The sequence below is a fragment of the Hyperolius riggenbachi genome, chromosome 5 (genome assembly GCF_040937935.1).
Source record: "Hyperolius riggenbachi isolate aHypRig1 chromosome 5, aHypRig1.pri, whole genome shotgun sequence".
In the NCBI taxonomy this organism is placed as follows: Eukaryota; Metazoa; Chordata; class Amphibia; order Anura; family Hyperoliidae; genus Hyperolius; species Hyperolius riggenbachi.
In genome coordinates, this window is record NC_090650.1 from 258,845,683 (window position 1) to 259,422,398 (window position 576,716).

Genomic DNA, 576,716 nt, shown 5'->3' on the forward strand with positions numbered 1-576,716 from the left:
ACTTTGTGTTTATGCCAGTCAGTATTACAGATGGTCAATGAGATGCTAATAATTTCAAGTTGATACAAGCCATGTTTTAATGTTATGCTAATATATGCAGCTTGGAAATAGACCAATCAAATGTAGTAGCTTATGTTTTCGAAAGTTTGATTTTTGGTACATTTGAAAGCAGCATAAATTAACCTAACATTTACATCAACTCAAAAAATCTCATTGATCAACTGTAGTCATTACAAAGGGAGGGTAACTTAACATGTGACGCTGAACACTGCATTATTTACTCAATGTACCCCTGTCCAGTTTACCTATTCTACTCTCCTTCGGTTCCATGTTTAAAAAGTTTATCATAACCCAGCCACCAGAATGTCTGTCTTGATAAGAAAGAATTGATTTGCTAAGGAGGCCACTAGGGAAGATGAATGTGATGCAATTTTTCCCGAGTTGTTGCAAATTTATGTACATTTTTATTCAAATATATGTAGTTTGAAAATAGACCAATCAATTTAAACCCACGTTTAAATTGATTGGGCCAATTTCAAACTGCATATATTAGCATAAGCTTGGAAGAATTTGCATCTCTTTGATCATCTCTTGTAGCCATACACACTACAATCTGAATATACAAATTGTTCGAATTTTAGAGTATCTATAGTCATACATTTCCTGGAGTCTTGATTGAGATTGACTATTGCAATGTGGCACTTTTGTAATAGCTACACCACTAACAAGCTTAAAGAGAACCCGAGGTGGGGTTCTTGCATCGCAATCCATATACAGAGGCTGGGTCTGTCAATAGAGCCCAGCCTCTGTTGCTAGTTTGTTTCCTTCAAAGCCCCCCCTGCGCGCTGTCAGACCCCATAAAACACAGCCGCACTGGGGACATGCAGCGTGTCGCAGCCGGCTGTGTTTAGCTCCCTACTGTCAGTCTCGCCGCTCCCCCGCCTCCTGAATCGCTCCGGTCCCCGCCCACGTCCCTTCCCTCGCCGCTGATTGGAGGGAAGGGACGCGGGCCGGGACCGGAGCGATTCAGCAGGCGGGGGAGCAGTCGAGACTGACAGTAGTGAGGTAAACACAGCCGCGTAGCGCGGCTGTGTTTTATGGGGTCTGACAGCGCACAGGGGGGGCTTTGGAGGCAACTAACTAGCAACAGAGGCTGGGCTCTATAGACAGACCCAGCCTCTGTATATGGATTGCGATGGAAGAACCCCGCCTCGGGTTCTCTTTAAGTCAAGGAGTAATAAATAATTACAAGCTTTGTACTGGTCATACACCATAAATTTTGTTTTACAACCTTTAGGGCTAGTTCACAATGTTCAGTTGCATTGCAGAATAATTCTGCATGTTAAATCAATGCCATACAGTTTTATGGACCTGTTCACAGTACTGCATTGCGACTGATCGCATAATTCTAATTCCGATAGGTTGGAGTAAAGTAAGCCCACACTATTCGGCCAATTACAATGCTTTGAGTTGTAAAGGGTGCTGTGATTGGTGAACTTTTCCCTATTAGGTTTCCGGCTGGATCCATTCTCAGCGAAGACAGTATTAGTAAAAAGATGTGGAGCTAGTATAGTTGAAATGAGCCAGCGTGAAAGCCCATAGGGAACAGTTCTCTAATCACAGCAACGTCTACAACTTGAGCATTCTAATTGACCAAATAGTGTGAGTATATTATCACTACAACCTATCTAAAGCCCAATTTACATGATACGATTGTTTGTGCGATTCGATTACGATTCTATTTACGGTTCGATTAATCGCACAAAGAATCGTATCGTGTTGATGGGGCTTAAAACCTAGCAGTTCGAGAGGGTGCTGTCCATCCAATCATGTTATTGGAATTTCTCTTTGGACTTTCTCACTGGCTTATGTTATTTTATGTGTGTACATCTTTGCAGAAGTGGGTTTAAAGGGAAGGTCCTAGCACCTTAAAAATAAAAAAAACACTTTCCTCCAGCCCACTGCATCCATCCTGTGCCCTCGCCGCAGCTCCTGGTCCCCTCTGGTGCAGATGCTGACCTTGCCAGGTCGGCTTCTCCTGTGCTCCAGCATGCGGCTCATATGTTCGCGCTGACTTCATCCGGACTGTACTGCGCAGGCGCAAAACTACTTCACCTGCGCAGTACAGTCCTGATGGTGTCAGTGCAACTCTGAGAGCCGCGCAGGCACAGTGGGCAGAGTACATTTGAAATTGGCGCCGGTAGACTTAGGCGCAGGACACAGACGGCATATGGCTGATCCTGCTTCTGCACAAGTCCGGGCCGGTTTAATTACTATTCCCCCTCCAGGCCGCCATGGGTAGTGGGGGAATGAAATAATTTGGCTTACAGCGATTGCTGGAGGCCGAATTATTGCGTTTTTAAGCAACGTTGGCTCAGTCTTCTGACAGCGCCGACGTTACTCACTGAGCGCTGCAATAGGAGTGATTCCTATTATAGTCTATGGAGGCGCCGGCTGCGTCCAAATCTAGCAGCGCTGAAAAGCACTGCTCCGCAGTGGGCATCTTGCGCTGGAGGGGACCCAGGGCCACTGGCGGTGAGCGGAACTGTGGTAAGGGCACTGGACGGCTGTAGCAGCGAGAGGGAGCCCCAGGAAAGAGGATTTTTTTTATTTTTTGTGTGCTCAGATGTGTCCTTTAAATGAAGGAAAATATAATTAAAGTTTACTTTAAAGGAAAACTAAAGTCAACCTACAAAAATGATTTTAACTTACCCGGCGCTTCTTGCCACCCCCTGGAATCTTTCTGTGCCCACGACCCCTTTCCAAGTCCCTCCGGTCAACAACTCTGCTAAGCTGGCGCCTCCTCATCACGCTCCCGCAGTCACACAGAACGCTCCCTGCCGCAGGAGCATGATCAGTGCGGAAACGCGGCTCAGGGCCGCATATGCGCAGTAACCGCCGACTAGCAACAGCAGCTTGCCAGCTTAGCGGGGGTCACTGCTGCTGGCCGGATGGACTTGGACCGGCATCGTGGGCACAAGAGGACCCCAGGGGGCTGCAAGAAGCCCCAGGTGAGTTAAATTTATTTTTGCAGGTCTCCCTTTAATCACCAAGTACTTTGAAATAATAAGAAGTCAATATTTATGGACGGAATGGATGATAAAGAGGAACAGCCGCAAAGATCTTAAAATTTAAAACACATACACATAAGAAGTACATTTCTCCCAGAGTAAAATGAGCCATAAATTACCTTTCTCCTATGTTGCTGTCACTTGCAGTAAGTATTCAAAATCTAACATTATCGACAGATTTTGGACTAGCCCATCTTCTCATAGGGGGGTCTCAGGGTTTTCTTTATTTTTCAAAAGCACTTAGTAAATGGCAGTTGCTCCGTCCAACTGCCAAAATAGTGTACAGTGAGCAGGCAGGCTGGCCAGCATCTTTGTATAGATCTTTTTCAGGGAATGTCTTTATAAAGAATAAAAGCCATGCTGAGAATCCCCCATGAAAAGATGGACTAGCCCAAAACCTGGCGGTTATGTCAGATTTCTACTACCTACTGTAAGTGACAGCAACATAGGAGAAAAGTAATGCATGGCTCATTTTACTCTGGGAGAAATGTACTTCTAATTTGTATGTGTTTTACATTTAAAGATTTTCGCGACAGTTCCTCTAAAGTAATTTAGGCTCAAACTTCGTGCTTGACTGTGTGTACTGTTCCATATATGTAGTGTAGCATTGATCAGAAGGTGTGAGAAAGAGAAGACATTAAGCACAGCACATACCACTCACACCAGCCGCTTCTCGAAGTTCAGGTCAGGAGAACTGTCACAGCACACTATGCTCTCTCTCTGCTGTCTGAAATCCGTCTGCACCAATCACAGGGCTCACCGACGTCATGCTTACGGAAACTGCACGAGGCCAAAATACAGGACTGTCAACAAGGACGCCAAAGTGTTTCCACTTAGTAGCGCTAGAGTACAAATATTTTGCACGTTTCCGTCTTTTGAATGCATAATGACATAACATTTCATATCGTGCATAGCTGGGAGCTTCGACAAAATGGCGAAGGGTCATACAGCCAGATCCTCATAACAATGCGAACGTTCATCGATGTATTTCTATATTTTTACATTTGAAAGTTTATTGTACGCAGTAAGAAAAGGGACGTACGAACACGGATCGCGATTTATTCTATTACTAGCAGGATGTTAGGAATAATACACAAGGAGAGTGTCCTGTCTGCTCTTCCGTAAGTGATTGAAGAACATGTGACCTCACCTGCTTCCTGGAAGTACACGAGGAATTCAGTAGAGAGCTCTTCATTCAAACTGCAGTGATGAAGCTCATATCACTTCTCCTGTGAGTGACTTGACCGTTTTCTATAAGCAGTTCACAACGAGCCTTAGCACCAGTTCAGCATCCACCTTTTTAAATGCATATGATTATGACAGAAAAGTTGTAGTAATAAGCAATGCATGAAAACATTTCTCTTCTGTTTTATTTTTCGCATCCAGTAGCTCCTCCTAATCCGTACAGTGGGAATGTATTTTCCAGCACGAAGCAGATCACCTTTCCTTGGTTACCTCCTATTGCTTAGTGAGGCACTACTACAGTTTACTACTGTTCCTCTATTCTCTGTGTAATGCTGCATGCCATTTACAGCGAACCCAAGGCTGATGAACACAAAAAAAAAGTCCTGTAACCAGTTATAGGAAAGAGTATTTATCCCGTCTGGAAAGTTTGGCAGCTTTTTGTTAAAGTTCTGTTTGATCCACTAGCCAAATCTAACCATTTTTGGAAAGCTGAAAGTCCTGGCTTTCCTTTGCACTGGGTCCTGAGTCAGTGTGATGCCCCATTCCCAAGTTAGGGGGGGTTTGAGGTACGAGTGTCCCCCTCACTTTGCTGCAGAGAGCACAGTGGAATTGAGTCTCCTGCCCATGCCAGTAAGACAGAGAGGAGACGAGGGTGCATAGCTGCGCTGCTCCTTCTTCTATAATGAGAGGCCCAGGGCACTTGACATACATTTTGAAGACACAGATTTATGCTACAAAGGAAGAAGACGGCCTACCGGATGTGCTGCTTATAATCATGTCAGGTTCCTCCCGTACTTCTGTAATTGCACTTTCTGCAGCCAAGTTCAGGGGACACCCCTCCTTCAAAACCCCATAACTTGGGAACTGAGCATCATACCGATTCGGGACCATTAGAAAGCCGGGACTTTTGGTTTTCCAAAAATGGTCAGATCTTCCTGGGGGAGCAAACAGAACTTTAACAAAAAGCTGCCAAACTTTACAGGTAATACGTAAGTACAGAGTAAAATCTCTGGATGAACCAGAGGCTTCCTATGTCCTCTTCGCTCCCACCATCGCCACGCATGGACGCTATGAACAAATGTTTATATAGAGCTTGTTATATATGTTCTTGTGGCTGGGCTCCCCACTATGTACAGTAAACCCCCCATTATTCGGCACCAATGGGGATTGACTGATGCCGGATAAGTGTGGTTTCTGGTTGCTTGAGAGTCGGTGTTAAAAATATGCCTAGTTAAAAAGAAATTACTGTACCCCACACTGTACACTTACCATAAACTCTATTAATGTTGAAATACAATAATTAACAACAAGTTAAGACAAATGACAGACTTTCCTTAATATGACAGAGGTCTATTACTATGTAAAGAGGTGTTAAAGTAGATTTAGGCATCCTGCAAGGCTAGGACTTTTGTTTCTGGTTGCTTGAGACTTCTGGTTAACTGAGTTTTGGATAATGGGGGTTTTACTGTACAAGTACGGCTGCACCTGTGCAGAAAGCTAATGTAAAAGAGGGTCCCGGGCAGTAGTGGTGGTGTGAAGCCTCTGGAGGATCCTAAAGCTTCCCTCCTCATAGGTAAATATTTAAAGGAACGCTGTCAATACCCAAGTGTTCTAAAATGACAATGTACAAATAATATCTAAGTAGCTGTGTAAACATTTTCCTAGTTTTCATATTTAATATTAGAGGCAAAAGCTGTAATTTGTTGTGTATAGGTTGTAGCAGTATTGGCACAATTCATTGGCTAAAGGGTGCTTTAATTTTACTCTGCAAGTGCTGTTCTTTGCATGGGATGAGACTACAGACTTATATGAAGCTGTGGTGTCAGATTTCACACACCTTTACAAACAAGAAACATTTCCTCTGCTCCCCTGCAGACAACTCAGTCAGAAAGACAGGCAGCTGCAGACACACACAGGGTTAACACAGATGTAGTGTGAGGGATTCCCCATCCCCTCATTATTTACTGTCCCATCACCCTGCTCAGCTTGGCCATCAGTTTTGTGTGAAAGTATTTTGGTAACATTAAAGATGTAAAAATCTGTTGGACCTCAGACTTCATGGAATTTGGAAAACTGGCCAGTCAATATTGGATGTGTGTACCAGTGCTTTAACACTTTCAATTATGATTGGCTAATCTCTGACCAATTTTAGCACCTCTATGTAGTATGAGGGTCAACAGATATTGAATACTATGAGCAGATTGTGTTGGTAAACCCTCATACTTTATGGAGATGGTGAAATCAGTTAGTGTTTGGCCAATCATGATTTGAAAGTATACCAGGCTTTAAGATGCTGACTCTTCCAGTCAGAAAATCTTTTTCACTAGGACCCCGTTTTTCACGCATGTCCAGCACAGCTCAAGTTGAAAGCTTGGAATTTGAGAGGAAAATCCTTTTTAAAGAGACTCTGTAACAAAATTTTCAGCCTTATTTCTTCTATCCTATAAGTTCCTATACCTGTTCTAATGTGGTCTGTCTTACTGCAGCCTTTTTTAGTTGCCCAGTCACTGTAATATCTCTGTTATATAATCTAATCTTCTTTCCTTTGTCAGCTTTGTCAGCTCAGACAGGAATGTGCTGCTCTGCTGTGATAGGGAGAAGCTATGCACACCCCCTCTACGCCCCCTGTAGGCTCTGTGTGCTGTGTGTTGTTGCTGTATGAGTCACAGACAGAGCTTCTCTGAGCCTGTCACATTCTGGTTAGCAGCCATGTTTTTTGTTTGTAAACACTGCCTAAAACTGGCAATTACAAGCCAGGATCGCAGCAGGGAGTAGCAGAAACACCAAAGAGGGGCCCATCAGAATCAGAATCAAATTTATTTCGCCAAGCATGACTGGGTCATGCCCGGAATTGGGTTCGGCACAAACAGAGAACTCAGCGACACAAAAAGGCAACAACAATGACATTAAAAACAACCATGACAACAAAAAAGAAACAGTAGATAGATGTACGCTAAAAAGGTGTAGCTTTACAGAAGTAAGGCACTAATAAAGACAAGGGTGGCAGGAAAACAAAAAGAAAAACACAGCCAGTGGATGACCTATCACCCATATCATTGGATCATATGATCTGGCTACCGGCCTGAGGGAGGGAGCCAGTGAATGGAATTCAAGAGTTTAACGGCAGCAGGGAATTCAAATTTTTTAACAAGCGCTCAGTAAGCGCTAATTCAACACAACCGCTCGCAAAAGCGCTTATAGTGTGGATTCGGCCTTAAACTTTTTCTTTTCCAAGTCTCAGGTACACTTTAAATACTGTTCTAATGGCTCTAAATAGATCTCTGTTTGAGCCCGCGTCTGATTCCTCAATGAAAGATTTAACTTTAAAGACGTTATTTTAGTAGCCATTTTGACATTTCACAGGATTGGAGAGATCTTGGTGCTTAGTGTCAAATTTCCCTTCATGACGATAATAGAGGATAGGGTATCCTTTAAAGTGGACCTGAACTCTTGCAGGACAGAAGGAAAACATATAGAAATGCACCCTGTATGTATTTAAAGAGACACTGAAGCGGAAAAAAAATTATGATATTATGATTTGTATGTGTAGTACAGCTAAGAAATAAAACATTAAGATCAGATACATCAGTCTAATTGTTTCCAGTACAGAAAGATTTAAGAAACTCCAGTTGTTATCTCTATACAAAAAATCCATTAAGCTCTACAACTTTCAAAGTCGTGGAGAGGGCTGTTATCTGACTTTTATTATCTCAACTGTTAGTTAATTTTTTACTTTTCCTCTGCCAGAGGAGAGGTCATTAGTTCACAGACTGCTCTGAAAGAATCATTTTGAATGCTGAGTGTTGTGTAATCTGCACATATTATAGAATGATGCAATGTTAGAAAAAAACACTATATACCTGAAAATAAAAATATGAGAATATTTTCTTTGCTGCTAATCTTCTAGTAATTATTCATAGTACACAACCAATTCATTATATCATATTTTTTTTTCGCTTCAGTGTCTCTTTAAAGAGTTAAGCCCCTGTAATTCACCTCATCTGTGACTAATCATAGCTTGTAATTTCATCCCTCAGCTGTTTCAGATCAGGAATCTCCTCTGCCACAGCAGAGAGCAAATTGGTAAACACAGATGTTAACAATATGTCTGACACATTGCAGATTTATTGCAGGATTTGTATCAGCTGTAACAAAGAAATGTTTTTCTTTAAAGGTTATTATGCTGTTGTTTATCTGAAAGAGCAGAGAGGAAGTTCTGACTTCATATCCACTTTAAGTTACCTCGCTCTTTTGTTCCAAAAGGAGTATCTTCATTTCACAAAGATCAAGAGATCAATTTACCTTCATTTTGTCCTAATACTTTGACTGAAATGAAGAAAAAAATGTAATATACTAGATTTTCGAAATATTGTTTTGCTTTACTTAGAAAAGACATGATTGATTGGCGATAGGAAGACAATCCCTTTCTACAATTTCAGGGGGCCAGAAAAGGTTACAAAGCCTCCAAAAGTACTCTTAGCAATTGGATGAAGCGATGCATAACCAACATATATACGTTATTGCATTTACCTGAACCAACAGGCATTAGAGCGTATTCCACTAGGGCAGTATCTTCCGCTTGGGCAGAGTGAGCCTCTGCGTCTGTTACTCAGATTTGTAATGCGGCCACTTGGTCTAATTATAACACATTTAATAAACACTATTGGTGTGACCTTCCTAATATCAAGATCTGACTTTTGGATGCAAAATTCTCACTGCAATAGTCCCGCCCTGAGAGGAGAGTAATATGAAACATTTCTTGGTCCCTGTCATGGAGGTCAAGTGGAAATATAAGCTTGCCTCTTTCATGCTGTTCACTGTACAGTTGAAACTACCATATTTTGTGCTGCATCTGTTTATTTAACATTTACTGTGACTTAAATTTTCAGACAGTGTTCTGGATTCAGATGGTGTATTCTCAGAAACATCAGGCAATCCCCTTGGAGGTGGCATCCCAGTGGGAAAAGCACAAAGCTTGGTAAGTAATTAGAAGTTAGTGTTCATTGTGTTTTTTTATGTTTTCTATACAGTAATAGTGCCAGCGGACATGGCAGCCTTTCAAGCAATGTTTATAATCTTGAGTAATTCTAATTGTAAGGGCCGCATCAGTTTCCAAAATGGATGCAGCACCTGTGTTGTCCCGCTAGGATAAATTGGATGCATCGCGCGAAAAACTGTAGCCGGCAAAACATTTTTCCCCCTGTGCATGATTCGGATGCAGCCTATTGATTTCAGTAGGCTGTGTTTCTGCATCCAAAACTGCTGCAATTCGGCTGCAGTGGAAAAAGGCACTAAATGTTTGCACAGCTTTTGAACAAAGCCACACACAAATTTGACAATTTGATCAAGAAGAATCAAAAAAGTGTTACTTTTGCTACTGCTGCTCTTTGACATCAGATTACAAGTTAAGTTGGTTTGAACAGATTTTTACTTTTCAATTTATTTAATAGAATGATCATACTGACTTTTGAAATTTGAACATTTGTATGTCTTATGAAGCAGTAGCTTCATGGAGTAAGGCCGGTTTCACAGTGAATATCTGCGTTTGCAGTGTGCTCGGGGGCTGCACTGCGAAAAACAGCCTTTGGGTATTACTGCGATAATCCCCATCTGGCAGCAGACCAAGCAGGAAGTGACGCTCACTTCCCTTAGCCGAATCAATAAAGTTTGCGAAAGCGTATTGCCAAAATACGCTCGCACGCATGCGCTACGCATAAAACATGCAATGGTCATTTTAAGAAACACGCATCGCCATAGACTTGCATGACTTCCGATCCACTGCAGATCACCAGAGGTCGCACAGGAATGTAAGTATGCGCTGGCATCGGGGATGCGGCGAAAACACTTCCGTTGCATTGTGCCGCACCACGTCGGTATGAAAGGCCCCATAGACTTTCATTGGCATATCAATGGCCTGCAGTAAAAGCAGGCCACCGCAACGCACCAGTGTGAAAGGTCCCTGACACTAATAATTCAGTAAGGGGTAGCCATATTCTCTGATTCAGTACGAGTCCTATATACTGGTTGTGTCTTCCTGGTATTTTGTTTTGCATAAAGAAGAGCTTTACACAAAGCTATTTGGCAGTGCAGGTGGAAGTCAATGTGAGTGTACAAGTCATATTTGTCAGATGCCTTAGCTGGATCGTGGCAAGGAATGAGTCCCGTCTGCCATGTCTGCACACGCTACAAATCCATTTTGTGTCTTGTATGTAAAAAGAAAACTGATTGAATGTAAAAGATCAAATGAAAAAAAAAGTATGGTTTATGGTCAACAGAAATGGCTTTTCAATCTCTTGGGTCCACTGCTGGCGGTCTGACAAGTGAAAATGACACACTTACTCATAATTTCCTTCATCCATGCTTATGAATGGTGCTGGGTAGAATTCACTCATTAGTTTTCTGACACGTGCAGAGTTTATGTAATGAAATATATTTTCTCTTGTTTGAAGCTTCTTATAATGAAAAATGAACTGTGTTTAGCCATAGGCATGGGACCTTGAAACTTGCAATGCTGATTTTATTCCCATAAGATTTTTTTTTTTTTTTTTTTTACCCAAAATAATAATGTAATATGGTCACTGAGTACTTTACTTGCTTTCAGTTCCTCTGTCTCTTGAAGCAGGTGGAAGTCATCCTCTGGCAATTGCTTTTATGATGATGTTAACAAATGTCATCCTTTGTGCTTCTTGAAAAGACTGCATTAATCAATAAGTGCAGTTCCAGGTTAAATCACACTATTGGCATTGCTTTAGCCAGCCTTTGATTCATCTAAATATAAGCACCTATCTCCATGATTTGCTTCTAAACTGCACTTGGCAAATACTTCAATGCTTACAATAACGATTTAGAAATAGTGGTGTTTGTGCTAAAATCACATTTACTTGATGTAAACCATCTGGAGCAATCTCTGCATGCTGATAAACTGTCATTCTCCTTGCTCCTCCATAAGTTTACAGATCAGTTTTGGCTATAAGTGCTGCTCCGGTTCTCAGGGGTGACAGATAAAACAGAGAGTTGGAAGTGAGGGGCAAGTTTGTTGGTGTGTGTTTATATAGTACTCAGTCGTAAGGGCCTAAGCACACTGCACTTCACTCACCAATGGAGGTGGCCATGCGTTATACAGAAATCCATGGCACCTGCTTTGCTCTCCATTGCAGCACTGCACTTTTCAAGTATTCTGAAAATACATGCAGTAGTGCAATGTGACAGCACACTGCGTCTCAGTGCATCAGGCAGTGTCTTATGTCTATGCAGCTGATGTCCCTGCGCATTGCACGCTGTGCCGTTGTTACGCTGGAGGGTCACACTTTCTGACCAGCCAGCAAAACAAGGCTGAGAGCTGAATTATGGAAGAGGCTACACAGGCTGCCCGGAGCAACTGCAGCTCTGGGCCTCTGATAAGACGCAATGGCAGCGCAGTGCAGACAGATACAAGACAGACTGGAATGAGGCAGCCAATCGCGACCGCATCGATGGCGTACCTCACAAGAGCAGGACTAGAGGATTCGCCACTCCTACACCGGAGATGGCGCAATCCACAAGGCAGGACAGACAGAGCAAGATAAACAGGAAATAGGTCAAACACAGATAATCACAGCTAGTATTAAACAGTATAACAGAACTAAATATTGTACAAAATCCCTGGGGTCCTGCCAGTTAAAATGTACCACGGATCTGACTAAACATAAACAAGGACTTTAGACAAACAGAATGAACGCTTGCTAATCCCGTCACTGACTCAGCGACAGCAAGCGTTCACACACAGACCAACACACAAGGTAACAGGAACAGGACTAGGAAGGATTCACTACTCCTCCGCAGGAGTCATCGCAACCCACGCAAGGTAACAGGACTAGGAAGGATTCGCTACTCCTCCGCAGGAGTCAGCGCAATCCACGCAAGGCAACACAGAACCAGGAACAAGGGCCCAGTAGTAACAGCTAGACAGGCTAAGACTGAAACTATGACGGGCCGCAGTCTAACAGCAGAGGCAGGCTTTTATGCTTGCATCAGCCAATGGATGCAAGCATGCAATCTCCACACAGCTGAATGGTAATCGCTCAATCCTGTGCTGGCCTGAATCCCATTTGCTAGCTGAAAGACCATCATAACAAATGCATGCAGTTCTATGCAAGAACATGCATGCAGCAAACCATTAGTGGAATAATGACAGTATTCTGAGCTGTTCATAACTGCAGAGCAATTGCAAATGACAATATGACTCACTGCGAATGCACAACCGAATGCAGACTGACAAGCCAGAACTGTCCATTTGCGGCACCACCTGCAATGGACAGAACACGTCACAGGAGGAATCCTAACAGCCGTACTGCTGAAACCTATTTAGCAATGTGGTAGGTGGCTCAGAGGCTCTACCAGGGCACATTTGTTGGTCTGTGTTTAAATATTACTCAGCAAACTGTATATTTGCATACAAATAATGGAATGTACATGAGGTATATTTTATGTTCAACGCCACTGAAAATGTGAAAACTGTGTAAGACATGTATAGTGTGCACTATAAACAGTTAGGCTGGGGTCACTCTTGTCTATTTTCGTGCACAGTCGATGCATAATTTAAGAGAGATGAGGGAGGCACTGAATCCTGCAAAATGGGTAACTTTAATCGCAGAATGATACAGACATGGTAATCAGTCATTGGGGTGGTGAAGCCTGACTGTTGTTTCGTGCAAAGATACACTTCCTCAGCGAGTAATAAACTATATAAGTTTACCAGTGCTCCTTGTGGTCTTAAATAGTTTCAGACTTACCCTGTGTTTCACACAAACTGCCCACGCTCGCCTACTGCGTTGTCCCGGCGCTCTAACCACGCCCCCGGAAGCTACCTCTAACCAATGGTGAGCCACAAGCCCATCTGCCTGGAGTGCTGCCCCCTTCCTAGGGATGTCATCGAGCACCTGCCCGTCAGTGAATAGCATGTGGTGGTTACTCTAGTCATCATTAACACACAACCATCTGCAGAATGCAAAGGGACACAGTTGTCTAAGTGCATATACATATGTAACAAACAAAACTACATTAAGTTAAAGTTATCTAAAGTAAAACAAACTTGCTATAGTAGTCCTTCGAAACAAAAAGTATTTGCAATAATTCAAATTTAAGTGAGCAACTTTGTTTTCCCATGATGCATTACTCCAGGATATGCAAATCATCTATTTCTGCCCCTGAAAGCAAGGCTGCACATCCAGAACTGCTGGTGCATATTGCATAGTAAGTCTGTAGCTAATACATTTTACAGAGCGTGTTGGATTAGTGTGGCTCTGTAAAATTAATTAGCTATAGGCTCAATACAGGTAGTCCCAGGTTAACGAACGAGATAGGGACTGTGGGTTCGTTTTTAACCTGAATCTGTTCTTAAGTCGGAACATTGGGCCATCTCTGTCTCCTGTACCTCCTCTGTGCCTCCAGTGTCCCCCTCTGTACTTGCTTATACAAGTTTAAAAGCCGTTTTTTTTTTCTTTGAATGTTTTAAAATCGATTTTTCTCAAAAACTACATGTCCAATTTTAAAAAAATATGTTTTGACTTGTTCTCATAGAAATGCAGAATCCATGCCGTTCATATCGGCGGGGCGTTCATAAGTTGGGGACTACTTGTATACACCAGGAGTGATTCATCATGGGAAACCTAAGTTAGTGACTTAAAGGGAACCTAAACTGAGGGGAATGTGGATGTTTCATTTTAAACAATACCAGTTGCCTGGCAGTCCTGCTGAACTCTTTGACTGGAATAATGCCTGAATAACACACCTGAAACAAGCATGCAGCTAATTCAGTCTGACTTCAGTCGGAGCATCTTATCTGCATGCTTGTTCAGGGGCTGTGGCTAAAAGTATTAGATACACAGGATCAGCAGGAGAGTCAGGCAACTGGTATTATTCTAAAAGGAAAAATCCATATCCTTCTCAGTTTAGGTTCTCTTTAAAGCTGAATTATTGCAAATTCATTGTGTTTCAAGAAGGCAAAATTACATTCACACAGTTGCTTAAAAAGCAAGCAAGCAAAAGAACAGAAAAAAAAAACAAAAAACTGTTTTTACAAATCTCATTCAATTGTTTGCAACAGTAGCATTATATAGGTAGAAAAAACAATGTTTTGTAAAAAATAATACCTTTTAATGGCTAACTGATAGAGTTAAATTATGCAAGCTTTCTGGGATCTAGTCCCCTTCTTGCTCAAGCTTGCATAGTTTAACTCTATCAGTTAGTCATTAAAAGGTTTATTACAAAACGTTGTTTTTTCTACCTATATAATTTGTTTGGCTAACACGGTACAGAAACTTTTTTCTACTATCAACAGTAGTGTTGCAATTGCCATACTGCAGCTCAGTAATTACACATATATCGTGGGGGAAACTTGCTTTAAAAAGTGTAGACTGGCTGCAGCAAACAAACAGGAATAAATCCTTAGTACAGCCTGATTTGATACGGTTTCTACCTTGAAGCTAAGAGGCACAGGCCTGCCACTGCCAATTTTTGCCATTATTTGTCTGCTCTGTTACTTGTATTGGTTTTCTATTTTCTAAAGCAAGGCTGACTTAAATCATTAGTAGCAGCAATTACTTGTCACTTATTTCTTTGTGACAAACACAAGAAAGGACAAGACAGAAAATATTCTTGCTTGCTTGAAGCACCAAATAAACAGAGTGGACCCACCTACCTTTTAAGCAGGATAAATAGGGGGACAACAATTATACAAAAAGAAGAAAGCAATCCTAAAAACAAAGAAGAATCAAATAAAAGTTATCATTTTATTTTAGGCCCTATCTGCCAAAATAAAGCTTATTAAAAACATTTTTAGCAAAACATAGTGTTTAACCAACAAAGTTATATGCAATAATTATAATGAAGTACTGCACAAAGTTGTAGGTGTATAAATATAATAATACTGTTGTGCACTTGTATATTGCACAACAGAGTCATTACAAAAAAAATTGTACTTTCATATATAAGAAAGGAAGGGAGGAAAAAAAAAAGATTAGGGTAAGGGCCCTTAAAATCGTATGCAAATGGTAGGTACCATGATACACATGAGGTGGGCAAGGGTACCATCTCACTACCTTGCCACCACTGCACACAGTCTGTTGCTGTATTTTGCTGTGCATGGACACTGAACACCAGGCTATCTACTAAATGTTATTGCAAACAAGCAGAGAAGTGTTTGACATCGGTTCCCACCATTCTGCAAATATGTCGCATTTGGATATGGAAGCACCAAGGTTAGCAATCCTGGATGCTACATGTAGTGTCCAGGATAAAACGCGACGAGGAAATTGTGCGCAGCGTTTGTCCGTACGACAGTAAAGGCCAATACGGACATCTCTCCATTCATTGGAATGGGCAGAACTTAAAGGAATACTATCTATTCACATATTTTTTTCAATTGACACAGGAATTGTTTGGGAAGTGCTGCTAAGTACTGGTGTATACATTTTAGTAGCAACCTCTTTGTTTACTGTTAGCAGATGGGACAAAGAGGAAAGCAGCAACATTGGTGACAAAAGACGTGGTAGAAATGAGAAAATGTAGACAACTGTGACCCGGGTATAAATTGAGACTGTGTTTTTGTAAAAATTGTTTGGAGGAGTGAAGATGAGTAGAAGAGAGAATTATTATTCTCAAATATGTTGTAATTTTTTGTTCCTCTATAATATATAATTATCATGCACTTTTATTTAAATTAAGTTATGAACTTAGGGAGGCGTGTGTGAGATGTACACATCCTAGATATTGGGGAAATCCAGGGGTATTCACAGAGGCAGTGGCCCATATGCAATTAACTTTTTCACCTGAGTTTTCTACTTCAAGTTATGAAGTAATTGCATGTAGATACCTCTGGGTGCCTGCATGCCTCTGATGCCAAAGAGTTTTGTAGTAAAAAAGACTTGGACACACACACACACAAAAAAAAACAACCCAATAAATATTACATTCTTTTGTGTATAGCTATTCTTTTTTGTTTTTTGTATTTGTAAGCTAGTCGAGTAGGTACCTTTAGTTGCTCAAACTATTTACTAAGAATGTTCAGATCAAAGTTGCATTACATGGTTAGTATGAATTTTTGCTTAGTATGAAATTTTTCCCTTTGAGTCAGCCATAGTTTATTGGCATCCTAAAGGTTCAATGACAGGCGCATACCAGTAGAAATTGGTCCACAAACTCCACTATGCCAACCAGAGTTTTGTTTTCCCAAGAATTCCATATACATGTACATCAGATGATCATTTCAGGGGCGAGGCACCCCCCCCCCCCCCTTCCTCAGTGTAGGGTGCATGGTTCTTGGAATAAATCACTCTGGTTGACACAGTGCAGCGTGCGGGCCATTTTCTGCTAATATATTGTATAGGGAGCTAGTGCCATTGACCAGGACTATGCACCTTTACAGCAAGGACAGCAACCCAGGTTGTAGCTGTGCTGTATGCCTCTTCTAATTGCACAATAACAGGAGTAAACACACATAATAAACAAATAAATTTGCAGATTAGATCAAGTTGCTCATGCTGGTTCCTAAATATTACATTTGGCTTTATTAGTGAGTAGTTGTGGTGCACATTTAAGTGTGCACAAAGTTTTGCAGATTGCACATCTGTATTTTTTTGCAGAAACCCTATTGGAAGAGGCTGCCTGGCTTAATCCTGCAGCTCTTTCAAGCCAGGAGAGTGGAAGTTGCTCCTCCAGCACAGAGAGGTTTCCTGACCACACCCTCCTCCTCCCCCCTCTGCTGAAAAAGATTAAGGGCTTGATTCAGAAAACGGTGCTAACTGTTAGCACGGGCGTGCTAAATAGTTAGCATGCAAAGTGCAGCTCTCGGACTTTTGCACGCGCAAAGCCTCTCAATCTCGGACTTTTGCGCACGATCGGGCGGCCTATTGTACGCAAATGTCCGCGATCGCGGGGCCTTGCGCGTGCAAAAGTCTGCGAGCTGCACGCCCATGCTAACATTTAGCACCGTTTTGTGAATCAAGCCCTAACTGTTCGTAGCCAACATTGCAGCACAGAAGTGACAGTATTATTGCTGCCCATCCCCCACCCCTCTGCTTAGTATGTACTTTCAGTTTATATTGGGAATTGGGGGGGGGGGGGGGAGGTAGAACAGGCTTCTGTCTGCTAAAATTGCATTTCAACAGGAAATGGAGCCATATGACACAGCCAAATAGGTTATTTCAGGTCATTAGTTGCAAAAAGTACAGACCTGTTTGCACAAAACATTGCGTATTGCTAATTGATGCAATTTTACTATCATATAATTGGGATGGGATGCTGAACTAGGGCTTTAAATGACCACCTGCCTTATTTTGCAAATTACTCTAAGTAAATTGACCATGGATGCTCATTGGTGCAATAAATCGTTAGATCCTCATGTCATCGTCTGACAGTAGTGAAGAAAATTGATCACATACCTTAAATTTTCTGTTTCATTGAACAAAAATAGTGTTGTGACATTGATTTCCAATCCAAGCCTCATTAGTGTTTGACACTGTTTGTTAGCTGCTTAGTAACAGATTACTGTGTGTCATTCATATGCCTTTTGAGACTGGTGTGAATTAATTGTTCACTGTCAGAAGTTTGATAGCAAAGCAATAAAATGTGAGCATTATATTTCAACCCGTTATTATCATGCTAATGAAAACTTTAGTGGTGATTGCATATCGAAATGGGAGAAGAGGACAATTTGCTAGCAAAACCAAGTTTCTTACTGCTTAACATTTTATCTGAGCTTTTGAACGGTACATTTCTGTATGCCCATTAGATGGTGCTGGCAACAATCAATTTCATTTTCTTTCATAGTCACGTAATTAATGGGAGGCTTTGACAGGAAAAACAGGTTATTTTTAATGTTTACTGAAAAACCTGTGACAACTGCAGGAGTAGATTAGTTCATTTGTGTTTCCTCGCCATAAGATATTCATTTATACCAGTAAAGACTACTTCTATATTGCATGCTCGTTATACTCAATTAATACACAATTTTGTGCACATATTTTTATCTAGTCCAGTGTAGACATAGGATCCTTAGAGTTTGAACAGCATGATGATGCTATGCCAAGCAGCTGCGTTCGCTGCCTCCCACACAAAGCCTTTGGTTAAAGTACACCTGTCACTAAACCGATGTTTTCCACTACAGCTTCAACAACTGATTGAAGACGTTGATACCCAGCTTACCATTCTCTTCTTTGTACCTTAAAGAAAGGTGTGTCCGTAGTTTTTTTTTCCAAGACGATTGTCGCACCAATTTTTTAAAATTAATATTTGTATTCTATTTCTGGAATATTAACTTTGTGTAGTGGCAATTAAAAGTTATGTTTTACTATTAAATATTGTTTGTTTCTAACCCCCCTCTCCCCCCCCCCCCCCCCCCCCCAATATTAGGTTCCTTGCAAAACCAATTTGCCCAGTTGGACATTGATATAGGGGCTGGACCTTACTATAAATACGTTATCTGTATGGAATTTGGATTAAGGAGGGGAAGAATGTGCTTGGGGATCCATTTCCCATAAAGATCCCTTGCACTTTATTTTTTCTACCTATTAATACAATTTATTTTCTGAATGCGCTCCTGTGAGGTGCCACCTGACATGACTTGTGAAATGTAAGAGGATGGTAGAGCCATCCATGTAAGAGCATACAAAGCATGGTGTTAGAAAAGACATATATGTGTTTGTTTTTATTCTAAAATCTCTACATTCCTGTGTTGTGTACGGATTTTAATAATTATCTAATTGAAGCAAGCGCGAAGTGAAAATGTAATAATGAGATAAACCGTTCTTTATATAGAAGTTAATATTAATTCTAGCATTTGTATAGTGCTTTTCTCCTGTCAGACTCCAGTGCGAGAGCTGCAGCCACCAGGGGCATGCTCAGTAGGCTACCCTGAAGAATTAGCAAGTGAAGTGTGGTCCAGTGTTAGTCTAGGAGCAGAAATGCAGACATCCAACCAACAAACGTTGATTCTGGTAAAGTGTTAGAGAATCTTTACTGATTCGGAAGAGTACCAGTACTTTATCCATCCACCTTATTCCTAAATGTGACTTTCCTGGAATCTCCTCCCAATGCAGAGTAATGGTCATAAAGTGTATGTGTTAATTCTTACTCTTCTGACATGTCTGGCAGGTGTATTCTCTCCTATCCAGAGTTTCTAGCTCAGGTCTCATTATGGCTCCCCTTCATGCTGAATAGCTAAAACTAACCATTCCAGCATACTTCTTTGCTGCCTTAACTCTATGTTGGCGATTGGGGTTGGAGGGGGAGCAAGGATGGAGGTTGGAGAGTACCTTTCAGGCCGTGTCTCAGTGAAGGGGACTGCAGGGCAATGGAAGGAGAGCTAAAACAAAGGGGTGTGACGTATGCACAGTCACCCACCAATTCCTGTTCCCTTTGCTGCAGTTTACCATATAGCCTCAGACCCTGAGGGAATCCTGAAGGCAGTCAGCACTGGGGCACTACAATCTGGGGTCTCATATAGAGGCCAGGTCGCTGCCAACAATCTGCAATAAAGCATACGAATGCGCTAAGTCTAACTCTAGCTAAATCCTGTAGGAAAAAGGGTTCATTTGACAACCTTTCTAGAGATAGCAAAACTTCCGATAGTAATATGAAAACTGTTATGGTAACGTCTCTAAGTAGATGTGAATCCTTTTGGCTGACATTTTTTTTCAGAACAGCACTTAGATGAACGATTTAATCATTTATTTAAAGAAATAATGCAGAACAAAATATAGCAAATTAAACAAATTGATACAGAAATAATGATTAAATGTAAAAATAGCTATTGATAAGTCTGAGCAATTTGTCAAGTTACTGTGTCCTTTACGATAATAAGTCCAACAGAAGATATAAAGTCCAGTTATGGAAAGTTCTGTGGAATGGGTAGAAGTCCTTTTATAATCCAGCCAAATCCGTGATGTTATAAGGATGGCTGGAGTCTCTCCCTTTGCCTGAGTGTCCAGTCAGTTTTTAACCCTTTCTCTGCCAGAGGGTGTGGATGGCAATCTGAAGTCCGGACCTTATTGTCCGAGGGACCGAATTGGCATTTTCTCCAATTATGCCATAACTCAGCGGATCTCGGACAGATCATGTAAAAACCAGTATTTTGCATTCCGTCATCATGTTCTGAACCAATCGATATCAAACTTGCTTGGGCTGACACCTTCTCTGCCGAGGGATTTGATATCTCAGGTATAGAAGGTGCCAGATCAACGCTTTGTGGACCAGATACCTGGACCAGTTCAGGTTTAAGGCATATCTGATAATTTTCACATGTTTGACATCTATGGAACATTGAGTAATTTAGTAAAATGTCTGAATGACTTATTCCTTCATATCAAGGTGAATTAAGTCATTCTCTCTCTCTCATCAGGCTAGAGCAGGAATGTGGACCTAATGATTTTGTGTTTCAAAGTTTTTATTGAGTTTTTAAAATTTTAAAGAGGTACAACAAAGTTTCAGAAAAAGCATAACAAGATCAACAAACAGACAATATAACGTTGAACATTTGCTTAATGTCATATCAAAGTGACAAGATAAGCAGTAAGACATTTAAACCATAAACAATGGGGGAGATTATATCTGCAGTTTGCTGGTTGTGTGACCCAGAGGACTATACCCAACTATCTGGGGCATGCCTTAAGTGAGCAGGGAAGGGGATCCTGCCCTAAAGCCCGGAAAAGTTATGACCTCTGGAGCCCGTCGCCCAGCGATAGCCGGGTGATCCCAAAGAGGTCGCTACTATGAGCGAAACTGGTGAGGCAAGTATAGGAAGAAAGAGAAGGTAGAAAGAAAATGGAAAGAAAAGGAAAAGTGAGTGGTCCCGACTCATAGCCTCAATTGAACTCTCCAGTGAAGGATGTTCGAGCTGGATCCAGGGATCCCAAATCTTTGTAAATTTTCTATGGGTATCTTTCAAGATGCTAGTCAGCTTTTCATTGATCATGAAAGAGTTAACTCTGGACTTCACTTCATTAATATTGACGGAAGGTTTCTTCCAGTTTTTGGCTATAGTCATGGTAGCCGCTGAGAAGATAAAGGACGCCAATTTATTTTGGGAAGAAGACAAAGACTCAACCTTTTCATGTAGGAGGGCCTGCCAAGAATCTCTAGGGATGTGTGTATAGAAAAGAGCAGAAAGAATCCTGTATATCTGGCACCAAAATCTAGTAAGTCGGGGGGATGGCCACCATATGTGTAGCATATCACCTGTCGATCTGCAACCCCTTAAACAAAAGGGATTGGCCGAAGGGTATATTTTGGCTATTCTGGAGGGAACTAGATACCAACAAGTTATGACTTTGTAAGCTGCTTCTATTGTATGTAAATTAGAAGAGCAGTGAGATACTCTACTCCAAATGCTAAGCCAGTCTTCTCTATCTTTTGTGCCCGGGAGGTCTGCTTCCCATCTAGACGCGTAGGGATGAGTGATTGGGTGTTCCGGACTGGTGAGACAGGAGTAGATTGTGGAAATTAGCTTTCTGGTATTTGGTCGGTGGAGACAGATGTTTTCGTATGGTGTAGTGTTATAGAGAGGCTCTCTGGAGTGGATTAAGGACTGTATCCAGTGTTTAATTTGCAAATAGCGGAAGTACTCCCTAGGTGAAACTTGTGAGTTTTCTCGCAGAGTGGACCAGGAGCAGACCCCTCTGGGGTTGAGGAAGTGAGTGACCATGGTGAGGCCCTTGTCAACCCAACAACGGAAGGCGGCAGGGTCGGCATAACCCGGAGTAAAAAGGGGGTTATTGATAAGTGGGAGTAGAGGGAGGTAGGTGTGGGGACAGTAACCCGTCTGAATATCTGATAGAGTCCCAGACCTGGAGGCTATGGAGCAAGGGGGGACTAAGGGAAGAGGGTAGTGACTTCTGGGGTAGCCAGAGTAGGGTGCTCGGGAGTAAGGGGTGACTGTCCAGCATTTCATGGAAAACCCAGAGGAAGGTGTCCCGGAGTTGGAATAATAGAGTTAACTGGGTAATTGTGGCAGCTCAGTAGTAAGATTAAATCTGAGGGACCCCAAGGCCACCGTCTAACTTATGTGCGAAGAGAGTGGATTTGTTGACTCAGGGTTTATTGCCCCAGATAAAGGTTTGTATTTTGTTTTGAAAAATACGAAGATAGTGGTTGGGCACTTTAACAGGGAGAGTGCGTAAATAATAAAAGAGTTTAGGGAGGAAAGATATTTTTATTGAATTAATTCTACTAAGCCAGGAAAGAGGGAGGGAGGACCACCGTTCGTTCAGTTAATGTTGTCAAAGATTTTAGCAGCTGGGGGTAGTTGGCTGCAAAGAGGGAGGTGTAATTGGAGGTTAGGGTGATACCTAGGTAAGGTAGTGTTGGAACCATTTAAAGGGGCAGGATTCTTGAAGTTGGGTGGAAAGGTTCGGGGATAGGGATATGCCCATAGCTTTGGATTTGGCCATATTAATATCTAAGCCGGAGACTTGGGCAAATTGTGCAAAGGCTTTAAGAGCATTGGGGATAGAAATATGGGGTTGCGTGAGAAAAAGTGAAGTGTCATCCGCAAACATTAATAGCTTATGGAGGGACACCTGCCCTCTCAACTCCCTTAATATTGTTGTTGTCGTGTAAGAAAAACGCCTAAGGCTCTAAGGCCAATGTGAAAAGTAGGGAGGAGAGTGGACAGCCTTGTCGAGTCCCGCGCTTTATAGGGAAAGGTTGTGCGCTATGGCCAAAGAACCTCACAGATGCTGTAGGGGAAGAATATAGCCCGCTGATCCAATTTAAGAAAAAGGGGTCCAGTCCCCATTTACTCAAATCGTGTTTTAAGTATTACAATACTCCAAAGAGGTAGCGCTCTCAGCTCTGAAGATCCCACCCTCTGATTTACATAAACATAGAACACCTGTTCGCCACCTCTTAATTTACAAATAGATATTCCAAGAGGCAAGGCGCTCACGGCCCTTGATAGGTCTATAAGCTATGAATTAAAACAACCTTGAAAATGATACAGAATAAAATTTGGTACATCACAGTTCTTATTCCATAAAGTCCTTTTAGCAAGTCCATAAACTAGCATCCGCACAGTAGTTGTTATGCTTCCATACAGGTATAATCTTCAACAATAGGCAAGACAGAGATGGCCACCACCAACACCCTTTGTGTGCCACTCACCGCTCTTTCTGACCAAAGAGGTCAATACACGCCTTGGGACAGTTCCCGGGTCGTCCCCCACCTCTTAGATCAATTCCCCTCTCCGATCAACAATATCTCCTTTCAGGGATGATTCTTCTATTAACCACCTCAGAGGAACAAACTCCACATAGTGTAATACCGTTTTAAAATGTTTATTAAAAGTAACAAATACACTCACATGGTCCAATGGTTAAATATCGCTCAGAGTTTTTTGCAACGGGCTCTCCCCCGTATAGGTGGCCTAGGCTGGCAGGCTTCCGACCTCCTGGGCTCACTCCTGGACACCGCCGCGCGCTCAGTGTACCGGGACTTCCCTTCTAGGTCCGTCTCGCCGCCACGCCACTTTGTAGTGTGCTTGTCCGCTTCCGCATCAGGCTCCGCCCTATCGATTTCGTCACACAGTGACTCATCAGGGGCATGAGCCTGATGCGTACTGCGGACGTTCTTAAGGAATTGTCGCGCAACGACGCATGCGCTCCATATTCCCTGTCTCCAGCCTGCAAGCCTGCCATCTTGTGTTCACTAATATTATTACACTCCTCAAGACATATACAATGTGCATCATTCCCTATCTACACATCCTACCTGCTACCATCTAGTGTTCAAATTGGATTTAGCACCCTACATTCCACTACACATGCCATACAGTTTTAACCTTGATCAATTCATAGTTTTATTATAAAAATAAGTTCTAAAACATTAAAGGAAGTTAAAAAATAAAAACATTTAAAAATTAAAAAACATGGTAACCCATACTTGTGGAGATTTTCATCACTTCAGGTTATCAGTTCCCTACGAATATTTCTACATGTTCAAGGATACATTTATCATTTTTTCCATTCCCTAGGAATAATTAGTTCATATTCATAAACCATTTCCTCTACTTTAGCAGGATGTGCGGTCCACTATCCCCAATACCAGGTTTGGTGTAAAATTCTATTCCCTATCCCACAAATCAATCGACCCACCCCCATTGATCTGGCCTTAAAGTCCCTTCATAAAGGGGCCCCCTTATCTCACTTACCCCATTTTGGGGAGACTAGTCATGCATATAGAGGATGTGGACCCCACACCCCTCCATATCAATTGACCCAATAAACTCCAAGGCTCCCACTCAGATTACCCCCTATCCCATTCAGCACCATGAGGGTATTTATTTAATAATGATGTTATTTTATAGACAGGATTCACATTCCCCAAAATATCCTCTGGCCCAGGGATGCATGCACACACATCGCATCCCTAATCACCCAGAAAACACACCAAGTCTATTTCTATATTAAGTCCATCAGGTCTGAGGGTCCCCATCCTATGTATCCATCTCGTTTCTTCTTGTGAGACCTTTTTTGTTCTATTACTGCCCCTCCAATCCGGCAGGATTTTTTGGAGTGCACAGAAGGATAGGTCCTTGGGGTCACAATTATGGTGGCTCCCAAAGTGTGCTGATACTCCATGATTGGGGTAACCCTTGGTGATGTTACGGGCATGCTCGCCCATCCTCTCTTTCAGGGTCCTGGTAGTCCTCCCTATATACTGCCACCCGCATTTGCACCAGGCAAGGTATACAACATATCGATCATTGCAAGTGATAAATTCTTGAATCTTAAAACTTCTTCCATTACTGAATGAAGTCACCTTATTAGTTTTAATTCCGTTCGCTTCCCTGCAAGCTTTGCAGATTCTGCACGGAAAAAAACCAGCTGTCTGCCATCCCTGCATGCGTGGGACCTTCTTGGGTTCCACACAGCTGGGTGCCAGAATTTGTTTTAGATTTTGGGCCTTCCTGTAAATAAATTTTGGTTGATTGGGGATAAAGCTCCTCAGGGTAAGATCTGTTTCCAGAATCCCCCAGTGCTGTCTTATTATATTCTGGAGCTGCCTATATTGGGTATTGAACCCCGTGATGAACGCAAGATCAAAATTGCCCCCATCTTTTTTCTCCTTTCCCACTGTCAGTAATGTTTGTCTGTCCAATAAACCAACCCTATCTATCTCATCTTGCAACTCTCCCTCAGTGTACCCCTTTTCCATAAATCTATTTTTAAGTATGTTTGCCTGTACATAGTAATCATGTGTGCTTGAACAGTTTCTCTTCATCCTCAAGAATTGCCCTTTAGGGATAGCTCTGATCCAGGCGGGGTGGTGGCAACTTTTGGTTGAAATATACCCATTTCTATCAGTTTCCTTAAAATAGCTTTTAGTTCCCATCAATTCTCCATCCCGCATTATTTGCAAATCCAAAAATTGAATTGAGTCTCTACTATACTGCATGGTGAGGGAGATACCCAGGTTATTACTATTTAATTGTTTAACAAATGTTTCCAAATTATCTTGCCCACCCCCCCAAATAAAAAACAAATCATCAATAAACCTCCGCCATAGTCTAACCTGCCCCCCTCCCTCCAGTACCGATTGTTCCCATTTCCCCATAAACAGGTTAGCCAGACTTGGTGCATAACTTGCCCCCATGGCACAGCCCTTAGTCTGCCCATAAAAGCATCCTCCATGCCAAAAATAGTTCCGCTCTAGGGCGAATTTAAGTAACCTTAGCAAATAGATCCTCTGATCATCTTTAATTTTCCCTTGTTTTTTAAGAAAGAAATCAACCGCCTCCAACCCCAGCTCATGCTTTATATTGGTGTATAAAGAGGCTACATCCATTGTTACCATTATTTCCTCCCCCTTCAGTTCCTCCCCTTGTGAGATTTGCAATAAATGTTTGGTATCTTTAAGGATATTGGGTAAATCCTCTACAAGGGGTTTTAGAAATTCATCAAGATATTGCCCCAATCGGTGAGTGACCGACCCTATTCCACTGACTATGGGCCGTCCAGGAGGTTGGGTTTTGTTTTTATGCATTTTCGGCACCTGATATATAACTGGTATCCTAGGTACATCGGGTACTATATATTTGAATTCCTCATCTGTAATAAGCCCCCTATCCATCCCTTCCCTGAGTATTTCCCTCAACTCTGCCATGTACTTACCCGTAGGGTCTCCTCTCAGAAGAGTATACGCCTCCTTGTCCCCTACTAACCTGTCCAATTCAGTCTTGTATTGTAGTTTATTAAGAACCACCACCCCACCTCCCTTATCGGCTGGTCTAACCACCAGTCCTTTTTCCTCTAGCATTTCCTTTGCCAGTTCTTTAGTCTGCCCATTTTTTTGCTCCGGGATTTTGTTCATATCCCTAATCACCATGTTCTTAAACACCTCAATAGCATTGTAATTTGTGTCCTGGGGGTTAAAAGTAGATTTTGTTCGTAATTGGGTGTGCACATACCCATGTGGGGTGCCACCCACTGGTCCTCGACTAGGGCGTCCTGCAAAATATTTTTTTAAATGAAGCTTTCGTGCAAATTTGTTAATATCTATATAAGTTGTGAATTTATCCAAACCTTGCCTCGGTGCATGTTTCAACCCTTTATCTAATAATGCTAACTCTTTCGTGCTCAAATTTGTGCCACTAATATTAAATACCCCTTCCCCCATTATTGCCTCATCCTTTTTGCCCCTCTTCCCCCCCCTTGTGCCTCGTCTTGCTCTCTTTTTCCATAATACCCTTGGTGTGTGTTGTATCCCACCCCCTCCTGTCTCCATTCCCTCTCCCCATATCTTGGGGCCACCTCTAAAAAAGGCTCCATTTGCTGTTGTTGTCTAATAGGATCATACCGGTTATGCATAGGTACATTATATTGGTTATAAGTGGGTCCACTATACTGGTTATTGGATGCATTCCGGTACCCCCTCCCCTGCCCTCTCTCTGGTGCTCTGTATGGGCTTCTATTACTACCCCTACTCCCTCCCCACCCTCTATTTCCACCCCACCCCCCCCTCATCACCTCCCCCTGGTGTCCATATCCCACCCCCTGCTCCCCATTCGGGACCTGGACTGGTTTAGGCCCAGGTCTATACTCACCCTGTTGATCCTCTGTTTGTCCCCTTTGCTTCTGTGCTATATTCTCCTCAGCCTTAGCCAGTAACTCTGCAGTTCTTATCTCCTCCTTTTTCTTAATCTGCCACCTGTATGTTTCCTTTTTTCTTGTCGCATCAGCGTCTCTCTGGAATTTTTTCTGCCTTTCTGCTCTAGTTTCCTTTCCTGTCTTCTCCAATAGTTCACCTAACCTCTTAGACCTATTTTTATACTCTTCCGAATTGTTTACAGGGACCATTTTCGTTTTTATTTGCTCTATCTCACCTCCCAGCCTTTCTAACCTTTTGTTTTTCCTTTTAATCAATAGTTTTACTAGGCCCTGTCCGCACTTATCAAAATACTCCTCCCACTCTTTATCATTTTCTTCATCATCTTCCCCGTCATTTGCCGCAAGATCCCACCTCAATCTTTTGGGTACAATACCCTCTTTGTCATATTTCGTAAGTGCGGCCAGGTCCCACCAAGTAGTTTGTTCCTTGGTCATTACAGTTTGGAGTTTCCTAAACTCCTGCTCCATGGTACCCCCCATCTCCCCACTATCAACAAAAATCTCATCCAAATCAATGACTCTGCGAGCCCTCAATTCAAATGCATCCATTTCCATCACAGATATACCCCAGCTGGCCGGTTCGCCCCTCTCAAAATTACAACAATACTCCAAAGAGGTAGCGCTCTCAGCTCTGAAGATCCCACCCTCTGATTTACATAAACATAGAACACCTGTTCGCCACCTCTTAATTTACAAATAGATATTCCAAGAGGCAAGGCGCTCACGGCCCTTGATAGGTCTATAAGCTATGAATTAAAACAACCTTGAAAATGATACAGAATAAAATTTGGTACATCACAGTTCTTATTCCATAAAGTCCTTTTAGCAAGTCCATAAACTAGCATCCGCACAGTAGTTGTTATGCTTCCATACAGGTATAATCTTCAACAATAGGCAAGACAGAGATGGCCACCACCAACACCCTTTGTGTGCCACTCACCGCTCTTTCTGACCAAAGAGGTCAATACACGCCTTGGGACAGTTCCCGGGTCGTCCCCCACCTCTTAGATCAATTCCCCTCTCCGATCAACAATATCTCCTTTCAGGGATGATTCTTCTATTAACCACCTCAGAGGAACAAACTCCACATAGTGTAATACCGTTTTAAAATGTTTATTAAAAGTAACAAATACACTCACATGGTCCAATGGTTAAATATCGCTCAGAGTTTTTTGCAACGGGCTCTCCCCCGTATAGGTGGCCTAGGCTGGCAGGCTTCCGACCTCCTGGGCTCACTCCTGGACACCGCCGCGCGCTCAGTGTACCGGGACTTCCCTTCTAGGTCCGTCTCGCCGCCACGCCACTTTGTAGTGTGCTTGTCCGCTTCCGCATCAGGCTCCGCCCTATCGATTTCGTCACACAGTGACTCATCAGGGGCATGAGCCTGATGCGTACTGCGGACGTTCTTAAGGAATTGTCGCGCAACGACGCATGCGCTCCATATTCCCTGTCTCCAGCCTGCAAGCCTGCCATCTTGTGTTCACTAATATTATTACACTCCTCAAGACATATACAATGTGCATCATTCCCTATCTACACATCCTACCTGCTACCATCTAGTGTTCAAATTGGATTTAGCACCCTACATTCCACTACACATGCCATACAGTTTTAACCTTGATCAATTCATAGTTTTATTATAAAAATAAGTTCTAAAACATTAAAGGAAGTTAAAAAATAAAAACATTTAAAAATTAAAAAACATGGTAACCCATACTTGTGGAGATTTTCATCACTTCAGGTTATCAGTTCCCTACGAATATTTCTACATGTTCAAGGATACATTTATCATTTTTTCCATTCCCTAGGAATAATTAGTTCATATTCATAAACCATTTCCTCTACTTTAGCAGGATGTGCGGTCCACTATCCCCAATACCAGGTTTGGTGTAAAATTCTATTCCCTATCCCACAAATCAATCGACCCACCCCCATTGATCTGGCCTTAAAGTCCCTTCATAAAGGGGCCCCCTTATCTCACTTACCCCATTTTGGGGAGACTAGTCATGCATATGGAGGATGTGGACCCCACACCCCTCCATATCAATTGACCCAATAAACTCCAAGGCTCCCACTCAGATTACCCCCTATCCCATTCAGCACCATGAGGGTATTTATTTAATAATGATGTTATTTTATAGACAGGATTCACATTCCCCAAAATATCCTCTGGCCCAGGGATGCATGCACACACATCGCATCCCTAATCACCCAGAAAACACACCAAGTCTATTTCTATATTAAGTCCATCAGGTCTGAGGGTCCCCATCCTATGTATCCATCTCGTTTCTTCTTGTGAGACCTTTTTTGTTCTATTACTGCCCCTCCAATCCGGCAGGATTTTTTGGAGTGCACAGAAGGATAGGTCCTTGGGGTCACAATTATGGTGGCTCCCAAAGTGTGCTGATACTCCATGATTGGGGTAACCCTTGGTGATGTTACGGGCATGCTCGCCCATCCTCTCTTTCAGGGTCCTGGTAGTCCTCCCTATATACTGCCACCCGCATTTGCACCAGGCAAGGTATACAACATATCGATCATTGCAAGTGATAAATTCTTGAATCTTAAAACTTCTTCCATTACTGAATGAAGTCACCTTATTAGTTTTAATTCCGTTCGCTTCCCTGCAAGCTTTGCAGATTCTGCACGGAAAAAAACCAGCTGTCTGCCATCCCTGCATGCGTGGGACCTTCTTGGGTTCCACACAGCTGGGTGCCAGAATTTGTTTTAGATTTTGGGCCTTCCTGTAAATAAATTTTGGTTGATTGGGGATAAAGCTCCTCAGGGTAAGATCTGTTTCCAGAATCCCCCAGTGCTGTCTTATTATATTCTGGAGCTGCCTATATTGGGTATTGAACCCCGTGATGAACGCAAGATCAAAATTGCCCCCATCTTTTTTCTCCTTTCCCACTGTCAGTAATGTTTGTCTGTCCAATAAACCAACCCTATCTATCTCATCTTGCAACTCTCCCTCAGTGTACCCCTTTTCCATAAATCTATTTTTAAGTATGTTTGCCTGTACATAGTAATCATGTGTGCTTGAACAGTTTCTCTTCATCCTCAAGAATTGCCCTTTAGGGATAGCTCTGATCCAGGCGGGGTGGTGGCAACTTTTGGTTGAAATATACCCATTTCTATCAGTTTCCTTAAAATAGCTTTTAGTTCCCATCAATTCTCCATCCCGCATTATTTGCAAATCCAAAAATTGAATTGAGTCTCTACTATACTGCATGGTGAGGGAGATACCCAGGTTATTACTATTTAATTGTTTAACAAATGTTTCCAAATTATCTTGCCCACCCCCCCAAATAAAAAACAAATCATCAATAAACCTCCGCCATAGTCTAACCTGCCCCCCTCCCTCCAGTACCGATTGTTCCCATTTCCCCATAAACAGGTTAGCCAGACTTGGTGCATAACTTGCCCCCATGGCACAGCCCTTAGTCTGCCCATAAAAGCATCCTCCATGCCAAAAATAGTTCCGCTCTAGGGCGAATTTAAGTAACCTTAGCAAATAGATCCTCTGATCATCTTTAATTTTCCCTTGTTTTTTAAGAAAGAAATCAACCGCCTCCAACCCCAGCTCATGCTTTATATTGGTGTATAAAGAGGCTACATCCATTGTTACCATTATTTCCTCCCCCTTCAGTTCCTCCCCTTGTAAGATTTGCAATAAATGTTTGGTATCTTTAAGGATATTGGGTAAATCCTCTACAAGGGGTTTTAGAAATTCATCAAGATATTGCCCCAATCGGTGAGTGACCGACCCTATTCCACTGACTATGGGCCGTCCAGGAGGTTGGGTTTTGTTTTTATGCATTTTCGGCACCTGATATATAACTGGTATCCTAGGTACATCGGGTACTATATATTTGAATTCCTCATCTGTAATAAGCCCCCTATCCATCCCTTCCCTGAGTATTTCCCTCAACTCTGCCATGTACTTACCCGTAGGGTCTCCTCTCAGAAGAGTATACGCCTCCTTGTCCCCTACTAACCTGTCCAATTCAGTCTTGTATTGTAGTTTATTAAGAACCACCACCCCACCTCCCTTATCGGCTGGTCTAACCACCAGTCCTTTTTCCTCTAGCATTTCCTTTGCCAGTTCTTTAGTCTGCCCATTTTTTTGCTCCGGTATTTTGTTCATATCCCTAATCACCATGTTCTTAAACACCTCAATAGCATTGTAATTTGTGTCCTGGGGGTTAAAAGTAGATTTTGTTCGTAATTGGGTGTGCACATACCCATGTGGGGTGCCACCCACTGGTCCTCGACTAGGGCGTCCTGCAAAATATTTTTTTAAATGAAGCTTTCGTGCAAATTTGTTAATATCTATATAAGTTGTGAATTTATCCAAACCTTGCCTCGGTGCATGTTTCAACCCTTTATCTAATAATGCTAACTCTTTCGTGCTCAAATTTGTGCCACTAATATTAAATACCCCTTCCCCCATTATTGCCTCATCCTTTTTGCCCCTCTTCCCCCCCCTTGTGCCTCGTCTTGCTCTCTTTTTCCATAATACCCTTGGTGTGTGTTGTATCCCACCCCCTCCTGTCTCCATTCCCTCTCCCCATATCTTGGGGCCACCTCTAAAAAAGGCTCCATTTGCTGTTGTTGTCTAATAGGATCATACCGGTTATGCATAGGTACATTATATTGGTTATAAGTGGGTCCACTATACTGGTTATTGGATGCATTCCGGTACCCCCTCCCCTGCCCTCTCTCTGGTGCTCTGTATGGGCTTCTATTACTACCCCTACTCCCTCCCCACCCTCTATTTCCACCCCACCCCCCCCTCATCACCTCCCCCTGGTGTCCATATCCCACCCCCTGCTCCCCATTCGGGACCTGGACTGGTTTAGGCCCAGGTCTATACTCACCCTGTTGATCCTCTATTTGTCCCCTTTGCTTCTGTGCTATATTCTCCTCAGCCTTAGCCAGTAACTCTGCAGTTCTTATCTCCTCCTTTTTCTTAATCTGCCACCTGTATGTTTCCTTTTTTCTTGTCGCATCAGCGTCTCTCTGGAATTTTTTCTGCCTTTCTGCTCTAGTTTCCTTTCCTGTCTTCTCCAATAGTTCACCTAACCTCTTAGACCTATTTTTATACTCTTCCGAATTGTTTACAGGGACCATTTTCGTTTTTATTTGCTCTATCTCACCTCTGAGAGGAGACCCTACGGGTAAGTACATGGCAGAGTTGAGGGAAATACTCAGGGAAGGGATGGATAGGGGGCTTATTACAGATGAGGAATTCAAATATATAGTACCCGATGTACCTAGGATACCAGTTATATATCAGGTGCCGAAAATGCATAAAAACAAAACCCAACCTCCTGGACGGCCCATAGTCAGTGGAATAGGGTCGGTCACTCACCGATTGGGGCAATATCTTGATGAATTTCTAAAACCCCTTGTAGAGGATTTACCCAATATCCTTAAAGATACCAAACATTTATTGCAAATCTCACAAGGGGAGGAACTGAAGGGGGAGGAAATAATGGTAACAATGGATGTAGCCTCTTTATACACCAATATAAAGCATGAGCTGGGGTTGGAGGCGGTTGATTTCTTTCTTAAAAAACAAGGGAAAATTAAAGATGATCAGAGGATCTATTTGCTAAGGTTACTTAAATTCGCCCTAGAGCGGAACTATTTTTGGCATGGAGGATGCTTTTATGGGCAGACTAAGGGCTGTGCCATGGGGGCAAGTTATGCACCAAGTCTGGCTAACCTGTTTATGGGGAAATGGGAACAATCGGTACTGGAGGGAGGGGGGCAGGTTAGACTATGGCGGAGGTTTATTGATGATTTGTTTTTTATTTGGGGGGGTGGGCAAGATAATTTGGAAACATTTGTTAAACAATTAAATAGTAATAACCTGGGTATCTCCCTCACCATGCAGTATAGTAGAGACTCAATTCAATTTTTGGATTTGCAAATAATGCGGGATGGAGAATTGATGGGAACTAAAAGCTATTTTAAGGAAACTGATAGAAATGGGTATATTTCAACCAAAAGTTGCCACCACCCCGCCTGGATCAGAGCTATCCCTAAAGGGCAATTCTTGAGGATGAAGAGAAACTGTTCAAGCACACATGATTACTATGTACAGGCAAACATACTTAAAAATAGATTTATGGAAAAGGGGTACACTGAGGGAGAGTTGCAAGATGAGATAGATAGGGTTGGTTTATTGGACAGACAAACATTACTGACAGTGGGAAAGGAGAAAAAAGATGGGGGCAATTTTGATCTTGCGTTCATCACGGGGTTCAATACCCAATATAGGCAGCTCCAGAATATAATAAGACAGCACTGGGGGATTCTGGAAACAGATCTTACCCTGAGGAGCTTTATCCCCAATCAACCAAAATTTATTTACAGGAAGGCCCAAAATCTAAAACAAATTCTGGCACCCAGCTGTGTGGAACCCAAGAAGGTCCCACGCATGCAGGGATGGCAGACAGCTGGTTTTTTTCCGTGCAGAATCTGCAAAGCTTGCAGGGAAGCGAACGGAATTAAAACTAATAAGGTGACTTCATTCAGTAATGAAAGAAGTTTTAAGATTCAAGAATTTATCACTTGCAATGATCGATATGTTGTATACCTTGCCTGGTGCAAATGCGGGTGGCAGTATATAGGGAGGACTACCAGGACCCTGAAAGAGAGGATGGGCGAGCATGCCCGTAACATCACCAAGGGTTACCCCAATCATGGAGTATCAGCACACTTTGGGAGCCACCATAATTGTGACCCCAAGGACCTATCCTTCTGTGCACTCCAAAAAATCCTGCCGGATTGGAGGGGCAGTAATAGAACAAAAAAGGTCTCACAAGAAGAAACGAGATGGATACATAGGATGGGGACCCTCAGACCTGATGGACTTAATATAGAAATAGACTTGGTGTGTTTTCTGGGTGATTAGGGATGCGATGTGTGTGCATGCATCCCTGGGCCAGAGGATATTTTGGGGAATGTGAATCCTGTCTATAAAATAACATCATTATTAAATAAATACCCTCATGGTGCTGAATGGGATAGGGGGTAATCTGAGTGGGAGCCTTGGAGTTTATTGGGTCAATTGATATGGAGGGGTGTGGGGTCCACATCCTCCATATGCATGACTAGTCTCCCCAAAATGGGGTAAGTGAGATAAGGGGGCCCCTTTATGAAGGGACTTTAAGGCCAGATCAATGGGGGTGGGTCGATTGATTTGTGGGATAGGGAATAGAATTTTACACCAAACCTGGTATTGGGGATAGTGGACCGCACATCCTGCTAAAGTAGAGGAAATGGTTTATGAATATGAACTAATTATTCCTAGGGAATGGAAAAAATGATAAATGTATCCTTGAACATGTAGAAATATTCGTAGGGAACTGATAACCTGAAGTGATGAAAATCTCCACAAGTATGGGTTACCATGTTTTTTAATTTTTAAATGTTTTTATTTTTTAACTTCCTTTAATGTTTTAGAACTTATTTTTATAATAAAACTATGAATTGATCAAGGTTAAAACTGTATGGCATGTGTAGTGGAATGTAGGGTGCTAAATCCAATTTGAACACTAGATGGTAGCAGGTAGGATGTGTAGATAGGGAATGATGCACATTGTATATGTCTTGAGGAGTGTAATAATATTAGTGAACACAAGATGGCAGGCTTGCAGGCTGGAGACAGGGAATATGGAGCGCATGCGTCGTTGCGCGACAATTCCTTAAGAACGTCCGCAGTACGCATCAGGCTCATGCCCCTGATGAGTCACTGTGTGACGAAATCGATAGGGCGGAGCCTGATGCGGAAGCGGACAAGCACACTACAAAGTGGCGTGGCGGCGAGACGGACCTAGAAGGGAAGTCCCGGTACACTGAGCGCGCGGCGGTGTCCAGGAGTGAGCCCAGGAGGTCGGAAGCCTGCCAGCCTAGGCCACCTATACGGGGGAGAGCCCGTTGCAAAAAACTCTGAGCGATATTTAACCATTGGACCATGTGAGTGTATTTGTTACTTTTAATAAACATTTTAAAACGGTATTACACTATGTGGAGTTTGTTCCTCTGAGGTGGTTAATAGAAGAATCATCCCTGAAAGGAGATATTGTTGATCGGAGAGGGGAATTGATCTAAGAGGTGGGGGACGACCCGGGAACTGTCCCAAGGCGTGTATTGACCTCTTTGGTCAGAAAGAGCGGTGAGTGGCACACAAAGGGTGTTGGTGGTGGCCATCTCTGTCTTGCCTATTGTTGAAGATTATACCTGTATGGAAGCATAACAACTACTGTGCGGATGCTAGTTTATGGACTTGCTAAAAGGACTTTATGGAATAAGAACTGTGATGTACCAAATTTTATTCTGTATCATTTTCAAGGTTGTTTTAATTCATAGCTTATAGACCTATCAAGGGCCGTGAGCGCCTTGCCTCTTGGAATATGTGTTTTAAGTATTGCCAGGAGAGGGTATCGAATGCCTTAAAAATATCTAGCAATAAGGCAACGCTCGGAATCTTCAGAGAGTGTAGATAATGTGAAAGAAGAACAGCACGTCTCGTGTTGTCTTCTGCTTGCCTACCTGGCACAAAACCAACCTGATCACGATGTATTAATTCCAGGAGGAATCTATTTAGACGCAGGGCTAGGATCTTCCCCAAAAGATTGAGGTCTACATTGATGAGAGATATAGGGCGAAATTGGTGAGCAGCATGACAGTCTTGTTCTTCTTTAGGGATCATAGAAATGTGGGCTGTCAAAATAGAGCGGGGGGGGGGGGTGTTTGCCTTCTCTTACCTCATTATAGCAATTAGTTAGAGTGGAGGCTAGTAGAGGTGCTAATTTCTTATAGTATTGGGCTGTGAAGCCGTCTGGGCCTTGCGCTTTATTTATTTTAAGAGTTTTGATGGCAGAGAGAACCTCAGGGTTAGTTATGGGAGCGCTGAGGGTAGAAGCTGCGGCTTGGTTGAGTTTGGGGAGGTCTATTTGATCTAGGAAGATAGTAATAGTTTTGTCAGAGGTGGTGGGTGTATTGGTATAAAGGTCCGAGAGGAATTTGGCAAATATTTTAATAATTTTCTGAGGATTGGAGGTTGCTTGAGCTGAAGTGTCACGTAATTTTAGAATTGTGGGGTGAAGGGGTTTATTTTTCAGACGTCTGGCTAGGAGGGCTAGAGGTTTATTGGCATTGTAATAAAATAGCTGTTGCCTCCAACATAACTGTGGTTCATCTCTGTCAGTGAGAAGTCTAATTCAGTACGGAGCCTATCTTTGATGATTCTATTGATGCGAATGGGAGATTGTTTCCACATATGTTCTGCCTGTTCTAGCTTAGAAGTTAGCTCAGTGAGTTCCTGGTTGCGTTGGCGTTTGAGGGTACTAGCCATGCCAATTAGGGTGCCCCTGATAGTACCTTTGTGAGCTTCCCACAGAATTAGTGAGGAGCCCACAGATCCTGTGTTATCTGCAAAGTATTCTGTGACTTTATGTTTCAGTTGATTAATTAAATCATCTTTGGAGAGCATAGAGTCATTAAGATGCCAATGAAATTCCCTGCTGAGTGGGATGGACAGCAGACAGCAGATGGAGATTGGTGAGTGGTCTGACCAGGGAGTGGTATGTATCTTTGCAGCTGGAGTTAAGTTAAGGAATTTCTGTTGAATAAAGATGTGATCGATTCGGCTAAAGCTGTCGTGGGCATTGAAGTAGAAAGTAAAATCTTTGACAGTGGGGTGAAGTTCCCTCCAGGTATCAACATAGCCGTATTTGTCAAGTAATGCTTTAATTTTGGTACCTTGTATATCTACTGTTTCAGGAGTAGAGCTGGAGGTAGTGTTTCTCTGTCTATAATTTAGAATTGAGAGTGACATTAGTATCACCGGCTACGATGATTTGCCCCAGGCCATGCTGTATGAGGACTTGGAGAAAGGATGAGTAAAAGTTAGATTGGTATGCATTAGGGGCGTAATAGGAGGCAAAGGTGAATTCTCTGTCATGTATGGAGCCAATTAAAATGAGGTATCTACCTGTAGGATCTGCAATTTGTTTAGTACAGATAAATGGGAAGTTCTTGCAGAAGGCGATGATAAATCCTCTGACTTTAATGCGAGCACAAGCAAAATAGGCTGAGGGAAAGTGGCGGCTCAGGTATCTGGGACAAGAGGACTGGTCTAATCTAGTTTCCTGTAAGCAGACTACATTGGCCTGACCGGCTTTGTAATAGGTAAATGCTTTAGAACGTTTGTGCCACACTCACCATAGTTTCATTCGGCGTGGTTCCCTTGCGCGTCCCTCTGTGCGCACGGGCGGGGGCTCGCTGAGTCTGTTATGCTCATTTCCGGTGCAGTGTGCGCGTAGACGGTTGTGCGCGCAATGTTGTGCTTGCGTGCGTATTTCGGTGCCAAAGCTCAGTATAAAAGCAGCTATGACCTCAACCACAGTGCTGCTCGTTCTGACAGCTTGGCTAACCGTACCTGGTGAATCGTTGTTCAGTGAACTTACGTCTGATCTGATTTCCTGTTGTGACCCCTGGCTTGTGACCCCGACCTCTGCTGATTGCCGCCTGCCCTGACCCTTGGCTCTGTTCTTGGACTTCCGTAGATTGCCGCCTGTCCTGACCTCTGGCTTGTGACCCCGACCTCCGCAGACTGCCGCCGGCCCTGGACCTTTGCATATCGTCTGACCAAGTCTTCTCCACAATTGCCGTCACTGTTCTCCTGACCACTTGCTGAGGTAATCCCAGTAGTGACCTGGTGGGCACTAGGCAGCGAAGTTCCGCATCCCCCTCAAGGGGGTGTGGTCCTGTCACTTAGACTCCACTACTGAGTAACACCTCTTCCATTGTGGAAAGGTCAACAGAGACTGAAGATTCATCTGAAGTCATAACAGTAATGGGCAGCCAGGATGGACGCTAGTGGAGCTCGTACCCCGGTGGAAATCCTCTATGAACTCGTCACCCAGTTGCGGATTTTAGTGGATGAAGTCCAGAGAGGCTACCAAGAAATTTGCGACCAGCTTTGTGGTTCGATGGCAACTCCAACTGGAGATTCTGCTTCTGTCCCGGCCTCTGCGCCTGTGGCCTCACCGCCTGTGGCCTCACCTCCGACTAGTGGTGATCCAGTTCCTGTTGAGGGAGCTACTTACCTTCCGCCTGTACCTAGACTACCTTTGCCCGAGCAATTTTCAGGGGATCGCTCTAAGTTTGGATGGTTCCAGAGTGCCTGCCGTCTCCACTTTTCTTTGTTACCTAAAACCTATGCAAATAAAGAGATAAAAGTGTGAGCAGTCATCTTCCTTCTCCAAGGAGAACCGCAGGCCTGGGCTCTTCGCTTGGTCGAGCAACGCCATCCGTCACTACGTGATCTGGACTCCTTTTTCGAGGCCATGGCGGAGATCTTTGATGACCCTGGGAGGGCTGCTTCTGCCGAAAATGCTCTCCAGTCTCTCCAACAGGGGAGAAGACCTGTTGAGGATTATGTAATGGATGGAGTTCCGCCGCTGGGAGGCAGATGTTTCCTGGAATGACTCAGCACTTAGCTTCCAGTTCCGTCAAGAGCTTTCAGACAGTCTTAAGGATGAACTGGCCAGGGTCAGAGTTCCAGGATCCTTGAAAGACCTTATTCGCCTCTCCATACAAATCCATCTGAGGGAGGCTGAGGGAGAGACGCTCCGAAAGATCTGGTTATGTCAGACCGGCCTGGAACCTGCCTAACCCAAGGTCTCCTCCTGCTCCTGCAACTCCTGTTCCTGCTACTTAAGATGAGCCTGAGCCTATGCAAATAGGGCTGGCACGTCCGGCCATCTCACAGGAGGAGAGACAACGCCGGAGATCAGCTAACCTCTGTCTGTACTGCGGAAACCCGGGTCACTTCCGCATCAACTGCCCAGTCAGACCTTCTGGTGAGCCTGAGTTTAGGGTGTGTGCAAGTCTTAACTTGTCTCCTCCGCTTGCCTCTTCTCATGTTCGCTCACCCTCTCGTTACAGGAACCCCAAGGAAGGAACGTCACGATTGAAGCCATCGTATACTGGGGAGCTTGCTCTTGTTTCCTTGATATACATCTTGCACAATGACTCGGACTTCCTACTTGCCATAAACGCCAACCGCTAATCATCCGGCTGGCGGATGCTACTACTAATTGCTCTGGTCCAGTCACTTTAGAGACTTTGCCGCTCCTTGTCACCATCCAGAAGGAGTACCAAGAATATTTGAGTTTTGATTTACTGTCTTCCCCGCTATTCCCTGTCATTTTGGGAATGCCCTGGTTGAGGACCCATAATCCTGCTATAAACTTGATCTCACGGAAAGTATCCTCTTCAGACTATTGTTTATTTTCTTGTTTTCCCCGTGCCGGAGCTCTGTTCTGTTTGAATTCGCCAAAGAAGAACATCATTCCTGTGATATTTCACGATTTCCTGGATGTGTATAAGCATAAGGACGATGTGGAGGAAGAGCATCTGCTTTTACTTTGTCAAACACGTCCAGGAAATCGTGAAATATCACAGGAATGATGTTCTTCTTTGGCCTATCGACCTCCAACCAGGAGCCCCCCCATTCCTTTCGGAAGAACCTATCCTCTTTCCGAGCCAGAGACTTTGGTTCTTAAGGAATACATCAAGGAGAACCTTAAGAAGGGATTCATCCGGCCATCAACCTCTCCCGCTGGGGCTGGAATTTTCTTCGTGGAGAAGAAAGACGGTTCTCTGCTTCCCTGCATTGATTACCGGGAAGTCAACAAGATCACTGTAAAAAAACGTTTTCCTCTTCCTCTCATGCCTGACTTATTTCAGAGACTTTGTTCTGCTGCATCTTTTCCAAACTTGACTTGCGGTGAGCTTATAACCTAATCAGGATTCATCAGGATGGCTTTTCATTCTCGTTTCGGGCACTTTGAGTACCTAGTGATGCCTTTTGGTCTCTGCAATGCCCCGGCCTATTTTTTAAACATTTTGTCAATGATATTTTCAGAGACTAAATTGATAATTTAATGGTGGTATACCTTGATGACATTCTTATCTTCTCTTCATCTCAATAGGAACATTAGGGTCATGTGAAAAAGGTTCTGGCTTGTCTCTGCACACATGGACTATACGCTAAACCCGAAAAGTGTGAGTTTGACAAGGAGAATATACAGTTTTTGGGGTTGAAGATTTCTCCTGGAGGTGTGGAGATGGACCCCCAGAAAGTCTCAGCCATTCTGGATTGGCCAATCCCTGTTGATCAGAAATCAGTGCAGCGCTTCATTGGCTTCGCCAACTTTTATAGAACGTTTATCAAGAACTTTTCACAGATCGTGGCTCCTATTATTCAATTAACTAGTACTCGCCAAGCATTCCATTGGACTTCTGAGGCCCAGGAGGCTTTTGAGAAACTTAAAGAGAATCTGTACTCTAATATTCTTACAATAAAAAGCATACCATTCTATTCATTATTTTTTCCTGTGCCCCTCTGTGCTGTTTCTGCCACTCTCTGCTGCAATCCTGGCTTGTAATTAACAGTTTTAGGCAGTGTTTACAAACAAACTAACCAGCTTCTAATAGGCTCAGCTAAGCATAGAGTGTGAGTCATTCAGTAAGGGCAGGGGGGCCTGCAGAGGGTGTGTATCGTATCTACCAATCACAAGCAGCCCTGCACATTCCACACAATCAAGCTTTAGCCCGACAAACAGGACAGAGGAAAGATACATTGATTTATTACAGAGACAGTGCAGTTAGGAAAGACTGCAGTAAGCCAGAGCAGATTAGAACAGGCATAGGAACTTATAGGATAGAAGAACTAAGGCTGAAAAATTTGTTACAGAGTCTCTTTAAAATCTGTTTTACCTCTGCACCCATTCTGAAGCATCCTGATCCTTCCAAGGCCTTCGTTCTTGAGGTAGACACTTCTGAAGTCGCTATAGGAGCAATTCTTTATCAACGCTTTGGTCCAAAGGCTATTTTGCATCCAGTTGCCTTCTTTTCATGGAAGTTGAATACGGCGGAAAGAAACTATGATGTAGCGGATCGAGAACTCCAGGCTATTAAGGTGGCTCTCGAAGAATGGTGCTATCTGTTACAAGGAGCTGAACAACCTATCCTTATCCAATCTGATCATAAAAACCTGGAGTGTCTCCGAACTGCAAAGAGGTTGAGACCACGTCGGGCTCGGTGGTCACTCTTTTTCTCCCGGTTTAACTTCCATCTTACCTATCGCCCTGGCTCGAAGAATACCAAACCGGACGCCTTGTCCCGCATGTTCCAGTTAGAATCTACTACTGACCCGGCTCCAGAGAACATTTTCTCTTCCGAACATTTCCTTCTCCTTCAATCCAGCCTTCTTGACTTGGTTCAACAAGCCTCATCCCGTCTGAGTGAACAATCTGATCTTCCAGTTAAAGAGGGTCTCTACCACTTTCAAGAAAAGATTTTTGCCCCCGTGGAAACTCGTCTATCAATACTGCAAGCTTGTCATGACAGCAAGCTGGCGGGACACTTTTGAGTTGCTAAGAACTCGTTCTGGTGGCCTGAATTAGCCCAAGACTGATGATCTTTTGTGGCCTCATGTGTGACTTGTGCCCGTTCCAAGAATGTCCGTGCTCGTCCTTAAGGTCTCTTAAATCCCCTTCCTGTTCCGACCCAACCGTGGAAAGAGATCGCTATGGACTTTGTGGTGGATCTACCTCCTTCTGAAGGGTTCACTACCATCCTAGTGGTTGTGGATCGTTTTTCTAAGATGGCCCATTTCCTACCTTTCAAGCATGTGCCTTCTGCTGCAGACACTGCCCAAGTGTTCATACGGGAGATCGTAAGACTCCACGGAATATCTTCTGAAATTGTGTCCAACCGGGGAACCCAATTCACCTCTAGATTTTGGCAAGAGCTCTGCAAAGGTCTGTTAAACTTCAACTGAGTCACTAACTCGTAGAGAATTTCCACCGGCGTACGAGCTCCACTAGCGTCCATATTGGCTGCTCGTTACTGTTAAACTTCAGGTAGGTCTTCAGTCCCCGTTGACCTTCCCACGATGGAAGAGATGTTGCCCAGTAGCGGAGTCTAGGTGACCACGGGTCTTCACCCACACTCCCTTGAGGGGAATGCAGGATCACACCCCCTTGAGGGGGATGTGGGACTTCGCTGCCTAGTGCCCTACCAGGTCGCTACTGGGATAACCTCAGCAAGTGGTCAGGAGAACGGTGACGCTAATGGTGGAGAAGACTTGGTCAGATGGTGTCCAAAGATCCAGGGCCGGCGACAATCTATGGAGGTCGGGGTCACAAGCCAGAGGTCGGGGCAGGCGGCAATCAACAGAGGTCGGGGTCACAAGCCAAGGGTCGGGGCAGGCGGCAATCTTCAATAGTCCGAGAACAGAGCTAAAGGTCGAGGCAGGCGACAATCAGCGGAGGTCGGGGTCACAAGCCAAGGGTCACAACAGGAATCAGATCAGGAAACAGCAAACTGGAACTACGGTTCACCGGGAACGTTCAGCCAAGCTGTCAGAACGAGCAGCACTGCAGTTAGGGGCAGTGCTTCTTTTTATAGTGTGTATTGGCGCCGAAATTAGCGCCCTGCGCATGGTGGGAGGGATAACTTAAAAGCCACAGGATTAATCTGTTTTAGCACTGGAAAAGGTCAGATGAACCGAGGAGCAAGCTTCTTAGACGGACAACAGAGTTTAAGATTTGCTGTGGAAAGCCAAACGAGATCTCCAGGGTTTAGAACTGGACCCTCCCTCCTAAGTCTGTCGGCGAATCTCTTCCCCTTTTCCTGAGCCTTTTACAAAGCATTATGGACAGTATTCCAGTTTTCCTGAATAGCAGCAATCCCATCTTGTACTCCAGGACAGATTGAGGATGAGTCCAGACCAGGCAACACTGACGGATGATATCCATAATTGGTGAAGAATGGAGATTGACCCGTGGAAGAATGAATAGAATTGTTCAATGCAAACTCTGCAGTAGCTAACAGGGAGTACCAGTCATCTTGTGAAGCAGACGTAAAACACCTAATATATTGCTCCATCGTTTGATTTGTTCTTTCTGTCTGACCGTTGGATTGGGGATGATATCCAGAAGAAAGTGACAGTTTAATCCCGAGTTTTTTGCAAAGCTCTCGCCAGAATCTGGAGGTACATTGGGTTCCTCGGTCGGACACAATGTCAGAGGGTAATCCGTGGAGTCTCACGATCTCTCGTAAGAAGACTTGAGCAGTTTCAGAGGCAGACGGCACAGACTTGAAGGGTAGGAAATGAGTAATCTTAGAGAATCGATCCACCACCACTAGGATGGTGGTAAACCCCCTCAGAGGGAGGTAAGTCTACCACAAAGTCCATAGCAATTTCTTTCCATGGTTGTGCCGGAACAGGAAGTTGGGTTTAAAAGACCCCAGGGACGGGTACGAGAATTCTTTGAATGGGCACAGATCACACAGGAAGTTACGTAAGATTGACAGTCTTGGACCAATTCAGGCCACCAAAAACTTCTCTGAATAAGTTCCTTAGTCTTGGTAACTCTAAAATGTCCTGCCAACTTACTGTCATGATATGCTTGCAAAATTGCTAGACGAGTCTCCTCGGGGGCAAAAATCTTTTCCTGGAGTCCCTCTTTGACAGGGAGATCAGGAGGCTTACTCAAACGGGACAAGGCTTGTCGGACTAGATCAAGGCTTGATTGGAGAAGTAAAAAATGTTGGGAGGAAAGAATGTTCTCCGACGCTGAGTCAGACATGGACTCTGACTGGAACATGCGGGACAGGGCGTCCGGTTTGGTATTCTTTGAGCCAGGGCGTTAGGTCAGGTGGAAAAGTGACCACCGAGCCTGGCGTGGTCTCAGTCTCTTTGCAGTTCGGAGGTATTCCAGGTTCTTGTGATCAGTGAAGACAAGGATAGGTTGTTCTGCTCCTTCTAGTAGGTACCGCCATTCCTCCAGAGCCGCCTTGATGGCCAGAAGTTCCTGATCCGCTACGTCATAATTCTTCTCTGCAGAATTCTGCTTTCTTGAGAAGAAGGCGACTGGGTGCAGAATAGCCTTTTGACCAAACCGTTGGGAAAGGATGGCTCCTAGGGCAACTTCTGAAGCATCTACTTCAAAAACAAAGGCCTTGGTGGGATCAGGGTGTTTCAGAATAGGAGCCGAAGTGAAACAGACCTTGAGCTTCTCAAAAGGGTCCTGGGCTTCAGCAGTCCAATGAAATACTTGACGAGTGCTGGTCAACTGGGTGATGGGAGCCACAATCTGTGAGAAATTCTTAATAAACTTCCTATAGAAGTTGGCGAAGCCAATGAAGTGTTGCACTGATTTACGATCAGCAAGGGTCGGCCAATCCAGAATGGCTGAGACCTTCTGGGGATCCATCTCCATCCCTCCAGGGGGAATCTTTAACCCCAGAAACTGGACATTCTCCTTGTGAAACTCGCACTTCTCGGGTTTGGCATAGAGTCCATGTGTGCGAAGACGGGCTAGCACCTTTCTCACATGACCCCAGTGTTCTTCTTGCGAGGAGGAAAAGATAAGAATGTCATCGAGATAAACCACCATGAAGGTATCAATAAAGTCTCTGAAGATGTCATTCACGAAATGTTGAAAGGTAGCCGGGGCATTGCAGAGGCCGAAAGGCATTACTAAATATTCGAAGTGCCCGAAACGGGAGCGGAAAGCCGTCTTCCATTCGTCTCCTTCACGGATTCTAATAAGGTTATAAGCTCCCCGCAAGTCAAGTTTGGAGAAGATGCGAGCAGAGCGTAGTCTCTGAAATAAATCAGGCATGAGAGGAAGCGGGTAACAGTTCTTGAACGTGATCTTATTAAGTTCTCGATAATCAATGCAGGGCCGTAGCGAACCGTCCTTATTTTCAACGAAGAAAATTCCGGCTCCAGCAGGAGAAGTTGAATGTCGGATGAAGCCCTTTTTAAGGTTCCCCTTAATATATTCCTTGAGAATCATAGTCTCTGGCTCGGAAAGAGGATAGGTTCTTCCAAAAGGTATTGGAGCTCCTGCTTGAAGATCAACAGGGCAGTCGTAAGGACGGTGAGGAGAAAGAGTGTCCGCTTTTGCCTTATCAAAGACGTCCAAGAAGTCGTGATAAATCTCAGGGATGATGTCCTTCTTAGGCGAATTTAAACAGAACAGAACTCCGGCACGGGGAAAGCAGGACCGTAAGCAATAATCTGAATGGAAGGACACTTCCCGTGATATCCAGTCTATCGCAGGATTATGAGTCCTCAACCAAGGCATTCCCAAGATGACAGGGAACAGGGGGGAAGGCAGTAGATCAAAACTTAAATACTCTTAGTGCTCCCCCTGGATGGTAACAAAGAGTGGCAAAGTCTCTAAAGTGACTGGACCAGAGCAGGTAGCAGAACCATCCGCCAGCTGGATGATGAGCGGTTGGCGCTTACGGCAAGTAGGTAGCCCCAGACGTTGCGCTAGTTGGATGTCCAGAAAACATGAGCAGGCTCCGGAGTCAACGATGGCCTCAATCGTGACGCTCCTTCCTGGTGTTTCCTGCAACGAGAGGGTAAGCAGGACATGAGAAGAAGCCAGAGGAAGTGGCAGGGGACCGCTTGCACATACTGAAAATTCAGGCTCACCAGAGGGTCTGACTGGGCAGTTTATACGGAAATGACCCGGACTTCCACAATACAAACAAAGGTTAGATGACCTCTGACGCTGTCTTTCCTCTTGTGATATAGCGGGACGGGCAATCCTGAGTTGTAGAAACAGGCACCGCTGGAGCAGGGAGAGACCTTGGGCTGGGCAGATTCCAGGCTGGCCTGAACGAGTAAGATTTCTCAACTGGAGACGACATCACCACTGGTCGGAGGAGCGGCAGCGGGAGCGGGAGCCTGGACAGAGGTAGGGTCTCCGGCCGGAGTCGTAATTGAGCCGCGAAGTTGATCACGAATTTCTTGGTATCCCCTCTGAACTTCATCAACTGAAACGCGCAACTGAGTCACTAACTCGTAAAGGATTTCCACCGACGTACAAGCTCCACTAGCGTCGTTATTGGCTGCTCGTTACTGTTAAACTTCAGGTAGGTCTTCAGTCCCCGTTGACCTTCCCACGATGGAAGAGGTGTTGCCCAGTAGCGGAGTCTAGGTGACCACGGGTCTTCACCCACCCTCCCTTGAGGGGAATGCAGGATCACACCGCCTTGAGGGGGATGTGGGACTTTGCTGCCTAGTGCTCTACCAGGTCTCTACTGGGATAACCTCAGCAAGTGGTCAGGAGAACGGTGACGCTAATGGTGGAGAAGACTTGGTCAGACGGTGTCCAAAGATCCAGGGCCGGCGACAATCTATGGAGGTTGGGGTCAAAAGCCAGAGGTCGGGGCAGGCGGCAATCAACAGAGGTCGGGGTCACAAGCCAAGGGTCGGGGCAGGCGGCAATCAGCGGAGGTCGGGGTCACAAGCCAAGGGTCACAACAGGAATCAGATCAGGAAACCTCAAACTGGAACTGCGGTTCACCGGGAACGTTCAGCCAAGCTGTCAGAACGAGCAGCACTGCAGTTAGGGGCAGTGCTGCTTTTATAGTGTGTATTGGCGCCGAAATTAGCGCCCTGCGCATGCGCAATGTTTTGCGCATGCGTGCGCAACACTTTGCGCATGCGCGCGCAGCACTAGGCGTGCGCATACGCGTGCGTGTGCAATTGTTTGCGCATGCAACGCCATACACCAGGCTTGGAGAGGGACTACAAGGCCCAGAGAACCCCCGCGTGTGCGCAATAGAGAGCGCACCCGAGAGCCCCGCGGACGGCCATGACGGTGAGTGTGACAGGTCTGGGAATTAAACTGTCTCTTTCTTCTGGGTATCATCCCCAATCCAACGGTCAGATGGAAAGAACAAACCAGACGATGGAACAATATATCAGGTGTTTCGCATCCGCTTCTCAGGATGACTGGTATTCACTGTTATCTACTGCAGAGTTTGCATTCAACAATTCTACTCATCAGTCTCCTTTCTTCATCAATTACGGTTACCACCCGTCATTTCTGCCTGGTCTGGACTTTTCCTCTGTTTGTCCTGGTGTGCAGGAAAGAATTGCTGCCATTCTAGATAACTTTAACACTGGTCATAGTGCATTGCAGAAGGCTCAGGAAAGAGGGAAAATATTTTCTGACAGAATGAGAATGGAAAGCCCAGTCTTAACTTCTGGAGATCTTGTCTGGTTATCCACCGCAAACCTCAGACTGTCCATCCAAGAAACTTGCTCCTAGGTTCATTGGACCTTTTCTAGTATTGAAGCAAATCAATCCAGTAGCTTTTAAGCTATATCTTCCTGCCTCTCTACGTATCCATCCGGTTTTCCATATTTCCTGCCTGAAGAAGCTGGTCCCCAGCAATTTTCCAGGCCGTTCCTCTGATCCTCCTCAACCAATTCTGGTGGAGGGTTTGGAAGAGTTCGAGGAGGAAAAGGTCCTAGACAGCAGAAGAATTAGAAAGTCTCCTCAGTATCTAATTGGGTGAAAGGGGTTTGGAGTGGAAGAGAATTCCTGGGAACCAGCCTGCAATGTCCATGCTCCTAGACTGGTCAGATGGTTTCACCAAAGGTTCCCTGAAAAGCCAGGTCCTAGGGACACCCGGAGGTTGCCCCTTGGGGGGAAAGGCAATGTCACACTCACCATAGTGTCGTTCAGCGTGGTTCCCATGCGCGTCCCTCTGTGCGCACGCGCAGGGGCTCGCTGAGTCTGTTATGCTCATTTCCGGTCTGGCGTATGGCGTTGTGCGCGTAGACGGTTGCACGTGTAATCTTGCGCGCGCATACAGTTACACGCGCATGCGCAATCGGTTGCGCACTAATTTCGGCGCCAAAGCTCAGTATATAGGCAGCACTGACCTCAACCACAGTGCTGCTCATTCTGACAGCTTGGCTAACCGTACCTGGTGAACCGTTGTTCTGTGCGCTAACGTCTCATCTGATTTCCTGTTGTGACCCCTGGCTTGTGACCCTGACCTCTGCTGATTGCCGCCTGCCCTGACCCTTGGCTCTGTTCTTGGACTTGCGTAGATTGCCGCCTGCCCTGACCTCTGGCTTGTGACCCCGACCTCCGTAGACTGCCGCCGGCCTTGGACCTTTGGATACCGCCTGACCAAGTCTTCTCCACAATTGCCGTCACTGTTCTCCTGACCACTTGCTGAGGTAATCCCAGTAGTGACCTGGTGGGCACTAGGCAGCGAAGTTCCGTATCCCCCTCAAGGGGGTGTGGGTGAAGACCCGTGGTCACTTAGACTCCACTACTGGGTAACACCTCTTCCATCGTGGAAAGGTCAACAGAGACTGAAGATTCATCTGAAGTCATAACAGTTTGTGAGGTGACCCGAATCCCTGGACATTGAGTGAGAACATTTTAAAGACATTCGGATTCATGGAGGATCAGAGAAAATGTACATTTGAAAGCGTGAGGCTACAAGACGGGAGAGCAGGGTGAGAGGGAAATGCAAGGTAAGGAGGGGGGGGTGTAAATTACCAAGTTTCCAGGGGGTGGACCTAATGATTTTATGAGGGGGTCTGTTCTCCTCCATGCATCTCCTTATCTTTAAAACTAGGATGGGGAAACATCCTGGAGAAGAGAAATGAATATATGCACAGGGCTGAAGGGTACAACCTGAGTGATACTCCCCAGTAATCATCACAGTAGCTCTATTCCAAGGACAAGCGGTTGCGCACATCAAGTAAAACATAGCCTTTATTCCAAGACAATTAAAATTCCATATACATCACCATCATGGAGAGAGGTACAGGCAGAGAGAGAAAGGTCAACAGCCGTTTGGCGCCTATGTGCTGTGGCGCATCGTCAGGACAATTTGCCCCCAAAGTAAATCTCCTTAAATACCCCTCTTACCTATCAAGGCGGTCCGGACAGATCCCAATGGAGTTAGCGGCCATCCGCCCTATGGAGCGCGCGCCAGTCATTAGATGCTGTATACTTCTCCTCTACGGAGTATTTCCGGAGCAGAGGATACAACTTCCGGGTCGCGGCTAGAGGGTGGAACGCAAGCGTCGCACGACGTCATAAGGGCGACGGATCTGTAGTCCATACGCCCCATTGCCATCTGGTGGCTACAACAAATGCATATCCACCAAGCGGCAATCTCCGCGCATGCCCACGCCGTCTCCGCGCTAGATTGACATCTAGTGGCCATTTAGCAATTCACAATTAATTATCAACTTCACACTTGTGAAGGAAAAATTCCATTAGGATCAAAGAACCACCTCAACAGAGAGAGGGAACATAACATATCCTAGACATAGAAGGTCATGGCGGGGTGTATATAAAAAAAGAACCAAAACATAAATTGTACATCTGTTATTAATAACTCACCATCCCACAATATTCAACAGGACCCAATATGTCCAGAGATATGGTCCTTATCTATGAAAAAATCACAAATATTAGAAAAATTAAGAAACTCAGAGACATTTACAAAGTCAGAGAAATATTAAGTCAAATCTTAAAAGTGTTAAAAATTATAAACACCTAGACTATCATGGTCAAATATTTAAATGAATACTGCAAGGTTATTCTTTTCATTCATGCCCAATGGGCCAGTAGCCTCAAAAAATGATACCCAGTAGCTTTCTCGTTGCAAAAGCTTTTTATGCCAGTCTCCACCTCAAACATCCCTCTTAACTTGTTTTAGGCCTAGGAATCTTAATTTGGTGACATCCCCTCCGTGAGTGTCCCGCATGTGTTCAATCACTCGGGGTGAACCAACCCCACTGTGGACGGACCTGCAGTGAGCTTGATAACGATCCTTCAGCATGTTAGTGGTCTCCCCACATAGACACGCTGACATGGACATATCAGGACATGAACAAGTCCCTTTGTTCTACAATTTATAAACTGCCTAATTCTGCATGTCCGCCCACAGTGGGTAAAGTGGCAACCCCCAACCATAAAGTTGCAACAGGAACACTGCAGACATCAAAAATTTCCCAAAGGTCTGGCTGCACCCAACCTAGAAGTTGTTGAAGGACTGATAAATTCACTATGGGACAATCTATTTTTAGATTGGGTACTCTTTTGTAAGATACACAGGGTAGCAAGGCACTCTTATTTTGAAACAGTTTATCCTGTTGGATGATCCACCAGTTATTAGCGATGGCTTTCTTGATTGTATTGTACATGGCTGAATAGGAAAAATGCATAAAAAAGCGATTCTGATCTGTCTGTCGAACCCGAGGGACTAAATGGGAAGCCCTGTCTCTGTTAGCTGCTTTGTCAAAAGCCTGATTGATTAGCTTTTCCCCATAACCCCTATAGCTCAATCTCCTTTTCAATTCACCAGCTTGCTGTAGAAAATCTTCCCATGTACTAGCATTTCTCCGTAATCGGAGAAATTGACTATAAGAGAGACTTCTGATTGTTGTCGAGGGGTGGTAGCTCGAGGCCTGTAACACAGAATTCACAGCCGTTTTCTTCCTGAAAGTTTTAGTAAGTAGGCCTCCACCTCTGACAACAATGTCCAAGTCCAAAAAACTGTAATTGCTGGTCACCCCAATGATGGGTGAATGACATATTAACATCATTTACGTTCAAAAAGCTCATAAACTGTTCAAATTCACCCTCCGAGCCCTGCCATACCAACAAGATATCATCTATGAAGCGGATCCAGAGCTTAATCTGCTCCAGGAATCCATTCCTCGATGAATAAATGGTGTTAGCCTCCCAGTGGCCCATAAAGAGGCCGGCATAGGTGGGGGCCACCGGGCTCCCCATCTCCGTACCGACCTCCTGATGGTACCACCGGCGGTCAAAGAGGAATGAATTCCTGGTGAGGACAAACTCCAAACCTGCCCCAACAAACCCCTCCAATGCATCCCCAATCTTTTTTCCGGCAAAAAAAAGCACCCACAGCTTTCAACCCATCTTGATGACAAAACCTACTATACAGGGAAACCACGTCTATAGAGGCTAGATGGTATTCCGCCTGCCATTCAAAGTTATTCAAAATGTTGAGTACTTCAAGGGTATCTCCCACATAAGATGGTAAAGAACGTAAAAGGGGCCGTAACTGATGAACAAAAATTGGGCCAATGGTTCAGTCAATGACCCAATAGCCGACACTATCGGTCGGCCCGGTGGGCGTTCCAAGGTTTTGTGTATCTTTGGGATACAGTACCACACCGGGCTCCGTGGATGTTCTGGTAACAGTTTGTTGGCAACAGATCTATCCAAAGCCCCATCCATCATACCCTTATGTAATAGTTTTTTCAATTCCCCTACGTAGGTAGGGATGGTATTTGAAGGCAACTTAGAATATGTGGAACTGTCCTCAAGTTGACGAAGGCATTCTGAATGATAATCCTCAGTCTTAAGGATCACAACCCCACCCCCTTTGTCAGCTTCTCTAATTGTTAAATCTGTTCTTCCTCGGAGCCACTGTAAGGCATCTCGGTCTGCTCTAGAGAGATTGGGGGATACTTTAGGGTAAATTAATGATTTACAATCGCTCAAAACCTTCTGATAAAACAGTTCCACTGACCCCCCAGGGATGGTCGGGGGATTGAAATGAGACCTATTACCTATATTGTGGGGTAGTGGGCGTTCAATTTCAACTTCATTGGGGGTATGGGTTTCTGAAAGTTCACAAAGATCTCGCAGGGTTTGTTGGTCCCAATAGTCATCCTGAGGTCCCACCAACAATGGAATAGTGAACCTGTCAATATTTGCCCTGTTAACAGCAGTTGTTGCTTTTGTAGAAAAGAACCTGTGGAGGGCTAGTTTTCTTGTATTTATAAATAGTTCTTGTTCGAATTTAACAAAGTCAAATTCTACCGTGGGGCAAAAATTCAGCCCTTTACCCAACAAAGAAAGGACAGCTTCACTCAGAGGGATGTCAGATAGATTGTATACTTTTAATTCCGCTTGTTCCTCTCCGACCGTCTCACTTGTGGTTTGGTCCAAGCCACCTGTTTCAGGATCCCTTTTTGGCCTCCTTTTGCCCCTCCTGTTTTTCTTTTTTCTAAAGGGACTTCCTCTTTCCCCCTGATAGATAACCTTTTTCCTGTGTGGCAGGGGTCTGGTTTTTTGAAAGGAATGCTGTCTTCTCAACACAGGCTAATGGATTTAAAGGGATACTCCAGGTAATATTTTTTGCACAATTGCGCATGCCGCAGTGACGTTAGCGAAATCGTGACAAGGGGCAGTAAAGGTCAATGTGTAGCACTTCTGTAAATGAACAGTATAGCGCACTATACAACACAATAGTACTTTGCTCTGCACCTTACCTGGGCCCTGACATAGATTTAATGTTAATACGTCTATGGTAGCGCTGCAAGATTTTAAATGTATTTCAGGTGACATCGATAGCCAAACCTCGAGCTACGTCTCCCTATGAGTTGCTAGGACTCAGAGGGGGAATCATATTTAACGACGTCCGGTATTTCAGCAGAGTAAGCCGTCATTTGGCTCACCCAGCACCCAACTGACCAAGTGGCCAAATAACGCGTACACCTTAAACCTGTAACTGAGCAATAAAGGGCACTAAATGACTACAGCGTAACACAAGGCACTGCAGGGTATACAATAGTGTAAAACGGCGCAATACAACAGACACCCCTAAAACAGGTCCAACCTTACTCTGCCTTCCTAGCTGCTTTCCCACGACTTGCCATCTTTGTAAGTCTGGTTGGCCAGGATCTTTCCTTTGTATCATGCCTGCATACACCTAAGGTCATCTTGTGTGTGACCTGATGAAATAATCTAGTCTGCCAGGGTTTTCCAGCACACCCGCCTCACTCTTTGCAACAATATCAAGTGAGGGAAACTCCAGCTCACCCAACTAACACCAAGGAAGACCCCCTTATCTTTCTCCTTCCAAATACTACTCATGTGCACCCCAGTAGTTCTAACGATTATAAGACTTTCAAAGTACAGTCTCCTGATTGTGAATAACATCCTATTAACACTGACTTAAGGTAGCCATACACTGGTCGATTTGCCATGAGATTCGACCAACAGACAGATCCCTATCTGATCGAATCTGATCAGAGAGGGATCGTATGGCTACCTTTACTGCAAACAGATTGTGAACCGATTTCAGCCTGAAACCGTTCACAATCTGTGGTGGTGGTGGTGCTGCCGCCGCTTCCCCCCATCCCGCATACATTACCTGCTCCGCCGGCGCGACTCCCGGATCTCCGCTCTTCTTCTCCGCTCTGGTCTGGTCTCTGGCATGCTTCCCTTCTTCCTGTCTGGGGGAAGTTTAAACAGTAGAGCGCCCTCTACTGTTTAAACTTCCTGCCGGGACAGGAAGATGGGAAGCATGCCGGAGACCAGACCAGAGCGGAGAATGAAGAGCGGAGACCCGGGAGTCGCGCCGGCGGAGCAGGTAATGTATGCCGCTCTATGGCGTCGGTCGTTGGGCACTCGAACGCCGCTAGCGATGCGCTCTTTACCCGCGGGCGATCGACGATTATTTTCCGCACGGCGCGATCGACGGGATCGGACGGAATGGATCGAAATTCGGCGTGTAGCGCGAACAATTGGCAGCAGATTCGATCCCAGTGATCGAATCTGCTGTCGAAACGGCGGCAAATCAGGCCAGTGTATGGCCAGCTTAAAGAGACTCTGTAACAACAAAAACCTCCCCTGGGGGGTACTCACCTCGGGTGGGGGAAGCCTCCGGATCCTAATGAGGCTTCCCACGCCGTCCTCTGTCCCACGGGGGTCTCGCTGCAGCCCTCCGAACAGCCGGCGACAGAGCCGACTGTAGCTTCAATATTTACCTTTGCTGGCTCCAGCGGGGGCGCTGTGGCGACTTTCGGCACGGAAATAGACGGAAATACCCGATCTCCGTCGGGTCCGCTCTACTGCGCAGGCGCCGGAAACTTGCGCCTGCGCAGTAGAGCAGACCCGACGGCGATCGGGTATTTCCGCCTACTTCGGCGCCGACAGCCATCAGAGCGCCTGCGCAGGAGCCAGGAAGGTAAATATTGCGTCACGGCTGTACGGAGGGCTACAGCGAGACCCCCGAGGGACGCAGGACGGCGTGGGAAGCCTCATTAGGATCCTGAGGCTTCCCCCACCCGAGGTGAGTACCCCCCAGGGGCCGTTTTGTCGTTACAGTTCCTCTTTAAGGTCAGCTAGATCCTAGGTTCTCAACGTGTGGTACGCGTACCCCAGGGGGTACTTCTGATGGTTCCAGGGGGTACTCGGGCTTCATATACTTAACCAAGAATAACAAACTTAGAGTTTTAGAAAATGATAAATCCTATATAATCAACACCAAATTAGTATTTTAGTTAATTAAAAGCAATAGTAAATGCTTGGAATGAGTTTTTAGAACCATTTATCATATACTACGAATAAATATATAGTTGCCAAGGGGTACTTGTGATAATGTTTACTATGCTATGGGGTACCTGGTGAGTACAGGGTTTTAAAAGGGGTGCATACCAATAAAATGTTGAGAAACACTGAGCTAGATAGCGAACTGATAAGGCTGTTGCCTTTGATGTGGGATTTTAACATTTGACCAGGGTTTGAATGCTGGCTCAAGCCAGTACTGTTGGCTAGTACAGTAAGGAGTCTTGGGCAAAGCTCCCTAATGAGCCTGGTCACCTGTGAAGCACGCTGCAGCCCTGAAGCGCTTTGAGTCAGAGAGAAAAGTGTAATATAAATGTTCTGTAGCAAAGAATGTAGTCAACACCATCCAAGTAAGTATTATGCTCTTTTATTGCAAAATCTGTGGTGCCACCCACCATACAGTGGACCAGGTGGAAGACTTCTGCATCGGCCTGCGATTCGGAACGGGGGAGTGGAAGACGAACATCATGTGAAAACAGATGTCCTATTGGTGGAAAGCTGATAGATCGTCCGAGCCAAGAAGGGTGGAGCCATCACACGTCACGGCTCAGGATGCTGGATTTAATAGCCTACACAGGCTCAGCATCAAGTCCTGGGACACAGATGACATCAGCCCACATGAGCACAATGCTATCCCTCCAATGAAAACTGTGGCGACCATTACCCATTGGTTCACCGCAAGTTATAATAGTTCCCCATCAGGTCCACTTAGTGTAATGTGATCTGTGATTGGCTTTTGTATGAACAATAGCCACTGATTGGAAGTTTAGCCAATATGGTTGGTGAGGTATAAATACTGTGATACTAATCATGTTGTTTGAGACTGTCGCAAATTGAGAAAGGGGCAGTATGCTCTGCAGCGTCGTTAATTTATGTGACAGTCTTATATTTAAGATTTTGCAATGAAAAAGAGCATAATACTTATGTATGGTGCCGGCTACATTCTTTGCTACATGTTTTTCTGGTTGGTGAACCGGATAGCTGTGTCACATCCCACCTAGTGTGCATCCTTCTCATTGTTACCATATAAATGTTTCGTGTCTAGTCTTGACAAACCCATAAAAATATTAACCTCCTTAGGGCCCATTCACACTTAGAAATGCAAAACGCCAGTGATTCTTGCCGGCGGAAAAATCACTGAACACTGCGGCGATTTTTCTGCAATCGCGTTTAGCGCTTCTATAGCACTGAAACGCGATCACCGGGAAATCTCCTGAAAATTGTGCAGCCAACGTGTTAGCGTTTTGCGATTTGTGGCGATTAGCGCAAATCGCCCAAGTAAGAATGGGCCCTTAGGGTTTAATTACACTAGCGCTTTCAAAAGCGCTAGCTTTTGAGCGTTTTGCCGAAATCGCCGGCAAAATGCTCAAGTGTGAATGGGCCCTTAGCGATAATCTGGAGTCAGGCTCGGGACGGAAATCCACAGCTCAGAGTGGTAATCCCATGCTTGAGTGAGTTATATGCAGGAGCTGCTGCAGATCTCCCTGTAGAATGTTATTTTTCTTGTTTTTAGGGTCTAAAAGCTTGTGAAAAAGTTTCATGGCTTTTAGATTCTAAATCTGGAAATCATCATAACGCTAGGGAGGTCAAGGCATTTATTCAACCAGTTCAAAGAGTTCTGAGGGTTTAACTAGAATGTTGAGAAGCTAGAGGACCTCCAAATACAAATCCTAAAGGTTGGTAAGGGGTTATAGAGGGGCTAAAAGTTAAACGTCCCTTCACATGGAAAATTCATTATAGAAAAAACTGCATACATTTATATTCTTCGTACCATGACGTATAAGCTTCAAACACAGGTGACTGTATATATCTGTACTGCAGATCTGGACTCATACTGTGTATTTTAATTGGCTGACTGGCTGTGCTCTGCAGACCAGATTAATTGCCGGTGCTGCTTGGTGAATTAGCATTGCCTTTCCATGTGTGTTTTTACTATGAGGTATACAACCAGTGATTTGCCCCAGTATTCAAACGGACTTGTAGAGACCTAGCAATATAAAAAAAACATTCAGTATCCTGGAGTGGAAGGTTATATTTAATCAAATGTAATATACTACCTTGAATATTATAGATATTTGAAATATTACCGTATATACTCGCGTATAAGCCGACCCGCATATAAGCCGACCCCCCAACTTTTCCCTGAAAAAACAGGGAAAAATGATTGACCCCCATATAAGCCGGGGGTAGGAAATGCTGGATTGGTGCAGCCCCCCAGTGTGTCCCAATATAGCTAGTATAGTGCCCAGTATAGGTAGGTAGTGTCCAGTATAGCTAGTATAGTGCCCAGTATAGCTAGTAAAGTGCCCAGTATAGCCAGTATAGTGCCCAGTATAGGTAGGTAGTGCCTCAGTTTAGCTAGTATAGTGCCCAGTTTAGCTAGTATAGTGCCCCAGTATGGCTAGTAAAGTGCCCAGTTTAGTTAGTATAGTGCCCAGTTTAGTCAGTATAGTGCCCTGTTTAGCCAGTATAGTGCCCAGTTTAGCTAGTATAGTGCCCAGTTTAGCCAGTATAGTGCCCAGTTTAGCCAGTATAGTGCCCAGTTTAGCTAGTATAGTGCCCCAGTTTAGCTAGTAAAGTGCCCAGTTTAGCCAGTATAGTGCCCAGTTTAGCTAGTATAGTGCCCAGTTTAGCCAGTATAGTGCCCAGTTTAGCTAGTATAGTGCCCCAGTATGGCTAGTAAAGTGCCCAATTTAGCCAGTATAGTGCCCAGTTTAGCCAGTATAGTGCCCAGTTTAGCCAGTAAAGTGCCCAGTTTAGCTAGTATAGTGCCCAGTTTAGCCAGTATAGTGCCCAGTTTAGCTAGTATAGTGCCCAGTTTAGCTAGTATAGTGCCCAGTTTAGCTAGTATAGTGCCCAGTTTAGCGAGTATAGTGCCCAGCATAGGTGGGTAGTGCTCCCCCCCCCTGCGGCCGCCGCTGCTATTTTACCTTCTTAGACAGCGGCCGCTTCCTAATCCGCGTTCCTCTTCTTTCTCAGTGTCAGTGTATCACAGCAGCGCGCCGGGCGCTGCTGCTGTGACGATGCAGGGGGCAGGAAATAGCGCGGCTCCCTATAACGGCGATCTGTATCGCCGTTACCAAGGGAACCGCTCTTTCCTGCCCCCTGCATCGTCACAGCAGCAGCGCCCGGCGCGCTGCTGTGATACACTGACACTGAGAAAGAAGAGGAACGCGGATTAGGAAGCGGCCGCTGTCTAAGAAGGTAAAATAGCAGCGGGGGGAGCGGGGAGGGGGGGGGCGCGGACCACCCACCACTCACCACTAGACCACCAGGGAAGACTCGCATACAAGCCGACCCCCCAACTTTTGACCCCCTTTTTGGGGGTCAAAAATTCGGCTTGTATGCGAGTATATACGGTACCTTTGAACATTTCTTATGATTATTTCTAATGACCAATTGAACCGCCTTCAAAAGACATACCGCGTGAGGTGAAAATCCTATAGCCCGCTCCCTCCTTCCTTGCACACAAACAGAAATGTCATCTCACAAAATAGAACAGTGTATCAACTTTTGACTGCTTTCTATTAAACGCAACAAGACTGCTACAAAAAGTTTTGTAACTTCCTAAAAGAAGTTTTTGTTTTTTTTAGAAGAATGTGTGAATTGTACACTAGCATTTGAGTGGAGAAATATATCAGTGGCTGTTAAGAAAATGTTGACATTTAGAACTGAATAAAACATTAAAAGAATAAATAGAACTGTGCTGAAGGACAGGCAATTAGGTAGAAGAATGATTGCTGAATTGGTGAACTCTCCAGCTCAGAAAGTAATCTCTGTGCTGCATCAGGTAGCTTAACCCCCCCCCCCCCCCCCCCCCCGAAAAAAAAAAAACAAGAATAATAATGCATTGAAGGTAAGGATGTTTCAAAATCTTTTTCTGATGTGACAAAGACTAGCAGGCCTGGAGCATGTACAGTGATGTGTGGGTGCAGGGTGATAGTATGAATATATTAAAAACAAAGTTTTTAATATTACATCAGACTCTTATCAGTTTGCTGGGAGCTGGTAAAATTAACCAGTAGCTACTGAATTTGATTGGCTCAGTTTCCTCTGCCTGCTTTTGAAAAAATAGACAGTTGCTGTGCACTGCCACCATAAAGTAAAGAGTCTTACCAGCTTGTATTTACACTAAAATCATAAGTGGAGCCAAAGCAAAGTATCGCCAATGGTCTATATGCAATGTCTTCTCCTTTCACAAGTATCTGTTGCTATATATACAGTATATTCTGGCGTATAAGACTACTTTTTAACCCTTGAAAATTTTCTGAAAAGTCAGGGGTCGTTTTATACGCCAGGTGTCATTGCAGGGTGATATGCCCTATCTTGTTACAGACTCTCAGTGGCGCAGCGGCGCAGGCGCACATGTGCGAGATCTGAGAGGCAGAGAAGGAGGTCAATAGGGAACAAGGGTGGGCCAGAAGGGCGAAAGAGGAGTGTTTTATGGGCACAGCATGATCTATTCTTCCATGCTGCTTTGATAAACAGGGGGACAAGGAGAGCTGACCAATCCACTTAGGGAGTGGGAGAGTTAACCAATCCAACCAGTCGATCACCTTTATATACGGTTATATACTGGGTACCACATACAGTACAGCACCAGTATATGTTCATACAACACCAGTATATAATTTTTTTTAATTTTTTATTTGGTGTGCATTGGAAGAGGGGTAGTCTTATACGGCAAGTATATCCCAAACTCTATATTTTAAGTGGAAAAGTTGGGGGCTCGTCTTATACGCCCAGTCGTCTTATACACCGGAATATACGGTACATGGCTTACTACTGCTATAATCATATGTCAGCAGTACTTGGTGTGATTTGCCTTCTTAAAACAGAAGGTATTTGCGATAATTCAGCTTTAAGTAATCAACTGTGGTTACCCACAATGCACCGCTGCTGACTATGCAAATTATTTCTTTATGCCCCTGAAGCTAGGCTTACATCCAGAACCGCTGGTGTATAGCAAGCCTACAGCTTATACATTTTACAGAGCCACATGAACCCAACATGCAGACAGCCTGTTTCGGACATAATTCACATCAGTGCATGGCAGGGATTGATATGGCTCTATGGGATAGGGTTTGGATCAGAACAGAATTCCCAAGCAGCTTGGTTTGACCCAAAACGCCTAGGAAAGTATAGGGGCCTAAAAGAGACCGAAAAGTAAGCCATGGCAACATATACCTGTAAATGTTATCTGCATAATGCAAGATTTCTTTGCACGCCATGAAAATACCATAAAAGAATATACATTTAGTATGTCATGGACCTTACAAGTGAAAGCACTGGTGCATTAAATATACCAAAAGGATGCTGCATTCTCTGCCCAGTTTTACATTTATCTTCCGTAGCGGCTCATGTAGAAGGCACAAATGACACTTCTTATTATAATCCTCCCTCTAAGGTGGAGGTCACTGTGTAAAGAGGTTTTGCACCTCTAAGTGGACTGATTTTGCTGGAGGTGAAAACCCTATCCAGTGGCAGCCTTAGACTTTCACTAACATTTTACTCAAGTCTTGCTCCAGCCTTAATGCTTTAAAGCAGTGCTGTCCAACTTCATGGGCATGGAGGGCCATTTTTTTTTCAGACCCCATGGTGGAGGGCCGAAGGTTCTTGCTAGAGTCGCAGCCCCCCCCCCCAGGAAAAAAAATGCAATTAAAGGACAATTAGATTGGCAGCACTTACCTCAAAATGCAATTTAAGACGTCGGGGAAGTTATGCGCGCCAAAAACCACGGGGGTTCCGCCGCGCCGAAAAATGGGTGTGGCCATGGACCAGAATGCGGGTGTGGCCACGGGTGGAGACAAATTTACATGAATTTAGCAATGTGGGACATTAGATTAGGACAGTGGTGGGGAACCTTTTTGAGGCCAAGTGTCCAAACTGCAACCCAAAAGTCACTTATCTATCGCAAAGTGGCAACAGCAATTTAAACTACATACAAACGTTTTCACTCATACATGAACATTATGGAAAATCCAAGTTGAAAATAAACTGTGAAGATAAACAATTTCATCCATCCTACTCCTGAAAAATGTGGGTTTTTTTTAGAACCTCCCAGTTTTATTTTCCGTTTTAAAAAGCTAAAAAAGTAGGTTTAACGCTATTGTTTCATGATAATGATTTAGCTTTTCCATAGTCTCGCAGTTCGCAATCATGTGACCACCAACAAGACAAATTCAGCAATCATGAGGCCCCCAACAAATCATGAGGCCCCCAACAAGACACATTCAGCAATCATGATGCCCCCAACAAGACAAATTTAGCAATCATGAGGCCCCCAAAAAATCATGAGGCCCCCCAACAAGACACATTCAGCAATCTTGAGGCCCCCAACAAGACAAATTCAGCAATCGTGATGCCCCCAACAAATCATGAGGCCCCCAACAAGACAAATCCAGTAACCATGAGGCCCCCAACATGACAAATTCAGCAGTCATGAGGCACATAAATAGACAGCATTTCACATAAATAAGCAGAATGCCCCTTTAATATGGTAGACACCTCTTACCTGGCTTCTAAATTCTCCTCTACTGGCTGCTGTGCCTGGCAATAGTGTTTTGGGCCGGATTGGGGATGATGTGTGGGCTGAAATGCCTTGCGGTGCTGCTGTGGCCGCGCTGCCGGTGATGCTGTGGCCGGGTGAGGTAGTGACAGGTGCCCCCCCAGTTGAGGTAGTGACAGGTGTCCCCCTCCCCCCCCCAGCTAGATAGTGACAGGTGCCCCCCCCCCAGCTAGATAGTGACAGGTGCCCCTCCCCAGCTAGATAGTGACAGGTGCCCCTCCCCAGCTAGATAGTGACAGGTGCCCCCCCCCCCCAGCTAGATAGTGACAGGTGCCCCCCCCCCAGCTAGATAGTGACAGGTGCTCCCCCCAGCTAGATAGTGACAGGTGCCCCCCCCAGATAGATAGTGACAGGTGCCCCTCCCCAGCTAGATAGTGACAGGTGTCCCCCCAGCTATAGTGACAGGTGTCCCCCCAGCTATAGTGACAGGTGTCCCCCCAGCTATAGTGACAGGTGTCCCCCCAGCTATAGTGACAGGTGTCCACCCAGCTATATAGTGACAGGTGTGTGTCCCAGCTAGATAGTGACAGGTGTCCCACCCAGCTAGATAGTGACAGGTGTCCCCCCAGTTAGATAGTGACAAGTGCCCCCCCCCCCCAGTTAGATAGTGACAGGTGCCCCCCTCCAGTTAGATAGAGACAGGTGCCCCCCCAGCTAGATAGTGACAGGTGCCCCCCCAGCTAGATAGACAGGTGCCCCCCAGCTAGTGACAGGTGCCCCCCCCAGTTAGATAGTGACAGGTGCCCCCCCAGTTAGATAGTGACAGGTGCCCCCCAGCTAGATAGACAGGTGCCCCCCCAGTTAGATAGTGACAGGTGTCCCCCCAGTTAGATAGTGACAGGTGCCCCCCCCCAGCTAGATAGACAGGTGCCCCCCAAGCTAGTGACAGGTGCCCCCCCAGTTAGATAGTGACAGGTGCCCCCCCCCAGTTAGATAGTGACAGGTGCCCCCCCAGTTAGAGAGTGACAGGTGCCCCCCCAGCTAGATAGACAGGTGCCCCCCCAGTTAGATAGTGACAGGTGCCCCCCCAGCTAGATAGTGACAGGTGTCCCCCCCAGCTAGATAGACAGGTGCCCCCCAAGCTAGTGACAGGTGCCCCCCCAGTTAGGTAGTGACAGGTGCCCCCCCCAGTTAGGTAGTGACAGGTGCCCCCCCCCAGCTAGATAGTGACAGGTGTCCCCCCCAGCTAGATAGACAGGTGCGCCCCCAGCTAGTGACAGGTGCCCCCACCAGTTACCCGTTACCTCTCTCTCCTGTGTCCCCACTGGCCTCTCCTGTGTCCCCGCTGCCGCTGCTGCTGCCCCACAGAGCTCAGACCTCACAGATCGCGGCGACTGAAGAAGCAAGCAGAGCGCGCGCATGACACCCGCGCGGCAGAACGTCACATGCGGGAGTGACTAATGATGTTACTTCCGCATGTGACGTACTCCGTGCGGGTACCATGCGCACTCTGTTTACCTCAGTCGCCGCGATCTGAGGTCTGAGCTGTGGGACAGCAGCGGCAGCGGGGACACAGGAGAGGCCAGCGGGGACACAGGAGAGGCCACAATAAGAGGGAGCAGGCATGGCGCCCATAGCGTAAGTCATGCCTGCATCCCAGGAAGACGAGCGGGCCGCAGCAGGTGGCCTGGCGGGCCGGATGCGGCCCGTGGGCCGCCAGTTGGACAGTGCTGCTTTAAAGCAAACCTGTGAGAATATTTTGGGGGAAAAAAAACAGATACTTACCTCAGTAGAGGTAGAGGGAAGCCTCTGGGTTCTAATCTCCACAGGATTTCCTTATCTTTCTGATCACCAATCTAGCGATGTGACCCCCTGAAGCTAGCAGCCACACTCCCGTGTGAGATTGAGCACAGTCACAATGCGCAGGCACGGCATGGCGCACGTCTGTGCAGTAGCATGGAGCTGGCACTCGGGGATAAAGCAAAGCCTGTTCTGCACTGTTGTGTCTAAATATATTATGCACATTATACTGAGTTGTGGCATGTATGTATTTAGAATATTTCCAGGAATGAGTTTCTGTGTTCTAACAGTTTTACATTTTGCACAAATGCCGTCTGAAAAGGAAAGAAAAAAAACAACCTAACAGGTCTGAAAATACACATGACCAAATAAAGCCTTCTTTTTCAAGCAGCTTGCATGGGATTTTCAGTGTTTGGGCTTACTTAAGACAAACACTTATATAGCGCTTTTCTCCTGGCGGACTCAAAGCGCCAGAGCTGCAGCCACTAGGACGCGCTCTATAGGCAGTAGCAGTGTTAGGGAGACTTGCCTAAGGTCTCCTGCTGAATAGGTGCTGGCTTACTGAACAGGCAGAGCCAAGATTCGAACCCTGGTCGCCCATGTCAGAGGCAGAGCCCTTAACCATTACACTATCTAGTCACTAGATACTGACTTGAATTTTGCCTGCATTAGAAAAAACCCATGTAGTATAGATGTGCTGCTATATGACCCCCCGGCTCCTATTGAGAAAAGAATGTTTGCTGTAAAAATGCAGATCATAAATCTTATAATTTCATTAGAAACAGCCTTAGACTAGGAAGGCTGAAGGTCACGAAAATGATTAATTAGGTGGTTACAATCTCACTTTAAACAAATTAAGGATAGCAGTTATGCCAGGGGCAAGAAACATAACTGTGAGAAGAATCTCATCAGCATATAAAACTGGTTAGATCATCAAAAAGAAATTGAGCAAGAACTTTTAATTACAGTGAATGTCTTCAGTCAAAATACTTACCGGTATGTCTAATTGTCACTAGAAAAGAATCCGCTAAGGACATGATATACCTATCCTCCTTAGTGTTATGGGAAGTTATCTAACAGCTCTCAGCACTGAAAAGTTAGTTGAGTTACCTTCAAGGTTTAATTTTGAAAAATCTGTGTTTAAAGTAGTGCAACACTGGTGGTATTCACATTAGGTATTTAAAGTATTCTGGTATTTAAGTAATGAATCTTTCAACTTAAAGCGAAACTCCACCCTTTAGTCAACAGCTCAAATTTTATTTGTCTTAACTAAGCCTTACAAGAATAGCTGAATTGGTCTTGATCGTAAAGGTTGGTCTTGCCAATATCTTGATATATTGTTAAGACTTCTCACTACCTACTGTAGGGATTAGCTTAGCACGCAAGATAAAAGTAACTTTCTGGTTGAGTACATCATATCAGTTAGGCACAGTACGGCTAATTTATTGAACCACATGTGTGGATTTGTATTTACAGCAAGACTATTCACACCATTTTCATGGGGAAAAGTCAAGAAAAAAAACCTTATTAATGTAGCAGCTAACTACCCATGCAGGCTTCAAATGGCAGATCACTGCTGATGTAGGAAGTGTGAGGTGGTGCAGAGTACACGGTAAAATCGATGTAAACAAAAACCACTAGGATTTTTGTCAAGGGCCAAACTATTTGCATATTAACTCACTCTACTTTAGTGATTTTGGGGGACAACTTCTTGCTCTTGTTAAGGTGAATACTTTTAAGAAGGCAAACTTGTATTTGGTGTATTTATTTTCTTCCATGGAGCTTTTTTGGTCCTACACAGAAATATTTGTGGTTTCGCTCTCCATGCCTTAAATTAATACACTGTTAAACTCAGACTAGAAAATCATACTGTAGAAATATACAGTGGCTGGATAGTGTATTGATTAAGGGCTCTGCCTTTGACAAGGGAGACCAGGGTTCAAATCCTGGCTAGGGTCCGTACCTATTCAGTAAGAAGTCATTGGACAAAACTTTATTACACTGCAGGGTGGCCCCTTGAGGGTGCCCTTAGTGGCTGCAGCTCTTGAGCGCTTTGAGTCCATTAGGAGAAAAGCGCTATACCTTGTACTGTTGAAGGCCAAACAATACCTGAAATGGTTGTCTGCAAGTTTGATTATTCAGTTTTAGGCTCTAGGTATATACATGAAATGGTAACGAAGGGTAGAGCAAAGAGCCGGTACATCATAATATGTCTTCAGAGGAAGCGTACTCGAATAGAAAGATGTTGGTGTGTGTGGAAGTGGGTGAAAGCAATATGCATCGTGTAATGCTGGATACATTTTGTACCCGTAAGTATGGCGGACAAAGATGGACAGGCCATAGATAAACCCATAATCAGGGAACCATGGAACTCATCCATTGTGTTTGCCAGCGCCCTATTTTGTTTTATTTATTTTTTCTCCTCCTCATGGTGCAATGTTGTTTTTTAACCATGCCTCCTTTATCATGTCATGTATGCCTCTACAACCACTATATTTACAGCAAAGGAACATTCCCTAAATTTCTATTATGGACTTCTTGCATTGTGTTAGACTTACTGCTCCTTCAATCCCTTGGTGAACATGAACCAAATCTAAGCATTATGATGATTAAACATGGCAGCCCCATCATTTTGATAATGTTATTCCAGCTCTGGCAACTTTTGTTGTAGCAATGTTTTGTGATATATATATATATATATATATATATATATATATATATATATATGTATATATATATATATATGTATATATATATATATATGTATATATATATATATATGTATATATATATATATATATATATATATATATATATATATATATATATATATATATATATATATAGTGGCTTGCAAAAGTAGTCGCCCTCCTTGAAGTTTTCCACATTTTGTCGCATTACTGCCACAAACATGAATCAATTTTATTGGAATTCCACATGACAGACCAATAGTGGTGTACACATGAGAAATAGAACGCAAATCATACATGATTCCAAACATTTTTACAAATCAATAACTGAAAAGTGGGGTGTGCGTAATTATTCAGCCCCCTGAGTCAATACTTTGTAGAACTACCATTTGCTGCAATTACAGCTGCCAGTCTTTTAGGGTATGTCTCTACCAGCTTTGCACATCTAGAGACTGAAATCCCTGCCCATTCTTCTTTGTAAAACAGCTCCAGCTCAGTCAGATTAGATGGACAGTGTTTATGAACAGCAGTTTTCAGATCTTGCCACAGATTCTCGATTGGATTTAGATCTGGGCTTTGACTGGGCCATTCTAACACATGGATATGTTTTGTTTTAAACCATTCCATTGTTGCCCTGGCTTTATGTTTAGGGTCATTGTCCTGCTGGAAGGTGAACCTCCGCCCCAGTCTCAAGTCTTTTGCAGACTCCAAGAGGTTTTCCTCCAAGATTGCCCTGTATTTGGCTCCATCCATCTTCCCATCAACTCTAACCAGCTTCCCTGTCCCTGCTGAAGAAAAGCACCCCCAGAGCATAATGCTGCCACCACCATATTTGGCAGTGGGGATGGTGTGTTCAGAGTGATGTGCAGTGTTAGTTTTCCGCCACATATAGCGTTTTGCATTTTGGCCAAAAAGTTCCATTTTGGTCTCATCTGACCAGAGCATCTTCTTCCACATGTTTGCTGTGTCTCCCACATGGCTTGTGGCAAACTGTAAACGGGACTTCTTATACTTTTCTGTTAACAATGGCTTTCTTCTTGCCACTCTTCCATAAAGGCCAACTTTGTGCAGTGCACGACTAATAGTTGTCCTATGGACAGATTCCCCCACCTGAGCTGTAGATCTCTGCAGCTCGTCCAGAGTCACCATGGGCCTCTTGACTGTATTTCTGATCAGCGCTCCCCTTGTTCGGTCTGTGAGTTTGAGGTGGACAGCCTTGTCTTGGTAGGTTTACAGTTGTGCCATACTCCTTGCATTTCTGAATGATTGTTTGAGCAGTACTCCGTGGAATGTTACATAGTTACATAGTTACATAGTTATTTTGGTTGAAAAAAGACATACGTCCATCGAGTTCAACCAGTATAAAGTACAACACCAGCCTGCTCCCTCACATATCCCTGTTGATCCAGAGGAAGGCGAAAAAATCCTTACAAGGCATGGTCCAATTAGCCCCTAAAGGGAAAAATTCCTTCCCGACTCCAGATGGCAATCAGATAAAATCCCTGGATCAACATCATTAGGCATTACCTAGTAATTGTAGCCATGGATGTCTTTCAACGCAAGGAAAGCATCTAAGCCCCCTTTAAATGCAGGTATAGAGTTTGCCATAACGACTTCCTGTGGCAATGCATTCCACATCTTAATCACTCTAACTGTAAAGAACCCTTTCCTAAATAAATGGTTAAAACGTTTTTCCTCCATGCGCAGATCATGTCCTCTAGTCCTTTGAGAAGGCCTAGGGACAAAAAGCTCATCCGCCAAGGTATTATATTGCCCTCTGATGTATTTATACATGTTAATTAGATCCCCTCTAAGGCGTCTTTTCTCTAGACTAAATAAACCCAGTTTATCTAACCTTTCTCGATAAGTGAGACCTTCCATCCCACGCATCAATTTTGTTGCTCGTCTCTGCACCTAAAACTGCAATATCTTTTTTGTAATGTGGTGCCCAGAACTGAATTCCATATTCCAGATGTGGCCTTACTAGAGCGTTAAACAGGGGCAATATTATGCTAGCATCTCGAGTTTTTATTTCCCTTTTAATGCATCCCAAAATTTTGTTAGCTTTAGCTGCAGCTGCTTGGCATTGAGTACGCTTATTTAACTTGTTGTCAATGAGTACTCCTAAGTCCTTCTCCAAGTTTGATGTCCCCAAATGTATCCCATTTATTTTGTATGGTGCTAGACCATTAGTACGTCCAAAATGCATGACCTTACATTTGTCAACATTGAATTTCATCTGCCATGTATGTGCCCATATAGCCATCCTATCCAGATCCTGTTGCAATATGACACTATCTTCCTGAGAGTTGATGATTCTGCACAATTTTGTATCATCTGCAAAAATAGCAACATTGCTCACTACTGCATCTACTAGGTCATTAATAAATAAATTGAAGAGCACTGGACCCAGAACAGACCCCTGTGGGACCCCACTGCTAACAGTCTCCCATTTTGACTACGATCCATTGACCACAACTCTTTGTTTTCTGTCCATTAGCCAGTTCCCTATCCATGAACACAGACTCTTCCCCAGTCCTTGCATCCTTAACTTTTGCACCAGACTTTTGTGGGGAACAGTGTCGAAGGCCTTTGCAAAGTCCAAGTATATCACATCTACAGCATTCCCAATATCCATATTAGCATTCACTACCTCATAAAAGCTGAGCATGTTAGTCAAACAGGACCTGTCTTTAGTAAACCCATGTTGATGCTGAGAAATAAGATTATTTTCTACTATGAAGTCATGTATAGTATCTCTTAGTAACCCCTCAAATAGTTTGCATACAACTGATGTTAAACTTACAGGTCTATAATTTCCTGGATCAGATTTTTTGCCCTTCTTAAATAATGGGAAAACGTGGGCTGTACGCCAATCCACTGGGACTCTGCCAGTTGCAAGAGAGTCACAAAAGATAAGATAAAGGGGTTTATCTATAACTGAACTTAATTCCCTTAGGACCCGAGGATGCATGCCATCCGGGCCAGGTGCCTTGTCTATTTTTAATTTATTTAGTCTTGCCTTCACTTCTTCCTGCGTTAAGTATTTAATATTACAGTTAGAAGATTGAGACTCTTCTGCCTCTGTAGTTTGCAACAGTGCTGTTTCTTTTGTGAAGACAGAAGCAAAGAAAGCATTTAATAACTCTGCCTTACCTTGGTCATCCACCATTGAGTTCCCATCCTCATCCTTTAGGAGTCCTATACAGTCAACCTTTCTTTTTTTTAGAGTTAATGTACTTGTAAAACTTTTTTGGGTTAGATTTGATATCCTTAGCGATTTGTTTTTCAGCTTCAATCTTTGCCTGCCTAATTTCTTTTTTACAATTTTTATTGCACTCCTTGTAATTGCTTAGTGCAGCCTCGGTCCCCTCCTGTTTTAAGACCTTATAGGCATTCTTTTTCCTCTTCATTTTATCTTTAACCTTTCTATTCATCCATAGAGGCCTTTTTTTATTCCTAAACATTTTGTTTCCATATGGGATATACATACTACAGTATTGATTGAGTATAAGTTTAAAAGCTTGCCATTTCCCTTCAGTGTCTTCCCCTTGTAGTACATTATCCCAGTTCACCAAACTTAGTGCCTGCCTAATTTGAGTGAACTTTGCTTTTCTAAAATTCATAGTTTTAGTGGTCCCGCTGCCCCGTGGCCTATCAGTCACCAGATCAAACGTTATCATGTTGTGATCACTATTTCCCAAATGTTCTTGAACCTGCACATTTGATACATTATCTGGTCTATTAGAAATGATCAGATCCAGTAACGCATGCCCCCTAGTTGGTTCAGTTACCATTTGAGTCAAGTAATTGTCCTGTAGTGCTGCCAGAAATCTGCTGCTTTTACCAGAATGGGTAGCCTCAATACTCCAGTCAATGTCTGGAAAGTTGAAGTCGCCCATAATTATGACCTCATTTTTACCTGCAGCTTTTTCAATCTGCTGTAGTAATCGCAGTTCTGCAGCTTCATTAATAAGAGGTGGCCTGTAGCATACCCCAATAAGCAATTGGCAACTTTTATTTCCACCATGAAAATTTACCCAAACGGACTCCACATCTTCGCAATCTTCCTCCATCTCATCGTTGAGGACAGCTGTAAGAGAATTCTTAACAAAGAGACAAACCCCTCCACCTTTTTTCCCTGTTCTATCCCTCCTAAACACATTGTATCCTTTTAAATTAGCTATCCAGTCATGGCTTTCATCCATCCATGTCTCGGTTATTCCCACAATGTCATAGCCTTTGTCATTCAGAATGAACTCTAGTTCGTCTATTTTATTTGCAAGGCTCCGAGCATTGGTTACCATGCACTTTATATTTTTACCACCACATTTACCAATTTTGTTTACATGAAATTGGCTACTTGAATTTTTACCAACCTCCTTAATCTTTACACTGTCCCCACCCCCCTCTCCACCCTCCATAATGATAGGTTCCCACTGTCTTTTTACCTCATCTTGTCTACGTATTGAGACTTTATCCTCCCGCCTCCCTCCAGATCCTAGTTTAAAATCTCCTCCAACCGTTTAGCCATCTTCTCCCCCAATGCAGCTGCACCCTCCCCATTAAGGTGCAGCCCATCCCTGCTGTAGAACCTGTAGCCGACTGCAAAGTCTGCCCAGTTCTCCAGGAACCCAAACCCTTCCTTCCTACACCAATTTCTCAGCCACTTATTTAACTCCCTAAGCTCCTTCTGTCTCTCAGATGTAGCACGTTCAAGGCTTTGGAAATCTTTTTGTAGCTTAAGCCTGCTTTAAATTTCTCAATAACTTTATCCCTGACCTGTCTGGTGTGTTCTTTGGACTTCATGGTGTTGTTGCTCCCAATATTCTCTTAGACAACCTCTGAGGCCGTCACAGAGTAGCTGTATTTGTACTGACATTAGATTACACACAGGTGCACTCTATTTAGTCATTAGCACTCATCAGGCAATGTCTATGGGTAACTGACTGCACTCATGCCAAATGGGGCTGAATAATTACGCACACCCCACGTTGCAGTTATTGATTTGTAAAAAATGTTTGGAATCGTGTATGATTTTCGTTCCACTTCTCACGTGTACACCAATTTGTATTGGTCTTTCACGTGGAATTCCAATAAAATTGATTCATGTTTGTGGCAGTAATGTGACAAAATGTGGAAAACTTCAAGGGGGCCGAATACTTTTGCAAGCCACTGTATATATATATATATATATATATATATATATATATATATATATATATCACCATGGTGCCATGTTGTTATCTACCACACCTCCCTCATTACATGTCCATTACATGTCCATCTATGCCTGCCCGCTCTGTGGCTTCCATGATTGGATTCACATCACACCTGCTGCAGTATGTGACAGATAATAATAATAAATAATAATAATCCGAACATTTGTATAGCGCTTTTCTCCTATCGGACTCAAAGCGCTCAAGAGCTGCAGCCACTGGGACGCGCTCAGGAGGCCACTCTGCAGTGTTAGGGAGTCTTGCCTTTAACTCCTTACTGAATAGGTACTTGACCTAGCCAGGATTTGAACCCTGGTCTCCCATGTCAAAGGCAGAGCCCTTAACCAGTACACTATCCAGCCACCACTAGATATTTCTATATTTCCTCTGTAGACACATCTTCATTGTATCCTACCTTTTTGTTCGACCCCTTACTGCTATCTGCATTGCACCATGCCACCAGCCTCCCCAAATCTCAGGTTTTTACATCCCGCCTCACCACTCTCTATCACTCTCTAAACTCATGTTTGCTAGTTAACAAAATATTCCAAGTCCAGTGTTCAATGGTACTTGTTTGAGATGATTATTTTAATTCATAATTAACAGAAACTCAACCTACTACCAACTAAGGTGACCATCAATCAGATGTGAAATAATAAAAAAATGGCCTAAAAGGCCTGATACAACCTATAAAATGAGGACATAACTATATATATATATATATATATATATATATATATATATATATATATATATATCCCCGTCAAGAGATTCATTGTATGCTAGATTTCTTATTACATTTTAAAGCACAGGAGCAGGCTTTACGTTGCACCTGAGTAGTGTGCCCGCGTTTACACACAGAAGAGAGCGCTGCCATGAGCGATATTCAACATTAATGTTGAATGCTGTAAAAAGGGTCACAGTGGAGGAACGGAGGGGTGAAGGAAGTCCGGGAAAGCCTCTATCTAGACGCTTCCCCCTTCTGAGGTATCTAACTTTCTTTTTTTTTCTGGCTACAGGTACAATTCTCCCAATATTTAGAAATGTACCGTGTATCCCCAGCATTAGAGTGCTGTCAACTTGGTGAACTGCATGCTTTCTAGTATTATTGAATTTCACATTGATCTAGATCTTTAGAATGCTTTTTTTCTGAAGCCCACCATGTATTTTGTGATAAAGGTTGTTCTGTATATAAATAGGCAATGGCCTTTAATTATCTCCCTGTGTCTCATCTTCTTCCCATGTGCCTTACTAGTCTTAAGGCAAGCATTCACTGTAAGTTTTTAAAATATGAAATCTTAGATTTGAATGGACTGTAATGAAAATCTGCAAAATCTGAAGGCCCCATCAGTTAAAGCCAATGTAACCCCGCTGCTAAAAAAAAAAAAGAAACCAGATACTCACCTAAGGAGAGGGAAGGCTCTAGATCCTAATGAGCCTTCCCTCTCCTCTGCCGATGCCCTTGGTGCAGCGCTGGCTCCCCGTTCAAAGCCCCCGCCGCGGGGGACTTCGGAAGTCTTTGGGAGCCGAGTCCTCCCGAAGACAGGCAGCTCCATACTGCGCGTGCGCGATGTTGCGGTAGAGGCTCCCGAAGACTTTCTGAAGTCACCTTTGTCAGGAATATATTGGGGTGCTGATGCTGTTAAGGATAATACAGTAATATATTTTAATTTTCCCATTTTTATATCTGCTGTGGTATGTCAAAGGTGTAGATATGCAGGCTAGATTCATGGACTGTTCATGTGATTGTGTGGGTGGGTCACTAGACCTACATTTGCATCTAAAGAGGACTTCAGTGAATAGAGCTTGGGTAATCAGACAATGGCAGAAGTGAAGTGTTGAAGTCCTTGACACTTGAAACATTTACACTTCTGTTGAGGAAGTGAAGAACTCTAGACTAAGTCAGGAAGAGTCGCTGCACCAAAAGTTGACGTGTGTTTAACACTATTTCATTGTGAGGAAATTGAATTATTGGTGGAGGTGCAAACTATACCCTGTAAATCACATCTATGGGAAGGGGGTGGAAATCTCTGCAGACTTTAAAAATGGAGACAGTAAAAAGCCTTAATCAAGATTCCACCTGGAGTTGAAAGCCTCACTTCACAATCTTTTGATGTATAGACTTTTACCTGGAAATGGAATATGTCTGAGATTTAATTAAAAACTAGTTCCTCCCCAAGGAAGTTGCAGCCTTCAGGCGTATCTCACAGTATAAAACAGCAGCTAGGATAACCACAACTTGTAGTTCTTGGAGGTAGCTCACACGGCTAGAACTAACCTGGTTCCTGACCAGAAGTGCGTACTCCCGCAACAACGCCAGATCAATACGCGGGTACGTTTATTTCCCCGTTTATTTTGGTAAGCAAAATCGCTTTGTGTGTATTTTTGTAACTTTTATCTTTGTAACTTTTTATTTTGTTTTTTGTAATCTTTTGTATATATTCTGTTCTGCATTGTTCCACTTCCATTTTTCCTGGAATATTAAATTATTATTTAATAAGCTTGACTTCTGCTGTACTAAACTAACACTCATAGGCTAGAAGAGATTGAAGTGTGTATAAGTCCGTGCCTGATTGTATGATTGGGCGACACTACCATATAAGATTGTAATTGCATTGTGTGTGGGGCGTTTGTCATACGTTGGCCTAAAGCACGCAGCTGACCCAACGTACGAAAACGCCAGTGCGAGTAGCTCAACAGCTGAGTGGCTAACAGTATCGTTCGGAACGATTGTTAGTGGTTTTGCTTCACTACAGTGTAAGATTGCAACTGTGTGTGTGTGTGGGTGCGTGGCGTTCCCGTTCGGCCTAAGCGCAAAGCTGACCCGAATACGAAAACGCGGAGTGCGCGCTGAGGACTCGACAGCAGAGTGGAAGTGTCTAGCGAACCGCTAGTGGTGGCAGTGAGAGGTGTTCTGAGGGGTCCCAGCCTTGTTTTAGCTTGACTAAGGCTGCCCTCTCGATGTGGTCAGACCCGCTGTCGGGAACCGTATACGCAGGCGTGCCGCGGGCCGGTTCCTGACAACCTTCGCCGGCGGAAGGAGCAGTATTTGACCAATTTAGTCAAATACTGCTCCCGGGGACAGCGCAGCACCGCGGGCATCGGGAGAGAAGAGGGAAGGCTCATTAGGACCTAGAGCCTTCCCTTTCATTCGGTAAGTATCTGGGTTCTTTTTTCAGCAGTGGGGTTACATTGTCTTTAATGTTTAATCACTGTGTCCTTGACCATTTATTAGGAAAGTATGCTATTTCTGAAGACAGATATGGCTGGAGCATGGGGCACCCACAGTTGGGAGTGGCACAAGAGTGAGCCTACATTTGTATTGTAATGTGTCAGTCAGTACATATCTGAGGGCAGCCGCAGTGTGGATAACATGAGATCAGATTTCTGCTCTAATATCTGAACTAATATTGAGGGAATAGGGTGATAAAGCTGGGTTCACACACAAAAGGTGTAAAGTTATGTTCTAGTCCAGATAGAAAACTGATATAATTCTGACAGGACAGGACTGGAACAGATGTACATGTGAACCGAGCTTGAGGCTCGGTTTCCACTTGCACTGGATCATGTAAAAGCAATATAATAGCTTGGCGGATGAGCTTTTTGTCCCTAGGCCTTCTCAAAGTTCTGTTCATGGAGGAAAATTGTTTTAGCCATTTATTTAGGAAAGGGTTCTTTACAGTAAGAGTGATTAAGATGTGGAATGCATTGCCACAGGAAGTAGTTATGGCAAACACTATACCTGCATGTAAAGGGAGCTTAGATGCTTTCCTTGCATTGAAAGACATCCATGGCTACAATTACTAGGTCATGCCTAATGATGTTGATCCAGGGATTTTATCTGATTGCCATCTGGAGTCGGGAAGGAATTTTTTTCCCTTTTGGGGCTAACTGAACCATGCCTTGTAAGGTTTTTTCGTCTTCCTCTGGATCAACAGGGATATGTGAGGGAGTAGGCTGGTGTTGGTGTTGTACTTTGTTCTCTGGTTGAACTCGATGTCTTTTTTCAACCCAAATAACTATGTGCGGCTATCAGGAGCGGACAGTGTGGGGTCTACTCCGATGGTCCGATGTGCTGCGGCTGGAGCTTGGGGCAGATGCGTTACCCCCTTAGACTATATGGGGAACACATCTTTTCATCCAGGATTATCACAAACTGCACAGAGGTGTGGCCCACGTACCGCAACGGTTCCCACAAATCCATTGCAGACTGACAAGTGTGTACCTGTCTTTTCTTAAATTGGAAACTAATGGATACCTACTGGAGAAGTTACTGCTTACCTTTTATTATTTGTTGTGGTGCGTATGCTCCTCTCTATATCTCTACTGTTCTCAAGATCTGTCAGCACGTGTTTTTTTTATATATATATTCCTTTGGTTATGCAATGTTCTATATCTCCAAAAAAACATTTTGGAAGCCAGTCCCAGAATGTCTTTCAGCAGTCAATAACAGCTTTCTGTATGCTAATTGATATTACAAGAGAGGACAAACAACAATTATATTGCGCTTTTGTCCTGGCGGACTCAAAGTGCTTGAGTTGTAGCCACTAGAGCATGCTCAGTAGGCAGTAGCAGTGTTAGGCAGTCTAGCCCAAGGACTCCTTACTGAATAGATGGTGGTTTACTGAACAGGAAGAGCCAAGATTTGAACCCAAGTGTCCTGTGTCAGAGGCAGAGCCCCTAACCATTAAACACTACAGTATTTTGAGTAGCATCACCACTCTTAGCTCCACTCTGTAAGTAATTGGATGTCAGTCCCCATATTTCACCAATATACTATTCATATGTAACAATTATTTATTATTATACCATTTGGGGTTTTATACTTCTCCGATTGTAGAGTACGACAACGTGTTTTACCTGAAATAAATGCATTATGTTCCAGATACATTTACAGCTTAGAAACAATGCCTACTTCTTCAGCAAAGTTGACAAGTTGTCTACTTGACAAGCCAAAGAAATATAAGCTACTTATTATGAAAGTATGCATGGCTGGAATGGAATGGGCTTTTTTAAGGCAGGGAACACACTTCACTGTTTTCATGCGCATTTTCTGCACAGAAAAACTGAGAACTCGTGTTAATCAATGGGATAGTTCACCCATGATATGTTTTTGGCACGCAGAAAAAAAAATGACATTCTGCATGATGACTCTGCACATTTTGTCAGTTTTCTCTATCAATTACATTAGCTGGTGTGAAAAAATGTGTGCGGTTTCCTGCATAGAAACACACTTGTGTGCAGAAAAAATACGTAGAAAAACGTGTGTAGAAAACTGAAAGAAAAGTGTGTTCCCTGCCTAAATGACTTGTAATGATTGGCAAGATTCGGGGGTCAAGTGAAGTTTAACTTAAATATATTCTACACCAGGGCTGCCCAATAGGGCGATCGCAATCTACCGGTAGATCACGACCGCCTGATTGGTAGATCGCGGCCTCGTCCCATTGAATTTTGCGGCCAGCAGCTGTAGAACGCGGCCGATTGGCCGCGTCCTATCAGATTCTGCTGCTGGTCGCTGATAGCACAGCCAATCGGGAGAAGAGAGGCACGGCTGAGAAGCCAGGGGCAGCTCTGTCATGACACAGTGTCATGGCTGGGGGCGGCGCCTGAAGCAAGTCTTCTGCTTCCACTCTTGCTGCCTGCTGGAGCCTCCCTCAGCCGCCGAATTGCATATCTGCCCTCCAGGCAGCCGCGGGGAGTGATGCCAGGACGCCACCGCTGGAGGGAGGTAAGCGTGCCCGCCATACACTAAAGGCACTGCTTACCTCTACTGAGGCACCTATGCCCAGCTATCCTATACTGAAGGCACCTATGCCCAGCTATCCTATACTGAAGGCACCTATGCCCAGCTATCCTATACTGAAGGCACCTATGCCCAGCTATCCTATACTGAAGGCACCTATGCCCAGCTATCCTATACTGAAGGCACCTATGCCCAGCTATCCTATACTGAAGGCACCTATGCCCAGCTATCCTATACTGAAGGCACCTATGCCCAGCTATCCTATACTGAATTTTAAAGTAGCTCGCGAGCCGAAAAAGTGTGGGCACCCCTGTTCTACACAATTCATAAGATCCTTCAAATGTTTACATGTGCATAAAGAATCCCTTGCTTGGATTGCTGACAAAATATGAATGCAGACCGCAAACCAACAAACGTTGATTCCGGTAATACCTTTAACCATTTTGCATCCAGACCTCGGTTTCCCCTTATGGACCAGAACAGTTTTGACATTTTAGCAATGTCCCTATTTAATCATCAATAACGTTATCCCTACTTCTGACATCTAAATAAAATATATATCTTTTTTTCAAGACAGACTAGGCCTTCATTTTATTTTAATGGGAAAAAGTTAAAAAGCACATTATTTCTCAATTTTACCAATTCTAGTTTAAAAATAAAAAGCGATACTGGACATAAAACATACAAATATGGTTTAGCTATTTCTACCATTCATTATAAAAATTAGATTATGTTCCTTTCACAATTTATGGTAAAGATATTTGATTCTGTAATAATGCTACAGTGTGTATTGGTGTATGGCGTATGGTAAAAATCATTGTTATTGGCTTAGGGAACATATTTTCCCTTTTACCAATTGGTGCTGCAACAGACAGTGATAGAGGTTTGCACAGGAGCAAGCCCAATCTTTCTCAGCTGTGCTTCTGCTACAAGATGTATATCTACATCCTCCTGGCTTAGATGAAGTCACAGAGGACATAAATCTAGTTTAGTGGTGGATAAAGTGGTTAATGACTAACTGTACATGGTTTATGGTTTTGATCCAGTTTTGTATAATGCCTGAAGAAGAAACGTAACACTTCAAAAGCTTGCATTAAACCATGTACAGTTGGCCATTAAAGGTACTACCGGAATCAACGTTTGTTGATTTGGTATCTGCATTTCTTGCTCTCTTAGGAGGCTAAGTCCAAAAGCCACCACTTATTCAAATGGACCTTCTTACATCATACTTCTATATTAACCATCCAAATATTTACTCTATTTAAAAAGTTTTTTAACTGTATTCTTTAGCAAACTTACCCCATCCAAATACAATCTAATTTGTCTTCTCATTTGCATCTTTCCTAAATGTTGATCTCATTGCCTTCTCAATATTTATGCAGTGATAAATGTTAAGTTCTTCAATTTTGCTGAAAGTGTTCCCACCTCACTGTTCTTGTGAATGTGGAATACTTTCAATTAATCCCTTATAAAGACATTTACTGGAAATAAAATCTAAGTCCACATTTTCTACAGATCACCTGCAAATTAATTGCATAATTTTAGCTTTATTTTAATCTGTCAGCGTTAGTAATTAGCAACATCCATATGCTTTATAAATATCAGTGGATGTTCCCAACTAAGTTCTCGAGTACCCCCAACAGTGCATGTGTCACGCCCCCTACTGGCCAGACAGCTTAGTGCCTCCCAATTTGCTTTAGCTCACAGACCATCCAATCTCATGGGTGCAATTAATGTTTGGAAGTCGCTGGAATTGGGCAATCCCAACACTACATTCAACTCTACAGTAAAATGCTGCCACCACCTCTTTTATTTAGGAAAAGAGGAACCTACTATCTAATCTGAGCTAAGAAGAAAGGGTTAACAGAATCTATTCTTACTAAAAGAATACAATACTTTGGGTAGCAAATCTCCGGAGAGGCAAGGATTCTACCATTTTACTAAACTCAAATCAGGTAAATAGCCCCAAAAAGTACTTTTTATCATTTATTAAGATAGTAAATATGAATGTTAATACTACAGACAAATTATTATGAATAGCAATTATGCAAACTGTAGCCACAGTATGGTATAAAAAGGAGAAAACATAGAAAAATAATACTTAATAGATTGGAGATGTCCGAGTCTTTAGTGGAAATATAAGTCCTTAGTGAAAGTACATTCATGTAGGTAGGAGTCTTAGATTAGCAGCCATTCCCACGGGAAGCCTTTCAGAAGTTGTCTGCGTGGTGGAAATGTCCATCTTTTTGAAAAATCTGCCTGGGGAGACAGAAGTTGAAGTCCTGCCCCTGCTTCAGCTCCCACTGCATGCTGGCTTTGTTGGAGGGAAAATAATGGTCAGTATTTTATTATCATCTATTTTCTGGTCATACCTTTCGCTCACATACAATAATATCATATTCATGACCCATTAAAGATCTGCATCAGGTTGATATCAAACATGATTTTACCGTATGAAAGCTTAACTACTTGTTGCATGCCGTGCAGTATATTCACGGCCCTGCAAAATTCACAGGATGCACCAGGGCCGTGAATACAAGTCTGCAGTAGCGTGCAGCCGACGCTCGGTCCCTTTCGCCTGCGCGCGTGCACCACTGTTACCGCCGCTTAGCGGGGAGGTTAATGAATGGGAACGCAGCTCCCATTCATAAATCTAAGTCCCCGATTCAATGAATACAGGCGTCTACGAGACGCTGGCATTCATTGTTTCTTCCTGTTGTTACACTGCTACTCATTACTTCCGATTCACGTGCTTACGTACGTGAATCGGAAATAATGACTGAGGACGTCTTGTGGCCAAATAGTATATCACACCAAAAATCATTTTTATTTAATCAAAATCCCCACACTGACTTTTATAATTAACTATCCCCCCCCACACACACACACACACACACACACACACACACACACCCTCCAATAGTACCCACACTTTATATATATATATATATATATATATATATATATATATATAGGGGGGGGGGGAATTTACATAAAAAATATATATAAGTAGTTACCTTAGGGACTGAACTTTTTAATAATGTATGACAAGGCGGTATATTACTATTAACTTTTAATCTATGGGCTTGTAATTAGTGATGGACGCAAAACTGAAAAAAAATGCACCTTTATTGCCAAATAAAATATTGGTGCCATACATAGTACTAGGGAAATTTTTTAAACGTTGCAATAACCGGGACAAATGGGCAAATAAAATGTGTGGCTTTTATCCACACTAGAATGTTTTATTTTAACACTATAATGGGCAAAGACGGAGAAATAATGCATTTTTTCAATTTTTTTTTCTTATTATTGACGTTAAATTGCATTTAGGATAAAATAATTCTTAGCATACTGTACACCCAAAGAAAGCCTAATTGGTGGCGAGAAAAACAAGATCTAGATCATTACACCTTGATTAGTAGTAATTAAGTTATCGTTGAAAGAAAGGGAGGAGCACTGACAGGTGAAAATTGCTCTGGTCCACAAGGGGAAAAACCCTCAGTCTTCAAGTGGAATAATGAACTAATATTATATAATTTATGGTTGTTCTTTGTTACTCCAATCGTATAAGGTGTCTGCACAACGGCCCTTAACGCCCAGAACTCAGTGATATATATTTTTATAGGGCTGAGACTTATGGTTTAGCAGTAATAAAAGCAAATATGAAATTGATTCATTCTAAATTCTGTGAATGCAGCTGGCTGCCTCCCATGGTTTTGGGGACAGGGAGATGAATTCCTGCTGGCATATGCTATCAACCTTTTGGTTTTAGCAGCTACATGCTAATTGAGGCTAAGGCCTTCTTGGAGCATCTGCCTTTTTTGATGTATGCCATGGAACATAATTGTATGACGGTGTATGTCCGCTCAAACCTCCATGCACAGATGGTGCACCAACAAGGCAGCCCCAGCCCAAAACAGAGAAAAGTAAACGTGGGCCCCATACAACATTGAAAGTATGAAAATTCTTTATTGCATCAGGTATAAAACACCATCTTGCTGACATGTTTTGGCGTCACAGTGGTCCTTAATCATAGCACTGGTTTCTGGTGCAGGGTGGGTTACTTATAAGGCACATAGCCACGCCCCCACCAACAGAGCGGGAGACAGACCTAAAAAGGGAGGGCCTGACATGGAACATAATTGATAGATCTCCGTTACATAAAACTGATCCATTCATTTTTAAGAATGGTTTTTCCTAACCCACCCATAATGTAGAATTCTGCCGTTCAAGGTTTTTTTTTTGTTTTTTTTTGTAGCACCAAAAAAAGCCTGATTTGCACAGAATATATCTTGTGACAACTATACAGCCATGCTACAAATAATACATTCTGAGTAGTTGTCCTTTTAGAAACAAAGTATGTTTTGGCTCAATTATTTTTTGAAGTGTTGACCTGCTATAGTCACCAAAACAATATTTTTGCTTAGTTATAAAACAGTATGAGCAAGCATACAATTCCTTTTTTTATTCCACTTGTCAAAACTGCTAGTCCTCTTGAGCATGATTGCACAGTTTTATCACAGAGAGACTTCTGTTCAGCAGAGAAAGAGCTTTGTTTTCACTGCACTTTTGGGAAATAAGAATGGCTGTTAGCAGTTTCACTGCTGAAAAGCTAATGAATATAATGTGCACCACTCCTTCCGAATGACTGAAGGCCAAAGCAATTTTATTCAGAAATCATCAGTGTTCAACATTTGCCAAGCATGAGTGTCCTAAGTGTTAAATATATTGGATTAAATTCTGACGGCCATTTTCTAGGGTAATTTGATGCCTATGGACATTGCTGTACTCCTGCCAGAATACTGCACAATCAGCAGTCCAGTGTATGCAGCAGGTAAAAAAATGATCATCCTGATTCAAAACTTCTTGTTAAAAATGACCCACGCTGCAGGTGTCCTTGTATCTCGGCCATGCAGGGGGATTTTCAGTATTTTCTTACGGCTTTACCACTTTTGCTATTGCTGTTACAGTCTTCACAACTAAAAGCTCAATTCCAACTTGTCTCGCAGCCGAATCCCTCTAGCTGCGCGGCTATCGAATTCGGATGGTGACGCGCACTTTTATGCTGCGGGGTCTCAGATTTTTCCCCGGCCACGAATTTGGAATGCTCTGCATAGACTTCTATAGGCTGCCAAACTCCATCCGAATTCGTGGCCGAGGAATCAGCCCGTTTTCGCATAAATGGATACCTTGCCTAAGTGAAAATAAGAGATAAACTGTTGCATCTATCCTCCTACTCACAAAAACGTATATATATATATATATATATATATATATATATATATATATACATATATACACATATACAGAGGGTGTTGCAGCACACAACAGGAAACAGTGACAGGGGCTCTTGGTTACGCTTTAACACGTTTAAGCTCACCAACTGCGCCAAAGTGTCCCCGATCTGGTGAGTCCTACTCTAACCAGGCAAAAATGCTAGTTTTTATCAGCGTTCTAGTGGGAACCATGCCAAAAGCCCAGGGGTCAGCTAAATGGGAGAAATGAAATTAAAAACACCTCACCTTCTACTAGCTTCTAACTGAACTATGAGCACCGCTCATTTATATGCTTAACTGTGCTAGAGATGGGTGTGGTTATGCACGCTCACACAGGGGAAAATAACATAAGCCAAGGGATGAGCAGCACAAACCAAATTTTATGCAATACTATGCAAAGCATGCACGCAGCACTGGAGAACCCCAATCTCCATAAGAAATATATAAATACAGTGGGTGCTGCAACACACAACAGGAAAACAGTGACAGGGGCTCTTGGTTACGCTTTAACGCGTTTAAGCTCACCAACTGCGTGTATATATATATATATATATATATATATATATATATATATATATATATATATATATATATATATATATATATATATATACATACATACATACATACATACATACATACATACATACATACATACATACATACATACATACGTGCATGCATACATACACACAGTGGCTTGCAAAACTTGCAAAAGTATTCGGCCCATGTCAGTATACATTACACAAGTGTTAATTGCAGGTCACTTTGTTCTGTAACTCTACTTGAGTAGAGATCTCCTTCAAAAAGATTAAAGAATCAAAGCTACTTCCATGGTGTATAAGTGCTTCAGAAAATAGGATTGTCACAGAGTTGGGTCGGAGAGCTCAGAGAAGCTCTTTTGCATAGATAACAAGTGAAGTTTCTTAACTATTCCTGTACTGGAAACAATAGCAGACTATGTTCTTTTCTACTAATGTTCTATTTCTTAGCTGGACTAGTAAAAATATGTAGGTAGAAAAAAACAAAGTCTTGTAAAAGTAATACCTTTTAATGGCTAACTGATAAAGTTAAATAATGCAAGTTAGCTGGACTACACACACAATTCATTATATCATAAGTTTATTTTCACTTCAGATTCCCTTTAAGGTGCAGACAGCAACAGCCCAATGGACATGATGAGGGAACCCATGCTTTTTTATGAGCCGTTCCCACAATCCCCTAATGTTGGATACTGAAATCATTGTTGCAATATTGCAATAGACATTCCCAGGCTGCTCAATAACTGTGCATTGGGTATACTACCCACTCAAGCTGGTCTGGCATAGTGTGGTAAAATAGTTTGCATCTTATATATTATTATTTATTTTTGCATGGAAGTAGCTTTGATTCTTTAACCTTTTTGAAGGAGATCTCTACTCAAGTAGAGTTACAGAACAAAGTGACCTGCAATTAACACTTGTGTAATGTATACTGACATTGACTTTCTGATACTTTTAAATAATCAGATAAAGTTTGTTTTATAGGCTTGCCATATAATATTTTAAAATTGGCTGTTTATTATTGTGAGGTTAAGGGTTCAGATCCATTTATATAATTTGGGTTTAGTTATAGCATCCAGCATAAAGATCTGGACGCCTATATAACTTGGTTAATATGAAAAGCTAAATTAGTCAACATATTTGCTGAGAAATTAGACACCACATTAATTCCAGATTTACATTAATTATTTGTAAATCACCAGCTACTTTGCTTATTAAAATAACATAACTGTTTTGAAGTACACATCTCTGTGGTAGGTTTCAAGCCTCCAATTAATGTCTCATTGGCAAATTGCATCTTAGCAATAGGGCAAGTTGATGTGTGGAATTAATTATACAGCATTGAAATCATGCCATTTTTAATTCTGAAGACTGACCTGAAAACGTTTTTGTTTATTAAAAGTGTTGTACTTAAGATATATAATTGTACTTATTTTTTCAACCTGAGTTGTGGTCCCTCAGACAACGCCTTACTATTACACACTGATGGCCATTTATTAACTGATTTTAGTTGAGTATGGCGCAGGTACAGTGAAAGTGTACAGTGAAAGTTATTTGCACTGGTTGGCTATTCAGTCACTTTGCAACTGATATGTCTTCAGTTAACTCTCCAGGCTTGGCTCTCGACCTAAATGATATTGTTATTGTAGGTTGTACCAGAGGTCCAATCACATTTGTGCTTCTGCTTTCTTGTAGTGTGCAACAGTGGACTGTGATTTCACTTGCTATGCTGTAGTAGGTATGTTACATCTGTGTAATGCTACATACATACATTGGATAATTGCTTGAATTATTTTTTTCTTGATCATTTTAGGTGACTGTTTAGGATTGATCGATATGCAGACTGAGAAGTATGTTCACTTCAAGGAAGAAGGTTAGAAAGTGAGTGTGAGGCCCCCTGCTGTGAAAGCTAGAAGTTTTGAATCAGGATGATAGGCTAACTTGTAACTTAGCCAATAAATGGTATCATCCTGATTCAAAACTTCTTGCTTTTACTGATGGCTTATGGCCTATACACACGGGGCACAACTGTCGCCACAAACACACAAACTGTCACCAGAAAGTAAAGTTGCCGTGCAATTGAAAAGTTCAATCGCCGCAACTTCCGTCTCCGCAACTGTCGCTAGTCCGCCACGCGTACTGGTTGTGTATGCTGGCTAGCGACAGGAGACAAAGGCAAGTGAATGGAGCATCCGGCCAGGGGATGCTCCCTTCACAGACAGCTTCCGCCGCGCCGTCTCTGCCTTTCTGGCGAGACGTATGGATACCTGTCGCTCCCTGGTCTCTTGTCTCCTGGCAACAGGAGACATCTGTGCCTCATGTGTATGAGGCTTAACACGGTACAACACTATTGCTTCCACTGTGAAAGCTATAATAGCACTGTCCAAGGAGTTTTTCCATTTAGCTGATTACTGAAGGGTAAGTCACCAGTGTCTGGGATCATGTTATACATTTTCAGTGGAAATGATCACAAATAATCATTTTGTAAATTATACTTTAAATGTATATAGCTTTAGGTTTACAGTAAGCTACATGCAAGGGGTTTGATAAATCTGCCCCGATCTGTCAATATGTAATGTTGTAGGCACAGTTCTGTAACACTTTGTAGTACTGTAGAAAGCTTACCCAGACTATACCAACTCACAGGAAAAGAGAGAAATCTTCGCCTTGCAAAAATAGAAGGATGTTCCATGTTTCAATCCTGGAACTACTGCCATTGTTTATTTTTGTTTTTAAAAGAGGAGTTTGTTATTTTTGGTTGATTTGTTTTTGTTTACTTTGTTTCAGTCTGAGTGATTTACTTTCATGTTCTCCTGGTGACCACCTGTAACACGACAGAGGAAATCTCTGCAGCAAGGAGTGGAAAAAAAATCCAAAAGTTGTAAACATATTCAATTGAATAAAAAGTTTTTATTGTTGTTTAGACTCCTGTCGGAGAGTTATCTTTGCTTTCAGTCTCAGTCATTTCCAACTACCCAAACATGACGTGAGAGGAGATTTTAGTGGGAAATATTTACCCCAAGTACTGTAAGGCCCTGTTTATTCTTGAACCATTTCAGAAGTAATTCATTAGTGGAAAGGCGGCAATGCAAATCAATAGAGGTGTATTGCGTTTGCATTGTGACTCCTTGCCAAACCCTTCAATGAAAAAAACATTCTGAGGTGTTTGGCAGGCATTCCCTTTAAACTCCCATAATAAGCAGAATATCAATCAGCAATCACCAGCATGCATCAAGGGGCAGATGCTGCCTATGCCAGCAAATGGAAACTGTCCCATTAGAATAGATGAGGATTTTACAGACAAACTTTTTTTATTGCCTTGTAGTGCAAAATCCCACAAAGCACCAGCATGAATAAAGTAAAATAAAAAGCAAAAAATAACCAAACACTAGATTATTATGTTAATATGTTCTGCCTAAAGTGTCATAACTCAGTATTCACATATGCAGAGCTATGTAAGATATTGCTCACTATATTTATCCCCACTCATAATCTGTAAAATACTATGGAAGCCTTAGCAAGTTAAAGTGCTACTCCAGGCATTGTGTTGTTACACTGATATGTTAAATTAATAAAGGAGCTGCTTATAAATGGGTTCAAATATACTTTTTTTTTCATGAGATATTCAGCACTTCCTGTCCTGGTGACTGTAAAGAAGCAATGTGAGAGCTTGGGCTCATAACTTATAAATTATATAATAATAATAATAGCGTATAACTACAGTACAGTATATATAAACATAGCAGGGTATCTTATCTGTACCTCGATGCTGGGTATCTGTGCTATTTTAAAGCCATATTGCAAAGAAAGAGTTGCCTTTTTCCTCCTCCGTCACTTACAATACAGATGCACCTCCCTCCTTCTCTTTCACTAAGGCCTTTTTTCCGTTACAGTTGAACGGTGTGCTCAGCAAGCAGTTACCAATCAGCAGTGATCATTTACCAGGCAGCAGCATGCAGCTGTGAGAGTTTGAGAGGCATTTCACTGCCTATCAACTGCCTGTGGAAAAGAGGCCTCACTTTGCTGATACACCTCTCCCCTGGAAGTTGGTGCTCTAGAACTGGGAGCTAGAAGACACTTTGCAAACTCATGCAGATTAGATAAACAGAAGCTACACATTTGAACTGGTTGTAACTGTTGGATTACAAACTCTAGTACATCTATCGTTGGCTAAGGGCCCGTTTCTACTGGCGCAGTTTCTGCAGGGAATCTGCAGCGTTTACCAGCAGGCAAATCGCTCAGGGAAACTCCGCCATAGGTTACAATGGCGCCACCAGCCGAATCGCTTGCGCTAGCAATTCGGCCAACATTGTCTTACGAAATGGTGCGAGAGGCTGCGAATCCTATAGTCGTCCATGGCACGACTGATGGGATTAGTCTGCATAGCCGCAGACCCGGAAGTGCTGCCGTGCATTTTGCAGACCCGTGCGGCTCAAGTGGAAACGGGCCATTAACATTTTTAATGGTAACGTTGTTGGAAGGTGCAATCTGTAAATATTAAGTATATGTGGCTACAATTCAAAAGTGGTTTGGTAAATTTCCTTTATACCGTCATTTAAACTAAAATTATATAATGTATGAGGCATTTGTCTTCAACAAGAAAGCCTTTTTTGTGCACATATTATGCAGTTCTCTGTACTCTTACAACAGTAGTGCTCAGCAATTTATTCAGGTTTCTGATAATTCTCTGCAGAATTCAGCTTATTCAAGATAATAAAGCGTATTTTTAGCAGATAAATGGTAAGATGAAATTAAAATTTTCATAGCTTTTATCAAATACCTGAACTTTATCTACCTTGGGCATTTCTTTACCTTCAGATCACTAGATTCTCTTTAGCGAGTAGTAGCTTAAGGCCACCAGAAACTTCTGTAAAGCGGGCAGGTTGCCAGGTTTATTCGAATTTTGGCAATGGAGTTCAGTTTGATCTTGCTACATTTTTTTTCTAAAGGCACTGTATTTTTCTGCAGTACTCTGATGTAGTTTATGCTGTGTATGCAAAGCAGCTGCACAAGCCAAAATAATAATTTCAGCTGAACTTTAGCTACAGCAAAGCCTGGAGTAAAGCTTCCTTCCTGAACTTAGCTTCTCCCCTCCATTCCAGTTCCGAGGGGCTAATGTTCTATTCCCAGTCTGTAGTGTTGCTTTAACACATTCGGTGATGGGTAATGGTGGAGTTGGAGAGAAGTCTGGACACGTTTAGATTGCACATAGTTCAGCTGAACAAACTAAAAATAAACTAATTTAAAAAATAAAAGACATTGAACATCACTTAAATCTTTGGGGACATCTACATTTTTGAATTGGCTATTTTGTCTGCCGTGAATGAGTATAGACTTTTTTGTTTGCTAAAACACACAAATAAAGCCAGGTATAAAATAGAAAAATCCTATTTGCATTGCAGTGCATGATTTTTAGTTGAAAAATGGCATTAAACTGTCCATTTAGGGCTCTTTCACACTAAGACGTTGCGTTTCATGCGACGTTAAGGTCGCATAACGTGCCCCTAACGCAACGCATGTTAGTATTGAAGTTGGACGTTATATAGAGCCGTGTTATGCATCTCTTGATGCGTACTTTTTGACGCATACTATTGAACGAAAAAGGAGCATGCGGCAAATTAAAAAAAAACAACGTACTGAGCATGTGCAAACATCCGAACGCAGCCAAATACGAGTATAATGCACAGCATGCTGCACTTTCATTGAACGTGCAGCGTTATACTCCATTGCAACGTGGGCACTGTGAACAGCCCATTGATTTTTCATTGCTGTCAGTTGGGCTGCGTTACAGGCTGCTCTAACATGCGCCTGTAATGTCCCACTGTGAGCAGCCTTAGACTAAGGTTTGTATGGTTTAAATTCATGTTGGTCCATATCATACAAAGTTGGGTTCTTTGAGTTTGTTAATATCTAACTCTTTAAAAGTGTTGTGGTGCAGTGCAAACATGTTTATATTCTTCTTTAAAGGGGTGGAAAACTAAACTTCCACTTTCAGAACTCAGATGGTGTGTCTTATTTTGTTTTGGATTTGGATTATTATAAATATTTTTTCTTCAATGGGAAAAGTAACTTTGCAAGTAACCAATTGTCTTTTCACAGAGACTAGATCTAATCATTTTTAATGGCTGGTTTGTAGCAACTTTAATGCAACTGTTTTTTTGTTGTTGTTTTTAATTTTTGGTTTTATCTTGTCAGTGCTTTTGATGGAATATTGATGGTAAACCAGATCTAACACCCTGTAATTATTGATTGCTTTATTAAATGAATTAGATAATCATTCTAAAACTGATCCATCGCCACAAGATCACAATCACCTATTTTAGGCCTCTTTTCCACGGCAGTTGATAGGTAGTAAAATGCCTTTCAAACTTTCACTACTGCTTGCTGCTACCTGGTAACTGCTCACTGCTGCCTGGTAACTGATGGCTGAGCACACAGTTCAATTGCCCGTGGAAAAGAGGCCTAAATGTTCTCCACCACAGGTACAGCTCCAGTGTGATAGACCACGTCCACCACAATATTATACTTGACTAATTGCTAGGTGCAAGCAGGGTCATGTGGGAGTTGAATGTTGGTGCTAATCTATAAACATTGATGAGTGAAAACCTTTGTGGAAGATGAAAACAGGCAACTCTGGTAGGCTTAGTGGTTTACCGCAGATTGCTGTTCTGGCAGATTTTAGTCATAATTTACTGAATGTGGTAAATTAGGTCATAAGATGTGCAGTATTTTACGATATTTTACTAAAAATTTGAATTTTCATGAAAAATAGGGGTTATGTTGGCACATAATTTACCGATCAGTTTAACCACTTAAGGACCGAGGTGATAGAGATCTACGCCCTGTTTTGATGGGCTCCTGGCTGGCAGGGCGTAGATCTCTATCACCGGCACCGCCGCGATCGCGCGCACCGAACCGGCTGCACTTAGCTGTCTTATGACAGCTAAGGCTTCCGGGTATCGGCAGGAGCCGTCACTGATTGGCTCCCTGCCGTGTGATCGCTGTGAGCCAATCACAGCGATCACCCTCCGAAAGGCAACATAGTTGCCGTTCCGCCTCCCTCTCCGCCTCCCTCTCCCTGTCACTGTGGATCTTGTGTGACAGGGAGAGACGCACAGCCTGCAGCCGTGACAGGCTGTGCGATTTTAGTGTAAAAATAAACTTTTTTTTATCCAGCACTCCCCCCCCATGTATCCCTTGATCCCCTCCCAACCACATATATATATATATATATATATATATATATATATATATATATATATATATATATATAGATCTATCTATCTATATATATATATATATATATATATATATATATATATATATATAGATCTATCTATATATATATATATATATATAGATCTATCTATATATATATATATATATATATATATATATATAGATCTATCTATATATATATATATATATATATATATATATATATATAGATCTATCTATCTATATATATATATATATATATATATAGATCTATCTATATATATATATATATATATATATATATATAGATCTATCTATATATATATATATATAGATCTATCTATATATATATATATATATATATAGATATATAGATCTATCTATATATATATATATATATATATATATATATATATATATATATATATATATAGATCTATCTATATATATATATATAGATCTATCTATATATATATATATATATATAGATCTATCTATATATATATATATATATAGATCTATCTACATATATATATATATATATATATATATAGATCTATCTACATATATATATATATATATAGATCTATCTATATATATATATAGATCTATCTATCTATCTATAGATCTATCTATCTATCTATCTATAGATCTATCTATCTATATATATATATATATATCGATATATATATATATATATATATATATATATATATATCTATATATTTTACTGCATTGTGATTTTAACCACTTGCCGGCGGCAAAGTGGAGCCCGCAACGACCGCAATACGCCGATCGGCGGCGGCTCGTTGCGGACTAGCTGGCCGGGGATTGCACGCTGGATGTGCCCACCCGCGACGTCAACCCGCCAGCCAATTAGCAGCGGCGGCGGGTTGTTAACCCCCGATCTGCCGCATGTAAAGCGGATAATACGCTTTGTAATGTATACAAAGCGTATTATACAGGCTGCCTCCTGCCCTGGTGGTCCCAGTGATTGAGGGACCACCAGGGCAGGTTGCAGCCCTCCTAGTAAGTACCCAAGCACACTGATCCTGCCCCCTGATCGCCCACTGCACCCATCAGACCCCCCCTGCCCACCCCTCAGACACCTGTTTGCACCCAATCACCCCCCTAATCTCCCATTAATCACTCCCTGTCACTATCTCAACGCTATTTTTTAGATTAGGTCCTAAACTGCCCCCTGGGGGCTCCTGAACACCCCCCCCCCACACACACACACACCCTCATATCCTCCCTAGAACCTGTCACTGCTACCCATCAGATCAGGCCCTAATATGCCCCCTGCGGGCTTCTGATCACCCGGCCAAACCCTCACCCGCCCCACCGCAGTGACAGAATTGTTTTTTCTGATCACTGCTGGTACGACTTAATTGCCATGTCCAGGTCACGATTTGAGAACATTCCTGCACTTCAGTGCCAATACAACCTGTCATCTAAGAAGCCACCCTGCTTATGACCGGTTCCACAAAATTCGGCCCCTCATAGACCACCTGTCATCAAAATTTGCAGATGCATATACCCCTGTACAGTCATTTTGAGGCATTTGGTTTCCAGACTACTCCTCGTGGTTTTGGGCCCCTAAAATGCCAGGGCAGTATAGGAACCCCACAAGTGACCCCATTTTAGAAAGAAGACACCCCAAGGTATTCTGTTAGGTGTATGACGAGTTCATAGAAGATTTTATTTTTTGTCAAAAGTTAGCGGAAATTGATTTGTATTGTTTTTTTTTCACAAAGTGTCACTTTCCACTAACTTGTGACAAAAAATAAAATCTTCTATGAACTCACCATACACCTAACGGAATACCTTGGGGTGTCTTCTTTCTAAAATGGGGTCACTTGTGGGGTTTCTATACTTCCCTGGCATTTTAGGGGCCCTAAACCGTGAGGAGTAGCCTAGAAACCAAATACCTCAAAATGACCTGTGAATAGGACGTTGGGCCCCATAGCGCACCTAGGCTGCAAAAAAGTGTCACATGTGATATCGCCGTACTCAGGAGTAGTATAATGTGTTTTGGGGTGTATTTTTACACATACCCATGCTGGGTGGGAGAAATCTCTCTGTAAAGGGACAATTGTGTGTAAAAAAAATCAAAACATTTTAATTTACAGAGATATTTCTCCCACCCAGCATGGGTATGTGTAAAAATACACCCTAAAACACATTATACTACTTCTCCTGAGTACGGCGATACCACATGTGTGACACTTTTTTGCAACCTAGGTGCGCTAAGAGGCCCAACGTCCTATGAGTACCTTTAGAATTTCACAGGTCATTTTGAGGCATTTGGTTTCTAGACTACTCCTCACGGTTTAGGGCCCCTAAAATGCCAGGGCATTATAGGAACCCCACAAGTGACCCCATTTTAGAAAGAAGACACCCCAAGGTATTCAATTAGGTGTATGGGGAATTCATAGACGATTTTATTTTTTGTCACAAGTTAGTGGAAAATGACACTTTGTGAAAAAACCAATAAAAATCAATTTCCGCTAACTTGTGAAAAAAAAATGAAATCTTCTATGAACTCCCCATACTACTAACGGAATACCTTGGGGTGTCTTCTTTCTAAAATGGGGTCACTTGTAGGGTTCCTATACTGTCCTGGCATTTTAGGGGCCCTAAACCGTGAGGAGTAGTCTAGAAAATAAATGCCTCAAAATGACCTGTGAAATCCTAAAGGTACTCATAGGACTTTGGGCCCCTTAGCGCAGTTAGGGTGCAAAAAAGTGTCACACATGTGGTATCGCCGTACTCAGGAGAAGTAGTATAATGTGTTTTGGGGTGTATTTTTACACATACCCATGCTGGGTGGGAGAAATATCTCTGTAAATGGACAATTGTGTGTAAAAAAATCAAAAGAAATCTCATTTACAGAGATATTTCTCCCACCCATCATGGGTATGTGTAAAAATACACCCCAAAACACATTATACTATTTCTCCTGAGTAAGGTGATACCACATGTGTGACATTTCTTTTGCAGCCTAGGTGCGCTAAGGGGTCCAAAGTCCTATGAGCACCTTTAGGCTTTACAGGGGTGCTTACAATTTAGCACCCCCCAAAATGCCAGGACAGTAAACACACCCCACAAATGACCCCATTTTGGAAACTAGACACTTCAAGGTATTCAGAGAGGGGCATGGTGAGTCCGTGGCAGATTTCATTTTTTTTTGTCACCAGTTAGCAGAAATGGAAACTTTTTTTTTATTTATTTTTTTTGTCACAAAGTGTCATTTTCTACTAACTTGTGACAAAAGATAAAATCTTCTATGAACTCACCATGCCTCTAAGTGAATACTTTGGGGTGTCTTCTTTCCAAAATGGGGTCATTTGGGGGGTATTTATACTATCCTGGAATTCTGGCACCTCATGAAACCTGACAGGTGCTCAGAAATGAGAGAGATGCTTCAAAATGGGAAAATTCAATTTTTGCACCATAGTTTGTAAACGCTATAACTTTTACCCAAACCAATAAATATACACTGAATGGGTTTTTTTAAATCAAAAACATGTTTGTCCACATTTTTCGCGCTGCATGTATACAGAAATTTTACTTTATTTGAAAAATGTCAGCACAGAAAGATAAAAAAATCATTTTTTTGCCAAAATTCATGTCTTTTTTGATGAATATAATAAAAAGTAAAAATCGCAGCAGCAATCAAATAGCACCAAAAGAAAGCTGTATTAGTGACAAGAAAAGGAGGTAAAATTCATTTAGATGGTAGCTTGTATGACTGAGCAATAAACCATTAAAGCTGCAGTGGTCTGAATGGAAAAAAGGCTCTGGTCCTTAAGGGGTGAAAAGACTGCGGTCCTTAAGTGGTTAACCTCCCTGGCGTTCTATTAAAATCGCCAGGGAGGCTGCGGGAGTTTTTTTTTTAAATAAAAAAAAAACTATTTCATGCAGCCAACTGAAAGTTGGCTGCATGAAAGCCCACTAGAGGGCGCTCCGGATCCGCACTTTCGATCGCCTCCGGCGATCAAAAGTAACAAGGAAGGCCGCAATGAGCGGCCTTCCTTGTTTCGCTTTCCTCGTCGCCATGGCGATGAGCGGAGTGACGTCATGGACATCAGCCGACGTCCTGACGTCTGCCGCCTCCGATCCAGCCCTTAGCGCTGGCCGGAACTGTTTGTTCCGGCTGCGCTGGGCTCGGGCGGCTGGGGGGACCCTCTTTCGCCGATGCTCGCGGCGGATCGCCGCAGAGCAGCGGCGATCAGGCAGCACACGCGGCTGGCAAAGTGCCGGCTGCGTGTGCTGCTTTTTATTTGATAGAAATCGGCCCAGCGGGGCCTGAGAAATCCTCCTGCGCAGGTTACCCCGAGCTGAGCTCGGGATAACCGGCAAGGGGGTTAAAGCAGATGCGAGATGAAAAACTATCTATAACAAGTAACTTGTCTATATATCTTATCTAAAGTTTAGATAGTTTACACAGCAAATCTAGCTGCAAACAGCTTCAACACAATATGATTATTTCTTACTGTGATACAATGACACAGCCATGTTGTTTGTAAACATTACACACAGGCAAAGCTGATAGCATCTCCAGCTCTCTGCCTGTGACAAATTCACTCTGCTCTCCTCCTCCCTTCTCCCCTCTGCCTCTGAAATCTCTGGCTAGTAACCTCCTCTTCCTCCTGCCCAGACTGATCTCCCATACGCCCTTGCTACAGTGCCAAGGCTCTCTGAAAAGCTGTGGGCGAGGCTTGTTTAGTTTATAGGGAATAAGAGTTTTAAAACAAAACAAAAAAAGTATTTGGCTTGAGGAATGCCCTTTAACCACTTTACCCCCGCACGTACGGATTTCTCCGCCCCTTTTTCCATCCTTTCACCCCCAGGGACGGAGAAATCCGTACTCTGCGCACTCCCGCCGCTGTCCGCGCTCCCGCTCGTAAACACGCCGCCCGCCGCTAGTAAACACGCCGCCGCCCGCTCGCTCAGAGATCAACGAACGGGAAAATCCATTCCCGTTCGTTGATCTAAGCCCCGCAATGATCTGCTGCCGCTCGGCTGAGCAGCGCGATCATTGTGAAAAAATAACAAAGTCCCAGCCTCTTTCTACTTCCTGCAAGCGTCCGGAAGGACGCTTGCAGGTCGCATGAAACAAATTGGTAATGTTGCCATCTTGTGGCCAAATAGTAAAACTACACCCTAACCATTTTTTACACACAAATAAACTTGTTTTACACAAAAAATTAACTCCTTACCTCCCACACTCCCCAATTATTATTTTTTTGTAATTAAAAAAAAAATAAAAAATTTACAATTTAAAAAAAATACATAAATAGTTACCTTAGGGACTGAACTTTTAAATATTTATGTCAAGAGGGTATAACACTGTTACTTTATAAACTATGGGCTTATAATTAGGGATGGACGCAAAACTGAAAAAAATGCACCTTTATTTCCAACTAAAATATTGGCGGCAAACATTGTGATAGGGACATAATTTAAACGGTTTTATAACCGGGATAAATAGGCATATACATTTAATGGGTTTTAATTACAGTAGCATGCATTATTTAAAAACTATAAAGGCCGAAAACTGAAAAAAGATAATTTTTTTCCCACATTTTTTCCTATTTTCCCATTAAAACACATTTAGAATAAAATTATTCTTGGCATAATGTCCCACCTAAAGAAAGCCTAATTGGTGGCGAAAAAAACAAGATATAGTTCATTTCATTGCGATAAGTAATGATAAAATTATAGACGAATGAATGGAAGGAGCGCTGAAAGGTGAAAATTGCTCTGGTGGTCAGGGGGTAAAACCTCTCAGTTGGGAAGTGGTTAAACTATATGAAAGGAACACAATTATGCAATGAGTAAAAGTTTATCTCGGATCCACTTTATGACCTGCCTGTATCTGCCGGTAAAGTAAAGTCAATGCGCTTCTGCAGTTTTTGGTGGAGTTCCTATTCAGGCTGTGTAACTGAAAAGAGTTATAGAAATAAAACTCCAAATATTTACTGGATTTTTTTTAATGTGGGATACCTACAAATTTACATTCCTTAGTTTGCTACATAATCAGTTACACCTCCACTCCCCAAATAAAACCTTCCAAAGACTACCCTAGCTAATGGAAGACCATTAAAGACTATTTTTATTGTTTATCACATGCTTACTGCTGAAATACTGCACTTTTACCGCATTTCCCACACTTTTTCCCACATTTTTTGGAAATAGGGAAACATCTTTCAGAATTGCCACAAAAAAATGGAAAAAAAATCAGATTTCAATATTTTACCCACAAGTATTTACTGAACATAGCTACCAGAAATGAGGCTACTGCATTGCATGATTGTTACCAGCAACATGGGCTGTCTATGAGAAAGTTGATTCTCTGCCATCTCTAGGTTCACTCATTGTTTTACAATATTTGTTTTTCTTTGTTAATGTGATTCATAGTTGCTTTAGATGCTTTGAAATATGTATCATTGATCTAAAAGAAGATATCTTTAAATCAAGGTTGCTTGTATTCAATAAGAGAAATCTTCCTGGAATGGCTTTTACTGCACAGGTGCCTCATGGCGAGATTACTTCTTTGTCTTGTCCCTGCAAAATATTTGAATTTACCTTACTGTCTCTGCTGGCACCAGCTGCCGCAGGTATGGGATGTAAAATCTTACCTGGGGGATACAGAAAACACTGATCTGACACTCACATTCTAATTCTTCAGGTTCTGTCCAAAACTAAAGGAAGAAGTATTGCCTTCAGTTTCATTTTAATAGTTTGATTATAAATGCTCACTTTTGATATAAGAAATTTAAACACTTCATCTTACTATCTGTGAAAGTTCATAATTCACAGGATTTTAGGGCATTCCAGACTTTGGGACACTGCAAGATATAATAAAAAACACTGGCATAGGAGCAACATTCAGCTAATGTGTGCATTACTTCAGCAGTTACATTTACCGTATATTATCTTGTACATGTCATTGCAGAAGAAAATGACTGCATATTGGCATAAGCATAAATCTGCACTATGTTTTCATGAATGAACTGCTAGTCCTTATTAAGATTAAATGCATTCCTTAATCTTTACATTGCCTGGCATTAGGCACAATCTTTATTTGATAGAAAAAGTCAATTGTATGAAAAAGGATATCTCAGGTCTAGATATACCTGCACATAGGCCGGTGCCGAGTCTCAGCTGGACTGCCCGTACAGCTCGTAAAGCATCAATAGTAGAAAAGAGACGGCACACCACTGGCTCTGCAAACTTGCTGTGTATTGGCGAACAAAACACTACATGTTACGGATCATTGATCCTTCATCAGGTGTATAACAACAGTGAAATGTGTACAACCACATATAAATACACAATCAGGTGTGGCCCACCACACCCTACTCAGCTCCACCCACCAAAACATTTAACCATTTAAACATTTAAACATTTAACCCCCTGGTCCATAGCACATAATGTCCGTGAGGATATATCACATTAATGTAAAAGAACTGGTCAAATGGCACTCCAATTTGGCTACCAAAAAACTTTCATCAGAACTGACCGTACTTTCTGGCACTTCCCCTCAAGGACTGCCACAGAACCACCTGTGAACAAACATGGGGTTGTAAGTACTGCATATACCAATCCATCTACTACCAATCATATGGTCTACAAGACATCCTATGCGTTGCCCACTATAAAAAGCATATAAATTATATAAATTAAAACATGTTGTAAAACACATTTATAGGAAACATTTAAGGGGCAGTCTTTCGTTCATGCCTCTTGGAGTCACTACATCCAGCATATGGATCCACCTTGCCTCCCGTTGTTTTAGCAATTTCTCACGGTTTCCCCCTCTCTTCGAGGTGGCTACAGCCTCCAACACACACCACCTTAATTGGGCAGCATTATGACCCGCCGCAAAAAAATGCCTAGCCACTGAGGTGTCGTAACTTTTTCGTTCACCCTCAGCATATCTAGTAATGGCCCTTTTATGTTCTTGTATGCGGGTCCTAACTGCTCTGGTCGTTTCTCCCACATACATGAGTCCACACGGGCACTTCAACCCGTATACCACCCATGCAGTGGAACAATAATGTCTACCTTTGATGGGGACCTCATGACCTGTGTGTGGGTGACCAATTCTCTCCCCCCTAATGATGCCACTGCACACATTGCAATTGAGGCATGGGTACGTCCCCGCCCTCCCTGTGGTAGCATTAGCATCACTGGGGGAAGTGTCAGTGCGTCTCACCCTGTCATAAACAGTCCTACCCCTTCTTAAGGAAAAAAGGGGTTCCTCACTAAATAGTGACCCTAGCTCTCTGTCATTTCTCAACATAGGCCAGAATCTCCGTACTGATTTCTTAATCAACTCCGTATTTTTACCAAGATTCATAACAAAAGGGACCCCTTTCTGTTGCCTAGTGTGACCATTGCTTGTTAGCAGGGTAGACCTACTTATTGCCCTTACATCATTATTGACCCTAGCAAGATGGCGTGTGTTGTAGCCTTTCCGTGCAAACTTGGCGGTCAACTCTTGACCAGCCTTCAAAAAATCCTCATCTCTAGTGCAGATACGTCTGGCCCTGAGGAACTGCCCCCTTGGTATTGCTTTAACCACATGTCTTGGGTGATGGCTATCACACCGCAATAAATTATTGCGGTCTGTGGGCTTCCGGAACAACTTAGTAACGAACCGGCAATCGACGACCTTGAGAGACACATCCAAAAAATTTATAGCGTCCCTAGCCACTTCAAGCGAAAATTTAATCGTCGGGTGCATCGTGTTGGCCTCGTTAACCATCTCATGGAGCATTTCCTCAGGGCCCCTCCATAGGAGTAACACATCATCGACAAAACGATAGTATTGGTATATATATCTATTGAATTTTGGATTGCACAAAAACATAGTGCGCTCCAATGATTCAACAAATATATTGGCGACAGAGGGAGCAGCCGGAGATCCCATACTTGCCCCTTGGCGCTGTATATAAAAATCATTATGGAACCTGAAATAATTGGATTTGAGAATGAGTTCCAGACAATCTAGTAGAAAATATACCATTCCATTAGAGAGACTGGTTTCAAGTAACTTGTCCTCAATGACAGTAATAGCCTCATCCTGAGGTATTGCCGTGAAGAGGCTTTGGATGTCAAGGCTGCAAAAGATGATGTCACTTGGTACCTCATTCAATGCCTCCAGCCTCACCAACAAGTCAGTGGTGTCTTTTAGGCAGTGAGGAAATGAATTAACAATACTTTGTAAATGCATATCCAAAAAACCTGCTAAGGGGTATAATACTGAACCCCTACTGGACACAATCGGGCGTCCGGGGGGGTCAGTAAGCTGTTTATGGATTTTCGGCAACAAGTATAAAAGAGGTATGCTAGGATGCTCTACTGTCAGGCTCTTGGCCAACTTGCTGTCAATCACCTCATCCTCCACAGCAGCAGATAATAAACGATCAACCTTTCCTTTTACTATTGTAGTAGGATCACTGTCACATTTAGTATAGTGTAATTCATTCTGTACCTGCTTGAAACCCTCTCTCAGGTAACTACTAGTGTCCTGTATCACAGTTGCCCCTCCCTTATCTGCCTTAGTGATAATAATGTCAGCATTATCAGCTAACCGCTTCAGGGCCACACTTTGATTTGCAGTTAAGTTGGGATGACTGAATTTGCTAATGTCCCAGTTTCTGGTGATTTCTTGTCTGACCGCTTTTTCAAAGTTATCAATAGCTGGAAATTGTTCCTCTGGAGACCAATCAGAACGCTGTGTGTACCTGGATAATCTATTGTCAGTCCCACTCTCAGGCATGTCATCTTTGAAAAAGGCCTTCAATTTCAGCCTCCTTATGAACCTAAACCAGTCCACTTCCCACTCAAACATGCTGTCAAGATGAGTAGGCACAAACCCCAATCCTTTCTCCAATACCGACAATTCCACTGGGTCAAGTTTGTAAGAGGAAATGTTAATGATGTTGCTCACCTGGTCTAGGTTCGTTTCCTCAACTGGTAATAGTCCCTCTGTTGTCGTGCACTCGATCTGCTTGGGGCTGAACTGCCTCCTCTTTGCCCTGCTTGCATTGACTAGGACAGACACCTAGGTGATGTACAGTGACCTTCACCTTGAAAGTGAACCTGAGACGAAACTTGGGTTAAAGTGGATACTTTTCTAAGAAGAGAAAAACCTCTGGATCCTGTAGAGGCTTCTTGTGTTTTTTGTGCCTCTGCCACCAATTGCAATTACCCTCTGAAAGATCAGGACTTTCCTCCTCTTCATGCAAGAGCATGGCTTTCCTGCACCTGCGCTAGCACGGCCGCACCTGCACAATAGCATGGAGCAGCTTGTGCACGAACAGCCCTGCCTGACTGTGCAGGTGCAGCTAGGCTGTTGAGCACTTCCACTCCACTTTTTGGAGATGAGCATGCGATTGTTTTACAATTTAAACTGCTCTGCCTGGCATACAAATCCATTCACCATACCTTCATTATGTACATCTCACATCTCATTCAGAGATACTTCCCAACTCACTCTCTCCGCTTCTTTAACAGTTTACGGATGTCCACCACTCGCATCACTTGCCCATGACTTGTCCAGAGCTACTCCTAGTCTATGGAACACCCTTCCTCTCCCCATTATGCTTTCACCCACCTTCAGCTCATTCAAGCTGACCTTAATCACTTAAGTCTATCTGGAGGGATCTATCCGTCCAGATAGACTCTGCTGCTGCCACTGCGCCGTGCGCACTCCCACCGCCTGCGTTTAGCCCCGAAATCAATGAATGGGAATATAGTTCCCATTCATTGATCTAAGTCCCATGCTGAAAAACCAACTGCCTCTTATCAGAGGCCGCAGTCTTTCTGCAGGAAAAAGTTTCCTGTCGTTCTAATGCTTCCTGGAAGCGAGATCGTTCGCTTCCAGGACTTTTTGACTGTGGCCATCTTGTGGCCAAATAGTAAATCTACACCCACATACATTTTTTATTAAATAAATACATTATATTACATTTCACACCAAAAATTACCCAAATAAATGTTTTTATAAAAAAAAAAAAGCCAATTAAAAAAAAAAACCAAAGTAAATAGTTACCTAAGGGTCTGAACGTTTTGAATATGCATGTCAAGAGAGTATATTAACATAATTTTTTAAATTATAAGCTTAAAAGTAGTGATGGACGCAATTTGAAAATATGCACCTTTATTTCCAAATAAAATATTGGCGCCATAAATTGTGATAGGGACATAATTTAAATGGTGTAATAACCAGGACTAATGGGAAAAATAAAATACATTGGTTTTAATTATGGTAGCATGTATTAATTTCAAACTATAATGGCCAAAACTGAGAAATAATGAATTTTTTCAATTTATTTCTTAATCTTCCTGTTAAAATGGATTTAGAATAAAATAAATTCTTAGCAAAATGTACCACCCAAAGAAAGCCTAAATGGTGGTGGAAAAAACAAGATATAGATCATTTCAGTGTGATAAGTAGTTATAAAGTTATTGGCGAATGAATGGGAGGTGAAAGTTGCTCGGATGCATAAGGTGAACAACACTATAGGCTGAAGTGGTGAAAGAGTAACTGTCAGGCTGCAAAAGCTAATTTAAACCTCTATTCTCCTGTGTTAAACAGTTTAGAAGGAAGCCAAAAAGGCAATACTGAAGTTAAAAATCTCTCTTACTTTTGATGTGTGCTGAACAGCAAGGATGTTAGACCCAAGCTCTTAAAAGGACGAGAGGCCGCATACCATACTGCAAAGCATTCTGGGGCTGCTTGGGTCCTCCCCTCGGCTGCTAGTGAGAAGTCACAGGCTCATGTTACAACAGCCAGCACTGAAAAATCTCCGGGCAGAGTATACTGCATGAGTCCGCTATTGTTCCTAGCCACATGGCTAATTAATATTCACTGCACAGTAGTGTTGTATTTTTTCTGAGTGGAATCATCAGGAAGCAGGCAGAACATGACGACACATTTGGCTTCATAGGAGACAGACAAACATGGAACCTGCCATGAGCTGTCAGGAGCATCATTCTCTGCAAATACTATATAAAAATTCTGTGAAATCCAAACGGGGACAGTGAAATGCATATGTAATGTAAGTACAGCCAATATTTAGCTACTGATATATGTGTTTTTTTTCTCTGAGACCTTATACCTAACAGCTCCTCTTTAAAGACCCATTTATTCACCATTGCTTGCCCGCCATCCTCACAGCTCCAACCCCCTCTATTGGACATGCACCCCTTCCCTTTATGTATGATGGGTTGATTTTTATAATGGGCCTGATATCCTACGAGATAATTTTTTATCTTCTGTTTAAAATAACTTTTCAGAAGTCTGCAATTGAAAAAGTGCCAGAAAGTAGGTGAGAAAGAACTGTGAAAATGATTCTGAATGTTTTCTTGCTTGCTGTTGGCTTAAAGGGCATATTATTAATAAGAGAGATGTGAAAATATCACCTAGGAGAAAATGTAAGAGAAAAAGGCCTATATGCAATTTAACTTTTTCTTGAGAGTTTTCTCCTAGGTTAAAATTTTTCATCTTCTATTTAAAATAATGTTTTAGCACTTTGCAATTGAAAATGTACTAAAAAGTTGGCGAAAAGTGCTGTTAAAATTATTTTGAGTATTTGTTGGCTTGCTGGTGGTGTAAAACACATTTTATCGACACGTTTAAATATATCGCCTAGGAGAAAACTCAAGGAGATATATATATATATAATTGCATATGGCCCAAAGTGAATTGGATCGTGTCCATTGTACTTTGTGGGACAAACTATTGAATTTATGTGTGTGAGTAAAGTTATGCTTGATTGTGTTTTGTTTAAAGAGAAACTCCAACCTAGAATTGAACTTTATCCCAATCAGTAGCTGATACCCCTACATGAGAAATATAATGCTTTTCACAAACAGACCATCAGGGGGCGCTGTATGACTGATTTTGTGCTGAACCCCCTCCCACAAGAAGCTCTGAGTACCGCGGTACTCTGGGCAAACTGCCACAATGTAACAATGTTCACAGACAGGAATTAGCTGTTTACAGCTGTCTCTAACAGCCAAAACAGCTCGGAGCAGCTACATAACCTGCCCACAGTAAAACTGTCACCATGTAATGTCAGAATGTAAATCGGGGAGAGGAAAGATTTTACAATGAGCAAACACTGACTAAATCATTTTTACATAATCATGGTAAAAAATGAAGCACTTTTTTTACTACATTATTTTCACTGGAGTTCCTCTTTAAATTTTATCATTAAACTGAATGCAAAGCAGACACCAAAACACATTCCGTAGCAGATTGACAAATGTCACTCACTTAATTCAACATGCTCGTTTAGTTGTTATTGATAATTAACAGTTCCTCTCTAGTATATACTTTACCTCCAAGCATTCATTGATTAGCTGTGTTATTTTGGCCATGTAATAACCTTTCATTATATAAAAAATGGTTTAAATTACCTCTCAAGTGGTTAAATATGTGGTGCACTGATGGATAGAAACATTTCTTAAGCCCTTTTCAACTGTATAAACAGTCAAGAACTCTTAGAAAACACTTATACTCTGAGTCTAGGAAAGATATTGGGTTTGTCTTCTCTGACCCATTAATATATTGTCTGGATTAATATGTTCCTTTAAAAATACCATCTAAATATTTGTAATTATAATTAAAGGACCACCATTGCAAAAATTAAAAAAATTGAAATGCACGTATATGCATATGTATGAAATGTACATTTGTTCCAGAGTGAAATGCACTATACATTTTTTTTCCTGTGCCACTGTCACTTACAATAAATTGTAAAAATCTGACAAGTTTTACATAGTTATTTTGGTTGAAAAAAGACATACGTCCATCGAGTTCAACCAGAGAACAAAGTACAACACAAGCCTGCTCCCTGAAATATCCCTGTTGATCCAGAGGAAGGCGAAAAAACCCTTACAAGGCATGGTCCAATTAGCCCCAAAAGGGAAAAAAATCCCTTCCCGACTCCAGATGGCAATCAGATGAAATCCCTGGATCAACATCATTAGGCATTACCTAGTAATTGTAGCCATGGATGTCTTTCAACGCAAGGAAAGCATCTACGCCCCCTTTAAATGCAGGTATAGAGTTTGCCATAACAACTTCCTGTGGCAATGCATTCCACATCTTAATCACTCTTACTGTAAAGAACCCTTTCCTAAATAAATGGCTAAAACGTTTTTCCTCCATGAGCAGATCGTGTCCTCTAGTCCTTTGAGAAGGCCTAGGGACAAAAAGCTCATCCGCCAAGTTATTATATTGCCCTCTGAATATACATGTTAATTAGATCCCCTCTAAGGCGTCTTTTCTCTAGACTAAATAAGCCCAATTTATCTAACCTTTCTTGGTAAGTGAAACCTTCCATCCCACGTATCAATTTTGTTGCTTGTCTCTGCACCTGCTCTAAAACTGCAATATCTTTTTTGTAATGTGGTGCCCAGAACTGAATTCCATATTCCAGATGTGGCCTTACTAGAGAGTTAAACAGGGGCAATATTATGCTAGCATCTCGAGTTTTTATTTCCCTTTTAATGCATCCCAAAATTTTGTTAGCTTTAGCTGCAGCGGCTTGGCATTGAGTACGATTATTTAACTTGTTGTCGATGAGTACTCCTAAGTCCTTCTCCAAGTTTGACGTCCCCAACTGTATCCCATTTATTTTGTATGGTGCTAGAGTCCAGGCATGGGCAAACTCGGCCCTCCAGTTGTTATGGAACTACAAGTCCCACAATGCATTTGCCTTTGAGTCATGCCTGTAGCTGTCAGACTCCTGCAATGCATTGTGGGACTTGTAGTTCCGTAACAGCTGGAGGGCCGAGTTTGCACATGCCTGCGCTAGACCATTGGTACGACCAAAATGCATGACTTTACATTTTTCAACATTGAATTTCATTTGCCATTTATGTGCCCATATAGCCATCCTATCCAGATCCTGTTGCAATATGACACTATCTTCCTGAGAGTTGATGATTCTGCCCAATTTTGTATCATCTGCAAAAATAGCAACATTGCTCACTACTGCTTCTACTAGGTCATTAATAAATAAATTGAAGAGCACTGTACCCAGTACAGACCCCTGTGGGACCCCACTGCTAACAATCTCCCTTTTTGAGTATGATCCATTGACCACAACTCTTTTTCTGTCCATTAGCCAGTTCCCTATCCATGCACACAGACTCTTCCCCAGTCCTTGCATCCTCAACGTTTGCACCAGACTTTTGTGGGGAACAGTGTCGAAGGCCTTTGCAAAGTCCAAGGTTATCACATCTACAGCATTCCCAATATCCACATTAGTGTTCACTACCTCATAAAAGCTGAGCATGTTAGTCAAACAGGACCTGTCTTTAGTAAACCCATGTTGATGCTGAGAAATAAGATTATTTTCTACTATGAAGTCTACTCTTAGTAACCCCTCGATAGTTTGCATACAACTGATGTTAAGCTTACAGGTCTATAATTTCCTGGATCTGATTTTTTGCCCTTCTTAAATAATGGGAAAACGTGGGCTGTACGCCAATCCACTGGGACTCTGCCAGTTGAAAGAGAGTCGCAAAAGATAAGATAAAGGGGTTTATCTATAACTTAACTTAATTCCCTTAGGACCCGAGGATGCATGCCATCCGGGCCAGGTGCTTTGTCTATTTTTAATTTATTTAGTCTTACCTTCACTTCTTCCTGCGTTAAGTATTTAATATTACAGTTGGAAGATTGAGACTCTTCTGCATCTGTAATTTGCAACAGTGCTGTTTCCTTTGTGAAGACAGAAGCAAAGAAAGCATTTAATAGCTCTGCCTTACCTTGGTCATCCACCATTGAGTTCCCACCCTCATCCTTTAGGAGTCCTATACAGTCAACCTTTCTTTTTTTTAGAGTTGATGTACTTGTAAAACTTTTTTGGGTTAGATTTGATATCCCTAGCGATTTGATTTTCAGCTTCGATCTTTGCCAATTTTTTACAATTTTTATTGCACTCCTTATAATTGCTTAGTGCAGCCTCGGTCCCCTTCTGTTTTAGGACCTTATAGGCATTTTTTTTCCTCTTCATTTTATCTCTAACCTTTCTATTCATCCATAGAGGCCTTTTTTATTCCTAGACATTTTGTTTCCATATGGGATATACATACTTCAATATTGATTGAGAATAAGTTTAAAAGCTTGCCATTTCTCATCAGTGTCCTCCCCTTGTAGTACATTATCCCAGTTCACCAAACTTAGTGCCTGCCTAAGTTGATTGAACTTTGCTTTTCTAAAATTCATAGTTTTAGTGGTCCCGCTATCCCGTGGCCTATCAGTCACCAGATCAAACGTTATCATGTTGTGATCACTATTTCCCAAATGTTCTTGAACCTGCACATTTGATACATTATCTGGTCTATTAGAAATGATCAGATCCAGTAACGCATTCCCCCTAGTTGGTTCCGTTACCATTTGAGTCAAGTAATTGTCCTGTAGTGCTGCCAGAAATCTGCTGCTTTTACCAGAGTGGGTAGCCTCAATACTCCAGTCAATGTCTGGAAAGTTGAAGTCGCCCATAACTATGACCTCATTTTTACTTGCAGCTTTTTCAATCTGCTGTAGTAATCGCAGTTCTGCAGCTTCATTAATATGAGGTGGCCTGTAGCATACCCCAATAAGCAATTGGCAACTTTCATTTCCACCATGAATATTTACCCAAACAAACTCCACATCTTCGCAATCTTCCTCCATCTCATCGTTGAGGACAGCTGTAAAAGAATTCTTAACAAAGAGACAAACCCCCCCACCTTTTTCCTGTTCTATCCTTCCTAAACACATTGTATCCCTCTAAATTAGCTATCCAGTCATGGCTTTCATCCATCCATATCTCGGTTATTCCCACAATGTCATAGCCTTTGTCATTCAGAATGAACTCTAGTTCGTCTATTTTATTTGCAAGGTTCCGAGCATTGGTTACCGTGCACTTTATATTTTTACCACCACATTTACCAATTTTGTTTACATGAAATGGGCTACTTGAAGTTTTACCAACCTCCTTAATCTTTACACTGTCCCCACCCCCCTCTCCACCCCCAATAATGTTAGGCTCCCACTGTCTTTTTACCTTATCTTGTCTATGTATTAAGACTTTATCCTTCCGCCTCCCCCCAGATCCTAGTTTAAAAACTCCTCCAACCGTTTAACCATCTTCTCCCCAATGCAGCTGCACCCTCCCCATTAAGGTGCAGCCCATCCCTGCTGTAGAACCTGTAGCCGACCGCAAAGTCTGCCCAGTTCTCCAGGAACCCAAACCCCTCCTTCCTACACCAATTTCTCAGCCACTTATTTAACTCCCTAAGCTCCCTCTGTCTCTCAGATGTGGCACTGGCAGTATTTCACAGAACACCACCTTGGAGGTCCTTGCTTTAAGTTTATCTCCAAGTACCTGAAAATCCTTTTTGAGGACCTTCCATCTCCCTCTAACTTTGTCATTAGGGCCAATGTGTACCATGACAGCCGGGTCTTGGCCAGCCCCACCCAATAATCTGTCAATTCTTTCCACTACATGCCAAACCCGAGCACCCGGGAGACAACAGACTGTACGGCATTCACGGTTTCTTCGACAGATTACCCTATCTGTGTGCCTAATAATTGAATCCCCTACCACCAGTACCTGTCTAGCCTTAGCTGCACTCCTATTCCCTTTCTCGTTACAGCAGTCTGCCCCTTGGTTGCTAAGGGACACATCCTGCTGCAGCATTGCTACTCCAGAATCTTTCTCCCCAATATTAATCAAACAAGCATACTTATTAGGGAGGGACAACTCGGGACTAGCCTCCCTGGCACTTTTTCCCCTACCCCTTCTAACTGTGACCCAACTAGCGGCTACCTCTGCATCTTGCTCCGACTGTACTCCACCCCCCTCATCTTCAACGGTTCCATCCAGCGTCTGGATCGTGAGATCCAAGCTCTTCCCCATGTTGTGTATGTGTCTCAGTGTTGCGAGATGCTTATTTAGCTCTGCGACTTCTGCCTCTAACTGAGCAACACGCACACACCCAGGGCAACAGTAAACACCCTCAATCTGCTGATCAAGGCATGCATACATGTTTCAGAATCTATTGTGTGGGGAAAAATTATTTAAAGTAAACTGTGGTTATAAAAGATAAAGACTACACCACAACGTGCCTAGCACATTCTAACCAATGCAAAAAAACGCAATATTGGTTGAAGGTTTTTTTTTTTTTTTTTTTTAGTCCCCACCTGCTTCCTCTTGCCTTTCTTTGTGCCTGTGTTGTAACGCCTGTTTTTAACGCCTATGTCACTTGTGTCGAAGCCACTTAGTGAGCAAGCCACAGACTGAGCAAGCTCAGGTACTGAGTCCTGAAGCTGTCCAAATACCTCCTGTTACAGCTAATCCCTCTCCCTAGCTAATTGCCTGCCTGCTGCTAAGCAAACTAGAGGGAAAAATAGAAAAAAATGTACTTTTAAAAACTGACACTTGCTGCTAGATATCAAATAAACCGCAATGCACAAGCCACCAGATATCACAGCAGCAAAACACAATTTACAAACCACAGCAATGTATTATAATCAGTGCTCACAATTCCCAGCAGTGAAGTGAATCAGCCCTCCAAGAGGGCTCCACCAAGTTTTGGAATAGTCCATTTCCTTCTAGGAGATTTTCAGGGTTTTCTTTATTTTCTTAGCACTTACTGAATGGCAGTTGCTCAGTCCAACTGCCATAAAAGTGAGTAAGGGGACTGGCATCATTTGTATAGATACTTTGTATAGATACTTTCCAGCTAGTGCTTTTGGAAATGATAAAGGAAATACTGAGTATCCCCCTGAGGAGAAGGAGTAGATGAAAACGTGTCAGATGTGTGTGATTTTTATTTCTTACTGTGGGTGACAGCAACATAGGAAAAAAACAATTTATAGGGCATTTTACTCTGGGAAATATGTACTTCTTATACATGTATATTTAAAATTTTACATTTATCGTGGTCCTTTGCTTATAATTTTTTTTCTGTCTTATATGTTATAGGACCACTATCACAAAAATGTAAAATGCATGTTTATGAATTTACAGTGGTTTGCAAAAGTATTCGGCCCCCTTGAAGTTTTCCACATTTTGTCACATTACTGCCACAAACATGAATCAATTTTATTGGAATTCCACGTGAAGGACCAATACAAAGTGGTGTACGCGTGAGAAGTGGAATGAAAATGATACAGGATTCCAAACATTTTTTACAAATCAATAACTGCAAAGTGGGGTGTGTGTAATTGAGGATAAATTTAACAGAAGTTCAGAGCTATCATACTACTTCAGAGCTTACTACTGCAAGTGATAGCTACTTTGCTGTGCATTTCACTCTGAAATAAATATACAGCTTACATGCATCTGTACACATGTACCTGAAATGTAACAGTTTTTTTGTGATACAGGTCTTTTAAATTTGTGTTATTTCCTAATTTAAATACATGAAAAACATGTTTTTAGTATTGCATTTAAAGTATGATTTGCTTGGAGACCTTGTTTTTGTATTGTTACATATTTATTAATTGCAGATGTGTAGTTTGTATCTTTTCCACTCACAAAACACTACCAGTTAACCAGCAGTGGGAGATAATAGAAGTGTTTTCCATATTTTGAATGTTCTCATTAAAGCGGAATATAACCCTGCATTTCAACTTTACTCTAAAATATTATTTACAGCATATTATATGCAAAAAGCATTTTTTTTTTTTACTAGACCAGCATTGGAAGGGTTAAACACAGAGGTTAAAGGTCCTGGAGAGATATGCAGAAGTTCAGATAGATACATTCTATTTAGTTACATGTATCTATTGATAAACAGTTACACACTCTTTGGATGTCCTCCAAGCTCCTTCTCAGTGAGAGAGATGAGTCACATTCAACACTTAGATACATTATGTAAACAAAATGTATCTATTTCAGCTTCGGATGCGTCTGCAGAAATCTAAAGGAACTTTAAAGCCCTGTGTAACCCTTCCAATGCTGGTCTAGTAAAAAAAAAAAAATGCTGGTTGCATATAATATACTGTAAATAATGTTTTAGAGCAAAGTTGAAATGCAGGGTTATATTCCGCTTTAAGAGAAGAAGAGAAGATGCTTCAATGTTATTCTTTATGTTGCTTTCTTCTAACTTTCAAATTGCAACCATGTGGCCCAGCAAATTTTAAGTCCATGAAAGACCCCATAATAAATGTGTGTGTATAGATGGATAGATAGTTATTAATTTTCTTACCCTAAAGGATACCTTAGGGCTTAAAATAATGCAAAATTGACACCCTGTGTGTGTGTATGGGGAGTAGTGCAGAAGCTTACCACACCTTCCTTTCCTGGGCATTAGCCTCCGTTTAGCTATGAAGTGACCTTTCTGAAGTCATGGTATGTCTTCCCGCAGGAGTGCACGGGTACTCTCGCACACATACTGCGCATGTGCTGACCCCATTGACCAGGACTTCCAAAAGGGCCACTTTACAGCTAAGGGCCTGTTATGATCGCTTCTGCAGCGTTTACTGCTGACTGCAGTGGTATTGCAAACCAAGCAGTTCTAATGTCATTACATGCATTTGCTTGCATAGTTTGGTTTGCACTTAAACTAGTTGCTGATTCCATCTGCAGTCGCTCTGAAGTTAATGACAGTTTAATATGCTTTTGTGTAAACAAGCATTGTCTGCTGCAATGGAGGGGCAATCCCTTTCCTGCAGGCTGCATATCATTGTCTGCCTTTTCCTGCTATCAGCCTGTGATTAATTACCATTCACTTGTGTGGGAATCTGCAGGTCTGCTCCCATTGGATGACCTCAGTATAAAGAACTGCTTCCTGCAATGCCTCATGGGCTACCATAGTCTCAGATTCTGTCTGTTACTCTGCTCGTGCCCCACCTCGTTCCTAGTCCGTGTGGACTGCGCTGACTCCTGCGAAGGGGTCAGCGAGTCCTCCTAGTTCTGCTCTTGTTCTAGAAGTTGTTACTCTGCTTGTCTTGTGTCATATATTGGTTCATCGCCAATATATACGCATACTTGCACATTTTGTTATTTTCCTTGTATTCGTGTTACGTTGATACATCAGTGCCGCTGATATATACGTACACTAACTGTTTATATCCTGTGTTCCGTTAGTCAGCGTTCCAGCACGTTTTGGTGGTTGCGCGTATCGTGATCACCCGTGCTGAGCTAGTTATCCTGTTCCTGGTCCTGTTTGTGGATTGCGTTCATCTCCGCGAGGAGATAACGAATCCTTCTGAATCCTGTCCTGTTACCGTTTGTGGATTGCGTTCATCTCTGCGAAGAGATAGCGAATCCTTCTGAGTCCTGTTCCCTGTATCGTTCCAGTCCTAAGTCAGTGTTCCTGCTTATGTCATATATCGGTTCGTTGCCGATATATACATATGTTAGTCAGACGTTACAAATAGTTTCATTGATAGCTGTAATTGTAATACGCTAGGAAATCATACTTATTGTATATTTATCTGTGTTACGTTCATCTATCTTGATCCTGCTATTTCCGGACTATCCTGTCCTGTCTTGGTGAGGCACGCCATCGCTGCAAACGCATTGGCTACCTCATTCCAGTCTGTTTTATTGTGGACGCTTGCTGTCACTAAGTAGTGGCTAGTTAAGCAAGCGTTCATTCTGTCTACCTGTCCTAATCTCCTCAGTCCTGGTTTATGCGCTCAGCGCTACTTTGCGCTGAGACGTTATTACGAGAGTGTTGTTTGTGGCTGTTCGGATCTGCACCGGCTCTGTGCACCACAATCTCCTATTGGAGTCAGTCCTCTCCTCCACTAAACTGGGGATATCCTGATTCCTTGTGCTGGTGTGTGTACCTCCTTCACGTCAGCTTATGTGTTGCATGCTGACTGTGGAGATTACACCTCCAAGATTAACATTATGGTAGCCCCATTACCAATCCCCATTGTGGGGGGGGGGTTTCCCAGCAAAAATGACACTGTTTGTTATGGTTCCTGTTCCTTTAAGAAATTTGAGAAACTTAATTCTGAAACAGAAAATGAGTTTTTTTCTGAATGTACCAGGTTTTTGGCCAATCCCGAGCTCCAGGCTACTCCTGTTTCAACGTGGGCCCCCCAGTTAATTTATGTTTTGTTTAAGGGAAATTTGTTCCAGTGGGCGTACGATGTCTTGGATCATACGAATTTGAAAGAAAGACCGCTGGAATTTCTAGCGTTTGTGATCCATAACTGGCTGCGCAAAACCGATTTGCCTAGCCCTTTTGATAAGCTCCTGGCAGCTTGTCAATCAGCTGCTCCTTCTACTGCCTACAAAAATAATCAGCAAGCAGATAATTGTTCTGATAACTTTTCTTCTGCTTTGAATAAATCACCTAAGGCAGCAGGGTCTAAAGCCAAACGTAAACGCTCCAAAAGAAAAGCGTTACAATCAGCGGAATCGTTGCCCTTAGCGACTGCGCATCAGATCTGTAATGAGACTCTGCCATTAGCCGATAATGAAATTCAGTCACCATTCAGGGGAGTCAAATGGACCTATGAAACTACTAATGAACTTTCATTGCTAGCCAGGGAAAATAAAAGTTCTTGTTTAAATGAATTATCTGAATATGATTATGAAGATATATTACAGAGTATTGAACAGATCAATTTATTCGTGCAGCAAGGGAAATTTGCATACACTACAGTTCAACACTTGCTACAGGTATTGGAGATCCTTAGGAATAAGAAATCGGCCAATCACCTGCTAAATAACCCAATGTATGTTTCTGCCACTAACACATTTGCAAACTATGATCAGCTTGAATGCTCAGATGTTAAATATGCATGGGATCCTCCATTTGAGAAAGGAGAGATCGAAGCCCTGGTCTATGAATGGAAGAAAGATGCAAGTTCATTTTGTCAGTTTTACAGTGCAAAAAGTGAATTAGTATTGAATGCATGCATTAACTCTGCCTATAACCAATTAAAAACTGGTGTGTGTGGGTATGACTTTGTGGCTCCATTGATCGATGTGTGGAAAATGATTTTGGACGATTTTTATGCGATTCAATCAGTTGATACCAGGGAAGACACACTGTCAATTGGAGACTGTCCCACTTCTCCAGTTACTGAGTCCCTGCCATGTCTTGTGAATGTTCCTGTAACTCCACCCTGTACCATGGATAACTCAGTGTTACTTCCCAGTAAAACAGAAGCCACTGATACTTTCTTAACTTTGCCCTGCACAAATTTCTCAGCAGAGAATCCAGAGGTCCTGTTGACTTCTGAGTCCAGCCTAGCCAGTACTCATGAGTCTTTGTTCAGTGAAACAGACACCAGAAAAATCTTGCCTGTCTCTGCAAACACTTCTGCAGAAATTACCTGTGTTAATAAAGTTCAACTCCTGTCTGATCCAGCAGATGCCAATAGATGCACTACAATTGTTTCTGAGTCCCAGCAATCCTGTCTAGAAACCTCAGAACCCCAGTATCTGAATTTCCCAATTTTACAATTGAATAGTGCTTCAGATGCACAAACTTTGTGTCTTGATCTTCCTGTCTCTACACCTCGCTCTAGTTTCGTGAATAGCTCAGAGCATCTGCTATGTGAACCTGAAATCGTAGAATTATTACCTTGTTCAGAAAATGTTCCAGTAAATTTGCCCTGTACCATGAATTGTGCAGTAGATCTTCCCAATGAAGCTCAGGTCACAGAATCATTATGCTGTCCAGCAGGTGCTTCCATGGTTTTGCCCTGCGATACAGCCTGATCAGTGATCCTGTCCAGTGAAGCTGTGGTCGCAGAGTCTTATGCTTCACCCAGTACTTTGGATACTTCAGATCCTCTAGTAGAGGAGTCTGAGGCACTGCTTACTTCAGTGGGTGTTGCAGTAGTATTCACTTGTTTAGCAGCTGTTTTGGAATTACAGTCTGCTCTAATAAAACTTGATGAATCTCTGCCCAGTGAAGCAGAAGCTATTGAAACATTGTCTTTGTCAGCAAGCGTTTTTGATACCTTGCCCTGTACACAGTCTGATTTAGCTAAAGATGTTGAGTCCCTCTCTGATCTCACAGTAGTCAGGGAACTTCAGCCCTGTCCTCTGAATGTTTCAGAAGTATTGCCCTGTAACATGGATAATTCTGACTCGCTGGAAAAAATAATAGAAATCTCAGAATTTCAGTCCGGGTTAATGAGTGTTTCTGAAACCCAGCCCTGTATCCTGGAAAATTCTGGTTTTCTGGCCGGTGTGGCACTAGTTCCAGAGTCCCCTTCCTGTCCAGTGAGTTTCTCAGTTTTGCCTAGTTCAGTGGGGATTGCTGCAATGCTGACTTGTTTTGCAGCCCTTCATGAGCTCCAATCCAGTGTATTTGATGAGTCTCTGTCTACTCCAGAAGAAGCTATGGGAACCCTGTCTAGTTCAGTGCATACATCAGAAGATTTTCCCTGTCTTGTAAATGCCCCTGAACATGATTTGTTAATAACCTTGCTGGAATCAGCGACATCTAAGTCTGATCCTGCAGTTTTTAGTGAGAATCCAGTAACTGTGAAGTCTAGTCATGATGAATTTTTTTTGCCCAGTTCTGTTTTCGGTCCTGTCTTGACTGACTTTGAGGTTCGCAGTTCCTTGACATGCCCAGAGGTTTCTCTTGTGCCGGTGTGCCCAGATGTGCTTCGTATGCCAGAGTGCCCAAGTGTGTCTGTGTTAGCGTGCTCACGTGCTTCCCTAGTGGAGACATGTTCTGATGTTGCCGGTTGGCCTGCATGCCCGGAGATGGTTCTGGTCCCTAAAAGCCCTGATCTTGATGTTTGTCCTTGTGACCCTGACTCTGGAGTTGCCCTGGGTTCCATAGGGGTTCTTGATAGTTCTCCATGTGAGCCTAAGGGGCGTTCTGACCTGTGGGGATCTCTTTGGAGCTTCCAAGTGTTCTGGGAGATCTCTGAGGAAACTTGTCCTGGTACCTTGGACTGGTTCAACAGTGGGTTTTGTGTTGGTAAGGACAGTTCCGGTGGGCATTGCGTTTTTGGACGGTCCCTGGAAGGCGGTGGGTATCGCTCAGAGAGTTTCTTGGGGTTTTTTTCTGGAAGTCGTGGTTCTGATGGGTATCACACTGAGGCTTGTAGTGCTGACGGGCATGGTTCGGTAGGTTCTGGTTCCAATTGGTCTAGTTTTGGTGAGACTGATTCGGGAATTTGGTTTTGTCGGGCTGATCCGTCCTTCATGAATTTTCAGTCAGATCAGTTTGCTGGATTTCCCACTTCTGATTTTTTTGGTTTGGGTGGTTCAGCAGAAATATGTTAGTTTTTATAGGCGTCCAGAGGCCGCGTTTAAGGGGGGGGGGGGTACTGTTATGATCGCTTCTGCAGCGTTTACTGCTGACTGCAGTGGTATTGCAAACCAAGCAGTTCTAATGTCATTACATGCATTTGCTTGCATAGTTTGGTTTGCACTTAAACTAGTTGCTGATTCCATCTGCAGTCGCTCTGAAGTTAATGACAGTTTAATATGCTTTTGTGTAAACAAACATTGTCTGCTGCAATGGAGGGGCAATCCCTTTCCTGCAGGCTGCATATCATTGTCTGCCTTTTCCTGCTATCAGCCTGTGATTAATTACCATTCACTTGTGTGGGAATCTGCAGGTCTGCTCCCATTGGATGACCTCAGTATAAAGAACTGCTTCCTGCAATGCCTCATGGGCTACCATAGTCTCAGATTCTTTCTGTTACTCTGCTCGTGCCCCACCTCGTTCCTAGTCCGTGTGGACTGCGCTGACTCCTGCGAAGGGGTCAGCGAGTCCTCCTAGTTCTGCTCTTGTTCTAGAAGTTGTTACTCTGCTTGTCTTGTGTCATATATTGGTTCATCGCCAATATATACGCATACTTGCACATTTTGTTATTTTCCTTGTATTCGTGTTACGTTGATACATCAGTGCCGCTGATATATACGTACACGAACTGTTTATATCCTGTGTTCCATTAGTCAGCGTTCCAGCACGTTTTGGTGGTTGCGCGTATCGTGATCACCCGTGCTGAGCTAGTTATCCTGTTCCTGGTCCTGTTTGTGGATTGCGTTCATCTCCGCGAGGAGATAACGAATCCTTCTGAATCCTGTCCTGTTACCGTTTGTGGATTGCGTTCATCTCTGCGAAGAGATAGCGAATCCTTCTGAGTCCTGTTCCCTGTATTGTTCCAGTCCTAAGTCAGTGTTCCTGCTTATGTCATATATCGGTTCGTTGCCGATATATACATATGTTAGTCAGACGTTACAAATAGTTTCATTGATAGCTGTAATTGTAATACGCTAGGAAATCATACTTATTGTATATTTATCTGTTACACGTTCATCTATCTTGATCCTGCTATTTCCGGACTATCCTGTCCTGTCTTGGTGAGGCACGCCATCGCTGCAAACGCATTGGCTACCTCATTCCAGTCTGTTTTATTGTGGACGCTTGCTGTCACTAAGTAGTGGCTAGTTAAGCAAGCGTTCATTCTGTCTACCTGTCCTGATCTCCTCAGTCCTGGTTTATGCGCTCAGCGCTACTTTGCGCTGAGACGTTATTACGAGAGTGTTGTTTGTGGCTGTTCGGATCTGCACCGGCTCTGTGCACCACAATCTCCTATTGGAGTCAGTCCTCTCCTCCACTAAACTGGCGATATCCTGATTCCTTGTGCTGGTGTGTGTACCTCCTTCACGTCAGCTTATGTGTTGCATGCTGACTGTGGAGATTACACCTCCAAGAGTAACAGGGCCTGGGCCCACTAACGCAGTTGTGTGCAGTTGTGTCCACTTTTCAGCAACACATTAATGTTACAGATGCTGAAAAGCGGACACAACTGCACACAACTGCGCACAACTGCGTTAGTGGGCTCAGGCCCTAAAAGGAGGCTGACGCCAGGCTAAGGGAGTTGCAGTAAGCTTCTCCATACACACAAAGGGCATCATTTTTGCAATATTTTAAGGACTAAGGCATCTTTTAAATAATTAAAGGACATCAGAGCTGGAAATGTTAAGCTTTACTTAGCTGGGGTTTCTTCCAGCTCCTAATAGTCTGTTGTCCATCGCTGCAGTTCCGCTGCCCTCCAGTGCACTTATAGCCCCTGTGAAAGATCACTGACCTCAACTGTTGTTCGAGCTTCTGCACATGTTTGGGAGCATCCGTGTGCCTTTCTAGAGCACGCTATCATTGCTGGGAGCATTCTGCGCTTGCGCAATTCAAGTCTGAGTGTACTGAGCAAGTGCAGAACAAAATGGCGACTGCTACGGGAGTTGCCAGTGTGTCTTGTTCGCTGACAACCAATTTGTCTGTCTATTGTCTGTCTTGTTACTCAGTCAGAGGCTCAGTGAGGCGGTTTCCCTGAGCAACCTTTGTGTCTTGTTTATTTGTGGCAGTTATCGGAATCCCAGAGCTACGGTTGCTCTGGGCAATCTTGCTCCCTTGTCCATAACTCCTGTGGTGATCTGTATAGTCTCTTCCATCACCCAGCTACATAGTCTTGTTTGTTCTGGTGGTACTCAGGTTTTCTCGGCCTCAGCTGCTATACCTTGCACCTCCAAGGCCTGAGTGTAACCGAAGTCGGGCAGGTGTTATTTTCTCACATCCCATCACAGTGTTCTCCCCAGAATTTTTTTCCAGCCGGGTGGCATGAAAAAGTAGCCGGGTGGGGAAGGTCACTGTCATGCTGGGTGCTACTGGGTGGGAGAAAAGGGGTGAACAGTGCCTAGGAAGAGGGCATTCTCAGTCAGGGTGCTGCTGGTGGATTTGAAGACCTCTCTGACCCCTATCTACCAGCAGCACTGGAATATCCCTCTCCAACAGAATTGCATCTATGAGACTTTTCCAGGCAAAGGCAGACTCTTCCCCTCCATTAGCAGCAGCCGCCAGGGAGAGCCTTTTTCCCCACCCCACATGGCACATTAAGCAATGGGTTAATCAGTGCTAATTTGTACAGTTGTGCAGCACTGCAGGAGACAGCACAGACTGACATCTCCACCCCTACCCGTCTACAGGGACATCACATTCAGATACAGTGTCCAGGCAGCAGGGCCAGTAATTATTGCTTTACAGGCACTTGATGGCGGGGGACAGAAAGACATGCCTGAAAGAACAGGGAAAAACAAACTTCAGCTCCTTGCTCTCCTGTGCAGGCTGCGACATCGCTGGAGCTTCACACATACTTGATGACGGGGAGACACACATGCCTGTGATCAGAGCGGCGCGTCCTCTCCTATCTTAAATCTTCATCTACCCCGCAGCTTGTAGAAGTTACCAAGCTTTCCTTGCCCCTCCACACTACAGACAGTAGCTGGGGGAGGAGGGCGGAGATAGCGTCCCTGAATGACAGCGGGCTGGCTGCACTGAAACAGCCGCTGCTCGCTCTAATGAAGTAAAGGAAATAAGATTGTTTCACAGACCAGGACAAACAGCAGCCGGGCGGGAGGGCAGGGTCAGGTGGGCGCTCCGCTCAGTTAAAAGGCTCTGGGGAGAACACTGCCATCAAGCGGGGACGCGCAACATAGGGTGAAGAAAGTAGTGGTAGATTGGGGCATAGCAGCTGAAAGAAAGCAGGAGATCTGCCAGGCATTAAGCACTGTTTTTCTTACTGGGGACTGTAGCTATTGAAAATGTGCAAGCTTGTACCTTCATCTCCTATCACTCCCAACAATCCTTATTAGTGATGGTCAATGAAATGCCAGCTTGCATGCAGATTTAATGAATTTAGGCAAGTCCAAATTAAAAGGAAGTACATTTCAGTGGCCCAGTTCCAAGCTGCATACTATTTATACGATTTCTTAACCGACAGAAGACAGCGTGTTAGACTTGGTAAACTCACATCAAGCTCTTTAAAAGTCAGTACTGGTGCACCCCAGGGCTGTGTGCTTTCCCCACTGCTCTACTCACTTTACATCAATGACTGCATCTCCACAGATCCATCTGTTAAGGTTCTGAAGTTTGCAGACGACACAACAGTAGTTGGTCTCATACAAAGCGGGGACGAGTCTGCATACAGGCATGTGGTGGGTCAGCTTTCCTTCTGGTGCGGGAGGAGGCAGAGCCGAAGAGGCGGCTTCATTTGTTACATTGCCACCGGAGGTGAATTCATTAATTTAACGCCGCTGGGAGCCAGGAATCCTTTTCATTTCTAACATTGGCCGCAGGTGCATGGCCACTTCGTGTTTTGACTGGCCATAACCCGAAATGGCCAGACTTCAGGTTTTTGCCGTAACATGTACAAATAATGTACTAGTATTATTTAACCTACCGGGTGGTACGCAGTTTATGAGGCTGCGTCCGCGGGAGGGATTTTTAGAAAAAAAGTAGTTTAAAACTTCGTAGCTAGCACTAGGCTAGCTACCTGTGGCCCCCAAGTCCCCTGGAACCTATCTGCTCCCCCCGATCGCCGCCGGCTACACTCACCTGTCCACGATCCCGCGAGAGCCGCAGCTTCCCAATTAGCTTCAGTCGCCGCTATGGCGAAGATCGGACATGACGTCATGCGCAGTCCCGATCCTCCCCATAGCGAAGCCTGGAGCTGATCAGGAGGCTACACCATCGCGGGATCCCTGGGGGTATGTATTGTGGCGGGGATCGGAGGGGAGAGCGGAGGCAGTTGGGGGGCACAGCTAGCTAGCCAAGTGCTAGCTGAAGACTATGCCAACAAATTTTATTTAAAAAGATCCTCCCGGGGCCATGCAATCCGGCATGTATTGGGCATACCGCCAGGGAGGTTAATAGCCGTGTAAGCATGTTTTTTTTACTTTTCATGTTAAAAACCAGAGCCAAAAGCTGTACTTTGGTTTGTGTAGGTTTTAGCTGCATCCATTAGCAGAGATGATTCTTTTTTTTTTTTAATTTTAAATGTAATATTACAGCCAGTGCTGGTGTCTCAATGGGCATAGCAGTCAATAACCTAATAGATGTGTCAACACCACTGGAGTGTAGTAATTAAGCTCTTTATTTCATATGGTCAACCAGCAATGACAGCCTCTCTTTCGGGCTGTGCAGCCCTTTCTCAAATTGCATATAAGCCTTTGTTAACATGCATGAGATACCTACCAATTACCCAGAGGATCCAGTTCAAATTCTTAATCCTAACCTACAAAGCTCTCCACAATCTCTCTCCCCTGTACATCTCCGCACTAGTCTCCAGATACCAACCCAACCGCAATCTCAGATCTGCACATGAGCTTCTTTTATCCGCTTCTAGAATTACCTCCTCACATTCACGTATACAAGACTTTTCACGGGTCTCACTCCTCCTCTGGAATGCCCTTCCACAGCACATCCATTACTCTCCACCTTTGCAATCTTTAAACGCTCCCTCAACACTCACCTTTTCCAACAAGCATATGCTCTAACTTAGGCCTTCCACCCTTCGACCTCATGTCTAGTTTTACTCCTTACTGAATAATCTAATCGTGCACTGCCTGTATGTATACCGTATACTTCCCCACCTCTTGTTTCCCCCCATTCCTTTAGATTGTAAGCTCGCAAGGGCAGGGCTCTCTCACCCTTTTGTGTCTTGGAATTTTATTCAATAGCTTGCCCTCTATTATACATTTTATTCATCATGTTACATCTGTCATTGTAATGACTAGCTCTGTATTTTGTACCAGTGTCCATATTTGATGTATACCATTGTCTGTATCATTATGTACACCCCTTGTTTGTTTTCCTATTTTGTACAGCGTCACTGAATATGTTGGCGCTCTATAAATAATAATAATAATTCTACACATATAAGTTCACTATAATCTTGATTTAGTAGGACATTTTTCTTGCTGGATCAATGATTCAAGTTAGTATTAAACCAGTGGAGGTCAGTATTGCAGAACTTTCACATTAACGAATCAGAACAGTGGAGCTGCAGATATGAGCATTTATTACACAGATCAAGCTATGATTCAAGTCTTATATTAATGAAAGGTTTCATTAAGTTTGGAGTTAACCTGAAACTTGTTCTTAATCTGGATTTTAAATAATAAATTAAAAATCATATAATATTCAAATAAGACCTTAAAAATAGTAGAACAAATATGGCAATGCATTTAAATATGTACAGTACATACACAACACTATGCTTACTCTGTTTTCTGTTTCGTACACGCACACACACGCACGCACACACACACACACACACACCCCGACCTACATTACTTTGTTTTCTGTTTTTTCGCGCACACACACAGACATATACACACGCACACACACCACTATGCTTACTTTGTTTTCTATTTTGTTTTCATTGCTGTACAAACACATTTAGACAATCTCATGGAGGCTATTGATCATTATTTAGCAAACCTTCTTTCTCTAGGGTCAAAGACTGAACTTTAAATGGAAAGCAATCAGCAACTGCTGAAATCAATTTAATTATTTTATTCCACCTCCCAACAAATGACAGAATGAGGAATAAAAGAAAAGCAGGATACTCTTGAGATCGTATTTACGATGCAAGCTCTGAAATGCAGTAAATTAAATGTCAAAAAGAAATTTGACACAACCTTGTATCATTAGGAGATCCTTCCTACTGACTGTCTCCTCCCCCTTACCATATTGTACTACTCACATTCATTTTCATTATGTCAGTAAACCTGAAATATAAAAACGGAGTCATTTTTTTCACATGCTTTTAGAAATACCGTTAGTATAATTGTTTTACATCTTGTTAACTGCAGAGCGCAGTGGATATTGTTAAGATTCTCTGTCTTTATCAAATAATTTTGCTTCATGGGCAGCAAATAATAAAGTACTTCACTTGCTGCAGTCCACCTTTCATGTGTAACATACATATAAGTCAATGCCTCTTTTTCATGTGCAGACAGCAGCCTCCCTTTTCCATGTCTTGCTCCGCATTGGATGCCTTCTCTTCTTTTATATGCAGCAATTCCTCTTTCTTAGGCAGCAGCCGCCAAAGGCCTTTGTGGCCTTTTCAAAATTCCAGCTCCAACTAAGATACAACAACCCCATACGTCCTGTTACACGGACATCCCCCTCCCACATGTCCCTTTACACTGAAATCCCTGCTCCTTGCTCTCATCTTCCGTTATATTTAATTACCCCCTATTCCACATGACATCGTCTGAGGAGACCATCCAGCGTTGTAAGATGAAGATTTTTGTAAGATCTTATGTTTGTGGTTCACCTCTGTTACACCACACATAGCTTCTCAATGTGAGCAGCACAACATCAATAAAATAACAGCCTGATACTCTGCTTACCTGGCTTCTATGCGCCACTTTGACATTTAACTTTTCTCAGGCTGTATGCTACATATCTAGGAAATGATGTCAACCGTGATATTACTTTCTAGATCAGGCATGGGCAAACTTGGCCCTCCAGCTGTTGTAGAACTACAAGTCCCACAATGCATTGCAAGAGTCTGACAGCCACAGTCATGACTCATAAAGGCATATGCATTGTGGGATTTGTAGTTCCTTAACAGCTGAAGGGCCAAGTTTGCCCATGCCTGTCCTAGATGTATAAGAAGAGGCTGACTGCTTACACTGTCAAAATGACATTGGGCTCTATCCACAAAGCATTACAGCATTCAGTAATTCTGAAGACAGCTGATTTTACCGATCACCTTCCCTAATTACAGTTTACTAAACCTGTTACTGCATAGAAAATTAATATCACCAACTAGTGAGGTAAATTACCGACTTGTGCGGTAATTGCTTCAAGAAATGTCAGTAAATTGCAATTCACAAAGAATTCCGCATTTGGTTTACCAGGCAAAAGTGTTCGGTATTTTTCATAGCAGCCGATAACTCGCTCTCTCCAAGCTCTCTGTGCGGTAGATTTGACAGACAGCTTTTGGGGAGAGCCAGGCAGCCAATAGGGAGAGCCACACAGCCCTGCTTCTCACTCGATTATATGCGATGGGGTATTGGTATCAGTGCAGAGGAAAGTGACTTTTTAGGGCTTTTTAGCTCCCCCTGGTGGCTGCAGCACATCTAAAGTGATGACAGGATATACTGCAGAGAAAACCTCCGAGTCATACACACAGCTCCATGCCTGCCCGCTGACCTGCTCCATGCTGGTAAGTGACACTTACCAAGCAGGGCTTAGCGAATTGAGGCATGTTTGTTTTGGTAAATTACCGAACTTCTGCCTCATGCAGAAAAACTTTAGTGAATTTGTAAAAAAAAAAAAAAGTGTAAAATACCGAATGAGGTATTTTACCAAGCAAAATGATTTTACCGAACTGCCCTTTGTGAATAGAGCCCACTGGGTTAGGGATCAGTGGGGAACAGAGGTTAGATTCTCATTTTTGTACTGCTGTACATAGCTTAAAGCAGTTACTACAGTCTGAATATCCCTTCAGCTCCAAAAGCTTACCCAATCAATTCTAAATGCTCAGAACAAAAAAAAAATGCCATTTTCTGCTTGGAGCCTAATCAGTCTGCCACACTGAGACTTAAAGTGGACCTGATCTCTTGCACATGATAGAAGAAAAACATGTATATAAATGCACGCTGTATGTATTTAGAGAGATTAGCCTGTCTAATTCTCTCACATCTGTGACTAACCACAGGTTGTAATTTGTTACCTCAGCTGTATCAGCTGCCTGCCACGGCAGATAACTAATTGGTAAACACAGGATGTTAACTATATGCCTGCTTCCATGAAAGCAGGAAGTAGACAAACTGCAGATTTATTGCAGGATTTGTATCAGCTGTAACAAATATTTTTTTTCTCTCTAAAGGTTTTTATTATGCTGTATCTTTTAGAGCAGAAAGAAAGTTCTGAGTTCAGGTCTGCTTGAAGTTAAACCTGTTAGATTAAATGGAGAAAAAATTCAGATACTTACCTTGGTAGAGGGAATCCTCTTGAATATCCAGAGGCTTCCATCTCCTTAGGTAAGTACCCATTTGGGGCACTTTTTTCACTTCAGGTGCACTTTAAAGAGAAACATATGATACATGTGTTTTTTTAGTTCTATGTTATGGCAATTCATTTGCAGTACCTGCTTATATCTATGTGATCTCCAAAGCTGCAAGCTGTAATCCTTTCAGAGTGCTATGTCTCTGTTCTTCCCCATTGCAGTGTCAAAAATTATAATGATCTTGAACCAAGTAGCCCCACCCACTCAGGCTGATGCTCATTTACTCTCTTTATGGCTTCTTCAGGTAATGTGACCAAGTTTTTAGAATAGGATATTCATCTACAGAAGCGTCAACACAAAAGGGTATACCGTATTTTTCAGACAATAAGACGCTCCGGACCATAAGACGCTCCTAGGTTTAGTGGACAAAAATCTGGGAAAAAATATACTCCGTACTTCCTTCCTGTGTCTGTCCTGTGCCTCCATATGTCCTTCCTGTGCCTCCCTATGTCCTTCCTATGTCTCCCTCTGTCCTTCCTGTCCTGTGCCCCCTCACTCTGTCCTGTGCCCCCCCCCCATCCCTGTCCTATGTCCCCCTCTGTCCATCCTGTGCCCCCCTCTGTATAACCTGCATCCCCCTCTCGATGTTCTGTGTCCCCGTCTGTCTATCCTGTGTCCGCCTTTGTATATCCTGTATCCCCCTCTAGATATCCTGTGTCCTCCGTCGCACCCAGCAGGACGTGGAGTTGCAATGTGCGGCCAATCAGGTGGTGGTGGGGGGGGGGGTGCTGTCAATCACGATTGTTGCTCTGCTCTGTGACTGCAGCCAACAGTCTCAAGGGCGCACTGAATTTGGCCAATCGCTGCACTCACTGAGTCTCAGTGCTCGAATGCAGCGATTGGCCAGAATGAGTGAGCCTTGGTCCTGCCCTCGAGACCGTCGAAGCAGAGCAGCGGCCGTGATAGCACCCTCCACCTGATTGGCTGCTAGGTGTCTGAAGGGGCTACACTACTTCCTCACACACTGCCACGCCACATCTTGGAGGGTGAATGAGCCACTGGACGGCAGGGAACATACAGAGGGGGACTCTGGACATTGAGAGGGGGACACATAATAATGGGCATTACTTATATGATAATAGGTTTGATGATTACAGTAGCTTTGATATTTGTTGTGGCAAACTGGTATTGCTGAGTTAGAAGCAGAGGCTATTAGGTGGAGTAATTTGATCATGGTGTTGTGCACACATGTATTTAGCTCATTGGCTGCAGGGCATCTGAAGGTAGGCTCAGTGTGGCTGGCAGCACACCGTTGTGTATGTGTGGGGTCCTGGTCCCGATGTTATATTTGGACTGTGAGATCCACTTTTTCCCCTGCTTTGGGGGGAGAAAGTGTGTCTTATGGGTCGGAAAACATGGTACTTGTTCATTCTGCTTACTAAGCTAGCAGATATTTTATTTAGAAATGTGACAAGGAATTTGATTTAAATGAACTGAACCCAATATCTTCAGTTGTAAAAGAAAAAAACATATTTAACAAACAGTAAACACAACCTTCTAACAGGGAGGCTCCTTGTAACTATATTGTTTAACAATAAAAATGGAACCAGTGCAAAGCAAGCGACTGGTGTGGTTTGACCGTGTAAACTTAATTTAAGCTAATTGCAAGTTTAACTTCTTTTTAAAACCCGTTCTTAATTCAGTAAACTTTTCTGCTTTTTGTTTTTTATTCCCATCAGGGTGTTTTCTCATCTTCATAGTACATATTTCAGTATCTTGCAGTTGGAAAGTCATAAATAACAAGGAAATTAATATCAAAGTTTATTAACTCGGAATAACTTATTTTGAGTACTTTTTTTATCATGTTGTTTGTTGAAAAAAGTATTTTATTGATGAGAGGTAAAAACGTCTCATAAGAAAATGTGTGCAAAAGGTTTATTGAAACAAGGGCACAAAGACACGACATGACAATTTTAACATGAATTGCAAGCTAAGGAAATACAACCTGTTAACTTCAAACCATTTCAATAACAAAATAAATAAATACAATTATAGAATATACTAATAATTAACAGGAATCATAACATAAAAACCGCTTGCTATATGTATGTATAAAACTAAGTGACAGCAGAAAGAAAAAACAAAACTGTATATTTCAAAGAGAAATAGAAATTATGTTCCTTGAAATAGCCGGAGGATGACTGAATACTAAGGCTGGGCCTAGGTGGCCACTTAGTTTCAAAGCCACTTGAAATGACTAAGTTTAAGAAGTGGGCTATTCCAGCATAAGTGCAACTTAGTGAAAAAATAATAATCGTGTTTGCACAAAAATATTGGCTTCTGCAAAAATTCTGTCCTCACTGCCAACACGGATTTAACCCATTTTGCAGGTTCACCTCACTGGCAGGTAAAAATGTGCTGATTTTTTCTTCTTTTCTTATACTAAATCAGTGTTACATACCGTAAGTGTATTTGCAAATCCCTGGTTGGCATCATGAATAGTAAAGTGATAGAGTCTACTATAAAGGACCATTGTCACAATGTGTGTACTAATAAAGTAAGTCCTAAAGCCAAACATAACTGACAATATTGTTAATTAGCTATTTAACCACTTCACCACTGAGGGGTTTTACCCCCTGAGCACCAGAGCAATTTTCACCTTTCAGCGCTCCTTCCATTCATTCGTCTATAACTTTATCATTACTTATCGCAATGAAATGAACTATATCTTGTTTTTTCCGCCACCAATTAGGCTTTCTTTAGGTGGGACATTATGCCAAGAATTATTTTTTTCTAAATGTGTTTTAATGGGAAAATAGGAAAAATGTGGGGAAAAAAATAATTATTTTTCAGTTTTCGGCCATTATAGTTTTTAAATAATGCATGCTACTGTAATTAAAACCCATGAAATGTATTTGCCCTTTTTGTCCCGGTTATAAAACCATTTAAATTATGTCCCTATCACAATGTTTGGCGCCAATATTTTATTTGGAAATAAAGGTGCATTTTTTTCATTTTTGCGTCCATCCCTAATTACAAGCCCATAGTTTATAAAGTAACAGTGTTATACCCTCTTGACATAAATATTTAAAAAGTTCAGTCCCTAAGGTAACTATTTATGTATTTTTTTTAATTGTAAATTTTTTAATTTTTTTTTAATTACAAAAAAAAAAAAAATGGGGAGTGTGGGAGGTAATGAGTTAATTTTATGTGTAAAAGTCATTTATTTGTATGTGAAAAATGTGTAGGGTGTAGTTTACTATTTGGCCACAAGATGGCCACAGTAACTTTTTGTTTTAATGCGACCTCCAAGCTTCCTTCCGGAAGCTTGGAGGAAGTATAAGGAGGCTGGACACGTGAGTTTTTTCTCACAATGATTGCGCTGCCCATAGGAGAGCAGCGGATCATTGCGGGGCTTAGATCAACGAACGGGAATGGATTTTCCCGTTCATTGATCTCTGGGCGAGCTGGCGGCGGCGTGTTTACTAGCGGAGGGCGGCGTGTTTACGAACGGGAGCGCGGACAGCGTCGGGAACGCGGAAAGTACGTATTTCTCCGTCCCTGGTTGTTAAAGGATGGAAAAAGGGGCGGAGAAATACGTACGCGCGGGGGTAAAGTGGTTAAAGTTGTCTCATTATCTTTCTCATTTTAAACAAGTAAGCTTGTTTGAGCATTTTGTAGCTAAGCATGAGATCGAGGCTGAATAGGCTGAAGCAGGTTAATTGGGCACCAGCAGCGTCAGTTAAATGGGCACCTCATAGTCTGCAGTGTTAATTGCAGCACCTGCTATTTAATTTGGGTGCTGGGGGTAGTGGGCAAGTTAGTGTTAGGTATAGATATGATAGAGGGAGGGTTAGGGAGAGAAGAGTGTTAGGGGATATATCGGTGAAAATTACTGGTATTCTACTATCAGAATTAACCATTGTTAACTTTACCGATATTCTACTAGCAGCACCCTTTTATCATATACGCAAATATTATTGAGTTATTTATAATGCCAGCATCTTCCGTGGTGCTGTACAACAGCATACAGGGTATAAAATACAAAATGAACAATACAACGGTTAATACAAGACAGTAGTGGCTTACCGCAGATGCAGTGAACAAATAAACTACAGATTTTTACATAGGGGTGGGATATATACACACAAATTACTCAGCATTAAGAAACAAAAGGGGAAGAGAGCCCTGGCCGAAAGGCCTACAGGATAAGGGATAGGACAGTAGGTAAAGGGAAGCAGTGTATGACATTGTAGAAATGGTGGTCAGTGGCTGAAGTGTCTTCGGTAGGAGAGTATGCTTGCCTGAAGCGGTGAGTTTTCAGATTGGGCCTAAAAAGAGTTGGTGTGGGTGAGTGGCGCATGTGTTTAGGAAGAGTGTTCCAGAGGAGGGGAGAGGATCAAGAGAAGTCTTTTAAGCGGGAGTGAGAAGAGGTTACCAGAGATGAAGACAAAATAATATTGTTAGTAGAGCGGAGATTGCGTGTAGGATGGTATCTGTAAATAAGTTAATTGGATAGAAAGGAGTTAGGTTGTAGAGAGCTTTGTAGGCGAAGGTAAGCATTTTAAATTGTATCTTTTGTGTAACTGGCAGCCAGTGAAGGGACTGACCGAGTGGGATAGGGCTGGAGAAGCAGGAGGAGAAGTGGATGAGTCGTGCAGCAAAGCAATGATGGACTGTAGTGAGCCTAAACGATTGGCAGTTGCCATTAGTGGTGAATATTAATGTCATTTTACATTGATATCTATTGTGGAGTGTTTTTGCTATTGATACTCTCCTTGTTACTTTGTGACAAATCAGTTAAGAGGATACCCAAGCAGCTCGGAGTGACCCAAAGGCACTAGGAATATATAGGGGACCAAAAGAGACTGAAAAGCCCTCCTACTAAAAAAAAAAATGCTTAGTGTGAATTGCTTTCTTAAAACAGAAGGTATTTGCAATAATTCATATTTAAGTATGTAATTGTGGTCACCCACAATGCACCATGGCTGAATATGCAAATGATCTCTTTATGCCCCTGAAGCCAGGGTTACATCCAGAACCACTGGTGTATAGCAAGCCTATAGCTTTAAATTTCACAGAGCCACATCAACCCAACATGCAGACAGTCTGTTTTGTACTGTTGGTCTCCCTCCATCAGTAAAGGGTGATTTTACTGAACAGCTCGGGGCACATGTCTTATTTTCTTGTGCTTTGCACTAATTAGTTTTTTAATATGAGACAACTGTAGGCAGGCAATTACTTCTGTAGGTGCACTGTCCAGCAGGCGCATTTATTCCAGTCAGTAATGAGCACTACCTATTATCAGTTTATAATCTTTTTATATTAGAATGCCAACAGCACACATGCGTAAATAATTACAAAACGAAATAAAAACTAAATGAAGAGTAGAACCTGTTTATCAATCTAAAATATATAGACTTTGACTGAATGAATTTATCAAAAAAATACATTTTTAACTTTAGAAACATTTTAAAACCAAATCATCTCGCCTATACCAGTAATTTGCTTTCTCATAATTCAATTGCAAAATCAAAATTCTAAAGACATCGCATAGGAAGATGCACTTTTGAGCATCAAGATCTCCAGTTCGCTGGTGGTGCAAACCAGTCAACAAAGTGAACGTACCATATACGGTCATACAAGTGCACTCATAAATATGAAAATATAATATACTTAGTTATGGTGTATGATTAAGAAATTCTCTGTTAGAAACATTGTAGATTGATTATGCTTTATATATCAACATAATCAAAATATTTGTCATTAATACTTGCAATGTATAGGGCTAAACTCAAAGCTACACTGAAACTATTGATTTTTTCTTAAAGGACACCTAAAGTAAGAGGTATATGAAGGCTGCCATATTTACTTTCTTTTAAACCATGCTAATTACTTAGTTGTGGTACTGATCCTTTTCCTCTAATACTTTGAGCCATAGACCCTGAACAAGCATGCAAGTCAGATGTTTGATTTCAATTTGACTGGATATGGCACATGCTTGTTTCAGGAGGGTGATACAGACACTATTGATGCAAAGGGTATTTTTAAAAGGAAATAAATGACAACCTTCATGTGTCCTTTAAAAGTGGAATTTCCCTTTAAATAATTTGCAATTAATTGCATTTTACATTCAACATCTACATGTTACACAGTGACCCAACCTTTGTGGAACCAGTTGACGTTTGGGCTTTTTCAGATTCATTTTGTATATTTTAGAACATCATTTTCTGTTCATAAACATAACTTTACAGTGAGATGGCTTTTTTGTTGAGTTATGTGCTACATACTGTGATCATTTTCTGTTCTTTCCTTATATATAAAAATTACAATTAAATGTATAATCATTTTGAGCTCTTCTGTACAAGCCACAACTCTGTGTCAAAGCAAAATAGATGCATAGCCATATAACATTTTTATACGTCAAACCCTTTTTAACAAAATGCCTTTTTGGCATTCCTCTCACAGTTTTCTTTTATCAATGAATGGAATCTTTCATGTTTTTCTCTCTTAAATAATGAATCAGGCAGTGACAGACAGACTCCCTCCTGATTCATAAACAAGATTGTATATTTACCAACTCAAAATGGCTATTGATGATATTCATGGCTCTCATTAGACAGTGGAATCAAAAGCTGTCTCATAGTTTCAGACAAAACAGTGTAACACCAGTTAATTCCTGAAATTCTTAATACTATTTGTAACTCATTTATAAGTCAATAAAATGGGTACAAAATACGTTCAAATGTGCAGTCACTACAAACAGTCCCCTACTTATTAATGACTCAGGTTATACGATTTCATACATATAAACAAAGTTATCTTCATGTATAAAATGTACTGTACTTTTTTTATTTGTTAACCGGTTCAGCGCCGCAGTCCGAAAATCTCATGCATCCGAGCAACGTTCACCTCCCATTCATTCGCCTATAACTTTATTGCTACTTATCACAATGAATTGATCTAGATCTTGTTTTTTCCGCCACTAATTAGGCTTTCTTTGGGTGCTACATTTTGCTAAGAATAATTTTTTTCTAAATCCATTTTAACAGGAAGATTAAGAAAGAAATGAAAAAAATTCATTATTTCTCAGTTTTAGGCCATTATAGTTTGAAATTAATATACGCTACCGTAATTAAAACTCATGTATTTTATATGCCCATCTGTCCCGGTTATTACACCGTTTAAACGATGTCCCTATCACAATTTATGGTGCCGATATTTCATTTAGAAATAAAGGTGCATTTTTTCAATTTGCGTCCATCACTATTTATAAGCTTATAATTTTAAATAATATAATAACATATTCTCTTGACGTGCATATTTAAAAAGTTCAGACCCTTGGATAACTATTTATGTTGTTTTTTTTTTTTTTTATTGTATTTTTTTTTATTTTTTTTTTAATAAAAAAATGTATGTGGGTAATTTTTGGTGTGGGAGGGAAACTGTTTGTTTTACATGTAAAATAATAGTTTTCTTTAATTAAAAATGTATGTGGGTGCAGTTTACTATTTGGTGAAAAAATTCCTAGATGCGAACGATTTCGCATCCAGGAACTAAAGATCAGAGGAGTTGTTTCCTGGGGGCAGAAATACCGCGCTCTCTGGAGAGAAAGCGTCGGTATTTCTGCGGGGAGGTTAGATCGGTGAATGGGAATTATATTCCCATTCACTGATCGGGGGGCTAGCGGGGGGCGGCAGGTACGCGCGCGGGCGCGCTCCCGATCGCGCGCACCACGCAGGGGAAGATGCAGTGCCTATCTGGACGAGAAAGCTCGTCCAGATAGGCCAAACTGGTTAATATACATTTTTGTTGTTACTGGTTACCGTATTATTCTTACTTATTCTTATTTATTGTATTTATAAAGCGCCAATATATTATGCAGCGCTGGACAATAAATATATACAATGATACAAGGATGACAGACATAACAAGGTTACACAACATAGAACAAAGTTACACAAGGCAAATGGTACAAGATAAATCATCATGCAATTTTGGGCTGGTTAGGTAGCCCCAATAATACAAGTACGAGACTGTAAAAGGAAAGGAGCACAGGATCATGTAGACTAGGGAAGGGAGGACCCTGCCAAAGGCTTACAATCTAAGGGGGGTGAGGGGTTAGAAACACTAGGTAGGGCTGTGAAATAAATATTTAGTAGATAGTTACTGTGTGGTAGGAGGTGGGTAGGCCATTTTAAAGAGGTGGGTTTTTGAGGGCTTGCAGTATTGTATAAACTGTTGTAAGTAGTTGAAAAAAATTAATAGCACATTAAAGATAACAAAAAAAAAATGTTTGTACTACATGTCCAAATCCAGAGTTGTTGGAAAGGTACGGTAATTCCTTACCATGTTTCACCATAACTCGACTTGTAAACAAATTCAACTTATGAACAACCTCCCAGAATGGATCCGGTTTGTAAGTAGGTAAGTGACTAACTGTTTGGACCAGCAAGTTAGTCTACCTTCAATACTTTCTCCAGTGTTTAGATGACTTGTCTTGTCATTTTATGTTCTATGCGAAGGCCCATCCTTCAACAACCATTTTTTATGCATAATATTAACAAGTACCGTATTTTCCGCCGTATAAGGCGCAATTTTTCTCCCCCAAAAATAGGGCTAAAAAGTCCCTGCGTCTTATACAGCAAAGGCAGGGAATCCCTGACCTCCGAACGCCCGCTGATACGAGCCACCGCCATGTCGGGGATTCCTTGCCTGTGTGTGCCCAATAGCCGCTCTCTCCCAGTGTCTTTGTTCCCCTTCGCAAGTGTAACAGGGGTTCAGGCAGCCCGATCACATACCACATGGCCGCCGCGATTTCAGGCATTTGTCTCCATTATAATGCTGCTGGGTCTTCTCCTCTCTTGTATCTCCGCTCCCCTCGTGCACATGCAAAATATTGGGCAGCCGGCTTCCATACAGATTGACCGCGAGGATTGCAGACCTGTTCTCTGTGCGCGGCTGCCTCTATTGACAGGCTCGTTCTCATCGCGTCATCAGTATGAGCCTGTCAATAGAGGCAGCCATGCACAGAGGACAGGTCTGCAATCCTCGCGGTCAGGTGATATGGAAGCCGTCTGCCCGATATTTTACATGTGCACGAGGGGAGCGGAGATACGAGAGGAGAAGACTCAGCAGCATTATAATGGAGACAGATGCCTGAAATCGCGGCGGCCATGTGGTATGTGATCGGGCTGCCTGAACCCCTGTTACACTTGCGAAGAGGAACATAGACACTGGGAGAGAGCGGCCACCCACTTGGCACCAGTCAATAGGGACACAGGAGGGCACATCATGGGCACATCATGGGCACAGGAGGGAACATAAGGGACACAGGAGGGAACATAAGGGACACCATTTGGGGGAGAGCATGTACAAGATGCTCTTGGAATATGGACGCACCAGGTTTAGTACACATATTTTTTCCCTGGTTTTTTCCCTCTAAACCTAGGTGCGTCTTATATTCCGGAGCGTCTTATATGTCGCGAAATATGGTAGTTCTCTCATTAATTTTTCAGTTATACTTTCCTATGCCAAGGACTCTTTGGGTGCGATTTAATATACAACAAAGAACAGAAGCTGAATTTATATCAAACCGACAGTCTTGTGCAGGGATTTGTTCTATGCGCATGATTGGTTAGCTTATATTTATATTAAAAAAAAGCATAATCATTAACAAATAGTTTGATTTTTGCTAAAATAATGCTGTTTTTCAGTTTTCCATGTTTTAAAAATGGCAACCAGCTTATTTTATGTTGGATTATTGCTTTTCAGTGGCTATCACTGTTGTTGTGAAATAGTAGTGATTTCCATATGATAGTGATGATTTCCATATGCATAAGGCAGATGTCAGCCTGATGGTCACCTGATAAGTAAAAATGTAGAATATTGTTGTTCATTTTCAGGCCCATATGCAACTAACTTTTTCTCCTAGGTTATATTTCCACACCATGCAAATAAAATGTTTTTAAACCACCAGCAAGCAAGAAAATACTCAAAATAATTTTCATAGTAACATAGTCAGTTAGATTGGTTGAAAAAAACATCCATCTACCAAGTTCAACCAGTAGTACTTTTTGGTACTTTAAGAAATGATCTAGGAGAAAAGGTTAATTGCAAATGGGCCCCAGTTTGCTGCAAATCACCACTTTGAAAGTAGTAGTACACAGCCACAGTGCAAATAAGTGAGTAACATAGGATAACTATGGATTGGGTCTGAAAAACAATGTTTGCAACAATCTAACCTCCCTTTTTATAAGTATTGCACTTCAAAAGCATAAAAAGAGGTAGAGATCATTACCTTGAAAATTAAAAACACAGAGACCACAGGAGCTCAGATTCAAATCAAAGGTCGCTTTATTGGCATGACCAAGATTGATACATGTATTGCCAAACGGGGGGAGGGAATGGGGTAGGTGTACAATGGGTTAGAGCAGTTAGTGGACATTTTTAGGCTTACAGATAATTTATGCTTCTCTCTGTCTGTTGTCTTTAAGGTCAGGTGGAGGATAGGTATAGTAAAAAGTGTTACTCACTAGATAAGGTTGCTATGTAGTGTAGCCAACCAATAAAGCTTTTAGGAGAATAACCGTCTCCACTTAGGTAAACGGTTCATCACTGTACTTCAGTCACTCTCAAAACTTGGGCAATGCGTTTCATGAGTATACACAACTGACTTCATCTGGCGAAGTATCGATGCTGGTATCCAAAATTGCCAGGCATTGAGCACCTCAATGTCAAATGTAGTTAGTTGTGTCACTAAACACATTGCCCTTGTGCAAATAAATGTTCGCTTTTACCTTATAACCATGGCATCCTTGAGGTAAACCACCTCTTATATTTTCATTTGAAGGATTTTTATGTTTTTTTTGCTTCCTGGGCACCTCTTTCCCCATTGACTTCAAAAGCAATCAGATTTTTTTTTGTTAAAAAAGGGAAAATAAAAACTGGTGATCTGTTATCAGATTGCAACTTCTTTATGCATAAATATGCTTGTGAAGTGTGGTTAGGTGTTAGTAGTGGAGCAGATATGCTGACATCAAACCAACTAACATTGATTCTGATAATATCTTTATGACTACCCATAAATAGTTTATTGGAAGCTTTCAAAACTTTGTTTCTTCTTCAGGCATGGTACAGAACTGGATCAGAACCATAAAAAAAGTGAATGTAACATACAGAAACTAATAAATGAATTTGCAGGCTTATTCAGCAATCTATTATATTTCAAAGGCTACAAGACTCTGGGGCCTGGGCCATATCCTATTCAAGATAAGTAGCTTGTACCTTGCCATCGTACGAGAATTACCAGAAAATACTGTTCGTCAGGGAGCATTACTCGGGTGAAAGCCTGAGTGATGCTCCCATGTACCCGGCGATGGGGAACAAGGTTTTACGATGTGGTGCTGTCCTTCTGCACCACGACACTGCTCCCTCGCTCCCCAGAGATGCATGCGCACCGCTGGACATCCGCCACCGTCTTATGCTGCTGCATCTGGGGTTTTCCGTTAATAAGAAAACCCCCTGAGCTCTCTGTTGGGCTGCCACACATCGCCGGAGCTCCCTGCAGCTGCGCCGGTTACCCCTGAGTAATTTACCTGCTGCAGCTAGACATCTGACGCTTCTCTCCGCAAGTCCTGACACTGTAATTACAGTATCTCTCACTGTAATTACTGTTTCTCAGAGCCCCCATTGGACCAATGTCTGGATCATTTTCATTGAAACTTGATCCCAATGATGTGCAGCCACCTTGCTTAATTGTTCCGTATCTATGAAGAAAGGACAAGCCCCAGTATCCAGTAGAGTGGCCTCTTTGAGCACACCTTGGGGACAAACTTTAACATATATTTCCGACTGGAAACTGTTTACCATTTTTATAAGGCTTAAAGTGACTCTGAAGCATAATCTAAAAGAAAAAAACAGATACTTACCTAAGGAGAGGGAAGGCTCTGGGTCCTATAGAGCCTTCCCGGTATTCTGACGGTGTCCGCGTTCCTTGCTGGCTCTCCAGTTTGAATCTCCCGCTGTGGGAGACTTCGGCAGTCTTGGGTACCACCCGGGTTTCCGAAGACCAGCAGCTCTGTACTTTGCACGCGTAAATGCGTGAAAGAGGGTGCTTGCGCGTGCACAGTACGGAGTGGCCCATCTTCGGAAGCCTGAGTGCTTCAGAAGATTTCCAAATTCTCCCCAACCCAGAAGAGAGCAATCCGTGAACATTTGGTCATGGACTGCTAATGGGGAGCCTGCGGGGAATGCGGACAGTGTTAGGAGACAGGGAAGGCTCTTTAGTACCCAGAGCCTTCCCTCTCCTGTTCTGTTTACTGTCCTGTATCTGTTTTTTTTTTTTATTTCCGCTTCAGCCTCCCTTTAATTTAGCTTTAGATACAGTTTATAAATATTTGTGTCATTTCCACGGAGTTACATACAGTACAGACCAAAAGTTTGGACACACCTTCTCATTCAAAGAGTTTTCTTTATTTTCATTACTATGAACATTGTAAATTCACACTGAAGGCATCCAAACTATGAATTAATGTAACGATTGTGGAACTTTCTCCGTGATCTGCGCACAACGCGTGCGCTGACACGGCGGAAATCCTCCACAAGCGTATATTTGCAGGCACCCAGCAAAAGGTGCTACGCACCTGTAGAGGGAAATTCCTGTCGGCAGATGGCGCTGGGGAGTGCAGAGGAACCAATCCTCTGTACCTCCACAAGTGCCAGACAGGAATTGTACGAAGAGCAGAACGCAATCGCAAGAGAGGCGATTGCGAATGAGAGCGAGCAAAGGGACAGGTTGTATGTGTGTGCGCCAATCCAGTCGCCACTCCGCGACTGCGCACACACAACAGCAGATATGAAATAGGAACGCGATCGCGAGAGGTGCGATCGCCAGACGTGACACAAGGCAGATCAGAATAGAATACGAGGGTAGCAAAGGCACAGCAAATAATACAATGAGAAGATGCGGAAAATAACAAACGCTAGCTAACCGCGAACACCGCACTCATTCGCAACAGTGCACGCGGTTATGCGCGGTCTCCACGTAATAAGCACAATAGAGACAAGCACGCCTAACTAACCATCGACAGACAAACATGAAACAGAGGACACGAGCGCTTGCTTAACGGTTACCTCACCGAGCCTCCAGCAAGCGTAGCAGACAAGACAGACACACGAAAACAGGGACAAGCAAGAGATAGGATCCACAGCACTAGCGAAAAGTGGCTAGCGCGATCCCAGAAGACAGAAGGATCCCCTGCGCTAGAGAAAAGTAGCTAGCGCGATCCAGGTACAGAGTAGCAGAACAGAAGGATCCCCAGCGCTAGTGAAAAGTGGCTAGCGCGATCCCAGAAGACAGAACAGAAGGATCCCCTGCGCTAGCGAAAAGTAGCTAGCGCGATCCCAGGAGACAGAACAGAAGAGATAGCTGGTAGCAACCGCTGCACCAGCTATGCTCCAAGAACAGAGATCAGAACCATTTCCTGTCGACCACCGTGGGACAGGACAATGGCAACAGGCAAGACAAGACAGAACAGGCAATACAGATAATACAACCTGACTGGGCTAGAAGGGGAGCCTAAAGCAACCCCCAGGAATTAACTATACTAGATAGCAATGGCTGACACTCCAGCAGTGTCCATCAGGAACAGACCATGGAAGGGAAATGACCAGCAAAGCCTTCTGGGAAACATAAAGCTCTTATAGTGCCAGTCATCAAAGAAGGCAGGTAGGGGATTTGCATAACGAATGTATGCAAATTCCCCAGCAAGAGAACAGACCAGAAACTTGCAATGGAAAGACAGGTCTCTGTTCCAGAGACCTGCAGCCCACAGACTAGAGGAATGGACAAACAGCTGTCTGCCTGTGCAGCCAGCTGAGCGGATCATCAGAATTAACATGTGGAAGTATAGTACATAACCAAAAAGTGTGAAACAACTGACAATATGTCATATGCTATGTTCTTCAAAGTAGCCACCTTTTGCTTTGATTACTGCTTTGCACACTCTTGGCATTCTCTTGATGAGCTTCAAGAGGTAGTCACCTGAAATGGTCTTCCAACAGTCTTGAAGGAGTTCCCAGAGATGCTTAGCACTTGCTTACCCTTTTGCCTTCACCCTGCGGTCCAGCTCACCCCAAACCATCTCGATTGGGTTCAGGTCCGGTGACTGTGAAGGCCAGGTCATCTGGCGCAGCACCCCATCACTCTCCTTCCTGGTCAAATAGCAATTACACAGCCTGGAGGTGTGTTTGGGGTCATTGTCCTGTTAAAAAAATAAATGATGGTCCAACTAATAGCACAAACCGGATGGAATAGCATGCAAGATCCTGTGGTAGCCATGCTGGTTCAGTATGCCTTCAACTTTGAAGAAATCCCCAACAGTGTCACCTGCAAAGCACCATTACACCTCCTCCTCCATGCTGCACGGTGGGAACCAGGTATGTAGAGACGGTGATGGAAACCAAAAATTTCAGATTTGGACTCATCAGACTAAAGCACAGATTTCCACTGGTCTAATTTCCATTCCTTGTGTTCTTTAGACCAAACAAGTCTCTTCTGCTTGTTGCCTGTCCTTAGCAGTGGTTTCCTTGCAGATATTCTACCATGAAGGCCTGATTCACACAGTCTCCTCTTAACAGTTGTTCTAGAGATGTGTCTGCTGCTAGAACTCTGTGTGGCATTGACCTGGTCTCTAATCTGAGCTGCCAATAACCTGCGATTTCTGAGTCTGGTGACTCGGATGAACTTATCCTCCGCAGCAGAGGTGACTCTTGGTCTTCCTTTCCTGGGGCGGTCCGCATGTGAGCCAGTTTCTTTGTAGCGTTTGTTGGTTTTTGAGACTGCACTTGGGGCCACTTTCAAAGTTTTCCCAATTTTTCGGACTGACTGACCTTCATTTCTTAAAGTAATGATGGCCACTCGTTTTTTTTTTTACTTAGCTGCTTTTTTCTTGCCATAATACAAATTCTAACAGTCTATTCAGTAGGACTATCAGCTGTGTTTCTACCTGACTTCTTCACAATGCAACTGATGATCCCAACCCCATTTATAAGGCAAGAAATCCCTCTTATTAAACCTGACAGGGCACACCTGTGAAGTGAAAACCATTTCAGGTGTAACCTCTTGAAGCTCATCAAGACAATGCCGAGAGTGTGCTAAGCAGTAATCAAAGCAAAAGGTGGCTACTTTGGAGAACCTAGAATATGACATATTTTCAGTTGTTTCACACTTTTTGGTTATGTACTATACTTCCACATGTGCTAATTCCTAGTTTGGATGCCTTCAGTGTGAATCTACAATGTTCATAGTCATGAAAATAAAGAAATCTCTTTGAATGAGGTGTGTCCAAAATGTTGGTCTGTACTGTATATGTACTTGATATGAAGGACCAATCTGTACCTATGTTCCCATTCATGCAGTTATTAAATATTAACATCATCTTTTTTTGTATTCTTGAAAAAAAAAATCTCTATTTGCAAAAATTAATTGAACACTGATATCTGTACATTTTAGTAGGATGGATCTGTTATGCGTATTGGTATTTTGTTTAATCCATGCTACCCTGAAATTGTAAATATGCATTAGTTCATTCTAGCCAGTATAGAGCTACAGATATTCCAATCCATTCTACCACCCCCACCCCACCCCACCTCACCAGATGTTGATTCAATTGCATTTAGCACACAGTGGGGCAGAAAATAACTCATTTGGGCGATGCAGTTGTCCGGCATGTTCTTTTCACCTTCTGCAATTAAAGTTATCAAGACCTCAAACATAGGCAAGAACATAAAATAAGAACATTTCAAGTAGTGATATTCTTCCCATTTATACATGAAAAAAAAGTTCATCCACTTTTAATTCATAAAGTTATAATTAAAAAATTTATATTAAAAAAATGAATGTGGCAGAACGGCATACAATAAAACATGTTTGCATATTAAAGCGATGCAGTTTTTGCGGTGGAAACGTTGACCTTTTATATGAGTCAAAGTTTTCACTTGTGCAGCAAAGAGGGACAGTATATAAATCAATGCTATCTGCTCTTTTCTAAATTGGACTGGAGTCTGTTACAATCATCATGACATGCAAAGTGTCACATCATAAAAAAGTTAACATCAAGAAGGTCATGTAATAATAAATAAAAATAATTATAAGTCGTACAGGTTAACATTCAGCCTGCTCTGTTTCAAGTTTTCAAGTGGAGTCTCTATTAAGATTCAAGATTAAAAGGACCTTGTTTATCTGTTTCTAGGTCATTGCAGTGACACTGGCATTGGCGTATGAAATGGCTTAAGCATGCTATTTCTGTGATATGCAGACCTATATAATAACATTTACACAGTGCTTCATTTACATACTATTTTAAGCTTAAGTTTCACAGGAGGTGTCACACATCATACGCAGCTGAGATAATCAGGTATTCTTCTTTTGCACCCAAACGTGTCAGCATTCTTGAATAGAATCTGCATAAAATTAACATCTACTGGTAAATAAAATAAGGAGATGCCTTTCACCTACTGCTTGTTTACATGCATATCTAATTTGTGTTTTTAGCATTATATTACGCTTTTGAGCAAAATGCTGATGTTAACTTGAAATAGTTTCTGTACCAAAGGTTATAAGTGACCCCAATAGTGCGCTGAGCTACTCTTTCAAACAAAAAATGAAGTCTGCACTCCTTGCATTATTTCGACAGTTATATTGTCATCCCAAAAGCCAAAATGTTATGCAGGATCTCACATTTGTCATTCTTTCTGTTCTGGTCTTTTTGCTGATTGAATCCCTGTATACATTTCTACTCTAAGTTGGCCTTGTCACTAAAAAAGATACCATTTGTGAAACCACTGTACAAGTAACGTCACTCTCTTTTTAGCTTCAGCAAGGTGTACTGGAAACCTCCACTACTTTTACTGGTCATTGATAGCATTGCTGTGAGACTTCAACTATCCACATCACAGTTGTTCTGTTGCTGTATGTTGGGAAGGTTAAATATGCATGTCTTTACAGTAAAAACAGAAAGGCAGATTAGACTTTCCCTACTTTATCAAAACATGTAAACCTTTTACCCCATCTCTCCCTCATCCCCAAAACTGATTTTGAAAAATTAACTGATCGCAGAACTGCTGAGTGCCTTTACTGGGGGCAATATCAGTCAAGCAGACTCTCTTATTCTCCTTTCGGTAGAAGTCATCTGACCAACGTTTACTAACATCTCTTAGATGTTCAAAGATCCTTGTAACAGGTGTGTATTTTACTAGAGGCAACAGGTTAGGCAAGGAGGAGGACATTTTAAAGTGCAGGTCAACTCTCAGTTCAGTTTTGTATTGCAAACAGTTTGGCATTATTTTAGCTTGCATATCAAGGTGTTCCAACATTTCAAAAGCATATTGATACATTAATTTGCTTCCCCCTCCCAAAGTAATGGAGTAGCCACATTAGGTTATGACCCTGGTAGGGAAAAGGTTGTGAACTTCTCTAAAGAACAGTTGGTGTCATGTCAATGCACTCTGTAAGGTGCTGGTGAAGATGGCAGTGTTGTATAATGTTATTTCCTTAGAGTTCTTTACAATAAATGCTAGATTAGCCCACTATAGTTACTTAAATAGTACAGTGGCGCAGACACCGTTATAAGGATTTCTTTACCGTGTTGCTGATTGCAAATGCAGGAATATGGAGATTTCTGGAATGTCTGAACTACAGAGGACTCTTGCCAAGGCTACAAACAAATGCCTTTCATCTTGCTGTCAGATTTATCTTCTTACTTTAATTTTTAATACTTGCAAACACTCCAAAATATGTACAAGGGTAAATGCCATGCAAAACACAAGTCTTTAAGGACAAGCCCTATTTGTATGGATTAAAAAGTTATAACTATTTTATATTGAAAGGAACTAAATAGTTCTGGTGCGTACTGACCCTACCGCCTGTCAGCCGAATAGGTCACTTGTACAGAGAGGTAAAGTTCCCCACCTCTACTGTATACAGATGTCCGGGGTGGGGGGTGTCACTATTCCCCAACCTTTTGTGACGCCTATCCACAAAATTACACCAATGAGTTTTATCTAATGCTTATGCCCTCTCTACGGTACATCCTCTCTGCTCGTGGTCAGTGCTGCAAACAGATCTGCTGGGAAACTAGTGCTCATGTATAGAGTGCTACAACCACCCCACTGAACATGTTTCACCATATAGGATAAAGTGCAATGATAAAAGAATATACAACCCCCCCAGCAATCAATATAGCCCAAATCAGAGCCTCATACTTGAAAGAATTTTTAAATTATAACAGTATTAAATTTAAAAACATAAGCAATGATAAATGTTTACCGCTATTTTCCAACAAACAATAACTATAGGTTTACTTTAAGGATTTGGTAGTTGGAGTGTACAAACAGCTCCTTTATTTCTAAGTGACTGGTCACCATGGCTCACTGCATTGTTGTAATATGATGGTAACCAACCTTATGAACGCATAGCAAATTGCATGCAAAAATTAATTTAAAACAATGAAGTGTTTTGTGCTCAAGTACAAGTCTTTCCATGTTTGATATCTAGGTAAATAGCTTTTTTTTTCTACAAGGTCTCACCATTTCTGACAACAAAAATAAATCAAAATGAAACAAGTAAGGTTAGCTGAAATTGTTATTAAAGTGTCATAATTCATATGATACAAAATGTCAACACTTTTGATATTTCTTAACCATAAACCATTTTGTAATCATCTCCTCCAATGTAGCTGGCTTTCAGATGCTGTTCCTGGTATCATTGTGATTAATGGTACTCCAGTGGAGTGAAGAAAACACTGTTTAAATCCTTGAACTACTTTCATAATCTTGTAAAACGACTAACTTGTTGAACTGTATTTTAGTTGGTATTAGCGGAGTGTTAAGTATTGGATAATAAATCATTTTAATGGTTTATTTATTTATTATTAAAGTTATGTCACAGTGAGTCCTTTATGACTGCAGCTGCAAGGATTTTCAGTAAGTTTGGAGTTCCTGGTTGTGCCAGGAGAGAAACGTGCAAGATGTCCCCTGGACAAAGTCATCAGGTGCATTCATTACCAAGCTCACACAGAGAAGCCTGGCTATATTGGGACACTTACTATGCAGTCAGGGCTCTATCCTAAATCACTGTTATGATGGAAGGAGGAATCTTAAAGGGACACTATCGATTAAAACAACTTTTATGCTGAATGTTAGGGCACACATTACCAAAAGTACAAGGAGCAATTTCTCACAAAATAAAATAATCACGTCAGTTTCAGATACAAAAACTGTCGGGCTCTGCAGGGCTAGATCATTTTTCTGCACAAAGGGTTGTTATCAACTCCTCAGTGTATAATTTATTAATCACCTTGCTGAAAGAATCTTATTCAGATGGTGGTAAGGGGTTAAAAATTCCAGCAATGTGTGTTTGTCTTCAATTCTCTGTCCGTATACAAAGGCAATGTCAGGATTTTATTTTGTTGTTGAAAATGTTTTATTTACATTTTCATTTTTCACTTCAGTACATGCATTTGTGATTCCAACAAACTTAAGTCCTCACAGAGAATTATCAGGATCTTTATCAGTGTTTCTCCCTGCCATGGACAGCACACAGCAGCCTAGAAAGTGATGCAGCCAGGAGTGTAACATCACATGCAGCCTGTCAGTCAAGAGTAGTATATATACATCTCCGACTGCTAGTTATATTACAGCAACAAGCTACCTGTTACCTTTTCAGATCATCCTCCTCCTCAGACTCTCCTGCATGCTGTGACGCAGTGAAGTACATTTGTCAGTTGTGTGAGGAATGAAGAATGATTTTAAAGCAGGGAGAGAGATCTGGGTGAATAAATAAAGTGCCTCTAGCACCAGTGTTAAAGTGTATCCTAATGTAGAGTATTAAAAAATTGTTTTAATTGATAGTGTTCCTTTAATTATTAATGTATTGCACTGCAGCAGAACACATTTGACATTTAAATCAATTCCTATATTATTGATAACAGTGCTGGTTCAATAAACTTTTCTCTGTGTGTTCAAAACTTCTTGACACTTGCATTGGGATGATGCTTTTGCATGTTTACCAGATGCATCAGTTCATTAGTTGACTTGATGAACTCTAATATAGTTTTTTTTATTCTATACATCTTCATTAAATATATATTTAATGATAGAAAGTTTTGTTAAAACCCCCCCTCCCCCCAGTGTTTTTAGTCATAGTGGTGGTCTGCAGGAGTTGGTGATCATAGTATTAGGGAAGGGAGGGGGGACTTCTGGTGGGATGTAGATGCTCTTTGCAATAAAAAGAAGTCCCAGATAACTGACCTTTTCCCAGTGGAATTAATATATGGCTATATTGGTACTCCTTCCCATGTTCAATGCAAATTAAAACTCCGTGACTAAAACAAAATTGGCATTTGCCAGAAAAAAATTAAACTATTCATGTCCTCTACCTAATCTAGCTGCCCCAGTGTAGTATTCTTGGATTCTGCAGTTTTCTGCAGGGCTGTTTTCCAATGTGAAAGTAAATGGCAGTAGCAATCAGATACTTACCTATGGACAGGGAATGTTTTGAATCCTACAGAGCCTTCCCTGTCCTCTCTTGTTTCCCTCGTTCCAGCACCATCCCCCCATTTACATGTTTTGCCTTGGGAAGATTTGGAAGCCAGAAGAAAAAAGGTATTGGGATGCGCTAAGGCATTTGAAAATTCCTTAGACCCCAAAACCCTAAGGGATTGAGGGAGCCATCTCTTGTCACAAAACCCTATCGCAAAAATACTTACAAGAGGTGTATTCAAAAAGGATACAAAATTTATTAGAAAAACATCATGGGTGACCACATACAAAAACCCCTATCCCCCCATAACATCGAAACACGGCCGTGTATACCACAAGTCAGCTGACCTCATGCGCTCGCATACATATTCCTACCAAAAACACACCACCTGACCTATGTCTACGGGTGATGGGGTAGCACCCCAACACTCTCTGCAAACTGATCACAGTAGCTAGTTATTGATCCATTTATATATATATATATATATATATATATATATATATATATATATATATATATATATATATATATAGGTTAATATGGGTATGAGTGTTTCACTTGGTAGCCTGTACAGCACAGGGCCTGCAAGTATAATGTCACTGCTCCACAGCCCAGTCACCAGGAGGAGAAATATGCCAGCTAAAAAAGCACTGCAGTATATTGCCTCATTGCAAGTCACATAAGCGATGCAGTTCAAAAGTGCCCTGAAAGCAGCTTCATCATTCATTCCTGTGTAGTATATAATTTTGGACTGTCCCTGGTGGTAGAGTCGACCTAATTTTCTAAGCTCCAGTAATACAAGGTAGCCAGATTCACACATCCGATGCAATGTTATGCTCCACGCTAACACCATAAAGGCCGCCTGCTGGATTCGTTACATCGATGACGTCTTCCTGGTCTGGTGGGGAACAAGAGGTGACTTGGCGGTGTTTTTGGATCATCTCAACATGAATGACAGGAACATATCGCTAACCCATATAGTTGATGATAAGCAAACCAGTTTTCTTGATCTTTTGATTCAAAAGGATGACATCAGTATTTCACCATGCACATTCAGAAAACCAACTGCTGACAATATGCTTTTGCATGCAACAAATTTTCACCCCCCGGCACAGATTCAGGGTATACCAACTGGTCAGTTTCTGCATATACGCAGAAACTGTTCCAAAGAGAGAGATTTTTGCGTGAATCTGATGCCATGGTGGGTGGGTAGATTCAAACAAAGGGGGTATCAGGATGATGTCCTACATAAAGCTAGAATAAGAGCTCAGAAAACACCAAGGGAAAGCCTACTGGTACGAAAAAATAGCCAGAAACCCCAGGGGACGAATGAATACATACGATTGATTAGTATGGAACACACTGGAGTCAACTGAGGGGAATCCTGTCTCGGCACTGGCACATTATGCAGCTGGACCCTACTGCTTTCAGGGCACTTTTGAACTGCATCGCTTATGTGACTTGCAATGAGGCAATATACTGCAGTGCTTTTCTAGCTGGCATATTTCTCCTCCTGGTGACTGGGCTGTGGAACAGTGACATTATACTTGCAGGCCCTGTGCTGTACAGGCTACCAAGTGAAGTGAATCACTCATACCCAAATTAACCCATATATATGGATCAATAACTAGCTACTGTGATCAGTTTGCAGAGAGTGTTGGGGTGCTACCCCATCACACGTAGTCATAGGTCAGGTGGTGTGTTTTTGGTAGGAGTATGCATGCGAGCACATGAGGTCAGCTGACTTGTGGTATATGCGGCTGGTATCAATTTTATGGGGGGATAGGTTTTTGTATGTGGTCACCTATAATGTTTTTCTAATAAATGTTGTATCCTTTTAGAGGATTTGGAAGCCCTCATGTCCCTGAATGCTTCCGAAAATGAGCAGCTACGTACTGCATATGCGAGCTTACACTTGCGCAGTATGGAGCTGCCTGTCTTTGGAAGCACCTGGGGACACTAATGCTTCTGAAGCCTCCCAAGGGCTCACAGACGTGACACAACAGGGATGACAGCACTGGAATGAGGGAGGCAAGAAAAGACGGAAGGCTCTAAAGCAGTGTTCCCCAACCCTGTCCTCAAGGCCCACCAACAGTGCATGTTTTGTGAAAATCCACAGAGGGTTGGGGAACTCTGTTCTAAAGGATCCAGAACCTTCCCTGTCCATAGATAAGCGCAGTGGTTTTCAAAAGTCTTCAGCCCCCTTGAAGTTTTCCACATTTTGTCATATTACTGCCACAAACTTGAATCTATTTTATTGGAATTCCACGTGAAAGACCAATACAAAGCGGTGTACACGTGAGAAGTGGAACGAAAAATCATACATAATTCCAAACATTTTTTTTTACAAATAAATAACTGCAAAGTGGGGTGTGTGTAATTATTCAGCCCCTTTTGGTCTGAGAGCAGTCAGTTGCCCATAGACAAAGCCTGAGTGCTAATGACTAAATAAAAGTGCAACAACACCATGAAGTCCAAAGAACACACCAGACAGGTCAGGGATAAAGTTATTGAGAAATTTAAAGCAGGCTTAGGCTACAAAAAGATATCCAAAGCCTTGAACATCGCACGGAGCACTGTTCAAGCGATCATTCAGAAATGGAAGGAGTATGGCACAACTGTAAACCTACCAAGACAAGGCCGTCCACCTGAACTCACAGGCCAAGCAAGGAGCACGCTGATCAGAAATGCAGTCAAGAGGCCCATGGTGACTCTGAACGAGCTGCAGAGATCTACAGCTCAGGTGGGGGAATCTGTCCATAGGACAACTATTAGTCGTGCACTGCACAAAGTTGGCATTTATGGAAGAGTGGCAAGAAGAAAGCCATTGTTAACAGAAAAGCATAAGAAGTCCTGTTTGCAGTTTGCCACAAGCCATGTGAGAGACACAGCAAACATGTGGAAGAAGGTGCTCTGGTCAGATGAGACCAAAATGGAACTTTTTGGCCAAAATGCAAAATGATATGTGTGGCAGAAAACTAACACTGCATATCACTCTGAACACACCATCCCCACTGTCAAATACGATGGTGGCAGCATCATGCCCTAGGGGTGCTTCTCTTCAGCAGGGACAGGGAAGCTGGTCAGAGTTGATGGGAAGATGGATAGAGACAAATACAGGGAAATCTTGGTAGAAAACCTCTTGGAGTCTGCAAAAGACTTGAGACTGCAACGGAGGTTCACCTTCCAGCAGGACAACAACCCTAAATATAAAGCCAGGGCAACAATGGAATGGTTTAAAACAAAACATATCCATGTGTTAGAATGGCCCAGTCAAAGTCCAGATCTAAATCCAATCGAGAATCTGTGCCAAGATCTGAAAAACTACTGTTCACAAACGCTGTCCATCTAATCTCACTGAGCTGGAGCTGTTTTGCAAAGAAGAATGGGCAAGGATTTCAGTCTCTAGATGTGCAAAGCTGGTAGAGACATACCCTAAAAGACTGGCAGCTGTAATTGCAGCAAAAGGTGGTTCTACAAATTATTGACTCAGGGGGCCGAATAATTATGCACACCCCACTTTGCAGTTATTTTTTTTTAAATGTTTAGAATCATGTATGATTTTCGTTCCACTTCTCACGTGTACACCACTTTGTATTGGTCTTTCACGGGGAATTCCAATAAAATTGATTCATGTTTGTGGCAGTAATATGACAAAATGTGGAAAACTTCAAGGGGGCTGAATACTTTTGCAAACCACTGTATCTGTCTTTTTTATTATTATGTCACTTCACATTTACTTCAAGTTTCATGCGGGCTTGCATTGCTCAGATGTTAAAGGGACTCCGAGCTCAAGTAAAAAAAGAAAGTTGTACTCACCCGGGGCTTTTTCCAGCCCAGTGCTGGTCGGGAGGTCCCACGACGGCGTCCTGGCTCCTCTCCTAGTCCCCGCTCCGGAATGGCTGACCGGCCGCAGCCCGGGCGACACTCTGCTGAGTGTCGGGCTGTTCCTTCCGCGTATGACGCGGCTGACGTCACACGGCGGCCGCCTTGCGTCATCACGGCGGCCGGCGTGGCAGTACGGCGCATACGCGCTGTAATCGCGCATGCGCAGTACTTTCACGCCGGCCGCCGTGATGACGCGAGGCGGCCGGCGTGTGACGTCAGCCGCGTCATACGCGGAAGGAACAGCCCGACACTCAGCAGAGTGTCGCCCGGGCTGCGGCCGGTCAGCCATTCCGGATCGGGGACTAGGAGAGGAGCCAGGACGCCGTCGTGGGACCTCCCGACCAGCACTGGGCTGGAAAAAGCCCCGGGTGAGTACAACTTTCTTTTTTTACTTGAGCTCGGAGTCCCTTTAAAGCTCCACGATTTCAGACTTGGGTTCCATTAGCAATACCAGACTTTACTGGGGTAATATGGGTTAAAAATGAAGGCGTGACCGTAGCCTGTGCAAATTCATGTTGAGAAATTTTATTTTTCATGTGAAATACACAATGCAGAAAATCTTAAGGGTTTTCAGTTGGGGATGAAAATGAGATTTGTGTGGGTTCTTAGAAGCGGACGGCGTCCCGCAAGTTGCACTAAGGTCCGGTCTGGGGATTCGGTTCTTCTCTCCTGCCTCTGTCACTCAGTAAGTCCAGCGTCTCTGCCTGCACACACTTTACTTTATTCCAGCATTGCTGACTTTTCCTATCACTTCATTCCAATTCAGCCAGCTTCCTGACTATTGCTCTTGATCGCACTATTGCACCTTAATTATTTTTTCATCTTTTGGCCCATTCTAGGCACTCATGGCATACTTGTTCTAATATTTATAGTGGTTATATTTATATTATATTTTTGTATTTTTTTCACTACTTTTTGTGCATTTTTTGCTGCACTTTATATACATTTGAATAATCATCCTGACTATTACACTAATACTAGGCACTATTTCATATTCGTTGTGACTTTTTTCAGATTTTTATTTTTTTGGCATTGAGGGAGAACCCCACATGCATATTGTAGTATATTATATTATATATATATATACATATATTTTGATCATTATAATATTTTTTATCAATCATGTGGACCCCAAACCTATGTTGTTTTTAATCTTGAGTGGTGCTTATAGGGTATTATTTTCTTCTTTTTTCCTACATTGGCTGTGTTCTGTCAATCACTGTTCCTGTTACAGCAAAAAAAATAAGATCTTCCTCGTTAGAAATTCATAGTTGGCCGCAGTCTAAAAAATGCCTTCTGCATCAATGTTGTTATTTTATTTCTAATATAAATGAGGCATTACACTTTAAGCACCACTTTACTAACGAAGACCAGCAACAATTGTGATCATACATAACCGTTAAGCCCTGATGCTATTTCACACTTTCACCTTTTTGCCCTTTATAATATATGCCATTTATTTCCAAAAGGTATTATTTTAACCTTGTCAATACAATGAAGCACTCTATTGAGTGACCTTAATTGGACTGATGAGCTAATGTTAATTCAATGCTGCCAAAGGTGAAGGTTCATTGAAGTTTGTAACATATGTAGCATTTGTCACTCATGGTAGTTTTGTAACTGATGTATAACAAACGTATTTCATTATTTCCAAGCCGTGAAATTTAGTTTATTTAGCAGTAGAATATTGTGGCTGACGAAGGCTCAAAAGCTGAAAGCTTACTCTTATTCATCTCTAAGTTCGCCAATGAATGGTATCATCCTAATTTAAAACGTATTGCTTTTGTTTATTTAGTAACAGTAGTTCAGTACTAATAAACGAGAGGCGGAAATACCGCAGCTGCAAATAAATTACATCAATAGCTGTGAGAGCAATATGGTTTCACGTTTGCTGGAAGACATCTTTTTGCGTGTGTAGTTGGTCACAAATGTATAAACAGAATAATGATTATATGTGTACCAGAGTTTATTTCAGACTGCTGATATTTCTCTGCAGAGTACCTAATTCTTAGTTTGTCCTTAAAAAGTTATTTTGGTGTAATGTTCTGCTGGCTGGCATGTCTGTCTTTCCACTGAAAAAAAATATCATGCCAATGGGGTACCTTAAAGCGCACTTCTGGTGACCTATAAAAACATCTGAGCATGAATTATAATGGGGCAGCTAACTGTTATAGATCCAAGAGTCACAGGAGCCCCTTGTTAGCGGCCGGTGTCAGACCCCCTTTAAAAAAAGTGGCTTTGTCCTTTTCTGTATTCAGCACTGGAGATTCAGAAGGGGTGAGTCTACGCCCCGAAATCCAGCTCATTCCGGGCTCTAATGACATTTAGATTGCATGCAATTTGCTGGCCCATTATAACTCCTCTTCATTTCATTAAAGGAGTGAGTTGTTTTTACTGGTCACCACAGGTGGTCCTGTTCACAGTATGTCCATTGCATTTTGATGAACTGGGCAGCTGACTTAAAATGCACAGGTTAAAGACTTAAATAATTTTTATTGGCCAGATCACATCTCTTTTTTATTTTACGAGTTATCACTGCACTTCACAAAACAGGATCAGATTCCACAGTCCTCACAGGTGGAGTGCACTGCAATTGACAACACAAGCCATACAAAATACTTTCCCCAATAGTTGCACTTTTATGTATACAATTTCAAATAGCTTACTGTGTCTTCACCCAGTCTGCCATCTTCAAATGCAACCAACACCTCAAAAGGAAGAGAGCATCACATCATAGTGTAGATGGTGGTGATAATGAAATCACCCAGCGCGTAGCTCATTAACATGCAGGTTTGAATGAAATGGGTAAGGGGACCGAACACAAAGGGTTAGGTCTCTCTCCCCCCCACCATTCCCCTGCTCACTGCACTGCTTCTTGTAAAAACACTGGACACCTTTAGCTCAAAAGCATATCCAAATCTTCTCATTTTGTTGCGGATGGAAAGTAGTTCAGAATTGACCTGCTTTCTTTCTCCCCTCTGGCTAAATAGAGAGATGCCACAACACAGAACTAACAGAACTAAGCTCTCCCTGACATACCCAGAGGGGAGAAAAAAAGCAAGTCCCTTCTAAAAACTACTTTACTTTAGCAGCAAAATAGCAAGAGTTGGATATGCATTAAGCAGAATGCGTCCAGTGATTTGGCAGGCTGATTTACAAGAAGCAGTGTAGTAAGCAGGGGAATAAAGGGTGAGATAGGTGATCTCGGAGCCAGCTCAGAGCCGTATAGAGCTTGCTTTGGGCACCACCGTAGACCATAATGATATTACGGCTATAGCGCCACTGGGGGAAAATATTGCAATTTGGGTGTCGCCAATAGCCGAACCATGAATTACACCACCATGGTGGAGGCTAGGTAATTAGTAGGAGTAAATATTTATGTTCCCCTACATGGCTGTGAGCAGGGAGAGCTGTCGCTTGGCTTCTCCCAGCGCCCAGCACAACATTGCCAAGAACATTTGTGCACAATGAGATGTGAGATCTAACCCTTAGTGTTCCGTACCTTATACCCAGCTCACACAAACCTGCATGTGAATGAGCTGCAAACTGGGTGATTTTATTATTATTTTCAAGATGTGCCATCTGCATTATGGTGTGATGTCCTCTTCTTTTTGAGGTGTTGGTTGCAGGAAGCTATCTGAGCTTGTATATATAAGAACACAACTATAGGGGAAAGCACGTTTCTCTGAACTGCTCAGTCTTATATATGTGAGCAGCAATCACCCTGGAAGGCTGGTAAAACTGTCATAGAAACCTCGAAATTGAGATTAGGTTCTGCTTGGTAATGTAATGCTATGGTTCATACAGTATGTAGTTGAATCACTTTAAGTAAGCCTAAGATGGAACAGTTTTCTTTTATTTACCTAGGCCTTCTTCTAGCCTCCTGTAATCTTTCAGCTCCCTTGGTGTCCTCTGGGTCCCCTCCATTGTGTTGCTTTACTTGATTATGCTCCTGTGGACGTGAGCGTTCTGCACATGTGCAGTTGTCAATCTATCCAAACTGTGCATATGCAGAACGTGAGTGGCCTTAACAGCGCCTGCACCATAGTGCACGACTCAGCCAGTCGCAGACTTTAACAAGGCTGACAGCAGCTCAACAAAGGGGACCTGGATGACACAGAGGGGACTATAAGACTAGGGGGGCGCTGGAAGAAACCCCAAATGAGTATGAGTAAAAGACAACTTTTTTCCCCTGTCTCAAGTACACTTTATAAACAGTTTACATTGATTGTTTTGTTTTGTAGGTTTTGCAACACAATTATTTCTTCAGTATTCTACTTTGCCAAGATTTCCAAAACACCACAAAGTTAAGAGGACCCCATGCTTAAAAACAATAACTTCCAGAACATCCACAGATATTTCTAGCTCCATTGAGCAACTCGGCAGGCAGTTTCCTCGAGATGATCACACCAATGTTACTAGTAAAATCTTGTCTTTGGTTGGAAGGAACTTACATAATCAGAAGTATAATCCGTTATGGTTAATCAAGGAAAGAATCAAAGATCACTTTTACAAGCAATACATTGGGCGTTTTGGAACACCTCTGTTTTCGGTCTATGACGATTTATGCCCCATTGTTACAACAGAACAGAATTTCGACAGTCTGCTCATTCCATTGGATCATCCCAGCAGAAAAAAAGGAGATAATTACTATCTTAACCGCTCTTATATGCTCCGTGCTCACACTTCAGCTCACCAGTGGGATCTGATGCACTCTGGACTGGATGCTTTCCTAGCTGTGGGGGATGTTTATCGTCGTGATGAAATTGACAGCAACCATTATCCAGTATTTCATCAGATGGAAGGTGTTCGTCTTTTCTCAAGCCATGAGGTAATGATCATTTATTTGATTCATAAATAAAGTTACATCTGTTAACTCAGTGTTGCACTTAACATGTTTGGCAACCCATTTTTTAACTTTTGAAAAACAATCAGAGGGAGAAGATACCGTATGTGCTAAAGCACAAACTATGCATTATCGCAACAGATTGTGGACTTGTCCAATCGATGGGTGTCTCTAAAAAGTATTAGAACCAAGGTTACATGCTATAGGTGTTGTTTTATTGTACCCCACTTACTGCACCCATACAATATGCCTTAGTGTCACTATGGCCTGAGAAGCAGTGATGTCTGCTGCTTATGGCCAAGTAATTTCATTTCCACCTAACAGAAATTTCCACCTAACAGAAAAGACAAATAAAAACTTGTAGAGTTTTTTTATTGACTGAAAATGTACATAGTAACTTCCTAAAAAAAGCATTGCTTGGTAAAAATACTATGTTTAGGAAAATGCAATAATTTGTAAGCAGTACCTGATACATGCACATAAAACCAATTACAATGTTTTTTTATTGAAAAATGTTTCAGCATACATAGTAAATAAGCATCCAATAGCATAGTTATATAAAGAAAACATACAGATACAAATTAGAAGTTATATATAATCATGCACATAAAACCAACAACAGATAAATAAAAATGACATGCACATAATACTAAAGGAAGATAGATAGAATTAATGATCGGTAAAGGTCAATGGCAAGCAGATGTTACCAATGACAAGCAAATTCCAGTAATATAGACATATTATCAAGGACAGTTTAACTGGTTATTTATATAAGAACGGTCATTAACAGGGGCCCCTTTCTACCAGCAGGAGAGAGAGCATACGGCTAAACTGTCTTCTTATCACTGATTACAGTGGCCTTGTGTACACTACATTTTCATTTCTGAAAAGATTATTAATTATCATTCTGAGTGTCTTTTCAGTGTGTGTACAACTGTCGGTCATGGCAATCGCATGGCTGGTGCAAACAGATATGCTGGAAAACCTTGGTTGACTACTATTATATTTCCTTCTGCACCTCATGGCAGATAAATCATATAGATTTGAATTTTAATTGGCTGGTTAAAAAAGTCATCAAGAAATGTTTGAAAAGGATTTATACAAAATTATATTTTAGGTCAGGAAAAGGAAAAAAAAAACCTTTAGAAAATAAACACAGAGACACCAGGAGCCCAGATGGTGTGATACGTTCAGGAATATGATACAGAATATCAATCAGAGGTTGTTGTACTCACAAGATTGGGTTGCAGGAAAGTTAACGGCAACCAACCAATGAGAGAATAACCAACAATATGGAGAATAACCATCTGCACCCAGGTACAGGATCTCTCCTGTACGTCGGTTGCTCTCGTCAATACTAAAACTTGACCATGGACCCGTTAGCTGGGAATGCAAAAGGAGGTTGCTCATTAGGCACATGATGCTGGGCTAAACAGCACAGCCGGCACTGAAATTTGGCCTGATGAAGTGAGCGGTATGAACTTACGAAACCCATTGCCTTGTACAAATAACATTTTTCCTTGTATCTTATCTGGTGTCATCATTGAGGAAAGCCACCTCTATCATTGTTTTTACATTGTAATCATTTTATAGAATCTGGATGCTTATCCCCCGTTGTATTTATACTAAATTATGGGGTACTTCTAAAATACATGCATCAAGGGGTTCTTGAAGTTGTGTTACTTACAAAAGGGTAAATTAACAATGCAGCCATTAATAAAAGAGTGCATACTAAACTAAAGTTGACAAATACTGGGTTAGAAGCAGTGCTTCGTGTAATAAGAACACCACAGTTATCAGTTAGGAATGTGCCCATACTCAGTTGCAGGGCACTAAAACAACAGAATTGCAATTGTGCTTCTACAAATACCGCTACTCAGCAGCAGTGCTTCTCGGATACCATTTTTCACTATCTGGATCTAATTCGGATCTGGATATCCCAAATCGGATATCCGACCTCAGTATCCGGTCAGATACGGATATCCAGATAGACAACCGGAAGTGACCTGAAAATGGGAGGTCTCTCTCTCCCCCTCCCTTCAAAAGGGATTTTTGCCATTGAAGGTGATTTTGGCTACTGCTCGGATATCTGAACTAACTATCCGCCTGGATTTCGGATTCCAAATGGGAAATCCGAGTTTGCTCGGATAGTCTATTCAGATTTTAAAAAAATATCCGCATTGCTATTTAAAGTTTGGATAGTGGAAAAAGTTCGGATTTTCTGGGTAGTTCGGATATCCGAAATCTTGCTGAGCACCGCTGCTCAGCAGTATTATTTATTTATTTGATTTTAACTGTATTGAAGCACTAACCCTTTACCTTTCCTATGTATCCCTTACAAAATGTATGGCTTATATATTCAGCCAGTCTGGAGGAGCATAAGCCGTGGTTGAATGTTGTTGTTGTCCCGTTGTTTGCGATAAAGAGGTAGAAATAGTCTGCAGTGCACTTTTGCAAAAGTTATAAGACTATTAAACAAGTCAACCCCAACAAAGTCAACTGACAGAAGACATCAAAGCAAAGTGTTGACTTGACATAGTACTGGAAAACCTGGATCATCACTGATTAGTTATTACAAAGAAAATAATGGAAATGAGGGAAATTAAAGCATTTTGAGGAGGTTCAAAAAGAAACAAAAACAATGCAAATCCTCCATTTATGAGCCCTTAACTGCTAATTATCTTCAGAAAATGTTATTTTCTTTCTGAAAACACACGTATCACAAATCAAATCTAATTAGGCTTCTTTCCACTGGTTACAAAAGCCTTTGTTTCAACTCTCTAAGATTAGTCTGTAACAGTTTTTAAAGTCCTGAAGAATCAACCAGTGCACATATTAAAGAAATGGTAAAATATTCTGCATTCATATTTCCTGACACATGGTATTATTTCTAACCTGTGTTGGTTCTGTGGAAGCTTCTTCATTGTTACTTTTAATTAGAACCATTGTTATGTTTGCTTGAAATGCTTTGAGAACTGATTTCACTGTACTCAAAAGAGGGTCAGAACTTCTATTGGGCATGTTTTGCCATCCATATTCCCACTGTCCCAGACGTCTGCAATGGCAATGCAGTGGTGAAGAAGAAAACTTTATTTTTTAATAGTGGAGCAGACTACTTTGCCATTACAAGTTTTTAATTGTTGTCTGCATTACCTTAATTTGTCTGAAGCAGGAAAAAAAGGGCACAGGAGCCCTTTCAGAAAAAAAACTGTGCCACCATAGGCACCTATTATAAAAGCTGTGAATAGCAACAAAGAAAGGTAATTTGGGTGCACGGTGGGCGCTGCTATCGGGCCCCAAAATTTACCTTATTTGCTGCAAATTTCAGTTTTTGTGATGGCCACGATATGTGGCAATCAAGGTAAATTTCTGATTGGCAGTAATGATTTGAAATACTGGCATTAGGGCTTGTGGAAATGCAAATAGCGGCATTGCATTTCCGCAATGCAATACCACCATTCTGTAATGCAATGCTGCTATTTGCAGTTCCGCAAATCAGCATCGGTATTCCACAATGCAATACCGCAATCAGCACTTCCACAAGCCCCGGAATTATTTGAAATCACTACCGCGAATTGGGAGCCACCGGGCTCCAAAATTTACCTTGATTGCTGCTAGTGTTGGGCGAACATCTAGATGTTCGGGTTCGGGCCGAACAGGCCGAACATGGCCGCGATGTTCGGGTGTTCGACCCGAACTCCGAACATAATGGAAGTCAATGGGGACCCGAACTTTTGTGGTTTGTAAAGCCTCCTTACATGCTACATACCCCAAATTTACAGGGTATGTGCACCTTGGGAGTGGGTACAAGAGGGAAAAAAAATTAGCAAAAAGAGCTTATAGTTTTTGAGAAAATCGATTTTAAAGTTTCAAAGGGAAAACTGTCTTTTAAATGCGGGAAATGTCTGTTTTCTTTGCACAGGTAACATGTTTTTTGTCGGCATGCAGTCATAAATGTAATACATATAAGAGGTTCCAGGAAAAGGGACCGGTAACGCTAACCCAGCAGCAGCACACGTGATGGAACAGGAGGAGGGTGGCGCAGGAGGAGAAGAAGGCCACGCTTTGTGAGACACAACAACCCCGGCCTTGCATGAGGGCAAGAAGCGTGCGGATAGCAGGCTTTGTACCGCCATGCAGTCATAAATGTAATAAAGATAAGTGGTTCAATAAACAGGGACCACGCGGCAACGCTAACCCAGCAGCAGCAGACGTGATGGAACAGGAGCAGGCGCAGGAGGAGAAGGCCACGCTTTGTGAGACACAACAACCCAGGCCTTGCATGAGGGCAAGAAGCGTGCGGATAGCATGCTTTGTACCGCCATGCAGTCATAAATGTAATAAAGATAAGTGGTTCAATAAACAGGGACCACGCGGCAACGCTAACCCAGCAGCAGCAGACGTGATGGAACAGGAGCAGGCGCAGGAGGAGAAGGCCACGCTTTGTGAGACACAACAACCCAGGCCTTGCATGTGGACAAAAAGCGTGCGGATATAGCAGCAATGCTTTTTGCCGCCATGCAGTCATAAATGTAATACAGATGAGAGGTTCAATAAACAGGGCCCGGAAACGCAACACCATCCCAGATGTTCATTGGTCATGTTACTTGGTTGGGGTCCTGGAGTGTTGCGTAGTCATTTCCAATCCAGGATTGATTCATTTTAATTTGAGTCAGACGGTCTGCATTTTCTGTAGAGAGGCGGATACGCCGATCTGTGACGATGCCTCCGGCAGCACTGAAACAGCGTTCCGACATAACGCTGGCTGCCGGGCAAGCCAGCACCTCTATTGCGTACATTGCCAGTTCGTGCCAGGTGTCTAGCTTCGATACCCAATAGTTGAAGGGTGCAGATGGATGGTTCGACACAGCTACGCCATCTGACATGTAGTCCTTGACCATCTTCTCCAGGCGATCGGTGTTGGAGGTGGATCTGCACGCTTGCTGTTCAGTGGGCTGCGGCTGCATGGGTGTCAGAAAATTTTCCCACTCCAAGGACACTGCCGATACCATTCCCTTTTGGGTACTAGCTGCGGCTTGCGTTGTTTGCTGCCCTCCTGGTCGTCCTGGGTTTGCGGAAGTCAGTCTGTCTGCGTACAACTGGCTAGAGGAGGGGGAGGATGTCAATCTCCTCTCTAAAGTCTCCACAAGGGCCTGCTGGTATTCTTCCATTTTGACCTGTCTGACTCTTTCTTCAAGCAGTTTTGGAACATTGTGTTTGTACCGTGGATCCAGAAGGGTATAAACCCAGTAATTGGTGTTGTCCAGAATGCGCACAATGCGTGGGTCACGTTCAATGCAGTCTAGCATGAATTGAGCCATGTGTGCCAGAGTCCTACCAGAATCCTCATCATCCTCTTGTGAGCGTTGTGATAGTTGTTGTGATGCATCATAGTCGTCACCTTCCTCCTGGTCTGCTTCTGCTGACCATTCGCGTTGAATTGTGGAAGTCCAACGTGCACCGCTCTGGCCCTCGTCAGTGGTGGCATGAAATTCCTGCTCCAACTCCAGCTGTTCCTCCTCCTCTTCTTCGTCATAGCTGCTGGGGCCAGCGTTCCCTGAGGCGGATGGCCTGATGTTGGTACCATCACGCTGATCGTTTTCTCCTTCAGATTCCCCCAGTTGCATCATGACAGCTGTTTCCTTGATTTTTAACATCGACCTCTTCAGTAAACACAGCAGTGGTATGGTAATGCTGACTGAAGAGTTGTCACTGCTCACAAGCAACGTGGATTGCTCAAAATTTTGGAGGACTTGGCAGAGGTCCAACATGTTGGCCCAATCGGATCCACAGAAGCTTGGCAGCTGGCCGGATGCGCCTCGGTACTGCGCCGTCATGTACTGGACCACTGCACTCTTCTGCTCGCAAAAGCGGGCTAGCATGTGCAGCGTAGAATTCCAGCGCGTAGGGACATCACACAGCAAGCGATGGTGGGGGAGATTGAAGCGCTCCTGCATCTTGGCGAGTGCCCCCGAAGCAGTACTGGAATTTCTACAATGTTTGGACACTCGACGCACCTTCAACAGCAGATCGGGCACGCCTGGGTATGTCCTCAGGAACCGCTGAACTACTAGGTTCATCACGTGCGCCAGGCAAGGGATGTGTGTCAGCTTAGCCAACCTTAAAGCGCGAATGAGATTACTCCCATTATCACACACAACCATGCCCGGTTTCAGGTCCAGCGGTGCCAGCCACAAATCCGTCTGTTCCTTTATTCCCCTCCAAATTTCCTCCCCTGTGTGCTGCTTATCCCCAAGGCAGATTAGCTTCAGCAACGCTTGCTGACGCATGCCAACAGCTGTGCTGCACTGCTTCCACGATCCTACTGCTGCTGGGTTAGCGTTTCCGGATGAGGTACAGCTTTGAGATGCGTTGGAGGAGAAGGAGTCAGAGAGGTAGGTGCTGCTGTTATCCAGTGGGAGGGACGGCGGTGCAGCTGTTTGTGGCGTGGGCAACACCCGTGCCGTAGCAGGTGAGGAATCGCTGCCAGGCTCCACAAGGTTCACCCAGTGCGCGGTAAGGGAGATGTATCGACCCTGGCCGAACGCACTCGTCCAGGTGTCAGTGGTGAGGTGAACCTTGCAGGCAACGGCATTCTTCAAGCTTCGGGTTATTTTGCTGACCACGTGCTCATGCAACTCAGGCACTGCAGAGCGTGCAAAGTGGTAGCGGCTGGGAACCACGTAACGTGGGATGGCCACTGACATCATGCCCTTGAAGCTGTTTGTCTCCACCAATCGATATGGCAGCATTTCGCAGGCCAGAAGCTTGGCTATGCTGGCTGTTACTGCCACGGCCCGGGGGTCATTTGCTGGCAATTTCCTCTTGCGCTCAAACATCTCCGACACAGACAACTGAACCGTAGCGCTGCACACGGAAGGGCTGTTGGTTGTTGTGTTTGATGAACACTGGGAGACCTCAAGAGCACTACTCCGGAAAGTGACAGTGTCAGCGTCGTCTGATGTTTGTGAATGTTGTGAACCACGCAATGGCTGGGCTACTGCTGCTGCTGAGGCGGGTCTGGTGGTGAGTCTGGTGAACCCAAGGGAGGCAGTGTTGTTTCTGGTACCCTGTCCTGACGCGTTTGCCCAAAGAGTGGGATGTTTGGATAGCATGTGACGGCTCATGCTGGTGGTGGAGAGGTTGTTAATATTTTTCCCCCTGCTCAGGCGGGTCTTGCACACCTTGCAAATCGCCATGGTAACATCCTCAGTGCAGTCTTCAAAGAAAGCCCAGACTTTGGAGCACCTGCCTCCTTGCTGGCGATTTCTGTTTGCTCCTCTTTTGCCTCTCACTTGAACTTCCACGCTTGTGGTGCCTGAAATTGCGCGCCGCCTACCTTGTGGCACAAGGCGAACTCGTGCAGCAGTGTGTTCTTCAACAGACTCATCTGTGCTGCTGCTACGACGGCGATGTTCTCGTTCACAAACAAAATCTGGGTCTCTGTCCACATTGTCCATACCCTCCTCTTCCATCTCCTCAAACTCGTCATATGTCATTGTGGGCCACCGCCGTGGAGTAGAGCTCCCCACAACAACCTCTGCGCAGCACACTCCAACGTCGTCTTCCAGATCTTGTCGGCCGACCTCCTGCAATTGCAACCCCTCCTGCCCAAATTGCTCTGGGATTTGGGTTTCCGAGTCCTCTTCGGACTCGCCTTGTATTTCAGTGCGCGGTGCATTTCCCACAGTTAACGGTTGTGAATCCAGGCACAACATTTCTGGCTGTTCCTCCATTGACCTTTGAAAGGTGGAAGTTTGTTGGGCTGGGAATAGCTCCTGCGAATACCCCATTGTGTCCTGAGGTAATTCATCGGACTGGTTATCTGGCAGTTGTGTGCGTGGTGTCGCTGCCGGTTGTGTCAGCTTTGTGCCCACTGGCTCCTTGTAACTGGCTGAGGACTCGGACCTCGTGCGTGATGTGCTGGTGCTGCTTAACCCACTGCTGGACGCTTGAGAGGTCATCCAAGTAATTATCTGGTCCTGTTCTTTTGGATTTGTGAGGGTTGTTGTCCTGGACAACATGGGCGGTATTGAGTGGGTTTTCTTGGGTGCTCCCCTGTGGCCTGTACGTGAACCGTCAGGGGAAACACCTCTTCCCTTGCCCCTCCCTCTTTCACCGGATTTCTTCCTCATTTCACTTATCCTTACAGTACACGCTGACTGGCAGCAGTACAGTGGCAGTACAGAAATGCTATACAGTACCACTATTCCCAGCAGCGACACAGAGCACAATGCTATACAGTGACGGGTGAGCGGTGTACCACTATTCCCAGCAGCGACACAGAGCACAATGCTATACAGTGACGGGTGAGCGGTGTACCACTATTCCCAGCAGCGACACAGAGCACAATGCTATACAGTGACGGGTGAGCGGTGTACCACTATTCCCAGCAGCGACACAGAGCACAATGCTATACAGTGGCGAACGAGCGGTGTACCACTATTCCCAGCAGACACAGAACAGTACACAGAATGCTATATAGTGTGGCTGAACGAGCGGTGTACCACTATTCCCAGCAGACACAGAACAGTACACAGAATGCTATATAGTGTGGCTGAACGAGCGGTGTACTACTGTTCCCAGCAGACACAGAACAGTACACAGAATGCTATATAGTGTGGCTGAACGAGCGGTGTACCACTATTCCCAGCAGACACAGAACAGTACACAGAATGCTATATAGTGTGGCTGAACGAGCGGTGTACCACTATTCCCAGCAGACACAGAACAGTACACAGAATGCTATATAGTGTGGCTGAACGAGCGGTGTACTACTGTTCCCAGCAGACACAGAACAGTACACAGAATGCTATATAGTGTGGCTGAACGAGCGGTGTACTACTGTTCCCAGCAGACACAGAACAGTACACAGAATGCTATATAGTGTGGCTGAACGAGCGGTGTACTACTGTTCCCAGCAGACACAGAACAGTACACAGAATGCTATATAGTGTGGCTGAACGAGCGGTGTACCACTGTTCCCAGCAGACACAGAACAGTACACAGAATGCTATATAGTGTGGCTGAACGAGCGGTGTACCACTATTCCCAGCAGACACAGAACAGTACACAGAATGCTATATAGTGTGGCTGAACGAGCGGTGTACTACTGTTCCCAGCAGACACAGAACAGTACACAGAATGCTATATAGTGTGGCTGAACGAGCGGTGTACTACTGTTCCCAGCAGACACAGAACAGTACACAGAATGCTATATAGTGTGGCTGAACGAGCGGTGTACTACTGTTCCCAGCAGACACAGAACAGTACACAGAATGCTATATAGTGTGGCTGAACGAGCGGTGTACTACTGTTCCCAGCAGACACAGAACAGTACACAGAATGCTATATAGTGTGGCTGAACGAGCGGTGTACTACTGTTCCCAGCAGACACAGAACAGTACACAGAATGCTATATAGTGTGGCTGAACGAGCGGTGTACTACTGTTCCCAGCAGACACAGAACAGTACACAGAATGCTATATAGTGTGGCTGAACGAGCGGTGTACTACTGTTCCCAGCAGACACAGAACAGTACACAGAATGCTATATAGTGTGGCTGAACGAGCGGTGTACCACTGTTCCCAGCAGACACAGAACAGTACACAGAATGCTATATAGTGTGGCTGAACGAGCGGTGTACTACTGTTCCCAGCAGTGACACACAATGACTGGGGGGGACCCTGGCTAGCGTGGCTGGAGCGCGAACTACCCTGCCTGCCTACCCAAAGCTAAACCCACAGACAAATGGCGGAGATATGACGTGGTTCGGGTATTTATTTACCCGAACCACGTGACAGTTCGGCCAATCAGAGCGCGTTCGGGTCCGAACCACGTGACCCGTTCGGCCAATCACAGCGCTAGCCGAACGTTCGGGGAACGTTCGGCCATGCGCTCTTAGTTCGGCCATATGGCCGAACGGTTTGGCCGAGCACCGTCAGGTGTTCGGCCGAACTCGAACATCACCCGAACAGGGTGATGTTCTGCAGAACCCGAACAGTGGCGAACACTGTTCGCCCAACACTAATTGCTGCACATCGCGGCATTGACGTAGACTACTGACAGGCCTGTCTTGGGATCTTCTTTATAATTTGCTGTGGAAATAATTACTTGCAGTTCTTTGCTCTGTATAGTATTCATGAAGATTTAATCCATTTGGAATCTGATCATATCCATATTCGGCTCACGTTTGTGTAATACCTAGACGCCATGGAAGGAAGAGGAATTTTGCTTTAACCTATTTCCATAGTAGATTTGACAGGACAGTTGCTTTATCCAGTTTATGTATCACTTACAAAAATATACATTGGATACATAAACTCCTAGATGAAATAAAATGTCATAATGGTCTTTGTGAGAAGGTCTGAAGTGCAGAATGGGAAGCAGATTTCCTCTTCCTCTTTCATCCCATAGTAGCTGTGCTTCTTGAAGAATGGCTGAATAGTTAAGGGCTCTGCCTCTGACACAGGGGACCTGGGTTCAAATCTCAGCTCTTTCTATTTCAGTAAGCCAGCCCCTATTCAGTTACATTTTTAGGCGAGACTCCCTGACACTGCTACTGCTTACTGAGTGCGCTCTAGCGGCTGCCTCGCAAGCACTTTGAGTCCAATGGAGAAGAGCGCTATACAGACATTGGAATTATTATTAATGTTACAGCACTGCATTAAACATGCTATGACAGCATTCTGGAAAGTGGTGAATATGGAATGATGCGAATTTATTGATAGTGCTGTAGAAAAAGTTAAATACTAACCCAGAGCAACCAGTTGGGTTCCATCAATAAATTGGAGGTAAACTTTTGCTCCACTTTTCTTGGCACTTAGTAGAGTTCCAGTTATCCAACACCAACTGGGATCAGATGATGCTGGATAAGTGTATTTTCTGGTTGCTTGAGACTCAATGTTAAAAATAGGCTTAGTTAATAGAATACAAAACCCAACTCTATAAACATACCATGAACACTGTATTAAATGTTAAAATACAGTCATTAAAAGTATATTAACCTTTGGAGAGCCATGGAACCCCGTTTTTAACCATTTCAGCCCGCAGGGATTTTTCACCTTATGCATCAGAGCAATTTTCACCTCCCATTCATTTGCTAATAACTTTATCACTACTTATCACAATTTATTGATTTATATCTTGTTTTTTCCGCCACTAATTAGGCTTTCTTTGGGTGGTACATTTTGTTAAGAATTATTTTTTTATAAATGCATTTTAACAGGATTAATAAGAAAAAATTGAAAAAAATCATTATTTCTCAGTTTTCGGCCATTATAGCTTTAAAATAATCCATGCTACCATAATGAAAACCTATGTATTTTATTTGCCCATTTGTCTCGGTTATTACACCATTTACATTTTGTCACTATCACAATGTATAGCGCCAATATTTTATTTGGAAATAAAGGTGCATTTTTTCTGTTTTGCATCCATCACTATTTACAAGCTTATAATTTAAAAACATGTTCGTAGTATACCCCCTTCAAATGCATATTTAAAACGTTCAGACCCTTAGGTAACTATTTGTCTTTTTTTTTTTATTGTAATTTTTTTTTTCTATTAAAAATTTTATTTGGGTAATATTTTGGTGTGGGAAATACAGTTAATTTTTAATGTTATTATATGGGTACATTGTATAGTAAAAAAATATGTAGATGTAGTTTTACTATTTAGCCACAAAATGGCTGCCTTGAGTTTTTTTTTTCTCCTTGTGCTTCTCGCTAACCGGAAGCACAAGGATGACGCGGAAAATTTTACATGCAGAAAGACTGAAGCCTCTTGTAAGAGCGCTTCGGTTTTTTTGCTGGGGACACGGATCGGTGATCGGGAACTATGTTCCCGTTCACTGATCCCAGGGCTACCGGGGGACAGCATGGGGGCGCGCCCGCCATCGCACCGCAGCAGAGCAGCCGCCCGGACGGGTTAGGGGGAAAAGAGCTGAACTTACCTAGGGCTTCTAATGGTCCCTCGCAGATGTCCTGTGCCTGCGCATCCACCGATGCTCCGGTCCCCCGGTCCCTGCCTCCTGTTCACTTCTGGAATTTCCGACTGGAAGTCGGAAAAACACGGTGCCTACATGGCCACGCACTCGCTCCTACTTACGTCTCCAGGAGTTTATAGCGCAGACCCAGTACAGTCTGCGTCTTTGCAGTATCCTTCTGGTGACATCAGTGGGAGCGAAGACACGGGCATGCAGGTGCAGTGGTTTTCCGACTTTAAAGTCGGTAATTCCAGAAGTGAACCGGAGAACGGGGCCGGAGCAGCTGTGAGTGGCTGCGCGGGCACAGTATGTCTGCGGGGGACCATTAGAAGCCCCAGCTAAGTTCAACTCTTTTTTTTTTTTCCTCTACCCCCGTACAGTATTCCTTAAGCACAGCAGAGCCTACAAAAAGTCTAAGAAGTTGGCTTTTACCACTGTGAGTACTGACAGCAATTTGTTGAGATCTGGATAACTGGGACTCTACTGTAATTTGGTCCAAGAGAGACCACCATATTCCTTGTTAGATTTGTAATATTATTTTAGGTGCTTACTATATTGTCCAGATTTTAGCCAGGCACATCGCAGTCCTCAGTGTACACGTTTGGTGCACTTTACTGTGATAGAAAGTCATAAAAAATACTTTTGGGGATCTCTGAATATCCTATGATACTGACTTCAAAGATTGCAGGTTTGGTTCAGTAACTCAGTGGATGTTAATTGCATTCCACATACAGTGGGTTGCAAAAGTATTCAGCCCCCTTGAAGTTTTCCACATTTTATCATATTACTGCCACAAACATGGATCAATTTTATTGGAATTCCACATGAAAGACCAACACAAAGTGGTGTACACATGAGAAGTGGAACGAAAATCATACATGATTCCAAACATTTTTTACAAATAAATAACTGCAAAGTAGTGTGTGCATAATTATTCGGCCCCCTTTGATCTGAGTGCAGTCAGTTGCCTATAGACATTGTCTGATGAGTGCTAATGACTAAATAGAGTGCACCTGTGTGTAATCTAATGTCAGTACAAATATAGCTGCTCTGTGAGGGCCTCAGAGGTTGTCTAAGAGAATATTGGGAACACACAAGACAGTTAAGGGATCAAGTTATTGAGAAATTTAAAGCAGGCTTAGGCTACAAAAAGATTTCCAAAGCCTTGAACATCCCACAGAGCACTGTTCAAACGATCATTCCGAAATAGAAGGAGTATGGCACAACTGTAAACCTACCAAGACAAGGCCATCCACCTAAACTCACAGGCCGAACAAGGAGAGCGCTGATCAGAAATGCAGTAAAGAGGCCCATGGTGACTCTGGACGAGCTGCAGAGATCTACAGCTCAGGTGGGAGACTCTGTCCATAGGACAACTATTAGTTATGCACTGTACAAAGTTGGCCTTTATGGAAGAGTGGCAAGAAGAAAGGCATTTTTAACAGAAAGCATAAGAAGTCCCGTTTGCAGTTTGCCACAAGCCATGTGGGGGACACAGCAACCATGTGGAAGAAGGTGCTCTGGTCAGATGAGACCAAAATGGAACTTTTTGGCCAAAATGCAAAACGCTATGTGTGGCGGAAAACAAACACTACACATCACTCTGAACACATCATCCCCAATGTCAAATATGGTGGTGGCAGCATCATGCTCAGGGGGTGCATCTCTTCAGCAGGGACAGGGAAGCTGGTCAGAGTTGATGGGAAGATATATGGAGCCAAATACAGGGCCAACTTGGAAGAAAACCTCTTGGAGACTGCAAAAGACTTGAGAGGTTCACCTTCCAGCAGGACAATGACCCTAAACATAAAGCCAGGGTAACAATGGAATGGTTTAAAACAAAACATATCTATGTGTTAGAATGGCCCAGTCAAAGTCCAGATCTAAATCCAATCGAGAATCTGTGGCAAGATCTGAAAACTGATGTTCACAAACGCTGTCAATCTAATCTGACTGAGCTGGAGCTGTTTTGCAAAGAAGAATGGGCAAGGATTTCAGTCTCTAGATGTGCAAAGCTGGTAGAGACATACCGTAAGAGACTGGCAGCTGTAATTGCAGCAAAAAGTGGTTTTACAAAGTATTGACTCAGGGGGCCAAATAATTACGCACACCCCACTTTGCAGTTATTTATTTGTAAAAAATGTTTGGAATGATGTATGATTTTCGATCCACTTCTCACATGTACACCACTTTGTATTGGTCTTTCACGTGGAATTCCAATAAAATTGATGCATGTTTGTGGCAGTAATGTGACAAAATGTGGAAAACTTCAAGGGGGCCGAATACTTTTGCAACCCACTGTATGAGCGAGGTTTAGGGGAGAATTTCTTCAATAGCTATCAAAATGTATAAATTAGGCTTAAAAAGACACTGAAGCGGAAAAAAATATGATATAGTGAATTGATTGTGTACTATGAATAATTACTAGAAGATTAGCAGCAAAGAAAATATTCTCATACTTTTGTTTTCAGGTATATAGTGTTTTTTCAAACATTGCATCATTCTCTAATATGTGCAGATTACACAACATTAAGCATTCAAAATTAGTCTTTCAGAGCAGTCTGTGAAGTAATGACCTCTCCTCTAGCAGAGAAAAAGTAAACAGTTTACTTACAGTTGAGATAATAAAAGTCAGATAACAGCCCTCTCCACGACTAACTTAGTCGGAGTGCTTAATGGCTTGTTTGCATAGAGATAACAACTGGAGTTTCTCAACTCTTCCTGTACTGGAAACAATTAGACTGATGTATCTGATCTTAATGTTTTATTTCTTAGCTGTACTACACATACAAATCATAATATCATAATTTTTTTCCCGCTTCAGTGTCTCTTTAAGGAAACCCTTTATATAGCGAACAATGTCGTTTTCCTCTCATTTTCTTTTTATGAACAGTAGTCAGATTTCATTTTTAGTATTTTTATTTTTCCTGACGCATTTTCTATGGGAATGGGGCTTCCTGCAATGAAGTCATACATTGATGTGTCACATATATCCTGTCTATAAACAATAACTTGCCCAATGATTATTTCTTTGCTTTGTAATATGGTGTAACGTCTCAGTGCAATGTCAAGGTCAATAATCTTCATTTTATCAGCAATGTTTTCACCTAATAGATCTAAATGTACCTTTTGGTTACATTTTTCATGAATGTGAATACTTAATATCTTTCCTAGAGCACATAATAAGGGTTGCACGTTGTAATTAAATTTGCTTATCTCAGCAGGGAGAAAGGAATGGAACAAGAACTAGATGTTCTGTGAGTTAATAACAACTGAGCAAAAAGTCTGACTTTTTTAACTGATTATATTTGTTAATGCTGTGACACAGAGTCACTGCCGCACGGAATATAAATATATTTTTTAATGCAAAGCCTATATATAAAATAACAAAACACAACATACCATAGCACTTCCAAATAATTTTTTTTAACTATCTATAAAGGGAAGAGAGACAGAGCCATGGCTGAGAGTCGGGGCAGTTTCTAGGCTAAAATGTACCCAGGACAAGGGTGTAAAAATTGTGCCCCTCCCCCCCCCCCCCCCGGCAGAGCCAGGTATAGGTGCCCCCAGTTTAGCCAGGTATAGGGGCCCCCAGTTTAGCCAGGTATAGATTAGGTAGGTGCCCCCAGTATAGGTTAGAAAGGTAGGTGCCCCCAGTATAGGTTAGATAGGTAGGTGCCCCCAGTACAAGTTAGCTAGGTGGGTGCATCTAATAGGGAGCCAGAATAGTTGCCCGGAAACATAGGTTAGTTAGTTAGGTGCCTCCAATATAGGTAGCCAGTTTAGTTGCCACCAGTATAGGCTAGGTAGGTAGGTGCCCCCAATATAAGTTAGATAACTAGGTGCCCCCAGTATAGATTAGATAGGTATGTGCCTCCAGTATAGGTTAGATAGGTAGCTGCCACCCATTATTGTTTGGATTGGTAGCTGACCCCCAGTATAGGTTAGATTAGGTAGCTGCCCCCAGTATAGGTTAGATTACGTAGCTGCCCCCCAGTATAGGTTAGATTAGGTAGCTGCCCCCCAGTATAGGTTAGATAGGTAGCTGCCCCCCAGTATAGGTTAGATTAGGTAGGGGCCCTCCGGTATAGGTTAGAGAGGTAGCTGCCCCCCAGTATAGGTTAGATTAGGTAGCTGCCCCCCAGTATAGGTTAGATTAGGTAGCTGTCCCCCAGTATAGGTTAGATAGGTAGCTGACCCCCAGTATAGTTTAGATAGGTAGCTGACCCCCAGTATAGGTTAGATTAGGTAGCTGCCCCCCAGTATAGGTTAGATAGGTAGCTGCCCCCCCAGTGTAGGTTAGATTAGGTAGGTGCCCTCCAGTATAGGTTAGAGAGGTAGCTGCCCCCCAGTATAGGTTAGATTAGGTAGCTGCCCCCCAGGTTTGTGATTATAATTTTCTTGCTCTACACATTCATCCTTTGCCAGTACTTACTATGCTATATTGGCTGTCGGTGTCCTCTTTTTGTATTTTCTTGCAAGGGTTCAGAAAACTATGTATGGCCTCTTTTTCTTCTGTTTCACCATGTTATTCCTTTAGGCAGGTACCACATTTGTCAAGCAGAAAAGCATCAGTTTTTTTACTATGTGCGTTGCTGAGTTTTTTTTTTGTTTTTTTTTTTGCTTGCATGTTTATGTGTTTTCATTCTGTATTTTTAATGAATTTTAATATAGGGAATGAAAAAAATTTCAAATAGTTTTCCCCTTTTTTTTTTTTTCAGAAAAACATATCACAAATGCATGCAAATAGCATGCAATTTTATTTCCCATAGGGAAACGTTGTATGCAAATCAAGTGCAATTCTCATAACGCATGCAGAAAAAATAAATTTGCAGAGCATTTTTTCCTGCACCTAAAAATGCAATGAAAAATGACATCATTGCATTTTTTTTTGTGCAGCGCATATAGTAACATTATGTGCGTTTCCGCATGCCGTTTTCTCTCTGGGGCAAAAGGCATGTGATTCAAATAAATGTGCTCCCTGCCTTAAAACAGGATTGTCAGACACAAAATCAAATTCCATTTACTCACTGCTTTGTGTTTCTCATGCAGCCTGCAACCTGACTCTGCATTGTGTGCATTCCAATCCAATCATAAATGTTTCTGCTGTAATATATCTGATCTCAGCCAGGCTGGCTCTATTTGGTACATTGCAGACGAGATGGAAGCGCGTCGTCTTCCCTCCCACATTCCTGTTCCTCAATAATTGGCTGAGGGCAGTTCAGTGTGACACGAGGCTGAGAAAGGAGAAACTGCTGAAATATGATATATGCTGTGCTCACATGTGTTTACAAAGCAAGCTAGATATGACAGTGGAGTTTCTAGGCAAAAAAAAGAGTAAGGAAGGCAATTTGAGTCAGAAAACTAAAAATGGAAAATGCCAGCAACAGTTTTCTCTTTATTAACTATATAAAATTCACTGAAACCAAAATGTGGACAGTACAACACATATGTTCTGTAAGTAGAACAACTATTCATCGGTTTGTAAATGTGTTTTTTCCTGCGATAGTATGGCTGTCCCTGCTGCTTTTAAGTGAGGAAAATGTGGCTGTAAATATACTAATTAAGTCTATCACATTTTTTATAATGATTTTTATTTCCTGGGATCCAATGCATATTTTTAAAGCTTTTTTTTGCCACTTAATTCGCCCTCTTAAAGTGCAAGCAACTGGCGGTGCAAGTTCAGTCGCTATTAAATTAAAAAGCAAAAATATTTGCACACAAACAAACAATCAGGAAAACAGTAGCCTCCTTCTACCTCTGTTCAAAGCACACTATGGCATAGATGCATGCTGACAATGTAAATAAATTATTCATTGATGGTAAATTGATAAATAGTCCTAGTGTGAACTGCTAATCATATCCCAGTAATCTAATGTACTCCGCTGATTGTTTTTGAGATTGTAGTGCAATGGGTAAGTTAAATAATATATGTTAAGTAGGCCTTAGCTGCTTTTTTGGAAAGAAAAATCTACCAGATTATTTACTTTACACTAGAACAGTGGTAAGGAAGAGTTTATGTGATACTTCACTGTGCAAGCAAGCAAACATAAGGCTTCAAAAATTATATCACAACATATGTTATTAACACATTTCTGTTCAGCAGTTAAAAGCTAGCTAAGTCATGAAGCAACTCCGCTGCTACAGTACGGAGAAGAGGAATTTTGTTATGAAATGGTTAAAGACCGTTTTGTGGCATATATTTAAAAACGCTAAGTAATCAGATTTCTGTAAATGCTCTCCAATTGCGGTGGACAATATGACCATATTGCTAATGTAATTTTATTGTAATGTTACATTCACATCAACGCATTAGCAGTGTGGTGCATCGGAATCCAAAAAGGATACCAGAGCCGAAATCAGTATGAGAAATGGGGGAAGAAGGCATGTATGGTGAGCTGTCCTGATGCTCATCGCTCCCCCCGTTCTCCATTCTGCCCCTCCGCTGCCTGTAAATGCCCTCTGGCACCCACTTTCGGGTCACCAGAGTCGGCCATCACTGTGCCTGCGCTGGCCTGGTTGTGTGCTTCCTACAGTGCGCTCCCGGCTGCGATCGGATTACCTATAACCTTCTATGATATGTAAACAAATTAATGCATCTCAGTGGCAATTAATGGTTCTCATTGATTTTAGGTGGGTAAGTGCTTTAAATTGAAGGTGAAAGCCTGTTAAGTAGAACTGAGATTTGAGAAAATTAAACAGCACATTAAAAAGTGTTTGGAGCATAACAAAAAAAATATATGTTCTATAACCTATAGTAGTAGGGGGGAAAGAAACCTCTTGACCCTTTTTTGTTTTTTGTTATTTTCACTCTTCCATAGTTTTGGCATGCCAAGGGTAGCTAAGAACTAAAGCACATACTCTACTGCTATGTCTTGGCCTGTCATACAATGTCTTGGTCTGTCATACAATACATACAGCAGATGGACAACAAATTCTGAAAAGCCTTTTAAAATGTCATAATAATATAGCTTCTCAGCCCAGTAACATGTATGGAATGCTTTATTTTTATGAACTTGGCAATATTTTCTATGACACTACATTTTTTAAGATAACGCATGTTGCCACAAGTAAGAATATGTCTTCTTTTATCTGTTTAGCTTTTTGCTGATGTACAGGATAACAGTGTGTACAATCTGTTTGAAGAAGGCATTCGTACACCCAACAAGCAAGAGACACATACACTGGAAGCCGTGAAACTGGTGGAATTCCAACTGAAGCAAACACTGCTTAAGCTTATAATACATCTGTTTGGTGAAGGTATGTCCACTATTCTACAAAAGAAAGCTTGTAGATAGTTCAGCAGTGCCTGCTGAAAGTTATTTTTCTTCAAATGAAGTTGCAACTCTAAAGCATATATGTCAAACTCCAGCCCACGGGCCAAATCTGTCCCACAGAACCATTCAATTTGGCCCTCAAGTGGTTCCCCCGCCCTGCATTATGTATGGCTTACTCTAGACCACCAGGCAAGCTATATTGGAGGTGAAACCCTAGAACACCAGGAAAGCCATATGGGGAAGGTAGGGGGAAACCACTAAACTCTAGGGAACTCTATAGGGGAAGGAAGGGGCCACTAGACACCAGGAACTGTATAGGGGAGGGAGCCCACTAGACACCAGGGACTGTATAGAAGGAGGGAGGATGCATTAGATACTAGGGAACTGTATAGGGTGGAAGAAGGGCCTCTAGATACTAGGGAACTGTACAGAGTGGAAGGATTGCCTCTAAACACCAGGGAACTGTATGGGAAGGGTGGGGGCCTCTAGACACCAGGGAACTGTAATAGGGGTTGGAGGGGGCTATTGAACACCTGGGAATTTTATAGGGGAGGAAGGTGGCCAGTAGACATTGAGGTTGGCCAGCGACTAGGTCCCAGTGTACAATTTTGGCCAACTTTTTATTTGAGTTTTACACCCTTCTCTAAAGCAAAAGGAATGAAGATCTGGTACAAACATGGTTGCAGTCTTTGTTGTGTACAGCTGGAAACTAAATCCTGAAGCTTTACTTGAAATACTATAAGGCCACTGTGGAACGTTGCCTTACAATGGTCACTGTGAATTTGGCCTTACATAAAATGGAAGAGCATGTGTATGAACACTTCTAGTATTATCTTGTGTTATAAGGTCTTGGAACATGCATTTACTAACCATCCCAGGGGGTGACTGAATTCTCCTATGCAAGTACCAACAAACCTTGGATATCTACAAAACAATCCAAAAGGGGTTTTAGAGGAACATCATCAGTCTTTAATTCTTCATAAATATTGCATCATTTGATTGCAGTCGTATAAACAGGATATCCAATACCAACACCAATAGGCAATTGTTGATGTTGGGATTGGATATCCTGCTTATACGACTGCAATCAAATGATACAATATTTATGAAGAATTAAAGACTGATGCTGTTCCTCTAAAACCCCTTGTGGATTGTTTTGTATATATCTAAGTGTAAAGTGGGGTGGAACCGATTGGACAATCTTTTATTCGTTCTTGATCACCAACAGACCTTGACTAGACTCCTGATCCCTATATGAACATACTGGCACCACACAGTAGGTTACTCTGAGAACAAGCAACAAACAGTGTTGGTGGATCAGTATGTACGGTAGATATGAAGATGCACTGGTTGCAATGCTGATAAGAAATTGGGGATCTTTTCTTTCAGTACATTTTTATTAAGTTATCACAAAATCTGATTCACATTTGATTTTAGATGCCTCCCACTTATTTCCAGTAAATTATTCTGATCACATACACATCTTTTTACGAATACATTCAGGGGCAAAACTCAGGATCTTCAAGGGGGGGGGGGGTGTTCCTGAAAGGTCTCTCTCAGCCACGCACACTACAGTATGATAAATAATATTGTAGGACATCATGCTGGGTACACATAATGCAATTTCCCGTCCAACAGGATCCTAAATGTCTGATCTGCTCCTAATCGACAACGAGATACAGATAATAATGAGGACAACTGACATTGGTAATGAAGGGGAAAAGTGAAACAATCGCCCAGCAGGAGTATAGGGCTGAGCTCATACCTGACTCTGTTAAGCTCCCCTGAGCTGCTCTGTACACACGCTGCTGTTCCATGCTCTGTACACACGCTGCTGCTCCATGCTCTGTACACACGCTGCTGCTCAATGCTCTGTACACACGCTGCTGCTCCATGCTCTGTACACACGCTGCTGCTCCATGCTCTGTTCACTCATTGGTGCTCCATGCTCTGTATACACATTGGTGCTCCATGCTCTGTACACACGCTGCTGCTTCATCCTATGTCAACTGTAGTGGGGAAAGAAATGGGGCAGTGCTGTGAGGTGCAGGATGCCTGCATATATTCTGGTGTCTCAACTTGTGGCTGTCCCCAGACATTGAACTGACCCTGGTCTGAGGGGGGATTCTGTGCAGCTGTAATCTCCCCCTGCATTTGCCTATGACATTTACTATATATCATGTAAAGATAATATTTATCAACAGCAAATCCAAGTGTTAGCGCATACAAAAATAAAGCATTTGGTGCTCAAAACTGTTTAAAATGGGGTATTTATTGTAGATTATTCAAGGTTACAGGGTATACTGCAGCGGGTGAACCCAGGCCTCCTAAAAACACGAATCGAGGGGACCTCCATATGCACACCTCTTGGCCAGCATTCGGTTTCCACTGATAGTCCAGTATTGGCAAGTTGCTGCTTGACAGTGTGTGAACATATGGCTGGGGTGGCGAGCATAGATCTCACCGCCCTCCCTGGATATGTAGCACATCAAGTTTTAGACATCCAATGATGTGGCGTATCTGCTGATGCTAGGATCCCACTGGGTGATCGTGTAATGTGCAGCCGCATAAACACACCGGACACGCTGGTGCTGTTTTACTTGTGGGTCCTGAAGTCCGCCCGATTCCTTCTCTTCCCTGCCTACATGTTTCAACCAATCACTGGGCTTTCGTAATGCAGCTAGAGAGCAGGCAGGTCCTGTAGGAAGAAGGCTTAAAGCCATGGGTGTTTCTACACTGACCAGTCAAAATTCAAGCACACAGCATCACACCAGTGCATATGCAAATCCTCCTGCAAAGTTTTTGCAGTATGCATAAAACACACTGCTGCTTGGCTATCCGCTATAATCCAGAAACATATCAATCTTTATTTGTCATTAGTCTTACACCAAGCTATACATCATCACTCATATGGGAGCATGTATATATTATGCAGATCACGGCAAGTTTGATTATGCAAATCAAGGCAGAGTTTGATGGCAGCAGGAAGGGGATCCAGAGAGTTAGTGCACTTATACTTACATGTGGTTAAAGCTCAGTTTTAATCCTTGCATGTAGCTCAGATATATAAAATGGGGGTTGTGCGAAAGGATCATGTCTTTTTGCCACTCTTCCTCCATCCAGTACAATTTTATGGATGGGTGAGTATGAGATAGTTTGGGTTTGTTGAGGTCCACTTTTTGTGTTAAAGAGATCCGAAAATCCTTTAGTATTAAAATGCTTTAACCACTTCGCCGCCAGGGTACAGTATATCTACGCTCCTTTGGACTTCACTTCCCCGCCCGGAGCGTAGCTATACGCACCCCCCGCCGCTGCGCTGCTGTCCGCGATCCCGCTCGCACTCCCGCGATCGTGCACGCTGCCGCCCACTCACCTGGAGATCAATGAACGGGAATATCCATTCCCGTTCGTTGATCTCTGCCCCCGCAATAATTGGCATGCTTCTACGAGAAGCAGCGCGATCATTGTGAAAAAAACTCAGTTTCCCAGCCTCCCTTCCTGCAAGCGTCCTTCCGACGCTTGCAGGACGCCTAAAAAAAAATGTGGCCATCTTGTGGCCAAAAAGTAATACTACACCCAAACATTTTTTTCACATACAAATAAATTATTTTTACTATTCATTTTAACTAATTAACTCCCACTCTCCCCAATTGTTACCAATTTTTTTTTTTAATATTAAAATAAATTAAAAAAAATTACAATAAAAAAAAAACTTAAATAGTTACCTTAGGGATTGAAATCTTTAAATATTTATATCAAGAGTGTATAACACTGTTACTTTATAAATGATGGGCTTGTAATTAGGGATAGACACAAAACTGAAAAAATGCACCTTTATTTGCAAATAAAATATTGGCGCCAAACATTGTGATAGGGACATAATTTAAACGGTGTAATAACTAGGACAAATGGGCATATAAGTTACATGGATTTTAATTATAGTAGCATGCATTATTTAAAAACTATAATGGCGGAAAACTGAAAAATAATGTTTTTTTTTCCAAATGTTTTCCTATTTTCCCATTAAAACACATTTAGAATAAAATAATTCTTGGCATAATGTCCCACCTAAAGAAAGCCTAATTGGTGGTGAAATAAACAAGATATAGTTAATTTCATTGTGATAAGTAATGATAAAGTTATAGACGAATGAATGGAAGGAGCGCTGAAAGGTGAAAATTGCTCGGATGCTGAAGGGGTAAAACCCCTCAGTTGGGAAGTGGTTAAGATTGACAGAGTTGGTCCACACCATTATCTCTCTTTGAAAATCTAACATGCAGCAAAGGACCCCACAGACATTTAATATCTCAACTTTACCAACTCCTCTTGACCAACCCACTACCCAGTAAATCAAGATTTCAGGAGGAATGGGAGAGTGATCTAGAAATACAATATTCTAATGACCACTGGCAGAAACTCCTCTCCCTCAATCATAAGGGTTCCGTAAGTGTCAACACACAAGAATTAGGCTACAAGATTATAACCAGATGGTATAGGACACCAAAATTACTACACAGAATCTTCCCTTCAGTATCGGATAGATGCTGGAGATGCAATCAGTCAGAAGGCTCACTTCTTCACATTTTTTGGGAGTGCTCAAAAATTCAAACCTATTGGGCCCAGATCCACCAACTAATCAAAGACATAACGTGGGAAGAGATTCCCTTCACGCCAGCTTTGCTTCTCCTCCATGACACCGCAAACTCGAGCAAAACATACAAAAAATCTCTTGCAAGTTCACCTGATAAACGCAGCAAGAGCCCTCATTCCGGTCCATTGGAAAAAAACAGATATACCTACTATTAGGGAGTGGATTGGGAGGGTGGGAGCGGTGGAGGTCATGGAGAGAATCATAGCTTGTGCAACAGATAAAATGGAACGTTTCAACTATACATGGGCCCTATGGAATGAATTCCAGGTATCTGATAAATACAAACTCCTTATGGACACCCAGAGCTGAAGATCTACTTATTGCGACCTGAACACAAGATTCTTTAGAGTCCTGATGTAGCTCATGCTATTATCTTGTATTTGCTTCTTTTTATGTACATACCCAGGTTGTCAAGTGTAAGTACTTAAGATACAACAATGTGTATTTAGGGCTATTTTCTAACAGGACAACGAGTGCTACACACTGATATTCAACGGCACTTAAACATGTGTATATATACATAAGCAATATGTATCCAAGTTCATGTTTCTAATTTCTGGCTTTTGGATCTATCTGCTAACGCTTATAGATAATTGTTAAAACACAGAAGCTAACCTGTTTCTATTCTTAAATAAACGTTAATTGTAAAAAAAAAAAAAAAGATTGACAGAGTTTATAGCATTGAGGCAGCCTGCAACAGATAACAGTTTTTGCCAGTGCTGATTATAAAAGGATATTTACCGTATATACTTGAATATTAACAAATCCAAGTATAAACCGATGCATTAATTTTTTTCCTTTCATTTTTCTGGTGTCTGAAGGAAAAATTAATGCCTCGGTTTATACTATGATCGGTTTGACTCCAGTATAAACCTACAGTTGAAATCTAGCCCGATACGTTCAACATCCCCATCCACATATTGCTTCTCTGGTGGTCTAGTTCTCCCGTTCCCCATATAGTGTTCCTTGGTGTGTCTAGTCAACCCTCTTCCAACGCACCTGGTGCCTAGTGATCTCCTCTCCCTCTCTACTTCCCGGTTTGCAGAACCAGGAATCAGAGAGAGAGCTGCAAACACTAGAAGGCAAATCCACTGGAAGGCAGTGGTAAGTCGCTGTGCAGTGTCGCATGACCCTGGATCAGGTAAGATTGCTCTTAAACTGCCCCTTCTGCCATTACTTTGCAATTAGGGGCCACATGGAGCAGAGCTGTGGGGTCTGGTAAAATTCTCAGACTCCTAATAAATGTAAGCTGTAATTAAAAGAGGAAATATGGTCAAATGTTCCTTTTCTCAGAGAATAGTCATGATAAATAACTTCTACATACAGTCATTGCAGTGCTTAGTCCACAAAAATGAAATCAACCATTTTTTTATTTAGATATACATATCGAATTGTGACTGTATAGCTTATGTGTACACAGGAATCTTTTATATATGTTATGGCCAAAACCAGAAATCGGCCAATTCTAGAATTGGCCGGCCGTTTCTAGAACTGGCCGATTTGACGTCGGCCAAAGTCCAAAATGCTGGGAATTTCTGACATTGGCCGGCCAGTTCTAGAAACGGCCAAAGTCAGTCGGCCAAAGTCCAAAACGCACAAATCCCAGAACATCCTGGGTCCTGTCCAGCACCGTGAATGGCACTCGGAACTTCCTCTCTGCTCTGAAAGATGCAGCATAATAATCTTTTTAAAGAAAAGCATTTCTTAGTTACAGCTGATACAAATCCTGCAATAAATCGGCAGTGTGTCTACATCCTGCTTTCTTGGGAGCAGACATATTGATAACATCCTGTGCTTTTAAATTAGCTGCTCTGCTGTGGCAGTCAGGTGACACAGGGGAGAGATCAAATTACAGTGGTGATTAGTCATAGATGAAGGGGGCTTTTCTGGGTGCTTTGCTGGGCACTTTGCATGGCTGTGGGTGCTTTGCTGGGGGGCTGTGCATGGCTGGGGGTGCTTTGCTCGGGGGCTGTGCATGGCTGGGGGTGCTTTGCTGGGGGGCTGTGCATGGCTTCGGGGAGGTGTCTTTGCTGGGTGCTTTGCATAAATGCAGGTGCTTTTCTGGGGGGCTGTGCGTGGCTGTGGGTGCTTTGCTGGGGGGCTATGCATGGCTGGGGGTGCTTTGCTGGGGGGCTGTGCATGGCTTCGGGGAGGTGTCTTTGCTGGGGGGCTATGCATAAATGCAGGTGCTTTTCTGGGGGGCTGTGGGTGGCTGTGGGTGCTTTTCTGGGGGGCTGTGCGTGGCTGTGGGTGCTTTTCTGGGGGGCTGTGCATGGCTGTGGGTGCTTTTCTGGGGGGCTGTGCGTGGCTAGGGGTGCTTTGCTGGGGGGCTGTGCATGGCTGTGGGTGCTTTGCTGGGGGGCTATGCATGGCTGTGGGTGCTTTGCTGGGGGGCTATGCATGGCTGTGGGTGCTTTGCTGGGGGGCTATGCATGGCTGGGGGGTATTTGATGGCTGGAAATGCATGGTCGGGGGGGGGGGGGGCTATGGGCTTTGCTGGGTGCCTTGCATAGCTGGGGGTGATTTGCTGGGCTGGGGGAGCTTTGCTGCAGACCTCCAATCAGGGCGACCAGAGAGGTGGAGAAAGGCAGAGCAGCGCAGCGCACTCGCTACCCGCCCGGACCCATACACTTCATATGCGGAAGTGTTCAATGACACTTCTGCATTGAAGTGTTCGGGTCCTGCGGGTCTCGCGTGAGCTGGCAGCTGCTCTGCCTCTCTCTGCCTCGCTGGTGCGGTCGCCCTGATCGGAGGTCTGAGTAGCGGGGGAGGAGAGGGGAGCTGAGATTTCTGGCGGTGGGGAGAGGAGAGCAGCTGGCCGGCAGTAAGGGGGACTTCGGGACTTGGCCGGCCGGGTGAAATCACAACGCGTTCTGGCCGGCCAAAGTCCGATAATCACACACATTTCTTACTTTGGCCGCATGAGCCGGCCACTTCGCATTCTGACCGGCCAGAACCCGAAGTAGCCAGACTTCGGGTTCTGGCCGTAACATATATAATAAATAACATCGCTGCTGTAAGAATAAAGCCTGATAAGTAGTTGTAAAGTCTCTAAATGGGAGTCTGGATAACCCCCTTTGAGGTGTGATCAGGCAACCAGGTTATAGATCAAGAAATCCACTGTGTAGAAAAGAGAGAGCGCTTTGAAAACAAACAGTTCACTTGCTGACTTGCATCAGGGAGTGAATTAAAAAACGCTCTAGAAAAGCACTTTTCACAAAAACGCAACGCCCTCCCAAGCATCGGGAATCGAAAAAAAAACTGCATCAAACAAAAGCCCAACTTAACGCTAATGGAGCGCAGCGCAATGTGAACTAGACCTTAAAGCACATGTTTTCAAGCACATCTTCCAGATATGCTTCATAGCCCTGGAATTGTTTTTTTTTTTTCATTTGTTTATTATTTAAAAACCATGATGAAAAACAGTGAAAATCAGAGCATTGGACAGGACTCCTTGATGTTTTTTTTAAAAAACACTTTGTTATCCTCAACCTTTGCATCTTAATACATTGCCATTCCAGTACTACATACATTGCTGGGTCACCTTCCAGTGCATCATCCAGTAACCTTCCTGTGTCCAAGCACAATGTCATCGGAGATGAAGTGTGAAAGCAGACAAGCTAAGAGCAGAAGATTGTGACCTTTCCTCAGTGTTGTCTAAGAAGTGATGTTCACATCTTACAAGTTATGTGTATGTTGTTGAAGCATGAAATAAACAAAAATAATATATATATATATATATATATATATATATATATATATATACATACAGTGGTGTGAAAAACGATTTGCCCCCTTCCTGATTTCTTATTCTTTTGCATGTTTGTTACACATAAATGTTTCTGCTCATCAAAAAACGTTAACTATTAGTCAAAGATAACATAATTGAACACAAAATGCAGTTTTAAATGATGTTTTTTATTATTTAGTGAGAAAAAAAACTCAAAACCTACATGGCCCCGTGTGAAAAAGAAATTGCCCCCTGAACCTAATAACTGGTTGGGCCACCCTTAGCAGCAATAACTGCAATCAAGCGTTAGCGATAACTTGCAACGAGTCTTTTACAGCGCTCTGGAGGAATTTTGGACCACTCATCTTTGCAGAATTGTTGTAATTCAGCTTTTTTTGAGGGTTTTCTAGCATGAACCGCCTTTTTAAGGTCATGCCACAACATCTCAATAAGATTCAGGTCAGGACTTTGACTAGGCCACTCCAAAGTCTTCATTTTGTTTTTCTTCAGCCATTCAGAAGTGGATTTGCTGGTGTGTTTTGGGTCATTGTCCTGCTGCACCACCCAAGATCGCTTCAGCTTGAGTTGACGAACAGATTGCCGGACATTCTCCTTCAGGATTTTTTGGTAGACAGTAGAATTCATGGTTCCATCTATCACAGCAAGCCTTCCAGGTCCTGAAGCAGCAAAACAACCCCAGACCATCACACTACCACCACCATATTTTACTGTTGGTATGATGTTCTTTTGCTGAAATGCTGTGTTACTTCTACGCCAGATGTAACGGGACATGCACCTTCCAAAAAGTTCAACTTTTGTCTCGTTGGTCCACAAGGTATTTTCCCAAAAGTCTTGGCAATCACTGAAATGTTTTTTTAGCAAAATTGAGACGAGCCTTAATGTTCTTTTTGCTTAAAAGTGGTTTGCGCCTTGGATATCTGCCATGCAGGCCATTTTTGCCCAGTCTCTTTCTTATGGTGGAGTCGTGAACACTGATCTTAATTGAGGCAAGTGAGGCCTGCAGTTCTTTAGATGTTGTCCTGGGGTCTTTTGTGGCCTCTCGGATGAGTTTTCTCTGCGCTCTTGGGATAATTTTGGTCGGCCGGCTACTCCTGGGAAGGTTCATCACTGTTCAATGTTTTTGCCATTTGTGGATAATGGCCCTCACTGTGGTTTGCTGGAGTCCCAAAGCTTTAGAATTGGCTTTATAACCTTTACCAGTCTGATAGATCTCAATTACAGTATTTTGTTCTCATTTGTTCTTGAATTTCTTTGGATCTTGGCATGATGTCTAGCTTTTGAGGTGCTTTTGGACTACTCTGTGTCAGAAAGCTCCTATTTAAGTGATTTCTTGATTGAAACGGGTGTGGCAGTAATCAGGCCAGGGGGTGACTACAGAAATTGAACTCCGGTGTGATAATCCACAGTTAAGTTATTTTTTAACAAGAGCGGCAATCACTTTTTCACACAGGGCCATGTAGATTTGGAGGTTTTTTTTCTCACTAAATAATAAAAACCATCATTTAAAACTGCATTTTGTGTTCAATTATGTTATCTTTGACTAATACCGGTAGTTAACGGTTTTTGATGAGCAGAAACATTTAGGTGTGACAAACATGCTAAAGAATAAGAAATCAGGAAGGGGGCAAATAGTTTTTCACATCACTGTATATATATATCTACGAGTTGATGAAAAAAAGTGTTTATCTGTAACACTCTTACCATTAGTTCAATTGATCCAGGAAATGTATGTATAGGCCTATGTACTGTATGAAAAATAGTGATGTGTCATGAGATCGTAATTTTTCCAGTACTCTAATGGGAGTGTCATATACAGTAAAGGCCATTCCTATTTTTTTTCAATACTTTATGGCCAATAAAATGCTGCAGAAGATGTTAGCAATAAGAAAAAATATGTATCAAGCACCCAAAAGCAGGGAAATTAGTTCAATGTGCTATGACCTTAAGCAACCCCACACTATGGGTTAGTATATGTATACACAATAATATTGGTAATAATAGTAAATACATTTTCATTACTGTATAGAAGAAAAAAAAATACAAAATTTTTACTTTTTTGTTATGTCAAATTCCCACTATAATAACAATAGAAAACACATATACAATAATATGAAAGTACTTTAACCAGTGGTCCACTACTGTGCAGATAAACTCAGCAATTATAACCAATATTATTTTGGAGCTTCCATCTATTGAGTACTTAGATGCTGTTATTTTGTAAGTAAGCCGACAAATCATTCAACTAGATGCATAACATTTAATGATCTATTTCAGGAGGTTTTATTTTATGAAATATGCTACATTTTTGTTGCTTTTTCAGTTGGGAACGGTACATTGTGGGGAATAATTTACAGTAGAAGTAAAAAGTATGCAAACCCTTTGGAATTATATGGATTTCTGCACAAATTGGTCATAAAATGTGATCTGATCTTCATCTAAGCCACAACAATAGACAATCACAGTCTGCTTAAACTAATACCACCATAATAATTAAATGTTTCCATGTTTTTATTGAACACTCCATGTAAACATTCACAGTGCAGGTGGAAAAAGTATGTGAACCCCTAGACTAATGACATCTCCAAGAGCTAATTGGAGTCCAATCAATGAGATGAGATTGGAGATGTTGGTTACAGCTGTCCTGCCCTATAAAAAACACACCAGTTTTGGGTTTGCTTTTTCCAAGAAGCATTGCCTGATATGAATGATTTCTCCCACAAAAGAGCTCTCAGAAGACCTACGATTAAGAATTTTGACTTGCATAAAGCTGGAAAGGGTTATAAAAGTATCTCCAAAAGCCTTGCTGTTCATCAGTCCACGGTAAGACAAATTATCTAAATATGGAAAAAGTTCAGCACTGCTACTACTCTCCCTAGGAGTGCCTGTCCTCTAAAGATGACTGCAAGAGCACAGTGCAGAATGCTCACTGAAGTGAAGAAAAATCCTTGAGTGTCAGCTAAAGACTTACAAAAGTCTCTGGCATATGCTAGCATCCTTGTTAGCCAGTCTATGATACGTAAAACACTAAACAAGAATGGAGTTCATGGGAGGATATCACAGAGTAAGCCACTGCTGTCCCCAAAAATTGCTGCATTTTTAAAGTTTGCAAAAGGGTACCTGGATGTTCCACAGCGGTATTGGCAAAATGTTCTGTGGACAGATGAAACAAAAGTCGACTTGTTTGGAAGAAACACACAATACTATGTGAGGAAAAAATGAAGCACAGCACACGAACATCAAAACCTCATCCCAACTGTGAAGTATGGGGGTGGGGGCATCATGATTTGGGGCTTTTTTGCTGCATCAGGACCTGGACAGATTCCTATCATTGAAGGAAAAATTAATTCCCAAGTTTATCAAGACATTTTGCAGGAGAAAGTGGGTAGTGGGTGTCAGGACACCTTCTGAAAAAGGACACAGGGAACAACAACAGGGAGCCCAATGGTGCAGTACGTCAATACAATTGGGTAATTGTAGTAAGTGAAAATCTACTCACAAAGGTAGGTTGCAGAGGGGCAACCGACCGCAGGAAGCAGGTGGAGACAATAAACCCGACTCCACTCGGGGAGGTCACCGAGGACCTGGATGCGGTCGCACTCCTTGGGTAAAAAAGGAGGACAGGTGTCCACCGTGGTGTACACCACGCGTGGTCTGTCTCCACCCCTCAAACGGGACACGTATGGGGGTACAAGATGCACTAGACAATGGTAAAGAGGCGCCCTAATCGTAGATAAAAGCATCTAAAAACAGTTTAAAATTGATAAAAACGTGAGGTAGCTTACCTCAATGACGACAAATCTTTGTAGTAAACAAAAGATTTATTATAGCACAGGCAAAGCATCTTCTGCTGAGCTTCAGTCGGTGGACGGATGGCCTTAAGTTCTCCTGCAAAATGCACTAGACAATGGTAAAGAGGCGCCCTAATCGTAGATAAAAGCATCTAAAAACAGTTTCAAATTGACAAAAACGTGAGGTAGCTTACCTCAATGACGACAAATCTTTGTAGTAAACAAAAGATTTATTATAGCACAGGCAAAGCCTGTGCTATAATAAATCTTTTGTTTACTACAAAGATTTGTCGTCATTGAGGTAAGCTACCTCACGTTTTTGTCAATTTGAAACTGTTTTTAGATGCTTTTATCTACGATTAGGGCGCCTCTTTACCATTGTCTAGTGCATTTTGCAGGAGAACTTAAGGCCATCCGTCCACCGACTGAAGCTCAGCAGAAGATGGTAGTTGCAACAGGACAGCAACCCAAAGCATAAAAGTAAATCAACAACAGAATGGCTTAAACATAAGAAAATATGCCCTCTGGGGTGGCCCAGTCAGAGTCCTGACCTCATCCCGATTGAGGTGTTGTGGCATGACACCAATAAAGCGATTTACACCAGACATCCCAAGAATAATGCTGAATTTGAAACAGTTTTGTAAAGAGGAATGGTCAAAAATTACTCCTGACCGTTGTGCACATCTGATCTGCAACTACAGGAAGCATTTGGTTGAAGTTATTGCTGCCAACGGAGGTTCAACCAGTTAGTAAATCCAAGGGTTCACATACTTTTTCCACCTGCACTTTGAATGTTTACATGGTGTGTTTAATGAAAACATGGAAACATTTAATTTTTTGTGTGGTATTAATTTAACTACCTTAAGACTGCGTGACCGCGGCGGCAGCCCCAGGACCGCCTAACGCCAATTGGCGTCAAGTCCTGGGGTCGGCTACTGTAGGAGATCGTGCGCAGGCTTGGAGCTCCGGCTTCAGTCTCCCAGCGGTGATCGCCGCTCGGGAGACTGTTAGACGGCGAAACTTTTTACTTGGTGCAGTGCTGCAATCTGCAGCAGCACTGTACTGGGGAAAGCAGTGTGACACGGCTGTCCCCTCTGTTGCTGTGGAGGTGATCGGCTGTCATAGGCTGAAGCCTATGACAGCTGATCACACTGATTGGTTGGCTGGTGGGGGGAGGGAGGGAGGGGGGATGGTAAAATAAAAAAATAGTAAAAAATATTGTTAAAATAAAGAAATATTTATTTAAAAAAAAAAAAAACACCTGGGGGGCGATCAGACCCCACCAACAGAGAGCTCTGTTGGTGGGGAGGAAAGGAGTGGGGGATCACTTGTGTGCTGAGTTGTGCAGCCCTCTACAGATCGAACTCACTGAAATCCGCGCATGGAGATTTCGGCGCAGCCGGCGCTACCATAGGCCGTAATAGGAATATAGGTATTACGGATATAGCAGCGCACAGAGTAACTTCGGTGCTGAAGTTCTTTTAAAACACTATAATTCGGCCTCCAGCAATTGCTGGAAGCCGAATTATTTCATTCCCCACCATCCATGGCGGCCTGGAGGGGGAATAGTATTTAATACGGCCGGGACTTGTGCGCTAGCAGGATCAGCCATATACTGGCTGTATCCTGTGCCCAAGTCTCCTGCGCCATTCTCTCTCGTATGCCTGCAGCTGGCCTTAAAGCTGCAGTGACCAATTTATCAAAACATGGCCTGGTCTTTAGGGGGGTTTAACACTGCGGTCCTCAAGTGGTTCAGCAGACTGATTGTTTATTGTTGTGATTTGTGCAGAAATCCATATAATTCCAAAGGGTTCACATACTTTTTACTGCTACTGTATATATAACTAAAAAAACATCACAGGAGCTGCTGCAAAATGTGTAGAGGCTTTTCATATCTCATTTCACAAGCTTCAGACATTCCTGGTTTGCTTGTTAATTTTTAATGCTAGTTGGCATTAATTTTTAATAACAATTAATCAAAATCCTATAAGTCAGAAACTCCTCCAGTGTTTTCAGTATAAGCACACAATGTAGTAAAGAGATACACAAGCAGTTATGAGTCCAACATTTTCATTTGTGCCATATTACAGTGAAATACTGTATGTGAGAGTACAATCCAAACACCCTTCAATAAATTGTCACTAACTGCAGGTGATCCTGCTTTCCAAAGTACTGTTTAAAGACAATGGCCTCAATTTTGGTAGCTATGTGCGGTAAATATTTTTTTGTTGGTAAAATGCCTCATGCTGTCCTCCTTTTTTTTTTCTTTTTTTTTTTTTTTACTAATTCTGAAAGATTTTTCCGCATTTCCGTAAAACATGCGGAAAACGCATTAAGTGCAGTAAAAAATATAGGTGTGTCAGTGGTAAGCGTGCGGTAATTAAATAGAAGTCTTTAACCACTTCAGCTCCAAGGGTTTTTCCCCTTAAAAAAACAGAGCAATTTTCACCTTTCAGCGCTCCTTCCATTCATTTGCCTATAATTTTATTACTACTTATCACAACGAAACAATCTATATCTTTTTTTTGCCACCAGTTAGGCTTTCTTTGGGGGCAACTTTTTGCTCAGAATTATTTTATCATAACTGCGTTTTAACAGGAAAAATAAGAACAAAATAAATGGAAAAAATGCATTATTTTTCAGTTTTCGGCCATTATAGTTTTAAAATAATACATGCTACTGTAATTAAAACCCACACATTTTATTTGCAACATTTAAAATATTTCCCTAGTACAACGTATGTCGCCAATATTTTATTTGGAAATAAAGGTGCATTTTTTCAGTTTTGCACCCGTCACTATTTACAAGCCCATAGTTTCAAAATTAACAGTAGTATACCCTCTTGACATACATATTAAAAAAAAAAGTTCAGTCCCTAAGGTAACTATTTATGTATTTTTTTTTTTAATTGTCTTTTTTTTTTAAACCAAAAAATATTGGGTAATCATGGGATAGTGTGGGAGGTAATGTGTTAATTTAAAATGTATTTGTGGGTCTTTTTTTAAAAAAAAAAACAACTGTTAGCCATACAATGCATTAATAAAAAAAAAAAAACACATAAGCAATTAGATAATTACTTGCTCTACTTACTTAACAGATGTATTGCGCTGTCCACTGTTTAATTCAAATTTTACAACGTTTGTAAAATCCAGTGACTTCTGGTTCTGGTGGTGGCCATCTTGGATCCCATATGCTTAAGTATTCCCCCTGGCATCCCCTCTCCTCCCCGCACTATTACAGAGCAGAGCGGGGAGTGATAAAGGCAGTGCAGACCGACTCACCTACTAATAGTTCCAAGCACTGAAGTCCACGTTATGCAGCACATCTTTCTCCCCCTGAATGCCCCTCGGCATCCCTTCTCCTCCCTGCTCTATTACAGAGCAGAGCGGGGAAAGATAAAGCCAGCACACACAGACTCACTTCCTTATGGTTCCACGCACTGGAGTTCCCATCTATACTCTCTGCACTGCCTCCGGTGGTAGTGCAGAGATTATTATAAAATGATACAGCGCTCACCACCTTAATGTCACCAAGATCTAGATCGCTGTGTGCTGCCAAGAGGGGTCAAACAAAAGTCCTTTCCTCACACCAAAGTCCACGTTATGCAGCTGCGCCTCTAGTGAATATTCCAAATTTTCGTTAAGAACAAGCCTATTTAGACCTAGAATGGAAAGAGCAGGTACATAGCGGGTAACTTCTAAGCACAGTACACCCTTGTGCCAATCAAACACACTGTGCCAAAGGTCACTGCCACCACATGCGGGATGGGGACATCCACTCCCCTTCTAGTTCCCTGCTCACCAGATTCCTTCTTGTCTCTATGCGTATTAATTAACATCCAGTATCTGTAAGCTTAACACACAAGTGCTCCTCATAGCGTAAAAATGCTTTTTAATCTGGCTCGGCGGTCCCAAATAAAATATGCGTACCATATAAAAAGATAAAAACAGCGTATCTCACAAGTCCTACATGCGGCGATCAGGTCTTTGCGGGCACTCGCATACTAATAGCGGTAGCAAGGCGTGCGTGTCATAGCCCCTGATGACTCACGCCCCCAGTGATGAAACGCGTTGGGCGGAGCCTAGACATGCACGCTACCCGGTCAACACTACATGGAGAATGGAGCACAAGCGGGGAGGTGAAAAGACCTGATCCGCCGCATATAGGACTTGTGAGATATGCTGTTTTTATCTTTTTATATGGTACGCATATTTTATTTGGGGCCGCTGAGACAGATTAAAAAGCATTTTTACGCTATGAGGAGCACTTGTGTGTTATGCTTACAGATACTGGATGTTAATTGATATGCATAGAGACCAGAAGGAATCTGGTGAGCAAGGAAGTAGAAGGTGAGTGAATGTCCACGTCCCGCATGTGGTGGCAGTGACCTTTGGCACAGTGTGTTTGATTGGCACAAGGGTGTACTGTGCTTAGAAGTTACCCGCTATGTACCTGCTCATTCCATTCTAGGTCTAAATAGGCTTGTTCTTAACGAAAATCTGGAATATTCACTAGAGGCGCAGCTGCATAACGTGGACTTTGGTGTGAGGAAAGGACTTTTGTTTGACCCCTCTTGGCAGCACACAGCGATCTAGATCTTGGTGACATTGAGGTGGTGAGCGCTGTATCATTTTATAATAATCTCTGCACTACCACCGGAGGCAGTGCAGAGAGTATAGATGGGAACTCCAGTGCGTGGAACCATAAGGAAGTGAGTCTGTGTGTGCTGGCTTTATCTTTCCCCGCTCTGCTCTGTAATAGTGCAGAGAGGAGAAGGGATGCCGAGGGGCATTCAGGGGGAGAAAGATGTGGCTGGAGCGCGGACATGGCACACTGCAGGAGGGGGGCCGAGGACAGTGTCAGGGGACAGCTTCTGGCCCCCCTTCCTGCGCCCTGGCAGCTGGCAGTGACGAGAGTTACAGAGACTTCAAGCAAAAAGGTGAGATTGATTTTAGACTTTTATATTGCCTCTTTAGCATCCATTTTACTTGTAGAACAGCTACTTATAGAGAATTGATTTTAGATTTTATGCCTAACTGTTACTCTTTAAATTAAATGTGTGTAGGTGTAATTTTACTATTTGGCCACAAGATGTCCTCGCACATTACCTCCTATTGCGTCTGTATAGTACGCTAAATAGGAAGTAGAGCGTGCATGGGTTCCGTCTGAAGTATACAAAAGATCAGGATTTCTCTTTGATGTCTGCGACCATTCATATGGGGACAGAGATTAATGAATGGGAAACAGCGTTCCCATTCATTCATCTCACGTTTAACGATCGGTATCAATAACGAGCGCAGTGGGGAGAGTGGGATTGCGCGGCAGGAAGGGACGTAGTAGCTACGTCTCTTCAGGGGGAAGAGGATTTTGCAGGGACATAGTTACCCGTCCCTGGGGAGGAGAACTGGTTAGTTGTCTTCCATACGTTTTTTTTTGTTTGTTTTTTTTTAGGGGGGAGGTGCATTTGATTATGTAGCAACCTATGAAAAGTATAGTTATATGCATCCCCTATAAAAAAAACAGTAAATATTTGGAGTTTTATTGCTACTATTCTTTTCTATTACACAGAATAGGAACTCCACTAAAAACTGCAAGATGCGTACAAGTTGACTTTGCTGGCAGGTAAAGACAGGTCTTAAACTAATACATTATGTGCTGACATGCCCCCTAATTTCCATGAGAATAGCGAATTTTGGTAAAAGTAATGCAAATTATCGCACAAATTACTGCATAATTTATCATGCGGTAATTCATGACTAAAACTTCCTGCATGCGGTAAGACAGGACTAAAATCTACCAGAATTGCTAAATACATTACCGCATGCGGTAAATTACCATACATTAGGTAATTTACTCGAAAACCCTACCAGAATTAAGGCCAGTGTCACTGAATAGAAACCTTATGACCCATCTATCCAAAAAGGAATTGATTTGTTTTTTTGTATTTAGCACCATGCACTTGGTGGTTGTTCTCATAAAGCCACAATATAAGTTGAAATATGCCACATTAGCCTGGCTGTATTTTTTTAAACAGTGTAATTTTTCTGCTGCTTTATAAGAAAGCATTTCTGCAAAAACAAACAGAACAGTAACTAGTGCACATGAGTTGTGAGCTGAGGTTGACTAGACTAGAATTTGTTGTTTTTTTCCTGGGAGGGTCGGCTAGACAACACTTACTATATGTTGGGGGCTGACCACATCATTGAGGGCCACTGGAAACAAAGGCTTCCCATGCTGTCCTCCGGACCACTGCTACTGCCGGGGACCCTCCTTCAAATCGTGGCCGCGCTCCTCTTCATGCATGAGCGCAAGCATGCTGCACTCACGTGAGCATAGGCACACCTGCACAGTAGCACCAAGCTGCTCGTGCACGATCTTCCAGAGGGTCCTCACACTGTTCTTTGAACATCCGCTGCTGCCTGGGACCCTCCGGAACATCATGGCCATACCTGCACAGTTGCACGAAGCTGCTCATGCACTAGTGGCTCCAGCATACTGTGCAGACGTGCTCACACAGGTGCAATATGCTTGTCAACGGTGGACCGACGGCAGCATGGGAAGTCTCTGCAAAATTCAGAGGCTTCCGCCTTCTTAGGTAAGCATTTGATTTTTGATACAAGGTTCATGTCTGGTACAGTTTAATTCAAAAATCAGGTTCAGCTGGAGTTCCTTACTACATAAGTTGATTTAGTTGTCGCTGTAAATACACAGTGGGAATTTTTTTGTGTCTTTGTAATAGTAGACTTACTCTAGTAATAAACTTAATGCACGCTTGTAAACTGAGTACATTTGGCTATATTTATTCTTTCAAAATATTCTTGGGATACACAGTAACAATTTAGACACCAGGGTGTTTATTAGATATGACTTGCTTATCTTTACACAAAAGTGCGGGGGATAATAAATGCCTACAGTACAGGTAGAGTTTCTAAAGACAGCACATTCTGTCATGTGTAGCTTTATAAACAAGAATATTCTCAGTGGTTACCAGTCATTCTCATTTATAAAGAATGATAGAACTTCTTGCTATCTCCATGATCTTGCCTCATTTTCCTGTTTGCCCAGTAGTGATAGAATTGTGACACATGATTGATTTGTTTTCACAGTGTCTGAATTGCATAAAATGGTTTTCCAATTACAGTAGACAGGGGCATTTTTTCATGTATCAAGAGTTATCAGCTAGAAAGAAAGTGAAATAGTGTATTTATTATGTTTGTTACTCCTAAATATCAGAGATTGGCTTTATGAAATGTCTGTAAATTCTTCCTCAGGACTGGAAGTGAGATGGGTAGATGCCTACTTCCCATTTACACACCCATCATTTGAGATGGAGATCAAGTTTCAAGGTGAATGGATGGAAGTTCTGGGGTGTGGTGTCATGGAACAGAAACTAGTGAATTCTGGTAAGCTAGAACTTTTATCTAAATATTCATTTATTTTCGGTATATGTTTCTAAGCAATTAGGCCCATTTCAAAAACATGACCTAGAATGTGCATACCATGTCAGCAGCCCAAGGCCGCCCTTGCACAAGTCCAAAAATGCTGCAGTTCAGCAATGGCCGAGGCTCCACGCCTGTGCACTGGGCAACTGTCAAAAATGCAGACCATGAACGCAGGTACTCAGGGAAATTTTTAAGCAGAGTAATCCACCAGATGTTATCTTTTATCTTTCCTTATTTTTTTCAGTTTTAACAATCCCTGTGTAATGAAACAGGAGTTGCTGGCTCTCCTGTATAGGAAGATTTTTGCTGTATCACTTTACTCGTGTTGCTGGCTGTCAATTTTCAATCCATGGCTACATTTTGCTGGGCATTTATGACTGGTGTCTCTATATCCTATGTGAGTCCACATCCCCTCCTAGCAGCTATCCATGTAGAAGCACCTTACAGCCATGATGGAGCCCACAAAGGAATTTTTGTCCATAGTGAAATTGTTTAAACAAATTGTAGAGATGAGAATCTTAATTCAAGAAGTATGTCCGGGATACCTCCAACTAGAAGAAAAAGTCCTGATTTTTGATTCCCCAACTACGTTTACCATTTGGAATTGAGTTTGCTCTTTGATCTAAATACTAACTCTGAGCCATGGATTCAGAAAATATTTAAGGTCATGGTATCAGGCAAATAGCCAGGCAACATTTTTTTTAAAAGCAATAAGCTGTTGCACGTTCTGTTTCTTTTTTTAAAACTCAGTCATTTAACAGGAGCGGTTACGGTCATTACCTCAACAAATTAGCCAAATCCTACTCTGTGTTAATGTAAATAATATATTATTTTGATAAAACATGAATCTGTGAAAGTATAGTTATACAACACTTGCTTTCTCAGCAGTCCTGTGCTATCACGCTAGATCTCATCATGAGAATTTTTCTAGTTTTGGCTGCAAAAAAGGTACTGACTGATATCAAACATGGACATACAAGCTTTGAAGTTCTAACATCTTCTTTGGATCATGCCATGATTTGCATTACATACAGGGATAACTAATCAGCCAGGTGTTTCGTAGGCACACACTTGCTCTTTAAAATATGCAGATATTTAAATTGAATATAAGTTGTGGGTTTTGAATTAACTTTAAAATGTATGGAGTATACATATGCATGTACACATATCTTTCTGTTCTAAAAGAATAAGCTGATGAACAGATGGCAAGGAGAAATGATCGGTATTGTTATGCTGTTACCTCTAAATGTACTGTTTTCCACTGAATTTTACTTAAAGTGTACCAGAAATGATGACAACAACAAATTCACTCAGTCAGGTCCATAAATATTGGGACATCAACACATTTCTTATGTTTTTGGCTCTATACACAACCACAATGGATTTGAAATGAAACAAACAGGATGTGATTTAACTGCAGACTGTTGGCTTTAATTTGAGGGTATTTACAGCCAAATCAGGTGAATGGTGTACGAATTACAACAGTTTGCATATGTGCCTCCTACTTATTAAGGGAGCAAAAGTCATAGGACAAATGGCTTCTCAGCTTTTCCATGGCCAGGTGTGTGTTATTCCCTCATTATCTCAATTACAGTGAGCATTTATGGTAGATATAGTACTCACCCCTCATTGGTGGATAAAGTGACTGACAGTCATTTGGACCAATAGGTGTATCCAAAAAGGTGGGCATGGATGTCAGGTGACTTAGCTCCTCCCCTAGGTTCTAGTGATGGTATAAAAGGATCAGTTTGAGGAGCCTCTCGTTTGGCTGCTATCATATAGCCATGATGCATATAGTACTCACTCCTCATTGGTGGATAAAGTGACTGACGGTCATTTGGACCAATAGGTGTATCCAAAAAGGTGGGCATGGATGTCAGGTGACTTAGCTCCTCCCCTAGGTCCTAGTGATTGTATAAAAGGATCAGTTTGAGGAGCCTCTCGTTTGGCTGCTATCATATAGCCATGATGCTATTTTGATGTACTGAAATGATATGATTGTATATATTTGCACCTTAGCACGTTTTGCACTCAGCACTTATGTATAGCTCCCTTGAAAAAGCTTCCCTCGGGAAGTGAAACATGTCGGGTTTTTGGTGGGGGTAGTGTTATTTATGTACATTTAGATTTGCTAGGAAGACTTTGAGGATTCTTATCTAGGAGTTCTCTCAGCCACTTTCATTTACCACAGTCTCCTCAGCATTTCTTTATTCAGACATCATGTTCTTTTAACTTCATTGTAGTGTTCAAATAATTTAAGCAATTTGAATTAAAAGTTAAATTTTAGTCCCAGACAGGGATATACTTGTGTATTCTTACCCAGTCAGGCTCTGTGTTTGGCAAATACAATGTCTGTTTTTTAATTACGGTAGCATGTATTATTTTAAACCTATAATGGCTGAAAACTGAGAAATAATACATTTATTTCCATTGTTTTCTTATTATTCCCGTTATAAAGTAACGGGATAATATTATTGTTCCCGCAGATAGAATAAAATAACACTTATCAAAAAGTACCCCCCAAAGAAAACCTAATTGGTGGCCAAAAAAACAAGATATAGATTGTTTTGTTGTGATAAGTAGTAATAAAGTAATAGGTAAATGAATGGAAGGAGCGATGACAGGTGAAAATTGCTCTGTTTTTTTAAGGGGTAAAAGCCTTGGAGGTGAAGTGGTAAAAGCTGACAGTCTGCAGTTAAAGGACATCGTATATGTTTCATCTCAAATCCATTGTGGTTGTGTATAGAGCCAAAAATGTTGGAATTGTGTCGATGTTCCAATATTTATGGACCTTACTGTACATACCTGGGGCTTCCTCCAGCCCCCTCCGGCCTGATCGCTTCCCTCGGCGCCATCCTCCGCCTCCTGGATCTTCGGTAATAGGTCCCGGTATCTTCGGCCAGTCTGTGCATATGCAGTGTGGCTGCACATGCTTTCCCACCCAGGAGAGTTCTGTGTGTGCGCAGTAGCAGTAGCAGGGGCAGAAAGCTCCCGTTGACAGGAGCAGGGTGGCCGTGCATGGCCGGGCTGCGCATGTGCAGTAAGCCCCTACTGGCCAAGATACCGGGACCCGTTACTGAAGATCCAAGAGGAAGAGGACGGAGCCGAGGGAGCGATCGGGCCACATGGGGCTGGAGGAAGCCCCAGTTATGTATGAATTTTTTTTGTCATCTCTGGTTTCCTTTAACCTCCTTAACGGTAACCCCGTGCTGGACACGGGGTAAGCTGCCGGAGGGTGCCGCTCAGGCCCTGCTGGGCCGATTTGCATCATTTTTTTTTCAAACACGCAGCTAGCACTTTGCTAGCTGCGTGTTTGTTGCGATCGCCGCTGATGCGTCGCTACCCGCCATGATACATGGGACCCCCCCCCCCGCATACCCCTTGCGCAGCCTGGCCAATCGGCTCCAGGCCGTGCTATGGGGTGAATCGGGATTCCCTGTGACGTCACGACGTTGGCGACGTCGATGACATCACTCCGTTCGTCGCCATGGCGACGGGGGAAGCCCTCAAGGAAATCCCGTTCAGAACGGGATTTCCTTATGGGCAAGCGGCGATCGGAGGGGACGGGCGGACGCCGCGGGGAGGGGGGAAGCAAGTAGCTAGCGCTAGGCTAGTTACATGCTTAAAAAAAGAAAAAAGTGAGAAAAACCCTCCCGCGGCCGCGAAGCCGCACGATTCATACCGCCAGGGAGGTTAAAGCTCATTTTTAAATCATGCAGCTTGTGTACATACATGTGCTGCCTCTCATCAGTCCATAGGAACTAGAACATCCAGATTTACATAAGAGCAATATGGGCAAAAGACAGGCACTGTCTTCCACTGTCTTGCTAATGTTGAATGATATTTGTTAAAGTTTAATTATATTACATTACCCTCAAGTATTGAAATACACATGCACACGCACACACTATCTCATATGGATGCTGTTACTCTGTATCCAGTACAGTAGCTCAGTCTTTTTACTCGTCAGAGTGTGGTGTGCGGGGCTGCCCTTAGTTGAGAACAATGTAAAAGAGAATTGTTAATTGATATGGGCCATAAACTATTTTTTTTTTGTGAAGGCAAATTTACTAGAGAGCCTGATACTTGTGACAAACTTATCAACAGCACGTTTAGAAATATAGATATATAATGATATTTTGTAAATTTGAAAAAAAATGGAAATGAAAGCAGGAGAAGTTTGTGTAGGTGAATTGATCCTTTAATGATTCCACATTCTAGCCTAGAGTAGTGCTTACCATGACTCACAGGTCCTGACTCCTCTCTGCAAAGTGTACATGCTGTAAATACTGTAAAGAGGAAGGTGGGAAGAGGTTAAGGAGGCTACCTAAGAAATGTCCTCATTGTAAACAAGGTGAATGAATAAATTAAAGCCATGGGAGGTATCTGAATATTGATTTAGGGTGTTCTGTCTCATGCACAACAGCTAAATACATAATTAATATAGTCTTTGATGTGATGTCTTATTTTGTATGAACTGCTCTGACACAATTAGGTTATGAAAATGCAATTTTATAGAAGCCAATCTTGGCTATATTCTGCTCTGAGAAATATATATCATACATTAAAAAGGCAGTTTGGCACAACAGACTGTAGCGGGAATTATATCTATCAACCAGGAGAAGTCTGGAGGATCCAGTTTTGGCTTCGTCTCTTCTTGTTTCTTCTGATTTGTCTTTCTAATCTTTCATGGTTTTATGCACTGTTGATACTGAATTCCCAATTTTTTTTTTTGCAGCGTTACATTGGCAAATGCTATGCCTAAATACTTTCACGATTTGTACCATTTTACAAGTTTTTTTACATTTATTAATGCTCCTGTTTCAAGTATGTTAAGATATGTTGCTGGCATCAAATTGAATAGGAGTGTATATTTTTCATTAAATATTCAAACTTTTCAGATTGACAATTTGATATTGACTATTTTGAATTACATTTTTTTATGAAATCTAGGGTACGCGTGAATTCATATTAGGTTTTTTTTTTACACTTTACTTGGAGTCCCAGCTTGGCAGAATACTGTCGGGCTATATTGTGTTCAGTGACTGCACCCTTTAATTCAAGTACCTGGTAATTCTTTGTAACAGAATAGTGAGCTTGTTTACTAGTTTACGGGGATCAGGTGCTTATTCCTGACATCTCTTAATTAAAGTACTGATTCTTAATTCAGTTTTCAACTTTCTTTTTTAATTAACTGTAGGTTTTTCCTTATTTATAGGTGAGCGTGGACATTTGAGAAATTGAGCAGAATAGCCTGTGTTACAGCTACCACTATCATTCTTGTTGTGCCATTGTGTGGTTAGAAAAACACACAAGTAATAATGCAAATATTTGAACGGTTTTTCTGAGAGTTAGTGAAGGGTATGCCTGTGTATCAAGTAAGGTCAGCCTGGACCATATGTTTTGTGATGTACTTGTAATGGTTCAATTTGGACTAAAGTAAATAGCTTGTTGTGCATGTACATTTTCTTTTGTGACCTTCTCAAGTCAGTCTGATACCTTTTTGTACCGATATAGAAGGGCCCTGAATTAACAAGACTGCAATTTGCAATACCTCTGCATTTTTATGTTGGAATTGCCACAGAGGATGTGATGCATCCTGCCCATTACAGAATGCAGAAACTGAGAGCTACTAGAGGTGTTGTGGATATCGGAAGACATGCCGAGCTCCATCAATACCTCCACCTGACTACACTTTCATGAATAGGCAAACCATTTCCCTATTTATTACCATGACTCAAATTGCTTTGGGGTCAGTGTGATGCATCATTTATCAAGTATAGTATTGAATTGTGATCTGTGATAATTACTTTTTTTACAACACACTAGTGTGTGACAAGAAAACAAATGTGTTAAAATAACCCAGATCCTCCCCTTTCCAGAGCCCATTTAACCATGCAAGCTGGAAATGCCCAGGAACCCAGAACCTTTGATTATGGCACTGTGCCTCTTGACCAATAACAACACTCACTGTCTGTAACAATTCCTACCTTACCTTTGAAAGGAGGCGGGGTAATAGGCTTATGGTGCTTTCTGGTCACCCTCTGAATGAAACTGAATGTTAACCTCCTTTCTAGTACACACACCTTTTATTCAAATCCAGTAACATAATAATACATGTCTTTTTTTTCCATAAATGTTATCTTCTCCTTTGTCCTTTTAGCTTGATTATAGAATAAGAAGGTAAAAGAAGCATATGAGTAGACAGGCCATGCATGGAAAATTGAATCCTTAGCTTAGAACTTGTTTTCAAATTGAAGCAGAAACTACTAACATACCATTACTTTTTAACATAACTATGTGATTTAATTATATGCAAATCTATGGTCTGCATATCTACTGTAAAAATATATTCTAGTGAACAGAACAATAACAGGGTGAAAAAAGCGGTGCATATGGTTATATATTCAACTCTCCTAGAGGTTAAAGATGATTGTGTGATATATGGACAAATTCAGGTCATGTGCTGGTAACCAACATTTTACTGTACTGTTTTTTTAAAGCCTTAAAGTGAACCTGAGCTCTTGCACAGGACAGAATGAAACCATCGAGAAATGCACCCTGTATGTATTAAGACAGTTTAGCCTGTCTAATTCCGCCTTATCTGTGCACTGCAATTTGATTTCTCAGCTGTGGCAGCTCGGAAATCTTCTCTGCCATGGCAGAGCAATTAATTTATAAACACAGGATCTTAACAATATGTCTGCTTCCATGAAAGTAGGAAGTAGACACACTGCAGATTTATTGCAGGATTTGTATCAGCTGTAGCAACAACATTTTTTCTTTAAAAGTTATTATGCTATAGTGTATTTTTTAGAGAATAGAGGAAGTTCTGAGTTCAGGCCTGCTTTAAAGGACAACCGATGTGACATGTGACATGATGAGATAAACATGTGTATGTACAGTGCCTAGCACACAAATAACTGGGCTGCGTTTCTTTTTTTTTTCTTTCTCTGCCTGAAAGAGATAAACATCATGTATGCAAGTTACAGTTTCTGCCCGGGTCGGACTGGGTCAGACTATAGCATAACCCTCACTGAAAAGTAATTACAGCCATAAAGCACTTTCCTGTCAGTAAATGGCTTCTGAGAGCAGGACATAGATAAAAAGGGTCAATAATTCATGGAGCTCTGGCATACTTCAATGAAGGTGCCATTGAGTAGAGACAATGCAACAGTAAAAACTTAACTAGATTTAAACATAAAATAACACTGTGGGATATCTAAAAAAGGAATTATTTGGAGGAGGAGGATAGATACAATTGTTCTTCTCTTCGGTTTATTTTCACCTTGGATGTCCTTTAAGGGTTACAATTAACCACTTCGCGTCCCTGGTCATTTTCACAATTCAGCTCAGTTCTGATTACTTTGGCAATAACTTTATCAATAACTATCACCACTAAATGATCTATATATTGTTTTGTTTAGGACAAATTAGGCTTTTTGTGGCTGATAGTTGTTTTCAGTAGGTACCTTATTTTCTATGCATTTTAAAATGAAAATAGGGAAAAAGTGAAAAAAAAAATAGATAGTTTATTCACTTTCATACATTATAGCTTTAATGTAAACAGTCCTATTGTACATTAAACACTCACATTTTATTTGTCTATATCTCCTGTTTATTAAAACAGTTCTTTTGTTTTGACAATGTATTAGTAACACATTGTATACACTACCTAATAGTTACATTTGTCTGCTCCTAAATGTTTATTTTTCCACTTGTTAATTCATTAGGCTTGCCATTTAATTCCCTAGGGGAAACAGAGTGCTTTTCTTTCATTCTGTTACAGCTGTATAGCATTTTTATCAGTTCAGAGATAACAAAACAGTGTTATCTAGGATTTTGTAGGTAAGAGAGTGCAGAGACTTATTTTAACGTCCTGGAGCTTCAATGGGTTAAAGTGTAGGTTTTGGTGAATAATTGCCTGCTTATTAATCTTCCAGTATATGTTTTTACTTGATTCTTGCTGCTCTATTTTTTCATTGAAATTCCCAATTCCATCCTACCTACACAAATGTATAACAAAAAAATACATTTGTATAAACTGCTATTAATGTTATACTCGTCTACTTTAGTGTTGTAATCTCTTTAAAAATCATCAAAACACACATTTGCTTGAAAAATGTCCATCAACTGGGCAACCAAATTTTCTAAAATAGACTCTTTGTTAAAAGGTAGAAAAGCCCAACTAAATTAAAACTATATAAATTGCAGGCATAACCTACCTACAGGGATGTTGCTAAGAACCTGAAAGATCTGGAGCACCTGTTCGGCTTTTGAGGTGTGCCATGCCAAAAAATGGGCATTGCCATGCAACAGAATATTGACGTGGTTGTAGATGGAGCCAAATGTACAGGAACATTTATACATTGTTAGTATGCCTGCCCTGCAAAACATTATAGGAAGCCCTCATTCATTTAATACAAAATATAATGCCCACAAACAAAACATAAATAGGTAGGGTCCCATAACAAATTTGAACAGTCTCTTCAGGTTGTTGGGCAACCATGTTTACATAAGCATATTTTACGCCCACGGATAGGCACTCTAAAATAAGGCTTTTCTTTAATCCTTGCACATGACCTGCATTGATTTAATCGGTGAAAGAAGGATGAAAAAAAGTATTATCAGAAAGTTACATTGACATTCTTCAGTTTAACTTAAACTTAAAGATAACCTGAACTGAAAATAAAAAGGCAAATTAACCAAACACAGGTCATACTTACCTCCTATGTAGTCTACTCCTCAATCTCTTTCTCCTCTCCTGCGTCCCATTTGTCCACTGTGATCAATGGAATTCTCCGTCCTCCATTTTAAAGTTGGCCATTACCCCATAACAGCTTCCTGGTCAGCATACTGTTAAACTGTAATATCACCCACTTGAGCCATAGGGAAACATGGCCATTACTTTGCACATTCAGTTGTAACTGACAGCAACTGATATATAACTGACAGCAATTGGTATATTTCAGTTATGACAAAATCTTGTCAGAACTGGAAGGGATCACTGTAAGAAGAAAATGGTGAGCTTCTGAGAGGAACTGACGGTGAGGATAGTATGTAATATTCATTTGCAGCTACGCCACGTGTTTATTTTAAATAATTTTACTCGCTTCAGGGTACCTTTAAACCAGTTGAATACTAACCATACAATATGTGGGTTGGATATGTTGGTAGAGCTTCAGGCTGTGATGAGGAGGAAATGGGAGGGAGATAGGAGGGAATATCACAGCAAGTCTTCCTTTTCCTGTCTGAAAATTTGACTTTAGCCGCAATTCACATATTTAGAGTAACAGCAGGGATTGTAGATCCAGCTTTAACATACCTCTGTGCTTATCTTAGGTAGCCTTGCCTTGGGTCAGATATGAATGAATATATATATATATATATATATATATATATATATATATATATATATATATATATATATATATATATATATATATATATATATATATATATAATATATATATATATATATATATATATATATATATATATATATAATCATTCTTGACAAGCTATTGGACGCTTCCACATTGCCATCTGTGCCAAAGTAAAAGAGCAGGTGGGGGATCACATGAGGAAAGGGCCAAGTCTAGATGTAGCTCTGCAATCTTCCACTTTGCTAGTTCTGACATTGAATGCTAAGGGAGTAGAGCCAGATCCCCCGACATCACACCTCCCCAAACAGGCATACACACGCCAGTATGCTAGCTGTAGATGTATACATTCATTGTAAGCAATGCACGTATGGCTCTGCTTGAACATAAGGCACGTGTGAGCATTTTGTTGACAGACTTGCACAGAGTTGTTTTCATTTACATGCTAATGACTCAGTATTACAAATAAATGTTCCAGAAAGCATCAAGGGTTTTTGAATAATGTAAACATGTGTTGTAAATGCTCAGTAAGAAAGACATGTCACTTTCCTGTAGTTAGTCCAAGACACCCGATAGACTCCAAGGAGAATATACCCTTTTTAAACTCCATTGCTTACCACCTCCTTTCCAGCCTTCAAAATGCAGGAATCACCTGCTAATTAATACAGTTGTGACTCACAGACCATCTGCCAGTGCCAGCAACTTTCTAAAGTCACTGCTAGAAAGCACCAGTCCCCTACTGCCAGTCACTCTTACCAAGCAGCTGGCTTTATCATTATAATGACACTGACACAGAAAAATATTCCATTGCAATCAAAGGCAGATACCAATAAAAACAATTCACTTTGCTTTAGTTAAAGAAAACCTGTAATGAAAAAAAAACCTTCTGGGGAATTCATAGCTCGTTAGGATCCAGAGGCTTCCCCCGTCCTCCTCCGTTCAAGTGCCTGGGTCCCCCGAAGTGCTGCAATGTAAATATTTACCTACCGCGATCCTGCACAGGCGCACTAGCCGCTCTTCATTCGGGTTAAGGTGGAAATAGCCAAACCCGATTGATCCGCTCTACTGCGCAGGTGTGAGTCTTTTGGGCCTGTGCAGTAGATCGGATACGATTGAGTTTGGCTATTCCGCCTAGCCCAGGTGAATAGCCGATGCTGTGCCTGCTATGGATAAGGTAAATGAATCCTCGCTTGTCAAGCTTGTCGGGGAGGATTGGTGGGGTATTTGGGGGAGCTAGCGCTGGATTCCCTGAACCTACAGGGGAGAGGGAAGCCTCATTGGGATCCTGAGGCTTACTCCTCCTGAGGTAAGTATCCCCCATAGGGTTTTTTTTAATACAGAGTCTCTTTAAATCAGATACTTAAAGAGGAGCTTCAGAATGGAATTAAACTAAACAACTTGCTCTATTTATGTTATATTTTAATAATACTGTAATTAATCATTAAATGTTTTCTACAGTACTGCAGTTATCATCTCAGCATTCCATACATGTACAAGGCTGGATTTATACTGTTTGTGCCCCTAGGCCAAGTGTGTTGTGACTCCCCGTTAAGGTGCAGCTGCGCCTCGCCCATTCCATGTGCAGCCTTTCTTCCGTGTATTATCCATGTACTGTATCCCCTCTCTTTCATGAACAGCTCTCAAGCCATCAAGTTTCCCTTTTTCATTAGTTGCACACCATTTTCAGCCTCCTCTTTCATATGTAGTAACTCTCGTTCATGTTCAGGTGCCCCCTTGGGCTGCAGCTGCCAAAAGCTTTGGCCTTTGTGGCCTTTCCAGAAATCAGGCCTTGTACATGTCAGAAATCAGACTCAAAGGCCTATTTATGGAGAGGGTATGAAATCTAATTAATGAGTCTAGCTAGTATATATAGATGCTGCAAAGTGTGACTGGTGGATCCGTAGTATGGCAGGCTCGGCTCTTGGCTTTCGGACATTATCCCCCCCCCCCCCATCCTTCCAGAAACTGTATGTGCCAAAACCAGTTCCGGGTACAACCCATTTGTTCTTGGTGAAATAAATGATTCTGATTCTAGATTCAAAGATGCTTTTAGGAATTTCACTATTGCCATATCATGTGTTCTTGTCAGTTTAACTTTATGGCCTTTCAGGTGGAAAAATCTACTAATTTTTGGGGGGCAGCAGGTCACAAGTACCAGGTGGTCTCCTAGGTGGTGCTCACCTTCATCTCATCCTCAGTTACCAGTTGGAGTTTCTGTTTTTAGCGTAAGTTGTTGGGCTTTTTGTGACCAGGCAATGGTGATGAGCAAAATTCAAGGTGACACAATTAAAACTGGCCCTGGCTGATTGCCTCGAGAGCATGAGCCATATGCTGGTCAGCCTAGCCCTGCTTGTCTGTACTCGCTCCCTCCATGCTTGTGTGGATGGTCTTTGGCTTTACTGCAGTCTGTGTCGCCAGTATTCACTGCCATATGGGTGATGTTTTTACACTGCAGTGAATACCAACGACATGGGCCGCAATAAAACTGGAGGCCACACACACACATAGCAGGAAGGGAGAGAGCTTAGGCTCCTAGGGACAGGCTGGCCTACATCTGCCTCATACGCTAAAGGCAATCATCCATTGACAGGTTTAAATGCACCACACTCGAGTTCTCATAACATGTAAATAATCACTGGCTGAAGAAACGGTTAATGTCGAGAAAAGGGCAATGTCAGCAGCTTCCATTCAATAAACTGGCATTTGGTTAATTACCCATGAGGTAGTAGGCTTTGAATGGCCAAATAAGTACCTCCCTGAATTAGTGGAAATTTGGATTTTAGGAAAATCTTTTGCTCATCACTGTACAGAGAAAACATCACTTACATATAATGCTAATTTCTTTTCACAAAAATATAGTTTTTGCTATGTGCTGTGATGTGCAGTGATGCAGGGCGAAGTATAAATCTCCATACTTTCAAGGTCCCATTGCTCAAAATGTCAGCTGATAACTAACATTGCACTGGTCTTAGAGGGGGTGCAGCTTCAGAATGGTGGTCATTCTATTGAAATGTAACCATTTATGCCCACACAGGAACTATGCATGTACTTTGTACTTATGCTTTTTTGCTGGATGCTGCAAAATTACAGCGTGTTAGGGATTCACTTTGCCAGTGAGAAACCATAACTCATTCTTTACAGAAATGCTAAGACGCATTGGTTTTTATGAACTACTTCTTGCAAGTCCTGTCATGGCATCTCATGTTTGTGTCAGGATTTGAACCAAGAGAGGTGAGCATCTTAAGCCTACTTGCTTTATATTGCAGAGAGGCAGAAGTCTGCATGTGCAGGAAAGTGTCGGGGAGCTACAAGGACAACGCTAAAGGTTCATTCACAACATGCAGATACAGCATGTCTAGGACTTAATTTGCTGACATTAAGCTTGGCAGCTGTCAGGGATGCTACCAGAATTCAAAACATCTGTGTGACAAGACTTTCATGGAGATGATTCTCAGCCTGAAATTATGCCTGAAAATTAAAACACAGGAAAATATTTGTAAGTGTTTTGCAACATAAAAAAGACTGATTAACTCATTGTGATTAGCTTTCCTTACTATTGTGCAGTATTATAAATAAATTCTAATATCAGGTTTGCAATTTTGTTTATGTCCTCCTCTGTTCTGCTGCTCATAAGAACCCTAGTAAATTGGGTCCATTGTTAAAACTAGTCACAAGAATATTGGCCAGGTATACTGTACTTATCATACTGTATGCTTCCTTGCCTTTCCTTGACATAATTAGTAGCATGCCCTGCTTAAAGGAAACCCAAAGAGTGAGATGTATGGAGGCTGTGAAATGTATCTGCTTTTACACAATACCAGTTGCCTGGCAGTTCTGCTCACCTTTCTGGTCGGTAGTGCCTGAATCACATACCTGAAACGAGCATGGAGCTAATCCAGTCAGACTTGAGTCAGAGACTTCTTATCTGCATGCTTTTTCAGGGTCTATGGCTAAAATTATTAAAGGAAGTGGATCAGCACGTGAGCCAGGCAATGTGTTTAAAAGGAAATAAATGTCAGCCGCCATATATCTTTCACCTTGGATTTTATTTGAAAATCCTACAAATTAATTCGATAACTATGATTAAAAAAAATAGCCAGACTGACAGGTCTAAAGGCAAGGCCGGATTAAGGCAAAAGGGGGCGCTAAGCAAAGTACATATCTGGGCTCCCCTACCTCAACCCCAACCCCTCCCCCCCACATCATAGACAATAAATAATTTATTATAATCATATGCCCCAAGGCATGATAGCAAACTGCCTGCCAGCCCAATGCCACTGCTGCCTACTCACTCTTTTAAACTGTATGGCCGCAGGCCAGCTGAGTACTGACACTGAGAAGAATGTCAGTGAGCCAGGAGAGAAGGGGGCAGGACTCACGCAGGCAGAGTCTGACATCAGTTCAGCAGCGTCAGCCGCAGTAAGCACTTGCTGACGCTGATATGACACACTGACTCTCTGACTGGGCTGGAGAGAGAGAGAGCAGCGCTGCCTGCTGGCACGCAGCAACGCTGGCGTCTCATCTCCATGGCAACTGGCAACAGCACTTCCTACCCAGACCAACTTATACCACAGCAGCCAACTGGTAATGTATATAAAGGATTCCAGGGCTGGATTTCTTGCTGAAAGGGCTCCTTAGGTTCTGACGAAGGCCCCAGTCAGCTGCTTGGGATGTGTAGTGGGATGATCTGGCCCTCTCTAAAGGTAATAGAACAACATTTTAGAAACAATAGATTCTGCCTGTGTGCACTTGCTTGTCTTTAGTAAAACACCAAAAGGGGGAGAAGCACTATCTGGCAAGCATTCAAGCTGAAATCAGGAAACACTGTAATACTTCACAGGGGAAAAAAAGCGGTTCTAAAGGAAAGTATACTATATTTAATTGAGAAATGCCTCTTGAAAATGAATTGCAATAAGTGATATAACTTGGGGGATAAAAGTGACAATTCCATCCTTGATGATAAAAAAAATTCCCTCTTCAGATCATTACAGAGATTTAAATAAAAAAAAAACACGTTTTTTTTTAGAGATAACAAACAATACAAACAAGATTTGTAGTTACTGAAGGGAATTAGTGTGCAGTTCATAAGTCGCATATTAGAAATCAACGGTACAATCTTACATCATGTAAAGAAAATATCACAACAAAATGCAATATAGTAACTGTCAGAGGGGCCAATGAAAGTAGGTTACAGAACATAAAAAAAATACGCTATTGTCAGGTACAAGAGGTAGTTTGCACAGCAAGGTACGATTCATATTTCCAGCCACTCACCCCAAATCATATGGACTGTAGGCAAGGGGCCCCTGTGAGTGTATATCAACTTTTTGAATGGCAAACTAGAATCTATTCACTTCTTCCAGCGAGAGAAGGATGGAGTTATGTCTGAGAGCCAACTGTAAACATTCTCCTGTTCAGTAAAAAAGTGTTAGAGGGCTTAGGGAGATCTTTATCTGGTATGACCCCAAGAATACACACTATGGCATCACATGACTGGGCGTCCCATCCTATTATGCAGGAATTTAACAGTCTAGGTACATAATTCCTGTACTGAGGGGCAGTACCAGATAAGGTGATAGAAGGAAGGGGAGTCGCAGTGGCACTTTGGAAATAAGACGAAGTAGATATATTATACTTAGCAATAAGTGAGGGGTTAAGGTACTCACATTGCACTATAAATAATTGAGCTAACTTTCATTCAGACATGGAGAGATTTTCTTGACAGCATGCAGGGCATCGCCTCAGTCCTCTTTATCAGAAGGCGAAATATATCAGCTTCTCATTTCACCCTAGACTCCTCTGTCCATTGCACTGCTCTGTGTGAGGGAAGGGTCTTGTAAAGGAGCCCAATCTGATGTTTACACATTCCATTTTCAAGAAGATCTAGAACAAGGGAAGAAGCAATAGTGACAGACTAATTCTTGAAGTGGACCTAAACTTAGAACTTCCTGGCTGCTCTAAAAGACACACAACAGCCTAATATCCTTTAAAGATAAACATTTCGTTACAAATCTTGAAATAAATCTGCACTGTTTCTACCTCCTGCTTTAATGGAAGCAGACATAATGTTAACATCTTTTACTTTCAAATGAGCATGTCTGCCGTGGCAGTCATATGACACAGGAGAGAGACCACATTACAACTTGTGATTGGATACAGATGAGGGAATATTAGACAGGCAAAACTCTCTAAATACATACAGAGTGCATTTATCTATGTTTCCTTCTGTTCTGTGCAAGAGTTCAGGTCCACTTTAAACTGGCTTAGGAAAGCATGTTTTAGCTAATAGGAACAAAATAAGTGTACAGGGGGTATTGCAGGCTGTGCCAGTAGGGCAGCGGCTTAAAGCATAAACATGGCGAATGTAAAGAATTTTAAGGAAAAAGACCATCTTGGGATTTTTCATAATTATTACCTTGGTTATATTGTCATAGCTCAGCCTTCCTGCCAAGAAAATGAGTATTGTATGAGTCAGTTTTCTGGTTGGTGCAGCTGGTAATCCTCCACTGCATCAATGCAGGGAGATAAAGGCTCAAGTGTTGGGATTTTGTTGGCTCATTGTATGAAGGTAAAAATAAAATATGGTCATTTATATAAGTTAATATAGGTCTACCTCATAGTAAGACTGCGCTAATACATTTTGTTTTTTTAACTATCTCTGTAGTTTTTTATTTACTGGTATATGTTTTATTCTTTGGAGTATGCTACAGTTTGCAGTTACTTTGCTTCATGAATTCGGATGCTTCAAAACGAGAAGCTGTAATTGTGAAGTGGTGTCTAAAAATGTGCTGTAAAATGACATTAAGGTTGCATGAAATATGCATAAAATATTCAAACTGTGGAAAAGTGGTATTTAGTGCAGAATGGCAGAAATAAAAATGCAAAATTGCTACTTGGAGAAGGCATAGTTCATTCAGTTTTGTCCATCTTTGGAACACATAAGCTCTGTAAGGTCCAGTACTGAAGGGATAGCATAAAGCAGAGGAATGCAGAGGAAAATATGCAGTTTGAACCTATTTTAAATGTAAATACCATTATATTAGTGCCAGTATATGACTTAAAAAAATCCAGCACTGGACCAACACTAACTGGCTCACTACTAGACTATTATAAGTCCTCCCTCCCTTTCCCGCTACACGCACACTTACACACACACCCCGCCTCAGCTTTTTTTGATCTGTAGATTATAAAGCAGCAGGAACAACCACCTAACATTGGGATTTGAACAATATTTCCCCCCTTTGCCCCTCCCCTTTTCCCCTCACCTCTTATCCTCTCCCCCTTTCTTCCCTTCTCTCTCCGAACCCCCCCCCCCCCCCCCCCCACCGGCGTGGGTCTCTCTTTTTGTGATCAGTATGCCTCAGGTCTACACGTGTACTGTATACTTTTAATCTAGGTATATTACTTTGCCCACCCAAGGGCCAAACCTCTCCTGAAGAAGTGAAGTGTTTCTTCACAAAATGTGTCAAGCTAAATGCTCAGCCTTGGATATATTCATAGAGTGGCTAACATTTAATTCTCCTAGTGACTTATAGGGGAGATTATGGATTCTCCCAAACCACACAGAAGTTTATAATGTCTTAGCCTGTGGCGTGTGCAATGAGCTATATGATGAGGTAACTATTACTATAAAACTTGAAATGGTAAAAGCCTGTTATGGTTTTTGTTTTTTTATTGAATGTTGTATGTTTTCACAGTCGGTTTTTCATTTAGATGTTTAGATAAAAAATTGTATACAGACAAATTATCTTTGACCCTTCATAAATCATATCACCTTGCTTGCCACTATCTGGTTGGACTGATTCATAGGCTGGCCCATGGCAACATTCAAGCTACAGCTTCTTCTCTCTGATTTGTATGTGAAAACCTACAGTAAATACAGATGTTCCAGGATTGGTTTAACTTACAAACTATTTTACCCAGTGAAGGGCAATGTATTTTTGCAAAAAATGCACACTTACCTGACAAGGACCCCCCCAAATTCACTGACTTTGCTTGGGAAATTGCTATCCGAGCAACAACTGTTTCCTCTGTTACGTCCTCCTTTTCACTAATTCCCTAACAGCATCTGTTCTGCCCCCCCCTCCCAAAAAAAAACACACACACACACCTCGGATGTGATTACTTCCTTTGCCAAAAACAGAATGGGATTATTGGGCAGCACATGAATGGATGGGACAATGGAAAGACAAGTAAGCGTCTGTGGGACAATAAACAGGACAGTACATTTACATTATTTAAGTGAGCCATACTGTCTTTCAAAATTAGTTTAGGTGGCCATTTTAAAATGTTTTAACCTTTTAGCAGTCTATTTATTAAGAGCCGTGCAAGTACTGTAGGACAATTTATTTTAGCACATTTTTTTATTTGTTATTTGTTTCTTGCTTCTAATTAGTAGTGTTGTAATGTGTATTTATGGCCACTCGTCACTTGCGGGCAGTGTGAGACAACAGAGGACTTCTGCTTTCAGTTTCTATATTTTCTGCTAGTAGACAGATAAAAGCATTCCAAGAATCTACAGAACAATGAGGTCTGCCAACTAAATTCAAAAGCAGTGCACTCCTCTCAAAGGAGATAACTCTATTGAAGTTGCTAATGGATTAAACAGGCAACTGGTAACAACCTATTATTATTTTCATTTAATATATAAACTGCCAACATCTTCCATACTGCTGTATAGGCAACACACTGTACAACCAGGACACCCAGAAACACATGTATAAATACATACAATGTATGTGTAATTTGAAACATCAACAATACTAGTACATGTTACTTTTATAAAGGAAACCAGAAACACTAGGGGGATGTCCCTGCCCTGGAGGCTTACTATCTAGAGGGTAGTAAGGTGGAGACACTAGAGGATGAGACAAATGTGATGGTGAATGAAGCAGTAAACCTCAAATGTTATCTATAACAAACTGTTTGAAGAGTTGTGTTTTAAAGAGAGTCTGAAGCGAGAATAAATCTCGCTTCAGACCTCAGAGTTAGCAGGGGCATGTGTGCCCCTGCTAAAACGCCGCTATCCCGCGGCTTAACGGGGGTCCCTGATCCCCCAAATCCCCTCCGTAATGCGGGTGAGCGCTTCCTGGTTGGGGCAGGGCTAACCGGCGCAGCCCTGCCCCAAGCGCGTCTTTCAGCGCGTATCTCCGCCTCTCCCCCGCCCCTCTCAGTCTTCCTTCACTGAGAGGGGCGGGGGAGAGGCGGCGATGCGCCGCTGACAGACGCGACTGGAGGCAGGGCTGCAGCCGTTAGCCCTGCCTCCAGGAGCGACCAAGTCTGCGACCAAGTGTCGCAGTGGGGGGTTTGGGGGTCAAGGGACCCCCGTTTAGCGGCGCTGTTGCGGCGGTTTAGCAGGGGCACACATGCCCCTGCTAACTATGAGCTCTGAAGCGAGATTTATTCTCGCTTCAGAGTCTCTTTAAGGGTGTGCTTGAACACGTCCAGGCTTAGAGAATGATGGACAGGCTGTGGTATAGAATTCCAAAGGATAGATGACACTTGTAAGAAGTTTTGGATGACCAAGCTCGAACACATGAGTCTTATGGGAGGTGCAAAGGTTTCAAGATGGTATCTGTAGATTAATGAAGACATTTGTGGAGAGAACTGCTTGTGTAGGACTTTATTTGATAGAGTTAGGAGTTTGAGCTGGATTGATCGGGTAATTGGCAGCCAGTGGAGGGATTGACAGAGAGGGGTGGCGTCTGAGGAGTGGGAGAAGAGGAGGATAAGATGAGCAACAGTGTTTAGTAGGGACTGGAGGGGTAGTCAGTTGTTTGGTAGTCCACAGAGTAGGGTGTTACTGTAGTCAAGACGGTTCAATTATTTGAGCATGTACAAGCATTTTAGTAGCCTCCTGTGTAAGGAAGGGATGAATTCTGGAGACATTCTTGAGATGGAAGTAGCAGGATATTAAATATAAAGCTCATAATTGTTTCTTTTACTTCTCATATCATTGCATTCTAGTCATTACCGATGTTAAGAAAATATGACTTTGTCACCTAGATAACTTCACCAAGTACTGACAGTATAGGTGTGAGGCAAAATGGTTGTGATGCAGTTAATTAAACGATTCCTGTTATTTCAGACATGTCATCAGAGTGTGAAAATCATAAAACACAAGACTAAAAGAGACTAACTGTGCAGAAATAAGTTTTATTCCTTAATTATTAGGGAAAAAAAAGGATTTTAGAATTATGTTTATTTTTAAAGAACAAATTAAACTAGCCATATACAGTATGTGTATGTGTAGTTATTGGTGTTAGTATTAGAATTGGTTTCCATTTAATTTAACTGTTTTGATCACTGTCATAGAAAGCCTTACATTTCCGGGAATCTGATACGTAGTTAATTATATTTGTCACAACACTTCCTACATTTTGAGTTTGATATAATTATTGTAGGTGGATTGTTGCTAATACTATGTAACACTTTTTAACATCATGTAAACTCTGAAGTGACTCACTGGTGTTACATGATAGATAAACAGGAAATAGAATTAGCAAGTTATAGGAAAATTAACAGATAAGACAAGACATCATTAGTCATTTCCATGATCCTCTCTCTCTTTGAAAGGCTGCACATGTGATGAGTAGGGAGGATCAAAAATATGCAAGTGATAATTGTCGAATTATGCAGATTTTTTTTGTTTATTCAACTTGATGCATTTTGGAAAATGAACCAATTGAGCAAAGCCTTGGTGTAATTTGATTAGTCCATTTTTAAGTTGCATAAATTTACATAACACATTTGCATAATTTTGTCTCAACTAAAAACTGATTTGCTCTCATTGATCATCTCTAGTGGTGAGGTTCAGCACTGAAGTGACTTAAAGAGAATCTGTACTCTAATATTCTTACACTAAAAAGCAAACCATTCTATTCCTTATTTTCTCCTGTGCCCCTCTGTGCTGTTTCTGCCACTCTCTGCTGCAATCCTGGCTTGTAATTAACAGTTTTAGGCAGTGTTTACAAACAAACTAACCAGCTTGTGATAGGCTCACATAAACAGAGTGTGTGAGTCATACAGAGTGTGCAGGGGGCCTGCAGAGGGTGTGTATCGCTTCTATCCAATCACAAGCAGCCCTGCACATTCCACACATTACAGCCTTAGGCCGACAGACACGACAGAGGAAAGGAGATGAGATTTATTACAGAGACAGTGCAATTAGGAAAGGCTGCAGTAAGCCAGAGCACATTAGAACAGGCATAGGAACTTATAGGATAGAAGAACTAAGGCTGAAAATGTTGTTACAGAGTCTCTTTAAAGTTAACCTTAAGTGATGTAACTCACTTCATGTTAGATACTTACCGATGTAGAGATTACCTCTGCTGCCCCTGCCAGTTACACTGCATTACACTACACTAACCCCTGCTGCCCCCACCGGTTACACTACACTAAACTAATCCCTGCTGTTCCCACTAGCTAAGCTACACTACAGTACACTAACCCCTGCTGCCCCCAGCAGCTAAGCTACACTACAGTACACTTACCCCTGCTGGCCACACTACACTAATCGCTGCTGTCCTCACTAGCTAAGCTACACTACAGTACACTAACTCCTGCTGCCCCCAGCAGCTAAGCTACACTACACTACACTAACCTCCGCTGCCCCCACCGGTTACACTACACTACACTAATCCCTGCTGCCCCCAGCAGCTAAGCTACACTACAGTACACGAACCCCTGCTGCCCCCACCGGTCACACTACACTACACTACACTAATAGCTGCTGTCCCCACTAGCTAAGCTACACTACAGTACACTAACCCCTGCTGCCCCCAGCAGCTAAGCTGCACTACACTAACCCCTGCTGCCCCCACTGGTTACACTACGCTACACTAATCCCTGCTGCCCCCAGCAGCTAAGCTACACTACAGTACACTAACCCCTGCTGCCCCCAGCAGCTAAACTACACTACAGTACACTACCCCCTGCTGCCTTCAGCAGCTAAGCTACACCACAGTACACTAACCCCTGCTGCCATCCCAGCTAAGCTATGCTACAGTACACTGCCCTAATCCGTGCTGCCCCTAACCAGCTACACTACACTACACTGACCTAAGCTACACTTAACTGCCACTTCAGCTCTTACATCATCTAGGCACTGTGCCCCTCTTCCTATCACTCCAGTCCTGCTTCCCCACGCATTCCTCTCCTCTTCTCTGCGGTTTCCAGTCTCTGATATCCCAGTACACTGTGTCCGCCTGTTGCCATACAGCTCTGGTCCTCCATCCTGGTTGGCTCTATACTTCCTCATTAGTGGTTCCCTCATACTGCTTGACCCCAGCGGCGCACATGAGCCACATGTCATGCGTGACCCTGGAGCACTTGTGCCGCTGGGGTCATGTAGTATGGGGAAACCACTAATGAGGGAGTACAAAACCCACCAGGAAGGAGTACAGGAGCGTGTTAAGCCGTAGGCGGCTGCAATGCACCAGTATATCAGAAGATGCGGGAGGAGAAGAGGAATATGTAGAGAAGCAGGACCGGAGAGAGGGGGAGAGGAGCACGGTAGCAGGATATAGTAAATGCTTTCCTGCGCACTCTACGTCACATTTTACTGTATATTACAAATATAAGACACACGCACTTTTTACCCTCAGGGCTCGTTCACACTAACGGCGGTTTTGCCGTTTTTTTTTTGCTTGTGCAATGATTTTCTATGACAGAGTTTACATCTGAGCGCTTCCTTTCCGATCTGCTCAGAAAAGCGCTGCATGGGCCATTTTTGAGGCGATTCTGCCTCAATGGAAGATATAGGAAAAACCCAAAGCGCTCACAAAATCGCTTTGTGCAGCGATTGCGTTCGCGTTTTTAAGAATAAATACATTGTATTTATTATTTTCTGGGTCAAATCGTTCACTTCCTCACTTGCTTCAGGGAGTAAATTGAAAAGACGCTTGGGAAAAAACGCTTAGAAAACCGCTTAGCACAAAAACGAATTGCCCACCCAAGCACCGGGAATCGAATAATAAGAAGCGTCAAAAAACGCCCAACGCTAACGGCCACACAAACAGAACGCAATGTAAACAAGGCCTTAAAGTAATCATCAGGCAAATTTAAAAAAAAAAAGCTTTACTCACCTGGGGCTTTCTCCAGCCCCTTGCAGCTGACTGTCCCACACTGACTGCTCCGCTCTCCGCCGCCGTCCCTTTCTTGTCACATGGTGCAGAGGCCGACCCCAAGTAAGCCGCGTACAACGTGGGCTTGATTGACAGTGGCGGTTCGCGCAGGCGCAGTAAGAACGACCTCAGGGACGGCCTCTGCACCGTGCGGGCAGCCCGGGACGGCGGCGGAGAGCGGAGTGGTCAGCGGGGAAGAGAATTTGCCTGATGATTTCTTTAAGGTGGAAGAGAAAGTTTGTCTTATATTCTGAAATATATGGTGCAGGATAGTAAAATTTACATCAATACATAATGCACAATGATTTAGGAATTTTATTGCATGTTTTTACTTTTTGCAATAAATATATTTGCTGTCCTTTTAAAGCAAACTGGAGCTGAAAATAAACCGAGGAGATAGAAAATTGCATCTATCCCTCTGCTCCAAAGTGTGATTTTTTTTTTTTTTAAACCCACAGTTTTATTTTGTGTTGAAAAGCTGTGTAGGTAGAAAAAAACAAAGTCTTGTAAAAAGTCTTACAAAGTCTTGTAAGTGTTTAAAAGCTGAAATTATTGCTGGTGCTGGAACCCAATGACAGGTCAAACAGGAAATTGTGAAGAAGGTTCCGCATGCAGATCATATTTCAGGAACTTTGCACTTTATTGCAGACCGTGTTGACTCCGTCTCCCTTGTGGGAATTGGCCCGCTTGATCGGTGGGAGTTTACATTGGGACCTTCGTTTCAGTACTTTTGTTGGCTTCTTTTTGCAGCCAACAGCAGCGTTTCCCCTTTGTACTATGTGATGATCACAGTGCACGGCGATTTTCCATACACAAGTGACTTTTTCGTCACCATGGCAATGACACACACTTCCTATTGTTTGCAGCGTTCACATCATCAGCACATGACGGGAAGGCCCAGGATTGGCCTTTCCTGTATGATCACAGGGAGCAAGCCCAACCCACTTCATTTCTGCTCAGACGGGCAGCGTTTTAGTATTGCAAGATGACAGGAGGAGATAAGACGCCGAGACTGACATGGTATGTGAGTGACTTGTTTAAGATCCTATTGCAACAACTTTGTTTTGATTGTTTTGAATTTGGGTATAACGGATTTATAATGGTTAATGACATGTAAGCTAATTGTAAGAGTTCCCAATTAATATTGAGAGACAATTACATGATACTAAGGTATTTTAACTTGGTTTTGTGCACTGTTGGTTGTATGTTTTTTTTGTCTGCCCTATGCCTTGACAAAGGGGACTGTCCTGGCCCCGAAACGATTGTTGGCTCAACTAAAGACAGTCTTCTGTTCCAGAGCTACAATCTATGTGCTATTGACCTTTTGTATCTTTTCCTAGCACTCAAAAGTCTCTGCCAGGCAAGAATTTCATGCTGTAGTCCGACTGGAGAGAAACTTACATTTGCATAACTAACTTTTCAACCTTTAGGATACTTTTACACTGCTGCAATGCGGTTTTGAACAATCGCACCGTATGCAGCCCCACCCCCCAAAAAAAGTCACTTTTGTGGTGGAAAGATGCCACACCTCATACAGTGTAAAAGGCCCCTGATATTTTATTATAATCAACCTTTCTCTTCTCTCACCCCCCCCCCCCTTAACTAACATTAACCACCCATACTTACCATATCAGGTCCCGCTGGCATCGTGTTGAGAAGGGCGCCTGCTACAATAGAAGGTGCCTCCATAGTTTGTTTAGCAGGAGCCCTTTTCCACGGGACATGTCTTGTGCCCTTTTCAACTGCTCCCGCTAGCATAGCTGGGGACACTGAAGGGGTGGTGAATTATTGGGCCTGGAGTTGTTGTTGTTCTTTTTTTATTTCCACAGCTTTGTATATGCAGTCGTACAACTGTTAATTCACTAAGCTTGCAGAAAACCTTATTGGCCAACTCAAGGGCTATTAATGTTTTTCATAAAATAACAAACTATTTTGATACATCTCGGCCAGTTTTACTTGATCACTTATTGTCTTCAAAAGCAAGAAGTTTTAAATCAGGATGATACCATTTATTGTCTTCAATGACCTTCAGCCCAGCAAAGTAACATGTTTTACGTTTGCCAGATAAGTTGCGGAGTTTAGTCCAGGACCTTTAAATGACATAATAAGGATACAACTTGCTTTCAAAGGACATTTAGTGGATTTGCCCTCTAAACCTGAGCACAGTACTAAGTTAAATGCAAGTCTGCATCATTGTACTAAATATCCAGTTAACTACTGGCATACGCTGCTTTACACAATAATACAATAACATTTCTAAAAGTGCTTTTCTCCCAAAGGATTCAGACCGCATAGTTTTGTCTCAGATCAAGACAAGGTTGCAGCCTGCAATGTGTTACAGAGGAAATAGGAAATACTTAATAGGAAAAGGAAAAATGCATTACCTGATGCAAAATGGAAACTTCAGCTCAGGTGTCAAGGTGCTGCATTTTCCAGCACTAAAGGTACCGTACATGATACAGTATTTTTGCCCAAGTAGAGGCTAGATTTGACAACACCTATTTGAGAAGAAATTTTGGTAAACCACGGTGCCACAGTTATCCTGCGATCGACCTGCGGACGACACCCCATGATTGGGATAGGTGTTTTTTTCCATGATCTCGGTCGTAATGCCGACCGGGGGTAGATCGCAGGATGATAGGCGGAACTGTCTAATAGTGTATGCATAGCTTAAAGCTGGCCATACATTACAGAATTTTGCTTTCGGTTGTAGTTACGAACAATATTATGATCGACATTATGATTGACCAACCAAAAAATAACATTGTGGTTTACTGTTTCGATCATAATATTGATTGTACATACTTAATACCACTTCAATTTATGATAAATTAGATGTTTTTGTCTGATTGAAGCTCTAATTAGCCAACAACAAAAAAATTACAGTGTATGGCTACCCTTTATTCTTGGTTACATTAGACTGAAGGTAAATGGAGATCAGCAATAAGATGCTACTTTTCTGAGTAATTGCAAATGTATTGCAACTTGGGATTGGCCCAATGAAAAATAGCATCTACATTTCATTTTCCTAATTCTAAGATGCATGCAGTGATGGAGGCACCGATTGACACGGCCACTACATGATAGCTGCAGTGCGGTTATGTGATAGCCAAACTTCGGCACCCATATTAAGCACTTGCCAGGCAATAGTCGCAAATGTATGTTGTGGTCTATGGCGGTGCCTCATTCTTTGATCCTGGCTGGCTTCCAATTTTCCTTTCTTAAATTTAGCTACTGACATGGAAAAAGCAACATGCATTTTTCTTTAAAATTGTCTGAAGGTAAAATTGGGTCAAACTTATATGCTCATCACAACTAGTCATTTTGCTTGTAGTGAACCCCAACCGGCCCTTGAACAAGTCTGACCTCCATTTTGATGCCGGGTTTTTGATATCTAAAATCTTCCAAACCTCAATTGCCCCATAAAAAGGGGGCTCCCCTCCTTTTTCTTTTCCTCGTGGCAACCAGAGCAATAAAGCTGCATCCTTCATGCTCCTACGGGCGGGCAGAGCAGGGCATCGCCCGGGGCACAGGGGTGGGTGCAGCAGTAGGGTTGCGCACAGGCAGAATGCACAGTAGAAGCTTTTACTCACCTCTTAAGATCCACACGTTGCTTGTCCTTCCTCTTTCCTGTTTCTAGGTGTCCTGTATCATGGTAATGGTGCTCCCTATGATATCATGCTTAGAACCAGGAAGGAGGACGGACATGCGGTGCATGGATCCCAGAAGGTGAGTAACAGCTGCCACTGTGCACTCTGCATACACTGCCTCCCCCACCTGCCGGTCCCTGACTACCCAGAAAATTGGGATCTCTGGCTGCTTAAATGGGGTGTTGACTACCTAAAGAGGGCTACCTACAGGGTCATTTTGATGACTACCTACATTTGGGTGGGGGCTCTCTGGTTACCTACACTGGGGGTAGGTGCTCTCTGGCTATCTGTTCTGGGGAGGGGGAGTTGCATCTAGCTACCTAATACTGGGGGCTCTTGTGGCTGCCTACACCAAGGGACTGCATCAGACTGCTACCTATGCTGGCTGAGGGTCTGCATCTGTCTAATACTGGGGGCTCCTCTGGCTACCTATACAGGGTGGGAGGGGGCTGTGTCTAGCTAACTAATACTGTGGCCTCTGGCTAGCTTTATTGGGGGCCAGCTAATACTGGGGTGCAACTTTGGCTACTGCACTTGATACACCCTGGGAGCTCTATGGCTTAGAAACTGCCCTGGTAGCCTTATCCACCTTTTTTGACTGATGATTTGTTTTAACAACTGTGATGGACTGTGCTTTCTTTTTATTTTCATACGTGAATGGCTGTTATTGTTTTTGTCAGTTTTGTTAATTGAATGCTTCATTGCTAGGTATACACTCTGTAAGATATTCCACATCTCCAAAATGCATGTGTAAAGATGTCATTATAGAGGACAAAACAAATATATTTTTAAGCGAAGTAATAGCTGGTGAAGGCTCAGTATTTTTACCCACCTCATCCCTTCCCCCCAGTCTTTCTACAAAGCAGCTGCAGACATCTTTAATTCCTTGAACATGGCAAAAGGAAACTCAATTTTTATGTGGTCGTATTCACATAATATGAGGTGATTAGAGCAGGGTTTCAATCAGCTAAAGGATTCCCCTAGGCAAGGTCTTGTCCCACCAGCGCATATAGCATGCACCGTCTGACACAGAGGTGACTCTGTAGAAGGGACTGCAGTATGATGCAGCAGATGAGCACCAGCAGTTGCCATGGAGATCTCTAATACAGCTGAATTTCAAAGAAAGACCACTTTCAGAAACACAAGAGCACGAACGAAATTTAATGAAAACAAGCAGTACAGCAAGAAAGCCCCTAGAATAAAAGTCTCGGGTGGAGTTTTTTTTTTCTCCCTGCACTACCTTATTTTCATCATGTATATATTTAAACTAATAAAACATATTAAGGCAAGCCAAGTGAGACAAAAAGGTCACAAATGCATATTAATGGAGACATCAGGGAAAGACTGGGAGTATTAAAAAGCCAGAGGGCCGTGCGGTGGCCAGTAATTCAGCCTGGCTTATGCCTTTGGGGTTTAGCGAGAGCCTAGGGATTTGTTGGAAACATATGCGCTGCTGTTAATGATTGAAAAATTACTAGCACAATTAGTCATGGATGGCTGCAGGCAGGACCCCAAACGCTGTGGACAATGTGATTAAATCCATGTATGTGACAATTAACTCTCTTGCAGGTTTATTCACAGAGGGTGTTGTTTTTATGGAGAAGGGGAGGGGTAGGTGAGAGTAAAAGGACAGCATAATGCAGCAGAATGGATATGATACAGCTGGCTCAATCAATTTTCATCTGACACTGAATTAATCACACTCAGATTAAACTCATTCTCCTCCTTGTATCAGATCTGCAGCCTCTTCTAAATTTTGGAGGATATTTTCTTCTTTAGTGAGGGTGTGGGAATGCGACAGATTCAGTTCTTACCCAGTGCGTGATTTTTAAGAAGAACATAAAACTGATCTGCAAGTAGATATTTTCCCTGCTTTGAGATGACCCCGGGATCAATTATTCAGTTTAGAATAAGCAGCGATCACATTTTGTTGTCATGAATTCCCCATTGTACCACAGTTGAGTAACTCAGAATATATATTTGTCTTGTTACCAGCCTAGAGGTCAGTGATGTGTTGCATAGAGGATTGCCTGTGCTTTGCTGGCAGCTCACTCTGGCACACAAGCAAACCAAGGACAATGCTTCTGCCTCTTTTGCGCACCCACTTTGAATCTTTTTGTTATGCCTGATTAGTCCTGCTAAAATAGCTCAACAGAAAAAAATTAACACTCAGAGGAAGCATTAGAACATACAAGTTATCTGCACTGGGTCCCCGGTTCGAATCCCAGCTGGGGCACTATCTGCATGGAGTTTGTATGTTCTCCTGTGTCTGTGTAGATTTGCTCCTGGCACTCTGGTTGCCTCCCACATCCCAAAAACACACAGAACAGCTAATTGGCTTCCCCCTAAAATTGGCTCCAGACTACGATACATACTTAGACATAGGACTATGATAGGGATTAGATTGTGCACCTCTCAGAGGGACAGTTAAGTGACAAGACAATATACTCTGTACAGCGCTGCGGAACATGCCGGCGCTATATAGTACTAACTTCTGCAGATATACTTCTATACTAACATTACCTATGCAGTAATTCATAACTCCATTGCAAGTGCATGTATTCTGTGCTAACAGTCAAGCCGATTTACAGCAGTGTGAAACCCCAGGGGCTGCACTGCACTGCCAAAAACAGGCCTTCAGGGATTACTACGGTAATCGCTGTCTGGCAGACAGTCGAGCAGGAAGTGACACTCACTTCCTGTGGCCGAAGTGATGATGTGCGCAGAAGCGTATTGCTAAAATACGCTTCCACGCAAGCACGAAATGTAAAACCTGTGGCGGGCATTTTAACACACTTGCGTCGCCATAGACTTACATTACTTCTGCTCCCCCTGTAGATTTTGCCCTTGCTTCGGGAATGCGGTGAATACGAAGCACCACATCGGTATGAAAGTCCCCATAGACTTTCAAATACCGCACCGCCCCAGTGTAAAAGGGCCCTTAAGTGTAAATACAGTGTAAAATGGTTTTAGATTTTTTTTCCTTCTAAAGGTGCCTATACACGGTACAATCAAATAATTAGAATTTCCAGTTTAATCGACCAAAACATTTGACTAGAAAGGAAACTGTAAAGAAAAATGTTTTTAATCAATATAAAACGATTAATCTGTTTTCATGATAAAAATCTGGTTGGATGTGTTGGAAAAATTAGGTTGACTGCTTTGAAAATGTAATGGTGAATGGTAGGTTTGATAAAATAATGTCATAGATCGAAATCTTATTAAAAAAATAGAAAATTGAATTGTGTATGGCCACTTTAAGAGGCTACGAGGATACAAAGGAAATAATTATTGTTTTTAAGAGAGTGTGTATAAAACAAACACGCATGCACTAGCATAGTCTGCGTAGAATTTTATTTCCATTGTACCATGCAGTGTCTTGAGCCCTCAGGAACACTAATCACACTCACTGCTGTGAATAATCCCTATAGAAGCTGATCAAATTAGATAGTATTAGTTTCAGCGTCAGATTAATGATCTTGGGCTTGAGGCAATGCTTAGTCCTCCATCCCTCCGCCATACATTCATTTTTCAAACTTGATTACTTATGGACTCATTCTTTACCTCACACACTCTGTTCATGTTTGCCAGGCCAAACTTCTTTTATCATGTCCAATGATAAAATATTTGAGACGCTTTGGCCTTGGCGTCGGACTGGGATAAAAATACTTGGTGTAATGATTGTACAGCACAAATGTATAAAGGCAGTTTGAAGCAAGAGCTGTATTATAGTGGCACTCTGGCCATCATGTTCTTTTTTTACCTTAGGTAAAGGTTTATAAGTAACTTCTGTCAAATGTGTTATTGCTACAGTAAAACCCCATTATCCAGCACCAACGGGGATTGGCTGATGCTGGATAAGTGTAATTTTCTGTTGCTTGAGACTCAGTCTTATAAATAGGCCCAGCTAAAAAACAGTACTATACCCCACTCAATATACATACCATATACTCTGTAATAATGTTGAAAAACCATAATTAAAAACAAAGACAGAAAGACAGACTTAACTTAATGTAACAGAGGTTTATTACTGTATAAAGTGGTGTAAACATAGCTTTATGCATACTGCAAGGGCAGGGATTTTTCCTGGTTGCTTGAGACTTCTGGATAACTGAGTTCTAGATAATGGAGATTTTACTGTATTGAGATACCTGCTGGTGAGATTTTACCTCCCTTCCTGTTCTCTGTGAACCGTGAAGAAGATTAGAAAGCAAGAAAACATGCAGTGCATAAGACAGCAGTAAAAGCTGAGGCTGGGAAGCTTACTTCCTATCCAACTGTAAAAATTGTTTTGAAATCTCTACTTCCTGTTGCACTGCAATAAAAACCTTGTTTTTGATATTTTTCTGCACTGTCCAACATGAAAATAAGTGTTGGCTGTGATTGCACTTTCACAACTGAGTACCATGGCATAAGAGGTTAGAAATGTTGCCTTGCACTGCTGTTTGTTGAAACCAGAATAGTAAACCCCTAGTCTATGGGTGAGCTCACTACGATCACACTTGAAATAGTTCAAATCCAGAAACATAAGTCTGCAGCTGTTTGTACGTTGGGCACCACAAAACTGTGGTGGTGATAAACTTTCATTCTCCTCTAAAGAAACAAGGGTGAAACACGAGAAACACGTCAGGTGCCTGCATGCATTTATTAAATGAAAAAAATATATATATTTAATTTAGCTATGGGCACCAGAAGCCTGTGAATTACAGAGAACATTCTACCTGTGGAGAGCTTTGCAGCTTCCTCATTTTCAGTTCCTGAACACGAATTTACACAAATGTTTGCGAACTGGCTGTGTGCAGAAGGCTCCATAGACTTAAATGGCAGACGAACGGCCGCCAACTTTAGCGGTTGATAGCGAAGCACCCTTACATGCTAGAAACAGGAGGACAGTGTGTACAAGAGGAATACATTTATTTTAAAAAGACCTTATAGTTTTTGAGAAAATCGATTTGAAGGTTCTACTTCAGAGGGTGGGAAATGTTTCAGTTAATAGCAAAGCCCCCGTAGTTCTTGAGAAAATTGGTTTTAAAGTTAAAGGGAAAAAATAGCGAAGTATAGCAAATTCCCTGTGCTAAAATGACGGATAATTTATGTATATATATTTTTAATTTTTTTTATGTTCAGAATGTGGGAAATTAAAAAAAAAATGAAGTGGGGGCATCCTTCCCGAGCCTCTTTAACCCCTCGTCCCCCATGCAGGCTGGGATAGCCAGAATGCGGAGCCCCGGCCGCGAGGTCCTTTGCACCCTGAGCTATTCCAGGCCGCATCGTCCATCCTCCTGATCCCCATTGGTCTGTTATTAGACCAATGGGGAGCCTTGGTGCCAAAACTTAAAGATGCTCTAGCTATACTTATACTATAGCTATAGCTATACTTATACTATACCTAGAGCTACGCCACGTGGCGTAGATTGCATGGAGATCTCTACTAAATGAAGCTTGCAAGATTAGAGGATATTGGCGTGGGGACATTTTCTTAAAGGTACAGGTAAGTTTTTCTGGTTAATTAGACTTTTTTCGTTGTTGTGTTATTTCATTTAACCCTTTGTGGAAATGGGTAAGGGGTACTTTGTAACCCTACTAATTTCTCCTAGGAGGCGGGCGGGGATCTGGGGCCCCCTTCTTAAAGGGGACCCTCAGATGCCACCATGAACCCACCCAGGGTATCATCGCCCCCACCTCCTCCTGGGGCACCAGAGGTGGGGAAGAGCCCCTTGTCCATGGATTAGACAAGGGCTCCGGGGTAGAGGGGAAGGCTTGGATGCCCCTCCCCTTGGGAGCCCCCTCATACCATGGACCATGCGAGCTGGTATAGCTCAGGGTGTGAAGGCCCACGCAGCCGGGGCTCTGCATTCCGGCTTTCCGAGCCTACATGGGGAATAAGGGGTTAAAGAAGCTTGGGAGGGGGGACCCCACGTCAATTTTTTTTAAATATTTCACACACTCTGAACAAAAAAAAATACATTTATATACATTTTAATCCCTTACATTTTCCCCTTTAACTTTAAAATCAATTTTCTCAAAAACTATAAGGTCTTTTTGAAAAAAAAATGTTTTCCTCTTGTACACAAGGTCTTCCTCTACATGCATATTGGGTGTTTCTAGCACATAAGATGGCGAACACAATTTAAAAAAAAAAATTGCATTTAACGTGAATGGCGAAAAACCCATGTTCGCTGGGAACTGTTCGCCGGGCGAACTGTTCGAGCTATCTCTTAATGATTGTACTACCCACAGATGTGTTGATCAGATGCAAGACAATGTGATTAGGTGGTTGTACCACCGATGAGCCTGATTTGCTGACTTGTCAATGTTGACAGATGGTGGTCCTTTGCATGTACATCTGAGCGGGCAGCAGCGGCCTGTAGCACTCCGTGACAACAGCTAACACACGTGGTTACAAACACTCCTATTCAGTTGCATGGTTTTGCAACCAGAAGACTTTTATTCCTGGCCATTTGATGGCTACACAGCATGTTAAACATGTTTTTTTTTACTGTCTGTGTGAGAGGCCTTAATGCTTTTTCAACATGCATCCTGCACATTGCTTCATTTGAAGCCACTTTGTTAAGTGTTTGGATAGTGTAAAGGTTATGGGCTCTGGCTCTGCCTTTGACACAGGCAACCTAGGTTTGAATCTCGTCTCTTCCTGTTCAGTAAGCCAGTACCTGTTCAATAAAGAGTCTTGGGCAAGACTCCCTAACTTTGCTTTTGCCTAGTGGATGCAGCTCTGGCACTTTGAGTCCCCCAGGAGAAAAGTGCAATATAAATGTTATTTGTACCGATTGTGGAATTATCTCCGTGGTCAGCGCACAAGATGTGCGCTGACACTGCGGAAATACCCCACAAACGTCTGAATAACAGAACCCAGCTGTGCAATGCACCTGTAGAGGGGAGTTCCCACCACCAGGTGGAGCTGTGGAGTGCAGAGGAATACAGCCTCTGTACTGCCACAGATGCCAGATAGGTATTGTACGAAGGGAAGCAATACAGGCCAAGATAGGCCCTAAGTGAAAGAGAGTAAGCACAGAGACAGAATGTATGTATGTCCACCAATCTAGTCGCCACCTGGCGACGCTGAACATACAACAGCGAAAAACCAAGTGGGAAAGCAATCGCAAGAATGGCGATTGCTAACAGCGACACAAGACCGAGTAAAGACAGAGCATAAGTGTAGAAAGAAAGAGACAGCAAACAATATTGATCAGAACGCCAAGGGAAATAACAAATGCACTCGCTAAGCGCGGTCGCTGCACGAGAAGCGCAACAGCGACAAAACACGCTAATGGCGCGGTCTCCGCACGAAAAGCGCTACAGAGACAAAACGTGCCAACCCTAACTAGCAACTGAACCCAAAAACACAAACAAATAAATACCAGGAACCTTTGCTAATCGGTTGCCTTACCTCAGGAAACAGCAAGCGTTTACTCTGGACAAACAGACAACAGGAACAAGACAGATCGGATCCACTGCTCAAGAGCAAGTGTGATCCACACACAGGAACAGGACTGAAAAGGATCCACTGCTCTTCCGCTAGAGCGAGTGCGATCCGCACAATAAGACAGACAGAAGGAGCAACCAGCTAGGGCAAATGCGATCTAAGTTCAAGACAGAACGATTCACTATCGCCAACCGCTGGGGTCAGTGCAATCGCACAGACAAGACAAGACAGAATAGGCAGTACAAATATACACAAGCTGACTGCACTAAATAGGAATGCAAGGAGCACTTACCAAGAATTAACTACACTAAGATAGCAATAGAGCAAACAATAAGCAGAGGCTGAGACTCCAGGTAAGTTAGCAGGAACAAACCATCATGACCAGCAAGGAATTCTGGGAGGAAATGGTTTTTATACTGCAAGCCATCAGAGGAAGCAGCTAAGCAATTTGCATGACAAGTGGATGCAAATTCCTCCCCAGAACAGCAACTCTGCAGTTTGCAGAGTGGAGGCAGGTCTCTTTTCCAGGGATCTGCAGCACTCAGACCTAACAAATGGTCAAACAGCTGTCTGCCTGTGCAGACAGCAGCGCAGATCATTACATTATTTTTCTTGTCTTGATTAGTTTGTTGTAGCAACCAGTATGCAGAGATTCTTCCTTACAGAGGTGGCTTATTGCTGCCAGCATTTACGTCCTCATCACTGGCTTTCTGCTTTAAAGAGATTACCTCATTTAGACAAACTTTTTGTAAACAATACAACTGATATCGCAAGGTGATTACAATAAATAATGTTGAGGAGGTTTTTTGTTTTTTAATCAGCCATATATAATTTGAAAGAGTGAAACACTGTTACAGGGTTGGTTATTTGTTTTTTTTTTTGTTTGTTTTGTTTTTTAGGTTTTTGACTTCAGCATTTTCTTTTTGAGAAGCAAAAAAATAAGCCCTTTGCTTTGTTTCAACACTGACAGCCAAATAATTATCGTACATCAACGTGTCTTTCCAATTCCCTCTATGCCCTTATGTATAATCATGTTAGATTTATATCACATTAACATGTATACTATCAACACACTCTTGCTTTAAGCTAGTATCACAGATGTGGCTCAATATCCCATGGGAGATTAGGCTGACATTAATTGCCGATGCGATGACAAGGATGGCATTGAGTGATTCAAAATTATTTCCATCTTTCTGACATAGTGAAGTTGACACCAGGACGATTTGTGATAGTGAGCTCTTTGTGCAGCAATCACTGAGTTCCTGAAGCTGCATAGAAACCTTGAAATGATTCTGATACACACAGTGCAAAGAACATAACAAGACCATGTAAGACCAAGGATCATCTCTTAGTTCATAAACCTTTAATACATCTTTGGAAATATATACTATTGTGAGTAGGATGTGGGAGCTTCTATAGAAGGTTGTTTTACCTTTCACAGGACTGTTTTTGTCATATTAGTGATTCTGAAATTATTATTATCATTATTATTATTTATATAGCCCCGCCATCTTCCGCAGCGATGTACAGAGTATATGGTTTGCCACTTAACTGTCCCTCAGATGGGCTCACAATCTAATCCCTACCATACTCATATGTTTATGTATGTATCGTGTAGTGTATGTATCATAGTTTAGGGGAAATTTAGAGGCAAGCCAAATAACTTATTTGTATGTTTTTGGGATGTGGGAGGAAACTGGAGTGCCTAGAGAAAACCCACACAGACACGGAGAGAACATACAAACTCCTTGCAGATGTTGACCTGGCTGGCATTCGAATTGGGGACCCAGTGCTGCAAGGCAAGAGCGCTAACCACTATGACACTGTTAGTTTTATTAAACTAGAACTAGTCAGAAAAATAAAATTGCTTAGCGTCCAGCGCCATAGACCCTGAACAAGCATGTATATCAGATGCTTCTGACTCATGTCTGAATGAATTACTTGCATGCTTGTTTCAGGTAGGTGATTCAGACACGACTAACAAGAAAGATGAGAAAGACTGCTAGGCGACTGGTATTGTTCAACAAGGAAATAAATATGGCAGCCTCCATTTGTCTTTTACTTCAGGTTCCTTTTAAGTTCTAGAAGTGGAGGTAGGTTGCTCCAGCACTTGAGGGACATGCAACTTCCTCCCTTTGCCACTGATTAGAGAAAAAGAAATAGCTGTGGCAGTCACTGACCTCCTCCACCAGTACATTGGTTTTGAGGGGGTATGGATTCCAAATGGGGAAATCACTGTGGATGTTGCTATGTGGACACTGTGTGGAGGTTACTGGGATGAACTGTGAAGGTTTTGGCAGGATGAGCAGGAGTCAATATTACACCACTGGGAGCCAAAATGGTTCCTATTGACATTAGTGCAAATTACGTTCTGCCCAGATAGTAGAGTCGCTTGATCCTGGAGTGAAGAAACCTTCCCAATCCCCTCCCCCTTTCCCCCAGATTAATATGGAGTAGGTTTTACTATTTGCAGGTTATGGGGGAAGAAGGATTAATGAAAAAAATATCATGAAACTGTGCTTTACTTTAATTATCTTTTTCACAAATGCACAATGTATTTCCTTTCTTTTTTTTCTACCATTCAACAAAAGGGCACAGATTTTCTAGTTGTATATTCATTTTCAGAAGCAGCTGTCTCCCACATAGTGGAGGCAGGAATTATGTAGGCTAGGCCAATATTCATGAGATGACTGTACCGTTCTGTGTGTAACAGACTCATTTTATGCCATTTCCTATGCTTAAAGTACTAAAAAAATATATTGTTAGTTTGGCACTGACAGGTTGCAGACAAACTTTACCTGTCATAATATAAAGTATGAATGAGAATAACTTTTGTTTTCATAGTTGTTCTTTTTAGTACTACTTAAGAACAAATAATGCTGCACACTTTAACAGACCCAGGAGGTAAAAGACATTTTTTAATGCCTATAGCTGTAGTTAATGTTTCTCTACTGAGGTCCTTACTTAGGTCAGTGGAGATTTGCATATAAGGAGAATGTTATGCTCATCATTAGATCACCTTAAATATGTTTCTACTTCTTGTGTTTACATATTTATTGTTTTCCCTTTAAAATGAACCTAAACTGAGAGGATGCATGGCTGACTTCCTTTTAAAGATGCTATTTGTCTGGTCGTCATGTTGATCCTCTGCCTCCCCAAAGCCTTGTAGGCATGCCAGACCGAATTTGGCTGCCGAGATTTCACTATGTACAGGTGTCGCCCGAGCTTGTTTAAAGATCCGGCATGCCATATCTTTAAATAATGGTGACTGCCAAGTGCATTGTTTCCCTCCTCACTCCATCCGCCAGAAGCTGGGGCAGCTTCTGGCGGATGGAGTGAGGAGGGAAGCAATGCACTTGGCAGTCACCATTATTTAAAGATATGGCATGCCGGATCTTTAAACAAGCTCGGGCGACACCTGTACATAGTGAAATCTCGGCAGCCAAATTCGGTCTGGCATGCTTACAAGGCTTTGGGGAGGCAGAGGATCAACATGATGACCAGACAAATAGCACTGTCACCTCTCCTCCGATCTCCACAGACATAGGAACAGACATTTCACTCTGCTATAGCAAAGCAAGGAAACTGTACAGCGCTAAACTCTCAAACTGTAGCCAGGGAGATCAAGTCTTGATCCCCTCAGGTGAAAACTACTGTGCATGAGTACTCACCTTTTAGACTGTGACTATAGTAGAGATTAGAGTGTGATCTCCTCTGAGGGACATTTATTAATATGACTTTGTATTCTTTAACCTCTTGAGGACCATGGGCTTAAACCCCCCTAAAGACCAGGCCAAAATGGGCCACTGCACTTTTAAGGCCAAGCTGCAGGGCCGCACAACACAGCACACAAGTATCCCCCCCCCCTTTTCTCCCCCCCAACAGAGCTCAGTGTATATTTTTTGGGAAAATATTTTTCTTTATTTTTAATTAATAAATGTGCCTATTTCTTTATTTTTTTCCCCTCCCTCTCTCCCTCTCCCTCTCTCCCTCTCCCTAGCCGGCCAATCACATCGATCGGCTGTCATAAGCTTCAGCCTATGAGAGCCGATTGCTCTCTAGTGCCCCGGGGGACAGCCGTGTCACACAGATCGCAGCGCTGTACAATGTAATTAGACGGCGGCTTCGCGGAAGGCAGAGCGGCCCACCAACAGAAGATGCGCGTGCGCGATCTCCTGCACTGCAAGCCCCAAGGACCTTACGCCGATCGGCATTAGGCGGTCCTGGGACTGCCGTCACGGCCACGACCATCAGCGTGACGCAGTTAGCAAGCAGTTAAAGACATCCATGCTAAATAACTATCCAATAATAAAATCCATTCATTTATGACCTAAATAGTGCTTAAACTGCAATCATGGGTGTCTGCACGTTGGGCAAATTGTGGCGCCTGACCCCCCCCTGGCTGCCAGCTATCCCCCCCCACCACCAACCCCGCTGCCTAGTGACAGCAGGCAGCCCAGCATCACACCTCTGATCAGCCGGCGACCAGTGGGTGCTGGTGCTAGGACCTCCACACTGATATGAGGAAGTGACATCACTTCCGCATATGCAGCGTGGTGTTCATGGAGTACCATGCGCACGCTCTCACTGGCTGACTGGTCGCCGGCTGATTATGAGGTCTGACACTGGGCTCTGGCTGCTGCTGTCACTAAAGTGAGGGGGGCACCTGTCACTACATACACTGGGGGGCACCTGTCACTACGTAAACTGGGGGGCACCTGTCACTACCTAAACTGGGGGGAACCTGTCACTACCTAAACTGGGGGGGAACCTGTCACTACCTAAACTAGCGGCACCTTTCACTACATACACTGGGGGGCTCCTGTCACTACCTAAACTGGGGGTCCCTGTCATTAGCTAAACTGGGGGGCACCTGTCACTACCTGAACTGGGGGGCACATGTCACTACCTGAACTGGGGGGCACCTGTCATTACATACACTGGGGGGTCCCTGTCACTACCTAAACTGGGGTGCTCCTGTCACTACCTAAACTGGGGGTTCCTGTCACTACCTGAACTGGGGGGCACCTGTCACTGCATACACTGGGGGGGCCCTGTCACTACATACACTGGGGGGCACCTGTCACTACATACACTGGGGGGCACCTGTCACTACATACACTTGTGGGGCTCCTGTCACTACCTAAACTGGGTGGTCCCTGTCACTGCCTGAACTGAGGGGCACCTGTCACTATCTAAACTCGGGATCCCTTTCACTACCTAAACTGGGGGGTCCCTTTCACTACCTGAACTGTGGGGAACCTGTCACTAACTGAACTGGGGGTCCCTGTCACTACATACACTGGGGGCTCCTGTCACTACATACACTAGGGGGTCCCTGTCACTACCTGAACTGGGGGGCACCTGTCACTGCATACACTGGGGGATCCCTGTCACTACATACACTGGGGGGTCCCTGTCACTACATACACTGGGGGGCACCTGTCACTACATACACTGGGGGGGGCTCCTGTCACTACCTAAACTGGGTGGTCCCTGTCACTACTTAAACTGGGGGTCCCTTTCACTACCTGAACTGTGGGGCACCTGTCACTACCTGAACTGGGGGGCTCCTGTCACTACCTGAACTGGGGGTCCCTGTCACTACCTGAACTGAAGGGCACCTGTCACTACCTAAACTGGGGGGCACCTGTGTTGGATGCGCTCACAATCTAATTCTTACTATAGTCCTAATCTAATATCCCACTATTGCTAAATTCATGTAAATTTGGCTCCACCCGTGACAACACCCACATCCTGGTCCATGGCCACGCGCGCCGCATACCTCGACCCCCCTTTTTTTTTTGCCCCCCCCCCCCCCGGGAAAATTTTCTGTGGACGCCCGTGAAATAGAGCGCGCCCTAGTGGCTGCTGCTCTGCTCTGGCACTTTGAGTCCGCAAGGAGAAAAGCGCAATATAAATGTTATTTGTCTTGTCTTGTCTTGTGACTGCAATATGATTAAGCTATTTTTTGTAGTTTTAAATGTAGTAGTGTTACTGCATAGTGTACTAGTGTTAGTGTTAGGCATTAGGATATTGGATAGTAGAATATTGGTAGTCTTATAATATCCATGTTCTAAATTTTAGCAGCACCTGGTGCACAACTCCGTAAATGAGATAATATGTATTCCCAAGGATACCCTTTCTGCCAGCCTAGAAGGATCTCTACCACTGGGGAGTTAAGCCATTCATATCACAGTATTCCTGAAACCCACTAAACAAGATTCATTAGGGCTGGAGATCCTGTAGGTAACATTGCTCCCAGTAATTGTCAGCTGTTATGGACCACATGGATCATACCATAATATAACAAAAACTGTAAAGTGAATTAGGATTTATGCTGTTGCATCTGTGTATATTGCTGTTATTATCACTTAGGAAAAATTAGCAGTACCAAGTGGAGGGATAATGGATTGCAACTTTACAATGTGTATACGGTACATTGGCGTCAGATCACCACGTTATGTGATACGGTACTCAGGTTCAGTATTTTGAAATGCTAACCACCTGTGAACAAAGGACATTCCCACTTTTATTAAAGTGGACCTGAACTTTTGCACAGGACACAAGGAAAACATACAGGGTGTATGTATTTAGAGAGTTTAGCCTGTCTAATTCCCCCTCATCTGTGGGGCACAAGTTGTAATTTGATCCCTCAGCTGTGTCAGCTGCCTGCCACAGCAGAGATTTAGTTGGCAAACACAGGATGTTAACCATATGTCTGCTTCCATGAAAGCCAGAAGTAAATACAATGCAGATTTATTACATGAGTTGTATCAGCTGTAAGAAAGCAATGTTTTTTTGTAAAGGTTATTATGCTGTTACGTATCTTATAGAGCAGAGAGGAAGTTCTGACTTCAGATTATAAAAGTAGTTCTCTCTATTCAGATCACCATTGTTTCCCTTACTCATCCTCTCTAATTCACGTGCTTTGTTGAAGTCACGTCATAGTTAGGCTAGTGAAGGTTAACAGTGTTATTAGTTGTATCTTATTACAGCCATTGTCGCGACGCCCACACTACACTGCCGTGTGATGAGTATTACGCACCTTACAATATCACTTTCTCAGACAGTGGGTTACAGTGTATGTGTGCATGTGATACAGTGATAATGAAGGGTATGCTATTCGTACCACAATGCAGAAATAGCTTTTGCAGTTTCTTGCCTGAATTCTGGATAGGATTTCACTTTATCTTGCAAGGGGAGGTGAGGGCATATACACTGCAGCACTGGCGAAAACATAAAAAATGAATCGAGGCAGGAAATGAAGGTTGAAAGCACCAGGGAGATATCTTAACTTCTCCAGTTTCAGAAATGCTGCTGTTTTTAGCCCTGTTTAGAAAAGGTTTCACATTCACAGGCGTATTGATTCTTTTGCCTTGTGCGCCCTTGGTTGCTAAGCAGCAGACCTACCATTTGTGTTTTTGGGGTGGGTAGTAAGTTTATATAAGGAGATTTTCAAGCCTTATGGATTTTTATACCAGCTGGACATTGCTTAAAAAGCATGTTCAGTGCTCCATAAATCATGTTTAATTATTTTTTTTCCATTTAAATGACTTTTGTTACTTGTCTCTTGCAAGTGGTTTTTTTTTTGTTTCTTAATTGGTGATTAAAAAAATAATTCTAAAGAAAGTCAAACATGTATATTAGACTTCAGGTCCAAGCCTATTAGCTAGGACATGTCTTTGAATTACAAGTGTTAGGTTTAGATGTGTGATTTTGTTTCTGGTATTTTATCTGTTTAAATCCACTGCATTTTTTTCTGCCTGAAGGTTGCCTTAGGCTGCTTACACACCAAGACGTTACAGGCGCACGTTAGTGCGCCTGTAACGCTCCCCCAACGCACAGCAATGTAACACAAGTGGGCTGTTCACACAGCCCACGTTGCGTTACATGTAATGCTGCACGTTCGGTGCGAAGTGCAGCATGCTACGGCGTTGGAGCGGCTATAGCCGCGTTAGACTGTTTGCACATGCGCAGTGGGGGGCGGAGAGGAGGCGGGGAGAGCCAGCTACAGTAGCCGCGCACATGGCTACTTAATATTCACTGCACTGGCGGCAGCTGATTGGCCGGCGGGACCACGTGATGCGGAGTGTCTCGCTCCGCATCACGTGGTCCCGCTGGCCAATCAGCGCCACTCTGGGAGACATTATAGGAATCGAGCCGCCGAACGCGGCTCACTCTACCGTCGGCTTTTGCAGCACCATACGTTGTGTTAGGTGCACGTTATGCGACCTTAACGTGGCACCTAACACAACGTCTTGGTGTGCAAGAAGCCTTACTCTTATACGAATATTTTATTGTTTGATTCCTGCCAGATTCGATCACTCTGATCAAATCTGCCAGAAATCTATTGACCCACTATGTCCAATCAATCCGATTAAGTCCAGTTTTACCTAAAAACAAAAATGTATCATTTGAGGGCAGTAGTTGATTCACTTCCCACGGGCTGAGTATCTACGTTCCTGAGAACTGCACTTGAGCTCCCAGGGGCATAGATACTCATCCCTTCTTGTTTACTAGCAGTACACGCGCGAGCAGTGTCATGAGTAGTACACAGATTGGTGAATGGGATCATATGTTCCTAAAGCCAATCAAAGTGTCTAATATATAAATGACCACTGCTGCGGCCCTTAATGTAGGACCACTGGCCCCGACTGTAGGACTTTCGGGGCTGAATTGCGGAAGGTCCAGGCAGCATAAGAGGATGACGAGGGAGCAGTAAGCCTGGAGAAAGCCCCAGGTATGTATTCGCCCCCCGGGTATACTTTCAATCATTAAAGCACACACTAGGTTTAGGGGTACTTTAAAATAGTATGTACCATGTTTACATTTATAATGTAATAGTGTTTTGGTTGCAAACATTTCTTTCCTGAGTGTATGTAATTTATCTCTAATTAATATTGCATGTAAAATAATGACAAAAAATATGTATTTAATACTTCATAATGTATTCAGTTGTTTTAGAATTTTTGTTTTCCTTCTCTCTGGGGACTTCTCTCTCTTCATACTTCCCAGATCTTTTTAGAAAACCACAATTGAAATCATGAGTGGCATTGTTTTTATTTGTTCATAAACCTATACTAGTAAATATTTGCAGCAGAGGAAAAGCCATTATTCTCTCTAATAAAGCACAGCTTTTCAATGAGTGCACACAACATATACCAGTTAAAATTAAGCCACAGCCTTCTCTGCATATATCTCTGTGCAGAGCGCTGCATGTTCATTTGATAGTATAAACACAGCAGAGGCAAGGCAATGGAGTGTAATAACAAAACATCAGTAATCTTTATGCATGCAGAGATTGCACTTAAAGCTTGCTTGTCTTTACACAATCTACTTAGTAAGTTATGCAAACACAAACTCTCATTATACATGCAATATGTACAGTGATGTATATGCATGTTGCATGTATAATGGCATTGTGCCACTTATGTAACTCACACTGTAGATTGTATATAGCTTGGTGAACTCCACGTGCACTGTCTGCACTCATATATTTTACTGTACAAGTATATTAACTCTAAAAAAAGAAAAGTTGACTGTATAGGACTCCTAAAGGATGAGGGTGGAAACTCAATGGTGGAGGACCAAGGTAAGGCAGAGTTATTAAATGCTTTCTTTGCTTCTGTCTTCACAAAAGAAACAGCACTGTTGAAAATTACAGAGGCGGAAGAGTCTCAATCTTCTAACTGTAATATTAAATACTTAACGCAGGAAGAAGTGAAGGCAAGACTAAATAAATTAAAAATAGACAAGGCACCTGGCCCGGATGGCATGCATCCTCGGGTCCTAAGGGAATTAAGTTCAGTTATAGATAAACCCCTTTATCTTATCTTTTGTGACTCTTTTGCAACTGGCAGAGTCCCAGTGGATTGGCGTACAGCCCAAGTTTTCCCATTATTTAAGAAGGGCAAAAAATCAGATCCAGGAAATTATAGACCTGTAAGCTTAACATCAGTTGTATGCAAACTATTTGAGGGGTTACTAAGAGATACTATACATGACTTCATAGTAGAAAATAATCTTATTTCTCAGCATCGACATGGGTTTACCAAAGACAGGTCCTGTTTGACTAACATGCTCAGCTTTTATGAGGTAGTGAATGCTAATATGGATATTGGGAATGCTGTAGATGTGATATACTTGGACTTTGCAAAGGCCTTCGACACTGTTCCCCACAAAAATCTGGTGCAAAATTTGAGGATGCAAGGACTGGGGAAGAGTCTGTGTGCATGGATAGGGAACTGGCTAATGGACAGAAAACAAAGAGTTGTGGTCAATGGATCGTACTCAAAATGGGAGACTGTTAGCAGTGGGGTCCCACAGGGGTCTGTTCTGGGTCCAATGCTCTTCAATTTATTTATTAATGACCTAGTAGATGCAGTAGTGAGCAATGTTGCTATTTTTGCAGATGATACAAAATTGTGCAGAATCATCAACTCTCAGGAAGATAGTGTCATATTGCAACAGGATCTGGATAGGATGGCTATATGGGCACATACATAGTTACATAGTTATTTTGGCTGAAAAAAGACATACGTCCATCGAGTTCAACCAGTACAAAGTACAACTCCAGCCCGTACATGGCAGATGAAATTCAATGTTGACAAATGTAAAGTCATGCATTTTGGACGTACTAATGGTCTAGCACCATACAAAATAAATGGGATACAGTTGGGGACATCAAACTTGGAGAAGGACTTAGGAGTACTCATCGACAACAAGTTTAATAATCGTAATCAATGCCAAGCAGCTGCAGCTAAAGCTAACAAAATTTTGGGATGCATTAAAAGGGAAATAAAAACTCGAGATGCTAGCATAATATTGCCCCTGTTTAAGTCTCTAGTAAGGCCACATCTGGAATATGGAATTCAGTTCTGGGCACCACATTACAAAAAAGATATTGCAGTTTTAGAGCAGGTGCAGAGACGAGCAACAAAATTGATACGTGGGATGGAAGGTCTCACTTATCAAGAAAGGTTAGATAAACTGGGTTTATTTAGTCTAGAGAAAAGACGCCTTAGAGGGGATCTAATTAACATGTATAAATACATCAGAGGGCAATATAATAGCTTGGCGGATGAGCTTTTTGTCCCTAGGCCTTCTCAAAGGACTAGAGGACATGATCTGCGCATGGAGGAAAAACATTTTAGCCATTTATTTAGGAAAGGGTTCTTTACAGTAAGAGTGATTAAGATGTGGAAAGCATTGCCACAGGAAGTCGTTATGGCAAACTCCATACCTGCATTTAAAGGGGGCTTAGATGCTTTCCTTGCATTGAAAGACATTGATGGCTACAATTACTAGGTAATGCCTAATGATGTTGATCCGGGGATTTTATCTGATTGCCATCTGGAGTCGGGAAGGAATTTTTCCCTTTAGGGGCTAATTGGACCATGCCTTGTAAGGGTTTTTTCGCCTTCCTCTGGATCAACAGGGATATGGGAGGGAGCAGGCTGGAGTTGTACTTTATACTGGTTGAACTCGATGGACGTATGTCTTTTTTCAACCAAAATAACTATGTAACTATGTAACTAATATTTTGTAAATATACCCCAAGATGTAGTAGAGAGTTTCAAAGGAGAGGTGAAGATCTTGAGATGTCCTTTACGCAGAGGAGAGAATAGGTGAACAAGGTGGACGATATGAGCAGCTTAAGGAGCTCAGGACCCCCGTGCAAGTTTTACATTGGGCCCCCCAAAGTCTCTATACGTAACAATTGATATGGCGCACCAAAACCTGCCAAGGTGCAAGAATGGGATGGGGAACCGTTTGTTAATGGTTACTGCAATTCAAAGTATCTATAGAGGTGATTATTACCAGCACAAGACTAATAAAGAGCTAATACTGCAGTTAAGGGAGTGCCTCTCAGGGCCCCTATGGCCCAAGGACCCCAGTTGAGGTCACAACTTCTGCCTCGCCCTATTGCTAAGCCATTGGATATGAGGGCTTTATGTGTGGAGTAAAGGTTGCTGGCAGGTGGTATCTAGAAATCAATGAGGAAATGTACGGAGGTGACATATTATGTAGAACTTTGTAAGTGAAGGTTATGAGCTTGAACTGGATTCTCTGGGCAATTGGCAGCCAATGGAGTGACTAGCAAAGAGGAACACCATACAAACGGGAAGAGATGTATGAAACTAGCAGCCAAGCTCAGTAAGGATCAGAGAGGACCAGTCTGTTTTTGATAGGATGTTGCAGTAGTCGAGACAGGACATGGCAAGAATATACATGAGATATGATGAGGGTATACAAGCATTGCAATTGCCTTTTGTGTTCAGAAATTACATTTGTTTGGATACATTTGTTTTGCTTCCCACCTTTGCACCCGTTCTAGAAGGTCTGTGGCCTTTCTATAATATAGTGCCCAAAACTCTATTCCACACTTCAGATGTGGCCTCACAAGTGGTTTAAGAGGTTAACCTGACAAATGCAAGTTGAATTACACAGAACGAATACCTTGTGTGGAAGATTAAAGCAAAAGGCTGTTACTTTCTGGATGACCCTTGTAGGTAGTGCTGCCATGATCACATACCGTAAGCACTAGACAAGTTGGCAGTATACAGCCGAACATATCACTGTGTCAAGTGCTGTGGCAGCTGCATGTGGCAGGGAAATGTGCATGTGTAGGGAAATGTGCATGCCTATGCAGATTCTCTGTTCAGCTCAGTGGACTGATCTGAACAGAGAATCTGCACAGGCATGCACATTTCCCTATACATAGCCACTTATTGCATTAGGCAAAGGTCATGTAATGTCTGTTAATGTCACTTTTGACAACACTGTGCATGCATGCCCATGAGCATGTGTAGTTTAAAAGAAACTCAATTAAATCAGCTTGCTAAAGAGATACAGTAGTTTAACATATTTGCAGCTGATAACTTGTGAAGCACTACTTTTTGTATGTGCAATTGTTATTCCTATTCAATACCCAATGTTATTGTGCTTTTTTTAACAGTCTCCCACTGTCTGTATTGGTGCAGTCATATTTATCTGGATAGTGTTTTAGCCTGTACATTTGTTATACTCTGTTATTTAATAAACAGGCTCAAATTAAGCCCTTTTTATGGTTGCATGTGGCTTGTCCTAAGCAATTTTATTTGTGGCTGTAGACCACCCAAAGCAATGCCTCAGGCGGTTTTGTCTTGCTAGTTATTTGTAACAAGTAGAAATTTATTTTGTCATGTTCTATTGTTTAAGCTATTGTGCTAGTGAAGCTGTTGAAAAAGACATCTGCAGCAATAATGCTGTGTGTAAATGTGAGCACCTTAGATGTAATATGTATAAAGTATATGTTTTAGAAGACTATATTCAAGACCCACAGTGTAATGGCAAAGTGCAAAGGTATATGTGACTAGCTATTTAAAAGCAATATTTCAATAGTTAGTCTGAAGACTTATCTGGCACCAGTTGGTCTCTGAAGCCAGGTTCATTATCATAATTATTTTATTTCTTATTTTTATGAAAAAAAAATCTCAATGTGCTGCAGCTTGATTATTTACACTTTTTATTCTCAATTTGTATTTGTTTTCTGAAATGGTATGCAACACTTGGCAGTCTATAGCAATACGACAGACCTTAACCACTTATGTGGTTTGCAACGGATTATCTACATCCTGCAGGACTTCAGTTCCTGCCCAGGGACATAGATAATCATCAACTGAATCTGACGGCCGCCGCTTGCTCCCACACTTTTACCGTTCATCAATCTATGTCCCTGTGTCAATGATCGCCAACATCAATTAGATGCCGCAATCATCGTACCTCTCCAAAGTAACACATCTACTCATTACTTCCTGTTTGTGTACTTATAGTATCCTAACAGGAAATAATGTGCAAGGACATCTCGTAGCCATATAGTAAAATTACACCTACACTCATTTATTTTTAGAAAAAGACTCACACTTACCGTACATTTAAAATTAACAATTAACACCTTATCTCCCACACTATCCCATAATTATCCAAATAAAATTTTTGAATTAAAAAATAATTGCATTTAAAAAAAATACATGATTAGTTACCTTAGGGACTGAACTTTTTTAATATGTACGTCAAGAGGGTATTTTACTGTTACTTTATAAACTATGGGCTTGTAAATAGTAATGGATGCAAAATTGAAACAATACACCTTTATTTCAAAATACAATATTGGTGTCATGCATTGTACTACGGAAATATTTTAAACGTTGCAATAACCGGGACAAATAAAATGTGAGGGTTTTAATCACGGTAGCATGTGTCATTTTGAAACTATAATGGCCGAAAACTGTGAATTTTTTTTTAATTTTTTTTATTTTTCCCATTAAAATGCATTTAGAATAAAATAATTCTTAGCAATAAGTACCACCCAAAGAAAGCCTAATTGGTGGTGAACAAAACAAGATATACTGTAGATTGTTTTGTGGTGATGAGTAGTAATACAGTTATAGGTGAATGAATGGAGGGAGCACTGAAAGGTGAAAATTGCTCTGGCCCTTAAGAGGAAAAACCCCTCAGTAGTAAAGTGGTTAATGCTTACTTTTTTTTAGTATTAAGGTCTGTGGTATACTTTTATGAGAGGCACTTGTGCTAGAGATCGTTGCATTCTAGGCACTTGTATTGACCTGAGGAAGCAGGCAAGGACCCGTGAAATGCGTTTGTCTTAACATGCATGAATTTATTTATTTATTTATTGTATTTATAAAGCGCCAACATATTACGCACCGCTGAACATTAATTTAGGTTACAGACAATATTTAGGGGTGACATACAGCAATATGACAATACAGGAATACAAGAAAACCAGATCACACACCATAGTATGAGTACCAGGTAATGCTTAGTCAGTCACTGGATGGAGCATGGAGATTAGGCAAGTTAGGTTCACTCAGATGCATAGCATGGGTTCACAGTAATGGAGGTGCAAGATCAGGTAGGACACAAAAGGAGGAGAACCCTGTCCAAAGGCTTACAATTCACCAAGGGCGCCTCCACCAGTGTTTTTAGTGTACTCTGAGGTCCTTTCACAGCAGTTTGACTGGGAGAGCCCTGGACTTTGACTGGACTGTTGCAGCTCCTTGATTCTTTTCTTTTTCCGCCATTCTGTTGTACATTTGCTGATGTGTGCTTGAGATCATTGCCTTGTTGCATGAACCTGTTTCAAACAAGCTTTTGCACAGATAGTCCCACTTTTACTCTTGTATACACAGCAGGTTATGGGTCACTCAATTATCACAAGTTGGTATGATGTCTTTTCCTGTCTGTCTTGTCTGTCCAAAGGTTTGTGGCTTGTTCAACTTTGCAAACCTAAACTATGCTACCATGTTCTTTATTAGAAGGGGCTTTCTAACCCTTCCCAGTTTGAGAGACAACAATACTGTAATTGCTTTTCAGATTGATGGTTTCTTTCTTTGCTGACAGAAATCTATTCCCTCTTCTGCAAAGTCCTTGTCCATGTCAAGGAAGGACAAGGGAGTCATCCACACCTCTGGTGCCCAGGAGTTTGGGGGAAACTTCCCCCTTACATGTGGGAATTTTTCCTGAGTGAGGGGCATTATGGTAGAATCTGGAAACCCCTTTTAATAAGGGGATCCCCAGATATATCTGCCCCTTCTAATTAAATAGGTATAGAGGGTCACATTTGATTCACTACCTATTTATTGTAAATAAATAAAAAAAAAAAAATGGACTTAATAAGAAAAAAAAATATGTTCATATGTTTTCTTTTTTTCTTCTGATGTCATGTTGTTATGTATACGTCTTCCTTCTGTATGTGCCTCTTTTTTTATCTGCAATCTTGATGGAAGATCTGCCCCCTGGCCAGAGCTCCCTGTTGGTACTACCGCCACACCCACTGTTCACTACCTCTACATTGCTGTACACTCTGACACACTTCCCATGTCTGCTGGAACTCTTCTGGTTCCTACTTCTACAGTGTTGAGTACCCTGATACTCTCCTGATGTCTGCCACCACTACATTTTGGGCAGCCCAACACACTCCCAACATCTGTGCACCTATACCAGGCTCTGCCTGGCACCATTGTTCCTTGCCACAGCTGCACTGAACACCACCTCAGCCACTGCTCCATGCCAATATTCACTACCCTGCCACTATTCACTACAATGTAAATTAAGACCCTAGACAAAAACACTTCTTCACAGCTCCTGCTACAGTTTTCCATTGGTCCACTAATTGGACCAATAAGAATCTTCAGGGATTGTCAAGGTGCCTGGCATGTAGCAATAGCAAGCGGTGGAGGTTAGATGAGTACCAAGTTGCTTGGCATTGGCGGAGGCTGGGAGGGTGTTGGGGTGCCTGCCAATGTAGTAGTAGTGCAACTGATTACACAGGAGAGAGCCAGCAGTGCAGTGGTGCTGAAAGACCACTCCACAGCAGAAAACTTCACTCGAGATCAAGGTAGGAGCCACGTTCAGGTGAATTATTCTTTTTACTCAGCCATCAATTAAATTTGCCAGTAACTCCTGAACAATGTCAAGTGATAAGAAGCTCCCATGTGTGCATATAATAAAGGCTCCAGATAAAAAGGGTGCCAAATATAAACAATATAGAAGTTATTATTTAGTAAAATGGGTGTCAGGATATAGTTTATTATACTGATATTCTACTATTCCCCACTGTACAAAAACGATAGATCCCTTGTACATATACACGTATGTAACCTTGGTGGGTCCAAACCCTGGTGAACTATATACAACAAAACACCAACACACTACCAGTATATGCTGTTCAAGCACCTATTTTTTATTGTAATATGAAAATCTGTTAAAAAGGTCATAAACAAATTTCAAAAGTTGTTACATATGTATATGTCCAACAAAGACGGTTCTTAATTTAGAACAAGGGCCAATTAGCCCAAAATTGTCTCAAAATTTGTTGACTCTCAAGGTGACCACACTTTAACCTGGCGACTGTAACCCCACTGTAACCTATATTTTTAGGTTTAGTAAAATAAGCAGCAGTAATAGTGATAAATATCACTATAACATAACGACGTCTCCCCCATCTTCCGGCTCACACTAGCTCCGGGTCCCATCCCCTCCTTACAGCCTCAGACAGCCTCAGACTCAGCCTCTTCCTCTTCAAGCCTGAACAAGCCCCACTTCTGGGATATAGTAAGGGCCCACTGGGAAGTTTTGACAACACCAGACAGCCTGCATGTTATATACAGCGCCAGTTGTCATCGCTTTGCTGAACTTTTTCTGCTGTTGAGATATACATCATGCTTGGCTTGCTTGCTTGCTGCAATCACTGAACATATTTTTACATGCTTTACGATATCAGCTATCTTATGCATGAACTGCAATACGCTGCAGTATTGTGTCAGCAATCTGCTCATACAACAAATAATGCTCTTTTGAATACTTGAAGTGTGGGCTGGACCGATACCTTAAGTTTGCTGAGTATGCCTCATAGGCGGTGTTTAAGTGATTTATCACAACTGTTATCAAGAGTATCCTTTCCACGCTGTTTTTGGAGATGATGAGATGCCTGTATCATAGCTTTGCTGAGCAAGAGAGGGTCCACCAAGTGTGCTCTTTTTCCCACTGTCTGGCTCTATAGACTTGTGCTAATTTTTGGATCTCTCATTATCCTGCATGTGTCAGAAAATATTAAAATAACTTTTTGATGTTAGGCTGTGCAGCCTGAATTTAGACCCATGTGCACATGAGAATACACCAGCTAGATTTATCAGGCAGTATTTGTGAGGGGTAGCTGGGTTCGGAGACAGGGGTGGTGTTTTGTGGGGCAGTTTGCTGTCATGTGTTTTTATAGAAAGAAATAGATTTTTCTGCAAGTGTTAAATAAAGTTTTGTATTTTTATAATTAACCCATTTGTATTCAATCAGGACAAACCCTTCCTATATTCTATCTCAAACGTTTTTTCTTTAAATATCATTTAAATTACCGATATTGAACTACTTCATTCATATAGTAAAATATACTTACTGATATTTTACTATAACCTAAGCTGTCCCTACACTCACACAGAATGTTCCCTTGGTGGTGCCTAACCCTAAGACCTCCCTGGTGAAGCCTAACCCTAAGACCCCCCCCCCTTGTACTGCCTAACCCTAAGAGCCCCCCTGGTGGGGCCTAACCTTAACCCAGCAGGTGGTGCCTAACCCTAAGACCCTCTAGTGGTGCCTAACCTTAACCCCACCTTGGTTGTGTCTAACCCTAAGACCCCCCCGGTGGTTCCTAACCTTAAACCCCCCCGGTGGTGCCTAACCTTAACCCCCTCCCTCACCCCCATAGGTGCCCCCTGTGTCCTCTGTTCATACCCCCCGTGTCCTCTGTCTGTCCCGTGTCCTCTGTTCCCTGACTCCGTGCACACACTCTTACCAGCAGTACCGTAGCCACACATAGTCAGCTTCACAAGCTATATACTAATTCTCCTGCTTCTGTTTCCTGTAACGAGCTGGTGGGGATTCATTTTCACTGTCTTTCATCCCCGTGCTGACTCTCTTGTGCAAAACACACAATTTACTCACTCCCAGCTAAGGCACTTTACTACCTTTATTTGGTCAGCAGGCACCAGTCAGCCAATCAGGTGTAATGTTATACACCCTTTGCCTGCCGTACCAAATCTAGCAGGAATTGCATAAATTAAGTAGCATTCAGGTGGGAGGCTTCGGTTGGACGTAATTGTAGATTATATCTTTTACAGGGATGCCCCATGTAGGCACATCTCCCACATGGTCCCCTCCCTAACCACTCACCTGTCAACCGGAGGCAGGGAGCCGTGTGGGAGATGTGCCTACACGGGTGTCCCTGTAAAAGATGTGATCTACGATTACGTCCAACCGAGGCCTCCCACCTGAATGCTACCTGATTTATGTAATTCCTGCTAGATTTGATACAGCAGACAAAGGGTGTATGACATTACACCTGATTGGCTGACTGATGCCTGCTGACCAAATAAAGGTAGGAAAGTGCTTTAGCTGGGAGGGAGCAAATTGTGTGTTTTGCAGTTAGCATTCAGTTCAGAGGCTGGGGGGGGGGGGGGTGAATTCCCGGGGGGTGTGAGGTCCAGGGCCCACCCGCAGTTCCCTCTGGGTATCGCATGGTGGTTTGGGGGCCCCAGCCAGTGAGAGAGACTGGGGCTCCCGGCTGTTGTGCGACCCTGTGTTTGTGACATACACTCTTGTGCACTGGCCCTAGCCCGGTCTTTGGCAGATTCTCAAGGCTAGGTCATTGGGGTAAATCACTGTATTTCCTCTACTGTAGAGGAAATGCAGTGATTGGTCCAAACAATTGAGTCTTGGTCCCACCGGCGAGACCTTTCGCCACCAATCAGGAAAGGAAAGGAGGCAGTGGGTGGCTGTGATTGACGGTCTGGGGCAGCAGCTCCCGCCTGATTGGTAAATGGCTTGGAAGTGAACAGTGGGCAGAGCGTGGCATCCCCATTGAGGAAGATGCTATGGAGGGGGGAGGAATGTGCGCGCGGATGAGAAGCTGCCGAAGGCTGGGCTTGAAGCAGAGAGTCAGTGCACAAGTGTGTAAGTGTGTATGCACCGATGTCTGCCATGGTCAGCGCAGGGATGAAAGCCAGTGAAAATGGATCCCCACCGGCAGGCTGAAGGAAACAGGAGGTTGCAAAACTCGGAGCCAGGACTGTGTAGGTGAGGACTCTGCTCTGCACTTGCACTTCGTTCTAGGGGGACTTTGGACACATTTTTTGGACTATAAGATGCACCTACCCCCCCCCCCCCATGCGAACCACCATGCGATACCCAGAGGGAACTGCGGGTGGGCCCTGGACCTCACACCCCCCGGGAATTCACCCCCCCCCCCCCCAGCCTCTGAACTGAATGCTAACTGCAAAACACACAATTTACTCACTCCCAGCTAAAGCACTTTACTACCTTTATTTGGTCAGCAGGCACCAGTCAGCCAATCAGGTGTAATGTTATACACCCTTTGCCTGCCGTACCAAATCTAGCAGGAATTGCATAAATTAAGTAGCATTCAGGTGGGAGGCTTCGGTTGGACGTAATTGTAGATTATATCTTTTACAGGGACGCCCCATGTAGGCACATCTCCCACATGGTCCCCTCCCTAACCACTCACCTGTCAACCGGAGGCAGGGAGCCGTGTGGGAGATGTGCCTACACGGGTGTCCCTGTAAAAGATGTGATCTACGATTACGTCCAACCGAGGCCTCCCACCTGAATGCTACCTGATTTATGTAATTCCTGCTAGATTTGATACAGCAGACAAAGGGTGTATGACATTACACCTGATTGGCTGACTGATGCCTGCTGACCAAATAAAGGTAGGAAAGTGCTTTAGCTGGGAGGGAGCAAATTGTGTGTTTTGCAGTTAGCATTCAGTTCAGAGGCTGGGGGGGGGGGGGGTGAATTCCCGGGGGGTGTGAGGTCCAGGGCCCACCCGCAGTTCCCTCTGGGTATCGCATGGTGGTTTGGGGGCCCCAGCCAGTGAGAGAGACTGGGGCTCCCGGCTGTTGTGCGACCCTGTGTTTGTGACATACACTCTTGTGCACTGGCCCTAGCCCGGTCTTTGGCAGATTCTCAAGGCTAGGTCATTGGGGTAAATCACTGTATTTCCTCTACTGTAGAGGAAATGCAGTGATTGGTCCAAACAATTGAGTCTTGGTCCCACCGGCGAGACCTTTCGCCACCAATCAGGAAAGGAAAGGAGGCAGTGGGTGGCTGTGATTGACGGTCTGGGGCAGCAGCTCCCGCCTGATTGGTAAATGGCTTGGAAGTGAACAGTGGGCAGAGCGTGGCATCCCCATTGAGGAAGATGCTATGGAGGGGGGAGGAATGTGCGCGCGGATGAGAAGCTGCCGAAGGCTGGGCTTGAAGCAGAGAGTCAGTGCACAAGTGTGTAAGTGTGTATGCACCGATGTCTGCCATGGTCAGCGCAGGGATGAAAGCCAGTGAAAATGGATCCCCACCGGCAGGCTGAAGGAAACAGGAGGTTGCAAAACTCGGAGCCAGGACTGTGTAGGTGAGGACTCTGCTCTGCACTTGCACTTCGTTCTAGGGGGACTTTGGACACATTTTTTGGACTATAAGATGCACCTACCCCCCCCCCCCCCCCCCCCCCCCCCCCCCACACACACACACACACACACACCTTTGGAGGAGAAGAAGTGTGTCTTACATAGTAGTTCTATGTTTACATGGCACCCTTTTACAAGCAATATTGTTGTTTTATATTTGCATGGTGCCTTTTTTATACACTTGGCGCGATAGATTTGCATTGATATGACTATGGCGACCTTTTTAATAAGAGCCATTATTATGTTCTACCACTCCCATATGTTTTGGCTTGATGATTTCCAGATGCATCCAAAACCAATGAATTGCTGCTCCGTGACATATAAACCCATATGTGCTTAAAATAAAGTCAACCTCAAGAATAAGAACATTTTGTAAATTAGGTAAAAAGTCTCTTCTCATGTGTAAGTCAAGAAGGTGTTAATTTAAAGCTTGACTTTTATAAAGGCATAACAAAAAAGTCAAGAGTATGTATAGCAGCCAGTACTGAACACCAGCACTGAACAATGTGCACTTTCCCACTAATGCATTTTTTTTCATTGTCCTTTTCTAATATATACATTAAGGATAGATTAAATCTGCTTCATGTTTAGTCCCAACCTTATACAAATATGTTTTGAAGTGAATTATGCCTTTATGAGATGATTTTCTCATCAATAAGGAAAGGAAATCAAATCTTATACTTGACTGTAATTCCTGTGAGCCATCAATGTGCTATATGATAAACATTAGAAATCTGAAGAGGGATAAATGGAGAGGTCAGCAGGGAAGTGTCTGTTTGCTCATGTCAATGTGCCTCTTCTTCATTACTGTGGAAATGCAGCTTTTTCCCGCCTGGGTTTTCTTGGATGGGTTGCCAGAGGCGTTCACTATGCTGTGATATGTGTATACACAAACACCTTTTATGTGTGTGTTTACCATTAGCATATTCCATTTATATCCTGTCTCATATTTTGTGAAACAACGTGGATGACAGGCTTTCAGTTGGTGTTGCATTTTTCCTGTAAAAACAAGAATGCAATGGAGTGGAAAAATTGCACCACACGTGTTCCGTCGCATACAGTGGAGCATGCAGTTAAGGAAAATTCTGCTTCACCACCACAGTTAACACGCATTGTTTTCTGACAATGTACTCGGCATCACATAGCTTTTACATTGCAGTGTGGCATTCTGCGTTATGGTGCGTCCATTATGTTGCACCACACTATGAACGTAGCCTAAATATTTGTAACTATTACTAATGCCTAAATCTAACATTAGAAAGAACCTACATCCATTTTACATAGAAAATGTGCCGGGGGAACGCTTTGCTTTTCCGAAAGGTCATCCAAATAAAATGAAGTTTTATGATGAACACACGTTCATAAGTCTAGGCCAAGTCAAAGACTACTGGGGAAATGTGGTTTGGACACGAGGCAGATATTGAGTCATTTTAACACAGTACACGTAAACATATTTGGTGAAAACCAAAGTGAGTATTTCTCCAGAACTGCCTAATACAAACTGTAATACATGGTGGTGGTGGAAATGTTAGGGTTTGGGGCTGCATCCGGGTCTTGGCAAATCACCAACATAGAATACACCATGTATGCATCATTGTAGCAGTCTGAGAGACTGCTTTTAATATGACTGTATATTATTTTTTGTTATGTTTCCTCTGAACTCCATAAATTAGAACTGTAACTGCCTCTGAATGAGGGTTAATAAATAGAATATTCAAGCTTGCAAAACCTACAAACTCCACTTTTTTGCCCCTACATTTTTTTAATGAAACACCCTATAAAAAGGTTTTTTAGGGCCCTTTTCCACTAAAAACCTCTCCTATCTTTTAGATTAAAATGTTATGCATACAATTGAGAATTCCACAGAAAACAGCTCCCAGGTAGAACACTCCTGGGTATAAGCCTGTGCCAGGCCACGACCGGATTGCTCTAACAGTCCAGGTACAACCAAAGTTAAAAAGGAGACGGCACACCACTGTCTGCAAAAGTTTCTTGTATTGCGGAACAGACGCTACATGTTACGGACACGCAGGTCCTTCATGAGGTGTATAACCTTATACACCTGATAAAGGACCAGCGTGTCAGTAACATGTAGTGTCTGTTTCGCAATACAAGAAACTTTTGCAGCCTGTGGTGTGCCGCCTCCTTTCTTACTTTGATTGAAATGTTATTGCCTGCACAGTTTTACATCTAAATTGTGACCACTGCAGATTAGAGTAAAGGTGCCAATACACACATCGATTTTCCCAGTTGATTCCTGCAGATTCAATCACTCTGATCACATCAGATGGATTCTATTTACAATACAATACAATAACATTTGTAAAGTGCTTTTCTCCCATAGGACTCAACGCGCATAGTTATTTCCTTTATGACCAGAAATTGATGGAATGTATCAATGGGACAGGAAGGGAAATCTTGGTTGATTGGGGTGGGATGGTAGCGGTGATAGATAAACAGCCCATAGCGTTGCATTGCATCAAACGCTGGAAGTGATATCACACAGGAATCCCAGTGAGCTCTGGGCAATAACCCTGGAAATCGCATAAACAACACATTTTTATTATTGGTAATGCATTTCACAATGCGAATCCACTGACTTTTATTGGATCACAAAACGCAATAAAATGCAGTATGCCAAGGCTTTTAATATTTACCCAATCGAAACGCGGCAGTGGAAAAGGGGCACCGTGATTTACATTAGATTTGCCCATTCTTTGCAGTTATTGAAACACGTGCAATCGTAAAAACGTATCACAACAAATTTAGTAGAAGAGGGCCCTAACACCTTCACTTTGCTATATAAAGTGGCTTGCAAAAGTATTCGGCCCCCTTGAAGTTTTCCACATTTTGTCATATTACTGCCACAAACATGAATCGATTTTATTGGAATTCCACGAGAAAGACCAATACAAAATGGTGTACAGGTGAGAAGTGGAACGAAAATCATACATGATTCCTAACATTTTTTACAAATAAATAACTGCAACGTGGGGTGTGCGTAATTATTCGGCCCTCTGAGTCAATACTTTGTAGAACCACCTTTTGCTGCAATTACAGCTGACAGTCTTTTAGGGTATGTCTCTACCAGCTTTGCACTTCTAGAGACTGAAATCCTTGCCCATTCTTCTTTGCAAAACAGCTCCAGCTCAGTCAGATTAGATGGATAGCGTTTGTGAACAGCAGTTTTCAGATCTTGCCACCGATTCTCGATTGGATTTAGATCTGGACTTTGACTGGGCCATTCTAGCACATGGATATGTTTGGTTTTAAACCATTCCATTGTTGCCCTGGCTTTATGTTTAGGGTTGTTGTCCTGATAGAAGGTGAACCTCCGCCCCAGTCTTAAGTCTTTTGCAAACTCCAAGAGGTTTTCTTCCAAGATTGCCCTGTATTTGGCTCCATCCATCTTACCATCAACTCTGACCAGCTTCCCTGTCCCTGCTGAAGAGTAGCACCCCCAGAGCATGATGCTGCCACCACCATATTTGACAGTGGAGATGGTGCGTTCTGAGTGATGTGCAGTGTTAGTTTTCCGCCACACATAGCTTTTTGCATTTTGGCCAAAACTTTCTATTTTGGTCTCATTTGACCAGAGCACTTTCTTCCACATGTTTGCTGTGTCCCCCACATGGCTTGTGGCAAACTGCAAACGGGACTTCTTATGCTTTTCTGTTAACAGTGGCTTTCTTCTTGCCACTCTTCCATAAAGGCCAACTTTGTGCGGTGCACGACTAATAGTTGTCCTATGGACAGATTCCCCCACCTGAGTTGTAGATCTCTGCAGCTCGTCCACAGTCACCATGGGCCTCTTGATTGCATTTTTGATGAGCGCTCTCCTTGTTCGGCCTGTGAGTTTAGGTGGACAGCCTTGTCTTGGTAGGTTTACAGTTGTGCCATACTCCTTCCATTTCTGAATGATCGCTTGAACAGTGCTCCGTGGGATGTTCAAGGCTTTGGAAATCTTTTTGTAGCCTAAGCCTGCTTTAAATTTCTCAATAACCTTATCCCTGACCTGTCTGGTGTGTTCTTTGGACTTCATGGTGTTGTTCCCAAGATTCTCTTAGACAACCTCTGAGGCCGTCACAGAGCAGCTATATTTGTACTGACATTAAATTACACACAGGTGCACTCCATTTAGTCATTAGCACTAATCGGGCAATGTCTTTGGGCAACTGGCTGCACTCAGACCAAAGGGGGCTGAATAATTACGCACACCCCACTTTGCAGTTATTTATTTGTAAAAAATGTTTGGAATCATGTATGATTTTAGCTCCACTTCTCAGGTGTACACCACTTTGTATTGGTCTTTCACGTGGAATTCCAATAAGATTGATTCATGTTTGTGGCAGTAATATGACAAAATGTGGAAAACTTCAAGGGGGCCGAATACTTTTGCAAGCCACTGTATTTATCAGACAAATGACAGCTTCAGCTGATAATTTCTTTATTCATTAAAAGGTAGCTACAATGATATGTATTCTAGATCCACCCAAATAATCCTTCTCTTGGTTCAATTATGCATTATTATTTTGAAGATTCCACAAACCCATGAAAACATTTAAGCACCCCTGTGCTGCCAGTTGTTTATGAACTTGTTCTTATTAAAAGTCATCATTACACTTAAATACAGCACTATTGTTGGCTGCTCTTAAAGGGGAACTTCAGCTTAGACAAACATACTGTCATCAAGTAACATTGGTTATGTTAATTAGAATAGATAGGTAATATAATCTCTTACCCACCCTGTTTTAAAAGAACAGGCAAATGTTTGTGATTTGTTATGGGGGCAGCCATCTTTTTGGTTGAAATGAGGTGACAAGGAGCAGGAGACAGTTCCAACTGTCCTGTGTCCTGATTACCCCTCCCAGCTGCACACGCTAGGCTTCAAATGTCAAAGTCAAAATTAAAAAAAAAAATTGCACCAAAACAGCAGAAGGAGAACAACAAAATCAGAAATCCCATCATGCTTTGCACAGCATCAGGGAAAAAAAGCCCGGGCAGTTTTCTTCTGTGCAGGTAGAAATGAGGCTTGTATAAGAGAAACAAATTTCTGATGCTGTGAAACTGTTAAAGAAACACCAAGCCTTTTCAGTGCTGCTGAGTCGATTTTTAGTCCGGAGGTTCACTTTAAGTGAAATGTTTCCCTCTTCTATGGTGAAATGTTTCCCTCTTCTATGGTGAAATGTTTCCCTCCTTTATGGTGAAATGTTTCCCTCTTCTATTCCTGCCTCACATGTCCAGCAGTGTAAGACAAGCCATGGCACCAACTACAGTTTGTAATGTGAACACACCAGGCACATTGAAATTATGTATACTGTATATGGATAGCAGCCATCTGCTGTAATTTGAAAAATTCCAAGGGATCTTCTTCCCTTAGACTTTGTCACTTGTCATTCTCATTGATAGTCAAGAGGCAAGAATTTTTCGGAGTAACTGTCAAACGACCCTGGTGAGATGATTCATGTGCAACTACTTTTATTGAAAGTGTATACAGGTCTCAATGTGGAGATACACTGTAGCAAAATGCTCTGAGAACAAATGAAGGGCCATCATTAGAGTATAATATTTGCATTATTGAGCAGAGTGCAACTTGGAGTTAAAGTAGCAAATTAAGTGTTATATGTTACTGTTAATTTAACCACTTCACATGTTACCCCTTAAAGAGAATGTCCAAGGAGATATTAAAACAAATACTTACCTGGAACTTCCTCCAGCCCCTTGCAGCCGTCCTGTGCCCTTGCCACAACTCTGCTTCCCGCTGGTGGCCCAGGGTCCACTGCACCTGTGCGAGAAAAGTTCTGCACCTGCGCAATACAATTCAGATGACGTCAGTTCAACACCGAGTGACTCTCGCACAGGCGCAGTGGATGCCAACCTGCCGAGGTTGGAATCTTGCACTGGTGGGGACTAAAGGTCCACAAGCGGGAAACGGAGCTGCATCGAGGGCACAGGACGGCTGCAAGGGGCTGGAGGATGCCCCGGGCAAGTAGATTTTTTTTTTATATAGATCTCCTCGGACCCTTTAAAGAGGGTTTGATGCCGATAAAATTAAGTTCCTATTACCCACTGCTGCTTTTTTATGTAGTCTACATTCTCACCCTGCATTACAAGCATTCCAATATAATAATAAATGTATCTGCTGTAGTGAATCTTATCTCAGTGAGCCTGGCTCTTCTCTTATACATTGCCAGGAAAAGGAAAGCTAAGAAAAGCCTGGTTATCTTCCTTTTTTCCCCTCCTGCTCCTTGAGGAGTAAGGGAGGAAATGACATCAGGATTGACTTCAGTCAGAGGCAGAATAGTTTTCTCTTTATGAAAAGGAGAGAGTCGGGCACTGCTGCATAAAATCCCTTTATTGTGGCCGGGTTACAGAGTGGTTGCAGTGGGGGGAGAGGGTTGCCTGACAGCTGTTTCGCAGGTATGCAACCTGCTTCTTCAGAGGCTAGCTTCTAGCCTCTGAAGAAGCAGGTTGCATACCTGCGAAACAGCTGTCAGGCAACCCTCTCCCCCCACTGCAACCACTCTGTAACCCGGCCACAATAAAGGGATTTTATTCAGCAGTGCCCGCCTCTCTCCTTTCCTTAAGACGCTTCTGCATATCGGTGCACGTTGCAGGTAAGCCCACCTGTGGCCGTTCCATCCCTGCCGCATACTGGTGCCTGTTTTTTCTGTTTTCTTTTCTCAAGAATATCATAAGTTTTCTCTTTATGTACTATATAAAATTAATTGAAATCAAAATGTGGACAATACAATACATATGTTATGTACGTAAACTAACGGTTTACTTATATATGTGGTTTTTTTTTTCTGGGATAGTATGTACTTAACCACCCTGGCGTTCTGATTAAATCGCCAGGGTGGCTGCGGGAAGGTTTTTTTTAAATAAAAAAAAAACTATTTCATGCAGCCAACTGAAAGTTGGCTGCATGAAAGCCCACTAGAGGGCGCTCCGGAGGCGATCTTCCGATCGCCTCCGGCGCCCAGAATAAACAAGGAAGGCCGCAATGAGCGGCCTTCCTTGTTTTGCTTATATCGTCGCCATAGCGACGAGCGGAGTGACGTCATCGACGTCAGCCGCCTCCGATCCAGCCCTTAGCGCTGGCCGGAACTTTTTGTTCCGGCTGTGCAGGGCTCAGGCGGCTAGGGGGGCCCTCTTTCGCCGCTGCTCGCGGCGAATCGCCGCAGAGCGGCGGCGATCAGGCAGCACACGCGGCTGGCAAAGTGCCGGCTGCGTGTGCTGCTTTTTATTTCATCAAAATCGGCCCAGCAGGGCCTGAGCGGCAGCCGCTGGCGGTGTTGGACGAGCTGAGCTCGTCCAGACCGCTCAGCTGGTTAAAGATTCCTGACCATTTTAGCATTTCAGTTATGTCGCTATGGTACAGCAATTTTTTCAGGACAGTCTAGGCTTTCTTTAAGTAATATTTGTTACCAAAAGATGTAAATGCATAAAATACACATTTTAATATTTCTACCTTCCTAACTTTCACATAAGTGCCACAGTTATAAAACACCTCTAAATATATTATTTTTCTTTTCTCAGATAAAATGACACCCTACTTTATCTCTACTTGAGAAGGTGGCGTACCATTATCTCCAGCCTGTGCGTCTCTATTGATTGTATTCATTCGCTATGGCGCACAGTTTGGAAACTACAAACTGCTAAGCAACAGCACAGCAATGTTTCTGTACAGTGTTAGGTCCCAGAACTGTCGCCCTAGTGATGGCAACCGATTGAAATGGGTGGCAGCCATTACAGGTGTTCATTAACCACCTTAGCGGTATGGACGAGCTCAGCTCGTCCATTACCGCCAGAGGGTGCCGCTCAGGCCCTGCTGGGCCGATTTTGATGAAATAAAAAGCAGCACACGCACACATGTGCTGCCTGATCGCCGCCGCTCTGTGGCGATCCGCCGCGAGCAGCGGTGAAAGAGGGTCCCCCCAGCCGCCCGAGCCCTGCGCAGCCGGAACAAATAGTTCCGGCCAGCGCTAAGGGCTGGATCGGAGGCGGCGGACGTCAGCTGACGTCCATGACGTCACTCCGCTCGTCGCCATGGCAACGAGGAAAGCCAAACAAGGAAGGCTGCTCATTGCAGCCTTCCTTGTTAGTTCTGCTTGCCGGAGGCGATCGGAAGAACGCCTCCGGAGCGCCCTCTAGTGGGCTTTCATGCAGCCAACTTTCAGTTGGCTGCATGAAATAATTTTTTTTTATTAAAAAAAACCCCTCCCGCAGTTGCCCTGGCGATCTCATCAGAACGCCAGGGTGGTTAATCTTAAGGCTAAGCATAGGTGACACAAGGGGTTAATAAGTTAGGTAGGGGTTAATACTTTACTTGAGGGGACTTTATTTAAGGGTGACACTGCCACTTTAACGCTTTTTTTTTTGTTAAACTGTTGATTTTGTTTTTCTTCTGCCCTTATGAATGAGTGCTGCTTTTATGAGCAGTCATTCACTCTGAAATGAGTGCACAAGCGGGAACAATGGAAATGTGCATGTGGAGAAGCACACAGAGGCGTGTTTAACTGCAGGATGTGAAATTCACATCTTTAAATGTTAAAGGGAGTCTTAAGTGAAAATAAAATAAAAAAACAGATATTTATCTAAGGAGAGGCAAGGCACTGGGTCCTATAGAGCGTTCCCGTTCTCCTAGTCTCTGCGTTTACCCACAGGCTCGCCTGTTAGCAGTCCACGACCATTTGGTTGTGGACTGCTCTCTTCCATGTTGTGTGGCCTTCAGCAGTCTTTGGAAGCACTCGGGCTTTCGAAGATGGGCTGCTCCATACTGCGCACACACTAGCGCCCTCTCCGATGCACTCACGCGTCCGAGTGCTTCTGAAAATTGCCGAAGTCTCCCGCGGCAGCAGATTCGAATGGACAAGCCTGCGAGGGAACGAGGAGACCGGCAGGAGAACGGGAAGGCTCTGTAGGAACCAGAGGCTTCCCTCTACTTAGGTGAGTATCTGTGTTTTATTTTTATTCTTCTTCTGCTTCAGATTCACTTTAAAGGTGCCCATTAGCGGTACAATTTTTTCACCAAATGCGATTTTAATGATCAAATTGTATAGAAAATTTGCTCTTTATGAAGGCAATCGATAAGGAACGATTCTTTGATCGATTGCTAAATAGGATAAAATGGATCCAAAAGTTGGATTTTACGATTGAATTTCAAAAAAGAAAGAACCGTTCTGTAAATGTGAACAATCGATAATTACCTTCCGATTATTTTCGATTGTAAAAATTGCATCGAAAGATCGCATTTAGTGAAAAATTGTACCATTATTGGACACCTTAATAGGTTGGAGGTTGATGGATCAGTTAGTTTGCATAATAACCAGTTGTTTTACAACATAACCAGTATGAGCGGTCAATGTGATAAAAGATGTGCAAGGAAATTATTATGAATAACATGATACCATGATCAATTCTTTAAAATGTGAATTAATTATTAAATTAACCTATGCTTGATGATGATGCATATTTATCAAATTAACAGTAACATATATTCCACTTTCCTTTAAGCACATACAGTGGAGGAAATAATTATTTGACCCCTCACTGATTTTGTAAGTTTGTCCAATGACAAAGAAATGAAAAGTCTCAGAACAGTATCATTTCAATGGTAGGTTTATTTTAACAGTGGCAGATAGCACATCAAAAGGAAAATCTAAAAAATAATATGTATGCTTGCTTATGTATCTTTTCATGTCTGAATATGGGATTCTTTAATAATACAATGCTTATAAAATAAGATAAACCTACCTTTGTGGCTTGTTGCATTGGAAAATAGTTTTAATTAGTTTTATCTAATAATCTTTAAAAACCATATGCTTCATTAGAAAGAAAACAATAAGACACATTTTATGAACTCAGTGCATTAGAGTAGTTATTTCATATTTATAGTTATTAAAACACCCAATTACTTTAAGCAAGAGTTAAACCTCTAGTTGCAGCTGAACACATATTATAACAACTGGCACAGAACCATTTGTGTTATGCATACATGTAGAACCTAATCTTTCGAATGCCAATTAAATTGGGAATGGCTAAAATAGGATCAAGTAAAATCACTTTGAAAAAACAATTGCGTTCTCCATGCCTCATTAACATCTAATTATTTTTTAACTACAAATAGCTTATGTTTTTCTTTATTATGACATTTCTTGCTTTGAGATGTTTGCTGCGTTTTGTACAGTAGATAAAAATATCGTAGTTAGAACAATGCAACAGCTATATTGGCATGGATTAATTAGCAGTGTTGAACTACCACAAAATGTCAGATCACTAGTATCCTAATTGGAAAGTACTGCAGCAAAACAATGCTAGAGCTTCAAATATTTTCCTTGTGGAGTAAAAGGTACCAATTTCAATATAATAATACTATATAATATTACTAAAGCACGCCTATCAGTAAAAACATATTGTTCTAAGGTGTATATACATAGAAAAAGTGAGTTATAGTACATCTATAGTACATCTATAGTACATCTATAGTACATCTTACTCTGGAACAAATGCACATATTGAGTTTAATGCACGTATCTCTGGGTACCTCTGGGTTGGCGTGCGCAGACAACACACGGCAATATTACCCTTACTTCCACCTGCAGTACTGCAAGGTGTGCTATTAGAGTGACTCGCTGCCCTTGAGTAGCGCAACCATTGCTACGGTAATGCTCATTAGTAATGCGCATTACCGTAGCAAAGGCCGCACTACTCAAGTACTGCAAGGGTCAACAGTAAATATCAGGAGCTCTCAAGGCAGAGAAGTGCACAATATGAGCTGTTGAAAACTTACAGCATTTAAATATCCTCTTAATATGTGCCATAGGCTACACCATGTGTGCTTTTGCAAACTTCAAATCAAAAGCTGTCCTGTTTGTGCACAGGGGAATGCACATACTGCAACATGCGTGCTTACATGATTTCACCCGCGAATGTGGTTATGGCCACCAGGACAAGTATACTGATAGCTGGAGACATTCTAGAATGGTCCCTACAAAATGGATGGCCACACTATCAAAGACGCTAGAGCAATCCAGGCTTACTACTATGGGCACTACTATGAGACATACTACGGGAAGAGCTGGAAAACGCAGATTCTCTTTTTTTTTTTTTGCTATGTTTACTGGGAAGCTGGGGCACTATATGATACTGATAAACTGGGAAACACTATTGTGCCACTGTAAAGCTGGGGTTTATTATGAAGGCACCAGGACATCTTTATTCATCCATTCATGTAAATGTAGAAAGCACTAATTCAACAAGTGGTACTTTTTATTTTAACACCATTTTAGCAGCTAGTTATCAAAACAGCATCAACAGTTTTCGACAACAAAGTAACTTCAAGATTGAATCTACAAAATGTGAAAACTCTAAGAAACGTTTAATGCATCAGGGTCAATATTCCTTACTTTCATAGATCATAAAGAAAAAGGTGCCCTGGAAACTATGACATTAAATAAAATTACGCATTTTTTATTTTTGTAGCATAGCTTTCATTTTTAACACATTTAGTGGTATATCTAGGTTATATTTTCCATCTCATTCCTGTTAATGTGGCTGTTTTACTCCTAAAATATGAAGGTTGATTTCCTTCTGAAGTTACCTGTCCTAGTTGAGAAGTTCTGCTCAGCAGACTTAGGAAAGAGTTCCTGAATCATGAATTCTATACCCTGGTTGTGTCTCTAGGTTAAGCTCCCGTGTGTTCCCTTTGGTCTTTTCAGTAAATTCTGTATCTTTTTATCCCACCACACATTTCATGTCATTTACAGCAATTTAACAGACAAGTGCCTGCACATTTTACTGAAAAGATTCTTTCCTTTACTCGTCTGTGAAGAACCCAATTAATGAAAGAAAACTTCCAGCGCTTGACATATCCTTGCCTTCAGTATTCTTGTGCCAGCTTGTTCTCTTTACAAAAAAATGTCAGGAAGTACAAATGTTTTTTTTATCTTTTAAAAAGTTTTTGAGCTTTTGCCTTTATTAGCTAAGAAGCACCAGGATGCCCAGTATGCTTATCAAATGTCCAAGAACAACAAAACTAAGATTTCTCCAGCAAATGTTTGTATTGCAGTAAATATGGTATATTGTGCATTAAAGAGGAACTGTAATGCTATATAGTATAATGCAGAAAATGATTCAGGATACCCACTTTTTTACGTCAAATCTCCTGGTTTCAGCAGCAGAAACACTTCCTACATCTACCATATTTTTCAGACTATAAGACGCCCTGGACTTTAAGACGCACCTATGTTTAGAGGACAAAAAATGGGAAAAGAAATATACTAAACCTGGTGTGTCCATGGTGCAGGTGCGTCTTATGGACCTTTTCCCCCCAAGTGTTATGTACACAAGACACGGGGACACCGGGCACTGTGATGGAGGACACGGGGGACAGAGGACACACGGGGACTTGGTGCTGGTATGAGTATGTATTATTCAGACTATAAGACTTTTGGGGGGAAAAGAGACTAAGAGCGTCTTATTGTCAGAAAAATATGGTATATAATGATGACTACCACTTCCCTCCCACTGAGACTTAGCTTGGCTTATTATTATTCAGAATTCCCCTGAGCATTCTGGGAGACCAGCCACAGTTTCTACTGGCTTTAGAATTCTTAAGTAAATGAAAATTCCACAGCTATCACCTTCCAATAGTAAAGATTTTGCCACCTGTGATACATTTCAGAAGTAAACTGGGGAAAGGCATGATTTTACAATGGGCAAACACTGGCCTAAAGTGTACCTGAGATTTCCCCACATAAATTATACATGCCTGGGGCTTCTTCCAGCACCCTTCAGGCTAATGCCTCCCTTGCCATCCTCCTGGGCCACCTCGATCCTCCACTAACCGTGCAGGTAAATCCGCCAGTTGGGGAGAGTCAGCTCATGCGCAGTCTGCCCATGTGTGCCCCCCATCAGCACATTCTGCTCCTACACAGTAGTACTGCACAGATGCAGAACGCTCTTAGTGATGGGAGCACAGTGTCGGTGCGCGCTGCGGGGCCACACAACAGGACAGCCAGGCAACTGGTATTGCTCAAAAGAAAATGAATATGGCAACCTTCATATCTTTCTCAGTTCAGGTGTCCTTTAAGGCTACGTTAACAGTGTGTTCCCTGCAACAGTAGGAATGCAACAGATCGGGAAAGCGACACCGCATGTTACCAATGCGTTGTGTTGGAATACAGTGAAGCATAAAATTAATGAAAAGTAAGCTTCACTCTTACTGTTAATGAATGCGTTTTGCAGTATCCCACAGCAAAATTACGATGCTGCATGATGTTATACCGCAATAAACTCGCTGCACTGTGAACGTTGCTATAAGTGGTGCATTGCTGTGGAGCAAGCCGCGTTACATAGCGGCCATTATTCCACATCACAATGCACCACTGTGAATGTAGCCTGAAAAGATGGCTCTGTAGGCAGATTTAATTTTGTTGTAAAAACAGCTTTAGAATGCCTTTACACGTTTATAAGTACACCAACATTTTAAAAATCTTTGTTTTGATGCTAGATTTTGGCTCAAGATGGGTACATTATTTCTGTTGGGCTAACAGGTTTGTATGATATTTAGATTTTTTACTGTTGTATGTGTTCTTATTGTAGAGATGGGTGGTCATGTTTTTACTAAACCCCCTGGGAACAGCAAATGCGTTTTGAGTGATAAAAACATGATGGCGGTTTTAACTTTCTCGCAGTTCAAAAAAAGTTTTACCTTAACTCCGTCCTTGTTGGAGAGATTTTCTCACTTTCTGTTAGGACAAGCAGTCATGGAAAGTCTCTTAGATAGAGACACAGATGGCAATAAAAATGAAAAATGTTTTAACCCCTTTTCATGCTATGTGAAAATTAATCTTCAACTAGTCAAACTTTAACTTAAATAATATTTAAACCTTTAACCTAATATTTTATTTACATTTTAAAAAGCAGTATTTTGGAACTCCAACTGTATTCAAAGTTCCTTTCCTGACTGCAAGAAAAAAAAACAATTCTCTCCCATCCTCCTCTTTCTTTTCACTAAAGAAGAAACATTTGTTGCCTTTACTTAAAAAGCAGTGATATTTTTGGAAGACAAAGGTGTTGAAATGTTTGTGCTCTGTAAAGTCTGTTTAGCCTGCACATCACTATTTATATATTCACTATAATACTCCAGCCCGTGTCCTCACATCACCTTTTTTCATGTAAGGTTTTGCTTCCAAGCAGCATGAGAACACAATTAAGGGAATAAAATCAATCCGCGCAGCTTAAAATTGGGACATTATGCTTTCAGCATGATTCTGTTTGTTTAAAGCAAACTAATTATGATGGGTAGTTGTGCACACTGAAGGGGAAATAAATAAAAAATAAATCAAGTTATGCTTTGAAGTTGACAAAACTTTGCGTTAAAACTTCTAGATCAGTTTGTGAATTTTTCAAAGGTGGAATTGAGTTTAACCAACCGCAGCAACATTGCTAAAACATTTTATCATCATACTGTATATGTGTTATATGCACCTAGTACTGTTTTCCTCAAGACCGCTTGGCTGACATCTGGTATTACTGTACACACTGAATCATTGCTTGCTATGGTGTATGTGGACTGTCAGATGACCTCATATCCATGGTCAAACTCAGTAACTGAGCAGACAAAGAAAATCATAAAACGGTAATGAAAATACATTGGGGTAAATACTTGAAATCATATGTGTAATTGGGCCAGCTGTATAATGCCAATTACATACCCGTGATTAATAAGTTGCACAGCCTGTTGAGGGAGTGGAAAGGATCTCTTTAACTGGTATGAGCGCTGTAATAACAGCACTGGAGATTTGGGCGCAGCCGGCGCCACCATAGACAGCACACTGGGAGTAACTTCAGCGCCATCATTGACGGAGGTGAAGTTGCTCTTAAAACAATATAATTTGGCTTCTAGCAATAGCTGGAAGCCGAATTATATCATTCCCCACTATCCACGTGGATGTGGAGGGGGAATAGTATTTATGCCGCCGGGAACTTGTTCAGCAGCAGGATAAGCCGCATACTGGCTATGTCATGCGCCCAAGTCTCCCAGCGGCCAATTCATATGCACGCGTATAATGACAATTACACACCCGTGATTAATAAGTTGCACAGCCTGTTGAGGGAGTTGGAATGGTTAACCGGGCCTTGAAGATGTCAGCCCTTCCCAATATTCTGTACCTTTTTTATCCACTTCCTCCCCATCAGAATTTAATTGCCTGACCTTAAGAAACTCCAGTCCCATTTTACTATTCTCCTCTGGGCTGGGAAAACTCTGAGAATTAATTACGGTACCAGTTTTTGGCTAGGGGTAAAACCAGCAATGATTTGGAGGCTCCTAAGTAACTACTTCTATGCTTCCCTCTTTGTGCAGTTGGCTCAGTGGTCCTCTGCATATGGTCAGACCAGATAGGTTGATCTTGAGGCCTCCCTGGTCTTTCGCTTCCTATATGCTCATTACTATGGACCAAGCATCCTCTGCTTAAAGGATACCAGAGCCGAATTAAGGTGTAGGAACTGGGGAGCAGGCATATACTGTCAGCCGTCCTGATGCCCATTGCTCCCCCCGTTATCCTCTTTGCCCCCACATCCTACCTAAATGCCCCACGGCAGCGTCTTCTGGAGTCAAGCATCAATGCGCAGGTGCTGGCCAGGCTGTGCGCATCCTACAGGACGTGCCTGTGACTGGGAGCACATGCGCATGATGTAGTCATGTTGTCATGCACGGTGCACTCCAGGCTGTGGGCGCGTGCTTTAGGATGTGTGCAGCCCGGCCAGAGCCTGCACAGTAATGCCCAACTCAGGTGACCAGGGGGACATTTTGGTAAGATGCGTGGGCAGAGAGAAAACAGTGGGCATTAGGACAGTATATGCCTGCTCCCCCGTTTCTCCATCTAAATTTGGCTCTATCAGGACCAATCAGGACAGACCTTTAGCTGTTGTGCGGAAATCCTTGGCCATAGGTAGGTCTCAATCAAGGAGTCTTGGCCTCCTAAAGATGGTCTTTGGAAGAATCTCTCCTTATGTACAGGAACTTCCCACCTGGATGTGAGGGCCCTTTTTGGGTGAATTGGCAGTCCCAAGTTGGGGTTAAATTGCAGGATTTAAAGTGGATCCGAGATGAACGTTTACTCATTGCATAATTGTGTTCCTTTTTCTATTGTTTATAGGGCATTCCTCAAGCCAAATACTTTTTGTTTTAATACTTTAATTCCCTATAAACTAAACAAGCCACACCCACAGGTTTTCAGAGAGCCAAGGCACTTTCAGACAGTAGCAAGGGCTCATGGGAGCTCAGTCTGGGCAGGAGGAGGGGGGAGGTATTACTAGCCAGAGATTTCAGAGGCAGAGGGGAGGAGGGAGGGGGAGGGGTGATTAGGTTATTTTGCTCAAGATACAGATAAGCCTGCCTCTGTGTAATGTTTACAAACAACATGGCGGCTGTCATTGTATCACAGGAAGAAAGAATCATATTCTATTTAAGGCTGTTTGCAGCTAGATTTGCTGTGTAAACTTTCTAAACTTTAGATAAGATATATAGACAAGTTACTTGTTATAGTTAGTTTTTCATCTCGGATCCGCTTTAATTGTGGCAAACCTATCTCTTGGCTCCAACTAAGGTATACATATGATCTCCAATTTTTTTTACTTCTTTAGGTACCCTAAGGTCAGGCATTTTATACAGGGCAGTATCGGGGATGGTCAGGACGTGAAGGAAGTGAAATTTCACCAGCATACTCACAAGCCTGGTCTAATCTCCCTATTGTATGATGCCATCTGGTACCAGTAGCAAGATGTGTTTACACCAGCTATGTCTAAGAGGCAAGGTAGATTCAAGCATAATTGGTCTTCTAAAGAATGGGACAACATTTTCCTGGACCTGGCAAAATTGTCTATTAATAGTCTTATCAAAGAAAGAGTCCATAGAATATATTACTATTGGAACAGAACCCCCTCACCCCTTTACAGTAGAGGCCTTTGGTTCCCAGACAGCTGCTTTAGGAGATGTGGGTCTGCTGCTGATCAATCTCATTGCTGGTGGATTTGCCCCCTGTGCTATGGTTTTGGGGTGAGTGCTTTCACATAGCTCGAACGATTTTGGAGACTTCGGTTCCTAATAAACAGCATAATGCTCTGCTAGTACAGGTCTGTAATGCAGCTAAAGCCATTATAGCCAAGGAATGGAGATCCTCTTTATTGCTCCCAATAACCGTAACCTATAAAATAAATGAGTTGTATTGCCTAGAGAAAATCACCTTCTCCCTTATCAATCGGGATGAGCAGTTTGAGAAAATCTTGTCTCCTTGGGCTGCCTGTCGTTTATCCAGCTAATTGCATATTCCTGTTCTACCATATTTGTGAATTGTATTTTTTCTTGGTGGCTACTCCTTGCTTTTACCTACACCCCCTTCCAACTAGGCATTTCATGCATAATCTAAACATGTTTACATTTATTTCATGTTTCCACAATGTTTACCAGCAGATCTGTGCCTTCTTTGTATGTATGCTTAATAACATTTCTTTGTTGAAAAGATTTTTGTAATAAGTACTTCATGCTTACATTTAGCTAGCCTTGTGATAAAAAGCAATGGTCACATGCAGTTAGTAATGTTTCTTTGAATATTTTTGTGGAACTTGGACATTTTCTTGTGTAAGCATTCTGTGATGATTGGTTTTACAATCCTTTGTTTACGTACGTTTTAGAACCATCAGATGGCAATTACTGACAGATTGTCCTGCCTCTTATGCTCACACATTGGAAATACAATTAATATTTTGTTTGAAATCTTTCATACTAAGCTCCTGGATTTCTTCTTTTTTTATTGCAGCTGGTGCTCATGACAAAATTGGATGGGCATTTGGTCTTGGATTAGAGAGACTGGCCATGATTCTTTATGGCATTCCTGACATCCGCCTGTTCTGGAGTCAAAATAAGCTCTTTCTGAAGCAATTCCTGGTCTCTGACATCAACCAGCAAGTGCAATTTCAGGTAACAAATGACAGCAAGGCCATCACAACATATGGGAATATTACAAATATATATTATTTGTTCAATGTATAATGCAAATGAACATACTTGGGAAACATTTCATATTGTTACGTATACATTTCCATGATGGAAAGAATTAGACATTTTGCAGACGTTCATGGATCCAGAGAAATTACCCATTACATTGAACCTCTAGCTACATTTTATCACTAGACATACTGGGTTATATCATCATGGCTGGGCTCTGGAGGGTACTGTGCATGTACCTCTCCAATCTGAGCTTTTATAAGAGTGGACCAATTCAGCTATATCTCTATTGGAGATTTAATACAGCTGTTTTAATTCCAAAGTACTATTCTCATTGCATACATGTTGGCAAAATGAGCAGAGCCTAGCCAGAGTCCCCCTGTGAGCTGACTGGCATGATGGACCAGAGGCTGCAACTGCCATTCTAGCTGACTTGTGGGACAAGGGTGGCCTGGCTCCCCTTGCAGAAATTGCTGGGGGCCGATGACTGGCAGCTGGTGGATCCAGACCTCACCTAAATTTTGCCCCCAATTGCAATCTAGTCCAGAGAAGTGAGTAGGCCTGGAATCCATCCAGACAGCAGGCTGAGGGGACACCAGACTTCTCGGAGACATGTAGGCCTGCTATGGTGGAGACCTGGGGCTGCAGTGCAAGCTGGCAGTGTTCAGCATCTACAGTTTGGAACAGTGAGTGGTAGGGCTGCGCTGGGCTGCTGATGTTTGTGTGCACTGATCAGCTGGTGGTTGGAGTCGGGCTGTGCAACCAATGCTTTTGCTCCGGGCAGCGGCGGCTGTGCACGGATCACAGCTGGTGGTCGGAGCTGTGGTATCTGCAGCGGCTGGAGTCACATGAGCAAGGAATAGCTGTAGCCCACCTGGTGAGTCCCGGAGCTGACCGAGTGTTGTAGCGATGGAGCTGGGGTCCACTTCGACATCCTGGCAGGTAAGACGAGAAGTTTAAGTATGGTAGGGGGAATTGAGGGGAAAGTGGAGAGCAAAAGAAAAGACCCGAGCCCTGTGGCCATGGCAATCCTTCTATGGTGCCATCTTGAAGAGGATATTAACATGCAGAAGCCTCCTTTGGCAGAAAAATTCAAGGTTCAGGCATTCTAATTACTAAGCTGTAAGATTGCATATTTAGGTTTCTGCCTGGAGTGTGACTTTAAACCATATCTGAAATCAGTCCTTGGAGAGGGGCACGACCTATTTACTATATAGAAATGTATCTGACACTTTGTACAGTTTGGCTACACGCATAAAGCTGACTAGTAATAAAAAGAAAAGGACCATAGCGAGGCTATTCATGAATTGGCTGGGGCTCCTTATCTTTCCCAGACAAGGCTGATATGTCGCTTTTATACTCAGCTCAATGATTCTTGCTTTCTAAGCAGCTTTGACATTCTAGAGAAAGGAAGCTTTTGAAAATGATCCTCTCTAGCCCCTCCTTGTGCAGTCATGACACTGGCATTTGGAGAGGAGCATTCTCCTTTCTGATCTAATGTCAGACATACACTTTCACTTCATCTCCTTTCCTTCAAACATCCTCATTAAGTGCCCAACATAATTCACTATGATCAGGTTGTGAGAGCAGACACAAGGCTATTGTTCATTATTAGCATCGTATTTTATTTGCATTTCGGTTTTGTGCACTACATATGCATAATACGCTCTTTTATACAAATGCAGCTTGTTTTTCTTTTAATGCATAACGTTACATTTCGCCACATTTATGTAAGTTTCTTGCAGCTTTCTTTGTCTTTTGTTTCTTTATGAGAATGAATTATTTATTTGTGATTTTTTTTTTCAATGGGAGGAAAAAAATCAATTATTTACAGTACTTTAACAACTGGAAATGCTGAGTTATGATGAAACAGCTTTCATGCTATGCTGAAATGCAATGTAGAGGGTTGCTATAGAAACCGATCCTGTGGTTAAAAGACTCAGAAATGAAAGAAACTATGACGGCCGTAGGTATATTTTCATATTATATATTCATTTGGGTGCGATCTGGTGTGATATTATATCCACTTTCTTTACTTACATTTTCCATCTAAACTTAATTTAAATGTGAAATTAGGTTAGTATGAAGCATGTAGTTTAGCAGTAAATATAATGCTCTGAAATAGAAGGATCAGAAGAGTTGTCATTTCTTAATTCTTCAACTGGTGAACATTAATGTATATTCTAAATGTGTCAGGTGTTATTCCAGAGATAGATAAGGAATAGCGTTGCATCACTTTGACCAGGATGGAGCCCAATGGGGTATTATTTTAGAAATTGTTTTGATTATATTCTGATATTTTGATCCTCAGATTACCATATGAGCATCCTGTCTACTACTGTCTAACCTGAATTCCTGCTTGCATAGCCCCTTAATGGAGCAAGTTAGATGAATGCCCTTTTAGGGAGCTTTCATGTTATGCACGTTGCGCATCATGGAAACTAGGATCGCAATGCAGAAGTGTTGAAAAGTTGCATTGCACCGGTAACTAGTGATGCTCAGATACCCCGATCACGGATTCAAATAAATCTGGCCAGTCGTGAATTTGATCCGGATTTGAAATGGCCTTACAAATTCGGCCCGGATTTTACTTGTGATTGCCTCTAAAATCCGGAATCACAAGCTGTGATTCATGATTAAAAGCCCGACAAAACCCGCCGACTTTAGTGGTTAATAGCAAAGCCCCCTTACATGGTAGAAATACCAAATTTGCCATATATGTTAAGATTAACAGTTGGAACAAGAGAAAAACATTTTTTTCAAAAAGACCTTATCGTTTTTGAGAAAATCGATTTTAAAATTTCAAAGGAAAAAAGTTAAATTTAAATGCGGTAAATGACAGTTAATGAAGCAAAACCCGCCGACTTTAGAGGTTAATAGCAAAGCCCCCCTTACATCCTAGAAACACCAAATTTGCAGGATATGTTAAAAAGATAGTGGGAAAAAGTATTCTTTTCCTATTTTTTGTAAAGTTTTTTTTAATGTTCAGATGGTGGGAAATGTAAAAAAAAAATGATGCGGGGTCCCCCCTACCCAGCTTATTTAAACCCTTGTCCCCCATGCAGACTGGGATAGCCAGAATGCGGAGCCCCGGCGGACTGGGGCTTTGCACCTTGAGCTATACCAGCCCGCATGGTCCATGGTATGGGGGGGGCTCCAGTGAAAAGGGGCGGACGAGCCTTCCCCTCCCCCCCTCTCTGGGGTCTTGCCACTAGGAAGGCAAGGCAAAGGGAGATGCCCCCAGGTAAGTATCTGTTTTTCTCTCTTTCTAAGGGCCGGTTCACATTACAAGACGCGGACGGCCACACATGCGGAACGCAACGCGTACGAACGCACGCCATCCGCGTTTGTATGCGTTGCGTGGCTGATCCCATCACTGAAAAGTGAATGGGACAGCCGCGCGTTTTTGCAAAATCTGCGTGCAGCATGCGTTCCCGGACCGCACAGGTACAGAACGCATGCAGTGTGAACATCAGACAGTGCACTCTATGCACTGTCTGATGTCGTGCATGTCGGGCCACCAGCACGCGTTTCCAAAACGCGGCTGGAAACGCGTGCAGTCTGAACGGGCTGTAAATCAAGTGGGTTTTTTTTTAAGTGAACCTGAAATGAAAATAAACTGATGAGATTAACAATTTAATTTATACTCCTACTCCTAAAAATAACTTTGTTTCAGCCATCCTATGGTTTTATTTTATATTTAAACATTTACAAAGTAGATTAAATGTTTTATTGTCTTTGCGCTATACAAATGTTCGGATTATCTCTCCCGTGCCCTCAGAAGTTTTATTCTGCTAGGAAAACTTTTATGGCTGTAATTTGCTTATCAGTGAGGTTAACTATATTCCTGACAAGGTACCAACAAGACAGAAGCTATCACTTGCATGCCTGAAAATTAACTCTTTCAGGCAGCAACATTTAAAAAAAACAGCCTGGTTATTAATGTTTTGCAATGTATATACACGTTTATCTCATCATGTCACATGTCGCCTCGGGTACACTTGAAAGTAACCATACTACAGACTGTACTGTCTTTGGTAAGCCATAGCTGATGAACTGCAAGTTTATTAACTTTCTGGGTGCAAAAAAAAAAAAAGTGAATTGCAGCAATTATAGCAGCCACACATTTCATTTGTGCTAGATGGGAAAAGGACAGATTTTTGAATAAAGATGATGTCCCCCCCCTTTTTTTTAGCACATTAGCCTCATGATGTGCTAGTGCTTTATAAATAAAAGATACTAATAAAATAGCTTGTGCTGTTATTTTATTTATTTGATAACCCAAGACTGTGTGACTGCTACTATTAACCAGTTTACATCCTAACTACAGTATATTCACGTCATAGCAAGTGGCTCCTGAAAGCCACCTGACGTGAATATAAGTCACTTTGATTTAATGAGCACAGCGGGGGTGCTAGCACGCTCCTGGGCTCATTAACCCCCCTCCCCCTAACTACTCTATACCGGCATCCCTGCCAGGGGGTTCGATCTCCCCTCCACCTGCCCGATCCCCTGTAATTACCCCCCTCCCTATCCTCTCCATGCTGCGATTGGGCAGGGCAGGGCAGGATTAAAATGTAACAATCTTTACCTGAACTTGTTCCTGCGGCGATCGCGTTCCTCTCCCTGAAGTTCCGCTGTCTACCTCACTATGCTGAATGAATCGGGTCCCGGCTTGATGACGTCATCAAGCCGGGACCCGATCCGGGCAGCATAGCAAGGCTGACAGCGGTACTGCAAGGAGAGGAACGCGATCGCCGGTGGAACAAGGTCAGGTGAGAGATTGTGCCTTCTAACCTGCGCCTATCTCTGCGGGAGGGGGGGAGACACCTGGCATGTGGGTGGTAATTTAAAGGGCCACACACCTGGTTATCCCCGCGGTGGGGGGCAAACAATTTTCAATCTATCGGGGAGGGATACAGGGGCATACACCCGGCTACCTGGGGGGGGGGGGGAATAAAAACCACACCTGCCCAACTATGGGGGGGGGAGGGGATAAATGGCTACATCAGGCTAACCCGGGGGGGGGGGTATACAGAGACACATCTGGCTACCTGGGGCTCGGGAGGGGTACATCTAGCCAACTATGGGGGGGGGGGATATACAGGAACACATCTGGCAAACTAGGGGTGGTGGGATACAAAAGAGCCACATAATTGCAGGTAAAGCCAGGGATACAAAATGGGAAAAAAGCACCTTTTATTTTCAAATCATATATTGTCGCCATACATTGTACTAGGATTATAATTTAAATGTTGTAATAACCAGGACAAACGGGCATATCAAATGTATGGGTTAAATCTACAGTAGCTCTTATTATTTTAAAACTATAATAGCTTAAAACTGAGAAATAATAACTTTTTTACATTTTTCTCCCGTTATTCCCTTTAAAATGCTTATAAAGTAAAATGATTCTTAGCAAAAAGTATCACCCAAAGAAAGCCTAATTGGCGGCAAAAAAACAAGGTATAGATCATTTATGTGTGATAAGTATTGATAAAGTTATTGGCTAATGAACGTGAGGAGTGTGAAATGCAGAAAATTGCTCTGGTTTTTAAGGAGGAATAACCCAGGGACACGAAGTGGTTAAGTATTATTGCTTTAAATACTCTATAACTATGAAAGTTTGCAACATTTTTGCGGTTACATTGGTAAGCATTATATAAATCTCAAACACCTAGGGAGACTTGGACCCTTATTCAATTAACCTTTTCTCCTAAGTTTATTTTTAAGATATAATTTCTCACCATCTTTTTAGCACTCGGCAATTGAAAAAATACTAAAAAGTAGATTAAAGGGTACGGTCTTTAACATTTTTTGTATTTTCTTGCTTGCTGGTAGCTAATTAGTATTATTATTTATATAGCGCCAACATCTTCCACAGCTCTGTACGGAGTATATTGTCTTGTCACAACTGTCCCTCAGAGGAGCTCACAGTCTAGTCCCTACCATAGTCCTATGTCTATGTATGTAGTGTGTAGTGTATGTATCGTAGTCTAGGGCCAATTTTAGGGGAAAGCCAATGAACTTATCTGTATGTTTTTTGGGATGTGGGAGGAAACCCCGGAATTCCCGGAGGAAACAGACGCAGACATGGGGAGAACATACAAACTCTGTGCAGATAGTGCCACGGCTGGGGGACCCAGCCCTGAAAGGCGAGAGTGCTATCCTCTATGTCACCGTAGCTTGAAAGACGTTTTTTATTTTAAAGCGTTTAAATATAGCCTAGGAGAAAAATATTTGTTGAATTGGGGCATTTGACTTTTGACTTAGAGTGATTATCTGCCCCTCATTCATTTCACAAACCAGTGAGAGAACCTCAACTGCCAACAATAGTGTTCTCATGATCAGCAAAAAGGAGTGGGACAAAACTCAAAGTGAGAAATTAAAGGGAACCTGATGTGAGAGAAATATGAAGGTTGACATTTATTCAATTTTAAACAATACCAGTTACCTGGCAGTCCTTCCGATCATTTGCTTCTTATACTTTTAGCCATACACCCTTAACAAGCATGCAGACAAAAATCTGACAAGATTTGCTGCATGCTTGTTGTAGGTGTGTTATTTAGAGACTACTGATGACAGAAAGATGGTCAAGACTGCTAGGTATTGTTTAAAAGGAAATAAACATGGCAGCCTCCATATAACTTTCGCTTCAGGTTTCCTTTAAAGCTTCCATTCAGTGCAGTCTGATATATGTGAGGTTTCCATGATGCAGAAGTAAACATTTAAAGCCTAAAAACTATACTTTCAGGAAACTTGTGGTGCCCGCACTTGAGCAACAATGTCAGTTTTCATATTTTCAGCAATTTGACAGGTCCCTTTAAAAGTAGGTTGACTAATGACTTGATCTGCATTTCAGGTCAAGTTTCCTTTGTCCCAGTTTTTATAAACCAGGCTCTGTGTTACAGAATGGAATGTATGCTATATAGCATGACTTTTTTGTATTTTGTTTATTTAGTTTCATTACAGGTGCTTGAGATTCAATATTTTACAGATCTCCTGCAGAAACATAGATATTTCATGTCTTTAATAAATGTTTTCCTGGACCAGTTCTGGGACTGGGAATATTTCGCTCATCAATTTGTTATCAAGGAAAGACCTTTGCTGAGCATTATTCACATTTAAAGCGGTATAAAACCCTAAAATAATATTCAGTAAAAACATGTTTTCCTACTTTATATATGCCATACGGTTATCATATTTGCTTTTGTGCATAAGTATTCGTATTCATTTAGAAATTATACGTTCCCAAAGTACACTTTTTTTTTGCTATGAACTGCTTTATGTTCTAACATAAGCAGAAACGCTTTCTGATTGTCTTACTTTGTTCAGGAAAGCCTGCAGTGTCAGAGAAGTATTTATTTACATTCTTCACTTGATACAATTAAACACAAGATAACATTATCTCAAGTTCGGATGCGTCCAGCTTTGCTGGCATGGAAGCTTTTAAGTCCTGTGTGTAACCCTTTGAATGCTGGTTGTATATAATATGCTGTAAATCTATTAGAGCAGAGAAGAAATGCTGGGTTTCATTCCGCTTTAAATAGTAGCTAAACTTTCAAGAAGGAAAATAAGTGTGACCATGACCCTTGCTGCAGCCAAACCTCTGTAGTGACTCTGTAGTAGAGAGGAAGAGGGGAATGGATGACAGCGGTGATGAAGCTGGCAACCAGTGATCTACTGCAACATTAAGGGCTCATTCACATCATTGACGCAGTCTGGCTGTGCAATTGGGATGCCACGTGCACGATCACGCGCCATCTGCGCTGCTGATCCCATTCACTACAGTGAATGGGTCAACACTGCGCTTGGCCCAGAAATGCATGCAGCAGTACAATAGCACATCGCACTGCTGCACAGCGCACATGATCTGAACGGCAGAGGTGCTGTCTATGCACTTCTGCCATTCATGCGTGTCGCACAGCATTTGCGCTGCCGAAATGCGCACGGAAGCGCATATGATGTGAATGAGGCCTAACTTGAATTTTCATATAAAGATATAAACATATTTGCAAAATCGTTTTAATGTACAATTTTTACTAGTAAAAAAATGAGTGTGTTACTAAATTTTAGGAAAAACAGGTATTGAATTTGGCAAATAGCTTCTCGTGGTTTTGGCTTGGTGAAAATATAATAGAATATTTTATTACTCATACATCTCAAGTAATAGATAATGTTGAATAGGTAAACCTTGGTTTCCCACTAGCCATGAGCAAAATAATTTGCTTAACATGCGCATTTTCACTGATCTAAGGAATGGATTAACTCCAGCCAATAAAAATGTTTAGCTGCTGGTTTATTAACAGTTTATCTGCTAACTGATCAGTGACTGTGGGCAAGACTGTGAAGTCGAAGTTGAAGCGATTTTGGGTACCTGGAGTCGGGAACAAAATGTCCCACCTCCAAATAAATGGAAACAGTACTTAAAAGATAAAATATGATAACATGTCCTATTTCTCAGATAATAGCTGTCATACATAATTTACAGTACATTGATCAATACCGCAGAGCAGCCAGCGCCGTGCATCTCTCTCACATGTGATTCTCTCACATGTGACTCGGCGGCGGCTGCTCTGCGGTGCTGCTCTGGAAGTGCTGCCGCTCTCTCCGTGTCAGAGCGGTCAGCTGCGGTGGGGAGAATATATTGGCACCTGGTCCTGGGGGGGAGAGGGGGGTCGGCCAGACATAGGCATGCTCTGCATGCTACAGTATCTGATATGCGGCTTGCGTCCGGAGCTGGGGGAAAAGGTTAGATAGTAACAAAATTAGATTGATTTTTAACTTGTACATTGGCTTTTTGGCTCACTTATATAATAAATAAAACATTGCAATAGTGTTTTAAATTTCAATTTGGGGGCTAACAGTTACTCTTTAAGTCCCACCAGAGGTTCTTTATCGGATTTAAGTCTGGTGACTGCGATGGCCACTCCAAAATGTTCCAGCCTTTAATCTGCAACCATGCTCTAGTGGGCTTGGAGGTATGCTTGGGATCATTGTCCTGTTGAAAGGTCCAACGTCTCCCAAGCCTCAGGTTTGTGACAGACTGCATCACATTTCATCCAATATCTCCTGGTACTGAAGAGAATTCCCTGTACCTGCAGAAGCAAAACAGCCCCAAAGCATGATTGACCCCCCCCCCCCCCCCCCCCGCCGCCATGCTTTACAGTAGGTAAGGTGTTATTTTGTTATTTTGTTCATAGGCCTTGTTCTTCCTCCTCCAAGCATAGTGTTGATCCATGGGCCCAAACAGTTCTAATTTTGTTTCATCAGTCCACAGAACACTATCCCAAAACTTTTGTGGTTTGTCCACATGACTTTTGGCATACCGCATTCGACTCTTCTTATTCTTTGGAGACAGCAAGGGGGTGTGCCTGGGAGTTCTGGCATGGAGGCCTTCATTACGCAGTGTGCGCCTTATTGTCTGAGCTGAAACTTCAGTGCCCGCATCTGACAAATCTTTTTTCAGTTCCTCAGCAGTCACACGGGGACTTTTCTCCACTTTGCGCTTCAGGTAGTGCACAGCAGTTGAAGTCAGCATCATCTTTCTGCCACAACCAGGTAGCGTTTCAAGAGTGCCCTTTGCCTTGAATTTGCAAATGATGCTTCCTATGGTGTCTCTTGGTATGTTTAACATCTTTGCAATCTTCTTATAGCCATTGCCCTTCCTGTGAAGAGAAATCACCTCTTCTCTTGTCTTCCTGGACCATTCTCTTTACTTCACCATGTTTGCAAACACACCAGTAAATGTCTAGAAGGAGCTGAGTATCACAGTCATTTTAAATTTGCCTAATTGGTGCTTATTATGCTGGATTGCTGCTCGTTAACATCCACAGGTGTGTTCAATACCTGATTGAAAACACTTGAATGAACCTCTGTTCTTAAGTGTGGTAGTCTTTAAGGGGTTGAACAATTGTCAATGAAGAAATCACACACAAAAAATTAATACTGTATTACAAAAACAATTGATGTCATTTTAGTTGCATTTGGTTCTTTAAAAAGTCCTTGTAAGATTTCATTCTGAACACAATTACAAATGTACCCTAAATTCCCTAAAACCCTTTACAGCATGGGGGGTTGAATAATTTTGAACACAACGGTATATATTCAGTAAAAGCAGTGCTTAGTCCACAAAGATGAAATAAACCAATCGGAAAAAAAAGTTATTTGTGCTGCTGCAATAAAGCAATCACTGTATTTTTAAAGTCAGATATACAGTTCTGATTGTGAGTGTATATCTGATGTGTACACAGTAATCTTTTATATATAATAAATAGCATCTCTGCTGCAAGTCGGATTATTTTTGTACCGACTCCACAGCCCTGACTGTGGGGATGAACTGGCTGAATTTCAAGTCAGTGTAAATTTGCTAATTAGGAAAATCTTTGCTCGGGACTAGCTACCAGTGACCAGTTCAAACCTTATGGTAGGGAGTCATCTGGGAGGAGTAGAATTCACTCATTCCTGCTAACATTGCAACTGCTAAATCCATGATTCAGTTAGTTTTACTTTTTAGGGTTAACATTAATACCTTGCTTTGTTTTAGGCTGGGTTCACACTGTATCCCAAAATGCTCCATTAAACAGAGGTAAACAGAACGTATTGGCATGAATGCGAACATATAGTATGCAAAGCAATAGCATTCATTCACATCACTCCCTTTGATCCTTTCCGACAAGTGGACACACAAGTATGGGTTCGGCAGGATCAACATCGGCCAGACAAAGCAGATACAGAATCAATGAAAGCCTATGAGAACAGACCGTATCCATTCTCGCTAGGCTGGTCACCAAACACTTTTGCAAATTACTCACCTGCCGCTGTCCATTCAGGTCTGAAGAAGCACCAGATATACTGATCTGAGCCTCGTCAGAAGCATCAGGCTACAATAAGTTTGCAATAGACCAGTGAGAATGCTCTCTTCTCATGCAGGCTTCACCAATGGTTCACTTAAATCCACCCTGGTGCTCAGGACAAATTTCCATTGGTCTTTTACAAATCCAATGGGAGCCTGATGTTTCTGATGAAGCTCAGATCATTAAACCTGGTGCTGCTTCTGTGCAGAGGACCCAAGCAGCGGTGCCAGCAGCGGCAGAAGAGCCGAATAGACAGTAACAACTTACCACATACAGCATCTGAGCCTAATATAGCGCCGAAGACCATTAGCAGAGACAACGTAACACCTTGGTCAAACTTTAAAGAAATTGATGAAGAAGTCACATCAAGCATCCTCCTTCACGTCCGCCTAACTACCTGTGACCTGGATCCTGGCCCAACACAGTTTATGTTGAACTGCCCCGACCTGTTCGTACCGATATTCCTCAAAATTGTTAACTGTTCCTTACAATCAGGGATATTTCCTGCTTTACTGAAGGAAGCAATCATCAGGCCTCTCCTCAAAAAACCCTCCCTGGACCCAGATGCAATGACCAGCTACAGACCTGTCTCTAACCTCCCTTTTCTGGGCAAGCTAATTGAAAAAGCTGTATACCTCCAGCTAGAAGCCAGAATCCTACAAAATAACAGTTATGACCCATTCCAGTCTGGCTTCAGGAAACACCACAGCACTGAAACTGCCCTCATCCAAATATGCAACCACCTGCTCATGGCAAGAGACAGAGGAGAGTGCTCGATCCTCATACTGCTAGACCTTTCTGCAGCCTTTGACACAGTTGACCATGACATCTTGATAAACAGGCTACAGGAATACTGCGGCATTGATGGCATAGTACTTCAGTGGTTCCAATCCTTCTTGAGTGGCAGAACCCACAAAGTGTCTATGGGGCCCTTCCTGTCCACCCCTGTAACACTTAAGTATGGGGTGCCCCAGGGCTCAAGCCTCTCTCCCCTGCTTTTCACGATTTACATGCTACCGTTGGGAAAACTAATCCAAAAACATGGCCTGACATACCACTGCTATGCAGACGACACCCAACTATATCTTTCCTTCAAGCCTGGTGTGACAGACCCAAATCTAACTATAAACGCCTGCTTACGTGAACTACAGCAATGGATGAATGACAACTGGCTGAAACTAAATGCAGACAAAACTGAAGTCCTTCTGATTGGAGGGCAGAGCATGATAACAAAACAACTTAACTTGCAGTCTTCACCACTGGGAATAGGAGGCACGGATCTACGCAGCTCTGATCATGTGCGTAGCCTGGGAGTTCTAATTGATGGGGATTTAAACTTCAGAACTCAAATCTCTGCTGTGGTGAAATCATCCTATTTTCACCTGAAGAACATTGCAAAAATCAAGCACCTCATACCCCCAGAAGATCTGCCAACCTTAGTCCACGCCTTCATCACATCCCGACTGGACTACTGCAATGCTCTCTACACTGGCCTTCCAAAAAAGGTCTTGTACCGCCTACAGCTGATACAGAATACTGCTGCCAGACTGCTAACCAACCAACCCCGTCACTGCCACATAACGCCAGTTCTGCATTTCCTTCACTGGCTACCTATAGAATGGAGGGTCCTATTCAAGATCGGCCTACTGACATTTAAATCCCTGAATAATCTAGGCCCTGGATACATGAAAGATATGTTACAGCTGCGTAGCAATCCCCGCATTCTCAGATCCACAGGTTCTAATAATCTAGTCATACCCAGAGTCCACTTGGAAACTTTTGGTCCCAGAGCCTTTGGTCATGCTGCCCCTACGTTTTGGAACTCCTTACCTCAACAGATCAGGACAGCCCCATCCCTGGACGTGTTTAAATCCAGACTGAAAACCCACCTGTTCAGTCTGGCATTTGCAGAAATATAACTTTTGTTGTGTGAATACTTCATCCTACTAATTACTGAATCTGAGAGAGCCTAAGCGCTTTAAGTCCTATGGGAGAAAAGCGCTATAGAAATGTTATTATTATTATTAACAACCCAAGCATAACTGATGCATAATGGAGGGTATGTGAACGATGCACATGAACATGCAACGGAATCTGTGCGGATCCACTTTTCCTGCTCTGTTGTGCATCCGGACTGTGTGCATGAAGCCTAAGATGTCAGAGATACTAATTAAGGTTCAACAAAATGACTGACGTGATTCACTTGAAGCAAAGGCCTGACAATCAATGGAGAGTAGCTCTGCTTTTGGTTCATTATTCAGTTTATAGAAAATGCAACATAATTCACTTTCATATTTGCAGTTATTAAATTATCTTATTGATATTGCTTCATTGTGGATTATAATGATGCGTAAAACAAACAGTGAAAGGCTGTTTCACTGAACTGAGTAAATATCTTATGTAGTCCAGTGCTCAGTATCCAAATATACTAGCTAAGGGTTTCAACATTCATAACCTAAGGGAAGAAAAAGACATTGATGTGGAAGAAGCAACAATCACAACGCTCATCATTTACACATTGTCATTATTGTTGTCATCATCAGGGGTGCAAATTATATACATACGCAACAGTTACAAGCTGCTACTAAGAGGGGGTGGAATGACACTGTCCATTTTAGCTCACAGTTCAGGCCCCTTTTACATGAATTGGAAATGTGTGTTGCGTTACCCTGTTTTACAGCAGGGCAAAGCAACGGCAATGTAATGTAATGGGGCCTAGCACACTCACCGCGTTGTGCCAGAAGTACCCGAACAACCGTAAAGCCAATTGGCCTGTAGGCGGAACATTACAATAAAGTGGTTTTTGATGGTTTAGCAGCATGCCTAAAGCCACGAACAACTCTGAGCCGGGGTAATCGTTTGACATGGTCTCAACCAATAATCTACTATGTCTATTGCTGCCCCCTGACATTGTTTGGAAATTCTCCATGGCAGATCCTTAAATGATGAATGACAAACAAACCCATTGTGTTTGTATTAAAAGGGTAGTATTTTCAAGTACAAAGGACAGCAATGTCTGGAGAAGAAGGTGTATGACTGTCATATGGAGGAAAAAGGTCCAAGAGAAGGGAAGGGAAAAACACCTTGCAACTTTGCTCATGGTCATCATGCACTACTTTTGTTAGTACTTTTTTAGTGATGTGTTTGGGGTGGGTACTGGACTAAGGTTAAGTAGTGTTTTTTTTTTTTTTTTTGGGGGGGGGGGGGGGGGGGTTAAGAAACTGCAGTAGTCTGTTGTAGAAAAGATGTCCAAACAGTTTGGATGTATATACAAAAATAGAAATGGAAGAGAAGAAATGTTGAACAATATGTTCAGTACAGAAGGCCAGGATGTAGGAATGGACGAGAACTAGGTCAGAGAGGGCTGGGTTTACACAAGGTTGACACCTTTAGAGGATAATTAAATTGTATGCAAAGTGCATGCAGCTTTGAGTTGGACAATAAAATACACTTCATGGCATCTAGTTGGAGACACACACACACACACACACACACACACACACACACACACGAGCTCGCGCGCCCTTGTCTCACCTCTGGCAATGTCCCACGGCACTCCTGAGATGCTCTTTGCAGCATTAACCCACGTTGCATGTGTCACAGTAGTGACGTAATCAGGCACAAAATGGTGGGTCATTCCTACACCCAGTAAGAGCCCACCGTTCAAACGTTATCCCCGATTGCGTCACTTCTGTGATTCATGCAACCTGAATGGAGGCTGTAGAGAGCCTTTGAGGATGGTCCCAGTAACTTGGGGACTATCCTCCTTGAGCACACTCCCATTTCCCATAACATTTCTCTTCTTTGTGGTCATGCTTCCATCTGGTACCAGCTTCTCTGTATTGGAATATCTCAAGTAAGGTCTGCACATGGTTAGCAGAATGAAGCTGTTTGTGCACGAAGGGAAAATCTGCATGAGCAGCTTCATTCTACTGGACATGTGCCCAGTGTTAAGAAAATCATACATGGCCGCAAGTGCAGGTGCAAGAGCATTTTAAACAAGCACTTGTTGAATGTGTTAAGATGGTCCCATTGCTGGAAAGGTGGGCTCAACAGATATCAGGTGTGCATCTGGTCTATCCAGAGGCTTCCTACTAGTGAGGTATCTAATTTTTATTTTATAAATCACTCCAGGTATGCTTAAAAGAAAATAAATATGGTAGCCTCAATATTCTTCTTACTACAGGGTCACTTTAACCTCATCACAGTAGTGTTCAATAGGTGGAAGGTTTGCATGGTTAAGAATCATTTTATCTGTAGTTCAATTTCAGTAAAATAAATGGTCTGCATTGTCCAATCTTTAATATTATATTTCTTTTAAACCTTACTTGGCAGCCCTTTTTAATTCAGTTTATATCTTTTGATGTAATCTTTAACAACGTTGATGTTAATACTTATAAACTGGTTGAATAACCAATTCAGCATTAACACTGCAGGACATGTCAAGTCTTAATGCATCATACTTGTAACTGGTTCTGACATGCTTTGATTTTTATGTGGTTTACGTATGTTTTATCACATACATACGTTCAGAAATGAATCCCTGGGAATAGTCCTACCGTCAGCAACCGAAGTGTATGTGTTGAAATTCAAGGATTACTCCACTAAAAGAAATTACTATGTGTTGCATTGCTGTCTTTGACATCCCTGCTCTGTCATGTCCAATCTAGTAAATGCTTGTACATCTTCATTTTCTGATGCATAACAGAACTGCTGCTAGACAACTGAATATGCAATTAAAATGAATACAAAGATTTTTTTTTTAAAGTCAAAATTTATTAAATTTTGCATTTTAATATACAACACAGGCTGGAACAGTCAGCCTGAACAACTATAACAACATAAAAACATTCCTATACAACTATACAGCTGCAGCAGAGCAAAGATACCCCCCCCCCGACAGGATATTGTTCAGGAGGTAGTATCTGAGAATCACAGATACACCAAATTCTTCTTTTGACCTAACTGAGGTCCAAGTTGGTTGCGTCTAGCCAACGAAACCAGATTTTTTCAAATTTTTTATTAGCTCCACGCCTTTCATATACCTCTTTGAGGATGCGGACTTCTTTGTTTATATAGGTAACCCATTCTGCTGCCGTAGGTGGACTTGGCTGATTCCAGTGTAGGGTAATTAACTTCTTGGCGTAGAATAGCAAGTTACGATATAGTAGTTGCTTGGGGGTGCTAAGATGTGGGAGTTTATAACACAAAGGATGTAGTATTTGGGGAGACGGGTAATGGAGACTCTTGGGAATAATTTAAGGATCCACTTCTCAATCTCGGTCCAGTATTGCAGAAGGTGTGGGCAGCTCCATATGGTATGGATAAATCCAGCATCCTGATGACCACACCTGTTGCATGAGCTGGAGGTTTGTGGATTAAAACTGTGTAGTTTTGCTGGTGAAAGGTAGGCTCTATGTAGTAGTTTAAGGGCTATCATCTTGTTTCTGGCAGAGATGCATGAGACATAGGTATGTTGTAGGGCTTCTTCCCAGTCGGAGGGTTCCAGTTCTGGGACGTCCATCTTCCATTTGTCAAATAGTTTGGTCATGGACGGAGTAGAAGTGGGGAGGATTGTTTTGTAAAGCGATGAAAGGGCCTTGGGGAGGTCTTTTAAAGCTGTTTTTGATTCTATAGGGAATGTGGAAACCTCAAGGGAGGTGTCATTGGAGAGAAATTGCGCTTGAAAGGCATTGCGGAGCTGCAAGTATCGGAAGAAGTATTTATTTGTGAGTTGATATTGAGACTTAAGTTGGTCAAAGGACATTAGTTGGTTATTTTCTGTTATGTCTTTAAGTCTATATATCCCGCTATCTGCCCAGATGGAAGGATCAGGGATTGAGAGGAAGTGAGGGAGGGTGGCATTATTCCAGAGAGGAAGGTATGGGGATACCTGTCCTGAGAGGCGCTGAATTTTCTTAATTTTTTCCCAGACGGTGATTACCGTCTTCATTGGTATTGTCAGTTTTTATGAGCATTTGGTACCTCTGTATGGGAGGCTGGCCAGGGCCGTGTAGGAGCCCATAACTGCCACTTCAAGGGCTGTGGCTGAATTGTCCGGTGAGCGGGAGAACCATCAGCGGGTGGTGACTAGAATGGCTGCCCAGTAATAAAATTTGAAAACAGGAAGACCGATCCCGCCTGCCTCTTTTGGTAGTTGAAGAGTTTTTAATGCTATTTTGGGAGTTTTTGCATTCCACAGGCACGAGGTTATGGATGAATCTATATCTTTAAACTTTTGGTTGTTAATTATGAGAGGGGAGTTGCGGAATATATAAAGGACTTTGTTGACTCTTACAGATAGAATTTTGGCTAGCAATTTATAATCCGTGTTGAGTAAGGAAATCGGCCTATACGATGAGCAGTTAGTGGGGTCTTTCCCTGGTTTGGGAATTATCACTATAAGCGCTTCTGCCATTGATTTGGGGAGCGGCTGGTCTTTCTGAGGGAGGTGAAACAGATGAAGTAATCGGGGAGCTAGAGTACTGCGGAATTTTTTAAAGAATTCAGGTGGGAGGCCGTCCGAACCTGGCGATTTGTTGGTGGGCATTAGGTCTAGTGCAATGTCTAGTTCCTCTCTGGAGATGTCCCCCTCAAGATACTCCCTCTCAGAGGGGGTAAGCGTAGGAAAATGGATACCATTTAACTAATCAGACATCATAGAGTCGGTATATTGGACAGAGGATGCATACAAGGCCGAATAGTAGTCCTTAAACACCCGGTTAATTGCTTGCGCATCATAGACTGGGGTATTGTTTTGATCAGAAATCATAGAGATATGCGGGATACATTTTTCTTGCCCAATAAGACGGGCAAGCAAGCGACCTGTATTATCGCCTTGTTCATAAATGAATACAAAGATTTTAGTTTTTATCAACTGACAATGTATAATTTTTTGCAGCCACTTTAGGAATTCTCATACGGCTGCCATATTCTGTAGGAGAGAGAGTAGAGTCACGTCATAGCTATGTTCCACCTGCAGCTTGGTTATGGATGTAAATCAACAACATTACATTAGATAGACCTCTAGGAGCTGTCTTTAAAACCTCTACCTTCAGCCCCCAGTGCCTGAAGTGTCACATCACCAGTAATGTACAAGGGACCAATTTTTTTCAGATAACCATTTGTCTCTCTTATCTGCTGCTTCTCATTCAGCTCCATACACGCACTAGATCGCAGTTGTCAGAAACAAACGATAAATAATGGGTAGGCCAAAAAATATCCCGACAATGGTAAAAGACAGCTATTATCATCCATGTAGACCAGCGATAACCGGCACCAGTCATTTATACCGAACAATGACAAAGTTTGATCCGTTCAAACTCTACTCACATATTGCGAATCTCATAGTTCTAAGTCCTCATTTTCGCATTTCTGGTAACGAACTGATGGTTGTTGTGCCATTGCTGAATTCAAATGTGCGTCAACGTAGTTCACTCGTTACTAACCATTGGGGATCACTCATTTTCCAATGACCGCGGCCTAACTTTAGTTTAAAATTCACCCTTCAGTGTGCTATGTTACATATTTGTTTGAGCCCTCTATGTGATTTTATTTGGAATATGTATGATAATTATTACTATTTGCAAGTATTAGTAGAAAAAAATTACCATACTCTTGGTTGTGTGCATGTTCACTTTTTTCTTTAACCCTGCTCAAAAGGCCTTTAAAGTTTCACTCATCAGTTAAATTCTCTGCAGAATATCAATAGGAGACAGTTCTTAGTTATTCTAGATCAGGGGTCTCAAACTCACGGCCCGCGGGCCATTTGCGGCCCTCGATACAATATTTTGTGGCCCGCGCCGGCAAAAGCTTCCTTATAATTCGCTTCAGTGCTCCCAAGTAATCCGCCGCATCCCCGCCGCTAAACGAGGGCTGCCCCCAAATCGCCCGGGGGGCAATCCGACGGCATTTCCTGGAAGTGGCAGAGCTTTCAGCTTCAGCTCTGCCCTCCTGATGTCAATCGCGGCGCATCGCCGCCTCTGCCCACCCCTCTCACTCTTCCTTCACAGGGAGAGGCGGCGATGCACCGCGATTAACGCCAGGAGGTACAGAGCTGAAGCTGAAGGCTCTGCCCATTCCAGGAAATGCCGGCCGATTGCCCCCCCCCCCCCCCCGGGCGATTTGGGGGCTCTGCAGCCCTCGTTTTGCGGCGGGGACACGGCGGATTACTTGTAATGGGAGCACTGAAGCGAACTATAAGGTAAAATAGGCAAAATAGTTTGTTCCAGTGTGAATTTGATTTTGAAATAAAAATCAATGCAAGGGACGGGGATGGGGGGGGGGGGGGACTAGCGGGGGTGGATTTGGGCGGGAGCTGCTTATTGTCTTTTTTTGTGAAATCCCTTATGCGGCCCAGCCTCATCCTGACTTTGCCTCCTGCGGCCCCCAGATAAATTGAGTTTGAGAGACCCCTGTTCTAGATGAACATTCTTTCTTTGGTTTTTTTGAACAGAAACCTCTGTTGACTGGAGAAGGCAAGAGTTATTTTTTATCAACAAGATTGCAGATTACTTACAACTGTCTCACACTATATTTCTGGCATTTCTGTAAAACAGAATAACATGTCAGAATAGTGCACCATAGCCCTATCTTATATGCTACGTTTTGGTCAGGTTGAGGTCAGGGCTTTGTACAGCCCAGTCTAGTTTCGCCATACCAAACATGGTCATCCACGTATTTGTGGACCTTGCTTTGTACACTGATTCGTGGTCATATTGAAACAGGAAGTGGCCATCCTCCAAACTCTTCCCACAAAGTTGGGAGCATGACATTCATGACATTGTCCAAAATGTCTTGGTATCCTGAAACATTCAGTTTTAAATCCCCCCCCCCCCTCCCACACACACCCCTTCCACAAAACTTTACCCTTTGCACAAAACTTTACCCTTCGCACAACATGCAAGTACTGATCTCCTGGCCTCCATCAAACCCAAATTCATCCATCAGCTAGCCAGCCTAAGAAAAGTGATTTTTCACTCCAGAGAACGTGTCTCGACTGCTCTAGTGTTCAGTGGAGTTGAGCCTTACATCATTGCATCTAAAGGCTTTTTATTGCACTTGGCAATATAAGGCTTGGATGCAACTACTTGGCCATGGAAACCTATTCAATGTAACTCTTTACACACTGTCCTTGAGATAATCTGAAGGGCTTGTGACGTTTGGACATTGTTACTCTCCTTGTGAAGAGAGATGTGCTGGTTCTCGTCTTCCCTGGCCAGTCCAGAAACAACCACACAGGGGGGCTGACACCAAAGCATACCACACAATAGAGGTCTAAAAGAAAGGGGGAGACATCTTGCTCTCTTTAATATACTTAAAGTAAGTATATTAACTTTTTTCCTTTAGGCACTGTGACCACAGTATGGGGTTGTGAAGAAACAGGCGTTTCATCTTTATTGTAGTTGGCAGACATATACTGTATATTACTTAAAGAGGGTTGGTGGTGCAGGTGTGGAAATAATCTTGGAAACTGTCCATACTTTTTTATAGGCTGTGGCCTCAGGAGGCTGCTGCCCAGAGTGGAGAGGTTGGAAGTCAGAGATATGCTACTTAACATTGAAGACTAGACTGCAAATGGTAAAGGAGAGATGCCCAAGAGGAACAGAGTTGTTGCTGAAAGAGGCGGGAGAGAGGTGGGTGGGAGCCCTCATATTGAAGAGGGGCGATATATGGAAGGGATTTCTGCACACAATGGTTGTACATGGATGAGGGGGCTGCACATAATATTGGAGGGGCTGTTACACATTTATAGTTAGGTGCCACTGCCACACATGGGGGAGAGGTCTGCTGTACATGAAGTAAAAGTACTGAACATGGATTGGGAGTTCTTTACATACAACAGGGGGAGGGGCACATGGTAAAGCTTGAGGCATAAATACAGCCTTGTACTCTTAAAAGGTAGAACAGTTTTATGAATGACGGCTGGAAATAGAGCTGTGCCTATGTGGAAAGCATCCATGAAAAAGCATTCATTTTCAATGCGCATAATCATCTATTATGGCCTTAATTCCAGCATACTACGAAACGTTACATTTCCTGAAATTGCACAGTTTTTACAACTCTGAATTAAAACTAAAGAGAGCAGCTGAAAATTATTGGCACATATCCTGGCATCCAGATGAAAGCTATGTAGATCAGCTGCTCAGTTAGGTGATAAATGGGTAAAAATATTTGCTTCCCTGAAGACAGGTTCTTCCTCTGCAGCTCTGCTGTTCAGCATGCTACACATTTATTTTAAGCTACTTCTCTTTCTCTGTGCTATTTTTTTTTCTCTCTCTTAAAAGCTTTTATACTTGCAGCAAGAATATTAAACAATTACTCTAAAATGTAGTGTGTGTGTGTGTGTGTGTGTGTGTGTGTGTGTGTGTGTGTGTGTGTGTGTGTGTGTGTGTGTGTGTGTGTGTGTGTGTGTGTGTGTGTGTGTGTGTGTGTGTGTGTGTGTGTGTGTGTGTGTGTGTGTGTGTGTGTGTGTGTGTGTGTGTGTGTGTGTGTGTGTGTGTGTGTGTGTGTGTGTGTGTGTGTTATCTCTTGTAATTGCTTACTGGGGGACAATCATGTGGAGCATTTTATTCCAAAGAGCAATTTATGATGAACCAATATATGCCACTCATCTGCATATGCTGCTAGATTCCTCATATTGTTTTGCAGGTTTTTTTTTTCTTTTGCAGAAAATTAATTTGACAGCTCTATTCATATAACAGGCTGTGAAATCCCTTTGATTTCACAGCAGATTCATTCTGCGTTTCATTAGTTCAATATGAATCACAGACACCTCTTTTTAACTGGTGTGTGTGCAAGGCATTCTCACCATTAGATTGCTTTGAAGACGTATGGTAGGCCTGCATACCACATAGGTTAAATTAGGAAGTGTGTGTGTGCTGGCAGAAGTTGCAAAGGATCTTGATTTTGTAGTACCTGCACAGGCTACTGAAAACCCGGTTAGAACGCAATATTAAAATTGAAGCACTGGATGCATGTGTGAACTGTGTTTAGGGAAGTTCAGTTTACAGCATGTGTATTGTTAAAGATGAACTGTAACCAAGGATTGAACTTCATCCCAATCAGTAGCTGATACCCCCTTTTCCATGATACATTTTTACTTTTTCTCAAATAGATCATCCACGGTCTGTATAGCTGATATTGTGATGTCAGGACCTAGGTATGTACAATGTATGTTCCCAAAGCTATAAAATAAAAAAAGATCATTGAGAGTGACAAAAATTGACTTTGTGAAAGTGGCTTTAGAAATGCTAAGGCCTGTATCCATTATGCAATTTTTACAGCAATTTTTCAGACGACCGGCAATTTTTGAGTGGATGTTTTGAGTGGTGAGTGATCGTTTCTGCGAACTCACAATGTGGGTACAGGCACGCAATTACACGAATGACGCTGGGCGATGCGTGGTGATAATGACCATCGCGACTGATAGCATCTTTAAGATCCCTGACTACTCCCACGCAAAGTACACGGATCGATTGACTTCCCGTTCATGCACATTGTCTGCTGTTGCTTGTTCCCGCGGGTAGGAAGATAGATCGGGGAACCTGATTTGTCTGGGGTTCCTGATCCATCTTCAGGGGAGTATTGAGCTTTAGAATTGTGCATTACTAAAAAGGAAGTCATACAAGCTGTAAGTTAGCATTAATCCCACAAAGCCCCAGGCCTGTATGGCCCTCTACTAGACACATATAAGGCTACGCCTCTTAAATGACTCTCATTCTCTATAAGATTATTCCCTATTATACCATTCAAACGGGTCCCATAGATGTGGAGTCGGCATTGAGAAGCAGGAGAATCCATGTGCGAGAGGGGACGCCGTTATATGTAACCATTTCTGCGTGGCATATTGAAAAATGTGTTACCCCCTCACCGCTGTGTGAAAGCCGCACACGTTGCAGCAGGAGTGTGTGAGGAGCAAGAGACAACCTCTCTTGCTACCTCGTTTTGCATACACTCTCCGCATGCCTAGGAGCCTTAACCACTTCACCACTGAGGGGTTTTACCCCCTGACCACCAGAGCAATTTTCACCTTTCAGCGCTCCGTCCATTCATTCGTCTATAACTTTATTATTACTTATCGCAATGAAATGAACTATATCTTGTTTTTTCCGCCACCAATTAGGCTTTCTTTAGGTGGGACATTATGCCAAGAATTATTTTATTCTAAATGTGTTTTAATGGGGAAAATAGGAAAAAATGTGGGAAAAAATTATTATTTTCAGTTTTCGGCCATTATAGTTTTTAAATAATGCATGCTACTGTAATTAAAACCCATGAAATTTATTTGCCCATTATTCCTGATTATAAAACCGTTTAAATTATGTCCCTATCACAATGTTTGGCCCCAATATTTTATTTGGAAATAAAGGTGCATTTTTTTCAGTTTTGCGTCCATCCCTAATTACAAGCCCGTAGTTTATAAAGTAACAGTGTTATACCCTCTTAACATAAATATTTAAAAAGTTCAGTCCCTAAGGTAACTATTTATGTTTGTTTGTTTTATTGTATATATTTATTTTTTTTTAAAATTACAAAAAAAAAATAAAATTGGGGAGTGTGGGAGGTAATGAGTTAATTTATTATGTAAAACAATTTATTTGTATGTGTAAAATGCATTAGGGTGTAGTTTACTATTTGGACACAAGATGGCCACAGTGAGTATGTTTACATGCGACCTGTAAGCGACCGGAAGAACGCTTACAGGAAGCAGTAGGAGGCTGGGAGACTCACAATGATCGCGCTGTTTCTGAAAGAAGCAGCAGATCATTGCGGGGGCTTAGATCAACGAACGGGAATGGATTTTCCCGTTCATTGATCTCCGGGCAAGCGGGCGGCGGCGTGCACAAGCGGCGGGTGCGCGCGCACAAGCGGCGGTAGCGCGGACAGCGGCGGGAGCGCGGAAGGTACGGATTTCTCCGTCCCTAGTTTTTTTAGGAGGGAAAAAAGGGGCGGAGAAATTCGTACCGCCGGGGGTAAAGTGGTTAAATTGGCTGCCTGCCATTGCTTAGCCACAGCAAACAGCATCCACTATCACAGGTGGAGAATGACTGTTTGTTGGTGGGTGGACAGTGGAACTCCTCCAAGCAGCCTATGTGATTGTGTTTTTGCTGCAGTGACACTGTGCTGGGATAGGTGGGGGGATAAATGTGTCTAAGTAGGCAAAACACAATCCACAGAGGCTGCCTGCAGGAGTTCATCGGCTAGCCCACCAACAAACAGCCTTTCTTCAGGTGTGATAGAGGCTTCTAGAGTTTTCTCCAACTTGATATTTCCACACCGTGTCAATAAAATGCCTTTTAAACCCCCAGCAAGCAAGAACATGCACAAAATAGTTTTAATAGTACTTTTTCTACTACTTCTGGCACTTTTTTCAATTGTGAAATGCTGAAAAGAACGCAAAGTACACGGATCGATTGACTTCCCGTTCATGCACATTGTCTGCTGTTGCTTGTTCCCGCGGGTAGGAAGATAGATCGGGGAACCTGATTTGTCTGGGGTTCCTGATCCATCTTCAGGGGAGTATTGAGCTTTAGAATTGTGCATTACTAAAAAGGAAGTCATACAAGCTGTAAGTTAGCATTAATCCCACAAAGCCCCAGGCCTGTATGGCCCTCTACTAGACACATATAAGGCTACGCCTCTTAAATGACTCTCATTCTCTATAAGATTATTCCCTATTATACCATTCAAACGGGTCCCATAGATGTGGAGTCGGCATTGAGAAGCAGGAGAATCCATGTGCGAGAGGGGACGCCGTTATATGTAACCATTTCTGCGTGGCATATTGAAAAATGTGTTACCCCCTCACCGCTGTGTGAAAGCCGCACACGTTGCAGCAGGAGTGTGTGAGGAGCAAGAGACAACCTCTCTTGCTACCTCGTTTTGCATACACTCTCCGCATGCCTAGGAGCCTTAACCAAGTTATTTTAAAAAGAAGTTGAAAAATTATCACCAAGGAGAAAACGCACGTGAAAAAATGAATTGCGTATGGGCCCAGGTGTCTGCAGTACAGAGGTAGCGAGAGACTTCTACATATAATGGCATCCTGTCTGACACATGGATTCTCCTGCTCCTTGACACCCACTCCGCATCTATACTTGAAAATTCACACCTCCACACCCTTGTATCAGTCCAGGGCTCCTGGAACTGAGTGCCGGTGCTGGTCCCTCACAGGTACACCGCTCCTGTGTTAAGCCAATGCCAAGAAACAAACACAGAGACCGCACTCAGAAGGCTTGTTCAATCACTGTATGCAATTATTGTAAAAAGCTGGTTTGATTGAACTATGTACATTAGGGTGGTCTAACTCGGTTATGTATTGAGGTAGACGCATATGTGTAGTTCCTCTGTTGTTGTATACATGTGATTTATCATGTGATGTTATGGGTGGGGTATAAAGGTGTCACTGGTGATGGGTGTTGCACACCTGAGGAAGGGCTACCCCCGAAACGTTGTGTGCCTCTGTTTGCTCTAATTTCTGTCAATACAGTGATTGAACAAGCCTTCTGAGTGCGGTCTCTGTGTTTGTTTCTTCACTCCACATCTATGGTACCTCTTTGGGGAGGGGGAGCACAACTATTTATCTTTCCCATTTAACTCTATGGGCCGTTGGTGTACTGCTGCTTCCCTGCCATGTCTGATTGACCAAATTTTACCATCCAATCATAATTTCAATCAATTTTTGCTGTGAAATTCATGTTGCTTGTTGCACTATAGATATCCGTCAGGCCAGTAATAATCGATACTTGTATGACCAGCTTAATACAATTTAATTCACTGTAACAGGTACAGGACAGAAGAGTGCAAACTAGAGTTCTGCAGGTGAACTTGCTTTATCCTAGGTGTGTTCAGGAAGGGGCTGGATTCAGACATTTAATATGCGTGTGAAATTGAATAATAGAATTGGAATGAGTTAATTAAGCTTTTATCAACAGCAGCAGAAGGTCGCCTTATAACCGCACATTATGTCTGTTTAGACTTATGGAAGAAAAAGTAGGCCAGCATCACTATAAAATATTTGTTAGAGAAGAGTAATCCTTAGCAAGAGAATGTTCTTTTATGTATTAGCTGCAATCAACGCCCACATCCAGACAAATGTGGTTAATGGCCGTTAATTCTGTTTTCTCATTCAACCATGTGCGGATCAGAATAATGTAATTAACTAATCGTTATTGCTGTTTAAAAAAAACAACCTGATAATATTGCGTGTTGGGATGACATTTATTAACCTTCAGTATTATTTTTTGTGCTCTTCTAGCTCAGGTCATAGACTAATGATACTATGATACTAAAAATAATATCGATAAATATTCAGGTTTTTTTGTTCAGTATAAACTTTATGTGCTTGAATAAGAATGCAACCTGATGCTTGTCCAATGTAATGTTTTTCCAATGTAATGTAATGTTTTCAACCATGTACTGTAAACATTTATACTCTTGCATTATCTTTGATAGTTAACAATAGTACACACAAAAAAAAAAGAATCAATACTAATGGTAGCCATACATCTAGCGATGTATTGGCAGATTTGACCAAGAAACACATCTCTCTATTGTTGAATCTGATAAAAGAGAGGTCTGTCAGCTGCCCATACACCACATGCCGATTCCCGATCAATTTCAGTATGAAATCTCTTGAGAATCGGCCTTGTCTGCTGCATACGTCCACCTCGTCACCCCGATGCTTTCCCCCTAATGAAGAATTCTTCCCCGGTGCCCCGTGTAAAGTGTATACATTACCTCTCCGCGATTTCTGCTTGTCCCCAACTGCCTTCCGGGTTTCCTCCACTGCATGCACGCGCACCCCACGTGGTTTCCTAGTAAGGGCGTGTGTGTCATGCACGGCTTTGCTAAGAAATCACGTGTGGCGTGCGTGTATGGAGAGGAGAATGCACCTGGAAACCAGCGGGAGGGACAAGCACAGGCCACGGACAGGTAATATATCCGTTACACGGGGCACCGGGGGACATTTACATTAGAGTGCACAGTGTTGGGGGTTTCGTTGCGTTCGCCAGTAAATTGCACACCGTTCCCGCCACACACACTATCGCGCAACATCTTGCAGCATGCGTGATCAAGAATGGAACCAATTTATTTCCCGAAATTGGTCGCATTGTCGGTCGAGCATGCACTTGGCCGCACCAATTGTCATCCAATTCAATTATAATAATCAAATTGGATGGTCGATCAGCCACCAAGTCGCCTGATGTATGGCCACCACAACAGTATGTCTGCATAACCCACTGATGGTACATTTATATGCATCACTTTATAAAAGACTTTATACTATCTGAAACACAATGCCCGGATACTTAAATTGATTAACACATGAGATTGGGAAGCATTGCTGCATCAAGGGACCCAGTGGTATTTGTCAAGAACAAAAGGGTGCCATCCACATAAAGTATGTTTTTTTCCCCCTCTGCCACTGCCATATCTGGAGCCCTGATCAAAGCTCTTCAAAAGACCGGCCCCACACAATAGGCTTGATTCACATAAGCGTGGTAACTGCTATCACGGCAGTTATCACGCGATCTGTCACGCATGAAGATTTGCGCCCGTAAAGGATTACTCCGCTTGATAAACGAATGTTTGCGCGCAATCACGTGCATGTTTCACGCGTGCCATCGCACGCAAACCTTCGTTTATCACATGGAGTAATCCTTTACGCGTGAAAACCTTCGCGGGCGGCAGATCAAGTGCCATGATAGCAGTTATCACGCTTTTGTGAATCAAGCCCAATGTATTATAGCTCAGTGAGGTTTATTGCAGCATAAAGCAATAACTGGCAACGACAGCCTGCTGTTTCGGCCTATTGGCTTTTGTCAAGTTGCACAAAAAGTCAATCACTATCTGAAGCCCCTAATCTCAGGATTTGCCTTCACCAGGATAGCCAGAGGTTCTCAATAGCTTATAGTGAAAATGAGATGCAACAGTGGGCAATCCTGCCATGTCCCTCACTACAGTTCAAAAGTAGATGAGAGCAGACCATTAACCCTTAAAGAGAACCTGAACTGAAAATAAAATTAAGCAATTAACAAATAAACCAGAACTTTTTGTGAAGACTTTTGTATAAATTGCTGCATCAAGGGACCCAGTGGTATTTGTCAAGAACAAAAGGGTGCCATCCACATAAAGTATGTTTTTTTCCCCCTCTGCCACTGCCATATCTGGAGCCCTGATCAAAGCTCTTCAAAAGACCGGCCCCACACAATAGGCTTGATTCACATAAGCGTGGTAACTGCTATCACGGCAGTTATCACGCGATCTGTCACGCATGAAGATTTGCGCCCGTAAAGGATTACTCCGCTTGATAAACGAATGTTTGCGCGCAATCACGTGCATGTTTCACGCGTGCCATCGCACGCAAACCTTCGTTTATCACATGGAGTAATCCTTTACGCGTGAAAACCTTCGCGGGCGGCAGATCAAGTGCCATGATAGCAGTTATCACGCTTTTGTGAATCAAGCCCAATGTATTATAGCTCAGTGAGGTTTATTGCAGCATAAAGCAATAACTGGCAACGACAGCCTGCTGTTTCGGCCTATTGGCTTTTGTCAAGTTGCACAAAAAGTCAATCACTATCTGAAGCCCCTAATCTCAGGATTTGCCTTCACCAGGATAGCCAGAGGTTCTCAATAGCTTATAGTGAAAATGAGATGCAACAGTGGGCAATCCTGCCATGTCCCTCACTACAGTTCAAAAGTAGATGAGAGCAGACCATTAACCCTTAAAGAGAACCTGAACTGAAAATAAAAAGTCAAAATAACCATACACAGGTCATACTCACCTACTGTGTAGTCTACTCCTAAATCTGTTTCTCCTCTCCTGCGTCCCATATGTCCACTGTGATCAATGGAATTCTCTGTTCTCCATTTTAAAAATTGCCATTACCCCATAACAGCATCCTGGTCAGCACACTGTTAACCACTTGAGGACCCACCCTTTACCCCCCCTTGAGGACCAGCGCTGTTTTAGGTGATCTGTGCTGGGTGGGCTGTGCAGCCCCCAGCACAGATCAGGGTGCAGGCAGAGCGACCAGATCGCCCCCCTTTTTTCCCCACTAGGGGGATGATGTGCTGGGGGGGTCTGATCGCTCCTGCCTGATGGGTGTTGCGGGGGGGGGGGGGGCACCTTAAAGCCCCCCTCCGCGGCGACATTCTCCCCCTCCCTCTCCTATCTGTCTCCTCTGGGGATCGGGGCTGCACAGGGCGCTATCCGTCCTGTGCAGCCAGTGACAGGCTGTCCCCTGTCACATGGCGGCGATTCCCGGCCGCTGATTGGCCAGGGATCGCCGATCTGCCTTACGGCGCTGCTGCGCAGCAGCGCCGTACAATGTAAACAAAGCGGATTATTTCCGCTTGTGTTTACATTTAGCCTGCGAGCCGCCATCGGCGGCCCGCAGGCTATTCACGGAGCCCCCCGCCGTGAATTGACAGGAAGCAGCCGCTCGCGCGAGCGGCTGCTTCCTGATTAATCAGCCTGCAGCTGGCGACGCAATACTGCGTCGCTGGTCCTGCAGCTGCCACTTTGCCAACGCGCGGTATGAGTGCGCGGTCGGCAAGTGGTTAAACTGTAATATCACCCACTTGAGCCATAGTGAAACATGGAAATTACCTTGCACATTCAGTTGTAACTGACAGCTGCTGATATATAACTGACAGCAACTGGTATATTTCAGTTCTGACAAAATACTGTCAGAACTGGAAGGGATCACTGTAAGAAGAAAATGGTGAGCTTCTGAAAGGAACTGACAGGGAGCTTAGTATGTAATATTCATTTGCAGCTACATCATGTGTTAATTTTAAATAATTTTACTCGCTTCAGGTTCCCTTTAAGGTAGCATTAGGTTTGACATAGAGGCCAATGTGCAATTCACTTTTTCTCCACAGTTTTCTCCTAGAAGATACATTTTCATCATCTCTATAAATACATTTTAAGCATTTTGGAATTGAAAAAGTACCAAAAAGTAGAACAAAACAAGTACTATCAAATTTATTTTGAGCATTTTCTTGCTTGTGGTTTAAAAAGTCATTTTATTGACAAGATGTGAAAACATCACCTATGAGAACACTTATGAGAAAAAGGCAATTGCATATGGGTAATTTATATAACCCATATTTTAACCCATTTCAGGAAGGAATCACCAAAGCTCATTTTCTCCAGGATGTATCTCTACTCCATGTTATCAAATGCTTTAGCAATATCAAGCGCAAGGAGAAACCCCATTTCCTGTATTGTGGTTTTCAGATCGAAATAGTGGTCACTTGATCTATGAGAGTGGAGCCCCCATTTGCTGTGACCTCTCTCAGCTGCATAATACATTTTCATATCAATAATGTATAAGGTGATTAAGTATTATCAATCTGCAGCACATTTTGGTAAACTCATTTACAGCACTTCTCCTTGTGCTAGTTATGAGGTATTTTATAATACAGAAAGAAAGAATGTTAGAAAAGCCATGACAAAAGTTGAATACATTCATTGTTTATACAGTATGTGACATGTTGCTTGTATAGAACTTCCACTGTGAGCAGTATGTGTCTATCATCTGGAAAAAAAAACACAGATTTGTCTAGATGGGCGCTGGATCAAAAGTGGGACAGTTACCTAAACCAACCAATCAAATGTGATTTTTTTTTTTTTTTTAACAAACAAATTTTTATTGTTTATAAAGAACAAGACAACATGAACAGATATACAGAGCTATAAAACAGTGCTCTGATACAGTATCAAGCCGCACAATGCCATGGGTTACATAGAATGCAGCACTGTTGTGTCACAGAGTGCAGTTAAAGCACAACTGTAATGAGAGGGATATAGAGGCTCCCATATCTATTTCCTTTTAAGCAGTACCAGTTGCCTGGCTGTCCAACGGATCCCCTGCCTCTAATACTATTAGCCATAGATCCTAAACAAGCATGCAGCGGATCAGGTATTTTAGATATTATTGTCAGATCTGACAAGATTAGCTGCAGGCTTGTTTTTGGTGTTATTCAGACACTACTCTTGCCAAATAGACCAGCAGGGCTGCCAGGCAACTGGTATTGTTTAAGAGGAAATAAACATGGCAGCCCCCATAATCTTCTCACTACAGTTGTCCTTAAACATATCACAGCAGTGAAGTAGGCATACATGCAAATGTATATTTATAGATTAGTTTACCACAGCTATAACGCTATGCAGCTCAGCAGCTGCATCAAAAAGATACAGCAAGCAGAAATAATTGAAAGATAGTAAGAGGAGAACAAGAAAAAGTAAAGGAGAAGGCTCCAGCCTCAGTCCCCCCTCCTCCCCAGAACAATGTTCAGACTATGAGGCAAAAGAAAAATAACCGCTTCAGTCCTCTGGCCAATAGTATTAGTATCTGAATTGTTATACCATGGTTCCTAGATTTTGTCAAAGCTTTGTGGACAATTTTGACTCATTTGCTATGAGTGTTTGTATTTGAGGCTCTTAAATCAAAATTATTCTGGCTGATTCATGTTGCTGTAGTTTTGCCCAATATTGTTCACTTACAGAATTAACAAAAAAAAATATGCTTCACAGGGAGAACAGGACAGATCAGGCTTGACTAAGGCCTCGTTCACATCTGAGGAGCGCAGATGGCCGTGCGATCCGAACGCAGCGCATCCGATCGCACGCCATCTGCGCCGCTGCACTGCTGATCCCATCCATTGACAGTGATGGGATCAGCTCTGCGCTTGCGGGCAAAATGCAGGCAGCAGTACGCAAGCGCTTCCCAGCGCATCGTACTGCTGCACAGTAGATGTGAACTGTAGAAGAGCTGTCTATGCCCTTCTGCCGTTCCTGCGTTTCAGCACATCATACGCGCTTCCATATCCGCACAGAAGCGCATATGATGTGAACGAGGCCTAACAGTGCCTGCTAGGTAGGCAGGGAGGTCTACGGTAGAAAATTAGTGAGCAGACTGACATATTTTATGCCATCTAAGGAGTCCTTAATAAATAGCAACCCCAGCTTGACATGTCTCTATGCTCTTGGCTGCTGAAGTGCCAACTAGGTGAGCACTTTAGCTGAATATATCAACATAATTTCCCTGCAGAAAGAGCCGTTCTTGAATGCAATTTGTAGGATAGGATGGCAGAGATGCAGAAAATAACTTTTTAGTCATTTTTTTTGTTTCCCCTTTTACTTCACTTGTTATAGTCGGAGTATTCCTGTGTATCCACAAAAGGGATTCACAATGTATTGAAGCAGGAGGGTTACTTTAATTGCTTTTGTGTTCAAAAAGAGTTAAAATTGGTGTTGTTGTTCAAATTCAGCACAAAAAAATAGTAATATCTGAATACTCCCGACTGCCCCTGTTCAGCACTGAAGAAGCAGACAGGGTCAGGAGGAGTTCAACCAACCCAGAAGGAGGAAGTATCGGAATCCTGTGAAAGGCATCACGACCTGAAGGCAGTAAACTCTTGTTCGGTGCTGAACACCTTCTGTCGGGAGTATTCGGGTGTTCTGAATTTATGCTGAATTTGAACACAAACACTAGCTACAATCTTGACCACGCTATACAGTTGCATGTGTAAATGTGTTTTAAAATGCCATTTGAGAATGTGTAGATGAAAAGTGGAAAAACCTAACACCTACATTCTTAGCATTGGTGAAACATCCTTTGCAAGCATAACCCTTGCCTTTCAAGCTACAAATATGATTTCTTAAAATAGAAAAAATAATCCTAGTTCAATGTCATATGTACTAGAAAGTACTTAAAGGGACTCCGAGCACCTCTCATGGGCATGCCTTTAAGCCAGACGACTTCCAACAAAGTCGTGCTATGACCCCTCTGGAGGAGCCTCTTGCAATGGTCATGCGTGTCACTTCCTCTTCCTGCTTCATTCAGTGATGCACTTCTCTAACAGAGAAGACAGGGGTGACCCGGAAGTTATAACATAGCCAAGATGGCAGCCGCGATTTTTAAATTGAACTCAAATGAAAACTAGTGTAGAACAGCGATTTAGGCATCAAATGAAAGAGGAGAGCACGAGCTACATAATGGTATGCATCTTTAAGTAGTTTTCAGTACTGGTCAGAGTCTTAAAGGCATGCCCATGAGAGGTGTTCAGAGTCCATTTAACCTGGCGTTCTATTAACTGCGCCAGGGTGGTGGCGCAGCAGTTTTTCTTTATATATATTTTTTTAAATCATGTAGCTAGCCTAGCGCTAGCTACATGATGCCCCCCTCCCTGCGGCATCCGCCCTTACCTCTCGATCGCCGCCGGCGCGTACCCACGTAAGGAAATCCCGTTCTGAACGGGATTTCCTTGAGGGCTTCCCCCGTCACCATGATGACGATCGCTATGACGTCATCGACGTCGTGACGTCAGACGGAGTCCCAATCCACCCCTCAGCGCTGCCTGGCACTGATTGGCCAGGCTGCGCAGGGGTCTCGGCGGGGGGGGGGTGTTACGCGGCGGGTAGCGGCGCATTGGCGGCAAGCGGCGTTGATCGTCATCAAAACGCAGCAAGCAACAAGTGCTTGCTGCGTATTTACAAAAAAAATTGTGAAAATCGGCCCAGCGGGGCCTGAGCGGCGCCCTCTGGCGGTCATGAACGAGCTGAGCTCGTCCATACCGCCAAGGAGGTTAAAGTTTATAAGATGACTTTGTTAATTCCTTATGTGCACCTGAATAAAAATAACATCCCGTATTTCTTTTTCTTTCTTAGCCAATTAGCAAGTTTCCATTCCTGAGCAATGACATTTCGTTTTGGCTTCCAAACGAAGGGTATTTGGAGAATGATTTTTATGACCTGGTCCGTCGGATTGGCGGAGACATTGTGGAAGAAGTGACTCTGATTGACCAATATACACATCCAAAGTAAGATTATTTTTATTATGTAGGTTAAAGTTACTCATTACTCTTTTTATAGAATGTCTTTAATTCCAATGCTCTATCTACTTTGTCCTGTAACCAGGTCTCTGGTCTATCCTGTAACCAGTACCTTATATGTCAGCAGCCAGTACCATTGTCCTCTGACACCCAGAATTACACTTTCTTATACAGCCGGAGTTCATAAAGGGGCTCTCAACTCCCTAAGCATAAAGTGCTACAAGTATTAAGATTACACTTAGATATAACTTTCCATTCCTAACCTGTAACCTTCGTAAAACCAAACACATCGGCTTCTGTTATTCATATTCTAAACCCCCCCCCTCACAACCTGTATGTGATATAATCATATTCTCAAACCCACAATTGCTATTCTTTTGTGTCGTTTTAACTCAGCCTTTTCCTTCATGCCTCACAACCAGAAAATCTCCTTCTCATTTCCATCTGTTCAGCCTCTGCAGAATACATTCATTACTATCTTAAGAGACCAAGAAATCAGTAGTATATAGCCTTATAGTCTCTCACCTTGACAGACCTTTTATCTGGCATTCAAGTAACTAGTCTTTTGTCTCTGCAATGCATCATGAATACCGCAGTTAGATTTATCTATCTCTTTCTCTATTCCTCACCTGCTGCGCCTCTCTGCACTGGCTTGCATCTCTCTTTACAATCAAATCAAGGCCTCAATACTTTGACTATAGCAATACTTCAGCAACCGGGGGTGGGGGGATGCAAATTGCTGCTGGCCATTAGGACTACCCCTTCATCAGTACTATCTGACAAAGGCACACCCCTTTACTACGGACCCTGTAAACAAACCATTATGAAATGTGGAAATCCGTAACCCCGGCAGTCTATAAAGTCCAGCCCATTGCTATACCATAACAAAGGACACTCACACTGGGTGCTTACCTCATCTAAAGTACAGCTCGGATAATAAATACAATAAATTGGCCAAATCTGACCAAAACATTTTTTTAATTTGGACAGCCCGACTAACAGAGGAGGAAATGTACAGCAGGTGGTTTCAGGGTTCTGTGCAGAGCGCCTGAGCTGGGTGTGGCTATAGCACTAGTGCACACCCCACGCAAGGGTAATTCGGGGTTTTGGCAATCGCCGGACCCTGAATTTCTTCTTCCTCCGAGTTGCTACGACTTGGAGGGGGAATAGTATTTTACCCCATCAGGAATTTGAGTGTCAACAGGGTGAGCCGTCATTCGTCTCACCCTGCACCCAACTCACCGGCGGCATACTAATACGTGTGTAAGAAATGAACCACAGTTGGCTGAATACAATAAATTGGTTAAAGAGGGAATTCCTCTAGAATAACCTCTGGCTATAATGCTGAGGAGTATACATTGCCAACTTATGAAATCAGTTAGCTCTACAGAAATCACCCTACAGCAATAAAAGGCAAGCTTCACGAGAAACCTGATCTGCTGATATGCAAGCTCTACTTACCTAGAGGAAGATACACCAGAGTAAAAGTGGACCGGTATACCAGTGATGGCCCAGCACAGTCTCTCCACCTCAGATCAGTGCATATATCTTCTATAAAAGGATACTAGAGAAGAGAAAATCTATTAAACACGTATTTCACCTCATTAAAATCACAAAAGAAAGCAAGAAACTAATACAAGCAACCTAAAGAAAAACTGATAAATTGTTACGTTCATTTAATCCAAGTGGCCCAATTGCATAAAAATCCAATAATTTACCCTGTGAAGAATCTTTTTCACCCAATCACCACCTCTGCTGTGCCTATTCACTTTTTCAACCCCAAAGAATCTTAGAAGGGAAGGATTAACTGCGTGAGGCAGTCTTGTTATTTTCTATAACCCAGTGCAACCACTGCCATTGCCAATAGGTATGCAGTGCTCCTGGTACCTATCTGTCATTATTCTGGTTGACATACCAGTATACATTCTTTCACAGGAACATACAAATGCATACACTATCCCTTTTGTTTGACAATTTATCCACTGTCTAAATCTAACACTCAGAACAAATCTGGTGAACCGTTTACCTGTGACCAGAAAATTACAACTAAAACAGTCTTTATATCTAAAATTGCCATTGGGTCAGTTACCTCCTAACTGATTCGAGGATCCTTAAATGGGTTCTTTCGCGAAAAAAGTAGGCAGTTAAAAAATGTGACAGATGACAGGTTTTGGGCCAGTCCATCTTTTTAAGGGGGATTCTCAGGGCTTTCTTTGTTTTCAACAGCATTTCCTGAACAGCAGTTTAACTGCCAAAATAGCAAGATACCAGCCGGCCTCCCTAATCACTTGCACACTATTATGTCAGTTACATTTTGCAACTGTTGTTCAGGAAATGCTGTTGAAAACAAAGAAAGCCCTGAGAATCCCCCTTAAAAAGATGGACTGGCCCAAAACCTGTCATCTGTCACATTTTTTAACTGCCTACTTTTTTCGCGAAAGAACCCCTTTAAAGAATACCTGAACTGAAAATTAAAAGTCAAAATAAGCATACACAAGTCATACTTACCTTCCATGTAGTCTACTCCTCAGTGTCTTTCTCCTGACCCGCTTCCTGTTTGTTCACTGTGATCAAGGGAATTTTCTGTCCTCCGTTTTGAAAATGGCCATTACCCATAACAGCTTTCTGGTCAGCACACAGTTAAACTGTAACATCGCCCACTTGAACCATAGGGAAACATGGACATCACCTGGTACATCAGTTTTCCTCTCAGCTATAACTGACAGCAACTGATATTTTACTGACAGCAACTGATATATTTCAGATCTGACAAAATATTGTCAGAAGAAAATGGTGAGCTTCTGAGAGGAACTGATGGCAAGATAACTATGTAATGTTCATTTGAAGTTACCTTATGTGTTTATTTTAAATATTTTTACTCAGTACAGGTTCTCTTTAAAGAGAACCTGTACTGAGTAAAATTATTGAAAATAAACGCATGAGGTAACTTCAAATGAACATTACACAGTTACCTTGCCATCAGTTCCTCTCAGAAGCTCACCATTTTCTTCTTACAGTGATCCCTTCCAGTTCTGACAACATTTTGTCAGAACTGAAATATATCAGTTGCTGTCAGTTATATATCAGTTGCTGTCAGTTACAGCTGAGAGGAGAACTGATGTGTCCATGTTTCCCTATGGCTCAAGTGGGCGATGTTACAGTTTAACAGTGTGCTGACCAGGAAGCTGTTATAGGGTAATAGCCATTTTCAAAATGGAGGACGGAGAATTCCATTGATCACAGTGGACAAGCAGGATGCAACAGAGGAAAAATAGATTGAGTAGTAGACTACACAGGAGGTTAGGATGACTTGTGTATGTTTATTTTGACTTTTAATTTTCAGTTCAGGTTTTCTTTAAGATTCGTTACCTTCTTGAAGGAAACACATGGAAAAAGTTAACATTTGTTGCTCAGGAGTTTATATATTTTCTACAGCCACCAATTGTTTTTAATTGAGGTCTGCTTCTGCCATTAGGCTAGCTGCTAGCTGCACTCCAGGGGGTCCAAGTCTGAGTCTTGTGCACCTTTCTCTACAATATGAGCAACTGCTTCAGGTTTATACCTGTTTTTCACCAGATTTGCTCCAATTCTCTTTGCATTGGTATTGAGTGTTATCAGCATAGAGGTGGTACTGATAACCATAAAAGTGTATTAACCACTTCCCGACCGCCTAACGCACAGAGGCGGCCGGGAAGTGGAGCCCTTAAAGAGACTCTGTAACATTAAAAAGATCCCCTGGGGGGTACTCACCTCGGGTGGGGGAAGCCTCCGGATCCTAATGAGGTATCCCACGCCGTCCTCTGTCCCACGGGGGTCTCGCTGCAGCCCTCTGAACAGCCGGCGACTGTGCCGACTGTCAGTTCAATATTTACCTTTGCTGGCTCCAGCGGGGGCGCTGTGGCGACTTTCGGCACGGAAATAGACGGAAATACCCGATCTCCGTCGGGTCCGCTCTACTGCGCAGGCGCCGGAAACTTGCGCAGTACAGCAGACCCGACGGCGATCGGGTATTTCCGCCTACTCCGGAGCCGTCAGCCGTCAGAGCGCCTGCGCAGGAGCCAAGAAGGTAAATATTACGTCACCGCTGCACGGAGGGCTGCAGCGAGACCCCTGACGGATGGAGGACGGCGTGGGAAGCCTCATTAGGATCCGGAGGCTTCCCCCACCCAAGGTGAGTACCCCCCAGGGGCCGTTTTGTCGTTACAGTTCCTCTTTAAGGACCGGCTCACCCACAGATGCAGCGGTCCATTTAAGGGCATGGGCGGAGCGATCGCGTCATCCGTGACGCGATCCTCCGTCGGCGCCTGTCACCGCTCGCCCGCCGCAACATCCCGCCGGCTATACGGAAGCGCCGGTGGGATGTTAACCCCGCGATCGCCGCATACAAAGTGTATAATACACTTTGTAATGTTTACAAAATGTATTATACAGGCTGCCTCCTGCCCTGGTGGTCCCAGTGTCCGAGGGACCACCAGGGCAGGCTGCAGCCACCCTAGTCTGCACCCAAGCACACTGATTTCTGCCCCAGATCGCCCACAGCACCCCTCAGACCCCCCCCCCTGCCCACCCCCAGACCCCTGTTTGCACCCAATCACCCCCCTAATCACCCATCAATCACTCCCTGTCACTATCTGTCAACGCTATTTTTTTTTTATCTCCCCCCGTGCCCACTGCCCCCTCCTGATCACCCCCCCACCCCTCAGATTCTCCCCAGACCCCCCCCCCCTGTGTACTGTATGCATCTATCCCCCCTGATCACCTGTCAATCACCCATCAATCACCCCCTGTCACTGCCACCTATCAATCAGCCCCTAACCTGCCCCTTGCGGGCAATCTGATCACCCACCCACACCAATAGATCGCCCGCAGATCCGACATCAGATCACCACCCAAACGCAGTGTTTACATCTATTCTCTCCTCTAAACACCCACTAATTACCCATCAATCTCCCATCAATCACCCCCTATCACCACCTGTCACTGTTACCCATCAGATCAGACCCTAATCTGCCCCTTGCGGGCACCCAATCACCCGCCTACACGCTCAGATTGCCCTCAGACCCCCCCTTATCAATTCGCCAGTGCAATATTTACATCTGTTCTTCCCTGTAATAACCCACTGATCACCTGTCAATCACCTGTCAATCACCCAGCAATCACCCCCTGTCACTGCCACCCATCAATCACCCCCTGTCACTGCCACCCATCAATCAGCCCCTAACCTGCCCCTTGCGGGCAATCTGATCACCCACCCACACCAATAGATCGCCCGCAGATCCGACATCAGATCACCACCCAAACGCAGTGTTTACATCTATTCTCTCCTCTAAACACCCACTAATTACCCATCAATCACCCCCTATCACCACCTGTCACTGTTACCCATCAGATCAGACCCTAATCTGCCCCTTGCGGGCACCCAATCACCCGCCTACACGCTCAGATTGCCCTCAGACCCCCCCCCCTTATCAATTCGCCAGGGCATTATTTACATCTGTCCTTCCCTGTAATAACCCACTGATCACCTGTCAATCACCTGTCAATCACCCATCAATCACCCCCTGTCACTGCCACCCATCAATCACCCCCTGTCACTGCCACCCATCAATCAGCCCCTAACCTGCCCCTTGCGGGCAATCTGATCACCCACCCACACCAATAGATCGCCCGCAGATCCGACATCAGATCACCACCCAAGCGCAGTGTTTACATCTATTCTCTCCTCTAAACACCCACTAATTACCCATCAATCACCCATCAATCACCCCCTATCACCACCTGTCACTGTTACCCATCAGATCAGACCCTAATCTGCCCCTTGCGGGCACCCAATCACCCTCCTACATGCTCAGATTGCCCTCAGACCCCCCCCCCTTATCAATTCGCCAGTGCATTAGTTACATCTGTTCTTCCCTGTAATAACCCACTGATCACCTGTCAATCACAGATCAATCACCCCCTGTCACTGCCACCCATCAATCACCCCCTGGCACTGCCACCCATCAATCACCCCCTGTCACTGTCACTCATCAATCAGCCCCTAACCTGCCCCTTGCGGGCAATCTGATCACCCACCCACACCAATAGTTCGCCCGCAGATCCGACGTCAGATCACCTCCCAAGGGCAGTGTTTATATCTGTTCTCTACCCTAAACACCCACTAATTACCCATCAATCACCCCCTGTCACTGCTACCTTTCAGATTAGACCCCTATCTGCCCCTGGGGCACTCAATCACCCGCCCACACCCTCAGAATGCCCTCAGGCCCCAGCTCTGATCACCTCGCCAGTGCATTGCTTGCATCTATTCCCCCCTCTAATCACACCTTGAGACACCCATCAATCACCTCCTGTCACGCCCTAGCACACCTACCCATCAGATCAGGCCCTAATTTGCCCCGTGTGGGCTCCTGATCACTCGGCCAAACCCTCAGATCCCCCTCAGACCCCCTTCCGATCACCTCCCCAGTGCATTGATTGCATCTATTTTCCCCTCTAACCACCCCCTGAGACACCCATCAATCACCTCCTGTCAACCCCCTAGCACTCCTATCCATCAGATCAGGCCCAATACAACCTGTCATCTAAAAGGCCACCCTGCATATGACCGGTTCCACAAAATTCGCCCCCTCATAGACCACCTGTCATCAAAATTTGCAGATGCTTATACCCCTTAACAGTCATTTTGAGACATTTGGTTTCCAGACTACTCACGGTTTTGGGCCCGTAAAATGCCAGGGCGTTATAGGAACCCCAGAAACGGACCCTATTTTAGAAAAAAGACACCCCAATGTATTCTGTTAGGTGTATGACGAGTTCATAGAAGATTTTATTTTTTGTCAAAAGTTAGCGGAAATTGATTTTTGTTTTTTTTTCACAAAGTGTAATTTTTCACTAACTTGTGACAAAAAATAAAATCTTCTATGAACTCGCCATACACCTAACGGAATACCTTGGGGTGTCTTCTTTCTAAAATGGGGTCACTTGTGGGGTTCCTATACTGCCCTGGCATTTTAGGGGCCCTAAACCGTGAGGAGTAGTCTAGAAAACAAATGCCTCAAAATGACCTGTGATTAGGACGTTGGGCCCCTTAGCGCACCTAGGCTGCAAAAAAGTGTCACACATGTGGTATCGCCGTACTCAGGAGAAGTAGTATAATGTGTTTTGGGGTGTATTTTTACACATACTCATGCTGGGTGGGAGAAATCTCTCTAAATGGACAATTTTTTGTCATTTACAGAGGTATTTTTCCCACCCAGCATGGGTATGTGTAAAAATACACCCCAAAACACATTATACTACATCACCCGAGTACGGCGATACCACATGATTGGCACTTTTTTTGCAGCCTAACTGCGCTAAGGGGCCCAAAGTCCAATTAGTACCTTTAGGATTTCACAGGTCATTTTTGTTTCAAGACCAAATGACAAATTACCCCATTCTAGAAAGAAGACACCCAAACGTATTCCATTAGGAGTATGGTGAGTTCATAGAAGATTTTATTTTTTGTCACAAGTTAGCGGAAAATGACACTTTGTGAAAAAAAACAATTAAAATCAATTTCCGCTAACTTGTGACAAAAAAATAAAAACTTCTATGAACTCACCATACTCCTAACGGAATACCTTGGGGTGTCTTCTTTCTAAAATGGGGTCATTAGTGGGGTTCCTATACTGCCCTGGCATTTTAGGGGCCCTAAACCGTGAGGAGTAGTCTTGAAACAAAAATGACCTGTGAAATCCTAAAGGTACTCATTGGACTTTGGGCCCCTTAGCGCAGTTAGGGTGCAAAAAAGTGCCACACATGTGGTATCGCCGTACTCGGGAGAAGTAGTACAATGTGTTTTGGGGTGTATTTTTACACATACCCATGCTGGGTGGGAGAAATACCGCTGTAAATGGACAATTGGGTGTAAAAAAAATCAAAAGATTGTCATTTACAGAGGTGTTTCTCCCACCCAGCATGGGTATGTGTAAAAATACACCCCAAAACACATTGTACTACTTCTCCCAAGTACGGCGATACCACATGTGTGGCACTTTTTTGCACCCTAACTGCGCTAAAGGGCCCAAAGTCCAATGAGTACCTTTAGGATTTCACAGGTCATTTTGAGAAATTTCGTTTCAAGACTACTCCTCACGGTTTAGGGCCCCTAAAATGCCAGGGCAGTATAGGAACCAGGGCTGTGGAGTCGGGCAATTTTGGGTGCCTGGAGTCGGAGTCGGGAAAAAATGCACCGACTCCGACTCCGACTCCTAATGAATTTGTAACTGTAATTAAAATAGAAAATATGATAAAATGTTCTATTTCTCAGATAAAAGTCATTAAAAATAATGTATATATACAGTATATATACAGTAATAGCTGTGCTTAGTCTACAAAAATGAAATAAACCAATCAAAATTAGTTACTTGTGCTGCTTCAATAAAGCAGTCCCCGTATTTTTAAAGTCAGATATACATATCTGATTGTGACTGTATATATGATGTGTACACAGGAATCTCTTATATACACTAAATAACATCTATGCTGTAAGTATAAAGCCTGATGTGTAGCTGTGTCACTAATAGAGATGGTCAACGAGATGGAAATAATTCTGCACTGATGCTGATTTATGCAAATGTATGCACTCCCTTTGCTGATGAAATCAAATAATTTGATATGTTATTAAAATTTGGTTTGGTGACTACAAATTAAAGGGAAACTGAGACAGATGAAAAGTAAAGTTTTATACATACCTGGGGCTTCCTCCAGCCCCCTTAAGGCTAATCAGTCCCTCACTGTCTTCCACCACCCGGATCTTCTGCTATGAGTCCTGGTAATTCAGCCAGTCAGCGCTGTCTGGCCGCATGCCGCTCCCACAGCCAGGAACATTCTGCACCTGCGCAATAGTGCTGCACAGGTGTAGTATGCTCCTGGCGGCGGAGTGTGTGCATGCGCACTACGCCTGACTGGCTCAAGTACCTGGACTCATAGCAGAAGATCCAGGTGGTGGAGGAGGACAACGAGGGACTGATTATCCTGAAGGCGGCTGGAGGAAGCCCCAGGTATGTATAAAACTTTAATTTCATCTGTCTCAGGTTTACTTCATTACACAGTAGTACTATACTCTACATATGCACTCCCCACAGAGCTGCAGGGAATCCACTGAGAATGCTGTGCACATTGAACACAGAGGTGTTGTCTGTTTACAATCTCCTCATTCCCCTGCAGAGTACCTGCACATCATTCTTACATGTACCCACACTTACATTGCCTAGGGCCTGATAGATGTTCTTTGTTCCGGTTTGTACCTTTTACAAGTACTCTTACCAAGGACTAGTTTTAGTCTAAAGGGAATAAATATAGTAGTCTACATATCCTTCTCACTTCAGTTGTCTTGTAAAATTCCTAAGCGTTGGCAGTTAAGAGACGAATTTCATGTTACATACTTTTAATCAACAAAATTGTAATATGAAAATTAGAGGAGTCGGAGTCGTGGAGTCGGAGTCGGTGGAATCCTAAACTGAGGAGTCGGAGTCGGTGGATTTTTGGACCGACTCCACAGCCCTGATAGGAACCCCACAAATGACCCCATTTTAGAAAGAAGACACCCCAAGGTATTCCGTTAGTAGTATGGCGAGTTCATAGAAGATTTTATTTTTTGTCACAAGTTAGCGGAAATTGATTTTAATTGTGTTTTTTCACAAAGTGTCATTTTCCGCTAACTTGTGACAAAAAATAAAATCTTCTATGAACTCACCATACTCCTAACTGAATACCTTGGGGTGTATTCTTTCTAAAATGGGGTCATTTGTGGGGTTCCTATACTGCCCTGGCATTTTAGGGGCCCTAAACCGTGAGGAGTAGTCTTGAAACGAAATTTCTCAAAATGACCTGTGAAATCCTAAAGGTACTCATTGGACTTTGGGCCCTTTAGCGCAGTTAGGGTGCAAAAAAGTGCCACACATGTGGTATCGCCGTACTCAGGAGAAGTAGTATAATGTGTTTTGGGGTGTATTTTTACACATACCCATGCTGAGTGGGAGAAAGATCTCTGTAAATGGACAATTGTGTGTAAAAAATTTTTAACAAATTGTCATTTACAGAGATATTTCTCCCACCCAGCATGGGTATGTGTAAAAATACACCCCAAAACACATTATACTACTTCTCCTGAGTACGGCAATACCACGTGTGTGGCACTTTTTTGCAGCCTAACTGCGCTAAGGGGTCCAAAGTCCAATGAGCACCTTTAGGCTTTACAGGGGTGCTTACAATTTAGCACCCCCCAAAATGTCAGGACAGTAAACACACCCCACAAATGACCCCATTTTGGAAAGTAGACCCTTCAAGGTATTCAGAGAGGGGCATGGTGAGTCCGTGGCAGATTTCATTTTTTTTTTTGTCGCAAGTTAGAAGAAATGGAAACTTTTTTTTTTTTTGTCACAAAGTGTCATTTTCCGCTTACTTGTGACAAAAAATAATATCTTCTATGAACTCACTATGCCTCTCAGTGAATACTTTGGGATGTCTTCTTTCCAAAATGGGGTCATTTGGGGGGTATTTATACTATTCTGGAATTCTAGCCCCTCATGAAACATGACAGGGGGTCAGAAAAGTCATAGATGCTTGAAAATGGGAAAATTCACTTTTTGCACCATAGTTTGTAAACGCTATAACTTTTACCCAAACCAATAAATATACACTGAATGGGTTTTTTTTTTATCCAAAACATGTTTGTCCACATTTTTCGCGCTGCATGTATACAGAAATTTTACTTTATTTGAAAAATGTCAGCACAGAAAGTTAAAAAAATCATTTTTTTGCCAAAATTCATGTCTTTTTTGATGAATATAATAAAAAGTACAAATCGCAGGAGCAATCAAATAGCACCAAAAGAAAGCTTTATTAGTGACAAGAAAAGGAGCCAAAATTCATTTAGGTGGTAGGTTGTATGAGCGAGCAATAAACCGTGAAAGCTGCAGTGGTCTGAATGGAAAAAAAGTGGCCGGTCCTTAAGGGGTAGAAAGCCCTAGGTCCTCAAGTGGTTAATTGTCCCAGGCAATCAGTACAGATGGAAAATAGAAGGGTGCAAGAACAGAACCTTGGGGTACATCCACAGACAGCATCCATTGTAAGGATTTAGTATTTGAGTAGGAGACCATGTAAAAATATCCAGACAGGTAGGAGGAAATCGAAGAATATGCTAGGTCTTTGATTCCTAGAAATATGTCTGCAGAAACAGAAAGTGTGTGTGTGTGTGTGTGTGTGTGTGTGTGTGTGTGTGTGTGTGTGTGTGTGTGTGTGTGTGTGTGTGTGTGTGTGTGTGTTAGAGACTGTATGAGGCATAATGCACACCCTGTGCAGAATCTTTTACTTTTTTGCTTACTTTGCTTTATATATTGGGATACTGTCTGTTGAAGCATTTTGGTTTTTTTGCACAGCGTTCCACATTCCCAGTGGAATCCCAAGAAATGCAAATGTTCTGTTATGTTAGTAAGGTTTAATCTGGAGACTAATTTAAAGCTAACCTGAGACGAGGGGGGTAAAATAATTCATACTTATCTTCAGCTTTCTCCAGCCCCACGACCAACATTGCCTTCTTTGTCCCTCTGGATTCCTCTGTTCGCCTGCTATTGGCCCTGGAAATCCACCATCAGCAGCTCTTCTGCGCATGCGTAGCCTGACTGCACACACCCGCCTGCCACATTTATGTCGTCATGAGCATTTTGCGGTAGTACTGCGCAGGCGCAGAACGCTCACAGCATCATGAACACATTGCATGTGCGTGGCTGGGCATGTGCAGAAGAACCCGACTTACTGGTGCCAATAGCAGGCGAACTGGGACACCCAGGAGCATTGGGAGGGAGGCAATAGTGGTCATGGGGCGGGAGGAAGTCACCCTGGTAAGTATGAATTCTTTTACCCCCCTCGTTTCAGGTTCTCTCTAAGTGTTCGGTTGCAGGCCCCTTTAACATTTTCAAATTGCTTCTATGTTCAGACTAGGTTTATCGAATGCTGATGTAGTATGTGGAATAATACTATAATTTTCCATCATATTACCATGGAATGCTTCATATTCTATACAAAATAAACAGTTTCCAAGATGAGTCAGTGTTAATGTTGCTATTCCCATGTTTACTAGATGAGGAGTCAAAGTGTGATTTGGACATTTTACTTCCATAAGTGGTGACAGTATAATCAACAAGTCATCCTTGAAAAAAGTCCTTTTTCTTTGTACCTGAAAATCAGCTTATATAAAATGCCCACAATACACTATTCTTCAAAGTATATAACTTGGATTTGTGTACATTTTAAAGGTGTTTGTGTTGTATTCTATTCCAAGTGAATTTTTTTTGTATGTTCTACTAAGTTGCATTTGCATTTGGATTTTGCATTCACAGAGGTGAACACAAATGCAATGAGAGAATACAATGATATCACATTGCATTCAGTCTTCGGCAATTACCTAATCTGTACATGTGATTAATCTTGTGGCTCACATTAGAGGTGTGCAGTAGGTATGTAAAGGTACATGAACTACTGACATCTTTAGACGAAACATAAAACTATACATTGCTGCCATAATTACATTTTTGTTTTATAAAACAGACTAGATAGTAACGTTGAATTATTAAATATACATTTTTTTTTTTTGCGCAGAGAGACGCATCATGCATGGTGGAACATATATTTGATGACGTCACATCTGAACATAGGTACAACCATGTGGATGATGACATCTCCCAGCAAATATGTGTAAAACAGCACCAGGAATTGAGTGTAGACAAAACTGCACCGGGAAAAGCTGCTAGTAGAACATAAATAAAATTACCTGTAAGGAGTCAGCAGGCCGCCACTGACGGCCCTGCCGCTGACTCACAGTTGTTGCCGTCCCTGCCGCTCACTCACATGCGTGCAGGGCGGCAGGCGGAGGACGCGTCTCAGTGTGCGCTCCTCCTACATAAACGGTAGTCACGTGTCTCCCTGGGTGTCAGCTGATCAGCTGACACGCCAATCTCCAATTGGTCAGGCCTGGTATTTGAACCTGGTGAGCGCTCCAGTCTGTGCCCGTGATAGCCTATGCTGGGCTTGTTGCTGAGATTGCGCTCACACCATGTGCTTGTCTTGCTGCCGACTGTTTGTCTGTCTTCTGACCAAGCTTCTTCCAGATTGCCTTACCGTTACTGACCTGGCTTGAACCTGACCACACTTCTCTATTGAAATATCCGTTACCGACCTCGGCTTGTTAAAGGATTCGCATGAACGCTGCCTGGACTGACTCTGGCTTTATTGACCATGCATCTGTCTAGTGATTATAATTCAGCCATTGCCTATTTTCTTCTGGATTGCCTCAGCCTATAGGCCTCAGGTGACTATTCAGTATGCTGTGTTTGCATTGCTCATTGCTGTGTTTGGTGATTGCTGTCTGTCAGGTTGTATGCTACATATGGGCATACAGCCTGACTCATAGCAGGTGACCAGGCAAGCCTGACATTACCATTTTTCTATTACTGAGCACTGGCTAATTCCAACAGTAAAATATCAGTAAACTTAACTGATATTTTGCTATCTCCTATCCTCACTGTACCGATGCCTAACTCTAACGTTTTACCCTAACCTACCCCTTGCCACATATTTGCCCAACCTTTGCCGCTAAACACTCCCTATGTGGATATTTGCAACGCCTAATACTGCTATCTTCCAGGCAATCAGTGCATCATAATTGTGCAGTTAATGATAGCATAGACAATATTTTCATTGAGAAAAAGGCACTTAACAAGGAAAGACAAACCATTGTAACCCTTGAGGGCTTGTTCACAGTGCTTACTTGCATATGAAGTTTATTTAGGAATGGATACCTTTAAGAGAGAAGCTTAATGTTATGTATTCGCTTCCCAGCAGAGTTACTAGTGTGCTAATCTAAAATGTGCAATTACGCCTGAATTCATGTTAAAACGGGGCTGGGCGACCAGCCTATATATGGGGGTAGTGCTTTCTAGAGTCATAGAAAGGAAGAAGGACCAATCAGCATAACTGGGGGAGTGGCCATGGGTGAAGAAGGAGGTGCAGAGAGACTACATAATGAACTGGACGGTGCCGCTCACATGACCGTCTGATGAAGCCCGGATAGGCGGGTGAAACTAGTCACGAGTTGAGAGCAGCATGGTGACGTCACGGCTGCACACGTGTGTAGACAGCGTGGAACTGGATATTACGAGCAGCGGTGGCGGCGAGCGGCAAATGGATACAGCTACTTTCAGCGCATAGGCGGCAGAGTGGATGCCGTTCAAGTGAATACTAGCGCGGTGGATGCCCTGTAGAGGTGGTGAGAGCCCTCCGGGGTACCGTGGATCACTGACAGGAGGTGGTGAGAGTCCTCTCGTACATGCTGTGGTGTGTCTGCCTGCTTGCTCTGCTTATGCTTTAAGCTTCTGTGGCCGCCTGAGCTGCTGTCATGAACTGTATCACTGCTAGACGCTTTATTGAAAGTACTTGGATGCACGATAGTGAACTTTGCTAAAGTGGTTCCAGTATCCCATGAAGAGCTGTTCTTGAATCACACTTCCCACCAGACCCCTTGATCAAAGGATTGATATTGGTGTTTCCATCACTCCTGGGAGTTATAAGAACGGTTTGTGTGGGTGTGTGATGTGTGCGGTCTGTGTGACACATGCCAGCTGTGTATGTGGTGTAATTTACATCATGGGCTGCTCTTTTTAGTGGGGATAATGGAGGGTTTGTATGCAGTTATTAATAAATAGTGATTGATATTGTGAGACTTCAGTGGATTTTTTGGGTATTGTGGATATAATTTACCACTGTGAGGCTCCCCTGATTCAGGGTTATTAAAATCCACAAATACTGCCTAGCGCTTGGTATTGTTTGGTTTTGGTCAACTTGCATTGCAGGATAATTCTGTGTGTCAACTCACTTCCCACACTGTTCTATGGGACTTTTTTACAATACTACATTGTAATGGGTCACATTATTCTAACTCACTACATACAGGCTTTGTATTAAAGTCTTTGTCCAACTCTCCATTGCAGTTCAGTCATTGTAATGTGTGCATTATGCCACTGACCACTGTGAACCCTAAAAGTGTAGATATTTTTTTTTTAAAGTGAGATGGAGCTAATTTTTTTTACAACTCTTGTACCTATTCTTAGTAACAAGAATAGTTATTTGAAATACCTTGAAAATCAACAAAATATCTTTTAATATGGTGTAGGTCCACCTTTTGCGGCAATTACAGCCTCAATTCTCCAAGGTATTGATTCATACAAATTGTGAATTGTTTCCAAAGGAATGTTAGCCCATTCTTCAGTTAAAACACACTCCAGTTCTTTTAGAGACGATGGCGGCGGAAACCGACTTCTTACTTGAAACTCTAATAACGACCATAAATGCTCAATAATGTTGAGGTCTGGGGATTGTGTTGGCCAGATGAGATGCTCAACTACATTAGAATGTTCCTCGTGCCATTCTTTAACAATTCTAGCTGTATGGATTGAGGCATTATCATCTTGAAAGAGGGCCTTCCCCTCCAGAAACAGTTCTTCAACCATAGGATGAACTTGGTCGCCCAAAATTCCTAAATAGTCTCGGCTGTTAATTCTCCCATGAAGGGAAATCATTGGCCCGGTGGATTTCCAAGAAATGGCACCCCAGATCATCACAGAACCCCTGCCATGTTTTACGGTTGGGAGAAGGCAGTTTGGATGAAATGCTTCTCTCGGCTGTCTCCAAATGTACACTTGGCCGGAGGTCGGAAATAAGGTAAACGATGATTCGTCAGAGAAAATCACATTTTTCCACTGCTCAAGGGACCAATGCTGGTGGTTTCTACACCACTCTAAACGCTTTGAAACATTTGTCTTTAAGAGCAGAGGTTTTCTAATTGTAGTTCTTCCGTGGAATCCAGATTTGTACAGCTCCCGACGAACAGTTTTTGTGGAAACTGGGTTCTGTAGGTGTTCATTCAGCTCTGCAGTGATTTTAGGAGCCGTGGTCTTGCAAGCTTTTCAAACAATTCGATTTAGAGTCCGATGGTCTCTCTCAGACAACTTCGACTTTCGGCCACAACTGTGCTTTGCTGAGGACGTTTTTCCTTCTCTTTCAAAGGCAGTCATTACTTTTGAGACTGTACCTTTTGAAATGCCAAGCATTCGGGCAGTTTCTGTTACAGTAGCGCCTGCCATACGAGCACCAACCATTTGGCCTCGTTGAATGTGTGAGAGATTTGCCATTTTTATAAATTATAACCAACTTTGGTTTAAATATCTGTAAAAAAAACAATTATTTTAATTAAGCATATCAAATAACAAAAATAATAAAAAAAATTAACATATATCAAGTTTTGCTCAAAACATATTCAAATATTATGATGTCAAAATGTTAGGTGTTTCCATTATTTTGTCCAACCCCTGTGTGTGTATATATATATCTATATATACAATTTAAAAAAAAATAATATTTTCTTTTACAGCAGAGTGCCGAGCAGAAGGGAGTTCTCTAGGTACACTCCTGCTCCGCCCCGCTTTTTCCTCTGATCTGTCACCATGGCAGCAGCTGACACATCACACATAAATGGACCTGAACTGCACGTCAGTCACTGTGATGTCAGTGTGTCGGTGATGTTAGAGTGTCTGGCAAGTGGAAAGCCAAGCGATGTTAAATGGGCGACTGATATTGAACATTCTGCCTGATCCAACTTGCAGATCAATTCAGATGACTATTGGGCAGATATCGTGCAGTTGACCGGGTGTGTACAATGTTGGTGGAACAATATTGTTTCAGAGCATGCAGGCATGTTGTGTGGATTGTCCCTTCCGCTTGCACAGTAAGGCTCAACACACACCATACAATCTTGGTTGTACAGATTTACCAAATCTATGTAGTATAAGGGCCAACAGATTGAAAATACCTTGAATGATTGATTGGATAAGCTCTTATACTACATGAAAGTGGTAAGATTGAACAACCTAGATTGTATGGTGTGTGTTGAGCCTAAGTCATATTCCACACAAGACTGTCTCAAGATTTTGAGCTAAGCTTTACAGTAGAGACTTGTAGGGGCCTCCATTAAAATAATCACATTCATAGACAAGTCATTGTTTTAGCTTCACTGGAACCTGGGCATTTGACATTAAAACAAATATTTTTTTTTCTTAACAGAACCTCTCCCCCACAGCCACCCCATTTTTCTCCCTCTTTCACCACTCTTGTCTTGATATTTCCCTCCCTGATCATTCTCAGGCCTAGTGTGCATTTTTCAACATTTTTATAGCCTGTAAAGATCTTGTTCACATTGTATGTATAATCCTCATGTAATAAACGGTATATCTAGAAAATAAGCGCCTGCAGCTATAACTTGGCTCCCTTCAGGCAGTGGAGCAGTATATCCTGTATGCGCTGATTTTTAATTGTCTTTATTTTAATTTGCCATAATAGAAACAAAAACATCAAATAAAGAAAACCGAAATGCAACATGTTGCTTGAAGACAGATAAAATGCTCTTAATATATGGGAATGTTTAACTAATCTTCAGTGCTAAATGAGTAGAATAGCTGCAGTGTTTTTCTTATTGAAAAGCTGAGAATGCTTTGACAACAGCTGTCAGTGCAGAAAGTCCTTCATTATTAATGACTTGATTTTCCTCAGCTTTTAGCTGTGAAGTGTTTTACCTCTCTGGGTCAGCTAAATACTGGATTTCCTGTGCTCATTTTTTCATTACATTAATAATTTATAAAGTGTATTTGGTTCACGCTACTAAGTCCTTTGCTTAAAGCTTGCCTTTATGGCATCCATGCATTGTTTTTTTCCCCAGCAGTGAAAGCCTGCAAAGCAGGGGTCATAGTAAAGTGCACGTTTAAGCTTGCATATTTACAGATTGTTTGTTTGCTGGGTGCCATTGTGGTGCGAGTCTTGGGGAGAAATTCAAAGGGACATAGCAACATGAAGCTCAATGGTAGTATTTCAGTTCAGACAGTATTGGTAATTTTGATCAGATTTTACAAAAATCAGTTTTTTTTTCTTCTATTGATTACTTAACCACTTGAGGACCGTGGGCTTTACCCCCCTTAAGGACCAGGCACTTTTTTTCCATTCAGACCACTGCAGCTTTCACGGTTTATTGCTCGCTCATACAACCTACCACCTAAATGAATTTTGGCTCCTTTTCTTGTCACTAATAAAGCTTTCTTTTGGTGCTATTTGATTGCTGCTGCGATTTTTACTTTTTATTATATTCATCAAAAAAGACATGAATTTTGTCAAAAAAATGATTTTTTTAACTTTCTGTGCTGACATTTTTCAAATAAAGTAAAATTTCTGTGTACATGCAGCAGGAAAAATGTGGACAAACATGTTTTTGATTAAAAAAAACCATTCAGCCTATATTTATTGGTTTGGGTAAAAGTTATAGCGTTTACAAACTATGGTGCAAAAAGTGAATTTTCCCATTTTCCAGCATCTCTGACTTTTCTGGGCACCTGACATGTTTCATGAGGGGCTAGAATTCCAGGATAGTATAAATACCCCCCAAATGACCCCATTTTGGAAAGAAGACATCCCAAAGGAATCACTGAGAGGCATAGTGAGTTCATAAAAGATATTATTTTTTGTCACAAATAAGCGGAAAATGACACTTTGTGACAAAAAAAAAAAGAAGTTTCCATTTCTTCTAACTTGCGACCAAAAAAAAATGAAATCTGCCACGGACTCACCATGCCCCTCTCTGAATACTTTGAAGTGTCTACTTTCCAAAATGGGGTCATTTGTGGGGTGTGTTTACTGTCCTGACATTTTGGGGGGTGCTAAATTGTAAGCACCCCTGTAAAGCCTAAAGGTGCTCATTGGACTTTGGGCCCCTTAGCGCAGTTAGGCTGCAAAAACGTGCCACACATGTGGTATTGCCATACTCAGGAGAAGTAGTATAATGTGTTTTGGGGTGTATTTTTACACATACCCATGCTGGGTGGGAGAAATATCTCTGTAAATGACAATTGTTTGATTTTTTTTTTACACCCAATTGTCCATTTACAGAGATATTTCTCCCACTCAGCATGGGTATGTGTAAAAATACACCCCAAAACACATTATACTACTTCTCCTGAGTACGGCGATACCACGTGTGGCACTTTTTTGCACCCTAACTGCGCTAAGGGGCCCAAAGTCCAATGAGTACCTTTAGGATTTCACAGGTCATTTTTGTTTCAAGACTACTCCTCACGGTTTAGGGCCCCTAAAATGCCAAGGCAGTATAGGAACCCCACTAATGACCCCATTTTAGAAAGAAGACACCCCAAGGTATTCCGTTAGGAGTATGGTTAGTTCATAGAAGATTTTATTTTTTTGTCACAAGTTAGTGGAAATTGATTTTAATTGTTTTTTTTTTCACAAAGTGTCATTTTCCGCTAACTTGTGACAAAAAATAAAATCTTCTATGAACTCACCATACTCCTAACGGAATACCTTTGGGTGTCTTCTTTCTAGAATGGGGTCATTTGTGGGGTTCCTATACTGCCCTGGCATTTTAGGGGCCCTAAACCGTGAGGAGTAGTCTTGAAACCAAATGTCTCAAAATGACCTGTGAAATCCTAAAGGTACTCATTGGACTTTGGGCCCCTTAGCGTACTTAGGGTGTAAAAAAGTGCCACACATGTGATACCGCCGTACTCAGGAGAAGTAGTATAATGTGTTTTGGGGTGTATTTTTACACATACCCATGCTGGGTAGGAGAAATATCTCTGTAAATCACAATTGTTTGATTTTTTTTACACACAATTGTCCATTTACAAAGAGATTTCTCCCACCCAGCATGGGTATGTGTAAAAATACACCCCAAAACACATTATACTACTTTTCCTGAGTACGGCGGTACCACATGTGTGACACTTTTTTGCAGCCTATGTGCGCTAAGGGGCCCAACGTCCTATTCACAGGTCATTTTGAGGCATTTGTTTTCTAGACTACTCCTCACGGCTTAGGGCCCCTAAAATGCTAGGGCAGTATAGGGACCCCACAAGTGACCCCATTTTAGAAAGAAGACACCCCAAGGTATTCTGTTAGGTGTGTGGCGAGTTCATAGAAGATTTTATTTTTTGTCACAAGTTAGTGAAAAATGACACTTTGTGAAAAAAAAACAATAAAAATCAATTTCCGCTAACTTTTGACAAAAAATAAAATCTTCTATGATCTCGTCATACACCTAACAGAATACATTGGGGTGTCTTTTTTCTAAAATGGGGTCACTTTGTGGGGTTCCTATACCGCCCTGGCATTTTACGGGCCCAAAACCGTGAGTAGTCTGGAAACCAAATGCCTCAAAATGACTGTTCAGGGGTATAAGCATCTGCAAATTTTGATGACAGGTGGTCTATGAGGGGGCGAATTTTGTGGAACCGGTCATAAGCAGGGTGGCCTTTTAGATGACAGGTTGTATTGGGCCTGATCTGATGGATAGGAGTGCTAGGGGGGGTGACAGGAGGTGATTGATGGGTGTCTCAAGGTGTGATTAGAGGGGGGAATAGATGCAAGCAATGCACTGGCGAGGTGATCAGGGCCGGGGTCTGAGGGCGTTCTGAGGGTGTGGGCGGGTGATTGAGTGCCCTAGGGCAGGGATGCTCGGATGTGCCTCATCCACGAATTCGGCAATCCGCGTGGTTGCAAAAAAAAATCCGCATTCGGCCCCGCCGCATGCGGATTTTCGTCCGTGTCCACGCAACCACGTGGATTTTCTGCCGTGAATGGCGTAATCACGCGTGGATTCCCGCCCGGAGGCGGATTTTCTTTTACATACATGCTACAATCCCCCAAATTGCATGGATTATCGAGGTGATAAGGGGCAACATAACTTGAACATAAAAGATTCCCCACATTTTTTTTTTTTTTTTTTTTAATGGCTTTTAAAGGCAAATCACCACTGTAAATGGGGCTATTAATTGGTAATACGTGGTTTTAAAAAGGGATATACGCGTTAAGCAATCAAAGAGGTGAAGGCGAGTTCCAATGGCACTTGGCGGCGAAGGTACCACTGGAGGAGGATGAGTGGCTGATGCCAAAAAGGCCCCAGAGAGGTTTTTGTAATTTTTTTTTTGTTTTTTGCAGCAATTAGCAATGACATTGCAGCAGAGTTGTCAGTGGACACGGGCAGTGTGAACGCAGAGTGCAGTGGTGGTAGCGACTGAGTCAGGAGAAGGACTATGCGGGCGGTCAGTTCAGCAGCACATAAGGACCACGGCAACATACTGGTAGTAGTAGTAGCAGCACAGCGTCATAGTGCTGGCCAAAAAATTAAATGCGTCAGAACGATTGTGGCGCTAGTGAATATATTCTGAATTGGCAGCAAAAGTTAATATAGGATCCGTCTCTATATACCATAAAATTATACAATAAAACTCATGCGCCACTGCATACAAATTGAAATGCACTATTTAATACCTATTTAATAAAACTTACAATCAAGTTAAACCACACATATAGTAAATTTGGCCTTACTCCAGCAGAAAAAACCCGGACACGTCAAAAAGGTCCCAGGAACGCCTGCCTGGATCTCTCAACCAACAAAAAAACATATGCATGCATATAAAAACCTTGCACGTGCTTGTTAAAAAACTTTTTCTACTTCAATCTCTGTTAATACTGTAAAGGCTTTCTTAAAACAAATGAGCTACTTTTGGTTCAGACCATATGTATAGGTAGTGTTTCCACGTTCCTTATCAATACAAACAAGTCCCTCCTTGTAGATTTATAAAAATGATTCTTCTGCTGCCACAGCAGCTAACCTACAGTTCCCACACTAATTAGTGTCGATTCCTTGCTTCTCTCAAGAGGGAGGAGGACGGAGGGAGGTGCACACGTCTTCAGATGTTTATCCTTCCAAGATCCGCTTGAGTCCCGGCCGGCAACTCACTGCAGGATCGCTCCATTCCAGGCTACACACGGACTTCCGCTTCAGCAAGTGTAACAACACGCAGAGTCCGGGAGGGACGTCACCACACTTTGAGCCAATAGCCAACGCGTTTTGGTAGGATCCGCCTACCTTCTTCTGAAGAAGGTAGGCGGATCCTACCGAGTGGGGAACTGTAAGTTAGCTGCAGTGGCAGCAGAAGAATCATTTTTATAAATCTACAAGGAGGGACTTGTTTGTATTGATAAGGAACGTGGAAACACTACCTATACATATGGTCTGAACCAAAAGTAGCTCATTTGTTTTAAGAAAGCCTTTACAGTGATCGAAGTATTAACCTCCTTGCTGGTTTTCCTGACCTGAGCTCGGGGTAGTAAAAAGAAGCTATTAGCGGTGATCCCGAGCTCAGGTCGGGGTAGGCATTGCAGAGCTTTACCTTTAGTTGTGGAGTCCCGCACCCGATCTCGCTGCGCAGCGGGACTCCAGCCTCTCTCCCCGGCAGTGTGGGGTCTTTCCCTGGCCGCCGGGATCCCCCATGTCCCCGCTATTCTTCTGGGGACCTGGCAGCCAGTTGGAGCAGCGGAGCCGTGGTGGTGGCAGCAGAGCGGTGGTGGCAGCGTGACGTCATCGGGGGCGGGGCTAATATTGAAAACGAACTTCTCTATATTAGAGAAATATAGAGAAGTCCGTTTATATGTATATTAGTGCCATCTTGTGGGCAAAGAGAAAACTGCAGCACAGGAGCCCAGAATGGTAAAAAAAAAAAATATTTTGCTGCAGATCTCCCTGCCAGAATGATTTTTTTCAGGTTTTAGGGTCTGAAAGAGTGGAAAAAAATTGCACCGCTTTTAGACCCTAAAATCTGGAAAGAATCAGAATGGCAAGGAGGTTAACAGAGATTGAAGTAGAAAAAGTTTTTTAACAAGCACGTGCAAGGTTTTTATATGCATGCATATGGTTTTTTGTTGGTTGAGAGATCCAGGCAGGCGTTCCTGGGACCTTTTTGACGCGTCCGGGTTTTTTCTGCTGGAGTAAGGCCAAATTTACTATATGTGTGGTTTAACTTGATTGTAAGTTTTATTAAATAGGTATTAAATAGTGCATTTCAATTTGTATGCAGTGGCGCATGAGTTTTATTGTATAAAAAAAATAAATGCACCCGGTGACCCGGGCAGTGTGAACGCAGACAGAGTACATTGGTGGAAGCGAGTGAGTCAGGAGGAGGATATACAACTAGGTCACTGAAGGATGCAGTGGGCACAGTACAAGGTCACTGAAGGATGCAGTGGGCACAGCAGTGGGCACTGGATATACAACTAGGTCACTGAAGGATGCAGTGGGCACAGCAGTGGGCACTGGATATACAACTAGGTCACTGAAGGATGCAGTGGGCACAGCAGTGGGCACTGGATATACAACTAGGTCACTGAAGGATGTAGTGGGCACAGTACAAGGTCACTGAAGGATGCAGTGGGCACAGCAGTGGGCACTGGATATACAACTAGGTCACTGAAGGATGCAGTGGGCACAGCAGTGGGCACTGGATATACAACTAGGTCACTGAAGGATGCAGTGGGCACAGCAGTGGGCACTGGATATACAACTAGGTCACTGAAGGATGCAGTGGGCACAGTACAAGGTCACTGAAGGATGCAGTGGGCACAGCAGTGGGCACTGGATATACAACTAGGTCACTGAAGGATGCAGTGGGCACAGCAGTGGGCACTGGATATACAACTAGGTCACTGAAGGATGCAGTGGGCACAGTACAAGGTCACTGAAGGATGCAGTGGGCACAGCAGTGGGCACTGGATATACAACTAGGTCACTGAAGGATGCAGTGGGCACAGTACAAGGTCACTGAAGGATGCAGTGGGCACAGTACAAGGTCACTGAAGGATGCAGTGGGCACAGCAGTGGGCACTGGGTATACAACTAGGTCACTGAAGGATGCAGTGGGCACAGTACAAGGTCACTGAAGGATGCAGTGGGCACAGCAGTGGGCACTGGATATACAACTAGGTCACTGAAGGATGCAGTGGGCACACAAGGATGTCACACTGTGTAATGAGATGCTTATATGCCAGCGAGCGAGCAGTGGGCACTGGGCACGGCACAAGGTCACTGACAGAATGAATGAACAGCGCTGGCAGAGAGTGGCGGTGCCGGCGGTGTGACTGGCTGCCTGCAAATAGTACAAGTGAAGTGTATAACTGTCACTGAAATAATATACAAGTGTGTAATGAGATGCTTATATGCAAGCGAGCGAGCAGTGGGCACTGGGCACGGCACAAGGTCACTGACAGAATGAATGAACAGCGCTGGCAGAGAGTGGCAGCGCCGGCGGTGTGACTGGCTGCCTGCAAATAGTACAAGTGTATAACTGTCACTGGAATATACAAGTGAACGCTGCAGCTGCACTAACCTGCCTGCCTGCCTGCACTACACACAGATAATCCCCACTCCCACTACACTGACTACACTGCAGCACTGAACCTGCCTGCACTACACACAGTTAAATAATCACTAGACTCCCACACTCCCACTACACTACACTGACTACAACTAACTACAGCAATCACTCACTGACTAGCTAACTGTGTACAGTATAAGAGCAGTGTTAGCAAAAAAAAACGCTTTGTTTTTAACACAATAAATGCACTTGCTCAAACAACAATGGCCTGGAGATAATCCTCTCAGCACCACAGTCTAGCAAGGACAGAGCTTTTCCATCATGGCCGCCGCTTTATATTCTGGAGGGGAGGGCATAGCTCCCCTCCTGTGATTGGTTGCTAGGGCCTGGCTGGGGCCCTCTGATTGGCCTGCAATGTGTCACTTCCGCATAGTTTGACACATTTCCGCTAACCACGACTTCAGCGCCGGGTTTCACAAGCGTGAATGCGGATTTCTGTCCGCATTCACGCGAAGCCGAAGCAGATTTTTGTGGTTGAACATCTATTCACGGCTTAGCGTGTCCGAGGCGGAATGCGTCAAAATGGTCGTGAATCCACGCGTAAGCGTGATCACGACCTGGCGGTGAGCACCACTGCCCTAGGGGCAGATAGGGGTCTTATCTGATAGGTAGCAGTGACAGGGGGTGATTGATGGGTAATTAGTGGGTGTTTAGGGTAGAGAACAGATGTAAACACTGCACTTGGGAGGTGATCTGACGTCGGATCTGCGGGCGATCTATTGGTGTGGGTGGGTGATCAGATTGCCCGCAAGGGGCAGGTTAGGGGCTGATTGATGGGTGGCAGTGACAGGGGGTGATTGATGGGTGGCAGTGACAGGGGGTGATTGACGGGTGATTGACAGGTGATCAGTGGGTTATTACAGGGAAGAACAGATGTAAATATTGCACTGGCGAATTAATAAGGGGGGTCTGAGGGCAATCTGAGCGTGTAGGCGGGTGATTGGGTGCCCGCAAGGGGCAGATTAGGGTCTGACCTGATGGGTAACAGTGACAGGGGGTGATAGGGGGTGATTGATGGGTAATTAGTGGGTGTTTAGGGTAGAGAACAGATGTAAACACTGCACTCGGGAGGTGATCTAACGTCGGATCTGCGGGCGATCTATTGGTGTGGGTGGGTGATCAGATTGCCCGCAAGGGGCAGGTTAGGGGCTGATTGATGGGTGGCAGTGACAGGGGGTGATTGATGGGTGATTGACGGGTGATTGACAGGTGATTGACAGGTGATCAGGGGGATAGATGCATACAGTACCCGGGGGGGGGGGGGTGTGGGGAGAACCTGAGGGGTGGAGGGGTGATCAGGAGGGGGCAGGGGGCAGGGGGGGATAAAAAAAATAGCGTTGACAGATAGTGACAGGGAGTGATTGATGGGTAATTAGGGGGATGATTGGGTGCAAACAGGGGTCTGGGGGGTGAGCAGGGGGGGGGGGGGGGTCTGAGGGGTGCTGTGAGCGATCTGGGGCAGGGGGGGGGTATCAGTGTGCTTGGGTGCGACATAGGGTGGCTGCAGCCTGCCCTAGTGGTCCCTCGGACATTGGGACCACCAGGGCAGGAGGCAGCCTGTAAAATACACTTTGTAAACATTACAAAGTGTATTATACACTTTGTATGCGGCGATCCGGATGCTAGTAACCCGCCGGTGCTTCCGAACGGCCCGGCGGGTTACAGCGCGAGGTGGGCGGAGCCAGTCCCCGGCGGCCGATCGCGTCACGAATGACGCGATCGCGCCGCCCATGCCCGTAAAAGGACCGCCGCCATTTGTCAATACGGCGGTCCTTGCTGGGTCCACTTCCCGGCCGCCAATTGTCTATACGGCGGTCGGGAAGTGGTTAAAAAAAAGATTGGTAATTGTCGGCCCATACTGAGAGCACAATTTAAAAATCAGATTGCCCAGCAAGCTCATGGTGAACCAGAACTCCTAGGAGTGTGTAAGGGGCTTAAAAGGACCAAAAAGCCTCCTTACTAAAGTTGCTATGTAAAACACAAGTGCCTTCTTAACTACTTTGTCCACTGCTGCAGTATATCTACGTCATCTGTGGCACCCTCCAAGCCACCATGATGTAGATATACTGACTACGTTTGCAGCCCTGCTGTGCACGATCGGGCACCCCCGGCACTTTCAGCTGCATTACTAATTGGTAAAAGGGAACATGTTCCCTTGTAGCCAATTAGTCCACCCCCCCCCCCCCCCCCCCCATGACCGATCGGTGCAGTAGTCAACTGCAGCGATCCTTCATCTGTCCCCCTCCATGCAGAAATCATAAAAAAAACCTCCAGCAAGCAGCCTCACTCACCTTACCTAATTCCTGCGACTATCCTGAAGCCCGAGCCCCTGTTCCCGCTCTGCATTCAGCCGCATATTGCCGCCTACCAGGGTCCTGGCTTGATGATGTCATCAAGCCGGGACCCAGGTAACCGGCATTACGCGGCTGACTACAGAGCAGGGATTGGAGGCTCTGACTTCAGGATAGTCACAGGAACGAGGTAAGGTGAGTGAGGCTGCTTGCTGGAGGTTTTATTTATGATTTCTGCACGGAGGGGGCTGCCTGATGGGGGGATATCTGGCTATCAATAATGGGGGGCGGGGGGTAGGATATGTAAAAGGGGGTACACATTTATTGGGGGGCATCTGATTAACTAAGGGGAGGGAGGATTTAATAATTCGGCACATCTGGGCACCTGGGGGGGGGCATAATCAAATACTAGGGGCACATTTGGCTATAATGGGGGGGGGGCAGTGCTAATCCTGGGGGTACATCTGGCTATAATGGGGTAATCCTGATCCCGGGGACACATCTGGCTATGAAGAGGGGCACTATTCCTGGGGGTGCATTTGTCAATCTATTCTGGGGGTGACAAACACAGGGTACACATCTGGCTATGCTGGGGGGGGGCTGATATTGGGGACACATCTGGCTATACTGGGGGGGGGTGATACTGGGGACACATCTGGATATCTATACGGGGGCAACTTTAACTGGTGGCACCGTTTTTATGTCAGTAGCACTTTTTATTTTTAAACAGAATTTGGTCAAAATTGAGAAATAATGCATTTTTTTTATTTTTTTCCCACTTTTTCCCATTAAAATGCATATAGAGGAACATTTTACTTGGTACCAAATACCCCCCAATGAAAGCTTAGTTTGTCTTGAAAAAAACGATGTATAGATCACTTAAGTGGCACGAGTACAGATTAAGTTATTGATGATTAAAAAGGGACACCACTAAACTGTCAAAACTGCTCTGGTCCATTAGGGGAAAACAAGGTCTGGATGCGAAGTGGTTAAAACAGAAGGAATCTGCAATTTTTTGGGTTGACATGAGCATTTGAGATGTCCCACTGTGCATCACTGCTGAAAATGCAAATCATCCCCTTATTGTTCCTGTAAGCAAACCACACCTCCAGAACTACTGGAATGCAATGACGTGTCAGCTTGTTAATATTGCGGAGCCAAATTACCAAAAGAAGTACCGTATATACTCGCAAGCAAGCCGAATTTTTCACCCTCCAAAAGTGGCCCAAAAGAGTCATGGGTAAGTGGGTGGGTAGGTGCTGCCCCTCCCCGCTCCCCCCGCGGCCGTCGCTACTATTACCTTAGGCGGCGCCGCTTCCTCTATCCCCGTCCTGCTCCGATAACTAACTCATTCACAGCAGCGCGCCCCTCGCTGCTGTGATGATGGAGGAAACCATAGAGAGCGGTTCCCATAGTAACGGCATCGCCGCTACAGGAAGCCGCTCTCTATGGTTTCCTCTATACTATACTAGCTATACTGAGCACTATACTAGCTATACTGGGCACTATACTAGCTATACTGGGACACACTAGGGGAATAAGGCGGCCAGCATTTCCTACCCCCGGCTTATATGGGGGTCAATCATTTTCCCCTGTTTTTTCAGGTGAAAGTTGGGGGGTCGGCTTACATGCGGGTCGGCTTGCTTGCGAGTATATACGGTAGTTTAACTCTTATAATAGATTCCATCACTTCACTACCTTGACAGGATAAGACATTCACAGCTGTAATTAGTAGTTATAGGGTAGTAATACTGTGATCCATCTCAGGAAAAAATGTTCACTTGCAAATTTTGATTTATTGGGATCAAGGTCCAAAAAGGCCCAGAGATTAAACTTGATGTACACCTCATTTTCAAACTACGTCATTTTCAAACTATGTGCATGATTCACAGAGCAGTATTACTCTGTAACTGAAAGATTTATGCACATTTTTTACACACGTAAAAATTGACATACCACTCAATACCATTATGATATGTGGCTAAGCAGTGATGCCGGGTCTACACTGTCCAAAAAACGGTTCAGTTTAGAGGAACTAAACGGAACAGATCAGCATGGATACAAACAAATCCTATGCATTGCATAGGATCTTTATTTTCTGCTTGAACTAGATGGACGGATGTCTTTTTTCAACCCAAATAACTATGTAATAGGATCTGTTCACACCAGTTCTTTCAAAACAGATTCGTTCTGGTGAGCTGAACACAAGTGTGAGCAGTATGAGATTTTTGCGGATTATCGGGACAAAGTGGATGCTGACGGAATCAGTCGAAGCCTATGAGAACAGACAGTGTCTGGTTTCACTTGGTTAGTCACCACATATATTTCACCTCTACTCGCCTTCTGCTGTTGGATTCGGATCCTTCACCGCTGATTGCGCTGCCACTCTGGGCCTCTGCATGGAAGGAGCACCAGTATATAGATCTATGCCTCATCAAAAGCATCAGGCTCCCATTGGATTGCAACAGACCAATGAGAATCCTCCCTGGTGCTCAGGGAGTATTTCCATTAACATTTGTATTTAGGGGATACCCAGAAAATGCATGGGGACCTCCTCTGTATGTGTTTATGTGCTTTCATAGACCATTATGGAAGCCTGAAATGCAGCATGCATTGCGATCATGTTTTGGGAAAATATGCAACTCATGGGGCTTGATTCACAAAGCAGTGCTAACTATTAGCATGCCTGTGAAAACCCCCTTAGCATGTCTAATAGAGCTTTACGTGCACAAAACTTTACGCACGTAAAACTTTATGCGCATAAAACTTTACGCGCACTGCACAGAGCGCAGGGCACTCCGCGTGAAGTGCCCATTAAAGCCTATGGGACTTAGCGCGCGCATAGGACTTTGCGCGCGGTACTTAGTGCGCGATCTGATTGAGAAAACCGGTGCTAACCTACTTAGCACCCTGGTTAGCGCGCCTAAAGACTTTAGACGTGCTAATAAGTAGGTTAGCACCGCATAGTAAATCAAGCCCCTTAATGGCAATGCTAACATTCCCTTTTATATGAAGCACATATAGTGGAATGAGCTCATAACTGATACATTGTCAAAACCCACGATCCATTATACTAGAAATGCTTCATTCACTTTTGACATATTTGATGGATGCATTGAAAGGCCGTAAATGGGCTGTAACAGACATTTGACAGGCATAATTCTGAAATGACAGCAGTGCACCATTATGATTTTTCTGTCAAAATTGATGGAAGGATTATTGGCTATACACGTACGTGTAATTCAGAGATGACCTATGTGACCTTTGCACAAATTTTGCCTCTAAACCAAACAGGTGGACCTTGTCCAGATTCAACACAGCTGTCAAAATTGGACATCCGATTGGACCCTGACTTTATTAGATTAGACAGATTAGCTCTGACTTTATTTTTAGCCAAAATATGACTGCAGACTATTGCTCAAAGCCATTTACTGCTTTTTAACAGCACACCAGCCACTTAACCTCAGTTTCCAACAACGGGTTCCTTGAGCAGTGTGAATATTAAGTAAGATGTAGTCAGCTCAAAGTAATAAAAGTAGTAACATTTTTCAGGTTTTCTGTCTGTTTTTTTTTTTTTAATTTTGTAATCCATTTGTTTTAAAGTAGTTTTTTTTTAGGATTTGATAGATGTGTGGAGTGTTGTGGTAGATTGCAGCATTCAGTAGAAGCTGTAATATAATCTTGCTACTCGTATATCATCACAAAGGTAAAACCGAAACAATGCACAAACACATTAAATTCAACATGCTGAAAAGGGAACAAACATCTTTCATGCATAAGTGTAAAATGGCAGTATTCATGCTCCACAAATATAAACCGTGAAGCTGAATTGAAAATATATCAGATCTTGACAAATTGTTGGAGCTCCTGCAATTACAGGTTGGTTCAGCTTTTTATGTTTTAATTAAACAGTCTCATTTATCTGTGTTAAAGGCATATAGTCATAAAGTGTAGGCTATGACATAATGAAAATAGATCTCTACTTGCTATTATGTTGTGAACACAATAGAAATAAGTGAATTTTTTTTACCTGCAACGTTCGAGTCACAAATATGCATGTTGTAGGCAAGCAAGGAGCAGACATTGTTACTCCAAAGTAAACAATTTTAGGGCCCTTTTCCACTAGCAATCGCTAGCGTTCACGCTGAACGCTAGCGATTGCTGAATCGAAAAAGCGAAAAATTTACCGGCGATTTCCCGACGTTTGCGGCCGCGATTTTGCTATGCTGTGCACTGCATAGCAAAATCGCGGCAAAAGTCGCTCCGCGGCGCGATCGCGATCAAGTAAAAAACCGAATCGCGGTAGTGGAAATTACCTACCGCGATTCCTATGTTAAAAAGCAAACCGTAGCGATTTTAAAATCACTAGCGGTTTGCGGTTTTGCGATTAAGCAGTCGCAAACGCCCTAGTGGAAAAGGGCCCTTAGGGACATCCTTGATGCAAATGCAAAAATATATAGTACGTTGTAGTGTCTACTACTATTTGGTGATGTGCTTAAATATATATATATATATATATATATATATATATATATATATATCAGGGGATGAGCAGCACAAACCAAATTTTATGCAATACTATGCAAAGCATGCACGCAGCACTGAGAAGCCCAATCTCCATAAGAAATATATAAATACAGAGGGCTGCAGCACACAACAGTCAAACAGTGACAGGGGCTCGTGGTTACGCGTTAACGCGTTTAAGCTCACCAACTGCGCCAAAGTGTCCCCGATCTGGTGAGTCCTACTCTAACCAGGCAAAAATGCTAGTTTTTTATCAGCGTTCTAGTGGGAACCATGCCAACAGCCCAAGAGAAATGAAATTAAAAACATTTCACCTTCTACTAGCTACTAACTGAACTATGAGCTCCACTCATTTATATGCTTAAGCATGATTTGTATAAATCATTGGTTGTTATGATAAAAAAATGTTAATTAAATATATCATATAGGAGACACACAGTGATATTTGAGAAGTGAAATGAAGTTTATTGGATTTGCAGGTGCATAAATTTGGGCACCACAAAAAAGAAATTAAATCAATATTTAGTAGATCCTCCTTTTGCAGAAATTACAGCCTCTAAACACTTCCTGTAGGTTCCAATGAGAGTCTGCATTCTGGTTGAAGGTATTTTGGACCATTCCTCTTTACAAAACATCTCTAGTTCATTCAGGTTTGATGGCTTCCGAGCATGGACAGCTCTCTTTAACTCACACCACAGATTTTTCAATTCGATTCAAGTCTGGGGACTGAGATGGCCATTCCAGAACGTTGTATTTGTTCGTCTGCATGAATGCCTTAGTGGATTTTGAGCAGTGTTTAGGGTCATTGTCTTGTTAAAAGATCCAGCCCCGGCACAGCTTCAGCTTTGTCACTGATTCCTGGACATTGGCCTCCAGAATCTGCTGATACTGAGTGGAATCCATGCGTCCCTTAATTTTGACAAGATTCCCAGTCCCTGCACTGGCCACACAGCCCCACAGCATGATGGAACCACCACCATATTTTACTGTAGGTAGAGGGTGCTTTTCTTGGAATGCTGTGTTGCTTTTCCTCCATGCATAATGCCCCTTGTTATGCCCAAATAACTAAATTTTAGTTTCATCGGTCCACAGCACCTTATTCCAAAAGCTGGCTTGTCCAAATGTGCTTTAGCATACGTCAAGCGGCTCTGTTTGTACTGTGGGCGGAGAAAAGGCTTCCTCTGCATCACTCTCACATACAGCATCTCCTTGTGTAAAGTGCGCTGAATGGTTGAACGATGCACAATAACTCCATCTGCAGAAAGATGATGTTGCTGGTCTGTGGGTTGACTCTGACTGTTCTCACCATTCGTCGCTTCTGTTTATCCAAGATTTTTCTTGGTCTGCCACTTCGAGCCTTAACTTGAACTGAGCCTGTGGTCTTCTATTTCCTCAGCATGTTCCTAACTGTAGAAACAGCTGAAATCTCTGAAACAGCTTTCTGTATCCTTCCCCTAAACCATGATGGTGAACAATCTTTGTCTTCAGCTCATTTTAGAGTTGTTTTGAGACCCCCATGTTGCTACTCTTCAGAGAAAATGAAGAGAGGAGGGAAGCTTACAATTGACCCCAGTCTTTCTCATAATTGGATTCACCTGTGTATGTAGGTCAGGGGTCACTGAGCTTATTGAGATAATTTGAGTTCCAATAATTAATTCTAAAGGTTTTGGAATCAATAAAATGACAACAGTGCCCACATTTATGCACATGCTTAATTTTATTTAAACAATTATTGCACACTTTCTGTAAATCCAATGAACTTCATTTCACTTTTCAAATATCACTGTGTGTGTCTCGTATATGATATATTTAACTGACATTTTTTATCATAACAACCAACGATTTATACAGGAAAATCATGACAATTAACAAAGTTGCCCAAAATTTCGCACCCCACTGTATCAAATTATTAATACAGTTGTTTGATATTTTCTCCCACAGCACCTTTAGGATCCTTGTTGTATTGTAATTGGGTTCAGATTAGGAATCAGACTAATTTCTGGAAGCAGAAAGATTGTGATGATGCTGTCTAGTGTATTTCATTGCCGGGATGTGTGTGTCATGAGGCGTACAAGGCTTCATATGTGTGCCTTTACAGGTATAGCTTAGCCTAAACCTGCTGATGTTGTCTATAATGATGAATATGTAATCAGCGACTGGTCTTTGCACATCTACCAGCTACAGACGTATATTTGAAATTTCTGGCCAGCAAGACATTTGGAGACTGCTGCTCTTTGATCATCGACAGTCAGAGATCATCTACTATGGTTCGTAAAGTGTGGGAGCACCAGTGGGCTACAAGCACATCTGTGACTTTGTGGTCTAAAGATCAGAGACGTTAGATGAGTAGTACACTAGAGCAATGGCATGAGCTGTAGAGCTGACCATGTTACAGGTAGCATTTCTGCATGATTATCTATTTCAGTGTCCGCACCATGCTCCTCTGATATTTCCTATGTAACACCTCTATAATGCTTTAACTGTAAAGAAATCCTCCAGACACCAATCAAGTTCTTTTTAAGAAATATTTGTATTAAATGATATGGATAAAAAAAAAGTTTAGTGACAAAACATTCATAAACTTCTTATCTTCAGCCTGTTAGGATCAGGGCTAGTTCAGGAACCATATAAGTAATTCAGTTTATTAGCATTTACTTGCCAGAATTTTCCATACACAGCACTCTGCTATTTGTCACTTCTTCACTGCTGTCTTTTTAAAGTGGATCTGAATTCTTGCATAGGACAGAAGGGAAAGTAGAGAAATGTCTGGTGGTTACCTAGCAACATCCAGGATGAGACAAATATGTTGAATTGATAATTGTGAATGATCACTTAATGTATAAGAAGCACCGCTGTATTCTCTGTATTTTGTCTGCCAGCTGTTGTCACACAATCTCTTCAGACACTGCACTGCAGTCTTCACTCCTTTTCTGTAATCCTGTCACTTGTTGCTCTGTGTCACTCTTGTATGCATTTCTGTCCTGTTGTCTCTGTGTCACTGTAATGTCTCTGCTGTTTTCTGTTATCTCTCTCTGTTACAGGTACATTTTAATATCCTTGTCTTTCTTTCTTATTGCTTACTGTTTCTCTTCTGGCTTATCTCTCCAGTATTGCTGCTCTTTACTGGCCTGTAGCTGTGAGTGGTCTCTCTCCTCTCATGTAATGTCTGCAGCTCTTTTTCTCTTCCTTAGTTCAGTTTCCGGTAAGTGCTTACTTGTCTGTGCCTCTGCCTTGCTCAGACCGTCTCACCAATGGCTGGTCTCTTCCCGTGTCTCTACTCTATTTCCTCACAAATCAAGCGTATTTCTTGCTGCAGTACAGTATAGTATCGTGACACACTTTTTTTCTTGCTGCCTCATCACCTCAGTCTCCATGGCTACTTGACTCCTCCCCCTCACTAGCCTTCAACTGTAAAACTCAACTGTTACTTCCTCCCTGCACATGCCCAGCTTCTCTCTCTTCTTTCCTGCTCATGGGCTCCACCTGACAGCACCTGCAGGTTCCCTTTACAGCAGCACTTTCACAAAAAGTAAATGCATCTGTAACCCTTGGTGTGTGTGTCTGTTGCAATGACACACACACAGGGTTACATTCACCCCCTTTTTTTCAAATTGTAGTCCCTACAATTTTTCTTTTAACCAAGTCACAGTGTCTACATATAATCCGAACTGTTCAGGAAGTGGGGAATGTTGAGTATTTTTCCATTTTGACTCGTGGTCTAGTTCTGTTTGTGTAGAGCACCTTTGCTCTCCCTTCTCTGACTTCTCAAACTCTTTGCCTTGAGCTACCTTGACGTTTGTAAGCTGAATGGTTTCCGATGAACACTGTGTCCGTTTAGAACGCTTGAGCCGTTGAGGTTGTAGCATCGGTTGCCAATACGATTCCACTTCCTTTCTTCGAGAAGTATCTGTTCTATGTTGTAATACTTCATCTCCTACTAAGAAGTCGTTAATCATTACTTGCTGACTAGGTCCTGGTATTTCTCTATTTATCCGACTACTTTCACAGTCTTCAGCCTTCTGATGGCCTAAATCTTCTGGTGCTCTACCCTGAGCATGAATAATAGGTTCATCTGGATTCTTACTTTTGTTTCCTTCATTAGTTCCAGCTTCCAGAAAACTTTCAGTATCACTTGTTGTTCTTCCTGGTTGAGGAACAGATGAATCTGGATCACACCTCTGTCTAAATTCTTCATATAAAGTAGGTTGTACAGGGTATTTTGCTCCTCCTTGTTTCTGGCTGTACAAGAAGCTCTTCAAGTGATAATCACCATAGTGTCCCTGAGGCTTATATGGTCTCCAACGTCTTGCATCCTTGCTACCTTGAACTGGAGTTCCACCAGGGCCAGTTAAATTAGCGGCTTCTGTACCTTTCCGTCCTTCCACAACGTCAAATTCAACCAAATCTCCATCTCTTAGACTGCAAAGATAATGCCTGGGGTTGTTCTTCTTCATGGCAGACCAGTGCACAAACACATCTTCTTTGGTGTCATTCCGATTTAAAAATCCGTATCCATTTCGCACATGAAACCATTTGACAATGCCTAGAACTTTGGTTGCGATGACCTTATTTTTTCTCTTTAGCTTATCTTCCTTCCATTTCTCTGAAGCCTTCATCTTTCCAGTATTGCTGCTCTTTACTGGCCTGTAGCTGTGAGTGGTCTCTCTCCTCTCATGTAATGTCTGCAGCTCTTTTTCTCTTCCTTAGTTCAGTTTCCGGTAAGTGCTTACTTGTCTGTGCCTCTGCCTTGCTCAGACCGTCTCACCAATGGCTGGTCTCTTCCCGTGTCTCTACTCTATTTCCTCACAAATCAAGCGTATTTCTTGCTGCAGTACAGTATAGTATCGTGACACACTTTTTTTCTTGCTGCCTCATCACCTCAGTCTCCATGGCTACTTGACTCCTCCCCCTCACTAGCCTTCAACTGTAAAACTCAACTGTTACTTCCTCCCTGCACATGCCCAGCTTCTCTCTCTTCTTTCCTGCTCATGGGCTCCACCTGACAGCACCTGCAGGTTCCCTTTACAGCAGCACTTTCACAAAAAGTAAATGCATCTGTAACCCTTGGTGTGTGTGTCTGTTGCAATGACACACACACAGGGTTACACCTATATCACCATAAATCAATATTAAATGCCACTCCACAGCTACAGTATATCAGTTGCACCATACTCATAATTAGCTGTAGTAACAACAGAGCCAGCAAGAAGCGCTGTAAATAGAAAACCTGTATTCCAGCTGCAACTCCAACATTAAAATGTCCTCCATTCTAGCACCTTTAGAGTTTTTTATATTTGTCTCTGGTACTGGGCTCTGGATGCATGTAGATTGTGAGTGCAAGGGGTCAACCTTTCGTTTTATATCAGGGCTATAAAATGCAAAGGAAGTTCTGGCTTGCAGACATTGTTACTGAACCTTCTCATGGATTTTACAGTGCCCACTAACGGCACAATCTCCTGAACAATCAACCATACAATCAATCAGATCAGGTATCGATAATGGTGTCAATCGATGAAGGGTTGTTCCATCAATCCAAATTTCTTTTAGTCTGATCTGATTGTTAATGATTTTCCCCTCCATTGGTGTGCCCGAATAATTGTTTTCAATTGATCGGATCGATTGATCATATGGGTAGTTTTAATGGGACACCTTTACAGAACTCTGTGTAATTCCTTTTTTCCCTTTTCAGTACTATTTTCAATTATTAGCAAAAGTCCTGTTTTTGCAAAAAAAATAAAAAATAACAATCATTTTTTGTGAAAACTTTAGCAAAACAGTGTATTCCTTTCATCCATATTTGATATATGCGGCTTTCTCATCTCTACCCTTGCCTTGAATACTGTAATGTGCAGCTAGCAATAGCCAAGGCTGTAAAATGAGCTGCTGAAATACAGAAGTCTGAGTATGATGATAATTGATGTAAAGGGAAAGCAGTGCAGAATGGAGATGAGTTCAGACCTGTGCACAGCCAGGTACTGGCAAATGTATTCCTGCAATACTTTTCTAGCAGAGGTTGTAACTGAGAAAAAGGCACAAGGCCTTAGAGGGCTGCAAGATAGTATGGGCACAGCTATGAGACACTGAGATGGCATGGGAGATTTGGAGTACGCCGCCACATGGACTCCTAAATGTCTGTGACGTTTCATGTCATGCATCTGACTGGGCGAATCTTAGTGGATGTTAGAAGGCAAATGCTTATACAGTAGTATCTATTCTTTCAAAAAACCCGTTGACTTTGATATTTGGACTTTATTAGTACATTACAATGGATGTATCACTTAATGCCCAGTTTGAGATTAGAAAATAGATTTTCATTTTGGACAGTAAAGAAAAGGGTTATAACCCCTTTTTTTTGTATCCTTGCTGTTTGCATGTACCGGTGAGTGACTAAAATATTGTTTCTAAGGAGATTTTTTTCTTGTAAATCCCACTAGTAGAAGGTATGCAATAGTTATTAAAACTAGTTTAAAACCATATAAATTAGGATGGCAAGGGCCTGCGTATCTCCCACCAGAAGGCCACAACTAACTCGTTATGGAATGACCATGTGATTTTGTGATCATCTATCTAAATATATTTTATTTATATTCACCGATCAAGAATTGTGTGATTTGAGAATGAGGCATAGAAATGGGTAAATGTCTTTCACAAGATTGTGGAAAAGGTAGAACCCTCATTAGAATTGTCATTGCTTTTCTGCATTTCCTGTCCCATCAGGAATCCCCATTAAAGCCATGAGGTAAATACAGAAGGCAAGAGAATGTCACCTCGATGACGTTGCAGAGAGCCATAAAATCTCAAATTACTGTATATTCTGGCGTATAAGACTACTTTTTAACCCAGGTAAATCTTCTGAAAAGTCGGAAGTCGTCTTATACGCCGTGTGTCGTCTTGTAGGGCGGGTGCTAAAACTTCAGACTGGAGAATCTGTGGTTGCCGCATATGGTGTGTGTGTGGGGGGGGGGGGTTCCAAAATGTCCGCGGCTCCATCCCCACCCTATGTGGTGACCATATGAAAGCAGCAAGGGCGGTACTGTACAAGTATGGTAGAAGAAAATCAACTCACCAAGATTCCTGGAAAGAAGTGACGCGGTCCCGATGACGAGGTGAGGGGGCTCCTCACTGGGGAGGCTTTGTATACAACCACCAGCCAGTCACCGGTAAGGTACATCGCTTGCCGTGATTGGTTGGTTGTTGTATACTGGGTACCACATACAGTACAGTGCCAGTATCTGTACCTGTTTAAACAGTATAGCACCAGTACATACAGTACAGTATACAAATGTCCAAGAGTCAAGAGGGGTAGTCTTATAGGGCGAGTATATCCTAAATGTATATTTTAACTGGAAAAGTTGGGGGTCGTCTTGCACGCCGGAATATATTATTTAAAAAAACTATAAAAGGTTCAAACTATCCACATCTAAAATAAAATGTTTTTCTGTAGTTGGGTTTTAAAGATAAAGATTTTTGGTTGATAATGGTTTTGCATTGAGAACAACTGTGAGAGCAAGTATTACAATCTATTTGCTAAAGGATTTTTTGCTGCTTTGTAGTATTGAGTAACTCACATATTTGCATATTTTCTCCACTAAATACACTTGCATTATTTATCAGGGAATTAGCATTTTTACAGTACTCTATCCACAGAAAAACATTTTTAAACGATTTACTTTTTATAACTCCTATTTATTTTTCATCAGTGAAGTACAAGAAAGACATTTTGGCCAGTACTGTAGAGCCTGTCCCTCTTTATAGCTTGCATCAGACAGCACATTGTTTTTAGAAGTATAAAGAAACAGGTTTTATCTGTAGAACGCCAATATTACTGCTGTCTCTAAAGACGGTTGCTCTCCTTTCTCAGTTATTACATTACTGTGCTGCTAACTTCGAAGTTGCTCCATTGATTTTATTTTATGATTTGGTAAAATCTGTTCATTCCACTAGTTTTATGTGCCTTTGTGGAATACTGGATTCTTGTTGCCCTTTACTTCACATGATTTGAAATATCAGTTTTTTTGAACTATTAAAATAACTTTTAGAGTAAACGCTGAATTAACCCATCCAAGTGTATCATCGGAAGTAATGCCAAATGCAAAGCAAAATATAGTTCTGTATTGTTAATTTGAACTATGCTTTGAGTTACTATAAAGCCTGGTACACACACTGGATGGAATTCAGCTGAGGCAGCCATTCGGGACCTTTTTGGACAAGAGCTTAGGAAAACTGAAGTGAGAGCGATATGGTGACATTTTTACTGCTGGCAGGTGATGTCACTGGAAGTAGCTACTGCTTGCTTTTTTGGCAGTTGGAAACAGCTGTAAACACGGTGGCATAGTGGTTAGCGCTCTTGCCTTGCAACGCTGGGTCCCCGGTTCGAATCCCAGCTAGGTCAACATCTGCAAGGAGTTTGTATGTTCTCCCCGTGTCTGCGAGGGTTTTCTCCGGGTACTTCAGTTTCCTCCCACATCACAAAAAGATACAGATAAGTTAATTGGCTTCCCCCTAAATTGGCCCTAGACTATGATACATACACTACATCATACATACATACATAGACATATAGGGACTAGATTGTGAGCCCCTCTGAGGGACAGTTAGTGACAAGACAATAAACTGTGTACAGCGCTGCATAATGTGTCGGCGCTATATAAATGAATAAATAAAATATATATATATATTTATTATAAAATGTTATTGCTGTGCTTCTGAAGTGTCTGTGACGAGAATAATATGTAAGCTATATGGATCTGCTGCAGACTGCAATGCAGACAAAAGCCAACATAATAAGTTGCATGACAAACAGCTGTTGTGGGCAGTCTCCATCCATCTGTAGATGCAGTCAATGAAATATACACAGCAAAGTCTTGTTCAGTATATTTTTTAATAAACTCTCTATATTTTTCCATATTGATACCTATATGAAGGCAACTTAGACTAAGCCTTTATAGTGATACTCCTGTAGAAATGCACTTTTTTTAAAATCTGAGAATTAAAGTGTAACATCAGTACAAACTTACAGCATCGTAGAGCACACAGTTATCTGCTTATGTAGAAAAAGAATGCCCATAGAAATCCTTATCCATCCTTATGATCTTCACCTGTGGATCCTCAGGGCCCTTTTACTCTGAGGTGATGCTGTAAATTTACTGCACCCCATTTGATAGCCATCCCTAGTGGAGAGGGATACCCCTTTCTTTCTTCTATCTGCACAGAGCGACTTCTTAATCCTGAGTGGGGACAGGTTAATCTCCTCACCTACTTATACAGTGGTTGCCTGGAGGTAACCCTGGCTTGTGAGTATAATTCTGTACTCGCTAACTATACTCATTGTTAATACTTACTACACTATATCGGGCTCTTGGTTCTCCTTTTATCGATATAGTAACAAATCTAGAAAAGATGAAGCGCTCCATGGTGCATTATCAGGGGAAAATTTTTAATCGCAAATTAAAAGTTCTACTTACAGGAGGTAAAATGACAACTCGCTCATCAGCGGTACAGTCCACCGCTACACAGGCATGCAGGTTTGGCAACAACGCGCTGTGGCCAGTAGCGCGTTCTCCGATGTCCGGGGAAGCCGTCCCGCAGTGGGTGTGGGCGTGGCTGTGGTTTAGCGTGCGTATGGCGTCATTACGCGTTTCGGCGCTCTGCGCCTTCGTCAGATTCTCCTTTTATCGATATAGTAACACAGCAAACGTTCAGACTCTCTGCTCTTTTACAAGTGCACCACAACAAGAAACATGCATAGATGCATGGGTATAAACCCTAAATCTCAACTAAACTCCTAATAGCAACCATGATGATAAATGAATATAAGTAGTATACAGGAGCAAAGTGGTGAACAGAATAACTTGTCAAATTTCATTATGGCTTGCTTCCTGCCTTCAATAGATTTAGCTGGTAGGTAGGTCAGTCAGCCAGGCGTCACCATTCCATTACCAAAATATGAAAAACTTTAGGGTTGGTGACAGAGCTAGTGACATGCGTGAGGCATATGAATAGTCAGGATAGTTTGTTCCTTAGCTGCACAGTCCACTGCCAACGTCATAAATATTTCATTTTGTGGACAAGAAATGGGCAGGAGCTTGTGTTAATCACTAAGCTGACATTGTTAACCTCCCTGGTGGTAAACGCGAGTCAGTTCGGGGATGCAAACCACAGCTCAGAGCGGTAACCCCAAGCCTGACTCGAGTTAGCCGGCAGGAGGTCTGTGCAGAGTATAGCGTGCAGCGGGCATCTCAACTCACCTCCCTCCAGGATCCAAACACCGGCAGCCATTCTCCCTCCAGTCCTCGGAAGCTCTGGATCTCTGGTGAGATCGCCGTTTTTCGTCATGACATTATTTTTTCCTGGTTTTGGGTCTGAAAGCCTGCCAAAAAATTGCCCTGCTTTTAGACCCTAAAATCCAGAAATAATCATACCGCCAGGGAGGTTAAAGTGGACCTTAACTCAGAACATCCTCTCTGCTGTAAAAGATACACACCAGCATAATAGCCTTTAAAAAAAACAAAACATTTCTTTGTTACAGCTGATACAAATCCTACAATAAATCTTCACTGTTTCTACTTCCTGATTCATAAAAGCAGACATATTGTTAACAGACTGTGCTTTCATATGAGCTTATCTGCCATCTCTGCCGTGGTAGTCGTGACACAGGGGAGAGATCAAATTACAACGTTTGATTAGACACAAATGAGGGGGAATTAGACAGGCTAAACTCTCTAAATACATACAGGGTGCATTTCTCTCTGTTTTCCCTCTATCTTGTGCAAGAGTTCAGGTCCACTTTAAGGTAAGCCTTGTAATTCACAGGAAGTAGGATTTCAAAAGTTCACTTATTGAACAAGAAGCCAAGAATTGAAGCCGTCTTTCATCTGTTTGGATAGATGTACAGCTGCAGGCCAGCACAGCTGTAAACAGATTTTGAAATGTAAAAACGCAGTGCCAAAAGTAATGCTTACTATTCACACTGAGAATGTGCGCTTTCAGATCTTAACAACTTGGTTGACTCATCTATTTGGATTTTATAAATCAATAATAATAAATAACATTGCAGATCCAGGAACAATAGTGTTCATTTTAAAGACCCCCTACACATTTTAGGTACCCCTACAATGTTCTGAATGTAGAAGCTGCTTATCAATGTTAACACAGCCTGGGTGGGAGAAAAATCATGATAGATTGAGATTTATATAAAAGAAACTATTATTGCGGCAGTATTTCAAATAATACTATCAGGGCTGTGGAGTCGGTACAAAAATCCTCCGACTCTCTGCAATCAAAGGGTTCGAACACGCTGGCCTAACCCATAAACTCCTTATGTTTGCGGACGATACCTTGTTAACTTTAACACAGCCCCATACATCCATTCCAGAGGCCCTCCAGGCTTTTGCTCATTTTGCCCGGGTCTCAGGCCTACAAATAAACGTGGACAAATCCAAGTCTATGGGAATCTCCCTCTCCCCGGTCGACTTGGACCAATTACGAGGGTCCTTCCCATTTCATTGGGTTCAATCCTTACCTTATTTAGGCATTACTCTCACCCCCAATTATGCCTCCCTCTTTTCTGCTAACTATCCCCCACTGCTGAAATCACTCTCTGCACTGACTGAACGATGGTCTCACTCCCCCTTATCATGGTTAAGGAAGATCAATGCAATTAAAATGACTTACCTACCAAAACTTCTTTATTACTTCCGCACACTCCCGGTCACAGTCCCCAGCCATTATCTACGGATTTTCCAAAAGAAAATTTTGAACTTTGTATGGAGCCGCAAAAGGCCCTAGGGTCTGTAAGTCGACCCTCTTTGCTCACAAACTAGACGGGGGATTGGGAGTTCCGCAGGTCACATCCTATTACCGGGCAGCGACCATTGCCCAACTTACCCGACTGTTTCAGGCGCACGATACCCCTCTTTGGGTTTTTATGGAGATGCCTACTTGCGACCCTTTATTGCCCAGTACTTTATTATGGCTTTCCCCAAAAATGAGGCCTCCCTCACTCAGTCCTCCTATGGCCCACTGCCTCCAGGTGTGGGACTCGGTCCGTTATTCCGCTAATCTTCAATCACCATTCCTACCCTTGCTCCCACTGACGAATAACCCACTGTTTCCCCCAGGCCTTGATGACCCAACAGCATTCTCTTGGTGGAACAAGAAAGGCCTCACTAAAGTAACACCTTTTCTTACCTCCAGAGGCTTCCTTTCTTGGCCAGACATACAAGAAAAATTTCAGGCTCCCCCCAGAGAATTTTTTCGATATTTACAGATAGGACACTGGGTCAAATCCCTCATTCGTGGAAAAGACCCCCCTTTTACTGCAACTCCCTACGAACACATCTGTTCACATAGCCCTAACACCAAAGGCTTAATTTCTAGATTATACTGCTTTTTTTCTCGCCCATCCCCCCCAGTGACACACCCTTACGCCTCAAAATGAGAAAAAGATCTTGCTAGCCCTAAGGACAGGGAGGACTGGCTGGATATTTGGAGTAGGACTTCTAGTTGCTCAAATAATTTATATATAGTCGAGGCCGCCTATAAGGTCATGACCCGGTGGTATCTGGTCCCAGCCCGTTTAGTCAAAATATTTCCATCTGCTAACCCTTATTGCTTCCGAGGCTGTAGAGTGCTCGGCGATATGTTACACACCTGGTGGACTTGCCCACGACTGACTCGTTTCTGGTGCCAGGTATATAAATCACTTTCTTCTCTCTTCCACCAATCAATCGCGAAAGACTCTTGGCAAGCTTTATTACATGGGAAAATAGGATCCCTGACCTCTGCACAAAACAAATTGGCTTCCATAGTATTTTCGGCAGCTACCATGACAATAGCACGGAACTGGAAGAAACCCTCTGTCACTATCAATGAAATGAAATCAAGAATTAATTCAATAATGGTAAACGAACGCCTTACTAGTATCCTTAAAGATACCCAAAAGAAGTTTGAAAAAATCTGGGACCCCTGGATTCGCATGGAGCATCCAAATCTGGAGTAGTCTTCCCACTCGAGACTGTGGGGTGGCCCCCCTACCCTTGACCCCTCTCTTTTCTTTCTCCACTCTTACCTTCTTTTTCTTTCTTTCCTTATTTCTCTCTTTCAACTTCTCTTTGGTTTAGACTACATTGGTAACCTCTCTTGTTCCGCCTGTCTATCACTGGATGACGGGCGTTCAAGGAGGCATTTATAATACCCAGCCTGAGCTGGACCCTTCCCTGCCCTATCCCTTAAGTCTCCTTATGCATGCCACAGATAGCTGGACCTAGTCCTCTGAGGGCTCACAGAATCTATTTCTGACAGTAGTAACCTCACTCCCAGCCGCTTCAACGTCTGCCAAACTCATACTACTGGTTATCGCTCCTATCCCCTTCTGACCAAGTTCAGATACTAATGGAAGGTTCTGGTATATGTTGTCCCCTGAGTTCCCTTATTGTTGTTCATTAATTTATGTACAATTTGCTCTGTTAAAAATTTCAAAACTTTAATAAAAACTTTGAAACAACAAAAATCCTCCGACCCCTCAGTTTAGGATTCCACCGACTCCGACTCCTTATAATTTGCACATTACAATCTTGTTGATTGAAAGTATGTAACATAAAATTTGTCTCTTGACTGCCAACGCTTAGGAATTTTAAAAGACAACTGAAGTGAGAAGGATATGGAGACTGCCTGTGAGAAAACGCGGAAAAGGTGCCACGGGTGCTCAGAGCAAGGCGGCTGATTCCGCGTCCAACACGGCAGGTTGCGCGCATGGGCCTGCATCTGCTAGCATGACTGAACGCGGAGAAACCGCCGCATGTCCTGAGAACAAGGCGGTGGATTCCGCGTCCGACGGTTTGCACGCATAGGCCTACATCTGGCAGTATGGCTGAACACGGAGGAACCGCCGCATGCTCTGATAGTGGTGCGGCTGGTTCCGCGCTCAGCACAGCGGATGGTTTGCAGCACAGGTCTGGTGTGGCTGGGACTGATAGTCCACACAGGTTCAGAAGGACGCTCGCGCGCTGAGAGGCAGAGCTTTTATGCCAGCCAGAAGGGAGTCCGCTGACCAAGCCGGTCAGCTGACAATTCCACCACTTCCCATTGGTCCAGCACTTAGGGGAGGCGCTGGAGAGCGCCTTGCTATATATACTGGGTGCTGGTCATTCTCTGGTTGTCTGCCGTTGCGATCACTACGTGGAAGCACTCAGACCTTTTTTGTCAGATTCTGTGTTATTCTTTAGACCAGTTCCTGGGTGTTGATGACCAAGGACCTCACACCTCAGATTAGGAATTCTGTATATCATTTGTGTTATTCTCTAGACCAGTTCCAGGGTGTTGATGATCACGAACCTCACACCCCAGATTAGGAATACTGTATATTATCTGTGTTATTCTTCAGACTAGTTCCAGGGTGTTGATGATCAAGGAGCTCACACCTTTAGACTAGACAATTGTTGATTATTTGTTATGACCACCTGCTTTTCCTGACCTCTCTTCTGATCTCTGATTTGGTACTTCGCTATATCTGATACTCCGTTGCCAAACCTTGCTTGCCTTAGGATTCCGAATCAGTCTCTTTCCTCTGTATCTGATCTGTCTGTCTGTTGCCGACCTGGCTTGTCCGACCTCGAGAACTATCTCCTCTGTTTAGAGATAGTTCACAGATCTGTCAGTGACACTTCACCATTGGTGTCACTCACACTCTGGTCCTTCCCACTCTCAGCCTGACTCCTCCCCTTGGGGAGCCTCAGGCCTTTGGAAGGAGCCTGTTCTTTGGGCAGAATCTCTTACTGCCTTGCACCCTCTATACGGAGGCTCTCCTCAAAGTACTACTGTTGCACCAAACACTCATATTACTCAGGTGTCCAGAGGTTAGAGATATATCTGATTATCGGTGATACTGCAGATCATCAATAATCGGGTATATATCTGTATTCTTGGTGATACTGCAGATCACCGGTAATCAGATCCTCTCTGTGTTGCACCGATCGTTACACTGCCATATTTATTCCCTTTAGTCATAGACTAAATCTAGTCCTTGGTAAGAGTACTTGTAAAAGGTACAGGCCAGAACAAAGAACATCTATCATGCCCTAGGCAATGTAACTGTGGGTACATGTAAGAGTGATGTGCGGGTACTCTGCAGGGGAAAAGGAGATTCTTCCTCTATTACGCATTCTTCATGCACAATCTGAACCAAGTTTATGGGTGATAGACAACACCTCTGTGTTCAATGTGCACAACATTCTCAGTGGATTCCCTGCAGCTCTGTGGAGAGTGCATATGTAGAGTATACTACTACTGTGTAACAAAGTAAACCTGAGAAAGATGAAATTAAAGTTTTATACATACCTGGGGCTTTCTCCTGCCCCCTTCAGGCTAAACAGTCCCTCGCTGTCCTCCTCCGCCACCTGGATCTTCTGCTATGAGTCCAGGTACTTGAGCCAGTCAGGCGTAGTGCGCATGCACACACTCCGCCGCCAGGAGCATACTACACCTGTGCAGCACTATTGCGCAGGTGCAGAATGTTCCTGGCTGTGGGAGCGGCATGCGGCCGGACAGCGCTGACTGGCTGAATTACCAGGACTCATAGCAGAAGATCCGGGTGGTGGAAGACAGTGAGGGACTGATTAGCCTTAAGGGGGCTGGAGGAAGCCCCAGGTATGTATAAAACTTTACTTTTCATCTGTCTCAGTTTCCCTTTAATTTGTAGTCACCAAACCAAATTTTAATAACATATCAAATTATTTGATTTCATCAGCAAAGGGAGTGCATACATTTGCATAAATCAGCATCAGTGCAGAATTATTTCCATCTCGTTGACCATCTCTATTAGTGACACAGCTACACATCAGGCTTTATACTTACAGCATAGATGTTATTTAGTGTATATAAGAGATTCCTGTGTACACATCATATATACAGTCACAATCAGATATGTATATCTGACTTTAAAAATACGGGGACTGCTTTATTGAAGCAGCACAAGTAACTAATTTTAATTGGTTTATTTCATTTTTGTAGACTAAGCACAGCTATTACTGTATGTATAAATTATTTATGATGACTATTATCTGAGAAATAGAACATTTGTAGAGTATACTACTACTGTGTAACAAAGTAAACCTGAGAAAGATGAAATTAAAGTTTTATACATACCTGGGGCTTCCTCCAGCCGCCTTCAGGATAATGTTAGAGCGGGGAGAGGAAAGGAGAAGGCCGGCACTACAGTACACTATGCATGGAGGAGGGATCTTGGCAGTAACTTCAGGATAATCAGTCCCTCGTTGTCCTCCTCCACCACCTGGATCTTCTGCTATGAGTCCTGGTACTTGAGCCAGTCTGGCGTAGTGCGCATGCACACTCCGCCGCTTGGAGCATACTACACCTGCGCAGCACTGTTGCGCAAGTGCAGAACGCTCCTGGCTGTGGAAGCAGCATGCGGCCGGACTGCGCTGACTGGCTGAATTACCAGGACTCATAGCAGAAGATCCAGGTGGTGGAGGTGGACAGCGAGGGACTGATTAGCCTGAAGGGGGCTGGAAGAAGCCCCAGGTATGTATAAAACTTTTCTTTTCATCCTTCTCAGGTACCATTTAATTCGTAGTCACCAAACCAAATTTTAACAACATATCAAATTATTTGATTTCATGAGCAAAGAGAGTGCGTACATTTGCATAAATCAGAATCAACGCAGAATTATTTCCATCTCATTGACCATCTCTATTAGTGACACGGCTACATATCAGGCTTTATACTTACAGCATAGATGTTATTTAGTATATATAAGAGATTCCTGTGTACACATCATATATACAGTCACAATCAGATATGTATATCTGACTTTAAAAATACGGGGACTGCTTTATTGAAGCAGCACAAGTAACTAATTTTAATTGGTTTATTTCATTTTTGTAGACTAAGCACAGCTATTACTGTATGTATAAATTATTTATGATGACTATTATCTGAGAAATAGAACATTTTACCATATTTTCTATTTTAATTACAGTTTAAATTCATTAGGAGTCAGAGTCGGAGTCGGTGCATTTTTTCCCGACTCCAACTCCAGGCACCCAAAATTGCCCCGACTCCACGACTCCGACTCCGACTCCACAGCCCTAAATACTATAAGCAAATTAATATTACAATCACATGTAATTCAACTGTGTTGGTGTGAGTTTCCACTTTTCATATCAGGTTTATCTTTGATGTAGAACCTGAACAGGGACATTCCCCTACCTATGGGATTCTTACTCTTTCCCATATGCACTATTGCATCAGATTCACTGTATGTTTATATTCAAAACCATTTACCCAGAGAGATTTCTTTAGTCAATCAATCTGACCCATCTCCTGGACAGATGCAGTCTGTTCAATTGGCATAATATGGCCCTTCACAGCCCAACCTACACAGGTGGATTGCATCAGTACTCTCACAAGTTGCATATAGACCAGGAACAAAGTGTGGGAATATTAGAAAGAAATGGTTAGCAAGAACCAGGTGGTCCCACAGTCCCCAGTAATGGCTTTGCACTGGGCCCCACAGGAGTTCCCACTCCTTTCGACTGTTTCACTGTCTACAATCATCTAAAACTTTTAAAGTGTACCTGTGGCAAACGTAAAGGCAAAATTACACACTTACCTGAGCGAAGCCCCTGGATCCTTCACAGCCTTCCTACATCCTCCTGGCCCCCACGGTTTCCACGCATGGTCCCTGGCACATATCAAACAAGAGCTTGTTGAACCTGTTACGTGGCCATGCTCCTCATGTACTGCGGCTGCGCAAAAATGGCTGTGCCTGCATAGGTTGTGATAGGTTGTTATTATAAATGTGGTCTAGAGCAGCAGATGTGATCTGGGGAGGACACGGGAAGCCTCTGGAGGATCCAGAGGGCCCCCCTCTTCTTAGCTAAATATCTCATTTTTGTCTTTAGGTTAACCCCGGGTTTTGTTTCGGTCAGTCTGTTACGGATGAAATTTGGGGCAGATATGTGTAGTAAATGCAGCAAATCTAGTTGAAAAGTCATGGCAGTATTATTGGAGTTGATGGCAATATATAAAATGTTAGCTACGTGTTCCTTTGTAGCTACACACCAAACGGGCCCACTGCCTATCTTCTGATTTCATTTTTTTTTGTTTCATCTTCTCCCATCATCATTGCACAGTGAGGTAACATCTTTGCAGCGCATGCTTTGTGGTACGAGAATATTAACTTAGTGACCCTACTCTCTCCTGCCCTCTATTTTCTGCATTTTGTTCCTGGTGTGAAAATAGCATCTCTGGCTTCTCTAAAGTCTTTAAAGCATAGCATCCTATGTCTCCACCCCTTGCTGATGTAAGCGTTTGTTTATCTGCTAATGTGTGCAATAAAATAATTACATCAGTCCTTATGTATCTGAAATTTCTGCGGTTGGAAGTAGGGTAATAAAGGCTTCTGGTAAACTTTTCAATGTAAAAAGAGGTCAAATTTAAGTTTTTGTTTTTTTAATAATAAGACACATTGTTTTCATGCATTTTAATGTGCCATTGAGATGCCCTGGGTGCTAACATGATGCTTGCTTCACTAACTATGCTGTGTTCCTTTTTTATTTCTCTGCCTGAAAGAGTTAAATATCAGGTATGTAAGTGCTTGACTCAGTCCTGACTCAGACAGGAAGTGACTACAGTGTGACCCTTACTGATAAGAAATTCCAACTATAAAACATTTTCCTAGCAGTAAATGGCTTCTGAGAGCAAGAACGAGGTAAAAAGGGGAATTTATTATCAGTGAGGGTCACACTGTAGTCACTTCCTGTCTGAATCAGGACTGAGTCAGCCACTTACATACCTGATATTTAACTCTTTCAGGCAGAGAAAGAAAAAAAAAGGAACACAGCATAGTTATTTGTGTGCTAGGCACTGTACATACACATGTCTATCTCATCATGTCACATGTCAGTTCAGGTATCCTTTAAGAGCTCTGGTTGCATGGGTTTCATTAACTAGCACAGCAGTATTACTATTCACTCTGCCTTATAGGTGGTCCCTATTCTAATTTACGTGCGGTTACTATATTTTAGACTGTCAGCTTTCTTTCTCCCACGGGAGGACAAAGAGCGGATAATGCATTCACAAGAACATGATAGGTCTTTAAAATGTGATCACAGCTATCAAGAAAGAGCGATAAGGAAGATAGACCCTTTGAACGTGGTGTAATAATAATTGATTTGGTAATGTGTGTACACTCATTCTTAGATTGAAAAGGTCATGGTAAACATACATTACAGGTTTTAAACTTTATATATAATAATTAAGAATTAATTTTGCCAAGGAATATATAAAATGTATGTTTAGTTTTGGTCATTGAATGGATCAACAACATTAATTTTGTACAACATCGCAAAACAAATCTGACTGACTTAAAATATATGTTGAAAGGAAAAATAACAAGAATTGGCTCTTGGGTGCACGAGAATGACAACATTTTATTATTCCTAATCAACAATCTGTAAAAAATCAAAAAAAGTCTTCCTTTTCCTTTCATTGATTGCTCTGTTGGCATGGTGCACGTGAATTCATTTATATAGGTATGATATAGGCCGCTATTTATGGCCATTTAGAATAAGGTTGGAGAGCCTCATTTTTTCAATCCCCTGGTGTTTCCCACTATTACAAGTTGTTTCCATTAGTTTAAAAAAATGTTATTTACTCATTTTGTGACACAAGATAGTTAAATATAATGACGCATGTTAGTCTATTAACTTAGCAGGCTTTCAGGACAGATTTATACAACTGGTGGGGCAGTATGTTCACACGCTACACTCCAAAATGCAACTCTTAGATGTGAATAGACATTGTGGCAATGCACAATGGTCACTACTACAGCAGGGCATTGTGTGTATGTCTATATGTTTACAGTCATATACCTTAATGTGAGTTGTGGAATTTAGGATTGCCTAATGATCATCAGATCTACATAGCAGCTATATAGGCTTACCACCTGGAAGAAAGCGCAATGGGGAGGGAAGCAGGATGCATCCACTACTTCATTCTGTTTCCTGTGCAGAAAATGTGAACAAGCATGTTCCTACATGAGTTTTCTCCCCAGGTCCATGTAAAATTATTTCAGCTGTACGATGTTTGAGTGGTTTCTTGCAATCTGGTATTGTAGCCCGATAAACGTATATTTGTCTTGCCAGTCCAGAGCACTTTGTTGCAGATGTCGTGTTTTTGCAAAGGTGTTCATGAACAAATGTTCCTCGCATCCTGGTCCCATATGCAATTAACTTTTTTTTTTACGAGTTTTCTCCTTTGTGATATTTTCAAACTTGTCAATAAAATGTCTTAACCTCCCTGGCGATAATCCTGAGCTATGCTCGGGCTAGCCGCCGGGAGCTCATTGCAGAGTATAGTGCGCAGCGGGCATTTTTACTCACCTCCCGGGGGATCCAGATGTCGGTAGCCATTCTCCTTCCTGTTCTCTGAGGCTTTAAATCACTTTGGTGAGATCGCCGCCAGTAATCTCTCTATAGCGTTACAGCGCCACCCGGAGGATGGCGGTAAAATTGCTGCTGCTGGCATTCTGGCAACATGATTTTTTTCCTGATTTTAGGGTCTTAAACAAGACCCTAAAATCCAGAAATAATCATACCGCCAGGGGGATTAAGCAACCAGCGAACAAGAAAATACTCAGGATAATTTTGTTAGTACTTCACCTATTTTTGGTACTTTTTGCTGAAAAGTTATTTTAAACAGAAAATGAAAATGTATCTCCTAGGAGAAAAGTCAGGAGAACACAGGAATTGTATATGGGTCCTGATGTTGTTTCTAGACAAAAAGGTTTCCACTGGACAAACTTTAATGTAGATCTAAATTGTACAGCTCTTTTATAATGTTAGAAATTAATGCACTTTTACAATAGAGGCAAGAGATGTCTGCAGGCCATGTGATACATTTATGGGATTCTTACAGTAGATACTTCATTCAGCATCTTACTTTGCACTCTAAGCTTTCTTGGATACCCTTGCCTAGGCAAGCTGGGAGCTGTTTTAAATTGTCTCCACTTGTAGGTGAGCTTTCAAGCACTGGAATGGTTGATATCCACTTGTACGGTAATGTTCTTAAAACCCTTCTCAGACATATAGGCACATTTGATGCTTTATTTGAAGGCCTTTTGGTGTGGACATGGTGATGATACCCCACACAACAGCAAAATAAGCTACATGTCTGGGGTTTCAATAAAGCAATTCTGTACTGGAGGAATGAAAAAAATACTTATCTAAGCAGAGGGAAGTCTCTGGATGCTCCATAGACTTCCCATGTCCTCTTCAACCACACTGCTGCTGGCCGGGAACCTCTTGTTGTTCGTGGCAACACTTCCCTTCTTAAATGTGCAGGCACAATATGGCTGTGCTTCTACATGGTGGGGAGTGTGGCCATGAGAGCGTGTCAGAAGTGTTAAGAGGGTCTTTACGCAGGAACTATGGGAATCTGGATGGGTTGGGAAGCTTCTGAAAAATTCAGAGGCTTCCCTCTGCTGAAGTAGGTTTCTAAATTGTGTCCTTTTTTTCAGAACTTTTTCTTTACATAAGATAGGTTCCTATGTATGGTGTTCTAATAATTTTCACCTGATTCAGATTTTGATTATTTGAAGTAATGGTAAATGAGTTCACTTAGTTTTTCTTGTTCCTAATTTGCATTTATGTTTATTTATAGTACACATTGAACAACAAAATGTAAATGAATTTACATTTTGGCTGGATAGTGTACCGGTTAAGGGCTTTTCCTCTGGCACATCAGACCAGGATCCGAATCTCTGCTCTTCCTGTTTAGTAAGCCAGCATCTATTCAGTGAGGAGACCTTGGGCAAAACTCCCTAACACTGCTACTGCCTATAGAGCGCGCCCTAGTGGCTGCAGCTCTGGCGCTTTGAGTCCGCCAGGAGAAAAGCGTGATATAAATGTTCTGTGTCTTGTCTGTCTATTTATCATATTTGTTATATTTTATTAACTTTTTCTATCAATATTAATGAAGCAAAGATCAATTATCTCGGTTTTCAAAAGTCATACCATTTGCGTGTAGTTATTTTTTTGCATGATTGTAGTTTATTATCTATGCCCATCAAAGCACTTGTTTAGCTTAATTCTCAGGCCAGTTTTACACATATTTTTGAGGTGCAGTGTGCGGGATACCTGAGTGCCTGGAGGAATTCTCGTCGGTCTTTGCATGCCCGCCGCTTCATCATTTACACTACCTGCATCACCCATAGACTTGCATTCCAGCCTGCTTATGTGCATCTAGTGCAGTGCATGCAGTTACTCGCTGCAGCCCTTGCGTCGGATGGCCAGCTTCTATTGCACCACATTAAGTGTGCAAGGCTCCATTGACTTGCATTGCTTTTGCGGCCCTTTGCAGTTAAAAAGGGTAAGGCGGCATTTCCACTTGTGCGGTGCGAATCGCCGTGGTAAAAATTCGCATGCGGATGCGAATTTCGCATGCGGGTCTATGCGAATTTTCATGCGAATTCGCATGAAGATTTGCATGGATGACGATGTATGCGAATTTAACCATGGCAGTGCTGGTGTGTTTTTCCATTGTTTCTATGCGAATTCGCAGGAAAAATCGCATACCCAAACCTCATGCGAATTTCCTTTTAAATACATCGTATGCGATTCGCATAGCGGTATGCGATATGCGAATTCTGATGGCTCTGCCATGCAAATTTTTTCTGCACAGAAAAACGCAAAGGAATCCTGACAAGTGGAAACCGTCCCATTCACTTGTATTGCTATGCGAATTTGCATTCGAAAAACGCATGTGAAATCGCGATAGTGGAAATGGGCCCTAACACTACACAGGTTTCCAGTGCAAGTGTGAAAAGGGCCTAAATATCTTCTAATGGACATTGATGGGCAGTGGTAGGCATGCAGAGTATTATTATGAATTTTTTTTCTTTAATCTAAGTATTTTAGGTAAACGTCACGTTTTCTAGCATTTTGAAATACTGTATATTCATTTAAACTATCAGCAAAACATATCTTCCATAAATTCTAAAAAATAGATATTCACAGTCTTTGCATTTCATCAAAAGTCTTTCTGCGTGATGCTGCAAAATTACGCATGCAGCTTTTTACTTCTCGTACTTCAGGGCAACACCTGCTGAATGAAAGCGTAGGTGACACTCTCCAGTCAAAAAATATGTTGCTTTGCAGACAGTTCTAATGGTCACAGTAGTGTACCACTGGTTCTATCAGTGTACATGTGCATGTGGCACTAAAGACCAGCATGTGTAATAATCACCTATTTCTGTTTTTTCTCATCTGTCCCTTGATTCACTGAATTGAAAGCCTTGCCCCACCAGCCTGTTAGATGCATTTATCTATGCATGACATACAAAGCAGATATATCACTGATAATAAGTCAATTTGTGATGCCTGAGGTAGCATCCAGATCAGAAGTGATGGAATATGATCTTTAACTCTTTTCAACATTGTTCAGAATTTAAAAAGTGGGGGTAGGAGGAGGATGATCAATACTAAACTTGCATACATACATATAAATGTAGTGTACACATGCTTCTTTATCCCCCTCCGCTTTCAACAATTGTATTTAGCTGGCCTTCATCTGCAGGACCTTCTTTCCTTTTTTCATGACACAATTTCTGCTTGTGAAAAGCAGTATTTCCAGGACAACACTCATGTGTGAAGAATATCCTTACCCTTACCAATTTGCAAGCCAGAATTTTACACATGGCTTACAGAGATCATATTGTGCAAGACTGCATCAAGACTGCTCATTTCAAAACAAAAAGATGCTGGGAACCCATCAGAGGTTTTCGCTTTTGTTGTCATCACTACGCTGCTGGATTCAGAAAACAATGCTGCCTTCAGTGTCTTTCAACTAATTGTTGTTAGTCTGTTTTGTTGTTTTTTTTTGCTGAACACACAGCCACTTTTAAGTTCAGAAGCGCTATTCTTTAAAAGGAAATCATTACAATTGACCGTCAAACAATAAAATGAGGTTCATGTAAATGTTATGATTCTTTAATTCCCCTTAACCTGACTGGGTATGTGTAATTAAAACAGGCAAGGGAAAGGTCTTGTCTCATTAAGGGATCAGGCCTCACGACCTTGTGTTTTACAGGTTTCAGCACAGCTTGCTTGTTATGTTGCTAAACTTCAAAGAATAAATTACTGGAGTTTCAGCAACACCTGGTTTCATTCTGACCTTAAATATATCGATCTCATTCTTTTAATGCAGCTTTGGTGACGTTCACATCAGCATCACACTAATTTAAATATTAGTTGTCAGTCATATGAGCTGCTTAATAGCAGGCCCAAATTTATGCCTGAGACTGCTATCACCGCCTTGCAATTTAAATTCCATCCTTTGTGACAGTACTTCTTCATCTACTTGTTGGTATTTGTTCAATTGCAGTGCTGAAAAGTTATTTTAAACAAGCTATTAAAATTGATCTTCATTTAATATTTCTACTAAGCCATAAGCCAGACAATATTCCTCATACCACACATAAACTGATACAATTTGTAGCTAACGCTACAAAAACCTACATATCCCGGTGGCGTCAACAATTTTCCTATAGTTGTGTCCTGAACAGAATGCATGAAAGTATGCTTAACGAAAAAATTAAGGCTAACCTTGCAGACAGTCCATCACTTTGACCATCACTTTGACAAAGTTTGGCAACCCTGGCTTCAAAATATCACCTCCCCAGATGTTAGACTGTCTCGTTTCTGACCCGTGTAAAATTGGTGCGATTTCTTATTGCTCAGTGCACTTGATGAATTTCTGTATGACACGTACCTTTGCTCAGCTCAGATCTAATTCAATCTTCCAGTTCTATATCTGACGTCCTGCATAATATATTTTTTTTATGTGAAGTGTTTAGTCACCATTTGAGCTAAAAGTGGTTCTTTATACACTGTTATCTGCCATACTGTGTTATTTGTTTAATTCTAACTTGCTGGTTACTTATTTATTATTACACTGTGATTGTATATTTTCATATTGGTGATACCCAAATAAAATATTTTGGAAATGAAAAATTATCTCTTTAGAGAAAACTTTGGAGAAAAAGTACATTGGATCAGGCAAAAAATATGGGCAGCTGTGTTTTGTTTTGTTTTTTTGTAATTGAATTAGTGCAGGTCACAACTAGGTATGTGATACAATTCCACCATGCTTCACATCTGAGGTATTAGACCAATAAGGCCTCTTTCACAGTGGGATGTTGCGTTTGATGCGGCGTTAAGGTCGCATAACGTGCCCCTAATGCAATGCATTGAAAGACTATAACTTGGACGTTATAGTACATTCTTTAGCCCTGCGTTTGGTGTGCCGTTTTCGTCGCACAGTGATGGAACGAAAACGGCGCATGCGTTACATTTTTTTTTTAAAGAGTAACTGTCAGGCTGCAAAACCTCTATTCTCCTATGTTAAACAGTTTAGAAGGAAGCCAAAAAGGCAATACTGAAGTTAAAAATCTCTCTTACTATGATGTGTGGTGAACAGCAAGTCTCTTTATTCCCAAGCTCCTAAGGAGGACGCAGGCCGAATAACAGATACTGCAAAGCATTCTGGGGCTGCCTCTTCTCCCCACTGCAGTACCTTGGGTCATCCCCCTTCATTTCCCTATCACGCCCTAAGGCTGCTTTCTCAGTGAGACGTTACAGGCTCATGTTACAGCAGCTTGTAACAGCAGCCAGCACTGAAAAAATCACAGGGCATATGTTCCGTTAGAGTATACTGCATGAGTCCGCTATTGTTCCTAGCCACATGGCTAATTAATATTCACTTGCCAGTAGTGTTGTCCATTACGATCTTTTTTGTGAGTGTAATCATCAGGAAGCAGGGAGGATATGACATCACAATTGGCTTCATAGGAGACAGACAAACATGGAACCTGCCATGAGTTGTCAGGAGCATCATTCTCTGCAAATACTATATAAAAATTCTGTGAAATCCAAACGTGGACAGAGAAATGCATATGTAATGTAAGTACAGCTAATATTTAGCTACTGATATATGTGTTTTTTTTCTCTGAGTCCCTATACCTAACTGCTCCTCTTTAAAAAAAAAAACCTTACTGAGCATGTGCAACACACATAACTCAGCAAATGTATTGCTAAACGCACAGCATGCAGCACTTTCTAAATATTGCTACACGTTACACACAATGCAACGTGTGCACTGTGAATGTCACACAGACTTTGTATTGCTGTGCGTTAGTCTGCGTTATAACATTTTGTGATGTGCGACTTTAACGTCGCACTGTGAAAGAGGCCTAAAAGTCAGTCCCAGCACCCAAAAGGAAAAACAGCCAAATACAACCCACGTTATAAAGTTGTGTACATAGCATGAGGCTCCCAGTGGTCACAGGACTGGTCCAATCTTCAACTGCATAAAGTCGTCCTCCAGATAGCATCGGTATAAGATTGATGGTATATCATAAAATAATAAAAACTAGCCGTACTAAGTCTAGACCACTTTATTGAGGATAAATAAACCATAAAATCATAAGACATAAAAAGAGTACTCCCATGCATGGCCCAAAGTTATGAGCACCCCCCTTCCTTTTTTTTTTTTTTTTTTTTTTTTTTTTTTTGCTTAGAACAAATTAATTTGCAATTTAAGGGTTCTTATGGTATTTCAACTTTGTGAGGTAGCCCCAAGTGAAAGATTGAAATAGTGAGGTAGCCCCAATTGAAATGCCTTTGCTTTTTAAATATTGTGTAGAAACACTACTGGAATCCCAAGAACAGAGACCTTGCTGTCACAAAACATGTACTCACTGATACTTTTTCTGATGAATTTAGGTGCTCTAATGTAATTATTGTGGTTTCAATGTGTCAAAGACAGCCAAACTGGATAATACCTGGCTGACTTCTGCTCCAGTTGCATCTGCAGTCCACAGCAGGAGACTTTTTGCATATCTTCCATTTTCAAAATCTGTTGTCCAAAAAAATTAATATTTAATTATAGCTTTGAAAAGATTTAAACTGTCATGCACAACTACTAGTTTGTGAATAGACAACAGATTTCATTAGCAGTAATAGCATTTCTATGCTGAAGAAGACAACCAAACTTTCCAAACAACTTATCTGTGAAGGCTTCAACATACAATGATGATCTCCTGTGATCTTTCCTTAATTCTCTGTATGTGTTCTTACTGCCATGTGATGTCTACATTTTTCAAAATGTACACAACTGCATTTACACTTTACAAGTGAGTGACCCCCCTTTTCTCCCCACCAACAGAGCTTTCTGCTGGTGGGGTCTGATCGCTCCCCCAATGTTTGTTTTAGTTTTTTTTTGTAAATATATATTTTTTTAAATAAACGTATGTTTGTTTTATTTTAGCTAACCCTAAGCCAGCCTACGACAGTGATGGGCTGTCATAGGCTTCAGCCTATGAGAGCAATCGCTTTACTGCCTCCCAGAGGGGACAGCCATGTCACACGGCTGTCCCCAGTACAGCGCTGCTGTAGATCGCAGCGCTGTACAGTGTACATAGACATAGACGGCGGTATTCGCCGTCTAACAGTCTCCTAGAAGCGATTGCCGCTGGGAGACTGATGGCGGAACTGAGATCCGTCATCCATGCGGGGATGCGCACGTATGGGCGCGTGTGATCTCCTGCAAATTCACGCCCTGGGACTTGATGCCAGTTGGTGTTAGGCAGTCCTGGTACTGCCGCCTTGGTCATGCAGATTGACGTTAGGCACTCTTAGACAGGTTAAAGCCACTCCGAGCACCTTTCATGGGCATGCCTTTAAGACTCTGACTAGTACTGGAAAGTACTTAAAGATGCATTCCATTCTGTAGCTTGTTCTAAACCAAACAGTTTTTGTTCGATTTCAATTTAAAAATCGCGACTGCCATCTTGGCTGTTAAAACTTCAGGGTCACCCCTGGCTTCTCTGTTAGAGAAGTGCATCACTGAATGAAGCAGGAGGATGAAGTGACACGCATGGGCATAGCACGACTTTGTTGGAAGTCATCTGGCTTAAAGGCATGCCCATGAGAGGCGATCGGAGTCCCTTTAAATGTTATTATGCTGTTGTGCTTCTTTTAGAGCAGTGAAGAGTTCTGAGTTCAGGTCCTCTTTAAGAAGAAATACTTTGTTTAATAAATTACACTACGGACACTGACATCTGTACCAATACTGTACATATTGAATTGTATTGATGTATTGAGAAACTGAAAATGTTTCACTTGTATGTGAATTTACTTGGCTAAGGTGCTGTACTGCCCTTTCTCTGTCTACCCTTAATTGTCAGGTAAAATCAGTTTTTTAATTGGTGTTTAGGTGTTCACATGTCATGTCTGTCTTCATTTTTGTATTATCACCAAGTGAAGTGTATGCGGATGAAAAGGCGGTGTGTTAATTACCTTGTGATGAACTGTTTCACACACCTTTAGCCAATTTGTGAAAAAGAAGACTCATCATATACATGTTTGTTGTGACATGTTACACTTCAACTTTTATCACAATTGAAATCAACCCTTTTTTTTTATTTATTTAAAAAAAAATTGTTTTAGACTTCACTTAAAAAGGAACAGATAGCCAAACTATGCCAGGGGGCAAAAAAAAAACATATGTAAGTAGATAAGTACTTGCTGTACTTGCATAACAGATTTATTGCACTGTCCATGCTTTGATTTCAGAGATTTTTTATATAATGAATTTGGAGAATTCTTATCCCTGGCATGGGCCATCTTGGGTCCCTCCGGCTGAAGCCAATCGTGATGTCATTTCCTCCCTTACTCCCCTATGACATTCCCCCTCCTTCTCCTAGAGACTTGAATTTGGATTTAATGCCTATCAGTTACTCTTTAAGACTTTGGAATAAATACAGTACATTAGCTTGCTATATTACTATCTTACACTACAATAGCTTCATGGGCTGCACACCCATAATCTACCTGAGGCCTGGAACCCAATACAAAATGCTATCGCTAATCGCAATCGCTAGCGTTTTTAATGAGTGGTTTGTAAGCAAGTTCATGAGCGATTGCTGGTGATTTTGGTAGCGTTTTTAAAAAGTGTCATCTTTTTGCCAGCGATTGTGCAGCGATTAGCTTTTTTAATTCTGATTGGTCCTTTCAATTATTATTTTTTTTTACAGTGTGCAGTAATAAAAAAACCCTACCAAAATTGCTCTGTGTAGGTTTTGATGAGCTATTACGCCAGCGTTTATATACTTTACACTGCAGAAACGCGAACGTTAATCACAAAACGCAAAAAATGCTGCATGTCCTGTGTTTGTGATTTTGGTAATCGCAATGGCTCTAGTGGAATTTGGCCCATCCATTAACATTAGCTGAGCATTTAGGGAAATTGCTAGTGTTTTGAATCGCTCCCTAAAGGCTCACAAAATCGTTGTAGTGGGTTTGAGTCCTTAGTTGGAGAATGTTTAGTTATTAATGAAAGGGTTCCCTAGAACGTGGAGTCTGATACCTGCTGCATTTCCAAGTTGCATACATTTACATAAAATTAGCATGTCATTGACCATCCCTAATCATCACAAGTGAGAAAGAGAGACAATATTCTCACCTTCTCATTGAAATGAGTGCAAGCTTTTATGTGGCTTCTCCAAGTTAAATGGTTTTAATACTATTCAGTGTGAATACTGTGATGTGGCATGTGTCTATTGCATCTTTATAAATCACATGCCTGCTAATTTTTGGTCTGTGAATGTGATCTGATAGTTCTTTCTTAGCCTCCTTGGCAGTAATCCCGAGTTGGGGTCAGGGCTTTAAACTGCAACTAAGAGCGGTAATCCCGACCTCTGTTTGGGGTTGCCGCCGGAGGCTGTGTACAGAGTATAGCGCGCCACGGGTGGTTTTACATACCTCCCGGGGGATCCCGACGTCGGCCGCCATTCTTTTTCCTCTCTGGGGCTCTGCTTCCTGCTGGTGAGATTGCCTGCTCTCGTCATGACGACAGCCGGCAATTTCACTTCAGTGTTGCAGCGCCACCTGGAGGATGGAGGCATAACTGCAGCGCTGGAGCCAGGGAGGTGAGTGATTGAAAAACTGCTACAGATCTCCCTGGCAGCAGGATTTTTTCCAGGTTTTAGGGTCTGAAAGGGTGCAAAAAAAATTGCACCGCTTTTAGACCCTAAAATCCGGAAAGAATCATAACGCCAAGGGGGTTGATTAACTTTATAAATAGATCCCCACATCCCTATAGCTAGATGTTCCATCTAGTCCCAATTTCCATAGGCTGCATTTATGTTGTGTTTCCACTGCGTTTCCAATTTGGAAAACTGTATTCTTATTCACTTAAATGAGAATGCAATAAAATCGCTGAACTCCATTTTACCACAATATTTCAGAACTGTGCCGATTTTGGTTCAAATCTTATTTGAGTTACACACCTGCAGCAAACATGGCACTAGTGGAGGCAGACCAAGATCAGTGCATCTAAAATGCATGTTCAACTTACAGGTAACTGCCGTTGTTTATGAGGGAATTAAGATAGCAGCCTTTGTATTTCTCTTACTTTAAAGAGGAACTCCAGTGAAAATAATGTAATTAAAAAGTGCTTCATTTTTACAATAATTATGTATAAATGATTTAGTCAGTGTTTGCCCATTGTAAAATCTTTTAAATCCCTGATTTACATTTTGACATTTATCACGTGGTGACATTTTTACTGCTGGCAGGTGATGTAGTTGCTGCTTGCTTTTTTGGCAGTTGGAAACAGCTGTAAACAGCTATTTCCCACAATGCAACAAGGATCACAGACAGGAAACTGCCAGGACCATGGTCCTCAGAGTTTCTTGTGGGAGCGGTTTCACCACAATATCAGCCATACAGCGCCCCCTGATGATCCGTTTGTGAAAAGGAATAGATTTCTCATGTTAAAGGGGGTATCTGCTACTGATTGGGAGGAAGTTCAATTCTTGGTCACGGTTTCTCTTTAAGGTTCCCTTTAGAAAACAGCATCTAGCCAATACTGCAACTGTTACTTTTAATTACCCTATGTAAGTGTATTTATTACCCTGTGTAGGTGCCCTCAGTCAGGGCCGGCCTTAGTTTTCACAGCGCCCTGAGCGAATCCTGATTTTTGTGATCCGCCCCCCCTTTCATCCTCTTGGCATGTGCACACGCACGCACCCACAATTCACCTTCTCTCTTGAGTTACCTCCTAGGACAGTGGTTCCCAGTGGGACAGTTAGGGCCTACCCTTCATTTAGAATGATAGCACAGCACCAACAATTTGCACCACGTGTTATAGCCACAGTGCACCCCCACCCCCCCCCAAAAAAAAACACCCTCAGACTTAGTATAGGTTGGTAGCCAGGTATAGGTGTCCCCAGTGTAAGATCTCCTGTGTAGGTGCCCTCAGTATAGGAAGCCAAGCATAGGTGCCCCCAGTATAGTATGTCAGTTGAAGGTCTCCCCCCCCCCCCCCATAGGTAGCCAGGCGTAGGTCCCTCCAGTATAGGTAGCCAGGTGTTGGCGCCCTTAGTAAAGGTAGCCAGCTATAGGAGCCCCCAGTATAGTAAGTCAGGTGTAGGTGCCCTAGGTATAGGTAGCCAGCTATAAGTGCCCCCTTGGAAGCCGGCGCCCTGAGCGACCGCTCCGGTCGCTCAGGTTAAAGGCCGGGTATGCTGACAGTCTATCAGAAGCTGACATATAACAAATCACAACCCACACAGTAAGGGAAGTTTTAATGAGCAATAAAACAGTATGGCAGAAAATTAGAGAAAGCTAAAGTTACTTACCGTATTACCAACTGATCTCAAAAAGTAGAATGTTTTATGGCTCGGGTGGGCAGTGGTGGGCATCATCTACAGTATCTCACAAAAGTGAGTACACCTCTCACATTTTTTTTATCAGTATTTTATGATATCTTTTCATGGAGCAACATTGAAGATATAACACATTGGTACAATATAAAGTAGTCAGTGTACAGCTTGTATAACCGTGTAAATTTGCTTCTCCATCAGAATAACTCAAGGCAGTACACCCCTAAGTGAAATTGCCAAAATTCTGTCCACTTAGATATTTTCCCTCCCTGGGGTTATACTACTCATTAGTGTTACAAGGTCTCAGCTGTGAATGGGGAGCAGGTGTGTTACATTTGGTGTTATTGCTCTCATACTGTTCGCTCAAAGCCCAAAGTGGCAACTCATGGTAGAGAACTCTCTGAGACTTAAGAAAAAAAAAAAGAAAAATTCTTGCTTTACATAAAGATGACCTAGGCTATAAGAAGTTTGGTAGCAACACCCTAAAATTGAGCTGCACTTACTTGACTTGACGTCTGACTCAGCAGCCAAGGAAACAGCACACTCAGGAGGAGTCAGTTGAGAGGCAATCGCTGGTCTTCTTTCTTCTTCGGTCCCGTCCTTTTGCCTGCGATCCCCTTCTCCTCCTTGCCGCACTTCGCCCTGGGCACCCGCCCCGACCGGTACAAACAACGGTCCTGCAGCCCTCACCATGGTCAAACAAAGAAGTTCAGTGCACATGCTCAGGGTCATATCCAGAGGTTGTCTTTTGCACATAGACTTTTGAGTGCTGGCAGCATTGCTGCAGAGGTTAAAGAGGTAGGTGGTCAGCCTGTAAATTTTCAGACCATATGCCCCACATTGCATCAAACTGGTCTGCATGGTTGTCCTCCCAGAAGTAAGCCTCTTCTAAAGATGATGCACAAGAAAACCCGCAAACCGTTTACTTAAGACAAGCAGACTAAGAACATAGATTACTGGAACCATGTCATGTGGTCTGATGATACCAAAATAAACTTATTTGGTGCAGATGGTGTCAAACGTGTGATGGCAACAAGGCGAGGTGTACGAAGACAAGTGTGTCTTGCCTACAGTCAGGCATTGTGCTGGGCATGTCATAATTTGGAGCTGCATGAGTACTGCCTGCGCTGGGGAGCTACAGTTTGAGGGAACCATGAATGCCAGCATGCACTGTGACATGCTTAAGCAAAACATGAGCCCCCCTCCTTTCAGAAACTGCACTACAGGGCAGTATTTCAATATAACAACCCCGAACACACCTCCAAGATGATCATTACTTTACATTGTATTAAAGTGTCATGTCTTCAGTGTTGTTCCATGAAAAGATATAATAAAATATTTACAAAAATGTGAGACGTGTACTCACTTTTATGAGATACTGTAGATGCTTATTAAAACAATTGTGTCACTTTCTATGATTGTTTTCATGGTGCTGTGTGTAGTGGGACAAGATGCACAAATTGATCGCAGGCCCTGTTTGTGGTGTTTGTTTTGAGATCTGTTGTATTAGTTGTAGAGATCTTCAGCATTGTTTGTCTAAACGACCTCCTTAACCCCTTCAAGATCCAAGCAAATTTTGCGCTGTATCAGTGTAATTAGCAATTCTTGTTACATTCCCTGTCATATTTCTCTTCATTAAAGCCCGAGGAAGCGGTCTTGTTCCCCTCCTGTCTTTGAAATTCTTTACCTCTCATTTTTTATCTGTACCCATTATTAATTCATTGTACAGGGCTGCACAATACACCGATCAGCCACATAGTTAAAAATACTAACAGGTGACTTGAATAACACAGATTATTATGCTTGGCATCTGTCAAGGAGTGGGATGTGCTAAGCAACAAATGAACAGTCATTTTTTGAAGTGCTGAAAGCATGAAAATGGCCAAGGTTCTGAGCCACTCATAGGCAGACAAGCCACCTAGAGGTGCAAAGCATGCAAAAGCCGTCCCATCTGACCTGATATCACAAACCATCTTCTCTAGCAATGAAATTGTGAGATGTGATTAAATTGGTCAGGCAAAGGAGAGGTGGCCGTGGACATCTGTTGTGTTTGCTGTTAATGCTGACTTTGGAAATTGACCCATACATTTATAAGGTCCTGAGTTGAAAGATGATTTTAACATTTTTGTGGGGTCACAATAAAATCCTAAAAGAATATTACTCATTTTTAGAAGTGTTTTTTGTTTTATTTTACTCTTGCCATTTAGCCATTTTGAACTACAGAGTGACCCATGAATTAATCTGGACACTTGTGCAGCTATCTGCATGGAGATCCAGGTGGTAGATTGTGTATGCGAGTCTTATTTAGACTTGAGTTTATACTTGTGGGGACTGTCCCCAAAGTTAGGGGCTGGTGTTCACTACATATACTTAGTTCACTACACTACTTAGTTCATGCCTTCATCACATCCCGACTGGACTACTGTAATGCTCTCTACACTGTCCTTCCAAAAAAGGTCTTGTACCGCCTACAGCTGATACAGAATACTGCTGCCAGACTGCTAACCAACCAACCCCGTCACTGCACATAACGCCAGTCCTGCACTCCCTTCACTGGCTACCTATAGAATGGAGGGTCCTATTCAAGATCGGCCTACTAACCTTTAAATCCCTGAATAATCTGGGCCCTGGATACATGAAAGATATGTTGCAGCTGCGTAGCAATCCCCGCATTCTCAGATCCACAGGTTCTAATAATCTAGTCATACCCAGAGTCCACTTGGAAACTTTTGGTCCCAGAGCCTTCTGTCATGCTGCCCCTACGTTTTGGAACTCCCTACCTCAACAGATCAGGACAGCTCCATCCCTGGCCGTGTTTAAATCCAGACTGAAAACCCACCTGTTCAGTTTGGCATTTGCAGAATTATAACTTTTGTTGTGTGAATACTTCATCCTACTACCAATTACTGAATCTGAGAGAGCCTAAGCGCTTTGAGTCCTATGGGAGAAAAGCGCTATAGAAATGTTATTGTATTGTATTGTATTACATATAGGACCTCCTGGAAGAGAGTTTGTGGCACATTAGAATACTGTTGAATCTGGACTAATTGTTTCTCATGCTGATCTTCAGGTGTAAGGGCCTGTTCAGATCAGAAATGCGGATGGCCATGCGTGCGGGACGCGTGCGGACCGCAACGCGTACGAACGCATGGCCATCCGCGTTTGTGTGCGTTGCGTGGCTGATCCCATCACTGAAAAGTGAATGGGACAGCCACGCGTTTTTGCAAAATCTGCGTGCAGCATGCGTTCCCGGACCGCACAGGTCCGGAACGCATGCAGTGTGAACATCAGACATTGCACTCTATGCAATGTCTGATGTCGTGCGTTTTGGCCACCTGCACGCGTTTCCAAAACGCGGCTGGAAACGCGTGCAGTGTGAACGGGCCCTAAATGAGGACTGAGGCATGGCAGCAGTGGAAGGAAGTTTGGTAGCAGAGCTCTTTAACAGAAACCAACACGGCTGTGTAGGAGGATTAAAACTAGGCGAGGAACAGCCGAGCTCTGCTGTCAAGGTGTGGTTGCGCAACACAGTTTTATGAGCACAGGCACAAGACACACGGTAGTTAGTTATAGTACATCACAAGGTCTTTCCCAGGCCAAGATTTCAAAGCCGGCTGGGGCTTCAAGATGTGCTGTTCAAGCTCTTTTGGTTGCATAAATAATGCAGTAGGTACTACTTTAATTATTATATACTACCTGCATTATTGCTCTACATGTCACTGGTCCAAATTAGAACCAATGTAATAAGTGGCACTTGTGTCCACTACTTTAAGACACAGTGCGAAATGGTCCTTCTGTAGTGCATGCTGCAAGTATTATGTTTTAGTTAGTACACTTAATTTTATGTGCATTCCCTTTCCCTTAAAGGGACCCTGAGCAGTAAAAATAAACAAAATCGGTACTTGCCTGGGGCTTTCTCCAACCCACCGTAGGTCGGGAGCTCCCCCTGCGTTCTCCAGGCTCCTCTCCTGGTCCCGTTGCAGAATACACCACCGGCAACACCCGGGCCGAGTGTTGGAATGACACAGTCCTTATCGGTGACGCTACGCATCATCACGGCGGCCGGCATGACAGTACAGCACATGCCTGATTTAGAGTTGGAAAACCGCATATGCGCAGCACTGTCACGCCGGCCGCCGTGATGACGCGTAGCGTCACCGATAAAAGAGTGTCAGCCCGACACTCGGCCCAAGTGTCGTCGGTGGTGTATTTTGCAACGGGAACGGGAAAGGAGTCAGGAGGACACCGGGGGACCTCCCGACCTACAGTGGGCTGGAGAAAGCCCCAGGTAAGTACCAATTTTGTTTATTTTTACTGTTCAAGGTCCCTTTAAAGCAGCGGTCCTCAACCCTGTCCTCAAGGCCCACCAAAACTGCATGTTTTGTGGAAATCCACAAAGGTAGTTAATCAGCTCTGCTGAGACACTAATTACCTCACCTTTGCAGGTTTGTGGTTTCCTGCAAAACATGTACTGTTGGTGGGCCTTGAGGACAGGGTTGGGGAACTCTGCTTTAAAGGACAGCTGAGGTGACATGATGAGACAGATGTGTATGTATAGTGCCAAGCACACAAATAACTATGCTATGTTCCTTTTTTTGCTTTTTCTGCCTGAAAGAGTTAAAAATCAGGTATGCAAGTGACAGTTTCTATCCGGGTCGGACTTTGTCAGACTGTAGCATAGCCCTCATTGATAAGTAATTACAGCCATAAAATACTTTCCTGTCAGTAAATGGCTTCCTGGAGCAGGAAAGAGATAAAAGGGGTCAATAGTTCATAGATTTGAGCTCTGGCATACTTCAATAAGGGTGTCATTGAGCAGAGACAATGAAACGGTAAAAACTTAAAAACCAGATTTAAATATAAAATAAAACTGTGGGATATCTAAAACAGTCATTTTATGGAGAAGGAGGAATGACACAGCCCTTATCGGTGACGCTACGCATCAGGATAGATACAATTGTTTTTCTTATCTGTTTATTTTCACTTCGGATATCCTTTAGTTTCCATTTTTTGCCCATAGTAGTTTTTCTTATCTGCTGACTGAAATAATACAAAATATGTCTGGTGACACATAACCTTAATACACATTTGATAACACATTACTCACAAAAACTGTGCTATTAATACTGTTGATTAATATGCTCAAGAGTGATCTGTTATGTCATTTAGGAATACATAAAAACCCAATGGCTACATTTCATATATGATTAAATATGTGTTACAGTTAGCAAAGGCAATAAATGTTCATCACTTATAATTTGTGGATAAAATCTCCTAGGTTTTATGCATGTTGAATGTTTTTCTTATTTCTTAACTGAGGATCACTGCAGTTAAAAAAAACTTCTCATCAGCATGTTTTAACATCCAAATGTTCATTATATGTTACAAGGGTAATAGAACTGGGTAATAGAACTGGGGCCATTAAGAATCATTTAACATCTCTAATATACAACATGTCACACAATACTTGAGAAGATTTATAGATGATGACATAAAATGTGTGCTGGTAGTCTGATGTTATAGAACTGCTGATCCTTCTATCGCTTGCTTGTTTCATCTGTGTGTCCTTTGCTTGACTTTCACAAAAACAGATAAAGGCGTTTATCACTAGGAAGGCTAAGTTCATTAAATGATGGTGTAAAAAACAGAGATGATTGCATTCTGTAACAGACGATATCAAACAGGATAAAATAGATTGAAGTAACATAATCACACGACCAAGAAATCAGGAACCTAAAAAACAGCTAGGAAGTTAAGCAAAGTTTACTGTAAGTCAAATCTGGTTTGAATTGGGTTGCAGACCCAACCCTATTGGGTGGTTTGGTGGCAGGTTTAGTATTCACCAGCACGGGGGTGAAGCAGGTCATTTTGGCGTTGAGCGCTGAAGCTGTGTGCTGCTACAGCACTAATTCAAAGGTAATTCAGGGTTCTGGCAATCCCTGGACTCCAAATTACTTCTCCCTCCGAGTTCCTACGACTCAGAGTGGGAATAGTATTTAACGCCGCCGGGAATTTCAGCAGCAGGGCGAGCCGTCATTCTACTCACCCTGCGCCCAGCTCACCGGTGGCATTATAATACATACACCACAGGGGGTAATGAGTTGGGTGCAGGTAATGGGCTGTTAATTTGGATTGGAAATGAGTCTGTGAGCACCGTTATTTTGTGGTACCTCCAGAACACTGTTGGACACTCTCAGACATACAAAGGAAGGAGGAGAGGATCAGCGCTGCAAATAAGCTTTTATTTCCAAAGAAAGGCACTGTGAGATACACACATCAAAGTGAGCAAGTATTACACAATACGGTGCATAGAAGCTGTGCGATGGTGGTGTCTGCTGGGCACTAATAGCCTAACACTCTCGGACACCCTTAAAGAGAATCTGTATTGTTAAAATCACACAAAAGTAAACATACCAGTGCGTTAGGGAACATCTCCTATTACCCTCTGTCACAATTTCACCGCTCCCCGCCGCATTAAAAGTGGTTAAAAACAGTTTTTAAAAGTTTGTTTATAAACAAACAAAATGGCCACCAAAACAGGAAGTAGGTTGATGTACAGTATGTCCACACATAGAAAATACATCCATACACAAGCAGGCTGTATACACCCTTCCTTTTGAATCTCAAGAGATCATTTGTGTGTTTCTTTCCCCCTGCATCTCTCATGCACTGAAGTTTCAGGCTGCTCTTTTCTTCCTGCAAACAGCTTTGCCCTTGTCTGTAATTCCTCACTATGTGAAAGCCCAGCCAGCTCAGAGGACGATTTACCCAGCTTGTACAAGATAAGAGAGAAGAAAGAAGCTGCTCTAATCTAAATAATACACAGGCAGTGTGCATAGAGGGGACTGGAAGGGGGAGTTCATAGCAGAACCACAACACTGAAGAACTTGGCAGCCTTCCAGACACAGGCTGACAAGTCTGACAAGAGAGAGATAAGTTGATTTATTACAGAGACTGTGATAGTACAAAGTGCTGCAGTAAGCCAGAACACATTAGAATAGCTTTTGGAACTTGTAGGATGATAAAAAACAGGATGCAATTTTTGTTACGGAGTCTCTTTAAGCCTTCCTAACCACAACTGATCCCTCACACCTTGAATTTCTTGATGAATCAATAGATGAGGTTCAGGTGGAATATGTGTAGCAGCGTTTCTTTGGAGGTTACTATTGCTAATACAAAAAGAAAATAATTTCAGGCACATCTGCCCCTCATTTATTGCAGTCAGCCTGTGTTCATAAATCCGTTAGATGACAGGGTGATTTCTGTCATACTCATTCACACCTTCACCATTTGTGATAAATTAAACTTATTAAAATTAATAACTATACATCTGATCACAATGCACAATAATGTAAAAATGATGTAAATTGCTACCACATAAACTGAAGCTTCAAATGTAGCAAAACACATTTGGTTCACTGCCAAAACCGTTGGCCATGACTGTATCTGCCAAAGGTTAAGTAGATAGAACTGGGTAGCCTGTGTCAATTAACAGTAAGCTAAGCATAGGATATAGGACCCAGAACAAACAAAAAGATAAGTTAAAATTAGGATTTAATTCCTTACATTTAGGACAACTCAAAGTTGATAGACTTATGTTGCAGAAACTCCACTAAATCCCCTGTACACAAGTTGAACCAGCACTAAATCATTAGGAAAAAAAACAGACTCCTTTAATTAGTGATTAAAATAAAATCTTTTACCTCCAGACATAAATGCTAAGATTGCAATGAGGAATTTAAATTCTGCTTCAGCAATGATAACACAAGTAACTATACTGTAACCAAGCAGCTTGGTGGGGGAAGGGGATGACAACCCAAAACCACAAGGAAAGTATAGGGGACTAAGAGAGACCGAAAAGCCCTCCTACTAAAAAGCAAAGCTTAGTGTGGTTTGCCTTCTGAAAACAGAAGGAATTTACAATACTTCAGCTTTAGGTTTATATATGTGGTTACCAACAATGCACCGCTACTAAAATTGCTAATTATCTCTTTATGCACCTGGAGCCAGGCTAGCATCCAGAACCTCCCTAAGTCATAGAGCCATATCAATACCTGCACTGAGGAGGAGCAAAATAACGAAATAGGCTGTCTGCATGGGGGGTTGGTATGGCTCTCTAAAATTTCAAGCTATATGCTTGCTATACACCAGTGGTTCTGGATGCTAGCCTGGCTCCAGGGGCATAAAGACACAATGCATATTCAGTAGCGGTGCATTGTGAGTAACCACGGATATTCACTTAAAGCTGAATCATTGTAAAGTCCTTCTGTTTTAAGAAGGCAAACCAAAACAAGTAACCGTAGCATACATAGTACAACAGTGGAAGTTATCCCACTGATATGTTGCTGTTTGAACTTCCATATTGTATGTTTAAGGCACAGGGGTCCACATGCAATTCACTTTTTGTTCTGATTTTTTCTCCTAGGTGATATTTTCAAACTTGTCAATAAAATGCTTTTTATACTACCAGCAAGCAAATACTTACTTTTTGGTACTTTTTTCATTGCAAAGTGCTGAAAAGTTATTTTAAATTGAAGATAAATTACCTCTTCATACAAAACTGAGGAGAAAATGTTAATTACATATGGGGGCCTGGTCTTTATCTACTTGTGGTGCAAGGGAACTGGTAAGGAATTGGGTGGACTCTACACCCCCTCCCTAAAATTGTCCTGGAGGATTGCCACAGTCTGTGGCTTGCCTTGCTGATTCAACACTATGCGCAATGTGGCATCAAGGTAGGAGACATATATGCTGAACCTGATGGTGCTCTCAACATGAAAGTTCCAAAATAAATGCTGCCTCTGGACAGATTCAATGCCATAGCATGACGGGGTACAATTGGGTGAAATGGTGTCAGATTGCTTAGCTGCAATAGTTATCTCACTGTCCAAATGAATGTGCATCAGTTTATTAACTGCAGCCATAACTGTAGTGTATATGCATGAAGCAAGCCAGTATAGTTACCAGTCCACTAATTCTGGATATAAAAGAAAGTCCTATGCCCAGTGGGTATGACTGACATCCATCACAGACTGCTCCAGCCAAGAGTTCTAGAGACACGGCTTGATATACAAGTTATCACTGTTTTCCCGCAGAATCCACTGAGTCACAAGATGACCGCGGATGTGCTGCTGTGAGGTCTGGCAGCCCAGGGGATGTAATGCATTGCGCCTGTGCAGTAGCACAGAACAAAACAGGCTCAGCTTTTTCCGCCAAGCCCATTTTGCTCTGTGCTACTGCACAGGCGAAAGCCATCTACGCCTGCGCAGTTCAGCCGAGGTCTGTTGATGCCCTTTGGTGGGTCCGAGTGCTGGAACGGCGAGGGGGATGGAGGAAGTCTCTGGGTTATCCAGAGGCTTTGCTCTACTTAGATAAGTACCCATTTGGTGAACTTTTTCTCTTCATGTACACTTTAAATTCAAACGAAACTGTAGCATTAACAACCTGCTAGCAAGGTGGCTGAACAAGGTGAAAGCTAGCTAATGGAGTTCATCCTGTGCACTCAGTAAGTTGAAAGACCACCACTTGAATCCAAAGACTGTAAATAGCCAGTTTCCTATTGTTAGGAAGGAATGAAACATCCTCAGTTATGAACAGATTTGAAAAACCTTTGGATGGCAACATTCACAATTACTGTTTATGAAGTAACACAGCAAGATCCAGAATCTGTGAGCATGAGAACATGTCTACAAGCCTTAGTGTGTGTCGCCATTTTGTCTGCATCTCAAGAAACAGTTTTAATTATCATATACTGTATGTATTGCAGCTATGCACCAACTCATGATGACTTTGATTCTATGATCGATGTGTTTATAGATATCTTAAGACATTTTACAAGACATTTTTGCCATTCCTCCATGCTACTGTCCCCGCAGAATCTCTCAGGAACACATAAATTGCATGTTTATGATTTTGAAGTTTTTATGGCATATATAGATGTGTGCCCTTTTACTGCCAGGAGAGTTCATATGTTCATTTTCACAAAATGGTATTTTGGTAGTATCACTAGACTAGCAGTCTGATTGTATAAGAACAACTCCTTGACAAGAAAATTATGTTTTGATTGGAGTGATTCACGGGATATAATACTCTAGAGGAAGGCTGCTATCCATAAGAAGCCCTTGTTGACTCACCAACTAAAGCTTTGTGTTTTCATTTTTGTGGCAGAGGCCAAATTATGAACCATTATCAGTATTGTTTTGTTTTCGTTGTAAAGAGATTTGTTGATTTGAATGCAGAAATGTTTTTCTTTTTGCTTGATCTAGATGTTTTCTTAAATGTAGAGGATGTCGCTGGTGTTGGAATCTAGTTTATTTGGTGTCTAAATGTTGATTTGTTGTGACTTTTAAAGCAATTGGCCTAGAAATATACTGCTGCATGTCCATTTTGGTTGATCAAAATAACAGTATTCTTTAACATGGTGTTTCTCTATTCAGTGTGACATGTCAGACAGGTCTGCTGCTCCGAATTCCTTTGCATGGCCAGTGCATCGGGAGACTTCAACTTGGCATCCTCAAGCAACCCTTCCAGTAATTGCATTCACTAGTAATGTACTTGATATCAGGGGTGTTATTTTTCTAAAGCTCTTTTGCAAACTGTTCTTCTCTAAGGACTTGTATCAGCATTGTGGTCCCACTCACATCACTGCTGTGCATATAAAATGTACATGCTGCACCTGAATTGTTTTGTGTCTTTACTGGAGGCTAAATACAAGGCAATAATTTCCCACAGTTAGTTTTGTGTGCAATTGCTAAGATGTAGTAGCTGTCAGTTTTGGAACATTATACTGAAATACCTGTAGCAAATAGAAAAGGACATTAGTCACCTTGCAAAAGCTTTGCTAAACAGGCTGACTTATTCTTTTCTAGCACCATAAAGGAATTTCATAGGAGTAATGTAACAAAAGCTCTGTATTTTGCATTGTTATTCAACCCCACAGTTAATTAACAAATGCACCAATTGCTGTATAACCAGTTGCAATAAGTAAAGGCAAACGACAAATACTTTGCACTACTGACATTCCAGTATATGCAAATTGCATGATTTTGGCAGTCCATCCAGTATAGCATCCAGTGCTTCACAGTATGTATGCAGTAGGGATTATAGTTTACCTGAGACAAAACAGCTAAAAGTATTCATACTTACATGGGGCTTCCTTCAGCTTCTTTTATGCCAGCATGTACTATGGATGCGCAGCCCAGCTGTACGCATGCCCCCATTACGCTTCCATCCCTGGGAAGGTTCTGCTCCTGCGCAGTACTACTGTGCAAGCACAGAATGCTTCCGGCGATGGGGGCCTACAAGAAGCCAGGCCGCACATGACAGTTCACGGCAACTGAGCAAAGAGACCGGGCCAGCCAACTTAGAATGGGAGTGTCCCAGGAGGAGGGAGCCCACGGCTGAAGGAAGCCCCAGGTAAGTATGAATGTTTTTAACTGTTTCTTAGGTTTCCTTTTAAAAGACTGATGTGGCCAAGAGAACCAATAAAAAATAAGTACATGTGCGCACAGCATGGTTTGGGACTTGATTTGAGTAGACACTGCTTCTGCTCAAAAGTATCCTGGTGTTCAGCTACTTATTGCAGACACTAACAGGTACCACCAACAGTTCTACACCCCTAACTGCTAGTACAGTGAGCTAAGCCAGCTACAGAGCCAGGGACCCATATGCAATACATTTTTCCCACGTTTTCTCCTAGGTGATTTTTTTAAATGTGTCAATAAGATGCCTTTTAATCCACCAGCCAGCAAGAAAAATACTAAGAATAATTTGGCTATGACCCCTTTATCTACCTTTTGGTACTTTTTCAAATGCAAAGTGCTAAAGAGTTATTTTAAATAGGAGATGAAAAATGGTCTCTTAGGAGAAAAAGTTCATTGCATATGGGCCAGGGAGTAATGGAGAAGCCTAAACATTTCACTTGCTAGAACTCCCAAGAAGATCCATCACAGCGTGAGCATACAGAAAAAGCCCATTATCATGGCCACATCTTCTAAGCACAGAACAGAGGTTACGGCATACCCTGCTTGGCAAATCATAATGGTGAGATCTCAGCAGTTCTCAAAGCAAGAGTCCTGTCCTTTGAAGTACACCTGAATTGTGTAAAAAATACTACAACATAAGTTGGATACATAATCAGAAACATAAACATAATTAGAAGTTTGAAGCCTCCAGCATGTGCATGGCTTTTTTTCCTTGGTGCATGAGCTATTTGTTCTGCCAGGCATGCACAAACCTTACTTATGCATGCTCCAGATACAACCACAGCTGTGACAAAAAGATTAATTAGGTATAAAGGGAACCTGTACTGGATCGGTTGGTTGTAGGAAACTCCGGGAAGCCTCTGGACCATCCTTCCTGAGGTAGGTATCAAACTTTTTTTTACTCACTTCACATGTGCTTTTAGTATTCTATGATGGGGATTATAGAGGGTGTTAATAATGACCTGGCTCCAACAGCAGTAAAGATTCTTAAAATATTGTTAATAGGTTTCCTTTGAGATCACAGCATTAGAGAGAACACAAGTATCCCATTGCATTTATTGCAATGGCCACATTGTTAGTACTTATTAGTGTCAATGCACCCTCCACCAACATCAAGCATCTTGACTGTGAGTACTCCTATATCACATACATAAGCACCAACAGGGACATAAGCCATATCTTAGCACCTGTGTGTTGTAACATGCTAGATATATGCAACCTTGGGACACTGATGCAACACATGTCCAAGGGCTAGAGTACAGCGTAAAACTGAGATCCACCCACTATTAGATAAGCACAAACCTCCATATGCTGTGAAACACAAGCTGCTGTTATTATTAGGCTAGGTTCACACTAGGGGCTTGATTCACTAAACTGTAATAACTCAAATATCACACCTTATGAAAAGATGTCACACCTTATCAAAGTTAACACGCCTTATCAGAGTAGCATAGCGAGTGCTACAAACGTATGCCTGCTAATTGGCAATGGCACTCGTCTTGCCCTGAGCCCCTGCGGGTTCGTAGCGCTCGCTATGCTACTCTGATAAGGCGTGTTAACTTTGATAAGGTGTGATATCTTTGATGATAAGGTGTGTTAACTTTGATAAGGTGTGATATATTTTCATAAGGTGTGATATCTTTGATAAGGTGTGATATCTTTGATAAGGTGCAATATTTGAGTTATCACGGTTTAGTGAATCAAGCCCAAGGTTCGCTGCCATGCATCTTGACCGAACAGGCAGTGGACTCAAAATGCGTAGACAGCAATGATTTTTTATGGCCCAGTTCACATCAATCTATTTGAACTGTGCCTGGTTTTATCCCTACTTTTTTCTGCAATAGTCAATCCTGACTAGAATTTCAAATTTCATTGATATTTACCCGGGGATTGGCATATATCTTTTCCCAATGATTTGCAGCACACCTCTCAAGCAATACAACATAGCCATGCAATATTGATTCAGTACTTCTCCAGCTAAAATATGTTCTAGTAAACACCAATCTAAGTGGATCACACAGCATATATAATCTGACACTCAGGCTGAACACTGCTTCCAATCATGTGCTTATAGCATTCGTGTACTTTAGCATATAAGCTCCCACAGTGATTGCTACCTCCAACCACTGTATACAGCTGTATTATGCCGAGCACCCTTCAGTTTTGTTGTTGTGGAGTGACTTCCTTGGCATGAGATACTTTCTTCACTGGTGATAGTGGGATGTGATAAACATAGAAAATGTATATAGCCACCTAATGTATATCGTATTTGCAACAAAGTGTTCTTCAGTGAAGCATGCCAGTGTGAGCAGTCTGGATGTCAGCTTTAATGTCCTGTCCTAAGATTTAATAGCAACTTGTATGGCACAGCATGTTGAGGTCTGTGCTTATCAAATAGTGTACTTACTCCTGTATATTGTTGCACTTAGAGAATGTATCATTATTAGTACAGCATTTATTCTGCCATACACTGTATCGTTGTCCAAGATTTGCCTGTATTTAGTGTTTTACAATGTACATGCACCAAGATATGATTTGTTGGCAGAAGTGTTCTGTAGTGTATGAGTTTTCACAGTCAAAGCTACAGTGAGGAAAAGGAGTATCGGCCTGGAGTGGAGTAGTCTAACCAGTCTCCAGATCTTAATCCAATAGAAAATCTGCGGAGGGAGCCTCAAAACCTTACTGACTTACAGAGCAACTGTAAAGAGTGGGCCAAAATCCTATCTGAGAAGAAACGTATCACTACACCTTAATATTATTATTATTATTTAGTATTTATATAGCGCCGACATATTACGCAGCGCTGTACAGTGTATATATATATCTTGTCACTAACTGTCCCTCAAAGGAGCTCACAATCTAATCCCTACCATTGCCATATGTCTATATTATGTAGTGTAAGTACTGTAGTCTAGGACCAATTTTTTTAGGTGAGCCAATTAACTTAGCCGTATGTTTTTGGAATGTGGGAGGAAACCGGAGTGCCCGGAGGAAACCCACGCAGACACGGAGAGAACATACAAACTCTTTGCAGATAGTGCCCTGGCTGGGATTCGAACCAGGGACCCAGCGCTGCAAGGCGAGAGAGCTAACCACTACGCCACCGTGCTAAACAAGGTAATTGTTTAGTGAACTAACACTTAAAATACTGATTGATGTGTGGTGATAAGTTTTCACTTGCCTTATTATCACCAGCATGTACTTTGTGAATTGAGACCATTGTTGTCTTTCTAAGATATGCAGGTAAAGTACTTTCTGCTTTTTGAATGCTGTGGTTTTAATGGCAAGCTAAAAAAAATGTTACGTTCAAATGGTCTTTAATGCTGTTTGAGCTGAGTATGCTTTCTTTACCCTTTACTTTGTACCTTTGTGTAATGATGAATAGGCTCTCCTTTGTGCAGCATGAGATAACTGATTGAAAAGGCATTATTTGTCAGGTTTTATTTTATGTTATTATAATATTGATCTTGGCCTGCTCAGGCAGTGCTACTGAAGCAGAACAGCGCACATCTGGGCTGGAGGCCCAAGGAGATGCTTTAGTCTTTGAAATGGCAGCAGAAAATAATTTTTTTTTTCTGAGACCAAAAGGCAAAAACACTTAGTAAATCAACAGAGAAATAACAGTATTAGAATTACAGGAGTACAAGAAAGGGCAGAAAGCCAGCAGCCAAATTCCTTCACAAATGGCCTACTGATACTTTAGATCAAGAAGAGTTTGCTCCTGTTTTTACTGTGTAGAGAGTTCACATGGGTGCTGCTAGCCTCCATCATCTGGTGCCCTTCTAAGACTCCTAATGGTATAGCTTGTAAATATAAACTTACCAACTGAAGACCTGGTGTTGCTCGTGTTTGTATTTGGTTGTTGTTGGGTCCAGCCACTGTATTTAACCTTGACACAAAGTCGGTCAATGATCAAGTTTTGGAGTCCTTGGTATCAATAATGTGCGAATGGAATCAGTTTAATTATTTCCATCGAAATCAATAAAATGGCTATTGGTGAAAGGTGTGTTTAATGGCAAAGGTGATGTTGATAGCGGCAGATATTGCCGGGGGAGGTGGTTCAGAGGCCGGTTAGAGTCAGTCATGCTTGAATTTGAATCTTTAAATTTCTCTAATGGAAACAATATTGCATTGGTTTATTAATGGGTTACTGTATTAGAATGTTTATGTTTTGTACAGGCAGAAGAGTACTAGAACATTTTAGATATTTGATTATGAATACAATATGCTTTCAAAAGCTTGAAAGAATGAAACTTTTATAATAATGTTCCTGAGTTCATCAGCTGCTTTGTGTCTCCTGACGGTAATTTGATATTGAATATTGCATGTTTTCATTAGTCAAATGTGCCAAATACACCACAAGGTGAATCTCTGCAGACGTTGTCAAAGTTGTGGTTGAGTAGAAAATCAATATAATATTTTCTGTAAAGGAAGATCTGCTAATCTTCATTGGTGTGGGTATATATGTTTGTGCTGCTTCATATACACCTATTTAACCCTCCTACGACCACGTCACGCCGGCGGGCATGAACGTGGCAGCAGCCCCAAGACCGCCTAATGCCAATTGTCATCAAGTGCTTAGGCAGGGATTTGCAGGAGATCACGCGTGCCGATGCGCGCACATCTCTGCTTGAATGATCGCCGCTAGGAGACTGTTAGACAGGGAAACCACAATCTATTTACATGGTACAGCGATGCGATCTACAGCAGCGCTGTACTGGGGACAGCCATGTATCACGGCTGTCCCCCTCTGAGGCAGGAGAGTGATCAGCTCTCATAGGCTGATGTCTATGACAGCCGATCACGCTGATTGGCTGGTGGGGGAGGGATAAAAAATAATAATAAAAATAGGTTTATTTAAAAAACAAACTAAAAAAAAAATAAAAAAATACACAAACAGCCCACAAACAGAAAGCTCTGTTGAAAGGGGCAGGAAAGGGGGTGGATCACTTGTGTTCTGAGTTGTACGGCCCTGCAGTGAGGCCTTAAAGCTGCAGTGGCCTAAATAGTAAAAAAAGGCATGGTCACTAGGGGGATGTAAGCCCACGGTCCTCAAGTGGTTAAATAAAATGCTAAAGGTTTGATCTTTACGTAAAATACTGTGTCAAAGACACAAAATTTAAAATATCTTATGTTAGTCTAAATTGTCCTTGGAGGTTTGAACAGACACAGATACACTGATCACTGTATTTATAGTCATTGTCACTAGAAAGCTGGTAAAAACTGACTAATTTACATGAAAGATACATACCGGTAGATGTGAATTATATATGTATGAATCTGAGCTCATCACACTTTATAGCTGCCACCTGTTTTTTTTAGCTATAGCAAGGAATGGAAATTGTGCCTAACATTCATCTTTGATGTTTGTGAAGTGCATTTATTTTAATTACATTAAGGAAACGTCACTTTAAACCTAAAAGTATTGGCACATTGACCACTTCACCTCCAAGGGTTTTTCCCCTTAAAAACCAGAGCAATTTTCACCTTTCAGCGCTGCGTCCATTCATCTGCCAATAACTTTATCAGTACTTATCACACTGAAATGGTCTGTACAATTAGGCTTTCTTTGGGTGGTACTTTTTGCTAAGAATTATTTTATTCTAAATGCATTTTAATAGGGATAAGAAGAAACAAATGAAAAAAAATCATTATTTTTCATACCGCCCATTATAGTTTTAAAATAATACATACTACTGTAATTAGAACCCACATGTTTTACTTGTCCATTTGTCCTGGCTATTGCAACATTTAAAACATTTCCCTAGTACAATGTATGGAGCCAATATTTTATTTGAATATAAAGGAGCATTTTTTCAGTTTTGTATCCATCACTAATTACAAGCCCGTAATTTAAAAAGTAACAGTAATATACCCTCTTGACATACATATTAAAAAAACTCCAGTCCCTAAGGTAACTGTATTTTTTTTAATTGTATATTTTTTTTCACAAAAGTCTTATTTGTGTAACTGTGGGAGGTAAGGGGTTAGTTTTAAATGTAAATATAGGTCTTTAAAAAAAAAAGTGTGTAGGTGTAATTTCACTATTTGGCCACAAGATGTCCTCATGCATAACTTGTGTGTACTATTAGTATGTAAACAGGAAGTAATGCATTGACATTTAAGTATCAGCTTTTGTAAATGACGCAGGCATCACTTTGATGTCAGCAATCTTTTACAAGGGGACTTAGATCAATGAATGGAAACTGCATTCCATTCATTGATCTCCTTTTTAAAGATTGACGGCAAGAACAAGTGGAAGTGCACAGCGGCAAGGGACGTAGTACCTACGTCCCTGCGAGGTGAAGAGGGATCTTGCAGAGACGTAGATACTTGTCCTGGGGGAAAGCAAGTGGTTTAAGAGAGCCACCAACTTAAATAATTAGATGGATCTGAATTATTTTGCTTTTGTGCACCAACTCCTGAATGAATAAATTGTACTAACCTACTAAACTTTTGGTTTGCCCCCTACTTTCTACTCTTTCTAGAGAATTAAAGGGTGGGACAATTTAGAGGCAGTTTTCTTTGTACATTGTCCCCAACATGTTGCTACTGCAGGGGGAAGTTTACAAGCTGTAGATGAGTGCTGTGGTGAACTAAACAAAGATGGCTGTTGTAAACACTGCTGCACCCTGCTTCACCTGCTGATATTGTTACCACTAGTCACTAGCAGATGGCTCTATATTTACAATGCATCTGCAGTTCCCAGTTTCAACACAAGATGGAGTTTCTCAGTTCGGACATCTGTATCTGATCATTAGGTGTTTCCTTGCAGTCAATTACCTGGACTTCCTATTTAGGACTGTCGCACCCCTTGCAATATTTCCAGATTTTCATTTAGCGTGGCTTCTGTTGCTGGCTCACTTCTCTGTATTCTGCTCTGTACTCGATTATCCTGACCTGTTTGTGTATGACTATGGCTTGCTTCCTGGCCTTGCTCCTGTAGTGGCTGGAAAGTGTAATGGTTAAGGGCTCTGCCTCTGACGCCGGAGACCTTTAAAATCTTGGCTCTTCCTGCTAGGGATTAGCTCCAGAACAAATCTGGATGAAATCCGAATGAGTTTAATTTGGATTTCATCCTCCTAATTAGTGCAGCAGAGCGGGTGTGTGCAGGGGGTTAAACTTACCCAGAAGCCCGCTTCTTTAACCCGTCCCACGGCGCATCCCAAGCCGCGTCACCTGACTACTACACTTCCTCCTTCAACCTAGAAGGATGATTTGTTTGTAGTCACATGACCGTGGCTTGGAATGTAGCGTGGGATGCACCCTGAGATGGGTTAAAGAAGAAGGCTGCTGAGTAAGTTTAACCCCCTCTCTCCCCCCCCCCCCCCCCGCACCCACCCACTCAGCTGCACTAAATAGGAGAATGAAATCAGAATGAAACTCATTCTGATTTCATCCGAATTTGATCCAGAGCTTATCCCTACTTCCTGCTCAGTAAGCCAGAACCTGCTCAGCAAGGAGTCTCAGGCCCAGTGCACACCGAGCGGTTTTAGCAGCGATCTGCCAGCCGCATCCGCCTGTGAAACCGCTTGGCTAATGTATTTCAATGGGATGGTGCACACCAGCGGTTTGAGGTTTTTTCGAAACCGCAAACGTGCCTCCTGCTGCACGTTTGCGGTTTGCAGAAGCTTTTCGTCCTCAATGTAAAGTATAGGAAAAACGCAAACCTCTGTGGAAAACGCTACATCAGAGCGGTTTTCCAGGCGTTTTTGTTACAGAAGCTGTTCAGTAACCGCTTTTACTGTAACAGTATTTGTAATCTGCTACACAAAAATGCTCCCAAAAACGCTAGGCATGTTTAGAAAACGTCTCTAAACATGCCTAGAATCGCTCTGAAATAAGCTCCAAAAACCACTAGCGTTTTGAGGATCTGCTAGCGGTTTTGGTGTGCACTGGGCCTAAGAGCCTAGTGGCTGCAACTTAATCGCTTTGAGTCCACCAGGAGAAAAGTGCAATATAAAAGTTATCTGTCTAGTCTTTTCTGTTATCTGATCTTGTACCACAATTACCTGAGTATTGTAAAATTGTATATTTTGTATACAGTTAGCTGGTCTGTGGACTGTGTTTGTAGGAGAGCTTGCTTGTTTTTACTTGTATGTACTGTATATATAGCATGTTTAATTAAAAAGCACAATTTTATTTCTTATTTGTGTGCAAACTTTTGTACAAGCTGCCAAAAATTATCACCAGAGACACCGTCTGTGGGAAGCATAACTATGGTGCTTCCCAGATACACTGTGAATTTAAAGATCTCAGCAGCACCTGAATTCTTTTTTTTTTAACAAATAATTTTTATTGATTTTTGTAAAGCAATACAAGCACACTATAAACAGTTAGTAACCCTTCCCACCCCAACCACCCTCATCCTTCACGGTTCCCCTCTACACGGCCAGACATCAACAACATTTCTCAGTGTGACTTATTAATCTCTTATATCATAATTATTATTATTATTAATTTATAAAGCGCCAACATATTCTGTGGTGCTGTACAAAGTAAGAAACAAACAGGGGGTACATTATACAGGCAATGGTGTACACCAATATACAAGATAAATAATTAGTGACAAAATACAAAAGATACAAAATACAGAATGCAAAATATAGAATTGGTAATGACAGTGATAAAAGTAACATGATGAATAAAATGTATAATGATTTCCAAGACACAAAAAGGGAGAGAGCCCTGCCCTTGCGAGCTTACAGTCTAAAGGAAATGGGGGGGGGGGGACAAGAGGAGGGGTAGTATGCAACAAATATATAGAGGCAGTGTGTTTTAGGATACCTAGTAGGAGTGCAATTTGGTCTTAGGACAAAAGGAAGTGGCCTAAGGTAGCGCATATGCTTGTCGGAACAAATGAGTTTTTAGCGAGCGTTTATAGGTAACAAAGGTTGGTGAGTGACAGATGTGTTGTGGGAGGGCATTCCAGAGGCGGGGTGAAGCGCATGCAAAATCTTGTAAACGTGAATGTGAGGAGGTGATTCTAGAGGAGGACAGCAGAAGATCATGTGCCGATCTGAGATTGCGATTAGGTTTGTATCTGGAAATTGGTGATGATATGTACCAGGGAGAGAGATTGTGGAGAGCTTTGTAGGTTAGGGTTAGGAGTTTGAACTGGATTCTCTGTTTAATTGGCAGCCAGTGAAGAGCTTGACAAAGAGGGTCAGCAGAGGAAGATTGAGACGAAAGATGGATGAGACGAGCAGCGGAGTTCAGTACCGACTGGAGCGGGTCCAGTCTGTTAGAAGGTAGTCCACAAAGTAGTATGTGGCAGTAGTCCAGACGAGAAATTATAAGAGCATGTATTAACATTTTCGTTGTGTCTTGAGTGAGAAAAAGACGGATGCGAGATATGTTTTTGAGTTGGAGATGGCAGGAGCTGGTTATGGAGTGAACATGAGGAATAAAAGAGAGAAGAGTCGAATATTACCCCCAAGCACTGAGCTTTGGGAACTGAAGTTATGGGAGTGTTATTAACATTTATTGTTACTTCAGGCAGAGAGGTGGACAGAGACAGTGAAAAAATTATTAATTCTGTTTTACTCATATAACGTTTTAGGAAGCGAGAGGACATGAAGGAAGATCTAGCAAACAAGCAGTCAGGAACACATTTGAGGAGGGAGTTAAGGTCTGGGGCAGAGAGGTACAGTTGTGAATCATCTGCATACAGGTGGTATTGAAACCCGAATGAGTTGATTAAGTCACCAAGACCGTGCATGTAGGTGAAAAGAGGAGGGGACCAAGGACAGAGCCTTGAGGAACCCCGACAGACAAAGCATGAGGAGAAGAGATCTGATCTGAGTAGGACCTTCAAGAGAGGTATGAAGATAACCATGTGAGAGCAAGGTCCTTTATTCCTACATTTGAAAGTATTTGTAAGAGTAAGGTGTGGTCGACAGTATCAAATGCTGATGACAGGTCAAGAAGGATGAGTATGGAAAATTGACCTTTGGATTTAGCTGTAAGAAGGTCATTGGCCACTTTGGTAAGGACCGTTTCTGTGGAGGGTTTAGAGCGAAAGCCAGACTGGAACTGATCGAGTAGGGAGTTAGCAGATAAATAATGGCTCAATTCTGCATGTATATGGTGTTCAAGTAGTTTAGATGCAAATGGGAGAAGTGACACTGGGCCGTAGTTGGCGAGTGTGGTAGGATCTAGAGATGGTTTTTAAGTAGTGGTGGCACAACAGCCTTTTTGAGTGGGGACAGAAAGATGCCTGTGGAGAGGGACATGTTAAATAGCGATGTTAGTGCAGGCATGAGAGATGAGGATAGCTGCGGAATGAAATGGGAGGGAATAGGATCCAAAGAACAGGTGGTTAGATTAGCTTTGGAAATTATAGAGGAGAGAGAATGTTCAGAGAGTGGAGAGAAGCAGTTAAGAGAGCAGTCAATGAGAGGTGTGGAGGTGGGATTTGAGGGCTGCATGGAGAATTCACTTTGGATTTTGTCAATTTTATCAGTGAAGTATCTTGCAAATTCTTCAGCTGATAAGCGAGATGAAGGAGGAGGGAGATGGAGAACGGAGTTAAAGGATACCCGAACTGACACGTGACATGATGAGATAGACATGTGTATGTACAGTGCCTAGCACACAAATAACTATGCTGTGTTCCTTTTTTTCTTTCTCTGCCTGGAAGAGTTAAATATCAGGTATGCAAGTGGCTGACTCAGTCCTGACTCAGACAGGAAGTGACTACAGTGTGACCCTCACTGATAAGAAATTCCAACTATAAAACATTTTCCTAGCAGAAAATGGCTTCTGAGAGCAAGAAAGAGGTAAAAAAGGGGAATTTCTTATCAGTGAGGGTCACACTGAAGTCACTTCCTGTCAGGACTAAGTCAGCCACTTGCATACCCGATATTTAACTCTTTCAGGCAGAGAAAGAAAAAAAAGGAACACAGCATAGTTATTTGTGTGCTAGGCACTGTACATACACATGTCTATCTCATCATGTCACATGTCAGTTCGGGTATCCTTTAAAGGTGCTGAACAAGCATTTTGGATTGTGTAAAATGGCTGATATTAGGGAAGAAAAATAGGACTGTTTTGCCACAGACAATACGTTTCTGAAGTTGTTCAAGGCTATTTTATATGAGATGAAGTCCTCACTTGTGTTACTTTTCTTCCAACGCCGTTCAGCTGCTCTAGTCTAGACCTTCTTTTTAACTGTTTAGTGGCTTTGCTCATCTGGGGTTGGTGACTGACACAGTGAGGGCAGACATTGACGAGGGGGGGGCGAAGTCATCCATGACTTTTGTAATGGAGCTGTTGTAGTGTATAGCAGCTGAGTCTGGGTCAGTGAAGGATTGTGTGAGGAGAGGTGCCAGGGTATCAGAGACAGTTTGAATGTATAGTTTCTTCGAGTATGTGAGCGTGCTTGTGCCAGGGTGGTAGGAAAAGGGGAGGAGAGAGAGAAGTTAAGTAGGTTATGGTCAGAGAGTGGTAGTGGATCATTAGTAAAGTCAGTGACAGAACAGATACGAGTGAATACGAGGTCAAGTATATGGCCATCAGTGTGGGTTGAGGTAGAGGACCACTGAGACAAGCCATAGGAGGAAGTGAGTGATAGAAGTTTGTCGGAGACAGTGTTGTCGGTGTCAACAGGAATGTTAAAATCACCCATGATGATGGTAGGGATGTCAGAGGACAGGAACTGGAGAAGCCAGGCAGAGAAATTATCTAAGAAAACAGAAGCAGGGCCTGGAGGGCGGTAAATCACTGCAATTTGGAGGTTAGAGGGAGAGTATAGTCAGACTGCTTGGACTTCAAAGGATGGCAGAGAGAGAGAAGGAATAGAAGTGAGAGGCTTGAAGGAGCATTTATCTGAGAGGAGAATGCCCACACCACCACCATGTTTATTCCCACTTCTAGGAGTGTGGCTAAAGTGGAAACCTCCACAGGAGAGGGCGGCAGGGGAGACTGTGTCAGAAGGGGTCAGCCAGGTTTCAGTGATCCCAAAGAATGTGAAAGCATTGGAAATGAAAAGATCATGGATGAAGGGCAGTTAGTTGCAGACTGAGCGGGCATTCCAGAGGGCAGCCGAGATAGGAGGGGATGTAGGGGGAAGGAGTGGTATATTGATAAGGTTACGGCAAGAGGGAGGGGAATATGATATGTTGCAAACAGTGTGATTAGCAGGGAGGAGTGGGGGTCCAGGGTTAGGTGAAATGTCCCCAGCAGCAAGGAGGAGGAGTAGGCAGACAGAGCGGAGCAGAGGGTGAGGTGTAGACTTATATTTAGATACAGTGTGACAAGGAAGGTGAGGTTGTAAGTACAAGAAAATCTCATGAGAAGCAAGCTGTGGAGTGGATAGGAGGGATGATGAAATGTAGAGCATATTGCTGACAGCAGGTGGATGTAGTGTGTGAAGAGATTTGAGGATGGCTGGGGAGAGCAGGCAGATAGTAAACACCAGATTAAACATTTTTGCAACTAACCAGAGAAGCAGAGTTTGTGTCAGTTCCTTCTGTTCCCTTCTGGTTCAATTCTGGTCTAATTCTCGGCTTTGTATTTTCATTACACTTAGTTACATCATAATCAATACCTTGCTCTTTAAGATGTTCAATCCATGGAGTCCAGATGCTGTCGAATTTGAGAGGATATTTCCTTTGAATATATGTTAGTTTATAGAATGGTAGGGCCGTATTTATCACTTTTACCCGTTCTGCTATTGTTGGAGCAATCGGTCGCAGCCACTGTAATATAATAGTTTTCCTGGCAAAGTAGCACAGCAGATCCCATAATATCATTAATCTTTTATTGGGGGCTATGTCTCCTGCTATTCCCAATAGGTGAGTCTTAGGCTAATGGTAATGGGTCTCTCAAAGATTTTCTGAAGGAAGGTATTAATTTGGGTCCAATAATTTTGTAAGTGGGGACACAATCGCACCATATTAATAAAGTCTGCAGAGACTTGACCACATCTAGGGCAGCTATCAGATCTATCTAGGTACATACGTGCCAGTCGTATGGGAGTATAGTAGATTCTATAGATAAATTTTAGTTGAATGAGCCTGTCCTTAATAGAAATAAGATATGAACCAGTATCTTCCAACAGGTCCCTCCATTCAGAGTCCTCAAGATCGGGTACATCCGCACACCATTCCTGGAAGGCCTTATTAACTCTGAAGGATACAATGTTTATAAGGGTTGAATATATGGCTGAGATGGGGGCTTCCAAAAATTTTTGTAATAGTAGTGCCTCCAGTGGGTCTGATTTAAGTGTGATAGGTCTGGGGAATTGGGAATTGGCAGCATGCCTTATTTGTAGGTATCTGAAGAACATTTTATTAGTCAATGAAAACGCTTGTTTTAGGTCATCAAACGAGGATAGCTGACCATCTGTGATTATATGTTTAACCCATTTAATTCCAAATCTTGCCCATAAAATGGAGTCAGGAATATGTTGGAAGTGTTGTAGTTGCGGGTTGCACCAAAGGAGAGTAAATGGTGAATACACATCTGTGTACATTTTTTCCTTGCAACTTCCAACACTTTGATAGTAAGGACCATGGGCCTAGGAAAGTCAGCATATGCTTTAGCTCCTCTGAATGGCAGGAGGGAGAGTGCTTCTAAAGAACCCACTATTGCTGCTTCCAGCATAGAGGCTGTGTTCCTGAAATCCTGGGCAAACCACCACCTAGTCGTTACCATTGCAGACGCCCAGAAGTATAGTTTAAAGTTTAGGAGAGCCATACCTCCAAGAGAAGTAGGAAGTTGCAGAGTATTAAGAGCTATTCGGGGCATACCGCCTGCCCATAGGAATTTAATTAGTATTGTATTGATCTTTTGGAAGGTAGAATTAGGAATCCAAACAGGTGTTTGCCTAAAAACATAGGTGAATCATGGTAGATATAAGATTTTAATCAGGTTAGATCTTCCCATGACAATTAATGGTAGAGTAGCCCCGGTTTGGCAGTGTTTATTCAAGGAGTCAATAATTGGGTTAAGATTGATTTTGAGGAAGTCAGTAAGTGGATATTTAATGTGTATGCCAAGATATTTGAATGTGGACACCCATTGCAGTGAAGTGGTGGTCACTTCCCTTTGGGCCTTTGGATCTATGGGAAAGAGTGAGGATTTCTCCCAGTTGATTTTAAGCTCTGAATAACTACCAAATTTGTCTATGACAGCGAGCAGAGTTGTCAGTGAATCATTGGCATTCCCCAAGAAGAGAAGATCATCCTCATAAAGAGCGATTTTTTTCAGTGAGGTTACCAATTTGTAGTCTCTGAATGGCTTCTGTAGTTCGGATTACGGTTGCCAATGGCTCTATAGCTAAGGCAAAGAGGAATGGGGATAATGGGCAGCCTTGTCTTGTGCCCCTATGTAGGTTGAATGCATCAGACATCATCCTGTTAGTAAGAACTCTCGCTCTGGGAGTGGCGTACAGTGATTTGGACCTATGCCAAAGTGTTGTAACACTAACCATAGGTAGGGCCACTCCACAGAGTCGAAAGCCTTCTCTGAATCAAGTGAGGCTACCACTCTGTGACCTGAGTTATCATGTCTGGCAGAAAGATTAATGTATATGTGTGAGGACGCGGAAGAGCCGCCGCCATGATCCGGCGGCAGGCGGCTCTTTCCGCGTCCAGACGCGTGCCACACACGGAGAGGCAGCCGCCTCCCCTCTGCATGAGGCGGCTGTCTCCGGGCAAGAGTCGGCAGGGCACGCAGAAACCGCCGCGTAGGACGCGGCGGTCGCTGCCCATAACCCCGCTGCGGAGACACCGCAGAGCGGGGCAGCTGTAGCTGGGACATGTAGTCCCTCAGGAGTTAGAGTGACGCGCGCGCGCACTCAAGACATAATTTGACTCCCTGAGGGGAGTCAGCTGACCAGGCTGGTCAGCTGACTCCAGCACCTATCCCTATTGGTCCAGCACTTAGGGAGGTGCCGAAAGGCACATAGGTACATATATTGCTGGCTGTTCATTTGTTCCTTGTCTGGCGTTGCGTTCACATACGTGGGAGCACCCAGATCCGTTAGTCAGATCCGTTAGTGTGCCGGGACCAGCTGGAGCTGTAATCCTACACTAAGCTAGATTTGTTGATAGCTTAAAGTACTAGTTTGATTGTGTTTATCTGTTATGACCTTTGCCTGCCTCGACTATCCTTCTGAACTCTGACCTTGTACCTCGTTATATCTGACACTCCGTTGCTGAACCTTGCCTATACCTTGACTCCGCCTCTGCCTCCTGATTTTGTACCCCGATATATCTGATACCCCGTTGCCGAACCCTGCCTGTACTTTGACTCTGCCTTTCGTCTACTGATCTTGTACCTTATCTGTCTGTGTGTTTACGACTTGGCTTGCCCGACCTCGAGAACCGACCTCACGATTGGAGGCGGTTCCTTGTCCCGTTAGTGACACTTGCGCCTGCGTGTCACTTTCGGACTTTCCTTCCCACTGTCAGTCTGACTCCTCCCGTCTTGGAGAGCTCAGACCTGTGGAAGGAATCTGTGCGGTTCTCTTTGCTGCACTGAGGCTTGTCCTCTGTATTACTGTTGCACCAATCACAACACTCTACTCAAGTGACCAGAGGTTAGCTAGTATATTGGATTATCGGTGATACTGCAGATCACATATAATCTGATATACGTCTGTATTTCCCGTGATACTGCAGTTCACCGGTAATCAGACCTCTCTGTGCTTCACCGAGCGTTACAATATGCGTCTGAGGTTAATATCCGTTCCTCGTCCAGACATGAAACCCGTTTGGTCGGATGTATCAGAGTGTTTAATAGTGGTTTGAGTCTGGTGGCTAGTATTTTGGCTAATAGCTTCGCATCCATGTTTATTAAAGAAATCGGCTGATAGGACGAGCAAAGCAACAGATCTCTTCCCTTCTTGGGGATCACCACAATCAGTGCCTCTTGCATAGAATGAGGTAGGGACTGCACGCCGTCAGAGTCCCGCAACAATCCATGGATATAAGGGGTGAGTATCTTGAAGTGCTGCTTATAGACTACGCCCCCACGGTAACCATCCCGGCAATTGTCTCTGACAGGGGGATTACCTTAAATACTGCTGAGGAAATTAATAAGGAATTCGCAAAATATTATGCCAACCTTTATGCCACCAAGTGTAATGCCCCAGCAGATGAAATTCATGATTATCTTTCCAATATTCCACTGCCAAAACTTTCCACAGAACAACGGGAATCTTTAGAGAAACCAATTACTATAGACGAGGTGGCTAATGCTGTAGCTGCACTGCAATCTAATAAGACCCCGGGATTGGACGGTATGCCGTCGGAGTTCTATAAGCACCTCAATTCTTAAATGTTTTTTTATTAACACAAACATAGTGCAGTGACAAGTGTATAACAAAACGCAGTTTATGTAGGGTTTAGGGTGAGGCAGCACATTGTTTGCTTTGCTTATGTCATTTTGGAGTTGATTTGCTTAGGCTGGAGAACAAAGTGATTTTGTACACCTGCAGTAGATTGTTTGACACATGTCACCTGTCGCCTGCAATTATAATTTGTGATTTTATTGAGTGATAGTCTGTACAAGAATTTTTGCTGCTTCTCACTTGACTCTGCTTGGGGAAAAAGTGATCAGCTGTGTTAGATTCATCTGGTTGATTGCTATTTCTTTGTACCAATATTGCCCTGTTCCTCATCTCTCTTCCCCCTTTACAAGGCAATATGGGCCCTATTCACTTCACTTTTCTCCTAAATTATGTTTTCATCTTCTGTTTAAAATAACTTTTCCAGACTATGCCTCTACAAAAATTACAAAAAGGTAGGTGAAAAAGTACTGTCAAAATAATCTAAGTATTTTCTTGCTTGCTGGTGGCTTGAAAATGATTTTGTTGATAAGATGTAAAAATGTCACCTGCGAGAAAAAAAAAGTGAATGGAATAAGGGCCTACATGCTGCTTGGTTGCAAGCCGAGGAAGCATGTTTATATGGGCATTGTTGGAAAACGGTCATCTAAAATAATCAAAAAAAGATCATTTTAGACAGCAGAAGTGTACCTGCCTTTAGTCACATAGATCTGATACACTGCTAAAGCTCTCTCCAGGACACGTAAAAAGACAACCGATAAAGCTGTGTAACTTGACTGGATTCCATATCAAATATTTATGTGTTAACATTTTGTTACATAAAAATCATAATTTAAAACAATACTGTAGTTTGTAAACTATTGAATATATTTTTACAATTGACTATAAAATGTTAAACTCACAAATAATGCAATGTAATTTAACACTTTGTAAAATGTTAAAAATGTATTATTAGAGTTGCCTTGAACTCAGCATAGTTTTCCCCATTTTAGATAAGGAAGTCAAAGTTGAGACTTATGCTGGGCAGTTTTTGTAGTTTTTATCTCTGCTGGCCAACTTTCTCTTTACTTTCTGTCTTTTGACATCCTACACTCTGTTGTGAACTGATTTCACCATCACTGTACTGCATTTTAAAAACGATAATTTCAATTCTTTTGAAGAGAATTCTCTACAGAAGATTTTCTAAAGAGTATTGAAAGAATGTACTTCAAACAAATAAGACGGCATGTTTGACTCATAGCAGGAGCCTGTGTGTCAGTAAACAGGAGGTGAGAGGATAGCTTTCCTATCAGAACCTTGGCTTTCACTGAACAGGAAGTGAGAGGAAACTTTTCCAATTAGAGCCCTGGGTGTCACTAAACAGGAAGTGAGACAAAAGTTTTCCAATTAGAGCCCTGGGTGTCAATGAACAGGAAGTGAGATGAAAGCTTTTCAATTAGAGCCCTGGGTGTCAATAAACAGGAAGTGAGATGAAAGCTTTCCAATTAGAGCCCTGGGTGTCAATGAACAGGAAGTGAGGCATACGCTTTACAAAAAGCAGTGAAAACCTTACAGATTTCTATCCATTCCTCAATTTGACCAAAAATAAAAGGTTATTTGAAGTTCCACTTTAACCAGTCGTATACTAGCACAAAACCCATACAATGTGTTGCAAACAAAACAAATTTCAGTAAGGGCTGGTGCACACCAAAACCCGCTAGCAGATCCGCAAAATGCTAGCAGATTTTTAAACGCTTTTTTTTATTTTTATGAGGCGTTTTGCTAGCGTTTTGCGGATTGCTGCAGCGGATTTCAGTATAGTAGATTTCATATATTGTTACAGTAAAGTTGTTACTGAACAGCTTCTGTAACAAAAACGCCTGCAAAACCGCTCTGAACAGGCGTTTTTCAGAGCGGTTTGCGTTTTTCCTATACTTAACATTGAGGCAGAAACGCACCCGCAATCCAAAAAATGCCTCACCCAGGCATTTTTCGTTTCTGCAAAACGCCTGCCGCTCTGGTGTGCACCACCCCATTGAGATACATTGACCAAGCAGATCCGCAGCCGCAAGCGGATCTGAAAACGCCTAAAAAGCCGCTCGGTGTGCACCAGCCCTAAGTGTCTGGTGCCATTAAAACCTGTTTTCACTCTTATTTTAAAGGGGTTCTGTGGGGGTTTCTGAGGAGAAAAACTGCCACTTACCTGGGGCTTCTATCAGCCCCCTGCAGCGGTAATGTTCCATGCCGTCCTGCTCCCATCCGCCGTTCCCCGCAGCCGGCACCGGGCTATTATTCATCTGTGACACAGACCAATAATGCGCGCTGCCGCGCCTCCGCTCGCGTCCTCTGAGGCTTACTGCGCAGGCGCAGTACAATGTTTTCTTGCAGGCGGAAGCGAGCGGGTGCGCGGCCACCGTAGCGCAGCCACAGTTGGATCCCATGCCGCGCTACACCGGGGTCGGCGGCGGAGAACGGCAGATGGGAGGAGGACGGCGTGGGACATTACCGCTGCAGGGGGCTGATAGAAGCCCAAGGTAAGTGTCTGTCTTTCTCCTCAGAATCTCCCCACAGAACTCTTTTAAGGATTTAGCTGTATTATCTTTATCTCTAAATTCAGAAAGAGTTAACAGCATGTGTAAAGTTTTGCCGTCATTTCCTGCTTAATTACTGCTGAATTGGAACATAAATTTGTACAATTAGCTCTGCTTTCAATACCATCTTTCAGCACATACTGCACAAAAACCATGTGAAACTCAACATCTATCCAACACTCTGCCTATGGATTATGGATTTCCTACTAACAGGCCCCAAGTTGTTAAGCTGGGCAACCTCTTCTCTCACCCAAGGGCCACCAATATTGAAGCCCTACGAGGCTGCATCTCTGTTCTCCCTCTACATGAACAAGGGCACCTCCGCGGAAAATGTTGTTAAAATCATCAAATTTGCAGATTACACCACCGTTGTTTGCCCTCTAACCAAGAATGATGAGCAGGCCTACAACCAATAGGTCAATAGAGTTTATCACTGGTGCAATAAGAACAAGCTGGTCCTCAACACAGCCAAAACCATCAAGATGATCATTGACTTCAGGAAGCAGTCCCCCAAACCTCCTCCAATCTACATGGATGGCACTGAAGTTGACAGTATTCAACGTCCACCTCCTTGCCACAATCGACCTAAGTTAAAAGGCCAACAGCACCTCTACCAAAAAGAAAGCCCAGCAAAGGCTATTCTTCCTTGGCCAACTAAAGAAGTTTGGCATGACTCAGAACCTTCTGAGGTGCTTTCTACACTGCCACTATTGAATCTGTCCTCTATTCATTCATCCTAGTCTTGTATGCCAGCTCCTTCATTGGCAACAGATACAAACTCCAAAGGGTATCAGATCAGCAAAGAGGATCATAGGAAAACCTTTTCCACCACTTGATCTCCTTCACAATTTCAGGCTGAGCTCCAGAACACTGAGGATTGCTAAGGACCCCTCTCACCCAGACAATTATTTCTTTAGCTAACTCCCATCAAGTCGGAGGTTTCAAGCTATCTCTGCCAGGACCACAAGACACAAAAACACTATCCTCCTCTCAGCTGTCAGACTCCTGAACACTACCCATCTTCCTCCTTTTATCACTTAGACTGTTGCTGCCCACTTCTTCCTGATGTTCCCTGTTATTGATGTACTGCCTTCACTGATATTGTGCATTCTAGTGTTATTGAGTATTTACTTATTGTTATTGAGCATTATCCTGTATGTGCCAAAACTACAGTATTTCTGGGTATGAAAAGCTGTACTTGGTGAATAAAGCAGATTCTGATTAGCAAGCATATTAACATGCTTTGAATTACCGATTGATTCATTAAAAATTAGCGCAATAGATTTTTATATGTACAGCTCAGCTTTAGCTGTGCCCTTATTGAGTCATGTAGGTAATGAAATACATTTTAAAAGGTTTGAGTTGTATGCCTGAGGACAGTAGGTGTAGTGAACAGACTTAGAACACATCTGAATTCTTCAGAGTCCAGAGGCATTCATTTTGTCAAGTGCTTGAGACCATAGTTTATAACTGGTCATATTTGATGATAAGTGCACATCTCCAGGCCCTAATTCACGAAGCAACTGCAAGATTGCTGTGTGCAGGCAGTGCACAGCAATTTTACTGTTACTACCGATGACAGAGTAGCACGCATTGCCTAATTAGCACAACCTACATTACCTGAGTAATAATTAGGCAACGTGCACTACTCAGCATTGATAGCAATAGTACCATATATACTCGAATACAAGTTGACCTCGTATATAAATCGACTCCAATATTCAATCCTCTTAAACTGGAATTTATTGACTCAAGTATAAGTCTACTCAGCAAAGTTAATGGCTGCACTTGGGGCTCAGTAGGGGTTAATGATCACACTGCATACAGTAGTATTGTAGCCATTAACCCTTCCAGTCATTTAAGTGCAGCCAATACCTCCTCCAGGCCCCCAAGTGCTGCAATTATTCACTCCCTTTTATGCAGCCCAGTATTTCCCCCTTGCCCATTTCCTTGTTAATTGTGGCCAGGACTTTCAGACCTGTGTTTTATTGGCATTTCCTTTACTCAAAGGGTCAATTACCACAAGGTAAATTGCTGTAAATGGGAATGTTACTATTAGTAAACACATTGCTCAGTGCGCTCAGTGTTGCCCGTGACTCATGTCTAAGTCGACCCAGACCTATATATTGACTTATACTCGAGTATATACAGTAAAATTTCCATGCTGTGCACCTCAACTTTACCAGTGCTTTGTGAATCAGTGCCCTGGTGTGTGCATAGTAAAAGATGGTTCACGTTCATACTCTACATAGGCAGAATGCACCTTTTTTTCATGATATGAGCAAAGCTTATGAATATAGAGAATTTTACAAGCTACCAATGATCTGTCTAAATCTACAGCACCATCATTGAATGTTTTGCTAGTTTTAAGATCATTTATATTTTTTATATTTGCTCTGTGAATTACTGGAATTTTCCATGTATCTTCAGGATATAATTGAGTGCAATAGTAGTAGCAAGGGTTAATGGCTGAGCACAATAATAATTTTTTTTGTGATATATGGTAACCAGTACAAAAAAGAGAGATAAAGCTTTGACTGGGTAGTAACGTTTGAGGTGTATAGTTTGTTTAAAAAAGGACATAGAAAAGATGAAGGGTTTTTTTTTGTTTTAAAAGACCTGACCTTAATGAAGAAGTCACTGAAGACTGTGATGGTTTGGAGTCTGCATAAATAAATATTCACAGTGGAAGGAAACATTAACTGCTTATTATGCTGTGTTTTTATCAATGCTTCAAAACAGTGACTTAATGCAGCAGCTGAGTTAGTGCTCTGCTAGATATGTCCCAGTTCAGGGGCACTTGGCAGAAAAATCATTTTACAGAGTTTAGAGCAAGATTACACTTATGGTGGCCATACATGGTACAATGTTTTCATACAATCTTACCATTTCTATGTAGTATAAGGGAAAATTAAGTGAATATACTGAAAGGATAATTTAGGCAGTTCCCTTATATTACATAGAAATGGTAAGATTGTATGAAAAAAATTGTACCATGTATGGCCACCATTAGAGCTATGACATTTTGTACAATCAAATTTAAACAGCATCAAACGTAACTGACTAACTGATTCTTAATTAGTGATGGCCCGAACCGTTTGCTTGGCGAACCTTTCTGGGCCTCTTACTACTTCTGGGTCGCAATGACCCGGAGTAGTACGCCTGCGCTGCCCGGCGGAGCGCGTCCTAGATCGCGCTCCCGTTGCCGTGCACTTTCTGCGCATGTGCGTGACGTCATGAGTGACGTCACGCTCATGCGCAGAGAGTGCCCGGCAACAGGAGCGCGATCTAGGACGCGCTCCGCCGGGCAGCGCAGGCGTACTACTCCGGGTCATTGCGACCCGGAAGTAGTAAAAGGCCCAGAGCAGCAGAGCGGTTCGCCGGCGAACGGTTCGGGAACCGTTCGCTACATCTCTATAAATGGGTATTTATGTACCTCATTAATGAAAATAAATGTCCTGGCACAGTTTGCAGGCTTACTTGTACATCACCTTTAGAAGAGGCTTCCTTCTGGAAAGACAGCCATGCAGACCAATTTGATGCAATGTGTGGCGTATAGTTTGAGTGAGTCTATGAGGGAGTGTGAGAGCAATAACACCAAATGTATCAGATCTGCTCCCATCCCCATTCACACCTGAGACCTTATATTGAAATTTGATATTCTTCACTTAGGTTAGGGTGTACTAATTTTTACTGCCACCGGTTTAGACTTTAAAAGCTGTGTCTTGAGTTATTTTAATGGGACAGCAAATGTACACTGTCATGCAAGCTGTACACTGATTATTTTACATTATTTCTTCAGTATTATCCTATGAAAATATATAATCAAATATTTACAAAAAAGTGAGGTGTACTCACTTTTGTGAGATACTCTGAATATTCAAAAACACACATTGGTTTTGGTAGGGAAGGGGGGTGGTGTCAACAGATCTTTAACAATGGAGAAGATTGAAGAGAACTGCCGTACTTTTCGCCATATAAGACGCACTTTTTCTCCCCCAAAAATGGGGTGAAAAAGTCCCTGCGTCTTATACGGCAAAGGCAGGAAATCCCCGACTTCCGAACGCCCGCCGATACGAACCGCCGCTATGTCGGGGATTCCCTGCCTATTTCCCCCTGTGCCTGGCTCCCCGCTATGTGTCTATCCTCCTTCCCCCCCCCCAGCTTACATGTCTAAGCCCCCGCTTACATCGCCGGGTCCCCCCTGTGTATGCAGCGGCAGCGGGCAGTAGCTTACCTCCTCCATCTTGCCCGCGGCGATTGAAGACATCCGGCTCCTGTGGGCGGCTTCCTCTACTGCCGGCTTCTAATGACGCGTCATCGATGACGCGTCATTAGAAGCCGGCACTAGAGGAAGCCACCCACAGGAGCCGGATGTGTTCAATCGCCGCGGGCAAGATGGAGGAGGTAAGCTGCTGCCGCTGCATACACAGGGGGGACCCGGCGATGTAAGCGGGGGGGCTTAGGCATGTAAGCGCGGGGTAGGATAAACACATAGCGGGGAGCCAGGCACAGGGGGAAACATGGGGGGCGACAAGGCACAGAGGGGGCAGACCAGAGGACACAGAGGGGGCATACCAGAGGACACGGGGGGCAGACCAGAGGGCACGGGGGGACCAGAGGGGGCAGACCAGAGGGCACAGGTGGGACCAGAGGGGGCATACCAGAGGACACGGGCCAGACCAGAGGGCACAGGGGGAACCAGAGGGGGCATACCAGAGGGCACAGGGGACCAGAGGGGGCAGACCAGAGGGCACAGGGGGGACCAGAGGACACAGAGGGGGCAGACCAGAGGGCACAGGGGCACCAAAGGGGGCAGACCAGAGGGCACAGACCAGAGGGCACAGGGGGGACCAGAGGACGCAGAGGGGGCAGACCAGAGGGCACAGGGGGGACCAGAGGACAGAGTGGGCATACCAGAGGGCACAAGACCAGAGGGCACAGAGGGGGCAGACCAGAGGGCACAGGGGGGACCAGAGGACACAGGGGGACCAGAGGACACAGAGGGGCTAGACCAGAGGGCACAGGGGGGCAGACCACAAGGCACAGAGGGGACCAGAGGACACAGAGGGGCAGACCAGAGGGCACAGGGGGGCAGACCAGAGGACACAGGGGGAACATCACAGGACAAAGGGGGAAGACCAGAGGGCACAGGGGGGAGTCCACAGGACACAGGGTAGGAGACCAGAGGACACTTGGGGTAGACAGGGGGAGATAAGGACACATGAGGTACACAGGAGGACACCATTTGGGGGAGGACATGTACAAGATGCTCCTGAAATATGGACGCACCAGGTTTAGTTTATATTTTTTTTCCCTTTTTCTTGCCCTCTAAACCTGGGTGCGTCTTATATTCCGGAGCGTCTTATACGGCGCGAAATACGGTAGCTCAGCCTTCATTCAAATAAAAAAATTTTGTTTTTAAAGATTTTATTAGTTTTGGGTTTTTTTAGAAATGGAAACAGCAATACAATGAATAGGAATCAGATTTCCACATAATATGACCAACAAGGCAAGAAATTCAAACAGTATATTGAATACAAACATAGTTTGAGCAAAAAAAACAAAACAAAACGCAAGCACTAGGATTATTAAGTCAGCAGGAACTTAAGTCATTTGTCACAGTAGGTCAACAGCGGACCTATAAGGTCCGAAACCCTACTATATGCTGCCATGTACATTTGTAAAGGCAATAACAAGACCAGAATAAAACACGTTTAAAACAGGAACAATAACTAAGGTAAAACGGAGATAGCCAATGGAAAATCAAATGTACTCCAGAGAATTGTAACCTGCTATCTGGAGTATGCACTGAAAAGGGGGGGGGGGGGGTAATTCAAATAACATTTTTAAAAGGAATTAAGCTAATCACTTACGTTGCTAAGGGTGCTACACAACTCCCAATAAAGTCTTATTTATGTTGTGTTTGTAGCAGCTAAGGGCTGGTGCATACCGAGCGGGTTTTTTGGCGTTTTCACAGCCGCTTGCAGCTGCGGATACGCTTGGTTAATGTATCTCAATGGGGTGGTTCACACCAGAGCGGGAGGCGTTTTGCTGAAACGCATACTCCCGGGGTGAGGCATTTTTTTGGATTGCGGAGGCGTTTCTGCCTCAATGTAAAGTATAGGAAAAACGCAAACCGCTCTGAAAAACGGCAGATCATAGCGGTTTGCGAGGCGGTTTTGTTACTGAAGCTGTTCAGTAACAGCTTTACTGTAACAATATATGAAATGTACTACACTGAAATCCGCAGCAGCAATCCGCAAAACGCCTCAGAAAAATAAAAAAAAAAGCGTTTAAAAATCTGCTAGCATTTTGCAGATCTGCTAGCGGGTCTTGGTGTGCACTGGGCCTAAGAGATTGTTTTTGGTGTATGCTAGGTTGGTGCCTTGTAGCTTATGTCTCACCTCTCCTGTATTTCCATACATGTATCCATTTCCTTTGTTACTTAACCATAAATTAGACAGCTCACATCAACATCGATCATAGGCATTTCAGCATAAAATAGAAGCATTATATTTATTATTGTTAAATAGATGAGTTTTATTTTATGGGTTTGTCAAGTATGCACAGGTGCATCCTGGCAAGCGCTATATTTTTTGTTTTTTATTTACTTGATCAATAAATTTTAGGTTTGATTTTGTTATGGTGTTCACTGCTAAAATCCAGAATTGCTGCATCGTTGACCTATCTGTGTTGTAATTCTGCAGGTGTTCAGCGATAAGTCTGTGTTTATGACACACATTATTTTTTGTCAGAGTGGTAAAGCTGAGAAGAATGAGAACTGGCCAGCCGTGCAGAGTTGCTATGTGAACAGCCATGCAGAAGGACCCATGTCTTTATAAGCTGGCATCTTCCATTTCTACCCGTTTATAAATGTCATGCTTTCCACAGCAGGAATGCAGACTAAATGCTGTAGGATTTAATGACAGTTGTGTTTTCATAACTTCCACTTTACATTTACCTATCACTATAAACACTGTCTGTGGCCTCCGCAAATTTACTATTATTGCTGCAATTCTAGCTGTAGGAAAGAACGTATCTTCCCCTGCATACAACAGATGTACAGTGTGCGTTAACTGTTAAAGCTTCAACAGTAGAGTATGTATATATAAATGTTTTGTAATGAGGCGCTGATTAATAGTGCAATATACCTGCATGAATAAAATTATATCTATTTTAAAATACTGGCAGAAAACTCCTGTTGGTTCGTGATTAACCCTCATACTGCCACAGACATCCATAGGTGTTCTGCGTTTTTGCATCTACAGTATATGCCATGGACATGTTAAAGTGAACCAAACACAATTTTCAGCACCCAGGGCATCTCAGTAGCACATTAAAAAATGCGTGCCAATAATAAAGCTCTTTACTACAAAAAAACTTAAATTTTACCTCTTCTTTTTACATTTAAAAGTTTAGCAGGGGCTTCTTACCCTACTTCCGAGGCCTGCCCATCTGCAGACATTTCAGACAGATAAGGATTGATGTAATTATTGTATTGCACGCATTAGCAGAGAGAAAACAAAAGCTTATATCAGCAAGTGGGTTGGGAACATAGGACACTATGCTTCAAGTCACAGATGCTATCTTCACACCTTCCCCTGGATAAATAATGGGTCAAGTCGCACCCCCACAGCGCACCCGTCGCATCATCACGCCGGCTGCTGTAAGCCTCCTGCGCATATGTGGTTCTTTAAAGACTGAATTGCGCACCCGAAGGAGGCTTACAGTGGCCGGAGTGATAACGCAACGGGCGCGCAGCAGGAGTGTGCACGGGCAACTTCACCCGAAGTCATTGATTACCAGAGCCACCAGCGGGACCAGGAGGAGGAGGAAGAGGATGCCGAAGGACCTCGCGGACTACGGGGGGCTGGGGAGAAGTTCCAGGTAAGTCCAAATTTCAGTTTTTAATTAGCGCTTAGGCTCCCTTTCAAGAGGTACTGTAGTGAAAATAATGTCATGAATAAAAACTGCTTATTTTTTCACATTATTAATTTAGATCTTATTTAATCAGGGTTTGCAAAATCTTTCCTCGCCCTGATTTCTTTTCTGTAATACCGTATATCACATGTATCGTAACTGCTGTCAGTTGCAGCTCTGTGGAATGTTTGAATATGAAAATGCCTGGTTTCCCAGAATGCTCTGGGAGGAGAATTCCAGATAGCTATCCAGCATAGGTTAATCATCACCGGTAGGGCAAGGTTACATACCAATATATAGATATAGAAGGCATTACCATAAAAGTGGATATCCTGAATAATTTTCTCCATTCTATTGTATGTCACTACAGTGCCTTTTTAATGTTGCTGTATTATAGAGAAATGTTAACAGCCCTGCTAAGGCTGTGTATTAGCTAGGGAGATTTTGTAAGGTTTATGTGGATGATATGATAGTAACAGAACATGCATTCACATTACTGAAGTGAGAAGATTAAAAAACAAAAGAGGAATTCATTTTACTATCGTCAGAGTCCCCTTATTTACTAACGGCCCTGAAGACAAATGACTGTCATTCTAAATGAAGGGAAGTTTAATAATAAATCATTCTGTAAGATGTAACCACTGATCAGTGTTTAATAGTTCTGACCATACCTAGACTGTGCTTCTTTTCCCATGAACTTCTATATTTTGCTGACAATGTGCAGAAAGTGACTTCACAGAGTAGCTATTCATATTTATGCTTTGCTGTTTTATCTCTTGCATTTTTATTGGAATGTATTACTCACCAGTTTTCTTTATGTTTGGACTAAATCTACCAGTTTTATTTAGCTATTGAATGCCATTTTACATACCGTAAGTATGCAGAAGATCCACAGGAAGCATAGATCCTCCTACCTAAAAATAAGCCTTTCAAGTGGAGAGAAAACCCTGCTTTATACAACTGGGATTTGTTTGTTATATAAAATGAATATATAGGAGACTAAGAACTATACAAGGAGATTGTACTTGAACAACAAAATGAATATATAATTGGGAAAGACATTATCCTATGTACTCACCTGCCTCAAGCATATAATGATATCTAGAGCATTTTTATGTTAGTCAGTAAGATGTACAAGTGTTTATTTGCAATATATGTACGGAAAACTGATAGGAGAGCCATCGAGTGATGCACACAAGCAACTTTTATGCCAGTTTTACACATGGTCAGAGCATTGTGGTGCGATGCTCCGCCCCCCTCGCATTGCACCGAAAGGGCAAAAAATAGATTCATATGACCCTGCGCAGAGTGCGCCACAGGGTCATATGCATAGTGCCACACGCCCTTCGCTGCCTCTCACCTAGTGACGTTCTTCCGGCTGGATAGGAAGTACAACACTAGGATTCTCTGCTTCCTTGTGGTTTTTGCATTGTTCCCTGCATGTGAGCCCCAACGCATTTAAAGTTTATGCATTGACCATTGACTTACATGCATTCGGTCAACATGGAAGTCGGATGGTAATGCGCTGTTGACTTTGCAACAGGTCGACGATGAATCAGACACTTCCGCCGCAATGCAATACCGTCAGTGGACCAGGCCCCATACACTTTCTTTACTGTTGCGTTACCTTACATGCAGAATGGTAACACAATGCAAAGAAATTGGCCAAACGTAAAAAGGGGCCTCAAAGGGAGTCTGAAGTGAGAAGCAGAGGAGGTGGCTGCCATATTTATTTCCTTTTAAACAGTGGCTGCCATCCTGCTGATCTCTGTGGCTGCAGTTGTGTCCAAATCACAGGACAGCCAGGCAATGTGCATTGTTTAAAAGGAAATAAATGTCAGCCTCCATATCCCTCTTAGTTCAATTGTGCTTTAATTTGTGCTGCCAGCTTTGGACAAAGGTGAAAGGTTAGAGACGACATAGAAAACATAAATAAATTACTTGTTGAAATGTGGAATCTGCACAGAATAGTATGTAAAGAATTTGAAATAGTGCTATATAATAGTGCCTCGTCATGTGCATAACAGACACCCTAATCCATTTTCATCCAAACCAATAGTGATGTCTGAAACTGGTCAGAACAAAAATTCCATTACTGTGCAGGTTTAGAAACAATTATCAATATAAACTTATACCATGAAAGCTGTAGCACACACAACTATTTAAAACAGGACTTTTAGGTAAACTGCGGCTCTGTGATGATAAGTAAACAATGAAGCTTAACCCTTTCTGTGCTCCCAGAAATGTGCAGGGAGTCGTAATGAAGATTTTTTTCCCCTCTAAAGTTTATCATGCAGTGGCTTATCTTTAAAAGCAGAGATAGCTCCACTTTAGAGAGGCATTGTAGTGACATATAGTAAAATGTAATAAATTATTCAGGATACCCAATTTTATGTTCATTGTTATGCATCCAGCAGTAAAGATGTCACCACCTGTGATTAATTTAAAGAATGTACTTTGGGAAGGGGAAATGTTTTACAAAATAAGCAATTTCTTTCAACAAAAGTTCAGTAAAGTTGAAAAGGAGAGAAGGACCAAGCCCTAATCGCTAAACCACAATGTATGTGGATTCATCTGCTGGATTGGTGAGCCTAGATTGCAGCATAATGGCAGCATTAGTCTTCAAATGCTGCATACAATGTGGTAACACATCACAGTTTGTTTTATATAATTAAAATGTCATTCATGTAAGGCATTATCAGCATAATGACACAGTGTGGCTTCCATCTGAATCGTCCAATGTGTGTCATCTTTCCAGTCTCATCATAGCAATCCTTGTAAGCATTCTTTTTCAGGGTACTGCAATGAAATGCCACTCAATAGGTTGCTGTCATAGCAGTCATAAAGATAAAAAACAGGTTAGATACAAATACCATCCACATTACAGACTTTCTGACAACTGACTGCAGGTAAAACAGTGGCTGTAAAAGAGGCGCGTGGAAAAATTACAGCGAAATAACGGTAATAGGATATTGATAACTTTAAAGATATTCTTTTAGTGGCTGGATGGTGTAATGGTTAAGGGCTCTGCCTCTGATACAGGAGACCTGGGTTCAAATCTCGGCTCTGCCTGTTCAGTAAGCCAGCACCTATTTCAGTAAGGGGTTTCTTGGGCAAGTCTCCTTAAAGAGACACTGAAGCGAAAAAAAAATGATATTATGATTTGTATGTGTAGCACAGCTAAGAAATAAAACATTAAGATCAGATACATCAGTGTAATTGTTTCCAGTACAGGAAGAGTTGAGAAACTCCAGTTGTTATCTCTATGCAAACAAGCCATTAAGCTCTCCTACCAAGTTAGGGCTGGTTCAGACGGACGTTTGTGCAGCGTCTACCGCCAGCGTTCGGGGCTTGGCGTTAAACGCTCCCATTCAAGTGAATGGGAGCGTTTGTACCAAGCTTTTACGCGCGTTTACACGAACGCGGCGTTCGGGTCCCGATTTTCCCTGGCGTTCAAGGAGCCCCTGGAAGCTACATGTAGCTTCCAGGGACGGTTAACCGCGATGGTAATGTCCCCCTAGGGGAAGAAAAAACGCGACCGCATGCGAACGCAACGCGAACGCTGATGAAAGCCTGAAGGCATCACGAACGCAACGCCAACGAACGCAACGCCTCCGAACGTCCGTCTGAACCAGCCCTTAGTCGTGGAGAGGGCTGTTATCTGACTATTATTATCTCAACTGTTCCTGGACTATTTACTTTTCCTCTGCTAGAAGAGAGGTCATTACTTCACAGACTGCTCTGAAAGACTCATTTTGAATGCTGTGTGTTGTGTAATGTGCACATATTATAGAATGATGCAATGTTAGAAAAAACACTATATACCTGAAAATAAAAGTATGAGAATATTTTCTTTGCTGCTAATCTTCTAGTAATTATTCATAGTACACAACCAATTCACTATATCATATATTTTTTTTTCGCTTCAGTGTCTCTTTAACACTGCTACTGCCTACTGAGTGCACTCTAGTGGCTGCCTCGCAAGTGCTTTGAGTCCGACAGGAGAAAGGCGCTATACAAATACTGCAATTATTATTAATTATTATTATTTTATCCGCTATAGTAGAATATCCGTAATTTTATGAATATTCTAGTACCACCATCTGTACCCTAATTCTCACTTCAACGCTCAGCTATCTATGCCTAACACTAACCACCCTTCAACCACTCCTAACCCTAATCACCCCCCCCCCCCAGTCACCGCTATATATTTTGCACCAGGGTACTGCTATAGTGTAGCCAAATTCCAGTAAACAACTGCTCCCAGCATGCTCACCATTCCTACTACTTGTAGTGAAACTGGTGCCGCTATTTACCTTATATTGGGTGCCCTTCGCACCCCAAATTACTCTACAGCGAAACCTTGGTTTGCAAGCATAATTTGTTCTGCAAACATGCTTGTAATCCAAAGCACTCTTATATCAAGGCAATTGTCCCCATAAGAATTAATGGAAACCCAGGTGATTTGTTCTACAATCCAAAAACAGTTATAGTATAAAATAAAACTTTTAAAAAAGACTTTCACTATGGCTAACAGAATCATTTTCACCTGTTGGCTCACTCCAACCTTTCATTTGTTCGGCTTTAACAAGGAACATATCCACTGACCGTTGCTTTTGCATATTTTGGGGGATTTCATGGAAATGTGACATTCTCTACTCAGACTAGGCACAATCCTGCAACACCAAAGGGAGAACTATCAGCTCAGTTGTTGTGATGATGTGATGCGTGTATACTTTTTTTTTTTTTTTTTTTGCTTGTATATGAAGACTTGCTTGTATATCTAGTCAAAATTGCCCAAACATTTTTGCTTGTATTGCAAAGTGCTCTTAAACCAAGTTACTTACAATTCAAGGGTTTTCTGTATTTTAATATGGGCACTGTGGCGGTGGCTGGTTCCCAGGCATTGCTCGCGCCCAAATTATCTGTTTTGTTTTGGTCTCACGTCAGTACACTGTCTGCATGGAGTATGTATGATCTCTCTGTGTTCTTGCACTATTTTTAAACATGTGCCAAATACTTATTAATAGGTTATTTTGTGTACGCTCAACTTGTTCATAATTATGCTTGTGGGCTATAGCAACAGCAGGTAAAAAAAGATTCTGAGCCCCTTTGACATACATTTGCTGACATGAATTATTCAGTGTATTCTGTAAAGTGCTGCATGCAACATTCATTGGACAAAAATACAGTGATCTGCAGCACTTTACAAAATAGTCTTTACTGTCTTGTGGCCCATTTGTGTATAAATGTCTGTGTACTGGTAACATTTATCGGTTTTGATAATAGTTTTTGAATGGACCAGTGTGTAGTTTTATAGGTGAACAAAACTCATTTTTAAGGAAAAGGGTATGTTGTTTTGTAGTCTACTTTATCTTTATTATTTTTTCTTAAATTGACCCCAGTATTTTATAACGTTTTAAATAATCTTTCCTATAGAAATGAGAATTTGACAGAGGACACGGTGTTCATGTTCAGTTTGCAAAGTATACAGGGATTTCGGATCAGAAATCTTAGCTCTGCCTTAAAATAGGGTAGTGTCTTGGGAAGGAGGGGGGGGGGGGGGGTTATGATGTGTCCTTACCTGTATGGCACAGTTTGTTGTATAGTATCATGTAACTGCAGAGCAGCAGGTCATAAAATACAGTTATTCTTAGTATGGTTTTGAGCTGGTGATTACAGTACAGTAAATACTATCAATATTTCATTTCTTTCTGATTTTAAAAAATATGTTCAGCATTGAACTTGCTAAAAACATTGCAAATAATAAAAAAAATTACAGGCACAAGATGCCTGTATGGTGCCAGTGACCTTTTTTTTCTTTTTAACTTTTCTTTTAATGCAGCAAATCCATTAGAGACACTTTTGTAGGATTTTTGAAATGCCATACTTTGTATTTCATCTTTGTTCTGCAAAGAAGAGTTTCCATTTTGTATGAATAGAGAACAGAATTAAGCACACGGCAGTGTACACTGCAAAGTCAATATGTCTAGCTGCAGGATGCTCTGTTCAATCGATAGAAATATTGTAGCATGAAACAGAGATGTGCTGGCGTGGAATAGAACACAAGCAACAAGAGAAGTCTGAAAAATGTCATCATCACAACACTGTGTATGACCGTTCACATATCTGTGCGCATTGATGTCTTCCATCCCATCTCGATGCATTTGCTTTCTCATGTGTTCCTATTTGTGCTGTGTCTTTCCACATAGACAATTCAGAGCTCACATTCAGTACTCCAGGGATACTACTGAAGGATCGGATTCTAAAATAACAGATCTGTAAAGCAAGTGTCCCTGTGTTACTATCAATATACATCAAGCACCAGCTATGGTTTTGTTGCATCTTCATAAAAGCATTTAGAGTATTTGAAACTGTGTTTACTGGGAAGGTACACACAGCCGGCTTCTCTTTGTATTGCCCTCTTGCTGAACATTGACAGGCGGTGTGATTGCTTTCCCTTTTGGATGACATTTGTCTGCAGCTTATGGTACATTTACTATTGTAGGAAAAAAAGGATGCAGTCCTGAATATTCCATAAGAATGACACACTGGAAAATCTTTACAGCCCACACATGCATGTCATTTCCATGCTTATTAGCACTTACTCTAATTATTATACTTACATTAGGAGGCTATGGAATGCTTGAGCCTACAAATGGTCAATTAGATATGAATAATTCTTGTTTACTCAGGTGTTATTGAAACTTCAATAATAAGGTTAATACAGTCATGTTTATAAATTCCAGACACCGGTATAAAAAATTATACACTCAAAACAATATGACAGTAAGTCAAGGGGGTTACACATCTCATGCAAACAGATGGCTCTGGAACAATAGTCTTGACTGGATATAAAGAATAAAGAAACCCCAAAAAAACAGAACAGCAGTGTAACTGCAGAGTCATTCTTCATGACCACCTACGATGGAATAACCCCCAAGGGGCTCCCACTCCAACCCACCTCCACCAAGCTCAGGTCGATAACATAGAGTCAAACTCATATCCCCACTTTGATAGATCATCCATTCTTCCCATTTACCAAAAATAAAATGTAGTTATCTTGTAATGTATAAGTTAACTTCTCATTCAACATAATCTGGTAAAGGCGAAGCACAAGTAGATGCAATTTAATAGTCTTTTTTTCAGTTCAAGGCTATCACCCATTGGGCTGTAGTAAGAAAAGTAAAAATGATATGATGAAATACCCTGGGTATCTGTGAAGGAGGAATTAAAATCAGAGCCAGGTTATTGGAAATATTGAAAGTAACAGGGAGAACTGCAAGATCCTCCACATGCTTGCACAGTTTCTGGACCTGAGAACAGTCTCATAAGATACGGAGCAGTGAACCAGGGGCATTACAACCTCTAAAACAAGTGTTCAGAGCTGTTGTAACACCTAGTGAGTAATTTGAGAGATGTCTCGGGATTTGGAACTTCTAGCAATATTACTATACAATTTATCCCGCTGTCTATCTGTGAATGTAGTATAACAGAATACCCAAGCAACTCGGGGTGACCCAAAACTACTAGGAAGGTATAGGGGACTAAAAGAGACTGAAAAACCCTCCTACTAAAAAGCCAACGCTTAGTGTAGTTTGTCTTTTTAAAACAGAAGGTATTTGCAATAATTCAACTTTCAGTGAGCGATTGTGGTCTCCAACAATGCATCACTACTGAATATGCAAATTATCTCTTTATGTCCCTGAAGCCGGGCTTACATCCAGAACAGCTGGTGTATAGCAAGCCTTTAGCTTATAAAATGTATTAAATGTAGCATGTAAATCTCTTTCCCATAGAAAGCAATATTTAGGGATTTGAGGGCAGTGGTGGTCAATCAGGGCCAATGCAATTGTCTGGAATTGAAGTCATTTTACATAACTCCTCAAATGCTGTGCGACGGAAAGAAAGGGGACCCCCTATAGGAAGCGGACAGAAAATGTTTGATCTGCATTTGTACCTAAATGCATCTCCCATAGCGATATTCCTGTTAAAACAAAGAAAATGCTGTAAGCGTCATATGCATGCGCAGAGCACTCCCGGCGGCGGTCGCATGTTGTAAAACACCACACCACAGCCTGTGCACTGAGCCTGACTCTGGCAACCCCCGGAAGAGGGTGCCGGGTGGCATTCAGGTAAGAAAGACTGGGGACAGAGGACCAGGAAGCTCCTTTACATACCTGCCCCCCCCACCCCCGTGTCTCCTATTTGTTTCAGATCTGGTATACTATACTTTAAACCTTTTAAGACTGCATAAAGAAGGAAAGGGAGGGTGGGAGTAGCCATTTTCCTAGGTATATCAAGTAAACCACTGTAGGTAGAAAACAAAAACATGGCAATTTTTAAGAGCGACTTTGCAGAAACAATAAACTGTTAAAGAATCAAAATAAGCATAAGACAGATCCGTCCAGTGTACATTTAAAGCTGTCATTTAAAAGGATTACTAAGTGAAAAAGTAAAAAATATGCAATGAGCTTAGTCTGGTAACCCATACAGTCCAAATAGAATAAATTGGTACGGGATATCAACTTACATAATCATCTCTCCGTCTCACCTTGAAATTATGCAAAACTATGTACTAGAAAGATCTAAGGGAGCCAGAACCTATTCCTAATAATAATCAATTTATTGCATATGACCAGTATCAAAAAACACACAACAGTGGACAAGACACACATAAAAACCCCCCATAAAAACAAATACGTTCCATCAGCTATGAATGGCCAGGCTGTGCAAAAAATAGTAGTGAGTCTCTGGAGTGCACTCCATACAAAAAGATTCACAAATATCGTAGATTGCAACCTTAATAATCTTCAGGCCCAGGCTTCAAAAGCATTGATGGTTTGCGACATCCAGAACGGTGGCCACCGTAGGTCAACCCCGTGTGCTTTGTTGCACGCCTCTATGTATTAGTAGACATATACATGCTCATTACTGACACTGAAATCCATGTCAAACCTCTCAAGCCAAACCCAGCAAAGTTCTCAAGTATCAACATACATCAAACGCTAGCATGGGTAGATTGGTATTTGCATTGTGCTGTTCAAGCATTAGATCATAACTCACGACCGGATGACTCCAAGCCGGTGGATACTTCTGCCCATCTAATTGGTATACGCGTGATGGCTCCGGCGTCCAGTAACTCTCCGGTATGTTTGCTGAAGACAGCGGTAAGTTTGGCGAGAGGAAGAGCACGGAGGCACGGGGGACCAACTCCGCCCACGTAGCGGACGTCACAGGCACGTGACGCGTTTCGTCCGATGGACTTCCTCAGACGTGACCAAATTTTTTTATGTGTGTCTTGTCCACTGTTGTGTGTTTTTTGATACTGGTCATATGCAATAAATTGATTATTATTAGGAATAGGTTCTGGCTCCCTTAGATCTTTCTAGTAACCCATACAGTCCAACTAGAGTTTACTTTACTATAGCCAGATCAGTACAAAATGCCTTCTTATGTGTTGCTGGATGTGCTGCTCTTTGTACTTTAGTCCTGTTTTGCTAAAGTAAGTTTTGCAAAAAACAATATGTCTCCTTAAAACAGAAAATATTGGCAGGTTTCACTACCTACATCTAAAAAAGGTGTTTGTAAATTTGGGTGCCGGATAATGCCACATATTTATAAATGAAAGAAAAAGTAGTCCCCTCCTATCTGTAGTAGGATAATACTCAAGCCACAATAGTATTCAATATCAATGTATTAGTTTATTTAGACAACAGCAATCTTAAAAACACTTTAAAAACATACTGAGGATCCCCTGACCTTTTGCCATCCATAAATTCCTTTATATTGCAATGTAAAATATTAGTATATAGAGTGTATTTTTGGCCCCGCTCAGCCACTATAATGCCACATAAGCAAAAAGCAATACGCTAATGCATTAACAGTGTAAATCAAGGATTTCTGTAAGTCTGTTATTCTTATAAACCTAATATGAAACTTAAAGATGGTATACTGATCTCCCTGGTGTCCACCTTGGAGTGTATGATTTATATAAAAAAAAAAGTATATATTCACATCTCCTTATATAACTTTATTTGTATTCTTTACACAGGACTCAGAGGCTTAGTCATTGCTACCGCATTAAATATCGTCACATGGAGCGTACTCTGACACAGACAGAAGTCACCTTATTGCATGAAGAAATTGGAAAGTCAGCAATAGAAGAGCTTGGAGTTGAAGGAAGATTTTAATATAGCTTATGAGTGATATAAAACATACGTTGTTAAGAGTTTCTTTTTTTTATAATGTATTACAATATTTGATTCTGACAAAGAATTGTGCGTTTTACTCTTTAACAGCATCTGTTTGTGTCTGCACTGTCATTTCCCTCTTCATACCTTTGAAGATATGGTATATAGTTAACAAAACAGTTCTTTAGTGCACATACATTTTTTGGGTATCCAAATGGCGGTGTCACCATTTGCCATGTGGTGGTGTTACCCTGCAAACACGTCACATCCGAACATAGCCTCGACAATGCTGAGATGTGACTCCAAGGCATAGGGGCCCCCTCTACCGCCCGTGCCGAGTGCTAGCAAAAGCCCAGCCAGTGCACGGAAGCAGCCGTTAGTGTAATGGATAGCGGAGATGCCGCTGCGGAGACAGGCGGCATGGCGGCGGTCTCCGCGAGTCAGCCCGCGGCCTCTGCCGCACAGTTACATGCTGGTGATCTGCCTGGTCCTTCTATTGCACATAGATTGAGGGCTACGCGCGCACGCCAGGCGACAGGACCTTTATGCGAATAGAAGGGGAGTCAGCTGACTCCAACAGTACTTCGGATTGGCTGAGTGGCTGGGGCGGCGCTGCGGAGCAACCTTGTGTATATAGTACCAGACTGTCAGTTGCTCCGCGTCTGCTGTTGCAAATGCTTACGTTTGAGCGCTCAGACCTTAGTCAGATCCCAAAGTGTGCTAGAACCAGCCAGAGCTGGGGATCTACACTTAGCCAGATTCTGTTGATAGCTTAAAGTACTAATTACATTGTATTATCTGTTATGACCTTCTGCTTTCCTTGACTACTCTCCTGCTTGCTGACTTTGTACCTCTGCTCATCTGATTCACCTTGCCAACTCTGCCTGAACTCAACTCTGAATCAGCCTTGTGTCTTTGTACCTTATCTGCCTGTACGTTGCCTACTCTGCTAGTCTGACCTCTCTATCCTCGCCAGTGGGCCTAGCCACTGGTGAGGGATCTGTAGCATTCACCTGCTCCTCAGGTGAAGCTCTATTGCAGCACTGTCTGTAACACCTGCTCCTCAGGTGTCCACTGGCTGCAGTACTGTCTTAATCACCTGCTTCTCAGGTGATCAACCTTGCAGCATTCCCTGTAGCACCTGCTCCTCAGGTGTCCTTTAGCTGCAGTACAGCCGGACTTGCCTGCTCCTCAGGTGGTCCTTGGCTGCAGTATTGTCTGTAGTCACCCGCTCCTCGAGAGACCTCCTCTTCTTCATTACTGTTGCACCAAACACTACTCACTTTGGTAGTCCTGTGTCTGGCTATACTAGCATTATTGGTGATTCTGCAGATCACCACATAATCAGGTATAGTATCTGTATTATTGGTGATACTGCAGATCACCAATACTCAGAAAATCTGTTTAGCTGACACCAATCGTTACAGTTAGGCAGTAAATTCATTTCCTTAAAGGTGGCCACTAATGGCCCAATCTTTTTCATTCAATCTTACCATTTCTATGTAATATAAGGGTCTGCCTATAGTATCTGTTCAAGTATATTCACTCAGTTTACTCTTCTACTACATAGATTTGGTAAGATTGGATGAAAAAGATTGGATCATTAGTGGCCACCTTTAGTCTCTGTGTGAAAGAAGCCTTAAAGTGGACCCAAATTAAAAATACAAGATTTCAGAAATACAATCTATTTTCTAAATTATAATAATAAATAGCAGCCTTTTTTCAGCTGCATGATGACAAATATAAAATATTTTACATTTATTGGAGGAACCCCTCCCTTCCTTTCAAATTGCCGGGATTTTTCCGGCAAACTGGTGGAGTAGATGGTGTCCGGCAATGGAGGAATTGCTAATGGCTGCCCCCAGTATAACCCTAGCTATGAAAAGAGAAGGGTGAAAAGCATGCACTGAAATGCTCATAGGTTTGAAGGAGTGTTTATTTATCTTTGTATGTGTCAGAGTGGTGCAACTAAATATTTTTAATTAAAAAAATGTTTGGTTTGGGTCCGCTTTAATGGTGCAGCTGTCCTAATGGGGTATATCACTTTGTTGTACCATTTTGTTTACTTATAGTTGTACTATTTTATGCCTGGTCTTAGTACTGGCATCTTGGTTATTAGAGAGAAAAATCATAAATCTGTCCAATAGAGCTGCTCCCAAGATTATATTACTATTACTAGCTTATGGCACCCGCCATGCTGTATGGGGCAGGAGTGCGCATGCCATCTCTGTGGATGTCAGATTGGACCACTTGAATTGCACCAGAGCAGGATCATCTACAAGGAGATTTAGGCAGGTGTCTAGGGGCCTAGTGGATGTCAAAGGGCCAGGATGCCATCTCGTTTGACCGCCTTCTCCCACCTCAGCTTACCAGAAAGACTATCATGGGTAGCAAAAGTATTAACTTGCTTTGGGCTCCATTTCGCCTTATTCCTTCTCTGCATTGCATGATTGGACCAGTCAGATTGGACAAACCACATTGCACAATTGGACCAATTTGATTGGAGCAATCAAACTTGACCAATTACATTGCACAATTGGGCAAGACTCCCTGGCACTGCAGGGTGGCCTCTTGAGCATGCCCTTAGAGTTTGACAGGAGAAAAGCACTAAACAAATGTTAGTATTCTTATTATTATTATTACGATTGGACCAATCAGATAGTACCAACCACAGTACACAATTGGACCAATTTGGTTGGACCTTTCAGATTGGATTGCATTGCACAACTGGTCCAATATGGTCCAATTTTGCTATTCAGTTGATCTAATCTGATTGGATCCAGGTTACTGGCTGTGCAAAGTTTGAGGGCACTACCATTAACAGTCTTACAATAGCTGCAGTTTATATTTTCCCATTTAAAATGAATGGCTGAAACTTGATTGGCTGTTGTAGGCTTCTGGCTTTAATACTGTGACAATTACAGCATTTTTACATTTTCCCATTCAAGTCAATGGGTGAAATCCATTTGGCTTTTTTTTTTTTGAATCCCCAAATTTTTCAGGTTGAGCCCATGACTGTGACCCAGGTTTGATGGGTTTAGTTTCAGAGTTGTACAATAGTTTTCCAATGAAAGTCTCTTCATCATTTAGATATTTTCAGTTGTTTTCTGTACAGTCCACCAATGACACACATGGTATTACAAACACATTGTTGCATTACACAGCGACCAGAAGTCGGTCATTACCCAGCAGATTGGCATGGTTGGCCACCCCTGTGAAAGGGGTATAATGCTAGTGCTATGCTCATTCAGATAATTAGGACTTGATTCACTAAGACAAATACCATGCCTTATCAGAGTTAACACAGGTCTAATCACTTTAAAGGACATTATCCCTGCACTTTGGCCTAATAGGCTGCCTGTCAAGTTTTCTGTCAAGTGACAGGCAGCCTATTGGGCCAATCAAAGTGCGGGGATAATGTCCTTTAAAGGGATTGGACCCACAGGGGCTCAGGGCAGGACGAGTGGCGCTCTCGTCATTGCCAATTAGCAGGCATACGTTTGTAGCGCTCGCTATGCTACTCTGATAAGGTGTGTTAACTCTGATAAGGTGTCTTGAATTAATCCCTTAGTGTTAGACAACGTGTCACTAGAGGTAACACATAATCCAGTCAGAGTTCATTTCTGCCCCTTAATACCATTGTCATTAACTATTGGGGCCAATGATCAATACAGTGTCTTCTGATTATATTTTTTTTTTCTTTGTTTTCATATTTTGCCATTATGCTTAACTCAATAGATGGATTGCTATTTTCATACTTGTGTTTGTTACCTATTTCATGAGATGTTCGGGTTATGGACTGCTTTCAGCTTTTGCCCTGCTTCAAAAACTCAAATTAAATTCCTAGTGAGATTTTTAGTGCAGAATTATACAATATAGTTGAATGGCTATACTAAATTAAACACATTCTGGATATAAAAACCTGCTACGAAACCGGCGTGCAAAATATAATTCACAAATGTAGCTGGAGTTCTCTGCCAGCACAGGCAATGTTAAGAATGTTTATAGTGTGTTTCTCTCCAAAGCAATCCCACTAAATAAGCCAATATAATTTGCCAAGGCACATTAAAAGGGTTGTTAAACCAAAATATGGCTTATTTTTAAAACAATATGGTTTTTGTAGAAGTCTTTTAGAATTGTTATCTACCCAAAATGTGCTTTGTTTTAGTGTAGAAAATAAGTAATGTTTATTAAGTCCTTTAGGTTGTGAGCTTTATTTGAGATAAAGCATAATATTCCTGTGTTGGTAAAATTGAGGGATGTGTTTTACCTTGGCTGGGAGAATCATCTTATGATACTGCAAAAAAATCTGTGAAGCTGATTAACAAGACAGGCACAAAGAAAACTGGAGCAAAAGTGCAGCAGCTGCCCAGAGCAGAGTCCAAATGTTTGCTTCTTTTAATTCTGAAAATTGATTGTTTACTATGGCCAACTAATTCACTTTTGCTTCTGTTTTCTTTGTGCCTGTCTTGATAATTTGGCCTCACAAGGTTTTTTTTTTGTTTGTTTGTGTTTTTTTTTTTTTTTTTGCAGTATCCTATGAGCATACATTTAAAATAGGCATCTTGGTAAAATGGGTTCCGGGTGTTGCAAATAGGAAGAATATTGGTAACGTTCTATTACAAATATTCTATGATTGGCTTGCCTGATACCTAACCCCCCACCACCACCTCCATCAAAACCCTACCTAGGTACCTGACCCTAACCCCCTCCGAAAGCAAACTCCTTCCTAAATGGTTAGCCCTCCCTCCAAAAGCAAATCCCCTTCCTTTGTAAAAAATAAAAAGCCCTTTGAGTTTAATTAGAGTTTGTAATATGCCATGGAATCAGATATAATACTTTTGCTGCAGTGTGCAAACAACATATATGCACAGGGGTAAATATTATTGCAAAGTAGGTTTCACATTAGGAAGAAATCTGATAGAAATGCTATTTTTAAAGCCAGTAGTTTTTACGTTTTAGAATTTTATCCTAACAGAACAAGTTGGAAGCATTTACAAGTTACCACCTCCTACAAAGGCAGAGACATATATTTTTTCATGCTCTGTGTGAAGCCCATCTTTAGGCACAGTTCTAAATTAACCATCTCGAAACATAAAACAAAGTGCCTTTAAGCCCCCCAGCGTTCCCCCCCCCCCCCCCCAGCAGTCACTGTTCTCCCTTCAAATCCTATATCCCAATAGCCCCCACATTCATCTCTTAAAGTCAAGTCCCTGCTTGAACAGGAGACTGAACATGTCTACCCGAGTTTGGTTACTCCCAGGATTTATGCATGCAAGATATAGAATCTGAGGCAAAGGAAACCAATGAAGTACCAGAAAGTCAAACAGACATAAAGTCCAGGAACGAGGCTAGAGGTCAATACCAGAGACCAGATGACTTTCAGTTGAGGGGTCAGACAAACTGTAGGTCAAGGGCAGGCCAGGGATCATACACAGTAAATCCATCAGCCAAACAAATAACCCAAGGGTCAGACAAAGAAGTAGTCTAGTATAGGACAGGCAGCAATCCAAACATAAGTAAGGGGTTAAGCAAGGGTCGGTACAAGTGACAGTCCAGAACACACCCAGCAGTATAACACTAGCCAATTATTCGCTATCATGGGTGAGAGCACACTGACAGGGGCAACGCTTCATTGGGGCTGGAACCAATCGGGTGAGACAACAAGTCCCATTGGTCACATCACTTATTCAATTACTGCAAACTTCGATGCTACAGGGAATAGGATGAGAGCTTGCCTGTCAGAGGGAGCTACTATTTGGTGCATTCACAGACCCGACCACACCGATCATAAGTAAGCCAGAGACTTGAGCTGGCTTTTGCTCTTGGAAGAGTTGGCTACATCAGTGGAACCAGGAGGGGAGTTCCGTACAGTGCCTAGGTGTTGCCTTTTACAAAAAATGCTGCTGAGGCAAAATGAAAGTCACAGTCTGCCATGTGATGCAGCATAGCTGACAGCAAAATAAGAGTGGCATGTGTAGGCAGAACTTCTGCTTAAGTGGTATTATCATGCTATTCAAAGTTCAAGAGGGCATGGACAGAACTTTCTGTGAAGCCATCAACTCTAGGAGTTCGTGCTGCAGGAAGAGTCTCCTGACCAGGTATGATAAAAGTAATTCATTTGACATTCACTGAACAAGACGTTTCTAGACAGCCACGGAAGTTCTGCCATTGAGTGCCTACCCAGGACTATACAAACATTTGTGCATGGAGCTAAGCTTTTAACATGCACCTGGAATTCCTTAGCTTTTTCTGGCTTCTTTGCCTTAATCAGTGCAAAGTGTGAGTATCTGTTTTCATAACCAAAGTGCCAGCTACTTCTTCTCCTGTATGTTGACTACTGGTACCCTTTTTGTATCTTGTATTTGTAATCCCATACCTACTTCTACACCAAACCTTCTCCTGTGTTGCTGTCATTTACAGTAAGTAGTAGAGATCTGACATTACTGACAGAATTTGGACTAGCCCAACTTCTTATTGGGGGTTCAGGGTAATTTTATTTTTAAAAGCACTTATTGAATGGCCAGTGCTCCGTCCAACTGCCAAAAAAGTGTGCAGCGGGCAGGGAGGCTGGTCAGCATCTTTGTATAAATCTTTTTCAGGGAATGTCTTTATAAAGAATGAAGGCCATGCTGAGAATCCCCCATGAAGAGATGAACTAACCCAAAACCTGTTGGTAATGTCCGATTTCTACTACCTACTGTAAGTGACAGCAACATAGGAGAAAATTAATTTATGGCTCATTTTACTCTGGAAGAAACATACTTCTTATTTGTATACCACAAATATCCTCATGATGTCCTGTACATCAAAATTAGCTACCTATATTTTCACACTAACGTTCCTTGCAAAATGACTGAATGGACAGGCGCTAATGAAGGACTAATGCCAGAGCGAAGCCTGCTGGCCTTCCAGGCATTGTAGCAGTAATCTATAAATGCGGAACTGAAGGTGAACATCACTCTGTCTTTATGAGGTGTTTACCTCATAAAGAGTTGGAATGATCACTACACAAGGACAAGAAAGCAATGATTGGACCCTTAGCTTTGGATCTGTAATTAAGAAACACTCATGGCAAACAGAGTTTAGAACTAAACTTTTGAGCCGGATAGACCCAGTTGAGACTTGTAGTATGACACCTTTTTTATGTAGATTTTTTTTTTTAAATAGGAAGTGTGTCTTTAAATTGTGTATGTAAAAAAAAAGGAGGGCTCTGAGATTTCCAGCAATGATAGATCAATTAACACTAGGAAAGGTCTCACCTAGTATTAGTGTGGCCGGTACAGCGTACTCAGCCGCGATTCGCATGCGTCCCTCTTAGGCAGCCGGGGACCGGGCTCTCCGTGGCAGCAAGGCAGAGACAGGGCGGAGGCGACGTCACCAGCTCCAGACCTCCTTGCGATGGTAGCGAGGACGTCTGTTCAAACTCTGGCTCTGGGTGGGTATGGTCCAAATCAAACAAAAACTGCTCAGACTATTTTTAAGAAAATATCTACAAAAACTTTTATATAGTTGAGCACTGGATATAAAATTTAAAGGGCAATAGAGTTAGCAGATAAAGTTAGGAGTGGGTATAGGAGGGTTATTGTTAAGGAATAGAGGAGGATAGAGTTAATGAGGAGGTTACATTACAGTTAAGTACTTATTAAAGGGTTTGTGGTGGGAGGAGAGTTAGGCTTCAGGATGAAATAAATGTTAGTGCAGGCATTAAGTAAACAATGGCAAATCTCAGCAAATGAAATAGAAATTGCTCCCCAATATGCCTAAAACAGTTCATAATGCTCATGCCCATTACTTTAACATACTAGGTAAATTAGAATTCTCATTCAATTCACAATACTCTCTATTCCTCAAAGGAACTCAAACTATAACATCCCCATCACAACCAAGGCCTGTTTTTAGATCAAAACCAATCAACCTACCATTATGGTTGTCTATCAGCCTAAATAATACTTTAAGGGCTGGTGGATATTCATGATGCATAAAAGGTGTACCCTTATGCTTGTTTAATTTTGTTTTAAAGCATAACCAATTTCAACAGAATTAGGAGCCACAAATTCATGATAAATTTCCTCCTGTTTCTGCATACTTCTTCCTGAAGACCTGGAGCTGCAGTCGGTAGCAGTCTTACAGCTTGTTGGGAGCATGAAAAGTATGCAGGGGAATTTATGGTGAACTTGTCACTAGTTCTAATTTAATTGAACTTAAAAGTGTATCTGAAATCTCTGAGGCCCGTATTCGATTTACTTTTTCTCTTATGTTTTCTCTGAGGTGGTATTTAAAATAAACATCTATGGATCTCATGGTGCACACACATAAGTAATGCCTGTGCAAACAGTTGGTAACAGGGCTTAGAGCTATCTGACCATCTTGCTAAAAATTATTTTTCAGGCACCTTGTGTTGGAAGAGTTCCTAATTATAGCATGCTTTGTGACATTTTAGGGGAGGGACTCATTTTAAACCTAACTTGAGCATACAAAGTTAAGTAACAATCACACTTCAAACTGACTACACCACACTTTCTGCTAAGGTCACAAAGTACACATTAAGTTTTCTCTCTTATACAAAATGTCTCATAACTCAAATAGCCCTTTTTATAGCCACTTACCAGGCTTTATATAATAACAATGTAATTCTAAAATGACACAGTCAATGTGTATAAACACAGAATGTCAATGAGGTGAAGCTCTCTGAAGAACTTTAATTTTTGCTTAGGCTTATGGCAAATTCCTGTGCTTTTCTCCTACATTGTGCATTGCCTTAGGGGTTGTGTTTCCCCGCAGTCATTTAGAATATCATTCTATTAATTATCTAAGTCATCACCTTTCATAAAATAGCATGCACATTTTATAGGTAAATATTTGCAATTAAAGATGGCAACTGGCAAATGCCTGGATTGAACATGGAATAGCATTTTGTGTGTTGATTGGCATCTCTGTAAATGAAAGTGATTACATTTTCAGACTTTGCTACGGACGCAAAAATATTAATGTAGGATCATATAATTTTGACTTGCAAAAGCTTTGATCTAAGTGACAATATGTATATCTCCATGAATGTGTGTGTGCGCCATAAAGCTGTATATATAGAAATGACAGCGGTTATAACTATTTAACCCTTTGGGGACCGGCTGCATAACACCACCGTAAGGACCAGGTCATTGTACATGTGGGGAGGAGCACATTTGGGGGGTTGTCAGGCAGCCCGATTCCTACTGTCAAAATTAGGAAAGGGGGGGTTGCGCATCCCTCAAAAATGCTGCAATGGACTGGTTAATTGCTCAGGCATGCACCACCTCTATTAGGCTGAAAATGCATGCCCTGTGTCCAAAACAAATGCTACATTTATTATGCTATGGAGGAACTTTGGCTTCCACTACAGTTTGCATGTAAAGTATAATATACTAGACATTTGCACCACGGTGAGATAAACCTCCGGGCAAGTAGCCTAACCTAAGTTAAAAACAACATATGTATAACCCTGGGAGCAGCCAAGCAAAAATGTGTAACTTACATTTTAATGGACAGCGAGGAGATGGCCAGCGCACACCACAACAGTCTTCATCTGAAATGACCAACAGCTCACATGTGCAGCACCTCTAATAAGCTATTTGCACAATTCACATTCAAATCAGATGCAAATCATATGCATAACTACTTACCATGCAAAGCGGAAACTCAGGAGTACGGGCTGGGAGCAGCTAACCTTGTAGTTACATACTAGCAAAATTAGGAAGGGGGGGGGGGGGGTTGCACATCCCTCAAACATGCTGCAATTGACTGGTTATTCGCTCAGGCATGCACCACCTCTATTAGGCTGAAAATGCATGCCCTGCGTCCAAAACAAATGCTACATTATGCTATGGAGGATCCCTACTGTGGCTAGCTAGGAATGGTGTCCCCTGTGTGACCAGGTGTACCCCATATTACCAGCAGCATTTACTCACCTCCCAGGCTCCAGTGATGAGCAGCTCTAGCACCCTCCGCTCTGGCCGTCAACCTCGCTCGCACTGCCATTAAGTTCCAGACCTAACACTTAATGCAGAGAGCAGGGATGCCAGCCAGAGCAGAGGGGAGCGACGATCGCTGGGGGGAAGGTCAGGAAGGTAAGTCCCCGTCCTCTTCTTCCCCTCAGACCGTCGCTCCAACAGTTATCACTACTATCCGCCAGCATTCGTAGTGATCAGGAGCCAATCGCAATGGCTCCTGATCACTGACTGGAGGGGTCAGCTATTATATAACAGCTTGAGCTCCCCTCTCGGGTGCGCACGATCGCGTCGGTGAGCGGAAACGACACAAGTGCTGCATAGGATTTACTTGTGGCGGTCCCCACAAGTGCTGCATAGGATTTACTTGTGGCGGTCACCAAAAGGTTAAAGCACATATTAATATGGTCATTACCCCTATAGAATTAGTGATAAGCTAATGCAGCAGCTGAAAGAGGACCCTAGATGGGCCCTTTGGGTCAGGGCTTTGGTGTAGCTGCCATGCAAATGGGTAGTTAAAATACATGTGTAGACACACAGAATATGTTGGTGCTTTATTATTATTATTATTATTATTATTGATTTATAAAGCGCCAACATATTCCGTGGCACTGAACAAAGTAAGAAACAAACATGGGGTACATAATACAGACAATGGTGTACACTAATATACAAGATACATAATTAGTGACAAAATACAAAAAATGATACAGCATACAGAGTACAAAATACAGAAGTGGTAATGACATTGATAAAAGTAACATTATGAATAAAATGTATGATGATTTCCAAGACACAAAAGGGGGAGAGAGCCCTGCCCTTGCAAACTTACAATCGAAAGGGAATGGGGGGGAAACAAGAGGAGGGGTAGTATACGATAGAATATATAAAGGCAGTGTGTTTTAGGATACCTAGTAGGAGTGCAATTTGGTCTTAGGACAAAGGGAAGTGGTCTAGGGTAGCGCATATGCTTGTCGGAACAAATTAGTTTTTAGAGAGCGTTTAAAAGTAACAAAGGTTGGCGAGTGACGGATGTGTTGTGGGAGGGGATTCCAGAGAAGGGGTGAAGCGCGTGCAAAATCTTGTAAGCGGGAATGTGAGGAGGTGATTCTAGAGGAGGACAACAGAAGATCATGTGCAGATCTGAGATTGCGATTGGGTTTGTATATGGAAATGAGTGATGATATGTACCAGGGAGAGAGATTGTGGAGAGCTTTGTAGATTAGGGTTGGGAGTTTGAACTGGATCCTCTGGTTAATTGGCAGCCAGTGAAGAGCTTGACAGAGAGGGTCAGCTGAGGAAGATCGAGAAGAAAGATGAATGAGACGAGCAGCTGAGTTCAGTACCGAATGGAGCGGGGCCAGTTTGTTAGAAGGTAGTCCACAAAGTAGTACATTGCAGTAGTCCAGACGAGAAATTATAAGAGCATGTATTAACATTTTGGTTGTGTCTTGAGTGAGAAAGGGACGGATGCGAGATATATTTTTGAGTTGGAGATGGCAGGAGCTGGTTATGGAGTTAAGATGAGGAATAAAAGAGAGAGAAGAGTCGAATATTACCCCCAGGCACTGTGCTTTGGGAACTGAAGTGATGGGAGTGTTATTAACATTTATAGTTACTTCAGGCAGAGAGGTGGCCAGAGACGGTGGAAAAATGATTAGTTCCGTTTTACTCATATTAAGTTTTAGGAAGCGAGAGGACATGAAGGAGGATATAGCAGACAAGCAGTCAGGAACACGTTTGAGGAGGGAGTTAAGGTCTGGGTCCGAGAGGTACAGTTGCGTATCGTCTGCATACAGGTGGTATTGAAAACCGAATGAGTTGATTAACCTCCCTGGCGGTTTATTTATTTTGCCAGGGAGGCTGAAATGGGTTTTTTTTTAAATTAAAAAAAAAATATTTCATGCAGCCAACTGAAAGTTGGCTGCATGAAAGCCCACTAGAGGGCGCTCCGGAAGCGTACTTTCGATCGCCTCCGGCAATCGAAAGTAACAAGATAGCGGCCTATCTTGTTTCGCTTTCCTCGTCGCCATGGCGACGAGCGGAGTGACGTCATGGACGTCAGTCGACGTCCTGACGTCAGAGCCGCCCGATCCAGCCCCTAGCGCCGGCCGGAACTGTTTGTTCCGGCTGCGCTGGGCTCGGGCGGCTGGGGGGACCCGGCGATCGGGCAGCACACGCGGCTGGCAAAGTGCCGGCTGCGTGTGCTGCTTTTTTCAGAATGCAAATCGGCCCAGCAGGGCCTGAGCGGCGACCTCCGGCGGCATACCCCGAGCTCAGCTCGGGATTACCGCCAAGGAGGTTAAGTCACCAAGACCGTGCATGTAGATGGAAAAAAGGAGGGGACCAAGGACAGAGCCTTGAGGAACCCCGACAGACAAAGCATGAGGAGAAGACATCTGATCTGAGTAGAAAACTGTGAAGGACCTTCCAGAGAGGTAGGAAGATAACCATGTGAGAGCAAGGCCCTTTATTCCGACATTTGAAAGTATTCGTAAGAGTAAGGTGTGGTCAACCGTATCAAATGCTGATGACAGGTCAAGAAGGATGAGTATGGAGAATTGACGTTTGGATTTGGCTGTAAGGAGGTCATTGGCCACTTTGGTAAGGGCCGTTTCCGTGGAGTGGTTGGAGCGAAAGCCAGACTGAAACTGATCAAGTAGGGAGTTAGCTGATAAATAATGGCTTAATTCTGCATGTATGTGGCGTTCAATTAGTTTGGATGCAAATGGGAGAAGTGAGATTGGGCGGTAGTTGGCGAATGTGGTAGGATCTAGAGATGGTTTTTTAAGTAGTGGTGTCACAACAGCCTTTTTGAGTGGCGACGGAAAGATGCCAGTGGAGAGGGACAGGTTAAATAGTGATGTTAGTGCAGGCATGAGAGATGAGGATAGCTGCGGAATGAAATGGGAGGGAATAGGATCCAAAGAACAAGTGGTTGGATTAGCTTTATAAATCCATAATAATATGCATAAAATATGTTTTCCCTAAATATGGTTAAATATTTTGGTAAAGGAAATATTTTAAGTACAACTGAACTCCAGCCAAGGAATTACCTGAAATACTTAAAGAAAATTGCCTATTCTAAAGAGACCCTTACCGCTCCACCATAAATAGGCAGGCCGGTAATGGCCTGGGGGTACTCAGGATTGCCCAACAGCTCGGTCATGCAACAGAGACTGCAATTTAAATCTATGTCTAACTGACTCGACACAAGAAGAGAATGGGCAGACATGGGAGAGTTTCTTAACAGCTGGTATGTCGTTCTGCTTAGCTCACATAATCCCAGTCAGAGTCAGGGGGCTTAAAATGCTTGACTCCTGGGCTACCCAAAGGGGAGCATCGTGAGCAGCATTAGCTGCAGCCATATGGGGGAGCACTATAAAAACAGTGCAGGAGATTTAGGCCCAGCCGGCGCCACCATAGGCCATAATAGGAATTACGACTACAGCAGCGCTCTGTGAGTGATTTAGGCACCGTCACAAGACGGAGCAAAAATCACTACAAAAGCACTGTAATTCGGCCACCAGCAATAGCTGGAAGCCGAATTATGTCTTTCCCCCACTATCCATGACGACCTGGAGGGGTAATAGTAATTAACGCCACCTTTCCCCTGCGCCAAAATCTCCCGGCGGCTATGTAATAGGTATGCCATATGGGTCAGTTGAGCAACCAGACAAAAGGAATAGGTGGGAACGTTAAGGCCACCCATAGATTTAGGTAACATCAAAATGTTAGCACTCATCCTGGTCTCCAGCGAGGCCCCAGAAACCATAACATATTCCTCTGTAAGGCAAAGAAATCACCTTTTCTGATCACAATAGGGAGAAAAAAGTAATTTGTTCCTTAGACATTTTTTTATACTTTCTGCAGCATGTTGGTGCATTTGCTATTGTAGTTGTACTCTTAAAACCAGGAAAAAAATGAATTTGGGTTTGGATTTTGGACCAGTTTGTCTGAATGTCCCTCAAACCAAGCTGTAGCATATTTGAGTTACGCTAACATAAGTACCTGAGTGTTTCACATCACATAGTGGAGAGATTACATTTACAACAATGCTTGTCAGAAATTTGACAGCTGTGTATGCTTTGTTTCTCTAACAGTGAGGGTCTACATGTATGAAAGGTTTTCTTGCAGTGAGCACCTCCATTGGTCAGAATTGTTGTCATTCATGTATGCAAGCATATCAGAAGCATTGCTAATAATGACTGACTTGTATAGTATGTGAGGACCTTTAGACAGTATGTAGTAAAGTTTCCTGGGAGAATTTGTGCAGTTCAACGATGAGCCTGCAATTATGGCGGCATGTGCTCTTTCTCCCTTTTTTTTTTATTGCATACAATTGGGACTATTTTAATTACATGAGTTTTAGAATATATTTTGGATATACTGTATATGTACTAGTATTGTCGGCACTGCTATTGTATAGACCTCAAGAAGCAGTCACGCTCCCAAGAAATGCATAGTCCATTTTTGGTGCTCTATGAATTCATATTTCCAGTTAGCGCTGGCCTTATTTTTCAGGAGAGGTAATACCAACATTACATCTCCTTTTTTAAACTAGTTTTAAGTGTTTTATTATACTGGGCACCTTTGAAAAGTGTTCTTCCTACCTTTTACATTTTTGCTTTTAAGCCTGTATTTTAACTACCTTCCAGTAAACATATAACTTTTAAGCAGATAAATACTAAGGGTTATATGTTTGTATTATTGTTCAGCCATTTGTTCCCCATTGAAATTATGGCTATGTGAAATTCAAGATCCAAATGGCCTCTGTGCATTGTTGTTTTAGAAAATACAACAAATTACGATAATGGTTACAGTATTATCACATTTACTTAACTCTGATATCCACAAAATGTTCCTGCTCTTGTTGGACAATCATTAGTATTATTTTTATGGCACTTATTGTCTGTAAGGGAAATGTGTTTAGAAACCCAATATTTATTCCTGTCAGAAAATTAGGAGATATTGCTCAAAGTAAAATACTACTGACTGCTAAATACATCACAAATTAAGTTTGGCAAAATGGCCAAACTTGTCTCACTAAAACTCGTACTTTTTCATTCAAACTCCGGTCTGTGTTCCTCTCTCAGTCCAAAAGTAGGTTGCACTTTACAAAGGACTTGGCAGAGGGCTAGTGAAAGGAAAATGGGTAAGGAACACAGGGATAAGGGGTGGAAAAGCACTCTGATAAAACATAATTAAAAGTATAATGTGCTGTAAGAATAAACTTGCCTCCTATATGTATAAAATTCTCAGCATTAGTCAAGCAATACTAAGACTTTATTAGTGCTGTGCATTTTGCATTATTAAGAAGAATTGCTTCATCTTGTGTACAAAAGTCTGTGAGACTAAAGGGAGCGCTCAAAATTCCATAAAAATAATTATAGAAACAACATATTTTATCTTACTAAATGGCATTTGCATTAGGAAAAATATCAGCACTTTATGGAAAATAAAATATAAATTATACCATATTGTTTCTAAAACTTAGAATGATTTATAAATAGTTGTAATATCTGTAGGTGTAATATCTGGTATATTCTGACATAATTTATGTCCAGTGTGTATAGTGTGTGAAATTTAATATTTGGACTATTATGTAATTAATGTTGAGATTGAATATTTGCCATAGTAATTCTCACAATGCATATTCACTGTATTCAATGAGAACTGTCATCATCAAGCGCTATATGTGCAAGATGTTTGCTTATTATGCATACATACCTGTGGAGACTTGATTTTTTATAAATAATATTTTTAGGCTAGGCTCACACTAGAGCATAGTGGTGCATTGCATCAGACAATAGAAATGCATTGCTAACTCTTAGTTGGCATAACAGCAGGTATGCTGTGAGATATCGGACAACATGTGCATGTACAGTTGCAGTTAAACATACTTTTTGTTGCCTGTATGCTTCTCTGTATGCGTTGCATCATGCACCTAATGTATGAGTTATTAATAACAGTTACCTTAAAGGACCACTATCACAAACAATGGCAAAATGTACATGTGCATACATACTTTGGAGGAACCGTACTTCTTATGAGTAAAATGCACTATGAATTTCTTCTCTCCTATGTTCTTGTCGCTTACAGTAGGTAGTACAAATCTGACAGATCTGACAGGTTTTGGACTAGACCATTTCTTCATGGTGGATTCTCAGGGTTTTTTTTATTTTCAAAACCTCTTACTGAATAGCAGTTGTCCAGTCCAACTGCCAATAGTGTGCAAATAGGTATAGGGGCTGGCTGGCGTCTTGGTATACATGCTTTCCAGGGATTACTCTTGTAAAGAATAAAAGACATACTGAGAATCCCCTGTGAGGAGATGAACTAATCCAAAACCAGACAGATTTTTAGTGCCCACTGTAAGTGACAGGAACTTTGGAAAGAAGAAAATTAGCTGAAAAGTAGTATATGGTGAATTTTTATCTTGGAAAAATGTACTTCTTATGCATGTACATGAATTAAAATTGTACAATTTTTTGTGATAGTGGTCCTTTGACAATGACCACTTTCTTTGCTGTTGACAATTTGGACATGATTTTGACTCACTGTAGTACACTTGACTGCACTGCACATTCCTTCTCCCCAGGGCAAGGGCAATCTGGCAGCCCACATCACGCACGTGTACTGTACACTTATTATCTCATTTGCCATGAATGCTTTTGCATGTTTGCAGTGCTTGTGTAATGCTGGGGGGTCATACTTTCTGACCACCCAGCGCAACAAGGCTAAGAGCTGGATAATGGAAGAGGTTACACAGGCTGCCCAGAGCAACTGCAGCTCTGGGCTTCCAGTATCGCTAAAAATAAAACACAATGGCAGCGCAGTGCAATGTGGCGCTGCCTTAGTTCGCACTGTGCTGCCTTAGCGATAGCAAGCATTCAGACAGGTACAAGACAGGACTATAGATTGGAGCGTAACTAGTAGCAACCGCAGCTCACAGTCACGTCCACAGAAGCAGAGCAAGCAGGCTAACAACAGTCACCAGCAAGCATCCACCCAGGCAAGACTACAGGATAGAACGTAACTAATAGCAACTGCAGCCTATAGTTACCAGAACTAGAGTAGCTGGAATACTACCAGTCACCAACGTGGCGATGGCAGAATCCAAGCTATCTGGATAATGGACTTCACTGACCCACCGTGGATGCAGTGAACGTCCATCAAGCATGGAACTAGGCAATACACAAAAGAAAAATAACAAACGGCTCAACTAACGGATAAATATATATTAGCAAGTCTGCATATAGAGTTATCAAGAACTAGCTAAAGCACAAGTAATAAGGTCACATAGAATAACAATAAAAGAACTATGCAGAGTAACAAGGTGCCTAGCTGATCAGCGTACTGACCACTATGACGGGCGGGGTATGAAATGGGAGGCAGACTTTTATGCTGGCATCAGCCAATAGATGCAGGTATGCAAATCTACACACAACTGAATGGTAATCGCTCAACCCTGACCTGGCTTGATTACCATTTGCTAGCTGGCTGTGACTGCAAAGGACTCCCATAAGAAATACATGCAGTATTATGTAACAACATGCATGCAGGAAATCCAGGGCTATCTTGCCACAGCTCAGCTGCAACAAGCAATTGGTGGAATGATGACAGCATCCTAAGCTGCCCAGAACTGCAGAGCGATTGCAAATGACAATGAGACCCATTGCAAATGCACAACCGAATGCAAGCAGATAAGCCAGAACTGTCCATTTGCAGCTCCACTGCAACGGACAGAATACGCTAGAGGAGGGATCCTTACAGCTTGTGTTTTTGCCGTTGCTGCAAAGGTATTTTTGCATGCCATATTTCGCATATATAACAATATTTTTCAGATTTCCGTGAAAATCAAGGTGTAGAAATGTTTTTTAATTTTGTCCGTCACTTAATGTAATATATAAATTGTGAATTCCTATACCTGGTACAGAATATGAGTAAAAATGCCTGGGTTTCAGAAATGATGAAAGGGTTTTGCAATGTGGACAGGTCTTTGAGAACTACTAAATAAATACATACGGTAAATAAATAGTAAGCCCCTGAGACCATCACTGGCATTTGTTAAAACTTGGGGTGGGGGGGGGGTTGCTTTGTTTTCTGAAACTTGCCTCTTGTTTGTTTTAACTACATATGTTACCTGTGTAAACAACAGGAAAAACCATTGCATGATTGTGATAACAGGCTTAAACAAATGGCTGGCTACATGCTAACAATTGTGCTTTGTTCTAGGTTGTGCTTACGTCTCTGCTGCCCTCTGAAGTCTTGAAGCGCCTCTGAATTTACTGGTGGAGATTTTAAAAAAAAAATCATAACTGTTTTGAATTGGTGCGCACCTGTGATGCTCTGGTGATGAGTGGATTTGTGTGCTGTGTTGGGTTAACGCCTGGAAAAAAGGGGCACTATGGCAAAAATTAGGTTTCTGGCATAACCCTAGTAGCATGCACTCAAATTAGGAGCATCCGATACTGAGCAGTTTTTGCTGTTATCCTGCCCATCTCCCCCTTCCGCTGCTGACTCGGTCTACACTGTAACAGCTCTCTCCCTGCTGAAGCTGACACTGGAATGTGGAAGTTCTTAGATAAATAAGCAAGATATAAATAAAGAACATATTACGCGCTGCGTAATATGTTGGGTCTTTATAAATAAATACGATAAATGACTTTACACTCCATTTTACACTTGCTGGTCTCCATCTGCTCCCAATGCTATGATCTTCCTAAACATGCAGCCTGCATGTCCCGGTACTTTACCAGAGAGAGAGAGAGAGAGAGGAGAAATGAGCTGTTAAACTCAGCCTGACTCAGCAGAGAAGGATGGCACATCACATAGCTCCAAGACGTGACGGCCAGGATATCTGCATCTGCTCTGTATAACCTTTCAAGCAGACATTTAAAAAAAAAAGTGCTTGGTATCTAGTGCTCCTAATTTAGTTGCATGCTAACAGGGTTATGCCAGAAACCAAATTTTCGCCATAGTGCCCCTTTAATGTGGATTGCACTTTGTGTTCCATATCTGGGTTATAAGGGTATTTTGGTAAATTAATTAAGTTGGAGGCTGTTATATTCTCCTTTTAGTTTGAAAGCAGAATGAATAGTGTCCATTCAACTCCTTCTCATAGCAGAGGTATGTCTGGAACGGTACTGAATGTTATAATGAAGGATGGGAAGTGCTGGTGTTGGAGAGATGAGAGCTTCCTCTGGTATACAGTTGATGTTAACGTTATACAAGCTCACCCTGGTGTATAAATATTGTACTGTATAGATGTGGGAAAGTGTGTTGCCTGAAAAGGGGACTTCTAATGATTATATTTTAACCTCTTGACGACCAGCTAACGCCGATTGGCGTAAACTGGTCGTCTGCGGGTTACCATGGAAACGGCCGCTCGATCGAGCGGCCTTTCCATGTCAGTTCACGGAGGGTGTCTCCGTGAACAGCCGGAGAGCCGCCGATCGCAGCTCTCCGGCAAAATGTAAACAGGCGGGGAAGAAATCCCCGCTGTTTACATCACACGGCGCTGCTGCGCAGCAGCGCCGTAAGGCAGATCGGCGATCCCTGGCCTCTGATTGGCCGGGGATCGCCGGCATAAGATAGGCTGAAGCCTATCCTTCAATGCGCAGGACGGAACTCCGTCCTGCGCATTACGGAGAGAGGGAGGGAGGGAGGTAAGGAGCGTGAGGGCAGAAATGGCTGCGGAGGGGGGCTTTGAGAAGCCCCCCCCCCCCCCCCGCAAAACGCAGATGGCCGGCGGCGATCAGACCCCCCCAGCAGGACATCCCCCTAGTGGGGAAAAAAGGGGGGTAGTCTGATCGCCCTGCTGGACTCCTGATCGGTGCTGCGGGCTGTAGAGCCCACGCAGCACCGATCAGTGTAAAATCCACTGGTCGGCAAGTGGTTAAGAGGTGGAGTGAATTTGTGGAAATGATCATAAAAAAGCACTTAAAGTGGATCCGAGATAAACTTTTACTCATTGCATAATTGTGTTCCTTTCATATAGTTTATTGGGCATTCCTCAAGCCAAATACTTTTTCTGTTTTGTTTTAATACTCTAATTCCCTATAAACTAAACAAGCCTCGCCCACAGCACCTTTTGTGCCTTGGCACTGTAGCAAGGGTTTATGGGAGCTCAGTCTGGGCAGGAGGAGGAGGAGGTTAGCCATTAGCCATTGATTTCAGAGGCAGAGGGGAGGAGAGAGGAGGAGAGGGGACTGAATTTACACACAGGATAGCTTCTCCAGCCCTCAGCCGGTGACAATGTGACAAACAGAACATGGCGTCCCTCATTGTATCACAGGAATAAATAATCATAAACTTTTTAAGCTGTTTGCAGCTAGATATGCTGTGTAAACTATGTAAACTTTAGATAGGATATATAGACAAGTTACTTGTTCTAGTTAGTTTTTCATCTCGGATCCGCTTTAATGCTCGGTGCACATGATGCAATTTCAGATGGGGCTAATTGATAATTTCTGACTTATCCTGATTGATAACAGGATAGATTTTGTGCAGTATTAACTCATTTTTGTAAAGCTTGATTTAACTAATTGTGGCTATGTTAAGTAAACTTTTGTAATCCTGAATTCAATTTACTATATGTGTTCAGCTGAATTTTTTCAGGTGATTTATGATTGCTGATATGGTGCTGATAAAGGGAATAATTATATTTACCTACATTGTCTCTTTTCTTTTCCCTAGCACACTGTGCATAGCCCATAAATTTACTTAAAGTGGTGCGCACCTACTGCTTATAGATTGTTGTTTCTAGGATTGATTTTGTGCAGAATGTCCATCCCCTTTGAATCGAACATATCGTAAATTATCGATTGAACCCATCAATCTGACATGAAATTGCATTGTTTGTACCTAGCATAAGAGTGAATTGATAATAAAATGGTTTGATTGAAAATATGTAAATTGAAACACCCAAGTAAGTTATCAGTATTGTTTTATGTGTAAATATCACTGACATGTTCTGCAGAGCTTTGCAGAGTGTCTAGTCTAGTCACTACATGTCCTCAAAGACAGGGTCAGTTTAAGGGGCCCCAGGGCAAACTTATGCTAGGGGGCCCTCCCCCCCCCCCCAAAGGTTAGTCCCCAGCTGCCTCCCCCCCCCCCCCAACTGCTCCTTGAGGTGAGCAGCAGACAGGAAGACATACACTTTACCTGATTCCACGCCGGCCCGGTTGCCATGGCTTCCTCTGCCTCGCTTTCCCCTTTCTCCTTTCTTCCTGGTGGTGAGACCCACGTATGACAACAACAGCAGAGTGACTCTTCCCTCCACGCAGGCATGGACTTACTGACGTGACGTCACATGCGTGCAACGATCGGGAGAGTGCCGCTGCAGCCTTCTGCAGTGCATGCATTTCACCTGCAGGAAAAAAGTAGAAGGCGAGACGGTGGAAACCATGGCGACCGGGCTGGTGTGGAATCAGGTAAAGTACGGTATATGCCTCCCTGCCTGCAGCACCAAAAATTTGACTTTTAAAATGGGACAGACGCTTGGGGGGGGGGGGGCCTAAGGACTCGGGCCCAATGGAAACGCCAGCCCTGCTCAAAGGTGCTCAAGATCTAATCCCTACTATAGTCATATTTCCATCACAGTCTAAGGCCAGATTTGGGGAAAGCCAATTAACTTATCAGCATTTTTGGGGGATTTGGGAGGATGTGATTTTTACTAACAAGATAACTTGGCATCAGAAGTGATGACACAAACATTTGTCTTGCTCATAACAGTCATTTTTCTGAAGATTCTTTATACAGAGAGATTATTTTCTATCATTAATTCACCTGATGACATTGAGTGTTATACAATGATGGAAAAAATGGCTCTTCATCACCTGATTCACACATGCATTGTTGCACTATTAATTGATCTTTCCATATTACTTCTTCTAAGACAGTAGAGCATGGATTAGAGATTAGAGAACACAAACTGGTGCTTTATCTGGGATTCTGGTACTACCCCATCTAATTCAGCATGGGAAATTACCCTTTTAATGGCTTTTTGGAATTTTGTATATGTACAATGTAAGCTATGCTTGCTCCTTGGGCATATATTTTACTTTATATAGGTGAAGTGTTCTTCAGTGTGCAAGGAACTTGAAGAAGGGCTTTTGCACAAACTTTTGATTTGCTGTGCTAGTTAAGCTGTATGTCTTTTAACACTGGAGAAAACTAAACATTTTTTTATTTATCTGGATGTCCATGTGTGGAGCTGTGTTATAAGTACTGTATATTATTGTGTGCAGCTACTTAGTACAATTACTAGAGGAGTATAACCTGTTTCCAGTTTGAAGCACACCTGAACTGGGAGGCTGCCATATTTATTTCCTTTTTTTTCCCCTTGTAAACAATGCACATTTCCTGACTGCTAATCCTCTGTCTCTAATACTTTTAGCCATAGTCACTAAACAAGCATGCAGATCAGGTGCTCTGACTGAATTCTGACTGGATTAGACGCATGCTTGTTTCAGGTGTTTGAACCAGTTACTCTTGCAGCCAAAGAGATAAGCAGGACAGCCAGGTAGCTAGTGTTGTTTAAAAGGAAATAAATATGGCAGCCTCCATTATTCCTCTCAGTGCAAGTGTCCTTTAACCAGCCCCTTTGTAGGAGCAGATGTGGCAGGTGACCGCCCGGGGTGCAGTGACTGAGAGGGCGCAGAGAAGGAGGGAGGAGCAACGGCACACTGGAATTCAGCCATGGGGAGGGGGGCCCGTCTCCTTCCTCCCTTTTCTCTAACCTATACTGGGATACTTATGGCTGGCTAACCTATATTGGGGCACCTATGGCGGGCTACTGGTCCACGCCGAGGCAGAGGCGAGAGAGGCTCCAGCCTCAGGGTGCAATGTAGGAGGGGCACACAACTTAGGTGGGAATGATGGAGGGGCACACTTTGGTGTCTCAGCCGTCGGTGCTGGAGCACCTTGTCTCGGCTTTGGCTGGCTAACCTATACTGGGGCACCTGTAGCTGGCTGACCTATACTGGGGCACCTGTAGCTGGCTGACCTATACTGGGGCACCTGTAGCTGGCTGACCTGTACTGGGGCACCTGTAGCTGGCTGACCTATACTGGGGCATCTGTAGCTGGCTGACCTATACTGGGGCACCTGTAGCTGGCTGACTTATACTGGGGCATCTGTAGCTGGCTGACCTATACTGGGGCATCTGTAGCTGGCTAACCTATACTGGGGCATCTATCTGTAGCTGGCTGACCTATACTGGGGCACCTGTAGCTGGCTGACCTATACTGGGGCACCTGTAGCTGGCTGACCTATACTGGGGCACCTGTAGCTGGCTCACCTATACTGGGGCATCTGTAGCTGGCTCACCTATACTGGGGTATCTGTAGCTGGCTAAACTATACAGGGGAACCTATGGCTGGCTAACCAATACTGGGGAAACTATAGCTGGCTAACCTATACTGGGGAACCTGTGGCTGGCAAAAAAAATTTTTACACCCTCGCCCTGGGAGCAGTTTAGCCTAGAAACTGCCTTTAACACTGCTGTTATACTAGGTACACACCATACAATTTTCTGGCAGATTTACTTGCCAGATCGATTATTTCCAACATGTCTGATCTGAATTTCAATCGAATTTTGGATTTATCTGACCATTTTTTTTTTCGTTTTTTCAATCGATTTTCATAGAATTGAATAAAAATCGGTCGGAAAATTGATCAGAAAAACGATTAAAAAATGATAAAAAAAAATCGATAGAAACTCAAATCGGATATGTTGGAAATAATCCATCTGGCAGGTAAATCTGCCAGAAAATTGTATGGTGTGTACCTAGCATAAGGTAAGATAAAAGTTTTTTTCTGACTAGTCGTATCATTTTATTTCAGTTCAGGAAGAAAATATGTTTTCTTTAACTGTTGTAGTCTAAGTGTGCCTGATTTTGACTAATAGTGAAAGTCTGTAGTGACAACTGCAGTTGGTTATAGCAGCACAGTTCAGTCTCTTATGATGTTTACATTTCCAACTTTGAAAGTTTCGCAATCTATTTACAGAGAGGATGATAATAAGTTTCAGATTGAGCTTAAATTTTCTTGTGGGCAAAGATGAGATACTTAATGTTTTACATGCGTTAATTAATGCCACTGGCTTCACTTTCCCTGTCATTAAACAGAACAGGGGAGGTCATTTGTTACATGCCACAGGCTACCTGTTCAGCAGGCTATCAGGAAATGTACAGCTTAATTTACTTTATCAGACTTTTTTTTCTGCAGTAACAAGAGGCTGACGTGCAGCAAATTGATGGACGCTTTGCACTGCGTAGCATCTGACCTCTGTGATCAAATAGCATTATGGGCTGCAATTAAAATGGAATGCCGCCAAATAGCATGCAGCGTGGATGTGAGCGGTTTACCTTGCTCTGTATTCAGCACACATTCTGTTTATCTTATCGGCCATGTCCATCTTTGTATACCTAAATGGAAAAAGGATGAAATCTTTTGTACGGTTGGCACTGGGGATCTAGCCATCCTCCTTGCCTTTACTTCCAAGAAAGATTGGTGTTTTCTCATCGATTGATCACATCCACTATTGATTCTTATTTAAGGAGTGGTTGCAGCGGAAAGAATAATGCGGTAAAATAGCTGTAAAAAAGAATGTGATGGTTTAACACAAACAAGAGTGATTTAATAGAAATGTATAATAAATAGAAATGTATTAACATTTCAAAGGAAAAGATATCAAAATGCACTTGCTCACTTTGGCTCAGCCATTCATTTAAAACAGTGTGGTGCCTTCCCCTAATTGCAGTGACCAAGAGCATCAATAAATATTGTGGCAGTAATCATTATAAGATGCAAAGTGATCCAGCACCAATGGCGGTTAGATGTGCAAAGAACCATACCCTGGATCAGAGCAGGATCATCCCCCAGGCAACCTAGGCAGGTGCCTGGGGCCTTGCGGATGTCAAGGGGCCCACCGTCCACCTCTTCTGACCTTTCTCCATTTCATCTAACCAAAAGGACCACAGGGAGGCACCAAGTCTATTACCTTGCCTAGGGCCCCATTACATAATAATTAATCTTTGTACAACAGGAGGAAATTCCAAATGGAGGCTGCACCCAATTTGACCAGCTGCCTAGATGTGCAGAGCCCAAAACACGGCAGATTACACAACTTGCATTCAAAACAAATGCAGCAAATGGAGGACGTTGGCTTCCAGAAACAGTTAGCGTGCAAATTGTTCAGTACTAGACTCTCCCACGACGTTGACATCCCCTTACGGAAGAAACCTAACCACTAGCTAACAATTAAAACATAGTTTAAACCTGGGGCTGCTAGCCACAAATGGTCTACATATTTTCTGAAGAACAGCAAAACCATGGCTACAATTACTAGGTAATGCCTAATGATGTTGATCCAGGGATTTTATCTGATTGCCATCTGGAGTCGGGAAGGAATTTTTCCCTTTAGGGGCTAATTGGACCATGCCTTGTAAGGGTTTTTTCGCCTTCCTCTGGATCAACAGGGATATGTGAGGGAGCAGGCTGGTGTTGTACTTTGTACTGGTTGGACTCGATGGACGTATGTCTTTTTTCAACCAAAATAACTATGTAACTATGTAACATTGGCAGCTCTCCTAATCAGGCTGCAATTGAAATTAAACATGAATGAGGTGTGCAGCCCCCCCCCCCCAGGAACACACCTTGAATACACATGACATGCAAATTCTCGATACATTTTATGCAAACTGATACACATGGATGCAGCTAGCCACGAGTAGACTTACATTTTTGAACAACAGGAGGAAGGAAATAGGTTGTAGTTAATGGTGGAGTATCAATAATCGCATTGGTACTGTGAAACAAAAATAATATGAGATGTAGTTGTAGTGGAATGGAAATATGACTTCAAATGTATAGGCTTGCTGTTAAAGAACCACTAAAAATGAAGCTCTAAATTGCTTAGCTCCTATGTTGCTGTCACTTACAGAAGGTAGTAAAAATCTGAAAGGTTTTAGACTCATCCATCTCCTCATGGGGGATTTTCAGGAAGTTTTTTTTTTCTTCTTTATAAAAGCACTCCCTATTAAGGATTTATAAAAAGATTCCGGCCAGCCTCCCTACCAGTTTGCACACTATTTTGACAGGTGGACTGAGCAAGTGGCATTTGGTAAGCGTGTTAGAAAATAAAGAAATCCACAAGATTTTCCCATGAAGAGATAGACTATTCCAAAACATGTCAGATTTTTGCTTCCTACTGTAATTGAGAGCAATACAGAAAAAGTAAATGCATAGCTCATTGTGCTCTGGAAGAAGTGTTTATATGTATTTTAATTTTGCATGATAGTGCATTACAGCCATTAAAGTTAGCCTATACTGTACTGGGCAAAGTTTAAAAACACACTTGATAAAAAGATGCAGCTAAAAAAATCAGAGGATATCATTCTCTTACAACGTTCCACTAGGGTTGACCTTGACATAGAAAAAGTCACCTGAAAGATGCTCTGAGGTCACTTGTGTCTAATAAATCATAGTAGTAGGTCTGATTTACTAACACGGCACTAATCAGTGATCGACTATGATATGGGGAATAATCTAAACCAGTGAAAACAGCGAAACAGTCCTGAAAACTCACTTCAAACGCTTTCAGTATCTATTTGCGACCTTTTGATTGACAGAGTATCAGAATTCTATAAACTGTAATATCGCCCGCATGAACCATGGGGAAATATAGACATTACCTTGCACATCAGTTGTCCTGTCAGTTATAACGGACAGCAACTGATATAGTAAAAAAAAAAGTGCCCTGAGGCAAGTCTAGATCTAGTCAGAACTGGAAGGAATCGTTGTTAGAAGAAAAGGGTGAGCTTCTGAGAGGAACTGATGGTGAGGTAAATATGAAATATTCATTTGCAGGTACTTCATGTGTTGGTTTTAAATAATTTTACTTAGTTCAGGTTCCCTTTAAACATCTCCTTGTTGGACATGGTATTGACATGTACATGGAAGTAACACATAAAGGCAAAAATATGTGTGTCAGAATATATGCTAGACAGCTAATTAATCAATGTGAACACTACTGAGATTCATCACACTGGCACATACTGTATATCATTTGAATGCCACATTTTCTAAGATATATATCTGTCTGGCGGACAGTGCATCAAGGTCCAGCTGAATGATAAGGGAACTGATGTTGGTTGCTTTAGGCCCTGCATTGTAGAAGGCTGAAGTTTAGCCATTTTTTTTTGTTTTTTTGTGTTTATTGCAATTAATACATGTTTTGAGGTGGCAGTGTGTGGTTATCTGTACTCTGGTATCTGCCCCCCCCCCCCCCCCCCCCCCTAAATGAAGCACAGCCAGTGCAGTTCCTTGATTTCCAGTCAGCTGGCTTTGGACAGGCAAATCCATTGATGTGATAACATCACAGCCTGGTGAGCCCTCCAAGACAGATTCCTATTCTGTAAGCAATCCTGCCCCCCCCCCCCCCCCCCCAGCCAATGGTAAGCTGAATGGCTTGGTGGCAGTAATCTTCAGCATTCAGGTGGAGGCTTTGGTGACTCCTATATGAGTCCCTCTTCTCTACATGGCCAAGCCAGAATTGCCTGCAAATAGCAGACAAGCAGCACCCCAGGGCTCAGCAGTAGTATGAATAACTTCCATACCACCATTGGAATCTTTATGTAAGCTTAAAAAAAAACAAAAAAGGTATTGAGCCTTTACTACTGGAGGAATCTTTCCCAGTCTGTCACCTAGCCACCTGGCACTGCTGGAACATATGGCTGCATATAAGGGATACAGTTATCATGATAAGAACTCATTGCAATGATTTGTTTCACTAATTTCATAGCAGACTAGGTAGAACTCCAGTATTAAGTCCTTACAATTTAAAGGGGCACTACAGCGAAAAACTGCAAAATTTAAAATATCTGCAAATATATACAAATAGAAGTATGTTTCTTCCAGAGTAAAATGAGCCATAAATTAATTTTCTCCTATGTCCCTGTCATTTACAGTAGGCAGTAGAAATCTTACAGAAGTGACAGGTTTTGGACTAGTCCATCTTTTCATAGGGGATTCTCAGCAAGGCTTTTATTCTTTATAAAGATATTCCCTGAAAAGGATTTAAACAATGATGCTGGCCAGCTTCCCTGCTCGCTACACAGTTTTTTGGCAGTTGGACAGAGCAACTGCTATTCACTAAGTGCTTTTGAAAATAAATAAATCCATGAGAATCCCCTATAAAGAGATGGACTAGTCCAAAACCTGTCACTTCTGTCAGATTTCTACTACTTACTGTAAGTGACAGCAACATAGGAGACAAGTAATTTATGGCTCATTTTACTCTGGAAAAAAAATGTACTTCTTATTTGTATATGTTTGCACATATTTTAAATTTTACAGTTTTTCACTGTAGTGCACCTTTAAGCAAGTGGTCAGGTGTAAAATATTTTTTAGATAGATAGATAGAAGTGTGGATATTTCCTACAGAGTAACATAATTAGTTTGTTTGGCAAAAGACACCCGTTCATCAAGTTCAACCAGAAGAAAAAAAAAACACCATCCTGAACCCGCACATATCCCAGTTGGGGAAAAAACTTACAAGACTTAGGCCAATTAGCCTTAAAAGGGAAAAAATCCTTGACTCCAGATGGCAATAAGATTAATTCCTGCTTCAACTCTGCCAGGAATCACCTAGTAATTACAGCCATGGATGTCCTTCAATGCATGGAAAGCAGCCAAGCCCTCAGTAAATTCCATTTTGTTTCCCCTGCAGTGATCACACTGGCTGATCATATTTATCTACTTATTTGATTTATATTGAAATGGATATCTGAAATATTTTGGAGAACTTCTGACCCGTACTTATGATCCACACTTTATGATGGTATCGTATATTCCGTTTAAGACAACTGGGCATATAAGACGACCCCCAACTGTTCCAGTTAAAATATATATTTTAGGATATACTTGCCCTATATGACTACCCCTCTTGACTCTTGGACATTTGTATACTGTACTGTATGTACTGGTGCTATACTGTATGTGGTACAGATACAGGTACAGATACTGGTGCTGCACTGTATGTGGTACCCAGTATACAACAACCAGCCAATCACGGCAAGCAATGTACATTACCAGCGATTGGCTGGTTCTTGGATACAAAGCCTGCTTGGGTTGGTCAGTTATCCCTGTCTCCAAGACTATCAGAGCAGTAGTGCAAACACGCCTCTTTCCACCCGTCTGGCCCACCCTTGTATACTATTACCGCCTTCTCTTCCTCTCAGATCTCGCACTTGTGCGCCTGTGCCACTTCACTGCAGTCCTCATGAGTGAGATCTGAGAGGCAGAGAAGGAGGTACGGTAATAGGATACAAGGGCAGGCCAGACGGTTGAAAGAGGCGCCGCTCTCTTTTTTTCCATGCCCCGGGCGTCCTGGACGCCTGCAGTTTGCTCCACCCTTCACTTAAACCTTACCATTGAGGTGCCCCCTCAACTCATCATCGGGACCGTGTTAAGTAACTTCTTTCCAGGAATCCTGTGAATGGATTTTCTTCTACCATACTTGTACAGCACCGCCCTTGCTGCTTTCATATGGTCGCCGCATACGGTGGGAAAGCGGCCACGGACGTTTTTGAGCTTCCACCACGTACAGTATGCAGCAACCGCAGATTCTCCAGTCTGGCTCAGAAATTTCAGCACCCGCCCTTTAAGATGACACCTGGTGTATAAGACCACCCCCAACTTTTGAGAAGATTTTCCTGGGTTAAAAATAATCTTATACGCCAGATTATACAGTAAGTACCATATTTTGGTCCGTCACTAATGGATATACCTGTAGGATGCTATTGATCCAATTACCGATGTTGCACTTTCTATTTTTTTATATTATAGACATTTTTAATTGCCCTATGTCACAACATCTGAACTGCAACTATTTGCCTCTGAAGAAGCTAATGTAAAAAGCTGTGAAACGTGTGTTAGGCCAATCACTGAAAAATCAATGTGACATCTGGATTTTATACCATGTTTGCTATACCTGCCTATTAGTATTATTGTAATTAAAAGTTAAGTTTTACAAGCAATGTATTTGTTACTTGGAGACCTATTAACCTCACCTCCTTTTGTTTTTTTTCTATTACTCTATTAATGAAGATATAGAGTTAGCCATTACAGCCATGACTAATTCCTGAGGTAAGATATTGCAGATTTTAACCACTCTTACTTTGATGGACCCCTTTCTAAATAGATGGCAAAAAATGTTTTCCTCCATCCGCAGATCATGTCCCATTATCCTTTGTACTACCCTAGAGACAAAAAGCTCATCTGCCAAGCTTTTGTATTGCCCTCTAATGTATTTATACATGTTAATCAGGTTACCTTTTAGCTGTCCAAGCTAAATAAGCCCAGTTTGTCTATCATCTTTGATTTACTGCATTAAATATTTAATTGTGAATTCATACAAGAACATATGCAAACTTTGATTTAGTTAGGTAGTATTTTGGTAAAGAAAAAGTTGTCACAATAGAGCTTACAGTGGGTGAAAGTAGGACTTTTCTACAAAGATAGGGGAAGAAGTGGTAAATGAACTGTAAATATAAGAACCATGATGAGTGATATTAATGAATCTATCACTGGATGTCATGATGCTGCCCCATTAGGAAGATGCATGATTAATGAATGGAAATATTAACTTGTGGTGATATGGGCAGAAATTAGATTACTTTTTATTGCTTGATGCTGGCACTAGACAAAAAATATCGGAAAACATTTTTCAGCTTAAAGATGTAAACTGGAAGCTAGCACAAACATTAATCAAGGAGGACCTTGAAATACGGCTAAAGGTAACAATTAGAAGTGAAATCAACAGTCACCCCTGAACTGCAGCCAATTAGTCTCCAACCTTGAGCTTTAAATTGCATTTGAATTGGATCAATAACCTATACACAAACAATACATATTCAGTTCTGCGGCACACATTTGGCAGCAGGTAATTTACTCTAAAAATGTACAGCAGTACAGTTGTTTCCAAAATGAAATATTCAAAATGCAGTATAATGTTATTTAAATGAGCTATACAGCACAAAACCCCACCATAGACGCATTAAAAGATTGCATACTAGCTGTCAATTGTAGTTTTTTTGCCATCTGGGGAGCTATGCTTTCCATCAAATATAGGTGTAAACTTTTCTCCTGCTCTGAGCAGGTGAAAGGTCCTATCGCCTATGTCCCATGGGCTGCTTTTGGCATGTGGGAGTCTACTTTACTAAGGAAACCCCAGGGGCCCAGGATTTAAAGAGGAACTTCAGCCTAAACAAGCATACTGTCATTAAGTTACATTAGTTATGTTAATTAAAATAGATAGGTAATATAATCTCTTACCCACCCTGTTTTAAAAGAACAGGCAAAGGTTTGTGATTTCATGAGTGCAGCCATTGTTTTGGTTGAAAGGAGGTGACAGGGAGCATGAGACACAGTTCCAACTGCCCTGTGTACTGATCACCCCTCTCAGCTGCTAGGCAACGAGGACAACAAATCAGAAATCATATCATGCTTTGCACAGCATCAGGGGAAAAATGCCCGGGCAGTTTTCTTTGATGGAGTGGAGCTTGGCTTCTAAGCAGCTAAAAATTAGGCTTGGGTATGAAAAACAAAGTTCTGATGCTAGGAACCTGTTAAAGAAACACCAAGCCTTTTCAGTGCTGCTGAGTAGATTTTTAGTCTGGAGGTTCACTTTAAATAAGTAAAGGGAGTCAGTTCTGACTCGTCACTTCCCATGAGACCCGTCGTGGCCTTCACCGCTGCCACCAAAATCCTCTTCTTACTGTTAGGCCCAGCAGAAGCATATTTGAATGCCCCGCTGGGGCTCCCCATTTTTTCACTAGGTGGTCCTGATTCTCAATGGACCAATGAGAATCAGGATGATTTTTATTTGTCCAATTGCTGTAATACTGTTGAGACATGGGGATGATAATTACCACTAGTGTGGGTAGTGCTATCTGTCAGGGAGGATCCTAAGTAGATTGGGACAATTTACCCTGTATTCATGTCTAATAATTACTTTTCGCAAAAAATGTTGCCCTTTTTTTGTTTTTTTAAAGCCCTGCACAGCACGTGCTTTACCCAGGTGGATACAACAATCCTAGTGGAATCCCAACTTGTTATCAAGCTGCTGAATGGTAAGATTATGGAGAGGGTATCATCCTAACAGTCTACACAGCCCTACAGGGCTTTTGGTTTTTTTTTTGCACATATGAATTGAATACGGACCGGAGAGTTCTCAACTTGAGTGTTACAATCCATGAAACACTCATGTCAGTTGAATTTCACATACAATTAAACAATGGTTCATCATTGAAAATCAAGAGTATTATAGTTCTGTATGCATATTTTGATCCCTTAGTCTAGGGGAGTCTTGGAGTTGAGAAGTAGAGGAAGTCAGGTATTGGAATAGCTAATACCGTATGTCTGGTTAAACAGTGGTCACAATGAATAGATCTGGGAAGTCAGGAAGTACTATTACTTTTGACTTGCTTGACTATATCTGATAAATGGTTATAAACTGGGTCAAACAGTTTTGTTACTTTTTCTGTCAGCTGGTGACCTGGATAGTGTTCTGCTAAGGCTGTTGCCTTTGATGTGGGATTTGAACCTTTTACCAGGGTTTAAATCCCAGCTCAAGCCAGTATGTAAATCAGTAAGGAGTCTTTAGACAAAGCTCCCTAATGTTCCTTGTCACCTGTGGAGGACGCCCTAAGTGGCTGCAGCCGTAAAGTGCTTTAAATCAGCCAGGAGAAAAGTGCAATATAAATGTTTTGTGTCTTGTCTTCTGAAATAATTGTATCATATAGTTACTCTAGAGTGACTTTTCTTTTCTCAATCAGTTTCCTTTAAGGATAAACTGCCTTTTTTATAACACAGTCAGAATTAAGGGTACATTTTCATCTCCTAGTATAAAATGGATTACATTTTGATATTCTCAAGGATTAACACAGAATTCAAAGATTTCCTTTGGAATGTTCAGAAGTATGTGCTTTGAGGTTAGAAGTTTGAAAGACGAAAACTTATCATCGTGCAGAACTAATGTTTTTCCTGCAGGGAAGCTTGCATTGTACTAAATTGAACATTAAAGCACATTGGGTCAGTATTGGTTTCTGAAAGATCAAGAATGTGTCTATTCTTAGAGATTCTGGATTTTTCCTTTCCTCTTTAGAGGAATTTGCCATCCTAGAAATAGTTGTTATTCTTTATATTCCCCAAATCCATTGTTAGCTCCTACACATGAAAATAAAAATCAATAATATATGATAAATCAATAATAATAACAATAATAAAAAAATAAAGTCTCCCAAATGCATACAGTGCAGGTAATTGAGAATATTCCCTACAGCAATAGGGATAATGGGGGTTAAGTCCAAATCTGGGGGCACTGACAGATGAAATGAACTAAAATGAAAGCGATTTTCTCCTGTTAGACTGAAAGTGCACAGGGTGCTAAAGAGAGCAGCGATCATGCTCAGTAAGCTATCTTGATTATGTGTACTTGTACTATGCATGTTTCTGCCATAGTCTAGGGCAGGGATGTTGAATCTCAAGGGCAGAGGTCTTCACACATTTTAGGCACAGCTCAAAATAATTGATGGGAGTAAATTTAGGAAAGGTGTGGTTCATCAAGTAGAGCCCATTTCTCCATTTCTCAGTCCATCCTAAACTCTGGCATAGATTTGGCCCTCCAGGACTGGAATTCGACACCTGTGGTCTAGTAATATTTTTCTTAGGAGTAATGTTAAGTACTCATCTCCCGATGCAGGTAGATGGATCCAGTGATTTCTAACTGACGACGAGCTCTCTCCAGATTCATCTTCCGGCCAGCAGGTATGTGCAATGTTACACGACAAGTGCGGCAAGACTTCAAACGATCATGGTACTTTGTGCAGGAGTTGTCAGGGATCTAAAAGATCCTATCCACCACGTTGATCGGTATTTGCGTGTGACACTAAGCTACGTTTGTGTTTTTTTACACCTGTACTCACATCAGGAGATCACGTAAACAGCCGCTCGTCGCTCAAAAAATGGCTGGTAATCAGGAAAATCGTCAGAAAAATTGTGAGGTTGGTACGTCCCTATAGCCAATTAACCTACTAGCATATTTTTGAAATGCAGGAAGTTCATCTTGGCATTAGAGGCTGATACCCTGTCGAGTTTTCACTCAAGAATTATTACACTCAATTGCATGGAAAATGGTCAGTTATGTAAACTGCCCTATTAATTACTATACTTTACTCTTGTAATGTTATTTTATTTATAAATATCAATGAAAATATTGAAACAGATACTGAAATGCAGAAGGAAACTGGACAGCCCGGAGAATAAACCAACACAAACACAGAATAACACAACAAGGGTGAAGAGGCGCACAGGATAGGATAAAACTAAGTTAAAATCAAAATAGAAAAAGAATGCCTGTGCAAATAATGATTGATCTTTACCAAATTGGTTGTGTCGTTTGAAGAGGTAAGCCACCTCTAGTTTTTTTCGACTTTGTTTTTAACTTAGTTTTATCCTATCCTGGGCACCTCTTTACCCTTGTTATACTAGTCCATCCCCCTGCCTTCTAAGAGAGGACATTACAGCCTACAGTGGTTCTACCACTGGTAGTACTATTTTCTGTATTTCCAAGAGTGCGACCACGTTGCATCCAGCCATCCTTGGAGGTACCCGATTGGAGATGGGTTTATGCTCGACACCTGCCTCATGGGGTTGGTTGCCCCTCATGCAACCCACCTTCGTGAGTATACTTTCTACTGAAACCTTTATTTCCAAATAATCAAGTGACATATTGGGCTTCTTTTGTCTCTGTGTTTTTTTCCACAGTGTAATCCTTTGTCGACAACCACAGAATAAACATATACTGTAAGTTCCATGCAGACAATGTCAAAGGGTTCTAGTTGTTATGCAACTGAGTCTACTCTGAGGATCATTGACATTTGTATTTGTGACTGAAGCCAAGGACCTAAACATCACTTTCACTAATTATATGAATATCCAGCTCTTTTTTTTAGCCATCCTGGAGCAAGAAACCCCAATTTGTAATTCCAAAATGACTTCTTAAACCTTCTCGTAGCTGGTATATGTTAACTAATAGACTAATCCCAGGACTAAAGCCTGGAGGCATGTGACCTTTTTGATCATTCTGGATGACCTTCCTATGCTCTTCAGTCCTGAGCATTAAATGTATTTTTGTGCGACCCACATAGAACAGCGTACATAGGCGGTCTAAAGGCAAAAATACACCCTGTAGCTTCACAGATTTCTGCTTATGACTCATGGAAGTGCAAAACCCACAGAGTCATTTGTGCACCTGTAAACCACTTGACTGATACTGTTGTGGCCCACATTAAAATGGGTGCGAAACGTGAGAAACCCAAATTGATGATCGGATAGTTTCTTTAACATCATATCCTAATTTATGACGTTGCACTGAACGGGGGTTCTGGCCTTTTACCTGGCTATGGCCTCCCTATTGTGCCACTGAATAGCCTTTTTTAAAATACATTTTCTCTTCAATAATTCACCCTAAGCTAGTCTTCATTTGAGGTGCAGTTTTTACTCAACTTACAATTTTGTTTGTGGGGCATGTTATGTATCCTTTTCTTTGAATGACAGCTGTCACTACAAAATAATTATCTACACTTGGGTTAAAGAGAATAAGGGGGTATATCCACTCGCTAGATTTATGATACAACTATTCAAAAAATGATTGGTATCACTCTGTGAATTAGAGTTACAATAAATAACAAAACACTCTTCATAGATCAACTGCAGATGGTAATAACATCATCAGAATTCCTAGCATAGAGTAAAAGGTCTACCCCAATGGGTTTTTTAGGTCTGATGTAAAGGTCCCTTCCAATATCCCATAAAGAGGTTGGCAAAACTTGGAGAAAACATTGCCCCCATAGCTTCCCTGCAAGCTTACAAATAAAATTTTCCAACATAATAAAAATGAATATGTTTCAAGATAAGCTTGATCCTATCAACTGTAAAGAGAGCTTAAGAATTAGGAACACTAGCATAATACCTGTGAACAAATATAGGCAATACAGTTTGCAGTTAGTATGTTAACTGAACATTACCTTTTATTCTAAAAGGCACTTTACTGGCCCGAGGAATCGAGACCCACTTGGGCTTCAGCAGAAAAAAGCTGAGCTTGATCAGGTCCTTGCTACTGCACAGGCATGAGCTATGCCCGTGTAGTAGCACAGACCCCATCGGGCCTTGCTTCTTCTGCCAGAGCCCAAGCCAGAACGTTCTACTACGCAGGTGCAATGTGGCTGCACGTTCATGTTCTTCAGGGGTCTCAGCGCTGGAACGGCCTGGCAGAGGAGAATGAGTTAGTATCCCATTTTTTTTTTAAATTTTTATCCTCACAGGTTTACTTTAATATATCTTTGGGTGCCTCCAGCAGATGCTGTTTTTCTTACATTGTCACTATAAAATTCCCTTTTTGTAGCAGCAACTACTATCTATACCAAGACCAAGTGGGGACATTACCTTCCCACATGCTATCTTGAGTGGTTGTTCATCTTAGAAACTCAAACGTGTTAGTTTACATCTATTGATATACCGGTCTTCTTTACCATACAAGTCATATACTACACCAGATCAGGCTCCCAGTGTCCCTGTGTCCTTTTTTTTGTTCTCCCATTTACTTACGTACTAGAAACCCCTACCATTATTCTATAGTGTGAGTCTGAAGAATAATAGGTGGTAGGGATTGTTTCGTTTTTGAGCTCCTTTGGGAAGTGCAGTGAAAGATATGTCTTTGTTTTATATGTGTAACACAAACATAAATGACATAACAGTCTAGTCAACAACTAACATGAGAATTAAGAATCACAAAAGGGAAGGCATTAAAACACGCATAAAATGTAAAGGATACATACACCACCTCCAAAAAACAAAAATGTGTTTGTTCCACATATCCATAGACAAGCAGGCAGACTCATGATGATGATCATATAACAGATAAGGAAGACAAAATATGTCACTATGGGGAAATACTTCTAAGCTGCTTTAGAGAGCCTTCCCACTGACAGCAAGGATGTCTCCTCTACTGCCCCACTTCTTCTACCTAGTCAAAAAATGTGGAAAGATGCAGAAGTACTACCACCAGAAAGGGACGTTTAACAGAAGGATTGCAAAGTTTTATTCCAGCCACAGAATCCAGGCATCACGCCAGGTAGAACTCACATGCATTATTTGCCCATGAGGATCTATGAGCTACCGTTTAAATACCTACAACCTCAGAAGTAAATATTTGGTGGACAACTGGATGTCCAAGATGGACCAATGTTTAGAGCTTGCACATCACAATTTAGAGGTGCTTACTGTATGTACCTTGTTGCTAATGATTTATTATTTAGTGTAACTAGAGGTGGTGACGAACAGACACATCTGCATGTTCACAGTAAAAAAAAAAAATATCCTAGTCATTCTCAGAATGAGCCAGGCTAAGATTTTACAAATTATCTCCAGTATGTTGCCAAATATCTGGTCTATGACAGAGCATATACAGTATTTGCTGCCATATGAAAAGCACAAGAGGATGCACTAACATTTTAGTAGTGTTCTGAGTGAGAAAAGATGAGATGTGTTTCCAGCTTGATCATGCACTTTCACCGTCGGGCACCCTTCTCATGGACTAAAAGGGACTTGAACTATTGTTACCAAAGTGTAACAATGTGTGGTGTTTGGTGCACACTCAGAGTATTCAGATTATTGGTGACCCGCCGCAGTATCACCAACAATGCTGATATATCCGATTATGTGGTGATCTGCGAAATCACCAATAATGCAGATATTTATACGTGACTCTGGATACCGGGTATAACGACAGTGGAAAACCCACCCACCACACTGATATCTTTAAGAGGACTGACCACCTCTAAAAGAGAACGCAGTGTGTGTGATTCTGCGACTAGATGACGTAACGCTAGAATCGCGTTCTCCAGCAGCAAGGATATACTGGGGAACCACTGAGACCTCCGCAAGGAGGGTTTCAGCGGAATAAACCCTTTAGTGGGTGAACCAATAAAGGGAGCAAAGTCAGACAGAAACGGTTCAGTAACAAACTGGCTGCGAGGTACCGAATCGTGAAACAAAGAGCAGAGTCAGAAATCTAGCCAAGGTCAGTAACGGAAATCAGATAGGTGGAGGTACAAAGTCAGAAAGCCGAACTCTTAGTGAAATAGACAAACAGAGGTTCGGCAACGGGAGATCAGAAAATGGCACAGATAACAATAGTGCTTGCGAATATATTGGCCAAAACCAATATATGTCGCAGATCAGGAAAGTAACAAATCTGACTGTTGTGGGCTAGTTACGGCAAGTCGCACTTGGCCCACGATGGTACTGACTGTCAGATCGCTATCTGGCTGACTATTAGATCAACTGACTTGCTGACTATAACAGAGATCAGGTTACATACAGATATACAATAATCAGGAAAACAACAAAGACTGACTGATTAGAGACAGGAGCCTTGCTCCAGCTAGGGCTGTCTCTCTCGGATCTAGCTAAGGTCTGAGGGCTATCACAAAGTAACGCTTACTGCAGACAACTTGCAACTGACAGAATTCCTGCTTTAATACTGTGCTGGGCTCCAACGGCCCGCCCAGCCAATCAGCCAATCACAGCACAGCTCAAGGACCTTGCAGCACAGCTCAAGGACCTTACTGAGGTCAGCTGACCAGCCGGTCAGCTGACTCTCCTACTAAGAGTATAAAAGGCTCTATTGCACACGTGTGCAGCCCCTACGGGGTCCAGACTGGATTGAGGATGGCTTTGGTGTGTGACAGGCCCTGAGGCCTGTGAGGGAAGAACCGGACCACAGCCTCAACGTAAAGTACGCCGAGAGGCCTGTGACCGAACGGTGGATCGCACTGCTGAAGCGTTCCGCATGCGACCCTGCAGTGGATGGTGCCGCTGATGCGGACGCGGACAAACCTCCGCGTTCCGCTTGCTGAATGCGGTCAGGCTGTCGTCTTATGACAGTACCCCCCCTTTCAGGCGTGGCCTCCGGACATGCCTCACCAGGCTTCCTGGGATGTGACTCATGAAACTTCTTTCTTATCTCCTTGGCATGCAGATCTCGAAGGGGAACCCATGATCTTTCCTCTGGTCCATACCCCTTCCAGTGTACCAGATACTGAACTTTATTGCGTACAATGCGAGAATCCAGGATATCCTGGACCTCATATTCCAGTTCCCCATCGACCACCACAGGAGAAGGGGGAGCCGAGTCTACCCTAACAGCAGGTTTCAATAGGGAGACATGGTATGTCCTGCCACATCTAAGACTGGCAGGTAGTTTCACCCTGTACGTCACATCATTCATCTTTCTTTCCACAGGAAAAGGCCCAATAAATCGGGGACCCAGTTTTGCCGATGGCTGTTTGAGAGAGATATGTTTGGTGGATACCCAAACAAAATCCCCCGGAACAAAGTTCCATTCAATGGAACGTCTCTTGTCCGCATACTTTTTCTGGATCTTAAAGGCCTTATTCAGATTGTACTTGACATTCTCCCAAATTTTATTGAAGGTCCCTTGCCAATCCTGGAGAGCCGGAAGAGGTGACTCCCTGACCGGAAGTGACGAGAATTTGGGTGATATACTGTAAACGACCTGAAATGGAGAATATCCGGAAGATGTGTTCCTGAGATTATTGTGAGCGAATTCAGCAAATAGCAAGAATTTCACCCACAGATGTTGCGCCTCCGCCACATAACATCTCAAGAACTGTTCAAGGGATTGGTTGATTCTCTCTGTCTGCCCATTGGTCTGGGGATGGTAGCCAGATGACAAAGACAGAGAGATGCCCAAATCTTTGCAAAAGGACCTCCAGAACTTTGATACAAACTGTACCCCTCGGTCTGAAACCACATCCACAGGAATTCCATGAACCCTAAAGAATAGTTCTGCCAAATCCTGAGCAGAAGGCACACCTGGGCAGAGCAACAAAATGTTCCATCTTACTGAACCTGTCAGTTACGACCCAGATGACGGTCTTACCGTCAGATTCAGGCAGTTCACCCACAAAGTCCATGGAGATGAGGGACCATGGAACCTGTGGTGAAGGCAGGGGTTGGAGAGACCCGGCTGGAGCCTTCCTGGAGGATTTGCACCTGGCACAGACAGAACAGGACTTGACAAACTCCTCACAGTCGGACATGAAAGAAGGCCACCAAACAGCCCTACTCAACAGTTCCTGAGTATGGGCAATGCCCGGGTGTCCCACACTTGCTCTCGGAAGCGGATGGGAACATACAGGAGACCTTTGGGTTTCCCCTTAGGAACATTAGCCTGACATGCTGAAAGCACCTTGGAAAGATCCTTCGAGATCTGAGTAGCTGCCAGAAAGTACTTTTCAGGGAGGATATTAGTGGGAGTAGCAGATGGGGCAGACTCAGACTCAAAGCACCTAGACAAGGCATCAGCTTTAACGTTCTTGTCGCCTGGCCTATACGTGATCACAAAATCAAAACGAGAAAAGAAAAGCGCCCATCTGGCCTGTCTGGGCATTAACCTCTTCGCTTTCTCGATGTATTCAAGGTTTTTGTGATCCGTATACACTGTAAAAGGGAACTCTGCCCCTTCCAACCAATGGCGCCACTCCTCCAGTGCCAGCTTGATGGCCAACAGCTCTCGATTCCCCACATCATAATTTTTCTCCGTGGGCGCAAACCTCCTTGAGAAGTATGCACACGGATGGACCTTACCATCCGGGCCAAAAGCCTGCGATAAAACTGCGCCGACTCCTACATCGGACGCATCCACCTCCACAATGAAGGTCAGTAACGGAAATCAGATAGGTGGAGGTACAAAGTCAGAAAGCCAAACTCGTAGTGAAATAGACAAGCAGAGGTTCGGCAACGGGAGATCAGAAAATGGCACAGATAACAATAGTGCTTGCGAATATATTGGCCAAAACCAATATATGTCGCAGATCAGGAAAGTAACAAATCTGACTCTCTCGGATCTAGCTAAGGTCTGAGGGCTATCACAAAGTAACGCTTACTGCAGACAACTTGCAGCACAGCTCAAGGACCTTACTGAGGTCAGCTGACCAGCCGGTCAGCTGACTCTCCTACTAAGAGTATAAAAGGCTCTATTGCATATGCGTACAGCCCCTACGGGGTCCAGACTGGATTGAGGATAGCTTTGGTGTGTGACAGGCCCTGAGGCCTGTGAGGGAAGAACCGGACAACAGCCTCGACGTAAAGTACGCCGAGAGGCCTGTGACCGAACGGTGGATCGCACTGCTGAAGCAGACGTTTCTCAGCGTTCCGCATGCGACCCTGCGGTGGATGGTGCCGCTGATGCGGACGCGGACAAATCTCCGCGTTCCGCTTGCTGAATGCGGTCAGGCTGTCGTCTTATGACACAAAGACATTCAACACCATTGCATGTTGCTTCTTGTTCTGAGCTCCTTGTACTTCCTACCTTGTATGTTAACCCCATGTACCTGTTGTGCAGCGCTGCATAATATGTTGGTGCTTTATGAATACAATAAATAATAATGTGAGATGTTTTAAGTTGGAGATGACAAGAGCTGGTTAGAGAGAAAACGTGAGGCATAAATGAGAGAGAGAGGAAACAAATATTAACAGTGAAAAACTTGCTTGGGGAACTGAAGTTATTGGGGTGTTATTAGCATTTATTGTTACGTCAGGCATTGAAGTCAACGTAAAAATTTGTAGGGAAATATTCAGAAAAGTGGGATTTGACCTTGGCTAATTATCAGTTTTACAGTCCTGTATAGTCCTGCATTTTAGTATACTTTTGTAAACAAATTGCTTTGGCTCTGTGAAAGTGTACAGATGCACAATTACTGCCACCGACTGGGATCTCTTAAGTGACAATTTGGGGCCAAGATCTGTACAGATGCTTACTATTACTGTGGAGAGGAGGAATGATGCATGGTTCATGGTGGAAATGGAGAGGTAAGGGTGAGAATAATATCCTTGGCCTGCAGTTGGGCAAGAAGATCCAGCACTCCGGATGGCTCTCTGTGACACATGCAGGAGGGTTGGGGCAGCCGTACACATGTCAGATTCTTGGCAGAGCCAATTGGCTGACTCAGCTCAGAACCATCAAGCATGAGTATGAGGCTTATGGCTCACCTTACTATTAATTAATATATCTAGCTTGATACCACACCTTCACAATCTAACTGCCTTCTCTCCTGAGGTTTTTCATTCTCTTAACTTACAACTGGGTTGTGAAAATTGTCTTGGACATGCGTAAGATAGATCTCTAAAACTCTGAAAATTTTGTCATGATAAACTGCCTCTTTCAAGCACTAGTGTGCGCCTCAACCTCAGTATGAGAGTCTTGTTCTGCTGGGTCTCGGAACAGGACTATTAAAGGCCTTGGACACAGGACTATTGATTTATCTCTCTGTGGTGGCTTAAAAGAAGAGTTGGCTTTCTAATAACATAATGGCTTTATGTACAGCCCTGGATTGTACAGCACCTGAGCTTTCGCCATGGGGTAGCCAGGTTACTACATAACAATACCGTGCTCACATCTGATCAGAAATAAAACGTTTATTTTAAAATGCATTTTTCTCCAGTGCTTGAGTATGCTTTATAATGGAGCCTCCGAATGTTTGATAATTGAAGAGCTAAAAGGGCCCTTTTATAGCAGCATAATGGATGATTCCTTGTGTGCCTTGCTTGTTTTGTTAGTTTGTCGTTGTTGATTTTAGTACCAAATCTTAAGTGGACAGATGTTTGCACTGGCAGTACATTTGCAGGTCTTTTTTGTTCTCTAGAAGCAACCTTACCATACTCTCTGCTGTGGATTTCTACCTGCAGAGAAAAGCAATATCTTTGATTCAGCAGAAGAAAATGCTGCCTGAGGACTCTGATTCATCTTTGAGAAAAAAATAAAAAGAAGGGAAAAAAAAACATTGTACATCGGATACAACAGCAGCCATCTAATCTAGGTAGCTAAATATATCATTGGGAGTCTATGTTGCTGGAATATACTAAACATTAGGCCATGCAGATATATTGATAGTAGTATTTTACTGATTTTAAAATGTATTTTAAACATCTTTTTTAACTCCTATTAAAATCTGAACAGAGGGAATTGAGTGAAGCATTTACTTTTTTGGCATTCAACTATCAAGACAGGTACAAAGAAAATGGAACCGAAGTGTGTACATAAGTATTTGGTGCAATCTCCTTTATCTGCTGGGAGAATCCTGAGCTGTGTTGACCCTATTTTCCATAATACTGCAACAGTAACCTAACTTTCTGCCCTTTCCTTAACCCAGTCCTCCTTCTCTCCTCTACCGAACACCAACCTTACTCCCTAAGTCAATTGTTTTCCTACCTCATTCCCTGTAGCCTTGTTCTGTACATTTTTTTTTTCTTCTGCTAAATGCCCAACACTGGTCCTTACCTTTAACCTAATTCTAAACATAACTACAAATGATGAGTGTATTGATAACATATAGGCCCATATGCAATTAACAAATCCTGGCCCATATGCAATTCACTTTTTCACCTGAGTTTTCTCCTAGGTGATAATTTTAAACTTGCCAATAAAATTTCTTTTAAGCTACCAGCAAGCAAGAAAATACTCAAAATAATTTTAATAGTACTTTCTCGCCTACTTTTTGGTACTTTTTAAGTTAAAAAGTGCTGGAAAGTTATTTTAAATTGAAGACGAAAAATTATCTCCTAGGAGAAAAATCAGGTGAAAAAGTGAATTGCATATGGCCCCCTGAGTTTTTTCCTAGTAGATAAGTTTTCATCTTGTATTTAAAATAATTTTTTCAGCATTTTGCAATTGAAAAAGTATCAAAAAGAACTTGAAAAAGTTAATCAACATTATTTTGACTATTTTCTTGCTTGCTGTTTTTTTAAAAGGCATTTTATTTACAAGTTGTAAAAATATCACCTAGGAGAAAACTGTGGTGAAAAATGTAATTGCATATGGCCCATAGGCCCATATGCAATTAACTTTTTCTCCTGAGTTTTCTCTTAGGTGCTATTTTCACATCTTGTCATAAAATTACATTTAAACCACCAGCAAGCAAGAAAATAGTTAAAATAATTTTGATAGTACCTTTTTCACTAACTTGTGGGTACTTTTTCAATTGTAAAATGCTGAAAAGTTAATTTAAAGGGGAGATGAAAACAATCTCCTGAGAGATTACTTAGGAGAAAAAGTCAATTGCACAAGGCCCACAGTATCTCACATCTCACAACGCGAGTACACTACTGCAGCTAGCAGGATTGCCAGGCAACCGGTATTGTTTAAAAGGAAATAAATATGGTAGCCTTCTTATACCTCTCATTTCAGGTTCTCTTTAAAGCGGATCCGAGATGAAAAACGAACTCTGACAAGTAGCTTGTCTATATATTTTATCTAAAGTTTAGATAGTTTGCACAGCAAATCTAACTGCAAACAGCTTCATCAGTTTATGATTATTTATTCCTGTGATACAATGAGGGCAGCCATGTTCTGTTTGTGATTATTACACAAAGGCAAGCTGATAACATCTGCACCCCTTAGCTCAATCCCCTCTCCTCCTCCCCTCTGCCTCTGAAATCTCTGGCTAGTAACCTCCTCCTCCTCCTGCCCAGACTGAGCTCCCATAAGCCCTTGCTACAGTGCCAAGGCACTCTGAAGCTGTGGGCGAGGCTTGCTTAGTTTATGGGGAATTAGAGTATTAAAACAAAACAACAAAGTATTTGGCTTGAGGAATGCTCTATAAACTATATGAAACCAACAAAATTAAAAAGTATGCGCTTAAAGCGGTATCGTCACCATAAAAATCAAATTTCAACAGCAACTGGTCTGAGTGTATTAAGTGATAAAGATGCTAATCCTGCATTCAAAACTTTCAAAACTTTTTCTGCTGTTATGATTTGGAGTTATCACATACTTAAAGAACACTGGCCATTTAGTAGTCGTGCCAAAGAATTGCATGCTGGGGGTTATTTTTATCTATAATCTATTCCTCCTCTTCCCTTTATTTCACTGCCAGCTTCTTATCTGAAACCTAATCCCCTACTCACTTGTGTTTACAAGCAAGGCTGAGGCGACTCAGCGATTGGAGGAGACAAGAAAAAACGTAAAGGGCAGAAATGACATCACGAGTTAGCCTTAACTGTGGGCAAAAACATGACCCCCACCAGGAACAGAATTCTCGTAATTTACTATATAACATTCACGTCCAAACGTGGACAGTATAATACATGTGTTATGTAAGTAGATCAAGTATTTATCTACTTATATATGTGTTTTTTTTCCCTGGCATAGTATGGCTGATCCTACTGCTTTAAGAGATAAACTTTACACTCAGTGGTTCGCGCTATAAAAGTAGTGTGGTTACAGTGGAAACAATTTAAATATATAAAACGCGCTCTATGTCTCATGAAATAAAGGAGAAAACAGTCTCACAATAGGTTGCCAATATTGTCCTCAGACAGACTCCGTACAAGTTCACTGTTATCCAAAACTTGGCTCCTTCATCCAGGACAATCACCTCAACATGTAATAAATAATAATAAAAAAAAAAAAAAAAGGCATATAGCGTAATATTGTAGACACAGAGTTAATCCGTCACCAGGACACTTTCCAACCAGTGCAAGTTTGTTAAGGATCACCTTTCAACACCAGTGCTAAGGCACACCCCCCTATGTGCCCGCACTCACCCCAAGAATCCTCCCAAATCTACAGAGCTAGGATTGATCACATATGGGGGTAAACGAATTTACTCCTCTTGAACTCAACCTCTGGTTGGACTACGGATGTTACTGCAACTTAAAAACGCCAATATAGTGTAAAATCTTTAAGTTTAATATAAAAGTAAAATAGATGTACACTCACAAGCCAACGTGAAAGATAAGCATATAGGCAAAACAGCACTGGTCCCCGGGAAACCACTTACGGTAGCTGATGCCGCATCAGATCCCGTTTAGCTCGCTCACACCGCGCTCCTAGCGTCACCAGCGTCTCCTTCCGATCACGTGTACTGTTGCTCCGCCCAATGCATTTCGTCATCCAATGACTTTTTTCTTTACTGCAACTTAGTCCTGTCTTGGTTGTCTAGGTTTGCATGATTTCCTTGAATATACTTAAAAATGCTGCATGTTTTGTAAATCCAAATCTTTTTCAGAAAGGTAAGTAGTTGGTTACTTCTTTAATCTTCATTAGTGTTGAGCTGAAAATTTGCTCAAAGGAATATGGGAGCAGCTGCTGGCAAATAAATCAAATCTGCAAACTGCTGATCAATAACGACAGCTAGCTACTTGATTGGCAGCTCACAGCTTTCATTTGATTTGCTTGTTAAAGTGGAACCAAATTCTTGCACAGCACACAATGAAAAGTATTTAGGCCACATATACTGTAGTTGCTGTAGTTGCTAAAGAAAAACACTGTTCTGTGTTTCTTTACCCAGATCAGTTCTCCGTGCAAAGTGAACCCAAATTCTAAACTTTTTTTAGGATTTCTATAAATTGTAGTGAAGAAAGGATTTTGTCCATACAGGTTATCATGCTGTGGCTAATCCTTTAGAGCAGAGAGAAAATTCTGAGTTTAGTTCCACTTTAACCAGATTTAGATTGAAAATTTTCCATTCCATTGTATTTATCATTGCATCATTGGATATACTTAATAAAATAACTACTTGCTTACTTTTGCAGACATTTACAGTGACCTGCACTGTGCTCACAGCTCCAGCATAGAAGCCAGAAGTGCCAAGCTGTAAGTGGCCAAATCATATGTATAACTATGTAGGTGCCCTTCTGGGGCCTAACTACAAATCATGGGCAGAAAACAACTGTGGACATAGTAATCACCCATAACAAGTGTAGCCCCAAGAACACCGGATATGAAGGATAGACCCCTTCATCGGATGAAGTGAAATAGTAGTTGGGGACCTGTTACGTAACTGTTAGCCCAAAAAATCAAATTTAAATCTCTATTGCAATGTGTTAAATAGTTTGTAAGGGAGCCAAAAAGGCAATGCTGAAGTTAAAAAGCAATCTAATTTTTTTACTGTGTGACTATCATTCAGCCTTTTCCCCAAGCTCCTAAGGAGGACGCAAGGCCGCATACCAGATACTGCAGAGCATGCAGAGCATGCCCATGTCTGCCCGACCCCCTCTCCCCCCCAGGACCAGGTGCCGATGTCTGTCCGCCCCCCCCAACCCCCCCCCCCAAGAGCCGATGTCTGTCCGACCCCCCAGGACCAGGTGCCGATATCTTCTCACCCCAAAAAGCTGACACGGAGAGAGAGCGGGAGCGGAGTACATCTACACACTTCCAGCGCCGCCACCGCAGCTCAGCCGCCGAGTCACATGTGAGAGAATCACGAGCAGGAGAGAGATGCACGGCGACAGGGCAAACTTGCGGTGGCGGCGCTGGAAGTGTGTAGATGTACTCCGCTCCCGCTCTCTCTCCGTGTCAGCTTTTTGGGGTGAGAAGATATCGGCACCTGGTCCTGGGGGGTCGAACAGACATCGGCTCTTGGGGGGGGGGGGCGGAGCGGACAGACATCGGCACCTGGTCCTGGGGGGGAGAGGGGGTCGGGCAGACATCGGCACCTGGTCCTGGGGGGGGAGAGGGGGAGAGGGCAGACATGGTCATGCTCTGCATGCTCTGCAGTATTTGGTATGCGGCCTTGCGTCCTCCTTAGGAGCTTGGGGAAAAGGCTGAATGATAGTCACACAGTAAAAAAATTAGATTGCTTTTTAACTTCAGCATTGCCTTTTTGGCTCCCTTACAAACTATTTAACACATTGCAATAGAGATTTAAATTTGATTTTTTTGGGCTAACAGTTACTCTTTAAAGCTCATCGCCCCTCTGCAGTCACACGGGCTGCTCCCTTATAGTTATGCCGCGGTGCCCTTCCCGTGTCCCTAAAATTCCGAAACCATAACTTCGTATAACCTTCTGCTTTGCTTGAGATTTCAGAACCTTTCTTTTTATGTATGCAATTATTTCTTACTAGAAATTGTTTTAAAACATCTCTTAAGAAGCAACATGCATTAATTATAATGCTGCAGGAGTCTTTGTGTAGATGCCCTCTAATACTGAACCCTCACTGGGCAGTTTATTTTATTTACAAGAGTTTATTCACAATGAAGCCATAGTAATGTATTTCTAATGACACTGCACCATGTGGAGAATCAAATACGGAAAGCTCAAAGTGAGTCATCTTAAGCTGAGCCGTGTTGTTCTGTAAAATAAAATAGTTCTGTACTTCGACGCCCACACATCATAGACGAATCAGCAGTTATTTCACGTGTGCTAATTCACTTGTAGAGAATTTCCTGAATCACAGTTTGAAAGTTAACACTTCTCGTACTGTTTGGTTTCAGATAGCTGCCTACTGTCAAAGGATGAAAAGACTTTAACTGTATGTGAACCTAGGTTTTAAGCTTTTTGCACAGAAGATAAGACTTCATTAAGTGTTCATTGCATTCCCCCAGTAAAACTACTCCTAGCTTAAAAGGATACCACATTTTTGTCCTGAACATTCATGGGTAAACACGTGATCTGTTTGACCAGATGACAGATCTGGAAATTTCTGAAATTCTGCATATGACTATGTTATCAACTCTCAATTCTTCTTGCTGTATAAGCCTTTAAGCAGAAAATTGAGACATGATCACATGGTCACAGCCAGCCATTCAGAAACTTACCAAGCAATCACCTGATCAAACTGATCCAATGCTTATCCGCACATTTATCTCTGAGAGAAATTATGTAGCATATACTTTTACTACTAACTTTAACATCACTCTTACAAAGCAGTTCATTTGGGTAAACAGTTAATTAAATTAAATGCCACCATAGACCACAATGTACATCTGTGGCTATGGTGGCATTGACTGAGAAAATTGGGCGCTGGGGTTCAGCTATTAAATAGACAAACACCAGAGCAGCTGCGGCACAGGTATAGCCAACTACCCAAGGTGTAAATATGCCTAAGGGAGGTTTGTAAATGGAGTGAGCCATGAAGGGGAGGAGTTGAAAGGAATTATTTACCTTCGGGGGGCCTGCTCCCTAGCCATTTTTGTCTTACCATGTCTTTTTTTGTGTACTTACAATTTATTGCCTTTATGCTGGCATCTTCCATTAACCTCCCTAGCATTCAATTTCCCCAGAATTTCTTTGTAAATAGTTATCCAACTAATTTTCATAACCTTTTTTTTCCTGTAACTTGCCAAAATGTGTCAAGCAAGTATGTAGTATACACTGCAGGAGAGTATTGACGTGTATGCACGTCAATACCGTTCGCAGCATGTTTTGTATTGACGTGCATACACGTAAATTCCGTCTGGGATGTTAAAGTGGAGCTGTCAGCCATACTATGTCAGAAAACAAAACCACATATATAAGTTGATAAATACTTGCTCTACTTACATAACATATGTATTGCACTGTCCACATTTTTATTTTAGTGATTTTTCTATAGTAAAAAAAGAGAAAATCCTTTTTAGGATTTTCCATTTTGTCTGTGACTATCTTGAAGCCAATCCTGACATAATTTCCTCCCTTACTCTATCTGTGTATCATTGCCCGCCCCCCCCCCCTCCCAGTTTTCAGACACTCCCACCCGGGTCTGCTGTAGAAAGTGCACTGAGAAATATTGGCATATCAGAGGGGAACAGAGGTGTGGGAGGGGAAAACAGGAGGGAAAGAGGCTTCAGCTAATTAGGCTGCATTAGTTAAGTCTAAGGGGAAAGTAAAGAAGAAAAAAAGAAAACCCAGCATGCCCTACAACTTCCTTTGTGTGGCATATGTACTAAATAAGAGCCAGAGAAACTGGGGAATGATGTTTTATGGAGAAGAAAAATAAGAGTGATTTTTAACTTTTGGATTGCCTGGTTAGCATCCTTACTAGTACTACTTATTTACCAGACAAAAATAAAGAATTGATTTTTGATTTTATGCCCGTCTGTTGCTCTTTAAGGCCCACAGCTGCAGGTTTGAAGCACCCGCTCCCAGCCACCGCAATGCATGGCAGGAGATACAGTATAGTCCTTCAATGTGAGTACATCTCCTGGCACAGTTGCAAGGGCTGGGAGATGCACATAGAGAGCTATGCTTGCCTGCCTGGTATAGTCCCACAAAAAAGCAACAATAACACAAATTGATGAACAACTTGATCACACTCTGACCAAACATCTGTGGGATATTCCTAAAATGCAAGTGTGGAGGACCCACCTGGAAATTTACATGAGTTAAAGAGGTCCTATAAAACATAAACCTCAATTTGTCGGAACTGTTTTGGCAGCAAAAAGTGGACTTACACAATAATAGGAATTGAATGATCATTGTACATACAAACCTAGAAGTCAGTGCCTATTATGGTGTAGAGTTGGTCAGTCCAGATAGTACCTGTAATTTGGGGGTCTGAAGGCTGTTTTAGGGTATACGTGGAGAATGAAGTTATGCTTTTTAACTTTTCACCCTGCTTTTTGGATTAGAAAAGCTGTCAAAGACATCCATTGGGAAATACACACATTTATAATCAGCGTGAGGATAGTAGTTGAACAATAAGCAGGAACTGGCAGAAACCGCTAATCAGAATCACCTCTAGCTTCCTGCAGGATACAACTAATTATTCGTCTCCACAATATTCATCAACCATCAGATGTTCAACTATATTTTGGAGGTGTAATTTCTGTGTTGCAACATCTCCCACAGGGATGGGATTGATGCATGTCACACACTTCTGTCATCTTCTCTGAATGAAAATGCAGCGTGGAAGATGTCGTATACCTCACTCATTTCATACTCGCACCTAATTATTTTTATTTTTGATAATGATATCTGTCTCCAGCTTATGATGGGCACTGCAATGGGAAAAAATAGAAAGCTTGTTTATTTATGGCTGACCTAGAGGAGATATTTGTTTACAGCAGAAACCGTACTGATAATTAGCTTTGCGCTTATTGGATGGTTTATTCAGAGGGGAAAAGATTGTCAGACATGGGACCGGTATTTGCTAGAAAATCCCCTGCCTACTCGGTGCGGCCACTGCAGGCTGTCTGTATACACTTTTCCTTGAGAATAACCCCCCATATGCGTACAATGTTCTGTGCAGGAAGTTTTACCATGCATCAGTGCAACTACATCTGAGTTTCCCATATACAGTATGTTGTCTTTTCATCACAACCACTGAATAGATGCCAGCACATTCTGTATATGTATGCATGTAGATATGGGCACAAAATAATGGCAATGGAATATTGGTAATTTTACCGATAATCTTTGATCCACTATAGTAGAATATTGGTAACTTTACCTATATTTTACTATGTCCTAACCTAACTTATTTTCACACCACACAGAACCCTCCTTTTTAATACCTAAAACTAACCCTATCCCTCCAATGCCTTACCCTTAAGACTCCCCCCCCACGCAACCTAATCTTACGACCCCCTACCCCCACACCTAACTTTTAAGATCCCCCTAACCCTTAAGACCCTCCTCCCCTTACATCTAAACCTTAAAACTTCCTCCCCAGTTTTATACTTATCTGGCACCATGGGTGCCCACATTTCCCCTCAAAGCTGATATTTTAATGGGTGCCCTGAGGGGAAATTTGGGTGCTTCCGGCGCCCGATTAAGCCCTGCACCCATAGCCCCTAATATCATTTCTCCAATATAAGGAGAATCCTGGCGCATACTGTTAAATTTGGGCGCAGCGCACGGATTATGGTTTACGCCCATAACCGATGCGCTGTGCCCAAATTTAACAGTATGTGCCAGGATTCTCCTTATAGCAGAGAGATTACATTAGCAGCATACCGGCGCCCACATCTCCTTGTGGCTTAATTGCCATAACTACATTTTGGGACCTTGTTCAATAAATACATATGATATTATATAACCACTTGACCACTACAGGAATTTTCAAATCACCTCTGTGATTTGCTGGCTCACAATCATGTGACAACCACCATGATGGATCTCCTGCATTTAAATGCTGCTCATTGTTTGTACAAATGTTTGCCTGAAGAAGATAGTGTGATTACTCTTCTGAAACACATTGCAATAAACTACCATTTAAAACATTCCTTAAGAGCGTGTTTAGGGTCCAACAAAGTTAGGAGTATGTCATCTGCATATGTAATTATTTTAATCCCTCCCCCTCTTCCCGTTTGTCAATCGCCTTTATTTGTGGATCAGACTGAATCGCTAATGAGTGGATCTAGACTTAAGGTGAATAGTAGTAGAAAGAGAGGGCACCCTTGTCATACAACGTTTCAAAGCTTACATTTTTCAGACAGGTACCCATTTAACTGTTGCGGTTTGATTAGTACATAGATTAGTTATTCTCTCTATGAAGGAGGATCACAGCCCAATTTTTTTGTTAGGGTGTTGACCAGAAAGCGCCTTGATAGCCTATCAAAGGTTTTTTCTGCATCAGTTGTAGCCAATTGCTTTGTGTAATGATCTGCTCTGCTGTCTGCACAGGCAGACAGCTTTTTGACCATTTGTTAGGTCTGAGTGCTGCAGGTCCCTGGAATAGAGACCTGTCTCCACTCTGCAAGCTGCAGAGTTGCTGTTCTGGGGAGGAATTTGCATCCACTTGTCATGCAAATTGTTTAGCTGCTTCCTCTGATGGCTTGCAGTATAAAAACCATTTCCACCCAGAATTCCTTGCTGGTCATGATGGTTTGCTCCTGCTAACTGGAGTCTCAGCCGCTTGCTTACTGTTTGCTAATATTGCTATCTTAGAGTAGTTCCTGGGGAGTGTAGGTGGTTCCTTCTGTACTCTGTCTGGGAGTGTAGCCAGAGCAGCGGTTGCTACTGGCTGCTCCATCTGTCTGTCTGTCTGGAACGAACGCTTGCTGTCGTCTCGGTGAGGTAACCGTTTATCAAGCGTTCGCGTTCTCTTTTGTTTTCGCGCTTCTTTGGTTAGTCAGGGTTGGTACGCTTTGTCGCTATTGCGCTTCTTGTGTGCGACCGTGCCGCGCATGCGCTTTGACGCTATTGCGCTTAACGTGTGGTGACCGCGTGTAGTTAGTCCTTTCTTCTCCTGTGTGTTGGATTACTGTTTGTTATCAGTTCTGTCTTTATTCTGTTCCTTTGCTCTGTATTACTCAGTCTGGTGTCGCTATTAGCAATCGCCATCCTGGCGATTGCGTTCCCACTTGGTTTTCGTTGTTGTGTGTTCACCGTCGCCGGTTGGCGACTAGATTGGTGGACACACATACATTCTGTCTCTGTGCTCTCTCTCTCTCTCTCTCTCTCTCCAAGGGCTATCTTGCCCTATATTGCTTCACCTTGTACAATTCCCATCTGGCATTTGTGGCAGTGCTGAGGGTTTATTCCTCTGCACTCGCAGCTCCATCTGCTGGTGGGAATTTCCCTCTACAGGTGCATAGCACCATAGCTAGGTTTTGTTATTTTACACGCTTGTGGAGGATTTCCGCAGTGTCAGCGCGCATCTTGTGCGCTGACCACGGAAATAATTCCCCAATCGTTACACTTTGCAATTAGATTAATTGCAGTAAAGATATTATCCCTGATATGTCTTTGCTTTCTGAAGCCTGCCTGTTGCTTCCCCAGGACTAAATCAGCAACACCACCCAGCCTGGCAGCCAATATCTTAGAATAGATTTTAACATCAGAATTACAATCTATTATAGGTATGGGCAAAAGTCTTCACAAGCAAGGAGGGTTTTTCCTTCTACAGGGATCAAACATATTGTGGATTCATTTGTCCTTTTGGAGAATGTACGGTCAAGTATGTTATTGTTGACCATGCCATAGAAATTGGGTGCCAGCATACCCGAAAAAAAGCCTCCATTCCATTGGAAAAACATAAGAGCCAGGACATTTACCATTAGTCATGTTTTTTGCAGCCTCCAAAAATTCCTCCTCCCCTATTGGGGCCTTCAGGACCTCTTTCAACTAACAATAGTAGGAATTTCAACCAAATCTTAAATTTTCTCATCACAGGTGTTGCCAGGTGCTCCCTCCAAATTATACAGATTCTGATAATATTGCCTAAAGATTGAGCCGATCTTCTGTATTGCAAAGTGAAGATTCCACTCTTCATCCTTTATTTTTTTCAATACATTTTTCACTGTTTTCTTTCCTAAGAATGTTTTCTAAAACCGTACCTGATCTGTTTCTCCCACTGTTTCTTATGCTATTGTATTGCCTCGAGTAATGCTCATCCAATAGGTTATTAATTTCAACTCTAACCTTCTTCCAGTTGAACCAAAAAGTCCCTCCTACATTTTTTTAATGTAAACCCTTCCACTTACTTAGATCTTCCATTAGTTTGTTCAACCTTTCCCTTTTTTTCTCTTTTCTTTCTAGCACTGTGCTTAATTAAAATGCCTCTTAGGACACTTTGAGGGTATCCCATAACAACTTCTCTGATATACCAGGTGTGTGATTATTGTCATAAAAATCAACAATCACACTCTGAATCTCCTCTATTACCTGCTCATCTTTTAACAGTGCCGTGTCTAGGTTCCAGATCCTGGATTGGGTAGCATCTCCAACCCCGCGGATGGTAAGTCTCACGGGCACATGGTCTGAAAATGTCCTGGCCCCAATACTGACATCAACTACGTCGCAAATTTGGTCCTGGGGGACCAAAAAGAAGTCCAACCTAGAATAGTCCCTAATTCCTACATTTAGAATTTGCCATACATCTATCAACATGTGGCCTTTTACTGTACCAATATATTTGTCTTTCTCTTTTTTGAGATGTTGGTGATCCTCTGGTGCTGTAGTTTTGGAGCAAGTCACAGGACTGCTTTTATAGATTCATCTCTGATATCTAAAGCATTCTCTTTACACTTTAAGACCTGTGTTTGATAAATTCTTACGGCTTCATGCCCATTATTAGCACGGGTCTTAAGAAAGTGCTCTTTGTAACCAATTATTTATAAAGCAAGAAAGCAATATATAGGCAGTCAGTACTTCAGGATATGTATTCCAAACTCACAAACAGTTAGAATTTTAGCTTACTAGCAGCTCTGGAAATGTATTGCACTTTGTAAACTTACTTGTTCATCATTGATATTTCTTATGTTTAAAAACAAAACAAAACAAAAGTGTAGTTTTAGCTCCGGAGCTATAGGCATGGGCAAGTCGACATGCTGGATCTGTCCTGTTGATATGTGTTTTTTTACTGAGGAGATGTGGGTGCACTACTTTTAGTTTTTTAAATAAATGATACAGTTTTACACTATGTCAAGCTCCTTCAGTTATTAGGTGTGCAGCATAAGATATGAAGCTGTGAGATATGCTTACAGTGGGTTATACTGCTGAAGAAAAGCTGTGGAAATTGCCTGGGATAAGCACAAGTGTGGTTGCGGTCTTATAATTTGGGCAGCTACAAACAAGGTGAGAAGCCATTGGTGATGGTGCAATAGACTACACACAGGAGGAGGTGAATTGAGTTGGTGGGTTTATGCTTTTCTGCTGTCTGTGATTTGGCAGTCAGAACAAATGGTGAGGATCTTTGAGATCCTGTCCTTGGTTTAATCACTGTGGGAGTGTCTGCTTCACTGTTTGGGCAGCTTGGAAGGAGTGCTCACTGTATAAGGCTTTTATTGCTGTCTGTGATCTGGCAGCAGTGACACCCGCTTATGATAACCGAGCTTCTGGTGGATAAACAAGTGAATGCATGGCACAGGGGATGGGGAGTTTGTGAATAAGAGACAAGTTCATTAAAACAGTATTATGCTATGTTTTGTTGTTTTTTCTCTTTTCTTTTATGAGTGATATATTACGGAATTGGAGGTGGTACATGTGAGCGCAGGATTACGTGGTAAAGTTGCACTATACACTATATGCTTGGTGATTGATCCTGCGACCCATGGACACGTAAAGTGACAGACTGAGGTATTAATTTATTGATTTATTGATATTGTGTTAACAGTGAGTGAGCGCACTTTTTCATTGGGTTGATTACCTGTACATACACTGTCCAGTAGCACGGTGTCTTTGCTTCCCAGAGCATTAGCACACATGCACAGTTCTATACTGTAGTACAACTGCAGCCCTGATTGTCTCAGGGTGGGATTTGCAGTGACAGCAGGCAATTTGCTGGAGTTAAAGGACACCTTTATTTATCTTTCTGTTAGAAAAGAAATCAAAAACATAAAATAAAATGTGAAGGTCTTATAACTGTAAACACTACACTAGAAACTGAAGATGAACAGCACTTTTCTTCCCTTCTTCCAAATTTAACCTCGTGCTTGTCTCATTTCCCACAGAGAATATTACCTGCCTTACTCTTGAATTATTGTTTCTGTGCGTTTTTTGATAACCTTCTCTTTAAATGAGCCTGGAAAGCCCAGTGGACCAGGAAAATGGAGCACAATGAAACGTCTGTGCAACACAGAATCATCAAGTAAGGAAAAATGAAGACAGCAGAAGTAAGAGGGGGAATGAAAGTTACTGAGCTGCCAGGGATGCATGCATTCAGCACTGAGAAGATTAGGCTAAGAGTGTGATGAAACACAGCAGCCTACAGTAATGAAATATTTATGAATGGGGAAATGATACTACATTCTGCACTGCAGCACAGGAAAGTCAAGTTCCAACCTACAGTAATAGCAGAACCCTTCATTAATTATTGGAAGCAAACTGTAGTGTCAGTTTCCATGGAAACTCTGTCCCATATGTATCACATTATTTTGTTGTTGTTGTGCCAGTTTACAGTGCTTTTGTGTTTGCTATTGTTGTCATTTTTTCAGTGTTTCTTAATCATCTTTAGACTTTATAGCAAGGCGGCAGGGGGCCACTTCCAGATTTCTTTCTTTCGTAAATCACTGTCACAATCTCAGCTAGGTGCACATATCTGATAATACATTAAGGACATGAAATCATTTATTCTAAAGCAGACAAAAGAACAAAGGGTGACATTTTATAGCATTATTCTTACACATTTTAGAGGTTCTTTCTGCTAAGCAATGTTTGGAACGCTTTTCTTTTATTTATTTATTTTTCCTTTTTTTCAGACCAACAAAGCCCATAATTTAAGTTGTTAAAACCACATACCTTATTTTGTGTAAACTGTAGTATGACACTGCATTATCATTGAAAATATGATTTATAGCTGTGCTTGCCTGCTGCAGTACACCCTATGCAAACTGATGCAAGACTCTCGCAGATCCCAGGCTTCCAGTTCAGGAAGCTGTGTCTTGGAATCACAATTCCTGCCTGTGAACTAAACGTCTGCACCAAGATAGTGATTGGCCCATGCTCCCGCTGTACCCTTGTGTATAAAATTTAATATGGATGAGATGGACTCTGAACTGTGATGCTAAAGCAACAAATGTGCAAATTATTTTCAGGCTCCATCCTTGCTACTGCCTCAGCACCTGCAGCTATGTTTTGTACTGAAATACTAGGAATGTAGTCTAGTCTACTTTGTTCTTACCATTTTGAGGCTGGTTTCACACTGCAAACCAGTGTCAGCGGTGCGTCGTGCCCACCGCACCACCAAAAACACTCCTTCAGGGAACACCGCGTTAGTACACGGTGTTCCCTGTCTGGCCACCAGCAAAGCAGGAAGTGACAGACGCTTGCTGTCATTTCCTGCTTCGAGTATGCGGAAGCGAGAGAAAAGAAAACTAGAGAAAAGTGCTTTACAAATGTTATTTGTTGTTGTTGTTGTTGTAAAATAGATAGGTAAATTTATCTCTTACCCACCCTTTTTAAAAGAACAGGCAAATGTTTGTGATTTCATGGGGGCAGCCATCTTTTTGGTTGAAAGGAGGTGACAGGGAGCACGAGACACAGTTTAAACTGTCCTGTGTCCTGATCACCCCTCCCAGCTGCAGCCTCTAAGCTTCAAATTTCAAATTCAAAATGTAAAAAAACGAATCTGCGCCCAAACAGCAGAACGAGAACAACAACATCAGAAATCCCATCATGCTTTGCACAGCATCAGGGGAAAAATGCCTGGGCAGGTTTCTTCTGTGCAGCTAAAAATGAGCCTTGGGTAAGAAAAACAAATCTCTGATGCTGTGAAACTGTTAAAGAAATGCCACGCCTTTTCAGTGCTGCTGAGTAGATTTTTAGTCTGGGGGTTCACTTTAAGCTGGGTGTTAATGTATAATATTTTGCAACAAATTTGAAACATGAAATATTACAAATAAATGTTTCAGTATTGTGGAATTCTTCTAGGACTTCAATCTGGTATTTTTTGTGGGCAGACAATGTATGCTTTTATTGTGATGTAAAAAAAACTCTCTAATAGTACAAAGTCACCACAGACTAAAAAATGGAACATTAGGAATTACCTTTTTTTATTGAAATACAGAAAAAGGCCTTTCTCATGTCTGCAAAGTTTATAAAGAAGAACTGCAGCTGGAATTCTGTCCATATATTACATTTTATTTTTTCTGTTTAACTACCGAAAGACCAGGTCATGCCAATGGGCGTGATCGCGGCGGCAACCCCAGGTACGCCTAACGCCAATTGGCGTCAAGTCCTGGGGCCGGTTACTGCAGGAGATTGCGCGCACACTGTGTGCATCTCCTGCTTGGGGGGCGGAGCTCCGCCACCGCCTTCAGTCTCCGAGCGGCGATCACCGCTCGGGAGACTGTTAGTCGGCGAAACCGCAACGCTGTACTGGGGACAGCCGTGTGCCACGGCTGTCCCCCTGGGGCACAAGAGAGCGATCGGCTCTCATAGGCTGAAGCTGGCTGGGGGGAGGGAGGGTTTTACAAAATAAAGAAATAAATAGTAAAATATATATATATATATATATATATATATATTTTTTTTTTTTTTTTTAATATTTAAAAAAAAAAAAACACTGGGGGGAGGGGGGACGATCAGACCCCACCATCAGAGAGCTCTGTTGGTGGGGAGAAAAGGTGGGGGATCACTAGTGTGCTGTGTTGTGCAGCGCTGCAGCTTGGCCTTAAAGCTGAAGTGGCCAATTTAACAAAAAATAGCCTGGTCTTTAGGGGGTTTAGCACTGTGGTCCTGAAGTGGTTAATGTTACCTAATAAAATTTCCGTTATCTGCGTGCACCTGCATCTGCGTATGCCACCCAGCATCATAGTGCGCATTTGCAAGGCCACAGCTGTGATTGTGCATGCGCGGAGGGGGTTCACACTGTGTGCATGGGGGTCTCGGGATAGTGGATGTGGCTGTGTATGTGCAGTGAGGTGGGAAGCCACCTAGCACCCATTAATGGAATGGGCATAATTACTATAATTATTTATAAATAGCTTAATCACTACTAATCACAATGAAATGATCTACTGTATAGCTTGTTTTTTTTTCACCACCAATTGGGCTTTTTGGGGTTGATATTTGTTTTCAGTAATTACTTGATTTCCTATGCATTTTAATGGGAAAAAAAGGCTTTCTCCAGCCCCCTCCGGCCTGATCACTCCTCCGCTGCTTGCATCCTCCACAACTGGCCCTGGTAATTCGTCCAGTCAGGGTCAGTTTGCGCAGATGCAATCCGACTGTGTGCACTCCCCCATTGTGATCCTGTAATCGGGAGTGTTCTGTGCCTATGGAGTATTACTGCAACAAACAACACCACAAATGATTCATTTCCTTTCTGTGTTTTTTTTGCAACTCTGGAGTCTTGTGTCTTGTATGGCTAGAAGGATGAAGAAATCCATGCCACTGACTGCATTTCAAACAAAGGCTGTAAGCATGGTGCAACACCTACATACTGTTTCTTGGCTTAACAGCCTTCTGTTTGACCTTGGCCCCATGGTTCAGCTTTCCTTTCAGGAAAAATGGGGTAAAGCCTTGGGTACACCTCTGTCAGATGAGCAGTGGGACAGGGCCTTTGTAAATATCAATATCAGAAGGGTATGCTAAATGTAAGTACCCAAGAACTTGGACATAAGATCCTGTCAATTGTTGTAGATGTGGAGAATCTAGCGGTAGCCTGTTTCATATATTTTGGTCATGTGTTCAGAGCCAACCTTACTGGAGAGATGTCCATTTTTGGCCTCAGAAGATCTCATCCATGTCACTTCCATTTACTCCAGAATTGTTTCTACTTCATGTGGCCCCTTTCTCCTCTAGATCTTACAAGAGATGTTTCTAAATCCACCTGGTAAATGCTGCATAAGCCACCATCCCCACACTTTGAAAACATGGAGGAGATCATCTTAGCAGCCCCGGATAAAATGGAGCTGTATGTTCAGATATGGGCTCTGTGGTATGCGTTTCAAGACTCCAAAGAATATATGGAGGTGATGGAAAGTAGACAGTGGATGAACAGAAAGGATTGGTCTGGGATCCTGGACCTGAACGCATCTTTAAATATTTACCTTTCTTCTAGTCCATACTCATTTCCTTTGTTTATTTTTTGTTTAATTTATGGCATTTCTCTTCAGTCTACCTTTTTTTCTTAAGGGGAGGTAGAAGTGGCAAGCTTCCATTTTTTATCATAATGGAGCATGTATGGCTTTGAGTTTAGCTCACTTGTTCCGCTCTAGTTTTCCACTCACTGGTTCCGCTCTAGTTTTGGGATTCAGCCGTAAGCTTTGAGTTTAGACTCACAAATAAGTTTGACATGTGTCATAGATATGTGCAAATCCAATTTGATGTGAGGAATGTCTTTTCGACTGTTCAATTTTAGGCAATGTTTACTGTTATATTAGATGGTTTCCAGTCATAAGTTTAGATCTTGCACTTTATTTCCTTTATCTTTTGGCCGTGTGTGGCTGTAAGTCGTAAGTAATTGCTAGTACTGTTATAAAGCTTAAATATGAAAAAAGTATCTGTAAATACAATACGACCTTTAGAAAAACATCAACTGTGTAGGGTTGAGAAAAAAGGGAGTGTAGGGTTGAGAAAAAAAAGGGAGTAGAGTGTAAGAGAAGTACAGTTTCAGTGAGAAAAGGGAATATAGTTGTCAAATATAAAGGTGTCTGCACAGTGAGATTGTGAAAGAGGCCTGTGACCCAGTTAGAAGTTAGAAATGAGATTATGAGTACTTGGCTCCAGCAAACCTAATGATGGATTGCTGGTGGTCATGAAACATGGATGACCTGTGTGTTTTTTCTTATGTTGTAAAGTTTCAATAAGAGTTATTCACAGAGACACGGTGAAAGAATTAAGGGATATTTATGGACACACTGCTGAAAATAAATGGTATTCTTTGCCAGGTTTTAGAGCTACATAAGGAAAGGAGGTCATTCCTGTTTTCATCATATAATTGCACATACTGATGTGTGATTGATATATATATATATATATATATTTATATATATATTTATATTTATGATTTACACCATTTTTCCGTACTTCTGTTGGAACTTGGAAACTAAACAGTCCACGGACATAAATATGTTAAATGCATCATAGACTGTCAATGCCATGGGCTGCAATCTTCTCAGATAGATTAAGTCTGTGCCTGGTCCCTTGCCATTTAAACAGCAGGTGATGAAGTCTGTGTACCCTTGTGATCTGAACAATAGGATGATGAAATCCAAGTTGCAGCAGATCTACCTATAAAACCCTAAGCTAACTCCTTCAACTTAGCTACTTCTAGTCATGCCATCATCAATATTTCAAGGCAGGATTGTGAACTTTAGATGTTACATTTCACTCCATAAATTAACATTTGAGTCCTCTGATTACCAAGCTATTAGATGGTATTTTAGATATGTGCCTTGACTTCATGTGGAAAGAATTGTAACCAGAATTTTTGTTAACTTGATGTAACGATCAGTGTAATGCAAAGAGGGTCTGATTATTGGTGATCTGCAGTATCACCAAAAATACAGATATATACCTGATTATTGATGATCTGCAGTATCACCGATAATCAGATATATTACTAACCTCTGGACACCTGAGTGATATGAGTGTTTGGTGCAACAGTAATACTTTGAGGACAATATCTGGAGGACAGGTACAAAGGCAGTAAGGAATACTACACTAGAGAACGAGTACCTTCCAGCAGCCTGAGAATCTCCCGCAGGGCGGAGTCGGGCTGGGAGAAGGAAGGACCAGAGCGTGAGCGACTCCAATAGGAGGATGTCACTGACTGATCTGTGAACTATCTCCTTAACTGGGGAGATAGTTCTCAAGGTCGGGCAAGCCAGGTCGGCAACACACGGACATACAAAGTACAAAGACAGGAAGCTGATTCGATAATCCTAAGGCACGCAGGGTTTGGCAACCGAGTATCAGATATGGCGAAGTACCGAATCAGTGAACAGAAAAGTGGTCAGGAAAGCAGTAAGTCATAACAGATAATAAACAATGACTAGTCTTGGGTGTGAGCTCCGTGATCATCAACACCCTGGAACTAGTCTGACATATAACAGAATGGTAACACAAGTCCCTAATCTTGGGTGTGAGGTCCGTGATCATCAACACCCTGGAACTAGTCTGAAGTATAACAGAATGGTAACACAAGTCCCTAATCTTGGGTGTGAGGTCCGTGATCATCAACACCCTGGAACTAGTCTGAAGTATAACAAAATGGTAACACAGATTCTGACAAAAATCAGTCCCAGCCACACCAGACATGTGTTGTGTACCACCCGCCGCGCTGGACGCGGAACCAGCCGCACCGCTATCAGGGCATGCGACGGTTTCTACGCGTTCAGCCATACTAGCAGATGTAGGCCTACGCGTGCAAACCGCCGTGTTAGATGCGGAATCAGCCGCCTTGTTCTGAGCACACGCGGCGGCTTTTCCGCGTTTTCTCACAGTACCCCCCCTCCCCCGAGGAGTGGACTCCGGACAGCTCCTACCCAGTTTCTCAGGATGTAGGGCGTGGAACTCCCTCTTTAATTCATCCGCATGCATGCGGCAATCAGGTACCCATGTTCTTTCCTCAATGCCATAACCCTTCCAGTGAACCTAATACTGTACTGAGTTCTGTACAATACGTGAGTCTAAAATCTTTTCCACTTCATACTCAGGTTGGTCATCCACCATCACAGGGGGAGGAGGAGTGGTATCTACATGCACTGCTGGCTTAAGCAGGGATACACAGAACGCTCTCACACCACGCATGCTGGCAGGAAGATCAATGGCATAAGTAACATTGTTGATTTTCCTGGTTAATGGGAAAGGACCCATAAATCTGGGTCCTAGCTTGGGTGAAGGCTGTTTTAGAGCTAAATGACGAGTGGACACCCAGACCAAGTCTCCTAGCCGGAACTTCCACTCTATGGAACGTTTCTTGTCAGCTTGTCCTTTCTGACTCTGAAAAGCCTTCTCTAGATTCTTTCTCACAATTCCCCAAATGTTTTTAAATGACTTTTGCCAAGCCTCCAGAGCTGGAAACGGAGTAGAAGCTACTGGCAATGGGGAGAACCTAGGCAACCTTCCTGTTACCACCTGGAATGGAGAGAATCCAGAAGAAGAATTCTGCAAACGGCAAGAACTTGACCCAATCAGTCTGTGCATCCGCAACATAACACCTCAGAAACTGTTCCAGAGATTGATTGATTCTCTCGGTCTGACCATTAGTCTGTGGGTGGTAGCCCAACGAAAACGACAGTTCCATGCCCAACTGATGACAGAATGCCCTCCAAAATTTAGAAACAAATTGGACTCCCCAATCTGACACTATATTTTCCGGAATGCCATGTAGCCGGAAGATATGCAGGATGAAAAGATCGGCCAACTCCTGGGCCGAAGGGTGTCCTTTCAGGGGCACGAAATGGGCCATTTTACTGAATCTGTCGACTACCACCCAAATGACCGACATGCCCTCAGACTTCGGGAGTTCGCCCACAAAATCCATGGACAAATGGGTCCATGGTTCATTCGGGGTGGGTAAAGGCTGCAATGTTCCCACAGGTGCCTGACGGGAGGGTTTACTTCTTGCACACACTGCACATTCTCTCACATACTCCTTGCAGTCAGTTGCCAAGGAAGGCCACCATGCACACCTAGCAACAAGGTCCTGTGTTCTGGTGGCACCAGGATGTCAAGCATTCTTGTGGGAGTGGAACATCTGCAATATCTGGAGGCGAAATGGCAACGGTACGAACATGACCCCTTCAGGCTTTCCTTCAGGGACATCCTGCTGGAAGGGACTTAAAGTTTCAGTCCAGTTCCTCCAGGTCTCTGTGGCTGCCAACACCACTTTCTGTGGGAGAATAGTCTCTGGGTCTGAGGGCTGTGCTGTCTCTGGCTCAAAACATCTGGATAAAGCATCTGCTTTAATGTTTTTACTACCCGGGGTATACGTAATTATAAATCTGAATCTCGAGAAAAACAGTGACCACCGAGCCTGTCGGGGACTCAATCTCTTAGCTCCCTCGATGTATTCCAAATTTTTGTGATCAGTGTAAACTGTAATCGTATGTTCTGCTCCTTCTAGCCAATGACGCCATTCTTCAAAGGCCAATTTAATGGCTAGGAGTTCCCTGTTGCCTATATCGTAGTTTTTCTCTGCGGGTGAAAATCTACGAGAGAAATGGGCACACGGGTGTAACCTTCCCTGCAACCCAGAACGCTGAGACAGCACAGCCCCTACCTCAACCTCTGAGGCATCTACCTCCACAATAAAGGGATAGGAGATGTCGACGTGTCTCAAAATGGGTGCAGTACAAAACCATTCCTTCAGGGTGGAGAAAGCAGCAAGAGCTTCAGAGGACCAGTGGTTAGTATCTGCCCCTTTCTTTGTGAGGCTGGTGAGGGGTGCGATGACTGTGGAGTACCCCTTTATGAACCTTCTATAGTAGTTAGCGAACCCTAAGAATCTCTGGAGAGCCTTCAGTCCCACCGGCTGAGGCCACTCCAGAACAGCCGAGACCTTGGCAGGGTCCATAGAAAGGCCCGAGGTAGAAATTATGTACCCCAGAAAGGTGACAGATGTTACCTCAAAAATGCATTTCTCCAACTTGGCATATAACATGTTTTGTCTTAACACAAACCTTACATGATCCCTATGCTCTGAGAGGTTGGCTGAGAAGATTAGTATATCATCCAAATATACCAGGACAAATTTGCCTAATACCTCCCTGAACACCTCATTAATGAGCTCCTGAAAGACGGCCGGGGAGTTACATAACCCGAAGGGCATCACCAGGTACTCGTAATGCCCATCGGGTGTGTTAAAGGCTGTCTTCCATTCATCGCCCTCTCTGATCCGTACCAGGTTGTATGCACCCCGCAAATCCAACTTTGAAAAAATCTTAGCATTGGTGAGTAAACAAATCGTCTATCAAAGGCAATGGATAGCGATTTTTTACTGTGATTTTATTCAGGCCCCGATAATCAATGCACGGCCAAAGGCCTCTGTCTTTTTTTCTTTACAAAAAAGAAACCTGCTCCATCAGGCGACCTGGAAGGGCAAATGAACCCTTTAGCTAAGTTTTCACGGATATATTCCTGCATGGCCAACTTTTCGGGCCCAGATAAATTGTAGAGATGACCTCTAGGGGGCATACAACCAGACCGGAGATAAATAGGACAATCGAAAGGGCGATGTGGAGGAAGTTTATCGGCCGACTTAGGACAAAATACGTCTGCAAACTCAGAATACTGATCTGGCAATCCTTCCACGTGAATCTTGGTCTCACCCAAGGTTACCTTCGCTAAACAATGATGAAAACAATGGGAAGACCAGCTCGTTAGCTGACCAGTGGCCCAATTAATCTGAGGTGAGTGAAGTTGTAACCAAGGCATGCCAAGAATGATCGTGGAGGTTGTCATTCGTAACACAAAAAAAAATAAATTCTCTCTATGCAACACCCAGATAGTGACTCCCACTTCTGGTGTCTGTGACAGAGGACTGTTTCCATGCAGAGGGGAATCATCCACTGCAGTAACCTGAATCTGTGGTTTTACCAAGGTGAACGGAATACCCAATTTTTTTGCAAATTCGTAATCCATAAAATTAGCCGCTGAGCCCGAGTCAATGAAGGCTTCAGTGACTTCAGACCTATCTTCCCACGAAACAGTACAGGGAAGAAGCAAACGTTTATCATCTAGGGGTAAAAATTGCATGCCTAGGGTATTACCCCCGACTACACCTAGGCAGAAGCGTTTCCCGACTTCTTAGGGCAATTCTACACTCTATGGCCCCTCTCTGCACAATAAAGACAGAGCTGCTCTGATATTCTGCGTTTCCGCTCCACTTGAGACAACTTTGACCGACCAATCTGCATTGGCTCCGGTGGAGGTGAAGCGGGTGGAGGTGGAGTCACTGGGGGTGCAGCGTGGGGCACCATTCTCACATGGTTTTTACTCCAGGTCTGTCTCTGATAGCGCAGCCGGCGATCTATCCTGATGGCCGATGAAATGGCCTCATCGATGGACTTAGGTTCAGGCTGACTAACATAAGATCGGAGACCTCGTCTGACAATCCTGATAAAAAACATCTAAAAGGGCAAATGTGTCCCACCTGGCCGATACTGACCATCTCCTAAATTCAGCAGCATAATCTTCAACCGGACTCTTGCCTTGGTGTAAAAGTTTGAGCTTCCGCTCAGAAGTCGAGGCAAGGTCCGGTCATCGTAAATTATAGCCATAGTTTTAAAAAATTCCTCTACAGAGGTTAGGGCCTGGTGACTGATGGGAAGGCTATACGCCCAGGTCTGAGAATCGCCTGATAACAAGGTTTTAATAGAGGTAACCCTTTGGGCCATAGTTCCTGAACACTCTACTCCTAAAATTTCGGAAGTCAGATCTGTGACCAGAAAATCTTTCAGGTACAGGCATACGTATGTATGTCTGTGCTAATAGGAGATCGCACTTCCTTCACAGCCATCTGGAGGGTTTGTATAGATCCAGACAAAGCGTCAATTAACGTCTGGTGGCTGCCCAGCACTTGATTGATGTTTTCCACCGAAGTGGTAAGTGTGCCCAGATGGCTAGTGAGTGCGTCCATTTGCATTTTGGTCTGCCGTTCTGTAACGATCGGTGTAACGCAGAGAGGGTCTGATTATTGGTGATCTGCAGTGTTGCCAACCTTTCACGTTATTTTTTACTGACAAATACCTAAAAATTTACTGACAAAAGATTTTTTTTACTGACACAATCTTCTGCGGCTCGTCGAAAAATGGGCGTGGTCACGTAACATACCAGGGGTATAGATGTCCCCAGAATAGGTAGCCAGGGGTAGAGATGTCCCCAGAACAGGTAGCCAGGGGTAGAGATGTCCCCAGAACAGGTAGCCAGGGGTAGAAATGTCTCCAGAACAGGTAGCCAGGGGTAGAGAAGCCAGGGGCGGAAGTAAATAACTGCAACAACCCGCCCCCGGCAAGTGCAGGAATGTAATGTAATTTTTACAGACGCAGCCAAAGTGTTTACGGAAATCACGGGCATTTCAATTTAACTGTTTATTTACGGACAATCCGTAAATTTACTGACGGTTGGCAACACTGGTGGTCTGCAGTATCACCAAAAATACAGATATATACCTGATTGATGATCTGCAGTATCACCGATAATCAGATATATTACTAACCTCTGGACACCTGAGTGATACGAGTGTTTGGTGCAACAGTAATACTTTGAGGACAACATCTGGAGGACAGGTACAAAGGCAGTAAGGAATACTGCACTAGAGAACGAGTACCTTCCAGCAGCCTGAGAATCTCCCGCAGGGCGGAGTCAGGCTGGGAGAAGGAAGGACCAGAGCGTGAGCGACTCCAATAGGAGGATGTCACTGACTGATCTGTGAACTATCTCCTTAACTGGGGAGATAGTTCTCAAGGTCGGGCAAGCCAGGTCGGCAACACACGGACATACAAAGTACAAAGACAGGAAGCTGATTCGGTAATCCTAAGGCACGCAGGGTTTGGCCGCAGAGTATCAGATATGGCGAAGTACCGAATCAGTGAACAGAAAAGTGGTCAGGAAAGCAGTAAGTCATAACAGATAATAAACAATGCCTAGTCTTGGGTGTGAGCTCCGTGATCATCAACACCCTGGAACTAGTCTGACATATAACAGAATGGTAACACAAGTCCCTAATCTTGGGTGTGAGGTCCGTGATCATCAACACCCTGGAACTAGTCTGAAGTATAACAGAATGGTAACACAGATTCTGACAAAAAGGTCTGAGTGCTTCCACGTAGTGATCGCAACGGCAGACAACCAGTGAATGACAAGCATCCAGTATATATAGCACAGCGCTCTCCAGCGCCTCCCCTAAGTGCTGGGCCAATGGGAACTGGTTGAATCGTCAGCTGACCGGCTTGGTCAGGTGACTCCCTTCTGGCTGTCATAAAAGTTCTGCCTGTCCTTCTGAACCTGTGTGGACTATCAGTCCCAGCCACACCAGACATGTGTTGTGTACCACCCGCCACGCTGGATGTGGAACCAGCCGCACCGCTATCAGGGCATGCAGCGGTTTCTCCGCGTTCAGCCATACTAGCAGATGTAGGCCTACGCGTGCAAACCGCCGCGTTAGATGCGGAATCAGCCGCCTTGTTCGGAGCACACGCAGCGGCTTTTCCGCGTTTTCTCACACTTGACTTATTCATTTTGCACTACTTTTAAGGAATACAAAGGTTCATCTTTTCCCAACTATATGTTATATAGGTGGCTGACTTTATAGCCTGAACAAAGCATGATTCCATTCAAGAATGATCAGTTGACTGGCATAATACAGCAAATTGAGTATGCTTGAAAGGCATATATCATTAATTATTAACCAGCTTGCTTACCTTTGACTACAGATTAGCGCTACACGGTATATATCAGACTATCGTTGTTTGTTGTCTACAAATCTATCTTTAAGCTGCAACATCTCGCTTGTTTAAATAATTCTAAGTGTTTCATATTCTGTTTTCAGCTATCTTACCTGCCTATTTCACCATGTTTTATGCAGTTAGTTTAATCATTTTTACATCAACATCATTGTGACAATCCAGCCCCGCGATCCCATCTAATCTGCTCCCATTAGCGTACGCAGGAAGTACGGTGAGCAGACGGACAACAAAGGCCGGTTGCTGGATCGTCAGAGGAAGAAGGTTAATGCGACAGAGCATGCCAATCCCGTCTAATCTGCTCCCGTTAGCATACGCAGGAAGTACGGTGAGCAGACTGACAATAGAGATTGGTCGCGCAGCTACCAACAATATGTAATGGGACAATCACTCACCAATCCCGTATTACTAGGCCGCTGTTGCCATACAGGTCTCCTGCACTAGAGACTCCTGGAGGCAAATTCACTGTGTGCGTAGTAAACGGTTAAGATTGGTTGGAGGTGCCCATACATGTACAATCGGTAAACTAAAAATATCGATTTTGCGCTGGAAATCGGGTAAATTAACTGCCACCACTGTCTGGTTGAATGGAGCAGACAGTCTCCAACTAGCTACTCCTAAAAGGAAGAAACGGTTATTTACAACCTAGCTAGCAAATCAACAATTTATAAGAAAATAATAAAACAATGCAGTAGTATGACTCTGACTCTTCAGAGGGTAGATTCATTATAGCAACAATCAGATGACCAGAACAGGCACAAGACTGAACGATAAAATCGTTAGTTTTTATTCTAAAACTACATACACACAGCCTAATTTAGCCCACAGATAGATATACCTGTCCGGCAGAACAGATCGGTTTGATTGAAAGAGAGTAGAGATGAAAAAGAAACAGAATGTCTTATTGTATAGTTCAAATACCGTTATTGGTAGTCCATGCGGCAATCAAAGTCTTTGGAGGAAGTCCAAGATGGAGCTTTTGGCCCGCGTCCTTGCCGGTTGGTCGATTTGATGTTAATTCGACGTCAGATTAAAGGTGAAGGACCCTGGACAACCTGGGCTAAGTTAAGTTATACCCCTCACTTCAGCAAGGAGGAGTTAGGGTGTGTGGATCACACACCTCTTTGGAACATGAGATGTGCCCGCCCCTTCTCATGGACACAGGAATATATCTGAATCATGATAGGTATTCTATCTCCAAAACCGTACAGGTTATGTTAAATCTAATAACATGTTTAGGTCGATCAGAATTTATCGTTAACAATCAAATAACTGTTTCAAAGCAGTTGATGCCAATAATTATACTGATTTTAAAAGTTGTCATCACAGACTATGAAAGGCCAATGTTGCATTTGGTCAACTGACATGGATCTGTCAAATTAATTTGGATTTCAAGGATTTTGATACATAGGCCTTTCATAGTCTGTGATGACAACTTTCGAAATCAGTATAATTCTTGGCATCAACTGCTTTGAAACAGTTATTTGATTTTGTCTTAGTAACACCTTCACTGTTAGGTGATAACTATAGGAATTCAATCTCTTGTATGTTGCGTGTATGGGAAGTACAAATTCCAGTCACAATTGTTTATATAAGATGAGAAAGCTTCTGCTGTAGTGGCATTGCTCTTTTAAATGAAGATTACTTAATCTAAAAAGGGTTGTCCTAAATGTGCACCTCCAAAAACTCCTAGTGAAATTAGCAAACCTGTGAGTAAATTAAGAATCCATTGACATTACAAATATTTTTAAAGCAGCAGGGAAAGCCATACTGTGAGAATCCGCTTAGCTGCGTGTGCAGGCAGGCAGCTTTTTGACCATTGTTTAGGTTTGCATGCTGTAGGACTCTGGAAAGAAGAGCTTCTGTCAGTTTTGCAGCTTGTGCTTGCAGAGGAATTTGCATACGTTGTCATGCAAATTGCCTGGCCACATTCATTGGAGGCGTGTACTATAAGTACTATGTCTTTCCCACAATGCTGGGCTGGTCATAAGGAGTCTTCCTGTGAAACACTCTGGAGAGTGTCAGCCATGCTCTTTGTTTGAAGATCAGCTTAGAGTAATTCCTGAAAACTGTGCTAGGCAGGTTCCCTAGTGCAGTTAGGATCGTTTATCTGTTTTGTTTGTCTGTTGCGATTGTCCTGTCCCAACGGTGGTCGACAGGAAATCGTTCTGATCTCTGTTCTTGGAGTATAGCTGGTGCAGCGGTTGCTACCAGCTATCTCTTCTGATCTGTCTCCTTGGATCGCGCTAGCCACTTTCCGCTAGTGCTGTGGATCCTTCTGTTCTGCCTTCCTGGATCGCACTCGCCTTGCGCTAGTGCTGTGGATCCTTCTGTTCTGCTACTCTGTACCTGGATCGCACTCGCTTCGCGCTAGTGCTGTGGATCCTTCTGTTCTGTCTTCCTGGATCGCGCTAGCCACTTTCGCTAGTGCTGTGGATCCTATCTCTCGCTTGTCCCTGTTTTCGTGTGTCTGTCTTGTCTGCTACGACCGCTTGCTGGAGGCTCGGTGAGGTAACCGTTAAGCAAGCGTTCGCGTCCTCTGTTTCATGTTTGTCTGTCGATGGTTAGTTAGTTAGGCGTGCTTGTCTCTATTGTGCTTATCACGTGGAGACCGCGCATAACCGCGTGCACTGTTGCGAATGAGTGTGGTGTTCGCGGTTAGCTAGCGTTTGTTATTTTCCGCATCTCCTCATTGTATGATTTGCTGTGCCTTTGCTATCCTCGTATTCTGTTCTGATCTGCCTTGTGTCACTTCTGGCAATCGCCTTTCTTGCGGTTGCGTTTCTGTTTCGTATCTGCTGTTGTGTGTGCGCGGTCACGGGGTGGCGACTAGATTGGCGCACACACATACAATCTGTCCCTTTGATCGTTCTCATTCGCAATCGCTTCTCTTGCGATTGCGTTCTGCGCTTCGTACAATTCCTGTCTGGCATTTGTGGAGGTACAGAGGATTGGTTCCTCTGCACTCCCCAGCGCCATCTGCCGACAGGAATTTTCCTCTACGGGTGTATAGCACCTTTTGCTGGGTGCCTGCAATTAGACGCTTGTGGAGGATTTCCGCCGTATCAGCGCACGCGTTGTGCGCTGCTCACTGAGAAAGTTCCACAATCGTTACAGTATGACCAGCCCAACCCAAAACCCCAGTGTAGACAGAATTTCTGATTTGTACGATTTTGGCGAGTTTGGGTCCTGTGTCTTTAAGAGCTTTAAAAGGCTAAATTCAGAGACCAAGGCGGAATTTCTTTCTGAATGTGTGAGGTTTTGCCTGAATCCCACCAATTTCTGATCCGTCCACATCGGCTCTTCTGTTTGCCTATGTGCTCTTAACCTTCCTGGCGGTAAGCCCGAGCTGAGCTCGGGCTATGCCGTGCAGGAAGATATCTCAGCCCCTGGTGGAGCGATTTGCTCCATTTAAAATGCTGTACGCGCAGCTAGCACTTTGCTAGCCGCGCGTAAAGCTCGATTGCCGCCGCTCTGCGGCGATCGCCCGTACGCAGCGGCGCAAGAGGGCCCCCCCCCGCCAGAGCCCTGCGCTGCCCGGACCAATGAGTTCCGGGCAGCGCTATGGGCTGGATCGGAGGTGTCTGACGTCAGGACGTCGGCTGACGTCCATGACGTCATTCCGATCGTCGCCATGGCGACAGGAGAAGCCAAACAGGGGAGCGCGTTATATACGCGTTCCCCTGTTTGCTATTGATGCCGGCGACGATCGCACTAGAGGGACACATGCGCCCTCTAGTGGTGTTTCATGTACCTACCACTCTGGTAGCTTTACATGAAACACACAAAAAATAATAAAAAAACCCGGATTTTTGCCAATCTGGCAAAAAAAAATAACCGCCAGGAGGGTTAAAAGACGATTTGTTCACCTGGGCATATGATGTGCTAAAAACCAATTCTTGGAATGATAATCTGTATCAGTTTCTTGCAGTGATATTCTCTCACTGGTTTAAACTGCCTGGCTTACCACCTGTTCTGATTGAGTGTGTAGCTGCTGATAAGTCAGCTGATCTTACCCTTCCATGCAAAACCTTTCAGTATGACAATCAGTTCAATGTGTCTGTCGCCACTTCAGGTTTTAAACAGCAGACATGCAAAGTAGCAAAAAAGGGAAAAACTAAAAAGCGCAAGCATCTGAATAAAACACTCCCTAATGATGTGTATAATGATGTTGCTTAATCCCCAGGTTTTTTGCCCCAATCCAAAGCTTATGTGGATCCTGCTATAGGTAGGATCGCACACTATATTAAAGCAGTTAAAAAATCTGTTCTTGTTCCTGAACTCCACCCATATGGAGATTATCTGGATACTGGCCTGTTTGAACCCCCATTTGCTTCCTGGGATGTTGGGGCCTTGCTGGAAGAATTCGATTTTGATTGGAAAGCCTTTTGCGATTTTTACATCGCAAAAAGCAAGGATGTCTTGGATGCTTGTCTCGATTCTATGTACCTTCTGATTGATTCCGATGAATGTGACAAGGATGATGTGGATCTGGTGATCTATGTGTGGCAGACCTTGAATGAGTTGAGCAGGGGGGATGGGAACCTCTGGTCCTCTAGTAAAGGTAAAGGGAGGGGGGACACCAAGAGCCCAATAGTGTGATATTGTATAGATGATAATTAATAATGAGTAATATAACAATTTAATACTCACAAACCAGGGTTACCATTAGGCAACCACTGTGAAGGCAGGTGGGGAGATTAACCTGCCCCCACTCAGGATTAAAAGTCGCTCTCTGTAGATGGGAAGAAGATGGGTACAACCCTCCACCAAGGGTGGACTTAGCAATATGTAGAAGCTTTCCAGAGGCGCCAATAGAATAAAAGTCACTTAAACGAGCTTAAAACCGATGGGGCAGTGGTGGGCCTATCCCATCCATGCAGACAAAGCAAACAAAGGAAGGACTGTGGCATCAACAGTCAAACAACAATTTTATTTATACTCCACGGTAAAAATAGGCAACGTGTTTCACGGGCTCAATCCCACTTCATCAGGTCAATCAAAAAGGAGCATACTGTAAGGCCTGGCAACCTATCCACCCACGAATCAGCCTCAATGTCCCAATCTACCTCCGCCGTCTTCGCCTTGTGTGGCGCGTCCCCGCTTGAACGGGAGGTGAGAGACAACACCTACCCGACTTCGGTTACACCCAGGCCTTTAGGGCGCAAGATATTGAGGCTGAATGCAGGGTGGGTATAGATAGATCACCAACACCAAACAAGAAACAAAAGCAGAGTCCAATAACAGTCCGGGGTCAAACACAGGTATCCGAGATTCGCAGTACAGAAGGAGCAGGCAAGAGAGTAGTCAAGAGTTTCCGGGGTCAGTTCAGGCAGCGAGCAAGGAAGGTCCAAAATCAGGCAGAGGTCAAAAAGCCAAGTAATCCAACAAAGAATAGTTTTCCAACCAGGATACACGTACCCAGCAGCTAGACTAGCTAACGCTATCACGGGCAATGACAGGAAGCACTCAGCAGACTTATATACTACATGCAACCAATCAGTTGCCGGCCACATGCATACAGCAGCCAATCACACGCAGGCATAAATCAGCTGACAGTGAGATCAGCTGAAACAGATGACCACAACAGGTCAGCTGACCCACCCAATGCTGATCAGCAAAGCTTTCTGAGAGTATTACCCATAGCACAGTGGTCAAGCTCACCACCTCTGATGTGGGAGACCAGGGTTCAATCCTAGGCACGGTCACAAACTATAATTTTATATTATTAAAATAAACCCCTGCTAAGTGTTAGCTGACTCTACCTCAATCATCGCCTCAGACCATACTGCGGCCGAGAGGAGCGGATCCTTACAGTACCCCTCCCCTGAGGAGTGGTCTCCGAACACTCCAACCTTGGTTTATCTGGAAATTTCAAATGAAATTGATGGATTAATTCTTTAGCATGTACCTGACGTGCTGGGACCCAACATCTTTCTTCTGGGCCATAGCCCTTCCAGTCAACAAGGTATTGTAAAGAATTACGTACTTTACGAGAATCAAGAATTTTTTCAATTTCGTATTCTGGTTCTCCATCAACAATGACCGGAGGTGGTGGAGAGTCAGATATCATGGTATTAACTGCCGATTTCAGCAGAGAAACATGAAATGAATTGACTCCCCGCATGGATTGAGGCAATGAAATCCTGCAGGTGACGTTTTTGATTTTTTCTGTTACAGGGTAAGGACCTATATATCTGGGACCCAGTTTGGAAGAAGGCTGCCGTAAAGAAAGGTTACGGGTGGAGACCCAGACTAAATCACCAGGTAAAAAGGAAAATTCCTGAGAACGATGTTTATCAGCAAATTTTTTCTGCTGTTTGACTGCCACCTCTAAATTTCTTTTAACCTGGTCCCATAACGAAACCATATGTGACAGCCAATCCTCCAACACTGGAAACCCAGAAGACGTACCTGATAGGGAAGCAAACTTAGGATTTAAACCTGTGACAATCTGAAATGGGGACATTTTAGTAGAGGTACTGGCAAGGTTGTTAAAAGCAAATTCTGCATACGGTAGAACTTCAAACCATTGGTTCTGACAATCAGATACAAAACACCGGAGATATTGCTCCAAAGACTGGTTTGTTCTCTCAGTTTGTCCATTAGTCTCAGGATGAAATCCAGAGGAAAATGACAATGATATACCAATACGAGAACAAAATGCTCGCCAAAACTGCGAGACAAATTGTACTCCTCTGTCAGAGACAATGTTTTCAGGGATACCATGCAGACGGAAAACATGGACAATAAACAATTCTGCCATTTCTTTTGCAGAGGGTAACTTACTCAAGGGAACAAAGTGAGCCATTTTACTAAATCTGTCAACCACTACCCATATAACAGTATTCCCCTGAGAGCAAGGTAAATCTACAATAAAATCCATCGACACATGAGTCCAAGGCCTATCAGGGATGGGAAGTGGTTGCAGATTACCTCTGGGTGCAAGATGAGAAGTCTTATTTCGAGCACAGACTGGACATGCCTTAACAAAGGCCTTACAATCCACCCTGAGCGATGGCCACCAGACATGACGAGACAATAAATCTACAGTCTTTTTTTCACCAGGATGACCCACTATTTTGGAATCATGAAATTGCTGTAGAACCTGTAACCGAAGAGTTAATGGAACAAATAACAGACCTGGTGGTTTCTCGGCAGGTGCATCATTCTGACAGGAAGACAGTAACACTGAAAGATCAGGTGATAACTGAGAGGTGGACAGCGCATTGATAATACAATGTTTGGGAACAATGGATTCTGAACTTACAGGTTGATTAGTTTCAGGTTCAAAACAACGTGATAATGCATCTGCCTTAATGTTTTTGGACCCAGGCTTATAAGTAATTGTAAAGTTGAAACGGGCAAAGAACAATGCCCACCGGGCCTGTCTAGGATTGAGTCTCTTGGCACTTTCAATATATTCTAGGTTCTTGTGGTCAGTAAACACAGTGACTGGATGCAAAGCTCCCTCCAACCAATGTCTCCACTCCTCGAATGCCATCTTAACTGCCAACAGCTCTCTATTCCCTATGTCGTAATTTCTTTCAGCAGAAGAAAACTTGCGAGAGAAGAAGGCACAAGGGTGGAGACGTTCTGGAGAACCTGAGTATTGTGAAAGAACTGCTCCTACGCCAATTTCGGAAGCATCAACTTCAATGATTAAAGGTTTAAGGACATCTGGATGAGCCAGTACAGGGGCAGTACAAAAAGCCTTTTTCAATACCTCAAAAGCATGACAGGCCTGAGGGGGCCAATGAGTGGGATCAGCTTATTTTTTAGTCAGGTCAGTCAAAGGAGCGACCAAAGTGGAAAAACCCTTAATAAACTTGCGATAAAAATTCACAAAACCCAGGAAACGCTGGAGAGCCTTGAGCCCGGAAGGCTGGGGCCAATCTAGGACTGCGGACAATTTAACGGGGTCCATGGCGAGACCAGAATCTGAAATAATATACCCCAGGAACGAGATTTGATTGGTCTCAAAAACACACTTTTCCAATTTGGCGTAAAGAGAGTTCTCTCTCAATTTCTGCAGTACAGTCTTGACATGAAATCTATGTTCAGAAAGTGACGCAGAATAGATCAAAATATCATCTAAGTAAATGACCATAAACCGCCCCAAGAATTCTCTAAAGATGTCATTTACAAAGTCTTGGAAGACAGCTGGAGCATTACAAAGGCCAAATGGCATCACCAAATATTCATAATGCCCATCCTTTGTATTGGAAGCTGTCTTCCACTCGTCACCTTGACGAATTCTGATCAAATTGTACGCTCCTCTTAAATCAAGTTTGGTAAAGATCCGAGCTCCTGTGACCTGGGCAAACAAATCGTCAATGAGAGGTAATGGGTATTTATTCTTAACAGTAATCTTATTCAGACCTCTATAATCAATGCAGGGCCGCAATCCGCCATCCTTCTTCTCCACGAAGAAAAACCCCGCTCCTGCGGGAGAAGTGGATGGACGAATGAAACCCTTACTGAGATTTTCCTTGATATACTCCCTCATAGCCCGATCTTTAGGACCAGAGAGATTGTAAAGACGTCCTCGAGGAGGCATAGTACCAGGAAGAAGATCAATAGGGCAATCGTAAGATCTATGGGGTGGGAGCTTGTCAGCAGCCTGAGGAGAAAATACGTCAACAAATTCTCTGTAACAAATAGGTAATGTATCAAAAGCTATCTCAACCCCATGCAAAGGAACAAGTTTCAAACAATGTTTATGGCAAAAGGAGGACCAGCTAGTAAGTTGCCCAGAAGTCCAATCGATCTGCGGATTGTGCTTCTGCAACCATGGCAACCCCAACACCATAGAACAGGTAGGCATTTTCAGTATATAAAATGACTGAGACTCAATATGCAATGCACCAACTTTAAACGAGATTTCTGGAGTGATTGCTATCGGACAATTCTCCTGTAGAGGAGAACCATCTATAGCAGTCACACAGATCCTGTCCTGTAATTCCAAGGCAGGAATGCCCAATTTCGTGGCCAGTGAACAATCAATGAAATTACCTGCAGCACCACAATCAAGAAATGCTTCACATGAATGACACTTGTCACCCCAAAAAATGCTTACAGGTAATAAAATGCGTTTTAATTCAAGAGGAAGTACCTGCTCGTCTAGGTGAGTTTCCTCGGACCCACCTAGGCGCTGGAGTTTTCCGGCCTCTTTTTTACAGGACAATCCTTGGCCATATGTCCCTTGCCTGCGCAATAGAGACACAGACCCTCAGAACGTCTCCTTAATTTCTCAGTAGGAGTCAGTTTAGAGAAACCAAGTTGCATCGGTTCTTCAGGGGGCAAAGTGACTTGAGGGACAGAAGTGACGGTAGGAAAGAAAGTTCTCCCCTGGCGTCTCTGCCGGACTCTCCGGTCCACCCGAATGGCAAGGGTAATAGCATCTTCAAGCGTTTCAGGAACTGGATGACTGACCAATATGTCTTTTACAGTCTCCGACAGACCAAGCAGGAACTGATCAAGTAAGGCAGGATCATTCCAGTTGGTAGAGACTGACCACCTGCGGAATTCTGCAGCGTATTCCTCAGCAGGTCTGCGACCTTGTCTCAAATCTCTTAACTTCTGAACGGCTGTAGTGGAGAGATCAGGATCTGAGTATAATACTGCCATGGCCTTAAAAAATTAGTCAACAGAAGAAAGGGCCACATGTCCATGTGGAAGGCCAAAGGCCCAAGATTGGGGATCCCCTTGGAGCAGTGAAATGATAAGAGCCACACGTTGAGTTTCGGAACCAGAAGCAATTGGTCTGACACGAAAATACATTTGACAAGAGTTCATAAAGTTACTAAACTGACTCCTGGTACCTGAAAATTTCTCTGGAAGTGGTAGCTTTGGTTCCGCAGACGTCCCCGAGACCGAAGCGGGAAGAGACCCTGCATTGTCCACAGGTTGAGCCGGCAGATTAGCTTGCTGGTTTTGTAGAGTATTAACCCGTTCTGTAAGCTGGTTAACGGCTCCAGTAAGTAGCAATATCTGGCGTTGGAGCTCCTCCATGATAATAATTGTAGTGGCCCGTGATAATAATGTAAGGCCTGGCAACCTATCCACCCACGAATCAGCCTCAATGTCCCAATCTACCTCCGCCGTCTTCGCCTTGTGTGGCGCGTCCCCGCTTGAACGGCAGGTGAGAGACAACACCTACCCGACTTCGGTTAAACCCAGGCCTTTAGGGCGCAAGATATTGAGGCTGAATGCAGGGTGGGTATAGATAGATCACCAACACCAAACAAGAAACAAAAGCAGAGTCCAATAACAGTCCGGGGTCAAACACAGGTATCCGAGATTCGCAGTACAGAAGGAGCAGGCAAGAGAGTAGTCGAGAGTTTCCGGGGTCAGTTCAGGCAGCGAGCAAGGAAGGTCCAAAATCAGGCAGAGGTCAAAAAGCCAAGTAATCCAACAAAGAATAGTTTTCCAACCAGGATACACGCACCCAGCAGCTAGACTAGCTAACGCTATCACGGGCAATGACAGGAAGCACTCAGCAGACTTATATACTACATGCAACCAATCAGTGGCCGGCCACATGCATACAGCAGCCAATCACACGCAGGCATAAATCAGCTGACAGTGAGATCAGCTGAAACAGATGACCACAACAGGTCAGCTGACCCACCCAATGCTGATCAGCAAAGCTTTCTGAGAGTATTACCCATAGCACAGTGGTCAAGCTCACCACCTCTGATGTGGGAGACCAGGGTTCAATCCTAGGCACGGTCACAAACTATAATTTTATATTATTAAAATAAACCCCTGCTAAGTGTTAGCTGACTCTACCTCAATCGTCGCCTCAGACCATACTGCGGCCGAGAGGAGCGGATCCTTACACATACAGCTTAACAGCATCAAAACCACACTGAGCGCCTCTGTCTGGTGCTCAGTGTGGCGCTCAGTGTGGTTTTGATGCTGTTAAGCTGTATGCTCCTTTTTGATTGGCCTGATGAAGCGGGATTGAGCCCGTTAAACGCGTTGCCTATTTTTACTGTGGAGTATAAATAAAATTGTTGTTTGACTGTTGATGCCACAGTCCTTCCTTTGTTTGCTTTGTCTGCATGGATGGGATAGGCCCACCACTGCCCCATCGGTTTTAAGCTCGTTTAAGTGACTTTTATTCTATTGGCGCCTCTGGAAAGCTTCTACATATACCTCTAGTAAAGGTGTCCGTCCTGGTTCATAATTCTCAGGGGCTGATTGAATGGATCTATACAATGGTCGAGGCTGAATGGCTGAGGGCTTTGCTTAGGTGTACTGCCCCTGGAAGTGGCGCTCCAGGTGCACCTGAAAAAACCTGAGATGTGGCAGATCTCAGGCGGAAGTAGGGTGCTTTGGTCTGTACTGCCCATATGCATAGCCGACTAACGCAGCTCCCCGGCCTTTTGGCTAGGGAGAGTGCTGAATTTTTATCACTCCGGCCGCAAGGTCGGGGCCAGCTTGCTGGCACCGGGAACTTCGGTTCCCAGGGGACTTCGGTTCCCACCTGGCTCCCTCTCGGGGGAGCCACGGACCATGTGGATGGCCACGTGGCCCAGGCCCTGTGGGCAACCACAGGGCAGTCCAGGGTCCTCCAGCCCTTCGGGTGTTGGAGGATGCCGCCAGTGTCCTCCAACCCTCGGGTAGAAGGACGCTTAGTACCCCCTGCGCCGATGGCAAAGGGGGATAAGTTCCCTTCGGGGAACACCGGAAGGGCCCTGCTGTATTGTGGGGCCTGTGGCTACTCGTGCACGTTTTGTGGGGGTGCTTTAGGGCACTCACGCTTTTTCCGTGCACGGGGCTAATAGCCTTGCTTACCCGGGACTCCTGTTGCATGCAACAGGAGCCAAGAAAGCTAAAAAAAAAAAATGTGTGGCAGACGATTTTGGATGAGTTGCACACACACCAACCAATTGATTCCAATAAAGAGACATCGTTGTCGGATGATTGTTCCTGCCTTTCTGGGGTAAAGCATGAGAGTCTTGACTTTGTGCAATCTGAAATGAATGAGTGTGCCGCTGTGGTTGATTCCTGTGCAAATCCTGAAGGTTTCTCTCCTGACAGTGTGCAGTTTGAATCTGTGCGATCTGATGCCTGTTTCTCGGATGTTCCTGCAGATTGTGATCGGCATGAGTCTGCCGGTTTCCTCAAGGATGTGTGGGATCCTTTGTCATTTAGTAACAGATCTTTGAGATCTTCCGTCTGTGACCCTGCTATGGGGAAAATTTCTCGACTATGCAGCGTCAAAAGTAAAATTAATATGCCTAATAAAGTTTATCCTGTTGATGTCACTATTTCTTCTGCAAATGAGTCTCTGTCTCACCCTGTTCACGCCTGTAAGGACCCGTTGCCTGATGACAGTTGCTCCAGTGTTTTGGTCCTAGATGCCTTGCAGTCTGCTCCGCAGAGTGCGGAGGTTTGCGCTATGGAAGCATCAGTTTCACAACCTAAAGTGAGTTTTGATTCGCAGGTTTTGCATTCTGATTCCTCGGATTCGACATTGTTAGCCGAATCTAAGAGTGAGACAGCGCTTCGGTTTTGAGAATCTGATGCTGAACCTTCTTTGCCTTGTTCAGAGACGCTTTTCTCTGAACCTGCCCTGTACCATGAATGAAAACATGTTTTCCTTTCACACTGACGTTTGTGAGCCCCTTTCTTGCTCTGAGGGAAGTGCTGATTCTGCACCCTGTACTCTGGATGAGTCAATGTGGCCTTGCTTAGAATCCCCTGCAGTGTCCCTAGAGGCTCGTCTAGGTATTGCCACTATACTCACCTGTTTTTCTGCAGTTTTGGAGTTACAAGCTAGTTTGACTGCCACACAGAATGCTGGGTACATTGATAATGAAGTTAGGGAGTCAGTGTGTGTTCCAGTAAATATTCCTGTACATCCCGCTAATTATGATAAAGTTCAGTCTCAGGTTATGGTGGAACTATTCCTGGGACATCTGCCCTGCCTGCAGGAGGTATTTAATGTTCAGCCCTGTAACATGGATACTTCAGAATCCTGCTTAGAAAACCTGGAAAATGATGTTCCTGAGGTCTTGTTTGATGTTCTGGAGGTCTCCGAGTTCCTCCCAAAGGGTGCAGAACTTGTGGGAGATGTCTCCTGCCCCCCAAGTCCTTCTGAGGTGTTACCCTCTTCCGTGGGCATTGCTGCCTTGCTGGCTACCTTTTCAGCTCTGGTGGAGCTTCAGTCATGGGTAGTCAATGATGAATTTCTGTCAGATACCATTACAGTCATTGAGATCTCTAAGCCTGAGACCGAGTTTTCTTTTGAAATACCAGTACCCGTGACCTCTACTCGTGATGATTTTCTGCCCGGTCCTGGTTTTGGTCTGGTCGTGCTGGACTCTGAGGTTGGCAGTTCCCCGACATGTCCTGAGGTTTCTCCTGTGCTGGTGTACCCCAGTGTGCTCTGTGACCCAGAAAGCCCAAGTGTGCTTCGGTTACCAGCGTACTCAGATTCTTCCTTGGTGGAGACATGTTCTGATTTAGCCTGCCTGCTTGCATGCCCAGAAGTGGTCCCTGAAAGTCTTGATCTTGATGGGTGTCCTCGTAATTCCGAATCTGGAATTGTCATTGGTTCCATGGGGGTTCTTGGTAATTCTCCATGTGAGCCTGGTGATTGTTCTGCCCTCTTGGGATCTCTGTGGAGCTTCAAAAGGTTCTGGGAGATTCCGGGAGAAATTTTGCTTGGTACCCTGGATAAGATCAACGGTGGCTTTTGTGTTGTAAGGGACACTTCGAACAGGTATTGTGGCAAGTTTGGTATTTTCGGACGCTCCTTGGAAGGTGGTGGGTATTGTCTGGAGGGTGTCGATGGCTTCCTCTCTGGTATCCACAGTCCTGATGGGTGTTACGCTGAGACTTGTAGTGCTGATGGGCATGTTTCGGTGGCTTCTGTTTCCGATGAGGTCGGTTTCGGGTGGACTGACTCTGGAATTGGACCTTGTCGGGCTGTCCCGACCTTCATGAGTCTTCTGTTAAAATGGTTTGGAGATATCAGTTTTGAGGGTCGTCTGGAATTCGACCCTAGAAGGGGGGGGGGGGGGTACTGTGAGAATCCGCTTAGCTGCCTGTGCAGGCAGGCAGCTTTTTGACTATTGTTTAGGTTTGCATGCTGCAGGACTCTGGAAAGAAGAGCTTCTGTCAATTTTGCAGCTTGTGCTTGCAGAGGAATTTGCATACGTTGTCATGCAAATTGCCTGGCCACATTCATTGGAGGCGTGTACTATAAGTACTATGTCTTTCCCACAATGCTGGGCTGGTCATAAGGAGTCTTCCTGTGAAACACTCTGGAGAGTGTCAGCCATGCTCTTTGTTTGAAGATCAGCTTAGAGTAATTCCTGGAAACTGTGCTAGGCAGGTTCCCTAGTGCAGTTAGGATCGTTTATCTGTTTTGTTTGTCTGTTGCGATTGTCCTGTCTGATCTCTGTTCTTGGAGTATAGCTGGTGCAGCGGTTGCTACCAGCTATCTCTTCTGATCTGTCTCCTTGGATCGCGCTAGCCACTTTCCGCTAGTGCTGTGGACCCTGCTGTTCTGTCTCCTTGGATCGCGCTAGCCACTTTCCGCTAGTGCTGTGGATCCTTCTGTTCTGCCTTCCTGGATCGCACTCGCCTTGCGCTAGTGCTGTGGATCCTTCTGTTCTGCTACTCTGTACCTGGATCGCACTCGCTTCGCGCTAGTGCTGTGGATCCTTCTGTTCTGTCTTCCTGGATCGCGCTAGCCACTTTCGCTAGTGCTGTGGATCCTATCTCTCGCTTGTCCCTGTTTTCGTGTGTCTGTCTTGTCTGCTACGACCGCTTGCTGCAGGCTCGGTGAGGTAACCGTTAAGCAAGCGTTCGCGTCCTCTGTTTCATGTTTGTCTGTCGATGGTTAGTTAGTTAGGCGTGCTTGTCTCTATTGTGCTTATCACGTGGAAACCGCGCATAACAGCGTGCACTGTTGCGAATGAGTGTGGTGTTCGCGGTTAGCTAGTCTTTGTTATTTTCCGCATCTCCTCATTGTATGATTTGCTGTGCCTTTGCTATCCTCGTATTCTGTTCTGATCTGCCTTGTGTCACTTCTGGCAATCGCCTTTCTTGCGGTTGCGTTTCTGTTTCGTATCTGCTGTTGTGTGTGCGCGGTCGCGGGGTGGCGACTAGATTGGCGCACACACATACAATCTGTCCCTTTGCTCGTTCTCATTCGCAATCGCTTCTCTTGCGATTGCGTTCTGCGCTTCGTACAATTCCTGTCTGGCATTTGTGGAGGTACAGAGGATTGGTTCCTCTGCACTCCCCAGCGCCATCTGCCGACAGGAATTTCCCTCTACGGGTGCGTAGCACCTTTTGCTGGGTGCCTGCAATTAGACGCTTGTGGAGGATTTCCGCCGTATCGGCGCACGCGTTGTGCGCTGCTCACGGAGAAAGTTCCACAATCGTTACACATACTATCCCAGAAAAACAAAACACATATATCAGTAGATAAATACTTGTTCTACTTACATAACATATGTATTGTACTGTCAATGTTTTGATTTCAGTTAATTTTCTATAGTAAATAAAAAGAAAACTGTTCCAGGCACTTTCCATCTTTACTGCCTCTGACTGAAGCCTATCCTGATGTCAATTCCTCTCTTACTTGCTTTATAAACACATGTGAGCACAGCATAGATTGTATTTCAGCAGCTTCTACAGAGGGGTGAGATGTATTTCCCTTCTCAGTCTCATTTCACACTGAACTGCAATCAGCCAATCAGTGAGTAGCAGGAATGTGGGAGGGGAGATAACAAGCTTCCCTTTACTCAGCAATGCACCAGAATAGAGTCAGGCTGACTGAGATAAGATTCATTACAGCAGAAACATTTATGATTATATTGCAATGCTTGCAATGCAGACCGCATGTAGACTACATAATAAACACAGAGCAGTGTGTAAGTGGAATTTGATTTAACAAACCAGCTTTAAGAAAGTTATATCCTCAAATGTGTGTTGGAATAATTTCAGCACATTGTGGGAGGAAGATCTTTTGCCTTTCCAGCATGTTTTGGTAGTAGGTTAGTGCTTGAAGGGCAGTTTTATGTGGTATATTATAATAAAATTCACTTATGTTAAATGTGACCCAAATGTAATCCAAATTCTATTGAAAATCCTGACAAATGATTGGGTGAGTGCTTAAAGTGAGTGTTTACCGTTTTAAAAATAAAAAAGTCGGATACTCACCTAAGGAGAGGGAAGGCTCGGTCCTAATGAGCCTTCCCTCTCCTCTCCCGGTGCCGGTCCTGCGCAGGATCCCCCGTGGCAGTATTCGACCAGTTCGGTCAAATACTGCCACTTCCGCATGCCGAAGGGAGCTTTCGGAAGCCTTCGGGAGCACTCGGGCTCCCGAAGACGGGCCGCACCACACTACGCATGCGCGAGCGCCCTCTATGACGCACTCGCGCGTGCGTAGTATGGAGCGGCCCGTCTTCGGAAGCCCGAGTGCTCACGAAGACCTCCGAAGTCCCTGCGGCGGCGGACGCGAACGGGGGAGCCAGCGCAGCACCGAGGGCACCGGGAGAGGAGAGGGAAGGCTCATTAGGACCGAGCCTTCCCTCTCCTTAGATGAGTAACTGACTTTTTTATTTTTAAAACGGTAAACACTCACTTTAAGGTATGAAGGTACGTTTTTGCCATATCTCGTAACCTTTAGATTGTAAGCTCGCAAGGGCACTAGAGCAGGGCTCTCTCCCTATTGTATCTTGTGAAATGCTGTAGGTTTTACTAATCACTATACAATTGTTATTGTATTTTCTACAACGTATGTATTATGTACCAAGGTCTGTATTTTTAAGTATACCAATGTTTGAAGTTTTATGTTCCCTTGTGTGTCTCTTACATTGTCCATGCATATGTTTTAATGCATTCACTTTCAGTGTTTGGATATCAATAGAAAAAAGAAAATCTTGTACTCTTATATAAATCTTATACTCTTATATTCTTATATTTACATGGAATCTTAAATTGGCTATCTTTCTGTTAAGCAAACATCAATGGTGCTTATGGGAACAGGGATGAAAACCCAAACAGCTTTCACTTTCTGTGGCATCGCCAATGATCTCGTATTTTAGTAGGCCAACTTGTCCACTGAGAGTAAGGGACCCAAGTTTCTAAACATGGATGATAAAAAATGAAGCTTGCTAGAAGTTCTCAGCAAGTGAAACAGTGCGGTGCACTGAGTTAGGAAAGGATGATAAAATATTGCACACAGTCCAACAGATGACAGGAATTGATTCAGTTTGAAAACTTTCCCCAATTTCTATTTGTCCCAGAAATTGTACTGAGCATGGGAATTTTTTCTTTCACAAACTATACCGGTACTTCAGAAAGTTTTTTATAAAGTAGTTATAACATTTAATTAACAAAAAAAATTCTGGGAAAAGAAGTTGTGAAACACAAAGCTAAAAAATTAAGATATATATGGACAGTAACAGAATTACATTTCTTAAGCATCTCTTTTGACATGTAAAGAAGTGTGTAGTGGTATATGACCATTCAATACAGTAGGCAAAGTCAAATGACTATAAGGGCTCAAACCCACTAGCAGCCTTTACTAATTGATTTGAAAAGCTCTTTCTAATGCAATGCTATGGGGGATTTGTATAAAATCACATCGCTCAAGTGGGATCACACCCCTAGCATTACATCAGCAAGAGCTTTTCAAATCACAAGCATTTAGAAATGGCTTAGTAAACGTACTGCTCAGGGCCAGAGGGTCCTTAAAGAGGAACTCCAGCCTAAACAAACATACTGTCATTAAGTTACATTAGTTATGTTAATTAAAATAGATAGGTAATATAATCTCTTACCCACACTGTGTTAAAAGAACAGGTAAATGTTTGATTTCATGATGGCAGCCATCTTTTTGGTTGAAAGGAGATGACCGGGAGCATGAGACGTAGTTTAATCTGTCCTGTGTCCTGAGCACCTCTCCCAGTTGCTAGGCAACGTGAACAACAACATAGGAAATCCCATCATGCTCTGCACAGCATCAGGGAAAAAAAGCCCGGGCCTTTTTTCTTTGATGGGTGGAGCAAAGCTAAAAATGCAGCTTAAAATGATGCTTTGGTAAGAAAAACAAAGTTCTGATGCTGTGAAACTGTTAAAGAAACACCAAGCCTTTTCTGTTCTGCTGAGTAGATTTTTAGTCCGGAGGTTCACTTTAAGTGGGGGGTGCTCAAACATACAAAAGGGGCCTCACCCCTTCCCCCCCCCCATAATGCACAGTAGTACCTACAAGTGGTGGGAGACCTTCCCCTCGACACCCTTGCCCTGCAGTGACATGTGACCTTCATTCCTTCCCCCTGCTCTCCAGTGGTCCCAAACCATCCCCCTGAGCCCTTTCACTTGACACATACATTCAGTCACAGCGCTGGCTGCATTCAGTGGTGTGGAGTCAGTCGGACCTGTCACTGGTGGCTGACCTTCTACCCTCCTCATTTCTGGCTAGGGAGGTATTGGTTGTTATATGGGTGCTGAATGCAGATGATGGGTGCCATGTAGGTTCTGGGTTCGGGGTGTCATGTGGGTTCTGGCTATGGATGGGTATCGAGTGTTATGCGGGTGTTGTTTGCAGTTATTTAGTGTCATGTGAGATCTGGGTGCGGGTACTGGATGTCATGTGGATGCTGGGTGCAGGTACTGGATGTGACATGGGTGCGAATACTTAGTGCCATGCCTATACAGGGTGCTGGATATGGGTGGGCGTTGGGTGTCACGTTGGTTTTAAATGCAGGTACTTTGGGTGCGGGAACTGGTTAAGTGGGTGCTTGGTGCAGTTAGTGGGTGCCATGTGGAGGCTGTGTGCAGGAGTGAATACTGGGTGCAAGGTCTGGCCTGGGTGCAGGTACTTGATGTCATGTGAATGTGAGTACTGGGTGCCAGCAATGGGGGGAAGGGGTGTGGGTGGATGTTGGGAGAAGTAGAGGACAGTGTGGGTGTTGCAGGAAGGGGAAGTCTTTGGGGGTGCTGGGGAAGGGAGAGGTCACTGAAGGTGCTGGGGGAGGGAGAGGTCAGGTCACTATGGGTGCTGTTGGGGACAGGAAAAGTGCTGCTGGGGGAGGGAAAGGTCAGTGTGGGTTCTGGGGGGGAGAAGTCAGTGTGGGTACTGGGGGAGGCAGGATCACTGCAGTGCTAATTCTGGGGAGGGAGAGGTCACTGCTGTCAGGAAGACACCATCTTACTTGCTCCCACAAAGCTGTGGGGACACTAGGATTCCTGTATGGGACCTCTTTACTCTAAAGTGTCCCAGGTGGGGGAGGAGCTTCCCACTGGTGGAGGGGTTTCCCATGTGCAGTGTGTGGAGCTTATCATGGCCAGTGGCGGGGCTTAGGTTTTGCAGCCAAAGGGACTTTTTTATGTATATTTAAAAAGAGGGGGGGGGGGGGTGCAGAGCCCCCCCCCCCCCCCCCCCTGCACATGGCTTGTACTGCTAGTGGGTTCCAGGTCTAACTGTCTTTTGGGCCTGCATCCACAGAGAATGCTTTTTTGATTTGAAAAGCTCTTGCTAATGCAATGCTATGGGAGATTTTTTTTTAATCGCATCAAATCCCAAGTACTTAGAAAAGCACTGCTAGTGAGTCCCAGGCATTAGCAGGTATCGGTCTTATGCCTAGTACACACTAGCAATTTTGATGGATCAATCATTGGTCAATTTTACCACCTCCATGTAGTATGACCATTTACCTATATAATCTGCATAGAATTGAAAATCTGTTTGGCCCTCATACTACATGGAGGTGGTAAAATTGACCAATGATTGATCCATCAAAATTGCTAGTGTGTACTAGCCTTTAGTGAGTAAAAATTGCAAAGCCCTTCAAGTCTGTCTACAAAACATACAGTCATTTTCTTCTATGAAGTATATCCGCCACAGCTGATCTGCACTTCCTCATAAAGATAATAAGCAAACATTTTACGGGTTTGTGAAATCATAATAGGACACAGAGGCACATTCTGTATACAATCACCTGCCTTTGTGTCCTTTCAGTCAGTGTTCCTCTAGCCCCCCACCACCAGGCTCTGCTGTCCCCCATTATAAAAAGCACCAGGCTAGCGAGACGCAGATTGTCGCTAGCCTGTTATTTAATTCAGGCTGCCATTTACCGCTGCTCCCCCACCTCCTGTATAGCGCGGCTCCCCGCCTGTGTCCCTTCCCTCCCCGCCTCCGTAAGCTTCATACAATCGGCTTATGGAGGCGGGAAGGGGGCTGCGCTATACAGGAGGCGGGGGAGCAGCGGTGAGTGGCAGCCTGAAGTAAATAACAGGCTAGCGACAATCTGCGTGTCGCTAGCCTGGTGCGTTTTAAAATGGGGGAGCGTGGGAGGGCTAGAGACACACTGAGGGCCCATTCACACTAGAAGCACTTTTCTGAACGTTTTGCGATTGATTAGCGGTTTTTAAAATCGCTCCCATTCACTTTCATGAAAATCGCTGTAATCGCAATCACCTATGCAAAAATCGCAGCTTTTTTACTGCGATTTTAATGAAAGTGAATGGGAGCGATTTTAAAAACCGTTAATCAATCGCAAAATGCTTGGAAAGGGGCTTCTAGTGTGAATGGCCCTGAAAGGACACAGAGGCAGGTGACTGTATACAGAACGTGCCTCTGTGTCCTAATATTATTTCACAAACCCACCTCGGGTTCTCTTTAAACTATTATTGAAATTCTATTTTCAGTTTTATCATCACCATTTGAATAGCAGTGTTATTGCCAACACCATGCGGGCTTTATTTGGCTCTAGCATAAATCGGTGCAAAAATAACCATAATATTATGTGTGAAATAATCTTAGTGAATAACACATCCTGAGTCCCAAAGCACTTTTAATGAACTACTTCAGTATATTTAAATATATCAGATAGCTTTTCTGTAGAAATAGATTTACCAGGCATTGAAACAGTATTTAGCATGCAGTAATTATAATTGATTGTATGGTACATAACATTTTGAATGTAATGTATTTGTGCTGTGGTGTGCTATTGCGTACTGGTATTTACCGTATTTCGCGCCGTATAAGACGCTCCGGCATATAAGACGCACCCAGGTTTAGAGGGCAAAAACCAGAAAAAAAAAAAGATTTATACTAAACCTGGTGCGTCCATATTCCAGGAGAGTCTTGTACATGTTACCCTCAAATGTTGTCCTCCTGTGTCCCATTGTCTCCCCTTGTGTCCCCAATACCTGCCCCATGTGTCCTCTGTGTCCCTCATACATGCCCCATGTGTCACCCATGCCTGCCCCATGTGCTTGTGTCCCCCATGTGTCACCTATGCATGCCTCATGTGTCCCTCATGTGTCTGTGTCCCCCATGCCTGCCGTGTCCTCTGTGTCCCTTATGCCTGCCCCATGTGCCTGTGTCCCCCGTGTGTGTTTGTAAATTGTGGCTGCACCCGACCGTTGCCTCTGCCCGCTCCCCATGCCTGTAATGTGCCGGCGTGTGTAATAAGTTCCCTCCCGCTGTGTGGCTGATCTCTGCGTGCCCCCGCGAGTGTCTAATATGCCCGCTCCCCCGCCTGCCTTATCTCCCTTCCCCATGTGAATGCTGGCCCCCCCGGGTGTTAATCTGCAGCGGCTTACCTCTCTGCCATGCCCGCGAGGATTGGAGACCTCCTTCACAGCCGCGCATCTCGCTCTAGTGATCGGCATGTGATGATTGCGTCATCATCACATGCCGATCACTAGAGCGAGATGCGCGGCTGTGAAGGAGGTCTCCAATCCTCGCGGGCATGGCGGAGAGGTAAGCCGCTGCAGATTAACACCCGGGGGGGCCAGCATTCACATGGGGGAGGGAGATAAGGCAGGCGGGGGAGCGGGCATATTAGACACTCGCGGGGGCACGCAGAGATCAGCCACACAGCGGGAGGGAACTTATTACACACGCCGGCACATTACAGGCATGGGGAGCGGGCAGAGGCAACGGTCGGGTGCAGCCACACAGGCAGGGAATTCCCGACGTGGCGGCGGGTTGCGGTCCGTATCTGCGGGCGTTTCTAAGTCGGGAATTCCCTGCCTTTGCCGTATAAGACGCAGGGACTTTTTCCCCCTATTTTTTGGGGAGAAAAAGTGCGTCTTATAGGGCGAAAAATACGGTATCTATGGCTAATTAAATAGTAAAACTAAATAATATACTGTACACTTACTATACAGAGACAGAAACAACATTACCGTATTTGACTAAAATAATGAATTGCAACAATACCATCACTAAAACATAACTGCTGTATTTACTCGGATATAAGTTTTTTATATTACTCAAGTATAAGTCTACCCATCAAAAATAATGGATGCACTTACGGACTAGGAGCAGTAAATGACTGCACTACCTGAAGTTTTGCAGCCATTAACCCATTCTCCCAAGTGCAGCCAATAACTCCACTACGTCCCCACGTACAGTCATTAGCCCTCTTGGTCGCGTACATCCGTTGTCGCTCCTTGGTCACTTTGGCGCAGTGTGAGCCGAAGGGTTAACACTCAAGATTTTCACTTAATTTAGCTGCTAATTCTGAGCATGACATTGTAGGTCAGCATTATCAGATTGTATTTGACGTGTACTACACTGTGTAAACAAGACAAATCTTTTGATGTATCCAGGGGAGAAGGAGACAATAGAAAATTAGACAATTTATAGACAATAAATAGACAATTGTGTGTAAAAAAAAATAAAAAATTGTCATTTACTGAGATATTTCTCCCACCCAGCAATGGTATGTGTAAAAATACACCCCGAAACACATTATAATACTTCTCCTGAGTACGGCAATACCACATGTGTGACACTTTTTTGCATCCTAACTGCGCTTAGGGGCCCAAAGTCCAATGAACATCTTTAGGCTTTACAGGGGTTCTTACAATTAGGCACCCCCCAAAATGCCAGGACAGTGAACACACCCCACAAATGACCCCATTTTGGAAAGTAGACACTTCAAGGTATTCATAGAGGAGCATAGTGAGTCCGTGGCAGATTTCATTTTTTTTTGTCGCAAGTTAGAAGAAATGGAAACTTTTTTTTTTTTTTGTCACAAAAAACTTGTGACAAAAAATAAAATCTTCTATGAACTCACCATGCCTCTCACTGAATACTTTGGGATGTCTTCTTTCCAAAATGGGGTCATTTGGGGGGTATTTATACTATCCTGGAATTTTAGCACCTCATGAAACATGACAGGTGGTTAGAAAAGTCAAAGATGCTTCAAAATGGGAAAATTCACTTTTGGCACCATAGTTTGTAAACGCTATAACTTTTACCCAATCCAATAAATATACACTGAATGTTTTTTTTTTTTATCAAAGACATGTAGCAGAATAACTTTTGCGCTCAAATGTATAGGAAATTTTACTTGATTTGAAAAATGTCAGCACAGAAAGTTAAAAAAGTAATTTTTTTGACAAAATTCATGTCTTTTTTGATGAATATAATAAAAAGTAAAACTCGCAGCAGCAATCAAATAGCACCAAAAGAAAGCTGTATTAGTGACAAGAAAAGGAGGTAAAAATTAATTTAGGTGGTAGGTTGTATGACCGAGCAATAAACCGTGAAAGCTGCAGTGGTCTGAATGGAAAAAAAGGCTCTGGTCCTTAAGGGGCGAAAAGACTGTGGTCCTCAAGTGGTTAAAGGAGTACAGAATCAAGAATGTGGAGACTATGATCATTACTACTATTTTAATAAACAGAATGTGGTTGTCTGTCATTTGCATCTTGCATCAAAGCATGCAGCCAGGCAGTGGAGTCAGACGTGAGTTAGAACACTTAGGCTGGTTTCACAGTGGGACGTTACAGGCACACGTTAGAGCAGCCTGTAACGCACCCCACCGCACAGCAATGAAAAATCAATGGGCTGTTCACAGTGCCCACGTTGCGTTACAGTGTAACGCTGCGCCATAATATGACGTACTGCATGCAGTACTTTGTAAGCGGCAGAGCCGCGTTAGACTGTTTGCACATGCTCAGTAACGTTGGGGAGGAGCGGAGAGCGGCCAGGCACATGGCTAATTAATATTCACTGCACTCAGTGACGTGCAGTGTTTACTTCCTGGAGCGGGCGCTCTGTGCGGCGAGTGGCCGGAGGGACCACGTGATGCCGCATGCGTCCAAGAGTGCGCATCACGGCATCATGGACGCCAGAGTGAGCTGCACAACGCAGCTCCCCCCCCCCCAGTGACCAGGCTATTTTTTACAGTTCAGTTCTCTGCAGCTTTAATAGTTCACTGCAGAGCCATACAATCGAGCACACAAATGAAAAATGAAAAGAGCTTTCTGTTGGGGGGCTCTGATCGCTGCTGCAGGATTGTTGTTTTTTTTGTTAATTTAATTATGATTAAAATGTTAATAAAAATGTACATTTTCTTTTTGTTTTTATACCTCATCTCCCTCCCTCCCGCCAAAAGCCAATCAGGGCGATCCCTTCTCATAGGCATCAGCCTATGAGAAGGGATCGCGATCGGAGCCTCTCCAGGGGACAGCTGTGCCACTCAGCTGTCCCATAGAGAGGCTCCGATCGCGATACCCTCTACAGTGCTACAGTACATCGCAGTTTCGCCGTCTAACAGTCTAATAGCAGTGATCGCAGCTGGGAAACTATTGACGGAACGGAGCTCCATCATTCAAGTGGGGGTGGGCGCGCATCAGCGCATGCGATCCCCTGCAAAACCCCGCCCCAGGACTTGATGCCTTTCTGCATTAGGTGGTCCTGAGGCTGCCACCTTCCCGATGCCTATCAGCGTTAGGCGGTCGGGAAGGGGTTAAAGAGGAGCTGTCAGACATACTATCTTGAAAAACAACAACACATATATAAGTAGAGAAATACTTGATGTACTTACTACATAGCATATGTATTGCACCATCCACATTTTGATTTTAGTGATTTTTCCATAGTAAAAAAGAGAAAATCCTTCTCAGAATTCTCCATTTTAACTGTGTCTATCTTGAAACCAATCCTGATGTAATTTCCTCCCTTACTCGCCTCTGCCTGATTGTGTATGCATTGTCCGCTCTCCTTCACTTAAAAATAATAAACTGCCTTTTTTACCCAAAACTATGTGTCATCCTGAAGTAGGTTCCTCTTACCTTTTAACCACTAGCCGACCATGTCACACCAATGGGCGTGGACATGGCAGCCCCAGGACTGCCTAACGCCAATCGGTGTAAGGTCCTGTGAGCGTGTTTTGCAGGAGATCGCGCGTGGCTGTCCCCCTGGGATGCACAAGTGCAATCAGCTCTCATTGGCTGAAGCCTATGACAGCCGATCTAGGGAAGGGAGGGTAGGGAAAATAAATAGTAAAGTTTATTAAAAAAAGACATATAAATATTTATAAGAAAATAAACAAACACTCCAACAGCAATCAGAGCCCACCAACAGAGAGCTCTGTTGGTGGGTAGAAAAGGGGGGGGGGCAGGGGACTTGTGTGCTGAGTTGTAAGATCCTGCAGCGGGCCCTTAAAGCTGCAGTGGCCTAATTAGTGAAAAATGGCCTGGTCACTGGTGGAGGGGTAGGGGGGATGGGGGTTTAAGCCCGGGGTCCTTAAAGGACAAATGTAGTGAGAGGTCTATGGAGGCAGCCATGTTTATTTCCTTTTAAAGAATACCAGTTGCCTGGCTGTCTTGCTAACCCTCTGCATCTAATACATTTAGCCATAGACCCTGAACAAGCATGCATCAGATCATGTGTTTCTGACATTATTGTTAGATCTGACTAGATTAGCTGCATGCTTGTTTCTGGTGTTATTCAGACACTTCTGCAGCCAAGTATCCCAGCAGGGCTGCCAGGCAACTGGTATTCCTTAAAAGGAAATAAACATGTCAGCCTCCATAGTCTTCTCACTTCAGTTGTCCTTTAAATGGTTAAACAGTTTTAAAGTATGTTATACTATTTTTTTTTATAGTATTTTTAATCAGAAAAGATTATCTTTGTGAGAGAACGCGGAAAAGCCGCCGCGTGTACTGACAGCAAAGCGGCTGATTCCGCGTCCAACACTGCAGCCTGCACGCGGAAGCGTGCATCTAGTGACATGGCAGAACGCGGAAAAGCCGCCGCTTGTACTCACAGCAAGGCGGCTGGTTCCGCATTCATCGCGGCGGTTTGCACGCAGCAACGTGCAGCTGGTGTGGCTGAGCCTGTTAGTTCACACAGATTTAGGAATACGCACGCACGCGCGCGCTGAAAGGCGGAACTTTTATGATGGTCAAGGGGGGATCAGCTGACCAGGCCGGTCAGCTGACCTCAGAGCTGGTAACCATTGGTTGATCACTTCAGGGTGGCGCCAGAGAGCAATGCGCTATATATGGATACTGCTGGCCACTCTCAAGTTGTCTGCCGTTGCGATCACTACGTGGAAGCACTCAGACCTTAGTCAGATCCAACAGTGTGTTTGAACCAGGAGGACCTGGGAATTCACACTGAGCCAGATTACTTGTATTATCATTCTGTTATACTTCAGACTAGTTCCAGGGTGTAGAGACCACGGACCTCACACCCAAGACTAGGGGACTTGTGTTATCATTCTGTTATACTTCAGACTAGTTCCAGGGTGTAGAGACCACGGACCTCACACCCAAGACTAGGGAACTTGTGTTATCATTCTGTTATACATCAGACTAGTTCCAGGGTGCAGAGACCACGGACCTCACACCCAAGACTAGGGAACTTGTGTTATCATTCTGTTATACATCAGACTAGTTCCAGTGTGTAGAGACCACGGACCTCACACCCAAGACTAGGGAACTTGTTTTATCATTCTGTTATACTTCAGACTAGTTCCAGGGTGTAGAGACCACGGACCTCACACCCAAGACTAGGGAACTTGTGTTATCATTCTGTTATACATCAGACTAGTTCCAGGGTGCAGAGACCACGGACCTCACACCCAAGACTAGGGAACTTGTGTTATCATTCTGTTATACATCAGACTAGTTCCAGGGTGTAGAGACCACGGACCTCACACCCAAGACTAGGGAACTTGTGTTATCATTCTGTTATACTTCAGACTAGTTCCAGGGTGTAGAGACCACGGACCTCACAACCAAGACTAGGGAACTTGTGTTATCATTCTGTTATACATCAGACTAGTTCCAGGGTGTAGAGACCACGGACCTCACACCCAAGACTAGGGAACTTGTTTTATCATTCTGTTATACATCAGACTAGTTCCAGGGTGTAGAGACCACGGACCTCACACCCAAGACTAGGCATTGTTTGATATTTGTTATGACCTGATGCTTTCCTGACTATCCCTCTGTTTTCTGATTCGGTACTACGCATATTTGATATCACGTTGCCGATCCCTGCCTGTCTTGGATACCGAATCAGCCTTCTGTCTTTGTACTTTATCTGTCTGTGTGTTGCCGACCTGGCTTGCCCGACCTCGAGAGCTATCTCTCTCCACTTAAGAGATAGTCTCCAAGATCAGTCAGTGACATTCACCTTCAGGTGTCACTCACTCTCTGGTCCTTCCTACCTTCAGCCTGACTCCACCCCTTGGAGAGTCTCAGGCTGCTGGAAGGTTTCTGTACTCTCCATAGCAGTATCTTCTGTACTGCTTAGGGTCACCTGTTCATCAGGTGGGTTGCTCAAAGTCATACTGTTACACCAAACACTCACCATATATATATCTAGAGGTGTCCAGAGGTTAGCACTATATCTGTATTATTGGTGATTCTGCAGATCATCCATAATCAGGTATAGATCTGTATTCTTGGTGATACTGCAGATCACCAATAATCAGATTCTCTCTGCGTGCAGACACCGATCGTTACAGAACGGCAGACCAAACCCAAATGGACGCACTTAGCAGCCGTCTTGATACACTCACCACTACGGTGGAGAATTACACCCGAGTGCTGGACAGTCACCAGACCCAAATCGACGCTTTGTCTGGGACTGTACAAGTCTATCAGACGGCTGTAAATACAGTGCGATCTCCTCCTAGCACAGACATACGCATGCCTGTACCTGAAAGGTTTTCTGGTCACAGATCTGACTTCTGGAATTTTAGAAATAGAGTGTAGTCATACTTTGAGTTAAGGCCTAATTCGTCAGGAACCATGGCACAGAGAGTAACCTTTATTAAGACTTTGTTGTCAGGGGATTCCCAGACTTGGACATATAATCTTCAGACAGGGCATCCGGCCCTAACTTTGGTGGAAGAATTCTTTAAAGATATGGCTATAATTTATGATTATCTGGACATTGCCTCTACCGCTGAGCGGAAGCTCAAGACACTACGGCAGGGCAAGGGTCCGGTAGAGAACTATGCAGCAGAGTTCAGGAAATGGGCAGTGCCAGCTAGATGGGACTCACTCGCTCTTCTAGACTGTTTTTTGTCAGGCTTGTCAGACGCAGTTTCTGATCTTATGTTGGGTCATCCTGAGCCGAAGTCTATCGATGAGGCCATTTCATCGGCCATCGGGATTGACCGTCGCTTACGTTACCAAAGACAGACTCGGGGTAGGAACAATGTGAGATATGTGTCCTACGCTGCGCCTCCATCTGTTTCATCTCCACCCGCTTCGCCTCCACCAGAACCAATGCAGGTTGTTCGATCGAGATTGTCCCGGGTGGAACGAAAGCGCAGAGAAACAGAGCAGCTCTGTCTGTACTGTGCAGAGGGGGGTCATAAAGTGCAGAATTGTCCCAAGAAGTCGGGAAACGCTGCCACCTAGGTGTAGTCGGAGGTAATACCCTAGGCGCACAGTCGTTAACTCTAGATGATAAACGTTTGCTCCTCCCTTGTACTATATCTTGGAAGGATAAGACAGAGACCACTGAAGTCTTCATTGACTCTGGCTCAGCAGCCAACTTTATGGATTATGAATTTGCTAAGAAATTGGGAATTCCAATTTCCCCATTGAAGCAACAGATTCGGGTCACTGCAGTGGATGACTCCCCCCTGCAGAGTAACCACCCTCTGTCTCAAACCCCTGAGTTAAGGGTTACGGTAGGGGGGTGTTACATAGAGAGAATTTACAGTTTCTAGTGTTAGGAATGACAACCTCCACGATCATTCTTGGTATGCCATGGTTACAACTTCACTCGCCCCAGATCAATTGGGCTACAGTTCAGCTAGCGAGCTGGTCTACCCATTGTTATCATCATAGTCTAGAGAAGGTAACCTTGGGGGAAACCAAGATTCACATAGAGGGATTGCCAGATCAGTATTCAGAATTTGCGGACATGTTTTGTCCTAAGTCAGCCGATAAACTTCCTCTACATCGTCCTTTTGATTGCCCCATTGATCTCAGGTCTAGTTGTATGCTCCCTAGAGGTCATCTCTATAATCTATCTGGGCCAGAGAAATTAGCCATGCAAGAATACATCCGAGAAAATTTAGCTAAGGGTTTTATTCGTCCTTCTCGGTCTCCAGCAGGGGCCGGGTTCTTTTTTGTGAGAAAGAAGGATGGAGGCCTCCGTCTATGCATTGATTATTGGGGCTTAAATAAAATTACAGTATAGAATCATTATCCCCTGCCCTTGATAGACGATTTGTTTACCCAGGTCACCAGTGCTAAGATTTCTCGAAGCTGGATTTATGGGGTGCATACAATCTTGTGATTTAAGGGGTGCATACAATCTTGTGCGTATCAGGGACGGTGATGAATGGAAGACGGCCTTTAACAAGCCCGATGGGCATTACGAGTACCTAGTGATGCCCTTCGGGTTGTGTAACGCCCCGGCCGTCTTCCAAGAGTTGATTAATGAGGTGTTCAGAGAGGTATTGGGCAAATTCGTCTTGGTGTATTTAGACGACATACTAATTTTCTCATCCAACCTCTCAGAACACAGAAAGCATGTTAAGTTTGTGTTGAGAAAGTTAAGACAAAATATGCTGTATGCTAAATTGGAGAAGTGCATTTTTGAAGTGACCTCTGTCACCTTTTTGGGGTACATAATTTCGACCTCTGGCCTCTCTATGGACCCTGGGAAAGTTTCAGCTGTCTTGGAGTGGCCCCAACCTGTAGGGCTGAAAGCTCTCCAGAGATTCCTGGGGTTCGCCAACTACTATAGGAGGTTCATAAAGGGGTATTCTACGGTGATTTCACCTCTCACCAGTCTCACCAAACCACTCGTCCCCTGAGACCCATGCTGCTTTCTCCACCCTGAAGAAACTGTTCTGTTCTGCACCCATTTTGAGACATGTTGACATCTCCTTTCCCTTTATCGTGGAGGTTGTATGCCCATCTGCCTCAGAGGTAGGGGTAGGGGCTGTGCTGTCTCAGCGTTACGGTTTGCAGGGAAAATTGCATCCTTGTGCCTATTTCTCCCGTAGGTTTTCACCCGCAGAGAAAAACTACGATATAGGCAATAGGGAACTTCTAGCCATCAAATTGGCCTTTGAGGAATGGCGGCATTGGCTAGAAGGGGCAGAACATACCATTACGGTTTACACTGACCACAAGAATTTGGAGTACATTGAAGGTGCTAAGAGACTTACCCCTCGACAGGCCCGGTGGTCATTATTTTTCTCAAGATTCAGATTTGTAATCACGTATACCCCTGGTAGTTTGAACATCAAGGCTGATGCCTTATCCAGATGTTTTGAGCCCGAGACAGCACAGCCCTCAGACCCAGAAACCATTGTTCCTCAAAAGATGGTTCTGGCAGCCACTGAGACCTGGAAAGACTGGACAGTCACGTTGGGTCCGTTCCAACAAAATGTACCAGAGGTGAAGCTTGAGGGGGTCATGTTTGTACCATTGCCTTTTCGCTTACAAATATTGCAGCTGTTCCATTCCCACAAGAATGCTGGGCATCCTGGGGCCACCAGAACTCAAGATCTCATTGCTAGATGTGCTTGGTGGCCGTCATTGGCAACTGACTGCAAGGAGTATGTGAGGGAATGTGCAGTGTGTGCTAGGAACAAACCCTCCCGTCAGGCACCTATTGGAACATTGCAACCTCTGCCAGTTCCGAGTGAACCATGGACCCATTTGTCCATGGATTTTGTGGGTGAGTTCCCCAGGTCTGAGGGCATGACGGTCATTTGGGTGGTAGTCGATCGATTCAGTAAGATGGCCCATTTTGTCCCCCTGAAAGGAGGGCCCAGGAATTGGCCGATCTCTTCATCCAGCATGTTTTCCGGCTGCATGGCATCCGGAAAATATAGTGTCAGATTGGGAAATCCAATTTGTTTCCAAGTTTTGGAGGGCATTCTGCCATCAGTTAGACATGGAGGTTTCTTTCTCATCAGGCTACCACCCACAGACCAATGGCCAGACCGAAAGAACGAATCAGTCTCTGGAACAATTTCTGAGGTGTTATGTTGCAGATGCACAAACCGACTGGGTCAAATTTTTGCCATTTGCAGATTTTGCACACAACAATCTGAAGAGTTCCTCCTCAGAATTTTCCCCATTTCAGGTGGTGACGAGAAGGTTACCTAAGTTCACCCAATTGCCAGTGGCTTCTACTCTGTTTCCAGCACTGGAGCACTGGCAGAAGTCTTTGAAACAGATTTGGGGAATGGTTGAAAGAAATCTAGGGAGGGCTTTTCAGAACCAGAAAAAACAGGCTGACAAGAGACGTTCTATAGAATGGGAATTTCTTCCAGGAGACTTGGTCTGGGTGTCCACACATTTGGCTCTAAAGCAACTGTCACCCAAGTTAGGTCCTAGATTTGTGGGTCCTTTTCCAGTAACCAGGAAAATCAATAATGTCACTTATGCCATTGATCTCCCTACCAGCATGCGAGGTGTGAGATCATTTCATGTGTCCTTGCTCAAGCCGGCAGTGCACGTAAATTCCTCTCCACCCCCCCCCCCCCCCTGTGTTGATTGATGACCAACCTGAGTATGAAATTGAGAAGATTCTGGACTCACAGCTTGTGCAGAACTCCGTGCAGTATTTGGTTCACTGGAAGGGGTATGGCATAGAGGAAAGAACTTGGGTGCCAGACTCTTGTATGCACGCAGAGGAGTTGAAAAAGGAATTCCATAACTTGCATCCTGGGAAGCCGGGTAGGAGATGTCCGGAGTCCACTCCTCGGGGAGGAAGGTACTGTGAGAGAACGCGGAAAAGCTGCCGCGTGTACTGACAGCAAGGCGGCTGATTCCGCGTCCAACGCGGCGGTCTGCACGCAGAAGCGTGCATCTAGTGACATGGCAGATCGCGGAAAAGCCGCCGCTTGTACTGACAGCAAGGCGGCTGGTTCCGCGTCCAGCACGGCGGTTTGCACGCAGCAACGTGCAGCGGGTGTGGCTGAGCCTGTTAGTTTACACAGATTTAGGAATACGCGCATGCGCGCTGAAAGGCAGAACTTTTATGATGGTCAAGGGGGGATCAGCTGACCATGCCGGTCAGCTGACCTCAGAGCTGGTAACCATTGGTTGATCACTTCAGGGTGGCGCCAGAGAGCACTGCTTTATATATGGTTACTGCTGGCCACTCTCAAATTGTCTGCCATTGCGATCACTACGTGGAAGCACTCAGACTTTAGTCAGATCCAACAGTGTGTTTGAACCAGGAGGACCTGGGAATTCATACTGAGCCAGATTACTTGTATTATCATTCTGTTATACTTCAGACTAGTTCCAGGGTGTAGAGACCACAGACCTCACACCCAAGACTAGGGAACTTGTGTTATCATTCTGTTATACATCAGGCTAGTTCCAGGGTGTAGAGACCACGGACCTCACACCCAAGACTAGGGAACTTGTGTTATCATTCTGTTATACATCAGACTAGTTCCAGGGTGTAGAGACCACGGACCTCACACCCAAGACTAGACATTGTTTGATATTTGTTATGACCTGATGCTTTCCTGACTATCCTTCTGTTTTCTGCTTCGGTACCACGCATATCTGATATCACGTTGCCGATCCCTGCCTGTCTTGGATACCGAATCAGCCTTCTGTCCTTGTACTTTATCTGTCTGTGTGTTGCCGACCTGGCTTGCCCGACCTCGAAAGCTATCTCTCTCCACTTAAGAGATAGTCTCCAAGATCAGTCAGTGACATCCACCTTCAGGTGTCACTCACTCTCTGGTCCTTCCTACCTTCAGCCTGACTCCACCCCTTGGAGAGTCTCAGGCTGCTGGAAGGTTTCTGTACTCTCCATAGCAGTATCTTCTGTACTGCTTAGGGTCACCTGTTCATCAGGTGGGTTGCTCAAAGTCATACTGTTACACCAAACACTCACCATATATATATCTAGAGGTGTCCAGAGGTTAGCACTATATCTGTATTATTGGTGATTCTGCAGATCATCCATAATCAGGTATAGATCTGTATTCTTGGTGATACTGCAGATCACCAATAATCAGATTCTCTCTGCGTGCAGACACCAATTGTTACAATCTTAGGTCACCTTTATCCCAAGAGTGTATGTACCCCAACTTTTCACAAACGTCCCCATTTTAACCTTATTGCCAGAAATTACACTTTATACAAATCAAATGAAGATCTCCGGGAAGCTCCCCCCTAACACACACACCCCACAATCACAATCCACAATCCGCACAAATAAAAATTCCATCATGATTGGTTAGTACTACGTTTGTGCCCATTTTGCTGCAAAAATTAAGATTTGTGCTGTTTTCATTTTGAAGATAATTGCACTTATTATTTTCAAAACAATACCATCACCCATTTATAAAATTGTGAATATCTGAAAAACGATAAAATATAGAAAGATGATGTTTGCTGCACAAATGAGCACATGCACCTCACTACTCACCCATACCATTTTCATGTCTGTAGGTTTTTGTATGGGGATAGTTGGTGGTATTGTTTTGGAAATAATAAGTGTTAATTAATAAATGCGTTCTTAATTATTGCAGCACAAATGGGCACAAACGTAGCACTAACCAATCATGATGGAATTTTTATTTGTGCTGATTGTAGGGGGGCCAACTTCACGCAGCCTAAATGAGGCATATACCAAATTTCCAAATCACATTATTCCTCCTCTTAGCTATGATCAAAAAACATTTCTTCTTCCTCTGCCTTTGCATTTGGAAGAGTAGTAGATAACTAATGATAAGAGCACTATTTACTTGTTATCATTGAATCATATTTAACAAGGTGGAAGAAATTAGAGCAGTTGCCTAATGCTGGGTACACATCATGCGTTTTCCCGCTCGATCCGCGGGTCGATCGGGATCGATTCGACGAATTCCGACATGCTCGATTCGGGCTTCGTTTCGGGCTTCGATTGTTACTGCCGTCGATTTTGCAAACTTAACATGCAAATCGACGGCAGGAACAATCGAAGCCCCGAATCAAGCATGTCAGAATTAGTCAAATCGATCCTGATCGACCCGCGGATCGAGCGGGAAAACGCATGGTGTGTACCCAGCATAAAACAGCTTTTCCAAATCCTTGGATAGTTTAACAGCTGAAACATGTTTGATTCCTCTTGGTAGGCACTGTAACTCCAGTTTTCTTTGTGCTTATTTTACTATTTATTGTCTTGAATAAGGTTGTCTGCTCAGATAAAATAAAGCTTCATTAAGTAACATACTGTAGTTACGAATCAGTTCGCAAGCAATGCTGGCTGTATGCAGATTGTACCCTACTTAATCTTGTGCAGTACTGCATATTGTAACAATCGGTGAAGCACAGAGAGGATCTGATTACCGGTGATCTGCAGTATCACGGGGAATACAGATGTATACCAGATTATAAGTGATCTGCAGTATCACCGATAATCCAATATACTCGCTAACCTCTGTTCACCTGAGTAGAGTGTAGTGTTTGGTGTAACAGTAACACTTAGAGGACAAGGCCTCAATGCAGCAAGGAGTACTGCACAGATTCCTTCCGCAGACCTGAGCTCTCTAAGACGGGAGGAGTCAGACTGACAGTAGGTAGGTATATCAGAAAGTGACCCGCAGGAGAAAGGGTCGCTAACAGAGCGAGGAACCGCCTCTAACGGTAAGGTCGGTTCTCGAGGTCGGACAAGCCAGGTCGTATACACACAGACAGATAAGGTACAAGATCAGCAGACAAAGGCAGAGTCAAAGTACAGGCAGGGTTCGGCAACGGGGTATCAGATATATCGAGGTACAAAATCGGGAGGCAGAAACAGAGTCTAGGAGTGAGCCGGGGTTCGGCAACAGAGTATCAGAAATAACGAGGTACCAGATCAGAGTTCGGGAGAATGGTCAGGCAGGCAATAGGTCATAACAGATAAACACAATCAAACTAGTACTTTAGCTATCAATAAACTAGCTAAGTGTAGGATTACAGCTCCAGCTGGTCCCGGCACACTTGCGGATTTGACTACGGATCTGAGTGCTCCCACGTATGTGATCGCAACGCCAGACACCCGAGAAATGACCAGCCAGCAGTATATATCACATTTCACTCTCCAGCACCTCCCACAGTGCTGGACCAATGGAGAGTGAGGCCAGAGTCAGCTGACCAGTCTGGTCAGCTGACTACTTCTGCTTGCCATATAGGCCCTGCCTGAGTGCGCGCGCGCGCGTCACTCTAACTCCTGAGGGACTACATGTCCCAGCCACAGCAGCCCCGCTCTGCGGAGTATCCGCAGCGGGACCATGCGCGCTAACCGCTGCATCCAATGCGGCGGTTTCTCCGCGCTCCACTGACCTGTGCACGGAGGCAGCCGCCTCACAGTGAGAGGAGGCGGCTGCCTCTCCGTGTGCGTCCCCACAGTGTGCGGAAAGAGCCGCCTGCCGCTGGCACATGGCGGCGGCTCTTCCGCGTTTTCTCACACATATATTACATAAAAGTCTAAATTAGGATTTCATCTTAGCATTTTACTTTTTCTGAAGGCCGGTTTCACACTACAAACTGGCGTCAGCGATGGGTTCGCACTGCCAAAAACAGGCCTTCAGGGAACATCCCATTAGTACATGGTGTTCCCTGTCTGACCACCAGCCAAGCAGGAAGTGACGCACGTTTGTGGTCACTTCCTGCTTCAGGTATGTGGAAGCATATTGTAATAATATGCTTCCACATATGCACGCCGCAACATTTTAAAAACCCTGCGTCGCCATAGATTAACATGACAATTATATGGTAGAGGAAGAAGCCACCTCCCACAGCAAAATTTGAAAAAGTATAACAAAAATCTTTATTCAACATTGGGTATATTAATAATCACAGTACTGATGATTCAATAAAGAATAAAACCATTTAAAAACCAAGCAAATATTCCAACATGATCCCTGCTGCATATGAAACAATCACTCTAAATGCAATATATTGTATAATGACACAATGCTGCTGTCAGATATAAAACCCCACAGTAGGCTCAATATTGAGCCCAACAGGGGGAGAACCCGGGTTCAGTATACAACCTAGTGTGATGCAGGACCAATAAACAACACCTGTGCAATGAAGAGAAAATAAAAACAAACCCACACGAATAAATATCGCATATATAGGATTATGAAATAAAGTGCACAATTGCTATCCAAGTATACAGTATTACTAGTGATAAGATGCCTAGTAAAAAATTAAGGCAAAGGAGCAGCCCATAGGAAAAAGAGCATAAAGTGGAGTAGTGCAAAAAATAGGAGATACTTAGCCCAGAAATGGTGAAGTCAATCTCAGCAGCACAGCAGGGAACAAGGAATCCCCTTAGAGGACAAGATCCCACTAGTTCCGTGAGAGTCACCTCGCTTTATCAAGGAGAGAGGATCCATAGACTAACATGACTTCCAGGCCGATGCAGATCACCACAGATTACACCGCGTCCCTCAAGGTAACGTAGTTTCACGCTAGTGTTAGATTAGGCACATCCAGTGAAGCGTACCGCAACATGGTAAGTATGAACTTCCCAATAGGGTTTCATTAGGCTGTGGTAGCAGTGCGGCAATTTGCAGCACCGCACCAGTGTGAAAGGCCCCTGAATCTTCTGATGAATATTATTCCCTATTAGAAATAAAAATTCATACGCCCATATGCAATACACTTTTTCTCCTAAGTTTTCTCCTAGGTGATATTTTCATATCTTATCAATACAATGCCTTTGAAACCACCAGCAAGCAAGACATTTCTGAGAATAACTTCAATAGTTTTTTTCCACCTACCTTTTGGTACTTTTTTAATTGCTTAAAGCGGATCCGAGATGAAAAACTAACTATAAAAAGTAACTTGTCTATATATCTTACCTAAAGTTTAGATAGTTTACACATCATATCTAGCTGCAAACAGCTTCAACAGAATATGATTATTTCTTCCTGTGATACAATGAGGGCAGCCATGTTCTGTGTGTCACAGGCAGCTATCAGGAGATGCTATCAGCTTGCCTCTGTGTAAAATCACTCCCATCTCCTCCTCCCCTCTGCCTCTGAAATCTCTGGCTAGTAAGACCTCCCCCTCCTCCTGCCCAGACTGAGCTCCTGTAAGCCCCTGCTACTGTCTGAAAATGCCAAGGCACTGTGAAAAGCTGTGGACGAGGCTTCTTTAGTTTATAGGGAATTAGAGTATTAAAACAAAACAAAAAAGTATTGGGCTTGAGGAATGCCCTATAAACTATATGAAAGGAACACAATTATGCAATGAGTAAACGTTCATCTCGGATCCACTTTAATTAAGTGCTGAAAATTATTTTAAATTAATGATGAAAAATTATCTCCTTGGAAAAAAAACTCAAGAGAAAAGTATATTGCATATAGGACATATTGCCATGTGAAATTTACTTTTTCTCCTAAGTTTTCTCCCAGGTGATAGTTTCACACTTTTTCAATACATGACCTACTGGTAGCTAAATCCAAAGGCCAGTACTCCATTCTAATACTCCTTGACCTTTCCTCTGCCTTTGACACGGTTGATCATGCTCTGCTTCTGCAGACACTGACATCTTTAGGAATCAAGGGACAAGCACATTCCTGGATCTCCTCATCTCTATGGACGCTCTTACACTCTCTCCTTCTCTAACACCAATTCCTCTCCACACCCACTGTCTGTTGGTGTACCTCAAGGCTCTGTTCTTGGGCCACTTCTTTTCTCAATCTACACCCGTGGCCTGGGACAACTAATTAACTCTTTTGGCTTCCAGTACCAACTCTATGCAGATGACTCCCAAATCTATCTCTCAGCTCCTGACCTGTCCTCACTACTATCCAGAGTCCCCGACTGTCTACATGCCGTTTCTGCATTCATGTCCTCCCGCTTCCTCAAACTCAACATGACTAAAACGGAAATTGTGATTTTTCCACCATTGCTTTCTACACCCCCACCAATTGCAACCATAAAGGTAGACAACACCCCAATAACCTCAACCACTAAGGCCCGCTGCTTGGGGGTTATACTTGAATCAGAGCTCTCCTTTAAACCTCACACTGCCTCATTAACCACCACCTGCTATTTCCAGCTCAAAAATATATTCCGTATCCATCCCCTCCTCACACAAGAAGCCACCAAAATGTTTGTTCATGCCTTAATCATCTCCCGCCTAGACTACTGCAACACCCTGCTCTATGGCCTACCAAAAACAGGCTAGCACCTCTCCAATCCCTTCTAAATTCAGCGGCCCGCCTCATTTACCTTTCCACACGCTCTTCCGATGCAGCCCCACTGTGCCATTCTCTCCACTGGTTACCCATTACCCAGAGGATCCAGTTCAAACTCCTGATTCTAACATACAAGGCCCTCCACGAGTTGTCTCCTCCATACATCTCCTCACTAATCTCAAGATATTGTCCCTCCCGCAACCTTCGCTCCTCCCAAGAAATTCTCCTGGCCTCTAAGCTGATCACCTCCTCTCATGCTCACATCCAGGATTTTACACGAGCATCACCCCTTATCTGGAACTCACTTCCACAGCCTGTACGTCATGCTCCAAACCTGGACATCTTCAAACGCACTCTTAAAACACACCTTTTCAGACAAGCTTATAACATTCTATAGCCCTTATTTACTTCTCTGTCACAATGTAATCAGAGGCAAAGAATCATAGAATCCTCCACCCCCTTACCTAGTGTGTCCCCCACAACCCATTCGATTGTAAGCTCGCAAGGGCAGGGTCATCCTCCTAATGTTTACTGTTCTTGTAACAATATTTGTGCTGCTTGGAACTCTGCTGTACATTTGTTAGTTGTATCTATGTTCCCCTTGTTGTCTTATTGTGCTTTGTAAAGCGCTGCGGAATATGTTGGCGCTATATAAATAAATAAATAATAATAATAATAATAATACATGACCTTTTAAGCCACCAGCAAGCAAGAAAATACTCAGAATAATTTTGACAGTACTTTTTCACCTACTTTTTGGTACTTTTTCAGTCGCAGAGTGTTAACGTGTTATTGTAAACTGAAAATTAAAAATTATCTCCCAGAGAGATCCCAGAGTGTCAGCAAATATAGCTCAACAGCAAGGCCACATAAACCACATAATAATTGTAAGTTGAATAAAGATGAATCCATAAAAAGGCAATGCTGCACCTCACATATCACATCATATATGTGATGTTTAATCTTCTGCCTTTTTATGGATTCATCTTTATTCAGCTTGCGATTATTATGTGGTTTATGTGGCCGTGTTGTATATTTGCTGATACTCTGGGATCTCATGAACTTTTGCCAAGTTTCCAACATCCTATGTATAGACAGCTCTGGCTTGATCTGCGATTGGGATCGGGTGTTATACTAGCAACTCAAGAACTATACCAGGATTATGCAAAGCAGGGCTTTTGGGCAAAAAACGCAGCGCCGAAACTGGCGCAGCTATAGCAGTAATTTTATAGTCTGCACCTTGTGCACAGGTGATTTGGGGATCCCACGATTGCCGAACCCTGACTTGCTTCTCCGTCCAAGTTGCTACGACTCGGAGGGGGAATAGTATCTATTCACTATCACTACCCCAAATTGTTGTGGCAGCAGTTTGAGCTGTCATTCAGCTCACCCTGTACCAAAAAGCCCTCTGCGTCCAGATGCCATGTACACAGGATTATGCCCAGTCACTGAATAAAAGAGTATTACACTACTGTGTCACTTTCTTTGAACTCCATTACAGTAGTTAAAGGGACACTGTAGGGGGGTCAGGGGAAAATGAGTTGAAGTTACACGGGGCTTCTAATGGTCCCCCGCAGACATCCTGTGCCCGTGCAGCTACTCCCCAATGATCTGCCCCGCCTCTGGTTCACGTCTGGAATTTCAGACTTTAAAGTCTGAAAACCACTGCGCCTGCGTTGCTGTGTTCTTACTCCCGCTGATGTCACCAGGAGCATACTGCGCGGGCCCAGTATGGTCTGTGCCTGCGCCGTGCGCTCCTGGTGACATCAGCGGGAGCGAGGACACGGCAACGCAGACGCAGTGGTTTTAAGACTTTAAAGTCTGAAAATCCAGAAGTAAACCAGCGGCAGCGCCGGAGCATCGGTTAGTGGCTGCACGGGCACAGGATGCCTGCGGGGGACCATTAGAAGCCCCGGGTAACTTCAACTCATTTTCCCCCGACCCCCTACAGTATCCCTTTAAAATGTATCTCAAGCAGTTTTTAATAATGAACTCAGATAAATATGTCATTAGTACTAAGGTTCTGGATCGTTAGGAGGCTTCCTCAACAATCCTTGAGCACTCTGGTCCAGTACTTCAATCATTTCAACTGAAATAGCACTAGTTAAGGCTATCCAAATACAGCATAGTCCCCGGTGTCTGGCATGGAAGGAATTGCCTGATGCCAGATACATATGCTTGCCCGTTGCTTAATGAGAAACTCTGACCAAAAATTGAACTTTATCCCAATCAGTAGCTGATACCCCCTTTTATATGAGAAATCTATTTCTTTTCACAAACAGACCATCAGGGGGCGCTGTATGACTGATATTGTGGTGAAACCCCTCCCACAAGAAGTTCTGAGGACCGTGGTACTCCTGGCAGTTTCCTGTCTGTGAACCTGTGTTTCCAACTGCCAAAAAAACATGCAGCAGCTACATCACCTGCCAACAGTAAAAATGCCACAATGTAATAAATGTCAGCATGTAAATCAGGGATTTAAAAGATTGTACAATGGGCAAACACTGACTAAATCATTTATACATAATTATTGTAAAAATGAAGCACTTTTTTTTTTTAATATATTATTTTCACTGGAGTTCCTCTTTAAACAACCAGCGAAAAAATCACTAATCTCCCCCCAGGTGCAGGCACAATACTCACCGAGCCTTCGCTGATCCTCCAGGGACACCCTACATCACCTTGCTGTCTCCCAGTGGCTTTCCGTGCACAGATGCCGAAGTGTCAGCTGACCTGCATCGGGTCATGTGACACACTGACTCCCGTGCACGAATGCTGGAAGCCGCTACGATCCTGTGAGGAGATGCAAGACATTGCTGGAGAATCGGTGGAAGCTCGGTGAGTATTCTATGCCGGGAAAACTCCAAAACACCAAAAAAGGGTCCCGTTGTCTATCAGGCATACCTGTTAGTTGAGGCTTCCACTTTGCCTGAATTCCGGATAATGGGACTCTGCTGTACATCATTAAGGGCTTCTTAGACCACTTCAAGGATGAATAATAAAAACAGACTTTTGTTTATTTGTTTGGAATTTTTTGCAGTAAACAGTTTGTTTCTAGATTGTTGAATAATACCCGGGGGCACCAGTTGGTTGTTTTTAGGGCAGGTTGAAATTTTGCTGCACTATTTGACTTTACAGATGATGGGCTGAATTTAAATCTGTAGATTTTTTTGTTATCCCTGCTGTTAGTTTATTAATGCAGTGATAAGTAATGAGAAGGTCATTTGTGATTATATAAAGCCTGTAGTTACTATTGGCTAGTACATAGCGTTCTGCTATATAAGTATGAGAATGTTAATAATTGCTGTTCACAATGACCGACGGCTTTTCATACATTTTCAATTTCAACATATTGCAGAAAAATACCTGGGAGAAATTCTCTTTTTTTTCTTTCCTGAAAATGAGCTTCCATAAAAAAAATTGAGGAACTTGAACAGCACTTATTAAACATAAGTACCTAAGACAAAAATGACTAAAGAATATCAAAGCTCATACACGCTAGTACTGCTGTAGAGGCATTATGTCAGGGTTTCCTGAACCAGTCCATTAACAATGCATGCTTTTATAAATATTCACAGTATTGACTGCAAAGAGATGGAGGAGCTATCATTCCTAAATTTCTTGTTAAACATGCAACCTCTGGGGCTGTCTTCCTAATACTAGCTTCATATTCGTGTGAGTTATTAAGCTGGAGCTAGCACACAGCCAATGCAGTCCGGAAAATCTGAACTTCACTCTTGTATAATTAATCCTGGTTAAACACTGATTATCTGGTGCAGCTAAGATTAGGATGATGATCCTTGACTTTGCACCTTTAAAAACAAATTTAGCAGTGAAAGCTCACACCTTTCTGTGCTTACAAATTGATTTTAATATGCTCTATTCAGACACTATCTATGATTAAAGTATGATGTTAACTGTAGATGTACTACTGGTAAGTACAGTTTCGGGAAAAAAGAGCATAATGTAAAACAATCTGATATACAAACTGCCTAATTTAATACAGCATGTATCTTATGGCTTGAAATCATAAAAAATCCTGCAAAACCGGTGTCTGTAAGGCCGTGGTCCTCAAATACAATTCCTTGCTTGGTTCTCTGTCTATGAAAACTATTGCTTGGAGAGAAACCGGACAGGATATTTCTTGTTGTGGCTAATACAATGGCAAGTGGCTACAGAATGCCCACATACTACCCAGTTCTAACAAACATGACAGCAGAGGATAGGGAATGCTTGTGGAGAAACTATACTGTCTCCTACATTGTCAACAAAACAGTTTTATTTGACAGAAGTGTCTTTCTTGTCTGTACCTACCTAGCTTCACTAGGGGGCCTCATGCTGACCCTGTGCCTTGGGCTTCATACGGCCTTAAGCCCTTTCCCCTCACTTGTGTTTTTAGCCATATTTTGTGGCAATGCAATGAGACATGATCATGAGAAATATTAGAAGCGCATAGACTGCACTGTCTGATTTCCCCATCCTCCATGCGTTGACATTTTTTGTGGAATCACAAATAAGAACACAGAATCCATGCTCCTCACCCTGAGCTAGGACATTGAAATATGTATTAGGTAGGTGCCAAAGGGGATGGAGTAAATAAAACAGCAAAATTAGAAAGCTATCTGCACACTCGCACGCTAATTCTCATGCAAATTCATTCATGCAGATCAATCATGCAGGAACCAACAATGTCTCGACAGCTAAGTTAAAAGCCGGGTTCCTCATTACAAGAATAATACCATGTTAGAGCTCCCCTTGTAAGTATATGGCCCTGTAACACACAGTACATACAGTGCTGCCCATAATTATTCATACCCCTGGTAAATTTTGACTTAAAGTCACTTTTATTCAAACAGCAAGTCATTTTTTGATGGGAAATGACATAGGTGTCTCCCAAAAGATAAGATGATGTGCAAGAGGCATTATTGTGGGAAAAAACATCTCAGCTTTTATTTAAATTTGAACAAAAAGTGTCCAGTCCAAATGTATTCATACCCAGAGGTGGCCTTAGAGTACGCGGGGCCTGGGGCGAGTGTCATATGCGGGGCCTAGAGACATATGCTGTGGATACACACGTTGTGAAAGCACACACTCTGTATAGGTTAGATAGGTAGGTGCCTCCAGTATAGGTTAGATAGGTAGGTGCCCCGCAGTGTAGATTAGATAGGTGCCCTGCAGTGTAGATTAGATAGGTAGGTGCCCTGCAGTATAGATTAGATAGGTGCCTGCAGTATAGATTAGACAGGTAGGTGCCCTGCAGTACAGATTAGGTAGGTACCCTGCAGTATAGATTAGATAGGTGCTTGCAGTATAGATTAGTTAGGTAGGTACCCTGTAGTATATATTAGATAGGTGCCTGCAGTATAGATTAGATAGGGTGGTGCCCTGCAGTACAGATTAGATAGGTGCCTGCAGTATAGATTAGACAGGTAGGTGCCCTGCAGTACAGATTAGATAGGTAGGTAGGTGCCCTGCAGTATAGATTAGATAGGTGCCCTGCAGTATAGTTTAGATAGGTGCCTGCAGTATAGATTAGATAGGCAGGTGCCCTGCAGTACAGATTACATAGATGCCCTGGAGTATAGATTAGATAGATAGGTGCCAGCCTGCAGTATAGATTAGATAGGTGCCTGCAGTATAGATTAGATAGGTGCCTGCAGTATAGATTAGGTAGGAAGCTGGCTGCAGTATAGATTAGATAGGTAGGTGCCTGCAGTATAGATTAGATAGGAAGGTGGCTGCAGTATAGATTAGATAGGTAGGTGCCTGCAGTATAGATTAGATAGTAAGGTGGCTGCAGTATAGAATAGATAGGTGGCTGCAGTATAGATTAGATAGCTGCCAGCCTGCAGTATAGATTAGATAGGTGCCAGCCTGCAGTATAGATTAGATAGGTGCCAGCCTGCAGTATAGATTAGATAGGAAGGTGGCTGCAGTATAGATTAGATAGGTGCCAGCCTGCAGTATAGGTTAGATAGGTACCTGCAGCATAGGTTAGATAGGTGCCAGCCTGCAGTATAGATTAGATAGGTGCCAGCCTGCAGTATAGATTAGATAGGAAGGTGGCTGCAGTATAGATTAGATAGGTGCCAGCCTGCAGTATAGGTTAGATAGGTACCTGCAGCATAGGTTAGATAGGTGCCAGCCTGCAGTATAGATTAGATAGGTGCCAGCCTGCAGTATAGGTTAGATAGGTGCCTGCAGTATAGATTAGATAGGTGCCAGCCTGCAGTATAGGTTAGATAGGTGCCTGCAGTATAGATTAGGTAGGTGCCCCGCAGTATAGATTAGATAGGTGCGGTGCCAGCCTGCAGTATAGGTTAGATAGGTGCCTGCAGTATAGGTTAGATAGGTGCCAGCCTGCAGTATAGATTAGATAGGTGCCAGCCTGCAGTATAGGTTAGATAGGTGCCTGCAGTATAGGTTAGATAGGTGCCAGCCTGCTGTATAGATTAGATAGGTGCCAGCCTGCAGTATAGGTTAGATAGGTACCTGCAGTATAGGTTAGATAGGTGCCAGCCTGCTGTATAGATTAGATAGGTGCCAGCCTGCAGTATAGGTTAGATAGGTGCCTGCAGTATAGATTAGATAGGTGCCAGCCTGCAGTATAGGTTAGATAGGTGCCTGCAGTATAGATTAGTTAGGTGCCCCGCAGTATAGATTAGATAGGTGCGGTGCCAGCCTGCAGTATAGGTTCGATAGGTGCCTGCAGTATAGGTTAGATAGGTGCCAGCCTGCAGTATAGATTAGATAGGTGCCAACCTGCAGTATAGGTTAGATAGGTGCCTGCAGTATAGGTTAGATAGGTGCCAGCCTGCAGTATAGGTTAGATAGGTGCCTGCAGTATAGGTTAGATAGGTGCCAGCCTGCATTATAGGTTAGATAGGTAGGTGCCCCGCAGTATAGATTATATAGGTAGGTGCCCTGCAGTATAGATTATATAGGTAGGTGCCCCGCAGTATAGATTATATAGGTAGACGCCCTGCAGTATACATTAGATAGGTAAGTGCCCCGCAGTACAGGTTAGATAAGGTGGTTGCAGTGCTGGGGAGAGCGGGCGTAGTTGTTAAAACTCACGTGTCTTCACCGATGCTCACAGCTACCATCTATTTCCTCTCTCAGCATCTGTGTATTGGTAACAGCGCCCCCTGTGGTGACATGCGGTCACGTCATCATAGGGGACGCTGTTACCAATACACAGATGCTGGGAGAGGAAATAGATGGTAGCTGTGAGCATCGGTGAAGACACGTGAGTTTTAACAACTATGCCCGCTCTCCCCAGCACTGCAGAGGGTACGGGGCCTCCTCAGGCGCGGGGCCTGGGGCGATTGCCCCACTTGCCACCCCCAAAGGCCGGCTCTGTTCATACCCATCTCAATAACCGATAGAAAAGCCTTTATTAGCTATGACAGCAATTAAATGCTTCCTATAATTGCAGACCAGCTTTGTGCATGTCTCCACAGGTATGTTTGCCCATATTCATCTTTAGCAATGAGCTCCAAATCTTTCAGGTTGGAGAGTCTTCTTGCCATCCCAGAGGTGCCAAGCATATATTGGGCCCCAGGCTGTATGATACTCCTGTTGTATATTGCCTGATGAAGCGGGGATACGCCTGCGAAACACGTTGCCATTTGTCTATAGGAGTATGCAAATAAATTTGTCATTACTTTAATCGACAGCTTCGTGTTTGTGTACGGTGAGCTGGTTCACCACCGCCTCCCAAACAATTTTTACAATTTTAAGTGACTTTTATCCTATAGGCGCCTCTGTACATCTCGATATAACGATTTATCCACCCCTGGTGGAGGGGTGTTATACTCTCTTCTTCTCCTATTCACAGAGAGCGACATCTTAGTCCTGAGTGGGGACAGGCCTAAACTCCTCACCTGCCTCAACAGTGGTTGCCTTAGCAGCTAGAGATGTGGCGAACTGTTCGCCCGGCGAACATCTCTGGAGCTCTTACTACTTCCGGGTCGCACTGACCCGGAGTAGTACGCCTGCGCTGCCCAGCTGAGTGCGTCCTAGATCGCGCTCCTGTTGTCGGGCACTCTCTGCGCATGAGCGTGACGTCATTCATGACATCACGCACACGCGCAGAAAGTGCCCGGCAACAGGAGCGCGATCTAGGACGCGCTTCGCCGGGCAGCGCAGGCGTACTACTCAGGGTCAGTGCAACCCGGAAGTAGTAAGAGCCCCAGGGATTTGGAGATGTTCGCCACATCTCTAGCGGTAAGCCTGGTTTGTAAGTATAAATACTAACGTTTCACATATCTTCTCCTTTCCAATACATACTACACTATATTGGGCTCTCGGTTTTCTGTTTTATATTCTTGCCATCACCTTGATGTTTATCTCCCTCCACAGATTCTCAATTGGATTCAAGTCAGGACTCTGTACATGCAAGCATTCAGAGTGTCAAACCTATCTAAAGATTTGTTCTTATTGTTGCGCTTACTTGTATTTTATCCTTGTGGCTAGGATGTGATACATTGCTTTCCCATTTTTCCCCTGTCTGTGACCATTGTCAGCACACACAGCTTATGCTGTTGTGTGCATGGTGCACCTGGATGTATTCCGGAAGCTCCCTTGGGGGATGAGTTTGATGCACTATCTGTCCCAGAAGAGACCAGCAAGAATATGTGCTGCCAATCTCTCACCTTTATGTGTCTGGAATTTGTTTGAATACATTTTATTCATCATGTTACTTTTTCCACTGTGTTTACCAATTCTGTATCTTGTATATTGGTATATAACCATTGTCTGTACTATTTTGTACCCCATGTTTGTTTCTTACTTTGTACAGTGCTACGGAATATGTTGGTGTTTTATAAATTAATAATAATAATCTTTAGATTGGTTTGATGCACTGATTGCTTGCTTGTATGTACTTTGTGTTACAGGACCAGAGTTAGGACACACTTGATACTAACAAGGGGAGCTTCTACCTGGCGTATGTGACTACGCTATTGACTTTATTCTTGTTAGCTTAGCTGTAGGGATAGGGTTAGTTCCCTCGTGATTAATCTGCATGAATGATAGTGGTGTAGCAATAGGGGATGCAGAGGTTGTGACTACATCGGGGCCCCTGGAGCAGAGGTGCCCAATAGGGGCCCTCCTTCATCCATCTTATTAGCTTTGCATTGGTGCTATGCTGATAATAGCCACCTCTATATGTGCATTGCATAGTGGCAATCCTTAACAAACTGTTTCCTTACTCTAAATACACATTTCTGACACTGCAGCTGTCTTTGGTAGGTTTTGGGGCTCCCTATCAATAGGGTGCTTGGGACCACATGTAAAAGTTGCATTGGGATCCCAAGCTCCTTGGTTACCCCCATGGTGAATGAATTTGCATGTAAACTTGCTTGCAAGTGTGCAGATGGCTTACTAATTTCACTGTGGAATCACAGCGCATGGTTTCCGGCAAAATTATGATTTGTGTTGTTTTATGATTCCCATTCATTATATTGCATGGAAATTACAACCACATCAATGACAATTGTGTGGAAATGAAAGTGCCATGCGTTGCACGGCCACCTGTGTTTCTGATGCACTCAAGTGGAGAAGGGGCCTTAATCCCGCTTTGGTCTCATCTCTATGTAATTTTACATAGGCATGTTTGGCAGACATGACATCCGCTAAAGAGGTGACTGGCCCATTAAGCTTATCTAACAAAGAGTTATGCACTTATGAACCATTGCAAGCTGTAAATTAGGACATTTGTATATATTATCAGTGAATCAGCTCAATTATGAATGGAATAAGCTTTGCTGTGTAGAGCTGAACTCCTGCATGTTTTTGATTTTTGAATGTAGTCTCAGGTTGAGTAGATATAAGGTCTTGATTGGTGGAGCACCCAGATATCAGATTGCATACAGAACCCATACACACTGCAGGGTGACCTTCCAATGTCCTGCCTTACACTAATACATACTGTAAATCTTAACTGTAAAGAGAGGCAGAATCAGAATCTTCATTACATTTAATTGGAATCAGTGGTGTGGGAAGGTTACATAACTGCGTACAAATCGTTGCTGTTGTAATATTCTGCTAACACTTTCAATGTGACAAGAGCAGTGCTCATGTACTAACCAGAGTAGTTAGTTGGATCAAGTCTACAGACTCTGTGAACTGAAAAATAAGTAGTTCAGTCCTCAGTCAGGCAAACCATAGTATTTATCCATGCTTCACATCAGGAAACATTTGATTTGAGGATCTTAATTTTTATTAGAGGAGTAAAAACCGCTATATTTTTCAACAAGGTCAATCGCATCAAAGCAGGGATGTGCAGTAAAGAGGAAAATGCAGATTTAGTGCTGGAATCAATGGAGCATTAATAAGCGATACAAGGACAAGGTGCAGGCTTCACATTTATAGGGAAGTCAATAATGATTTTTATTATGGAAAGGTCAGATTGGATGCAAAGTTTGAGAATTAATAAGATCTGTTTTCTTATTTTTTACTTTTATATTTTAGCCTGAACAGTACATGTTGGTCTACAGGAAGATCTATTAACATCTTAGTTAATCCCCACATTTTTTAATGCATGTGATTTTGCATGACTAATGCAATTGATTATGTTTTGTGCATTGCATATTTTTTAATACCTGGCTTCTGCTCTAGTTCCTTTTTCTGTTGAGATGATGGTGTAGCTTGAATTGAGAGACCAAACTCCTCCCATCACATCATTACACACATGTCAGAGAGTTACTGGGAGGGGGCACCGGCCAGCCTTTTCCGGTATGCACAGATCACCGAACCTCATCCACCCATTTCCTGAGAGTTTAACTCTTTATGGCCAGCATTACAGCTGCGCACAGTGTGTAAAAAAACCCCAACCTATATACATGATCTTCATAAAATAAATACAGGAATTATAGCAGCAGTGCTGGTCACTAAGAGTTAATGTCCTTTAGAACAAAGAGGAGGTTTTGGGGTCTGGTGATCTACTCTATTTGGGAAAGGAAGTTTCACTTTACTGGCAGCATGGTACTAGAGGACCAAAGTATTAGCCCTGCCCAGGTATTTTACATATATTTGTTGCAAAAAGTATAGACATGCATTGCACGCATCTTTGTGATTTGCTAACAATGCAAATTTACTATCATATGCATTAAAAGCTAGACTGAAGTAGAGCGTTAAGAAGTCTGTCCTGGTTCAGGATTCTTGTAGGGCTACCAGACAGCTTTGCAGATCTCTTAACTATAAGGCCTTTCAATTTTGCAAAATTGATTTCTAGGCAAAACTGGCAATTTTGCTTTTTTGAGAAATCGGCTGTAAAATGATTGCTAATCTGCACTCGTCAGAAAGCAAAAGTGCATTTTAATGAAAAGTTCTTTATGAAACTTGTGGCGATATGAAACCTCATGCTTTTACTACTCTCTAATGACCATGTGTGATTTGCAGCTTTGCGGAAGAACTGCTGCCCTATGATGAGTGTCAGATACACTGACTGGGGTTTTCTGGCTGTATTGCAAGGAAGTTAATTTAAAAACTTTGCACCTGAGCTCAAAAATGGAAGCCTTCATTTATGATGATTTCACATGTAACACTTCAGAAAAGTGAGAACTTGCTCTAATTAAATGCAGGCTGTCCTTGTTTAATTAAAAAAAAACAACAACCTTTCTCTGTTAATGTCCGCCTGTGACTGCATTAGCACTGTAATCTCCATATCTCCACTGGTGAGGATTACACATTTTTGCCAACTAATAGCAAACAATTTGTATAAATGCTAATTTTCTGGATCATTTATGTTCTCCAGTGTCTCCAAATGTAATAAACGGAATTTGTTGTGCCAAATTAGTTACTTGGGGTTGATGTCATAAATGTCTTTGTTATCTTTAACACCTGTTTTATCTACTTTTTTTAAGGTTTTGCTGATTTTGTTCCATCTCTTAATTCACAAATAAATAACTGCCATAAGAAAGGTTTTGCATTAACTTAGAGCCTAATTAGCACAGGATATAACAATATGTATGAATTACACAATGTACATAATTGTTACCAAATGATTCATGACAGCTTTTCAGTTATCTCACATGCCTCTTGTACACTACATTGGCCCATATTCAATTTACATTTTCTCCTAAGTTTTTTCCTAAGTTACTCTTGTTTAACCACTTAAGGACTGCAGTGTTAAACCCCCCTAGTGACGATGCCATTTTTTACTAAATAGGCCACTGCAGCTTTAAGGCCTCACTACAGGGCCGAACAACTCAGCACACAAGAGAACCCCCTTTTCTCCCCACCAACAGAGATTTCTGTTGGTGGGGTCTGATCCCTGCCAGCTTGTTTATTTTATTTATTTTGCAATAAATTTGTCTATTTTTTAATTTATTTTTTTCCCCCCACCACCTCCCCCCGCTAGCCAATGACAGCGGATCGCCTTTGTGCCTCTGGAGGGGACAGCCGAGTGACACGGCTGTCCCCAGTACAGCGCTGCCTTAGATCACAGCGCTGTACAGTCTCTGAGCAGCACAGCGCTGTACAGTCTCTGAGCAGCAATCGCAGTCTCTGGGAGACTGATGGCGGAGCGGAGCTCCGTCATTCCAGTGGAGATGTGCGCGCATTGGCGTGCGCAATCCCCACCCCTAGCACTTCACGCTGATCAGTGTGGAGTGGTCCTGGGGCTGCCACTGCGTTCACGCTAGTCGGCATGGAACGGTCAGCAAGGGGTTAAAATACCTTTGCAGCACTCTGCAGTTGAAAAAGTACCAAAACCTAGGTGAAAAAGTACTGGTGAAATTATTTTAAGTATTTTGTTGCTTGCTGGTGGCTTCAAATGCATTTTATTGATATGATGTGAAAATATCACCTAGGAGAAAACTTAGGGAAAACTTGAATTGAACAAGGACCTATATACTGTTCTTGACTGAGGTGACTGGTGAGAGCCATATCAGCTGAAAATGGTGCATGTGTACCGGTGTCCTCTGAGATATGCGAAAGGTGTCTTAATGATCTGGCATGCTGGCTGCAAATTAGTATCTGACTAATGGTGTGTACACACTTGAAAGATTAATGAAAAATCTTAGACCAATTTTACCACCTTTCATGTAGTATGAGAGCTTACTCTACACAGTCTATTCTATTGAGCTGAACTCCCCATCAGATAAAAATCTTTGCAAGATGCTGCACACAAAGATGCTGTACACATTCAAAAGATCAGTATCTGCAAAAGATCCATTCCTGCAAAAGATCCGTTCCTGCAAAATGCATTCATAGTCTATGATATCTGCAGATCATCATACACACCTTGTTAAACAGACATCTGCAGATCAGATCCACCAGGATGGATCTTCAGATCTGCAGATGATTGTCAGATATGCAGATGAATGTCTGTTAAACAAGGTGTGTATGAGATCTGCAGATATCATAGACTATGAATGCATTTTGCAGGAACGGATCTTTTGCAGATACTAATCTTTTGAATGTGTACATCATCGATGTGTGCAGCATCTTGCAAAGATTTTTATCTGATGGGGAGTTCAGCTCAATAGAATAGACTGTGTAGAGTATGGCTGTCATACTACATGGAAGGGGGTAAAATTGGTCTAAGATCTTTCATTAATCGTTCAAGTGTGTACACACCATGACTCTGAGCTATGCAGTACCCCTTAAAGAGACACTGAAGCGAGACTAAATCTCGCTTCAGGTCTCGCCGCTATCCCGCGGCTTAACGGGGGTCCCTTCACCCCCAGCCCACCCCCCGCAAATGTTGGTCGGAAAATGGTCGCTGGAGATATCCTTCCTGGAGGCAAGGGCTAACGGCTGCAGCCCTGCCTCCCAGCGCGTCTATCAGACGCGCATCGCCGCCTCTCCCCCGCCCCTCTCAGTGAAGGAAGACTGAGAGGGGCGGGGGAGAGGCGGAGATACGCGTCTGACAGACGCGCATGGGGCAGGGCTGCGGCGGTTAGCCCTGCCCCAACCAGGAAGCGCTCCCCCGCTGCACGGAGGGGGTTTGGGGGGACAGGGACCCCCGTTAAGCAGCGCTATAGCGGCGTTTTAGCAGGGGCACGCATGCCCCTGCTAGCTATGAGGTCTGAAGCGAGATCTATTCTCGCTTCAGACTCTCTTTAAGGAGTGGCATAGTTCAGTTTGGACTATGTGCAAGCCAGTAATAATCAGTAATAATCAATTCCCTTCTTGCCAGTGTAAATAATACAAAACTAAAGTCAAGATAGAGTCATGGCAAGGTGACAAATCAAAAGTCACAGGCAGGGTCCATTAACAACACAGAGATCAGTGCAGGTTGCAGCTTTAGAAAAACAAAATCCAAGATCTAACCAAGTCAAACCAAGAATCAGGCTAGCAGGCAAGATTATCAATGCACAAGTTTACCTAATGTAACAGCTGCAGTGGACTCTGGGTATCCAAGAGGTCAAATATTGATAAACAGGCCATATGACAGTGACATGGACAAAAGAGAAAGACATAAGCATGCAACCAACAGGAGACAACCAAGAGCAAGAATGGACATAATAGGCCTGATGCAGTAAGCTACAGTAAAGTTGCCATGGACAGGCCGTGCTTGGCAATTTTACCATTACTACCACTGGGGGAGCACTGCCCATTAACCCTTGGTGGCACATGTGTTAATCCAGTAATGTGCATGGTGCTAAGGAGTAACAGTAGTCCAGCGGCAGTAGTAATGGTAAAATTCCTGTGTGCTGCCTCCCCACGGCAACTTCATCAGGCCCATTAGCCCTATTTAAATGTACTTTTTCTCCTTGGTGACATTTTCTCCCTTAATAACACAATAAAATGCATTTTAAACCACCAGCAGGCAAAAAAATTATAAAAAGAATAATTTTGACAGTACTTTTTACCGAATTGTTGTTACATTTGCAATTGCAGTGCAGAGTGCTGAAAAGTTATTTTGAAGAGAAGATGAAAAATGATCTCCTGGGAGTGTAAATTAGGGTCAATGTGATGTAAGAGAACTTTCTGCTTTTAACAGTTCCCACATCTTTGAGGCAAAATAAGATTGATCTTTAGGTGTTCTGATATCACGGTTCCGGCATGTTAAAAACTAGTGTTTATTGTAATCTGCTTATTACGATTATGCAAAACTTTATATAAATTGTCATTATTATGGCCATATGTAAGTACAATTTGGACATTCAAATCATTTCGTGCAATTTATTTGTAATTTTGCATAATTTCCACATAATTTTGTGCCGACTTAAGCGGTTAATAGCAAAGCCCCATACAAGCTATTGTCACCAAAATTGCGAGGTATGTTAACTACCTGCCGACCGCCCCATGCCAATGGGCGTGGCCACGGCGGCAGCCCCAGGGCCGTCTAATGCCAATTGGCGTCAAGTCCTGGGGCTCTGTTTTGCAGGAGATCGCGCGCAGGCTGCGCACGCATCTCCTGCTCGGGGGCGGAGCGCCACTCCGCCTTCAGTCTCCGTGCGGCCATCGCTGCTCAGGAGACTGTTAGACCATGAAACCGCCATCTTTACATATGGTACAGCGCTGCGATCAGCAGCAGTGCTGTACTGGGGACAGCCGTGTGCCACGGCTGTCCCCCTGGGGGACAAGAGAGCGGTCAGTTCTCATAGGCAGAAGCCTATGACAGCCGATCACCGTGATTGGCCGGCTGTGGGGAGAGAGGGAGGGGAAAAAATAATTTAATAAACAAACAACAATAATATTTGTAAAAAAAAATACTTGTTCCCACTCTTCTCCTAAAGAAACGTAGCAATGGTGACAATGCCATGTATGGGGACTTTGCTATTGACTGCTAGAGTTGCCACAAAATTATGCAAAAATTACGTGAAACTACGGATCCTGATTACGTTTACAAACTAAATTAATTACGATTTTTCCTGAAATTTCGCATTACAATTTCAAATTACTATAATGTGAAATTTGTGCTCATCTAAATCAAAAACCTCTTACAAAATATAGCTAATATCCTTAATGCTGACACTTGTCTCAGCCAAAGCCTGGCAAACTTCATTTAAAAACATTTCTATTAGTCTCCTTCCTGAATGAATTGTTAATGAACCTCCTGTAATTAGCGCTCTGAACTTTGATAAAGACTGTCTTTTTAGAGTGCTTCCTATAAATTGCATTAATCATACCTGCTCTGTCATTTGCAATATTTAACAACTACAGAAAGTCAAACATTGTGCATGTCACAGTCTCGCATCAACAGTAATACGTACGCAGTAATTCCAGACTTAGTCCTCAGAATTTTAATTTCGGCAGTTTCTAAATCTCTCTATAGCAGTTTTGGATTGCTATAAAGGAAACCTGTAGTAACAACAATATGATTTTCATTTTGGAGATGTAATGGATTTGTATCCGGATCTCTCATGGAGAACTTTGTCGAGTAGAAGGACAGTGAAACCTTTATAAGTGGGGTTTCCCGTTTAGCTTGAGTGCAGATTTGAACGGAAGTCTGCGACTTAGAGGTCAAAAGATGATCTGAAAAAGTTTTGCGAGACTTTAAAGATTGCTTTGGACCAAAGACCAATCCCAATACCAATCACACAATAAGGACTCCAGTTTGAGTTTAACAACAGTACTAATTTTGAGCTAGTATGTTGGTAAGGCCATAACGCTAGGTATAAAGATATAGTACGGTTAAACCCGTTAGCAAACAACTAATCACTGACCCCCAACTTGTACGCTGGTACAAGGAATGGGGAGCCAGTATAAATTGGTGTATTGTAATACTGATGTTTTGATTACAAGAACAAATGTGGGATTGGATGTATTGCTGTTTAATAAGTACTGTTATTGTAATTATCAAAATGTTCAATAAAAATTTAAATAAAAAAAAAAAAGATTCCTTTGGTGGATTTTGAAGATTGGAGATGTTCTGATGTTTCTTTCTCACAACAGGATAAGTGGCAGAAGAAAAAATAATGCTTTCCTTATTCTGCAGTAATGATAGTATATATATGAGTACTTGCTGATTAATATGAGTGTCATGATTAATATGAGTGTCCTATCAGAAAGTACCTTCAGCGCAGCTGGAGGCATTGTCACTGAGAAGAGAAGTTTCCTAAGTCACAAAAGTGTTCAGTACCTCACATTTATCAAAATGAATGAGGCATGGATCCCAGGGGGCTACTGCCCGCCCCAAGACGAAGTCCGTCCCCACACACAGCATCTCTTCCTGCACGCCGTGTGACTGCCTGCCCCAAGACTAAGTCGCTCCCCACACAGCACCTCTGCCCGCAGGCCGCTTGACTGCCTTCTCCGCCACCACCAATAGTGTCCAGGACTCCAGGCGGATTCCTAAGTTTTTAAGGCCGCTGCTAGCAGCGGCCGCTATAATAATTTTTCAGGTGCGTGTACATCCCTGCCTAATTTTTCTGGCTGCACTGCAGCTGCAACAACAAAACAAAAGGCATGTACATGTGCCAATTCCCCTTCGTGATCATTACCTTGCCGCGGTGAAGGGGCTTGCGTATCACAATGAAGTAATGACCGCCGGCTATATGAGTGTCTCGGGGGTGGTGGTGGTGGTGGGGGGGGGCACACCCAAGATAATAAGGTCGTTGCTTCATTGTGGACATACCAAATTTGATCAGCTGGACAGTCACTGTTCTGTCATTCAGCTCATGCAGCCCGGCGACCATATGGGCTGGAAAGCCGCCATCACCTGCACTCTCGTCATGGTGCGCACCAGTCCAGCACGGCCGTCACTACAAACAGCTGTTTGCAGTCACTGCATACCTTTCATTGCATCTGTGACTGCACATTGTATTATACCTGGCAGTCAGTGCATATCTTTCACTTGAATGGATGACAGACTTGCCCTCCATAACAGATTCTCGTTACAGGTCGTAAAGTCGATCAGTGTCATATACAGCAGGGCATCGAAAGTCCTTCTGTATTGTTATTTTTGGTCACTTCCTTGGATGTGTGGTAGCCATTCCTGCTCCTTTGCCCACAGCTTGCCTGCTGCCAGCCTTGGATGTGTGGTGGTGGTAGCCGTTTCTTAGGCTCCCACTCCGGACTGGAATCGAACCAGGATTCCCCGGCCATTACCCGTGGTCACCATGCTACTGAGAAAGTACCATCAATAGTTTCACACAGTCGAATGAATGGATGACTTGCCCTCCATAACAGATTCTCGATTAAGGCAAGTGGTGTCATCTCTGGCACACAGCGCTGGGTCAAGGGTCCATCTGTTGCCTGGTCTGCAAAGCACGGTCAGGGCAGGTACATTACTTATACAGCAAATGGGTCCCTACTTGGATGTGTGGTGGTGGTAGTAGCCAGTTCTCAGGCTCCCACTCTGGACCGGAATCGAACCCTGATTCCCCGGCCATTACCCGTGGTCACTCACAATGGCAGACTTGCCCTCCATAACAGATTCTCGTTGCAGGAACTGAACAGCCAGCAGAAAATGTATTTAAAAAAAAATAGATGTAAGCTTTATCAATGGTACAGAAAGAACCATCGAAAGTTGATAAGGCAGTCAGATATTACCTGCTATCACTGAGAAAGAGCAATCTCACCATGGTGCGCACCAGTCCAGCACGGCAGTCACTACACAAACAGCTGTGTGCAGTGCGTTACACAGTGAGTTTGTTGTGTCAGTGTGAAACAGTACACTAATTACACTCCCTGATTGAAGTATACACATGCAAGATGTTTTAAAACACTTTAGGCCTGCAATTTAGCATTCAATGTGGTTTCTGCCCTTAAAATGCTGCTTTGTGTCAAATCCAGATTTTTCCCTGGGACTTTTGGTGTTTATCTCACTCCGCCATGCCCCCCTCTAGGTGTTAGACCCCTTGAAACATCTTTTCCATCACTTTTCTGGCCAGCATAAGTGTTTCTAGTTTTTAAAGTTTGCCTCCCCATTGAAGTCTATTGCGGTTTGCGAAAGTTTGCGTGAACCGAACTTATGCGGAAGTTCGTGAACTCGGTTCGCGAACCAAAAATCGGAGGTTCAGGCTATCTCTAGTAAAAGTCCAGTATATGTGGATGCCCTTCTGCTCCAGGGAAGTAATCCCTAATTTTGACAAATTCATGCAGTTAGCTAGCGCTTCCTTAAATAAAATCAGATCCTCAACCAAGACAAAAGACTGCACCTGAGAGGAAAAGGACTCACCAATTGGTTACACTATGATTACAGTAGTAAAACAAGGTTGTTGAGCATTTAACAGGCTCCCCTCGCCTCCTCACAATCACATAGACAAGTGAATCAAAATCTTCCTATTCAGCACCGATATCTCCTTCACAGTATGTAGTTCAAATTAAAGTGCATGAGTGTTGTACTCTCCAAAAAACAAGCATGAAGCACTCATTGCGCAGTGCCATTTAAAAATCATAAAACTTTATTTAAAAAAATACATTATTTCACAGATGATTTTGGCTTTTCCGCGTTTTCTCACAAATATGCATTTTGTTAATATCGATTACTTACCACAATCATCATTCTTTTTAGCTCAGGGGGATCTTGGGAGCCATCCTTTCATCTGTCTGGGGTCTCTGTAAGTCCTGGGGCACCTACTTGCTTCCCTGCTCAAACTTCCAGACAGTTCTACGCATGCCCAACACGCATACATACGTTTTTACATGTACGAGTCGCAGTTACGCATGCGCATTCAGTGAGTGATGGTACTGATCCGCCATTACGCATTGAATACTACGACACGTATGTACATGCGTAATTTAATATACGTGTGGATTACGGGTACGGGTGCCCTGGCGCAATATGATCTATCAATACGTACATTTTTACGCATGCGGGCATGGTGTTACGCATGGAAAATACGGGTCAAGGCCCGTCATTGCGGATTTTTTTTATTACTAAACACGGGAAAAATATGTTCGATGCAGTTTCGCGTCAAAATATACGGGACGCGATCACGGGTTGATCTGGATGCGGCTCCGATAAAAACGGCCGCATTCGGATCCGTGATTAAGGGGTATTCGAGCAACACTGATCCACATAATGTCTTTGTTTCGCTAATTGTTACCGGTTGCATGTGGTAAAACATAACAGAACTTTATTGAACATTGTGAAAAATGACAATTCACTAAGGCTGTTACCACATGGAAAACTTATATTACTGACTAGTGAGGTAAACTATGACTTGTGAGGTAAATACCTAATTAATTCCAATTCACAAATAATTTAACATGTAGTAAAACAAGTGATATGTTCAGTATTTATCTCCAGCCTGGAGCTAGCCTATCGGTAACTAACAAACAGCCTTTCAGAGAGTTATAGAAGGGATGAAATATAGTGCGGAAAGGTGGAAACTAATTAAACTACTTAGGAAAATAAAAAAGTTAATAATCAAAACAGATTTCCCTAACTTCACAATATTATTATGTATTAATTAAAAATGGCTAATAAGACACTAATGAGCTAATACAAATGTTTGATACTTTTATGCAGCTTGGACTTGGACTTTACTCGACAGTATAATAAAAAATGCTATGTGTATCACTCTTTCATCCATTTTCCCTGCACTGCAATAGTCCATTTAATACCGAATTAAATACCTCATGATTACTTAAAATATCAAATGAAATACCACATGAAATAAAAAAAAAATTTCATGCAGTTTTCTGTAAATTACCAAACTATCACTGCTTGTTTAAAAATGTTAGTGAATAAAAGAAAATCTAAAACACAGAATGCGGAAACTTACTGACCATTTACAGTAAGGATACTTTCAGTTTCAGTCATGGCACCTGTTGGTTAACCTGAAGTTGGCAATATGCAGGAATTGGATGATAAAAGCAACGAGACAAGATATGGAAAGGTAATAATTGCTTGGCTACCATCACAAATGGGGACCACATTTTAGGGACCTACTGGATCTCTTTTACAAGTTACCTGCATGTGCTGCTCACACCCAGGATATTTGCTGTGCCTGTGATCTGCCTTGTTCAACACAAATTCATAGTGAAGGGTTTGAGTGATTTTGTGGAGAAAAAGCAGTGTCCCCGGGCTCAACCGCAAACTTTATGTACCAGGGATTCGAACAGTAGTATCCACCAGAGGTGCAGGTAGGCAACACACGGAAAAAGGAAGATCACTGGGTCTCAACCTGGATTTTGCAATTATAGCTTTGGCTTTATTAGCACCATACTAGCAGAGAACACTGGTGTTCTCTGCTACTATGGTGCTAATAGAGGAATGCAGTGCTTCAGTTTTGCCTCCACTCGTATGTAAATTACAAATGAAGTAAGGTCGCCTATTAAATCAAACACATAAAAATAAAACACATTTTCAATGTAACCACAGTGCTCGCTTTATGCAGAAGCACCGGATACTTTATTATACTTTATAATCATTTCCTTTTTTTAGGAGACTTCATTAATCCTTCTACAAATACTTCCTCTGCAGCTTATTAATGGACTCTTGGAGATAGAGCTGAAACGCATTAGTGCTTCAGAAATGTTTTCTGTCTTCCAAACTGTCTACATTCATCTTACTTACATGCAGATGTATCAGGGGAATACAGAAAGCAGCAACTTGTAAGGCGCTATATGTGGACTTGAATTTTACCAGCATGTTACATATGCAGTGTCTCATGGTTAATGATTTCAATGGAAAATAAAACTCATCCTTTGAAACGTTACTTAAAGGACAGCTGAAGTCAGAGGGATATGGAGGCTGTCATATTTATTTCGTTTTAAAGGGAGCCTGAGCACCTCTCATGGGTATGCCTTTAAGCATACCCACAAATACTTGAGTGCATTAGCACACTTACCGGCCGCTTGTTTTATTCAAACTCCCTCTGGTCTTGCCGGTATAAAATGCATAGGGCCAGACGACTTCATCCAAAGTCGAGCTATGACCATGGAAATGGAAGTCGACATGACTCGGCTTCTTGCTGCCTCCTTATCTCCCATCATCCTCCCCTGCACCTCCCCCCCCCCCCCCCCGGCGGAGCATCTGGACAAGCGCGCACGTCACTCAGTGCCCGGGAGGACATGTGCGGCATGAGAGGAGACGGGGCTGCCGATGTCATATCAGCTTGTGCTACAGCGTGCGCACCAGCTTTTCATAGTGGGACAGTGAGTGGAAGTACTACTTCTGACTAGGTAGTTGACAAACTTTTTGTTCGGAATTTACAGCAGCCTCAATGCCACTGACAGCCATAGATAGATAGATAGATATGTATATGTGTATATATATATATATATATATATATATATATATATATATATATATATATATATACAGTGAGATGCGAAAGTTTGGGCAACCTTGTTAATCTTCATGATTTTCCTGTATAAGTCGTTGGTGGTTATGATAAAAAATGTCAGTTAAATATATTATATAGGAGACACACACAGTGATATTTGAGAAGTGAAAGGAAGTTTATTGGATTTACAGCAAGTGTGCAATAATTGTTTAAATAAAATTAGGCAGGTGCATAAATTTGGGCACTGTTGTCATTTTATTGATTCTGAGATCTTTAGAACTAATTATTGGAACTCAAATTGGCTTCGTAAGCTCAGTAACCTCTGACCTACATACACAGGTGAATCCAATTAGTATAAAGAGTATTTAATTGGGTCAATTGTAAGTTTCCCTCTTCTTTTAATTTTCTCTGAAGAGTAGCACCATGGCGGTCTCAAAACAACTCTCAAATGAACTGAAGATAAAGGTCGTTCACCATCCTGGTTTAGGGGAAGGATACAGAAAGCTGTCTCAGAGATTTTAGCTGTCTGTTTCCACAGTTAGGAACATAATGAGGAAATGGAAGACCACTGGCTCAGTTCAAGTTAAGGCTCAAATTGGCAGAACAAGAAAATCTCGGATAAACAGAAGCAACGAATGGTGAGAACAATCAGAGTCAACCCACAGGCTAGCACCAAAGACCTACCTCGTACAACATCATCTTGCTGCAGATGGAGTCACTGTGCATAGTTCAACCATTTGGCACACTTTACACCAGTAGATGCTGTATGTGAGAGTGATGCAGAGGAAGCCTTTTCTCCGCACAGCACAAACAGAGCCGCTTGAGGTATGCTAAAGCACATTTGGACAAGCCAGCTTCATTTTTGAATAAAGTGCTGTGGACTGATGAAACTAAAATTGAGTTATTTGGGCATAACAAGGGGTGTTATGCATGGAGGAAAAAGAACACAGCATTCCAAGAAAAACACCTGCTACCTACAGTAGTAAAATATGGCGGTGGTTCCATCATGCTGTGGGGCTGTGTGGACAGTGCAGGGACTGGGAATCTTGTCAAAGTTGAGGGAGGCATGGATTCCACTCAGTATCAGCAGATTCTGGAGGCCAATGTCCAGGAATCAGTGACAAAGCTGAAGCTGTGCCAGGGCTGGATCTTTCAACAAGACAACAATCCTAAACACTGCTCAAAATCCACTAAGGCATTCATGCAGAGGAACAAGTACAACATTCTGGAATGGCCATCTCAGTCCCCAGACCTGAATATACTGTATATTCTGGCATATAAGACTACTTTTTAATCAATTTTTCTACTTTTGTATATTGGCTAAGCCATTTTATATGTACTTTGTGTATGTCACTTTGAGAGGAATAGCTACGCTCATTGTGGGCTTTCATTTGACTACTTAAACCTGTGATGATTTTTTTGTATGTTGGGTATGATTAAGGAGCCATTTCGATCTCCGATACGCGTGAGCCTTTTTTTTGTATCTACTGATGTGCTAATAAAATTGAACAATCTTTTATACCCAACCTACGGTGTAGCAGGATATCCTTGCTTTGTTTGCCTGTACCGAGACCCATGATCCCTGCTCCCTTTGGTTATGCATCGGTGGTGATAGCGATCCTATCCCTTCTCTACTTTTTAACCCTTGAAAATCTTCTGAAAAGTCAGGGGTCATCTTATACACTGGGTGTCATTGAAGCCGGGTGATACACCCTATCCCGTTACAGATCTCGCTGCTGAGGACTGTAGTGAAGCAGCGCAGGCGCACATGGCTGAGATCTGAGAGGCAGAGAAGGAGGTAAATAGGATACAAGGGTGGGCCAGAAGGGTGAAACAAGCGTGTTTAATGGGCACAGAGTGATCTATACTTCCATACTGCTCTGATAAACAGGGAGACAGGGAGAGCTGACCAATCCACTTAGGGAGAGGGAGAGTTGATCAATCCAACCAGTCAATCGTCTATATACTGTTTTATACTGGGTACCACATACAGTACAGCACCAGTATCTGTTCATACATAGCACCAGTATATGATTTTTATTTATTTTTATTTGGTGTGCATTGGAAGAGGGGTAGTCTTATACGGTGAGTATATCCCAAACTCTGTATTTTAACTGGAACATTTGGGAGGTTGTCATATACGCCCAGTCGTCTTATACGCCGAAATATACGGTAATTGAAAATCTGTGGTACGAGTTAAAGGGCTAGTGCACACCAGAGCGGTTCTGAAGCGTTTTGAAAACGCTTGCAGGGGAAAAACCGCTTGGCTAATGAAAGTGAATGGGCTGGTGCACACCAGAGCGGTTAATTTTTCCCCAAATGCAAACTCCTGTTTCTGCCTCTATGTTAAAGTATAAGAAATTGGAAAACAGCTCTGAAAAACGCTAGATCAGAGCGGTTTTCCAGGCGTTTTTGTTACAGAAGCTGTTCAGTAACAGCTTTACTGTAACAATATTTTAAATCTACTACACAAAAACGCTCCAAAAAATGCTAGGCATGTTTAGAAAACATCTCTAAACATGCCTAGAATCGCTCTGAAATGTGCTTCAAAATCCTCTAGCATTTTGCAGATCTGCAAGAGGTTTTTGGTGTGCACTGGGCCAAGAGCTGTCCATGCTCGGAAGCCATCAAAAACCTGAATGAACTAGAGATGTTTTGTAAAGAGGAATGGTCCAAAATACCTTCAACCAGAGTGCAGACTCTCATTGGAACCTACAGGAAGCGTTTAGAGGCTGTAATTTCTGCAAAAGGAGGATCTACAAAATATTGTTTTCATTTCTTTTTTGTGGTGCCAAAATTTAAGCACCTGCCTAATTTTGTTTAAACAATTATTGCATACTTTCTGTAAATCCAATAAACTTCATTTAACTTCTCAAATATCACTGTGTGTGTCTCCTATATGATATATTTAACTGACATTTTTTATCATAACAAGGAACGATTTATAAAGGAAAATCATGACGATTAACAAGGTTGCCCAAACATTCGCATCCCACTATATATATATATATATATATATATATATTCTCATTGCTGCGCAGTGTGCTTTGCGGTTATGGGAGGTAGAGGATTGCAGCGCTGGAACCTGTGGAGGTGAGTAAGTGCCCAAACTTCCAGAGAGGATTACTTCTGTGGATAACGGTGACCTGAAAGTTATAGCCAAGATGGCGGCAGCGATTTTAAATTGAAATCGAGCAAAAACTAATAGGTGTTCAAGTACTTTGCTGCACTGTTTGGGGTCCCTTTAAGCAATACCAGTTGCCTGGCTGATCTTGCTGATCCTCTGCCTCTAATACTTTTAGCCATAGACACTGAAGAAACATATGCAGATCAGGTGTTTCTGATATTATTGTCAGATTTGACAAAATTTAGCTGCATGCTTGCTTCAGGTGTTATTCAGACACTACTGCAGCTAAATAGAGCAGCAGGACTGCAAGGCAACTGGTATTGTTTAAAAGGAAATACATATGGTGGGTTCCATATTCTTCTCAATTCAGATGACCTTTAAATATTAGTTAATCCATATTACGTCCTTCTGACAATACACCAGGATGCAGGTAGTATGTAGAAAAAAAGATTATGCTTACATAACTTATATGGTTATGGTTATATGATTTGTGAGCAGATGCTGTCTTAAGGCCTGTACCCATGACACAATTTTTATGGCAATTTGTTTGTGACATCCTTTAACAAAGCTTTGTTGAACCATATTGAATGACACAGCCACCCGTGTTGATCACTCGTTTTTAATAGACCCTCACGGCAGATTTGATTGCGAACATTTATTTCGATCGCCATAGTCTCCTGCACACGTTCTTCAGATCATGGGTCGAAGGAAGCTCCCCATCCATCTTCTGCCGTCTTCACGTGGGTGTGACGCCGTCGATATGACATATCGAATGCGTCATAGAGTCACAAACGCAAGTTTCTTTGCAAAACCACCAAAATGACATTTTGGTTTAAATCAACACTTTTTTATTCTTACTCTCTGGCTGTGCTAGCAAACACTGGCTGTTTCTAATCACATAGACGCTCTCATCCAAGTGTGAAATTTGTCACCTAGCATTCCTGGGTAGTTATGTAGCTCATCCATCAGATGAAGGGTAGATATCAGCCTTACAGAACCTCATCAACAGTGTCTTCTCCAGACTGATCAGCCCCGATCTCAGCAGGTGTCTGACACGTAGCAGCCTTTTGGCCTGAGTTGAAAGAGATACAGGAGTGATCCTTATCACGCCAGCTGGGGACTCCCAAAAGTTCAACAAATCTTACAAACTATATTTAATAATAGGCACAGTTTTGTAATATTTCGAGTGTTACCTAGATAGCAAGTCCCTCAAATTCACTGAGTTTATTAGACTCCACGTGACACTGGTTCTGAGAGGTTTCCTTACCAATCGGATCCCCAGAACTGAAGTAAGACTGTTTTAAAATAACCCTCTAATACCCCAGGGGTTTGACCCCTCAAGTTTGATATCATTGTTATCGATAAATTCCGATCGACCTAAAATGTTATTAGATTTAACATAACCTGTATGGTTTTGAAGATTAGCACACCTATCCTGATTCCGGTATATTCCTGTGTCCATGAGAAGGGGCAGGCACATCTCATGTTCCAAAGAGGTGTGTGATTCATGCCCCTAACTCCTCCTTGCTGAAGTGAGGGGTATAACTTAACTGGGCCCAGGTTGTCCAGCGTCCTTCACCTTTAATCTGACGTCAAATTAACATCAATCGACCAGCCAGCAAGGACACGGGCCAAAATCTCCATCTTGGATTATTTTTCACAAAGGCCTCAGGCTGCATGGCAACCGCCATTTTGGACGTCCTCCAAAGACTTGTGATTGCCGCATGGACTACCAATAAGCAATAACGGTATTTGAACTGTATATTAAGACATTCTGTTTCTTCTCATCTCTATTCTCTTTCTATCAAACCAATCTGTTCTGCCGGACAGGTATATCTATCTGTGGGCTAAATTAGGCTATGTGTATGTAGTTTTAGAATAAAACTAACGATTTTATCGTTCAGTCTTGTGCCTGTTCTGGTCATCTGATTGCTGCTATAATGAATCTACCCTCTGAAGAGTCTGTCATTCTACCGCATTGTTTTATTATTTGCTTATAAATTGTTGATTTGCTAGCTAGTTTGTAAATAACCGTTTCTTCCTTTTAGGAGTAGCTAGTTGGAGACTGTCTGCTCCATCCATTCAATCAGACAGTGGTGGCAGTGTAATTACCCGATTACCAGTGCAAAATTGATATTTTTAGTTTACCGATTGTATATACAATGGAGATTGTACATGTATGGGCACCTCCAACCAGTCTTAACCGGTTACTACGCACACAGTGAATTTGCCTCCAGCAGTCTCTAGTGCATGAGACCTGCATGACAACAGTGGCCTAGTAATACTGGATTGGTGAGTGATTGTCCCATTACATATTGTCGGCAGCTGCGCGATCAATCTTTATTGTCAGTCTGCTCACCGTACTTCCTGCGTATGCTAACGGGAGCAGATTAGATGGGATTGGCACGCTCTGTCACATTAACCTTCTTCCGCTGACGATCCAGCAACCGGTCTTTGTTGTCCGTCTGCTCATCGTACTTCCTGCGTATGCTAACGGGAGCGCGGGGCTGGATTGTCACATTGGGTATCTAGCTTTAGATGAAATTAGGAGAGTAGCTCATGAGCGCATTTCCTGCAATGTAGTGTCAGAGCAGCCCATAAGCTCACTTCCTGCCAAGGATTGCCAGAGCAGCCCACAGGCTTACTTTCCAACATGCAATGTCAGATCAGCCTGCAAGCTCACTTGCTGGCTGTCATGCAATTTAAGAACAGCCTTCCATTTTTATTAAAGGGGTCTTGAAGATCTCAAAATAACCAAACCACTAGTCCTACCTTCACATGTGTGAGGCTAAAATCTCAGCAGTGTGAGGACTAGTTCCCTCTACTCATGTGCATTATTTGCATTCTTAATTCAATGCAGCCATGTGCAATGCCTCGTGTTTTCGAATCAGAGTCAGCATGTTTTTCCTCACAAGCAGACACATTTTGTTTTCATTTTCACTCTAAATTTTTAGACAATTTTATGTTAATTGTTGAAATGTATTTCATAAAATATGCTTTGCATTTTAGTTTCAAATAGTGTTATTAGACAATGATCAGTGTAGTGCCCCAATGGAGTATTACGTTAAAAATGTTAATTGAGAAGATAGTTCAAGGAATTGTGGTAAGATAGGTTGCAGATCTGAGTAACCATCCAATCAAAGCCTGTGGATAACCTTCTCCAAGCGGGTACGAACGGTAACTATATGTTTGTGTTGGAAATCAGGCAATAAATACAACAGTGTGCACAACAGATTCACTTCACAGTTACAAAGCAGCTGAGATAGTCTCTCACAGGGACGTAACAATAGACCCTGCAAGGGATGCAGTGGCAGGGGGGCCCAGACGCCACAGGGGCCCCATCCTAAGAGACTGACAACTAAGGGCAAGGAGAGAAAACGCTTTCTGCTCTCTGCACAATTGTTCTAATGACTGCATCTGCTCAGCCATTGATAAGGAAACATACAAAGTTTTGCAGACAAAGATTTGTAGACAATCCCTATTCAGTGTTCAGCAGGGTCTTGTGTACTGCTCTTTTCTACCCCAGCCTTTTTACCCCTTCTCATGTGCTGTGTCCTGTAGTGATGCTTGAGGAGTCTGGGCACAGAGAAAAAGCTTTCTATTCTCCGCAAGTTTGAAGTTTGGTGGGAGGGGGCCCCATTCAAAGTTTCGCAGGGGGGCCCAGTGATTTCTAGTTACGCTCCTGGTCTCTCAGCTGCTTTGTAACTGTGAAGTGACTGTATATCTAAAAAACGTCCTCTTACATACTGTATCAATAATGTTGCTTAAAGCTAGTATGCAAGCAGTGCTGTGAGAAAATAATATAAAGTAGGGAATAAAAGAGAACTAATTACCAGATTCCAAGTTGCTCGCTGTCCAAGACCCCCTTTACCCCTCAGGTATGTAGCAGACAACGTGTTCTGTTGCTATGCGGGGAGGCAGAAGGACAACGGAGCGGTGCATACATGAAGTCAGGTGGTGGGAAGGGAAGGAGCGCAGACAATCCGATTGCTTATTTGGGGGAGGGGGGATGAGTTAATCCACCAGGTGGATCGCTCACGGGTTGGGAGTCAGCGGCCACTGTATACATGCCTGACTATTGGCTCAGGTGGTCATTATCGTCTGTCTTATGCTGGGTACACACGGTGCGTTCCCAAATTGAGTGCGCCGCTCGATTCCCGACGATTCGATTATTTCCAAGCATTTCCGAGCGCATTTCGATGATTTTTAGGTCTTATGCCATGTAAAGTATGACAAATCGACCTAACGATCCGTCAAAACGTGAATCGAATATGTCGGAAATAAACGAATCGATGGGAATCGAGCGGCGCATCGACTGGAATCGAGTGCAGGAATGCACCGTGTGTACCCAGCATTAGTCAGTTGTGTGTACGGGCCTTAAAACTCATATTACTGTTTAAACTGAAGTACATGGCTGGGCCACTATTAAACATTTATTGTACTATGTATAGCTAACTCAATAAAACAAACAGCATGGTTGTATTCCTAAGAAAGGGTATTACAGTACAAATATAAATAATAACACCAATTGTTCTTATTATGATTAACATTATTATTATTCTCGTCATCCTTATTTCCTATCCCACACTATTAGCATGTGCTGCATTTCCAAGTACATTTTCAAAATGTTTGAAATGTTAATGATTTTTTTTTTTAGATTTTTCGTCTTACTTTACATCAGTCAGTGTGAATATATGTTCTAAAGCCATTCTGGTTTCATACTTTTTCTCCCACATTTTCATAAACTTGTCAGTGGCAGCACATAAATCAAGGGTTTTATGAGTCAGGAATGCTAAGTGCAGCGAATCTTCTGTTTGGTAACTAAAGGCCTTTCCCCCACATAACACAGAAGGGAAATTAAAACTTCATGATTTCAGTTTGGAAATTGATATTTTTTTTTTCTATTATTATTATTAGTTTAAAATGTTGTATTTCAGAATATTTTACTTACTTCTTGCTTCCTGTATATTTAGTCACTCACTGTGAGGAACAATTCTGCATCCAGCCAGTTAGCAGCATTGTTATGTTTTTGGATTATAGCTAGGGAGTCAGAGTTTTAATGGGATCTTAACCACTTAACCTCCTTGGTGGTAATCCCAAGATAGGGGCAGGGCGGGAAACCGCAGCTAAGAGCGGTAACACCGACCTCTGCTCGGGGTAGCCGCCAGAGGCTGTGTGCAGAGTATAGCGCGCAGCGGGTGGTTTTACATACCTCCCGGGGGATCCCGACGTCGGCCGCCATTCTTCTTCCTCTCCTCCGGGGCTCTATTCCTGCTGGTGAGATTGCCTGCTGTCGTCATGATGACAGCCGGCAATTTCACTTTAGAGTTGCAGCGCCACCCGGAGGATGGAGGCATAACTGCAGCGCTGGAGCCAGGGAGGTGAGTGATTGAAAAACTGCTGCAGATCACCACTTTTAGAACCTAAAATCCGGAAAGAATCATAATGCTAAGCGGGTTAAGGACAAGCATGCGTATTAATATGTTTTGCTGGAGCCTCTTAACGCTGCTGCCACTGTGCGCCTGCATGTGTTTTCCTGCATGCGTACACGTGAGATCAGTAAAACAAAAACACAACATAGAAGAAATACACCTTTAATTCCAAATAATATGTTGTCACTAGACTTTGTACTAGGGACATAATTCAAATCTTGTGATAACCAGGACAAATAGGCAGATGAAGTGTGTGGGTTTTATGTACAGTAGCAGTTACATAGTTATTTGGGTTGAAAAAAGACATACGTCCATCGAGTTCAACCAGAGAACAAAGTACAACACCAGCCTGCTCCCTCACATATCCCTTACTGTAAAGAACCCTTTCCTAAATAAATGGCTAAAACGTTTTTCCTCCATGCGCAGATCATGTCCACTAGTCCTTTGAGAAGGCCTAGGGACAAAAAGCTCATCCGCCAAGCTTTTATATTGCCCTCTGATGTATTTATACATGTTAATTAGATCCCCTGTAAGGCGTCTTTTCTCTAGACTAAATAAACCCAGTTTATCTAACCTTTCTTGGTAAGTGAGACCTTCCACCCCACGAATCAATTTTGTTGCTCGTCTCTGCACCTGCTCTAAAACTGCAACATCTTTCCTGTAATGTGGTGCCCAGAACTGAATTCCATATTCCAGATGTGGCCTTACTAGAGAGTTAAACAGGGGCAATATTATGCTAGCATCTCGAGTTTTTATTTCCCTTTTAATGCATCCCAAAATTTTGTTAGCTTTAGCTGCAGCACCTTGGCATTGAGTGCGATTATTTAACTTGTTGTCGATGAGTACTCCTAAGTCCTTCTCCAAGTTTGATGTCCCCAACAGTGTTTAAATTAAAACTATAGGGGATGAAATTGGAGAAATAGTGTATTTTTATCCTTGTTTTTCCCTTTAAAATGCATAGAAAATAAAGTAATTACTGAAAACAAATATGAACCCCAAAAAGCCTAATTGGTGGTGAAATGACCTTGTCCGTTAGGGTAAAAGTGGTTAATATCTCACAGTGAGCTGTGTATGTAAGCACACAGTCAACAAACTAAACATCCATGTATCATAGTTGTAAATATACACCATCCCCTGGTAATTTTGGGTTTGGCAATTCGGCACTGTGTATTTTTGGTGCAAACAGTAAGTGTTTCCCTGCAGTGGCGTAACTACAATTCATGGGGCCCCCCAATGTTCACACCCTGTCCCTTGCCTCCCCTTTTTTGCCCTTCACGGGCTTAGAGACCATATCGCAAGGGCCATAAAACAAGTGTGGTCTTCATGATTCTCACAGTCACACCAAATGTTGCCACAAAAACACCTGATCTGAAGTATAAACCCCTATATCGTAAGAAGGAAAGGTTAGTAGTTTGGGGCCCCCAGAGCTCTGGGCCTCCTATGACTGCATCTAGTTACGCCACTGTTTCCCTGTATCTGAATGAATAGACACTATATTGGACTTTTGGTGTCTCCATCTTTGCCTCTCACTCATCTGTTCCGTTGGTCTCTCAACAGTCCTCAAATGAGAGACTCGACATACAATTGTTACCTCTATTTCTTATCTAAACTCTAAGGCCAAACATATTACATAAAACAATACAACAACCCTTAAATGTTGTGTGCACTCAAACAATTTGAAACATAACACTGTATAAAAATGAGTTGCATTTTTGAAAAAAATTGTTTAACCTTACTGGCTAAATGTACCTGTGTTCTGAGCATCCTGTCTTGTATAGAACTTGTATATCAGGGCCAATATGCAATTCACTATTTCTCCTATGTTTTCTCCTACGTGATATTCTCACACCTGAACATTAAAATGGTACTTTTTCAATTGCAGAGTGCTTAAAAATTATTTTAAATACAAGATGAAAAATGATCTCCTAGGAAAAAACTCAGGAGAAAAAGTGAATTACATATGGGCCTAGGGCTCTTTTAAAATTCCCTTTTCTCCTAACTTTTCTTAAAGATGATAATTTTTATGCTGTATCAATATAATGCCTTTTAAGCCAACAGCAAGCAAGAAAATACTAATTTTGACAGTATTTTCACAAACTGTTTAGTACCTTTTCACTTGCAGAGTGCTGTAAAGTTATTTTAAAGAGAAGATGAAAAATAATGTCATGGGTGAAAACAGGAAAAAAAGGAAATTAACCACTTCCGGATTCTCGGAGCGTATATACACGCCCCTGAATCCAGAAGTGTATACCATGGAAACGTTCCATGTCAGTTCCCGGAGGGTGTCTCCGTGAACACCCTGCGAGCCGATCGGCGGCTCGCAGGGTAAATGTAAACACACGGGGAAGATCTTCCCCGGTGTTTACATGTATACGGCGCTGCTGCGCAGCAGCGCCGTAGAGGAGATCGGCGATCCCCGGCCTCTGATTTGCCGGGGATCACCGGCATCTGATAGGCTAAAGCCTATCCCATCAGGCGCAGGACGGAAATCCGTCCTGCGCCGCTCACAGGGGGAGGGAGAGGGAGGGAAGGGGAAGGAGGCCAGGAAGCGCTGCGGAGGGGGGCTTTGAAGAGCCCCCCCCCGCAAGCGCAAGCAGCCGGCGGCGATCAGACCCCCCCAGCAGGACATCCCCCTAGTGGGGAAAAAAGGGGGGAAGTCTGATCGCCCTGGCTGCTAGCTGATCTGTGCTGTGGGCTGGAGAGCCCACGCTGCACAGATCAGCATAAAATAACATGGTGTGGAAGTGGTTAAATAAGGGTCTAGGTTTTCAAAAACTGTCAAAAGACCACAGCTCTCTTCAAGTAAAAAAATGTGCTATTGTCCCTTCAGTCCTCTAGAATTTCAGTCCTAATTAGTATTTGACACTTTCCTTATAAATAATCCTCTTTTGAGAGGCCAGGTAATTTCTTAAGATGAAAATCAGTCCAGCTATTATACAATTCAAAAGTAGGCAAACACTTACTTGCAGGCTGTTCATCCCATTTCTTTTTCTGTTGTTCTAGCCTCTGTGGAAGTAAATGACAATTACATGACACATGTTGTTGTATTTTGTTTTATTGTAGTAGAGCAGTCATTCCTATACCATACCTATACTGGAGCAGCTATACTACCTATACTGGAGTAGCTATACTACCTTTACTGAGGCAGCTATACTACCTATACTGGGGCAGTTATACTACCTATACTGGGGCAGTTATACTATCTCTACTGGGGCAGCTATATTACCTATACTGGGCCATCTTTACTACCCATACATGGGCAGCTATAATATCTATACTGGGAAACTATGCTACCTATACTGGGGCATCTGTACTACCCATACTGGGGTAACTATATTACCTATACTGGGGTAACTATACTGGGGAACTATGGAACTATACTACCTATACTGGGGCAGCTATACTACCTATACATATGTGATGTGTCACAGAGATTTGAGCGTTTGGAGTGATGTGTTACGACTTCAAAAAGGTTGGGAACCACTGTAGTAGAGAGTAAGAAGTAGAATACTGAGCACCATTGTATTACTATCACACACATATTTATGGTTTGGAGCATTAGTAGAGGTGGAAGTGTAAGGTATTGCTTTTGAGTCTATGCAGCTATATGCATTTCGTTCTGAATGCTGTGTAAATAAATGTTGCTGGGTGTGATATCTTGACACATAGCCTATAACCCTCCCTGAAACTAATTTTATGTTCATATTGTACAGCAGAGACTGTTTGTAGTTTTGTAGTGTATAACAATACTATAGTCAGCTTAAGAATTTGTATAAAACATATTATCTTGTGGTTACATCATCATCGGTCTGCCACAAAATGCTTTTGTACCTTCCAGCATCAAGATATTCCCAGGAGTTCTTGACTGGAAACAGACATTACAGAGAGACTGATCATCAGTCTTTTGGGGCAGCAAACATTGCATTTGACAGATATCCAGACAGAGGGCATGGAGATAAAGGGACTTATTTTAGAACAGCTAAGGAGAATCTGATGACAAAGAACTTGCTCTCTCTGTCTCTCTTTCTCTCTGTCTCTCTCATGCATGAATGAACACACCATATAATTATTATATTATTATTACTTGTGTAGTGCTGTACATAGTACAAACACAAACAGTGGGGAGCATAGATACACGAGACATTCAAAACTCTGTATAATCATGACATCAATACAAGTACAAATACATACAGAGTTGATGTGGGGTTTGAGACAATTGTCGGCCGGGAACAGGGAGGTATCAATGCCCAGGTGAAAATATAGTCCTTTTTCACCTGCCTGCATCTCTGTGCGCAACCAAATTGCTGCTTCCTGGAATTTGTGCTATAGTACTGTCGGGGCGGGCAGCTGTGTGCATGCCCCAGAGAGGACTCAGAGTGCCACCTCTGCCACACGTGACATAGGTTCGCCACCACTGACCCTTGGTTATAATGAATAGGAATTGCAATGCATTTGTGTTGCAATTCTGTGGTGAATCCCAACTCATGGATGGGGACTTTAGACAGTGCAGTTCTGATGTCCCTGCAGATTGCATAGCATCGCATTTCCAAAAACCTGGCCAAAATTGCAGTATTAAAAAGAATACATCAAGCAAGAAATATGCGTAGTGGCTGTGTAATACAGAAGGGTACAGCGGAGGAACAGCTGATTGCGGAATCACTGCAAGGGACCAGGAGAACGTCAAGCGGTTAAAAGAAGCCTCTGGTAAATAAATGGGCATTTTCTTTTAACATGTTAGCTTTATGGTCCAAAAAGTAAATGAAGACAACCGATTTAAACACAAATATGTATTTGGTCATATATTAATTGAAAGAAAAAAACAAAAAGAAAAAATATCCAATTAACAGTCCTGCATATTGTTTACCAAAAGAGGTAATTTAAGAATGTTGTGTTTCCCTATACAGAAGTAGTCAAACACCAAAGATAACACATTTAACCGTAATCGTGTATTACTCCAAGTGGTTGCAAAGGATCCCAGGATAACATCTAAGCAACTGAAGGTCTATCTCACATTGGTGAATGTTGCTGTTCATGAGTCCACCATCAGAAGAACACTGAACAGCGATGGTGTGTAGAGCAGGCTGGCGTAGAGAAAGCCAATGCTCTCCCTCCCAAATATTGCTGTCTACTTTTGCTAATTTTAATGTGGACAAATTAGGAGGATTCTGGAAGAAAGTTTGTGGATGGTTAAAGGCAAAACAGAACGTTTTGCCTTAAAGCAAAACTGTAAATACTTTTTAAATACACTGTTTCACTTACCTGGGGCCTGCAAGCCCCCAGCAGCCATCCTGTCCCACGCCGGTCCTCCACAAGCCTCCGTTCTCCCGCCGCCACTCCGTTATGAACCTCGACTTGAGGCCAGCACAGCCCTGCCAAACGTATCTTTTCTTCGCGTTTCCCTCTGCAATAGCGGGGAACACGAAGAAAGCATACGCATGGCCAGAGACGTGCAGGCACAGTGGCCCGACTGCGAAACCGAAAGTAGCTGGCGGCGGGCGAACGGAGGCTCGTGGAGGACCGGTGCGGGACAGGACTGCTGCTGGGGGCTTGCATAGGCCACAGGTAGGTGAAACAGTGTATTTAAAAAGTATTTACAGTTCCGCTTTAAAGTGATGTAAAGAAAAAGAGTTTCACTTACCTGGGGCTTCTACCAGTCCCCTGCAGCCATCCTGTACCTGCACCACACCTGCGCAGGATGCTCTTGTGGACAGGAACTCGGACAAGTATGCACGCTGCCTGCCTACTCCCAGTCGGCAGAAATGAAACTAAGACAGACGGCGGAATGGAGGATCGTCGTCGAGCACCAGCTCTGGCACAGGATGGCTGCAGGGGGCTGATAGAAGCCCCAGGTAAGCAAAACTCTTTTTCTTTACTTCGCTTTAGGTTCCCTTTAACTACTCTAAGACCGCTCCATGCCAATGGGCATGGCTGCAGCGGCAGCCCCAGGACTGCCTAGCACCAATTGGCGTCAAATCCTGGGGCTGCAGTTTGCTGGAGATCGCGTGCAGGCTGCGCATGCATCTCCTGCTCGGGGGATGGAGCTCCGCCCCGCCTTCAGTCTCCGAGCGGCCATTGCCACTCGGCAGACTGTTAGACGGCGAAATCGCTGTCTACTGACATGTACAACACTGCGATCAGCAGCAGCACTGTATTGGCTCTCATAGGGTGAAGCCTATGAGAGCCTATCGCCGTGATTGGCTGCCTGCAGGGAGGGAGGGATAAAGGTAAATTTAATAAAAAAAGGAAACGTAAATATTTATAAACAAACACTGGGGGGGGGGGCGACCAGACCCCACCAACAGAGAGTTCTGTTGGTGGGGGGAAAAGGGGGGGAAACCACTCGTGTGCTGTGTTGTGCGGCCCTGCAGCTCGGCCTTAAAGCTGTAGTGGCCATTTTAGTAAACATTGGCCTGGTCTTTAGGGAGGCTTACCACTGTGGTCCTCAAGTGGTTAAAAGAGGACCATTACACTGCATTCCAACATAAGAACCTTATCCCATTGGTGAAACATGGTGGTAGGCATTTGTTTTGCTGCACCTGGGCCTGGATGACTTGCTATAATTGATGGAACAATGAATCCTGAACTATACCAGAGAATTTTAAAGGAAAATATCAAGATATCTGTCCACGAACTGGATCTAAAGAGACAGTGGGGCATGCAGCAAGACAACAATCCTAAAAACTCAAGTTGTTCCTGCAAATAATGGTTAAAAAGTGAATGTTCTGGAATGTCCAAGTCAAAGTCCTGACATTAAAGCAATTGAAAAGGTGTGGAAAGAATAACAGAGAATGGTTCATGTAAGAAAACCCATCAATATCTAATTCTGAATACTCTCTGTAGTGACACAAGAAGAGGGATCTGACAACATCTCTTGACGACGAGTGTTCCCCCCACCCGATCTATCTTCCTGCCGGTGGGTGCACTCGAGGTCATGCGACATTACACGACGGGATCGAACCAGAGGTCAAATGAATGCAGTACTTTGTGTGGAATCGTCGGTGACACCAATCGTTAGGAAAATCATGTAGTGGCAATGGAACTTAAGAGCTGAAGATGTCATGTATAGAGGAATGCGCCATGTATGAAGGAGTTGATGTGAGTGCTGGTCTGATCAACAGTTACTGCATGCATTTAGTTGCGGTTATTCTGAGACCACAATTCACTTTTGCTACACGCAGATGTTATTGGATCTTTTTTTTTCAGTATACGCAGGGCCAAATATATTTTTTGTTTTATTTCTTTAATTAGATTTTATTAATTTACCTTTATTACATGTAAAAGAAAGTGGGCAGATCTGCATATGTAATACAAATAGTGTTTTATGTTAGAAATAACTATATAGAAAATACCAATTATTTACAAAATGCATGGAATATGTGTGCGCGTGTCTGTGCAATGTGCACATGTCTGTGCGCGAGTGTGTGTGTGTATTTTACATTTCTTTAATTTTTATTTCAGTACTAGACTATAAATCCTGTGAATTTATACTAAGAAGTTTACACCTTCCACAGGTGTGCAGGAAGCACAGACAGACCGAGCTTCCTAACCCAATTATTCTCAAAAAGTACCATTTTATGTAGTTGTACTTGGTACAAGATTTATCAGCAGGTGACTCAACAAAAAAAAATTAATTGCATATCATGATCCTGTAGAAACCATGACAGGCACTGGTAAAGAGGTAAAAGAGTTTCAGCATCAGGCTTGTTATTTCTTACACCTCAAATTCTTTTGACTCACAGAAGCATTCTTTCACCACAGTTCTCTCACCGTGGTTATTGAGCAGTTTTCTTTCTTCTACATTCATTTTTTTTAATAATTGTTTTTCCTTTGTGTGTGTACAGATCATTAATATCCAACCTTTCATCTGATGCCAACCTGACGTTCATCTTAAACAAAGCAGGTTATACATCTAAATACAGAAAATAAAAAGTACAATAAACTGGTCTAACTTCTTTAGGTAACTTTTAGCCTTCAGAAAAAAATCGCACTTGAGCATTTTGTCACCTGTTATGTATTTACTACATGTTGCGGTTCTTGGCGCTCTTCTTACTGTGGATCAGGATATGCTTCAGCCTATGACAGCTGATCACCGCCGAGTCTCAGGACGGGACAGCCATGCTGTAGATCGCAGCGCTGTACACACTAATTAGACGGCGGTTTCACCGTCTAACAGTCTCCGAGCGGCGATCACTTCGCTCCGCCTGCCAAGCAGCAGATGCGCGCGATCTCCTGCAAACTGCAGCCCAGGACTTTATGCCAATCGGCGTTAGGCGGTCGTGGGGCTGCCGCTGCCGCCACACCCATCGGCGTGACGCGGTCGTTATCTAGTTAAAGGGGCACTATGGTAAAAAAAAATTGAAATTTCAAATATGTGCAAACATATACAAATAAGAAGTACATTTTCTCCAGAGTAAAATGAGCCATAAATTACTTGTTTCCTATGTTGCTGTCATTTACAGTAGGTAGTAGAAATCTGACAGAAGCGACAGGTTTTGGACTAGTCAATCTCTTCATGGAGGATTCTCAGGGATTTATTTATTTTCAAAAGCACTTAGTGAATGGCAGTTGCTCTGTCCAACTGCCAAAAAACTGTGTAGCGAGCAGGGAAGCTGGCCAGCAATATTGTTTAAATCCTTTTTAGGGAATATCTTTATAAAGAATAAAAGCCTTGCTGAGAATCCCCTATGAAGAGATGGACTAGTCCAAAACCTGTTGCTTCTGTCAGATTCCTACTACCTACTGTAAGCGACAGCAACATAGGAGAAAAGTAATTTATGGCTCATTTTACTCTGGAAAAAATGTACTTCTTATTTGTCTATGTTTGCACATATTTTAAATTTTACAATTTTTCACCATAGTGCCCCTTTAAGGAGTTCAAGGCAAGACTCCATAACACTGCAGGGTGGCCTCTTGAGTGCATCCCAGTTTTTGCAGATCCTGAGCGCTTTGAGTCCGACAGGAGAAGCACTATACAAATGTTCCGATTATTACTATAACTACACTATATCAGCGCTCTACATCTCCTGCCCCTCTGTTTTCTGGAAAGATATTACCGTCCAAGAACATTGTCTTCAGTTGAGCTAATTAGGCATTTAAATATAAAGTACCTGTAGTAACTTCTCAGAGTGTGTGCAAAGAAAGTTTGTGTGTGCCAGTCACTTACAAGTGCTCTGCAAGAAAGCATATTTTGAATAATTTGGAATGTCTCTGTTATCATAGCTGGTTGGATACTGATTAGCAAACACAGTTCTAAATAAAACTAACTGGCAAAATTACTTGTGCAGCAGGGAAAAATGTCATACTTCTTTTTAACCTCTTGAGGACCGCAGTGTTAACCCCCCCTAAAGACCAGGCCATTTTTCACTCAATAGGCCATTGCAGCTTTAAGGCCTCGCTGCAGGGCCGTCCAACTCAGCACACAAGTGATCCCCCCCCCCCTTCCTTTTTTCACCACCAACAGAGCTTTCTGTTGGTGGGGTCTGATCGCCCCCCAACTGTTTATTTTTTTTAAATAAATATTTGTTTGATTATTTTTTAAATAAATATACAGTACCTATTTATTTTTTATTTTGTAGTGGCCCCTCCCTCCACCCGCCAGCCAATCAGCGGGATCAGCTGTCATAGGCTTCAGCCTATGACAGACAATCACTTTCCTGTTTCTGGAGGGGACAACCGTGTCACACAGATCGCAGCGCTGTACAGCAATAAAAGACGGCGATTGCCGCTGGGAGACTGAAGGCAGAGCGGGGATGCGCGCGCATCGGCACGCGTGATCACCCACAAACTACGCCCCAAGGACCTTTTGCCGATCGGCGTTAGGTGGTCCTGGAGCTGCCGCTGCGTCCACGCCCATCGCGTGACGCGGTCGCAAGTGGTTAAAGAGTACGCAAGCTATTTATTGATAAAAAGAGGGTCCAAACTAATAAAAAAAAAGGCTTTCACCATATTCCACCCACAGCATTAAAAATACAACAATACTACCTAGCTACTCCTCCATTGTTTAAACATTTTTGATAATTGAGTTGCTGCATCAAATTAAGGCTACCATCATCTTTAAAAATACAAAACGCATGAAAATGCAAATGCATGGAAAACGCAAATGCAAAAAACATGATTGTTCTGCAGTTTGTTTGCTTTTGCGCCACAAAGGGTGCCTGGTGTAGCCCATATGCCAAATTCAACTACAAAGGATGCCTGATGTAGCCCATATGCCAAATTTGGCTACAAAGGGTGCTGGTGTAACCCATATGCGAAATTTGTCTACAAAGGGTGCTGGTGTAGCCCATATGCGAAATTCAGCTTCAAAGGGTGCCTGGTGTGGGCAAAAAGCTAGTTTTAGTTTATAAAAAGGATGCTGTTATAGGCAAAATTTGTTGGGCTATAAAAGCGATCTGGATATAGCCAAGAAAAGTGATTACTATGACCTAACTTATCTCTACTCTCACACAGAACCCTCCCCTGGTGGTGCCTAACCTTAAGACCCTCTTGGTGGTGCCTAACCCTAACTCCCCCTTGATGGTGCCTAACCCTAATACCCCCAGGTGGTGCCTAACCCTAAGACCCCCAGGTGGAGCCTAACCCCCCTTGGTGGTGCCTAATCCCTCCCTTGTGGTGCCTAACCCTAAGACCCCCCTGGTGGTGCCTGATTCTAAACTCCTCCCCCCCCCCACCGGTGATTACTCCCTACTTTCAAACAGAACCCTTACTTGGTGGTGCTTAGACCTGCTCTGGTGGTGCATAACCCTGGTGATTACTATGACTTAGTTTCTCCCTACGCTCACACAGTACCCTCACCTTGTGGTGCCTTACCCTAAGACCCGACCAGTGGTGTCTAACCCTAAAAACCCTCCACCCCCCGCTTATGATGCCTAATCCTAACCCCCCCCCCCCCCTTGCACCTCTGAATCAAAAATCTCAGCTATAAAAGGATGCCCTTTTGTAGCAGAATCAAAAACCTTATAGCCGAAAACCTTGTAGCCGAATCAAAAATTTGGGCTACAACGAGATGCCCTTTTGTGGCAGAATCAAAAACCTTGTAGCCAAATCAAAAATATGCGCTACAAAGGGGCACCCTTTTGTAGCAGAATTAAAAATCTTCAGCCGAATCAAAAATATGGGCTACAAAGGGGGCGCCCTTTTGTAGCAGAATCAAAAACCTTGTAGCCAAAATCCTTCTAGCCACATCAAAAATATGTGCTACAACGGGGTTCCCACTTTGTGGCAGAATAAAAAACCTTGTAGCCAAATAATAAATATGGGCTACAAAGGGGCACCCTTTTGTAGCAGAATTAAAAACCTTGTAGCTGAATCAAGAATATGGGCTACAAAGGTGCGCCCTTTTGTAGCAGAATCAAAAACCTTGTAGCTGAATGAAAAATATGGAATACAAAGGGGTGCCCTTTTGGAGCAGAATCAAAAATATGGGCTACAAAGGGGTGCCCTTTTGTGGCAGAATCAAAAATCTTGTAGCAGAAAACCTTGTAGCCGAATCAAAAATATGGGCTACAAAAGGGCACCCTTTTGTAGCAGAATCAAAAACCTTATAGCCGAAAATCTTGTAGCCAAATCGAAATATGGGCTACAAAGGAGCACCCTTTTGTAGCAGAATGAAAAACCTTGTAGCCGAGTCAAAAATATGGGCTACAAAGGGGCGCCTATTTGTAGCAGAATCAAAAACCTTGTAGCCGAATCAAAAATATGGGCTGCAAAGGGGCGCCCTTTTGTAGCAGCATCAAAAACCTTGTAGCTGAAAATCTTGTAGCCGAATCGAAATATGGGCTACAAAATGGCACCCTTTTGTAGCAGAATCAAAAACCTTGTAGCCGAGTCAAAAATATGGGCTACAAAGGGGCGCCCATTTGTAGCTGAATCAAAAATATGGGCTGCAAAGGGGCACCCTTTTGTAGCCGAATCGAAAACATTGTAACCAAAAGAAAACTCGGGAGCCCTTTTCACCACCTTGTAGCCCATATTTGAAGAAATAACATTGAAGTCTATGGAGGAGCCGTTTTAATACAGATGGCTGAGGAGCCCTTTTAATACAGATGGCTGAGGAGCCCTTTTCAACTGATTCCGGATTTCAAATTTAAATTTATTGTCAATTACTGTGCAAGGCTTGGTCCAGTGGCGGACACAGGCAGCAGTGGGCCCCTGTGCAAAATATCAATTGTGGGCCCCCCTAAATGGGTGCAGCTATAACCTGCGGCGCGCTAAGCGCGCCGCGGCAAAAAATGGGCGTGGATAGAACCTGCGGCGCGTAGCGCCGCGGCAAAAAATGGGCGTGGCAATGACCGGATAAGGGCGGAGCTAACTGTAATTTAAAGTGATCCCGGGGTGAGAGTGATATGGAGGCTGCCATATTTATTTCCTTTTAAACAATACTAGTTACCTGGCGGCCCTGCTGATCTATTTGGCTGCAGTAATAAACTGAATTACACCAGCAACAAGCATGCAGCTTAATCTTCTCAGTTCTGACAATATTGTCAGAAACCCCTGACCTGCTGCATGCTTGTTCAGGGTCTATGGTTGAAAGAATAAGAGGCAGAGGACCAGAACGGCAACCAGGCAACTGGTATTGCTTAAAAGGAGAGAAATATGGCAGCCTCAATATTATTCTCACCTCAGGTTCCCTTGAAAAGTGCAACGCAAAGACAGTGGGCCCAAGTTTTGGTGACCCTTTCCCCAGAAAATTCACATAATTGTGCAGGTTTTCTCAAGAAAATACACATAATGTGAGCAGATTTGCCCAGAAAATACATTCAATCATGTCGGCAGATTTGCCCAGAAAATACGTGCAATGATGTCGGCAGATATGCCCAGAAAATACGTGCAATGATGTCGGCAGATATGCCCAGAAAATACGTGCAATGATGTCGGCAGATATGCCCAGAAAATACGTGCAATCATGTCGGCAGATATGCCCAGAAAATACGTGCAATCATGTCGGCAGATATGCCCAGAAAATACGTGCAATCATGTCGGCAGATATGCCCAGAAAATACGTGCAATCATGTCGGCAGATATGCCCAGAAAATACGTGCAATCATGTCGGCAGATATGCCCAGAAAATACGTGCAATCATGTCGGCAGATATGCCCAGAAAATACGTGCAATCATGTCGGCAGATATGCCCAGAAAATACGTGCAATCATGTCGGCAGATATGCCCAGAAAATACGTGCAATCATGTCGGCAGATATGCCCAGAAAATACGTGCAATCATGTCGGCAGATATGCCCAGAAAATACGTGCAATCATGTCGGCAGATATGCCCAGAAAATACGTGCAATCATGTCGGCAGATATGCCCAGAAAATACGTGCAATCATGTCGGCAGATATGCCCAGAAAATACCTGCAATCATGTCGGCAGATATGCCCAGAAAATACCTGCAATCATGTCGGCAGATATGCCCAGAAAATACGTGCAATCATGTCGGCAGATTTGCCCAGAAAACACATGCAATCATGTAGCAAATTTGCCCAGAACATACATGCAATCATGTGGCAGACCTGCCCAGAACATACACGCAATCATGTGGCAGACCTGCCCAGAACATACACGCAATCATGTGGCAGACCTGCCCAGAACATACACCTGCTAAAATAAATAATAAAAAAAAAACATTTACTCACCTGCAGCAGCAGACCTCCTGTCCCAGCCTCCATCCGGCGCGCAGCTCCCATGGGTGGTTGGGTGGATAGGTAGCCTGGTGGGTAGGTAGGCAGCCGGGTGGGTAGGTAGGTAGCCCTTAGCCGGGTGGGTAAGTAGCCTGGTGGGTGGCTGGGTAGCCGGGTGGGTAGCCTGGTGGGTGGCTGGGTAGGCGGGTGGGTAGGTAGCCTGGTGGGTGGGTAGGTGGGTGGTTAGGTAGCTGGGTGGGTGGGTAGGTAGCCTGGTGGGTTGGTAGGTAGCCGGGTGGGTAGGTAGGTAGGTAGCCTGGTGGGTAGGTAGGTAGGTAGCCGGGTGGGTGTGTAGGTAGCCGGGTGGGTGGTTAGGTAGCCGGGTGGGTGGTTAGGTAGCCGGGTGGGTAGGTAGGTAGCCGGGTGGGTAGGTAGGTATCCGGGTGGGTAGGTAGCCGGGTGGGTGGGTAGGTAGCCGGGTGGGTAGGTAGCCAGGTAGATAGCCGGCAGTGTGGTTAGGTAGCCGGGTGGGTAGGTAGCCAGGTAGATAGCCGGCAGGGTGGTTAGGTAGCCGGGTGGGTAGCTAGGTAGCCGGGTGGGTAGGTAGCCGGGTGGGTAGGTAGCCAGGTAGATAGCCGGCAGGGTGGTTAGGTAGCCGGGTGGGTAGGTAGCCGGGTGGGTGGGTAGGTAGCCGGGTGGGTGGGTAGGTAGCCGGGTGGGTAGGTAGCCAGCAGGGTGGGTAGGTAGCCGGGTGGGTAGGTAGCCAGGTAGATAGCCGGCAGGGTGGTTAGGTAGCCGGGTGGGTAGCTAGGTAGCCGGGTGGGTAGGTAGCCAGGTAGATAGCCGGCAGGGTAGGTAGGTATCCGGGTGGGTAGGTAGCCGGGTGGGTGGGTAGGTAGCCGGGTGGGTAGGTAGCCAGCAGGGTGGGTAGGTAGCCAGCAGGGTGGGTAGGTAGCCAGGTAGATAGCCGGCAGGGTGGTTAGGTAGCCGGGTGGGTAGCTAGGTAGCCGGGTGGGTAGGTAGCCAGGTAGATAGCCGGCAGGGTGGTTAGGTAGCCGGGTGGGTAGCTAGGTAGCCGGGTGGGTAGGTAGCCGGCAGGGTGGTTAGGTAGCCGGGTGGGTAGCTAGGTAGCCGGGTGGGTAGGTAGCCGGGTGGGTAGGTAGCCAGGTAGATAGCCGGCAGGGTGGTTAGGTAGCCGGGTGGGTAGCTAGGTAGCCGGGTGGGTAGGTAGCCAGGTAGATAGCCGGCAGGGTGGTCAGGTAGCCGGGTGGGTAGCTAGGTAGCCGGGTGGGTAGGTAGCCAGGTAGGTAGCCGGCAGGGTGGTTAGGTAGCCGGGTGGGTAGCTAGGTAGCCGGGTGGGTAGGTAGCCGGGTGGGTAGGTAGCCAGGTAGATAGCCGGCAGGGTGGTCAGGTAGCCGGGTGGGTAGCTAGGTAGCCGGGTGGGTAGGTAGCCAGGTAGGTAGCCGGCAGGGTGGTTAGGTAGCCGGGTGGGTAGCTAGGTAGCCGGGTGGGTAGGTAGCCGGGTGGGTAGGTAGCCAGGTAGATAGCCGGCAGGGTGGTTAGGTAGCCGGGTGGGTAGGTAGCCAGGTAGATAGCCGGCAGGGTGGTTAGGTAGCCGGGTGGGTAGCTAGGTAGCCGGGTGGGTGGGTAGGTAGCCTGGTTAGGTAGCCGGGTAGGTAGCCGGGTGGATGGTTAGGTAGCGGGGTAGGTAGCCGGGTGGGTGGGTAAGGTAGCCGGGTGGGTAGCTAGGTAGCCGGGTGGGTAGGTAGCCGGGTGGGTAGGTAGCCAGGTAGATAGCCGGCAGGGTGGTCAGGTAGCCGGGTGGGTAGCTAGGTAGCCGGGTGGGTAGGTAGCCAGGTAGGTAGCCGGCAGGGTGGTTAGGTAGCCGGGTGGGTAGCTAGGTAGCCGGGTGGGTAGGTAGCCGGGTGGGTAGGTAGCCAGGTAGATAGCCGGCAGGGTGGTTAGGTAGCCGGGTGGGTAGGTAGCCAGGTAGATAGCCGGCAGGGTGGTTAGGTAGCCGGGTGGGTAGCTAGGTAGCCGGGTGGGTGGGTAGGTAGCCTGGTTAGGTAGCCGGGTAGGTAGCCGGGTGGATGGTTAGGTAGCGGGGTAGGTAGCCGGGTGGGTGGGTAAGGTAGCCGGGTGGGTAGCTATCCGGGTGGGGGGCCCGACTCCTATCCTCCCTCACTCACCTCGGGGCCCCCCTCCCGGTATGCGCTGCAGCCGGCGGGAGAGCAGAAAATACAGGAAGTCTCCGGCCGGGGCTGCAGCAGACGCTAGAGGCAGCTGCTGCTTAGTTTCCGATATGTCTCCAAAGTTGGAGACCAAGCGGTAGCTGCCGCCCCGGCCGGAGACTTCTTGTATTTTCCGCTCTCCCGCCGCATGAGGGGGGGGGGGGGGCGAGGTGAGGGGGGAGGACAGGAGTTGGGCCCCCCAGGTAAAAAAAAAACAAAAAAAAAAAAAAAAACCTGCAATACTTAATGGGCCCCTGAAGCAGCAGAACTTCAGGGGCCCTCGTGCGGCGGCACGGCCTGCACGGCCGTATGTCCGCCACTGGCTTGGTCAGTTTTTAGTATAGGTCCACTAGCTTTGCTCCATTTTAAGCCCAACAGAAGGCAAAAAGCCCTTTGCAGGACTAGTGCTGCTAGTTTCATATTCCTTCCCTGTCTTCTCTCCCCAGATGGCTATTTTCTGCATTTTCTTCTGGAGGTCGACTGATAGTTCTGATTGCAGATCTGTCTCATCTGCTGATTGGTCAGCATTTCCATTCACTAATATAAGGGGATTTACCGGTCTGCACCCTACTGTTACTCTGTGGCAGGGGCGTAACTACAGGGGGGGAGGGACAGAGCTGTAACGGGCCCCAACTACTACTTCACCCACTCTGATAAATGGGTCCATCCTTCAAATCAGGTGTTGTTGGGGCTATACTTGTAATGGGTGTGAAGATCATGTTGGCCACACTTGTCACATGACCCTTGCAAGATTTCCTCCCAGGCTGTAAGGGTCTCCAGGGTAAGAAAGGGGAAGGGTGTGAAAATTGGGGGCCTCATCAAAGATTTGCTGGGGAAGGGGGGGGGGGTCATGATTTGTAGTTACACCACTGCTCTGTGAGGAACTCTGATTACCACATATGTGAGAGGAGCTATGATAAGAGCTCCATGTCAGCTCGTCACTGGGAGGGGAGCAGGCCACACCCACTAAACTATGGAAACAGCCATTCTGAGAGACAAGACAAGCAGGTTTTACTCACAGCATTAGCCCTGCTGTTTTTGGTGGTTTTCTTGTTAGTTTCAGATATTTCCCATTCCTACCTGTACAGTATTGTCGATAAATGCAATCTGTTCTGCTGCTACTTTTATAACACATCAGTCGAATGAATAAAACAAAACATAAACTCCCATAAAGGAATACAGAATGCATAACTAATGTCAAGATAATACAGCAAATGAAGGAGTGGAAGGTTTTTTAAAGTTGCTATGCAAAGTATTGAACAGTGCCATTTTTTCACTCTTCTTCATCTAAAAATATTATAAAAAGAGATATGAAAAATCCATAAAGGGAATTCATAGATTGTTGTACATGTTATGTTTTGTACAGAAATGTATGATCACCTGAATATGTAAACGGAATACTGTAATGTAATGCTGCATTCAGTGCAGTGAGTTCTTTTCTAGTAAGTAAAAATTCTGAACAACTTTACCAATATCTGTTGATATGCAGAACATTAATTTGACCTTCACGTGGTATGGATGAACTGTGTAGGATGAAGTGAACATTATCCTGAGGCAAGTGATTCATGGACAGCGTATGAAATTCATCTGCACATTACAACTCAATCAGAAACCACAAACGGTACTCATCAGCCCAAGGAGATCCCAAAGCAGGAAGGCCCTTTGTTTTTTATCCATTCATTTTTTTTGGAAAGAGTGGATAAACAGACTCACAGAATACACCCCTTTTTAATTAGCACAATTATTAGTGTTATCTCTGTTTCATGCATTCAAATGATGTGAAATGATGTGACTAATTTCCTGAAATCCCAATATATTGAGCAGAGCAAAGAAAGAAAGAAAGCATAAATCTGGGGACATTTCAAGCAGAAATGTATAAAGCATTAGCAATAGACTGCTAAACCTTACATAAAAGATATACAGATAGTTAATGGTCCTCCTATGGGCAGAAGTTATACATGATAGTATTTCTGTGTGCATCAGTTACAGGCATAAACACATAACTCATTGCAGGCTAACACATTTACGCCAAATTCTGACTCTATTGAGACTCATCAGACCAGGCAACATTTTTCCATTCTTCAACTGTCCAAATTTGGTGAGCTCGTGCAAATTGCAAAAAGCTCTTTTTCCCATTTGTAGTGGAGATGAGTGGTACCCGGTGGGATCTTCTGCTGGTGTAGCCCGTCCGCCTCAAGTTTGTGCATGTTGTGGCTTCACAAATGCTTTGCTGCAGCTTGAATCAGTCGGCCCATTCTCCTATGACCTCTAGCATCAACAAGGCATTTTCGCCCACAGGACTGCTGCATACTGGATGTTTTTCCCTTTTCACACCATTCTTTGTAAACCCTAGAAATATTTGTGCTTGAAAATCCCAGTAACTGAGCAGATTGTGAAATACTCAGACTGGCCCATCTGGCACCAACAACCATGCCACGCTCAAAATTACTTAAATCGCCTTTCTTTCCCATTCTGACATTCAGTTTGGAGTTCAGGTGATTGTCTTGACCAGGACCACACCCCTAAATGCATTGAAGCAACTGCCATGTGATTGGTTGATTAGATAATTGCATTCATAAGAAATTGAACAGGTGTTTCTAATAATCTTTTAGGTGAGTGTGTATAGAAGGCTGTTGACAGGATGACTTTATAGCCAGGAAAACAGACGATTTAATGCTTGTAAATGTAAGGTCATGCATGTAAGATCATGCATGTAGGCTGTGCCAGTAGCATAAACTGTATAAACAAAATGGGATGAAGCTAGAGACATCGGATTTAGAGAAGGACTTAGGAGTGGTTGTTGATAATAAATCAAATCATTGATGCTATTATACTACGGCCTTTATGCCGTGTAGAAATCCCTGGAACGTGGGTTATATTTTGTATATTTCTGTATAGAAGACATTGAAATTGGGCACAAAAATTGAGCAATAGTAGGGATGAAAGTTCTCACCAAAAAAACAAACAGGTAAAAATGTTTACAAAATATGCACATTAAAACATCAATATTGCTCAGTATTATCCACACTAAAACAAGCAGCGCATTTTTGTTACTGTTTCCTGCAAAGTATTTTCGTTTACTTCATTATTTTCCCATAGATGTTAGTCTTCCTCTCTGCTAATCCCTCCTAGTTTGCATTATTTAACTACTTTGACATTAAAGTGAAGAGATCGTTTTACGATTATGATGTTAATTTAAAGCATGAAATAAATGCTTTTGAAGTCACTTATGGATAACAACACAATTTTTATGGAGAATTAGTACAAAAATCATCAATCCCTGACAATTGTTATTCCAGTGTCCTGACTAGTACTTATTCAGTTAGTTTGGGAATGAACACCTTTGACCTTTCCTGTAAAAGTTGATATAGGCCCTACTTCTCCACCTCTAAGGCCCGGTTCACATTAGCATTCGCTATCCGGATTTTCCGGATCTGATCCGGACCGCATACTGTACAAACGGAACGTACGTTCCGCATAGCAATGTAAAGTCTATGCAGACGTTCACACGTGTCCGTTCCGTACAGTACGGAGCCGGACCGGATCCGGACTCTTTTCCAACATGCGCTATTTTTTGGGTCCGGATCTCCGGCCCACGCACCCGGACCGGAGCTGGACCTGAGCCTGACAGCACCATCCGGAACACAGAAACCAATGGGGAACGGAAGGCACAGAACACACTGCCTACAAAAACCTGACGTTCTACCCCACTTCCTAGGCGTATCCAAGTGGCCATTTCGGATGGGGACACATGGGCCAAGCATGTCTGGAGTGGAGCAGCAGTGACAGACGTGCTGGAGCTGTTTGGCAGAATGTCGGAGGTGGAGGTGAGGCCTGCAGCGGAGGAACCTGATTCTACAGGTGCACCAGGTGCACCTTCTGCTGACCCCAACATTTTTTTATTTAAATTTAACTATTTTTTGCCCACGGATCCGGATGGCAGCGTGATGCATGCCTGATACAAACGGACCGGTTCCGGATCGGAACCGTACGGTTCTGATCAGGATCAGGTCAGGATCCGATCAGGATCCGATCAGGATCCGGTCCGTTTACTTGCCAAAATGCAAGTGTGAACAGGGCCTAAAGCCTCCTGTCATGACTCTACCCTATGACGAATTTGTGACTCTGTGCTGCACTCACCTGGCCTGTTGTATCTTTGGCTATTGGCTCCAGCACCTACTACAAATCTCATAACAAGGATATGATTTTCCTCATCTGCTGGTCGATATACTGTATAATAGTTACCATAGTCAGAGGTACCTTTCAGTTGCAGGAGACCTTAATAATTGTTCTGGTCACTTAAGGAGGCAAAATTCACTTCAGTAGGGCCTGATTAAAAAAAAGAAAGTGATTCTATATTTCTTTTTCTCTCACTCCCTGCAGGATATTCCAGTCAGCTCATGTTTTGCTGAGTGCTTTATTCTCTGTTGATTTATAGTCATTGTACTTTTACTACTGCAGCTCTTTAGATTAGTACCTGCTTTTAACATTATAATGCACATTAGGATGATTGAATACTATAAATACTAACCATATGTGTATGTGCAATTTACTATGGGTACATGTTGAGGTTTATTATAAATTAGCTTCTAGTTTTAAACCACATGACAAATGGACACCCACAGTGTATAATGTCATATGTATGGTGTGTCATGGCTTTTGAAGTCTATTTTCTACTTATTTTGTTTATTAGCATAAAGGGAGTTGGAGTGAGGATGAGGCCTTGGGTGAGGGATGGGGCTTAAAGTGACATTTAAACTAAGATTCTTTTTATTAATTTTGTTTTTTTAAAAGGTGAAAATACAGCTGCAACTACGATAGTAAAAATAAATAAAAATGTTGTAGCTATAACCCGCCTTGCACTTGGCTGTGTACCTCTGCTTACATGATCAGCATGGTCAGCTGTCACAAATTAGCTAATATGCATTCAAAAGAAAAAGAGGTGTGTGCTCATACCAGGAATCACTTATACCAGCTGGCAAAATGTTTATTGACAAATTTATAGGGACACAGCAAATGCATACTGCTTCTGCTTGCTAGAATGTGCAGGGTGTTAAACTAACTCACTGCTATGCCATGCAGGAGTTGGTCCACGCAAAGTCTTTGCATCTCAACAAGGGCTCCGCGTGTAGGCCTCTTATGCCTCCCATGCCCCCAAGAAACAGGGGGATGTGCTGACACTGAGGTCCACAGACAGCCTACCCAAGCCTTGGCCAACACCCAAGGGGGACCGTCTACGTTGCCCCTGCCTAAAAGAAAGATTCTTGCCTTATTGTGAAATGCAACCAGCTGCAAGAGTATGCAAGATGCATTGACCTGGGAGCGACATCACCAAATGATGGGGGGTGCAGGAAGCCCCCCGGCTCTGCAACCTCTGAGGAGCCACCTACACTACACCCCCTCCATACCGCCACAAGAAGGAAGAGCTAATGTAATACATTTAAAAGAAAAAGAGGTGTGTACTGGGAATCACCTGACTTATATACTGGCTGCCAAAATCTCTATTGACAAATTTAGAGGAGCAAAGCAAATGCATATTGCATATGCTTTGCACAAATTAACTCATACCTGCATGGTCCCCTCAGTAACATGGGGGGCCCGCTTGCCAGAGTTGTCAGTCATAAGACCTGTCCATTGGTCATTAGGGCAGATGGTGGCTTCAATGACTAATATGGAAGCTCTGGCACTAGCCTTACTCTACTTTCTCTTTTATGTTCACCTGACTTCAGGCGTATCTCTATATGTTTTGATGAGCAGTTTTCACAGTTCGGCTGTATATATTTTCTCCACACTATCACATTTTGATAAGTTTATCATGGGCTTGCTTTGATCCATAATAATACTTTTTAATTTCTGATGACAAGGTTTTGACCTTTATTCCCAGAAATGGGGACATGATGTGTGAAATACTTTAGTTTTTTTGTTCCACAGGAGTTGCTTTTTTTATTTCACTTGCAACTGCAATGCAACAGTGTGATCTGTAAAAGGCCAGTAAAAGTTATAATGATTCTTAATGGTTAGTGAGTCACGGTGATTAGACACCTCACTTCACTAGAGCTTTGAGAAGTGCTGGCAATTCAGCCCCTCTTTCCAAACACACCACTTTATCATAATATACTAAGGCAGGTACAGAAAAATCAATGTTGGGGGATCTACATCTATCACAACTGCTCAAAACACCCTGTGAAAGTATTAGACCGCAGGATGAAGCTCTAATTATCTGGCATAGCGCCGCAGTGTACAGCCACCTGATTTCATCTCATGACATTAAAACAGATATCTCCCTGAACCCAATGCATCACTTAAATGGGAGAAAATAAATCAGCCCTTAAGCTTTTTTTCCTCGCCGTCGGGACAAGAGGTTAGACCAGAAAGAGGTCACAGAGTCTGAATAACATCACCACTATATTTATAGCTTGCTCACAAATAATGTATAGATTAAAATATCATAAAAAGTCAAAGCGTATTGACTTTACACAGCTATTCTGATAAATCGCCAGACCATCACGTAAAAGGTCCCAGAGTGTATTCACAAAACAAACGGTGCTTGCTATGATAATGGTACCGGAACACCGGGACATACATATTATTCATTCAATAGTGTGCATTTTTTAAGGGCAATAAAACACAATGTAAATTATAGCTTTTATCAGGAATATTGATTGTGCATTGGCTTGTCTGCATTCTCGGTTTTATCATTTGTTTTAATACTCCCACTTGATTCAGCGTGTCAGACAATAAAGATCTGCAGAAGAAATGGAACTCTCCTGTTTGTTAGGTCGCAGTTTTACCAGCCCCATGGATTTCTCAGAGCAAAGTGTTGCAGATTTTACCTGAAGTGAATTCTGGCATTCTGGATGAAGAAGATTATCATTATCACAATTTACTGAATATTGTACTGCTTTATGTTCCTTAGGTATAACTATAGCCATAAAAGCTTGCTATGGCGCCCAGGGGCAGTGGTCACCTAATTTGTATGTTTCATTATTTTGGCCTCACAACCTTGTGGTTAACAAAGATATACTTACGTCCATACACATATTTCTGATACACAGTCCAATACACAGACTGAAAAGTATGAAACTTCTGTAACTGCTGTAAATAATGTCAGGACCACAGAGAAGAAGAACTGGTATTACAATCAGTGCATCTGACAAATCTCTTCCACAACACATATTTCCTTTAGCTTTTGTGACTGTGAGTATTGCCATACTAATCAAAATACGTATGTGATGGGGAGAGTCGATCATACAGTCGATCATACAGTGTAGAAGTAGAAAGATTCACTCAAGTGTGCCTACAGTGAGACCTCATAGACATTTTCCGATAATGTTCCATGATTTGTATTTACATATATGGTTTTTGTTGTGGTAAATAGTGCTGCTCGGATAACCCTTTTCAAAATCCGGATCCGATTCGGGTCCGGATACCCCAATATCCGATCCGGGTCGGATATCCGAGTTCAAAATTTTCCGATCCGAATCGGATATCCGACCTCAGTATCCGGCGGATTTGGATATCCGGATAGAAAACCGGAAGTGGCCTTTAAATTGCTTTGAAAATGTTTTTTAGGGTATATGAGGCATAAAGCATCATTATTTTGTAAAGGGGAACACTAATTGATTATGTGGGGACTTAAAATCCCCCCAAAAATAGTGCCTGTCAATTGACATTAGGCCTAGGTTCCAGACAGTGGTCGTGCAGCCCACATTGTGTCCAAAGTCCAACCGCACAACTGGGTCATGACAGTTTTCAGCCAAGACACCTCCAAAAAATTACGCAGCAATTGTGTTTTGGGTTAAATATAGGTGGTATCAGTGGCCTGTGGCACCCTGGCCTGGCGGTGGGAGCTGCACAGGCAGCAGGAGCAGGGCAATGCAGCAGCAGCAAGTGTAATGTGTGCCAGGAGCATGCCGGACATGGCACGTGGCAATTGGCACTTAGCACGTGTCACGCGGCACTTGCCAAGTGACACGTGACACGTGGCAAATGCCACATGACACGTGGCAAGTGCCATGTAACACATAGCAAGTGACACATGCCAAGTGCCACGTGACATGTGCCAGGTGACACGTGGCAATGACATGTGACACGTGCCAAGTGGAAATGCCACGTGCCACGTGCCAAGTGCCACGTGACATGTGCCAAGTGCAGAGTGACAGTCAGACAGCAGAGGAGAAGACATTAGTGCACACTAACTGTCACACTGGCACTGCTCACAGCACAGCCGTTCTGTAGAAAGCTAATACAGTAGTACTACTACTCTAACAACTACTAGCACTGACTGCAGTACTACAGTTCTAACTACACAATAACACAGTAAGCCTATCCACTTATCCCTAACCTAACTTATACCTAAGGCTAATAGCTGGCCAGCAAGCAGCAGCTGGCCTGGTCTGTGCACAGCACACACACAGACACATAGCAGCTGCCTGCAGCACACGCTCTGACTGTCACACAAATTACATCAAGCTAATTAATGATTTATCAATAGTGTAGTAATAGTGAAGGGGTTAATCACTGAACAGCTTTCGGTTTATCACTGCTAGGCCAGCAGCACTGGAGCACACGCTCTGACTGTCATACAATGAAATCAATCAAGCTAATTAACGATGTAACAATAGTGTAGTGATAGTCGTGAAGGGGTTAATCTTTGAACAGCTTATCACTGTGTACAGCCCTTGCTACTAGGCCCAACAGGACTGGAGCACACACTCTGACTGTCACACTATGACATCAATCAAGCTAATTAACAATTTAACAATAGTGTAGTGATAGTGAAGGGGTTAATCATCACTGAACAGCTTTAGGTTTATAACTGTGTACAGCCCTTGCTAGGCCACCAGCACTGGAGCATGTCTCTCAGTGAGCGTTCAGCAAGCTAAGACGATATGTCTCGTCATGGCAGCCCTCCTTATTATACAGAGGGGCTGGCCAGTGTTCCTTTCTGTGATTGGGTGCCAGGGTTTAGGCTGGGAGCCCTCTGATTGGCTCAATGAGGTCAGGTGGGGCTGGCCAGGGTTCCCCTCTGTGATTGGTTGCTAGGGCTTCTGCTGGTAGCCCTCTGATTGGCTCCAGGACTTCAGATCCGGATATCCACAATATCCACGGATATCCGCGTTATGCACCCAAATATCTGCAGATAGCTAGCCAGATTTTTTTTTAAATACGGAATCCGAATCGGATAGTGGAAAAAAGTTTGCCGGAATCCTGATAAGCAGCACTGGTGGTAAAGCAATGGTTCTCACCCTGGGGTTTATGGACCCCTGTAAATGCCTTAACCCTCCTGGCAGTTTGCTAAAAAATCGCCAGGGGGCAGCAAATCTTTTTTTTAAAATTTTTTTTTTCTTTCATGTAGCGAGACAAAGTCTCGCTACATGATAGCCGCTGCTCAGCGGCATCCCCCCAGCCCCTCCGATCGCCGCCGGCGATCGGCGATCAGGAGATCCCGTTCAAAGAACGGGATCTCCTGGAGGGCTTCCCCCGTCGCCATGGCGACGGGGCGGGATGACGTCACCGACGTCATCGACGCCGTGACATCAAAGGGGATTCCTATCCACCCCATAGAGCTTAATAAACAAGACCTGTTTGTGCGCTCCTCACAGTTACTGTAACAATACCAGATTAAAAACGTTTTAAACAATTCCTGGATCGCACCTGAAAAAGTGTGTGTACCACTCTGCAAGTAATATAAAGTTAAACCAGGGCGCTCTACAGTAGACAATTACACTACTCCTCAACCATAAAAATGGACCTAATTAGACCTAATTAAAATAAAATACAGCATAAAATGGACATAGAGAGACCATATCCACATAACCATATAATAAGTCCCTGATGTTGAAGTCAAATAACAGTCCACAGGTTTCTTCCTCCAGACCTGTTTAGTGCATAGGTAATTTCCAACAGTTCCTGAATATTATAGTAACAGTATACGCTCACCAGATTCCACAGCTGCCCTTCTCAGGATCAGCCAAACCCGCTTCTGGACAAGCCAGTATTCTCTCGATGTTCCAGCCTTTTCCTCCTCAGTAAGCCATGCAAACATAAGAGATAAAAAGCTCCAATAGTGAAATACTGTATGCCTTAGATCTGCTCCAATGCACCAGTGCTCCAACAAAAATAGTGTCAGCGCCTTGTGTTTCAGTGTGCTCCACCACCAAATGATCAATAAAGCCTCTCACCACATGAACTGGCTGACCCAGTACAGACCAGCATCAATCACTTTTGCCGCTTGCATCAAGCTCATGTTTTCATTGACAGCCTTCAATGTAGTAGAATCAAATGCGCATATAAAAAATCCTTGTGAGCTCTTTCCAGCGTCCCTCGCTCCTCAGGCCACGCCCTACTAGTTTCGTCCTATGACTCATCAGGGGCTAGGGCCAATAGGAGCGAGAGGACGCTAAATACTTTTCTCCCAAATCACATGGTCAATGGAGGTCAGCATGGTTCACTCATCTACGCCTCAGCCTCCGCAATAGGCTAAGAATACTTGCGCTCCGCCCTCCCCACCGAAAGCGGGCTCATCATAGGTTACTCTCCGACTAAACTACATCTCCCATGATGCTGCTCACCTTCCCTGCCTTGAACGCGATAGGGTAATCGTTCTACATGTGATCTTCCGTGTTGACACGGAAAGCAATACCCATACAGCAGTTTCCGCCCATCTAGGACTACATTACCCATCTTTCCTCAGAATTACGGTGGCCCAAAGTTCTGACCTTTTAGAATTGAATTGCGCTTTATATAAACTAAATAACTGAACTGACAAAACATCAGGTAGAACGCCCACAGCTCCAGTTTTAAGACGGTGGCATCGCCACCCACAGCTGCATGATTCATAAACCCTGCTGAACCCCATTTTACAACAGTTTGAATAACTCTTCACATATGTACAATATCAGCAGTGTTTCCCCTTCTCCACATATTTAGGGCATATTCACCACACATGCGCAGATGTCTCCCATAGTTTTTACCACATCCTCATATATTAACAGATCCTTATATACTTTATTGGCAGGTCCTCAAGTCTTAGCAGAACCATCTTACATTCCTTTCCCATAGCACCCCAAAGAGAACACCTCCTCACTCCATGGTGGCTAATGGTGATTTGTAGTAGCCGGCCTGCAGGCCAAAAAATTTCCTCGGATACATCAGTATCCTGTGTAGTTTTTCATTTCATTTGCATACAGACATCTACAGCATGTGTGGTTTCTCCACACCTGTACTCCAGAGTACCGCCACCCCAACACACATTGCAGATGGCATCTGGGTACAGTGGTGGATAATACATCACCGCAGTTTCTAGTCGTCAGCAATGAAGCAATTTATGTCTAGCTCGACATTTAATCCCCCCGGCACCATTGTTTGTAACTCATAGATCCATCTCGTTTCCATTCGTGAGATTTCTCTAATCTTGTGGCAACCTCGCCACTTTGTTGTCAACTTTTGTATCCCACAGAATTTCAATAGAGAAGGGTCACGTTCATGTTTTTCTCGAAAATGTTTTGATACACTATGTGCCTAACAAGATTAGAGAAATCTCACGAATGGAAACGAGATGGATCTATGAGTTACAAACAATGGTGCCGGGGGGATTAAATGTCGAGCTAGACATAAATTGCTTCATTGCTGACGACTAGAAACTGCGGTGATGTATTATCCACCACTGTACCCAGATGCCATCTGCAATGTGTGTTGGGGTGGCGGTACTCTGGAGTACAGGTGTGGAGAAACCACACATGCTGTAGATGTCTGTATGCAAATGAAATGAAAAACTACACAGGATACTGATGTATCCGAGGAAATTTTTTGGCCTGCAGGCCGGCTACTACAAATCACCATTAGCCACCATGGAGTGAGGAGGTGTTCTCTTTGGGGTGCTATGGGAAAGGAATGTAAGATGGTTCTGCTAAGACTTGAGGACCTGCCAATAAAGTATATAAGGATCTGTTAATATATGAGGATGTGGTAAAAACTATGGGAGACATCTGCGCATGTGTGGTGAATATGCCCTAAATATGTGGAGAAGGGGAAACACTGCTGATATTGTACATATGTGAAGAGTTATTCAAACTGTTGTAAAATGGGGTTCAGCAGGGTTTATGAATCATGCAGCTGTGGGTGGCGATGCCACCGTCTTAAAACTGGAGCTGTGGGCGTTCTACCTGATGTTTTGTCAGTTCAGTTATTTAGTTTATATAAAGCGCAATTCAATTCTAAAAGCTCAGAACTTTGGGCCACCGTAATTCTGAGGAAAGATGGGTAATGTAGTCCTAGATGGGCGGAAACTGCTGTATGGGTATTGCTTTCCGTGTCAACACGGAAGATCACATGTAGAACGATTACCCTATCGCGTTCAAGGCAGGGAAGGTGAGCAGCATCATGGGAGATGTAGTTTAGTCGGAGAGTAACCTATGATGAGCCCGCTTTCGGTGGGGAGGGCGGAGCGCAAGTATTCTTAGCCTATTGCGGAGGCTGAGGCGTAGATGAGTGAACCATGCTGACCTCCATTGACCATGTGATTTGGGAGAAAAGTATTTAGCGTCCTCTCGCTCCTATTGGCCCTAGCCCCTGATGAGTCATAGGAAGAAACTAGTAGGGCGTGGCCTGAGGAGCGAGGGACGCTGGAAAGAACTCACAAGGATTTTTTATATGCGCATTTGATTCTACTACATTGAAGGCTGTCAATGAAAACATGAGCTTGATGCAAGCGGCAAAAGTGATTGATGCTGGTCTGTACTGGGTCAGCCAGTTCATGTGGTGAGAGGCTTTATTGATCATTTGGTGGTGGAGCACACTGAAACACAAGGCGCTGACACTATTTTTGTTGGAGCACTGGTGCATTGGAGCAGATCTAAGGCATACAGTATTTCACTATTGGAGCTTTTTATCTCTTATGTTTGCATGGCTTACTGAGGAGGAAAAGGCTGGAACATCGAGAGAATACTGGCTTGTCCAGAAGCGGGTTTGGCTGATCCTGAGAAGGGCAGCTGTGGAATCTGGTGAGCGTATACTGTTACTATAATATTCAGGAACTGTTGGAAATTACCTATGCACTAAACAGGTCTGGAGGAAGAAACCTGTGGACTGTTATTTGACTTCAACATCAGGGACTTATTATATGGTTATGTGGATATGGTCTCTCTATGTCCATTTTATGCTGTATTTTATTTTAATTAGGTCTAATTAGGTCCATTTTTATGGTTGAGGAGTAGTGTAATTGTCTACTGTAGAGCGCCCTGGTTTAACTTTATATCACCCCATAGAGCTGCCTGGCACTGATTGGCCGGGCAGCGCACGGGGTCTGGGGGGGGGGGGCGGCTGCGGCGCGACGGATAGCGGCGGATCGGCGGGTAGCGGCGGCGATCGGGCACTGCACGCAGTTAGCAAAGTGCTAGCTGCGTGCAGCAAAAAAAAAATTATGCAAATCGGCCCAGCGGGGCCTGAGCGGTGCCTTCCGGCGGCATAGCCCGAGCTCAGCTCGGGCTTACCGCCAGGAAGGTTAATACATGTCATAGTGGGACCTGCTATTTGCTGCATTATTAATCTCCCAACAAAGTTTCACTATCATTTTTTTTTCTCTGCAAAACTCTCAGTTGGATTGAAAATCTGTATTGGCCGTAACAGTAGCATTTACAGGGAAATTCAACAAGCACTGACCTGGACATATAGTATAGCAGAAATAGTGAGATACAAAGATTTACTGATCTTCTATAGTGGAACATATGCTGCTTGAGGAAAAAAATACCTA

The 576,716-nt window shown here is 42.8% G+C and overlaps 1 protein-coding gene across 6 annotated transcripts; it reads left to right on the top strand.

Moving 5' to 3' along the window:
• Positions 1-3,859: 3,859 nt before the first annotated feature.
• FARS2 (phenylalanyl-tRNA synthetase 2, mitochondrial) lies at positions 3,860-409,442 on the top strand. 6 transcript variants are annotated; one of them, XM_068236841.1, is made up of 11 exons: positions 4,359-4,539; positions 9,146-9,234; positions 84,137-84,179; positions 84,255-84,314; positions 152,109-152,695; positions 171,797-171,956; positions 191,435-191,566; positions 264,070-264,230; positions 297,801-297,952; positions 309,008-309,129; positions 409,219-409,393. In XM_068236841.1, exons 1-10 carry the CDS (start codon positions 4,485-4,487, stop codon positions 309,090-309,092), a joined length of 1,524 nt encoding a protein of 507 aa, XP_068092942.1. In that variant the 5' UTR covers positions 4,359-4,484; the 3' UTR covers positions 309,093-309,129; positions 409,219-409,393. The 6 variants fall into 6 exon arrangements, with proteins under 6 accessions (XP_068092944.1, XP_068092945.1, XP_068092946.1 ...); XM_068236840.1 differs by lacking the exon at positions 309,008-309,129 and having other exon boundaries at positions 4,362-4,539; positions 409,219-409,442; XM_068236843.1 differs by lacking the exons at positions 4,359-4,539; positions 84,137-84,179; positions 309,008-309,129 and adding an exon at positions 3,860-4,302 and having other exon boundaries at positions 409,219-409,442.
• The last annotated feature ends 167,274 nt before the right edge of the window (positions 409,443-576,716 follow it).

Bases quoted from the DNA above. Each gene is read 5' to 3' on its own strand.
- FARS2 (XM_068236840.1), top strand. From the start codon at position 4,485: ATGTATTTTCCAGCACGAAGCAGATCACCTTTCCTTGGTTACCTCCTA. The intron at 152,696-171,796 runs GTAATGATCATT...TTATCTGTTTAG, and splicing joins GTCTTTTCTCAAGCCATGAG to CTTTTTGCTGATGTACAGGA. The intron at 171,957-191,434 runs GTATGTCCACTA...ATTCTTCCTCAG, and splicing joins AATACATCTGTTTGGTGAAG to GACTGGAAGTGAGATGGGTA.